Consider the following 576,716-nt stretch of genomic DNA (forward strand, 5'->3'; position numbering starts at 1 on the left):
CCTATCAGTATGACATAATTTCACATATGACAATAATGAGCATCCCGCCAACATGGCATCAAAGGGATATCAATTTAGACATACATGACTACAACATAAGTATCCCGTCAACGTGACGACAAAGGGATCTCAATAACAACATGACAAAAGGTACATCCCACAGATGATTCTGCATCACATCACGCAGGAATCATGAAACAAGTAAGAAAACAAGATCCCACATCAAACAACAAACAGGGATCTATGCAACACACTGCATATACCTCACATCTTGGGGCTAGCTAAAGAAAAGAATGTCAAACTACTGAAACTAGCCGTACCATCAATCTCGCGGTGTCGAATCTCATGGAAATGGCTGCTCACACATGAATGCTGACACTTGCACTCCACTTTGAAAAGCGGCCAAAAAATGAAATGGTCAAATGGAAAATCTGATTGCACCATCAGATTCGTGGCGCCAAATAGTGTAAAATCGACTATCAAATTTTTGAATTCCGAGAAAGTGGAAATCTGGGGCTTAAGGAATCTTTTAGATTCCCCCTAGATTCCTCAAAGATTCCATCCTCTGGGACATCTGGAGATTTGCTGCTCAGATCAAAATTCTGACTGCGCCATCAGGTTCGTGTCGCTGAGAGGTGTAAGATCAACATAAAAAAATTTCAATTCGGAGACTAGCAAAACTTCGCCCTCCTGAGAATTTGGCTCAATCATGGTTTCTCCTGTGTTTTTCCCAGGTTCATGGTTCCACCTGCAAAAATTAATTAAAAATTCATGCCTCGATTTTCGTGCCACATCCTTGGCCTCCGTGCACTGAAGAAAATGAGGGTTTATATGAATGAACGGGCGTATTTTCCAAAGAAGTTGGTTGGTGCGCTAGCTAAGATAGGCAATTTGTTAATGTGGTTTTGGGTTCGAATCCCTGCGGAACCTACCATTATTTTTTTGTATTAAAATGGCGCAGATACCCGTAAACGTGGCATTTTATGGTTTGGTGTGACCATCGTATTAATGGTGTGCGGTTAATGTTGTTTGGTTGTATTATGGGGCTGCCCGGTGGGGGCCGGCCCACGTGGGCCGGGCGGGTTCAATCCTTGCCGACCTCACATTTGATTAATGTCACACATAGAAATGGTTGTTGGGGTGTGGGCTAGGTCCACGGGAGGTGGCCCGCCCACCTCCATACATTAACGTTAATGTTGGAGGGTCCGGGAATCCCCGCGGAACCTACCACTGTTTTGTTGTATTAAAATGGCGCAGATACCCGTAACCGTGGCATTTTACGGTTTGGTGTGACCATCGTATTAATGGTGTGTGGTTAATGTTGTTTTGTTGTATTATGGGGCCACCCGGTGGGGGCCAGCCCACGTGGGTTGGGCGAGTTCAATCCCTGTCGGCCTCACATTTGATTAATGTCACACATAGAAATGGTTGTTGGGGTGTGGGCCAGGTCCACCGGAGGTGGCTCGCCCACCTCCATACATTAACGTTGATGTTGGAGGGTCCGGTTGGAATGTCGGGGGTCATGGCCCGTCAGTTCCTTTTTATAATTAATTTTTTATGTGGTTGGATGGGGGGGCCGGCGGGGGTCATGGCCCGTCAACCACATTTAATTAACTTTTTGATATTTAGTGTTGGGTCGTTGGGGGCGTGGTGGGGTTGGTGGCCCGCCACCCCATCATATATATATATATATATATATATATATATATATATATATATATATATAATCAAGCACATTTTTTTGAATTTGTCTAATATAGGGGATATTAGACAAATTAACTATCCAACAAATTCGCTGGCTTTTGGGATCTAGGTTTCATGCCCCGGGGTCGGTCAGATTGTAGGACACTTAAACTTGGCCCACAGTCCAACTTTGACCAAAACTTTGACTAGCTCGTTCTCCCTCATACAAGCTGGATTTACGAACCGTTCGCACTGCTGCCATCAGGAAGATAAGATCTACGCTCTGGTCCTAGTTTGAAAGAATTCTGATCACTTTGATTTTTGAGCTTCCATAAGCCCTATTTGTTCTGTGTGTGTCCCTAGAGCCACCTGGATCATGTACATAGCATCATCCGTACAAAACACTGCATATCCAACATGCAAAGAGCATCATATGCACACACACCGCATATACATCATGAAGATAGTACAATATGTATACAACACCCCATATGCAATATTCGCACAACCCTATTTGTACAATCTTGTACATAACATTACATAAATAACATGTACACATGCTATGTATACAAAACACCACAAGTGCACACATCATAGATGCAACATGTACAACATATACAACATATGCTCAACAATAATACCACACATCCAAAACCACACTTTCCTTACCAAGAAACCTTGCTTCCGATATCTCATCCATGCTTATCCTAGTATGCCGTAGACCACACTGCTTTCACTCTGTTGATGTATCCTTCAACATTGTTGTTTATAACATAGACATAGACATAATACAAGTATACAATATCAAATCATATCCACATGATACTAACCTCGTATATTTTTTGTGACTATTCTTCCCAATTGATTCCTCGTAAGACCATGAACCTCTTCATGTTGCTCTCCTGCATAAGAAATCATTCCTCCACAAGAATGATCCTTGACAACCTTGTTAGATAGTAACATAGATACATGGATACATACATACATATATAAACGTTAGCATAAAACAATCATGATCTTGTAAGACAACGACATACATACATACATGTATATATATATATATAAACTTCAACATAATCATGATCATAAAATAATTACCAAATAACATAAGGTCTAGGTTAAGAGAACTTCCTTATTTATGCACAAGCATTGAGAGCAATAGTTCCCAACATATCCAAAGCATATGACACCTCTGATCCATTTACTTTACCTTTTCTAGTTACATTTCTTGTGTTTGCGCTGCTACTGTCCATTTAGCACAATGGACCCAACCAATCCAACCAATTTTCATAGTCTTACCTTCTGTTGCGCTTACTCATGCATAGAGCTTCATCTGGGTCTTATATCATCGGTTGGGTACCACAAATCTCTCCTGATTTCCATCAACTTTCCTCTTTCCCAACCAATTCCCAAGACTCAAAACATAAAAGGCAAGACAAGAAAAAACAAGAAGAAGACCATAAAAACCAAGTAACATGACTCCGCAAACAAAGTGGTATGGCCATACATTAGACATAAAAAAGTCACAAATCAAGCTCAACAATTCATAAAAGACCAAAAGCACAAGACTAACAACAAACACCATGACTCAATCCCCATGGTTCCCAGGGAAAGCTCATCTAGAGCCTTCTTCAATATTTCATGGCAACCTCTCTTGCCATGCAACTCCCTGCATCATGCTCACCCATGTCAACCACATGTTCCAAATATCAAGACAATCATATTTATTAATTTGAAATCAATCGTTACCAAGACTAACAATCATGTCATAATCCATAGTCAACTCATAGTCATTAGTCATAATACTACAACTATCACCTGCTATACTCAAGTACATATCAACTGTCTCAACACATATATTTTAATACAGTCATCTTAAAACAAAATCATTTGAATACATACTCATATTAAGCAATTCATCAATCATTCAACCACTTGCAAACATACCATGTTAAATAAATCAACCAGATGACATAATCAATAGTCAAGCACCAATATATATGACATAAGCTACTGATACCTTAATGTATCTCAGGGGAGGTGATCTTGTCTGCATAATCAATCTAGCTAGTGAGATATAACTTTACAACATGTCAACATAAATCATGATATCCATAATAGTAACTAACTAACCTGTTCATATTACAAGATCATAAGCATCTGTCATTCATGCATAATAATAACATATGTATGATCAGTCTAAATTAGTACGACACCACGTCACAAATATGTCACCTCATACCTGAGTATCGCAACCATAACCATCTGCATAGGTCAAACCATGTTAACACAATACATATAACATCAAGATCTTCAATGCAATGAACATAACCATCACATAGATGACCAATCCAAATTATGGAATCAAGATCTCAATGAAATAACTCTAATCATAAAGTTAATAGCATATAACAACAATAAGCCATATATCATACTCATCAACAAGATACAACATAATCATCATGTTATCTAATATAAAACAAGAATAGCAATGCATACAACTACAGGTTACTATCTAACACATGTGCATATAACCACACTAATCTTCTAACATCTATCATGAATGTAACCATAACATCAAATACATGTTCATAAACCTAATGTATATAACCATAATGCATAAAATAATCCTAAACTACATACCTGCATGCCAAACATACAATACCTGTATGACAATCTGTACTTATCCCAAATTTCAATGCCGCAACCTCATTATAATGATCTGCATCTCATGCTCTATCTCAACCAACATATTAGCATCATAACATCCAATAGCACTATGATGACCTAAATTGCATACAATGACTTCACAAGGCATGTTTGACCTACTATACATGCATAATCATAGCCATGACCATACATGCATAACAACAACCATTACTCCATTGTACACATTGCCACATGCAACCAACAGTTTGCATAAGGAATGCCAAATCAACTACACCTAAGCATAAATGCATGTAGTCGAACATAAGCAACCAATTCTTGTAATCAACCTACAAGACTGATACATGTAATCAAAATATTAAAAAATGTAACCTAACATACAAGGATGTAAGTAGGTATCATGAAATCAACATGTAAGCGACATATAATCCATACATAGTGAGTCACATGTTCCAAAATCAAGACATCGTGTCTATTTATTTGAAATCAGCATTCACCAATAATAAAATCCTATAAGCATACCCCCTTACTATCCATGGTCCACACTAAGGTAGAAGGAGGGAGCTACTATAAAAAGAAATTTATTTTTATTTCTCATACATTTTGTATGATATTAAGTCAAAACATTGCACTTACTCCATTTGTAACTTAATAACTAAAAACATGTCACCCTTCCATTTCCTTACATGCAACTTTTCAAATTCCTTGCATGCAACCTTTCAAATTCCTTACATGCAATTCTTCAGATTATTTGCATGAAAATAGGCATAGATCAGCTACATCCATATTATCATACTAAAATACTATCCCATCCAAGAAAAATAACATTTTCTTCAAACAATTACCATACTTTTACATTTTTCTTCAAACTACTATATTATTACATTTGCATGTAAGAATTTCTTCAGACACTTTACATGCAACCTAATATAGAAAACTATTTGCATACAAGTAAGCATATATCAACAACAAAAATACTATTACACATAAATACTATCCCAACCACAAACAACATACTCATTGGGGCATTTTATCAAACAGTTTGTGTTGAAAATAGCAACAAGAAATGCTAAAAATAGCACTGCTATAAATAGCAGTTTCATCCAGTGTTTAACTTAGCTACAATGGATGAAAAGTGAAAGTGATAAAAATAGCTTTTCTAAAAATAGCATTTCGGGATACCTTCCTATTTTAGTCAATCCCTAAACTATAATAGGAAGTAAAATTCGAATTTGATATTAACAGCAGTTTGAAAATTAATTAATTAATTCATCTTGAGTTAATTAGTTAAGGAAAATCAAACTTGAAGTCTATGTGGGGACATGCAACAGTTTCTCCATTAATTGAGGAATTTATCCATCAGTTAAAGAGATAAGGATGAGTTCTAATTTGAGATGTAATTAGTTGGCTCAGTTAACTGAGTCAAGTCCAGTTAGATTGATTTAAACAATTTGTTTAAATTAAGTAAGTTCAGTTAGTTAATGCATGCTTGCATATAATTGTTGCTCTTCAGTTAACTGAATATTCTCTCATACATAACTCATGCATGTCAGTTCAGATAGAGACCCAGTTGAGATCAGATGGAGGGATAGTGTACTGTCAGTTCCTAGGATATTCCTTGGTGAATATTCCTTGCATGCAGAAGGATTTCTATCCAAGAGAATTGCGTTGTTACTTCTTCTAGTTCAGTGAGTGTGATGGGGCCCATTCACACATGTGGCTTCACTGGACCCCAAGAAAATTTGTGCAAAGAAATAGGGGCTTGGAGGACTTGATGAGGATATATACTTGTTTATTGAGTCTATGAGCTTCATTGTTTGATTACAGAGAGAGCAGGAAAGCTTTTGAGCTAATTCTTTTTGTAAGTTGGACAAGATTTCCACTTGTATAATAATATAGAGTTGGGGTTTTAGGTTGGTGCTTTCCCTTGGTTATATCTTCTGTGTTATGTGTGATTTATTCTTCTTATCAATTATATGTGTTCTTATTGATGTTGCTCAATTCGATTAAGCTTCCGCATAATTGTTTGTAGAAGTAGATCAAGTATTTTGCTTTAGTATATTGCATTATCAGGTGATCTACAGGTAGGAATTTCTACAGTTTGTATGCAATTAATCATTGAACCATATAAGCATTTCATCAAACACTTTGCATGCAAACTAATATAGTGAATGATTCAATGCATATATCCTAAAATGTAGTAGTACAAGTTATGGAAACTGAACCATATGGTCAGTGGTATTATCCCTCACTATGGTTCAAGTTTCAGCTTCGGATATTTCATAGATGAAAAGATATAACAAAATACCAACACAATCCTATTTGGTGCACAATTCTAGGAGTATCTAGAAAACTCGATTTACACTGGTCATATCTCCTAAAATATAGTGAATAAACATCTGAAATTTTTATCACAATATAAGTGGGATTTCCTCTCATTGTGGAAAAAATTTTAGCTCCTGAGAGTGCCCAGAATAAAAGTTATAACAAAAATGTCAGCGTGACATGTTTGAGACCTGATTTTAGGAGCATTTAGAAGGCTTGACTCCCTCTACTCATATCTCCTAAAATATTGCAACCCAATATCCGAAATTTCTACCACATAATAATTGGTATTTCCCCTCAGTTTGGATGCTTTTTCAGCTTCTCGAAGCCTACAAAAGAAAAATTATTGCATAAATTCCAACGTGACCTGTTTAAAGGTGCATTCAAGAAGGTCATCTTCCTTAGATAATAATTCCTAAAGTATTGTGAACCAATGTATGAAATTTTTACCACATTATCAATGGTATTTACCTTCAGTATGGATAAATTTTTGACTTCTAATACTCCACAGAAGAAAATTTATAACGGATATGACAAAAAGGTCTAAAATTTAACTTGTGTTCTTCATTTTACCTATGATAGAGCCCATCCACTCCAAGTGTTTGAACTTGGCTTTGATACCACTCTATAACAACCTCCATGGTAAATGTGCATATAAACAACATAATAGGAACAGAAATACAATAAACATATCAGCCATCAAAATCCATAAATACATCAGTGCATTTGCTCATGAAAATCAAGGGAATGATTTTTTTTTTCATTAATAAATGCAATGAACCAACCAGAGATGGGACTACCACGTTCCACCTGACCATAGATTGGCTGAGCCAAGTCTCTCTTCAGCCAATACCCCCATGCCATATTCCAAGAATGAATGTGGGATCTCATAGAACACATCAATCAAAACTCATCTAGGGCTTCCAGAGGCCACCCACCTCAACCCATCAAACAGTGATTCCACCTCACGGTCGGACATCACCAAAAACCATCATCAGATTGGTCTCCATCCAAGCCTTCCAGGGCTTCCAAAGTGTTTGTCCAACCAAGTCTTCCATAACTAGTAACTCAACCCACAAATTATACAGGGCTTCTAGAGCATTTGTCCAACCAAGGCTTCCAGAACTAGTAACTCAACCCCCCAAGGGCTTCCAGAGCGTTTGTCCAACCAGGGCTTCTAGGATTAGTAACTCAACCCAAGCTGTTACAGGGCTTCCAGGACTAATAACTCAACCCAAGCTAAGGAAACATGAGAACCAACAAAAACAAAGCAATGAAAGTAAACCCACAATCACCATGGCTATCCAGGAAATGGCAAGGCTAGGCAATCCATTGTCGATCCAAGCAATCCTCCATGCCAATGATAGATCACACCCAAGAAACCACATGCATGTGCCATGCATGTCAAAACTAGTGAATAAATCTTACATGCAACTCGATACCTGCAAGAAATCTGATATAGTTGTTGATGTTGATGCCTTCTTGTGCTTTCATGTTCTTCCTTTGCCTTCTTTCTCCAAGAATCCAAGTATGCCACACCCTCCAAGAGTGCTCCAAGAAAAATCTAAGTATCCAAGAGTATGAGAGAGAGAGAGAATAATGAGAGAGCTCCAAAGCTAAACTGACCAAGTCTTGCCCATTGATCCTTAGAAGCATTTTTATTACTGAGGCCTCTATTTTCTTCATTTTCCATTATTTTCCTTCAATTTCCTCCTCATATGCAACCTGTGACCTTTCGCCTTCCTTTTCTCCTAATTCCCATTATTTTCATAAATAAATGTGCAAAAATACCTTTTGCCTCTTTAATGCCTTAGCCATTGCCTTTGCCAATTTCCTTAGCCATAAACAACCAAATGAACACCCATTGGGATTTCCTACCCACCATTCAGCTTGGAATACGTGTCCCATTATCCATGGTATTTATATATTTTTACATGGAATTTTCACTAGGGCTGTTACAGAATCACTAGTATTATAGGGACCTAACATGCCCCTCTCCTTCCGAAAAGCGTTGTCCTCAACGCTTGAGTAGTTCTGGATGCTTCTGTATAAAATTCTCATCCTCCCATGTGGAATCTTCAGTGGATAAGTTCTTCCACTTGATGAAATACCCCGAAATTGATTGATTTCGTAGTTGTCGAGCTCTTGTTTCTATGACTGCTTTCGATTCCAATATGATTTTTCCTTCCTCGTCAAGTTCTGGCAATATTGTTTGAACTGGGAGCTTGTCACCTATAACCTTCTTTAAACATGAAGCATGAAAAATTGGGTGCACTCGGGAAGCTGCAGGAAGCTCCAATTTGTATGCCATAGTACCAATCTTTTGCAACACCTTGTACGAACCATAATACTTTGGTGATAATTTATTATCCTTCTTAGCTTGCTTGAGGGACATTTGTTTATATGGTTGTAGCCGTAGGAATACCTAGTCACCTACATCAAAACTTCTTTCGTTGTAATGTTGATCTGCCTGTTGTTTCATTCTATTCTGCGCCGACATGAGGTTATCCTTTAAGAGTTGGAGAAATTGTTGTTGATGCTCGATGTGATGTTCCACTGCTTGAACCTTATAATTTTCTCTTAAATATGATGTGATGGATGGTGGATGATATCCATAAAGTGCCATGAATGGGGTCATTTTTGCTGCAGTATGGAAGGAAGTGTTATAACACCATTCAGCCACAGGCAACGATTTGACCCATTGTGTCTGTTTATCATATACAAAGCAACGAAGATATCCTTCCAAACATTTGTTTACTATCTCAGTTTTCCCATCAGATTAAGGATGATAAGATGAGCTATGAGCTAACTGAGTACCGAGACAAGAAAATAATTTTGTCCAAAAATTTCCAGTGAAAATGGGATCTTTGTCGCTTACAATAATCTTTGGGTTTCCATGTAACTTTTTAATTGTTTCCATAAATGCAGTAGAAACTGTACCAGCTTTAAATGGATGCGATAATGCACAAAAGTGTGCATACTTGGTAAGTTTGTCAACTACCACCATGATGACACTCTTTCCTTCGGACTTGGGTAAACCTGTGATAAAATCCATTGAAACCTCCTCCCAACATTGGCTTGGAATGGATAAAGGTTGTAATAGACCTAGGGTCTTAATTGTTTCAACTTTATTTTGTTGGAAAACCAAACATTCTACCACAAACTTTTGAATATCCAATTTAAGGCCATCCCAAAAAATGTTCTTCTTAACCCTGTGGTAAGTTTTTAAAAATCCTGAGTGCCCTCCTAAGGGAGAAGTGTGCAATTCCATAAGAATCTTTTGTTTGAGTTGGGAATTCTTACATAGGTATAAGCGATCTTTGTACCATAACGAATCATTTTTCCAGCTAAATGTATCAGATGTACTCAGATCTTGTTGTAACTTTTGAATGAGTGCCCACACTTTGATTACCAAAAATTCATAATGACCCTCATGAGTTTTAAATGTTTTTTTCGGAATGTCTTCAGTCTTCATTTTGATTTGATGATATCCTGAATGAAGATTCAACTTGGTGAAGTAAATTGATCCATGCAATTGATTCAATAATTCATCAATGACAGGAATGGAAAATTTATCTTTAATAGTGAGCTTGTTGAGCTCCCTATAATCTAGACACATGTGCCATGATCCATTCTTATTGTGCACCAATACTACTGGAGCATAGAAAGGAATTTGACGAGGTTGAATTATACCAGCCTCTAGCATTTCTACAACCATACGTTCAATTTCACTCTTTTGGGCATAGGGATATCTGTACGGCCTGACGTTTGGAGGAACACTTCCTGGAATCAAATGAATAGCGTGATCACGATCACGAATAGGTGGGAGGCCTCTGGGAGTCTCAAATACCTTAGAATGATTGTCCGAGACTTTTTGGAGATCTTGAGAAATAGACGATTTCGATGTGGGAACCTCTAGCGAAAATAATTGTGAAATTACACCTCGTTGTTCCTTCTTTAGAAGCTTTGTCCTACTGTTAGAGCTGATTATCTTTCCCGATTTCCCTGCAATACCCCTTAATTCCACTTGCTTTCCTTCCACACAAAATTTCATGAAAAGTTCTTAAAAATTAAAAGCTATTGTATTCAAGGATTGTAGCCATTGGACTCCTAGTACAACATCAGCACCACCCATTGGAATGGAAAGCATTGGGCTATTCAATACATATTCTCCCATGGATAGCTTGATATTATGGCACTTTCCAGAGCAATTTATGGTTCCTTCACTTGCAACCATCACTTGACACTCTGGTGCTGGATATAGGAACCAATTCAATTCCTTGGCTATCTTACAATGAATAAAATTATGGGTACTTCTTGAATCAATCAACACTATTACCTTTTTCTTCTTGATATGTCCTTGTACCTTGATAGTTTGAGGAGTGGTAATTCCAGCCAATGCATTACAAGATATGGTCGGATTCATTTCTTCATTATCTAAGGTTTGTTCCTGGAGTATATCCTCTTCTTTTGTATCCTTTTGTAAAAAATGCCCAAGTGACAATTTGTTTACGATAGCAAAGCCATTGATACCATACAAACTGATTTGGTTCCAAATATAAAGTTGCAATACGTACCTTTTGTGTGTTTTGCATATTATGGAGATCGAAAAATTGCTCTATCTGTATTATCCATGTTTTGGGATCCTTGCCATCAAACTTCCTCATATCGATTTTTGGAACATGGTGAGTATTCAATCCAACATTAGAGTCTATGAAATCATGATTAACATTTCTTTTGTTCTCATCATGAGTTTCCTTAACTACCCTTTCACCATTAGTAACCATTTTTGTAGCAACTTATTCAAATTTATCTTTAATTCTCCCATATTAGCGTCCATGCCATTCATCTTAGCGTCGATGTCATTCATCTTAGCTTCTATGCCATCCATCTTAGCTTCCACGCCATCCATCTTAACTTGCACGCCATTCATATTAGCTTCCACACCATTGATCTTGGCTTCAGTTACCTTTTGTGAGAGTGAAATTTGTTGTACTTGGTCTTGTAATTTTGATATATCATGTTGCATTTTTTCCTCTTCTTCATGAGTCATGCTAGAGCTTTCATGTTGCTTACTAGGTGTTTCCATTTTCTTTCTTCGGGGCATCAATTAATGCTAATAATTCTTCACTATTCCCTTTGAATTCCTTCAAACTATTTTTTCAAACCAATCTTATTCAAAATTAAAAAAAAACTGCACACATTTGTTTCACTTTGTAAGAGCTCGATATTGAATATGTTGTATCTCTGTAACTGCGGATCTCGAATATCTGAAATCATGTTCTACGGTAGCCCTTTGAGTCCTCTTTCTAAGCCCGCAAGTCTGATCAAGATTGGATTCTCCAAGGAAGAGTTATGCCAAATCTCCCACGGTGACCTAATTATAGACAAGTTCAGTAGAGCGAAGTTGTATGAAGTTCCACGTGTCATTGTTTCGACCTTAATACCTGAAACTGATATACAGAAAGCTACAGGCCATCCTCTTTTTGAAACTTTTTACGAAATTTCATTCTGATGCTCAGAACAAAAGTTATGACGATTTTCCCCAGGTCACCCGTTTGGAATGTAATTCGGGAGTCTGCAAAAACCCTAACTTCCTCAGATCATATCTCCAAAAATATAGCAATACAAGATTTGAAATTTGGACCCGAAGTTTAGAACGATTTTTGCTCAAATGGTTTTTTTTAGCTTCTGAAACGTCACAGAAAAAAGTTATAGCGAAAATGCCACGATGACCTATTTGGAGCAGCAAAACCCTAGAATCCAAAGCTCTGATACCAAATGTTATGAAACCAGCCCACAAAAAGATAGAAAAGATAGATCAACGCCTTAGAATTCAGCCTCTTCGAGGGGGAAACCTCATTTACATTACACAAATGAACAATTCTTGGATGATACAAATGACTAAACCTCCCTTCTATATATAGGAGTCTAAGGGGTCACAGTATAATCAAGCTGACATAACAGTAATAACATAAGGGCGCAATAATAACAATAGTGGGTTTCTATGGGGCACACTAATAAGAATATGGGGACAATAGGGGCACAATAATAACAATAAGGGCTACAATGACAATAGTAATGGGGGAATCACTAGTATTATAGGGACCTAACACTCAATGTAGAGAGAAATAGTGCCTTGTTTTCAAAGACTGGAGTGTCTTGCTTTCAAAAATCAATGCTTTGTTTTTAAATGGAAGGCGCTTAGTTTTCAATAGAAATAGTGCCATGTGTTTAAAGAGGGAAATGTCTTGTTTTCATGAAGAATAGTGCTCTCTGTTTTGAAGAGGAAAATGTATTGTTTTCAAAAGCAATGATGCCCTATGTATTGAGGTGGAAAATGTCTTGTATTCAAAAGAATTAGTGTTTTGTTTTTGAGAAGGAAAACTCTTGCTTTCAAGAAAGATAAATGCTCTGATTTCAAGAAGGACAATGCCTTGTTTTCAAAATGAGTGATAGTCTATAGGATATTAAGGGAAAGATTCTATTTTGAAATAGTAATATTTCAGAAAAATGTTCATGAACATGATGCAAGATGCTATTCTATTTGCAATGAGATATCACCTACAAGACTACTATGTTTGCTATGAAAATTAGTCACCTATAGGAGTTTATAAGCACTAAAAAATTAAAATATCACCTATAGAAATGAATATTTTCAAAAGATATGTCACCTACAAGACTATTTTATTTCCAAAGAGAATGTCATCTACAGGAATGCATAAGCGGTGAAAAGGTTCTCATTTTACAACATTTTTTAATTATAGTCGACATTATTTTTCTATTTAGAACATACTTTTTAATTTTATTTTAAAGGAGCACCGAAGGATGGACAAACTTACACATCCCCAAATACTGGGCTGAAGAATGAGCTTCTAGACTCAACTAGTTAAGAGGAAATTGTGAATTTGTTTTGAAAATAATGTTTATTCGTTTTTAATAAATTTATTTTAGAAATAATTTTTATTGGCTATTAAAGATATTTCTAATTCATATTGAAAAAGAATGTAAAGATACTTGGTATAATTTTAAAATTAGGGATTCAATAGCTCTCAATCTTTGATTAAGAGGTTGGTGAGGAGGAAAGTTTTCCCAAAAACTCCAGTTTCCATTTGTATACTCCTCTAAGTTGAGTTCCAGTAAGTTTTGTTTTCATTTAGTTACTTAAAGTCGCATGTAAATTTATAAATGGGATGATGTTTATTACATTACGTATAAACATCACGTTACAGTGATTGAGTGATCATGAATAACTTAGCGAGTTACTTTAGCATTTGTGTTGTTTCATTCCAAATTCTTACTAGAACTAGAATAATAACTGGTAATCCACCTCCAAGTTACAATTTGTTTAGTAATCCATGCAGCATTGGAAGTGTGAAATGCGGTGTAATATTTTCCTTAGAAGGGAGTATCCGGGTCAAAGTTGCATTACACGCAAGAAAGTAATGTGAAAGTTCATTCTTGAAATAAACAAGAAAGTAAATTATTGTGGACCCCACAAGCTAATTCTCGGGGAAAAATTGGAAGTTAAACCATTGTGGAGTCCACGCTAGTGGAATTTCTTGGGAAAAAGCATGAAATTTAAACCCTACGCAACGATAATATATTTTATTTGGTTTTATAGTTTTTAATTTTTTTTTGGTTTTATAGACTATATTTAATCTTGTAAACATTAAAATTTCATTTTATTTTACAGTGAAATTTTTTTAGCCAAAAACATGAAACTTAAACCCCGATCCAATGAGAGAATAGTGAAATGATTGAAATGAAATCGTTTTGATGACATTTACTTAAACCCCGATCCAATGAGAGAATAGTGAAATGATTGAAATGAAATCGTTTTGATGACATTTAGGGTCTCTTGATTTGAGGGATCACTTATTATGGCTTAATTTATATTTAAATTTTTTTCCATGTTGATTTTGCTTTTATGAATCTCGATTTTGCTGTTATGAATTTTGAGTAAGAAATTTGTTGTTTTGTGAAAATTAATTTTCTTTGAAAAAACATGAAAGTTAAATCTATTGTGAACCCCAAATGCAAAAAGATATTTTCTCAAGAAACTGAGTGTAATAACACTTCAAATTTGTGTTTAGAAAATAATCAAAATTCTCGTAATTAGAAAACTCAGACAGTTTTGGTAATTTTTAATGGTGTTAATACATTTCCACCGTAAAAACAGTGTCGAAGCCCTCGTATCAATTTTTTGGAAAAATAAAAACCAGATTCCAACGAATTTTGGCCATTTGGCGCTAGATAAACAACCCTTTGCTGAGACCATGAACCGTGTGGACCTCACACGCAAAGAGAGAGATTCGCTGTAGACAATTAACCGTGTGGACCCCAACCAGAAGACACGAAATTCCAGGAACTTCATCTGCACCTGCTACTGTTGTGTTTTCTTCCTCCTGAATGCGGTGGTGGTGCAAGCATCTAGCAGAAGGACGATCTATTTTTCGCGGCACTCCCGAGTTTTCTCCCATTACGATCCTCTCCACATTTTCTGGTAGGCTCCTAAATCCATCTCCACCCTCGCATTTCGAGTCTCAAGTTGCTTCGGCCATTCAGAGTTGACCAGTTTCTATTTCTATTTCTGTAACATTTGGCTTTCCATACCCAACGCCTCCATCCTGGATTCCCAAAACCCACTCTGGAATTGAAATTGAAGATCAGCGTTATTCTCCTGCAACTACGATGGACGCTTCTTGCGCCTCCTACAACTACGGTGTGTTTATTAACCACCGTGGTCCGGACACCAAGAAGACCTTCGCTAGTTATCTCTACCGTCGTCTTCTTGTTCATGGATTCAGACCCTTTTTAGACCATGAGGAATTGAAAGAGGGCCTCAATTTTCCTTCCCAAATAGTGGGCGCTATTCGAAGTGCCTCGATCCACGTGGCCATCTTTTCTCCTACTTATGCGTATTCCCAATGGTGTCTGCATGAACTCGTCCTCATGCTGGAAACGGGGGCTCCTATTATTCCTATATTTTACCATGTTGAGCCTGCTGAGCTTAGGTGGACCGATCAGAACAAAAAAGGAGTTTATGCTGAGGCCCTGGACAAACTCCAAAAGAAAAAAACTGTCGACTCACAAACGCATGAAGAGAAGTCACGATATGACTCTGCCACTCTTCAAAAATGGAGAAATGCTCTTTCTACTGTCGCAAACATAAGTGGGTTTGATTTGAAGGGCAAGTTTAACGGGTAAGACCCTCAATTCTTTCTCTGTGTCTACAATATATAACATGTATATGTATTATGATGATTTGCCCTATGGTTTCAATTATTTATTTATATATTTTGGTGTTTTTTTCTTGCGATGAGGGAATTTGCCCTATGGTTTCAATTATTTATTTATTTTGTTTTTTGGGTGAATATGCAGTGATGAGGGGCATATGTTAGAGAAGATAGTTGAACAGGTGGTGTTTTTGAGTAAAAAGCCAGGGTTGTATGTAGCCAAATATCCCACTGGCTTAAATGACAAAGTCACAGATTTTGAAACTACAATTTTAAAGCAGCAGCAGCACACTGGAGAAGTCCAAGTGGCGGGCATAGTAGGCCTGGGTGGAATGGGGAAGACAACGTTGGCTTTAGAACTCTTCAATAGAAAGAGTTCGAAGTACAATAAATTTTATTTTTTAGCAGATGTTAGAGAAAAGGCTAATAAAAGCTCATTACATTCCGTGCAAAGGGAACTTGTGAGGGGCCTGACTCAAAAAGATCTGGATATAAATAACATTTATGAAGGCAAAAGTATGATTGAAAATTATCTCAAATCTTTTCATGTGTTTTTAATTTTAGATGACATAGATCATGAGGATCAGCTAGAGGCCCTTTTACCAGTTAAAGATGTTTTAAGATCCGATAGCTTTATTTTGATTACATCTCGGTATAAGGATGTCCTCGAAAGGTCAGGAGTGGAACAGTCATGCATTTACAAGTTAACAGGCCTTCCTAGACAACATTCCCAAGAGCTCTTTTGCTCGTATGCCTTCAGTCAAACCCATCCACTGCACGGATTTGAAGATCTTCTAGATCGGTTTCTTGAGGTATGCGATGGACTGCCTCTAGCTTTAAAAGTGCTTGGGGCACTTCTCTTTGGAAAACCTGAACCTTATTGGGAGGCTAAACTTTATGAATTAAGGGTTCAAATAAAAGTTTCACCTGATATAAAGAGCAGGTTAAAAATTAGTTACGATGCACTCAGCGAAGTGGAGCGGAAGATCTTTTTAGATATCGCCTTTTTTTTCATAGGGGAAAACAAAGCGAGTGCCATAGCAGTTTGGAACGAATCAGGCTGGAACGGATTGCTGGGGCTTACAAATTTAGAGGGCAAATGTCTGGTTGAAGTCGATGATAAAAATGTTATACATATGCACGATCAACTCCGAGACTTGGGAAGAGACATTGCAGAGGAAGAATCGCCGCGCCGTCTTTGGCGTCCCACCGGGAACATTCATGATTGGTTGCACAAGCAATCATATGTAAGTCCCTAATCATTCAAACTTTTTAAATAGTTCACCTTTCTTCTGTAGAAATCTGTATACAGTTTTCCATTTATCCATTGTTTTTCACCTTCAAAATATTTAAATTTAAACATAGGAAGCTGTGTATAGTTTATTAATTCTGCAACCCAATGAACAGGTTTTAACCGAAGCACGCGGAATTGGGCTGCTCCCTGAAGGGCATAGCACGAGCTCACAAAAGTTGTCATGGTACCAAAGGAATTATCAGACGTTGGGAAACCGAGCGATGCAGTTTTGCAACAGACTGTACGATAAACTTGATTGTTTTCTTGGTATTGGTGTCATTAATTTGCAACTAGTTGAGGCTAAAGGGCACCTGTTGGATCGTATTTTGCGGGTGCGCTCTCCAAATCTCATATGGCTTTCCTGGCGTGATTGCCCCTACACTTGCATACCGTCCTGGATTACAATTAAGAACTTGAGGGTTTTGAAAGTGGAGGGGAGAGTATTGGAAACATTGTGGCGAGGCAAATCGCAGGTAACTCTAAACTTTTTGAGTTGATTTGTGTGGTCATTACCTATTGATATTGCATAATAGCCCCGGTCTCCAATGATGTCGGACGGTTTTTCTAATGATAATCATATTTGTCATTGTTACAGTGTATATATCTTTTTCTTATACTAGAAATACTTGCTTGATCTTCCAGGCACCTTTACAGTTGCAGGAATTAGAGATTATTGATGCGAACAGGCTGTCCAGCATTCCGAAGTCCATAGGGCAGCTGAAGCACCTGGAAAGGATCGTTATTGATTCTTCCTTTCTTGCTACATTGCCAAAAGAATTCGGTCATCTGAATTCGTTGAGGGCCTTGGTGTTACATGCGGGTCCATTGAAGTCATTACCAAATTCTCTTGGTAAATTGACGAATCTCCACCATATGGACCTCTCTGGGTGCGAGAAATTGGTGAGGCTGCCAGATACCTTCAGTGGCTTTACGAACCTCCACCACATAGAACTGCGTGGGTGCAAGAAATTGAAGAGGCTGGAGGATTCCTTCTGTAGCTGGACGAACCTCTACCACATGGACCTACATAGGTGTAGGAAATTGGAGAAGCTGCCAGATTCTTTTGGTAGCTTGACGAATCTCCACCACATGGACCTGTCTAGGTGCGAAAAATTGGAGAGGCTGCCAGACTCCTTTGGTAGCTTGACGAATCTCCACTCCATGAACCTTTATCGGTGCAAGGAATTGGTGAGGCTGCCAGATTCCTTCGGAAGCTTGGTGAACCTCCGCCGCATGGACCTGAGTTATTGCAAGAAATTGGAGAGGCTGCCAGATACCTTCCGTAGCTTAACTAACCTCTGCCGCATGGACCTGGAGTGGTGCGAGAAATTGGAAAGGCTGCCAGAGTCCTTCGGTAGCTTGACGAACCTCCGGCGCATGGATCTGAGTGGGTGCGAGAAATTGGAGAGTCTGCCAGATTCCTTCGGCGGCTTGAATAACCTCCACAGCATGGTCCTGTCTAAGTGCATGAAATTGGAGAGGCTTCCAGATTCCTTAGGTAACTTGACGAACCTTCGCCGCATGGACCTGAGTTGTTGCAAGAAATTGGAGAGGCTGCCAGATTCCTTCGGCAGCTTGATTAACCTCCACAGCATGGTCCTGTCTAAGTGCTTGAAATTGGAAAGGCTGCCAGATTCCTTAGGCAGCCTGACTAACCTCCGCCGCATGGACCTGAGGTGGTGCGAGAAATTGCAGAGGCTCCCGGATTCTTTCGGGAGTTTAACCAGCCTTAAATATTTTAGTGCTTCCTTTTGTTCTAATTTAACAATCAGTAGTGAAACATTTGGAAATATAAGAACGCTCGAGCATGTAGATCTTACCCGCTGTAAAAAAGTTGAAGTATGGCCCTCGCAACTGACACATCAAAGGTCCCTGAAAACATTGAAATTGATGGGCACAAATTTCAAAGAATTGCCAAATGTAATTGAGCTCCCCAGTCGTTTAGAAATTCTGTGGGTAGGAAACCCTGTGCTGGACATGGTGATGCCTTCGCTGGGTGACCTACGGAACCTGAAGGAATGGGGTCTCGACTCTCGAGAATTGCCAAGAATTTAAGTGTTTGTCGGCTTCCCTTCAACGGCCCAGTCACTTGACTTGGTTGAAGGTGGCTGGTTGTCCAATAATCCAAACCTCAGAGGTATTATTATAGCTGACTTTGAATTAATTTAGTTCAAATAATTTTCAATTTACGACACGGTAACTTTAACATTTTACTTTTCTATTTTTTCTGTGGAATTTTTAGTCATGTTTATCTCTCATGTTGCAGATGTTATTGGGCACATCGTCTATGAGGCACATCGTCTATGAGGCACCCTGTACGAGGGTCCAGCAGGAAGACGTCTATTCATTTATTGGCAAAGAGGAAAAAACAACAGCAGTCTCACACACAGGCTCAACTTAACATGATCACATTGCCTTCACATTCAATGGTGGAGATCGTTCCATTGCATCCGAGTTCCTTGTGACTTTTTCCACCGACACCATGGTTTCACTCCAAAGAAGAACAGAGGAGGTTTCCAATCCTCTCCCCTTTCCTCTGCACAGATGTTCATTCCTGCTCTGAAACATATGTAGCTTTCTGGTGCGCTCGTCTGTTCTGAGAGTGTTTCTTCCACCCTGAGGATTTCTTGTGAAGTCCATTTATCATTTCACTCATGCTGAGTCGCTGACCACATGAATATCAATGCAGGATACCTCAAAAAATATGATTTGTGTGCAACATAGGGGAAAACAATGTAAGTGTAACAATAACTGATCCATACAGCATAGAATACAGTGATCCAGGCATCAAAAGCAGCCAAAAATGGTCAGTATTGTCAAGTTTCCAGTGAAGTTTTTTCAATTTCAATTTGTTTTTTTTTTGGTTTAAAAGGACGGGTGCTGGTAGGAAGCAAGGGGATCAGGACGAGGTTGGTCACCTTATGGTTCTTCCCATCTGGTTGTGGCTTCTGCAGGGCACCTTCTCAAAGGTTTCTTCATAATTGCAGGTGTGAATCCCTGCACAAAAGGTGGAGATAATTTTCAGAAAGCAAATGCTAAATATATGCACAGTGGAGTTGCAGCAGGTCAGTGTTTAGTTTGTAGGAATTGGGATGCTTGTTGAGACTGGAGTTCACTCAATTTCCTTGATTAGTACATGGATAATGAATGCTGCCTACCCGGTATTCTATGGTAGCATTAGCTAAACCAGAGTATGGTGTGTATCAAATGTTTGCTTTTAATATTTTAAAAATGAGTTTGCAATATACCTCGAGCAAGTTCTAGAAGAACTGGGTTTTAGACTGAAGTGGCTTTCAAAGGAAATGCGCTGGTAAGATGAATCCCTTGAGATTATTTGGTCACTGAGATAAACAGAGTATATAATGCAATCTCCATTTGAGATTTATCAAAACTTTTTTTTATTAGCCATCGATTGTTGTAGATCACCCTTCTAAGCAGCCTATAATAATAATACCAGGAAAAAAAACCTACTGCAGTGGGCTAATCGTTAACTGACTCGCCCCTTTCCCCTAATACCAGGAAAAAAAACCTACTGCAGTGGGCTAATCGTTAACTGACTCGCCCCTTTCCCCTTAAACCCGTCGGCTAATCATAAACTAAATCGCTTCTTTCCGGTCGTCTTTTCAGGTATGATTTTTGACCAAATCTGGCGTTCTAAAGGGTAATAATTACAACTTTCTTAGAAAAACAATTGCGATTTAAACTCCTTTTTTCGGAGTTTTCGAATCGATTCAAATTGTAGTTTGCATGACTCATGAAATTCAAAGATTTACTGTTCGCTAAATTCTGATTCCCTTTTTATCTTTTCGCTTCCAAAGCAGGAGCCAGTTAAAAGATTTAAAGATGAGTTCTCTCCTCCCCTCTTGCTGCTTGATACATTTCTTTTTATTTATAGAGTTATTTTTAAGTAAATCTGGGCCATTATATTCAATCAGAGTTATAAATTTTGATGAGAAGCAGATAATCATTGTTAGGTTGGGCACTTTCTTTCTGAGTTTAATGTTTAGTAGATAATATTAACCATGTCAGCCCTGGAAAATGTCCTCTCTGCACCTAGCATATTTGGAATGTGAGATATAGAAATTAAAGTGGTAACATATAATATCTTATAATATTTCTCTACTTAAAAAGTACTCTCTATATAAAATAGCTCATAATAAGAAAATTCGATTGTTGAATTGAGGTTTCTGTGATCCATAATAATTATAACAAGAATTTCGGCGTAAATCACATACCAACCAGTGTGGTAAATCACATACCAACCAGTGTGGTTCATCGTCAGGACAAGATTTACCAACCAGTGTGGTTCATCGTCAAGACAAGTTGAATGAACACATCTCGCTTTGCATATTAAATAGATAGGGCAGAGCATTCTAGACCAGGGAACGGCTATAATGACAACGACTAGATTTGACCGGGAAACAACAAGTTGACTTAGATAAGGGTTAAAAACTTTATGAAATAAGTTAATATTCTTATTAAAATAAATGGATCATTTTATAATTATAAATATATATTAGAATAAGTAAATTTGAATAAGTAAATCATAAAATAAATTAATCTAAAATTGTTAGTTATCAAAGTTATTATAAATATTAGTTAGTTGATGATCATGATGATGATGGTGGTTAACGTCCCCTGAGACCAAACATTGGTTTATCGGACCTAAAAACAAATTATTTAATTTGATTTAAGATTTTATTCCTATGCTCAAAAAGCTTGGAGAGAAGCCTTCCGATCTCACTATAATTTTGACATTGTAAAAGGCTAGGAAGGTTAGTATTGTAACAAAGATTGTGAAACCGAGATCTAATGTGGTTGTACGTGGGGCACTCTAAGAGAAAGTGGTTTTTATCCTCGATGTTCCTATTCTCACAAATATGGCAGATCCTTTCCATCCATGGTGTTTTAGGAACTACCCAATGACCTGTTTCACTTTGGAGCTCATGAGAATTCGTTCTAATCTTTGCTATATTAATTTTCTTCTTTGAGCTAGTTAAAATAGAGAGATACTTTTGATCTTCTAGGGTGGGGTTGATGACCTTCTTATAATAACTTAATTTTCTTTTAGCCGCTAAATCTTTCTCACACCACATTTTTTCTTTGAACTTAGAAATAACAATATCTTTACTGTTATTTATGTCTTGCAATGCATTATTCTCGTTGGTGTTTTAGGAACTACCCAATGACCTGTTTCACTTTGGAGCTCATGAGAATTCGTTCTAATCTTTGCTATATTAATTTTCTTCTTTGAGCTAGTTAAAATAGAGAGATACTTTTGATCTTCTAGGGTGGGGTTGATGACCTTCTTATAATAACTTAATTTTTTTTTAGCCGCTAAATCTTTCTCACACCACATTTTTTCTTTGAACTTAGAAATAACAATATCTTTACTGTTATTTATGTCTTGCAATGCATTATTCTCGTTGATCTCCCAATAGTTTAACCAGGCCCTTGTGTCTTTATGCCACTAGGATTGAGCCTTAGGTGGTTTTGGCTGGAATTTAAAGCTAGCTTAGGAAGTCTATGATCGTCTATGTTATTGAGTTTGTGCTTGTATAGCAGAAACCTAATCATTGCTAGGCTCTCAATAGGGGAAAGACCTGCTTCTATAAGGAGAATAGGATAGGGTGTATTACTTTTAATTTTCAGGTTATAAGTTATAAAACGCTTCTGGATTTGCTCAATCTTTCTCCATGATTCTCTGGAGAAGCTGCAACCCCAAACCTCACAGCCATATAAGATAACATGAGTGATTAAAGTTTCAAAGAGGAACTTCTTTTTATCCCACATTACAAGGTTTGCTGTTTTACAATTATTTTCAAGACCAAAATAAGCTTTCCACCTCCCATTAATCCTTTTCTCAATGCTATGGTTCCAGTTGAGCTTGTGATGAATATCAATTCCTAGGTACTTGTAAGAATACACTTCCTCCAAGTTATTATTGTCATACATAAAATTAGTGTAAGTGTCTTTCTTGGATCTGATAATCATAACTTTTGTTTTGTCAGTGTTAACCGTCATACCCATGGTAGAGCAAAAATCTTTAAGAAGCCTGAGTTGCTTATCAAGATCAAATGGGAACCTTGCTAAAAGAACAATATTGTCAGCATAGAGAAGAAGGATGACGACTATCCCAGCTAAGATCGTGCCATCACATCCTGCTTCCTCTAAGTAGCCTTCAAGCTTATCGATGTAAATGCCAAATAGGGTAGGGGAGAGGGGGCAACCTTGTTTAACTCCGATGTTACATTTAACATCTTTCGACCACCCCTCATTGCTCTTTAGTTTGGCGATTACATTCTCATATAACCTTATAGCGGTAGCTCTTAACTCGAGAGGAACCTTTAGCTCTTCTAATTTATTCCAAAGGTTGTATCTAGGAACCGTATTGAAAGCCTTTCTAAAGTCCACAAAGCAACAAAATAAATTGGATTTATCATTACGAAATTCCTCCGCAATGATCCTAAGCGTAACGAGGTGGTCTCTTGTTGAGTGATGCCTTCTGAAACCTGCTTGGCCTTTAGCCCGCTTACCTTCACTTTCAAGCCATATGCTTAACTTCTTTTCCAAAATACTACCATATAACTTGGCTAAGAGAGGGCTGATCATAATTGTCTGATAATTAGAGGGGTTATTTGCATCCCCACTTTTAAAAATAGGGATAATGAGGCTCTCAGTCCAAAGTTTAGGGAACCCTTGCTTGACTGCTTGATTGAAAAGCTTGTGAATGTGGGAGATGAGGACAGGACCTCCAATTTTTAAGATTTCCGCCTGGTAACCTTCAATGTCTTTAGCTTTCCCATTAGCGAGGCGATTAACCCCAAACTTAATGTTTTCTAAAGAGAAAACTTATTTCGTTGTAAGCAGGGTTTCCAAATTATCCATGACATTTGGAGATTCATAAAGCTTTTTAAGATAGGAATTCCAATCGTGAAGAGCACTTTTATTATTATCTTTAGTCTTCCTAGTCAGAATCTGCCTCCAAAATTTCTTAGGAGCTACCTTAGAGAGATGTAAGAGATTCTCTTGTCTTTGACAAATGTACTGCCTCTTTTTCCTTTTAGTTAGGACTTTGTATATTTTTATCTTGTCCATTTTAAGAGATTCATTAACAGCTTCCTTAATTGCTCTCCTCGCACTTTTACAATTTTTGTCATACCATGGATTGGTTTTGCTATTTCTTTTATTATTTGAAACTTCAAATGAGAACTTATTAATAGAATATGAGAGGGTTGTAGTAAAATTATGATAGAGGTCTTCTATGTTGTTTATACTAGATAAAGGAAGCAAATTAGTTTTAAATTCATTTAGAAAGAGATCATTTTTATTTTTATCAAATATTAAGTTCTTTTGGCTGTAAGTATTATTTTCTGTGGGAACTCTATCCATGACAAAATTGAGAGTTATAAGTAAAGCCCTATGATCAGAGTCAGGTTCGTGGTCATTTAAGATGTCAAAATTTATTATTTCGTTGTATAATGGGAGATTGGAAATAACGTAGTCTACCACGTTGCTACAAAGTCCATGGATGCAGGTCATCTTGCTGGAATTGGGCCACTTCTTTAGACCGTTGCAAATTATGAGATCCTGAGCACTACAAAGCTTGACTAGCTCCAACCCAAACAAATTTTCCCTGAGGTCTTCAGAGCTCCTTTTGTACCTACTAGCCAAAGTAGGGTTTTCGTCTAACCAAAGAGGATTAGGGTTGGAATGATTGCTTAGAATAATAGCTTGGTTGTTTGAAGTTCGAGCATTAAAGTCACCTATTAAAAGGATATTACCATCATTCCTTAAGCTAGAAATATCAATATCTAAACCATTGTAAGGGTTAGTTTTGTCTAGATTCTTCTTCTTATAGAAGTTAGAATTGATGGGGGGAAAATAACATATTTCTATGTAGGACTTTTTATTATTAAATTTTTTGATCTCTATCCAACTATATTGGTTGTGAGGGTCGTTTTTATAAATCCTAGCATGGGGGGAGATGTTCTTCTTAATGTAACAAGCTATTCCCCCAATGCCTCTACAGGAGGATCGCTTGTTCCAGGTAGACCATAGCATAAAGCCATCTATGTTAGGGACCTTAGATTCTTTGTGCTCCCAAGTTTCAACAAGCAAAATAATATCAACATCATTTGAAATCCAACTTAGCTTGGGGCCTTTGTTCCATGGGAAGCCCCGACAGTTCCAACAAAGGATCCGGAGCATGTTTAATTGCTATTGATTACTATCTTTTTGGTTTCTATCTCGAATAAAGGCTTTTCTATTTCTGATTATTGCCCATTTTCCTTCCTTTCTAGCTTCTTTTACCTTTTGAACCTCCTTTCTTAATTCTGCTTGATCTTTTGGAATGAGATCTTCATTTATGAATATTCCCGTTCCTTTTAGACTTGAGGTTTTACTAAGTATGTCGTACTTATGATCAGTGGAGCTCACCTTTATGCGGATTAGTCTTCCTTTATTCTCGGTTAATTTCCCCAACCTTGTTGCTTCTGTGAGACACACTGTTTCAATTTGTAATCTATTATGTAATTCTGTCTGGGCTAAGGCTAAAGTATCCTCATCTACTTCCTCTTTTAAACCAAAGATTATAAGGTTCAAGGCCCTTTTGTTACGTTCGTGGTCTAATTCTATTAATTTTTTCATTTCATCTTTAATTGGTTTGGTATCTAACTTATCTACCACATTATCTAGGGTGAGGCGGCTATTAAATTTTTCTTCTAGTTCTTTAATTATGTCTTTCATTTTAAGATTCTCTAAAGTTTTAGCATCTCCTTGCTGGGATGGTTGGTTAGTATCTTGGTTTTGTTTTTCTATAACCCGCAATCTAGTCTCCATTGCCTCCATTTTATTCTCCAGTAGTTCTATTTTATTTTCTATTTGTTTTTGGATCGTGTCTTCAAGAGATGCAAATTTATTTTCCAGCATGGCTTCTAATTCTTTTTGTAGCTTGGCTTCTCTTTCTTCTCTACGTTTCTCTAAAGACTCTATATACTCATAAAGGTCTTGTAGAGTAACTGTGCTAGGTCTGCCCTTGGTAATCTTTGGTAACTGTGGTGAAATATTCATACTTGAAATTATATGAGCAAATATGTATTAGAAAAAGAAAAAGATAAGGAATGTGTGCACCTGATATCAACAAACCTGACTGTAGATCGCCCGTGCCCACCGCAGCCCACAGACCGAAGAATATATGCGAAGAATATATAGAGGACGTTTTTAACTCTTTCACAGAAGAATATATGTGAAGAATATATAAAGTACGTGTTTAACTCTTTCACCGAGCCTTAGAACTCTTTCACCGAAGTATATATAGAGTACGTGTTTAACTCTTTCACCAAGCCTCATAACTCTTTCACCGAAGAAAATATGCGAAAAATATATAGAGTATGTTTTTAACTCTTTCACTGAGCCTCAAAACTCTTTCCCCGAAGAATATATAGAGTACGTGTTTAACTCTTTCACTTAGATGTTCTTCTTAATGTAACAAGCTATTCCCCCAATGCCTCTACGGGAGGATCGCTTGTTCCAAGTAGACCATAGCGTAAAGCCATCTATGTTAGGGACCTTAGGTTCTTCGTATTCCCAAGTTTCAACAAGCAAAATAATATCAACATCATTTGAAATCCTACTTAGCTTGGGGCTTTTGTTCCATGGGAAGCCCCGACAGTTCCAACAAAGGATCCGGAGCATGTTTAATTGCTATTGATTACTATCTTTCTGGTTTCTATCTCGAATAAAGGCTTTTCTATTTCTGATTATTGTCCATTTATAATTAATTAGTTATAGAGTACTCTATAAATAGTTAATTATATTTTAATCAAAATATAAGTTAAAGAGACATATATTTATAAATATATATTGAAATAAATTAATTTAAATTAATTTTAAATTAATATATATTAAAATAAATTAATTAAAAATAAATTAATCTAAAATTGTTAGTTATAAAACTATTATATATAAATATTAATTAGTTATAAAAGTAAAAATAGAGTAATCTATAAATAGTTAAATATATTTTGATCAAATTATAAGTTAAAGGGACATATATTTATAAATATATGTTAAAATAAATAAATTATAAAATAAATAAATTTTAAATTAATGGTTAAAAAGTTTTTAAATGTTCGAGAATTCAAAGGTTAAAAAAATTATTCTAATTATAAAGGGACACATAATTATAATAAATAGTTAATAATATTATAATTATAGTAATTAAATTTTCTTCTTAATAAATAATTAAAGATATTATAATATATTATAAATTTGAATATAATTCCATTTTATTTTATTCATTTATTATTCTTTCGTTATTAATATATTTAATTCCTTTTTAATTTATTCAATTTAAATCACCAGGGATAAGTAAAGGGCGGTTTTAGAAAGATTTTCTTGGGTTATTAAATTAATTTATTTAATTCCATAAGGACAAGAATGCTATTCTATTTTATTTTTATTATATATTATTCTATGGTTGTTAAATTTGCTTATTTAATTATTTAAATCACTAGGGATAGGTAAAAGGGGTTTTTTATAAGATTGATTTAGTGGAAACTATTAATGAATAATGGTTGAATTTTTATTTATTTATTTATAAATAAAAATATTTTTATTTTTATTTGTTTATTTATTTTTATTCTAGGGTTGTTAAATTAACTTATTTAATTAATTATTTAAATCACTGGGGATAAGTAAAGGTGGGGTTTTTGATAATATTGATTTAATGGAAATAATAAACTATTAAGGAATATTGGTTAAATTTTTATTTATTTATATCTTCCAGGAAAAAATAAATAGAATGAGCGACACATTTTAAAAAACAAGAAGGTCAAGAACAGGACCATTAGTAAAACATTGAGTCAAAGGAGAACCCTAGGAGGAATGAAAAGATAAGGCTCAAACGAGAAGGGTTCGGGAAATTTAGGGGAAACCTCGAAAGCTTGAAAAGGTTAAAAAAGGGGGGAGCGAAAAGGAAAGCAAGACTAAGAAGAAAGAAGGGCAGGGATCCAGCGGCTACCAATCTTCAAGCTTCAGTTTAAGATTGTACCGAATTCCTTGTAATCATATTATAGCAAGTGTCTTTATCTCTCATTTGTAATCTAATTGAAATTGATATTTATGAAGTGTTTCATAATTGGTTTGTGTGGGTTTAGTTTTTATTCAAGTTATTTAACATGAATAGATTATTTGTCTCTTTTTAAAGAGATTTCAAGAAAATGATTTTCAAACAAAAATTCGCAGAAACAAATTTTTTTTAACTTACTTCCAAAACACCAAATGGTCTTCCTCCATGCTCCTACAAGCCATTTATGAGATAGAAACGCTCCATATGAATCAAATACAAAAATCACAGGTCTACTAAACCGAAACATTAACCAAATGAGTATGTCTATTTCTATGGTATCTAACAGCAGCTTCACATTCTATGTATATGCATATGAACAAACAAAACAAAAAACTAAAACAAACCTGCTGGCAATCTCATAGATATCCAGGATGATGGGTTTCATCTTTATCCATATATCTTTTTCCTTGCATCCAGCAACCAAATATAATCCTGGGCAAACAATGCAAACACAAACGGATAAAATGTGAAGGAAAAGAAAAATCACAAAGAGCACCAATTACCATCCAAAGAAATGGACAAAGAAATAGAGAAAATGCACTGTAACAAACCCCAAGCAATGAAATAACCGATTTGGACTAGAAAGTAACCAAACGAATGCAATTCATAGAAAAAGAAGAAAATGAGAAGAGCAAGTTGGCTGTGAAAAAATGTCTATGCAATTCATAGTGTAAGGAAAAAGATGAGAGCAGATTGCCTGCGCAAAAATGTCTCTGCCATTAGGAGTAACGAAAAGATAAAAGCCTCTCAAAACGAATGGCTACGCAAAAATGTCGGCACAAAGTTTTAACCGATACTTATCTGATAACTTCCACAGAATTTTGAATTTGCAAACGTGACAGGTAAGCTGCTGGTATTTTAAATTTTAAATAAAAATATTTAGATTTTTTAAAATAAATTCTGAAATTAGATCATTTCAAATCCTCAAATGAAAATTAATATAGTTTTATCGATACCCGCTTATCACATCTCGAGGAGGATGCCTTCACGTCGGAAGCTTTTTTCATATTTTTGCTTTTTGATTTTCGATTTTCAAGTTATTCTAATTTTTATAAGTTCGTATTTTTAAAATTGAACTATTACAGTGTTAAAATTTCATATGTATTTTTTATTATTATTATGCTGGATCTAGGTAACATGTGGTTTTAAATTCAAATACAAAGGTATTAAAATTTCATAGAAGAAGAAGAAATTATTTTAACGTTCACTAGACTAAAGATAGCTTATGGGACAGATTGCTTTTTTCTTTGCTTATGTATTCAACACTTTTATGTGAAGCTTCAAAATAAATGCTCCCAGCTTCTCGACAAACCCTTTGCTAAATAGATTATCCCAAGAGCTAGCTGCCAGCATATCTGCATAACTTTCTCTGTTGTCTTTGAAGGCCTTACATTCTAAAATGAAATGTTTTTCTGTTTCCACTTTTCCGGAAGAACAAAAAATGCATACCCTTTTCTCCCACACTTCCTTTGGCCTTTTCCAGCGCCCTCTTTCACAATGAGTTGATGAGAATTAGTCTTTCACTGAGCAACAAGAATTTTGGCTCTCCAAGAGATATTGGCCTCTATGTATGCTTTTGGTTGATGATTATGAGTGGGATTAAACACTTCAATATAATAATTTTTCTTTCTTCCTAGCTCCTTATCCCAAGTATGCGTGTGGAACTTTTCCATAACAAAAGCTTTTATCTCTTTGCTGTTTATGGGACACGAATTCAAGCAAATACCCCATTTACTAAACCATTTGTTATTTTTCCGCATCCAATTTTTTTCGCTCTTGCACAATCTATCATTAAAGACACCTAAGGGCATTTACCCTCTTCCATTTGCTCAATTTCTTTTAAATACCTTATGACTCGCACCATAGAAATTGATTCAATAGGAGCAGTCTCTGTTTCACTTAACAAGATCTCATAAGGAACTGCACTTTTAATCTTAAATTTGTTTGTAATCAAACGCTTCTGAATTTTCTCAGTTTGTCTCCATTGCATGTCAGAGGCATTGTTAGCCCACAGTTCACAACCATAGAAAATCACCAGAATCACTAGAAGCCTAAAAAGAGTTTGAGTGGTTTTCCAGTCCCATAACCCTGCCTCTCTACCCCTATTTTGAAAAGCATAATATGCTTTCCAACCCCCCAAAGTTCTTTTCTTTCTACAACCATTCCAGCTTAGATTTTTGTTGAAGTCAATTCCGAGGTATTTGTAATCCGCAACTTCTTCCAAAATGTTGTCTTCAAAGTAGAACTTATGCTGGTTATGATTTCTTTTATTAAAAAAGACCACGACTTTCGGTTTGCTGATATTGACTTGCATCCCCACACTTCTACAAAAATGCTCAAGGGATAGTAAGTGCTCTTGCAAACCAAGAGTCGATTTAGCAATCAAAATAAGGTCATCTGCATACAAAAGAAGCCTTATAACAAACTTGCACAACTAGATACTATCACCACCTTGCGAATTTAACCACTCCTGAAGCTTGTCAATATATAAACCAAAAAGGGTAGGAGACAGTGGGCAACCTTGCTTGACCCCGATATCGCTTCTAAAACTTTCATAAATTCTTGCTGAAGTTCTAATTTTGACTTTCACCTCTTCATACAGCCTATGCACAGTTGCTCTCAAATGTTTAAGAACTCCAAGTTCCTCCATTTTGTGCCAAAGTTTATCCCTAGGAACTGAGTCAAACACTTTTCTGAAATCAACAAAGCAACAAAAGACTTCTTCCTTTTTCTCCCAAACTTTTTCAATGATGTGCCTTAAAGTTATGCAATGATCAACTATGGAATGTTTAGGTCTAAAACCTGTTTGCCCTTTAGCACGCTTATCTCTTTCTTCTGCCCACTTGCTAATTTTGTTTTCTAGCATGCTTCCAAAAAGCTTTGCAAACAAAGAGTTTATCATGATGGTCCTATAATTGGAGAGATTATTGATGTCACTGCTCTTGAAAAGAGGTATTGCTAGACTAGTTTTCCAATCTGTGGGGAGCCCTTGTTGTATGATGTTGTTGAAGATTTTTGTAATGTGGGGTGCAAGAATCTTTGAGCCCCACTTTAGATATTCTGCTTGAAGTTCAACTAAGTCTTTTGCTTTTCCAACACCCAACTTCTTGATACCCCTCTCTACCTCTTGTACCATGAAGAATTCAGTATTAGTGTTGACCAAGGGGGGAGGGTCAACCTTGGGAATCTGCTCATAGAGTTGTTTTGCATAGTCAAACCATTTAGAAGCTGTAATATTATTTTCAATTTTTATCTTTTTCGGTTGGAGCTCCTTCCAAAATAGTTTGGGATTATTTTTCCCATGGAAGATTAGTTCTTCCCTCCTTGAAACCATGAAATCGGCATTTTTCTTGCTTAATCACTGCTTGTAAGATTTGAGCTTTTTGTTATCCTTGTTTGACTCTTTCTACATTCTCCTTGCCTTTTTGCATTCCTCGTCAAACCAAGCATTAACCAGAAAACAATTTGTTTCAGACTTTTTAATTTTTGTTCTTTTGCACTTTGCAAGTGCGCATTGAATTAAATGTGTGAATTCATGACTATGAAGATTGTCAATTGTAATTTTCTCCTTCTTGAAGAGCCTCTCTAGTGTCATTTTAAAGGTATTACAATTTTCTGGAGTCAAAAGAATTTTGCTCTGTGGGAGATTTTGTTGGACATACTGAATTTTTGACTTTAATTGTTTCTTTCCAATCTAAGAGAAACATAAATAAATTGGTCTGTGATCTGATTTAAAATCCCACAGTCGATCTCCAACCAAAACTTCTCCCATTTTCTTACACAAACCATGCGAGAAAATTTCATAATCTACCACACTTGCTCCATTGTAAGTATTGCAAGTGAAATTACCGGACTTTGCCCATTTAGTCAAGCCATTACAAATGACTAAATCAAAAGCCCCACATAGAGTAAGCAATTGTTCACCAAAGAAATTGCAGCCCTTGTTCTCTAAAATTCTTTCCCATTGATGATTAATTTATTTTGTAAGCCAAATAGGGTCACACTCATCTTTACAACAAATAATGCTAGCTTGCTCACTTGCAGTCCTAGCATTGAAATCACCCACTATAAGGACGTCACCTAGCTACGAATATGTTGCAATATCCACTTTTAAATCTGCAAATAGATCTTTGTGGTCAAGCCTTCTACCTTTGTGGATTTTTGAAACCTGTGGCGCAAAATAGCACATTGCAATTCTGATGTTGTTTTCATTTTCTGATATTTTAAACCAAAGAAATTGCTTATTTGAGTCTTCTTTTTCTAACTGAATGAGATGATCTTCTTTCTCCCTTACTAAAACCATGATACCCGCGTGCCCTTTTCCATTCCCTGTTGCCTTGTTCCACACTGCCATCTTCCAGTGTCCTTCAAACAAAGGTGTCTTGCACCCTCATGCTCATGTGTTTCTATGAGGCAAATTATGTCTCTATTTTCCGCAATAGGCCCTAACTCGGGTCCTTGTCTCCATGGGTGAACTCTGCAGTTCCAATAAACTAATCTTAAGGAAATCTGGGTATGACTTGATTGCTATTTATTTTGACATGCAAGACTCACATTTGAGTCTTTGTCCCTGTTTTCCCGTACCAACCTTGCTTTTTGATTTCCTGTTGAAGAGTTTGTTGCCTCTTCTTTTTTACTATTTTGCTGCTTTGTTCTGGAAGGAGGTCCAAATCGTGCTATCACAACGTTGCCTTTATAAATCCATGCTCTCTTTCCTTCATCTCTTGCTGCCCTAACCTTTAAAATTTCCTCCCTTCTTTTCTCATGTTGTTTTACAGTTAAATCTTCTTTTAAGAAAAAAACGAGAACCCCTCAAGAGATGTTTCTTGCTTAGAATGATATATTTATCACGCAAGCTAGGCATAATGACTTTTATGGCCCTGGCTCTTTCCCCGTTAAACTGACCCACCCTCCATGCTTGGCATATTTGTCCTTGCCATAGCAATTTGTCTTTCAAGAAGTCTCTTGCAAGGTCAAAAGTACATTCATTTTTCCCATAGTCTTTCACCCCTTTAATAATTATGTTTGCTGCCCTATTTTGTCTTTCCTTGCCTTCACTATCTTGCATGTTGTCAACCTGAATATTTGTTTCTCCTTATTTGTTTTTTCTCTTGCATTATCTTCATAGTTGTTTATTTGAGCAATCATTTTCCCTTTATCCTGGGATGATTTCACATTCACCACCTCTGTTTTTTTTTTTTTTTTCACTTCTGGTTCACGGATACCATGGTCAGTGGTCCGCTACGTCCAGGATCGGAAGTCTCTAGGGTGGACCCCACCCGAAGGGGGTCACACCCCTCGGCCATCACAGACCTAACCCCAAGAGCTTTCGGGTTTCGACCCTGTGACCTTCCATTGGCGAGGCCCCGGCTTGACCGATTGAGCTAACCCTTGGGGCTTCCACCTCTGTGTTTTATCTAGCTAAACAAGCATCTTAGTTGACATGTGGTTTTAAATTCAAACACATCATAGAAGAAAATGTTAATATATAAATTTGAAGTTGGGTTTTACTTTTTGCTTCTATTTTGAGAAAAAGTATTATTTTTAGAAGTTTTTCATGTTTTATGATTTATTTTTTGGTTTTTTTTAATTCACATTTGATATGTCAACTTAGCGATTGTTTCACTGTGTGTTCTTTAAAAATTAAGAGATTCATAAAAAATCATGTTTTTCGGCATTAGTGTATTCTTTGTTAGCTTGGTTTTGAAAAAAAAAAGAAAAGTTTTTGGCAGTAGTGTATTCTGTGTTAACTTGGCGTTTAAAAAAAATAAAAAAATTGACAGTGGTGTATTCTTTGTTAATTTGGAGTTTTTGAAAAAAAAATGTTTCAACACTCTAGATATACTCTACTTCTATATCGTTATATTTAATGAACCATAAATTTTTAATATTTTTTTATAGTGTTTTGATTTAACTGAATCATAATGACCTTCAAAAAAAATTTGCACACATTTTATTAGAAAATTAATTAAAAATAACAAATATATATATATGAAATTTCATAAAATTTATATCTACTCAAAATAGATTCAATTTTGCTAGTACTAGTTTCGAAATGAAATTTATTGGCATTGGTTTCGAAAGTAAATTCATCCATTTTGATGGAGTTTAATTATTCTGAAGTTGGAAAGATGCGACCAGAGTCTAGCTATTGCAGAGTTGCAAGGTAAAGTAGTTCAACCAAATTAATTTAAAAGATATGTCAATATTTTCGGTGGATTGCAAAAATGAAATGATACAACACCCCGAAAAACGTTTCGACATTAAATAAATAAAATTATTTGTTAATAAAAATCGCAAGCAAAAGGTTGATAAAGCTTTTACATATTTAAAGGTAAATGTGAAAGTTGTACACGAGTCTTCAAAAGCTAATTGCAATTACTATAAAATTTGTATAAATATAAAAAATGAAATGCATTTAAAAATAATAATAATATTATAAATTTTATTTGAAATTCTGTATAATATTTATATATATATAAAATAAAAAAACTAAAATAATATTCTAATAAATATTATAATTATATATAATATTTTATTTTTATTTAAGAGGTAAGTACGCATGGTTATATTTCATAGTTATTAGTACAATTACATTACAAAATATTGTTAACCATATTAATAATTATTAAGGGTATGGTATGAATTTAACTTTAAAGCTACTTTTCTTGCTAAATTCAACTTTTGTTTTTGCAAATTATTATTGACTTATGTTTTATCAAATATAACCTTAGTTGTGAAATTCACTATATTTATTTTTGAAAAGCACAAAAAACATGACTAAATTATTCACACATAATAGTATTGATTCTCAATTAAAAATCTAAATTGATGTCTAGTTCAAGTGTTTTATTATTTTACTTTCATGAAATTTATAATATACCCACTTTAACTAAATAATAAAATATTTATTGGCAAAATGTATATATCTTTAAAAATTGTGCAATCAATATTATAATATCATTCATAAATTTATGTTAATATAAAGTGAAAAAAAAATTCAATAAAAAAATAAATTTTACAACTACAATTACCAATCATAGTTATTATTATTTTTAATATATAACAATAGAATGTTTGTGGTGTTGCAATGCGAGCCGCACATTCAAAAGTGTAATTCATAGAGGTCAATATCTCTTGGAGAGCCAAAATTCTTATTGCTCAGTTAAGGACTAATTCTCATCAACAGGGCCTGGAAAAGGCCAAAAGAAGTGTGGGAGAAAAGAGTATGCATTTTTTTATTCTTCCTGAAAAGTGGAAACAAAAAAACATTTCATTTTCGAATGTGAGGCCCTCTTGGGATAATCTATTTAATTAGGGGTATAGTGTTTTGTCGAAGGTCAGAGAAATTATTTTGAAGTTTCATAGAAAAAGGGTCGGACACATCAAGCAGATGAAGAAGCAATCCGTCCCATAAACTATTTTTAGCCTCATGGACGTTAAAATAATTTCCTTCCTTCCTTCCTTCAATGTGTAACGAACTTTACGAGCTACCGAATATTAAGATAATGATGCTCTTGGTGAGTTATCTGCAATTGAGTGTGTGAAATTGAAGTTGTACATTTTTGACCTCAAGAAACCAGCTTGAAGTCAAAATTAAAGTTCTCAATTAGCAATTTAAAACGAGACTAAAATATAAACATGCGTGGTTGTAATATAAATGATCTTTCAAGTTGGAAAATGGAGCCCATTTTACTATAAGTATTTTACCAGTTAAGATGTTTATATATATATATATTATTAAATTTATATTTAAAAAATATAATTATATATTTTTATAATTATATTTATATTAAAAATAGTTATATGTTTTCTATTTCATATTATAATGTTAAGGCAGAGTATTCCACCCATTTACCATCATCCAAAGAATTCACTGTTTCCTTTCGCCTTATTACCTTTCCTTTCTCGGCAAAGCGTCAATAAACCAATCGGTTCGTTGTCATCTTTTCTTCACGGATGAGTGGAGATTTAAAGTTCGAGTCCTTGGCAACTAAATAAATTTCCATGGTTTCTTTGGTTAGGCGTTGTTTAATTAGGCAATAATTTTGTTTGGATGGTTAAATTTTTGTTGGTGAGAATTTTTTTAATAAATTTAATTTTGAGAATGTTTGAATTTTTATTTTTATTTTATTTTATTTATTTATTTTATTTATTTATGGTGGAAATAGATTTAGCACTATAAAAAATTTAGGGCATTCAAAATTTTGAAGTTTTACACAAAATTGTGGCCTTATTAGCTAGCTACATTCATTTGATGGAAACGAAGATGAGAAAAAACATAATTCACACGCAAGAACCCTTATATTCATTAGTCTCTCACAGACATAATTACAGAAGTCAACAATGACCCAACCACACTATATAAAGCTCAAACTTAATAAATATGAAATGATTTTATTTCTGATTTGACTTAAACTTAATAAATATGGAATGATGTTATTTCTAATTTGACTTAACTCTAGTTAATTGCTTCATGCAAACTCACTCTAAATTAAACTTGAACTTCCCCTGATGGGGGTGCGAGCTGTCAGAGGGATCCATTAAGACCGTCTTAATAATGAGTACACAGAGGAATGATGCCACCACCCTCCACACACTCAAGCCAATGGGTGCGGTGGCCTTTGGCGTGTTTAAGAAAACCGTAATGAAGAAAGGTCGCATAAACAATTTGGTAAGTTTCCAGATTGTTGTGAAGGATAGTACTAAGGTGAGAGAAGATGTAGAGGTCTCGGAGGCGAGAGTGGAACAGTAGCTTTGGAAGAGGCGAAGGTTCCATCGGCCCCAAACGCCGGCTACCGAGTATGTAAATTGGTTCTTCGTTCACTCCATCATGTTTCTCTCTATCTGGTTTGTTAATTAGGATATGCATGGGAGAAATTGGATGGTGGACGGTAGTAAATTGGGTTGGGAGAAGTGCACCACATCAGGTGTCTGGTGGAAGAACCCCAGCCACACTAGAACCTCCCTAGTATCAATCCGCTATGGGATTTTCCTCTCCCGCATGGGCCTTATCTAGCTTGAGAGAAACGGTGTCAACACGGGGGTATGCTTCTGTCTAGGCAGTCTTGTAAACCAGGGGGTCGGGAGCTAAGATGTTGTCAATGTCTGTGATACTGTCATCCTCTGTCATTCTGTCTTCACTGAGGTTGCTGTAGAGGTTTCGGCGAGTTGGCTCTTGAAGGTAGGCACCCAACACCTGAGTTGTAAAAGTTGTGGGGATGTTGTTGAGGGGCAGGGTCATCTGGGGTTTGGCATTGGGAATGAATTAGGCACTGGACACGCCAGCTTCGGATGGTTGAATGGAATGGACAACTCCTTTTTGTATCACTAAACATTGGCTCACTGATATTCCCACTAGCAACCTTCTAGCTCCATTAAGAAGTCTGCACATAGGGTCTTATGGATCTGCCCTGAACTAGGGCTCCATAAATCTACCTCCTAACAACTCATTAGTTCTTCAATGATCATTGTGCATGAAGAATTCAAGGACTAGTTCTAATGTGTGTTGACACCTAATCCTTGTAATTGGGTAAATATATGTAAATAAATAAATGAGAAATGTGAACAGTCATCGGGAGATGAACTGAACAGTCTCTCCCTCATGTATATAACATACCTACCTGATTGAATGAATACATGAATCAGTTTTTTGCCTAATGGAGTTACTGCCTGGCCTGACATGGTATCAAAGCCAGCTCCTTTTTTAGCTTTCATGCTCCTTGTAACTCCTCTGCCTGTTTGCCATATTCTTTTTATACAGACCTGCACTTGACATTACAAACGCTCCTCTGCCTGACACTGCCAGCGCTGTCCAAGCTGTCCTGAAGCACTGTGCATTCACCTGAATGAATCGCTGCTCCAAGTTGAAACGTTCCCCTGCTTGTTCTTCGTGCGATGCTGTCTTCAGTTTGTATCTCTGAGTTTGGGTGAGGCGCTTGGTGCGGTGAGCATGGAATCCATACCACTAAACATTCAAATCCTGTCTTGTGATTGCTGGAGTATGCATTAGAAATCGTTTTGGTATCTGAACGCTGTTATACGCATATAGTTTTTTTCAATGAAAACGCATATAGATCTGTTAATACGCATGCGGAAATGGTGTAATAAATGGTGTTAACACTGCTCCGTTGATATTAAATGCTGCGCGTGAGAGATATTAACACTGCTCCATTGTTATTAAATGCTGCGCGTGAGAGATATTCACTGCGCGATGATATTAACACTGCGTGTGAATATTAACACTGCGCGTGAATATTTGAGACAGCATGATATGCGTGGACCTGATATGCGTATGCGTGGTCATGTTTTGTTAATGGATTTGCGTGGTTATAACACTTGATATGCATGGTTATTGTGGTCATAATACCTGTGATGCGTGGACACTAATATGAACCATTAAGTGTTTTATACCTTTGTAATGCTGCTGATGCGTGGACATGGAGACCGATGAGTGTTTGAAGTGGACATGGAGACCGATGCGTGGACATGGAGTTTTCCTTTTATATGTGTGTTTGCCTTTTATATGATGGACATGGCATATAATGCATTAAAATGTTATATGTAGTAAAGATTTTTAGGGCAGCGAGGTATAATGTTTGTATTATTTGATAATACATACATATGTATTATACCTTAGTGTTGTTTGGGCTACCATAGTGTTGTTTTCATAAAGCTGTTTTCAAAGTGACTAACATAGTTAACGCTACTGCGTTTGACTGTGTTTAATATATTTTTGAGGCTAGAATACATTTTGATATCAGAATCAATTTTCTTTTAGCAGCAGAAGCATTTTTTACAGCTCTTGGATTTTACAATGCATTCAATCATATCTATGGTGGGAATAGTTCTCATTGGCAAGGAGAACTATCCTGAATGGTCCTGGATGATAAAACACACCCTCATTTTCAATGAGTTGTGGAAAGGAGTGTGTGTCGGAGAAGGAGACAATGACCCAGTACAACCTACCTCAGACAAAGAACTTGTCGTTTGGGAAAACAAGAACAACAAAGCTTATGCATTAATCGCAACATCTGTAAATGAAGAGGTGAGTCGCCATATTTTGTCATATTCAACTGCCTTTGAAGCCTTACAAAAGCTGAAAGAACTCTATGACTCACATTCTGCACTTGAAATTGTTCGACTCATGATTAAACTCTTCACTCTTGAACTGCAAAATAATGATCCTCTTGCTCTTGCATCTGAAGTAAAGTCTATAATGCATGATATCAAATCTACTAAGGTTGAATTGGATATTCCTCTTATTGCTTTTCTCAAGGCACTTTATCCTACTTACTCCAATTATCTTGAGTCATTGCAAGCAAATGGAAATCTCAAAGATATAACCTTTGACTCTCTTGTGAAAAAGTTTGCTGAAAGAGAGAAAGCTTTTAGAAAGAAGACAGCCCCTAAATCTTCTGAAGAGACTGTGTGCCTTCCTCATAAAGAAAAGCATCTTGCTCAAGATTTTACAAGAGGAAGAGGTGGACGAAGAGGAAGAGGAAGATATTTCAGAGGCAAGGGGGGCAGATATTCTCAAGGAGAAAAGGTAGATTTGCACTGCATTCGCTGCAAAAGAAATGGATCACATGATGCCTCTACATGCAAGCTACCATGGGACAAAATTGAGCAGAAAAGAAACCAACAGAAAGGTAAAACTGATGATACAGACAGAGGTAAAGCACCTGAATCCGCTCACTATGTTGAGGCACAATGTAACATTGGAGTAAATGAAGATTTGTTTAATGCTTCACTTGCTTCATGGAAAAATGATTGGTTGCTTGATTCAGGAGAAACTTGCCACATGACTCATAGAAAAGTTTTTTTGAAGATTTCACTGACAATGTTGATGGAGCAGTATACTTTGCAGATCAATCAAAAATCAAGCCATCAGGGCTTGGCACAATCAGGCTTAAACTGCCTGGTCTTCCAGACTTTCTTCTAGATCATGTTCTATATCTCCCACAGCTCAAGAGAAACTTTCTGTCCTTGGTCCACATTCGCCAGCAAGGTCACTCCATTCATATGTTTGATGGCAAGCTTGAGGTAAGAAAAGCATTTGACCACTCACTTGTCATGAGGGGAATAGAAGAAGAAAGACTTTTCAAACTGCAAGGAACCTCTGCTCATGCACAACATTTTTCATACAATGCTCATCATGAAGAAGGTACACTTCCATCAAGTTTATTATGGCATGCTAGATTTGGACATTTGAACTATGACAGTCTCCGCTTGTTGAAGAAAAATGGTGTTGCTGGTTTGCCTACAATTCCTAGGAACTTAAGCAATGTGATGCTTGCATTCTAGGAAAGCATAGCAAATAGTCTTTTCATGATTCACATTCAAGAGAACATAGGAAACTTGAACTCATTCATTTAGATTTATGGGTCCAATGCCTGTTCATTCTGCAAATGGAAATAAATATATCATGACATTTATTGATGACTACACCAGAATGTGTTGGGTTTATTTATTGAAGAACAAATCTGATGCTTTTAAAACATTCAAGAATTTTCATAAATGGATTGAAAAGGATGCACAATCTCATATTGGGTCTATTCGCACTGATAATGGAAAATAATACTCATCAAATGAATTTGAAAACTATCTTCGCCAACATGGGATCAAACATCAAACAATTGTGCCTTATAATCCCCAACATAATGGTGTAGCTGAAAGAATGAATAGAACAATCTTAAATATGGTACGATCCATGCTTTTCTTCAAAAATGTAAAGATAATGTTTTGGGCTGATGCTGTTCTATGTGCTGCATATATAAAGAATAGATGTCCATCTAATGCTTTAAGAAACAAGACTCCTTGTGAAATGTGGTATGGACATGTTCCTTCGGTAAAGCATCTCAGGGTATTTGGTTCCACCTATTATGCCTTGATACCAAAGGTACATAGAAACAAACTTGGTGCTAGAAGTCGTAAGTGTATCTTCCTGGGGTACTCAAACACCTCCAAAGCATACCGCCTCTATGATGAAGTAAATAAAAAGTTTGTTGTATCTCGAGATGTAATTTTTCTTGAATCATCCAAAACTGACAATGTTGTTGAGCGGCAACTTGATCGCTTGTATAGATTCGCAAAAGCAAAATCATTTCAAGAATTTGATAATCAGATTCCACATCTTGAAGGGGGGATTCCTATACTAGATCAACATGTGGAATCTTCTTCTGAAGAGCACTCTCCCCCGCATGAAACTCCAACAACGGATGATGCTTTAAGTGATGTAATTGATAGAATTGGGAGACTCGATCTTGATTCAGTCCCAACTCAATCAACAGAGCAGCCTAGACTATCTCAGAAAGGTTCCCCAAAGTGGCTGACAAAGACACTTGAAAGTGTTCATCTTGATGAAGTTGGAAAGACAGGAACCAGAAATTCAAACCGACAAAATGGAGGTGATGTAGATGACTCTAATTCACCTATTGATATGGATGTTTCTTATGATTGTGAATTGAACTTGTCTACAGATTTTGAACCAACTTCCTTCAAAGAAGCTGCTTCTCATGATGAATGGAAAGAAGCGATGCAAAAGGAGTATGATGCCCTCATAAAGAACGACACTTGGAAGTTGGTTGATCCTCCATTAGGAACCAAACCAATTGGCTGCAAGTGGGTCTACAAGAACAAGTATAAAGCTGATGGCTCACTTGACAAGCACAAAGCTAGGCTTGTGGCAAAAGGTTTTGCACAGAAGGAAGGGGTCGATTATGATGAGACTTTTTCCCCCACAGCAAAATGGGCTACCATCCAGACACTCTTTGCACTAGCAGCTCAGAACGGTTGGAAAGTCCATCAAATGGATGTAAAAACTGCTTTCTTGAATGGAGATCTAAAAGAGAATGTTTTTATGTCCCAGCCTGAAGGATTTGCTATGAAAGGACATGAACATAAAGTATGCAAACTTGTGAAGTCCTTGTATGGCCTCAAACAAGCACCGCGAGCTTGGTATGAAAAACTAATTGAGCATCTTCTGAAACTCAATTTCAATCATTTTGATCTTGATGATGCAAATTTATTTGTCAAGAAAGTTGGCAAAACAGTTGTATATCTTGTGGTATATGTAGATTTTCTTTTAATGACAGGGAACAATGAAAGCTACATTGCATCCATAAAGAAGGATTTGGGGAAAAGTTTTGAAATGACTGATTTGGGCTATGTTCATTACTATCTTGGCATTGAAGTAACCCAACATCCAAAGTCCATATTTCTTTATCAAAAGAAATACATTGGAGATTTTTTGAACAACTTTGGCATGACAGAGTGCAATCCTCTTACTACTCCAATGGAACAAAACTTAAAGCTCACATCTATTGAAGGAAAGGAATTTGAGGATGCAACAAAGTATAGACAGCTTGTGGGAAGTCTCAGCTACCTAACTACTACCAGACCAGACATTTCATTTGCTATTGGAATCCTCCCCAGGTTTATGCAAAAGCCTTGTGAGGGACATTGGTCTGCTGCAAAAAGAGTTCTAAAGTAATTGAATGGAACTTAAGACTTTGGAATCAAGTACACACAGGTGGATGACTTCAGCTTGATCGGATACTCTGATTCAGACTTCGATGGAGACAAAGAAACTGGGGTATCTACTTCAGGATATGCTATGAGTCTTGGATCAGGAGCTGTCTCCTGGAGATCACGCAAACAATTAGTTCCAGTAGATTCCACAACAGAAGCAGAATACGTGGCAGCAGCTGAAGCAACAAAAGAAATTGTGTGGCTCAGGAAAATTCTTGAAGATTTGCAGGTAAAACAAGTACAATCAACTCCACTCATGATTGACAACACCTCTGCAATAAAGTTGGCCAAGAACCCAAAGTTCCATGATCGAACAAAGCACATCAATACTAAATATTATCTGATTCGACATCATGTTGAGGCCAAAACAATCCATCTCCGTCATTGTTCCACAAATGAGCAAATTGCAGACATCTTCACCAAAGCGCTTGGAAGAGAAAAGCTTGAACGATTCAGAATGATGCTTGGACTCACCAACATCCATTTAGATTAAGGGGGGAATGTTGACACCTAATCCTTGTGATTGGGTAAATATATGTAAATAAATAAATGAGAAATGTGAACAGTCATCGAGAGATGAACTGAACAGTCTCTCCCTCATGTATATAACAAACCTACCTAATTGAATGAATACACGAATCAGTTTTTTTCCTAATGGAGTTATTGCCTGGCCTGACAATGTGAATCCTGCTCCGATACCAAGTAGAAATTATTGTGTAAATTTGAAATTGCTGATGAGATTTACTAAATCACAAGACTTGAAGCTACTCTACTGCTTTGCGGGTATTAATTCAAAATCTAGAATAAAAACCATGGACATGCAAAAGGAAACATCACACATGCACAAAGATTTATTTAGGGGAAAGCAATTGCTTCTACATCTGCCACATATTTCGCCTTTGTTGTGGAATCTGTTGGAATTGATTATTTGTGTGGTCTCTAGAAGACAACTCCTAATCCAAGACTCATAAGATAACTTGAATTAGATACTCCATTCTTGTTATCTCCATCAAAGTATGAATCAGAGTATCCAATCAAGTTGAAGTCATCTACCTGTGTATATTTGAGTCCACAACCTTGAGTTCCTTTAAAGTACTTTAGAACTCCTTTTGTAGCAGACCAATGACCCTCACAAGGCTTTTTTATAAACCTAGAAAGGATACCAATAGTAAATGAAATGCCTGGTCTAGTAGTAGTGAGGTAGTTAAGACTTCCTATGAGTTATCCAAACTTAGTTGCATCCTCAAATTCATTTTCTTCTTTAGATGTGAGCTTTAAATTTTTTTCCATTGGAGTGGACAAAGGATTACATTTAGTCATGCCAAAAAATTTCAACAAATATCCAATGTACTTCTTTTGAGAGAGGAATATATATTTTTGATGTTGGGTTACTTCAATACCCAAATAGTAGTGAACATATCCCAAATATGTCATCTCAAATCCTTTATTCAATTATTTCTTTATGGATGCAATATAATTTTTCATTGTTCCTTGTCATAAATAGATCATCTACATACAACACAATATAGAAAATAGTTTTTCCAACTTTCTTGAAAAATAAAGTTGCATCATCAAAATCAAAGTGTTTGAAATTTAGTTTCAGAAGATGCTTACTCAAATTTTCATACCTAGCTCGTGGTGCTTGTTTGAGGCCATACAAGGATTTGATAAGTTCACATACTTTATGTCACTCTTGCCCCTTGAAAACAAAACATTTAGGTTGAGTCATAAAAGCATTTTCTTTCAGATCTCCATTCAAGAAACAATTTTTTGCATCCATTTGATGGAATTTCCATCCATTCTAAGTTGCTAAGGAAAAGAGAGTCTGGATGGTGGCCCATTTTTTGTGGGGTAAAAAGTATCCACATAATAGACCCCTTCTTTATATACAAATCCTTTTTCCATGAGCTTTGATTTGTGCTTGTCAAGTGAGCCATCTGATTTATACTTGTTCTTGAAGACCAACTTGCATCCAATTGGTTTTGTTCCAAATGGATGGTTCACCAACTTCCAAGTTCAATTCTTTATGAGAGAATCATACTCTTTATGCATTTCTTCTTTCCATTCATCATGAAAAGTATATTCTTTAAAGTAATTTGGTTCTAACTTAGTAGACAAAATTAATTCACAATAATAGGAAATATCTATATCAACAGCTGAATTTGAATCATCTACATCACCTCCATTTTTTCTAGTGGAACTTCTAGTTCCTATCTTTCCAACCTCATCAGAATGAACATTTTCAAGTGTCTTAGGGAACCATTTTGGAGGACCTTTATGAGATGTTCTAGGCTATTCGGTTGACTGAGATGGGGATGCATCAAGATTTAGCCTTCCAATCCTCTAAATCAAATCACTCAAAGTGTCTTCCTAATCTAAAGAAGTGGTTGGAACTTCATGAGGGGGAGAGAGAGCTTCAAAAGGAGATTCCAAATATTGATCTAGGATATGGATCCCCCCTTTAATATGTGGAAACTCATTATCAAATTCCTTAAAAAAATTTTCATGCATGAATCTGTCCATGTGATTAAGTTGTTGCGCAACAACATTGTTAGTCTTGGAAGATTTAAGAAAAATGACATCTTGAAATAGTATAAACTTCTTATTTACTTCATCATAGAGACAATATGATTTCGAGGTATATGAGTGCCCCAAGAAGATAACTTTTCAACTCCTTGCACCAAGTTTGTTTCTCTGTTCCTTAGGAGCCAAGGCATAGAAAGTGGAACTAAAACCCTGAGATGCCTTACCAAAGTAATGTGGCCATACCACATTTCATGAGTCTTGTTTATGAGAGCATGAGATGGACATATATTTTTAATATAAATTTCACATAGGACCATATCAACTTAATATTTTTGAAAAGCATCATTGAATGAACCATATTTGATATTGTCATGTTCATTCTTTCAGCTACACCATTATGTTGAGGATTATATGGCACAATTGTTTGATGTTGAATTCCATGTTGGTTAAGATATTCTTCAAAGTCATTTGAAGTATATTCTTTTCCATTATCAGTAAGACTAGAGCCAAGATGAGCTTCTGTTATCAACCTATTTTACCCCTTGGTCAGTGATCCCTAGCGCTGGAGTCTAATTGACATTTTTCCAGACCCATGACTCCTTTTTCTCCAGTTTGACCCCCAAATGCTAGCACAACATTCTATGGGATCATCTAGAGCTTCCTAAATGCTCTTAGGCATTCTTTGTGAGAGCGTCCAGGGACGCTTTTCCCTCTTTCAGTGCCAACATATAGGGATGACTTCTAGAGTGCATTAGTCCTTAGGAGATCAGTTCGAGTTTTCATCTATTCGAGATAGCCAGGGCTTATCAGTTAGAAGTTTCTATGACTTCTCTTTGTCCTGAGCATCCAGATACATCCTCTCGGGACCTCTCTTCTTCCTACTTATACTAGATCATTCAAGAGGGTCAACTAGTTTTGGAGAGTTAGTATTGAGAGCTTGATCATGAGCCTATGCTGCTATTTTGCTGCCAAAGTGAGCTTGTGAGGTCTTTTTCCATTGGTTTACTACTCTTCATACTCATCTCTTGGAAATAGTGGGGAAACTCTACCGGATTGTGGAGAGGAATCTTGGAGGTGAAGGTATAGCATTGTATTGATCTTTCATAATTAATGGAAACATATGTTCCCTTCCTTACATGAATTTTTGTTCAACATGTTATATGGTTGTATCTATTTATTTTGATCTAACGATCTTCTGAGGAAGATCACCTGTCATCTTTTTTTGGTTATGATTGTGTGCAGGGATAGAGATGTGGTGTAGATGTGTTGGATCACTCGAGTGGAAAGAAAGATCTTCATTGAACTCAAAACCCTTCCTTGACATGTGAGGATTCCAAGTGTGATCTCTTTTCTTTATAGCATAGATCTGACTGCTTGCTGCACGATTGAGCATTTGGGATTGGGACCGCTCTATTGTTCCATTGGTTTTGTCTTTCTCTATCTGGTGATCTGATTTGGACACAAGATCATGGAGAAACAACTCCTTGTAGATTTAGATACAATAGAAGTGGTGCTTTCAATAGAAGTGGTACTTGATTCGCTGAGTTTTTCTTGTCTTTCTAAAATTTTTGGGTTATTTTCAAGGTTATTTCCTGTGTGTTTTGCTTGCTTCTTGGCCTGAGCACAGGTTTTTAGGGAATTTTTGAGTTTTTCCCCAGACGCTCTCACAGAGAGTCATCTGAGTGTCTAGGAGTCCCTGGACGTTGTCTTGCTGATATCTTGAGAGCGTTCTTGGATGCTTTGATCTTGTTCTGTGCCAGTGTATGGGATTTTAGCCTTGGAAAAAGCCCTGATATGTTCTGAGTTTCTTCACCTCTATTCCTGCTCAGTCTTGGCCCCTTATTCATCTGCTGGGTTTCACCCAGATTTGATGTTGTTTATTAGATTCCCATAGATCAATCACTTGTCATTAAGGCAACTTTTTTGTCTCTGATTCAGCTTAGAACCTCTCATCTTTCACTGATTTGTTAGAGGTTTGTGTGATTTACGGTTTACTGTTGCTGATTAGCTATTGCATGTGTTTAGGCTGATCTTTTCTATCCAAAGTATTCCATTTCTCTTGGCCCTTTAATTTGCTTTTGAAGTTTTTGTTGGATTCTTTGGGTTGATGATCTAGATTTAAACAGGAATGCAACTTACAGAGATAACCATAAACACAGAGATGTAGCGGAAATAATACTTCATTTCATTATTGTAACACACTGAAATATGCTTACAAACATAAATGGAAATACACCAGCTAGGGATATGGTAGTTTATCTCTGAGAAGAGATGTGGTGGCTACATGCCTTTGAACTGAACTACAATGAGGCTCAAGGGCCTTTTTATTATTTAACAATAAGAGCAAACCCTAAACAACCAAAACCCTAACTCGAGGAGATGTAACACCAAGAGTTAATGGGTCCCGTTGGGGTCAATTGGACAATCAACTTCTTGGGGTTGTGACTTTGTCATATTATCTTCGTTTGACATGCATGATAGCCTGTTAGAAAGATCTCTCTGAGGACTACGACAAAAGAGACAATTTTAGTCAAAAAATCGCTGCTGATAGATTTCCAAAAAAAGTCGTTTAGGGCCTCAAAATGGCTCTGGAAGTTTAGGACCCGAAAAACTGCTAAAAATAGTAAACTGTGCTACAATTAAGGAAACTGAAAAACTGAAAGAAGCAATGGTGGGGGTCCAAGTGGAATTGGTAGGTGGCCACCAATATCCACCTGGATCATTCCTGCCCCCTTAGGAAGCAATGGTCCCCATTGCGTTGAGTTCCTCCATGAGATGAGGAAACTTCTGCTGAACTTGGTCCCTGGTGAGCCACTTGCCCTAGTGAAGGAGTTGGCCTGCTTTGACAACTCGATACAGTTGGATATTTTGCTGGCGAGTGTGCTTGATCTGTGTGTCCATGATCCGATCAATTGCAACTTGTTCCATGCAATTTGGATTTAACTCTGTGGGTGTGAGCTGTTTTGCAATGTCGGATGTGTCTACTAATGGTGTAAAGTATGGCCAAAGGTGGTCCACATTGAACACTGGGTGTAGGCCAAGGAATGGGGGAATGCTGAGCTCAAATGAATTGTCTCCCACAACCTTGGTAATGGTGTAAGGACCATATTGGAGTGGTCTGAGTTTCCGATAGGCTCCAGTAAGGCGTTCCTTTTGCAAATGCAACTATACTTTGTTGCCCACCTGAAACTTGTGTGGCACCCGATGTTGATCATGTCGCTGCTTGTACTTGGCATTTGATTTCTCCAGAATGTCATGGACCTGCTGGCGAATATGTTGGATATGCCCAATGAAGCTGTTTGCCTTATCTATTTCGAACTGGACATGAGTCGAATCTGCGTGAGTAGCTGCAAATGGCATGGCCACATTAATGGGACATAGTGACTGGAATCCCAAGCCCACCTGAAAATGGTTGTGGCCAGTCAAGATGTGGAGAGCTCGGTTGTAGTTGTGTTAAACATAGGGGAGGCTCTCATCCCATGTGCGTGGATGATTTGAGTTGTACATGCACAAAATGTGTACGATCATCCTGTTGACAACTTTTGTCTGGCCATCGGTTTGAGAATGGAACGCTGTGGACTCAGTGAGTTTGGTGTCCATCATCGACCAAAGATTGAACCAAAATGTACTGAGGAACCTGCTGTCCCGATCTGAGATGATAGACTGTGGGATCCCAAAGTGTACCCACACTTGTTCAAAGAATAGTTTAGCAGTGGCTTTGGCTATGATATTCTTCTTGCAGGCTGCCATAATGGCCATCTTCGAGAACCTATTGACAACCACAAAAACGTAGTCGTTTCCATGCTTAGTGGAAGGAAGGCCTAACATGTTATCCATGGAGATGGATTTCCAAGGTCAATTAGGGGTAGGCAGCGGGGCATAGAGGCCTTGCTTCTTGATGGTCGATTTGACAATGACACAGGCAGTGCATGATCTGATTTTACTTCCCGACATCCTGTCAAAGATTTGGCCAATAGAAATACTTCTACAGTATTGCCACCATTTTGTCGACCCCTAAATGCCCAACAGCCTGACTGTAGTGTGCTTCCCAAATCATCTTGGCACGCTCGCTTGAAAGAACACAAAGGTGACCCAGGTGGCATAACAGGGCATCCTGGAGGTGAAAATATGGAACATGCTGACCCTCCAAGAGTGTTTGGTATGTGTGGCCGAATTTTGGGTCGCTTTTGTAGAGAAGTGGCCAATCATAAGCCTCGTGCCCACAAGAGTTGAGAACGGTGGTTAACGCCATGATCGGTGGTCGACTGAGGCAATCTGCAACATTATTGGTGCTGCCCTTCTTATACTTGATATTCAAATGGAATTGTTGCAGGTATGTGGACCACTTCTGATGACGATCATTCTGCAATTTCCCATGTGTATGTATGAACTATAGGAGTCGGTGGTCTGTGTGGATGACCGTTTCCTTCCCCAAAATGTAATGCTTCCATTGTCAGCAGGCCTGCACAATGGAATACATCTCTTTGTCATAAGTGGGATACTTCCGAACTGTGTTTGAAAGTGTCTCACAGTGATATGCCACTAGATGCCTGTGTTGAGTAAGGACTGCCCCAATAGCATAGTCAGAGGCATCTATCTCTACCTCAAATGGTTGTTGCAAGTCTAGTAATGTGAGCATTGGTGCTGAGCAAAGGCGATCTTTCAACTCTGTGAATGCCTTCTGTTGAGATTCAAACCAAAAGAATTTTGATTTCACTCCTTCCTGGGTGACTTGACTCAAGGGCCAAGTGATATGAGAAAATCCCAACACGAACCTGCAATAGAATTTGGCAAGACCTAGAAAGTTGCGGAGCTCTGTCAGAGTGGTTGGAGATGGCCAATCCCGAATGACTTGGATCTTGGTTGGATCCACATGCACCCCCTGTTCATCAATAATGTGTTGGAAATAATACTGAGAGGGGGGGGTGAATCAGTATTATCTAGCAATTTAACAAATCTTCCTTATTTAATCTTTTGAATTATTCTTGCATATCAGTACCATAAAATAATGAGCATGAACAAAGAAAATAGACAGTCACACCAAAGAACACAAGATGTAAGGTGGAAACCCAATGTGGGAGAAAACCACCTGCTGCAATATGTCTCTATCTTCTTTCAATTTAGAAATTCTTTTTACAATGGTTTTGTACTGGTGCAGTCCTTTACCAGTACGCAGGCTGCAACCTGCAGAGAGCTACAACTCTCTCTCGTTTTCCAGTTTCTCCTGGAAGGGAGCTACAACCCCCTACTTCTTTTCATACAAGGATCACTTTTCATAAATCCATAAGCATCAATTGATCATCAAGTGTAAGAGTATCACCCAAACAACTGTAGTAACCAGAACAATGATAAACAAAGATTTTAAGAGAAGGAAGCACCCTGCTCAACTGCCAACCTGAGTCCGGACTCACCCTGCTCAACTGCTAGCCTGCGTCCCAGACGCACTCTGCTTAACTGCTAGCCTGCGTCCCTCGCACTGAGTCTATTGAACTGCCTGCGTCCCGGCGCACCTGAACCCTTACTGCACCTGCGTCCGACGCACCTGAAATGCTTCGCTCCTGCGTCTCGGACGCATTTGAACCCTTACTGCACCTGCATCCTTCCGGGCAAAGAGAATTTCAAGACTTTAGAAATAACCCAGACAGTCAGATCACAGATCCGAGCAAGAGTCGAAGAGATCTCGGTCCATCAGATTCGCCTTGTTTAGATCTAGACCAGATCTTACCCTCATAAGATGTTCAACAAAAAACATGCTCAATCCAAATGATCTCCTTTGCTTTATATAGGCAAGCTTCTCCTCAATTCATGGAACAATACCACGAGCCGACACCATAAAAACACAAAACCGTCGGCTAGATACCACACAAGAAACCCCCACGTGCTTTTCTCTGTCTTGAAATGTGTGCACTGGGTGGACGCACCCCCCGAACAGCTGGCCTGCGTCCCTGGACGCGGGGTCTACATGGTATACCTGCGGGGACGCACTTTCTGAACAGATTGCCTGCGTCCTTCTTAAAAATAGAGAGCTGATCATCAAGAATAGTGATCTATCACCTGAATGGGTTGCCATCAAGGACAACACCTGAATCATAATGCCAACAATCTCCCCCTTTGGACTTGATGGCAACCTCATGATCTTCAGCTTCATTCTCCCCCTTTGACATCAAGGGCAAAGGGTATGCTCCCCCTACGCTCATGCTCCCCTTATGAACCTGATCTGCAGCAACGTACCACCATGAAAGAGATAGAGACATATTGCAGCTATTTCCAAGATCTCCTTCTCCATAATGCCAACAATGCATTATGTGCTCCCCCTGAGCCTATACCACCAATAAGAAGATGTTCAACAATAAGATGATGCATCAACAACCCCCAGCTTTTGCCTGAGGTATTCAAAAGTGTCCCTGGGCAACAGTTTGGTGAAAATATCAGCAACTTGTTCCTTAGAAGGAACATACTCCAACTTGACCTTCTGTTCAAGTACTTGTTCCCGGAGAAAATGGTACTTGATTGGTATGTGCTTGGTTTTTGAATGCATAACCGGATTCTTTGAGATGTTGATTGCACTTGTGTTGTCACATAAGATAGGGATTGGAGGTGTACAAGTGATTTGATAATCCTGCAAAGTCTGCATCATCCAAAGGAGTTGGGTGCAACAAGATGCAGCAGCAACATATTCTGCTTCAGCTGTAGACAAGGCAATTGAACTCTGTTTCTTGCTGAACCAAGATACCAGTCTGGAACCCATAAATAACGCACCACCACTTGTGCTTTTCCTGTCATCCACGCTTCCGGCCCAATCTGCATCTGTATAAGCATGAAGAGTGAGATCTGTATCTCTAGGATACCATAAGCCATAATTTTGAGTCCCTTGAAGATATTTGAAAATTATCTTCACTGCCTGAAGATGAGTTTCCTTCGGATTTGCCTGAAATCTTCCAACTATTCCAACTACATGCATGATGTCCGGTCGGGTACCTGTCAAATATAGTAAACTTCCAATCATAGATCTGTAGGTTGGTTGATGTACTGCTGCAGATTCATCATTTGCACTGAGACTACATCCTGTGACCATGGGTGTACATACTGGTTTTGCATCTTCCATGCCATATTTCTTCAAAATCTGCTTGAGATACTTGGTTTGAGATAAAAGGATTCCTCCTTCCTTTTGTTGGATTTGCAAACCAAGGAAGTATGTCAGTTCTCCTAGCAAGGACATTTCAAATTCTTTCTGCATGACTGAGGCAAAGCTTTGACTCATAGCTTCTTCATTGCTGCCAAAAATAATGTCATCTACATACACAACAAGTATTAGCAATTTGTCATTTTCAACTTTTATATATAGATTGCTATCTGCTGAACCTTTTGAAAAACCTTGTTGATGAAGATATTTGTCCAACTGGTAGTACCAAGCCCTTGGGGCTTGTTTGAGACCATAGAGAGCCTTTTTCAATCGGCATACAAGATTTGGATCATTTCCAAGAATGAACCCATCTGGCTGTTCAATGTACACTTCTTCTTCCAAGTCTCCATTCAGAAAGGCTGATTTTACGTCCATTTGAAATACTTTGAAGTTCTGAAAACTTGAGAGAGCAAGGAACATTCGGATGGCCTCAAGTCTTGCAACAGGAGCAAAAGTTTCTTCAAAGTCTATTCCTTCTTGCTGTGCATACCCTTTACAAACAAGTCTGGCTTTGTTTCTAATTACTTCTCCATTTTCATTCAATTTATTTTTGAAGACCCATTTTGTTCCGATAACATTCTTATCCTTTGGTCTAGGAACCAGCTCCCAAGTGTTGTTCTTTTCGATTTGCTCAAGTTCTTCATCCATTGCTTTCACCCAACATTCATCTTTGCATGCCTCTTTCACATTTTGTGGTTCAGTAGAGGAGAGTAATGCCAAATAGCTTGAAGCTTCTGCAACTGTTCTTCTAGTTTGTATACCTGCTTCTTTCTGTCCCATGATCTGAGATTCTGGATGGTTCTTCTGAACATATCTGGATGGAGTCTTTTCTTCTATTCTTGTTCGTTCTTCTGCGTCTTCGTGAGGTTCTTTTTGAGATTCTTCTTGAGGTTCTTCTTCTTCATCATTCTGTCTTTGAGGGTAGCTTTCATCTTCTTCGATGTCTTCACGATGTATTTGCCTAGGAATGTATCCCTTCTCATCGACCACTACATCAATGCTGTCAACAATTCTGCCAAGTCTTTTATTGTAGCATTTGTATGCTTTGCTATGTGGAGAATAGCCAAGAAGAATGCCTTCATCTGCTCTAGGATCAAGTTTGCCAAGCTGCTCCTCAGTATTCTTGATATAGCATTTGCTCCCAAAGATTTTGAAGTGCTTTACCGAAGGAGTTTTACCACTCCAGAGCTCATGAGGAGTTTGAGTGCTGTTCACCCGGACATTTGTCTTGTTGAGAATAATGACCGCAGCATGTGCAGCTTCACCCCAGAAAGTTGCGGGAGTTCCTGATTCATCAAGCATAGCACGAGCCATTTGTTGGATTGTTCTGTTCATTCTTTCCACAACTCCATTTTGCTGAGGAGTTCTAGCTGTAGAGAATTCTCTCCTTATCCCATGTTCATCACAGAAATCGAAAAATTCATTTGAAGTAAATTCCCCACCTCTGTCGGATCTGAGGCACTTAATTTTGTGACCTGATTCATTTTCAACCAAGGCTTTGAAGGATTTGAATTTTTCGAATGCTTCATCTTTGTGCTTCATAAGTCCTAACCAAACAAACCTGGAGAAATCGTCAATAAATAATATCAAGTATTCCTCTCCTCTAGGTGTTCTTTTCCTGAATGGTCCACATACATCTGTATGTACTAGCTCAAGAGGCATGCTAGCTGATCCTTCTTTCTCTGGAAAGTTAGTCCTGGTTTGTTTTCCAAACTGACATGATCTGCATATGGTATTGTCAGGAATTTTGATATCTGGAAGATCGCGAACTGCCTGATATTTGCATGCTTTCCTTATTTGTGAGAAGCTTAGATGTCCCAACCTTCGATGCCATAACTAGTGCTCTTCATCCTTGCTTAGATAGCATTGTTGTTGTCCTTCTTCAAATATGTATAGGTTATTTGGAGTTCTTTTCCCTTTGAGAACTGTTTTACCTGTATCAAGATCACGAACAAGACATCCATTTGATCTGAATATAACCTCGGTTCTTTGATCACACATCTGGCTGACACTTAGTAGATTATGCTTCAATCCATCAACATACAAAACATTTCCAGCCTTAACATCTTCTTTTAAAGGAGCAATACCTTTTCCTTTTATAGTTGCAGGAGTATCATTTCCAAAAGAGACTTTCTTTCCCTTTTCTAAAATAGAATAAGACTCAAGTTTTTCTTTATCACCTGTCATATGCTTCGAACATCCACTGTCAATGTACCATAGATTTTCCTGTCCTTCTGCATAAAATGCTATCCCACATCTTTCTGTTTGAGGTTCCTTTATTCTCCATGTTTTGGTGCCTGAGGCTTGTTCCTTTTTCCGCTCTTGTTCCTTTCTTTCCTGAAACCTGCTTCTGCATTCAAAATCTTCATGACCAAAATTATTGCAAATAGAACATTCAACTTCATTTTCAAGAGCCGAAAAGTTGTTATAGGTCCCTTTTGTAATCCCTGTCATACTTCTTTGTTTTTGAGCTTCCCTAGTCATGATTGTTTTATACGCAACACATTGAGCTGCTTTGTGACCAAAGTTATGGCAAGAAAAGCATTGTCCATTGAAGAAGCTTCTGCGGTTATTGAATCTACCAGCCAACTGATTGTAATTTCTATTTTCATCTATTCTTGAACCAAACTGGGAAGATTTTACCTGTGGCTGATTGTGGCTTTTGTTCTCCCTTAAACTGGATTGCCCTTGATAGTTTCTGTTTGAAGTTTGTCCCTGTTTTACCTGATGATCTTTATTGTGCTTTTGCTCATTTCTTCTTGCTGCATCAAGATAACTTTTTGAAGTGGATGCTTGAGAAGTTTCTCCATTATAGCCCAGACCTGTCTTATTTAGTGGAGACCGCTGCACACTGATAATCTCATCCAAAGTTTCAGATCCTTTGACAAACTTGAGATTAATAGCTTTTGTTTTCTCAATTTCTTTTCTAAGACCAACAATTTCACCTTCTAATTTTTCAAGATGTTTTTCCTTTTCATCGATTTGAAATTGTAGAGTATCAATGATCATGTTCTTTTCTTCTATACATCTCTTGAGTCTAGTAATTTCATCATAAAGATTATCCACATCTACAGCATCCTCATAATCATCATCTTCAAATGCCATTAACAACCTATATTTATTACCTTGTTCATCTTCATCACTGTTTGATAAGCCATCACTATCTTCATGGGTGTAGTAGCTTTTCTTATTTGCACTTTGTTTCTTGTTCCATCTAGCTGGTTCCTTTCCTTTATCCTTATAAGGACATTTTGCAGCATAATGACCTACTCTTCCACAAGCAAAGCATTTGAAAGGTAGCTTACCTCTGAACCTTCTAGCACCCCTTTGAAGATTTCTGACAAAGTTTGATTCTTCTTCCTCTTCTTCTGGAACATGGCTTGCTTCATAGTGATCTTCTCTGCCTGATGCCTTAAAAGCAGCCTCCCTTCTGTCTGATGGACCTCCCTTTCTCATTTCATAAGCAGTTAGAATTCCATGTAGCTGAGACATAGTGAGAACACGGAGATTTTCTTTTTCTTCTATTGCAGATACTTTAGATTCAAACTTGGGGGATAATGATCTTAGAATCTTTTGAACTACTATAGACTCTTTTATTTCTTCACCCAAATTTTTCATACAATTAACAATCTCATCTACCCGAAGAAAATAATTAGCCACACTTTCATCATTATACATCTTGAGAGTCTCATATTGAATCCTGAGAGTTTGAAGTTTAGCTTGTTTTACCTGTTCATCTCCTTCATAGCTCGTGATCATTTTGTCCCATATTTCTTTTGCTGATTTGAAGTGCATTACCTTCATGAATTCTGTTTGGGATATACTTCCTAATAGAGTACTGACTGCTTTTGCATTTGTTTCATACTTATTTTTCTCAGCTGGATCTGTAGGAGTAGCTGAAGGAAAAGCATAGCCTGTTTCTACAATGTCCCAAACTTCTGTACCAAGAGATTGAAGATATGCAGTAACTCTTACCTTCCAATAATTGAAGTTTGTCCCATCAAAAACCGGTGGCCTTATTGATGCTTCTCTCTCGTAGTTGCTCATGATGAACGATCTACCTTCAAGCGATCAAGCTTTTCTGAAGGACCTGCTCTGATACCAATTGTTGGAAATAATACTGAGAGGGGGGGGTGAATCAGTATTATCTAGCAATTTAACAAATCTTCCTTATTTAATCTTTTGAATTATTCTTGCATATCAGTACCATAAAATAATGAGCATGAACAAAGAAAATAGACAGTCACACCAAAGAACACAAGATGTAAGGTGGAAACCCAATGTGGGAGAAAACCACCTGCTGCAATATGTCTCTATCTTCTTTCAATTTAGAAATTCTTTTTACAATGGTTTTGTACTGGTGCAGTCCTTTACCAGTACGCAGGCTGCAACCTGCAGAGAGCTACAACTCTCTCTCGTTTTCCAGTTTCTCCTGGAAGGGAGCTACAACCCCCTACTTCTTTTCATACAAGGATCACTTTTCATAAATCCATAAGCATCAATTGATCATCAAGTGTAAGAGTATCACCCAAACAACTGTAGTAACCAGAACAATGATAAACAAAGATTTTAAGAGAAGGAAGCACCCTGCTCAACTGCCAACCTGAGTCCGGACTCACCCTGCTCAACTGCTAGCCTGCGTCCCAGACGCACTCTGCTCAACTGCTAGCCTGCGTCCCTCGCACTGAGTCTATTGAACTGCCTGCGTCCCGGCGCACCTGAACCCTTACTGCACCTGCGTCCGACGCACCTGAAATGCTTCGCTCCTGCGTCTCGGACGCATCTGAACCCTTACTGCACCTGCGTCCTTCCGGGCAAAGAGAATTTCAAGACTTTAGAAATAACCCAGACAGTCAGATCACAGATCCGAGCAAGAGTCGAAGAGATCTCGGTCCATCAGATTCGCCTTGTTTAGATCTAGACCAGATCTTACCCTCATAAGATGTTCAACAAAAAACATGCTCAATCCAAATGATCTCCTTTGCTTTATATAGGCAAGCTTCTCCTCAATTCATGGAACAATACCACGAGCCGACACCATAAAAACACAAAACCGTCGGCTAGATACCACACAAGAAACCCCCACGTGCTTTTCTCTGTCTTGAAATGTGTGCACTGGGTGGACGCACCCCCCGAACAGCTGGCCTGCGTCCCTGGACGCGGGGTCTACATGGTATACCTGCGGGGACGCACTTTCTGAACAGATTGCCTGCGTCCTTCTTAAAAATAGAGAGCTGATCATCAAGAATAGTGATCTATCACCTGAATGGGTTGCCATCAAGGACAACACCTGAATCATAATGCCAACATAATGTATCCCAGATACTGAACCTGGGTCGTGCCAAAAGTGCATTTCTCTAAATTGGCACATAACTTGTGTTGTTGCGGTGTTTAGAGAACCTGTCGGACGTGGTGGAGGTGCTCTTCCTAACTCTGGCTGAAGATTAGGATGTCATCCAAGTATACCACTACAAATGAGTTGGTGAATGGCCACAAGATGTCATCCATTAGTCTCATGAAGGTTGTAGGAGCATTCGTCAATCCAAAAGGCATAACCAACCATTCGAAAAGGCCCTCCTTGGCTTTGAAGGCAGTCTTCCACACATCAGAGGGTTTGATTGGTACCTGGTGATATCTTGACTTCAAATCGAGCTTGCTGAAATATTTTGCCCTCTTCAGTTGGTCCAGGAGGTCATCAATCCGTGGGATTGGGTACCTATTACAGACAATGATTTTGTTCAGCGCCCCATAGTCAATACAGAGTCTCCTAGTCCCATCCTTCTTCTGTACCAACACGATCGGGCTCCCACAGAGCGATGAACTTGGACGGATGTGACCTTTCTGCTGCAGCTCTTGAATCTTCCTCTTGATTTCATCATTCTTCATAACCGAGTGTCGATAGATTGGTCCATTGGGTAGTGGTGCACCTGGGGTCAGATCGATGGAGTGCTTGACCTGACAGTGCAGAGGAACCCCTACGGGGGAGGTGAAGATGTCCTCGTACTCCTCCAGGATCTTGTCCATCTGTAGTTGTCGTGCGGAGGGGCCCTGTGTGGAGGTCGTGGCCATTGTCTTCTTCTTTCCTTGAGGGCGTAACATCAGGAAAACAAATTTCCTAGTTTTGTAAATGAGTGTACTGCATTGTTTTGCAGTAACCAAAGAGATGGTGGTAGGCGGTGCTACCTCCGGTATCATGTACAACTTATTTCCCAAAGTAACAATAACAACATAGGGCCTTGATTCATACACAACATGTCGCTTCCACAAGTATGGTTGTCCTAATAATACATCACAAACTTCAAGGGGAGTAATGTCACACAATACCTCATCCGTGAAGGGCTTGATGTTGTATGGAAGACGACACTTCTAGCTCATGCGAAGATCCCATCCTTGGTGAAGCAACCCGATGGTGTACGGTTATGGATGTGTTGTGGTTGTTAAGCCCAACTGCTTCACGACCTCTGCTGAAATGAGGTTCTTTTGGCTCTCACTGTCGAAAATGAACTATAGCGGGGAGCCCTTTACCCACATCTAGGAGTGGAAGAGATGCTCCTCCTCCTCTAGATCTTCGTGTTCCTCCTTCTTGATCTTCATGGTGGCAATGTTGGCGTTGGGCTCCGCATCGATAATCTGCTTCCCTTTGTCATTCCCCTTGTTGGGTTCTGACTCAAAGTCGGAACCTGCATCTGATTCTGAAACCTTTAGCTCGGCCACTAGTCACTGCTTGGTCCTTAACTCACTTGTATTGTGAGTGGAGCTCTTATGGAACTCACACCACTTTACCATGTCCTTTTTTGGCTTCATGGCGCTGTTCTTTACTTGCAACTTTGGCAGGTTGTCTTGGGTCACCCCGCCTTGGCTTTGTCCTTTGTTCTACGGTTTGGGGGAACCTTTCCCTTGCTTCGAATTCGCAGATCCAAAGTCTTGCTTCTTTTGTTTAAACTTTTGCGTGACCTTGATGGCATATCGATATGCTGTGGCGAGTGAGGAAATGTTCAGGAATTCTATTGCTTCCTGGAAGTACTTGTGCAGGCAGCTGCGGTATTTGAGTACCAAATACTGCTCCGAATCCTTAATATCCAACCTTGTGTGAAGGGTATGGAAAATATTGGTAAACTCCGACACGTCTTGGTCCCTTCCCTGCCACAGCGTGGTCCACTTTATGTATTGATCCTCATAGCTTCCGATAGGGTAGTACTGCTCCTTGATGGCATCCCAGAATGAATTCCAAGTGGGTGCGGCTGAAAATAGTGAGCCTGTACTTTCATCCTTCTGCTCATAGTAGGTTTCTCACCAGTCCTTGACATGGGGGGCTGCTTTGAGAAGAGCAAAAGTAATATTTTCCCGACTGGAAAAATCATGAAAAGAAAAATAACTCTCTAGAAGATTTAACCATTTATTGATGGCATCTGCATATATCTGACCCTCGAATATGGGGATTTCAAAATTAACTTGTACCTTAAACGGTGTGGCGTTTCCAGAGTAGCTGTTGGAAGTCGATGCGTCGTCCCTGGGTAGCCGTTGAAGGATCTGGGCAAAGCTGTCCATCATCGAGTTCCTTTGTTTCTCGAGGGCTTCTTCGAGCAAGAATTTGATAGGATCTCCTGCCCCCTCATCTTTCTTTTTGTTCGCCATGGGAGGCCGTCGGGATTTGCGAGGCTGGTCTTGCAAAGGTTCGACCAGTTCAAGCCCTAACTCCTTATATCCCGACCTCGTTGGGGATATGAAAAGAAAAATAGACTGCTCTGATACCACTGATCCGAATTTAAATAGGAACACAACAAATTATAGAGATAACCAAAAGCACAGAGATGCAGTGGAAATAATACTTCATTTCATTAATGTAACATACTGAAATATGCTTACACACAGAAATGGAAATACACCAACTAGGGCTATGGTAGCTTATCTCTAAGAAGAGATGCGGCAACTATATGCCTCTGAACTGAACTACAATGAGGCTCAAGGGCCTTTTTATTATTGAACAATAAGAGAAAACCCTAAACAACTAAAACCCTAACCCGAGGAGATGTAACACCAACTTCCCGGGGTCGTGACTTGGTCATATTATCTCCGTTTGACGCGCATGATAGCCCATTGGAAATATATCTCTGAGGAATATGACAAAAAAGACAATTTTAGACAACGAAATCGCTCATGATAGATTTCCAAAAAAATGTCGTTTAGGGCCTCAAAATAGCTCCGGAAGTTTAGGACCCGAAAAACTGCTAAAAATAGTAAATTGTGCTACAATTAAGGAAATTGAAAAATTGAAAGAAGCAATGGTGGGGGTCCAAGTGGAATTGGTGGGTGGACACCAATATCCACTTGGATCAGTTGAGGCTCGATTTTTGCTTCTAGATCGCACTTCCAAATCTGATTGACTATTGTGAGTGACTATTTAGGCCTAATCCATGCCCTATTGTCAGAATTTCGTCACTTTCACTCATTATTGCTGTCTCTTGTTGAGCGATTTTTCTCCTCTTTGGGTCATTTCGTCACAATTGGTGGTGTTGTGTTTGATTATGCAATTGTCATCTAGAAAATTTCTTTTGAGTGTGTTTTAATTGCTTTGTATCACCCTCATTTGATATTCTTTAGGCCTTTCTGCCTCTAGGTTTGGGTTGTGACCTTTGTAGAACATTGGCCTTGCTTGATCCATTGTGCTATAGCCCTAGCTTGATGACATTGTCCTCCCTTTTTCACTTTTGGCTTTCGATTTGATCGCTTTGAGTGTGTTTCTTTGATTGGGCTTTGTTTTCCTAGTTGTGATGCTTTTGGAGTGCTTTGCATTCTTTCTTGGGAATTTTTGCTTTGGCTTATTTTCGGTTGCTTTGGTTTGCCTTCTTGGTTTGTTTTGGGTCATTAATTCACAACATATTGGGATAATTTGCATCCAAAACAATTTAGTGAAGAGGTGCATTAAAATAGTTATTGGTGTGTTAGAAGGCTCTTACACTCCTGTATTTAGCATTCATCGAAGTGAAAATCGAAAATTGCATATAACTGCATTAGGGTGACTAACTAAGAGTCATTCACACCATCTCAGTTTCATGCTGCATCTTGCTTGTGTAAACAACAACCACTAAAATCAACGCGATAATAAAATTAACTAGATTCATCTTTTATTTTCATTGGTAGTACACCAACACTAGCTTAGGCTAGAGTCTTGGAGATAGGAGTGTGAGTTAACTGCTCCAAGACTGCAAAATCAACTTAATAGCTTGTAGTAGGGAGTTAAATCCATTTGCAGTAGTTGGGAAGCCCTTCTCATCAAGATGGTTAAGCATGAGGTCACACTTGGGCTAGGTGGGATGACATGACCCATTTCACTTAGTTTTGGGTGACACGATATTGCAGAATCTCCATGCATTAAAACAATGTCATTATCACTTGGGGACCACTTGGGAGGCAACTTTCAAGGGGGTTTTAGTCTTAGATCCTTTTTTGGGTTAAGTGTCCTACGCTTGCGTGTGGATTTGTCCTGTGACTATCCCCCTAGGTCGTGTTATTATAGCTGGTGACCATAGTGGCCTATCTTCTTAGGGTTCATACCCAGATGCAGGGCCAGGATCATCTTCTCTGTACTTGGATATTAGTCATAGTCTCTCAGTCCTCTCGAGGGGTGTTCCGCATCTTGTGAGGGCACTTGGTCTGAGTTTGCAGCTAAAAGGGCTAGGAAGTAGGTCACTAGTATAACTATTCCATCGCTAGCCTCTTTGTGTTTTGGTTTATGTTGGTTTGAGGGAGCTTGGACCCAAGTTCAGAGTTAGTTGCACTAACCAACAAAACCCTACACTACTGACCCCTTTGGAAGCAACTCACGTAGTGGAGGCTGCAGTCTCACTCAAGGCAGTATTGGGCGATTATAGAACCGGGTTTCTACATCCAAAGGACTATGTGATGTGTTTCTGTTACTCTTAGGGTTTTATCTCGACCTTCGTGAACCCTAGCCCTTAAAACCCATAAACTACAACAACTAATAGTTAGAAGATTTAAAACCTTCATCGATTGCGCTAAACATTCATAACACCATGTAAATAAACAAATCTACTTCTTTCACGCATCTATTAAGTACTTTTCATGATTAATTGAATTCAATAGATCAAAATATACAGTAAATTCAAAGATAAGCAATGATACACAGATACACATATAATTCTTTAGAACAACCTTTATTATGCTTAGATCTTCAATTACAGACTCTTCCAACCCTACACACACATCTACAAGGGCCCGTGCACTCAACTGCGGACTTACCAAGGTCTTCATGCACAAAGTTGCAGGAGCCTTCCCCTTCACCCAAGTACATAATAGACAAGATAGACCCAAAACTTGCTTATCTATGCATGCTCTTCGCTCTCTTCCTATGGCCCTTCTATGACTCCCTTTTATATGATACTTCATTACATGGTCTGCGAACCATGGGCAGGTCACAAAATAACTTGACTCTTAACAAGCTAAGGGGCTTTGATCTTCCTCAAGCCCCTTTAACTCCTATCAACCTGCGCGCTTCGCTCCTCAAAATGTCAAGACTTTACAATATTAACAAAAAATTTACAAAATTTAACCCCAGGGGACCCTGTCCTAATAGGCCCCTAACACAAAGTCGTGACTCATCCCGAGTCACTCTGCTGGTGTTGTCTCGACCTTTTCTTGCAGACCGCTAAACTATGTCTTCAATGCTTAAAGATATGTCATTCCCTATGTAATAGCATGGTGAACTTCTTCAACTAGTTTCTCTGTGGTTAGATGTTCAACTGCAAGGCCCATGGTCCTCTATGTCTATTGTATAGCCTTCAACTTGGTCTAAACTTTCTGTGAGAGCTGGCTTGCCTCATCGGTTGAGGGCTGCGTCCTAGAGAATATGATGGATGCCTTCTGATGCAGCTCATCAATCTAGGTCTAGATGAACTTTCCCTCCTGCAGTCCAGTGAACCCTTGCACTGGTGCTAAGTTCCACATTGTTGCCCTGATCTTTTCAAACTGCAACTATTTTTCTCGAATGTCTTCTTCAATTTTCTATAAGTGTGGATCCTCTTACAGCGAGGTCCACATCTCCATCATTTGCTCAAACAATTGGCTGAAATCCTTGACTGTAGCTTCCAAAGTATTCATTTCCTCTTTAATAGCAGCCTCACACTACTCTCTGACTTCTGGAGGAGTGGTTGGCTGCAACCTAAGTTAAAGATTGGATATCTGCAGCTATAGCTCAAAGTAGACCTTGCCAATTTCCTCCTTTGACTCCTTCAATGCAGCAACTAACTTCTTGATTTTCTCAGCGGAGGTCGCTTCTGCTGAAATTTGGAGCTTGGGAAGCTCACTGTAGACTTGTGTTATCATTTCTTCCAGTTGCTGACTACGCGCAACGACCTCTTCTCATTCTTTGAGCGATTGTGCCTTTTTATCGAACATTTGCTGGTTGTTGGTCTTGACTTCACTGATAACCAGTAATTCCCATTGTTCTTGAAGCCTGAGCTCATATGATACTCCTTGATGCAGCTCATGCAACGACTAAATCGGAAGTGCCGTAAGGTTAAGGCTCAAATTCTTCAAATGCAGTAGGTGTGCCCTGTCCTCTAAAGTCTCAACGTGAAATGATCCCTCTAGTAAATGTACTGCGTGAATGTCTGTGGTGATCTAAGTTGTTGAGGTTGTCATGCTCGCTTGCTTCAGGCTCACTTGTCCTACGCTCGCTTGAATCACCCCTGTCTGGACCTGCAATTCCCTTAGGCCCTGCTGTACCTTGTCCAATGCTTGATGGTACTGGTTCTCGACGTGTCCCTAAATAGTTTCTGTGGCATTGCGGACCATATCCTTGATCTCATCGAAGTCCCCCTCCGTGAGGACCATTGGTATCTCACTCGCAGACTTTTCAGACTTATGCTTCTTGTGAGGTCCCGTGGAACTTTGCTTCTACCTCTTCCTGACAATGAAGGGGGACTCCAAGTCTGAGCCCTCTTATTCTTCACCTTTAGTCTCTCCATTCTAAGCAACGTCGGGTAGGGATTACTATCATCCACTATTTCGATTACTAAAATCAGCGATAGCGTGCACTCCTTCAATATCCATAGTTACTCCATGTAGGTGCCCCATAGGAATAATCCCAATGACTATGTGATGTGTTTATGTTACTCTTAGGGCTTTATCCCGACCTTCGCAAACCCTAACCCTTAAAACTAATAAATTACAAAAGGAAATAATTGGTAGATATAAACCCTTCGCCGATTGCACTAAACATTCATAACATCATGTAAATAAATAGATCTACTTCTTTCACGCATCTATTAAGTACTTTTCATTATTAGTTGCATTCAATAGATCAAAACATACAGTGAATTCAGAGATAAGCAATGATACACGGATACACAGATAAATCTTCAGAATTCAGAGATAAGCAATGATACACAGATACACACATAATTCTTCAGAATTCAGAGATAAACAATGATACACAGATACACAAATAATTATAAGTTATCACCTTGACTGAATTTGTTCATCAGTGATCTTATCATCTTCACGGTTTACATCGTAAATAAGGTGGACTTGTTACTCCTGCACAAAGAGTGCCTGTCGGTGCTCAAGACTTATACCAACACATAGTCATGGACTCTATACCTGGTCCTTCTGGTACTGATCTAGTTTCTTTTGAGACTTTGGCAGACGATTCTATGGCTCATGCCAACCCACCTTTGACTATTCCATTGGGACCTGAGTTATTGTGGCTAAAACTTGACGGTTCCACACCAGCCTATAATTACATTCCTTTGTCTGTAATTTACCCTATGGCGGAGTCTAAGACTTCCTTACCTTCTGCATCGACAGTATCAGCTGCCATGACATCATTGCCACCTCTTAGCATGGCTATACCCACTCCTTCGTCCACACCTCTCACTTCTTCTTGGGGCATTTCACCAGTTTCTTGTATGACTCCTGCAAATTTTTTGAATGTTTCCATGCCCACACCATCTCTTATACTAACCATGGTGCCTCAACCTAGTCATCCAATAGGTTCAAGAATATTTGCACCGCATTTTTCCCAACCAACTATTCTTATCCCTTAGTTAGGCATGATTACTTCTAGTAATATGTGGGGGTGATCACCAGTTGTTCCTAGTCAGCCTAGGGGCAAGACCGTTTCTAGTATGTCACAAGCCTAGTACAGTTCACTGTTTGGAGGGGCACCACCTACCAGTACTTTTACTGGAGGGGCTAGTTTATCCGGGGGCAACCCCATTGCCACTACCGTTTCTCACATGGGTTATCCCCCTTATCTTATTCATACTGCACAAGGTGGTCCTTCTTCTATCCCTAGGTACAACCCCATCAACATCCATGATTTCAGGGTTCCTTTGGTCTCTTGCGGTACTTACCCTAGGGGAAAACATCCATTTACCAGTCATGTTGTCCTGCAGAAGTCCTACGCTGGGGCGAACCTTTTTCTTCACCAGCAGGTGCATCATTCCAATCCTTATATGGGGGGACCACATATTTGGTTAGGGGCTTCTCCTGCCTATGACCCATTTAGTCAACTTAAAAATCTATTTTTATCTTCTCTCGATTTATTAGATTTGGCGAAATTGACTAATGACCCCATCCGTCATTATCCCCGGTGTCCACCCATTCCCACCAAATTACCATATGATATTTCCAAGTTTGAAGGAAATCCTGGGGAGAATCCATCCACGCATATTAACACTTATCATTTCTGGTGCTCAGTCCAATTCTTTGATGGATGATTTTGTTAAACTTCTCTTATTCCAACGTACATTGACTGAGGACACTGCAAAGTGGTACATCGAGTTAGATATCACATCCTACGGTGACTTTTCCTCCCTAGATCAAACATATTTAACACACTTTCAATTACCCACTTGGTATGACATCGATTCTGACCTCTTGTATAATTTTAAACAAGATGATGTCATGTTAATCTTTGATCATATTCACGAGTGGTGTTGCCGCAAGAGGTTGGTGAGAACCAATTTACCTGATGAGATATTACGTAATTGGTTCATCCAATCTCTCCGACCTCAGATTGCCAAGGATGTGTCAATGTTTCGAGTTGTTACTGGGGAACAAGCCATTCTAGCTGCCCAATAGTTAGATATTATCTATTCACAATTGGGTACGCTCTATGAAGCATTTCCTAAGGCCCCAAGGCGTTCTGTAGACCCTCCCAAACCTGTTCCTGGCCCACATGTCGATGGCGTGATCGGTTCTGTTTCCAATTCCATGAGCCAACTTACTACCCAAATTGGGAAATTGATTATTACATCTCAAGCCCCAACAAGTGCATCTGGATCTGTTAAATCACCCCATTTTGAGAAGTCCACTGCTATTCTCGTAGTGGAGTCCAATCAACCGAAGAACAACCAACAATCAGATGGTAAAAAGAGTCATAAGAGTAATAAACAAAAGAATCAAAATCCTCAAGAGTCCCAACCCAACTCTCAAAGTGAGGGAGGGGGCACTAGGGAACGTCATTGTAAAGTCAAGTTCCCCTATAAAATTTGTCAAGGTGACCACCTTACTCATGAATGCCCTCGAATGGATAAGGTCCATAGGATTATTTCACCACCGTCTACTCAACAACCTGCCATTTTGACTCATCAGTTCCCAGCACAACCCCAATAAGAGATGGTTTCTCAACCTCCTCAACCTTCACAAGGGGGCAATGAGGGGTCATCTTCCCATCCTTCTCATAGTTCATTCGTCTTCATGTGTAAGGAATATATCAATGTGACTACGTGAGCCAAATATTATGATGTTCCCGAGTCGAGTTCTCCCTCTAAGGACTCATCAGCTTCACTACCTTCCACTAGACGTCTCACTTTGGATAAGCCTATGGAACTTGTTTATCACCCTCCCAAGAGTGTTCTTTAGAAGAAGACACACAATCCTTCTTCCAGGGCTGCTAAGAACTAAATTGATGTTGAATATCTCGCTCGAGCTCCTTGTGCCATGTCTGACTCTAATATCATCGCTTTTAACACTAATAAAGATGGTCCTCACCTTTACCATAAGATTTCTTTCCATATCATTATGTGTATTTTCCATCAGAATATTCATTGCACTTTGGTGGATGAGGGATCTTCCACATGTTACGTGTGTATCTTACTGGAAGGATCTTGGCTCTCCGGCGCTCGCCACATCCAAGATGACTCTCCAAGATTTTCATAGACACAACTTTGTACCCAAGGGGGTTCTTCCAAGTTTTTCCATCGAGTTAGGAGGGAAAACTGTCCATGTTGATGTCGAAGTTGCGACGCCACGTTAGATTACAACCTACTCCTTGGTCATAGCTAGTTTTATGCAATGACCATATTCATCTCGTCTGTTTTCTGTCTACTTTTATTTCCTCATGAAGGCAAGATTTTCACTATCGATCAACTTGACTTCTGCATCCCATCTGCTCAGATTTCCACTACCGTGAATTCTATACCACTCGTAGGAAATCACCTCGATAAATTTCATAGTGTTGGGGCTAGGCTCTTTAATAGTTCCACTCTTATGGCCGGGGTTTTTCCTCAACTCATTGATGAGCCCCATAAATGGGTAATTATATGGGATCATTTTACCTCCTAGCATAGTCAAATCAACCATTCTCTTAGCTTATTGTATGTTTTTTTATTATATTTATGCTTATGGAGTGAGTTGAGTGAGTTATGATGCCATGTGGTCTAATATGTGTTTAATGCAACTTATTGTTGAATTTTGAAGACAGTCAAAGATTCAGTAGACAAGTGGCAGCAATAAATTGAAGTGGACAAAGGAGAGGACTTATAGGAGGGAATCCCCCTCATTTATTACTCCCCACTTCGTATTCCCCTTCATTCAGCTCGGAGCACAAACAACCAAATCAATGCACTAGGAGGTAGCCGAACAAGTGGAGGATAACTGATGATTATCTTGAGTTTTGGGAGCCAAGCCTCCCTGATTTTAAGGAAGCTGTTGGTAGCTTTAGTTGTATAAGTAGAGAGGCTTAGGGCCTCACTAGGGTCGAATTTTTGTTGAATTTTTGCTACAGTATTGCTTATGTAACTTTGCTCAACTTCGAGCTTACCTTTGTGGACAGTTTCATGTAATCCTATTACTATTTTGATAATAAAGATGAGATTCCTTTTGAGCTAGCACTGAGTTACCTCAGAGGGCTGAAGCTCTTGGTTTAGGGCCCAATCCAAGCAGCCAAGCTCCTCTTGTTTGTATTTATATGCTTTGTTTCAGTTTATGGATTAGTTGCTGTTAGATGAATTTCTTTCTTGGTTAAGAATAGGTTGCTTTTCGTGATTTAGAAGGTTGTTCCCATTTGTGTTTCCCATGGCAGGTTAAGCAGTGATAGAAAGAAGATTCAAAAGGCTAACAACAGTGCCTTGGCCAGAGACTGTCACATGGAATGAGTCGATCTTGCGAACAAGATAGACCTTCCTAGAATCTAAAGAAGACCTAACGACAAGCAAACCAATTACACACTATCTTTCTCTAAATATGCTTTTATAAACAAAGGCAAACAAGTGTTTTAGGGCCTACCTTAGGTCCAACGCAAGTTTGTGGAAGCCTTCGCTCCTTCGATCCAAATGAGCTCCCTTGTTGGGAATCTACAAACACAAACAAGCAAACAAATTAAATAGCACCTGAAAAGCCAATATCATAAAACATATTTAACATGAAAGTCAAGGAATTCATGAAACAAATAACATGAGACAATTTGTTGAGAAAAATGAGTTTGATTGTATTAATTCAAAAGAAGAAGAACTTTACAACCTGTGCTATTTTCCTCCCTTTGGGACTATGAATTGAGGCAAATACCCTCTTGCTGCCCCAAAAACACATATTTTTCTTCTCCATAGGATTTCTAGTGTTTGCAGTTTGTTAGAATGTTAATGCTTTGATTTAGATCTCTTCCACCATGCTCATTTATGTATTTGCAATAAGTCTTCTTCCATGCTTTCTTTTCTTATAACATTGCTTAGCATTCACTTCTATAGATCATAATTTAGACTAGCTTGAAGCAAAATTCTATTTTTTAAGATGTGTTCACTTCCTTGCTTGTTTAATCTTATTGGTTGACTGTCAGTTCTTTTGCATCAGATCTCTCCGCACAGCAGGTCAGCCTTCAGTCATCACATTCTCTCTTTGATCCATGCCCTACAGGTCGCCCCAAAGTTCACCTCAACTATACCTTAGTTTTCTGCATTTTTCATAGGACTTCTTCCTCTCTCCCGGTCATCTTTCCCTCTCCTAGTGATCCTTGGTAGACCCTAGGCACCCTAACACATCACCCCAACCTTCACCTACCATTTCCACCCACTCTCACACCTTAAAAACCTTCAAAACTGCTGTCGACATCCTCCTGTAGACCTCCTATAGATCCCTTGTGTCCTCCTGTAGATTTTCCTGTAGGCTTTCTTTTGAAGACCGAGTGTGGGAAAAGCTTCCAGAAGGCCACTCGAGACCTCCTAGGACCTATCCACACCATCCTACATCTCCTCAAACCCCAAAATTTCCCTTCAACACCACCTATTCGCTTCCACCTTCACACACAATAAAATACATGCATATCAATTTCACATAAAAATACATAAAAATCCAAAAAGATGTTTTTTGCTCATTTACTTCTAGAAATAGCTTAAGTAGATGTTTACTTCCTTGAGTAGGTAATGGCATTTATTTCATGGTTTTCATAGTTCTTTCTGCAAAAGTAGGATTAGTTAGTTAAGTAGGGTTTGCTAGGTTTATTTTACATTTCAGTGTTTTTCCGTTCTACAATTAGAGTAGCTGTTACGCAGTAATTTGTCACTGTCTCTCTGTCAGTCTCTCTACTGTGTCTGGGTTTCCAAATAATCAAGCCCATGCTCTTTGAATTGGCCAAATAACCCACTTTGCCAAAGTTTTTGCTATCAGCGCGACTTTTGTCCAAATAACCGCGCTGATGGGCGCTCCATAACAGACCAAATGCACTGCCAGCGCGGAAGTACACCTGTTTTCCGCGCTGATCGAATTTCATGAGCCAGCACATCTATTATTCATATCTGATCGCGCTGACATGACCTTCCTTGTTGTTCAGCTACGATGTCGGCGCTCCAGTCCGGTTATGCACCCGCGCTGATCCTGTTTGGGCGAGTTTGTTCTAACAGCCAACCTTCCAGATGACTCCAGACCTGGTTGTTGGCCTTGTGAGTATCGCCCTCCCTTCTATGGCATGTCTGTTCGTCATTTGAGCCACCTTTCTTGGAGATAAGCTTATCCTCCCACCATTTGTGGAGACTCCTCCTATTTATACCTCTACCATTGCCTTGAGCAGCTAGTTTTGGTAGTTGGATATAGTTTGGAATAGCTTGGGTTGTGTGGAGCTTATAGTGCTTTGATTGCTGCTACTATAGGTAGTTGGTGTGATAAGTGTGGAAGTGCTTGATAGCTTAGGGAAGGTTGTGTTTTGTTGCTTGTGTGAGAGAGAGAGTTTCTTGTCTTGGGAGAATCATTTCCAAAGGTGAATGCTTAAGAGACTTGCTGACTAGCCCCTCCTGAGAAGGATATTGACGTCAGAACACTTGGTTGTAATCTTCTCTGTTATTGATTTTAATAATAGATGACTACTATTATGGTTCCATTCTCATTTGTCTCTGCAATGGTTAATGTGAATTACATCCTTTCTGACTGATGTATAGTTGCTTTTATTAGATTTCACTCTTGTGTTTGTCTTCTCTTCGTGTGAGCAGGTATTTATTCGTGGAGATCGCGGAGGATCGTGACCAGCCAGAGCGAAGGAGCGAAGGTGGCATCTCTTCATCAAACAACAACGCTGGAATCCAAGTAGGTGTCCTTTGCCTACCTTTTTAATTGCAATTAGGAACTTGCACAGTAGCATTGACTGATTGTTGCTAGACCCATTCTGGGCTAGTAGGGATCGCCTCTATCCGTAGAGGGGATTTACCTCTCCAACAATTTGGCGACTCTGCTGGGGATTCGAATCTTTTGTCTCTTGTATCCATTTTTGTGTTTGAATTTGGTTGTTCTCTCTTTTCGAGATTGGGGTTTGGTTCTCTGCTTTTTAGACTTCCTGGTTCAGTCTGGGAGGTGTATGAATTGTTTAAAGAGTTCTGGCCTTGGTTTGGGAGTCTTTGGCTTGTTTTTGCCTCTTTTTTACCCTCAGCGCGGTTTATATCAAAACAGTTGCACTGACAACGCATACTTGTTTCTTTACACCTGTTGTCATCGCGCTTGTATGTATAACAGTCGCGACGGTTCTGAAATCGAACCAGCGCGCTTTATCCATGTCCTTCCGCGCTGACAGCGCCAAGTTGCTACGCGTGACCTAGTTTCAGCGCACAGTTGCTGAACGCTACCCGCGCTGATCCTGTAAAATTGAAATTGTCTCAGTTTTACCTCCTGAGCCTGTGGGTTTGACTTTCTCCAGCTCTTTCTACTTGGTTTGTGGCTTGATATTCATTGTTTGAACTGTTGCACACTTGCTTGCGAAGCCTTGTCGAACGGATTTCATTTTTGTGACTCGTGACCTAGTGCCATCGCCTAGTTTCCACTGGACCGACCTTGTCTTGTTCACTTGTCCGCAAAAGTTCGTTGCTGCTTGCCTTTGCTACGACGCGAAACCTTCCTTTTTGCTTTCTTTGCTCGGTTGTTTAGGTGGTTGTCCTCGAACCAGTCCTTCGGTTGTTTCGGTCACTCCTCGCCACCCAGACATAGATCACAATTGCTTGGGTTCAACCAGCTCTTTTCACGCTTGTTTTGTGTTCCATTGAGTGATTTTTTGTGTTCTTTACTCGGTGTTATTGTCTCTCAAAATTCATTGCAAGTGCATTATGTCATTGAAAAGAAAATCGAACTAAAATCTTTTGCATTCGATAGTTAATCAAAGAAAGAGCATTTTGTTGATTTGCATTCTCAAAAGAAAAGCCTCATTTCTTTGTCATTAGCTGCACTAGGTTGTTTGATTGTTTGATTTCGTTTTGTTTGATTGAAAGCTCTTAACCCTCTCATAGTTAGAATTCATCGAACAAAATGGTGTTCTTTGGCATATAGCTTGCATCTAGGTAATTGTGAGAGATCACACGATAGGGCCTGAAATCGAAACTTAAATCCAAGATCAACCATAAAATGAACTGAATTAACCTAAAAACGCATTGGAACATAACGCAAACATCTAGAGGTCTAGGCTAGAGACGTGTTCCGGCGTCTTTAAACATAGTCACTATTGTTTCACATTACGGTTGGGTGAATCCTCCTTCTGTGACTCGATAGTGGTCTAACACGGACTGTGCTCCCACGTACCGTCGCGTATATAGGGAGACCCCACTAGGCTTTTATCCTTGATCCATAGGAAGCCGAGTCTACCGCCTTGTGAACCGTAACGCACCAAACACAGCATTCGGGAAGATTGATTGCAGTACGTAAAGTCCTTGGTTCTCATATGATTGCCGAGGTGTATAAGCGGTTTTACGGATTGCCTGGTAAACCTTTTGCCTAGAAGTCTCCAGAGTAGTCACTTTTGATCCTTTTCGGACTCCCTAAATGAAAAGGTGCCAGTGAGCGTCTTGTCACTTCGTGCTCATTAAATATTCAAAGGAGACTAGAGTCATCTTTTGTCCTTTTCTTGACTCTTAAAACATGAAAAGGTCAAGTTGTGTCTGTGCGTCTTAAAAATTTATTCGGCCACGTTACATTTACCTGGTTAGATTTTGTGTGCGATAGCTTGAGTAGGTTTCTTTCCGTTTGCAATGGCAACCTTCCCGGGGTTCACTCACCAAAGTTCCCCTCTTGATGGGAATCCAGGTCACTTCCCTCCTCTTGGGAATGTTGGTGCTCCGTATATGGCAACGTTGTCCCTACCAGGGTTAACTGTTGGGTTGTTTGTTTGGTTGTTTTCAACCTCTTTGGTCCCTACCGTATCGGCTGTTAGTCCATCAGTCCCTCCACCTGAACAACGTCATGTTGATCCTAAGGTGGATCTCTCCCCTTCGACGCCTACTTCTACGTCTTCCTCTTGTTCTTCGCCTGGTGAAACTCTCGATGCGGGTAACCAGGTGGCTAAGAAGAAGAAGAAGAAGACCAAGAGGAAGAAGTCCCCTAAGGGAGAGCTTACACGTGCCGTCCCCTCCTCAAATCCAGCTACCCCCTCCACTACATCCGAGATAGGGCCACCTTCCACTCCTCCACGGAAGGTTAAGTTTCCTTGTCGATTATGCAAGGAAGACCATCTTCTTCGTGATTGTCCTGGCATTCCCAGGGTACTAGAAGTATGGTCTCGCGATCCGGCCTGCCCCTCATCGTCCACTGAACCTCACGGCGATGCTACCTCATCAGTTGGGAATGGCAAGGGAAAAGGGAAGATTCGAATCCCCTGCAGAATTTGTGAAGGCAATCATCCCCTTCACCTTTGTCCACTCATGGATAAAGCCTCCATTGTCTTGGAAAGTCTTACAGCTCCTTCAAACCAATTTCCCATTGGTTATCAGCGTCTTTCTACAGCTGTAGATCGCGCCCCTGCTGACAAAGAGATTGGTTTAGATTCCTCTCTTGTCCAGGCCCCTCTTCCCGAACCTGGTTGTCCCCAGCCTATTCCAGACCCGCCGTTGGTCTGAAAGGGTGTTGATTCGAGTTCACCTCCTCTCGAGCACTCTGTTTCGGAAGAGCAAAATTCCCATGTTCTTCTCGTCTCATCAAATTCTCCGGAACGTGATGATGGTTTTCCCATCCCCACCTCTCCAGAGAATTCAGAGTCGGTTCTTTCCGAGCAGGGGGGCAACCATATGGTGCCCCCACCAAGTAGTTCGGTCATTTCCTTCGATTGGAGTCATTTGACTACCCCTCCCCTTCCATCCCATGTGCCTTTTTGGGTCACCACCTATGCCTGCAATAAGGCGCTGCCTGGCACTGTGTTAGATGAAGGAGCATCGGTTAGTCTTATGCCCGTTACTACTTGGCGAGCTTTGGGTTCCCCATCGCTTGTACCTGTCGCACCGCATCTCACTGCGTTTGACGGAGGAACGAGTCAGCCATTAGGGATCCTTCCAAAGTTTCCTATTACTTTGGGGGGCAAGACTGTCTATATAGACGTCTCAGTTACCCAAGGTTCTTTAGACTTCAGTCTTCTCCTTGGTCGTGATTATGTGTATGCCATGGGAGCCCTTGTTTCTTCACTTTTCCGTGTGGTTTGTTTTCCACACGATGGAAGAATCGTGACGTTTGATCAATTATCGTTCGTTCGTCCACAAGCCCCTCCGGCGCACTCATCCTTCCCTCCTGGCTTTCATCCACAAGTTGCATCTGCCTCACCGCAAATCAACTACGTGGCCACCTACCCCGTGCCCGTACCCAGTGATGACACCATTGTGCATAGCGTCTTGGGGGCATTAGGTCCTGATTTCCAAGATGTCGGCCTTTCCTCCGGAACCACTTTCTTGGGGGCCTCCACTTCCCATTCATTATGATGAAGTTCGGTCGGAGCATAGTTCCTTTCCGGTGTCAAGCTCCTTAAAAAATGAAACTAGGCTTAGTCCGAGGATAGTTTTGATCTTATGGCGACCTCGTTAAAAAACGAAACAAGGTGGTCGAGCATAGTTCCTGATCTTGTGTCAAGCTCGTTAAAATCATGAAACAAGGGTTATGAGGATAGTTCTTTTACTGTGTCAACCTCATTAAAAAATGAAACAACCCCCTTTCCAAATCGAGTCTTTTGATTACGATCTCGTCAAATACAAGTCGAGTCTTTCCTAGATCTCGAGAGTGAACCTTCTTCCATCCACTTTGTTGAATGCAATGAAGCTTGGGGGGCATGTACCTCATTTTGCGTCATTATGTTGGGGGCATGCGACCTCATAAGAAGCATAGTTTTTTCGTTTCAAGCTTGTGTAAACATGAAACCGAATCCAAACAAAGTTCTCCATGGTTCAAGCTTGTGTAAAAATGAACCCATACCCGATTTACATCTCGTGATTGCCATTTTTATCCGCTGAATTCTGCTAGATGAGCCTTGGTTGTTTCATTCCATTGCTACCATCTCTTTGGCCGATCATATGCTCTCACTTGGTTGTTTATCCTTTCCTGGGGAACTGCAGCGGTGAGTGGTTTTGTTAGCCAGCCTCTTGACCATTACATGTTTTGAGCAGTTCCACCATTGCCGGAACTAGTTGCTACCCTTTATACCACTCGTTCCTCTAGGACGAGTCTCCTTTAAGCTCTTTTTTGACTCGTAAAAGATGAAAAGATTGCCGAGTATTTTTTCCCTTTTTGACTCGTTAAAGAGAATAAAAATGGAGGTCTGCTTTCAGCTCTTTTCTGACCGTTTAAAGATGAAAAGATAGCCGAGCTTCCTTCCAGCTCGTTAAAAGGAACGAGAGGCGGTCACTTTTAAAGCTCTTTTTTCGACCGTTTAACTTAAAAAGATTGCCGAGTGTTTGTCGTTTCGCACTCGTTATTGGCTCCAAAACGACGTACTTCCGACCGCTTTTTTACTTTTTCGGGTCGAAGTTACTATTTACGAAAAGTACTCCTCGATCGTAATGGTCGGGCGGTTCTTTCGAGTATTGTTTTATACTTTTTCGGGCTCGAGAGACACAACTCTACGAAAAAGGACCCCCCCTGGAGTTTTCTTTTCCGCTGTCTTTTCAAACTCTCTAAACATGAAAAGACGCCGAGTTCTTCCTTTGTCAGGCTCGTTAAAACTTAATGACATCGGACATTGTCGAAATGACGCTCTACAAGCATATGCTATCCCCGTCAAGCTTGTCATCCAAAAATAATCGGGGTACCTGCCAGAAATGGTGGGGAAAATGGGACTGTAATATTTGTCGTGTCGGCAGTATGTCACTCTTGAACATGGCACTCGTCTGCATTCGTGTCTGGGTGGGGACATCTCATCTCATTTCACATTAGCCTCCGTGGGTTTGGGTTACCCTGTTTTTGACCTCTCATCTGCTCATTGCCTTGTCACCATGACCTTTGCCCATTTGATGTCAAATACTGCCAAATCCACTGTCGTGCCGCCGATATGTTCTAGAGAAGTTGACCTCTGCACTTGTACAACCGTCGCTTATATCTCCCACAAATTATTTTACCTCTGTTTCGTGTCGATGATGTGGGAAACATTATGGCCCACCTTCGATCAAGGTCACTTCCCGTCGACTTCAGCTCATTATCCGGGAAGGCGACTTAGAGACTCCCTTCAGGTGCCTTGGAGCCTGCATGCCTCAATGGCAGGTTCTTCGTGTTCAACGTGAGGTTTACATCACTGGCCTCTGATCGAATGATTCCGTGGGTGTTCGACACCAGCTCATTGATTCACACGGCGCGGATTGTACCTATAGTACCTTGAGGACCATTGTCATTATTGGTGGTACCTCTCGCGTCTGTTAACAATTTTCATCATTGATTGGTAATCAGACGATGTTCATGCATGTTCGACTTCAACTCATGTATTCACATGCTTGGACTTGTACTTTGTTCGGGTCGAGATGGAGCGCAAGACCCTGGATCCCTGTCTGTTATGATCCAGGTTGCGATTTTGTGGATGATCATTACATGACTCATTGATGGATGGTTGCACCCATACCTGAGTCTTCATGGATGGCTGCGACCATACCTTATTATCATCACGGTCTTCTTAGCTGGGTGGCTGCGTCCATACCACAGACCTTCTTTGCATGTCTTTTGGATGGCTGCGCCCATGCCTAGACTGCATGTACTTGATTATCAGAGACATTTCGGTCCTTCCTGGTGGTGTTCCAGTTCAACGAGTTTTGTAAAGCATTTCACCCCTCTCACTCTCTCGGGTCTCACGCTTTAGGGGGCAATCTGTTACGCAGTAATTTGTCACTGTCTCTCTGTCAGTCTCTCTATTGTGTCTGGGTTTCCAAATAATCAAGCCCATGCTCTCTGAATTGGCCAAATAACCCACTTTGCCAAAGTTTTTGCTATCAGCGCGACTTTTGTCCAAATAACTGCGCTGATGGGCGCTCCATAACAGACCAAATGCGCTGCCAGCGCGGAAGTACACCTGTTTTCCGCGCTGATCGAATTTCATGAGCCAGCGCATCTGTTATTCATATCTGATCGCGCTGACATGACCTTCCTTGTTGTTCAGCTGCGATGTCAGCGCTCCAGTCCGGTTATGCACCCGCGCTGATCCTGTTTGGGTGAGTTTGTTCTAACAGCCAACCTTCCAGATGACTCCAGACCTGGTTGTTGGCCTTGTGAGTATCGCCCTCCCTTCTATGGCATGTCTATTCGTCATTTGAGCCACCTTTCTTGGAGATAAGCTTATCCTCCCACCATTTGTGGAGACTCCTTCTCCTATTTATACCTCTACCATTGCCTTGAGCAGCTAGTTTTGGTAGTTGGATATAGTTTGGAATAGCTTGGGTTGTGTGGAGCTTATAGTGCTCTGATTGCTGCTACTATAGGTAGTTGGTGTGATAAGTGTGGAAGTGCTTGATAGCTTAGGGAAGGTTGTGTTTTGTTGCTTGTGTGAGAGAGAGAGTTTCTTGTCTTGGGAGAATCATTTCCAAAGGTGAATGCTAAAGAGACTTGCTGACTAGCCCCTCCTGAGAAGGATATTGATGTCAGAACACTTGGTTGTAATCTTCTCTGTTATTGATTTAATAATAGATGACTACTATTATGGTTCCATTCTCATTTGTCTCTGCAATGGTTAATGTGAATTACATCCTTTCTGACTGATGTATAGTTTCTTTTATTAGATTTCACGCTTGTGTTTGTCTTCTCTTCGTGTGAGCAGGTATCTATTCGCGGAGATCGTGGAGGATCGTGACCAGCCAGAGCGAAGGAGCGAAGGTGGCATCTCTTCATCAAACAACAACGCTGGAATCCAAGTAGGTGTCCTTTGCCTACCTTTTTAATTGCAATTAGGAACTTGCATAGTAGCATTGACTGATTGTTGCTAGACCCATTCTGGGCTAGTAGGGATCGCCTCTATCCGTAGAGGGGATTTACCTCTCCAACAGTAGCCTCTATAGAGTAAGCTTTCTTTTCTTTCATCACATATAAATCTTCTTATGGAATCCATAGAAGTTGGTTTGAGCTCCTAGTGATCTTGCGCCAGCTGACCAAGTGACAACATGCAGTAAGAACTAGTACTTGTGCATACAACACCGTCGCTTCCAAGTTTGTTACGAACTACCGGGTTGATAAGAGTAACGTAGGCAGCCCAGGAGTTGCAACATTATTGCTGCAATACTGGTGCTCACCATATTTTTGGAGTCGTTCTCGGGGAAGCGTAAGAGTATTTTGTGATTACTGCTTTCTTCTATTTCCTATCGCAACATTCTACTAAGTAGTTTATTTCAACAAAAGTAGAATAGTTGTTTCTTTCAGCTTCTGCATTTCCTTGCTTTCCTTTCCAATTCTGCAAATTTCATTTCAGCAAAAATAGAACAGTTGTTTCTTTCATTTTCTGCATTTCCTTGCTTTCCTTTTCAATTCTGCAAATTTCATTTCAGTAAAGTTCATTTCAGTTAGTTGAAATTTGTGTTATTCAACCCATTTCAGTTTTGCAGGTACAATCAGTGAAAAAAACAAAAACCAACCAAAAGATTTCCTTTCATGCCTCGTAGGAATAGAGATAATTTAGGAAAATTCTTGCCCAACACCCCCACTACCTCACATAACCAACCTTCTCTATTCTTCGGTGGTAGTGATCAAGAAGAACATTTAGGTGAACAACTAGAGATATTTGAAGAACCTATAGGGGAGGAAGAAGAAGAAAACATCCCTCCTAAGCCAATGGCCGAAAACAGAAATGCTAAGGAGAATGGAGAGAGAATAGAGGGTACCTTTCCCATTAGAGAGACCAATGAGGACACCAAAATGAAGAATATAAGCCCTTCGGCCCTACCTCACTTCCATGGTTTGAATACAGAAGATCCTGACACCTTGTTTGAGTTTGCTGTCATCTGTCGAACCTATGACTATGGAGAAGATGAACAAAAGTTGAAACTATTCCCTTCTATTCTCAAGGATGCAACATTGCGCTGGTTCATGGGGTTATCTGGCAATAGCATCACAACTTGGGCTCAAATGCAGCACGCTTTTAATGAAAAATATCGAGACTATTGTAGCTCAAAAGATACCAAAGAAGAAATCTTCCGAATGACTAGGGGAAGTGATGAATCCTTGGAAGATTATGAAGAGAGGTTCTAGTTCAGCTACAAAAGGGCTAGGTGTACACTTGACCCTGAATCTCTGAAGTTGGTTCTGCTTAGGGGAATTCCGGAAGACCTTCTAGATACCCTCCATCTGCTGGCTGGGGAGACATCTACCAACTATCTTATGAAGACATCAAGACTGTTTTTAGAAACCATTCTAGAGCAGCCAGGAAGAAAGGTAGGGGAAGTCAACCCATAGCGAGTACCTCCTCTTCCAATTCATCCATTAAAGGTGAAATTGGAAGCATGCTGGAAGAATTCAAAAGTGAGATGCTGAAAACTATTGCCATGCAAATTGATACCTTGCATATCAAAAGGAAACAAGAGGAAGAAGAGAGGGCTTTGGCCATATTTTTTCCTAGATGCACCAGGAGGCATCCTAGGAATGAATGTCCATTGAACTCTATAGAGGTTTGTTCAGTCTGTGAAGAAGATTATTCTACAGATAAGTGCCCTTCCTTGCCCGGACTTAAAGCTGTATACCAAGTGGCCGAAGGAGCCACTGAGCCACTCTATTTCATGAACCAAAGGAGACAGCATGGACCCAGAACATACCAGCAGGGGATGCAAGGGACATCCCAGGCATACTACAACCCCAACCAAGTCACTTCCATACCTTCTTGGGGCCCTCTTGCTCATCCTTCCTGGTCCATGCCTCCTCCTTGGTCCTTTCCATCTCAATATCATGCCCAACCAACCACTCATTCATTTCAATCCTATGCTCAGCTGCAACCTCAGTGGAATGCATCTCATCGGGGTGGAGGCCCCAGTACAACTCTCCTCCCACTCTTTTTCCTCCACCACCTGCTCAACCACAACCATTGCCTCCTGCTCCACCAAGGCAACCCCAAATGCCTGCCCAGCCGAACCCGAACCCGAACAATAGACAGGCTCAACAAGTATACAATGGGGAATCATCATGCCCAACTTATGCTGTGGAGATTTAGGAGATTAACATGTTGTTATAGCTCCAAATCTCACTCTTATGGTTTGTGATGCTGCACTCATGGCCTAGGGAAACCCCTCCTTCCAGACCTGGTCCTAAAATTTAAAAAACAGTGTTTTATCCCTTATACGCGACATTACCCTGAGTTAAACGCGTGTATACACGGGTCTGTGTATACCCAACCTGCGTATATGTATTAAAACACTTGAAAAAATATAAAACTCCTTATTTTCAGGTGGAGATCGCAGGTTTTACCTACTTATCACCTGTTAGTGCCCGTGGCCCAACTGTTCCCAACCAACTCCCAACTAAAAAACTATTTTGGGAGAGGTATAAAAAGACCTCAAAGGGAAGGCCTAAGGGAGGAGAGAAGAGAGAGAAAGGTTATTATGCTGAGATTTTTCCCCTGACCAAGTCTGAAGTCCCTTGTGCCTTCTGCACTTCCCCCATTTGTACAGGAAACCCTTGTTTCCTTGTGTGTTGATGTTCATCCACCATTTATGACATCATGGAGTGAGTCATGGAAGGAGTTTGTTAAAGGCTTGAGGCTGGAATGGATCCGGAAGGAAGCTTTGCTTGGAGCCTGCTGAAGGTGACTCAGGTGAAATTATTCCTTTTTATGTACTTTATTTGTCTATAATAAAAGAAACACATGTCTTGGTTCCTGATATAAATCTTCTTTATGTTTATGATATTCATGTTTAGAATTCATATATAAATGGTTGTTTGGATTTCATAACTAACTACCTTTATTTATAACATGAAGATGGTTTCTTTATAAGGTTTTGTCCATATACTGCTGTGTTCTTTGGAATTGGTTGTTTTGCAGGACAAAAAAGAAGAAGGGAACTCCAAGAAGGGTTTGGACCCTAAGGGCCTTCTCAAACGTAGGACCTAAGGTACGTCCCCTTTATAATAGAATTTGCTTATAATAGCATAATGGCTGTGTGAATGTGTGTTTCTTTGAATAGATAACTTTCAGTCTGCTAGGGTTTCAACCCAAAAAGCCCTAGGGGAACATTTCCCTCCAATAGAATTGGCGACTCCGCTGGGGACAACACTCTTGTTGTTCCTAGTTTGGGTGTTTTCAAGCCAATCAGGGCTCAACTGCCTTTTCTGCTTGCTATTACTGTCTGGTCTGTTCTTGAATTTGAAGTTTTACCAGTTTCTTCAGTTTGTTTTTTATTTTTCTTGAAACCTTTTATATACGCTGTTTTTCTTAGTTACAGAGGCGGATGTACGCATGTTTCTTTAAGTTAACCCGCGTATACACATGTTTCCTTAGTTACAGTAGCATATACACTCAATATGTACATAAGTACAGTCACGTATATCTTGCAATTTTCAAGATTGGTAAATCTTTTTGTCTCTAAAGGTTTGTTTGGTAGTTTGAGTCAGTCTGAAATAGTCACTTTCCAGTATCAGTTGTTCTTTTTACAGCGAGCATCTTGTTCCAAATTCTCTCTGATTATAAGGAGTATTGGTCTTGTTTTTTTTGTTATTGCAAGCGTCATCTTTTCTTGTTCAAGAACGCAAGATTTCTTGTTTGGAATCTTGGCTGCTCTGATTCATCAGGGTAGGGAGATTGATCTCAATATTCGTGTCAAATCTTGCTTTTGGTGACTTTTTGTTTGTTTGACAAAACCGCTTTTGTGACCATTCGCTTCTTTGTTTCATGAAAGTTGTTGATTGACACTTTCTTGAAATTTGTCTTTTTGATCTTTTTGGTTATTGTTGCCAAAGCTTTCATTGCTGCTTTTGATTGTTAAGAGCATCCTTAAACACATCTCTTTTTGTTGAGTTTTCATCCATTGTGTGGTGTCAATTTGCAAAAGTGTTTGTTGCCTATTCTTCAATCACAAGTTTCAGTGTTGTTGAGAGCATTTTTGAAAAGACTTTTTTGTTGTTGCGTTTGAAGAAAATCTTTTTGAAAAACTTAGTTTTGCTTTCTTGAACTTGGTTTTCATTTGGTTTCCTTTTAGTGAATGAAAGTGCTTTATGTTTGTCTTAGAACTTGTTTTTAGTGTTTAGACGAAATGAATGGTAGCATCTCATATTCCATCTAGACATTTTAAGTGGCAAGATAAAGATTGACAAGCAAGCAACTTTCATTTTTTGTTTTAGAGTAGTTTTGAATCTTGCATCGGCATATATTTGTTGCATTAGGATAGATTTGCATACCCTTTTAGGCATACATAGCTTTGTTAGCTTTTGTGAGTGTGAAGCATGAATTAACGAAAAGAAAAGAAAAATTTGTTTTATTAGAAGTTCCTCTGAACCCTATAGAAATTGCTCTTCATTGAAAAACGAAAAAAGTGCATGTGCATGTAGTTAAGTTTTTTTTAATTTCTTTTGCGTCAAAAAACACCACTAGTTTCACTTCCATTATCCCGTGACTTAAAGAATAGCCTATTTTAAAATCAAGCGCTAACGAAAATTCACTAAATTTTTTTGTTTAAGTCAGTTACACCAACAAGTTTAGGATTTTAGGGCCTTGGATTAGGCGAGTGGAGAGTTAACTCTCCAAGGCCATTTAAACGTCAAACGTAGGAGTCTGAATAGCGAGTGAAAATCCAATAGCGTTAGGAAGACCAGGAAAGCTCCGGATCTGGGAGTTAAGCACGAGGGTCTATGAAGACAGGGAAGAGAGATACCCCCTCTCCTACTTGTCTGAACTTACCTCACGACTGTTCCGCCTGGCTTCTGCGACGAGTTGGTATCCATAGTTGCTACTCCTAGGGATCTACACAGGTGGCTGCGGAGGGGAATCCCGTGGCACCTGAGGTCGACGTTGCATCACTCTCGACAGTACTACTGGAGGGCACCCTTGCAAAGCTTGGGGGCTTGCACTGGCGCAGGTTGTTGTTAGGAGGTCAACGAACTTCCTCTGATACCTTCGCTGATAGGACTGGGCTCTCATCATCCCAGACTATCTTCGGAAGGCCCCTTAATTCACTTTCTTGTATTTTGGTGTCCGGTCCTAATCACCCGGAGTGGAAATACTTGGAAGTTGTTTGAATGGCTGTTATATTTAGGGACTTTATAGTGTTTGCTCTGTGCTCTTAGTTGGCCTAGCTTTCAATTTTTTTTGAGTCTTTAGTTAGATCATAACAAAAAATTCAAAGTGGCTGACCGATCTCCCAGACGGTCTCGAAGACTTCGTGGTCTTTCACCACCAAGTTTAGAGCCTTCTCCTAGAAGGCGCAGAGGTAATACTACTGGTGGGTTTCGTCCCACGGCAGTTGACGCATCGGGGATTGATCCTCCTCTCGGGGGCATTAGTGTTCAAGCAAGGCCTGGCACTTCCGAACAAGAGAGGGACACTCCAATCCTTTCTTGAGTTCTCTTTCAAGCGGAGAATAACATAGAGGTAGAAGAACTCTCAGAGTCGTTAGCGACTCTGAATTCTCCACTACCATCTAGTCATCCAGACGTATTACAATACGTTGGGACTCCAACGCATAGACCGTCAAGTCCAGGTTACGCTACGCGCTTACCATCGATGACCACTACTGGAAGCATGGCTTCTACAAGTGCTACGACTATGCAAACTCCAACATCGGTGCAAGGGGGAGGAACGATTTCCATCTCCTCTGCTTCCTTGTTTGGATCTTTTGCTAGCACATCTTTAGTTGGGTCTACCTCCATTCCGTCCACGAGTGGAAATGCCCAAACCAATGCTTTTGGTACTGGGTTCTTCCCATTTTGCACCCACTCACAGGGTATTCCATCGGTTCCGTTTAGTGCCGCTACGTCCATGATGTGCAGATCGGCTTCATTCCAGGGTTTTCCTTTCGGAAGTGGTCGTATACTACATTCCAACCCGACGATAGGATCCATGCCTTTTTCTTCTATAGGACAAAGCAGTAATCCTTTCCAAGGTTGGACTAACCCTGGGGTTAGTGGCATGGGAACTGGGAATCTGTTTATCGGCCAATAAGGGAATATGCCGTATTCCACGGTTAGTTCGTTTCAAAGTATTCCTCCCTTAGCTTCGGCTTGGAATCCGTATCAGGGGTTATCAACTCCTTATAATCCTTTAGGAGGAAACTTTGCTGGTTATGGAGGCTTTGCGGCCGGAGTTGGTCAAACTTCGAATTTTGCTGGATCACAAGGCTTGCCTTTTGGTTCAGTCGGTAAAACTGGTTACTTCGAGCAGCCTGGTGCCTTCCAAAATCCAGGCCAATCTTTTCAGAACTTTGGGAGTTCCGCCCAGTCTGGGTGGAATCCCCAAGGTCCTCCTAGGCTTCCGTTTCTGGCAACGTTGAACTTGCCAGATCTCACTAAGTTAACAAACGATCCAATCAAGTACAATCCGGCCTGGCCTCCGGTCCCAACCAAACTCCCTTTGGACATTCCAAAATTCGAAGGGAAGAGTGGTGAGGACCCAGGCGACCATGTAACCACATTCCATTTGTGGTGCTCATCTAACTCCCTTATCGATGACTTGATCAGGTTGAGACTTTTTCAACGCACCTTGACTGGTAATGTGGCCAAATGGTATATAGAGTTGCCAGGGGGCATATTTACATCTTTCGCTGACTTAGCCAATATTTTCTTAAATCATTTCTAGTTTCCTATCCGTTATGATGACGGAACTGAATTCTGGCCACTTTTTGTCAGGATAAGGCAACTCACATTTCTGACCATATTCAGGAATGGAGACGGAGAAAGAGGCTCATTAAAGCCGAAATCCCTCCGGAGTACTGTCTCGAATGGTTTTTGAAATCTTTACAACCCGATATCTCCAAGGATGTCTCCATGTCTACAGTCTATTCTGAGGAGCAAGCCATTTTAAGGGCCCAACAATTAGAACTGATCTACTCTCAGTCTGGGATCCTACAAAAATACTTGCCAGATGCTCCTGGGTCTAAGTTTGACATAGCTAAGTCGAAGCCAGGTCCCCACGTGGATGGTATCGTTGGGTCGGTAGACACAACTACCGTGAACTTGTTGAACCAATTGCAACAGTTGTCCTTACAAATTGCTTCTAACAACCAAGTCACATCGTCTAATCCCCCGGCTTCCCAAACTTCTTCAATTAATGCCGTCCAATCCGATAACCCCAAAGGAAATCAAAATTCCAATGGAAAAAAGAAAGGAGGAGGTAAGAAAAAGAACCAGGATGGGAAGCCTGATGCAAATAAATCTGGCAACAACGCTGGTGGTGGTAGAAATGAGTCTAGAAAGAAAGTCAAGTTTCCATGCAAGTTGTGCAGTGGAGACCATTTAACTCATCTCTGCCCTAAGATTGAAGATGCTCAGCGCTTGTTAGGACAGCAAGGGACTTCTAGTTCTCAGGCTGTGTTAACAAACCCTTTTCCCCAAGGGCAACAACTTCTTGCTGGCGCGAGTTCAAATCCTGGTACCTCCGCAGGGGGCAACCAGGAAGGGGAAAATCATCGAATGTTTTCATGATGGGTTCTAACGTCCATGTGACTACTCGGTCACGTGATTATGGTGAAGGTGAAACTTCCAAGGGTAAATTAGTTCCCGAAACTAACAACCCACTTCATATTGAGCGACCTTCTGTTGAGACTATACCTCGGGTACCGAAAGGTTCCGCTAAACGCGCGACTATCAACCCTAATATTAGGGCAGCCCAGAATTACTCCATTGTTGAGGATCTGGCTCAGAGTCCATGTGCTATGTCCGCTTTAGAGGTTTTTCAGTCATGTCCTGCTCAAAGAAGTGCCTTGCTATCGGCAATGGGGGCAGTGGATCCAAGTAATTCTTTAGCTCTCACTTTTGATATGAATAATGTCAAAAAGAGACTTCCTCATCACATGGCTTTCTAGATAAAGTCTACCTACCAGAAAACGAATATTTTTCGGACGGTTATAGATGAGGGAGCTTCCATGTGTGTCATGTCTATGTCATGCTGGAAGGCCATTGGATCACCGTCGGTTGTTCCTTCACCTACCCTCTTGACAGCGTTTGATGGTCATTCTCATAGGCCATACGGGATTATCCCGACCTTTCCTATATGTGTTGGAGGAAAGGTCGTTAATATCGAAGTAGAGGTCATAGATGCTAACCTAGACTACAATCTCCTCTTAGGAAGGAACTAGGTATACGAAATGGATGCCATTTTTTCGACTCTATTTCGTGTCGTTTGCTTTCCTCATGAAGGGAAAATCGTTAAGGTTGATCAATTGGATTATTGTCCAGTCGATCCTCAAGCAAGCTCTGACTCTACTGTTCCTTTAGTGGGTAACCCCCGTCCACCTATTGAGAATCTAGGAGTCGGGATGTACTCTTCATTGATGGGTACGTTTAATATTCCCCCTCCTACAGCTGGAATAGATACAATTTCATCCTCCAGGGACCCTTTACGGAGAGAGTTTGTTCAAACTCCTTATTTTTTGGATCCTGGAACCTTAGCTTCATCTGTGACCACACCAGATGACGACAAGGCGGGTGGAATAGAATCTCTTATGTCTGCAGTAGAGCTTAGATGTGAATCTATCGATAACTCTGCAGATAACCATTCTACTACTTCCTCTAGGAAAGAGATAGATGGTGATGTGGCTCATTTTCGGACCCTTGATTCCACCTCTGCATCGGATTGCTCGGATATTGTTTTTCCATCGGACGAAGCAATATTCGAAGCAATGACGGCTGTAGATCAACCTTTGGACGATCTACATCGTCGGTCATGTTTTCATTCCCCTGTGCATGAAGTCGAATCTCGGTCCTCCAGTTCAACTAGCGATGTTTGTACGGTCCCTTTGGCTCCAACATAGTTATTTGCCAAAGGAAGTATATTGATTGGTTCGATAATTGTACCTATAAACATCCCTAGGAGTAAGGTGGCGGAGCCCCCTGACGGGCTCTACCTCAGGAAGTGCTTTGCTTAGCTTTGGCCAAGCAATGGCTTCTTTGTACTTTATGTATATTTGTACATATATCATCGAGAGTTTTTGATATCAACACTTTTTGGTCTGCTGTGGTAGGTGTTGATGGATGACTTGGTCTATTTTGGGTTCGCCGATGGTGCTAGTCGGCACACTCGGAATCTCGCTTCCGCAGCTTGGGTACTCTATTATCCAACTGGTCAATTGATGGTATCAAGAGGCATATGCATCGGTCCTGCTTCAAACAATATGGCTGAGTATACTGCCGTTATTAATTTATTATCCGAGGCAATCTCTCATGGGATCGACTCGTTGGTAGTGTATCTTGATTCTCAATTGATAGTGTCTCAATTAAATAACATTTATCGGGTAAGGGATCCATGTTTATATCGCCAGTATTTAAGGGCACATTCCAATTGCAAAGATCATTTACTTACATTAATTATTTTCACATTCCAAGATCTCATAATTGGTTAGCTGATTCTATCGCTAATCAGGCATTATACTGGCACATCAATCATTCATTACATTAAAATCAAGCATCAAAAAGTAAAATTGTATGTATATATATATATATATATATATATATATATATATATATATATATATATATATATATATATCATAAAGCGTCTCATGTGTACATATGTGTGTCCAAAAATATACAAAATTGTGACTCAAATGCCCATAATCATGTCCGGCATATCTAATGCCCCAACTCAGGATGAGTGGCTAAGTATGTAACTATCGCATTGGCCACACGCCGAAAAGTGCGAACCCAGTCACATGGCATGCCAACCACATGACGCTGCATATCCTCAGGAAGGTCCTCTATGGCAGCCATCGGTACTCGGTAGCTCAGTCTCGCCAAGTGTCGCTGGACGTTGTTTAGAGTCCGTTCTGTATCAGCAGCCGCCTCTTCGGCTCCTCGGCCGTGCCGTCCATGCCGCGGGAACCCATCTAGTCGTACCGACCCAATGTTTGGAACATGATCATCATATCAGTCATTTGAATCTCATCAAAAATATTTTTCAAAATTCATCATTATATTTGAAAAATCCAAAAAAATCATAAAATTAAAAAATTCTTACCAATCTCGCCCCATGCTGCGTTCGGTGGTAACGCTAGATCAGGATCTCCTCGGAAATCCAGCCCAGCATAGGGGTAGTCATCCACGGCGATGATCTGCTGATCCCACCAGGTGAAGAAGTCATCGTCGAAGGCAGTCCTTGGGACCTCCCCACCCCCCATATGTTTCATCAGATCAGCCCACCGGCCCATGCGTGGATCATGTGGGGTGCTGATGGAAACTGCTACCCTGGGGCGGAGTGCAGGAACCTTCTCGAAAAAGAAAGTGCACAGGATAGTCCCATATCCAAAGTTTTTGGTCTGTCCCCTCCTGATAGAAGTGAGTTGGCTCTTCATGTTGGCCAGAAGAGGAGTACACCAGTCGAACACAGTAGTGAGACAGTCAACTGCCACGCTCATGGTCAGCCGTGATGCCTGATGCAGAGAGGACGATCCATTCACTTGAGCTATGGTGAACAGGATTATCCTCAGCGATAAACTCGCCACATGTGTGATGGAAATCTGGCTCCCAATCTTCTTGGGATGTCCCGGGCAATATATCTGTACATAGTCCTCTATCGTGAGACTACTCCGTGTCCTGCCCCGGGAATGTACTACCTCTCCCCTTCGGGAAAGGCCCGTGATGAAATAGATATCCTCCACTTCTACCCTGAGTGGCATCTGATCAATCATAAAGGCTTCCTCCTCGACGTCCCAATAATCAATGAGCATCTCAAGCAGACGTGTGTTTGCTTTCATATTCGACAATTTGAAGAATTTAAGCAAACCGCATCCCCGTAGGGCATCTAAAGCTTTTGGACTATTCATAACTTCATTATCCACCACTGTGTGCTCTCTTTCACGCCACGTGACAGGCATTCCGAGAGAAAAATGATTTGTAACCGTTAGTTTTTGTTTAAGAATTGTTCACGGCGTATACACGGGTCCCTGTGCACATAGTTGCGTATAGGGCCCACGTGTACGCGGGTTTCATATTACTAACCCGCGTATACGCCGCAGAGAAATTTTGGGCAAAAAATTCAATAGTGAAACATTAATAAAAAATCTTAAAACCAATCACAATCAATTGCAAGCTAAGTATAAGAGTTACCTGGAGGTTTTTGACGAATTTGAACGGTTGAATCTGGCTATGGGAAGTTTTCTCCTTTTGCTCCAAATCCTTTGCTCTCAAACTCAAATGGTAAAAATGGTGAGTCCAAAATCTCTTTTATAAGTTTTGAAAATGCAAAATTTTTTCAAAATTTTATTTTGTTTGGCCTCATGTGACTTTTAACTTGGGAGCTTGGAATGTCGAGATTGGTTTGTTTTTCAGGACATTTTGGACGTTTTTTCAGTTTCGAGACGGTTCCATGACTGCTGACCCGTCATGGCAGGTATCGTTTTCTCACTGGCATATAGGTTAGGGACACCATTTTTCCGTTGCATTATGCATACTAGCCTCCATTTGCTGATACATTTGCCATAGGGTCGACCCCATCGTGTTATGGTTCGTAAGCCATCTTCACTCGCCGATTCTTTAAATCATGACACGATGGTAGAGCCATCCTTTACATGGGCATCGTAGTTAGCACCTCACTGACATTTGTTACCCATGCTGCTCTGATTTGAGTAGGCTCGAGAGTCCTCTGTAGTCCCGCCATGACTTATGCGTTGAAGACTCATTCCTCTTTGCTTCTTCGCTTCGTTCTGGCCTTATACCGTAGAGGCTCCTTTGTGTTGAGCTGTACTACTGCATTGCATGTTGACCACTTGCACCTTTTCGCCTAGAGCCGGCTTCACTTGGACTCGTGTTTAAGCCAAATTTTGACCATGAAGACTGCAAAATCAACCTTGCATACCTTTGACTTCTACAACTTGACACACCTTGACCCGTAGAAGGAACACACCTTTGAGTGTCACTGACCAGTTTTCACCTCCCTGCATTGAGCATAGGAACGTTCCATTCCCAGGAACCAGATCATCTGTTCCACCGACACTCGTTCTTTCCACTATACCATAGCATTATTTTATTCTTTTTCAAGCTTAACAGAAAAAGACAAAAAAATTAAATATTCCAAAAAAGAGTGGGAATGGGACATTATTTCCATTTATTGTTGGCAGCTAGAGTCAGTCGTGTCGCCCTTGAACAAAGCACTCAAAACAAAGTCTCCTCCGTTTGGGCAGGATTTAGTTTGACTTAGGTACGCCTTAACCTTGTTATTGAGTCAGTTCTCCCCCGATTGGTTATCTCTTCCAATCTTATGGAGGGTTCGTTCGTGCCTCCTGCATGACAAACTTATACAGAGTCATCATATGCTACCACATAGTCACATTGAGTCGTGCTTTTGTTCAAGGGAAGTTAGCCTGAGTCGGCCTTTCTGCGATGTCTCTTGACTCATTTTTCAGTCGACCATCCCTGGTTGTCAGTATCATGTCTATCATCACATCAGCTATATTGGTCCTTTACTCGTGCCGGTTTGAGAAGGTCCCCATTGACTTCTTGCCGGCGGGTCTTGTCCTTATCGACAACGATACCTTGCTCTGAGGATAGGCCTAGAGCTGCACCCTGGCCCTATTTTCATTATTGATAGGTCACCTTGTGCTCAGCATCGATTAGTATCATGGGTCTTTGACTGAGTGGTTTCCCTTGTGTTCGACATCAGCTTACATTATCACACATTGGGATTTGTGCAGTACCTTGGTTTCCATTTGACCCTATTGGTGAATACCTCGCCTCTGTGTCAACTTTCATTATTGGTTGGTTTAGAGGGTTTCTGTCGTGCGCTAGCCACATCTTGTGTACGCCGGAAACGTACTTCGGTTCGGTTACTACATCTCTTTCGTTCGATTCCTTCCACATTATTGGCCTACGGGTTACACTCGCGCTAGATTGATGAAAGATGCCTTAATGCCTTCCTTCTAGCAGATCTTTCCCTATCGACTCCGACTCATTGCTCTGGGGCAAAGATCTAGAGTCCATTTGGCAGTACCTTGGGGTTTGCAGTCATTAGTGGCAGATCCTTCGCTATCGACAGTGGGAAACCATCATTGTCTCCTGATCGATAGATTCTTACAGGTGTTCGACTCCAGCGCATCTATTCACACTTGTTAGATTGTACTGGGTACCTTGACGCTCATTATCATTATCAGTGAGTAGTCTCGTGTTTGTTAACGGTATACATCAATGATCGGTAATCAAACGATTTCTCACATGGTCGACTTCAGATCATTTATTCCCATGGTGTAGACATGTACCACGGTGGTCGGTGAAGACCTCAGGTTGTATCAGCATTCATTTATTCACTTGACAGTTGCTTCTGTTGCTGCTAGTTGATACCACTCCACCTTATATGTTGCAGTCAGTCATGGCGACATTCTATATGCTGGCACCTGAGTTTACAGTGTAGTACCATCCTATTCCATCATGTTCAGTTGGTAGCTTTTGGGATCAGTCTTTGATATCAGTGATCTGTTGCATCTTTCAACATCATTGACAGTCTTATATGTGATATTTAGACATGTACTTGTTCATCACGATCAGATGATCCATTATGTATTTTCCAGTCATTTATACTTGTATACTTAGTGGATCCGCTTGTACTTGATATGCAGACATGCTTTACTTTTTCTAAGCTTGGGTATGCCCGCCTCAGACAGTGTTTCTTTCTGATCTCCTTTGGTGGCTTGGCAGGCTGAATTCTAGTGAAGTCCTCCTCGGTTTTTGACAGATTTCCTTTCCATGTACTTGCATAATACATTTCGGCCATCATGTACCCCTTCTGACCTCATATATTAGGGGGCATCTATTATAGCCCAAAATCTCACTCTTATGGTTTGTGATGCTACACTCATGGCCTAGGGCAACCCCTCCTTCCAGACCTGGTCCTAAAATTTAAAAAACAGTGTTTTATCCCTTATACGCGACATTGCCCTGAGTTAAACACGTGTATACGTGGGTCTGTGTATACCCAACCCGCGTATATGTATTAAAACACTTAAAAAAATATAAAACTCCTTATTTTCGGGTGGAGATCGCGGGTTTTACCTGCTGATCACCTGTTAGTGCCCGTGGCCCAACTGTTCCCAACCAACTCCCAACTAAAAAACTACTTTGGGAGAGGTATAAAAAGACCTCAAAGGGAAGGCCTAAGGGAGGAGAGAAGAGAGAGAAAGGTTATTATGCTGAGATTTTTCCCCTGACCAGGTCTGAAGTCCCTTGTGCCTTCTGCACTTCCCCCATTTGTACAGGAAACCCTTGTTTCCTTGTGTGTTGATGTTCATCCACCATTTATGACATCATGGAGTGAGTCATGGAAGGAGTTTGTTAAAGGCTTGAGGCTGGAACGGATCCAGAAGGAAGCTTTGCTTGGAGCCTGCTGAAGGTGACTCAGGTGAAATTATTCCTTTTTATGTACTTTATTTGTCTATAATAAAAGAAACACATGTCTTGGTTCCCGATATAAATATTCTTTATGTTTATGATATTCATGTTTAGAATTCATATGTAAATGGTTGTTTGGATTTCATAACTAACTACCTTTATTTATAACATGAAGATGGTTTCTTTATAAGGTTTTGTCCATATACTGCTGTGTTCTTTGGAATTGGTTGTTTTGCAGGACAAAAGAGAAGAAGGGAACTCCAAGAAGGGTTTGGACCCTAAGGGCCTTCTCAAACGTAGGACCTAAGGTACGTCCCCTTTATAATAGAATTTGCTTATAATAGCATAATGGCTGTGTGAATGTGTGTTTCTTTGAATAGATAACTTTCAGTCTGCTAGGGTTTCAACCCAAAAAGCCCTAGGGGAACATTTCCCTCCAACACATGTGATCTGGGAAGGTTCTCCCAGATAGCCAGCCTCCACCTAGGGAGGTTGAGGAAGATAGAGAGGAAAGTGAACCTAAAGCAATTCCACCCTTTCCTGAGAGACTATCCGGGAAAACACAACCCACTCCAGAAGAAACTGATCTTCTGGGAGATTTGAAATAGTTATGTGTGAAGATACCACTTCTCCAAGACATAAAAAATGTGCCTATCTACAGTAGGTTGATCAAAGATGAGTGCTTTAGGCATCCAGGAAGGCGCAAGAGAGATGCCCCAACCATCAATGTCATAGGACAACTGCTCGACCTGATGTTGGGGCAGGTAATCTGTCCGAAATATCTGGACCGTGGAAGCCCAGTAGTGGATGTCCACATTAATCGCACCATGATCCCGCATACGTTGATTGATTTGGGAGCTACCATTAATGTGATGACAAAGGACACAATGCTCAAGCTTAACCTCCAGGTCTCCTTGAGGAAGACCACGACAGTACTGCAGCTAGCAGACCGCTCCACCATGACCCTTGAAGGGATTGTGGAAGATGTGATGTTTTCCATTGATTTTTGGGAGTACTCTACTGATTTCTTTGTTCTCCAGCCGATGACAAAGCTCATTGGGTATCCTCTCATCCTGGGAAGACCCTGGTTGGCTATTGCTGATGCCTACATCAGCTGTCGAGCTGGGAACATGACCATCAAGAACATGCATATGTCCAAGCAGTTAATCCTATACCCTCCTGCCAAACCCTTGCTAGAACATGATCTACCTCTCTGGTTGGAGGAGGAGGATGAGGATGAAGTCTTTTCTGCATCACTTTGTGCATTAGAAACCGCCATGGGGGGGAAAATGCAAGATGAGGATGATATGATTGAGAATTTGATTCAGAATCCACCCCCCAATATCTTACCATTAGAAGACATAGTGAGATAAACCCAAAAGAACCCCTTAAATGATCTCTGTCTGGCCGACCCGACCTCTCTCCGTGTTAAGAATATAGAGTTCGGCCCAGAAAGAACCTTGAAAATCAATCCATCCCTATCCACTTCCTAGGAGAAGGAGCTGTGTAGCTTATTGAGAAAACATTTAGATGCCTTCACCTGGAGTTATAAGGAGATGAAGGAAGTGCACCCTTTAGTATGTACTCATCATTTATACATTAAGGAAGATTGAAAACCAGTCAGGCAGCCTCAAAGGAGGATGAATCCAACACTTAAAGACATTGTTAAGGAAGAATTACAAAAATTACTGGATTCAAGATTCATCTACCCCATCTCTGATAGTGAATGGGTCTCTCCTTTGGTGCTAGTGCCAAAGAAAAATGGTAAGTGGAGAATCTATGTCGACTATCAGGAATTGAACAAAGCCACTAAAAAGGACAATTTTCCTTTTCCGTTCATAGATCAAGTGTTAGATGGTTTGGCGGGGAAAAAGTTTTTCTCCTTCCTAGGTGGGTTCAGCGGGTACAATCAGATTCAAATCAGCTCGGAAGACCAAGATAAGACCACTTTCACTTGTCCTTAGGGTACCTTTACATACCGGGTCCTTCCTTTTGGTTTGTGTAATGCTCCAACCACTTTTCAGAGAGCGGTATTAAGTATATTTTCTGAACTGGTTCATGATGCAATGGAAATATATATGGATGATTTTACTCCTTATGGTTCTGACTTTCAGGAAGCTTTATCTAACCTAGGAAAAGTTGTGGACAAGTGTATTGAAATGAACCTGTCCCTCAGTTTGGAAAAGTGTGAATTTTTGATGACTGAGGGGACTGTGCTAGGTCATACAATATCTCAACAAGGATTGCAGGTGGACCCCAACAAAATTGCCATCATCCAAAGGGTCCCACCTCCTCAAAAGGTGAGAGATGTCAGAAGTTTCCTAGGCTTAGCTGGGTATTACCAAAGATTCATTAAATATTTCAGCAAGCTAGCCTCTCCGTTGTTTGGTCTTTTAGGTAAAGATGTCGAATTTATTTGGTCAGAAAACTGTCAAGAAGCCTTAGATACCTTGAAGAGTAAACTTGTGACTGCCCCAATTTTGAGAGGCCCAAACTGGGCCCTACCTTTCCACATTCACACAGATGCCTTGAAAAAAGAATTAGGAGGAGCCTTAGGACAAATTGATGAAAATTTACCTTATGCCATATACTTTATAAGTGAAAACTTGTCAAAGGCGGAGTTGAACTATACGGTAACTGAGAAGGAACTCCTAGTTGTAGTGCATTACTTAAACAAATTCAAACATTATATCACAAACTATCAAACCTTTGTTCACACTGATCATGCTACAATTAGATATTTAATGAACAAACCAAATGTAAATGCTCGCATTATTAGATGGTTTCTTTTACTGCAACAGTTTGATTTGACCATTGTTGATAAGCTGGTAAAGAAAATGTTGTTGCTGACTTTTTGTCTAGAGTAAATTTGCCTGCAGGTGAAGAAGGAATGGTGGATGACTAAATGCCAGATGAACATCTGTTTTCTATTTCAGTACTCTCTCCATGGTTTGTTGATATAGCAAACTACTTGGTTTCAGCACAGTTTCCACCACACCTGTCCTCAAAGGAGAAGAGAAAGATAGTGAGGAAAAGTGCCCCTTTCACCTGGATTGGGGGTAATCTCTTCAAACTTGGCCCAGATCAGATCTTGAGAAGATGTGTCAGGGAGGAGGAAGTTTTTGACATCCTCCTGACCTGTCATGACGGGCCTTGTGGAGGTCATTTTGCAGCAAAGAGAATTTCCTTCAAAATCTTGCAAGTAGGTTACTATTGGCCCACTCTTCATCAAGATGTGAGGAGATACACCAACCAATGTGATCGGTGTCAAAGGATGGGGAAACCTACTCCAAAGGATGAGATGCCCATGCAACCTCAAGTGACCTTTGAGCCATTTGAGAAGTGGGGCATGGACTTTGTGGGTCCTATCAACCCTCCTTCAAAACAGAAGCAATACATCATTGTGTGCATCGATTACCTAAAAAAGTGGGCAGAAACAAAAGCAATCAAAGCAGCAACAGAGGAAAAAGTAGCTGAATTTTTGAGGGAGAACATATTCTACAAGTTCGGGTATCCAAGAGAATTGGTCACAGATCAAGGTAGTCAGTTCACTTCCAATTTGGTTGAACACCTGTTCACACATCATAAAATTAAGCACATGAATTCCACCCCTTACCATCCACAAGCCAATGGGCAGGTGGAAGTCACTAACAGAGCTTTGGAAGGAATTCTTGCCAAGGTAGTGAGCAGCAGCAGAAAATATTGGGCGGATAGATTAGTTGAGGCCACTTGGGCCTACAACACAACATGGAAGACCACCACAGGGTTCACACCCTATGAACTGGTCTATGGGAAGAAGGCTTTGCTGTCAATAAAATTTGAATTCAATACACTAAGGATGGCAACTCAGCGAGACCTAGACCTCAACCATGCACAGAAGGAAAGATTAGTCCAGCTCAATGGATAGGATGAATAAATATTGCAGGGCTTTCTCCACACATAGGTAGTTCAGTTTCAGAGGAAAATATGGCATGACAAAAATATCAAGGAGAAACAATTCCAAGAGGGAGATTGGGCACTGCTCTATGATTCAAGGTATAAAGACTTCAAAGGCAAGCTGAGGACAAGATGGCTGGGACCCTACACTGTGGAAAAATGCAATGACAATGGTTCAGTTCTGATCAGAACCATTGATGAGGAAGCCATCCCCATGCTTGTCAATAGACATAGGTTGAAAATTTACAAGAAGCCCCTCTCCAAGTGAGAGTTCATTGAAAATCTGAATAAGACAGTGATGGTAGTGGAGCATGTCTTAGCCTCCACTTCACCCACTCACTGAAGAAACAGAAAAGAGAAATAAAAAATAAGGACTCAATTGAAAACCTCCATGAGGCGCTTGAGTCCCACCATTGGGTTGAAAACCTCTTCTGAGGTGGCCCAATGATGCAAAAAAAAAAAAGAGAAAAAAAAAAGAATAAGATCCCTGGGTGAAAACCTCCCTTGGAGGCGCCCTAGTTGTTTTCAAAAAAAAAAAAAGAAGAAAAAAAGAAGAAAAGGAAAATTGAATTTTAATGTGCATTGCAGGTTTGTAGGAGGACCACAAGGAGCAAGAGAAGATGCCATAGAGCCCTGATACTCACACCAACACCTGTTTCATCTCCTCCACACTCTTCTCCCTCATTTCTGACCTTTCTTCCACCTAATTGTGCTATTTTTTCAGAAACTGTGTGTTCTACAACAAGCCCTATGTTTTCTACATGAGGCTCCTATAGGAATTACAGAGAGCTCGAAATGGTTCCAAATAGCAGTTTGAGGGGCTGGGAAGCTTTATGAAGAACATGTAAACCCTCCTATAGATGTCAACCCTCCTTTCCATCCATTCCACACCTACATCACATCATCATCATCATTTTTTTCCCCTTCCTATCACAAAAAAACACAGAAAACTAGTTTTTAGTAAAAAGAAAAAAACAAAAATAATAGAGGAAGCAGCACCTCAAATGTCACCTGCAGCTTACCTAGTACCTCTCCATCTCCATTAGCATCTTTGGCATCATCTTCACAGCTCCCAACATAGAAATAAGCTGGAATTTCAAAGGGAGGAGTAGCTACAGGAGCTCCTGTAGGAATTCCTGTAATAGCTAATCCCATTAAAATCAAGCCATAGCAGCATAAGAAGTGCAACCATAAGGATTGAAGGAGACATCTAAAGCTTAGATCCAGCCAGAGGATACCTGCACAAGACAAACAACCACACATCAGGAAGCAGAGAGCATGCAGCAAGGGAATACAAGCATGCAACAGTAAAAGGAGCCAAAATACCTCACAACACATACATTCGACTCACAGGTAAGTGACTAACCTGCTCCTCTGTTTGCATTTGTGTAATTGAAAGATATGCATGAGAAAATGAGATGGTTGAGGTTGAATGAGAAAAGGTGGCTAGTTAACTTGGCCACCTTCATCTAGTTGACTGCACTCATCTGAAGATGTCACCCACACGTGCGCATAGTCAACTCAGAGAAGGATACCAAGGACAGGTAGTGGAGGGTATGCAAACTCCGATGCAATGATGAGAGGTGATTGCGGGAAGAAACCATGATGACAAGGTAGGTGGGGACCAATGGTCCAAATATGGCCAACGTACATTTCTGCCAGCTCACCCCCATCACCGGAAATATCTAAAAGAAGTAATAAGTACTCTCCTCGAAGCACTCTCACCACCTTTTCTTTCATTCTATCCTCGTCCACTTAGTTACAGCAAGTTTCTTGTGACCCCACAGCCTCGACACCATCGTTCTCCATCGCTCTCATCCATCCTCCTGCTATCGGCGTTTTACAGGAGCACTTACAGGTTCTACAAGAGCACCTACAGGCAGTTCTACAGGAGGGGCAGTGAGCTATTTTTAAGGAGAAAACACGGTTCTTTTGCTCGATTTCTAGCTTGACGAGGTAGGTTCCATGCATACCCACCTTGGTTATCAATATGTGCAAGGAATGATATCATTTTAAAGAGGAATTGATTCCATCGAAGAAGAGGAATTACATAAAAATATTCTGCCTATTTAAAAAAAAAAAAACATAGTTTTCCTGTTTTCTTCAAAATTCTTGTCTCCATCTCTACATTGGGTGTTGAAAATGGGTATAAGCACAATGACAGGAGGATTCATGAGGAAGGAGCCCACTAATTCAACCAGGCTCCATGAACATCCCCAAGTAGTAGCCATATTCACCAGGGAAAATTGGATGACATTTTTTGAGAAATTCCGAGGGTTTGATGAGGAAGTTGCTCAGGAATTTGCCCTTTCTTTAGTCCCTCACTCAAGAACCCATGCCACTATCAATTTTAGAGGTCTTTCCATGGAAATCACCCCATAATTTATCAGTAGGATCACTATTTTTCCTCTTGGATTACCTTGGAGCAAAGATGAAAAGCCAATTGGACAAGCTACCAAGAAAAACTTCTTCCAAAACAATGAACATCCTTTAGAAGACAAAAATAGCATTAGAAGGACAAGCATACCCTACCCTTGGGATGAGGTTAGTTACCAAATCATCAAATATGTTTCCTATGAAGGGAGGTATAGCATAGTCTATGAATACCATTTTAGAATCCTCCATGAGCTGAGATATGGCATGGACACTCCAACACCCCAGAAACTTAGCATCCGCTATTTCCTCCTGCAGTCCCTCATAGACTCCAACATTAAATTTAAGGCAGGGAGTCCAGTTCCGCTGGCCCACGATGGGTTAATCAAAATTTTGGTGGAAGAAGCCCTCCATACATTCACAATCCCCATAGCATGGGAAATTTTCTGAAACATGATAGTAGAAGATGACATAAAGGCCCTCACCTATGATATTAGTCCTTCTGATAGTGAGGAGGAAAAGCAGCAAGGGGGAGAAGGAGAAGAAACTGAGGAACAAGAAGGGGAGAAGAAAGAAACCAAAATAGAGCAAGGAGAAACAAAACAAATAGAGACAGAGGAAAAGACAGAAGGAGGAGAGAAATGGGCAGAAAAGACAGAAGTGTCTCCTGAGACCCTAGAAAGAGAGGCATCAACTGCTCTCACTGCCCTCAGCACCCCAATTAAAACAAAACAAAAGAGGAAGAGGCAGACCTAATTGTATTTCAGGGCTAGGAAGAGCACAAGGATCAAAACAGGAAAACCCCAGCCATCTTCAACAGTGCCCATTACAATTGAAGATTCACCCATTGTCAAAGGGGAAGAATCTCCCTCTAAAACCCCTATCACATATGAAAGAGGGACTCCTAGATCTTCCACCTAGAAGGAAAAAGTGCAACTACAGGACCCAAAAACAGTCTTACAGGAGGCACATATAGTTCTATAGGAGACATTGTCAAGGCTACAGGAGACCCAACAACGTGAGAAAACAATGGAAGAGCAGCCAAAGGGGAAGGAGAAAGCTATAGAGCCACAAGAACCTGATCCCCAACCCAACCTTGCATCCTATTACCATCTTCTTGAAGGAGGAAGGATAATTCCACACACATTTTCAATTACACTATTCTTTGAATTAGAGAAGGAAATAATAAGAACACAAAGGTGGATGGAAATAGCCAAATCCAATGGAGTTGACGATGTTGGCCATATGGAGAACAAACTTAGAGAAATGGGCAGAGAGTTAAGTGCTTTCAGACATAGAGAAGCAAATGCAAGAGAACAACTTCAAACTGAAAATGAATTGCTAAGGAGGCAGCTAAAGGAGAAAGAGACCCAGCTGGCATGCATGGTTAGCTTATCCATGGAGGCACTGCAATGTAGAACACCAGAAAAATCCTATGGATTATACCTCAAGGACCAATGGCTACAATTTTAGATTAAGACTTTGGCACAAAGAGGCACAATGCCTTTTCAAGATTACAGACAATTTATGGACTTGTGTGACCAAAACACAGCAGAAGATAAGGAAAAAATGGCAAAATTTTACCTGCATAATATGGCCCTCATAGACATGAATGTGTGGGACCCCAATGCTAGGCTATGGGATCTACAACTAATGGCCATGGCTTCCTGGATGAACCATGAAGAGTTAAGGGCAACTAAAGTAAAAAGATTGATGATCAGAGAGCAGAATGAGCCACTAATGATAAGAACTGAGCCATCAGATCCCATGGCTCTCATCAGCACACACCAGCTGCTCGCAAATAATCCTCAAATTTCCCCTAGGTATATAAGTGATCAAGGACACACCATTGCACATTTTGAGGACATGGAAAGGTTTCTTGGGGATGACTGTGTGCATGCATGTATGAGGAGATGGAACACCTTACCACACAGTCTGAAGATTAGGGAATATCATTCCCCCATGAGGATGAAGGAGGCACTAAGGAGAGTGCCAATGTACAAGCACTCCATGCAGAGGCTGCAGGTCAACTGGATTGGCCTCAAACTGAGTCCCCCACTGCTGTTAGGCATGCTAGAAGGAAGAACAGAAGAAGAAGAGCAGAAGCAGTGGGAAGAGATAGACAGAAAGGCAGGCTTCTATGACAAGGAAGAGGAAACAACATCAGAAGCTTGGGATGCTAGAGAGGCCACTAGGGCCATAAAAGATGAGGAGATGGACTAAGTTGCTCAGAGGATGAGCAACACCTTCAGTAGGGGGTGATGATGAGCCCCATAAATGGGTAATTATATGGGCTCATTTTACCTCCTAACATAGTCAAATCAACCATTCTCTTAGCTTATTGTATGTTTTTTGATTATATTTATGCTTATGGAGTGAGTTGAGTTAGTTATGATGCCATGTGGTCTAATATGTGTTTAATGCAGCTTATTGTTGAATTTTGAAGACAAAGTCAAAGATTCAGTGGACAAATGGCAGCAATAACTCGAAGTGGACAAAGGAGAGGACTTATAGGAGGGAATCCCCCTCATTTATTACTCCCCACTTCGAATTCCCCTTCATTCAGCTCGGAGTACAAACAACCAAATCAATGCACTAGGAGGCAGCCGAGCAAGTGGAGGATAACTGATGATTATCTCGAGTTTTGGGAGCCAAGCCTCCCTGATTTTAAGGAAGTTGTTGGTAGCTTTAGTTGTATAAGTAGAGAGGCTTAGGGCCTCACTAGGGTCAAATTTTTGTTGAAATTTTGCTGCAATATTGCTTATGTAACTCTGCTCAACTTCGAGCTTACTTTTATGGACAGTTTCATGTAATCTTATTACTATTTTGATAATAAAGATGAGATTCTTTTTGAGCTAGCACTGAGTTACCTTAGAGGGCTGAAGCTCTTGGGTTAGGGCCCAATCCAAGCAGCGAAGCTCCTCTTGTTTGTATTTATATGCTTTGTTTCAGTTTATGGATTTGTTAGAGTTGGTCTTGAGCCCTCCATCAGTGATCAAAGCTCTTTGCATTTGCATAGGTAGGTGTCTCATCAGTGTCATGTTTTGCATTCCATTAGGCATGCCATAACCCTGATGGAGGAGCTGGTGTCTTTGTACCCCTCTTGGCATTGCTGGATCAGGTCATATCAGTCATTAAGCTCTTTCAAGCTTGTCTTGTTTTGTCTTGAGGTCAAATTCCTAGGTCTAGGGTTTTGGTCATTTATCTCTGCAAGGTCATGTCTCTGAAAGTCCATAAGTGCTCAGCAAGCCAGAGGGAGGATTGTAAAGATGTTTCTTCGATATTTTTATCTTGTACAGTTCATTTTCACCTTGGATTTAAAAACTCTGTTTTTAAAGCCAAGGTCATTTTAAATTTTTGTAAAAAGTGATGAAATTTCAAAAAGACTTCAAAAGGGCAGCAGTAACCCTGGTCCCCTTGCCAAGATCCCTCAGATGATCTCCCTGCAAAAAGAATCAAGTCAAAGCACTAAAAGAGTCAATTTCAGGACAAAGGAAGCCAAAAAGTCAGTTTTAAAAAGTGTTAAAGAGAAACTTTAGAAAGTGGGTTTGAGCATGAAATTTTTTTAAATGGAGTTTATAAACACTCAATCTCCCTCCTTTTACTCTCATTGTGCATCCAAGGCATTGAGGAGTGAGAGTGAGCAAGCATCCAAGAGTTTTGGGCAAAGTCTGGTCGAATTCAGGCTCAAGACAGGCGCGCGACCCGTCAGGCCAAGCGCACGACCCGTCAGCGCCATTTCAGCAGTGTATTTTGTAACGGGCGCGACCCGTCAAGCGCGCGCGACCCGTTGGGCGTGGCGCGCGACCCGTCAAGGTTTCCCCTGCAAACTCGAACTAAAATCGCTCAAACTCCCTCCAAATCTTCAAGATTGTTTGAGGTAGGCCCTCTACACTTCAGTTTGGTTGTTGGTTATGATTGAAGGCCCTCATGCTTGTGTTTAAAAGTTAAATTGTGCAAGTGGAAGAAGCTTCATATGACTGCAATATTAATGGTTTAAATGTGCTAGGGTTTGTGTTGTTTCAAGGTTTTTTCCCTTTGTAATTGTTACCCTCCTTCCCCTTTCCACTCACATGTGTATTCATATCTATTTTCCCATACTATTTCATAAATAAAATGCAAACCCTCCCCTCTCCCTAATCACTAAAAATACAAACCCTACCCCTCTCCCAAAGCATCAAAAAACACTCAAACCCTAATCTTGCTGCACCATATGCATGAGTAAACACAGCAATTTGTTGGTGAATATGTAAAGAGTTCTGTAAATATATTTCCCTATCTTCCCCTGTTAATGCATGTATTCATATTCCCATATGTTCCCTTTCTATACATGTATTCCCATATGCAGTGATTTTTGCAAATGATTTCCCAATATTCCTGATTATAAAAATGTATTCCTATATGCAATAATTGTTTGGCATGTTTTCCTTAAATTCCCTGTTATATTCATATATTCCCAATTCCTTGTAAAAAGGTCCCTCCCCTAACATTTCCCTCATGTCCTTGTCCCCTTGAAACAGCATAGAATTCAGCACTTTTAAAGGCAGAAACAGCAGTACATTTTGTCCACTCTGCTCCTCAAACATGTCAGAAACTGAAACATATGAGCAGAGTGATGACCATTCATCATCTCCAGAGATTGAGGTACAGAGGAGGCCACATAAGGGTGGAAAGGGTGGACATCACAGGCGAGAGGAGCCCACATCTTTAGCAGAATTACAGGCCTGTCCTATGGCAGTCTCTTGCTTTCAGTATATGTCATGTTATGAGTTTTGTGAGAGGATCTCTCGTATTCAGCACCACAGAGAGTTGGCTCGCCTGTTTGTTTTACACTTGCATGATAGACATGTCAACCTTGCCGGGGTAGATTTCACATTGACACCTGAGGTGATTGCACAGGCCACAGGGATACCTAATGTTGGAGAGGTATGGAATAAACGCAAGGTGCTGGACAGTGTTCATTTTGAGCCTTTTGTCAGACCAGCACTCATGAGACACTTGACAGGAGTGTTTCCTTTCAGATTTCTCAGGAGTGAGTATGCTTCCATCATGAGGCTCATCATGCATTATTTTACTTGTGAGGGCAGATTTTCACAAGTATATTCATACCATATTCGCCTCTTGATGCACTTCACCCGAGTGAGGATGATGAACATCCCTGTTTTCTTCTACCAGAACATTGAGAAGATGGTGTCCATGATGCAGAGGAAGAGCCCGACACAGCAGTACAGGAGCCTTTATCATTATGGTTTGATTCAGCTAGTGGTATTGCATCAGTTGGCTCAGCAGGGCATCTCTTGGGAGGAGTTCATCTCTCGAGAGTTTTTCACAGCACCACCTTCACCACATCATGGGGTTGTTCACGAGGAGGGAGGACCATCACAGCAGCATGACATCCCTGCCACTAGACATGTCAGCTCCTCACCTCTGGTTACTTATCAGAAAGGCCCGAGGGCCTTGTTTGCAGCAGCTAGGCGAGTACTATCTCCACAGCAGGTGGAAGGGGTCTCGCATTCATCATCGGCTCAGCGAGTGCTATCTCCACATCAGGTGGAAGGGGCCTCGCTTTCTTCACCAGCACAGGTACCAGGGAGGGGCAAACAGCCCATGACAGATGAGGGTCCATCAGGAGTTCCCGATATTGAGTTTGTTGATCTTGAGGCCAGTTCTCCTAGCCAAGAGGCAAAGGAGATCATTCAGCATCTCAGAGCTGAGAATGATGCCTTGCAGAGGAGATTAGAGGGGGTACAATGGACCATCACGTACCTTGAGCAGCGCAATAAACAGTTGGAAGATGAGCAGGCACTTGATGAGTTGTGGAGGATTCGTAGTGACCAAGTCTTGAACCGAAGAAGACCCGGTGATCCTTTGCCCGCTGACCGAGAGTCCATACTCATCCAGGAGAATGCACACATAGAGAGGCTGTTGGCTAAGGCCAACCAAGAGAAGAAATTGCTGAGGAACATGAAGAACCATTACTGGGCAAGAATGCATGTGTGCAAGGCAAAAATGAAAATGTTTCAAAGGCGGTTGTTCGAGGCCCTAAAACGGAAAAAGAAGACCAATCCACTCCGTATCTTGGCTGAGGGTTCCCTCAAAAATCAAGGCACTAATTAGCTCAGCCACAGCACAAATCCCAAAATTTTTTGAGAATTTTGGGTGAATTTTGGCATTTTTTGGCAATTTGCAGGTTTTTCCCATTAACGGGTCTCACCCCCCGCGCGACCCTTCATCATGGCAACTCAGTTTGGCAAAAACTCAGCATTTCTAGATTTTTCATGCAAAGTTACACATGCCTATGAATGGACTTGAGTTTTTATGAAGTTTTGGGCCTCCAAAAGGTCAAAAAACTAGCAAAAAATGACTTTCTGCCCCTTTTTTGAGTTGCAGAAAGCAGTCTTGGGAGAATTGATTTTTGACTGGGCAAATGAACTCCAAATTCAGAAATTCCAGTTGAGTTTGAAAGTAGACTCACAGACCTTTCCAACAAGCCCACTTTTGCTCAATTTGGACACCTGTAAGTGCCTCAAACAGGGCTCCAAAGGCGCGCCACCCGTCAGGCAGGGGCGCGCGACCTGTCAGGCAGATTTTGCCAGATTGCACTGTACAGCCCAGAAAACGCAGATTTGACTCAGTTAGACTTTTTGGGGTGAAATTTGATTCTCTTTGATGTAATTATTGTACTTGTAAGGCACTTTTACTCTTATGTATTACTTCTAGAAGATTCATTCATGTAAAGGGTAAATATTAAATGAATGAATTGGTTTCCTAGCTTATAGAGGCAAGTTGTTTTGACTGCCTAGTTTGTAGTGCTTAGTTTAGAGGTGGTTGAAACAGCTCCTAGGATAGTGAGCTCGACCCATGGAGGCAGGGAAAAAGGTTAGATCATCTATATTATGTACTTTCTTGTTCATTTTCATGGTTGGACTCTTGAGGGAGAAGCTATCATTGTATTATTCACTGTATCTCTGCAATTTTTGGCTAAGGAAGACCAGGGTTTTGCAGTCCTCTTTGGGATTCTTGTGGACTCATGTGTTGATGGTGTGTTTCTTAATGTACTTGTAAGTGTGTTATGTGACTCATTTCCTCTCTTTTACTTCTGCATATTAAACAAATGAAGTGTTAAAGTATGAATTCATGCCTGCCATGCTCTGCTTTTAAGTTTGTTTAATTTCTATGTTTTCTACTGTCTAAAGAGAATTCAAAGTCATTGTTTGCTCTCTTTAGCTCCTCATCTTTCATTCCTGATCATCCATCTCAACTAAAGGCATCAATACTGTCTCCTACCTCGCCCCAAGGAACCCCCTGCAGAAATTGTGTCCAATCCCCGCACCCAAAATTGCCCTCTCCTCAATTTGCCACCAAAAACCCAAAAAAATCCCAAATCAATCCTTTTGATCAGTTTACTAGCCTAATATCAGTGTTACCTTATTGGTCATCTCATCCATTGAAGATCTACCGAGATTGACCGGAGAGAGCCTTCTCCTGCCCCGTAGGGCTAGCTACGAGGCTAAATGGTTTGATGTTGCCTTGAGGTTTGCCTTTTTCAGCCTGAGGTGAAATTTCAAGCGCTAACAGGATTAATTGCTCTTAAATGAATTTCTTTCTTGGTTAAGAATAGGTTGCTTTTGGTGATTTAGAAGGTTGTTTCCATTTGTGTTTCCCATAGTAGGTTAAGTAGTGATAGAAAGGAGATTCAAAAGGCTAGAAACAATGCCTTGGCCTCTTTTCCTCCCTTTGGGGCTATGAATTGAGGCAAAGACCCTCTTGCTGCCCCAAAAACACAGATTTTCCTTCTCCATAGGATTTCTAGTGTTTGCAATTTGTCAGAAGGTTAATGCTTTGCTTTAGATCTCTTCCACCATGCTCATTTATGTATTTGTAATAAGTCTTCTTCCATGCTTTATTTTCTTATAGCATTGCTCAGCATTCACTTCTATAGATCATAGTTTAGACTAGTTTGATGCAAAATTTTGTTTTTTTAGATGTGTTCACTTCCTTGCTTGCTTAATCTTATTAGTTGACTGTCAATTCTTTTACAGCAGATCTCTCCTCACAGTAGGTCAGCCTTCAGTCATCACATTCTCTCTTTGATCCATGCCCTACAGGTTACCCCAAAGTTCACCTCAAATTTGCCTTAGTTTTCTACATTTTTCCATAGGAATTCTTCCTTTCTCACGATCATCTTTCCCTCTCCTAGTGATCCTTGGTGGACCCTAGGCACCCTAACACATCACCCCAACCTTCATCTACCCTTTCCACCCACTCTCACACCTTCAAAACCTTCAAAACTTCTCTCGGCATGCTCTTGTAGACCTCCTGTAGATCCCCTGTGTCCTCCTATAGATTTTCCTGTAGGCTTTCTTTTGAAGGTCGAGTGTAGGAAAAGCCTCCAGAAGGCCACCCGAGACCTCATAGGACCTATCCACACCATCCTACATCTCCTCAAACCCCAAAATTTCCCTTCAACACCACCTATTCTCTTCCACCTTCACACACAATAAAATACATGCATATCAATTTCACATAAAAATACATAAAAATCCAAAAAGATGTTTTTTGTTCATTTACTTCTAGAAATAGCTTGAGTAGATGTTGTTTACTTCTTTGAGTAGGTAATTTCATTCATTTCATGGTTTTCATAGTGCTTTATGCAAAAACAGGATTAGTTTGTTAAGTAGGGTTTTCTAGGTTTACTTTACATTTCAGTCTTTTTCCTTTCTGCAATTAGAGTAGCCTCTGTAGAGTAAGATTTCCTTTCTTTCATCACATAGAAAGCTTCTTCTGGAATCCATAGAAGTTGACTTGAGCTCCTAGTGATCTTGTGCCATCTGACCAAGTGACAACATGCAGTAAGAACTAGTACTTGTGCACACAACACCGTCGCTTCCACGTTTTTTACGAACTACCTGGTTGATAAGAGTAAAGTAGGAAACCCAGGAGTTGCAACATTATTGCTACAATACTGGTGCTCACCACTCGCTCCACCCAACTCTCCTTCCACTCCTACCACTGCCCGTTTCCATATGATCTCTTCGCGCACTAGTGGGCCCCAGCTTCTTGATGATCCTTGGGTGGTGCCTGCTGAATATGAGCTTAATCAATATGGCGCGTCTATGCCATTGAGTCCAGCAAAGATGGATTATCAGGCCATCTAGCTAGCTTCTTCATTCAGTGAGTCTCGTGATGCCACCTCAATACCACTTGACGATCTCTTTTTACCTTCTTGGGCTATTAACCGTCTTGCCTCTTGTGACTTTCTCGATTTTCTGTTACTATCCGATGAAGCTATTAAAGAAGTCATGTCCATTGACAACTGTCCTTGGGGTTCTCTCCATCATCATTCTTCTTTTCTCCCCCATGTAGAGGATTTGGACGGATCCCATCAAATCCTAGTTACCACTAGTAATGCCAATATTTCCCCAAATTTTGAGTGGATTTTTACTATTCCTTCTGAAGGGAATTTGGCCAATATTTCTGCTACTATTCCTATTAATATTTTCACAAAGGTGTGGTGGAAAATATATTTATTGGAGCCGAATGTACTACTTTTGAGATTGATACTTACACCACCCTTTTCAAATAATTCTACGATGTTTTCACATGGTCTTACGATGAAATGCCTGGCATTGATCCACAAATTGTCCAACATGAAATTAAGACTTATCCTGGAGCTAAACCTATTTGGAAAAAGCTCTAGCCAGTTAACCTACGTAAAGTAGCATCTATCAAAGCTGAAGTTCAAAAAATCATTGATGTTGGTTTTATTTATCCTGTACCTTTAACAGAATGGGTCTTGAATCCTATTCCTATCGATAAAAAACAAGGAACTATTCGCGTCTGCATTGATTACTGTGACCTGAACCTAGCCTGCCCTAAGGATAATTATCCTACCCCCTTTATTGACCAGATTCTCGATGTGTGTGCCAGTAATACTATATTTTCCTTTATGGATGCCTTCTCCAGATATAAACAAATCGAAATTAAACTTGAAGACCAGCACAAGACAACTTTTATTTGTCCTTGGGGTACATTTGGCTATCATAAACTACCTTTTGGTCTTAAAGTTGATGGTGCTACTCTCTAGCGGGCCATGTCCTATGCATTTAATGATATAAAACACATCGTTAAAGTGTATCTCAATGATCTTACAACTCGTTCTTTGTTTCATGAGGACCATCCTTCCCACCTTCGAGTAGTATTTCTCCGATGTCGTTTTTACAAAATCTAGCTCAATCCACACAAATATGTTATTTTTTGTATGATATGGATGATTTTTAGTTTTCATAATTTCACAAGACGGGATCTGTGTCGATCCCTAAAAGGCTGAGGCAATCCTTACTCTGTCTCCTCCTTGTACTGTTTTCCAACTTCAAAAAATTCTGGGAAAAGCAGATTCTTTATGACTTTTCATTGCCAATTATGCTCTCATTACCCAAGGATTTATGTGCTTGTTGAATATAAGAGTTCCTTTTAACTGGGATGACCAAGCCCAACATTCATTTGATGGTCTTAAATAGGATTTGTTGTCCACACCTTTACTAAACCTCCTAATTTCAACCGTGATTTTTTTTTATATCTTTTCGCATCAGAGTCTTCTTTAGGAATGGTCCCCATCCAAGAGGATGGTATACACAATGAACATCTTATTTATTACCCAAGAAAAGGCCTAATTGGTCGTTAACTTCTTTATTCCCATGTTGAGAAGTTGGCTCTTACAACTGTTATTGTTGTGCAACGCTTGAGGCATTAAATTTTACTGTGAAAGGCTACGGTCATTTTTGACCCCAACCCCATGACACATATCCTTAGCCATCAAATTATAGGGGGAAAGTACTCCAAATGGATTGTTATCCTTCAAGGGTTTGATTGGAGTTTGTTATTTCCAAATATAAAAAATACCTAACTTTCGCCGATGAATCCCACTAATGAGGAAACCATGGCCATGGATCCTTTGCCTGATGAATCCTCTTTCCTCATTAGTACTTTTGAGCCTTGGTACGACGACAATTTTTTCCATCTCCAAACACAACTATTTCGGCATGAACTGTCTCGTGATGTCCGACGACGTATACACCATCAGTATCGACACTATCTCATTATCGATGATACTCTTTATTGTTAGGGTGTTGACAATGTTTTACATCGATGTCTTACTCATAATGAAGTCGAACACATCTTGAATGTTTGCCACATAGGGAATGTGGTGGTCATTTATCTGGGCTTGCCATTGCTCAGAAAATATTGCGCGCCAACTACTTTTGGCCTACACTTTTTAAAGATTGTATTACGATAGTCCAAAAATTCCATCCATGTATCTTTTAATATGCATGCTCACCCTGCCTTGTTACATCCAATCATTGTCGTTGGACCCTTTTCCCAGTGGGGAATTGACTTTATGTAATGTAACCCACCCTTTGCCCATGGTCATCGCTATATCATTGTCGTCGTTGACTATTTCACCAAATGGGCTAAGGCTATGCCTACACGTCTCAACGATGGTGATATTGTTGCCTTATTCTTCTTCAACCATGTCATTGCCAGGTTTGGTGTACCCAAACACATCGTGACCGATCATGGCAAAAAAATTCAAAATCATATGATGCAAGAATTAGCTTCCAAGTTGGGTTTTCACCGTGAACATTCCTCACCTTATTATCCTCAAGTCAATGGTCATGTAGAAGTTGTTAATTGAACTTTGAAAGCAATGTTACAACGGATAGTAGGAAAACATAAATCCAATTGACACATTATGTTATTCCATTCTTTATGGGCATATCAAACCTTAGTGAAATCTGCCGCCGACTTTACTCCATTCCAATTGGTGTATGGGGTTGAGTTAGTTCTTCCTATCGAGTGCAAAATATCTTCTCTTGAACTAGCTGTCGAGTTACTCCCTGACACATCAACCAAGGAAGCATGCTTGTACAACTCAACCAACTTGATGAACAACGCCTTCTCTCCTTGGTTAATAATGAAATTCATAAGAAGAGAGTGAAAGCCCAATACGGTAAATCTGTCCGACCTTGCGTCTTTTATGAGGGAGATCTTGTTTTGGTTTATGACCAAGACCATGATAAGTTAGGTGCTGGTAAACTAAAATTGTTGTGGCATGGTCCCTATATTGTTAAACATTTTCTTAAGAAAGGGGCCTACGAGTTAGTTGATTATGAAGGGAATCCACTATCGGAGCCATGTAATGGACTCTATCTGAAATGATACTATGCTTAGTCTATCTGCATGGTCATTTGTACATAGTGTGTATAGGTGTAAGTGTGATAGATTTTCTTTTACTTAGTTTTTCCAGGTTCTGTGTGTAATTCGTGTGTCTAGTCTTTGGTGCACAAATGTCAAAACCCTAACTACCTTATAGAAGCTTTGCAGATGGTGCAAGCTGTTACACTCAGAATGTCGCTTTCATCGCTTGGGTCTTCCTTTCACCTACTGATAAACTTGTGAGTTTTGGGGGTATTTGTCTTCACCCTATCACAAACAACGTGGCTAAGTATAGCATTGTCATTGAGCTCTTAATCAAGGCTAGTCATCTTGGCATACACCACCTAATTGTTCAACTTGACTCTCATCTCATAGTGTCTCAGCTCAACTATTTCTATTCTATAAGGAATTTGATTCTTCTTCATTAATTTTTGAGGGTACGCCTCTTGGGACGTTAACTTTATTATATTTATTACGTGCATATACCTCAGGGCCAAAACCAATTGGCCGATTCCTTGGATAATTATGTGTTAGATTTGCATTTGTCACATTCATAAATTTTAAACCATTCACATGAAAAATTACACATATATTGTACATATATAGTAGAAAAACACATAGAAGCCATTATTTTATTATATAAAAAGTTTGGGTACATAGTTCAAAAACTGGGCAACTGAGGCCTTGACTGTCATACATATGAAAAAATATAAAAATTTCACAACCCTGTGCTATCGCCCCCACCCAGTGGTGCTCTTGATAACATATCATCGCATTCAAAATGCGGCGGAGAAGGCCTTGACGACGGGATGAAGTGACCCCTACGATGTGCCTCAGTATGTGTCAGGGAGTATCAACCATGCTCCTAAGAGGAACTCCTAGTATCAAACCCTCTACATTACGCGTGAACTCCCATAGCTCCTCGTCCTCCTCTTCCACCTCCGCTAGTACTGTTAGGCCTGGTGTAGGTGGTACATGTCTTCTCAACGGAGAATATCCTATAAGGTATATGTGTGCCACATTTGCATAACACATCATTACTTAGTAACTATGTATCCATTCCCAAAAACAAAAATAAAAAATTAAATATTCCAAAAATCCAAAAAAATTACAAAACATGAAAATTCAAAATATTTTTACCTCTTTCGTTAAAATCTTTGCCAGGGGAAACACTATGTCTGGGTCTCCCTCGAAGTCCACCCCATCATATGGATAGTCATCCACCAGAAAGTTTATTTCTCTCAACCATTTCTAGTAGGTTTTAGGGAACCAGTTGCTCGTATGAACACCCTCATCTCGTGGCAAGATCGAACACCATCTCGTCATGCAGGGTTCTCTAGGCAGTGGATAGACCACATAGTCCAATGTCATGGGTCTCATTATTGAAATATTATCAAAGAAAAAACTCACTAGTAGACTCCCATAGTGATCCAGGTGGATATTGGTGGCCACCTGCCAAGTCCACCTGGACCCCCACCATTGTTCCTCTCAACATTTTCAGTTTCCTTAATTATAGCGCAATTTACTATTTTTAGCAGTTTTTCGGGTCCTAAACTTCCGGAGCCGTTTTGAGGCGCCGTTTTGAGGCCCTAAACGACGTTTTTTGGGAAATCTTGCTCCACGATTTTTTAGATAAAAAATCATCTTTTTCGTTGTAGTCCTCATAGAGATCTTTCCAACGGGCTATCATGCACGTAAAATGGAGATCGTATGCCAAAGTTACGACCCCGGGAAGTTGATGTACCAACTTACCCAAAAACGGGGCCCACAATTTGGCGTTTCATCTTCTAGGGTTAGGTTTTGGAATGTGAAGGGTTTTCCATTGTTTCTCAACAATAAATAGGCCCTCGAGCCTCATTGTAATACAGTTCGAAATAGTTCAGAGGCATGTAGCCGACACATCTCTTCTCAGAGATAAGCTACCATCGCCCTAGCTGGGTTATTTCTATTTGTAAGCATATTTCAGTATTCTCCATTAATGAAATGAAGTATTATTTCCGCTGCATCTCTGTTTTTATGGTTATCGCATCTCTGTATTTATGGTTATCTCTGTAATCTATTGCGTTCCTGCTTAAATCCGGATTTAAGCAGGAACGCAATAGATTACAAAGATAACCATAAATACAGAGATGCGATAACCATAAAAACAGAGATGCAGCGGAAATAATACTTCATTTCATTAATGGAGAATACTGAAATATGCTTACAAATAGAAATAACCCAGCTAGGGCGATGGTAGCTTATCTCTGAGAAGAGATGTGTCGGCTACATGCCTCTGAACTATTTCGAACTGTATTACAATGAGGCTCGAGGGCCTATTTATTGTTGAGAAACAATGGAAAACCCTTCACATTCCAAAACCTAACCCTAGAAGATGAAACGCCAAATTGTGGGCCCCGTTTTTGGGTAAGTTGGTACATCAACTTCCCGGGGTTGTAACTTTGGCATACGATCTCCGTTTTACGGGCATGATAGCCCGTTGGAAAGATCTCTATGAGGACTACAACGGAAAAGACGAAGCAAGATTTCCCAAAAAACGTCGTTTAGGGCCTCAAAACGGCTCCGGAAGTTTAGGACCCGAAAAACTGTTAAAAATAGTAAACTGCGCTATAATTAAGGAAACTGAAAATGTTGAGAGGAACAATGGTGGGGGTCCAGGTGGACTTGGTAGGTGGCCACCAATATCCACCTGGATCACATAGCTACATATTTGGGTTTTCCCCCTCTTTAATTTTGTGAGTTGAGCCTTGACATTAGCCAACATCCCTTCACACCAGTTAAACAACGTAGGTTCTAGGCATTTGATACATATCTCTAAATGTGGTATTGTCACTATGTGAAGTGCTTGGGTCCTGTTGAAGCCTCGAAAATTGCTACAACAACATGGGGGAAACCACCCAGTCGGGGACTTGAATATTGTCCCTTATCTGTTTGGAATAATGGCTCCGACTGGATATAATGGGTCTAGTTTCCCAATAAAAATGTGATAGGATGGATAAAGTGTTGATGACCAAAAAACTAAGTGATAGATGGGGTGGTTTTCAACTAGAATACATGTATATTTAATCTATCTATTACCTGGGGTTTCGTTATATTTATGCGATCTAGAATAATGATCCTTAGTGTATGATATTGAAGATTGATCAAACACTTACATAAATGATTTTTTTTAATTAATTATTTTGATTAAATAGTTAATCAAAATAATTGACGAAACACATATCGTATCAAATAACGTTCAAACATTGCTCATATATGTATTAAGGATGACAATTCTAGCATGTTCAAAAGTGAATTAATACATAAATGCATTAAAAGAGATACATATAACAAACAATACAAATAGAAATGACTATTAATTCATAAACAAAATAAATATACAATGATAAAAGTACCCGATGTATATGACTCTGCTCATGAAATAAATAGCTCCAGTCTAGTCTTTTTCATTAAGATGGTTTCAAAAGTACAAAAGTGCAAGCTTCCAAATCCTTCTTCACAAAACTTCAGGACTCTAATCCGGTCGTTCTACTAAGACAAACTTTAAAAGTACAGTAGTGAAATATTCCAAAGTTTTTCTTTATAAAATTTGGGGACCTTTTATTTGTAAACATGAAAGGGTTTATATAATAAAAATAAAGTATAAAAATAGACATTACATGAAAGTTCTGAGGAGGTTAAAACAACTCTCCTTAAAATAAGTGACAAAAATACAGAAATAGAAATTGTTGAAATGACGAGCTCAAGAATGCAATTGTGTCTATTATTTCATTCGTTGTCTAAGCTCGTAAATATCCATCATTGGCTTAACTTCAGGAGGCTGACCTGTCCTCATGCGTAGCTATCCTGTATACAATGCATCTGAAAGAATAGGAAGCATATGGGTGGATGAGTCAGCAAGGCAATGTAGCATTAGCCACTGACTGTGTGGCTTCACCAGATATTTCCAATACACTTCCCAGTCGAGTTTGGTCAACTGTTTAATTGCCTCTTCCCTTGCTTTTGAAGTTTCTTTCCATTGCCTTTCCAGGACTTTGATATCGGGAAGACTGTCAGGTGGGCATTCTTGAATCAAGTTAGCATTGTGCAAATTATCATTGATAGTTTCAATGATATTATTTGCAGCATTGGTTTCTCTAGAAACTTCTCTTTTTTCCTACTTTAATTGAATGTCCCAATTAGTAAAGAGGATTTCCTTGTGTGATTCCTCTATTATGGGAAGATCTACTGCTCTTCCCTCTGGAGTATCCTGCCATGTTATGTATCTCGAGATTTTATCATCAATATCATTGAAATTCACCCTCAGATCGGATGATTGATTCATCAGTGAATCACTTGTAATACACATTGGATTGATGATAGACAACTTTTGACAAAACGTTTCTTGTTGCCTTGATAACAAAGTGTTGAGCTCTAATTCTTCTTTTATAAAATCCTCCACTTTAGGATTATCCTTCAACTGATCAAGTGAAAACTGTAGTTGTTGTATTTGGATATCCTTAGTACTTGTCTTTGCCTGATACTGGAGCTTTAATTGATCAAAGCTCTGTTGTAATTGGGACATTTTTGTTTTCATTTGATGGTTATGTTGATGCCTCGAAAATCGCTGCAACAACATTGGGGATAACCACCCGGTCCGGACCTTAGTACAGCTCCTTTTCCGTTTGGAATAGTGGCTCCGACTGGGGATAATGGGACCAGTTTCCCAGAAATAGATAAACGGGATGGATGGATGATTTATAAACTACGCTAGCGATGAGCGAATAACTAAAACTATTGACAAGAATATAATAACTATGATCTATCCCGGGGACTTATTGAGCTTTTAAAGTGCAGCGCTTGATGATCCGTGTCTATAAACGGGCATATAGATGACTCCATTTGACAGACATGGACGTTATTCTATTCATGATTGCTATGCTTAAATAGTTAAGCAAAGCGATTAAGGCGATATTACCACACTTTATCATTTATATCATTGACATATACATGATTTAAAGAAAAGGCACATCATAAAACATCCAATAGTGGAATGAATAAAGATCTGCTGTTACAGCGCATGCATATAATCAACAATAGCAAGAATAATCACATAACAATTCATATGAAAGGAATGAATTCAGACATAGATAGAAATACCATATGAGCTGCTTGACACTCCCAATATCAATCGCTATTTGTAGTTCTTCCTTCAACGCAAAAACATTCTCAACAAAGACAATAGTGCACAATTGCATAAAGAAGCTTCCTTGTCAAATTAAGAACAACTGGTCCAGTTTCATAAAAGAATATTGACTGAAGCACAATAGTGCAAACTTCAGTCTTTTAAGTCTGTTACAAAACTTTACGACCCTTTCCAAAACAATGAAAGGGTCTATAAATACTAAACTAATTTAAATATCTAATAAACAGAAATCATACTTAATTGGTATCAATAACTTTTGATTCTATTTTTGCCAGCGATCTGGCAGGCGGGAGCATGATTCATCAAGTTGGATGCTTGCCTTTAAATCTGAGCTGACTTATCGCAAGCATTGGCTCTACTTCAGGAGGTTTGTTGAGGCGCGAACTGAGCTGGGCGGCATAGGTGGCATCCTGAATATCGGGAATTATATACCCGATTGCATCTGTTAGGCACTTAAGGGCGGCTCTCTATGTATGCGGCTTAATCAGAAAGAGCCAATATGCTTCCAAGATTAAACTATTAATCCCAGCGATTAATCTCCCCTTTTCCTCTAAATCAGGATAACATGATTGCTCCAATGTGTTTGTTGTTGTCATCTTTCCTGGTGTGCATTGGGAAATCATATTTGATAAGTAGAGAGTGTTGTTAACTAGTTCCACTAGATTGCTGGAAGTTGCTTTACATCTTGAAGCTGCCCTCTCTGCTTTCATCATCTGAGAATGCCATTCGGTGAAGAGTATGTCTTTATGTGTTTCCGAGATCCTGGGCAAATTTGCTTCTCTCCCTTGCTCAGAATCTCGCCAGTCGAGAAATGCAGTTATGATCTCTTCGGCTTGATCCAATTCATTCCTGGCCTTCTCTACCTGCTGATTTATGGAGGTCGTTAATTCACACAGTGGCTCTGCTTGAGCGATTTGTTGACACAAGAGCTTAACTTGGGATATTAATGCACTGTTTATAAGTGATGCTTCCGCTCTGAATTCTGCCACTTGTGAAGTGCCCTTTACTTTTTCGAGCTGCGATGACAATTGAGCGATTTGCTCATCCTTTGTTTTCATCATTTGCTCGTTCGCTGCCCTTAATTGTGCCAATGCCTCTGATAATTCCTTCTGTTTTTGGATCGCGCTTTGGTCGATCCTTTGCTTTTCTGCCTGCAATTGCTGAGTTAGTTGACTGTTCATTTGCTGTTGTGCCAATAATTGCTCCTCTGTTTGCTCTGCCTTCTGCTTTGTCTCAGCCAGTTCTGCCTGTAATGCGAAAATTTCTTGGTCCTTGGTTTTCAGTAGAAGACTTACCTCCGATGCCTTATCGATTGTCGCTGCCGAATAGGCTCCCGCATACTGTGACAATTTTGTCAGGTCATCAGAGGGGTCCAATTCCTCCTTCCAAACTACATTACCTGTGACTGTCTGCTCTGGAAAGATGGAAGGTTGATCAGTCCTTCATCTTTTCCTTTGTCGCTTTACAACTGCTCTATGCCTCGGGCTGTAGAAAACATCCAGGGGAGGAATATCTTCTACCTGGAGAATGATTTGGTCGGAGGGGTCCTTTGGTATTATCTCAACATCCTTAGAAATGGGTGGGCCGCTGGTTCCACTTAGAACCTGAGGTGAAGTGATGTCCTGTGTGTCGTTTGTCTTGGAAGTGTCTGTATCCTTCGAACATTCCAAGCCACTGATGATGGAATGAAATTGCTGCCATTCCTGGAGCAATTTGGGGTCTATATTAGTATCCACATTGACATCAGTGGTGGTCTGTTTCTCCTTTTCGGCTTGGGACTCCTTCTGCTCTTTTTCCTGCTCTTTCTTCTGTTGCTCCTCTTGTTCCCTCTTTTGCCTTTCCTCATGTTCTTTCTTTTGCTGTTCCTCTTTCTCTTTCCTCTGTCTTTCCTCATTTTCCTTTCTCTGCCGTTCTTCTTGTTCTCTCCTCTGCTTTTCCTCCTGTTCCTTCTTATGATCCTTTGTTATAACAGGAGGTTCCTTTGACTGTTGCCGACCAGACTCGCTTGATGATGTCGCTGGGGTCGTTGCTAGTAAATCTAGAGGCAGAGTTTGCAACCTCTGTTCTCTAAGTTTATTAAACTCAGTTAACCCTTCATCATTACATTTTATTCTAGCGAGTTCTCTAGCCTGACCTATTGATTCAGTTGAAACGAACAGGTCGTCAAACGTATCTTCTTTATGCTCAAATTTTGTCAATTTGGCCTGTTCTAGTGCAGTATAGACAACTTTCTTTGGATCAAACGGCCTATTTGGGATAGTTGCCAGAGTTAAGGATTGAATCTTTGTGGCTTCCTTTTCTGCATGTTTGAGATCATGCAGAGTATAGAAACCACACCTCAAGGGAAAAGAGGGCCAGCCCCTCTTCTTTTCTTTCTTGAGAGTCTGTGTAGTACTCTCAGCCGTAATCTGATAAGCGATTTCTCTTGCTAGCAGTTTATCTGGTATATACAAAGGGAGAACATGTGGGTTGGCTTGGCTGCCGAACACTCTTATGTAGGTGAATCTCTCTTCTCCGAACCAACTCCCTACCGCTGTTAAATCAAACGAAGCTTGATAGGAAATCTTGGGAATGGGTTTATCAAAAATAGAATAATAAATAGGCACCATAAAGCCATTGCAGATTTGATACAGATGGTGCTTGTAAGAGGTCTTCCATAATTTCTGATGGTAAATGTGGATAGCCGTAGGATCTTGTGGCGTCCACCTCCAGCCGAGGACGGGAAATTCAGAATTGAAACATAATGTATCTAAAATATATGCACTGTAATAGAATGGGGGAATTTTCCTTTCAGAGACGACAGTCTTATTTCTAAACTCAAGCACAGCTGTTGCTAATTTGTCAGAGAGGATAGTGGCCCAATCCATAATTATACTGTTCACTGCTGCTTCCATTAGAGGAACCATTTCTATGGTGAAATTAGAAGAGTCATGCAATCCCCATAGTCTACACATCATTATTCCGGCATAGCAATAAGGAGAAGCCAGAGAGTCAACCGAGTACTTACCGGAAGATTCGTGTTTATGCTTGGCCGGATTTTGTCTCCAATCCCGGATGGGCTCGGATTCAACTTCATTCTCACTTGCGAATTTCTCCAGGAATGCCTTATTGTATATCTTCTCTGGTTCGGGCAAATGATACATCTGCCTCAAGTTTTCAGCTTTGAACGACCCGAAAATTCTCCCATCCCTGGTGCTGAAGGTTCTGTCCATGATTGGGATTTCTTCAATTGCCCAACGTACTACATCTGTGTATGGGAGAATTTGCTCCCTCGCTGCTATCCTGTGAAGGAAGGAATCAGCCAAATCCTTGAGAGTGGACTCAGATTTACGAGTGGAATCAGCAGTGGCTTCTACAATTGTCATCGCAGGTTCTTCAATTTCGATTAAGTTGTAGGTACCCTGCCAAGTAGTTTTGCCGAGACCTGAACATGTTGTATCCGAAATTAATCCTTTCTTCTGGCTAGTGAGAACCTGTCCTGCAGCTGGCGTAGTGAAAGCGCCTGTGGCCTTCTTGGATTCCTTCCCCATTTTGTTTGAGCTTTCTCATTCGGATGAATTCTGCACAGAGGCGCAAATGTGCGTAATACAGAGAAATAGCAATGAAAACTTGCAAGTGATGAGAACTATTGACAGATGCGTAATAAGGGATTGGCTTTTAAAATGGGCGCAGACACAATCCATGGGAGGATTTTAGGACTTATGATCACATTAAATGGCCGTTTAAAACCTGCCAATCTTAAATGCCCATTATATCGTTAATCGACCGAATAATTCATTTTAAGCGTGCTGTGGGCATTTTGGCGGTTGTGTGCAGGCGAATCATGGTTGGACGGATCAAACCTTTAATATGAAACAATCATGATATCCTTTCCTTTAACGACTTTTTCGAAAACTGTGCTTTATCGTTATCGGTCATCGGGGCAACCTTAAACCTTTTGTATTGACACTATTCACAACCTCCGATCGCCGATAGCGATATCGCGTCGCGTCGGGAGAATGAGGATTATAATGTGCATAAATAGTGTATCGCCGATTGCCGATAGCGATATCGCATCGCATCGGGGGTATGACCTGGGCGCCTTATTATTGTGCATTGGATATTGCCGATTACCGATTGCCGATTGCGATATCGCATCGCATCGAGGCAAAAAGCTTTGGGCGCGTTAAGACTGCTTATAGAATATCGTCGGTCGCTGATCGCCGATTGCATATCGCATCGGGGCTAATGGCATGTGGGTGTTTTAAAATCTGCATAAAGTATTGCCGATTGCCGATTGCGATATCGCATCGGCGGAGATCAATGTGCCACTTATTTATATACCTTATGTCATTGCGATATGCGATCTTGCGATCGCTTTATCGCAATGACAAAGATTTGTTTTATTTCATCAAATGGGTTTTTCAAAAGGGTTTTATATAATGATTTCATTTGATTATCGGACCTTTTTGAACAATAAAATATTGATACCAATTAAACTCTAAAGGGACCCATTTCATATGATAATTTTTATAAATAAAAATGATATGAAATGGGGGGTTGTTGTAGAGCACAACAATTGGCGATTCGTTGGAAGAACCAGTTATCTCTGGAAATCATAGAAATACTTAAGCTTTTTCAAAATAGAGTTTCAATCAAAGGGGAAAATTCTAATATAACTAGATATATATGCATTCCGAGTAAAATGAAACTATTTTGTTAACTTCCTCCCTTTTTTAAGAAAATAAATACATTCTAAGTTTTAAATAGGCCTTTATTGGTTTATAATGATAAAATAGAAAACCTTTCCAAATCAGCTTTTATAGTAAACTCATCTGTCATAGGTAGAGCCTCTGCTGCCAGCAAACGTTTATAGTTTCGACAGGGATACCTTTTAACCATGTGATTGTCCATTGTCCCATCCAATTAAGAGTGTGATTAACAGAATGAATTCAAAATATGTTTTCATATTTTGTTCTTCTTCTTTTTTCTGCCATTGACAGGATAAAAAGCCATTGTCCTGGTTTGGTGGCCAGCTGTTGACAACGCCATTCACTGGTAGTAATCTAACTGAACAAGCTGGCTCGTGATGAGACCCCTTGTCTTGTAATTTCAAGCCATTACCCTGTTTTGGTATGCAGTATTGGTAATGTCAGTTAAATTATTTCCCTATGAACATGGTAAGTAGGCTTGTAATAAGACCTCTTATCTTTAATATCTTATATTTTAGAATTACACTCTGAATAATCATAATCTTTAGTGAATGGGATGAACAATCTTCTCCTTAAGAGTAAATGGATGACAGGGTAAGAGTTGAAGATGCTGAAATTGGATTGGCTTCTATCTTGATATTGATAACCTTTTGAGACCAATTTGAAAACAGAAAATGATTTACAATACTTCTATGCTTTGAGAGGAGTTCACAAAACTTGAACTGTGGTTTCAGAATACAATGATACCTAATTTCCTAGAAATTATCCCTTTTGGTTAAGAGTTCTATTATTTAAAAGCAAATATTCATACTACTTCTGTGGGACAACTTTTCAAACACAGCAAAAGGTCAATGGAAGATACCTCACAACCTTATTTCCTAAAAATCCTACAAATTATAAAATCCTACCAAAATGAAAGGAGAAGGGGTTACCTTCTCAATTGAAGAATTTTTTCAAGATAAGGCCATTAACAGGGAGAGAATCTCTCAAACCTGATAAATCTTGCAATATAAAGGTTGAATGGCCTATCTTCTCACAGATCTGAAATGGTCCAAGCCACAACTTCTGGAACTTGGTGTGTTTGCTCTTGTCCTCATGGGCTTTGTCCCATTTCAGAACTAAATCACCGACTTGGAATTGTTTTGAACCGGATGAGACTGAATCAAAAGCTGCGTTGATGATTTGCTGATGTTTGGCATGGATAACCTTGGCTTTTTCTCTTTCCTCTTCTAATCTTAGAATTTGGTCATGTCTAAACTGAATAGAAGAGGAAGGACTTTCCTCAATAAACTGTACTAGGGCTAAAGAAGGAAGAACAAGATTTGTGGGTAGTATTGCTTCTTTTCCATACACAAGATTAAATGGAGAAGTTCCTATAGAAGCTTTCTGTGTTATCCTATCAGCCCATAATGCAAACACTAAGGATTTGTGCCAGTTTCTATGATTCTGTTCGATAGTTCGTTTAATAATTTTGATCAGATTCTTATTAGTAGATTCTGCTAAACCATTACCCTGGGGATAGTAATTAGCAGAATATTTTAATTTAAATCCTCTTTTAATAGCGAAATCAAACATAGCATTGCCTGAGAAATAAGAAGCGTCATAAAAAACAAGAGCATTTGGGACACCAAACCTGGTAATGGTGAATTGATCTATGAATTCAATGATTGCTTTGGAATTTGCTGTCTTCAAAGGGATTGCCTCAACCCATTTAGTAAAATAATCGGTAGCAGTAAGGATATACTTATGCTGTTTGGAAGAAGGTGGATTAATTTCCCCAATGATATCCAATCCCCATTGCTCAAATGGTTGTTCAATGTTGACTGGTTGCAAAGGGAAAGCCGGTTTTCGTTGTCTTCCATTAGAAGTTTGGAAATTGAGGCATTTCCTTACATACTCGTGGGCATCTTTAAACAGAGTGGGCCAATAATATCCAGCATGAATAATCTTGTGAGCTGTTGTGTCAGCTCCAAAATGTCCTCCTGCTGGTCCATCATGTAACTCCTGCAAAACCTTTTGGGCTTCAGGTTACTCAAGGCATCTTAATAAAACAGAATCATAATTCTTCTTAAAAAGCACATCATCAATAATTGTAAAATTCTTCGCTTTTAACCTAATGGCCCTTTTGTTTTTGTAAGACAGATTTGGAAGTGCATAACCATTCTTTAAATAAAAGATTAAATCTGCATATTGAGATTCAGAATCAGTAACACTTATCTAATTGATTTCTTCAGCTTGATCTGTATTGCTTGATTCAAGAATGTTGGATGCTCCTGCTAATATCCTGCAAAAACCTTGGCCCCTAACAATCTTTGCTGGCCTAATTTCTAAGTCATACTCTTGAAGCGCTGTGACCCAATTTGCCCTTTTTTCACCCAGTTCTTTTTGGATTAATAGTTGCCTTACCGCTGGGAAAGGAACTATAACTTTTGTGTGAGTTTTCAAAAGGAAGGGTCTATAATGCTTGACTGCTTTAAATACAGCAAAGGCTTGTTTTTCTACATCGGAGTAATTCAATTCAGCACCCTGAAGATTTGAGCTAAAAAATGAAATGGGTGCTTCCAAATTGTGATCATTTAGTTGCGTGAGTACTGCAGCATACGATGAGTTGGATACGATGGTATACAATGTAAAATGATTGGAAAAATTTGGAGTATTTAAGGATGGGGCATTGATTATTGATTGCTTGATTAGATCAAAAGCTTCTTTCTCTACTGATCCCCACTTAAAGACTGAATTTTTCTTAATCATTGTTTGAAGTGGCAAAATAATTTGAGAAAAATCTGGAACAAATCTTTTAACAAAATTGATCTGGCATAAAAATGACTGCATTGATTTTTTATTGTGTGGGAAAGGGATTTCAGAGATTTCTTTGATCCGATCAGGATCAATATAAATGCCATCTTTGGACACAATAAAACCCAAGAGTTTCCCTTGATCAAGAGCAAAGAACGACTTTTTAGGGTTAAGAGAAATACCATATCTTTTGCAGCGTTGAAAGATTTGACTCAAGTCATGCAAATGATTAGACCTCTCTTTAGAGAATACAGTTATATCGTCTAGATAGACGACTACTGTTCTATTAATCAACCCTCTAAAAGCTGTATCCATAGCCCTTTGGAATGTCGCTCCTGCATTAATAAGTCCAAAAGGCATTTTCTGATATGCATATGTTCCCCATTTTGCTCTAAATGTAGTTTTAAGCTGGTCATCAGGATGAACCAGGACTTGGTTGTATCCTGAGAAACCATCTAGAAAGGACATCAATTCAGAGCCTGCTACTAATTGAAGTATTTGCTCCATAGTAGGCAATGAGAAATTTTCTTTCAAGCTTGCTTTGTTCAGGTTTCTGAAATCAATACAAATTCGAATATCGCCATTTTTCTTTCTTACTGGCACCATATTAGAGACCCAGTTTGAGTGTCGGACCGGAAAAATAATCTTGGCTTTCAGGAGTTTGTTAAGTTCCGACTTTATCTGGCTCTCTAAGTTTGGATGTATTTTTCTTAACTTCTGTTGAATCAGTTTCTAATCGGGAAGCATTGGAATGGTATGTTGGATAATAGATGTATCATAAGTCTTCAAATCATCGTATTTCCAAGCGAAAAACTGTTTATTTTTCCTTAACAGTTTAATGAATTCCTCTTTCTCTTCCAAGGAAAGTCCTAATCCTAAATTAACATTTTGAGGAGCTTGCTCAGTACCTAAATTTATCAATTCAAACCTTAGGGTAGAGCTTTGGAGCTTTGCATTAGTTACAGGTTTAAACCTGTCTTTAATATCTTAAAGATCTTCTAGCTTTACCACAGGCTTAGGAATTGCATTTTCCTGAGGTGTTTCTTTTATTTGGGAGTCATGCTCATCTTCTTCAATGATTTGATTATCATAAGACTTTTCAGAAGTTAAGAATTGTAAAATATCGTCATCACGGTTGAATACTCTCCAATTAGTGACATTATCGGGAATTGAAGGCCTAAAAATCAATTCTACGGAAAATCTATCAGGGCTATAGTCTTCAGAAGGTAGAAGCTTGGAAGCTACATTGGCTAGTAGGTCGGCTGCCAAATTTTGCGACCTAGGAATGGAGGAGATGTTGAATGCAGAAAAGTGTGAGGTAAGATCTTGCACTAGCGATTGATAATGCTTGAGGTGATTTGAAAGACAATGAATTGCATTCCTCACCTGTTTAATGATAATTTCAGAATCCCCGAATACTTTTAGATATTGCACTTTAAGGCCGATTGCTTTATATAATCCCTGGACTAAAGCTTCATATTCGGCTGTGTTGTTAGTGCATTCAAATTCTAACCTACAAGACAGCATTGTTTTTTCCCCATGTGGACTAACCAAAACACATCCCGCTCCCGAGCCTTCGCTAGACTTGGAGCCATCAAAATATAAAGACCAAAATAAAGGAGTATTAACAAACATATTTACAGTTTTCTCATCATCATTGAAACATCTAGACTTATCTGTTTGTGAAAAATTCTCAATCTGAGATGAAAAATGATTAACCGAGAAAGGGGAGGGTTGGGCAACAAAGTTGCCAAAGAATGACTCTGATGAATAATTTCCCAAAATGTTGTTGTTGAACGCTACGGGTTGGTTTTCTTTTTCAAATTCAGTAACTGTGTGGGTCATATGTTTTTCTCGATCGATCCTTATTTGATTTGGCTTACCCTTATAGGGAAGCCACATTTGTGACCAATCAGTGGAAATGTACCCATGCAATTTTTCAGACCAATCCCTACTCAAAATTAAACCGTAAAATTCAGGTATGTCGGCTATTAGGATGTCAATCCTTTGTACTACTCTGGGATCAGCAGACAACCTGATAGTTACGGAATTAATTTCTCCCACAACCTGTACTTTGGTCCTGTCCAACTGTACAATATGGATAGCAGACTTCTGGGGTTCAATGTTCAGTTTAGAACAAACTGAAGCTGGCATTATGTTAGATGATGCCCCTGAGTCAATTAAACAGTTGTGCAGGTTTCTGTTATAGATCTCATAGGTTAGAAGGAAAGGTGGAGTATGAGAATTTGATCTATCCCCATTCAGAACTGAATTGGTAGCTTCAACCATACCTGGAGGAGGTTGGCCTGAATCATTAGCAGCTTTTGCACTGGGAAGTGGTGTAGAGGGAACATCATTCAATTCTTTAAGAAGTAATTTTTGCTAATGCTTTAATTTACTAAGTTAAAACATGGTTATGTTTGCTTTAGTTTTCTTCATGTCATCAACAATGTTGTATTCCATTGAATCGGATACCACTAATGTTTTAGATGTTGAAGGAGAATTAGAAGTTGAAGGCTGGTTTTGGGGAACTACTACAGGTGATTTCTTTGGAGGCACTTTTTCCTTTGTTGTGGTAGCACCTGCACTCCTTTTCTTTGAAGTTGCCTGGGCAGGTTCAGAAGTACTTTTACTTCTAGTAGTGACCGGGAAGGCTTCTTCTTCATTATCGGTATCAGAGTTGGGGAGTATAAAATCCCACATTCCGTGGCATTCAGCTACTTCTTCTTCATCATCAGTTTGTGAGGTTGTTTCCTCTTCCTCTTCTTCTTGCTCTGAATCTGCGTTAGATATGACATTCGGTGGCTTTGGTTCAGTTTTCTTATAAGCCCTAAATGGTCTTTTGTTGGAGGTTTCGGCCACCTGTTTCTTTATTTCAACCATTTCGTTAGACAAAGTTTTCAGGACCTTTTGCAAACCCTCCATGTCATATGGGTCTTTTGGGGTTTTCTTCTTGGAATCCTCTTTGAAAGAGACTTTTTTGGCTTTTCTGTCTTCCAAAGCAGCTTTCTTCTCTAGAGCATTGATGCGCTTTTCCACAACAAGTGCTTCTCTCATGTTTTCAGCTAAGGTAGGTTTCCCAGCCCTGTCTACAAAAATGGCTATATTGGCAGGTAGGGCGGTGATATACCATTCGCTTCGAATTTGTTCACTTGGTTTGGAAGCTGTAGGGATTTTGTTCAGGAGTTTATTGAATCTAGCATTAAATTCCTTTATTGGTTCCCTATGCTCTATTCTCAGATTGGAGAGGTCGTTTATTAAAGTAGCCAAAGACCTATCATCTCCATATTTGGTAAGAAACTGCTCTTGGCAAGTGTTCCAACTGGTAATGGAACCAGAGGGTAAAGAGAAATACCAGGATCCTGCTGATCCTTGCAATGTGTAAGGGAAGAGTCTCACAACAACATCTTGTTCTGTTACTCCTTTCAAGTTGACTGCTAACATAAAATTATTAATGTGTTCCTCAGCCTGGGTTCCGTCATCTGGGTTAAACTTGGGTAGCCATTTTTCAGGAGCATCTGGTAAAGGATGCAATGGTGCAGGCATGTTGACTGCACCTGGCCTGGTCCATGGGTCTGCCATTATAATAGCAACAGTGGTTGATACTACTGTTGGAATTCCAGATGTATGGGAAGGAAATAATGCTGAGGAGTGAGCAGGTTGGGATGTTGAGGCTTCTAATCCCTGGTGAACAACAATATGTAATGGGGGAGTGGATGGTTGACTTTGCAGATGGGAAGATGAAATGGAGGATGTGGATGAAAGTTCTCCACTATCAGATCCTTCAGTATATTTCTTCGCCTTTTTCCTTTTGGGTAAAGGGAACTCAGTGGGTTCAATACCGAGCTTTTCGCTTTGAAGTCTGGTGAGAGGATGAGATAAATTGAACTGCGAAGTCGCACTGCTTTGTGATACCTCAGATTTCTGTGGCGAAATCGAGAAGCTCTGAAGTTTGTGGATAAGAGACTGGACTTCAGGGGATTCAAGACTTAATTGTTCTCGAGTATGATGGGTTTGAGCAGTGGTAGTTGATTCCGCTCCTTCTTGATTGTATACTGGAGAACCAGCATGCAATTGGGAAGTACGAGGAGATTTGGAGAGAGAATTACTCTTAGAATGGCTTGCAGATTTGGGTTTGCTTGCCATTCACAGTTAGGCCCTCCTTCTAGCGCCAAAAATGTTGATGCCTCGAAAATCGCTGCAACAACATTGGGGATAACCACCCGGTCCGGACCTTAGTACAGCTCCTTTTCCGTTTGGAATAGTGGCTCCGACTAGGGATAATGGGACCAGTTTCCCAGAAATAGATAAACGGGATGGATGGATGATTTATAAACTACGCTAGCGATGAGCGAATAACTAAAACTATTGACAAGAATATAATAACTATGATCTATCCCGGGGACTTATTGAGCTTTTAAAGTGCAGCGCTTGATGATCCGTGTCTATAAACGGGCATATAGATGACTCCATTTGACAGACATGGACGATATTCTATTCATGATTGCTATGCTTAAATAATTAAGCAAAGCGATTAAGGCGATAGTACCACACTTTATCATTTATATCATTGACATATACATGATTTAAAGAAAAGGCACATCATAAAACATCCAATAGTGGAATGAATAAACATCTGCTGTTACAGCGCATGCATATAATCAACAATAGCAAGAATAATCACATAACAATTCATATGAAAGGAATGAATTCAGACATAGATAGAAATACCATATGAGCTGCTTGACACTCCCAATATCAATCGCTATTTGTAGTTCTTCCTTCAACGCAAAAACATTCTCAACAAAGACAATAGTGCACAATTGCATAAAGAAGCTTCCTTGTCAAATTAAGAACAATTGGTCCAGTTTCATAAAAGAATATTGACTGAAGCACAATAGTGCAAACTTCAGCCTTTTAAGTCTGTTACAAAACTTTACGACCCTTTCCAAAACAATGAAAGGGTCTATAAATACTAAACTAATTTAAATATCTAATAAACAGAAATCCTACTTAATTGGTATCAATAACTTTTGATTCTATTTTTGCCAGTGATCTGGCAGGCGGGAGCATGATTCATCAAGTCGGCTGCTTGCCTTTAAATCTGAGCTGACTTATTGCAAGCATTGGCTCTACTTCAGGAGGTTTGTTGAGGTGCGAACTGAGCTGGGCGGCATAGGTGGCATCCTGAATATCGGGAATTATATACCCGATTGCATCTGTTAGGCACTTAAGGGTGGCTCTCTGTGTATGCGGCTTAATCAGAAAGAGCCAATATGCTTCCAAGCTTAAACTATTAATCCCAGCGATTAATCTCCCCTTTTCCTCTAAATCAGGATAACATGATTGCTCCAATGTGTTTGTTGTTGTCATCTTTCCTGGTGTGCATTGGGAAATCATATTTGATAAGTAGAGAGTGTTGTTAACTAGTTCCACTAGATTGCTGGAAGTTGCTTTACATCTTGAAGCTGCCCTCTCTGCTTTCATCATCTGAGAATGCCATTCGGTGAAGAGTATGTCTTTATGTGTTTCCGAGATCCTGGGCAAATTTGCTTCTCTCCCTTGCTCAGAATCTCGCCAGTCGAAAAATGCAGTTATGATCTCTTCGTCCTGATCCAATTCATTCCTGGCCTTCTCTACCTGCTGATTTATGGAGGTCGTTAATTCACACAGTGGCTCTGCTTGAGCGATTTGTTGACACAAGAGCTTAACTTGGGATATTAATGCACTGTTTATAAGTGATGCTTCCGCTCTGAATTCTGCCACTTGTGAAGTGCCCTTTACTTTTTCGAGCTGCGATGAAAATTGAGTGATTTGCTCATCCTTTGTTTTCATCATTTGCTCGTTCACTGCCCTTAATTGTGCCAATGCCTCTGATAATTCCTTCTGTTTCTGGATCGCGATTTGGTCGATCCTTTGCTTTTCTGCCTGCAATTGCTGAGTTAGTTGACTGTTCATTTGCTGTTGTGCCAACAATTGCTCCTCTGTTTGCTCTGCCTTCTGCTTTGTCTCAGCCAGTTCTGCCTGTAATGCGAAAATTTCTTGGTCCTTGGTTTTCAGTAGAATACTTACCTCCGATGCCTTATCGATTGTCGCTGCCGAATAGGCTCCCGCATACTGTGACAATTTTGTCAGGTCATCAGAGGGGTCCAATTCCTCCTTCCAAACTACATTACCTGTGACTGTCTGCTCTGGAAAGATGGAAGGTTGATCAATCCTTCGTCTTTTCCTTTGTCGCTTTACAACTGCTCTATGCCTCGGGCTGTAGAAACATCCAGGGGAGGAATATCTTCTACCTGGAGAATGATTTGGTCGGAGGGGTCCTTTGGTATTATCTCAACATCCTTAGAAATGGGTGGGCCACTGGTTCCACTTAGACCCTGAGGTGAAGTGATGTCCTGTGTGTCGTTTGTCTTGGAAGTGTCTGTATCCTTCGAACATTCCAAGCCATTGATGATGGAATGAAATTGCTGCCATTCCTGGAGCAATTTGGGGTCTATATTAGTATCCACATTGACATCAGTGGTGGTCTGTTTCTCCTTTTCGGCTTGGGACTCCTTCCGCTCTTTTTCTTGCTCTTTCTTCTGTTGCTCCTCTTGTTCCCTCTTTTACCTTTCCTCATGTTCTTTCTTTTGCTGTTCCTCTTTCTCTTTCCTCTGTCTTTCCTCATTTTCCTTTCTTTGCCGTTCTTCTTGTTCTCTCCTCTGCTTTTCCTCCTGTTCCTTCTTATGATCCTTTGTTATAACAGGAGGTTCCTTTGACTGTTGCCGACCAGACTCGCTTGATGATGTCGCTGGGGTCGTTGCTAGTAAATCTAGAGGCAGAGTTTGCAACCTCTGTTCTCTAAGTTTATTAAACTCAGTTAACCCTTCATCATTATATTTTATTCTAGCGAGTTCTCTAGCCTGACCTATTGATTCGGTCGAAATGAACAGGTCGTCAAACGTATCTTCTTTATGCTCAAATTTTGTCAATTTGGCCTGTTCTAGTGCAGTATAGGCATCTTTCTTTGGATCAAACGGCCTATTTGGGATAGTTGCCAGAGTTAAGGATTGAATCTTTGTGGCTTCCTTTTCTGCATGTTTGAGATCATGCAAAGTATAGACACCACACCTCAAGGGAAAAGAGGGCCAGCCCCTCTTCTTTTCTTTCTTGAGAGTCTGTGTAGTACTCTCAACCGTAATCTGATAAGCGATTTCTCTTGCTAGCAGTTTATCTTGTATATACAAAGGGAGAACATGTGGGTTGGCTTGGCTGCCGAACACTCTTATGTAGGTGAATCTCTCTTCTCCGAACCAACTCCCTATCGATGTTAAATCAAACGAAGCTTGATAGGAAATCTTGGGAATGGGTTTATAAAAAATAGAATAATGAATAGACACCATAAAGCCATTGCAGATTTGATACAGATGGTGCTTGTAAGAGGTCTTCCATAATTTCTGATGGTAAATGTGGATAGCCGTAGGATCTTGTGGCGTCCACCTCCAGCCGAGGACGGGAAATTCAGAATTGAAACATAATGTATCTAAAATATATGCACTGTAATAGAATGGGGGAATTTTCCTTTCAGAGACGACAGTGTTATTTCTAAACTCAAGCACAGCTGTTGCTAATTTGTCAGAGAGGATAGTGGCCCAATCCATAATTATACTGTTCACTGCTACTTCCATTAGAGGAACCATTTCTATGGTGAAATTAGAAGAGTCATGCAATCCCCATAGTCTACACATCATTATTCCGGCATAGCAATAAGGAGAAGCCAGAGAGTCAACCGAGTACTTACCGGAAGATTCATGTTTATGCTTGGCCGGATTTTGTCTCCAATCCCGGAGGGCTCGGATTCAACTTCATTCTCACTTGCGATTTTCTCTAGGAATGCCTTATTGTATATCTTCTCTGGTTCGGGAAAATGATACATCTGCCTCAAGTTCTCAGCTTTGAACTACCCGAAAATTCTCCCATCCCTGGTGCTGAAGGTTCTGTCCATGATTGGGATTTCTTCAATTGCCCAATGTACTACATCTGTGTATGGGGGAATTTGCTCCCTGGCTGCTATCCTGTGAAGGAAGGAATCAGCCAAATCCTTGAGAGTGGACTCAGATTTACGAGTGGAATCAACAGTGGCTTCTACAATTGTCACCGCAGGTTCTTCAATTTCGATTAAGTTGTAGGTACCCTGCCAAGTAGTTTTGCCGAGACCTGAACATGTTGTATCCGAAATTAATCCTTTCTTCTGGCTAGTGAGAACCTGTCCTGCAGCTGGCGTAGTGAAAGCGCCTGTGGCCTTCTTGGATTTCTTCCCCATTTTGTTTGAGCTTTCTCCTTCGGATGAATTCTGCACAGAGGCGCAAATGTGCGTAATACAGAGAAATAGTAATGAAAACTTGCAAGTGATGAGAACTATTGACAGATGCGTAATAAGGGATTGGCTTTTAAAATGGGCGCAGACACAATCCATGGGAGGATTTTAGGACTTATGATCACATTAAATGGCCGTTTAAAACCTGCCAATCTTAAATGCCCATTATATCGTTAATCGGCCGAATAATTCATTTTAAGCATGTTGTGGGCATTTTGGCGGTTGTGTGCAGGCGAATCATGGTTGGACGGATCAAACCTTTAATATGAAACAATCATGATATCCTTTCCTTTAACGGCTTTTTCGAAAACTGTGCTTTATCGTTATCGGTCATCGGGGCAACCTTAAACCTTTTGTATTGACACTATTCACAAACTCCGATCGCCGATAGCGATATCGCGTTGCGTTGGGAGAATGAGGATTGTAATGATCATAAATAGTGTATCGCCGATTGCCGATAGCGATATCGCATCGCAGCGGGGGTATGACCTGGGCGCCTTATTATTGTGCATTGGATATTGCCGATTGCCGATTGCCGATTGCGATATCGCATCGCATCGGGGCGAAAAGCTTTGGGCGCGTTAAGACTGCTTATAGAGTATCGCCGATCGCTGATTGCCGATTGCATATCGCATCGGGGCTAATGGCATGTGGGTGTTTTAAAATCTGCATAAAGTATTGCCGATTACCGATTGCGATATCGCATCGGCGGAGATCAATGTGCCACTTATTTATATAACTTATGTCATTGCGATATGCGATCTTGCGATCGCTTTATCGCAATGACAAAGATTTGTTTTATTTGATCAAATGGGTTTTTCAAAAGGGTTTTATATAATGATTTCATTTGATTATCGGACCTTTTTGAACAATAAAATATTGATACCAATTAAACTCTAAAGGGACCCATTTCATATGATCATTTTTATAAATAAAAATGATATGAAATGGGGGGTTGTTGTAGAGCACAACAGGGTAATACTTTGTCTCTCTTCTACCAACTGCTATTCTAACTGCTGAATTCTTTCTTGTTTTTCTCTAACTAGTTGTCTAACCTCGACTGCCTAGTCAATTATAGCAGATGCATAAGCACCTACAAATTGTGATAATTTTGTCAAATTCTCTGAAGGATAAATGAGAGTATCCTTCCATACTATATCCATAATTTCATCACTAGGAATGACTGTTGATGATGGTTCTTTTCTTCTCCTTTTCCTCTGTCTTTTTACCACAACCTGATGTTTGGGACTATAAAAGAAATCAAGAGGAGGAATTTCTGCCACTTTGAGGATGATTTCAAATAAAGGCAAGGTCAGCATGATCTCAATTTCTTCTGTAGTGACATATTTATCAATAGCCCTATCAGTGAATGAGCTCTTTCAAGTGTTCTGGGGTGTGTTGAATGCTTTCTCCATTTCAATATCTTCTGCCCCTTGCTGTCCTCTAAGTTGTTGATCAAATTGTTTCCATGCTTCATCCCACTGATTCATGAAAGGAGATTCATAAGTATGTACTTTTGTGGATATATCTTCCACTTCAATCTCCTTGGAGACTTTTTCTGATTTTTGTTCAGAATATTTTTCTGAACTCTTCTCTAAGTTCTTCTCTGAGTTGTGTTATGAATTATACTTTGAACCTTGTTCGAAAGCCTATTCTAATTTTTTGCGCTAAATTTTGTTCTGAAGCCTGTTCCGAGATCTTTTCTAAGTCTTTCTCTGAATTTTGTTCTGAATCTTGCTCCTCTTGGATAATCGGTTGAGGAATCCTCAACAGATCTAAAGGGAAATTTTGTAGTCTTCTTTCTCTGTATTGTCGGAATTGGGATATCATTTCTGGATCTAGTTTTAATGTGGACAAATCCCATACTTGTGAAAATAGTTTAGCATACTCGAATAGGTCATCATAATTGTTATCTTCATGACCGAACTGTCTAATTTTCACTTGGGCAGTGAAATTCTATGCAACTTTTCTAGGGTCAAACTCTCTGCCAGGAATGGTGGCAAGTTTCAAGCATGTAATATGATCGATTTCAAGCGCAACATGCTTGAAATCATGTAGTGCATAAACACCACATTGGATGGGGAATGAAGGCCAAAGAGACTTCTTGGATTCCTTTAGGGTCTTGGTTAGCCCATCCCCTACAGTTTGATAGGCAATTTTCCTAGCAAGTAGTTTATCCGGGACATACAATGGGAGGACATGGGGAGGTGCTAGGCTTCCATAGAATCAGAAATACGTAAAAATATGTTCTCCAAACCACCTGCCTATTGGTATGAAATCAATTTTGGCCTCATCAGATAATCTTGGGGCTGTTTTGTCAAAAATGTCTTGGTGGATGGGTAGCATAACTACTTGGAAAATTTTATAAAAATGGGTGTGGAAATTAGATTCCCACGGGATTTTATGGTATATATGGATGGGAGTGGGATCTTGAATGGTCCATTTCCACCCCATGGTTGGGAAACTAGTAGTGAAACAAACCGCATCCATAATATATGCACTCATGAAAAATGGTGGAACTACTCTGGTAGAGACATACCAGTGTTGTCTAAACTCTCGGATTTGGAAGGCAATATTATTAGAAAGGATAGTGCCCCAATCCATTATAAAAGAATTAACTGTTGCATCAATTAGAGGAACCCATTCAACTGAGAACTTAGCTGTATTGGCGTGCCCAAATAACCTACACATCATAGCTGTGATATAAGAATAGGGAGCAACGAGAGAAGATATAGAATACATACCTGATTTCTCATGCTTGTGTTTGTTCAGGTAGGATCTCCATTGTTTGATTAGGTCTGATGCCACATCATTTTCACTTGAAAATTTATTGAGGATGTTTTTGTGATACACCTTATGTGGGTCAGGTATATGATACATTTTCTTCAAGTCTTCAACTGTAAAGGATCCGATAACTATTTTCCTTGAAGTCTAGAATGTCTGATTGACAATGTTAATATTCTCAATTATCCATTTTACCATATCAGTATAAGGCAGAATCTTGGGTCTAACATAAAATCTATGAATAAAAGAGCTTTCAGCTTCATAGTGGGAGGCTTCAGAAAATGAAGTAGCGTCTGCTGTTGCCACTCTTTGAATTATCTTAGGACCTTCACTTTCTAGCAATTGGTACATGGATTCCCATGAGGAGGTTCTGCTGTTAATTATACATGTAGTATCTGAGAAAAGTGGGGGTATTTCTGTTACATCAAGGGGAGAAGATTGTGAGGTCTCCATGGTTTTCTTTCCTCTCTTCGACTTAGTGATCCTATTACATAGCTCTTTCTCAGTCTAAACCTGCAAATTGGAAAGACAAAGGAATGTAGAGTAATAGGTGTTAAATGCAGAATCGTTTGAACATACAAGGCTTGAAATAATCTTAAGCATAATTTAAATGTGAATCAATCTATACAGGCCATCAAATCACCTTGGGCTTTTAAATCATAAACACTGTTAGAATACTTTAATAACTAAAGTCATGGTTTCGCATGGTTATTTATTATCCCATTAATATATCGCATCGCAAAAACCTTTAAAATGATATATAAAACCTATTTACATGTGCTTTGTCGATATGCGATGGCGATATAGATATATCGGTTCATTAGGTATGGGAGATGCACAATGCAATGATCTCAATATCGCAATCAGAGGTTCTGGGAGTAGAGGAGAATGGATATGGCCAAAGGCTTTGTACGATTGCGAAATTGTGAGAAATGATGTTGGATGATAGCGGGCCCGATTGATTATTAACAAGCACGACTTTTCCTTTTAGTTACTGAGTCTTATGATTTTATTAAAGCACTCCTTTTAAGAAATAACTTTATCGCAATCAGAGGATTGAGGATGAATGGAGCAGCAAGTTTTTTTCCTAGTTTGTGATCTAACTGGACACGAGATGTTTATAGACTGCGTTCATTGTTTTATCGAGTCTACTTAGTTTATCGCATTTCACAATCAGAATGGTCCTCAGGCTTTTTCATATATTGTTTTCATTATAAAATTGCGATGCGAACAAGTTCCAAATTAAAGTAGTTTATTGAAAATACTTAAGCCTTTTGAGATTTAGACATGTTTGGTTCTTGGGGTCTATAATATGTCGCATCGCAAGTTTCGAAAGGATAAAAACAAGGCATTGGTCATTGAGACTTTGTAAAATGTGATATGTTGGGATTTTCTTTAAGGTAGGCTTATTCAAGTTGTTTGGGCCTAATGAATTTGGATTTTTTTATTCAAAAATTCAAATTTGTCCTTTTAAAACTCTAAACTATTCTATTTTCCTATGCTTTTTAAATTTTAAATGGTCCCTATTTATTTATATAATAATTTTCTAAGATATTTATATATAAATAGATGGGGGGTTATTGCACAACACAACAATTGGCGATTCACTAGAAGAATCAATTATCTCTAATTTAAAATAATGAAATTTCTAAAACTTTCCTAAGTAAAAATAATTCAGGAAAGGAAGAGTATTTTCGAAATATTTAGATAAGTAACATTACTTTGAATATAAAAAAATCACTTAATCATAATTCCTTTTATACCCTCTTATAGATGAAAATACTTTTTGTCTATATCAGTCTTTAATTGGTTGTAAAGATAAAGTAGGGGGCTTTTTACAACTTAGCATTTTAATATACTCATTTGTCATAGGTAGAGACACTGCTACAAGCAAGCATTCATAGCCTCGACATGGTTACCTTTTAACAATCAATGATTCAGAATCACATCCATTTAAGAGTGCAGTCTTTAAAGATAATTTCAAAAGTATACGTATATTCATTTTTTTCATTTTTATTTATTTACTTTTCTTTTAACAACTTTTTCATTACCTAAAAGACATTGTCCTGGTTTGGTGACCATAAAGTGACAATGCCATTCACTGGCTGTAATTGAACTTGACAAGATGGCTCGTGATGAGACCCCTTAGTCTTAAGATTAAAATAATCATAAACCATTACCCTAGTTTGGTATTCTGTGTTGGTAATGTCAGTGTATTATTTCCCTATGAACATGGTAAAAAGACTCATGATGAGACCTCTTATCTTTTAAGGTTAATATATTTTTGAATTACACTCTAAAAAAGTAAAGTTAATGGATGGGGAGAATCATTTACTCAAGAGTTTTGGATGAAAATTTTAGAGTTGGAGATGCTTAGTTGCAAATAGTCTTTACTTTGTTAAAGATAACTTTTCTTCACTGATAATAGAATAAAAGGATTTTATAAAGTTGAAGGCTTTTCAAATAATTTACAATTTCGATGGAAAAGGGAAATTTCAGATTTTTATGATACTTAGCTAATTTTCAATGTTGTGATAATTTCCTTAAGAATTCCTACTTTCAAAGCAAAAGATCTAAAATGTTACAAGATATTTTATTATAAAGCCAAAAGTAATGCTATTTAACATTATTTTTTAACAAAACTAAAAAAAATGCAATAATGTTAGACTAGAAGATATTATCTTCTAAGAAAAGTTTTTTTTTGTTTTTTTTGTTTTTTTGTTTTTTTTGTTTTTAAATAAGCCCATTGATAGGAAGAGAATCTCTCTTTCTTGACAAATCTTGCAATATGAATGTTGATGTGCCTATTTGTTCAATAATTTAAAATGGTCCAAGCCACATTTTCTGGAATTTAATATGCTTTCCTTTTTCCTCATGTGCCTTGTCCCATGTAAGGACGAGATCTCCAATTTGAAAATATTTTGTGGAAACAGAACTTGCATCAAAAGAAGATTTGACTCGCTGTTGATGGCAAGCATGTGTAAGCTTGGTTTTCTCCCTTTCTTCATCTAGTTTAAGAATTTGAGACTGTCTTAGCTATAAAGAACATAAAGGTGTATCTTGAATAAATTGGACTAGTGCTAATGAGGGAAGAGCTAGATTTGAAGGAATGATAGCCTCTTTCCCATATACTAGATTGAAAGGAGAAGTGCCTATTGAGGCTTTTTGAGTTATTCGATCTGCCCAAAGAGAAAATGTCAAAGGTTTGTGGCAATTCTTTTGGCTCTGATGAACAGTTCCTTTAGTAATTCTTATGAGGTTCTTATTGGTTGATTCTGCTAAACCATTTCCTTGGGTGTAGTAGTTAGTAGAGTACTTAAGCTTAAAACCCATCTTAAGATCAAATTCAGTCATATTATTTCCTTAAAAGTAAGATGCATTATCAAACATAAGTGCAGTTGGTAAGTCAAATCTAGTAATAATGAATTGGTCAATGAATTCAATGATAACATTAGAATTGGCTATCTTTAGTGGAATTTCTTCCACCCACTTAGTAAAATAGTCTGTCGCTGTAAGGATATACTTATGGTGCTTTGAGGAACGAGGAACAATCTCACCTATGATATCCAAACCCCATTGTTCAAAAGGTTGTTCAATCTTGACTGGTTGCAGAGGTAAGGCTGGTTTCCATTGTCTTCCAGTAGAAGTCTAGCATATTTTGCATTTCCTCACGTATCCTTGAACAAAGTTGGCCAATAGTACCCAACATGCAGGATCTTATGTGCAGTAGTATCTCCTCCAAAATGTCTACCAATTGGTCAATTGTGGAGTTCCTGCAAAACCTTATTTGCTTCCGACTTTTCAAGGAATCTTAATAATACAGAATCATAATTTCTCCTGAATAACACATCATCAATGATTTCATATTGATTTGCTTTTAATCTTAAATTCCTTTTTCTTTTGTGATTGAGTTTAGGAGGAGCATCTCCATCTTTTAAATAAAAAATGAGATCAATATATTGGGACTCCAAATCATTTAAGCTTACCTCAGATATGTATGCAGTACTACTTGAGTCCTCATCTACTGGTAGGTTGGAAGCTCATGTAAGCAACCTACAAAATCCCTTTCCTTTGACAATTTTGGTTGGTTTAATGTCAATATCATATTCTTGCAGGGTTGTTACCCAATTTTCCCTTTTTTCCCCTACTTCCCTTTGCATAAGCAATTGTCTCACTACTGAGAATGAGACTATTATTTTAGTGTGGATTTTTAGGAGAAAAGGCTTGAAGTGATTTATAGATTTGAAAACAACAAAATCTTGCTTCTCCACCTCTGAATAATTTAGTTCAGCACCTTGAAAATTAGAACTAAAGAAAGAGATGGGTGCTTCAATTTGTTGATCATTAAGTTGTGTTAGAACAACAACATAAGATGTTTGAGAAGTGAATGTATACAAGATGAAATGATTAGAAAAAAATGGAGTTGTTAAAGAGGGAGCATTCATAATGGCTTGTTTGATTAAATCAAAAGCTTCCCTTTTGTTATGTCCCCACTTAAAGATTTAATTTTTCTTAATCATGGTTTGTAATGGTAAAACAATTTGGGAAAAGTCAGGGACAAATCTCTTAACAAAATTTATCTGACCTAGAAAGGACTGCATAGATTTTTTATTGTGGGTAAAGAAATTTTAGAAATTTCTTTTATTCTATCTAGATCGATACATATGCCCTTTTTGGATACAATAAACCCTAAAATCTTACCTTCATCTAGAGCAAAATAAGATTTCTTTGGATTTAATGAAATTCCATACTTTTTGCAACATTCAAAGATCTGCTTCAAGTCATGTAAATGGTTGTTTCTCTTTTTGGAATAAACAATTATGTCATCCAAGTAAATGACAACAGTTTTGTTTATCAGACCCTTGAAAGCTATATCCATATCTCTTTGGAAGGTTGCCCCTACGTTTATTAAACCAAAAGGAATTTTTTGTAGGCATAGGTCCCTCATTTAGTTTTGAACTTAGTCTTCAATCTATCATCTGGATGGACCAGGATTTGGGTATATCCTAAAAATCCATTAAGAAAAGACATTAGTCCTAAACCAACTACTGATTGTAGTATTTGCTCCATAGTCGGTAATGGAAAATCGTCCTTCTGACAAGATTATTGATATTTCTAAAATCAATACAGATGCGAATGTCACCATTCTTCTTCCTGACATGTACTAAGTTTGAAACCCATTTTGAATGCCTAACAAGAAAGATAATCTTGGCTTTAAGGAGTTTATTCAACTCATACTTGATTTGACTTTCTAGATTGGGGTGAAGTTGATTTAATTTATGTTGTACTAGTTTGTCATTGGATATCATGGGAATAGTGTGTTGTATGATGGAGGTATCATATGTTTTAAGATTGTCATATCTCCAAGCAAAGATACCTTTATACTTTTTTAATAAATGAATAAAGGTTGATCTCTCATTAGGTGAGAGACCAAGTCCTAGATTGATGTTTTTTGGTTTGATATCAGTTCCAAGGTTTACTAGTTCAAACCTTAAGGTTGAACTTTGGAGTTTAGAATTAGTAACCTTCTTAAATTTGTCTTTTAGATCATAAAGATCTTCAAGTTTTACCACAGATTTAGGTATGGGATTCTCATTGGACTTCTGTTTCAACTGATTATCATGTTCACTTTCATCAATTATTTGATCATCATATGATCCTTCAGATGTTAAAAAGCTTAGGATATCTTCGTCGTCATTAAACACTCGCCAATTGGTAACATTATCGGGAATGGATGGTCGAAAAATTAATTCTATGGAAAACCTATCTGGACTGTAATCCTTTGATGGTATAAGTTTGGATGCTATGTTAGCCAGAAGGTTAGCACTTGCATTTTGAATTCTAGGGATAGGAGAGATGTTGAATGCTAAAAAATGTGAAGTAAGATCTTAGACTAATGATTGGTAATGTTTTAAATGTCCAAAGAGACAATGAATGATGTTTCTTACTTGTTTGATAATAATTTCACAATCTCCAAAAATTTGAAGGTATTTGATATCAAGGACTATTGCTTTATACAAACCTTGGATTAGTTCCTCCTATTCAACAATATTTTTTGTGCATTCAAATTCCAACCTACATGTTAGCATTGTTTTTTCACCTTTTGGACGAATTAATATACAACCAGCTCCTGCACCAGCATTGGGTTTAGATCCATCAAAATATAATGTCCAAAAAAAAAGTTTAACTAATGGTTTATCTACAAGATTTATACATCTGGAAGAATCTATTTGAGAAAAGTTCTCAATCTGGGAAGTAACAAAGTTATCCAAAAAATGTGACTTCTGTGCATTGAAATTTCCTAAAAATGACTCAGCAGAGTAGTTTCCAATGATATTATTGTTAAAAGCTACTGGTTCATTTTCATCTTCAAAATCAGTCGTTGTATGCTTCAAATGTTTTTCTCGGTCAATTCTGATTTGATTTGGCTTTCCGTTGTAAGGGAGCCACATGTGAGACCAATCTGTTGCAAAATAGCCATGAAGTTTCTCAGACCAGTCTCTACTAAGAATTAAACCATAAAATTCGGGAATATCAGCAACTAGTATGTCAATTACTTGAAACTTTTGGATTAGAAAAAATTCTAATGATGACTAAGTTCATTTCCCCTAAGACTTCAACTTTTGTTCTATCAAGTTGGAAAATGTGGACTGCAGACTTTTGGGGTGAAAAATTTAATTTCATGTAGACTGATCTTGGCATTATGTTTGAAGGGGCCCCTGAGTCTATTAAGCAACTGTGAATATTTTTATTGAATATTTCATAAGTTAAGAGGAAAGGGGGAGTATGTGAGTTAGATCTATCACCAATTAAGATAACATCGGTAGGATCAACCTTATTTGATGAATCATTGGGAGGCTTACCCATTCCTCTAGAAGCTTTGGATAACACAACAGTAGGAAGAGGAGAAGCATGAACTACATTCAATTCTTTTAGTAATAGCTTCTACTGATGTTTAAGCTTACTGAGCTCATGAAGAGAGATATTTTCTTTGGCTTTCTTCATGTCCTCCACTATGTTATATTCCATGGTATCAACAACTACCAAGGTTTTGGATGAAGATGGAGGATTAGATGAGGATGGGGTTGGTTGAGGAGATGTAGGAGAAGACTTTTTATTGACCACTTTATCCTTGGTAGCAGAGGTTGAGGGATTTTTATTTTGGGTTGATTGTGTTGAATCAACAGAGCCTTTGCTCCTAGTGCTAATAGGTAAAGCTTCTTTCTCATCTTCATTGTCGGAAGTAGGTAGGATAAAATCCCACATCCCATGTACTTCAACCAATTCTTCATCTTCAGTCTCATCATCAGACAATGTAGTTTCTTCATCATCTTCATCTAAATCAAACTCAACATTGGATATTGTATTTGGAGGTTGAGGATTAGATGTTTGATTCCTCTTGAAGGATCTAAAAGGTTTCTTAGAAGAGGATTCAACTACCTATTTCTTAATTTCTACCATTTCATTTGACATGGTTTTAAGGAATTTTTGCAAGCCTTCCAGATCAAAAGGATCCTTAGGGGCTTTCTTCTTTGATTCATCCTTAAATGTGACCTTTTTCATCTTTCTTTCTTCCTGGGCAGTCTTATTTCCAATGCAACTCTTCTCTTTTCTACAGACATAGATTCTTTCATGTTTTCTACTAAATTAACCTTATTGGCTCTATCTACAAGAATCACTATATTGGAAGGAAGAGAAGAAATAAATCACTCAATATGGACATCAACACAAGAGCTTGATGTGACTAGGATTTTGTTTAGCAATTTATTGAATCTAGGATTGAAATATTTGATATTTTCACTTGGCTTATCTTTTAAATTAGAAAGATCATTAATAAGGGATGAAATTGTGCAGTCATCAACAAATTTAGCTAAGAATTGTTCTTAAAACATGTCCCAATTAGTAATAGACCCTGGTGGTAATGAGAAATACCATGAACCCATTGATCCTTGGAGGGTGTCGGGAAATAATATTACTACACAGTCTTCTTTAACTACTCCATTAAGATTAATGGCCAACATAAAATTATGGAGATGCTCTTCAACAGGTAATCTGTCATCAGGATTAAATTTTGGTAGCCATATTTCAAGATGCTTATGTAGATCATGGAGAGGTGATTCCATTTGCACAACTCCACGATTGGCCCATGGTATGACTGGTGATGGTATTTGTTGATGTTGTTGTTGTTGTCTTCCTGTCATTATTGAGGGTGATTGTGTGGAAGAAGAGGCAGGTTGTGTATTAGTGATGGATGAACTAGCACTAATACCTTGAGAAGAAGGAGTATTAACAGGAATGAATGGAGGGAATGAAGGTGTTTGTGGAGGGGAATTTGACAAAACCTCACTAGTTGATGTATGTGACTTGGATTTCTAAGTATTCTTTCAGAAAGAAGGAAGAGGAAACTAAAATGGAGGAACCCCAAGCTTCTCGCTTTGAGAATGAGTTAGAATCCGAGTAGGTTACAAAATAAAAGTAATACTTCCTTTAGAAGCTTCAGATCACACATGATTTTCTACTGAAAGAGAGATTTATCCTATTTTATTTATTAAAGTCTAGACCTTAGGTGATTCAGGATTATAATCTGAAGAAGGTGCTTCAGGAAATGTACTAGGATATTTCGGAGGTGATTGCTCAACTTCTGATCTAGAAATAGGAGTTTTCGATGAAGATCTAGAAGTTGGAGGTTATCTTTAGGGGGAGAGACTCTTGGAATGGATTATTAATTTAGATTGAGTTCTCTTTTACATTCATATTCTGGGCCCTCCTTCTAGCGCCAAAATGTTGAAGCCTCGAAAATATATACAACAACATGGGGGAAAACCACCCAGTCAGGGAGTTGAATACCGTCCCTTATCCATCTGGAATAGTGGCTCCGACTCGATATGATGGGACAAGTTTCCTAATAAAAATGTGATAGGATGGATAAAGTGTTGATGACCAGAAAACTAAGTGATAGATGGGGTGGTTTTCATATAGAATACATGTATATTTCATCTATCTATTACCCAAGGTTTACTTATATATATGTGATCTAGAATAATGATCCTTAGTGTATGATAATGAAGATTGATCAAACACTTACATAAATGAAAAGTTTTTTAAAATAATTATTTTGATTAAATAGTTAATCAAAATAATTGATGAAACACATATCGTATCAAATAATGTTCAAACATTTCTCATATATGTATTAAGGAGGAAAATTCTAGCATATTCAGAAGTGAGTTAAAACATAACTGCATTAAAAGAGATACACATAACAAACAATACAAATGAAATGACTATCAATTCATAAACAAAATAAATATGCAATGATAAAAGTACCCGATGTATATGACTCTGCTCATGAAATAAATAGCTCCAGTCCAGTATTTTTCATTAAGATGGTTTCCAAAGTACAAAAGTGCAAGCTTCCAAAGTTTTTCTTTATAAAATTTGGGGATGTTTTCTTTGTAGACATGAAAGGGTTTATATAACAAAAATAAAGTATAAAATTAGACATTACATGAAAGTTCTGAGGATTTTAAAACAACAATCCTTAAAATAAGTGAAAGAAAGACAAAAATAGAAATTGTTGAAATGACGAGCTCAAGAACGAAATTGTGTCTATTCTATCATTCGATGTCTGAGCTCGTAAATATCCATCATTGGCTTAGCTTTATGAGGTTTATCTGTCCTCATGTGTAGCTATCTTGTGTAAAATGTATCTGAAAGAGTAGGAAGCATATGGGTGGATGAGTCAGCAAGACAACATAGCATTAGCCATTGACTATGTGGCTTCACCAGATATTTCCAATATACTTCCTAGTCGAGTTTGGTCAGCTGTTTAATTGCCTCTTCCCTTGCTTTTGAAGTTTTTTCCATTTCCTTTCCAAGACTTTGATATCAGGAAGACTACCAGGTGGGCATTCTTGAATCAAGTTAGCATTGTGCAGATTATCATTGATAGTTTCAATGATATTATTTGCAACATCGGTTGCTCTGGAAACTTCTCTTTCTGCCTGCTTCAATTGAATGTCCCAATCAGTAAAGAGGATTTCCTTGTGTGATTCCTCTATTCTGGGAAGATCTGCTGCTCTTCCCTCTGGAGTATCCTACCATGTTATGTATCCCAAGATTTTATCATCAATATCATTGAAAGTCACCCTCAGATTGGATGATTGATTCATCAGTGAATCACTTGTAATACACATTGGATTGATGATAGAAAACTTTTGACAGAATGTTGCTTGTTGCCTTGATAAAAAAGTGTTGATCTCTAATGCTTCTTTTATAAAATCCTCCACTTTAGGATTATCCTTCAACCAATCAAGTAAAAATTTTAGTTGTTGTATTTGGATATCCTTAGTACTTGTCTCTGCCTACTACTATTGATCAAATATCTATTTTAATTGGGACATTTCTATTTTCATTTGATTGTCAATACTTTGTCTCTCTTCTGCCAAGTGTTGTTCTAACTGCTGAATTATTTCTTCTTTTTCCTGACCAGTTGTCTAACTTTGGTTGCCTTGTCAATTGTAGCAGATGCATAAGCACCTGCAAACTGTGATAATTTTGTCAAATTCTCTGAAGGATCAATGGGAGTATCCTTCCATACTATATCCATAGGTTCATCACCAGGAATGAATGCTAATGATGGTTTTGTTCTTCTCCTTTTCCTTTGTATTTTTACCATGTCCCGATGTTTGGGACTATAAAAGACATCACTTTGAGAAATTTCTTCCACTTTGAGGATGATTTTAGATGAAGGGAAGGCCGAGACGATCTCAATTTATTTTGTAGTGAAAGCTTTATTAGTAGCCCTATCAGTGAACGAGCTTTGTCCAATGTTTTGGGGTGTGTTGAATGTTTTCTCCATTTCAATATCTTATGCCCCTTGTTTTCCTCTAAGTTGTTGATCAAATTGTTTCCATGATTCATCCAACTGATTCTTGAAGGGAGATTCATCAGTGTGTACTTTTGTGGATATATATTCCAATTCAATCTCCTTGGAGACTTTTTTTGATTTTTGTTCAGAATATTTTTTTGAACTCTTCTCTAAGTTCTACTTTGTGTTCTTCTTTAAGCCCTGTTCTGAATTATGCTCTGAACCTTGTTCGGAAGCCTGTTTTGATTTGTGCCCTGAATTCTATTCTGAAGCCTATTTTTAGACTTTTTCTAAGTCTTACTCTGAATTCTGTTCCGAATCCTGCTCCACTTGGATAATCAGTTGAGGAATCCTTAACAGATCCAAAGGGACCTTTTGCAGTCTTCTTTCTCTGTATTGTCGGAATTGGGCTAACCTTTGTGGATCTAGTTTTAACGTGGCCAAATGTTGTACTTGTGAAAATGGTTCAGAAGACTCAAATAGGTCATCATAATCATCATCTTCATGACTGAACTGACTAATTTTAACTTGGGCAGTGAAATTGTGTGTAACTTTGTTAGGGTCGAACTGTCTGCTAGGAATGGTGGAAAGTTTCAAGCATGTAATATGATTGATTTCAAACGCAACATGCTTGAAAACATGTAGTTCATAAACACCCCATTAGAGGGGGAACGAAGGCCAAAGAGACTTCTTGGATTCCTTTAGGGTCTTGGTTAGCCCATCCCCTACAGTTTGATAGGCAATCTCCCTAGAAAGTAGTTTATCTGGGACATACAATGGGAGGACATGGGGAGGTGCTAGGCTTCCATAGACTTAGACATAGGTAAAAATATCTTCTCCAAACCACCTTTCTATTGGTATGAAATCAATTTTGGCCTCATTAGACAATCTTGGGGCCCTTTTGTCAAAAACGGCTTGGTGGATGGGTAGCATAACTCCTTGACAAATTTTATAGAAATGGGTGTGGAAATTAGATTCCCACAAGATTTTATGGTATATATGGATGGGAGTGGGATCTTGAATGGTCCATTTCCACCCCATGGATAGGAAACTAGTAGTGCAGTAGACCGCGTCCATAATATATGTACTCATGAAAAAGGGTGGAACTAGTTTGGTAGAGACATATCGATGTTGTCTAAACTCTCGGATTTGGAAGACAATATTATTAGAAAGGATAGCGACCCAATCCATTATAAAAGAATTAAGTACTGCATGAATTAGAGGAACCCATTTAACTAAGAAATTAGCTGTATTGGCATGCCCAAACAACCTACACATCATAGCTACAATATAAGAATAGGGAGCGACGAGAGAAGATATAGAATACATACCCGATTTCTCATGCTTGTGTTTGTTCGGGTAGGATCTCCATTGTTTGATTGGGTCTGATGCCACATCATTCTCGCTTGAAAATTTCTTGAGGAAGGATTTTTCATACACCTTTTGTGGGTCAGGTATATGATACATTTTCTTCAAGTCTTTAGCTGTAAAGGATTCGATAACTATTTTTGTTGAAGTCTGGAATGTCCGATCGACCATGTTAATATTCTCAATTATCCATTTTACCATATCGGTATAAGGCATAATATTGGGTCTAGCAATAATTCTATGAAGAAAAGTGCTTGTAACTTCGTAGTGGGAGGCTTCAGAAGAGGAAGTAGCGTCTATTGTTTCCACTCTTTGAATTATCTTACGACCTTCGATTTCTTGCAATTGGTACATGGATTGCCATGAGGAGGTTCTGCCGTCGATTATGCATGTGGTATCTGAGAAAAGGGGGGGAACTTCGGTTACATTAGGAGCAGAAGATTGTGAGGTCTCCATGGTTTTCTTTGCTTTATTCGACTTAGTCATCCTGTTACACAACTCTTTCTCGGGCTAAACCTACGAATTGAAAACAGAGAGGAATGAAGAGAAATAGGCATGAAATGTAGAATCGTTTGAACATACATGGCTTGAAATGATGGGAAACATATTTTAAATGCAAAGCAATCTATACAGTACATTAAATCACCTTGGGCTTTTAAATCATAAATACCATTAGAATCCTTTAATAACTGAAATCATGGCTTCACGTGGTTATCTATTATCCCATTAATATATCGCATCACAGAAAAATTTCAAATGGTATATAAACCTCTTTACATGTGCTTTGCCGATATGCGATATCGATAACGATATATCTGTTCATTGGGTATGGGGGATGTACAATACGATGATCACAATATTGCAATCAGAGGTTTTGGGAGTAGAGGAGAATGGATATGGCCAAAGGCTTAGTGTGATTGTGAAATCGTGAGAAATGACGTGGCATTATAGCGAGCCTAACTAATTATTAACAAGCGCGACTTTTTCTTTTAGTTAGACAGACTTATGATTTTATTAAAGCGCGCCTTTAAGAAATAGCTTTATCACAATCGGAGGATCGGGGATGAAAGGAGCAGCGAGCCTTTTTGCTAGTTTGTGATTTAACCAGACGCAAGATTTTTATAGACTACGTTCATTGTTTTATCGGTTCCGGTTAGTTTATCGCATTTCACAATCAGAATGGTCCTCAGGATTTTTCATATATTGTTTTCGTTATAAAATTGTGATGCGGGAAAGTTCCAACGTAAAGTAGTTTGTTTATAATACTTAAGCCTTTTGAGATTTAGACATGTTTGGTTCTCAGGGGCTATAGTATATTGCATTGCAAGTTTTGAAAGGATAAAAAAGAGGCATTGTTCATTGAGACTTTGTGAAATGAGATATGCCAAGATTTTCTTTTAGGTAGGCTTCTTCAAGGTGTTTGGGCCTAATGAATTTGGATTTGTTTATTCGAAAATTTAAATTTGTCATTTTAAAACCCTAAACTATGTTATTTTCCTATGTTTTTTAAATTGTAAAGGGTCCCTATTTATTTATATAATAATTTCCTAAGAGATTTATATATAAATAAATGGGGGGTTGTTGCACAACACAAAAATTGGCGATTCACTGGAAGAACCAGTTATCTCTGATTTAAAATAATGAAATTTCTAAAACTTTCCTAAGTAAAAATAATTCCCCTTACATGCCTTTGTCTAGGGGATTTTCCCCAATAAAACTCAATTCCAACAAAAAATTCAACCATGGCTGCATAAACCAGTGTGTAGTGAATAAAGAATGGGACAAATTTCACTTGCTTGAAGATAGCTCCTCTTGCTCCTCCTTGCCCTTGCCTTCAACCCTTGGAAGCTCTCTCCTTTCTTCTCAAAGTTCACAATGATCCATTATGGAGGTATGAGTTTCTTTTATAAATTCTTTTGGAATCTTTTGGCATATTCCTTTTTTAATTTTTGGGACTTGGAGGGTTTTTAGACTTTATAATGCTTTTTCCTAGTGTATTTTTTCGGAGGTCTGGGAGTCAACTTTTGAGTATATTTTTGGAAATTCCCACTTATAATCATGGCCCTGAGGTATGATTTATTTTACTGGCATATAGGGGTAGGTCATTTTCGCCGACATCACATTTTGACCATCAGCACCATTTTTATGCCTTAGGGTCGACCCTGTCAAGTTGTGACTTTAGCCACTTTCCTTTATGCATGTCGTCACTTGGTGGTAGATCTTACCTGATCATGGATAGCTTAGCTAGCACCTCTTTGTTATTGGGAAAACTAGTGTCTATGCAGAGCTGCTTGTCCCACTAACGCTGGTAGCTACCTTAGAAACAAACAAACTAAAAACTACTTTCGTTTTCCTTTATGAGAAATAGATAAGAGAAGAATAAGGAGACCAACCTCTATCTTGTGCTTGGTTCCTTGCTCGATTCCTCTCTCTTCTGATAGGTCTTTGCCACTCGCTTCCTTGTCTACCCAGCTTCAAAGAGTACCTGTAGAATCAAAGCAGCGTAACACTATCCAAGAACATAGATCTATTATCATAAACAATATAGGACCAGATGTATATTGACCACACAAATGCATAAATCATCAATCATACACGAATGTAGAGGAAAACTTGAATAGCTTTATTGATAATCAAGAAAGAGCAAAGAGGATTAAAACCAATTGTTCTGACCCAGCATCATCCTCTCAGCAAGAAAGCCCTTCTTCACCTCATGAAAAGCTTAGATCACCCAACACTATGATATTGCACTAAGAAACCAACAACACTTCCTTACAAGATACAAAATTCCAACCCCTGGATCTCTGGGATGAGGGATCCATATATAGATGTTTGCAAGGGGAATGAGTCAGCTTTTGAGATTTGATTAGTGTCCTCTCTTTGATAGTTCTTGATTCCACTTGGAGATTGATGATCTCTTACTCATCCCTGGTCGAATGTAGAGAGGAAAGTGTCACAAGAGAAGTTTCTGGAAGATTCCATGCTTCTCCACCTTGCGGATTGACCCTACCATTTGTCCACTCTCGCCCATCGCACCCCATAGAAGGGTTTTACAACATGCATCGCACCTAATGTGTGTATTCAGGTGGGATGCAACGCACTTTGACCATGGGGCAGGTGAAATGGTCCAGTTTTGACCAGTTCTGAGTAGTTTTTCATGGAGAACTTCTGGGAGATGCTGTAATCAGTTGACCTTGTTCTTTTAGGGGTTGGAACAATACCTTTAGGGAATTAGGAGCCTTTAGTTTATGGACATTTATGATTGGGGTTGCAGTGCCCAAAAATGTCTATAACAGTTTCCCCCTAAAGCATGAGGTCGTTAATATTTTGATGTCGGGTGAAATGCTTTATCATGAGGATCCGAAGTTTTTTCAAGCTGGAAGGCGACCTATAATAAGATACAATACAATACATTATCTTCATAATATTTTCATGATCTAGCTGAGGTGGGCATTCCCATGCTCAACTTTATAAATTCATTTTCATGTACATAGGACAGACAATCGTCTGAGTGTAGACTGATGATTCTAGTAGAACCATCATCCCTTAGATTGGATGATTATCTGTGCAGCAATGATGTACATTTGATGTCTTTATTTTCTTGAATATATATCGCAGCCTGGATGGATGAAACTAGATCCAGGGTCTTCAATCTCGTTCGATCTTCACTCAAAGTACAAGTCGATCCATGTGAGAGATGTTCTGGAGTTGAACATGGAAAGACATCGTCTGATTACCAGCCAATGATGTAAGTCGTTAACAGGCGCGAGAGGAATCACCGATAATGATGATGACCCTCAAGGTACTACAGTACAATTCATGTGGTGTAAATAAAGGACTTGGCGTCGAACACCACGCAAAATCTTTCGGTCGAAGGTCATTGATGTAAACCTGTCGCCGGAAGTGAGAAACTTGCCATTGAGGCATGCAAGCTTCAAAGTACTGAACGGGTTGTTCCTAGACCAACTTCTTGGATAATGAGCTGACGTCGACAAGAAGCGATCCGTCATAGGAGGGCCTTAGTGAATCCCACATCAATGACACGGAACGGAGCAAATGATTTTAATGGAGGTGAAAACGATCCGGTGATATAAGGTTCAGGGTGGCGGTCATGAAAGAATGGAGTGTAAATGTATTGCAGTGGGTGAGACACGGGTGAATTCTCGGAGCGACTTCTCTTGAACATATCGGCGACACTTACATGATGGATTGGTAGCATTAACCCCAAACGTGGATGGTGTGATGAAACCATGGTGATGTGACCAGTGAATGGAACAACCCAACCCGACTCGGATGCGGAGTGAAAGTGTCATGTTCAAGAGCGACTCGCTACCAGCAAAGTTTCTTCAAGTTTTCTTCCCAATTTTTCCCCAGTCATTGCTGACCAGTACCTCTTTATTTTTGTCAAGCTTGAGTAGGATAACATATTCTTGTTCTATAATTTTCCCTTCGAGAAAACCCATCGCTATGTTTTAACGATCCTAGCGATAGTGAAACTCGTTCTTGTCTGTTATGGACAAGTTTGTCGCTATTCGGTTTTAGCGAGTTTAACGACAAAGATAACTTGGTCCTTTTCAATTTTAGAGAGTCTGAAAAGGGACGTAAAGGAAACTCCAAAAATCCTTTTTCGTCATCTAATCCCTTAAGTCTGAAAATGTATAAAAGAATACAAAAGGGATGAATTTTCGGTAATTTTAACGAGCCGAACAAAACAAGCGCTCGATCTTTTTGTGTAATAATCCCTCAGGTCCAAAAAGATTAAAATATAAAGGAGGGATAGCACTTCCGGTCCCTTTAACGAGCTGGAGAGGCCAATGGCTCGGCAATCTTTTCATATTTTACGAGTCAGTTGAAAAGAGCTTAAAGGAGACTCGTCTTTGAGGAACAAGCGATAGATTCGGGTAGCAGCTGATTCCAGGTAAGGGTTGGAATATTCCAATCACGACAGTGTCACAAGGATGGCTATCAGGATCACTCTTTGCAGCTGTTCCTCAAAAGGGTAAACAATCAAGTGGAGGTGAATGATCAGCCAATACAGAGTGGAGGTGATGATGAGAACACAACCAAGGCTTCAAAGGCTGAAGTAATACATTCACGATGGTTATTTACTGGAAATTGGTTCATTTTTTAATGAGCTTAAACGATGGGGGAAACACTTGCTCATTGCTTATGTTTATTTTTTAACAAGCTTGAATTCCGTGTTAAAACTGCTCGATATAATGGTCATTGATTTTCTTGATTTTACCATGTTCTTTCAAAGATTGTACTGCCTGCTCAATTGCTTCATCAAACTAGTTAGAAATGAATTTTTGAAAAATGAGTTAAGACACTAATATTTTACTCGAATTACGTAAAAAGTAATTTAAAAGTGCTTTTACCCCTCATTTTACCATTTCATTTGAACTTTGGTTTGTTGGAGCTTTGGAGGTGCTTTCCCCCTTGATTTTCACCAGCTGATTCTGGGAGATTCTGTGGACGATTTTCGGTGCCGTCTGGACCAGGTAGGAGCTAAACCTGAGCTCTTTCATTTCATCCTTTCCATTTTGCATTCTGAGCATGTTTTCTGGTTTTTCTGAGCCTCTGGGGTTTGAAAAACTCGCCCTGGCTCCATCGCACCCTTTCTATATCGAAAGGTGCATTGCATGTTGGCCTACCCACTGGACAGTTAGCATGCAACGCACCTAGAACACTGCTGGGGGTGCGATGGGCGCAAGGAGGGAAATTTGTGCACAGTTTTCAATGGAAAATTTTGCCTGTTTTTCACCAAATCAGGATCTAACTCTTCTCATGTTTGTTTTCAGAGATTCATTGGAGCAAAATGCCTGTTACATGGCGAGAACGTGAGCACGAAGAAGAGGACATGCTTGCTTTACATGATCCGGTTATAGTAAATGCACTGCGGAACTGTGGCCTGTTCAAGTTTTTCCGCATCTCTAGCATGAGGCAACAAATCAACTTGTTGCAGTATTTTCTCGATGCCTGGGATCCTACCAGCCAGGTGTTCCAGATTAGGGGCAAATCCATCCCCTTGACTGTTGTGGACATCTATTTTTTGATCAGCTTATCGAGGCGGGGTGCCCCTATCTCATTATCAGGTTCGGCCCATGGGGGTGAATCTGTGAGAGATTACATTCGCAAGTATTGCAGAGAGGGATCTCAGCCGAGTAAAGATGGCAAGATCAACATCTCAGATGTCACTGACAGGTCCCTGAGGACCATTCTGTTCACTTTTGCTAGGATGGCTAGTAGTGCAGCTCTTCATGTGGTCAACCGGTCTTATATGCAGTATGCCTTAGAATGCCTTGAACCGAAGGTGTTCAACTGGTGTGATGCAGTACTCTTTGTGATGAAAGAACAATTGACCAAGGTGAAAAATGGAACATTGAAGAACTTTGGATATGGTTCTATTTTGACCGCCTTTGCCTTGGAAAAGATCCCGCTGATGCAGCCGCAGTATATTTCACTTGGTTTACCTCCACCGATTGAGCCACGGATATAGAGATGGGTCGACCATATGTCCAGACAAGCTGGTCAATCTCAGGTTTCCTTTTCTGATACCTTCTTTGGGTGGTTCGATCGTCAGGAGATGGTTTTTTCCGAGTATCCATATGCTGGTATGGATTTCCGAGGTGACCCGGATTTGGTACTGCCGGCTGGCGAGCAGTGGGGTGCCATTGGTAAATTATTTGACCATATTTCTATTTATCGTTTCTCTTTATAATGTCCTTGTGCTTTATTCTGTCAAGACTAATCGGAACTCATGTGCTCATGCAGATGTTGGACCCGTTCGGCCAATAGTACGCTTGAGAGTGCTAGGTGCCGCTCCAGCAGGAGAGGCTGTGGGAAGGGCTATCCTTTGCGACCTCGATGTGGCCGAGACTCTTTCAACATTACAGGATCAGGTCGAGGGCCTCACTCTCGGTATTCCAGATGTGAGGACTGACGATCTGCCTCTGAGGTTGCAGTGACATACTACTGGCGTGCCAAGTCGATGGACTAGGCTTTTACGCATGATTGCACAGGCGGTGACTTGTTATCACCAGCATCATTAGACTAGGGTGCCCCCTAGCGTTTTGAGTTTTGGGTCATTTGACCAATTTTGTCTTGGTTACAGAACATTATGTGTAAACCATAAACAATCATATATATATTTTTGATTTTCGGAGTTTTATTTTGGTTAAGTTACATGATCCTGATGCAAATATTGATGAAATGCTTCTTTTCATAAATGTTGCAAATGTTTATCTAACACATAATTTGCTAATGAGTCTGGTAATGTGTTTAAGTTTCTGGAAATATGCTGATATTGAATAAAATAAAATTTCCTTTCCAAAATCTTGACCCTTAGGAACATGCGGTAGATAGATGGATTTCGGACGGAGTAGATACCAGTGAGTTGTAGTATGACGAGCTGTGAGTCTAGCCTAACGACAAGTCGGTGTATGCCATGTGTGATGGCATCAAAGATAAGTTCTATCAACGCGCTATATTCAGCGACGTTATTTGTTGATCGACCAATACATACCCCTCTGAAACTTACTAACTCGCTGCTTGGATCAAAAATTGCCCAGGCCGCAGAAGATAGGTTCCGCGAACTACGACTCGCTCTGTCGGCATATCCAACAAATGATTCCAATAGGTTCGACATCTGCAACAAATGTAAAAAGTGGATTACTTGACAAAAATGATTACCCTTAGCGAAAACAAAAATGTAACAAAAGCATATGGGTTACTACACTGCATCATGCGTAGTAATGCTTAATGTACAACCCGTTACGGGGTTGCGCCAGTGGAATTCCGTCGTAATCCATTAACTCGTAGGCTCCTTTTGCTAATACATGTTTAACAATATAGGGGCCCATCCATAAAGAGTTGAATTTACCTGCTCCCAATTTATCGGATTCTTGGTCGTAAAGTAAGACCAAGTCACCTTCTGAGAAGACACGGGGTTTGACATTCTTGTTGAGCTGCGCCTTGACTCGTTTCTTATGGGCTTCGTTAGCCAAAGCGGAATCACAACGGGTTTCATCCAATTGGATTAGTTCCAAGAAACGAGCCTCCTCTTCTGAAGTTCTGGGGAGAAGGTCGATTGCGAGTTTGAGGGACAAGATTTCACACTGAACTGGTAAGATTGCTTCTAGGCCATACACTAGTTAGAAGGGTGTAAACCCGGTTGCATTCCTTACCAATGTTCGGTATGCCCACAAGGCCAAGTACAGGATCAAGTGCAAACTCCTTTTGTGGATTCCAATCATCCTTTGCAGCATGCGCTTTAGGACTTTGTTGATTGCTTCGACTTATCTGTTAGCTTGTGGGTAATATGGAGTAGAGCTGTCGTGAGACAACCCTAATTTGGCAGCTAATTCGGCCATCATGTGATTCTGAAAATGCGATCCATGATCTGTGACTATAGCTTGTGGAACACTGAATCTGGCGACTACATGATTGAAAAAGGAAAGGGTAGCTGTTTCACCAGTGTTATCTAATGTAGGCATTGCCTCGGCCCATTTTGTAAAATAGTCCACTGCGACTATGATATACCCATGCACCCCGGTCGAGGTGGGGTTACATGTCATGAAATCAATGCCCCATTTGGCGAATGACCCAACAGCAACTATTGGCTGCAGAGGTGCGGGTGGTCTTCTGATTTTGCTATCGAAAATTTGACAGGCATGGCAACTTCTGACTGCGGTTATGCAATCTTTGAAGATTGTTGGCCAGAAGTATCCTACTCATAAAATTTTTTGCGCCGTAGCGTAACCAGATTGATGCCCCCCACACGCGCTTGAATGGCAATCATTCAGGACTTTTTCGGCTTCCTCATGGGTGAGGCACCTCCTCAGAACTGTATCAACACCACGACGGTAAAGCGTATCACCGACGATCATGTAGTCTTTTGATTGGTATCGAATACGTTTTTGTTTGGAGCAGGAGGTATTAGGCCTATATTTTTGGGTTTGGAGATAGATGATTATATCTCCATACCACAGATTGCTTGAAGATATTAGAAACAAAGATTCATCTACGATTGTTTCATCTGATGTTTCATCGTTGGACGACGATGGGAGATCGCATAGTAATTCCGCGAAAACCAGGGCTTTCTTTGAATTGGATTTTACAAATTCCAGATCAAACTCTTGTAGAATTGCTATCCATTTTGAATATTTGCCCCCCAGCAACTTTCGCAACAATATATAAGTCATGGGGTTGCAATCTGACAGAATGGTAGTTTTTCGAAAGAGGACATAGCGTCGAAATCTCTGTATCTCTTGAACAGCTGCGAGCGCCAGCTTTTCAACATAGGAATATTTGCTTTTTGTATCATTTAAGTTCCTACTTAAATAATATATAGGATGTTCAATTCCGTTGTCTTCTTGAACTAAAACCATTGCGATGGTTGTATCCGCTGCAGCCAGATATAGGTTAAAGTCTTTTTGATTATCAGGAGCGTACATTAATGATGCTTTCATTAGGGATTCTTTTAAAGCATCAAAGGAAGCTTGTGAGACCTGATCCCAGACGAAGGGCACTTCCTTTTTCAATAGACGTGTATAAACTTTAGCAAGTTTGGCGTAATTTGGAATAAACCTCCTCAGAAAGTTTGCTTTCCCTTGGAGTTTCTGAATTTGAAGCAAATTTGAAGGTGGAGGCAAATTTATGATTGCCTGAACCTTACATGGGTCGAGACGAATCCCGTCCTTTGAGACTACAAAGCCAAGTAAACGACTAGAACTGACACAGAACACACATTTGTGTGGATTGAGTCGTATCTTGTAGTGTCGGCAACGTAGAAATATCGCTCTCAAATGCTGCGGATGATCGGTCCGCTTTCGCGAATGAGCCGGAAGGTCGTCGAGATATGGTTGAATGATGTTTTTGATGTCATGGAAGGAATAATTCATTTCTCTTTGAAACATTGCCCCTGCGTTCTTTAAACCAAAGGGTAACTTGCGATATGCGAATGTGCCCCACAGACAAATAAATGCAGTCTTTGACTGGTCTTGTGGGCGTATATTTATTTGATTATACCCAGAGAATCCATCCATGAATGAAAAGATTTTGCATCAGGCGCATTCATCAATTATCTAGTCAATAAAGGGTGTAGTGTAGTTGTCTTTTGGACAAGCTTGATTTACATCCCTATAATCGACGCACACTCTAATCGTTCCTTGTTTTTTCATCACAGGAACAATGTTCGATACCCAATCGGTTAGAGGAACCGGGTAAATGAAACCAGCATGGAGAAGATTTTCAACTTCTGCCTTGATGGCAGCAGCTTTCTTGGGGTGCACCTACCGTAGCCGTTGTTGTATTGGTTCGACATCTGGATACATCTTGATTTCGTATTCCACTATACTCGAGTCAATGCCTGGCATTTCATCATATGACCAAGCAAAGACATCTCTGAATTCGCAAAAAAGAGCGTTATATATTTCCAATTCTGAAGGAGAACAACATTTTCCATCATAAATATTCTCTACAACATCTGTTTTGGTCAAGATATTTATGGCGATAGTCTCTTCAATATTAGACAAGTTTCGCTCGGAATCCACCGTGTTTACAGTATTTGATAGGAAATCAAAAACTGAAGGATGATGAAGGTCATCGGGAGTATCTTCTTTAAAATCCGGAAGATGGGAACGATGGTGGTAATCTTCCCATGGCGCCCCTTCAATTACCATTGATTGAACAATTCCTTCGTCAGTGTAATGCACTTGCGACCAAGGATCTGAAGGGGTACCATGTTCCTTAGACCTATCTATCCAAACGCTTAATGAGCGTTGATTCGGGTCTACCTCCCATGCCGAAAACATTGATTGCTACAATATTTCTATTGGGCTTGGAGGCAATACCTGCGGATGATCCATGTTTATATCGTTTTCTGAGATATTTTGAATCGAAGATATCATATTGCAGGTTCCTACCATCGCCACTTCCGCTAGATTGATTGGAGGCGGAAGGGCAAAAGTCCCCATTAATATAGGGTCTTTTAGTAGGCCTACTCCGATATTTTGAAGCATATGGGGGCTTCCATGGATCATCGAAATGCTTCCCGTAGCTTGGGAACTATTGGGGAGAAATGTTTGTTGGTCGACGATTGTAATTCCTCCTTGAAAAGGAAATGCAATCTTCCTAAAGTAGGTCGACACAACCGCGGCCATAACATATATCCATGGTCTTCCCAGTAGGATGTTGTAATCGAGGTTTCCGTCGATTACTTCGACATCTATTTCTACTGTTTTCCCCCCTAGTTCAACTTGCAAGTTACTTAGAATACCATATGGGGTATAAGTTCGTCCGTCAAATGCTTTTAATGTTGTCGAAGATCACGACAAGGTTGGCGATCCTAAAGTTTTCCAGCAACTCATCGATATAATACATGTAGATGCCCCCTTATCAATAATTGTTCGATGAACAGTTTTGTTGAGGGCTTTCACTTGAATGAGGAAAGCTAGTTGAGCTGGTAACTGAGGATCGTATCCTTTATGATTAAAGGATACAAGATTAGCATTCTTTGGGTCTATCCCACCTATAGCTGATAATAACGCCTGCTTTTTGGATGGACAATTTTGCAGTACCTCAAGTGTCGACATAGCGGATGGTGATTGGGCCAAATCTTCCACTATATTATAATGCTGTGCTACTCTGGCACGAGGATTAAATGTCGACTTGTGTACTACTCCCTTTGGCGGTTTTATTGTTAGCTCTGGAATGATGGGCGGCGCAACTTCTGTTGAAGTTGTTGTCGAACTACTAGGTTGATCTTTATCCTTGTTGTTCGACAGCTGTGGATTCCCGTAATCTTTGTTCCTTGTCGATATCAAAGCATCATTTTGCTGTTTCAAAACTGACAACATCAGTACTTGGGATGGGGAAGCATTTTCACTAGCAACTAGATTTGTTCCTGGATTTGGAAACGGATCAGTCAATACTGCTGAGGTTTTTGAATTCCTGAAGAATCTTTTAAGCTTAGCCTTATGTGGACTATTTTTTGTCCAATGATCCTCATCACATATTAAGCATGGATTTTTTGGTTTCCTATCTTCAGGATGGTTTGCAGAAGAATTTTCAGGTGATGATTCTTCCTGTTTTTTCTTCTTCCCTTTGTTTTTCTTCTTGCCTCCTGGTTGCTTGGTTTCTTTGCCTTTATTAGTCGAGACGACATTTACTTCCGAGGCAAGAAGTTCTTCTTTTGCATTTTGATTGGAAATCTTACGGGCCTTTTTAGATGTAGCCTTTTTCGATTTCGTGTCTGTCGTACCAATCACGCCATTGTCGGCATGAGAGTCATTGTTCGATTTAGGAGGAGGAGGGACAGAAAATTCCGGTCTGGGAGTGTCAGGGATTTTATGGTAGAGCATGCTAGACTAAGTATAAATCAAGTCTAAATATTGTGCACGAGAAATAACTTGCTCTTCAGTGACGACCCCTCCTTTTGCCACATCTTCTGTAATGGAAGGTAATAATGACTTAATAAACCATTCAGCTAAAAGCTGATCAGGAACATACGTTTTTACCATTCTACGATGACGTCGCCACTCATGAATATGATCGGATATGTGAGTGGCCGTTGTTTGCTTGAAATTGGTAAGAAGTTCTGTTCCCGTTTCGTACCTTATCGGTAACTGAAAATGGGTTAAAAAGGTTGTGGCTAGGGTACTGAAGTTGTCAAATGAAGCTCTGGGTAACTCGATATACCATTTTGCTGTCGGACCAGTTAACGTCCTCTGGAAAAGGCGAAGCCTAATTGAATCATCGTTTAAGGTGTTTGATGAACACCACAGATGAAAAGTCATCACATGATTCGATGGGTCTTCACCTGGATTTCCATTAAATTTAGGAATATCTGACGGAAGTTTATGCGGAATCGCTGGCCACCAAGGGGCGTAAGCAATTGGATCGTTTGTTAACCTATTTAGATCTGGTAACTCCAAAGTTGCCACGAAGGGTAACTGTTGATTCAGGTTTGGCGAAGCATACCCAGGATAAGATGGGATTGCCTGAGCAGTTGGTCTCTACATACCAGCATAATGCATTTGATGCTGGTAACTTTGGTAAGGTTGATGGGCATAACCATTGTAGAATGGTTGATTTTGACCGTTTTGAATATACAGCTGCCCACTATTTGCAAAGATTTGTTGCTCAGATCCTTGGTATACTTGTTGGAATTGCGGTTGTTGGTATTGCACCAGCCATGGTTGCGAAGCCATGTGCTGTTGTCCAATACTGACCGTTTGACCAAGATGAGGGGTAATTGTACCCGTTTGGGCCTGTGTCATTCCACTAGTTGGCGATTGTGGTTGAGTCGCAGGGACAAGAGGCTGTTGCATTACAACCTGAAAAACCTGATGTTGGCATACAACATGCAGCGCTTGTACTTGTGACACCGTCACAATAGCTGGCGTAGTTGGTATATTTGACATAGGTAAGCATTGTTGCATCGAATATACAACTCTTGTTTGTTGAGGCAGTATCGACACCCAACCGCTAGATGTAATTCCAGCATAACATGAATTTTGTTGTGAACTCCCATATGGTTGTCCTCCGAGACAATGAAAGGGTATACTGCCCCCCATATGGCGGTAATCCGGTACTTAAAGGAATTGTTTGCCCTTGAGGACTGGACTGCCCAAATTGACACCCTAAAGGATCAATTTGCTGAGACTCAACATAAGAGTTCATGAATACTATTCCAGATGAACAAACAGGAACGAACCATACTGTCGAAATAGCCCCTGAGTGGGCCCCGTCTAGCGATTGAGAGCTAGTTGGGCCAGATGGTATGCTGACGAACATTGTTGGAGTGACAGCAGGGAGTTCTACCGTCGCTGTGTCGGATGACACAGTCCTAGATGTCGACGGTTGTTCAGACATTTCTAGTCTATCTGAACGATTGCCTAGCAATTCTACAGGAGCTTCCGATGGCGGTAGATTAATTTCTGACGAAGAAGGGTATACAGTGATCCCGACTCCAAATTGCGATGGAGTACTAGATGGACGATCCTCCACAATCTCTTTTATAGCAATCAGACCAGGTGGAAGAGGTAAACCGTCAGGTCCATAAAATATTTCTGGTGCCGAAGAAGGTATAGAACCTGCAGCGACAGATGTTTGGGGAATAACACCTTCCAAATTAGCTGTAGATGGAGTTGGCTTAGTAACACAAGTGTTTACCTTCACACTAGGATCAGTTCTACTGTCCTTTGGTGGCTGTTGAACTTCTTCTGTAAAGGCAGGGATACCAGAAATGTTTGGAGTAACCGGAGTCTCCGATGGTGTTGGAACACTTGTTCTAACTTTACCAAGGGATTTGGAACCGGTTAAACGAGTTCGCTATGTCCGTAACAGTTTCGACTCTGGAGACAAAGACGGTTGACTTGTAAGCCTCCGCGAACAACGGGGTTTCAATTGATATTCTTCCACGATTGTGGATTACTCGATCAACTAAAAATCAAGGGGAAGTATGTTTCCGAATTAGATGAATTTTAGATGCTTTGACACAACTTGTTTTTTCAATTTTTAAGAGTCGAGAAAAAACAAAAGATGACTCTAGTCGCCTTCGATTTTTAATGAGTCTGAAGTGACAAGTGCTCAGATGGACTTTTTCTGTTAAGGAGTCTGAAAAGGAACGAAAGGGACTGCTCTAGAAATCTAGACAGAGGGATTACCAAACCAATCGCAGAACTGCAGAATACTTTTTATGGTACGGCAGTGAATCTTCCCGAATGCTGTGTTCAGTGCATTGCGATCGATAGGGTGGCAGACACAGCTTCCTATAATTAAAGGATAAAGCCTATTGTGGTCTCTCAAAATATACTCGACGGTATGTGGGAGCACAAGTCCGTACTGGCACTTATCGTCTCAAAGTGGAGGAATCACCCAACCAACAGTGAAAACAACAGTTACCAGGCTTTACGACGCCGGAATACGTCTCTAGCCTAGACTTCTAAATGTTGTGCGTTAGGTTCCAAAGCGTTTTTAGATTCATTAAATTTATTTTATAGTTGATCTTGCTTAAGAAATTTTCCTTTCAGGTTCACCGTGTGATGTAGATGTACAATTCCTAAAATGAAATATAAGATGATAAACAATCGTTTAATCTTCTTTTTGCAATGAAAATCCTAGCTACTAAGGAAAGAGAGATGATTTTCTTTCAACAAAGAGAAAATAGCACACACTATATGCATTGTCCTAAATCAAACCAACAAACAGTCTAAATGCAAATGCACATGCATGTATTTGTTTTCAGCCTTCTTAATGTATGAATGATAAAAAGAAAGCTAAGCGCAAATCTGAATTATTTTTCAAAGCGACAATTACTAACAAGTTTCTTTTCAAAACAAAATGAGGACAATGATGACACTTTGTTATTTGGAATTGAGAACTTGCTTTCGACACTTGAAAAACTACCAATTGAAATCAAATACAAGAGTAACAGTGTAATCGACTATCAAGAACAATCAGATTCTCTTCTATGACTGAAAATGACACTTGCGACACTTTCAAATCAAGAAACGACAGTGCAATTACGCTACTTCTTTGTAAAGGAGAACTGAAAATGACTCAAAAATACATAAAAACATTCACATTTCTTTGCACAATGGAGGCGGGATAACGACAAGGAAGGGGGTTTCAACAGAGGTGTACTGACTATAGGCAGCAAAACTCCTGAATAGAGCTGAAAAGTATGAACACAGAAACCAAAAATCTAAGAGCAGAAGTGGTCTGATCAGCGCACCTGTAGCACAGGGAAACTAAAATGAAACGCACCTACTACACTCGGGAAGTGTGATGCATTCAGGTTTCAGAGAAGACAGAGTGTGATGGACCAGGGATGAGACTTTAGCTGGGTTCCGGGTCACAATTTGTAGCTCAGTTCAGGGATTTAGGCCGAGCAAGTGGTAATCAGTAAATCAATCACAGGGGTAGATCTGTTATATACCTAGGGGGGATAATATGGGGTACCAAGGGAGGTACCCAAGGTAATAATGTAATAATGGGATGTGCCATAGTAATAAATAAGGTGGTTAACCCATATCATGTAAGGGACCACAAGTAGTTAGTAATAATGTAATGGGCCCATGGTATTAGTTTGATGGTATGAGGGAACCATGGTAATGACCCATGGTATTGTATGTATGAGGCCTATATAGAGGCTAGAGACTCCACATGGAGAGATAGTGAAGGATTATTGTATGAACAGGCATATGGCTTGTGGAGTGTTCTCCTTCCTTAAGGAGTGAATGTATGGTGTTGCCCTACCTTAAGGGTTTGATCAATAAAGTGAATCATTTCTATCTATGTCTATCTTATTGTTTCTGGGTATATTTGCATTGTCTCATATTTTTGGATCAGATTTATAACAAGTGGTATCAGAGCACTTTCTTGGACACAAAAGTGGAGAATTTTTTTTTAATTTTTTGCAGGATTTTGGGGGCGACGAGTTTGCAGATCATATCTGTATGTTTTGGTAAAAAATCTGCAAAATCTAATTGCAGATCTGTATTCTTTGTGAAAAAATAGCCTATTTCAAAAAAACAATCGGTTGAATCGGAGTCCGGATGAAGGAGATATCGCTGATCTAAAAATCAGTGGGGTTGCAGACAATTTTTCAGGGCAGCGAGTTTGCGACGCAGATCTGGACGTCCTGGTGCAATATCTGCAAAATATAATTGTAGATTTGGATTCTTTGTGAAAAAATACCCAAATTCAAAAAAAAAAATCAGTCGAATCCAAGTCCGGATGGGGGAGATATCGCTGATTTAAAATCAGCTCTTTTTTGCAGAAATTTTGGTGACAGTGGGAGAGTTGCAGCACAGATCTGAAATTCTAGTGTCTGGATCAAGATTTCTATCACATGGGAAGATGTAGAATGATTGTTCCATTTCTGGAAACAGGTTATAATAGGGATTCTGAGCAATATTGACGGAATTGTGACCATTTCAAATTTTCGCCAATTTTTTGTGATGGTGTGCCTAGATTTGAATTTGAGGGACTTGTATCCATTTGATGGCTCTCATCCAGCCAAATGGATAGCACAAATGGAGAAATGTTTTAGATTGAATTACATCATGGATGATGAGACTCAACTGAGTGTGAGAACAATGTACTTGGACATTGAAAGATTGCAATGTTGGCAAGGGCATCAACGTTGCTGTCGAAGGCCCTTGACTTGGGACAAATTCACAAATGCTCTTATGGACCACTTTGATCGTAAAGCTAATCTTGTGGATAAGCTCACACAGACAGACACACAACCTAGCAAAGATTTTATTTTTACAGGAAAGAAGGAAACCAAGGAACCTAAAGGGTTATTTCCTACTGGTATATCCTTATTGCAGGTTCATGGATTCATTCAAAAGGAGAAGATCGTTGTGTCTGTAAATCCTAGTTGTAAGCATAATTTTATCAATGTTAATTTGGCAAAAAAATTGCAAGTCCCAACAAAACACATTGAAAACATACAGGTTGATAATGAGGATGTTCAAGTTTATAAAGATTTGAAGCTTTCTATGGATAAGTATGTGTTGCATTGTGACTTTTATACTTCAGATATGGATAACATGGATGTTGTTTTGGGATATCCTTGGATGGAATCTGTGGGTACGGTCAATATTAATGTGCAAAAGAAATTCCTGAAGCTCTGGTATAAAAAGAAGAAAATTACATTACAGGATATTTCCATCAATAAACAGGTAGAGTCCACGGAGGTTGACGCAGAAGATGTTCCAGGGACTGACATATCAGATGATGAGCATATGATGGTTGACAATCAAACACAAACAGAGGCTGAAGCTGAAAAGGTAACAGGTGCTGACACATCTGATGAGGATTCAGTGGTTGAAGTCATATTGGAAACGAAGACACCACAACAGGCACCACAGCAGGGTGAATTAAAGAAAAAGGCACCGTGGGTTAAAACTTCAACATATCATCACCCACATCACCCCGCAAGAAAACAACCAACAAGATGGCAACCAATTAGTCATAAGGACAACAACCCCCGTATGACGGATAGCGAGGAGCGACGATCCACCTACTACACATCAACACAGGAGAGCTGCCACGGTCAACTTCCATCTCAAGCGAGCGAGACACCAGTGAGATCGAAGGTTCACCTTTCTCTTGGATGGCTAGATGCACGTTCATGGTACCAGTGGACTACTCTTTTGAGTAGATCTTATTATTTGTGTTCTTCCCATGTTTCGGGGACGAAACATGCTAAGGGGGGTGGAATGTTATATACCTAGGGGGGATAATATGGGGTACCAAGGGAGGTACCCAAGGTAATAATGTAATAATGGGATGGGCCATAGTAATAAATAAGGTGGTTAACCCATATCATGTAAGGGACCACAAGTAAATAATAATGTAATGGGCCCATGGTATTAGTTGATGGTATGAGGGAACCATGGTATTGTATGTATGAAGCCTATATAGAGGCTAGAGACTCCATGTCGAGGATAGTGAAGGATTATTGTATGAACAGGCATATGGCTTGTGGAGTGTTCTCCTTCCTTAAGGAGTGAATGTATGGTGTTGCCCTACTTTAAGGGTTTTGATCAATAAAGAAGCATTTCTATCTATTTTTATCTTGTTATTCTTGGGTTATTTTCTATTCTCATATATCTTTTGGATCAAAGCTACAACAAGTGGTATCAGAGCTATAACAAGATCTAAGGAGGTTACTAGAGCCACCACAAGGGCAATTAGAGAGCTTGTAAATCAATTGTTTAATTCATAAACAAAACCCGGAGATAGACTGAAGCAGCAATGATCTACTTTGCACTTTCATAGCAAATGCAGTTCGAAGGCTAGCTGGCTTGACTTCAGGCTCCGTCTGTAAGTTTATAAAGTAAACAAATGTTGATAAACAATCAATCTATTCGTTCCCTAGTGGAGTCGCCATTTTGTTATCGGGAAAACTAGTGTCTATGCAGAGCTGCTAGTCCCACTAAGGCTGGTAGCTACCTTAGAAACAAACAAACTAAAAACTACTTTCGTTTTCCTTAATGAGAAATTGATAAGAGAAGAATAAGGAGACCAACCTCTGTCTTGCGCTTGGTTCCTTGCTCGATTCCTCTATCTTCTGATAGGTCTTTGCCACTTGCTTCCTTGTCTACCCAGCTTCAAAGAGTACTTGTAGAATCAAAGCAGCATAACACTATCCAAGAACATAGATCTATTATCATAAACAATATAGGACCAGATGTATATTGACCACACAAATGCATAAATCATCAATCATACACGAATGTAGAGGAAAACTTGAATAGCTTTATTGATAATCAAGAAATAGCAAAGAGGATTAAAACCAATTGTTCTGACCCAGCATCATCCTCTCAGCAAGAAAGCCCTTTTTCACCTCATGAAAAGCTTAGATCACCCAACACTATGACATTGCACTAAGAAACCAACAACACTTCCTTACAAGATACAAAATTCCAGCCCCTGGATCTCTGGGATGAGGGATCCATATATAGATGTTTGCAAGGGGAATGAGTCAGCTTTTGAGATTTGATTAGTGTCCTCTCTCTGATAATTCTTGATTCCACTTGGAGATTGATGATCTTTTACTCATCCCTGGTCGAATGCAGAGAGGCAAGTGTCATAGGAGAAGTTTCTGGAAGATTCCATGCTTCTCCACCTTGCGAATTGACCCTGCCATTTGTCCACTCTTGCCCATCGCACCCCATAGAAGGGTTTTTCAACATGCATCGCACCTACTGTGTGTATTCAGGTGGGATGCAACACACTTTGACCATGGGGCAGGTGAAATGGTCCAGTTTTGACCAGTTCTGAGTAGTTTTTCATGGAGAACTTCTAGGAGATGCTGTAATCAGTTGACCTTGTTCTTTTAGGGGTTGGAACAACACCTTTAGGGACTTAGGAGCCTTTAGTTTATGGACATTTATGATTGGGGTTGCAGTGCCCAAAAATGTCTATAACACTCTTTACCGTCTTGATTTCCATGCAATCATTTTTATTCTCTTCTTGGAATTCCTCCTTCTGACCCACCATGACCTAGAATTTGAGCCTCATGTCCTCTTCTTCATCTCATTTCTGGATTTACCCTAGGAGGATTCCACCATATTTATCCCTTGTGATTTCCACTCTTTTATCAACCTATTTTTGTAGTTTGAGCCTTGGGTTCTCTTTTCCATCATCATCATCTGCTTGGCCTACCATTCACTTTCACTTGGTGTTTTACCCTTTCTTGGAGGAACCACTGCGATGAGTGGTCCTATTAGCCAACCTCTTGTCCTCCTTATGTCATGAGTAGTTACAACATTACTAGAACTAGTTGCTACCCTATATACCATTCGTTCCTCCAAGAGGAGTTTTCTTTAAGCTCTTTTCATACTTCTTAATTTAGAAAATATTGACGAGAGAACTTGTTTACTTCACACTCATTAAAGTGCTTGAAGTGTCATCTACCATGTATAATTTTAACCCTTTTCTGGATTGGGATAGACTAGTTACAAAAAATCAATGCCCTAGTCTACTTTGGCTAGGAGGTTCTCCCTTGTACAGTTTTATCTCTTTTTTGGGCTTTCAGGACAACTTTATGAAAAAGGAACTTATAAAAATAGAAGGGAGGGAGCATATTTTTCCATTAGTCATTGAAATGGAAGCATCAGTTGTTGCCCTTGAACATGGAACCTATATGTTCCATTATCTCATAGTTGGGTTTTAGATTTCCTAGGAGCCATACCATCCATATTAGTCTCTTAACCCCTCTGGCTGGTTACTCTTCCAGTCATATGGAACATGCTTTGATGCCTCTTGCATCATTGAATTATATCACATGGTGCTTATTAGTCATGCTGCCAAGTCACTCTTGTGTCGTTCCTCTGTGTGTTCAATGGAAGTCTCTGCGAGTGTCATCCATTTGTAGTAGCTTGTTGACCCTTTTGAGTCGGCCATACCTGTGTCAATTGTACTTCATCGCTTCATGATTTCATCCATTCATCACATCATCTTGGTTTATTTCATGTCGATTGATGGGGGATACAGCAAGGCCCTCCTTCGACGGATCTTCTCTTGTTGACTTTAGCTCATTCTTGAGGAGCTTGATCTAGGAAGTGGAAATACCTTGGAACTTGCAGACCTCAGTAGCAGGCTTCCTCACGATTAACATTGGGTTTACATCATTAGCTCCTGATTGGTCGAGTTCACTAGTGTTCGACATCAACTCATCTATTCACACTTAGTGGAATGTACTAAGTACCTTGGGGTCCATTTTACTCATTGGTGGATTCCCTCATGTTTGTTACTGGTTTACCTCATTGGCTAGTAATCAAGTGGTTTCTACCATGCTTGACATCATCTCATCTATTTGCATGGTGTATATTCATACCATTGGGGTTATGTCGAAGACCCTAGGTTAGGGACATCTCACTCTTATATTTCATTCTTCCCAAGTTGCATTAGAGTTATGTATCATTCATTTACTTTGAGAACTATCTTGAGACACTTATCTTTCTGTCGTGTGTCCATATTCCTACTGATATATACTGTGACATAGATCCACGATTGTATTTTTTAGTGGCTATGCTCTATTTGTTGAGTCACATGGATCCACTATGTATGTCTTTGTGGCCATGTTCTAGCATTTCATGTCATGGATCCACAGTGTATTTTATGGCGGCCATGTTCAATATCTTCTTATGACCGAGCATGGGTATGCCCACCTCGGGGATGTTATCAACACAGATGAGACTTCAGCTCCAAAGTTTTCTAATCTGCATCCCTGGCTTTGTTTCCTCACTCCCATTTTGACCTCTGAGTTTTATCATAATGTATTTCGACCATCAGCTTCTCTTATGACCTCATACATTAGGGGGCATCTGTTATCAACCTATTTTACCCCTCTAGGTCAGTGACCCTTAGTACTTGAGTCTGATTGAATTTTTTCTAGACCCAGGACTCCTTTTTCTCCAGTTTTACCCCCAGACACTAGCACAACAGCCTATGGGAGTGTCCAGAGCCTCCCAGACACTCTCAGGCCTTCTTTGTGAGAGTATCTAGGGATTGTTTTCCCTCTTTTAGTGCCAACGTTTAGGGATGACTTCTAGAGTGCCTTAGTCCCTAGGAGATCAGTTCGAGTTATCATCTATTTGAGCTGGCTAGGGATTATCAGTTAGAAGTTTCTATGACTTCTCTTTGTCTCGAGCATCCAGATGCAACCTCCCAATACCTATCTTTTTCCTACTTATACTATATCATTCGATAGGGTCAGCTACTAAGTTTTTGGGAGTTAGTATTGAGAGCTTGATTGTGAGCCTATGCTGCTAAAGTGAGATTGTGAGGTCTTTTGCCATTGGTTTACTACTCTTCATACTCATCTCTTGGACATAGTGGGGAAAATTTGCGGATTATGGAGAGGAAGCTTAGAGGTGAAAGTATAAAATTGTATTGATATTTCATAATTAATGGAAACATATGTTCCCTTCCTTACATGAATTTGTGTTCAACATGTATATGGTTGTATCTATTTCTTTTGATATAACAATTTTCTGAGGAAGATCGCCTGTCATCTTTGTTTGGTTATGATTGTGTGCAGGGATAGAGATTTGGTGCAAATGTGTTGGATCGCTCGAGTGGAGTGTAAGATCTGCATCGAACTAAAACCCTTCCTTGACATGCGAGGGTTCCAAGTGTGATCTATTTTATTTATATTATAGATATGAATTCTTGTTGCACGATTGAGCATTTTATATTGGGACTGATCTATTGTTCCATTAGTTTTTTCTTTCTCTGTCTGGTGATCTAATTTGGACACAAGATCACGGAGCGACAACTCCTTTCAGATTTAGCTACAATAGGAACCAAGGCATAGAAAGTGGAACTAAAAAACCTGATATGCCTTACCAAAGGAATGTGTCCATACCACATTTCATGAGGCTTGTTTATGAGAGAATGAGATGGACATATGTTTTTAGTATACACTACACATATGACTACGTCAACCCAAAGCATCAGCTTAATATTTTTTTTAAACATCATTGAACGAACCATATTTGATATTGTCATGCTCATTCTTTTAGCTACACCATTATGTTGAGGATTATATGGCACAATTGTTTGATGTTGAATCCCATGTTGGTTAAGATAGTTTTCAAAGTCATTTGAAGTATATTATTTTCCATTATCATTATGAATAGATCCAAGATGAGATTGTGGATCATTTTCAATCCATGCATGAAAGTTTTTGAAAGTTTCAAAAGCTTCATATTTATTCTTCAACAAATCTACCCAAAACGTTATGGTGTAGTCATTAATAAAATTCATCATGTATTTATTTCCATTTGCAGAGGGAACAAGCAAAGGGCCACACAAATAAGAATTAATTAGTTCAATCTTTCTACATGCTCTAGAAACATAATCATGAAATAGTCGTTTGTTATTTTTTCCTAAGATACAATCATCACATTGCTTCAGTTTCCTAGGAATGGTTGAAAAATTAGTAACACCATTTCTCTTCAATAAATGAAGATTGTCATAATTTAGATTTCCAAATTTTGCGTGCCATAAGAGACTAGATGGAAACATACCTGCATTATACTGAGAAATGTATGCATAGTTCTATGCATGAGCAGAAGTTCCTTGCATCTTCAAGTGTCTTTCTTATTCTATTCCTATCATGACAAGTGTGTTTTCAAACCTTTTATCACCTCAACTTTTCCATTAAACATATTAATGGAGTGTCCTTGATGGAAAATGTGAACCAATGACAACAATTTTGTTTGTAGCTTTGGTAAGTAGAGAACATCATGCAAAATAAAGTCAAGGAGTCCAAGTATTTTGAGCTTGATGGATGGATTTAGTATTGACTTGTCTACAAAGTAGATTTCTCCATCTACATCGTCACTGAAATCTTTAAAAAGTATTTCTAGAAGGCCATGTGGCAGGTTGCACTTATATCAAACAACTATGCATCTTTCCACAAAGAAAGTTAAGTATGAAACAAATCTTTAGTTACTCCAATATTGTAATGTGCCACAATATAATGAGTAGATTCAAGTGATTTACCTTTCCCTCGACCCGGTGTTTTACCTTTCTATTCATTTATTTGTTGTTGCATTCTATCCCAAAAGAGTTTTCATGTGGATGCAACATGTCCATTATTGTTGCAACAAATAAAATGGATATTAGGTCTTCCTCCTTCATAACACTTACCCCCCCTCCTATGTTATTCTTCTTTCCATGTCATTTTCTTCCACCTCTTCATCTACAATAATCTTGTGTCTAATTCTTATCTCTTTATGCAAGGCACACAACTTCTTCAAAAGACTGAGTAGTTGTCTTCCTCTCCCAAAATATTTCTCTCTTTCTGCAAACTTCTCCACAAGAGTGTCAAAAGTAATATCCTTAAGTTGTGAACTAGCTTGTAATGATTCAAGATAGTGATAATATTTGGGATATAGTGGCTTAACGAACATTGTGAGAGGAATGTCCATTTTAACTCTAGTGGCTTATACATCATGCATAATGGCTCTAATTTCAGAGGTTGAGCAAGGGGATCATCTTCTTTCAACTCTAGATTGAAGAGTTTAATCATTAACTGGACTAGTTCAAGCTCTGAGTGTGAGTCATATAAATATTTCAACTTCTTTAAAGCATTAAAAGAATTTGTAATTGGTGCAATGTGATGACTCACCTCTTCCTTTAATGATGCAACAATCAAGGCATAGTCCTTGCTATTATTTTTCTCCCAAATGGAAAGAATTTTTCTATTGTGGGCTTTGTGGGCGGACTGTCATATTCTCCTTCATAAACACCTTTAACTAGGTCATTAAAGAGAAGTGCGTTCTTGGTGTTAGGAAACCAGCTCAAAAAAATATAGAAAATATAGATCAACGCCTTAGAATTCAGCCTCTTCGAGGGGGAAACCTCCTTTACATTACACAAATGAACACTTGGATGATACAAATCACTAAACCTCCCTTCTATATATAGGAGTCTAAGGGGTCACAATATAATCAAGCCGACATAATAGTAATAACATAAGGGCACAAAAATAACAATAGTGGGTTTCTATGGGGCATACTAATAACAATATGGGGACAATAGGGCCACAATAATAAAAATAAGGGATACAATGATAATAGTAATGGGGGAGTCACTAGTATTATAGGGGCCTAACATGCCACTCTCCTTTTGAAAAGCGTTGAATTCAATGCTTGAGTAGTTTTGGATGCTTTTGTATAAAATTCTCATCCTCCCATGTGAAATCTTCAGCAGATAAGTTCTTCCACTTGATGAGATAGTCCAAAATTGATCAATTTCGTAGCTGTCGAGTTCTTGTTTCTGTGACTGCTTCCGGTTCCAATATGATTTTTCCTTCCTCGTCAAGTTCTGCCAATATTATTTGAACCGGGAGCTTGTCACCTATAACCTTCTTTAGATATGAAACATGGAAGACTGGGTGCACTCGGGAAGCTGCAAGAAGCTCCAATTTGTATGCCATAGTACCAATCTTTTGCAACACCTTATATGGACCATAATACTTTGGTGATAATTTATTATCCTTCTTAGCTTTCTTGAGGGACATTTGTTTATATGGTTGTAGCTGTAGGAATACCCAGTGACCTACATCAAAACTTCTTTCACTACGATGTTGATTTGCCTATTGTTTCATTCTATTCTGTGCCAACGTGAGGTTATCCTTTAAGAGTTGGAGAACTTGTTGTTGATGCTCGATGTGATGTTCCACTGCTTGAACCTTAGAATTTTCTCTTAAATTTGATGTGATGGATGGTGGATGATATCCATAAAGTGCCATAAATGGGGTAATTTTTGCTGCAGTATGGAATTAAGTGTTATACCACCATTCATCCAGAGGCAACCCTCTAACCAATTGTGTCTATTTATCAGATACAAAGCCACGAAGATATCCTTCAAAACATTTGTTTACTATCTCAGTTTGCCCATCAGATTGAGGATGATAAGATGAGCTATAAGCTAACTGAGTACCGAGACAAGAAAATAATTTTGTCTAAAAATTTCCAGTGAAAATGGGATCTCTGTCGCTTATAATAATCTTTTGTTTTCCATGTAGCTTTTGAATTGTTTCCATAAATGCATTAGAAACTGTATTGGCTTTAAATGGACCTGATAATGCACAAAAGTGTGCATACTTGGTAAGTATGTCAACTACCACTATGATGAGACTCTTTCCCTTGGACTTGGGTAAACTTGTGATAAAATCCATTGAAACCTCCTCCCAACGTATGTTGGCTTGGAATGGATAAAGGTTGTAATATACATGGGGTCTTAATTGTTTCAACTTTATTTTGTTGGAAAACCAAACATTCCACCACAAACTTTTGAATATCCGATTTAAGGCCAGCCCAAAAAAATTCCTTCTTAACCCTGTGGTAAGCTTTTAAAAATCCCGAGTTCCCTCCTAAGAGAGAAGTGTGAAATTTCATAAGAATCTTTTGTTTGAGTTGGGAATTCTTACATAGGTATAAGTGATCTTTGTACGATAATGAATCATTTTTCCAGCTAAATTTATTAGATGTACTGGGATCTTGTTGTAACTTTCGAATAAGTGCTCACACTTCTTCGTCATTCTTCCATTCCTCCCTTGCTTCATTTATCCAATTTGGTTGGATAATAGAAATGGCGCACAACAATGCTTCCACATCCTCATCCTTTCTTGAGAGTGCATTTGCCACAACATTTTTCTTCCCTTTTTTGTAAATGATTTTAAAGTCATAACCCAACATCTCTGTGATCCATTTTTGTTTCTCTTCAGAGGATAATCTTTTTTCTAAAAATTATTTAAGACTATCATGATCCATTTTTGCCTTGTAGTGTCTTCCCATTAGGTAGGGTCACCATTTCTTAAGTGCATGTAGTATTGCCAACATTTCCTTCTCATAAATAGCTTTGTGTAAATACTTTCCCTTGATTGGACGTCTTTTGAAAGCAATGGGACTTTCTTCTTGCATTAAACTAGCACCAATTTGATTTCCTGAAGCATCACATTCCACAATAAAGGTTTTTGTGAAGTTCGGCGTAGCTAAGACCGGTGCTTGGCACATTTCCTCTTTAAGATGTTCGAAGGCCTTTGTTGCTTCTGGAGTCCATGAAAATGCATCTTTCTCCAATAATGTTGTTAGAGGTGATGCTATTCTCCCATAATTCTTAACAAACTTGCGATAATACCCTGTCAACGCGAAAAATCCTTGCAGATGCTTTATGGATGTGAGGATTTTCCATTCCTTAATGGTTTTAATTTTGCTAGGGTCTACCTTAACACCTTCATGAGATACAATATGACCTAGATATTCCACCTCTTGTACGCCAAAGAAACATTTGGAGCTTTTTGCATATAATTGTTTCTCCTCGAATACTTTGAGCACCCTGTCAACATGTTCAACATGATCTTTCCAAGACTTGTTGTAGATTAGTACATCATCAAAAAAATACTAACACAAATTTTCTAAGGAAGGGTTTGAAAATGGAATTCATCAAACTTTGAAATGTAGAAGGTGCATTGGTAAGGCGAAAAGGCATGACCAAAAATTCATAATGACCCTCATGAGTTCTAAATGCTATTTTCGGAATGTGTTTAGTCTTCATTCCGATTTAATGATATTCTGAACGAAGATCCAACTTGGTGAAGTAAATTGATCCATGCAATTCATCCAATAATTCATCAATGATAGGAATGGGAAATTTATCTTTAATACTGAGCTTGTTGAGATCCCTATAATCCGGACACATGCACCATGATCCATCCTTCTTGTGCACCAATACTACTAGAGAAGAGAAAGAACTTTGACTAGGTTGAATTATACCAGCCTCTAACATTTCTACAACCATACATTCAATTTCACTCTTTTGGGCATAGGGATATCTGTACAGCCTGATGTTTGGAGAAACACTTCCTGGAATCAAATGAATAACATGATCATGATCATGAATAGGTGGGAGACCTTTGGGAGTCTCAAATACCTTGGAATGATTGTCCACGACCTTTTGGAGATATGGAGAAATAGATGCTTTCGATGTGGGAACCTTTAGTGAACATAATTGTGTAATTACACCTCATTGTTCCTTCTTTATAAGCTTTGTCATACCGTTAGAGCTGATTATCTTTTCTGGTTTCCCTGCAATACCCCTTAATTCAACTTTCTTTCCTTCCACACAAAATTTCATGAAAAGTTCTTGAAAATTAAAAGCTATTGTAACCAAAGATTGTAGCCATTGGACTCCTAGTACAACATCAACACCACCCATTGGAATGGAAAGCATTGGGCTATTTAATACATATTATCCCATGGATAGCTTGATATTACGGCACTTTCTAGAGCAATTTATGGTTCCTCCTCTTGCAACCATCACTTGACACTTTGGTGCTAGATATAGGAAGCAATTCAATTCCTTTGCTATTTTACAATGAATAAAATTATGGGTACTTCCTAAATCAATCAACACTATTACCTTTTTTTCCTTGATATGTCCTTCTATCTTGATACTTTGAGGAGTGGTAATTCCAGCCAATCCATTACAAGATATGGTCGGATTCATTTCTTCTTTATTTAGAGTTTGTTCCTGGAGTATATCCTCTTCTTTTGACATTTCTTGTTTCTTTTCTTCCTCCTCTTCACAATCTATGTAGAATAATTTCTTCTCAGCACACTTATGACATTTAGTGTATTTGCTATCGCAACTGTACCAGAGTCCTTTTTCTTTTTTTTCTTCCAATTGTTGTGGTGTCAACCTTGTAGGTTGTGGAAGGCTAGGGGAAGTAACACTTTCATATTTATAGTTGTGAGTGGTAGGCTTCTTGGTTTCCATAATTTTGATTTTTATTTTTCTTGCTAACTTGAATGCCTTCTCCAATGAATCAGGTTTCCAAAGGAGAACCTCATGTTGGATATTATCCTTTAAAGTCCCTATGAACACATCAATTCTATGCTCCTCTAGAATATCTTTTACGCTTATGTTCAATTTTTGGAAGTCCTCAATGTGCTCCATCATTGAACCCCTTTGTTTGAGATTTACCAATTGGCTAAAAAAGGTGTTGCTTTTTGTATCCTCATAATGTGCTATCATTTTTTCCGTAAAAATTGCCCAAGTGACAATATTTTTACGAGAGAAAAGCCATCAATAGCGTACAAACTGATTTGGTTCCAAATATAAAGTTGCAATACGTACCTTTTGTATTTTTTCACATTATGGGGATCAAAAAATTGCTCCATCTGTAGTATCCATGTCCGGGATCCTTGCCATCAAACTTCCTCATATCGATTTTTGGAACATGGTGGGTCTTCAATCTAACACTAGAGTCTATGAAATCAAGATTAACATTTCTTTTGTTCTCATCATGAGTTTCATTTACTACCTTTCAGCATTAGTGACCATTTCTTGTAGCAACTTATTCAAATTTATCTTCAATTCTTCCATCTTATCGTCCATGCCATTCATCTTAGCGTCCATGCCATTCATCTTAGCTTCCTTCTTAACTTGCATGCCATTCATATTAGCTTCCACGCCATTCACCTTGGCTTCATTTACCTTTAGTGAGAGTGAAATTTGTTGTACTTGGTCTTGCAATTTTGATATATCATGTTGCATTTCTTCCTCTTCTCCACGAGTCATGCTAGAGATTTCAGGTTTCTTACTAGGTGTTTTCATTTTCTTTCTTCAGGGCATTAATTAATGCTAATAATTATTCACTATTTCCTTTGAATTCCTTCAAACTAATTTTTCAAACCAATCTTATGCAAAATTAAAAAAAAAATTACACACCTTTTTTTTTTTACTTTGTAAGAGCTCGATATTGAATCTGTTGCATCTCTATAAATGCGGATCTTGAATACCTGAAATCTTTTCTTGTGGTAGCCCTTTGAGCCCTCTTTCTAACCCCGCAAGTCTGATCAATATTGGAGTCTCTAAGGAAGAGTGATGCCAAATCTCCCACGGTGACCGGATTATAAACTATTTCAGTAGAGCGAACTTGTACGATGTGCCATGTGTCATTGTTTCGATCTTAGTACCTAAAATGGATACAAAAAAAACTACAGGCTGTCTTTTTCTGAAACTTCTGATGAAATTTCAATTTGATGCTCAAAACAAAAGTTATGATGATTTTCCTTAGGTCACCTGTTTGGAATGTAATTCAGTAGTCTGCAAAAATCCTAACTTCCTCAGATCATATCTCCACAAATATAGAGAGACAAACTCTGACATTCGGACGCGAAGTTGAAAATGATTTTGAATCAAATGGGTTTTTTTTTAGCTTCTGAAACGTCACAGAAAAAAGTTATAGCGGAAATTCTACAATGATCTGTTTGGAGCAGCGAAATCCTAGAATCTAAAGCTCTGATACCAAATGTTAGGAAACCAGCTCACAAAAAGATAGAAAAGATAGATCATCGCCTTAGAATTCAGCCTCTTCGAGGGGGAAACCTCCTTTACATTACACAAATGAACAATTCTTGGATGATACAAATGACTAAACCTCTCTTGTATATATAGGAGTCTAAGGGGTCACAATATAATCAAGCCCACATAACAGTAATAACATAAGGACACAAAAATAACAATAGTTGGTTTCTATGGGGCATACTAATAACAATATGGGGACAATAGGGGCACAATAATAACAATAAGTGATACAATGGCAATAGTAATGGGGGAATCACTAGTATTATCGAGGCTTGACACTTGGCCTTTCTGGACCATTCATGGTAGTTCACTTTTTTAGTGAGAAATATTCTAATGATGGAGATTAGGGAATGCATCTTACCATATTTTGAGTTAAGCCCTCAATAGTCAAAATAATTTTCGCAATAATATCTGATATTTTTTTTGTATATCTCTACAAACAATAGAGACCCATCATACAACTTTGTCTCCAATTTTCATTAAAAAATTAATCAAAATAACTCAAAATCAATGTTGGAGTTGATAGATTATATTTGGCTTCCAATAGAGAGAAACTGCTATTGTTACCGAAATATGAAGAAGCTTCACAGACTATCTGTGTCATAGTGGCTTGTTTCCCCAGACTATCGATCTCAAACAATAGCTCTGTTATAAAACTGTTAGGGTCCTATAATAATAGGATTCATATTTTTAAATTGGTTATGGTTAGTCTTGTAATATTGTACATATTTTTGCTTTCTACAAAATGTTTTCCCATATTAAAATTAAAAAATGTAAAGAGTGTATGTCTTAAAAGAATAATTAGATGACTAAAATAAAGAAAAAGATAAAAAAATTAAAAAATATGAACCCCACAAAAAGAGATAAAAATAGATCATGAAAGTGTGCAAATTCAAATTCCACTTCTTTTACTTTACTTTGCAAAATAAGATTGTGTGCATCTTGTAAAAAAATGCCACAATCCATGAAGGTCAAAAAGTTTAAATTTGATTCATTCATGCTTTAAATTTCATGTAAAAATGTAAACTTTGAAATGAGAATTGATACTGTTACGTGTTTCATAGAGATAACAAAAGAGTGACCCGATTTTGAAAAGGGGTGATGCAGAACACACATGTTTTTTTTAGAGTATAGTTTTTGGCACTTTAAATTTTTTTTATGTACATTACGTTTTAGAATGATAGTGATTTTCATGCTGATTTAAAAAAGTGGTAATTATGCATCAGGCCCTTTTTTTAAAAGACCTATTTTTTGACTTTAAATTTTCTATTGTATGAAATGTAAATAATTATTTTCTAAATTTAATAATTTTTGAAGTGGTCTTCTTTTTCATATTTTCTTGTTTTTACTTTTTTTTTTTTTAGTAGTGAGGTTTTTATTGTTTTGCATATTTAAAGAAGAAGGTCGATATTTTGAATTTTCGATATTCTATATATTTATACATCATTAATTAATATTTCAATCCACATGAAATAATTGTCTCTAATTTTTTTTTTTTAACAATTGACCAAAAAATAACCATTTTTAACATAAATATAACTAAAAAACTACACGTTTTGATATTTTTTTGTAATTTTCCCTTAGAGATGACATGTCAAATTCACAATTTTTATAGGAAAATTTTAACTAAAAATGGTTAAATAATAGTTTATTTATTTATTTTTATTTTTTATGAATTTCATGTCAAAAAATAATAATAATCATTGTTTTTTTTCAAAAAATAATGATTAACATAAAAATGAATGTGAAAATTACATAATTCAAATATTGAATGTATAAAAACTTTAATTGAGTGCTTATTCTTCTCATAAAATGTCAAAGTCAAAACATTACATGTATAACTAATTAATAGTTACAAAAAATGAGTTTGATTCCTAAGCATAACTTAAATTTAATCAACAATGTCATGTAATCCAAACTCTTCGTCCTTTGGAGTTTCATTATTGTCTTCTTCCACAATATTTTCTGCTTCGTTTTACTCATTTTCCTCCTTTAATGAATCTTTGATGTCTGCGAATCTTCCAATGTATGCCCTTCCAATCATTCTGTGTAATGGTGGTTGGGGTTCCTTTGCCTTTTTTGCCACACGTGATTAACTAAAGTCCCCTTTCTTCAATCCAATTTCTTGCATTGCATCTGGAAGAAATTAAAGAGCATTAATTCTTTGCTGAATAAAATTGCACTGTATTGGATCTTTTTCAATGTCAATGCGATTTTTTCCTTTTTCAAGGCAACACGCTAGTGTTGTACCTAATTATCAAGCACAAAAGAGATAATGAAGTAAATTAGTACAATGACATATAAATTAATAAATAACATATTGAAATTCAATTCCATATAATAAAACTTACCAGATCCAGAAAATAAATCCAAAACCCAATTTCCTTCATTTGAACATATGTCTATAATATAGTTAATCAATAACTGTGGTTTTTGATAAATGTTAACTATATCTCATTTTGCTTCTTTGTCTTCATATGTTAGTTTTCTCACAACATCATCATAAGCCAGTATTTGGCTATGACTCTTTCCATCTACCCGATTAAAAATCATATACATATAGCTATCATTTTTTTCCCAACTATCAATATGGATGAACTCGCAATCATTTATAAATGTTTGATCTTTACGATTAAGAATATTTGACTTTTGCCTGTAACATGAAATAATAAAAGTTCAATTAACTTGTATATAAATTAATTTTTTAACATTAATCAAATATACATTTTAAATGTCTTACCATGTAAGCTGCATCATTGAATTTGTTTTCCCCTTGAAGCTTGACAATAACATTGCCAACTGTGTGTCTGAATGAAATGTCACAAATCTCCATAATGGTGATGACGTGACTTCTAGAAATCCCGCAACCACTTTACTGAGAGCTTGATAAGTATAAGGGTCACTATCATAGTCAATGTTTGGAATATTGAAACCATAGGGAATATCTGCAATAACTAGGGCATAATCCCTTTTAGGTATGAGTTTAGCAATGTCTTCACAGTCGCCTTGTATTACTTGATATTGAATAGTGTCTATCCCATTCCAAATGAAATGAGTAAGAGTTGGATCAAGTTCAACATGCTTTAGATGTTGCTTCCTCAGTCTTTCAATCTTTATTTTTTCAATAAAGGTTCTGAAACTATATGGTGCTCCATTTTCATCATTCTTCATCTTTTATAAAATAAACAAATATATGTGTAAGTTATAAATTAAAAATAGTATACACATGAATAAAAATGAATGTATAAATCAACATACCTTTTTCAATGCAAGATATATTTTTTTTAATGTTGATGTAGAACTTGAATTTGGATAGTTGCGTACAACATCATCCCAACTATCTTTATTCAACAATTTAACTATTTGTTCTTGAATTTTCATGTAAACTTTGTGACTGCATAGATAAAGTAAAAAAAAAGTTGATATAATGATATGTATAACAAATACTACCAAAAACAATATGTTATATTTAAAAGAAAATTATAATCTAGAAATAAATAAAAATAATTCAACAAACTTATTTTTGAAATTCCTCAAACATTTCCTCCAATGATAATTCCCCTGAACTCACACGAGATAATATTGCTTTGACAAGTTTTTCATCCTTCACTACTTGCAATGCTCTCCAAGGTGTGATAGTCATATTTTCTGGAAGCTGCTTTATTTCAGGACTTGATTTACTGTTGCTACATATCAAAAACTTAGACTTTTTGACCTTCTGGTTTTAATGCCAATGTTCTCCCACATGCTAAAAATCTCATTAATCAACTCCCATATCTCTCTAGTTCTAAATGCCAACTGGAAAATGTTATCAACACCTATGAATAAATCACTAAATTTTCAGCCTTTGCCACCTTTTGAATTAATTTTCTCTTCAATTTGATAGCCTATTTCCATACAACATTCCTTTCGGAAATCTACAGTAACATTTATCCTATCCCCACCACATTTTTCTTCAAATTCAGTATGAATAAATCTAACCCTTTGGATGAAATTCATAGACATCATAAATTCATTATCTGAATTATGATCTCATGCCACTAAATTTGCTTCTGTATCTAATAAACCAGCATAAATGATATATTTCATTGTTTCAAAACGTGGGTTATTGGGATATTCCTCCATCAATTGTCTTTGAGCTTTTATAGAATGGGTCCCCCCAAGCACATAATAATTGTATTCAAAACATTTTGACTTATTAAATGCTTCTTTGTTGGGAACATGAATTAGATCAATAAGAAGCACATAATTAACCACATGAACATATGGATTGTACCTCGTCAATGTCTTCAAGTTGTGAACATGCAGATGGTGTGGCTTTCTGATTTGATATTGACATTGTCCTTCAATTGCCTTGTAGATTTGCCTGACATCAAGCTGAAATGTACGACCACCCTCAATTAAGTTTCTCTTTGTCAAGTTCTATCAAATGGCATTTTGTTTTGTTTTGATAATGCCATTCTCTAAATCAGCTCCTGGTGTAATAAGTTCTATGCTTTCTTTTGTAGTTTCACTAGGTTCTTGACTGTTGGTAATGATTACTTCAAAATGTTCAACTTTATTTTTCTTCTTCATAACATTCTCATTATTAATTGTAATAGATTTATTCTTGGGCATTGTTACTTTTGGTCATTTATGGCTCTTCTCAGTTCCAATGTCATCCTCAGTAACGAAAACATATTCTTCACTGCCAGTTTTAACTTCCTCGTCTTCAAAATTAACTTGTCTACCATTGCTAGATTTATCCACTAGAGGATTTTTTTAATTTTTTTTCTCTAATCCCTTGGATGTAGTTTTGTAGTATTATGAATTACTACATTTTTCTTGTTTGCCATATCTTCTTCTGACACTAGGTAGAATCTGTTGACAACTTTCATAATATCATGTTCTATGAAATGAATGCCTCCCAACCTAATTGAACAACTTTCAACAAAATTCTGCCAAACAAAATATCATATGTCAATAAAAACAAAGTTAAAAAAATATAGTGAGACAGTTACAAGAATGCAAAACACAAATATAAATAACAATACTTATGATATTTTGTTTTATCTCATTTACAATTTGTTTACACAACTTTGTAGATACCTCTATCGTGTCATACAATGAATATGATCATTGGTTTTTAATCATTTCATGTGACTTGGGTGGTTTTGTAAGTATGTAAACAACTTCATTGTCCGGTACCTAACACATGTCTATGACTCTTCCATCACGTCATAAATTCCATTATCATTAGGTGTATCAACATATAGATATATCTGTACATTTTGGCTTTCTCTTTCTTTCACATACCAGACTTTTGATGGAAGTTTCACTTTTTTTAATTTCTTTCAGTATGAAATCATCTGCTTATCATTTGAGGCACTTGAAAGATTTATAGCCATCAGCTCAGGTGGGGTTCTTTCATCAATGTTTTTTGAAGATCCACCTTTAAGAGTCTTTGGTCCAAAAAGATTTACATAAATCTTTTTTGACACCATTTTCCTAAAAAAAAGACACATATAAATCAATGAATGACAAAAACATAGTAACTTAAATTAATAACGAAAATGATAAATGATAATTAATTTTATAAATCACAACAATTTTGAAAAAAATAAAATAAAAAATACATCGCCCTATCGTCGCATCCTGAAAATCGGTCGGCCAACCGAGCCGGCCATTTGGTCCGGCCCCCTAGGCCACCATGGCGGTCCAACCACTGCCCCCCACCCAACCTCGGCAGCCTCGCCACCCCGCAGACCGTCGTGGTTGGGCGGAGGGGCTGCCCGTGGGCTGTCGGGATGGCCAGCTCCCTCGCGCCACCCTGGTGGCCCGCACGCCTAATGGGTGGCGGGTGATTGTCGCAGCTCCCCCCCCCCTACCCCACGCCACCCCAGTGGCCACCTCGCGGGTGGGCGGACTGCTAGGGTGGCACGAGGGGAGCTGCTTGGAATCGCCCGCCACCCCGCGGGTGGGTGGGCCGCCGGGGGAAGTTGCGGCAGCTCCTCTCGTGCCACTCCAGCGGCACGCCCACTTGTGGGGTGGCGCGGGGGTGAGCTGCGTGTAGGTTTTAACTCCGTATAGAAATTACTTACATAGGAATTATAAAACACATAAAATAAACAATGCGAGAGCATAACACATAAAACACATATACACAGAGATTTTCCCCTGGATCCCAAAATCGGGACTACCAGCTTGATTTTTTATTATGTTCTTTTCAATGTTATAATACATATTTGTACATGCTGAAGCATCTAATACCATGGATCGAAAACCATCGTGTCTAAAACCATGGACCAAAAACCATCGCGTTCAAAAACATGTGCAAAAATCATGCACAAAACCATAGGTGGGTCCGCCCAACCTAACATAGATACCAAAACCAAAATTTTCCGGGGTGCTGTCCCGGACTCCATAGAGTGGGGTTACCTGCACCCCTCAAACCCCCTGTGACCCCCCTGCTATGTAATCAGCGCAACAAACGGGGGGCTCTATCCCCTCTCTAACCCCTTAGTTAACTATGTGGGATAGTCATGTAAAGAATATAACACAACCCAACATTCTCCCACTTGTTGTTTTATTTCCATAGGGGGCCACAAGAGAGCTTAGTCATTTATCCAGCATTGCAATGCCCATTGTTTCTCTACACCAAGAAAACTTCTCAGAGCTCATAGATTTTGTCAATGCATCTGCAGTACTCTTCAAAGTGTCCACCTTTATCAGCAACACCTTTTTGTCTTCTATCATATCCCTCACAAAGTGATACTGAACATCAATGTGCTTTGTTTTTGAATGATATGCACGGTTCTTTGCGAAGAAAATTGCACTTTGGCTGTCACAGTCTATCTTTATAGCTCCTTGTACTAACCCCATACTTGAACACAATCTCTGTAACCAAATTGCTTCCTTGCTTGCATGAGTGACGACCATGTATTCTACCTCTGTAGTTGATAGTGACACTACAGATTGTTTCTTACTCATTCAACTGACTGCACCTCCAAATAGGTTAAACACATACCCACTTGTAGATCTTCTCTGATCTAGATCTCTGGCCCAATTTGCATCAACAAAGCCGCAAATATCCAACACTCTGTCCAATCGTGGTCTTCCTTGGTAGCACAAACTTTAATCACTAATGCCACACAAATACCTAAAAACCCGCTTCACTGTTATCCAATGCTCCTTTCCTGGTTTTGACATAAACCTGCTCAATACTCCTACTGCATGTGTAATGTCTGGTCTAGTATAGTCCATTGCATACATTAGGATACCAACTACACTTGCATATGGAACAAGAGACATGTCCTCTTCCTCTTCTTATGTCTTGGGACACTGTTCAACAGATAACTTTACACCTACAGGAATATGAACCTTCATCAGTTTACTATCCTGCATATTAAATCTCTGCAATATTGTTTTGACATACTTCCTCTGGTTTAACCAGAGCTTCCTCTTTGCCCGATCTCTTTTAATTTCCATGCCCAAAATATAGTTTGCAGCACCAAGATCTTTCCAGTTGAATTTGGAGGACAATTGGGTCTTCAAATCCTGGATAATTTCTTTGTCATTTTCAACCAACAACATATCATCCACATATAAGACCAAATAAATAACACAGTCACCAATTAATTTAAAATACACACAATGATCTGCTTTGCTTCTGGTGAAGCCAAGTCCCCGTATAAATGTATCAAATTTCTGATACCACATCCTTGGTGACTATTTTAACCCATACAAAGACTTATTTAACTTGCATACTAGTTCTTTCTTACCCTTCACCACAAAGCTTTCAGGTTGCTTCATGTAGATTTCCTCTTTCAGATCCCTGTGAAGAAATGTTGTCTTCACATACATCTATTCTACCTCAAAATCAAAAGAAACAACAACAGATAAAAGTAATCTAATAGAAGTTACCTTAGCAACAGGAGAAAAAATATCACCAAAATCAATTCCCGACACCTGGGAATAACCTTTTTCTACCAACCGAGCTTTGTATTTCTCCACCTTTCTTTCTGCATTTGTCTTCTTCTTGAACACCCATTTGCTGCCAATGGGTTTCCTTCCAGCCGACAACTCCACTAGATCCCAAGCCTCATTTTTGTGCAAAGATTCCATTTCAACAACCATGGCCTCTTTCCAGAGTTTTCCATCCCCTAAATCTACTGCTTTCTTCACAGTTATGGGATCATCATCAGTAATAGATAAAGCAAAAATTGAATAGAAAGAAGATGGACTATACCTTTATGGCTGCCTTCTATCTCGAACTGATCTTCTCACACCTGGAGTTTGTGGTTCTTCATCTTCTGATTCCTCCTCTGCTGTAGAGTCTGATTCTTCCTCCTTTAGCTCAAACTCTATCTTCTCAAGTTCCTTTGGTTGGACTTCATGTTTAATAACATCTTTCACCTTTTTAAATGCCACATCTTGGATGTACACAACCTTCCTTGTTATTGGGTTCCAAAGCTTATAACCCTTTAAACCATCCTTATACCCAATAAAGATGCACTTTTCAGATTTACTATCCAACTTGGTTCATTTCTCCTTTGGAACATGTACATATGCATCACATCCAAATACCCTCAGATGTGAAAGAGAAGGTTTCTTACCAGTCCATACCTCTTGTGGATTTTTATCTTCCAACGCTGATGAAGGTGATCTGTTGACCAGGTAACATGTTGTCTCCACCGCCTCTACCCAGAATTCTTGTTCTAACCTGGCACTACTGAGCATGCTTCTTGCCCTTTCTATTAATGTCTTGTTCATTCTTTCTGCAACTCCATTTTACTGAGGTGTATATGGAGTAGTCTTCTGCCATGCTATACCACACTTCTTACAGAATTCTTCAAATTCTTTACTGCAAAACTCTCCACCGTTATCTGTCCTCAACACCTTTATCTTCCTCTCTATCTAGTTTTCCACCAGAGCCTTGAATTCTTTAAACCTGTCAAAGACTTCAGATTTCTTCTTAAGGAAATATATCCATGTATTCCTTGAGAAGTCATCTATAAATTATACATAGTATACAAATTTACTCAGTGATGGAACCTTCACAGGTCCAAACACGTCACTATGTACAAGCTCTAATATATGTTTCGCCCTCTTACCACCAGAGGGGAAACTCACTTGATTCTACTTCCCATATACACAATTTTCATAGAAATCAAAATCCAAAGAGCTATTACTCATACCTTCTACCATACCTTTACCATGAAGTATTCAAAGGCCCTTCTCTCCAATATGTCCAAGCCTTTGATGCCACAGCATGGTCTTCTCTCCAGAGACCACTAGATTTTCTACTCCACTTTCAAGAACCACAAAACTGTTGTACCCATCAACGACCATGCTACCTTGCAGCTTGGTCAAAGTTCTAATCCAAACTCCCCGCATCAATACTAGTGCTCTCCAAACCATCTTGCAGGTATCCTTATCGAACATTGTTTTTACACCTGCATCATCCAACTTGTTTATAGAAATCAGATTTCTGGCCAATGCAGGAATATGCAAAACATCTGAAAGTGTTCTAAACCTTCCACTTTGCAACTTCAACTTTACTTTTTCATGACCAATGATTCTAGCCTTCCTATCATCCCTTAAGAAGACATCGCCACCATCGTATTTCTCATACTCACAGAACCACTCTCTATGGGGAGTGAAGTGAAAGGATGCACCTGAGTCAATCAACCATGCCTCATGATCTACATGTGTACTTGAAGAAGCCAAGTACACATCACCATCTTCATCTAAGGTGGTTTTTGCCTCTGTAGAAGGAGCATCATCAGATCCCTTTCCTTTATCAAGAGCCTTAGATTTATAGTCCCCTTTGTAGTGCCCTTCCTTTCTGCATTTCCAACACACCACCTTTATAGGTTTTCCTGGAGATTTAGATCTCCCACTCGATGACTTATTTTTGTTTCTGTTCTGGGAACGTCCTCATATAAACAAGGCATCACCATTCTGGCTCTCCATATGTTTCCGTCTCATCTCCTCCGTCAGCAAGGATGAGACTATTTCATCAAACTGCAAGGCAGTTGCATTTGCTACCTATTGCAATAACCAGACTATCCCACGAATTTGATAGAGAATACAACAAACTGATGCACTTATTCTCATCTGAAATTTTAATATCAACAGATGCTAACTGACTTACCACAATATTAAATGCGTTCAGATGCTCTATCACCGAGTCTCCATCTTTCATCCTCAGGTTATACATCTTTTTCCGTAGGAACAGTTTATTCACTAGAGACTTAGATTGGTACAAAGTCCCTAACTTGTCCCAAAAAGCCTTCGTCGTAGCTTCCCTTGATACATTCAGCAATATTGAATCTGAGACACACAATCATATTGTGCTCTTTGCCTTCCGATTCAACTTCTTCCATTCTTCATCGGACACTCCCGTTGGTTTAGTACTCGGATCTACCATGATCCACTGATATTTATCCACCAACAGATCTTCCATCTTGAGTTTCCGCAACTCAAAACTTTGACCATTAAATTTCTTTATCTCTATCTTTCCACTGCTCGCCATTTTCTTTTACCACCAGAATCGATCTCGCAAATCTCCCACTGAACAGGGTCTACCATAGGCCCGAGCGAAACCCCTCAGCAACAAAGGCGTCCCCTTGAAGCCAAAACAAATCTGATACCAAATGTAGGTTTTAACCCTGTACAGAAATTACCTGCATATGAATTTTAAAACACATAAAATAAACAATGCAAGAGCATAACACATAAAACACATATACACAGAGATTTTCCCTTGGATCCCAACATCGGGACTACCAACTTGATTTTTCATTATGTTCCTTTCAATGTTATAATACATATTTATACATGCCGAAGCATCTAATACCATGGACCGAAAACCATCGCATCCAAAACCGTGGACCGAAAACCATCGCGTCCAAAAACATGTGCGAAAATCATGCACAAAACCATAGGTGGGTCCATCCAACCTATTGTGGCCACCAACAACCCCCCTACTTCTTTTCAGTATTAGCAATAACGCTAAAGAAGTGGGGACCCTTAGTAATAAAAAATCCAAAAAAGATTTTATAATTTTTTTTTTTTGTATTATACTCCTCAAAGATACATCGCACGGAGAAGAGTCAAGCATTCCTTGATGAGAACATTAAAACAACTGCGAAGAAGCGGCGCGAAATTCATCACATCGCATACATTGAGAAGCGCCCATAAATGACTAGTCTTAAGAAAATCTCCGATGACCGATATGCGATATTGCATATCGCAGCGTCGCATAAGCAGCACACGAATAACTTGACAAATTGCAACAATCTGCGATCTGCGATGCCGCGACACTGCGATAACTGCGATCTGCGATCAATGCGATCAATGCGATCTGCGATCTGCGAGTTGCAAAAATCACCCATCGCAAATTTCCTCGGCTCAGCACCCAAGAAAAGCTGTACCTAAACCAAAAATTGAGCGCACGGCTTAAAGAAAATTAATGAATGTACGCCAAGGTATTCATGGAGGACAATTTTGTGTTTTTCAAAGAGTCAGTTCACTGTGGGTGTCATGATTTTACACATTCGTAGAACTTGAAGCTTTCATGTCAAAATTTATTATCATTACTTTTTCCTTTGCGTGAACTACAGGAAACATCTAAGGAAAAAGGGGAAAGCGCCAATGCTCGGAGAACAGAGAAGAGATGCTCTCATACACGGATGCCGCATACAACAGAAACACAGATTTCAGAGTGTTACTGAACAGATACTGATATCAATAGGCGATTCGACACTCAAGGTCAAGAAACTCACAAAAGCAGCATGTTTACAAAATTCTGAAGCTCATGCCCGGTAAAGGAAAAAGCGCTAAAGACGGAAAACGCACCAGAAAGGCCCGGATCAAAGAACGGAGGCAGTTTTTGATGCGCGATTAGCGCCTAGCTCTAATCGCGCATCGCTAAGAAAATTTTTCAGAAAGCAAAGTCCCTAACTTGCTTAGTCATCCACGAGTCCGGAAAGCCTAAATAGCAAAAGCAGAGGCAGCTAAGAGGAATCTGGGTTGTTACCAAGCATACACGCAGTAAATTCGCTCAACCAGGAGATAATTCTCAAAAATATCTTCCAGTTTACTAAAAAGAGGTGCCAACGCTTGTCATTTCTATTTTCGTAGCTCAAACAAAAGCAGAAGACGACCAGCCGACTCTTCCCAGGCAAATGTTGCATACTCACAGCATTAAGGAGCAAATGCAGAAATAGTTAGAAATTAGATTCAATTTTTAGAAATAAGTTTACTTAGATAAAGAGCGGTCATTTTGAACCGTATCCGAAATTTATGTAATTAAGTTATTTAGTTAGCAATATTTAAACCCTTCTCATGCATTTGGAGAAGGGTTCGGAAATTTGTCAAAAACTTGTCCTTAGAACATGCACTTCTGCACCCTCAGAGGAGGTTTTGATGAATGAATGGATCAAGGTTTATTAATTTTTGCATTTGATGTCTGCTACTGATGTTGCACTTCTGTACTCGTAGTAGATATCAGAACAAGGAGAGATAAATCATTATTACTTGAAGCTTATGAGTAGGACTAGTCATAAATGGTACTTTTATCTCTTGACCATTTCTGCTTATATTCTTAAAGTGATATACAGTTTTTAGTTGTTTATATGTTATTGCATGAATGTGTGAGTTACCATTTGGCACTTTTGTACGGTGGAGTCATTTATTTATGTTTAATATATGAATAACTTATTATGCGATATGCTGCTCACAACTGTTTTGCCTAACTTTTTATGCAAAGTGGTTCATCTTAATTGATTTCCATTCTTATGATAGCTGAATGATCTTTATTACTAGTTATTGTTTGAAATATCTTTAGATCGCATAATAGAAGAAATACACCCCAGGTTAGCATAGATTAGATGTGTTGTTTTCATTAGATTACAATAGCATAGAATTAGATTAAAGTAGCTTAGATCAGAACTCTTAGATCAGCGTAATCCAACACTGCACACACACACCCTTAGATTGGGAAACTGGTCCCATTATCCCCAGTCAGACCCACTATACCAAACGGATAAGGAGCTGCCAACCAAGGTCCGGACCGGGTGGGTATCCCCCTTGTTGTCGACCCAATTTTCGGGGCCTCAACATATTTGGCGCTAGAAGGAGGGCCCGAACTATGAATGGAACTTAAATCAAAATCTAAATACCATTCTGAGAGTAAATCCCCCTTATCATCTCCCCCGACTTCTCCAGTATATTTAAATCCAGAGTCGGAAGTCGCTCGAGCATCAATCGCTACTGCACACCTTGATATTTCAGACCAATTTACCATTAAACCTCCCGAAGTCGAATCTCTGATTCACAAACTTCAGGGATTTTCCATTTCTCCTCAGAGGTTTGATAAATCTCAAAGCAGTGTGACTTCGCAGTACAATCCTGATCATCCCCTAACCAGATTGAAAAGCGAAAAATTTGGCATCCAGCCAACTGAGTTGCCTCTTCCCACCAAGAAAAGAGCGGGGAAATCTCCACAAGAGTCTGACAGTGAGACTCTTTCGTCTACATCACCCATTTCAACTACTCCACTGCGAAGTCAACCACCCACACCTCCATTCCCAACCATCATTCATCCGTCTACCACAATCCCTCTTCAATCGTCCACGATGATAGTATCCTCATCTTCCCAATCACAGAGATCATCTTCTGCACTTTTCTCTACTAGCAGCTCAATGATGGCCCAATCTCCATGGAACAACCCTGGGGCAGTCTTGATGCCTGCACCCTTGAGCCCAATACCGACCCATCCTGAGAAATGGCTGCCTAAATTCAATCCAGAAGCAGGCATGCTAGCAGAAGAACACATAAACAATTTCATGCTTTCTATCAATCTCAACGGAGTTACTAATGAAGATGCTATTGTTCGGCTTTTCCCCTACACACTGCAAGGAACAGCCGGGTCATGGTATTTTTCATTACCTTCCGGGTCTATCACAAGTTGGGATATCTTCCACAATCAATTCCTTATCAAGTTTGGTGATGACAGATCAACAGCAACATTAATCAATGACCTATCCAATCTCAAGGCCCAAGCTAAAGAACCTATCAAAGATTTCGATTTACAGTTCAATAAAATTCTCAACAAAATTCCTGCTGCTTCCCAACCCAGCGAAGAAGTACGATGTGAATGGTATATTATTGCTTTACCATCAAACATAGCAATCTTCGTGGATAGAGCAAATAAAACAACCTTAGTTGAAAACATGACAGAGGCGATAGCATTAGAGAAATGCGTAATAGCCCTGGAAAAGAGATCCGCGATAGAGGAACTAAACTCTAAAAGGGTCACCATCAAGGAAGATCCCAAGAAGAAATAAACAAAAGACCCTTTCGATTTGGAAGGATTGCAGAAAGTATTAAAGACCATGTCTAATGAGATGATTGACATAAAAAAACAAGTAGCAGAAACTTCTTTAAAAAAGCCCTACAGAAATTTTAAAAGAGGTCCTTCAACGGATACAAAACCATCCAATGCCATCTCCAATGCTGAAACTGAGAAAGAGGAAGAAGAAGAAAGTGCCACTGAAGGGCAAACCGATGATGAAGAAATTGTGGAATTACAAGGAATGTGGGATTTCATCCTCCCACAAGAAGAGGATCAAGAAATATTTCCGGTTAGCACACGAAGCAAAAATCAGCTTGATCCTCCCCAAACTACCCCTAAGCAGAAGGGCGCAAGCCCTACAACAAAAGATAAAGTCGCAACAAAGAAAGAAACAACTAAAGCGACTCAGCCTAGCCCAGTCCGAGCAGATCAAACAACTCCATCAAAAACACTGATAGTGTCGAATGAAATGGAGTACAATATTGTTGATGACATGAAAAAGACTAGGGCTAATATTACCATTTATGAATTGAGCAAAATGAAGCATCAACAGAAGATAATGATGAAAGAATTACATGTTGTGCCTATTGTACCTTTGCCTGCCGCTGTACTCTCTCAAGCTTCCCATAACATGGGAAGACCTCCAACTAATGCGATCAATAAGATTGATCCAAATGATATCGCCTTAATTGGAGGAAGATCAAGATCTCACACTCCCCCGTTTCTTCTCACTTACGAGATTTTCAACAAAAATGTGCACAATTGTTTGGTAGATTCCGGTGCTTCTTCAAATATTTTACCCAGATCAATATGTGCTAAGCTAAATGTTCAACCACAAAAATCCGCAGTGCATATAGTTCAGCTTGATCAATCTCAAGTCGAAGTGATTGGTGAAATTAATCAAGTAACCATAAGATTGTCATCTAACCCGAAGGTATGTCAGTTTATTGACATTCTAGTGACCGATATCCCAGAATTCTATGGATTAATTCTTAGCAGGGATTGGTCCGAGAAACTCCATGGATACTTTGCAACCGAATGGTCGCACATGTGGTTACCCTATAACGGTAAACCGAATCAGATAAAGGTTGAACGAGAATTACACCAGAAGTACATAGTAACGGAATTAGAGGGAGAAAATGAAGCAGTATCATATAACAGCAGTATCATAGGCAATTACTCGGTAGATTCTTTTCTCGATAATTTCAATGCTCACCCATCACCTTACTTAGAAAATTCAGTTTTGTCCCAAGTCGAAATTTTTTCCCAAACTGATAGTTCAAAGTGTGTTAATTTTGTAGATGAACCTGTAAATACATCTTTGTTTTGGAAATTATATTTCGATGGCTCTAAATCTAACGAAGGAGCAGGAGCACGATGCGTTCTAATTAGTCTAGAAGGAAACAAGACCATGCTTACATGCAGGATTGAATTCAATTGCACAAACAACACAACAGAATATGAGGCCTTGGTGCAAGGCCTATACAAAGCAATTGGGTTAAACGTCAAGTATATTCAGGTCTTTGGGGACTCTGAGATTATCGTCAAACAGGTACGTAACACTATACATTGCCTATCAGGTCATTTAAAACACTATCAATCTTTAGTACAAGATCTGACTGAGCATTTCATAGCATTTAATATCTCTTCAATCCCGAGACTCCAAAACGCTAGTGCAAACCTTTTGGCTAACGTAGCCTCTAGGCTTATTCCCTCCGAAGATTTTAGTCCAGATAGATTCTCAATAGAATTAATCTTTAGACCATCCATCCCTGACAACATTACAAATTGGAGAGTATTCAATGATGATCCTGATATTGTAAATTTCCTCACTTCTGAAGGATCCTAGTCCAATCAGATAATTGACGAAGACCATCACGATCGACAAACACAACAAAATAGCACTGATAATGCTATACCTAAATCGGTGGTTAAGTTAGAAGACTTGTACGATTTGAAAAATCGGTTTAAAAGGTCTACCAATTCAAAGATCTACAGTTCAACTCTAAACTACGAACTAGTAAACCTAGGAACCAATGATAAACCACAAAACATTAATCTAGGCATAGGCCTGGCCCCTGAAGAAAAACTAGCGTATATTCGTCTTTTGAGACAATATAAAAATGTTTTTGCCTGGAATTATGATGAGCTGAAGACATACGACACTTCTATCATTCAACACACTATTCCTATGATTGACAATGAAAAACCTGTCCAACAGAAACTGAGAAAGATCCACCCCAATTTAGAAAATCAGATAAAGACTGAGCTAAATAAGTTATTAAAAGCCAGAATAATTTTCCCCGTCAGACATTCCAAATGGGTCTCCAATATGGTACCCGTTAGAAAGAAAAACGGAGATATCAGAATCTGTATCGATTTTCGGAATCTTAACAAAGCCTGTCAATTCCTCTTCCACCTATGGAACAGATATTACAGGCGGTAGCAGGCTCAGAACTAATGTCTTTCTTGGACGGATTTTCAGGATATAATCAAGTGCTGGTGCATCCCAATGATCAGTTGAAAACCACATTCAGAACTAAATGGGGCACATACGCATATCGGAAGATGCCATTTGGTTTGATTAATGCCGGCGCTACATTTCAAAGAGCCATGGACATCACATTTAAGGGTTTAGTCAACAAATCTGTAGTGATTTATTTGGATGATATAATAGTGTATTCCAAGAAGCGAAGTGACCATCTCAAAGATTTAAAGCAAATTTTTCAACGATGTTTAAGGTATGGGATTTCACTTAACCTGAAGAAATCTTTTTTCGCATTAAGTGAAGGAAAACTTCTAGGATTCATAGTGTCAAAGTCTGGTATTCACATTGATCTGGACAGAATCAAAGAAATCTCAGAAATATCCCTACCTCATAATAAAAAAGCCATTCAATCTTTCCTTCGTCAAATTAATTTTGTAAAAATATTTGTCCCAGATTTTTCACGAATTGTGTCTCATTTGCAAACCATGATTAAAAATAATTCAACTTTCAAATGGAGTCAAGATGAACATGAAGCATTCAACCTAATCAAACAAGCTATTATTAATGCTCCATCTTTAGTAACCCCGAATTTTTCAGAATCTTTTGTTTTATACACATTTGCCTCAGAAAAATCATATGCTGCGATTCTAACCCAAGCCAATCAAGAAAAAATGGAAGCTCCAATTGCGTTTTTTAGCTCGAATCTACAAGGTGCTGAACTCAATTATTCAGACGTAGAGAAACAGGCCTATGCTGTTTTCAAAGCGGTTAAATATTTCAGACCTTTCTTACTCAAAACCCATATTAAGATCATAGTACCGTTTCCAGCGGTAAGAAATCTTCTAGTACAGAAGGATATGGGCGAGAAAAGAGCGAATTGGATCGTTTCTTTACAGGAATATGATCTTGAGATCAAACCAGCAAACATTGTAAGAGGTCAAGGCTTCTGCAAGATGTTAGCTGGAGCATCGCAAATCCCTGAAATGCCATCCGAAGAGGTACAAATGTATGAGGTAAGCCTGAACGATGCAGAATCATTGTATGCTGATATCATTTATTATTTTAAGAACGGGTATGCTCCATCACACCTGGATCACACTAAGAAAAGAGCTCTGAGATTGAAAGCTAAACAATATCAGCTCATAAATGATATTCTCTTTAGAAAGAATTATGATTTTGTTCTTCTTAGATGTCTTGAAAAAACTGAAGCCGAAAAAGTTTTGCAAGAACTCCACGATGGACCAGCAGGCGGACACTATGCTAGAGATGCTACTGCACATAAAATTTTACGTGCAGGATATTACTGGCCTACGCTGTTCAAAGATTCACACAGTTACGTGAGGAAATGTCAAGTCTGCCAAACTATTGTTGGAAAACAAAAGAAGACGTCCCTGCCACTACAATCGGTAAACATCGAGCAACCATTCAGCCAGTGGGGCTTGGACATAATAGGTGAGATCGTTCCTCACTCTTCTAAGAAGCATAGGTACATCCTCACGACAACAGATTATTTTACTAAATGGGTAGAGGCAGTTCCTCTCAAGACAACTAATTCTGAAAATATTATCGAATTCATAGATCAATTTATAATCACTAGGTTTGTATTGCCAACGACTTTAATATTTGATAATGCATCATACTTTTATGGAAATGCAATGACTGAGTTCGCACTTAAAGGAGATTCAAACTAAAATATTTGGCCAATTAATATCCGCAAGGTAATGGGTTAGCTGATTCAACAAATAAAAACCTAATCAGGATTATTAAAAGAACAGTTGACCAGAACCAAAAGAATTGGCATAAAGCTTTGATAAACGCTTTATGGGCAGATAGAATAACAAAAAAAGCTTCGATCCGCACTTCCCCCTTTAATTTAGTTTATGGGAAAGAAGCGATTCTTCCAACTCACTTAGTCATTCCCTCTTTGTCTTTAATACAGTACATTGATGAAGTACCTACTTCCTCCATACAGCTAAGACAAATGGAAATAATCAAATTAGAAGAATGGCGAGAACAAGCTAAAAGAACCCATGCTCATCATCAAGCGCTAATAAAATCCTCTTTTGATTCAAACAAAATGACCAGAAATTTTTTTCAGATGGGAGATTTAGTTTTAAAATGGGATAAAGCTCATGAAGAAAAGGGCAAACATACAAAATTTCAAAAGATGTGGCTTGGTCCTTTTCAGATTGTTGAAGTCATAGGTCCATCAACGTTTGTCTTATAGGATCTAGCAGGTAGAAGGGATTCTTTGCCTGTGAATGGTCAAATCCTTAAATTATATTTTCAATAGAAGATTATTCTTCTATTTTGTAGAATAGTTTCGTTTTTTTTTTTTTTTTTTCATAATAAAACCGGCTATTAATGGTTACTATCGGTATTCGCGAAAAAAGGCACCAATTCTCTTTCAGATTTTGAGCTTTTCGCTTGTATAAACAGAATTTTTTTTTTTGTTTTGAAAATCTGATCTTTATTATTGACAGACACAGTTAAAAAACTTTAGCCTAGATATGATATTAGTTTCAACTTCAAAAAATTTGATGAAAGCAACCTTTAGCGAAGGAATTGTTTTATATCAGTACAATGAAAGGTATCAATAACAAAATAAAGATTCTCTGTAAAACTGCTATTTGCAAACTCTATTGTTGTCGTCCGGAGCTTTCTTAAGGAAAACAATGATATCCTTCCTGTTAAATAAAATCGCAGCATTCAGAGGGACAATCCAAGAAACACTATATCTCAAAGAATAAGAGGTCTCATCACGAGCCGGCTTATCATGATCACAGATATTATAACTTTGCTGACTTTGCCAAACACTGTCCATCAAAACAGGGCAATGACTCAAGATTATTGAAAATCAAAAGACAAGGGGTCTCATCACGAGCCAGCTTGTTCAGCAAAAGTGTAAATCAAGTGAATGACTGTGTCATAATTTGGCTACCAAACCAAGACATTGTTCTTTAAGAATAAAAAAGGAAAAAGTGTCAAAATGGATTTTTCTTTGAGGGTTGTAGGTAACCTTAAACAGGATAAAGGATCATTGCTGGGTAACAGGTAACCCTGTCGAGGCTATGGACGCCTGCTGGCAGCAGAGGCTCTACCTACGGCAAACGAGCATATTTTAAGGCTAGCACACAGAGAAAACTTTATTTTTTTCTTTACATGACCAAGTAATGGCTGATGTAGATACAAGGACAAGACTGAGGAAGCAAACAATTAGAAAAGAAAGAAGTTGAAACAAAATATCATTGATAGAATAAGGCATAATGTACTCTGTTTGTCCATAACAAAGTTTAGGTTTATGAAATTTTTTCTGTTTTGGAAGTTTAAAGAATTCAATAGAAAAGCAGAGATAACTGGTTCTTCCAAGTGAATCGCCATTGTTGTGGCCACCAACAACCCCCCTACTTCTTTTCAGTATTAGCAATAACGCTAAAGAAGTGGGGACCCTTAGTAATAAAAAATCCAAAAAAGATTTTATAATTTTTTTTTTGTATTATACTCCTCAAAGATACATCGCACGGAGAAGAGTCAAGCATTCCTTGATGAGCACATTAAAACAACTGCGAAGAAGCGGCGCGAAATTCATCACATCGCATACATTGAGAAGCGCCCATAAATGACTAGTCTTAAGAAAATCTCCGATGACCGATATGCGATATCGCATATCGCAGCGTCGCATAAGCAGCACACGAATAACTTGACAAATTGCAACAATCTGCGATCTGCGATGCCGCGACACTGTGATAACTGCGATCTGCGAGTCGCAGAAATCACCCATCGCAAATTTCCTCGGCTCAGCACCCAAGAAAAGCTGTCCCTAAACCAAAATTTGATCGCACGGCTTAAAGAAAATTAATGAATGTATGCCAAGGTATTCATGGAGGACAGTTTTGTGTTTTTCAAAGAGTCAGTTCACTGTGGGTGTCATGATTTTACACATTCGTAGAACTTGAAGCTTTCATGCCAAAATTTATTATCATTACTTTTTCCTTTGCGTGAATTATAGGAAACATCTAAGGAAAAAGGGGAAAGCGCCAATGCTCGGAGAACAGAGAAGAGATGCTCTCATACACAGACGCCGCATACAACAGAAACGCAGATTTCAGAGTGTTACTGAACAAATATTGATATCAATAGGCGATTCGACACTCAAGGGCAAGAAACTCACAAAAGCAACATGTTTATAAAATTCTGAAGCTCATGCCCGGTAAAGGAAAAAGCGCTAAAGACGGAAAACGCACCAGAAAGGCCCAGATCAAAGAACGGAGGTAGTTTTTGATGCGCGATTAGCGCCTAGCTCTAATCGCGCATCGCTAAGAAATTTTTTCAAAAAGCAAAGTCCCTAACTTGCTTAGTCATCCATGAGTCCGGAAAGCCTAAATAGCAAAAGCAGAGGTAGCTAAGAGGAATCTGGGTTGTTACCAAGCATACACGCAGTAAATTCGCTCAACCAGGAGATAATTCTAAAAAATATCTTCCATTTTACTAAAAAGAGGTGCCAGCGCTTGTCATTTCTATTTTCGTAGCTCAAACAAAAGCAGAAGACGACCAGCCGACTCTTCCCAGGCAAATGTTGCATACTCACAGCACTAAGGAGCAAATGCAGAAATAGTTAGAAATTAGATTCAATTTTTAGAAATAAGTTTACTTAGATAAAGGGCGGTCATTTTGAACCGTATCCGAAATTTATGTAATTAAGTTATTTAGTTAGCAGTATTTAAACCCTTCTCATGCATTTGGAGAAGGGTCCGGAAATTTGTCAAAAACTTGTCCTTAGAACATGCACTTCTGCACCCTCAGAGGAGGTTTTGATGAATGAATGGATCAAGGTTTATTAATTTTTGCATTTGATGTCTGCTACTAATGTTGCACTTCTGTACTCTTAGTAGATATCAGAACAAGGAGAGATAAATCATTATTACTTGAAGCTTATGAGTAGGACTAGTCATAAATGGTATTTTTATCTCTTGACCATTTCTGCTTATATTCTTAAAGTGATATACAGTTTTTAGTTGTTTATATGTTATTGCATGAATGTGTGAGTTACCATTTGGCACTTCTGTACGGTGGAGTCATTTATTTATGTTTGATATATGAATAACTTATTATGCAATATGCTGCTCACAACTGTTTTGCACAACTTTTTATGCAAAGTGGTTCATCTTAATTGATTTCCATTCTTATGATAGCTGAATGATCTTTATTACCAGTTATTGTTTGAAATATCTTTAGATCGCATAATAGAAGAAATACACCCCGGGTTAGCATAGATTAGATGTGCTGTTTTCATTAGATTACAATAGCATAGAATTAGATTAAAGTAGCTTAGATCAGAACTCTTAGATCAGCATAATCCAACTCTGCACACACACACCCTTAGATTGGGAAACTGGTCCCATTATCCCCAGTCGGACCCACTATACCAAACGGATAAGGAGCTACTAACCAAGGTCTAGACTGGGTGGGTATCCCCCTTGTTGTCGACCCGATTTTTGGGGCCTCAACACAACCTAACATAGGTTCCAAAACCAAAATTTTTGGTGCGCTACTTCGAACCCCATAGAGTGGGGTTACCCGCACCCGTCAAACCCTCTGTGACCCCCCTGCCACGCAATCGGCACAATGAACGTGGGGCTCTGCGCCACCTCTAACCCCTTGGTTAACTACGTGGGCTAGTCGTGGAAAGAATATAACACAACCCAACACTGCGGCAGCTCCCCCCGCGCCACCCTGGCGGCCCGCTAGCCTGTGGGCCAGCAGGGTGGGGAGGAGAGTCGGGTAGCCATCCCCACCTCCCCTAACCTACGGGCCCATTTGGCCGCCATGAGCATTACCGAGCCCACCATGCCTACTGCGGAGGTAGTGGATAAATTTGGTCCACAAAAAGTTTTAATTTAAAAAAAAAATGAAACTTCATTAAATTTATTTAATTTTAAAATTTGTAAAGAAAAAAATTAACTAACCTTTCAAATGTGATAATCCTCCATTGAATATGTTGTTGATAGCAATATAGCTGCTCCACAAATTCGCTCCTAGTCTTTGTTGGCATTATGGCATTATGGACATGTGTTGAACTTGCTGGCAACCCTCTCACAGATGGACATCTCTCTTATATACATCTTGATGGGGACAAGAAGAGCCAAGAGGAGCTAAGAGGAGAGAAGAGGGGCCATTTACATATGTTTATATCACAAAGAAGCAGTTATCAGAACCATTGAGCCATTGGGAGCTTATCGGAGCAATAGAGGCTCATTATCATATATATGCTTATCGGGAGGTATCGGGCTTATTAAAACCCATATATGCATGCATTAATATTATCGGGAGTGGTTTGGGTGCGTAAAACCCATATACATATGCTTTATTCAATAAGCAATAGGATGTATGCATTTTCCCCTTTCGGCGGATATATCCTAGATACATGAGTATTAATATATGTGTTTCGGCATATCGACATCGAGGTTTCGGCTAAGTAACCCGATGGCTTATCGACCCGATTGCAATGGACCCGATGGCGGAGTTAAAACTGGTTTATAACAATATCACATCCACAGTATGTCGCAATATATATAGGGCCGTCCACCCTAATCCTCCGATTACGATAAGAAGTGGTGGACCCGATGGGAACTTTAAAGGGACTTTATAATATATCGCATCCATCGCACAGTTTATAAAAGCCTCCCTCTTCAAATCTCCGATAGTAATGAAAAGAGCGGACCCGATATATATATATATAGGCTGGTTAATGGGGCATGTCGCATCCGATCTGACGGATCGACCATCGGCAAATAGACAATGTTATACAGCGATAAGGAGGCGACCCGATATATTTATAAAGCATGGTTAATGGCCATATCGCATCCGATCTATCGGATCAGCCATCGGCAAATAGACAATGTTAGACAGCGATAAGGAGCGGACCCAATATATTTATAAAGCATGGTTAATGGCCATATCGCATCCGATCCATCAGATCGGCCATCGGCAAATAGACGATGTTATACAGCGATAAGGAGCGGACCCGATATATTATTGTTATGGGTGCATAATGTTTAAAGTCCGCCTTTTGTTGTTTGGACTTGTTTTTTCGTTTTCCCGCTATCATCGGTCAAAGCAAGCGAGCCTCAAGATTTCGGATCCTCTGGTTTCGACTCATGGTTTTATCAAAAGCATGAATATATAAGAAGAAAAGAGATCCTTTGGCAATGCATCGATTATGAATTGAAGATCTTAAGGGAGAATTGATTGGCATTCTTGTGATCGGTTAAGGAGCAATTACTGAACCTAAATCAAGGAGAATGCACGTAGAACAGAGCAAAGGATCGCAGGCTTGAAGTTCAGGCATTTCTTCGAGAGAAATCGCATTGCTTCGGGTGTATTGCAGTTCAGTAAGTAGCATAAGAGCAGCCAACTGCAGGGTTTCTTTTAAGCAGTAGTCATTCTTTAACTCTGATATAGCCTCCTCTGCTGTTCGCTAAAGGATTTTGGGTGCGCATATTGGGTTTGTCTTGTGTCTAGCCTCCGGGTGCACTTTTATATGTATATCCTCTGCATTGTGTTCTGATTTCAGCATAAACAACCTCTGTTTTTAATGGGTGACCAGATCGAGTATTTATTTATATTTTGATCTAGTGCTTGGGTTGGCGCTTGGGTGATTTTGAAATATCTGTTGTATAAAGAAAATATATATTGATCTGATGCTTTGGTAATTCTGAAGATTTGTTTATACTTGATGACCATTTGATCTTCTTGGATCCAGTCTGAAAATTAATGAAACGTGGTCCTTGAACGAAGTAGGGGGTTGTAGCTCCCTTCCAGGAGAGACTGGAAAACGAGAGAGGGTTGTAGCTCTTTGTAGGTTGCAGCCTGCGTACTGGTAAAGGACTGCACCAGTACAAATTCATTGTAAAATAAATTCTATTTGAAAGAAGATAGAGACATATTGCAGAAGGTCGTTTACACCCACATTGGGTTTCCACCTTATATCTGGTGTTCCATTGTGTGACAATCTATTTTTAACTGTTCTTATTCATCATTATATGGTACTGACATACAAGTTAATTATCAATTTCGGAAGAAGAATTTAAAGCATAAATCTAGATGGTTTATTGAAAAGAAATTAATAATACTGATTCACCCCCCCTCTTAGTATTATTTCCAACAATTGGTATTAGAGTAGGTCCTTCTGAAGAAGCTTGATCGCTTGAAGGAGATCGTTCATCATGAGAAACTACGAGAGGGAAGCATCAATCAGGCCACCAATTTTTGATGGGACAAACTTCGTATATTGGAAGGTAAGATTTAATGCTTATCTTCAATCTCTGGGTACAGAAGTCTGGGACATCATAGAAACAGCGTATACTTTTCCATCAGCTACTCCTATAGATCCAGCTGAGAATAAGAAATATGAAACAAATGCAAAGGCAGTCAATACTCTTCTAGGATGTCTATCTCAATCAGAATTCGTGAAAGTTATGCAGTATAAATCAGCAAAAGAAATATGGGACAAGATTGTCCTAAGCTATGAAGGAGATGATCAGGTAAAACGAGCAAAACTTCAAACCCTCAGGATTCAGTATGAAAATCTCAAGATGTATAATGATGAAAGTGTGGCTAACTATTTTCTTCGTGTAGATGAGATTGTTAATTGTATGAAAAAATTGGGTGAAGAAATAAAAGAGGTTGTTGTGGTTGAAAAAGTTCTAAGATCTTTGTCACCTAGGTTTGAATCTAAAGTTTCTGCAATTGAAGAAAAGGAGAATCTTCAAAGTCTTAAAATGTCACAGCTGCACAGAATTCTTACTGCTTATGAAATGAGGAAAGGAGGTCCATCAGACAGGAGAGAAGCTGCCTTCAAGGCTTTAGGCAAAGGAGAATACTATGAATTAGGACACGTGTCAGAAGAAGAAGAATCAAATTTTGTCAAAAATCTCCAACGGGGTGCTGGACGATTCCGAGGTAAGTTACCTTTCAAATGCTTTGCATGTGGAAGAGTGGGTCACTATGCTGCCAAATGTCCTCATAAAGAAAAGAATGACAAGGGAAAGGAACTTGTTAGATGGAACAAGAAACAGAATGCTAACAGGAAAAGCTATTACACTCATGAAGATAGTGATGGACTCCCAAATAGTGACGAAGATGAACGAGGTAATGACTATAAACTCTTAATGACTTTTGAGGATGATGACTACATGGATGCTATAGATGAAGAAGGTTTTTATGAAGAAATGTCTAATCTCAAAATTTGCTTAGAAGAGAAAAATGTGATTATTGAATCTCTGCAATGTTAACTAGCTGAAAGAGAAAAACATCTTGAAAAATTGGAATGTGAAATTGTTGGTCTTAGAAAAGAGATTGAGAAGACAAAATCTCTTAATCTTAAATTTGTTAAAGGATCTGAAACTCTGGATGAGATCATCAATGTGCAGCGTTCTCCATTAATCAAGACAGGTCTGGGATATACTAGAGAAGCATCTCAAGCATCCACCTCCAAAAGTTATCTTGATGCAGCAAGAAGGAGCGAGCAAAGGCCTAACAAAAATCATCAAGTAAATCAGGGACAGTTCATCTCAAGAACGAACAAAAACTATCAAGAAAATTGGAGGCAAGCTACAAACAGAAGCTACAACCAGCCACAAGAAAAATCTTCCCAATTTGCCTCAAGAATGGATGTTGGTAGAAACTACAATCGGTTGGATGACAGATTTGATAATCGCAAAAGTTTCTTCAATGGGCAATGTTTCTCTTGCCATAACTTTGGTCACAAAGCAGCTCAATGTGTTGCCTATAAGACAATCATGACTAGAGAAGCTCAAAAACAAAGAAGTATGTCTGGAATCAAGAAAAGAACCTATAACAATTTTTCCACCCTTGAAAGTGAAATTGAATGTTCTATTTGTAATAACTGCAGTCATGAAGAATCTGAATGTAGGAGCAGGTTTCGGAAGACAACTCAGAAGGAACAAAGCCCGAATGCCAGAACATGGAGAATGAAGGAACCACAACCAGAAAGATGTGGAATAACTTTTTATGCAAAAGGACAGGAAAATTTATGGTTTATCAACAGCGGATGTTCGAAGCATATGACAGGTGATAAAGAAAAACTTGAATCATATACTACTCTAGAAAAGGGAAAGAAGGTTTCTTTTGGAAATGATACTCCTGCGGCCATAAAAGGAAAAGGCACTGCTCAGTTGAAAGAAAAGGTCAAGGCTGGAAATGTTTTGTATGTTGATGGCTTGAAGAATAATCTACTGAGTGTCAGTCAGATGTGCGATCAAGGAATAGAGGTAATATTTCGATCAAATGGATGTAGTGTTCGTGATCTCGATACAGGAAAAACAGTGATGAAAGGCAGAAGAACTCCAAATAATTTATACATATTTGAAGAAGAACAACAACAATGCTATTTGAGCAAGGACGATGAACATTGGTTATGGAACTGGAGGTTGGGGCACCTAAGATTTTCACAAATAAGGAAAGCATGCAAATACCAGGCAGTCCGTGGTCTTCCAGACATCAAAATTCCAGACACCACAATATGCAAATCATGTCAGTTTGGTAAGCAAACTAGAACTAACTTTCCTGAAAAGGAAGGATCAGCTAGTAGGCCTCTTGAGTTGGTACATACAGATGTATGTGGTCCATTTAGGAAAAGGTCACCTCGAGGAGAAGAATATTTTATAATATTCATTGATGACTTCTCTAAGATGGTTTGTTTAGGACTTATGAAGCACAAAGACGAAGCATTCGAAAAGTTCAAGTCTTTCAAAGCCTTGGTTGAAAATGAATCAGATTACAAAATTAAGTGCCTTAGGTTTGACAGAGGTGGGGAATTTATCTCAAATGAATTTTTCGATTTCTGTGAAGAACATGGAATAAGAAGGGAATTCTCTATAGCTAGGACTCCTCAGAAGAATGGAGTTGTGGAAAGGATGAACAGAACAATCCAACAAATGGCTCGTGCTATGCTTGATGAGTTTGGAACTCCCACAACCTTCTGGAGTGAAGCTGCATTTGCTGCGGTTGTTATTCTCAACAAAACAAATGTCCGAGTGAACAGCACTCAAATTCCGCATGAGCTCTGGTATGGTGAGACTCCTTCGGTAAAGCACTTCAAATTTTTTGGGAGAAAATGCTATATTAAGAATACTGATGAACAGCTTGGCAAACTTGAGCCTAGAGCAAATGAAGGCATTCTCCTTGGTTATTCTCCTCACAGCAAAGCATATAAGTGTTACAATAAAAGACTTGGAAGAATTGTTGACAACATTGATGTAGTGGTTGATGAAAAGGGATACATTCCTAGGCAAGTAAGGTATGAAAATATCGAAGAAGATGAAGACTACCCTCCAAATCAGACCAATGATGAAGAAAAAGAACCTCAAGAGGCACCCGAAGAATAGATAATGATAGAAGAGAAGACTCCATCCAGGTATGTACAGAAGAATCATCCAGAATCTCAAATTTTGGGACAAAAAGAGGCAGGCGTACAAACAAGAAGATCAACTGCAGAAGCTTCAAGCTATTTGGCATTACTCTCCTCCACTGAACCACAAAATGTAAGAGAGGCATGCAAGGATGAATGTTGGGTCAAGGCAATGGATGAAGAACTTGAACAGATCGAAAAGAACAACACTTGGGAGTTGGTTCCTAGACCAAAGGATAAGAATGTCATAGGAACAAAATGGATTTTCAAAAATAAGTTGAATGAAAATGGGGAGGTAATTAGAAACAAAGCAAGACTGGTGTGTAAAGGGTATGCCCAACAAGAAGGAATAGATTTTGAAGAAACTTTTTCTCCTGTTGCAAGACTTGAGGCCATCCGAATGTTCCTTGCTCTCTCAAGCTTTCAAAAGTTCAAAGTATTTCAAATGGATGTGAAATCAGCTTTTCTAAATGGAGACTTAGAAGAATAAGTATACATTGAGCAGCCAGATGGTTTCATTCTTGGGAATGATCCAAATCTTGTATGCAGATTGAAAAAGGCTCTATATGGTCTTAAACAGGCTCCAAGGGCTTCATTTGGACAAATATCTTCATCAACAAAGTTTTTCAAAAGGATCAGCAGATATCAATCTTTATATAAAAATTGAAAATGACAAGTTTCTAATACTTGTTGTGTATGTAGATGATATTATCTTTGGCAGCAATGAAGAAGCTATGAGTCAAAGCTTTGCCTTGGTAATGCAGAAAGAATTCGAAATGTCCCTGCTAGGAGAACTGACATACTTTCTTGGATTGCAAATCCAACAAAATGAAGACGGTATCTTCTTGTCTCAAACCAAGTACCTCAAGCAGATTTTGAAGAAGTATGGCATGGAAGATTCAAAACCAGTATGTACCCCCATGGTTACAGGATGCAGTCTTAGTGCGAATGATGAATCAGCGACAATTCATCAACCAACCTACAGATCTATGACTGGAAGTCTACTTTATTTGACAGGTACCCGACCAGACATCATGCATGCAGTGGGAATAGTTGGAAGATTTCAGGCCAATCGTAAGGAAACTCATCTTCAGGCAGTTAAGAGAATCTTCAAATATCTTCAAGGTACTCAAAACTATGGCTTATGGTATCCTAGAAACACAGATCTCACACTCCATGCTTACACAGATGCAGATTGGGCCGGAAGTGTGGATGACAAGAAAAGCAAAAGTGGTGGTGCTTTCTTTATGGGTTCTAGATTAGTATCATGGTTTAGCAAGAAACACAGTTCAATTCCCTTATCTACAGCTGAAGCAGAATATGTGGCTGCTGCATCTTGTTGCACTCAACTTCTTTGGATGAGGCAGACCTTGCAAGATTTTCAAATCACTTGTACTCCACCTATCTCCATATTATGTGATAATACAAGTGCAATCAACATTTCAAAGAACCCAGTCATGCATTCAAAAACCAAGCACATACCAATTAAGTATCATTTTCTCAGGGAACAAGTGCTTGAACAAAAGGTCAAGTTGGAATATGTTTCTTCTAAGGAACAAGTGGTTGATATATTTACCAAACCATTGCCCAGGGAGACTTTTGAATACCTCAGGCAAAAGCTGGGGGTTGTCGACGCATCATCCTGTTGTTAATTCTCAGATTGGTGCTTGTACGCGAGGTTCTTATGGGGTATACGCGTACAAGGTTCAGGGGGAGCATAATTCATTGTTGGCATTATAGTATTATAAAAGGAGTAATATGTTGGTAAATGAACTATAAATAAGGCGTGCACCATATTTGATTTCAGGAGGAGCGAACAGGGCGGCCGGCGGGCCTCAGTAAGTTCTTGGTTGTCTCAATATCCATGGAAATAAAGGTGCCAAGTTCAATTAACGGCACCAGCTGAAGGGAAAAACAGGGCGGTCTCTGTATTATATGTAGCCAGAATAGCTCGACTTTCTGTCATAAAGAACATGGTGTCACCAACTGCTGTGGAATGAAATGGTTGCCAGAAAACTCTGAAGTTGATGTCACTTTCAGAATCCGGTTCATAATCAGGCGAAACAGGTTCTCAAGGGGAGAAATCAAGAGGAACAAGCTCTCAGGGGGGGAAATAGTCAGGAGAAGCAGATATCCACCCTTTGCCCTTGATGTCAAAGGGGGAGAGTGCTTTGGTCGGTGTTGTTGCCATCAAGTCCAAAGGGGGAGATTGTTGGCATTATGGCATTATGGACATGTGTTGAACTTGATGGCAACCCTCTCACAGACGGACATCTCTCTTATATACATCTTGATGGGGACAAGAAGAGCCAAGAGGAGCTAAGAGGAGAGAAGAGGGACCATTTACATATGTTTATATCACAAAGAAGCAGTTATCGGAACCATTGAGGCATTGGGAGCTTATCGGAGCAATAGAGGCTTATTATCATATATATGCTTATCAGGAGGTATCGGGCTTATTAAAACCCATATATGCATGCATTAATATTATCGGGAGTGGTTTGGGTGCGTAAAACCCATATACATATGCTTTATTCAATAAGCAATAGGATGTATGCATTTTCCCCTTTCGGCGGATATATCCCAGATACATGAGTATTAATGTATGTGTTTCGGCATATCGGCACCGGGGTTTCGGCTAAGTAACCCGATGGCTTATCGACCTGATTGCAATGGACCCGATGGCGGAGTTAAAACTGGTTTATAATGATATCGCATCCACAGTATGTCGCAATATATATAGGGCCGTCCACCCCAATCCTCTGATTGCGATAAGAAGTGGCGGACCCAATGGGAACTTTAAAGGGACTTTATAATATATCGCATCCATCGCACAGTTTATAAAAGTCTCCCTCTTCAAATCGCCGATAGCAATGAAAAGAGCAGACCCGATATATATATATATATATATATATATATATATATATATATATATATATAGGCTGGTTAATGGGGCATGTCGCATCCGATCTATCGGATCAGCCATCGGCAAATAGACAATGTTATACAACGATAAGGAGCGGACCCGATATATTTATAAAGCATGGTTAATGGCCATATCGCATCCGATCTATCGGATCGGCCATCGGCAAATAGACAATGTTATATAGCGATAAGGAGCGGACCCGATATATTTATAAGCATGGTTAATGGCCATATCACATCTGATCCATCAGATCGGCCATCGGCAAATAGACGATGTTATATAGTGATAAGGAGCGGACCCAATATATTATTGTTATGGGTGCATAATGTTTAAAGTCCCCTTTTGTTGTTTGGACTTGTTTTTTCGTTTTCCCGCTATCATCGGTCAAAGCAAGTGAGCCTCAGGATTTCGAAACCTTTGGTTTCGACTCATGGTTTATCAAAAGCATGACTATATAAGAAGAAAAGAGATCCTTTGGCAATGCATCAATTATGAATTGAAGATCTTAAGGGGGAATTGATTGGCATTCTTGTGATCGGTTAAGGAGCAATTACTGAACCTAAATCAAGGAGAATGCACGCAGAACAGAGCAAAGGATCGCAGGCTTGAAGTTCAGACATTTCTTCGAGAGAAATCGCATTGCTTCGGGTGTATTGCAGTTCAGTAAGTAGCATAAGAGCAACCAACCGCAGGGTTTCTTTTAAGCAGCAATCATTCTTTAACTCTGATATAGCCTCCTCTGCTGTTCGCTAAAGGGTTCTGGGTGCGCATATTTGGTTTGTCTTGTGTCTAGCCTCCGGGTGCACTGTTATATGTATATCCTCTGCATTGTGTTCTGATTTCGGCATAAACAACCTCTGTTTTTAATGGGTGACCAGATCGAGTATTTATTTATATTTTGATCTAGTGCTTGGGTTGGCGCTTGGGTGATTTTGAAAGATCTGCTGTATAAAGAAAATATATATTGATCTGATGCTTGGGTAATTCTGAAGATTTGTTTATACTTGATGACCATTTGATCTTCTTGGATCCAGTCTGAAAATTAATGAAACATGGTCCTTGAACGAAGTAGGGGGTTGTAGCTCCCTTCTAGGAGAGACTGGAAAACGAGAGAGGGTTGTAGCTCTCTGCAGGTTGCAGCCTGCGTACTGGTAAAGGACTGCACTAGTACAAATTCATTGTAAAAGAAATTCTATTTGAAAGAAGATAGAGACATATTGCAGCAGGTGGTTTTCACCCACATTGGGTTTCCACCTTATATCTGGTGTTCCATTGTGTGACAATCTGTTTTTAACTATTCTTGTTCATCATTATATGGTACTGACATACAAGTTAATTATCAATTTCGCAAGAAGAATTTAAAACATAAATCTGGATGGTTTATTGAAAAGAAATTAATAATACTGATTCACCCCCCCTCTCAGTATTATTTCCAACAGTCTTTTAACGAACCTCGGAAAACCTTGATGTGATGTGAGTAATAGTGATAATGAAATTTATTCTATAGGTGAAATTACGGAGATGTTTTATCGTACAATTAATGTGGGATTAATTTGTTTTAAAAAAAAAATTAACATGTTAAATTTTGTAGAGTTGAGGCTTCTGTGATCCATAACAAGTTAATGATAGATTCTTTGGCGAAAATCACATGAGAAACCATTTGTCGACGCGTTTCGAACCAACCAGTGTGGTTCATCGTCAGGACAAGTTGAAAAACAGATCCAGCGTTGCCTGTTTAAATAGCTAGAGCAGAGACACCAACGGTTACCTGGGCAAAAAGTTGACTTAACTCCTTAAGTCAACTTTTTGCCCAGGTAACCGTTGGTGTCTCTGCTCTAGCTATTTAAACAGGCAACGCTGGATCTGTTTTTCAACTTGTCCTGACGATGAACCACACTGGTTGGTTCGAAACGCGTCGACAAATGGTTTCTCATGTGATTTTCGCCGAAGAATCTATCATTAACTTGTTAATTTTTTTTATAGCAATATAGGAAATGATGATAAAGCAAATATTATGGAATTGTTTTACAGTGCGGTGAATGTGGGATTAATTTGTTTTAGAAGGTATTATAAAAATTGAAAAAAAACATTCAATTGTTTAGTAAATATTATATAGTTTAACTATTAAAATAATTTAGGTAAATGTTTTAGTTTACAATTTTAAATTTAAAGATTTATTTGATAAAAAAATTTAGTTAAAAATTTTCAATAAATTGTAGAATAAAATAATGAATGGAAATACATGAAACAAAATTTTTGGAGGGAATTTTTCATTCTCTAAGCTATATAATATCTTTAGGAGAGTCTGCATTTGTATCATTCAACCTCTTCTATTTGAAAGGGATGGATTCTCCTGATAGTGAAGTTTTGTTTTGTAAAGCATCAACATCTTCATCATGTAACAAATCTAATCATATTGATGAATATAATGGAAATTCTTCCACTATGAATAGAAAGTCAATTCTTCCACTTAGTCCTAATCCTAAGGACTATGAAAGCAACATTGATGAAAGAGGGGATGAAGAATTTCAAATAAATAAAGAGTCATGGATTCCACTTAGTCCTAATCCTAAGGATTATGAGAGCAACAGTGATGAGGAGCATGATGAAGAATTTCAAAAGAATGGAGTGTCACGATGTCCAATTAGTCCTAATCCTATGGACTATGAGAGTAGTAGTGATGAAGAGCATGATGACGAATTTCAACAGAATGTAGTGTCACGATGTCCACTTAGTCCTAATCCTATGGACTATGAGAGCAGCAGTGATGAAGAGCATGATGAAGAATTTCAAATGAATGGAGTGTCACAGTGTCCACTTAGTCCTAATCCTAAAGACTATGAGAGCAACAATGATGAAGAGCATGATGATGAATTTCAAAAGAATGGAGTGTCACAGTGTCCTCTTAGTCCTAATCCTATGGAATATGAGTGCAACAGTGATGAAGAGCATGATGAGTAATTTCAAAAGAATGGAGCATCACGGTGTCCACTTAGTCCTAATCCTAAGGACTATGAAAGCAACAATGATGAAGAGCATGATGATGAATTTCAAAAGAATGGAGTGTCATAGTGTCCTCTTAGTCCTAATCCTATGGACTATGAGCGCAACAGTGATGAAGAGCATGATGACGAATTTCAAAAGAATGGAGCATCACGGTGTCCACTTAGTCCTAATCCTAAGGACTATGAGAGCAATAATGATGAAGAGCATGATGAAAAATTTCAAAAGAACGGAGTGTCACAGTGTCCTCTTAGTCCTAATCCTATGGACTATGAGAGTAGCAGTGATGAAGAGCATGATGACGAATTTAAAAAGAATGGAGTGTCACGGTGTCCACTTAGTCCTAATCCTATGGACTATGAGAGCAGTAGTGATGAAGAGCATGATGAAGAATTTCAAAAGAATGGAGTGTCATGGTGTCCTCTTAGTTATAATCCTATGGACTATGAGAGCAATAGTGATGAAGAGCATGATGATGAATTTCAAAAGAATGGAGTGTCACAGTGTCCTCTTAGTCCTAATCCTATGGACTATGAGAGCAGCAGTGATGAAGAATTTCAACTGAATAGAGTGTCACAATGTCCACTTAGTTCTAATCCTATGGACTATGAAAGTAGCAGTTATGTTAGAGAATGAAGTGTCATAGTGTCCACTTAGTCCTAATCCTATGAACTATGAGAGCAGCAGTGATGAAGAGCTTGATGAAAAATTTCAAAAGAATGGAGTGTCGAGGTGTCCTCTTAGTCCTAATCCAATGGACTATGAGATCAGTAGTGATGAAGAACACGATGACAAATTTCAAAAGAATGGAGTGTCACGGTGTCCACTTAGTCCTAATCCTATGGACTATGAGAGCAGTAGTGATGAAGAGCATGATGAGAAATTTCAAAAGAATGGAGTGTCACAGTGTCCTCTTAGTCCTAATCCTATTGACTATGAGAGCAGTAGTGATGAAGGACAAGATGAAGCACGTAGTCCTAATCCTAATGACTATAAAGGTAGCAGTGACAAAGGAAAGAATGTAGCATTTTCAGTAAGTAAACAGTCACATTTTCGATGTAGTCCTAATTCTATGGACTATGAGAGCAACACTAACAATGCACATGAGGAAGAATATCCAATAAACATTGAGTCAAATTTTCCATTTAGTCCCAATTCTAAGGACTATGAAAGTAGCACTAAAGAAGGGGAAGATGAAGAATATCCTCCAAGTTAGTATTTGAAAAGCACAACTGATCATAGTGTGGATAACATTCTTCTTAATGATGATGAAAATGCTTATACAAATGATGATCCAATGATGGAGATGTTGCCAATAAATATTGTATCGAGGAGTAAGAGCAGACCTTTTCATATCAATGCAAGATGTTCTAATTATACAAGGGGTAGATCAGAATATCTGACGAGAAGAATTTCTATCAATGCTCTCATTTCAAGTGAATGTTGTCAAAAAGATTGCTTGAAACATATGGATTTCAAATTTTCATTAGAGAAAAGGAAGAGATATTTGTCAATGAATAAAAGCATGCAAAATTCATATTTAGTTGGGTGCATGCAATCTACATTGTTAGGTTATGATTATCATATTTGGTCTTTATTTATTTGTAGAAAGGCTTTCAAAATGTTTCATTCGATGGGAAATTTTCATCTCTCAAGAATTCAAGAAAATTTGGAAAAGGATCCCACATTTTATTCAGAAGTACATCATAAACGACAGTTTGGGCCATTATCAAATACTGCAATGTCATGGATGAAAGATTTCTTTTCAAAGCATGGAGAGTGTATGCCAAATAGAGAGACAATACATATTCCAAATAAATTTTCAAGACGAGAAATCTACAACTTATACAAAGAATATGCAGAAGGTGTTCAGGGACATGGTCGATTTATTACATATCAATATTTTGTGAAGGTATGGAAGAAAGAATTCAACAATGTCCGTATTACTAAGAAGATAAGGATGGGGATTTGCAGTACATGTCCTTCTCTTAAATAAAAAAGGGACAAATGTGAAGGGTTAAAAAGAGGTAAGCATTCATAACTTTAACTTTTAAAATTGTATAGTCATCAACTATGAAAACGTATTTCTTAATGGCTTTCTTTTATGTTGTGTAGATTCAATTGTCAAAGAACTTCAAGAGCATCGCGAACAATAAATAAGTGAAAGGAAAAAGTTGTACAAGCATCGAAAGAAGTGTTATGATGATCCGAATAAATATTTGGGTTTGATAATTGATGGTATGGACCAAAAGAAAACACTTTTACCACATTTTGTTCGCACACCCAAAAATTTACAGGAGGAAAATTTTGTTTAGTATCACTTGGTCGGTTGTATGGTCTTCAATGGGAAAATGTTGCCAAGGGTGTACTTCACAGCTCCAAATACTCATAATGATGCAAATCTGAGAATAACTATAATTCATGATGTGCTTTCTCATTGGTCTGGTAATCTTCCTGAAGTTTTGTATCTACAATTGGACAACACTTGCCGTGAAAACAAAAATCAGGTTTTTTTTGGATATCTAAACATGCTTGTTGAATTGAGAATTTTTCAGAAGGTAAAGTTTGCTTTCCTTCTTGTTGGGCACACTCATGACCATATTGATCAGATGTTCAGTCGTTTTTCAATCACATTGAGAAGGAAGGAAGTTGGGAGCTTACCATCATTAATTGAATGTATTAAGAAATTATACATGCCAGAGCCTACTTTTGACGTGTTGGAAGAAATTGTTGACATGCAGAGGTTTATTCTAGGATCGCTTGGTGAGGAGAAATGCATTGAACGACTTAATGACATTAGCTTCCAACATCAATTTCGTATCAAAAAAATTGATGGGAAAACACTGATATGGGGCAAGAAGTATTCAACTACTTCAGAATGGGCACCATCATCAGGTTTGGAATTTTTGAAGTTCATTCCAGATCATCCAATATTTGCATCAAAAATATTGTTATTACAATCAGTTGGTAAAATTCATAATGCACACAGACAGAATAGAGATATAAATGATTCTGATTGCCTAGAAGAAATTAAAAAATGTATTAGATATACATGAGTACTTTGACATTGCTGATTCAAATTGGTGGGAGTCATTTTTCAATAATCAAATTGATATCATTTCAACAACAACAAATGAAGATATACCTTTGAAAAATCCATTTATTTGGCCACAAAATGTGTCAAATGAACATGAAGAAATAAACATTGTTGAACAACAACAATCTCAAGGTATTATTAATTCTTCACAGGTAGAGGAAAGAGAGATGTATATTGGTTCCAGAAGATCTCGTGCACAATGTGAAGCCATGGAAGACCTTTATAGGGGTTTAGTACAAGACATTAAGAAGGGTTGCATGATCGCAGTGCTAGCAGATGGAGATCCCAATGGCTATCCATTATAGGTTGCTAAGGTTATGAAGGTATTTACATAAAATGAGGATGTTATAGGTGTTGAAGTAAATTGGTATGCCACAAATACACACCCATTCAATGGTGTGTATAAGCCAGAGATGGTAGTTGACAAAAAATGGCAGAAAGAGAAAACGAAAGGGTACAAATATAAATCACCGCTGCATAGACATCTTAATATTGGAGGATGTTGACATACTTGTTTATGACTTCAATTTAACAAAGAGAGGAACTCTTCGCTTCAAGACAATAGAGATTCTGAAAAGGTTCTTACCAGAAAGAACAATGTTGAGATGGGAGTCTGCTGAAACCAGTCGTAGATCTAGAAGAATTTTGAAACCTGAAATGGTGGGCATGCATGTGGACTCAGATGGGGCACTAGTTGATGAAAGAGAAGAATATGGAACATCTTCATCAGCATCCATTCATTCATCTGAAGATGTGAATTCTGATGGTGTGCAAGAAAATATGAGTGATTTTGAATAATTGTTTAAGACAGTTTATATAACTGATGTTTGCATCATATCTTGAAATAAAAATTTTGATTTCCATATGGTGTTAAATCATAGGTTATGAGTCATTTTTATGTTGTTGGATTATATGTCTTAATTATGATAATTTTTATTGTTTAGAATATCTACAATACAACATTAAATTAGAGATATAATGTATGTTTCATTCAATATACAAATAATGACATTTTGATTAATTTAGTCATGTAATTTGTTCATAATGTCATGGTTTTTTAATTTTATGGTTGAAAAAATTCCAATTTATTTTGTATCTAACATGTTATGGTTGAAAACATGTTGAATTTATACTTAGGAAAGAAAAATGTTATTCTACCAAAAATATTAGTGTGTTTTTTTCCTCATAAACAATTGTTTTTTTGCACATAAAAATTCGTTTTTACTAGCATTTTTTTAAAATGTTGAAAATTGATCATAATAAAAAAAATCATCGTTCCAGTATCAACACTTTTTCGTTTTCAAGGTGTTTTTTTCACAAAAATTTGTTTTCACTGCCATTTTTAAAACATGTTCAAAATTGACCCTAAAAAAAACCATCATTTCAGTATACACACTTTTCGTTTTTAGCACTGTTTTTGATGTTTTTTTGGGGTTTTTGGCGAGAGTTCCCATTTTGAGTTTATGGTTCATGTTTCAAAGTTTACATTGTTATGTTGATAGATAGAGAATAAAGATCTAGCCAAACTGTTTAATCTTGGCAGATCAGTAGTAAAGTAGAGAATAATAATGAGCTCATCAGTTTAATTTGAGCCATTAGAAGTTATAAGGTTAGAATTAGATAGTTTTCTTATCAAAAGAAAAAGAAATGAAGGGTTAGCAAGCTCAAATGCACCTAATGAATGAAGAGAAAACAATAGGGTAAATACAGGGTAGATAGAAGAAGTTTTGCAAGTGCATAAGGTTGCTAAGTCAAAAAGCACATTTATCATGCTTAATCCTATGTTTCATGTGTAGGAGGAATTGTGAAAGAGAAAGGATATTCACTAAAGTTTATTTACTAATTTCCCCTCATTTCACTAGACCCCCACATACTTAGTTTATTAATTTCCCCTCATTATCCCTTCATTACTTGTAAAAACCCTTTCCCCTCATTTTGACCTTATATCCCTTTGTTTCACACATTTCCCTATACATTACCCTTCAAAAATCATCCCCCCTTCCCAAAACCTCTTTCCCTAGTGTGAAATACATTCCCATGACAAATACTACATTCCCCCTTTATTAAATTCCCCCTTTCCCCTTAAAAACCCACTAAACCCCTTTATCCTACGTTATTTCCTAAAGTCCTGCTTTTAACTCACCAAACCTTGGTGTATAGTTAAAACCCTTTTCCATATAAACCCATGGTCCCCACTTTTATTAACCCATTGCTTATATTAAAAATCACATCATTACCTTTTAATTAATTACAATTCATTGTAATTAAACCCCGGGCCCTGCCAACGACATCCTGACTCCGTTAATGAAAATTCACTGCGTGATACCCTCTGATCTCCCAATTAATGGTCCAAGAGAATGTGAGATTCGTGTTTTGGCCGGGCACTGTTTTGCTACGTGGCGGCACAAGGTTATATTGCATGCTCATGAAAAATACCGCTCCCCACCCAAAAGTAGTGCGATATGGCCTAAAACCACTTCTCTGCGTAAAGCAAAACTACCCACTCTTCATTGGCCGATTCTCACACCAAAATCTAACCGTTATTGGTTAAAAGGTCGAAAAAGCCCCATTTTTCTCTTTTTGCTCATTTTTGTTGCAAACCTTTGTTAACCAATTCTGACACCCTGAACCTATGTGAAACCAATTTAGCCACCTTTTGCAACAGAAGATGCTGCAGACACCAAGTTGAAGCAAAAAATTGACAGCTGAAGCCTCAGAAACCTCTGTTGCTACCACAGAACCCTATCTGCGCACTAAAAACTGTCAATTTCTAGGTATTCTTGAAAGAGCCAGAACGATCCTGCAATTTAATCTATGCATAGTAATATTCAAAAAGGTTAATTAATTAAATTAATTAAAAAACCTTGCTAGACTGAATAAAAACTTACTGTGCATCTAAATCCCTTTTCTACAGATTGTAATTACCCTCCCCACTGTTCCAGAGCTTCTGACCTTACTCCTAAAGCCATAGAAAAAGTAATTCCATTGAATAAACCAAAATATGGCTTCCCAAACCTCTCTGGATGTAAGACATCTGCAAATCCCTCACCTGGATATTGACCTCCTTCCATTATCCGACAGAGAATTTGAAATCAAGGACACTGCTTCCCCTAGCCACCTAATGAAACTCCACCACTGGAGTAAAGACAAGTTTTTGAACCAGAATGATGACATTCACCTATGGGAATCAAATTTTCCCAAGTACTTGTTCCCATAGGTACGCTTATTCCCAGAAATCATCCACTTCTTCCAAGCTTTTCATATGTTTCCAACCAAAGAGCCATAGTCTCCCCTGACCAACAGGTTTTATTCACTATTATTGTAGAGTCAATAAATCAAATGCTGCAGATCTAGCTAGGCCCAAATGAGACCCCACTTTCCATTGAAGGCTTACTTGAACTCTACACCAAGCTAGACCTTCCCAAGAAAGCTCAGATCTTTCAGACTTTCATCATTGAAGAGTCTCATACTCCAACAGATAGTCCTCCATATGCTGCCACCATTTTCTCTGAGAGAGGCAAACAAATTATAACCATGCTCTCTTGCATTCTAGGGTACACCACTGATGAACATGTGGATGAGGTTGTTCTTTCTTTCCTTTCTATCTTTTGCCCAGGCAAGCCTCCTGCTACAGTTTACAACTTTTCTCAGTTCATAGCAAATAGAATCCATGAACAGTTTATCAGATTACCAAATGAGAGAGTGTTCAAATATTCATCAGTATTGTTTCACATGTTCTTATACTTTATTCAGACAAGTTTCCAGCCAACATCCAAAAGTTAGACACCAAGGGCAATCTAAGATCTGTCATCTTTTGGACACCATTGGTCCAAATATATTCCACTGTTTTTTCTTATAAAGAGTTCATTGGTTCATTTGTTCATCCAGTTGTAAACATGCTAACCAATAGATATCAACCTAGGATCAATGAGATTAAGAGAGTTTAACAGTTGGCTAGAGTGGGAGACTGGTATCTATACCAGGACCACACAGAAATTAGGATATATGGTTGCCAACTCACTCCCTACAAGATGCCCATGAGGATATTTGCATTAGAGTATTTTAGGCAAATCATAAACTCTGATGAAGTTAATTTCCTGTTAGCTAGGAAGAATAGTTTAAAGTGAAAAACCAATTGAGCCCTTTTATTTGTAATAATAGGGAAGCTGGACAAGAGGCAAACAAAATATTACAACATATGAACTTCAAAAGCAGTTTCACATGGCAGTTTGACCCTAATGGAGTCATAAACAAACTAAGGCTCAAATTCAAATTGAGTCCTTTCATACATGAGCCCGGGCCAGATATTGAAAGATATGCCAACCAGTCAGAATGGTTGGAGAATGCTTTAATAGATGTGGAGAATACTTTAATAGATGTGGAAAATCATATTGATACTAGTCCCTTTCTGCAGGTTCCAGCCCTACAGGAATAGATGAATATTACTCCCATCCTATAGACTCCAGCCAATGAGGACAGAAATGTAAAAAGAACCATGGAAGAAGGTTCTAGCTCTAGGATGGACACTACAACTGACAGGTTTGAGATCCGTTACAGGAAGAGGCCCAAGCTTAATCCTATAACTAAGCATGAAGACACCATTAAGATAATTGAAATCACTGATACTGACACAATGGTGGGAAGCAGTAAAGGTCCAACAGTTTCAGAGGAAACTCATCAGCCCTCCACCTTAAACACTCAAATCAATGAAAAAAAACTTAACATTCAAGTCTCTTCATCCAGAAAGCCAGTGGATAAGGAGAAATATATAAAAGAGAAGTAAAAGGAAATTAAGTTAAGTAATGAGGCATTAAAGGCTGAAACATATTCCCAGTACTTCAAGCAAAGACCTACAAATCAGAATAGATGAATGTTAGCCTTTGACATTAAGACTGGTAAGATGCAAATGACCTTTATGCAACCTATAGTCCAGCAACCCAGATCATCAACAGACTACAGGAATATTGAATTTGAAGTTTTGGCTAGGGATGTTCACCCTATTTCCCAAATTGAATTCCACAAACAGGCCGATGAAATGATTTATTCCACCATGACCAATAAAGCAATGACTGTGCACAAACTTCAAAGATCACTGGATAACATCACAACATAGTATAAGTTAGAGAAGGCATCCTCACAGCCGAAGGATAATAGAATCAAGTCACTGGAAGACTTGGTGATTGAGCATGGATATAATCTCAATGATGTCAAAGCTGCAAAAAATTGATAAAAAGGAAAAAAGAGGATATTGCTGCTTTATGAAGCAATTGAAGCTGCCTTATTCAGAACATCCATAGACCAAGGAGGTCCTAGAGAGCCAAAACTAGCAAGAGGAGATGATGGATCTCATTCTCCAATTAAATGCTCAAATGAAAGAAATGGAGAATGAATTGGGCAGTTCAATACAGTTGAAACAAGCCAGCCTTGAGACATCCACTGCCACTACTATTGCTACAGTCACTAAAACAGTTCCATCAACTTTGACAGCTTCATTGGCCCCCACAGCTCCACTAGCTACAACACTTCCAGCTACAAAACATCTACATCAGTAACATGTTCAACAATAGTAGCAGCTTAGCCAAGTGATGAGGCAAGTAAACTGGTCAAATCCATGGAAGACATGTCCATTCAGACCACATCAATAAATAGACTCAAAGAACAGATAAGAAGTCTGGAGTATGAGAAGAAACTTGCCCAAATTATGCACAAAAATGAAGTACATAAGTCAAACAGGTTGACTAAGAGGATGAAGAACTTAGAAAAAGAATTAACATTGAAGGAGTCACTTGCCCAAGATAAAGAATAGCTATGGGCCAATATCATTGACTTTGTCAATGATATTTGGCCATGTATACAAGTCATCTTTGAACAAAATGATTTAGTCAAAGAGGCTATTGAAGCAATCCAAAGAGTTAAGGCTGCAATTGGAGACAGGCTAGAAGAAGCCACCAGAATAATCCAATTCCTCAACTCTAAAAATAAATATGAATTGCAGGAGCTGGTCATAGCTAACAGGACTAGCACCATACTAGAGGTGAAGAAAGTGCTCACTAAGAAGAACTTAATGATGAACCTTGAGGACAAATGCCTAACCATGGAGCTAGCTATAGGCAGGTTCATGGTTAAGTTTAATGCTTTAAGGCAGAAAGGTTTGCCAAATCCCTTGGTAATAAATGACAGATTAATGCCACATGAAGACTATAATAGGAAAATCAGAGAAGTGGCAAGAGATCAAGCCAATAATTCTTCTATGAAGGGGATGCCTACAGGAAAGGTTTTTTACCATACTTTTGAGAACCCATTTTACCTCCAGCATGAGGTATAACACCTTTTTGTGAACAAGCCCACCTTTGAAAAATACACAGAAGTAGATGAAGTCTATAGAATAATGGTAAATATTAAATTATCAGACTCAGAGACTTGGGAAAAGTTAAATGACTTACTATGAAATTGCCAGGTAAATAGTAGATACAGAACAATGAAAGAAAAGCAACAAGTCAGCCTAGTCAAAGAGTATGAGATGAAAGAGTATCAGTTAAAAGGAAAAATAAAAAGAACAGTCAGCGTGGAAGACCAAAAAAAAAGGAGAAAAAACAACAAAAGATCAAAACATAAGACAACACAACCAAATAAATAGGGACAACTTACATCAGTTGAATATTTGTCTCTATCTTCTTGCATGAAGATAATTTTTTTTCGCAGATTAATTCCCAAAATAGTTTGGGATATTTTGTAATAAGTTTTTGTATAAATACTTTATAATTTGAAGTATAGAGTGTGGATTGCTTGACATTTCTATAGTTGTATTGATCTATAACCTTAGAGTTCATTGTACCAATTTTTCAAGTCAGCAGATTGGATTGAGTAATAAAGAAATTGCATTACAGGATTCATGTGTTGGGCCACTTCAGTGAAATATTTTCTTTTTGTCAAATTTTTATTTTCGTAAGTGTTTCAAAAACTTGCATGTTATCTAAATTGAATGAAATAACTGGAATTTTATTATAGAATTTGTTTAAGTACACTCTGTCTTGAACAGTTAATCATTTTAATGTTTTCTTCTGATATCTAGAGTAGGGAATCCTTCATTTCTCCCTAGTTTCGATTTACCCCTACCATTTCCCTCATTATCCGGTTTGAGGAACCCTTAATTTCTCCTTGACCCCGATGGAAAACCACTTCACTATCCATCCTAAAAGATTTGAATTTACTCAACTACCTTGCCCTGTAAACACTAACTTTAGAACTTGATCCAGTCCTATTTTCTTGACAGTTGACCCCATAGCCCAATGGTCAAAGACATCCCTCTACCCATCTAATTCAGTGATTCCACCACCAAACCAAAATCAAAACCCAATCAAAGCTTAAATAACTAGCCTAAAATCAATTAACTAAACAAAGTTAAATCATAAAGAGAGAACCCTCTCTGAGCATTAGGAAGGCTATCGTGATCTCAAAAGTAGGTTTGTGGTTACCTCTAATATTTCTTAAACACAACATAACAACTCTAGGGAAATTTTGGAGTGATAACATATTGGCGACCATACTGGGGACTAGTCCTTAGTTTAATAAAACTTTAAGGAAATCTTAAATCTCATCTTTTGCACCTTAAGGTCATTTTAGAGTTGTTAAAAAATTTCATAAAACAATTAAAAAATTAAAATTCTGGCTCCCAAAAGAACACACTATAATAGGGCAAATCCAGATCCAAACCCTGCTACAATAGTTGATGATCCTGACATAATTTTAAGAAAACCAAAAAAGGTAGAAACTCAAGGAAGTAGTAGTCAATTAATTAAAGCAAATTCACTCCCTAAGGAGTTATCAAGTTTAGAGGATATTCAGTTTGATTGATCATTGGAGCTTTCTTTGTTTATAACCAAATAAGAAAATTCAATTCATGATACTGTAATAGACCCTAATTTTATTCAATTTATTGAATAAAAAAAGGTTCCTATACATTGAGATTTAGATCAACATGTTTTAGATACTTTTGATAAACTAGAAGCTCTAACCTCTACTTTGATAAGGCATATAGACGAGGCCTATCTTCAACAATTAGTTGAATTAGCTGCCCTCACTGCTGCTACCCCTGAAATTTCTACAGAGTCTTCAAAAAATCTAAATACAACTCCATTTACTACCACCTCACCTATAATATCCACCATAGTTCATTCCCCTAAACCAATTATTCCTCAACTTCCTCTTCAACCGATCATCTCAAGTTCATCTAGTTCATCTACAACCATCTCAAGTTCTTTTTCAAGCACCACTACTTTCCCCCCAAATCAAACCAAAATCTTAGCCATGGTAGACAGATATGCACCTTTGGTCTTACTAGCTCAACTACATGCCATGCCCCAAGATTACCAAAGTAAAATCTTTCTGTTTGATGCTACTGGTCAGTATACCGCCCAACAACATGTGAATAAAATGACTGATTACTTTGAGTTACATGAGATTGATGAGTCTGATGTGCAAATGAAGTTATTTTCCCAAACATTGGCAGGTGATGTAAAACAATGGTTTAAAGGTTTACCTGCTAATCATATTGCTGATTTAGCTTCTTTCCATAGATTATTTGTTGATAGATGGGAAAGAAAGAAAAACCCTTTACAATATTATCTTAATATGAAAACATTAGAAGAGATCCTAATGAATCAGTTCAGGTTTATTGTACTAGGTTCAATAGTATCTACAATGCAATCCCTGCAAATATTAAACCTCCACCAGACATAGCACTAATCAAGTCTCCTGATGGTTTTGACATTGATATGTCATACCAATTAAGGGAAAGAACCCTGAAAGATTGGAACAGATGCAAAGTAATGCTATTAGTGTAGAAGCCAATTTATTAGCTAAAAATGCTAGGATGAGAAATGACGAAATAGTTTCCATTAAAGAGGAACCATCCACTTCAGATGGTAAAATAGATAGTTTAGCTAAAAGTGTAGAAAGGATAATGGATAGATTAGAAAATATGGAAAGAGAAACTTAGTGGGAAAATCAACAAGCACCCCCAATTAGAAACCCCAACTTTAGGAAAAATCCTAGTACTGGGAAAAAAGAGATGCTATACCTGATCAATAGATTAGACCTCCTTTCCAGGAAAATTATGCTGAGGGTTCACAAAACCATGAAGAAGAGGAGGACACCCAGATAAACCTATTAGGGATTAAAAACGAAGATATTGTTTTTCTTACTCAGGATGAACAAGAATTATACAAGTTAAAACAATTGAAATTAGAATCTGGGGAGTCCTTTGACTACAAACAAGGCTATGAATCTGCTATCTATGAAGTTCACAAGCAGTATAGCCTTAGAAGCAAAACGAATACTGAAATTTCCACTAAGAAATCAGTCCAAACACAAACTAAAAAAATAACAGAAGCTCCTGTGACCAAAGTCCTACAAATTCTCCCTAGAGGAACTCAGGAGACTTCTACCCCAAAAATTGTAGATATAACTTCAGCTGAAACTCAAACTTCAACTGTCACTCAAACTTCAACTGTCACTCAAACTATTCCAAATAAGAAAATTCAAAACAAAACTGTTGGTACTCAAACTAAATTACCAAGTGTTAATAAATAAGATAAAAGTACACAGACCATAACTGCTAAGGAATATCTCATACAGTCAGGAAAAACTCAATTTCCATTCAACATTAAGACTGAGATAGACAAATTTAAAATATCAGTTCCTTTGACAGAGCTAGTGAAAAATGAATCATACAAAGCACAAATCACTGAAACACTTAACATAGGTGAAGGAGAAGATGCTGTAAACCTTAATGATGATCAACCTGAGTTATTGTTTGGTCCAGAAGTAAATGGCAAACATAAACAAGGGGGTATCCCTCCATTCTACATTAGCTTAAATGTTCATGATAAAATATTACATAATGCTATGCTAGATTCAGGGGCATCCCATAACTTAATGCCTAAAGCAGTCATGGAAAGATTGAATTTAGATATCACCAGACCCTACAACTACCTCTTTTCCTTTGATTCTATCCAAGTCAAATGCCTTGGCCTAATTAAATATTTGTGTGTGACTCTAGCCCAGTGCCCAACAAAGAGTATTGTTATGGACATAGCAGTTTCTGATATCCCACCCAAGTATGGAATGTTATTATATCGCTCATGGAGAGCAAAATTACAGGGATCTCTACAGTTAGACATGTCATATGCTACCATCTCTGTTTTTGGTCAGCAAAGAAAACTTTACAGAGAAACATTGATGAAGTACATGGTAAGTAGTTCAAAAAAGCCACAGATTTTCCCTATATACTCAATGCATTCTGATATGGACTCATTTATATTGTATAATTCAGACAATGGTGAAAATGAAATCATAGTTGTGGAAGAAAAATACATAGCATTTGATAGTGAAAACATATTTCATGAGTCTCTATGGCATTTAGATTTTGATGGCTCTGTAAATAGATTAGGAGCAGGTGCAGGAGTTTGGATTCATAACATGGAAAATAATCATTTTGAAGGTCATGCCTTTAGATTAAAATTTAAATGCACAAACAACATGGCAGAATATGAAGCCTTAATCTTAGGACTGCAAATTGTAAGAAAACTTGGAGCCAAGAGTGTTTCTATCATGGGAGACTCAAAATTGATTATAAAACAAATTAAAGGAGAATATTCTGTGAATAATCCTAGACTTGGCCAATACAAAGAAACTATTCTAGATCTGATTAAGGAACTTCTTGAAACTGATTTTGCTGCTATTCCTAAGAAACAAAAACATGCAAGCTCATAGTTTGGCTACTTTTTTTAGCACTTGCAAATTACGTTTTTAGCTCAACCACCAATACACATCAGAAGTAAGACACGGACCTGTTATACCTGACAATTTGAAATATTGACAGATTTTTTCACAAGATTCTCAAATCTATGATTTCATGAATGCTGAAGGAGAGTTTCAAAACTGTAACATATATACTGATTGTACAGTAGATAATATCATAGATAGTGAGATAGATATAAATTCTTTAGATGTAGATAAACCAATTAAATTCACTAAAGTAGAAATAGATAACTTAGAAAAGTAAAAATAGAAGAATAATCAATGATGATTTTGGGATTTTAAACCTTAAAAATAATTTTTTACCTAAGGGATTAGTCCCATTAGAAGATTTGTTTGATTCAAATGATGTAGCTAGAAAGCCAAAAATGGAGCCTTTAAGAGAAGACATAGAAGAATGTAACATAGGAACAGAAGAAAAACCCAAGTCTATCAAAATAGCCAAAGCATTACCTCGAGATGATAAGATGAAATACATAAATCTATTCAAAGAGTTTCAAGATGTCTTTGCGTGGAGTTATGAAGACCTTAAGTCTTATGATACCAGCATTATTCAACATAAGATACCCATCAAAGAAGATCAGAAACCATTTAATTTTTTTTTTGAGGATAATTAATCCATTTCTTATGCCATTATTTGAAAAAGAAGTGAAAAGGATGTATGCTACACAAATCATAGCACCAATTAGATATTCAGATAGGGTCTCTAATTTGGTCACTACTAGAAAGAAAACAGGAGAAATCAGACTCTGTGTTGATTTCAGAAACTTGAACAAAGTATCACTAAAAGACAACTATCCTCTCCCAAAAATGGACCACATTTTCCAGAGGGTAGTAAAGTCATCCATAATTTCATTGCTTGATGGATTCTCTGGATACAACCAAATCTTAGTTCAACCAGAGGATCAAGCAAAGACTGCATTTACCACTCTTTGGGGTACTTTCATGTATTTAAAGATGCCTTTTGGATTGATGAATGCTGGAGTGACATTCCAAAAAGCAATTGACATAGATTTTGCAAAATAAATCCATGACTTTCTAGTTGTTTACCAAGATGATATCACAATATTTTCCAAATCAGATAATGAACATCTAGATCACCTAAGAAGAATTTTTATTAAATTTAGAAAATTTAGTACTTCCTTGAATCCCCCAAAAAAAGTCTTTGGCCTAGAAGAAGGTAAACTATTGGGACACATACCATCAAAATATAGAATTAGAATAGATCCAGCTAGAATAGAGGCAATCCTAAACATCACTCATTCCAGAAACATCAAGGAATTACAATCATTCTTAGGCAAAATAAATTTTCTTAGGAGATTCATTTCTAACTTAGTAGAATTAATCAGAGAATTAAATAACATGTGAAAGAAAGATTCAGCACTTAAGTGGATAGTAGAGGCTACACAGTCTTTTGAGGCAATCAAAGAAGCCCTTACTAAAACACCAGTCCTCATAAGTCTTGATTTCAAAAAATATTTATAATTTTTTCTTTTGCTTCAGAACATATTATTGCAACAGTCTTGTTGCAAAATAATGATCAAGGTTATGAGTAGCCTATTGCATTTTTCAGCGAATCTTTGAGAGATGCTACACTAAAGTACAACATAATGGAAAAACAAGCACTTGCTTTAGTGAAAGCTATTAAAGGTTTCAAAGTATACATCTTTTACTCACACATCATTGCATATGTTCCAAATTTAGTAGTAAAGGACATTTTAACATAGAATGGGCCTGAAGGAAAGAGAGGCAAATGGATGATCAGGAAGAGATGGCGACTCCATAGATCAGTGAAGCTTTCATAGATTCACCTTGGTATGTAGATATCATATTTGTTTTACTAAACCTACAAGCTCCTCCTGGTTTATCTAGAACTAAAGGTATATTTTTGAAAATGAAATTAATGAAATATTGTATCATAGACAATGCTTTATTTTGGAAAGATAATGGTGGTATTTTATTGAATTGTTTATTAAAAGATGAAGCTGACAAACTTATGCAAGAATTTCATGCAGGAGATTGTGGAGGACACCTATACTGGAAAACAATTGCTGATAAGATTTTGAGGGCAGGTTTTAACTGGCCCACCCTCTTTTCAGATGTCAAGAAATATGTGACCTCTTGTCACAAGTGCCAAATATTTGAAGGAAAAAAGAAACTCTTACCATTACCTCTTAAACCCATCTCTACAGACATGCCTTTTCAACAATGGGTTTTGGACTTCATTGGGGAAATTCACCCATCCTTCTCAGCCCACCATAAATGGATTTCGACAGCCACTGATTACTTTACTAAATGGATAGAAGCCATCCCTTCTAGATCAGAAAAAGACTATGTCATCATTTCATTCCTTGAGAACAACATCCTTTCTAGATTTGGATGCCCCGAAAAGCTCATTACTGATAATGCAACTGCTTTCAAATCCAAGAAAATGGTAGACTTTTGTAACAGATATCACATTACCCTTGGTCATTCCACTACCTATTACCCTCAAGGAATGTATTTGCATAATCATAAGAAAAAGCCCTGTTAATATCATCAAGAAACTGCTAGAAGAAAATAAGAAGACCTGGAACAAAAAGTTGGTTAATGCCTTATGGGCATACATAGTAACTACCAAAAATTATATTGGTACATTCCTTACTAGCTAGTATATGGAATGGATGTTGTTTTTCCATCCTCTTTAGGAGTACCAGTGATGAAAATGATTCAAGAGTTGCAAGTAGAACCAAATGATATCCAAAGGAGGATAAATCAAACAATACACTTGCAACAAACCATGGAAGAAGTCTATGTCAAATCACAAGTGATCCAGGATAAAATCAAAAAGATTTTTGACAAGAAAACCAAAGTTGATGTTTTTTACATAGGTGATAAAGTACTCAAATGGGATTCTATAAGAGAAGAAAAGGGAAAACATGGTAAATTTGATTTCCTATGGCAAGGCCCTTATATCATTTATGGTTACAAAGGTAACAATGCATTTTTCTTAAGACAGCTAGATGGAACAAATCTACCAGGAGGACTAGTCAATGGTAGAATGTTGAAGCATTACTTATCCACAGATTAACATTAGTTCATTTGTTTACTTTTCTCATTGTATATAACATTGCAAAGTTTAGATTGGATTGGATGATAATATTTTGACGTTGAAGTCCGAAGAGAATGCCCTAAGCTTTGAAAGGTGTACCATCATATGTATGAATAAAGTAGATCATAGAGGAGCAGTTACAAGGCAACTACAATCAAAGTTTCAAAGGCTACTGATCTTAAAGTTCTTGACATTTCACTAGGGAATGCTTCCCCCATGTGAAGCCACTGTTAGGGTCCTATAATAATAGGATTCATAATTTTGAATTGGCTATGGTTAGTCTTGTAATATTCTACATACTTTTTCTTACTGCAAAATGTTTACCCATATTAAAATTAAAAAATTGGGAGGGTATGTACTAAAAGAATAATCAAAGGACTAAAAGAAAGGAAAAGATCAAAAAAGTAAAAAATATGAACCCCACAAAAAGAGATAAAAATAGATCTTTTTTTGTGTAAATCAACAGAAGTATATTATATCACAAAGTTACATAAGATACAAAAGTCTATATGAACAAACATAGAAAGCACTTCCAGCATGTTCGACCAAAATGACTAGCAGAACCTGATCTTGCAACTTCAGAAACGAGGCTAACCATGCAAGGCTGCCTAACATAGGACACAAAATGAGAGAGGGTTTGGAGGACCTCATAACCAAGACAGACAGAGACATAAGAGAAAAACAAAGAGCCTTGAAGCCATTACAGCTCCAATTCCACATAATCCTTGTTGGTGTTACTTGGGCCGGCCGTTGCAGTGACTATATCTGGCTTCGAAATTCTTTGAGGAATGGGGTGCTTCACCGTGCTGGTGTCGGTTTCCTCCGCCGAGATGCCAACTGCAATATTCGTCTCCTATTGGATGGAGAGCTTGAAGAGTCTGGTGAAGGCTCCCAGATTATGTGACAACATTTTGAGTTCCTGAGTCAAAGCACTAATGCTGAACTCCATGGTGTCTAACCTTGCTGAGTTTCCAGCTGAAACGAGAAAAGTGGCCTGGTGTGCATCCTTTATTGCTTCTGCTTGCATGCTGAGCACTTTGGCCAGCATGCTTTTCATGCGCCACATTTCGCTTTGAGTTCTTAAAAATTGCATTGCTCTGGTGGTTGTGGTGCCTGGGTCCATGATCCAGTCTATTTCCTTCTCCATTGCTTGTATATCCAGCTTTTCTTCTTCCTCGTTGACCGCAGCTTCAAGCTCTGCAATTTTCCATTTCTCTTTCCTTGAGACCGAGGTCTCATAAGCCCCTCGGGCTTTTTCTAGGTCCCGGTTAGCAGACTTATTGCGACTGCCCTCCTTTTCCATTGTGTTGTTGCAGGTGTTGGCGTGCGAGGAGACTGCGGGCTTCCTGACAGAGTTAAGATTGCCAAGAATCGAGCGATGAGAATGCGATGTCTTGGTATCCTGGTGGATTGCCTTAGTTATAGCTGGAGGTCGAAAGTTCTGGATTGATATCTCCCGCTTCGCCTTCTGAGACCCGCTGTTCTTGTCATAATAAATCTTGTTTGGATTTCCTAGCGCCTTCTCATGATTTCGGTCCAAAGCCATTACTCTACCACGCTTGTGGTTGCTGGTAGAATGCCATGTGTCCTCATCTACTTCTTGCTGACTGTGCCGATCATTCCTTTTGTAAATTGTACTCCTCGTCTGATATCCTTCGTCCTTTTGGGTGATCTTCCACCCTGCCCCAGGTACCCCATTGGACTATCGCCATTGGTACCTTCGATTGGCATTAAGTGTATGGTTAGTCCGCATAAGTTACTGATGAGCCGTATCCTGCAGCCCGTCCTCCACTCTCGATCCTCCTGTAATGTCTTGCCTCGAGATGAGAGAGCACTGATTCCTAAGATCGTCTCCTGTGACGTCTTGCCAACAAGTGTCAATGGTCTCCATCGGATGATCGACTGTGTGGTTGGCAAGGCTGTCCGCTAAGACATTTTCCTTTCGCCTAACTGCTTGTAGAACTATGTTGCTAAGAGAGGAGAGATGTTTCGCAATGAGCACTATGACCATGGTTAATCTCCAGTGCTTTGTGACTTTATCCGGCCATGTGCCATTTTGCATTCTTCTTATCGTAGTGATGGCCAAGAGGGAATCTCCTTCCACTATTGCAGAGCCTTTATCCAGACAAATGAGGATGCGCAACCCCTGTTCCAGAGCTGCGAATTCTGCCTCATTGTTGGTGGCCTCCCCAAGTGCTCTACAGAAAATGTGAAGGATTTCTCCTTTGTCATTACAGATGATGCCTCCAAGCCCTGCAGGACCAGGGTTACCCCTGGAGGCTCTGTCAAAATTCAATTTGCAGAACCCCGGGATGGGGGGCAGCCAGGTTGACGGAGAGGGAGCTGGCTGAGGGTGGTTTTCTTGAGCCCAGTGACCCGACAGACCTTGCATGCCAAACAACAGCAAGATGCGTGAATCATTAGGGGTGAGAAAATTGGCCTGCCCAGCTTTGCAGTTGGTAAGGGCAGTCTCTTTTAAACTTTGCATTATTAATGTTTTGATGGATTCAAGCTGCTTGGATTCTTTTTCAAAAATTCGTCTATTCTTGTTTTTCCAAGTGGTCGAAACTATAAAATCGGGGCAGAGCCTCCAAATGGTGTTAACCGTATTACAACTAGAATACTTGGTGCACCAATTTGCAATGGAGTTTTGAATAGAATCCATGTGTCTGTCTGTTTGTTTGAATATTTCCTTCATCCATTACCAAAGATTATTAGTCCAGTCACATTCGTTAAGGAGATGGTTCATTGTTTCCTCGTCCTTTTCACAGAGGGGGAATCCAGAAGGCCCAATAAAACCACTTTTCACTAAATTTTCCCAGGTGAGGATTTTGCGATGCATGAGAAGCCATAGAAAAGAATTTATTTTTGGACAGAGTGTGTTTCCCCAGACATTAGCATACCAAGCTACTTTGTCTTCGAGGTCCCTGTGCTTGAGATACATTCTGGCCTCCTTGAGGTTGAAGGTTCCCCCATCAATTTTACCCCACCTGAGTGGACCAGATCATTCTCTTACTCAAAGTGGAGATTAGGTTGCTGAGGAGGTTTATCATGTCATCCTCCGGGGGGGGGGGGAGGCTCTAAGCTCCAATTCCTCTAGTGCTGGTTCGCGTTATCGCCAAACCAATGCTAATGGACTTTTATCTTTCCTGTTTCTTGAAACCATCTCTGTAGCGTGAGATAATTGGGGTTTTCTAGTTTAGGTAGCTATTACCATGCATCCTCCCAGAATAAAGCGTTGTTGCTATTGCAAATTTCCCAAAAGCAGTGATCCTGAATGAGGTTTTTGTTAGCTCTAACCAAATTCCAAATAGGGGAACCTTCAGCAGCATCTGTCATTCTGATCAAATCCTCAGTTCTCCAATTCTTGGCATATTTGGCCTTCCACAATTTTGCCCAAGGTGTATGGGGTTTCTTGATCCAGTGCCACCAAAGCTTGGCTCCACAAGCTTTGTTAACAGTGTCCAGGTCTTGCAGCCCTAAACCCCCAAGGTTTTTGGGTTTGCATATCTTAGCCCAGGCTATAAGAGCCCATTTGTGTTTATCCGCTTTGCCCGACCAAAGGAAGGCCCTTTGAATATTCCTGATTTTCTGGAGCACCATTTTTGGAGCTGGGAGAATAGAAAGCATATAGTGAGGAATGGCTTGAAGAACCGCCTTAGTCATTACAAGTCTTCCTGCAAGATTCAAGACTCTGTTGGTCCAATAATTTCCCCTGTCCTCTAGCTTGGAGAGCAAATGCTCCTAGTGGAGTTTCTTCCAAGGCTTGCCAGTGAGAGGAATGCCAAGATATTTAGATGGAAGGCTGCGTCTTTTGAACCCTAGGATATTAGTGAGGTGCCTCTAGACCGCCAAGTGCGTATGGAAGAAAAAAATAGAGGATTTATCTAGGTTAATATCCATACCAGATGCTTGGCTGAACAGGTTCAAAATGGCTTTGAAACCTTGGGCTTCCTTGACTGTAGGGGTACCATGTAGCATGGTGTCATCCATGAATTGTTGATGAGTGGTTGCAGGATTATGACTCAGGGGTTGGAGACCTTTGATGACTTTCCTATGCTTATCCATTTTAATGATGTGACCTAGGCCTTCCATTAAGATAACAAAAAGGAAAGGGGAGATAGGATCACCCTGACGAATGCCTCTGGATGGGAAGAAAGGGTCCGAAGGGGCACCATTGACCAAGATAGAGAAGCTGGGAGATTTGACCATGGCCAAAATCCATCTGATCCAACGCTGTGCAAAACCAAAAGATTTCAAAACAGCTTCAAGATAATTCCAATTGACCTTATCATAAGCTTTTGAGAGGTCCAGTTGAAGGATTATTCTAGCATTTTTCTAAGATTGAAAGGTGTGGATCATTTCTTGTGCTAATAAGACATTTTCCATGATTTGTCGGCCTTCCACATAACCTGGCTGCTCTTCTTAGATGATCAAGGGGAGAATAGGTTTTAACCTATTGGCCATGACCTTGGAGATGATCTTGTACAACACATTGTAGAGAGCTATTGGTCAAAATTTAGATGGCGTGCAAGCAGCCTCTTCCTTGGGGATGAGGGCAATAAAAGTGGAGTTTATGGATTTGAGTATGGAGAAGGATCTTCTAAAGTCCTCGACCACTGCCCATATGTCCTGCCTCACAATGTACCAACACGCTTTGAAGAAGTCAATGGTGAAACCATCTAGTCCCAAAGCCTTGCCATTGGCCATGTCTTTGACTGCCTCTTCTACCTCCAGAAGGGTAACCAAGCGGTCTAAGGATCTGTCTTCTCCTCTATGATCAGCTGGGGAATAGAGGTTATGACTGCATTGATGGCCTCTTGTCTGTTGATGTCTGGTTCTATGGCAATAAGAGTGAAGTGGTTCCTGAGGATGGAGGCAATCTCTTGATGAGACTGAAAGGAGGTCCCCTGTTCATCCTTAAGCTTGGTTATCTTATTAGTGCATCTATAATCCATGGCTGATTGATGGAAAAAATTTGTGTTTTTCTCCCCTTCTTTCAGCGATTGTATGCGGGATTTTTGTCTCCATAATATCTCTTCCCGGTGACATCTCTCATTCCACTTTTGCAGTAGGTCACACTCTGTGTTCATGGAGTTCTGGAAGATGTCCCCCTTGATCCAATTATTGTGTATTAGATCCATTTGATCTGCTAGGGCTTGTTTTTCCTAAAAAATGTTGCCAAAAAACTCTTGGTTCCATGTTTGTGGCTTTGCCTTTAGGTGCTTCAATCTAGCTTGGAGCCTAAACATTTTGGTGCCTTTAACATCTAAGTGCTCGTTCCACCATAGTTGGATGTTTGTGGTGAAAGCCGGATGACTGAGCCAGAATTTTTCAAAGTGAAAAGGTCTGTTTCTAGGAGTGCCAAAGATAGTTGCATTCAAAGAGATGGGCAAGTGATCCGATCCTCCAGATTGAATAATATCAGATTCCACTGTGACTTCCTCAAGAAGAATGGTATCCAAGATCAGAAACCGATCAAGCCTAGATGCGATAAGCCTGTCCCCTCCTATCTTATTATTCCAAGTGAAAATTCCATTTTTGGGTTGGATGTCCACCATGTTAGTTGTTTTGATGAAAGAAATGAAGGCTTCAGCATCTCTGTTTAGGGTACGAATCCCTCCCTTCTTTTCCTCTAGAGAGGTAATCATGTTGAAATCACCGCCATAAATGGCCTTAGCATTAGAGTGTCTTTGATACAGCTTGGATAGTTTGTCCAGCAGATGTAGCTTATCCTCCAGCCTTTGGGGGTTGTAAACATTTGTGAATAAGTATGTGCCAGCTTCTCCCAGGATCTGCATTTCTAGGGAAATGAAAGATCTAGAGGCCTCGGCGTTTAGGAGGAGTAGGGAGTGGGGGTTCCAGAAGATGGCTAAGCCCCCTTCCAGACCATTACCTTCTACCTCCGTGTGCTCCATTCTCTTTCCCAGGCTCCTGCCTATCCCTTCCAGCTTTAGCTTGGAGCATTTGGTTTCCTGCAGGAAAACAATATCCGGATTTTCCTTTGTGACTTTCTTTTTCAATAATCTTTGTTTGGTTTGGCTGTTTAGCCCTCTTGCATTCCATGAGAGTATCTTCATATTTAAATAGGTATTATGAGGAGAATGGGAAAGCCTCAAGGGCTTTCATCTTGCCCAAGTTGATGAGCATTTGGCTGAGCTCATGGAGTGCTTCATTGTTTGTTCTTCTACACCATTTCTTTTTGTGTTTTGTAGTAGAATGTGTTTGGTGTAGCTTTTGTGCCTTGATGCCCAGTCCATTTCTCGTGCCCAGAACCCTTTTCTGCCCTCTCAGTGCTGCGTCTTGCCTTGATAGGAAGAGGAAGTTGACTTTGTCAATATCTTCCTCTGGAATGTGATCCACTCCTTTTTGTCTCCATTGCTCAACTATGGTGTTAAGGTCCATTCCTTCTTTTTCTAGAGTGTCATTTAGGTCCTGATCCTTTGTGGCGACTTCACTTAATGTCATTTCCTCATCCCCTTCTACGTCTTTCCTCAATCCTGGATCTAGGAGAAAGTCATCAGTTGAGATTGGAGTTGGAATCTGGGCATTTTGATTGGTTGTTTCTGGGTCATTTTGCTTTGATGCTGGTGTTTGGGTATCCTCATCTACATCATTTTCCTCTCCAAGAACCTCCAATGAGTTCATGGAACCTTTTTTGGTGTTTCTTGTCTTCGGTTGGTTCCTTTTGTTGGTTCGGTGTCTACCCATGGGTCAGACGAAAACACCCTGATTCTTGCTCGGGAGATCCTTAGCCTTCTCTATGAGTCTGTGCAGGGGACATTCCCGGATCAGATGGTCATGTTCATGGCATTTTCTGCATCTGAAGGGTATTTGTTCATAGTCTATGGCTTGGAAGAAGACTTCATCTCTATATTCCAACCATAGACCTTCATGAAGAGCACCTGAAACATCCATTTCAACACAGATTCTAGCGCAAGAGGTGTACCTTTTTTGGAGGGTAGCTTCGGAAGCTTGGATGAAGGTGCCCAGCTTGTTGTCAATTTGTTCCAATGCTGCCAGTCTCCAGTAGTCGATGGGGAGGGAAAATAGTCGAATCCAAATAAGAACATGCTTGAATGTTTCCTATTCTGGTGCAAAATTTGGTTTCTAGGCTCTCATGTAGAGACCTGCAGAGGAATAGAAATAAGGGCCTCCATCAAAGATGTGGTCTCTGTCTTCGAGGTTTGCAAAGACAATCGTGAAAAAACCTTTGGCCCCCAGGTGGAGTTTCACATCTCGTTTTGGCTTCCAAGTTAGCTTGGTCCATTGACATAAGGCTTTTTTTGTGGTCCAAAAGCCCATAAAATTGCAGATCACTGCATGAATAGCCATATGATCCCTATAGGCTTGCAGTTCCGGGTCGGTAATGATAACCCTTAGGATTTTTGTGGTTTTTGGCTTGCAACGCCCTTGGTCTCTATGTTGTTTGTCTTTAGTGGCCAGTCCTTCTGGATCAGAGCTATTCAGGGGGAAGGTTTCAGCTGCCTTCACTTCTTTATTTTTCTTTCTTGCTCCTTGAGGTACCTGCTCTCGAGTGGGATCTGGTTTGTCTTTTGTATTTCCATCCATCTTTGTCTTTTTGCTGAGCTCAATTTTCCCTGTAGTGTATGAACCCATGATCTGCACTCCTTCCAATGGGATTTTACCTTTGTCCATCATTATCTGTTTGTAGGAAGGGGCCCCATTGGCCCCCGCTTGCTTCATCCGTTGGGCCAGGGCATGCCCCCGTTGCCTTAGATCAGTGAAAAGGGCACTGCCCCCTGCTAGAGTGGGTAACAGTGCACAAACTGCGATCCAAAACCCTAGGTTAGAGAGTTGCAGAGCCAAAAAAGAAGCATGAACCTATTATTGAGCTTGAAGTGCTAAGTCTGTTTCTAAACCAAGAGATAAAAATAGATCATGAAAGTGTGAAAATTCAAATTCCACTCTTTTACTTTACTTTGCAAAATAAGATTGTGTGCAACTTGTCAAAAATGCCACAATCCATGATGGTCAAAAAGTTTAAGCTTGATTCATTCATGCTTTAAATTTCATGTTGATAGATAGAGAATAAAGATCTAGCCAAACTGTTTAATCTTGGGAGATCAGTAGATAAGTAGAGAATAATAATGAGCTCACCAGTTCAATCTGAGCCATTGGAAGTTGTAAGGTTATAATTAGATAGTTTGCTTATCAAAAGAAAAATAAATGAAGGGTCAACAACCTCAAATTCACCCAATGAATGAAGAAAAAATACTAGGGTAAATAAAGGGTAGGTAGAAGAAGTTTTGCAAGTGCGCAAGGTTGCTAAGTCAAAAAGCACATTCATCATGCTTAATCCTATGTTTCATATGCAGTAGGAATTGTGAAAGAGAAAGGATATTCACTAAAGCTTATTTACTAATTTCCCCTCACTTCACTAGACCCCCACATACTTTGTTTATTAATTTCCCCTCATCATCCCTTCATTACTTGTAAAAACTCTTTCCCCTCATTTCGACCTTATATCCCTTTGTTTCACACATTTCCCTACACATTACCCTTCAAAAATCATCACCCCTTCCCAAAACCCCTTTCCCTAGTGTGAAACACATTCCCATCACAAATAATACATTCCCCCCTATTAAATTCCACCTTTCCACTTAAAAACCCACTAAACCCCTTTATCCTAAGTTATTTCCTAAAGTCTCACTTTATAATTCCCCACGTTATAATTCTCGACACCCTTTTAACTCACCAAACCTTGGTGTATATTTAAAACCCTCCACCATATAAACCCATGGTCCCCACTTTTATTAACCCATTGCTTATATTAAAAATGTTGTCATTACCTTTTAATTAATTACAATTCATTGTAATTAAACCCCGAGCCCCACCAACCACATCCCAACTCTGTCCGTGCAACTTCACCATGCGATATCCCTCTGATCTCCCACCCCTAGATCCAACAATGCATATCAATATCGCGCAGATTCACAATCCGACAGTTAACAGTCCAAGAGCACACAAAATTTGTGGTTTTTGCCGGACACTATTTTGCTACATGGTGGCACCAGGTTATATTGCGTGCTCATGAAAAATACCACCTCCACCCAAAAGCGGTGCGATATGGCCTAAAACCACCTCCCCGCATAAACCAAAACTACCCATCGTTCATTGGCTGATTCTCGCGCCAAAATGTAGCCATTATTGGTTAAAAGGCTGAAAGCCCCATTTTTCTCTTTTCGCTCATTTTCGCTGCAAACCTCTGTTAACGAATTCTGACACCCTAAACCTCTATGTAACTAATTTAGCCACCTTTTGCAACCAAAAGATGTTGTAGACACCAAGTTGAAGCAAAAAATTGACAACTGAAGCCTCAGAAACCTCTACTGCTACCACAAAACCCCGTCTGCGCACCAAAAACCATCAATTTCCAGGTATTCTTGAAAGAACCAGAACGGCCCTGCAATTTAATCTATGCATAGTAATATTCAAAAGGTTAATTAATTAAATTAATTAAAAAGCCTTGCTAGAATAAAGAAAAACTTATTGTGCATCTAAACCCCTTTTCTACAGATTGTAATTACCCTCCCAACTGTTCTAGAGCTTCTGACCTTACTCCTAAAGCCACATAAAAAGTAATTCCATTGAAAAAACCAAATTATGGCTTCCCAAACCTCTCTAGATGTAAGACCTTTGCAAAACCCTCACCTGGGTATTGACCACCTTCCCATAGCCAAAAGAGAATTTCAAATCGAGGACACTGCTTCCCATAACCACCTACTGAAACTCCACTGCTGGAGTAAAGACATGTTTTTGAACCAGAATGATGACATTCACCTATGGCAATCAAATTTGCCAAAATAATTGTTCCCACAAGTACACCTATTCCCATAAATCATCCACTTCTGCCAAGCTTGCTATGTTCCCAGCCAAACAGTCAATAAATCAAATGCTGCAGATCCAGCCAGGCCCAAATGAGACCCCACTTTCCATTGAAGGCTTACTTGAACTCCACACCAAGCTAGACCTTCCCAAGAAAGCTCAGATCTTTCAGACTTTCATCATTGAAGAGTCTCATACTCCAATAGATAGTACTCCATATGCTACCACCATTTTCTCTGAGAGAGGCAGACAAATTATAACCACGCTCTCTTTCATTCTAGGGTACACCACTGATGAACATGTGGATGAGGTTGTTTTTGCTTTCCTTTCTATCTTTTGCCCAGGCAAGCCTCCTGCTATAGTTTACAACTTTTCTCAGTTCATAGCATACAGAATCCATCAACAGTTTATCAGATTACCAAATGAGAGAGTGTTCAAATATTCATCAGTATTGTTTCACGTGTTCTTATACTGTCAGCCAGACAAGTTTCCAGTCAACATCCAAAAGTTCGACACCAAGGGCAATCCAAGATATGTCATCTTTTGGATATCATTTATCCAAATATATTCCACTGTTTTTTCTTAGAAAGAGTTCATTGATTCATTTGTTCATCCAGTTATAAACATGTGCACCAATAGCTATCATCCTAGGATCAACAATGAGATTAAGAGAGTTTTACAGTTGGCGAAGAACAGTAGAGTGGGAGACTGGTATCTATACCAGGACCACACATAAATCAGGATATATGGATGCCAACTCACTCCCTACAAGTTGCCCAAATACCTCCCCATGAGGATATTTGCATTAGAGTATTTGAGGAAAATCATCAACTCTGATGAAGTTAATTTCCTGTTAGCTAGGAAGAAGACTCAGTTTAAAGTGAAAAACCAATTGGGCCCTTTTATTTGTAATAATAGGGAATCTGGACAAGAGGTAGACGAAATATTACAGTAGATGAACTTCAAACGTAGTTTCATGTGGCAGTATGACCCTAATGGAGTTGTTAGTGCCTAGATTTACCTCAGGTTGAAAAGGTAGGATCCAGGGCCAACATCAAACCACGCTCAGCCTGGTAGCTAGCCCTACTAGGTCAGGAGAGGGCTCTCTCCGGGTAAATCTTAGAAAATTATGATCAATGCGGGCTTGAGATGACTGAAATATCTACTGATATTAGGCTAGGTATATGTGCAAGAGAGTTTGATTGAATAAAATAATGCTTTGTTGGCTCAGATGGAAAGATAGATTTTGGGTGCGGGGATTGAGGCTCAGTCCTGCAGAGATCTCAATGGGGCAAGGTAGGCAATTGTTTTTGGCACTTAAAATTAAATGAGATGGAAGGAATAGATAGGTGAGGTGTTGAAGAGGGCAAGAGAAATCATGGATCCTCCCCAAACAGCTGAAAACATCAAGAAACTAAAGCAAACCTCAAGTAGAGCACTGCAATTTCAATGGATTCTACTTACACTCTTGTTTGTTTAGTTCAGAAGAAACAAGATAGAGAATGGCATACATGACATATAAGCAAATTCACAATTACAAAGAAAAGCACTATACCAAGACAAATTGCCACATGGATCCCAAAGAGTGCTGCAAATCCTGGTCTCAATTCCTTAGCCAAAATGCTGATATGAATGTACAATGAAGCTCTTTGCTTTCTCAAAAGTCCAACCATGCTAATGACTGAAAAACAACATAATATAGACAAACATAGCTCATCCTTGCCTCTAGGGGTCGAGCACACATGTTTAGGAGCTGTTTCAACTAATTCTAAACTGAGAACTAGAAATTAGGCAACAGAACAGCATGCCTCTAGAAATAAGGGAACTGATTCATTCAGTTTCAAACAACCTTTAAACTGATGAATCTACCTCTACAAGTGAAAATTTAACATATTTACATCATGATCCATCAATGTAAATCAAATTACATCACAAATTTTCCATTAGGAAAGTGAAAAAGTCAAACTAGCCAAAGCTGGGCGAAAAACAAAGCAAAACTTGGTCAAACTGGCAATTTTTCCTCTATGCACCGCGCCTGATTCTCTATGCATAGCACCTGTTTGGACCTACTTTTGGAGGCCTTCCCGGTGTCCAAATGAGCTCCAAGTATTCTTTTTGGAAGGGTCTGCTTGTCTACTTTCCAACCCAAGTGGAATTTTTTAATTTGGCCTCAATTTTCCCCTCCAAAAGTCAGTTCTCCCAACACTACTTCCTGTGTGTCAAAATAGGGGCAGTGAGGTCATTTTTTAAGTGTTTTTGACCTTTTTGAGGGCTCAAAACCTGTCCAAATTTCTTGGCCATTGGTAGGAAAACATATTTTTTCATGCCAAATTAAAAAATGCTAAGCTTTTGTGCATTGGAGGCTCCTAGCAAAAGCGAGAGCCACGTGGAGCGGCGTATAGGGCAGAAAATCCTGTTTTTTGTGCCAAAAATTTCAAAAATGCAAAAAGTGCTCCAATTTTTTTGAAATTTGGGCTAAGTATCCTCCATCAAACATGGTGTTGGGCCAAGGAAGCCTCAGCCAATATCTGAAGTCCTTCATGCTCCTTTCGCCTCTTTGGTGCCTTCTTCAATTTTGCCTTTAAGCTCCTGATTCTCGCCTTGCAAACCTTGTTCCTCGCCATATAATGATATGCCATATGTCTCAGCAATGCCTTCTCCTTGTCGGCCTTTTCCAACAACCTCTCTAAGTGGATATTGGCTCTTTCAAGCCATGACTCCCGATCGGCATTGATCTCTTGCTCAAGTGAAGTGAGCTCCACCTTCCTCCTTTGGGCAGCTTGGCGGTTTTTCTTTATGTTTTTGAACTCCATGAGGTCTCCTGGGTGCATGTACCTCTGTAGGTGAATCACTGTGTGTCTCCTCTTCATAATCATATGAGGGATCAGATGCCATGTCTGCTAGTGGATGGACTGTTTTGGAGCTGTCTTGATGAGAAATAGGTGAGCTGTGATGTGTTTTGACTTTTGCCACCAAGGGAAATAGTGATATGAGGGACTGTGGAGGGAGAAAATAGTGAGGGATTTAGGGACTGTTGGGGTAGGGTTTAATTAGGGAAATAGGGAATTAGGGAATGATTTAGGAGTTTTTGATATAGGACTAGGGTTTGGGAATTTGTGTTTGAGATTTTGGGAAATGGGAATTGGGGTATGGGATTAGTGAATTTAGGGGTATGTGAATGTAGGGAATAGGAAAATCAAGGGAAAAATGGAGTAAGGGAGTGATTGAGGAATAGAAGGATGGAATTGGTAGCAAAACAGTCAATACCAACCCTAGGCAGCAATTTACTTTAAGAAATTTCAAGAAATAGGGTTTGGTTTCTTTTAAACACTCACCATACAACCACCATACATTGCACAAAAAATTGATTCACTAGCAGTGATAAAGGCTCAACCTACTTGTACAAGTGAAGATCCAAGCATGTTGGAAATTTGGAGTGAGCTGTGGAAGATTTCGGGCTTGCTGGCTGTATGCGCCGCACATCAAACCCAACGCGCCGTGCCAGTTATGTGCGTTGCGCCAGTGTAAATTTGCACTGGAAATCGCAGCCCAATGCACCACGCCAATTATGTGCACCGCGCCAGTTGCCCAATGCGTCGTGATTTTTGCAGGAGACTTTTGGAGGCCTTCCCTACATTCAAATTAGGCACGGGATAGCTCGTTGGAAATTTTATTGAGTCTACTTTCCAACCCAACAAGAATTTTTCAATTTGGAGTTCATTTGCCCTGTCAAAAATCAAATCTCCCAAGACTGGTCAAAATGTGCCAAATGAGGCTGCCTCAAGGCAGAGTGCTGTTGCAGTCAAATTTTGAAGGTCTTATTCAACTCCAAATTGAGCTCATGATAGCTCATTGGAGAGATCTTTGTGTCTAGTTATCATTTGACTCATCAAGAAAGTCATTTGGCCAACCAAGCTAGGAGAAAACTTGATTTTCCCAAGGTCACTTCAGAGGTGCATCAATTCTCCCGAGGCAACTGTAGTTTTGACATTTCTCTAGAAACAAGACACATGTGTAAAAAGTGAAGGAAATTTTTCTTCCTTGGCCTATTTTGGACAAAAACCTCTCTCAGTTTTCCTAAATTCATCTTTTCTTGCTCAGAAACATCATTGGAGTAAAACCTATCCCGATGTGTGGAATAGGGGATTTGTCGAAATGAAGTGAAATGAAGGAGATAAGGGGCTTCTAAATTTTTGAGAAAATTTTGGGAAGTAGGGAGGGATATTAGGAAGTAGGGGAAAGTCGAATTTCAAAGATTGAGTGAGGGGAAGGGTTCCAAAAGGGAAAAACACAAGTTTAGCCTAGAAAATTGTCAAGTTGTAGCAAGAAACTAGGGTTTGTGGAAAAATGAGGAATTTGGGGGATCTCAGTGATGGGAAGTGTTTAATAAGGTACATTAAGGATAGAAGAAGGTGTATGAACATCAGGATATAAGTTTTGCTGATGATTTGACCATCCAAGAGAAATTACCTTCAAAACCTTAGGAGAGGGAAATGAACCTTGCCTAGGCACAACTGAAGCATGAACAAGGTGTAAAATGACCCAGTGGAACCTGACATGATCATGACAACCCTCTGAATGATGGTAGACTCAACTATTGGTGACATGGACTGACATTTGGACAACTTTGAAAGGAGTGAAAACAAACCCTAGACTTAATACCTAGTGACCAAATTTTGCTTGAAGACTCACTGAAATGACAAAATTTGACCTTGACACCATAAAATCACTTTGTAAGAGCATGTTTGATAACTGGAGGAAGGCTGCAAAGGCTGACATTAACAGGAGTCATAAACAAACTAAGGCTCAAATTCAAATTGAGTCCTTCCATACATGAGCCCAGACCAGATATTGAAAGATATGCCAACTAGTCAGGATGGTTGGAGAATACTTTAATAGATGTGGAGAGTACTTTAATAGATGTGGAAAAGAAGATTGATATTGGTTCCTTTCTGCAGGTTGCAACCCTACAAGAACAAATGACTATTACTCTCATCCAACAGACTCTAGCCAATGAGGATATAAATGTAAAAAGAACTAGGATAGAAGGTTCTAGCTATGGGATGGACACTACAAATGACATGTTTGAGATCAATTATAGGAAGAGGTCCAAGCTTAATCCAATAACTGAGCATGAAGACACCATTGAGACAGTTGAAATCATTGATACTGACACAATGGTGGGAAAGAGTAAAGGTCCAACAGTTTCAGAGGAAACTCATTAGCCCTCCACCTCAAACACTCAAATCATTTAAAAACAACTTATCATTGAAGTCTCTTCATCCAACAAGCCAGTGGATAAGGAGAAAGATATAAAAGAGAAGTACAAGGAAATTAAGTTAAGGAATGAGGCATTAAAGGCTGAAACATATGCCCAGTACTTCAAGCAAACACCTGCAAATCAGAATAGATTAATGTCCGCCTTTGACATTAAGATTGGTAAGATGCAAATGACCTTTATGCAACTTACAGTCCAATAGCCTAGATCATCAGCAGACTACAAGAAAAATGAATTGAAAGTTTTGGCTAGGGATATTCACCCTATTGACCAAAGTGAATTCCACAAACAGGTCGATGAAATGATTTATTCCACCATGGCTAATAAAGCAATAAATGTGCACAAACTTCAAAGTTCACTGGATAACATCACAACACAATATAAGTTAGAGAAGGCATCCTCATATGCGAAGGATAACATAATCAAGTCACTAGAAGACTTGGTGATTGAGCTTGGATATAATCCCAATGATGTCAAAGCTGCAGAAAAACTGATAAGAAAGAAAAATGAGGATATTGATGCTTTGAAGAAGCAACTGAAGCTGTCTCATTCAGAACATCCACAGACCAAGGATGTCCTAGAGAGCCAAACCCAACAGGAGGAGATGATGGATCTTATTCTCCAATTAAATGCTCAAATGAAAGAAATGGAGAATGAATTGGACAGTTTAATACAGTTGAAACAAGCCAACCTTGAGATAGCCACTGCCATTGCTATTCCTACAGTCACTACAACAGTTCCATCAACTTTGGTAGCTTCATTGGCCCCCATAGCTCCACTAGCTAGAACACTTCCAACTGCAACAACATCTACATCAGGAATAGGTTCAACAACAACAACAACTCAGCCAAGTGATGAGGCAAGTAAATTGGTAAAAGCCATGGAAGACATGTCCATTCAGACCACTGAAAGAAATAAACTCAAAGAACAGATAAGAAGTCTAGAGGATGAGAAGAAACTTGCCCAAATTATGCACAAAAATGAAGTACAAAAGTCAAACAGGTTGACTAAGAGGATGAAGAACTTAGAAAAATAGTTAACATTGAAGGAGTCACTTTCCCAAGCTAAAGAAGAGATATGGGCCAATATCATTGACTTTGTTAATGATATTTGGCCATCTATACAAGTCATCTTTTAACAAAATGATTTAGTCAAAGAGGCTACTGAAGCAATTCAAAGAGTTAAGGCCGAACTTGGAGACATGCAAGAAGAAGCCACTAGAATAATCCCATTCCTTAACTCTAAAAATAAATGTGAATTGCAAGAGCTGGGCATAGCTGAAAAGACTAGCACCATACTAGAGGTGAAGAAAGTGCTCACTAAGAGGAACTTAATGATGAACCTTGAGGAAAAATGCCAAACCATGGAGCTGGCTATAGGCAGGTTCATGGTTAAGTTTGATGCTTTAAGTCAGAAAGGTCTGCCAAATCCCTTGGTAATAAATGACAGATTAATGCCACATGAAGACTATAATAGGAAAATTAGAGAAGTGGCAAGAGATCAAGCCAATAATTCTTCTATGAAGGGGATACCTACAGGGAAGGTTCTATACCAAACTTTTGAGAACCTATTTTACCTCCAGCATGAGGTAAAACACCTTTTTGTGAACAAGCCCACCTTTGAAAAATACTCAGAAGCAGATGAAGTCTACAAAAGAATGGTAAATATTAAATTACCAAATTCATAGACTTGGGAAAAGTTAAATGACTTACTGTGAAATTGCAAGGTAAATAGTAGATACAGAACAGTGAAAGAAAAGGAATAGGTCAACCTAGTCAAAGAGTATCAGATGAAAGAGTATTAGTTAAAAGTAAAAGTAAAAAGAACAGTCAGCGTGGAAGACCGACAACAAAGGAGAAAAACAACAAAAGATCAAAATATAAGACAACACAACCAAATAAACAGGGACAGCTTATAGTAGTTGAATATCTATCTCTATCTTCTTGCATGAAGATATTTCTTTTTCCTAGAATAATACCCAAAATAGTTTGGGATATTTTGTAATAAGTTTTTGTATAAATACTTCATAATTCGAAGTATAGAGTGTGGATTGCTTGACATTTCTATGGTTGTATTGATCTATAACCTGAGGGTTCATTGTACAAATTTTTCAAGTCACCAAACTGGACTGAGTAATAAAGAAATTGCATTATAGGATTCATGTGTTGGTCCACTTCAGTGAAGTATTTTTGTTTTGTCAAATTGTTATTTTCTTAATTGTTTCACAAACTTGCATGTTATCTAAATTGAATGAAATAACTGGAATTTTATTACAATTTTTTTTCAAGTACACTCTGTGTTGAACAGTTAATCATTTTAATGTTTTCTTCTGATATCTAGATTAGGGAATCCTTCATTTCTCCTAGTTTTGATTGACCCCTACCATTTCCCTCATTATCCGGTTTGAGGAACCCTTAATTTCTCCTTGACCCCAATTGAAAACCACTTCACCATCCAGCCTAAAAGATTTGAATTTACTCAGCTACCTTTCCCTATAAACACTATCTTTAAAACTTGATCCAGTCCTATTTTCTTGACACTTGACCCCATAGCCCAATGGTAAAAGACATCCCTCTATCCATCTAAGTCAATGATTCCACCACCAAACCAAATCAAAGCTTAATCAACTAGCCTAAAATCAATTAACTAAAAAAAGTTAAATCATAAAGAGAGAGCCCTCTCTAAGCATTAGGAAATCTAGATCTTGAGGTTTGTGGTTACCTCTAATATTTCTTAAACACAACATAACAACTCTAGGGAAATTTTGGAGTGATAACAAAACCAATTCCCATATATAAACGATGTTGGATCAAATTCTATATATAAACCAATATCTATATCTATATCTATATATATATATATATATATATATATATATATATATATATATATATATATATATATATACAAGTTTCTCCAACGTCATTTATATATGCAAATTGGTTTATATATGATTTGCCTCAACATTATTACATATCACGCCAAAGCAACTCATATAAATCACTTGTATATAGACCAACTCATTGGATCACTTGTATGTAGTTGATAGCAATGCTAATATCTTGCTAATAGAGTTAACGATGGAAAAATGTTGTGTCACATGGAGTCGAATAGTGAAGTTACCTTTGAGGTAGGGGATTTCCCTGGATTTTTCTTCAGTGCACTTTTAAGGCTGATTTTCCTAACCCAATCCAGATCCATAACATGTTCATTATATAAACTAGAAGGCATCACATGTTACAACATAAACTCATCCACAAGGCTCCCCTTGCTCTCCCCTCGAGGCTAATAACACTCGTAATGTATTACAATACGGGAAATGTGATAACATCAAGCAGTACAAGTCACAAATGACACCATTGTATGTTATAGGTGTTGGAGGACATCATTTATGTGTTACTCTACGTTATAGGTCATGGATGTATATATATATATATATCATGCTGAAGAAAATTGTATATAGACCAACTCACTGGAGCACTCATATGCAGTTGATATAAATGTTAATAGCTTGCTAATAGAGTTAACAATTTACAACTTTTGTGTCACATGGATTTGGCTAGTGAAGGTACCTTTGAGCAGGGGATTTGCCTGGAATTTTCTTCTGTGAACTTTTAAGGGTGATTTTCATAACCCAATCAAGAACCAGAACATGTTCATTATATAAACTAGAAGGCATCACATGTTGCAACATTAACTCATACACAAGGATCCCCTTACTCTCCCCTCAAGGTTGATAGCACTCGTAATGGATTACAGTGGGGAAAATGTGATAGCATTGCGTAGTACAAGTCACAAATGACACCATTGTGTGTTATAGGTGATGGAGGACATCATTTATGTGTTACTATATGTTACAAGTCATGGACATATGCATTAATGGTTAGAGGTAATAACAAAGCAGAAGGTCAATCCAATCACACAAACTATGATACAATGATGATAAACATTACAATGGATACAATAATGCATCAGATGAGTGTGCAACAATAAAAGGGATAGAATGCAGAAGAATTATAAAGGGAAAATGTATAGAAGATGTTAGAGGGATAATATTTATACACACATAGGAGTTACAAGGGTAGAGGAATGCCAAATTGAGACCTATGCTCTCATACCATTTCAAGCCAGGAAGATAACTCCTCAAAATTGATTTATCCATTAAGATAATTTCCAATATAGACACATAGAATGGTAACCCTTGGGATTCATATTCTAGGGTCATTTCACTAATTGTGACAACAAAGAAAGACATGAATAGTCTAAGAAATAAGCATGAAAATGAGGTACAAAAAAGTAAAATACGATATCCAGAGGAACTTACAAAAAACAACACTAGTTGTTCGAAAAGGGAAATTGTTTCTTCATTAATTCAAATAGGTAATACATAAACTCAAAATAAACGAGTTCTAAAGCTGTAATATCAAAATATTTTCATTTTTCCTCTCAAAAGTTGTCTTTCAACTAGCCTCATTTTTTCCTTTTATAAAAAGTGTTGAGGGAGTAGTATCCTCAATAGGAGGGTTTCTTTCCCTCCAAAAATCCCTAAAATTATGTTAGTAAGGAAAGACATTCCATCTGCTTTGGCATGCTTTATCACCTCATCACCTAAAAATCTGAAATATCCTCAAAGTGGAGGATATTCTCTTCATGTCTTTGCTTCCAAATATGTGTTACATGTTGGTATTCCATGAGGATGTTAAGGGTTGTATGATGGTTTGAGGGTTAGGGTCCTCTTCCCTTATCCATAATGGGGCATTCATTTCTTTCTCCAATGTTATTTTTACCTTCTTGGCCTTCATATTTTTGGGTACCAAGATGGTGAGTCAAGTAATATTAGATTGTGTAAATAGAACTTACACAAATTTTCATTCTCTTCTATATTGTAGTTTTGGCATAGTCTGATGAAATCCTTGGGAGCTTTAATGTAGAGATCCCCTTGTGCCGAACATGTTATATAGAATACAAACCATTGTTCTTTCATAAATAGGTTATAGGTCCTTGTTGGCTACCTATAGCTAGGCATATCCAAGCATAGGTGGGCCATGACTCATAAGTTGATCTCTATCCTTGTGAGTTGATCCCTAATAATTGTTCTCATTGAATCAACCTAATTTAACTATTGTTTGAGTTTCTTGTTTTTTTCTCTAGATATTCTCTTCTGTTAGCCTCTTGGAGTCTTAATATCATCAACTTCTCTCTAATTTTATCGGCTTCAACTTCTAACTTAGCTACATCTCCAACTCCTATCTCAACTATGATCATTTTCTGCTGATACGATTAAATTTTGGCTTTCTCTATCTCCAACATTAATACATGAGGCATGATATGAGTAGGTAGTAACCATCTTGTAGTATGGAGCCCAATAGGTATTATAGATTATGGTTGCAGTCATCTTCCTATGGAAGGTCCAACTATCCCTACATATTCAGGTTGTGTAGCTTGCTTATTAGTGGGAGATGTTGTTTCTTTATCATGCTTAGGATATATATGAAAAGTTTCTTTTTTTTCTTTCTCATTCTATGTATGAGGTTCCTTTCTCTCTTCCTGTAGTTCTAATTTTGGTGTTTCTTCCTATAATTTTTCCTATGGTGTCTCTTCTTATGGTTCTTTCTATGGTGTTTCTTCCTATAACTTTGCTTGTGGTGTTTATTCTTATAGTCTTACCTAAGTGTCCCTTCCTCTTATTTAGAGGTATATTATTATCATTATAGCTATCCCTGAGATGTTTCCTCCTGTTCTTATAGCTCTGCATGCTTTACAGGAGATTTTCCATGCTACTCTTCATAGCTAGGTTTTTCTTCTATTTGGATCACTATCTAAGAGACTTATTTCTAGTTTGTGGGTATCTTCGTCCTTGGTTTGTGCCTCCTAAAGGTATAAAGTTCCCATGTGATTACTAATTTATTTCGCTTAGGTAATGTATTTAGTTTAGGATGCCCTCCCCATTTTCACCAAGTTAGCTACAATCTCTTTCTTAGTAATTTTATGTTTGGGCTTCTTCTTAGAAGGCCTAGGGCTAGTAGTAGCATTTATTTTCATTTATCCGCTATGGCATATATTTGATGTTTCAACATCCATTGGGTTTCTAATAAGGATTATTTATTTGTATCTATGAAATATTCCCATAGGACAAGGTGCTTTTTCTAGTGCATCGAATACTATTAACTTGATCAACCCATGGTGGGAGAAAGTTTCTTGTTTCCTTGGTTTCACCTTACCACTTATCTCATTCAACAATTGTAATAGAAATAAAGGGTGATAAGTCTTTGAGATGGTAGTAGATGTGCTTTATGTATGAGCTAGTAAATTTGCTTGAACTGATAAGCATATACTACATTGAGCCTCCCATCAAATGAAATATAATTCAATATTTGGTATGCAACTTCATTCCAAGAAGGTGGTAGGATTTCTCTTTTAATTTCATTTTTATCCTCCACAAAATATGCATTTCACAGAAAGGAGAAAGGAGTTTTTTGTAGAAAGGGTTGGTTCCTCCCACTCTTATTTCTCCTAGGGTAAGCCTATAGGTATGTTAGTGACTCTACTAATCATCCCCTCATTAATGTGGATTTCCAATTCTCTCACTATTGTAATATACTCTATTTCTTTGTATCTTTGGAAGTTTAAGGAAAATTCTAAGGTTTCGAAATCATCATATCCTCTTAATATCTCAAATAAATCCCACCACTAACTTCTCTAGAATATATTCACTACCCCAAGGTTCCAATGTAGCTTGGTGGTGTCAATGGGTTATCTTTTATTAAAACCATCTCCAATTGTGGAAATTTATAAGAGCTTTATAGAATCTTGAAGGAAAATTATGTCTCATGAACATACACCAGGAAGAGTTGTTGTTAACATAGTGGAGTTTGACTATTTTAGTGAGAAAGCCTATGTTTCTAAGTAGGCATGTAGTGTCTCTATTGTAGTGATTGGAATTGTTTCTTGTGATTGAAATGTAGAAATGTGCAACACAATTAAAGAAAATGAGATAGTAATTGAAACGAGCAACCTTCACACTATAGACAATGACATTAAGACCGTTTGCATGCTCTTATAGTGTGTTTGTCTAAAAAATTTATGTACTATCTCTCATGTGGAACTCAGATACTTAGCTCCTATATAACTCATAGATCCTATAGAAAAATCTATAGTGTGAAAACTCTATAGTTGAAACCCTATAGTGCACAGACCATGTAGCAAAGAGAAGTTTGATGCATTGGAGTACCTTTTGTTTGCATGAAAATGGTGTGTTGAATTTCAACCTTTCTAGGTTGTTAAGTGGTGGCATTTTGGGTTTCCCCAATGCAAGTAATGATTATAATGTTAGGCAAGTAACAATCCATTAATCATTGGACATGACCACCAAATTTCCTGATTTCAGCCTGTGGTCATTCATGCACATGGAGGATTTTCTAAAATCCATGGGTTATGGTATTGTTACTCTTTAACACATTATTTGTTTTGGAATTATCTCATCGTTACCACCTTGTATAAACATTTTGATGTTCTAATCTTGCATTATACATTAACTTAAGTATTTCATAGCTACATATAGGGTAACATTACTAGATTAGATGAAGGTGTTGTGGAGAATGAACAACTGTAATGATGAAGGTTTCTACAATGTATCATTGATTGCAGAGGATCTTGTAGGAGAATAGGGAATCCTATAAAAAATGTGTTTTATGATTCTTTCTCTTTAATGGGTGTGGTAAGTACTTTGATAAGTATATCTTTGAAATTTCAGAGCTATATCATAAAAATTCAATTCAACTATATATTTTTATGATTTTTTTCCTTCATGTATAATTACAAGGATGTTTGTACCTCTCCTATAGAATTACATGATTGGATGTAGCTTTCATGTAAAAGCTCATATGGTGGGAAAAAGAGTTTGCAAATGGGATTGGAATAATTGAAAGTGATTAAATATGGATGAACATGAACTGTGTAGGGAGAATGATGGTTGATAAGGAAGTAAAAAGGGTCACTATTAGACAGAGATTGTAAATAGGTAAGACATATTTTACTTGTTGTAAAGTGTGACAGATAAGTCCAGGTTTGTTTTTTATCTATTATATCTTTTTGATTTTACTCCTTAAGCTTTTTGTTTCTCATTCTAATGTATTTTATGTTGTAGGTAGGCCCTTTTTATCTACACCTCATAATATAAAAGTAAAATATAAAAGAATATGCTTTTTATTTTTTTCTTCTTCTTCTTCCTTCCTTTTCTTCCTTTTTTTTTTTTCTACAAGCTAATGGTTCCATTTATAGTTTTTACGATTACCGTACCCTACTTGACATGTAAGGGTTTTCATAGAAAAGAGACCTTTATTTTGAAAACTCAAAACCACCTTAGAGAGGTTTTCAATCTGGAAGCTTATCTCAGGTGCCTCAAAGGAGGTTTTCACCTAAGAATTTTATATTTTCTTCCTTTTTCACCTATTTTTCATTTCTCCTAGGGACTGGATGGATTAGAAGCATTCTTAATCTCAATCACATCTAGGTCCTCTATTTTGACTATATTTACGAATTCATGTTTTGATAGAGGTCCCTTGTAGACATGGAGTCTAAAACCATTCACTAGGAGGGGGATATATTCTTCATCAATAGTAATAACTTTTGTAGAGCCATTATCATAGCACATTTATGCCACATATGGCCCTATTAATGGTGCTAGACCTGCCAACATGTCAGGGGATCTCCCCGGTAAGAAGCCCCAATTAGACCTCAGACTGTTTGGTGTAGGATTACCAGCAGTGGGTCATACGGTAATGCCTTGACCGCGATTTCACACAGAGGCACGTAAGATGTCTCTATTGGTAGGAAGGGTGTGACATATGCAGCAAGCCAAGGAAGGTGCATAAGAGGTTCTAACACATGGGAGTTGAGATGAGTGCGACCCTTGGAAACCTCTGATAGCATGAAGTTAAGAATGGAACACATGAGAAAAGATGCATCACAACATGGAAGGAAATTTAGCTAGCAATCCAAAGTGATGGTTAAACCAACAACACATTTCAAAAAGATTCATTAATACATACACAAAAATAGCTATACATGCATGCGTAGGAAAATAGATACATGTATCATTTAGAGTAAACAGATAGTTGAAATACAATACAACATATGCATGAAACGTGTTGGCTCTTGTTATATTAAGAAGTGTAAGTTCCAGTCATACAATAGATCCATGTCCAACCACTAGTTCCGATAGCGGAACGTTACAGCCACAAACGCCTGCTCCTCCAAAGAGATGTACTAGCTCTATGTAGTGGAGAAGCCAAGGCTCATTAAAATATTGTCCGAGCTCTCTCTAAGATAGTCCTATTGGAAGCTTGGCTGACTAAAAGCCTTTACAACGAGTTATGAGCTTCTATTTATAACAATGGGTGGGGTGACCCTTGACATTCCCTTTTATGATAGTTTATCTACCCTCATGATTCTTCATCTACTCTATGACTGTTACATCCAACCATTGACACTTGAACTTCCACTTGACAAGATGTTACATTACAATGCACATGTGCCCATGTGAAAAAAAATGGCTTGATAAAGCCATGTAAGAAATCACTGACACTCGGTCCATTGTGGTGAGACCAACTCTTTGACATGCTTCTGATGATGAAGGTGGTGAGCTGATGCCAAGCTTGGTCATCTGTGATGGTATGCATGTGCTCCATGGTGACATCTTTCTGAAGTGAACTCTTGCCTCCGTTGCATCCGGGTGCATTGGTATGGCTTCTTCATCGAACTCGTCTGCTATCATGCGCATGGTTTTCTTGGGTGTGGCTGAACTGTAAACACACTGATGCATAGTGTTTGTGTTGATCTTCCAGTGTGTGCTGGTGGTCATGCGCAATAACTGTCAACTGCATGTTTAGCTCCAATTGAACTATTCTTCTTGTCTTTGCCTAAGTGAGTGTGCCAAATGGGTTAGATTACATGCGTGCACACAATGACATGTATGCTGATGCATTCCCTTGCATGTGATCAACAACATTTCTCACCTTGTCTGCTCTGTGTGAGCTGATGGGATGGATCTATAACTTGTATGGGCACAGTTTCAGCCGTGAGTTCATGTTGCGCCCCCTGCTGTACCTATTCCTGCTTCAACTCATTCTCTTGTCTATGCAGCTCCTGTTATTCCTTGAGTTGCTGCCTCAGCACATGAAACTCCTTCTCTATCCCATTCTCTACCTTCGCGCGATCTTCATGTCATGCCGTCACCTCATAGCATGAATCTCAACAGTTGCTTTCATCACAAGTGGATCTGCTTGGGCTTGCAACTTTGTTCCGCCTCCATGTTGTCAACAACCTTCCTCTTGCATTCGTTGCATCTAGTATGCTTCCTTCAGCTGTTGTTGATGGTGCTACTTGCTGTGATGCAGTTTATTTCATATCTTGATGTCCTTGTCTACAAAAAACTTGGTGTCTTCATGGGTAGGTAAGTTCATAGACACTTGTTCGAATGCATCCCCAAGTGTGCTATGAATGGTGTCTTCTATTCTTCCCTCTTGGAAATCATTGTACCTATGCTGTTGAGAGGCAGATGAACACCTATGATACCTAGAGACATGGCAACACTCATGGCAAGAAATCTATCAGTCAAAAACCAGAAAAAAACTTGAGAACTGACTTGCAACATACCTGTGTGACTGATCATAAAGGTTGCACAATTTCTGCTGGGAGGTCGGGAGACTGACTGCCAAAACTGCGCAAGGCGGAGTCTAGGTTGTTGGGAGGCTGACTGAATGCTGGAACTATGTAATGCACAGTCCAGCCTGACCTGCTAAGGACTGGAACTATGCAATGCGTAATTTCAGTCAGCAGTGACATGAAACCAACAAACTGCATTGCGCAATTTCTGGGGCCAACATGACACTTCCTCCAAGAATTGTGCAATGCAAGCCTGGAGGTCAATGCTTGGCTAGACTTGTGCAATTTCTGGAGGGAAGGAAGAACCTTCGCTTCCGAAAATGTGCAGTGCTAGTCGGGCAAGGCACGGCTCGAGCCTAGGCAGCCCAGTCTGGCCAATGAGCGACTGAAAACATGAGAAGTGTGAATGCATGGTGAGATGAGTGCAAAAAATAGTGTATGATCATTCATGTAAACAACAAGTGCAGTATTTAGAATAAGGGAAAGCATGCATGTGTGTGAAGTGAGTCGCTGCAATGATGATTGTCCATGCAAAAACAATGTCATGCATGCTACAACAGTGAGATGTGAACAAAAACTGAAATGATGCTTCTAAAAGCTAACATATATAAAAATGACAACAACCGCTCACTGAAATCAAGCAGACAAAACTCATATGAAGCGAAACATAAAAAGCGACAGAAACACAACGCTAGACATGAAAAGCAGGCTTACCCCAAAACAACTGAGCAATGTGGGATGTAAGAGCTGCAAGGTCGATGTCCAGTTGATGAGTTTTGATAAAATTGAGGTTGCGACGCTAATGCCACAAATCTAGGAAAAGCGACACTTGGTGGGAGGTTTCTAAAATGATCCTTGCATGTAACCTGCAGCTGCTAAAATTAGATCCCTGAAAAAAGGGATGCCTTTGCATGCTACCTTAGGAGAAGCAGTCCATGCATGAAAATCAGTTTTGCTTGGTCCTGGAGGGAATTGGTCAACCTAAACGCACATGCATTAGTTTTCTTAGCTGAGGGGAAAAAATGCACATTCCTGGGAGGGAGCTGGGTTGGATTCCCAGAGGGATTGCACAATTCCTAGGCAGAGCAGCTGATTGCTACCCAGAATTGTGCAATTTTTGGGCTGAGCAGTCCTGTTGGGAGGAATTGTGCAATTTTTCCAGTGAACAGTGACAGGCAGATTTGCGCAATTCTGGAGCCCAATAGGCTACCAAACAAAATTGCGCAATTTCTGGAGGGAAGGCTAGTTTCCCTCCATAATTGCGCAATTTCTTGAGCGAGCTGCTAAGCTTGTAGCTGGACTAAGTCTGATGAAACAACATGTGAGGGGGATGCAACAAGCTTTGATGGACAGGCTTTCATTCTGCAAGAAAATCACTGAAGCTTGTGTACTTGACAAGACAAGACATGTTGCTGTGAAATATTGGTAGGGAGGCTCCAAAACGAAGCTAAGGAAAATTTTTGGAGCGTGGTTGTAGCCGCTACAACACTTGGTGACACACTGGTAGAACTCCAGTTCTCTGATTGGACCTTGTTTGTTAAAAGCAAGTCTAACACCTCTGGAAGTATTTTTCAGTTCTCAGTTCGTCTTGGTTTCCACACTTGCTTGATTGTAAGATGTAGCATCTGCCAAGCTCTTGGTCGGTTGACACACATTCCAAGCCAAGTAAACACAATTGTTTTGATTGGGGTTGAGGGGTATATTGATGCATAAGAAGTGTAGTCGTCAGAGTCTTAGTTTCATCTCTAGTGTTACTACACTACCAGCAGACCTGGACAGTACCCTGGCAGAGTCACAAAGGAACACAAGTATCGCTCCACTGCCATTGAGCTTGGTTAGTACCCCGGTGGAGTTACTTGCATCACCTCTCTGTGTAGGAAGCCTTTCTCTTCTTTCACCTTATTCATTTTCCATTTTTTAATTTTTCACTTTTCATTTTTTATAACTGTGCATAACACTTATTCATTTCAGAGGGGGAAGAGCGATCTCGACTTATTGAGAGAAGAAGAGGTTGTTCCTTTAGAGAAGTATTTTATTATATACATCTGACGTGCCTATTAAATTTTTCCTCCTCACCTTACTCTACTTGACTCGGATGACAAGGGCTAACCCAAAAATAACCAACTAGAGTAGGTTACACTAGTTAGCATGCAAGCGATGTGTTTTCACCAAGATTTAGTTTGAACAGTATGTATTTTCCATCGACATATCATGGACTGAAATTAACAAGTTCTTCATACAGAGGTAGGATGATAGATAACCAAGTAGTGATAGCTTCACAAGGCCTCTTCTACTTTACCCAGCTTGTTTCAATAGTCATGCATGGTTTCATGCGAAACTAACCTATGAAAAAAACAAGAAAACAATCAAAGAAAAGCAGAAATAGAAATGAATGTGAAAGCAAAGTGATTAAGCAAACAAGCAAGCAAGCAAACAAACATGTAAAGCAATAAAGAAAACCAGGATTCAAGCAAGCAAACCGAAAGCAAGCACTACTCCTACTCCTAAGCTAATGATGCATGGGCCTGATCAAGTGAAGTGATATTTCCAATGCACCCACGGACGCATTGGTTGAGCCATGTTGGTTAAGGCTTGGTCCATGAGCAACCTAGTTGTGCGAACCAACAAATGTGAAAGATACAACAATGAAACAGACACACTCTGAGCTTACAAATGTCCACAAAACAAAAATGAGTGAAAGCGCATGACATGCACTCTGTGGACTTGCCATGGTGCTGTGCTACACTACATGCAAATGTTGAGTGTATGCATTCCCTTGACCGTGACATGCAAGAAAACGTGAGAAAAGTAGGCCACTTACGTTGCACAAGTGTGCTTGCTATGTAAGATTCATCCAATGCATGAGTGATGGGATTGTGTAGTTCAAGAGGAGGAAGTAAAATATGAGTGTTAGATTGATCTTGAGTGCATACAGATGAGTGATGAAGAGCCTTGAGTGTTTGAACAATTTCTTGATTAGAAGTGAAACCAACCTCAGGACAGCAAGGGCCTGACATAACCATAAGCTTAGGGTGAAGTGCCTCGACAGTCTGTGGGTTTTTGACTTTGTTGACAGATGGATTTTCATAGGCTAGTGGCTTAGATGGATTAACAACAAGTGAATCAACATCGTGATCGGATGATGAGGTAAAGAGATCATGACAACCAAGATCAGAAAATTCAGGATGTTGGTCGGCATCCTCATGATTTGATGAATCACACAGAGGTGTAGATGAGAAGACAGGATGTTCACCCTCTATGTTTCTGGAAAAAGCAGATGAAATATCAAGTGGGTTTTCAATGGATGATTTTTCCTCTCCGTTGTTGGATGGTGGTCTAACATCCAATGTGTCCTGCGAATGATCAACAATGGGTACATCCGTGGATTGAGATACACTTGAAAAATCGGGGATGGCAGGATCATCAAGGATGTCAGGAATAAACAGAGGAGGTATGGATAGACAAGGATGGTTCCCTACTGTTGGTGGATGTTCAATATCTCCATCATGCTCTTCATGAATGCCAGCACATGTTGGTTGTGCAACACCAACTTCGTCGATAAATCGATCCTCGTTCAAAACAAGTGTAGAGTCCGGAATGGAAGAACACAAGATAGTGTCATCCGGAGGATGATAAGAATATGAAGATGGAGGTTGAGGTACTAAATACATGTGACGAGGTATGGGACTTGTTGTCCCTTAAGAAACCAATTTCTTGGCTTTATAGAAATTGTGCTTAAGGCATTAATATTTATTAGTCTTGTCACTTATTTGTATGATATATCCTCAAATGAAGGGCCTAAAAGACCTGGTTCTTAACCCTTAACACTTAGGTGATATGAAAGTCTCAGAATTCCATATGATGTTAGATATAAATGCTGAATAAAGAATGCTTTGAATGGTTAAATACAATATGTTTTTCTTCACAGAAACTATTATGTGTAACACTTTGAGAAGTTAGATACGATATGTTGTTTTTCACAGAAACTATTATCTGTAACTTAGAAGAAATGTAGAAGTAGGGGTTTTAAGTATAGGAGTGCTCTTTTAAGGAATTTTAACTTCATTCACATAAGTAAACAAAGACCTGCAGCTTCATTACTATACTTAAAGAAAAGAAGACATATGATGACACATAACAGAGAAGTTACAAAATCATACCCAACAATGTGTGGAAAACTTCTGATTCTTTCATTAATCAACAATTTATCAAAAATACAGTAGCCTAGTCTCCAGGTTCTTCAAAATTCGAACCCTTTTTCTATAATTTTTCCTTTTTTTATACATCATGTGATAGTTGATAATTACCAAAACCGCTAAACTTCTTAACTATCTCCTAACTATCTAAAGTAAAAGTCATTACAGAAAATTACATTGCGGTGTAAAAGACACCTCATTCTCAAGAAAACAAAATAACAAGAAGCAATAGAAATTAGAATATAACTGATGATGGTTGCTCGCTGTTCAGATTTGTGGCTTGACTGTTGATGAAGCTTCTCTGTAAATGTTCTAATAATAACTAGATTGTTTTAACATAGCGAAACTACATCTTTATAAGATTTCGTGCGTGGCTGTGGGTTATGAGCCCACTTATGTATCGGAAATGCTCTAGTTGGCGGAAACAAAAAGAAACCCTTATGGCCCACATATATATTGAAAGTGCTCTGATTGGCATAAACACAAAGAAACCCAACCAATCACCGTTCCTTTGGAGTTTTGGTCATCTGCCTCTAATTCTAGTTATTCTGCTAAAACAACGGAATTGGTTGATTTACGTGGAATATGGCTTACACGGAATTGAAAAGGATTTATACTCCGATTCATAATCTTATCACATCTGCCTTTTCCACGGACCTTTTCCTTCCCCATGGACCCAATAGGAAACAAAATTGCAGTTAAAAGACTTCTCGGGTCCAAAATTTATAATAAAACCCGAGCACTTTTCAACGCGATATCCATCGGATCTCATCCCTTCTTGATGAGCGGCTATGATTGATCCAGACTTCAATAGATTAAACCACCTTTTATAAACCATCACGTTCGTTTTCCTAATTAAACATCATCCTTGTTAACCATGCGATTACCGTCATATTTGCATTCTTCAAGCAGACGACCCTGATCCACTAAGGTTTTAACTCGATTCTATAACTTCTCACGTCCGATTTTGGACTAAGCCTCACCCTTGTTAACTGCGCAATTACCGTCAGGTCTGTTGCCTTCCAAGAATATGGCTCAGATCTTCTCGTGGGTTTCTCACGTTCAAAATCCATTAATAATATAAAATAAGTCATTTCTTTCAAATTTCCGCATTTCCTTTTATTTCCGTTATAACATAATATTTGATTTTTTTTACATTTTTGTGATAAAACTGAAAATAAAATTAAAATGACAATGGATGCTACAACATCTGGCTCCACCTGGGGATAGTGCTTTTTCCACAGAAGCACTAAGAACCACAGATCAGTGCCTTCACCTCGGGCATGGAGTCACATATTGCTTAGCCAATTTAAATTCTATGGAATTTGTACAATGAATTCACTCCGATATCTACAATGACAGGATGCTTGTGCTTCAGAACTGGAAGTAATGTTTGAGGTACTGCCCATTGACAGGCAGTTGTAAAGATTCACCATCAAGATTCTCCAGGAAGAATGTATTATTTTCCCTTGCTTCTATAATTCTAAATGGGCCATACCAGAGAGGATCAAACTTCCCATGTTTTCCCTTATCTTCTCTTCTAGTATCCCACCTTAATACCAGGTCTCCAACTTTAAAATCAATTTCTTTGGCATTTTTGTCAAAAATACCCTTCATCTTTGATTGATACATAATCAAATTATCTCTTACCTTATCCCTTCTTTCACTCAACTCCACTACCTTATGCATTCTTCTTATCAGAGCATTGGGCTCTTCTTTTTCCTCCTGAATCATTGCAATTACAGGCTTCACAAGCTAACTTGGGAATAGAGCTTGAGTTCCATACACTAACTCAAAAGGTGATTTTCCTGTAGACCTTCTTGTAATCACTCGAACAGCCCATAGAGAAAACTTTAACTTTGAATCCTAGTCTTTCTAATTCTCTACAATAATTTTCTTAAGGATCTTCATCAATGTTTTGTTAGTGGATTCAGCCAATCCATTTCCCTGTGGATGATAAGCTGTTGAATGAGATAAAATAACATTATACTTCTGACAAAAAGCAACAAACTTAGTTGAACTGAACACTTGAGCATTGTCTGTTATGATTTTGACAGGGCATCCACATCCGGTGAAAATATTTTCCTCTAAGAACTTCATCACCACCTGGTCATTTTCCCTTTTAGTAGGTATAGCTTCTACCCACTTGGTGAAATAATCAGTAGTTGTGAGAACCCACTTGTGCTGTTCACTTGAAGGTGGGTTAATTTCTCAAACAAAATCTAGTCCCCATTGTCTGAATTGTTCTTCTATGAAGACTGGGATCAAAGGCAAGGGAGTTAACATCTTCTTCTTAGCAAAAAGCTCACAGTTCTGACAGATTTTGACAAACTTATATGTATCACCAAATAGGGTGGGCCAATAAATCCCTGCCTGGAGGATTTCATGTGCAGCAGCATTCCAACTATAATGTCCACCACATAACTTATCATGATAATCTTTAATGGTTTCTGTAAATTCATCTGCTGTTAAACATAACAATAAAATTCCCACAGGATCCTTCCAATGCAATCTACCCTTAACAATCACATATGGATGTGCTTTTATCTTTAATGCTCTATATTTTATTCTATCCAAAGATTGAGAACAAGAGAGAAAACATAAATAATGGACTATGTGCTTGTACCATTCTGAACATAAAAACTTATATCTAATCTTCATACCTGGATTTGATTTTTCTTCACCATCTTCAATTATTTCCTCATTTGCAGGTGTTAGCAAGTTGATTCCCAATGCCTGAAAATTTGACTCTGTCAGCATCTTTGCTAATCCCTACCCTTTCACCAGCTTTGTGGGCTTTATGTCCAGGTCATACTCTTGAATCTTGGCTATCCATTTCCCTCTTTTTCCTTCCACATCACTTTGGACTAAGACATCCTTTACTACATCATTTGGAACATAAGCAATGATTTGTGACTGTAACACATAAGTCTTGAAGGCCTATAGGGATTTTACTAGAGCATATACCTGTTTTTCAAGAATATTGTACTTTAGTTCAACATCTCTGAGAATCTTGCTAAAGAAACCAACTGGCTGCTCCTTTACTTCATCATTTTTCTGTAACAAAACAACAACTATTGAATTAGGTGATGAAAATGAAAAAAATTGAAAAGGATTTTGAAAACCAGAGCTAATTAAAATTGGAGTTGCTTGTAATGCTTCTTTAATCCCGGAGAATGACTCTCTCGCTTCCTTGGTCCAATGCACTTCATTTTCCTTCTTCAACATATTAGTAATTTCTTTTACAATTTCAGCATGATTGGACACAAATCTCCTTAACAAGTTTATTTTTCCTAGAATTTTTTTAATGTCTTTCTTACTCCTGGGCAGGGGTATTTTTTGCACATCTTGCACCCTTGCTGGATCTATATTCACTCCATCTCTAGAAACAATGTGCCCCAGCAGTTTGCCCTCTTCTAGAGAAAAAATAGACTTCTTAGGATTCAAGGAAAACCCAAATTTTCTACATTTCTCAAAAGTCTTTTTAAGATGGTCCAGATGCTCCTCATCAGAATTAGAGAAAACAGTGATGTCATCCAAGTATATCACTACAAACTTATCTCCCACAAATGCAATTTCCATTGCTCTCTAAAATGTTGCACCTGCATTCATCAACCCAAAAGGCATTCGAGCATACATAAAGGTGCCCCAAGGAGTTGTGAATGTAGTTTTTTTCTGATATTCTTTATCAATAGCCACCTGGTTATACCCAAAGAACCCATCCAAAATTGACATTCTGAATGATCATGTTACCTTCTACAACACATGATCCATTTTAGGTAACGGATAGTTATCTTTTAAGGAAGCTCTATTGAGATATCTAAAGTCCACACATAGCCTTATTTCTCAATTTTTATTCCTCATGGGCACTAAATTGGCCACCCAGTCAAAGTACCTGAGTGGAACTATTATCTTGGCATCAAGCATATTTTTGACTTCTTTCTCAATCAATGGTAAAAGTAGAGGGCTTATCTGCATGAGTTTCTTCTTAAATGGTTTAATCCCCTCTTTCAAGGGAATTTTGTGCTAAATAATACTTACATCATATGTTTTGAGATCCCCATAGGACCAAGAAAAAACATCAATATAGTCCTTGAAAAGCTTAATATATATCTCCTTATAATTAAGTGGAACTCCATTAAATAATTTGACTAACCTGGACTCTTCCTGGGTTCCAATATTGTGATCTTGAATCTGCTCATCCTGTGGAATTTTCTCTGAACTAACAGCTACAACATTAGAGTTAAAAAGTATTTTAAGGGGAACAAGCCCCCTTGGTAGAATATTATCTTTCAATTGAATAAATTTTTGATTAACTATAGAATTTTTCAAATCACTTACTTCTGCACCTTCTATTGTTTCATCTTCACCCTGATCAATCTTTGTGCCCTGAAAATATTCAATCGTAGTCAAGAATTTCTTAATCTGCTAATCATCCTAAAAAATTGGCCAATGTTTTATATTATCCGGAATAGAAGGCTTGTGGCTCATTTCAACCTCATATCTTAGCTTTGGATTTATGGGAGGCCTAAAAGTACTGGCATCCACAGCCAAGGATTCTGCCAATCTGTTTCCATCTCTTGGAATGAACTATATGTTGAAAGCCTCAAAGAAGCTCTCAACCAAATCCCACACTTCATTTTTGTATGCCCTAAGCCTAGGGTGTTTTGTTTGAAAATGGTTCTTTATTTTCTTTATAATCATCTTTGAATCTCCAAAAAAAGAAATTGACTGGACTCCCATTTGTTTTGCTATTTGTAGAGCAATTATCAAGGATTCATTTTTTGCCACATTATTTGTTTCCTCGAACTCCAATTTAAAAGAAAAAGGGATCATATTACCTCCGGGTGTAATTAAAAGGAAACCAACACCTGTTCCTTCTTTAGAATAGGCTCCATCAAAGAAGCACTTCCACACCCCTTCTATTTGCAGCTCTGTATTTACACTGGCTGAAGTAAGCTGCCTCTGGTTATCTTCAGCCAACTCTACATTGTCATGCAGAATGAAGCAAGAAAAGTCATCTTTTTCTTGGCTATATAAAAGTGAATTATTTGCTCCATTTTTTGTGATTGTTTTTAAAAATATTATTTCTCTATACAAACTCCTTTCTTCTCCACCAAAAATTGGTATGATAGCATAAGTAAAATCTAGTTTCAAAACACCACCCAATTTAGCCCCCCATGACCTAGATAGCAACATTCCAAACCTAGCAGGGATATATGCTACCACTACATCCATTGCCAAGCTTCTAGCTGGGATCTGGGCTACTGACACCACCATATCTTTAATGACCCCCAGGCACTTAACTTTATTTGAATCAAAAGAATACAGGTCTTTGTAAGGTTTAGCAACTTGTGGGTTTAGTTGTTTCATCACTGATAGTGGCATAAGGTTATGTGAAGCTCCTGAATCAAACATACAATTATGCAAGAGGAAATCATGAATCAATAAAGAAATGTAGAAAAGAGGTGTTGAAGAATCTAACTGCTCCACATGTGGACCAAAAACCACTACTAGTTTATCTTCTTGTAGATTCACAGTGTCATTTATATTTACATTCTCTTTTAGATTGATAAACTTAGCAATCTCTCTTTGATAAACTGGTGTTTTGACCAACTCTGTGAGGGGCACCTGAATTCTGATTTTTTCTAATTCTTTAGTAAGACTAAACACATGAACCTGTTTAGTATTCCTTTCATTCTCATCTTCACTTCTCTTCATCACTGAAACCTCTTGTGGAATGGAAACAAGTTTTTCTAAAGGAATTTTTTCACTTCTATCTTGAGAAGACTCACCTTGAAGTATTTGAGTCTTGCTATTTGTATTCTGCTATTGCTTTCCTTTATTCAATTGTTTTCTAAGATGTGGTTCTTATGGAGTTGCCTTTTGTAGGGGAGCTGGAACTTGCTGCTCACCTTCATTTTCTTGAACTCTAGATCTTTTCCTTGATCTCAAGTCATATTTCTTATGTAATTATGCTTGCATAAAATCAGAAAACTGCTTCCAATATTCATCAATTTCATTCTCATCATAAATGGCATCTGTTTCAATATATTCATATTCTTCTCCCTCAACACCTAGTTCATCTTCATCTACTGCATATAGTGTGGAAATATGATCATCATGGTCCCTGGAATGCTCTGGTACTTCATCAGGATCTGCCTCTAAGTAAAGTGGTGCTTGAACCTGATCTTGGTCTTTTCTCTCCTTCTGCAAAATTTGCAGAGGTTGTCTTCTATATTGAGGACTAAAGTTTCTGTTCTATTGTGCTTTCCTCTGAGAATTCTTACTCTCCAATTCTAATTTAATCAATTTATTTGACAAATTTTTAATTACATTATTCATATCCTCTAATGTTTGACTTTGAGAGGATTCCACTTTAGCCTTTCCCTTATCTTGGATAGGCTATGTCTTTGGTGTTTTACCTACAGCCACCAGATTTGCTTCTATTTCTAAGGCATCAGTTTGGATCTGATCAAGGGCTGTGGATATTCTCTCCCTCAATGTGAATCCAAAATATGATTCAAAAGCCCCTGCAAAAGTTATTTTTTCACCAACAGGAGGGGGCTTAATCTCCACTGGAAGACTATTGTACAGTTTATTAAACCTTCTGATGAGCTTAGCAACACTTTCATCAGATTTCTTCTTAATAGAATTAAATTCTATGAGTGAATACCCATGGTCTATTTTCTTTCCCCATCTATGGGTGAACAAGCGCTCCATCTCCTCCCATGTAGGAATAGATTTATTAGGAAGCCCTTTAAACCACTTTCTTGCTTCTCCATCCAAGGATTTCACAAAAAGTCTTAAAACAACATCCAAGTGTTCAACATTTAGATTTTCTGCAAAATTACAGAACACTTCTATATGCTTCTCAGCTGTTTGTTCATCCTCCCCTGAGAAACAAGGAAGAATCTTCTAGTCTTGAGGCATTTGATTCAACTGTTGTGGCAACTGAATAGGTGCATACCTATTCAACAAGAATGCAGGTGCTGCCATGTTTGCTCCTGAACTTACTAAACCTTGATTACTAGCAGATGTAGAACCTGACTGAGGAGTAAATGGAGTATGAAAAGGTGGCAAGGTAGTTATAGGTTCAGGTTGAATAACTATAGCAGATACTAAGAAAGAAACAAACTCTAAAGACTGTTCTTGACAGTTGGGTTCTTGAAATGAAGTAGATGTAAAAGGTGACTCTTGGTCAATAAAAGGTGAATTTTTGGATGAAAGATGTGTTGAACTGCTGCCAGGTGCAGACAGTGTAGGACTTGGTGTAAATGGAGTTTTTGGCCTTCCAACCCTCTTGGAAACTAGCCTCTCAGGGTCTGAAAGGGCTTGAAATTTTTGCTGTGAGGTATCTGACCTCGTATGAGGCCTCTTTGAAGCCAAAGTTATTGATTTATATTCAATAAAGCCAAATATTTCCTCCTCACTGAAAAACCAGAGGAAAATATTAAAAACCCAGGGAAAAGTGTTATTGACTTCTCTCCCCAGCAATGACACCAATTAATCTTGTCCCTTAAGAAACCATTTTCTTGGATGTGTAGAAATTGTGCTTAAGACATTAATGCTTATTATTCTTGTCACTTATTTGTATGATATATCCTCAAATGAAGGTTCTTAACCCTTAATACTTAGGTGATATGAAAGTCTTAGAATGCCATATGATGTTGGATATAAATGCTGAATGAACAATGCTTTGAAGAGTTAGAGACAATATGTTGTTTTTCACAGAAACTATTATCTATAACATTGTGAGAAGTTAGAGACAATCTTCTATTTTTCACAGAAACTATTATATGGAACTTAGAAGAAATGTAGAAGTAGGGGTTTTAAGTATATGAGCGCTCTTTTAAGGAATTTTAACTTCATTCACATAAGTAAACAAAGACTTGCAACTTCATTACTATACTTAAAGAAAAGAAGACATATGATGGCACATAATAGAGAAGTTACAAAATCATACCGAATAATGTGTAAAACTTCTGATTCTTTCATTAATCAACAATTTGTCAAAAATATAGTAGCCTAGTCTCCAGGTTCTTCAAAATTCGAACCCTTTTTCTATAATTTTTCCTCTTTTTATACATCATGTGACAGTTGATAATCACCAAAACTGTTAAACTTCTTAACTATCTCCTAACTGTCTAAAGTAAAAGTCATTACAGAAAATTACATTGGGGGGTAAAAGACACCTCATTCTCAAGAAAACAAAATAACAGGAAGTAATAGAAATTAGAATATAACTGATGATGGTTGCTCGCTGTTCAGATCTGTGGCTTGACTGCTGATGAAGTTTCTCTGTAAATGTTCTGATAATAGCTAGATTGTTTTAACACAACGAAACTGCATCTTTACAAGATTTCATGCGTGGCTGTGGGTTATGGGCCCATGTATGTATCAGAAATGTTATGATTGGTAGAAACGCAAAGAAACCCTTATGGCCCACATATATGAAGTGATCTGATTAGTGGAAACACAAAGAAACCCGACCAATCACCTTTCCTTTGTAGTTTCGGTCATCTACCTCTAATTCTAGTTATTGTGCTAAAACAATGGAATTGCTTGATTTATGCGGAATATGGCTTACCATGGAACTGAAAATAATTTAGACTCTAGTTCATAATATTATCGCGTATGCCTTTTCCACAGACCTTTTCCTTCCCCACGGACCCAATAGGAAACAAAACTGCAATTAAAATACTTCTCGGGTCTGAAATTTATAATAAAACTCGAGCACATTTCGACATGATATCCGTCAATTCTCGTCCCTTCTTGATGAGGGGCTGTGATTGATCTGGACTTCAACAGATTAAACCACATTCTATAAACCATCGCGCCTATTTTCCGAATTAAACATCATCCTTATTAACCATGTGATTACCGTCAGATTTGCATTCTTCAAGAAGACGACCCTCATCAACTAAGGTTTTAACTCAATTTTATAACTTCTCGCATCTGATTTTGGAGTAAACCTTGCCCTTGTTAACCATGCGCTTACCATTGGATCTATTGCCTTCCAGGTGGATGGCTTAGATCTTCTCGCGGGTTTCTCACGTTCGAAAGCCATTAATAATATAAAATAAGTCATTTCTTTCAAATTTCCAAATTTCCTTTTATTTCCCTTATAACATAATATTTGATTTTTTTTCATTTTGGCGAAAAACTTGAAAATAAAATTAAAATGACAATGGATGCTACAACAGGACTCACAACCAAGTTTGTGCAAAAATCAAAAGGAGCGATGTCGGGAGGAAGTGATGGTTCAACAAATGTGTGTTCATGCCATCCCACATCATTCTGCGATGGTGGAGTTGTTTGACAAGAGGATGACGGACAGTCACTTGTGACAGTGATCGTGTCCATCTGTGATTGTGCATCTCCATCACCGAAGTATGTTGAGTGGGGCGTGAGCTTGAACTTCTTCTTGGGATGTGAAGATTCCTTAAGATAGTACTTGAATCTATCCCAAAGATATGGAAATTTCATCTGGGTTTTTGAAGCTTGAAATTGAAAATCACGGAAGCGCTGCCAAAAATCCATAGGTGATTCATGCAGAGCCTTCCGTTGTTGTAACAAGTTTTGGTCAAGATTTTTTGGATCAAAATGATAGAAATTATCTTCAATGAGATCACAAAATTTCTCAAGTGAGTGCATTCTAATAGCCATTAGTATGCATAGCCACTGATGTGGAGATTCGTGAAGTGTGTATTCAAACAGCAGGCTAGCCTGTTCATCAAAACATTCTTCGTCCTCGTGAAGCAAGGCAAGGGAGTCATGTGAGAACTTAGGCTAGGCCACTTCATCTTCACCATCATACATGTATGTAGACAAGATATCAAAAAACTCCCTCGTGATGGTAACAAATTCGGCATGTGAAAAACATCTTGGAGGGAGGAGAGTGCAAGACTCCATGATAGATATGCAAAGGTTCAAAACAGGTGATGAGGGCTCATCTTGTCATCTGGCCCTCCTTCTAGCGCCAGAAATGTTGATGGTGCTGGACCCGCCAACATGTCAGGGGATCTCCCTGGTAAGAAGTCCCAATTAGACCTCAGATCGTTTGGTGTAGGAGTCCCAACAATGGGTCGTACGATAATGCCTTGACCGTGATTTCACATAGCGGCAAGTAAGATGTCTCTTTTGGTAGAAAAGGTGTGACATATGCAACAAGCCAAGGAAGGTGCATGAGAGGTTCTAACACACAGAGGTTGAGAGGAGTGCGCCCCTTGGAAACTTGTGATAGCAGAGAGTTAAGAAGGAACACATAAGCAAAGATGCATCAAAACATGGAAGGCAAGTTAACTAGCAATCCAAAGTGACGGTTAAACCAACAACACATGTCAGAAAGATTCATTAATACATACACAAAAATAGCTATACATGCATGCATAGGAAAACATATACATATATCATATAGAGTAAATAGATAGCTAAAATAAATACAACATATGCATGAAACGTGTTGTCTCTTGTTATATTAAGAAGTGTAAGTTCAATTCAGACAATACGTCCATGTCCAACCACTAGTTCCAATAGCGGAACATTACAGCTACAACCGCCTGCTCCTCTAAAGAGATGTACTAGCTCTGCGTAGTGGAGAAGCCAAGGCTCATTACGATACTATCCAAGCTCTCTCTAAGATAGTCCTATCGAAATCTTGGCTAACCAAAAGTCTTTACAATGAGTTATGAGGTTCTATTTATAGAAAAGGGTGGGGTGACCCTTAACATTCCCCTTTGTGATAGTTCATCTACCCTCATGACTCTTTATCTTAACTATGACTGTTACATCCAACTATCGACACTTGAACTTCCACTTGACAAGACGTTACATTACAATGCACATGTGCCCATGTGAGTAAAATGGCTTGAGCAAGCCATGTGTTATCACTCAGAATTTTCCTTAAAAGTTACCAGAAGAAGGATGAAACTGAGGTAGCCACAAACCAATCTTTTAAGTATAGGTTCTAGCCAACCTATGACTCAGAGAGGGCTCTCTCTATATAATTTAGCTATGTTTCTTATGGGATTTTAGGCTAGTTCTTTGTGTTCTTTGGGTTTTTGGTTTTGATTTGAAGGTTGGGTGGTGGAATTCTTAGAGCAGATGGATAGAGCTAGGTCTTCAAGCCATTGGACTATGGATTCAACAAATGGATAGCAGGACTGGACCAAATCATTAGAGGGAATGTTCATAGGGCAGGTTAGTAGAGCAAAATGCAAATCTTTAGGCATAATGGGGGAAGTAACTCCAACCAGGGTGAAAGGGCACTCAAGAATGCTTAGACCAGGATCAGAATGGAGAATAGAGGATAATCATGAACAAAGGGCAACTAAGAATCCTTTGCTACAGATCACAAGATGTCACCTAAACTAAGGGGCAACCAAGAATTCCTTAACTTAGATTTGTGAAGAAAACATATAATAATGCATAACGGTCAAGTCAGAGTACATTTAAGCAATTTCTAAAATATCATTCCAAGTTATAACATTTAGATTTTAGACATACATAAAGATTATGAAAAAAATGAAGGAAAACAACATTCAACATGAGAGAATACTTATTTGTATTTCGCTTTACACGAGAATCCTGTAAGATATCCGATCTTTATTACTTGCTTCGGTAAGCCAATCTAGTCATTGATACAATAGAATTTCTTATTCGAGAGAAAAAGTCTATAGAAATGTTTTGGAATCCACACTACATACTTCGAATTGTAAAGTATTTATACAAAAAACTTATTACAAAATATCTCAAAACGACTTGAGATTTATTCTACGAAATACAAATATCTTCTAGCAAGAAGATAGAGACAGCTAATGAATTGTTTCTTGTTGTCCCTTTAATTATGGTTGTGCTGGCCTTTATGGTTGAGGTGTAGCCCTTTATGCTGGCTGATAGTTGTGGCATTTTTACGCTGGAGTCTTCTTTACTTTGATATTTCATCTGATACTCTTTGACCCTGTTGTGCTGTTTTTACTTATTTTAATCTGCTGCCTTCATTTTTATTGCACAGTAACTTTCAGCTGTTTATTTCTCATTGTAAACCTGTCATTGTGTCCCACCAATCTACACTTGCTAATTTCACATTTACCATTCTCCTGTAAATCTCATCAGCCTCGGTATATTTAGCAAAATTTGGCTTGGTGAGGAACAAATGTTTTACCTCATGCTCAAGGAAAAACAAGTTCTCAAATGTGTCATATAATACTTTGCCCGTTGACAAGGCTTTAATGGATGAAGAGCTGGCTTGTTCCTTAGCCAACTGTTTGAGTCTATTGCCATAGTCCAATTGTGTCATGAGTTTATCATTGATGACCATAGGACTGGGCAAACCCTTTTCCCTCAAAATCTGAAATTTAGCCATGAACCTATCAATGGCTACCTACATATTGTGGCACTTTTCTTCCAAATTAAGCATAAGGTTCCTTTTAGAAAGGACCTTCCTTATTTCTAGAATGGTGGCAATTCTGTCTCCAATGTTCAGCTCATGTAGCTCATATCTATTTTTGATATTAAGGAAATGGATGTGTCTATTTGCATCCTCAGGCTTATTTCCCAATTCCTCCTTCACTTTCTGGATAGCTTCAGTAGCTATCTTTACTAGCTCTGTTTGCTAAAAAATAACTTGGATTGATGGCCAAATATCATTAACAGAGTCAATGATATTGGCCCACAACATTTCCTTGGTTTGTCCAAGTGGATTCTCAAGTGTCAAATCCTTTTCCAGGATTTTGATCCTCTCACCCATTCTCTGGGCCCTTTGTGTTTCCTCTTTCTGCTTGAGTTGGGAAAGTTTGCAGTCAGTTTCCAAACTTGCCACCTTTTCCTTCAATCTTTTCATCTTTGTAGCCTGGATAGACATATCTTCCATGGCTTTCACAAGTTCTGCTACTTTCTTCCCTAGTGCTCCTGCTGCTATAGTAGATTCTGCTGTTACTGGCAATGCTGTTGTAGGTGGAGCTGTGGGTGCTAGTGATGCTGCCAATGTAGAAGAAACTGTTGTGGATACCATGGGGATAACAGTTCTGGAAGTTGTGGCCAAGTCACTTTGCTTCGATTGAATTAAAGTGTAAAACTCCTTTTCTGTCTCTTTGAGTTGATCATTCAGCTTCAGGACCAAGTCCATGAGCTCTTCATGTCCTTGCTGGACTTCCAGGACCTCTAATGTTTGTGGATGATGCAGCTGGGGTATCTTTAGTTGCTTCTTGAGTGCAGAAATATTATTGTTTTTCTTCTTAATTAGCTGCTTTGTGGCTTTTAAATCCTTGGGATCGCGTCCCAATTCAATTATAAGTCCTCTAAAGACTTGATTCTTGTGTCCTTGGCCTGTGGGGAGGCCTTTTCCAACTAGAATTGTGCAGATATGTTGTTTAGGGAATTCTATAGTTGGTGGAAAACTATGGCCTTTCCAGTCAAAGTGAAGTATATCATCTCCCTTGTTTTCTTGTGTAGCTCAATCTGGTCTATGGGATGGATATCCCTAGCCAACACTTCAAACTCTACTTTCTTAAAATCTAAGGCTATTTTTGGCTGTTGAATTGTAGGCTTGATAAAAGTCATCTGCATTTTCCCCTCTTTGATATCAAAGGCTGACATTAGCCTTGTTTGATTGGTAGGGGTCATCTTCATTTACTGGGCATAAGTTTGGACCTTAAGCTTCTCATTCCTTCCTTTTATTTCCCTGTATCTTTCCTTGATGTCTTGGTCTTTGCCAGCAGGCATTCTGAAGGAAGATACCTCAAGGATGAGCTACCTTTCCAACCCTTGAGTTTGTGATGTGGAAGTTGTGCTTTCCAATGGGGTGATGGGCCTATTCCTGTTTCCTTCTATGCTGGTGACTTTTGTTGTCTCCTCTATGTATTCCTCTTCAGAGATAGGATTCACTCTTTGTCTTTTTGCTTGGCTTGTCTCTGCATAAGTCTGTGAAGTGGCCCTTGCTGATGTCGTGGCCTATTCCCTACTTCTTTTTAGGCTCTTCTCCTCATTTAGAGGAGTCTGCACAACTAAGGGGGTACTCATGGCTCTCTCTGGTTTGCTTAATTTCTCTGGTCTGTCTGACTGTTCTGGCCTATCTGACTGCTTTGGCACCTGCAAGAAAGAACCCTCGTCAAGTTGTTTTTCAAGATCGATTAGAGTGTTCTCTATGTCTATTCTGGGGTTGTCTTGATCAACTAGGGTTCCTTCCATCCATTTTGATTTGTTAGCATAGGCTTCAATCTCAGGTATGGGATGGTAAATAAAAGGTCCCTTCTTGACCTTTTGCCTCTTCTTAGTGATGAATTCCAAAGGGTCATATCTCCAAACAAAACTTCTCTGGAACTTCATCTTCTGTAGTATCAACTCTGCCTCTGTCCCAGCCTCCCTAGAGTTACATATGAAGGGGCCTAGTTGGTCTTTTATTTTGAAATTAGCCTTCTTCTTGGCATTTACAAAGTTTATCTCATCTGCATCAATAATTTGTCTGTATTATTCTAATGCAAACAATCTCATAGGAGGTATCTTGGAAATTTGTATGGTGCAAGCATGAAACCATATATCCTGATCTTCGTGTGGTTCTAGTAAAGGTACCAGTCACCCACTTTGGTTTGCTTTGATAGTTGAAGGACTCTCTTTATTTCTAGACTGACTCTTGGAGGAGGGTTTCCAGTCAACATTGTCATAACTAGATGTACAAATAATTCAATAAATTCTGAATAAGAGTATGGAGACTGGTACTCATGGATTAATGGGGTCCAAAAAATGACTGACCTTGGTTGACCCTTGGTGTCCAATTTTTTTGGAGGGTGAATGGGAACTTATCAGACTGATAATATAGGAACATATGGTATAACAATGAAGAGTATTTGAAGACCCTTTCATTTCCCATTCTTGTGAACTTCTCATGCATATTGTTAGCTATGAATGTGGCAAAGTCATAAATGGTTGCAGGAGGCTCTCCTGGGGTATAGATGGACATGAAAGCCAGGATAATTTCATCAATATACTCACTTTTGGAGTAACCCAAAACACAAGATATCATGGCTACAATATTTCAGCCCCAAGGGTAAAAAATAGTTCCTACATATGGAGGGGGGTTGTTAGGGATGTGCTTTTCTTCTACGATGAAGGTTTGGAGCAGTTGGGCCAATTTGGCAGAGCTGAGCTTGGGGTATAAGTCCAATAGGTCTCCAATTGGCAGAGGAGTTAGGTTTTGTCCTGGTTGGAGCTGCAACATTTCATTGATGGATTTGGCAGTAATGGTAAAAATGACCTTCTGGTCATGAGACATGATGGTTCTGTGACTGGGGATGTAGCAAGAATAGCACATATGCACAATTTCAGTAAAAAAGTGGACTTGGGGGAACTGGTAGTTGGGAAAATTTGATTCCCAAAGGCCAATTTCATCAGCATGGTTCAGGAACATGTCCCTACTTTTGCAATGAATTTTGAGCAGGAGCTCTATGACAGTGGTATCTTTTATCTGGAACTATCAGCTAGGGGAAGGTGGTCTAGGTCTAAATGAGGTGTCATGATGGGCCTCACATCCATTGAAATTGGGGAAACCATACTCAATTCTTGTGGATTTGAGTGTGGGGAGATACATAGAGTTTTTAGGGCAACGGTGTTCCGTAGTGGTTTATGGTTCAAGCTCTTGAGTATTTTTAATTAATTTTTAACTTAACTAAAAATAGTCAGCAACTGGTTACTTTGAAATTGACAGGGTATTTGGTGAATTCTAGTTTAAATACCTGGAACTGGGGTGAATTGGTTATGAGCAGGGTGGCTGGTGAGTACAAGTGGTTGAATGGGTTTCGTATAGGCTGCAAGGCCGACTGGGTTGTTTGCGGCGTCTTTGGAGTGAAATTGTACGTGGATTAATGACTTCGACATTTGCAGGTGTTGTGCATGCATATAGAGGCTTGTAGATGAAATTTCAACACGAAAAAATAATTTTGGGGCTTTTGGCTTTTATATGCAAAAAGCTATTTTTTGGCGGGTACGGGGTGAATAGTGGTTAATTTGTCGCATAGCGGGAGGGCGGTAAGCAGTTTATTTTGCACTGCTTTTGGGTGCTTGGTGGTATTTGGGAGGGGCCGCCTGATTCCACTCATCAGATGACATGTAGCATTGGGGGCCAGGGGGAAACCACTTTATCGGGTGGGTAAAGGACAGACATCAGGTTGGCCCGATATGGATAAGGGTCGTCAGATGAGGAGGGGGGATGATCGCACGCTGATCAGGTGGAGAAGCTGTGTGGAGGCTAGTGGGGGGCCTGGCGGGCACTTAATTATGGCGGTATCAGGGTTAATAATGGCTTAAAGTGAGATTAGGCCATCGGGGTAATTAACGGAGGATTAAAAGGGGGCTTAATTAACTTGATCGCAGATCAACCAGTTAAAGGTTTTGGTCGGGTTTTAGATGAAAATATTAGTTTATAATTAAACTAGGGTGGAGGGTTAATTAATACATAGGAGTAAAATATATATAGGAAATTGGGGTTTTATCGGGATTTACTACGATAAAGTTAGTCATTAATATGAAAAATGGGCGGAAAACGGAAAAACACTAAGCAAAATGACTGTTCGTGAATTACATGTTTTATATGGGCGGAGAATTTCTTTTTCCTAGGCGAAAAGTGTTTTAACCTTAGGAAAAGGAGTATTATTAGGAAAATGAATGAACTAAAGGGGGGGGGGGTGAACTTTTATGAGGGGAGTCTAGTATTTGATATCCATAAGTCTTTGAGCCGAGGGTCCGGTCCCTCCAAAAGTTAGAGAAATGCTCTGAGCCTCTTTGACTTTAAGGTTTTAAGTACTTTGAACTTTATTATGGGAGGTTAGTTAAGTAAAGAGGTGAAATGAATGGGGGAGGTTAATTAATTGACTTTGAAATCCATTTGCATGCTTGATTTTCCATTCATATTTGGAACATATGACGAAAAATGATAAATATGCTTTTTCTCTGATTAATCACCATACTTCTGCAACCTTTCTTCTACTTACCCATCTACTCATTCTACCATTTTTTCTTCACTTTATTAGGGTGTATTTAAGCTAGCAAACCCTTATCAATATTTTCTTTTCTTTAAATAGAAAACTATCTAAATCAAACCTTATTTCATCCATGGGCTCAGTTTAAACAATTGAGCTCCTTTATTTACTCTACCTATCTAATTATCTGCCAAAATTACACTGTTTGGTTAGATTTTATTCTCTATCTATAGACATGAAACTGAAAACATGAAATAGCCAAGTTTAAACATTTTGATTATTCATGGATTGTAGTGACAAGCTGCACACAATCATTCATTAAACTTAAAAAAGTAAATAGTAGTGGCATTTTTACTTGCACACTTTCATGGTCTTTTTGTTTTCTTGGGGTTCATATTTTTCATTATTTGTGACCTATTTTCATTCTTTTTGTCCTTTGATTATTCTTTTAAGACATACCCTCTTTACATTTTTTAATTTTTAATATGGAAAACATTTGCAGAAAGTAGAGGTATGTACAATATTACAAGGCTTAACCTTAGTCAATCAAAATTATGACTCCTATTGGTATAGGAACCTAACAGTGGCTCCACTTGGGGATGGCATTTCCTGGTGAAATGTCAAGAACTTTGTAAATCAGTAGCCTTTGAATTGTTGTTGATGTTACCTTGCAAAATTATCCTTTATGCCTCTGCATTATTGATAGTTATGATATTGAATCCTTCGAAGCTTAGGGTCTTCTCTCCGGGCTTCAACTTCAGTGACCACCATCCAATCCAAACTAAATGTTTTGAAAAATTTAAAAAAAGTACAATGGAAAGTAAAAATTAGTAGTTAGTTTCATAATAGTGTTTGAGCATTCGACCATTCACTGGTCCATCTTCTGCTTCTGTACAATCCATTTCTCTGAGGAAGAAAGCATTATTACCTCTGAAAGCATAAATGACATATGGGCCTTTCCATAGGAAATCAAGTTTCCCATGTTTACCTTTATCTTCCCTCCTTGAATCCCATCTTAGGAATTTGTCACCAAGGTAGAAATCCTCAGCCTTGATCCTTTTATCAAAAATCTTCTTGATCCTTTCCTGCACAACTTGAGATTTGATGTACACTTCATCCCTAGTTTTCTGTAAATGAATTGTTTGGTTGATTCTTCTTTGGATGTTATTTGGTTCAACCTGCAATTCTTGGAGCAGCTTCATCACTGGTGTTCCCAAGGAAGATGGAAAAACAACTTCCATCCCATAAACTAGTTGGTAGGGATAGGTACCAATTGATTTATTTGTGGTTAGTCTATCTACTCATAGGGCATTGACTAGCTTTTTATTCCATGTTTTCTTATTTTCCTCCAACAACTTTTTTATGATGTTCACCAGGCTCTTGTTTGAGGATTATGCCAGTCCATTTCCTTGAGGATAATAGGCGGTGGAATGGCCTAGGGTTATATGATACTTGTTGCAGAAATCTATCATCTTTTTGGATTTAAAGGCTGTTGCATTATCAGTAATGAGCTTAGTTGTACATCCAAAGCTTGATATAATGTTGGTTTCAAGGAAGGTTATGATAACAGTGTTAGTAGCTTGCCTTGAAGGTATGGCCTCTATCCATTTGGTGAAATAGCCTGTGGCAGTGAGGATCTATTTGTGTTGGGCAGAAGAAGGTGGGTGAATCTCACCAACGAAGTCTAACCCCCATTGTTGAAAAGGTGTTTCAGCAGAGATTGGTTTTAGGGGTAAAGGTAGACGCTTTTTCTTTCCCTCAAAAATTTTGACATTTGTGACAGGAGGTCACATATTTCTTTACATCGGAAAACAAAGTTGGCCAGTAGAAACTAGCTCTAAGAATTTTATCTATAGTGGTTTTTCAGTAAAGGTGTCATCCACAGTCACCTGCATGAAACTCTTGTAATACTTTGTCAGACTCATCTTTTAATAAACAGTTGAGAAGAATACCTTCATGATTCCTCCAAAACAAAGCATTGTCTAATATGCAAAATTTTAAGGACTTCATCTTCAAAAATCTACTTTTGGTCTTAGATAATCTAGGAGGAGCTTGTAAATTTTGTAAAACATAAATGATATCAGCATAACATGGTGATTCAATAAAGGCCTGGATGATTAGTGGAGTCACCATCTCCTCTTCATTATCTATTTGTGCAGGGCCTGACAGTTTGACTCAGCCATAAGCTTGGCTAAACCTTGGCCCTTGATTAACTTAGTTGGTATGATTTCTATATCATATTCTAAAATAGTAGCAATCCATTTTCCCCTCTTTCCATCTGGACCACCCTGAGTTAGGATGTCTTTGACAACTGAATTGGGAACATAGGCTACTATATGAGAATATAAAATATATACTCTAAAGTCCTTGATAACTTTGACCAAAGAAAAAGCTTGCTTTTCCATTATGTTATATTTTAGGGGGGCATCTCTAAGGGCCTTGCTAAATAAAGCAATAGTTTGTTCATAGCCCTAGTCATTTTTCTGCAGTAAAACTGCAGCAATTGTGTGCTCAGAAGCAAAGGAAAATAAGATGAAATCCCTGTGAAATTTTGGACTGATCAAAACTGGTGTTCTTGTTAAGGCCAGTTTAATGTCTTCAAAGGATTTCTTAGCCTCAACAGTTCATTTTATGGTCGAATCGTTTTTCAACATATTGTTCAGTGATCTCATTAATTTTGCTAGATTAGAAATAAATTTCCTAAGAAAGTTAATTTTCCCTAAGAAATCTTGTAATTATTTGATGTTCCTTGGATGTTGTATCTGTAAAATGGCTTCTATTCTTGTAGGGTCTATTCAGATACCATCTTTTGAAATTATATGACCTAGTAACTTTCCTTCTTCTAATCCAAACAATGACTTCTTAAGGTTCAAATAAATTCCATATTTCCTATGTTTAACAAAAACCTTCCTTAGATGATCCAAATGCTGGTTGTCAGATTTTGAAAATACAGTAATGTCATCTAGGTATATCACTAGGAAATCATGAATTTATTTGGCAAAGGATATGTCCATAGCCCTTTCAAAAGTGGCTCCTGCATTCATTAGTCCAAAAGGCATTTTCACATATATGAATGTACCCCAAGGAATAGTGAAGGCAGTCTTGGCTTGGTCATCAGGATGAACTAAAATTTGATTGTAACCAGAAAACCCATCCAATAATGAGATCCTGGTTGATCCAACTACCCTTTACAAAATATGGTCCATTTTGGGGAGGGGATAATTGTCTTTAAGGGATAATTTGTTGAGGTTTCTAAGGTCTACACAGAGTCTAATCTCACTAGTTTTATTACTAGTTGGCACCAGGTTTGAAACCCAATTAGAAAATCTGATTGGTGCAATTATCTTAGCATCATACATTCTCTGGATTTCCCTTTCAATTGAAGGTAATAGGACAGGATTTATCCTTCTAAGTTTTAGTTTGAAATGTTTTTTATTTTCTTTTATAGGGATTATGTGTTGTATGATGCTGGTGTCATAGGATTTGAGGTCCTCATCACCTCTGCATAAGGAGCATCATCAAATCCCTTTGCTTTATCAAGAGCTTTAGATTTACAGTCCTTTTTGTAATGCCCTTCCTTTCCACATTTCCAGCACACCACCTTTACAGGTTTTCCTAGAGATTTAGATCTCCCTCTAGATTTAGACCTCCCACTTGATGACTTATTTTTGTTTATGTTCTGGGACTGTCCTCGTATAGACAAGGCATCACCATCCTGGCTCTCCATATTTTTCCATCTCATCTCCTCCATCAACAAGGATGAGACTATTTCATCAAATTGCAAGGCAGTTGTATTGCTACCTATTGCAATAACTAGACTATCCCACGAATCTGGTAGAGAACACAACAAACTGATGCACTTATCTTCATCTGAATTTTTAATATCAACAGATAATAACTGACTTACCACAGTATTAAATGCGTTCAGATGATTTGTCACTGAGTCTCCATCTTTCATCCTTAGGTTATACAACTTTTTCCATAGGAATAGTTTATTCACTAGAGACTTAGATTGGTACAAAGTCCCTAACTTGTCCCACAAATCCTTCATCGTAGCTTCCCCTGATACATTCAACAATACTAAATGTAAGACACATAATCGTATTGTGCTCTTTGCCTTCCAATCCAACTTCTTCCATTCTTCATAAGACACTCCCATTGGTTTAGTACCCGGATCTACCGCGATCCACTGATCTTTATCCACACACATATCCTCCATCTTGAGTTTCCACAACTCAAAACTCTGACCATTAAATTTCTCGATCTCTAGCTTTCCACTGCTCGCCATCTTCTTTCACCACTAGAATCGATCTCGTAGATCTCCCTCTAAACAGGGTCTACCACAGGCCCAAGAGAAACCCTTCAGCAACAAAGGCGTCCCCTTGAAGCCAAAAATAGCTCTGATACCAAATGTAGGTTTTAACCCCATATAGAAATTACCTGCATACGAATTTTGAAACACAGAAAATAAACAATGCAAGAGAATAACACATAAAACACATATATAGAGAGATTTTCCCCTGGATTCCAAAAATTGGGACTACCAACTTGATTTTTGATTATGTTACTTTCAATGTTAAAATACATATTTATACAAGCCAAAGCATCCAATACCATGGACCGAAAACCATCACGTCCAAAATGATGGACCGAAAACCATCGTGTCCAAAACCATGTGCGAAAATCATGCACAAAACCATAGGTAGGTCTACCCAACCTAATATAGGGTCCAAAAAAAATAAAAATCTGAGGCACTGCCCCAGACCCCATAGAGGGGTGTTACCTGCACCCCTCAAACCCCTGTGACCCCCCCACTACACAATCAGCGCAACAAAGGGGGGGCTTCACCCCCACTCCAACCCCCTGGTTAACTACGTGGGCTAGTCTTGGAAAGAATATAACACAACCCAACAAAATTACATACTCTAAATTTAATCTTGAACAAAAAACATAGTATAACTTGTGCTTACGAGTCTTGGTTGACAATTAAATACTAGGATATTTAATCACTAATTAAAACTCTTAACATCTCCATCGCAAAATGATTTTGGATGGCTATATGTAAGGGGGTCCTATGTGGGGAAGTGTTAAGAGAACTACCTTGATGAGTGTCTCATGGACTTTCTGGAGGAGAGTTATGCGGGATCCCCAAAGGGGTAGCATGTGGGGACCCTTGTTGGGTTGTAAAAGGTGTGCATTTATGAGAAGGTGTCCCGAGAAAAGTTGCACTGATAAAGGAAGATCCTATAAGAGTGCTTGTGTGACATCCTCTATGCTTAAATGGCGGGAGGTCTAGCACACCTCTCGGTAATGGGGGGAGGTTTAAGAAACATCTAGATCGATGGGGAGTCATGGGGTCCCCTATGGTGTCAATTAGAGTGTGTGCTACTTTGTGTATTGTGAGGGAAGGATATGATTATTAAAGAAAATAAATCACATACATAAAATAAAGCGAAAATAAAAAGATTACTTTCCCTTTAACTTTATCCTATGTGATCAATCAAAGAAAAAATGTTTTAATTTTCTTTTGTGTATGAAAACATATCATAAGAAGACCTAATCATCCTTACCACTCTCAAAGTAACTAGGTCTTGCGGAGATGTCTTCTAATGGGCATTGGGGAAACATCCTGAAATCACTGGTGATGTCTTCCAGTAGCCAAAGAATCAACCAAGGTAATTAAATGAGGCTCAAGTGTTGCTTGCATCATCACCTATAGGGAAAGGATGCCCTATATTTTGGCCACTAAAGTACCTTCGTCCCACATGAGCATTCGAGTCTTTAGCTTCTTGGTAGTCAGTTACTAGTACCAAACACTAGATGGGTTAGATAGCCCTAAATAATATCGTACGCACTAGACCTAAGTTGAACCCCCTCTGAATTGGGTCTCTACCATGCTCGGGTATTATTTTCTGTGGGATGATTGAAGGATTTTAAGCTCCCTAAAAATTCAACTGATATGTCTCAAAGATGTAACATGACCATGGTGTCTTATGGGATGCCTACTGCCAATGGTCCTAACCTGAACTATAAATTATTTGGTGGCCCTTATGGGGAATTTAGTTGGTTCAAGTTATGGTTTCTTTTAAGGGTCTTACTTTTCTTTAGGGTGTGATATGTAAGATAAAATAAACTAAGTATCAAAATCTCTGGAAACTGGATGCCTTCTAATACGAATTTTATAGAAGCTTAGTGTGTGATGTGTAATTGTGTGCAAGTGATCAAGTGAGCATGTAAAGTGTGAGAAGATGTGGATATTCGGTGATCCGTTCCAATATCCTCCTAATTACACTAGATTTCAATTGTTCCTTGCATGAAAAATAAATGATATGTGGATAATGGGTCGCTTACTCTTTTTCCTATTACACTATGTAAATTTCAAAATAGGGAGATGGAAATTCAAGTGCTTTAAGAAATTTTTCATATGCAAACCCAGGTTCGTCTAAGATACGTAAGGAAAGCATGGATTACTTACTTTATATAATAACAATTGCTCCTAGTCCCACAAAAATGAATTCTTTGGTTAGTAACAAGATATATGGATGATGGGGCACTTACACCTTTACTAATTAAGCTATGTGAAAAACTAGAAAAATAGATTGAAAAATATGTGTGTAATTTGGCCGCTTACTTTTCCCTCTAATTAAGCTATATGGGAATTGAATATTAAATATAATTTAATTACCCATCTAATAATGATTAGTAGAGAAATTAAGTAATCTTAACTAACTGGAAAAAAAATTACAGAGGTGAAGGCAATTCACTAAAGGCTTCCAATCACCTAAAAAATCAGAAATTATAAGATATTTTTCTCTTTCTGGAAATCGCGTGGGTTTCACTATGCACAGATGTGGTGGTGCGTCTGTGAAAGGAAAAGCCACGAAATGTGCTTCTGTCTGATAAGAAGTTGCGCAGTCAACAAGAAACTATACATTAGCAAGCTTCTTGGCCAATAATAGGTCCACATGATCCTGCAAAAATTCCATAGAGGTATTGAATGCCTTCTAAGTCAATTATGCATAGAGAGGGTCCTACAAACACAACCTTTAGATTAAAGAAAAGACAACAATATGTTTTCCATTTCTGTAGTAATGTTTTTGTAGCAATGGTGTACCAAAAGGCACCTCCTTAACAGTTAGTTGTTCCCTACAAAGGAATACAGACAAAGTTGGTGTTGTTAGTGAACAGACTGAGATAAACAAATAATTTCAAATAGTGAAAATAATGCATATACAAAATAAAATAAAACAAAGATATAAATACAGAAATAATTCTTAATGAAGCAAACAAGTCAACAAAATAATGGGAAAAAACTCCTTTTATTGACTGCTGGTGGTAGAGTATGAATACAATAGATGAGTATTAAACACTTAAAGAGAATTCTTTGAGCTATGGTGCTCAAAAATCAGTAGCAAGGAGTTTCCTTTCCTCAATCTCTTTCTAAGCTTCTCCTCTCTCTCAAAGAAGTATGAAACTCTCTCAATTGTGGACTCTTCTCCTCTCATTAAGATGATGGATTTCTTAAAACCAATATGGCCAACATGTTAGTGCTCTTACTTTCTTTGCTTCAACAATGAAATGTTGGGTTACTCTAATAGCAATTTGGCTTGCATAACATTGTTACATGTTTTGGTTCTCCCATGGCCTGTTTATATAGAATTTTTGAATCCATCTCCCCTCTATTGGTTCATGAATGATACTGACTTATGAGTAGGAAAATATGATTCCATTGAGGGTTTTATATCTTTAGGTTGACTCGAGTTTGATTTTCCTTGACTGAGATCCTATCAGGGAATCGTCTCCAAGTGTGGGAAGTGGTCTTGAATTTGTTGAGTTGGTCATTTTCTCAATCACATGCTGCGTGGCTATCAAAGAAATAGTCATACAAACTTCAATTTGTTAACTCCATATACTTTGGACCTTAGGAGAAATTAATTTTTTTGAACTCTATAATGTCTTTAGCTCGAAAATAATCACTTGTGCATTCTGTTGGATGATTTTAAGCATCTTCTGGATTGTACAAACATGTGTATGATTTTTTGGTGTTAACAATTAGTATGATTAAATCACTCAAGTATTCACTCAAAATAGGGAATAACATATAAATTATAAAAATGCATAGTGAAAAAGTTCAATAATGCATGTTTATCAAGGTGGTAGAGGTTTTTGATGGGCATTTAAGCATACAATTCAACGAACCATCAACTAGTTTATTACCATAGCTACATGTAATGTCATATAAGTTTTGTTTCAAAGTAAGTTTGATTAAATTTTGTCTTGAAGTATTTAATATTTTATGTTGAAAGTAATAATATTTTGGATGAGAGAAATGTCTTCTAATATCTTCATACATTGCAAGATGCCATTTTAGTAGTAGTTGTTGGAGGTGAGAATAGGTCAGGTTGAATATTATAAAATATAAATTGTACTAACATTTCCTTGCACTTTTCTATAGGTTTCTATTGATGGTGTTGGACCCACCAACATTCAAGGGGATCGCTATGGTAAGAAGTCCAAACTAGGCTCAGACCGTTTGGAGTAGGAGTCCCAGTAGTGGTTGGTAATGTAGTGCCTTAACCATGGTAGTGTGTAGAGGTAAGTATGATGAATTTGGTCGGAAGCAAGTGTGTGACCTTGCAGCAAGTCAAGTGAGATGCATGGGGGTTCTAACACTTGAAGGGGAAAACTAATTGTGTCCCTTAGAATCATGTAATAGTATGCAGCCTGAAAGGAACACACAAGTAGAATGACATCACAAGATGGAAGTGAAATAGTCCACAAACCAAAGTGACAGGTTAATCCAACAACATGTCTTCAACAAGATTCATACAATTGCAAACAAAATAGTTCATAATAAAATGCGTAAGTTAAACAACATACATTGCTAAAGTAACTAGAATAGTTGAACTACAATAACAACATATGCATGAAAACATGTTGGCTCAGTTATATTATTATTAAGTGAAAGTTCCATCCATACATACACCATTGACAACCACTAGCCCCAATAGTGGAACATTACAGTCAACACTGCCTGCTCCTCCAAAGAAGTGTACTTGCTCTACGTTGTGGAGAAGCCAAGGCTTGTCACAATACTCCCAAGCCTTCTCTAAGCCTAAGCCTAGCCAAAAGCTTGGCTCCCAAAAGCATGTTCTATGAGTTATGAGGTTCTATTTATAACAAAGGGTGGGGTGACCCTTGACATTCCCCTTTGTGACTCTTTGACTACCCTCATGACTTTTCAACTTCTTTACAAATATTCATTACATTAAATAGTGATTGTTCACATTCCAATTGTGACACTTGGAATTTCACTTACAACATTTTTACAAATAATATACATTTTCCACATGTAACCATGTGAGACAAAATAGGTTGGACAGCCTAACAAGAAAAAACATTGTGACTCTAAATTTTGGGGGAGGACCAACTCGACAGCCTCCACTTGATGCTCCTTTGTCACGTACTGATTCCAAACTTGGTATTGCATGATGATGTCCCCAAACTACTTAATGGTGTCTTTCTGATAGAAGACTCTTGCCTCCATAGCCTCCGGGTACATGGTCTTGCAACCTATGTCCAACTCATCCTGAAGCATATGTAGCATGTTGTTGACCATGACTGGACGACCAATGTACTTATCCATGTTATGTGTGCTAAGCTCTAAGTCGTCCCTAGTGGTCTCTTACCTTAGCTACTCCATGTACTCATCAATATCTAGTCGGACCTGGTTCTGGTGTTTAGCTTTGCTATGGGAACCGATTGATGGGATCATGTGCGTTCTCACCATGACATCCAAGCACTTGTACAACTATGCATATGAAGCATGTATGTTGTTGATAAACTGGGCGAGCTAGTCATAGTTTTGTATCAACATCTAAACATTTTCTTTCTCTAGCTTTTCTCATGGCTTCATCATCTTTGGCAATTGAAGTGAGGCTCCTTTGAACCGCATTGTCCACTCTTACACATGGGTGATGGTAGCATGTATGTCCCTAAGAGTTTGGAAAAACTACTTGTTTCATTGTTTCAAGCCAGGCGCATGGACAACCGCTTTGTGCACGGTGACAAATTCATCATAGAGTTTTCGCTTGGTGGTCTCAAGTGTTGATACTACAACGAGTAACACTTTCCTCATCTCTACCATTACGGAAACTGCACTCTGCTCTCGAGATTTTTCTGCCTCTTGTTTGGCTGCCTATAAGTTCTTTATCAATCTTTTACTCTAGGCCAACAATTATGTGACATTGGACCTTGTTGCTCTGGCATAGGCCAAGGTGGCTTTGGCAAGGGCGGTTGGATGCTTCTTGGTGTCCGGCACTATCACCCTTTCCTTCATAAATGTAGGTGATGTGTGATCATCTAGAAAGTGCTTCCTTCACACCTATACAATCTTCTTCTACAACTCATCGAATGATAGATTGTACACATCCATCACCAGATCATCATCAAGGAGTGCAGCCTTTCCTTGCTCGCTCAGGACTGGTTCTAACGCTCGAGGTGGTGGAGACGGAGAGGTGGCCTCAGGTGCTCTCGACATGAGGTCAGTGTCTTCATTTCTTGGCTCTTTCTTGAACTGCATGTTCATCTACTATATCAACTGCTCAATTAGCTGAGCCATTTCCTGATCCTACATATTTTCATTGTCTACCTCAGCTACTAGTTGTTCTGACTCCTCAACCTATATGGGCGTTGTTTTCTCTGTCATTGCACCTTGCCTTTCTTCTTACTCTTGTTTCTTCTTTTCTTCTCTTTCTCTTCTTCTCAGCTCTTTTTCCTCCTTCAACTTCTTCTCCATATCTTGCAACTTTAGTTATGCTATCTGCAAGCTCTGCTTTTCCTCTTCCTCCACTCTGTTGTTGGTGTCCTCTGCTTCCTTTTTCTCCTGTTGCCAAAGTTAACTGCATGAAAATTGAATGCAACTTTACTTTGTATCTTTTTTCTCCATGTATTCTTTCAATAAATTCCTCTTTCCATGATCTCGTACTAGATTGTTGCCTTTCATTACTATTGTTTTACTTGCTTCCATGTTAGTGTCAACTCATTTTTTATGGACAATTGAGTGTCTGCATATATTTGCAAGTTAACTAGCACTTTCTCAACTGCTTCCCCAGTACCGCTTATAGTGGTATCTCTTGAAGCAAACCTCTTTGGTGACATGGTACAATGACTGCTATAGAGAAGTGTTGACAAATGTGGTACCTGTGCAACAAAAAGAACACTCATGGCAAGCAAACATTAGCTCTTACAAATATAACTTCACACCATGTTCAAGCAGCAATTAGAGCATCTAATAAGGGTGATTACACAATTTTGATTGATAGGGGTGACTGACTGACTGTGGGAATTGAAAACTGTGCAGTCCCAGCAGTCAGTGTGGAATCTTGATAATGGAACTACGCAATGCATAGTTTAGTCTGGGATAGTGCCTGGGAGATATTGCGCATTGTGCAGTCTCCGTGACCAAGTTGGGAGACTGGATCCTAGAACTGCGTAGTGCATAGTTGGAGCGAGGCCAGGACAACCTCCGTGAAATTCTAGAAGCCAAGGCAAAGGCCTTGAGCTACCAAATTGTGCAGTGCATGCAAGTGAATGTGAGATCTAGGCAAGGAGAGCCTAGATCTACCTAAGGGGAGTGCGCAATAAAGAAGATATGAAGAATGGTGTGATGATAAGTGAAAATCTTATTGATTGACGATGCATGCAAGTAAAAAAAAGTGTAGGGATCAATCAAACAAAAGGAGAATGAAGCATGTGGAGAGAGTCTCTGCAACAACAACCATTAGTGCAAAAACAAGGTAATGCATGTGACACTCGGGAAAGGCAATGAAAAAATGAAACAACACTTCAACAAGATAAAACATGTTAAAACACCAGCACTCGCTCAACAAAAGAAGTGAAACAACACTCACACAAGCTAAACAAGCAAAAAGTGATAGAAAAGGTGACAAAAGACGATAAAAGCAAAATACACCTGGAAAAGTGACAACGATGCTCCGAAGGTTCCTTGTTCTTCTCAGGCATGCTAGAGCTTAATGATCAAGTATACAAATGATCTCTAGAGGCATCTATTACATTGAATGGAGAACAATTGGAATTCATGACGTGCATGCCTGAGATCAAGGACAAAAGCGACACTTGGTGGAAAATTATAAAGATAGCATTGTTCCACCTTTGGAAAACTAATAATAGATCCCTACTTCTAGGGATGTTTTTTTCTTTTCTGGGAAAAGTTTCCATGCATTCCCTAAAGAGATTGCACAGTTTTTGGAAGGATTGTGAAATCCTCTAGCTTATGCACTGAGTAACTTCTGAGTATAAACACTTATGCACAATTTTTGGGTTTAGTGACTATGGGATGCCTCTCATGCTTTGATCAATTTCCCAGCTGAAGGTTGGCTTTCAACTGGCTCTGTGCAATTATGGAGCTAAAATCTCACTGCTAGTTTAGACTGCATAATTCTCGAGAGCAAGGTTTGTTGCCCTCAAGGATTGTGCAGTTCACTAAGGCAAGCCTGGAACCAGGTTGAAACCAAGTCAAGAGATCAACTTGTGGTTAGACAACAAAGCAAGTACCTAGGTCAGTGTGAGATAAGTTGCTAGGATTTTAGTAGGGAGGCTCCAAAACGAAGGGTATGCAAAATTTTGGAGGGTGGTTGTAGATGCTACAATAGGTTCACATGGTGACTTGAAACTACAGGAATGCCAAATTTCAGAAACACGGTTCTACCTAGATCACAAGAATAATGTGTTAAGTTATGGTATGTTCTATGCTTATAGCAGTTTACTTCTTTTTCTTATGATATTCCACAGATTAGCAATCACATGTACATAAAGTAAAGTGTAGATAGAACATTAAACGATCAACAGAAAACAAGCCAAGATAAGAGACACAAGATGTGGCGACTAGCCAGGGACAAACTCCACAATGTGTGGGGAAACCCTTTGATCAAATCTTCTTTTATCTTCAACAATTCAGCAGAGAGAAACAGTACAATAAATCTGATTTATATCAGTAGTAGCAAACCCTAGATCTGCAGCATCAACATTAGCGGCTTCATCATCAAACTAGGGCAGACAATATCTCACAAACCGATCGTCGGATCGGCTTGATTCCACCACCAAAAGTTATGGCTTCCAGAGGAGGTTCAAATGAACCTATAGCACAGTTCAGATGAGGAGATATTCTAGTCCATGCAGGTCAAACTTTACTTCTACAATTGTAGCTTTAGTTTCAGTAGCTTCCTTCAAACTAGGGCAGTCGATATCTTGCAAACCATTCGTCGGATTGACTTGATTCCACCACCAAAAGTTGTGGTTTTCAGAGGAGGTTCAGATGAACCTATAGCACAGTTCATATGAGGAGATCTTCTAGTCCATGCAAGTCAAAATTTACTTCTGCAGTTGCAACTTCAGTTTCAGCAGCTTCTGACTTCAGATGTGTGAGGGAGAGACCCTTTTCTGCGCAATAGAGAAGAGGCTCTTTTCTACGCAGTAGAGAGAGAGAGAGAGATGTGATGAGTTGAGTGAGTCCAAATGAGGAAAAGTCATCCTATATTTATACACAATGTTGGTGTTTGAATAGATGTGACTATTGGGATTCTAAGCCTACATGAGTTGTAGGTCGGCTTGATAATAATTCCATAATCAAAATAAATTCATATCTCCATGAATACTTATCAGAATTGGATGATCATTATATCAATCCTACACCTCTCGATGAGAGGAATCTAATAAAAATATTATCAGCCATGAATAAGATGACCCACATGAAGTTTTGCCTTAGTTACAAATTTTAACATAATGTGATTAGCATCATGGATCATACTTAATTGATAATGGAAGTATTATATATATATATGTCTTTAAATTAGATATGGAAATAGAGCTACTTGAAATATAATTTATAAAATTATTTTCCAAGAGCACAATTAGTTTTTTATTTGGTCCTCAATATATTGGTTTGTTGAAAATGATTTATATTGCATGACTTATTGTTATAGCATCCTTTGTAGAATATACTATAGGGTCATATTTCATATTGAACATGTAGTACTTGAACTAAACATTGTGTTAATATTGTAGCCCTTTTTTCTATGTGCTCACATGATAACCTCTTATGGGACCTTGCAATAAAAATTGTTATAATTATATTTTTAACCCTGTACAAATAATTGTTGCAAATAGATTCTTAATTGAAAATAGAAAATATGAAATTGCATACACATACACATTAACACAAATATTTTACCCTGCAAACCCAAACTAGGAAAACCATAATATATAGCCCCAATACTTAGATCAAGTGATCTAGAACCGGATCTAAAGTTCTTCGATATTGTTGCTAGTTTTTGTTGATCATGGGTTGGACTCTCTTTGATTCCCTAAAGGCGAGGTGGCCCAATGGTTTACCCAGTTTACCATCCACAAAATGTGTTGAAGTACGTAGGGGTTTCTCATGCTTTCATTAGAAGTGTATGTGTGTGTGTGTCACGACATCCCTAAATCATCAATCCATTTACTATGGATACTTACATATTGGGACATGGATTCAAAAGGAGAAAAATGGATCATTTTGTGTATTTCAAAGTAGCTGGTGATCATCTTATTTATTTGGTCTTGTGTGTGGATGATATGTTGTTTATTGGAAATGACACGGAAATCATCCAAGAAGTGAAAACTCAATTCTCATCTAAATTTGAAATGAAGGATCTTAGTGTTAAAAATTTTATTTTGGGCATGGAAATTAAAATAGATTGGGCTAATCTGAAACTTTACTTAAATTATCCTTGACGTTTAGCTCAATTTTTTGAGTCCCCGTCATTAAATCACCTTTGTTATTGAGAGGTCATAAGATCAATTCTCTCAACACCCTTGGGGTCGCGATTCGTAGTTTAGCTGATAGAAAGTGATCCCGTAGAGTGTATATGCATGGTAAAAATGTTCCATGGATGTAGCAGTCACCAATCCCTGGGGTATGTAAACCACATACAAAAAAATGAAACTTTGGTTAAATCAGCGAAGTATGTTGAGACATTATTGTATGAGTTTAATATGTAGCAATGTAAATCAATAAAGGTCCCTATTCATGTAGGTGTAAAGTTATAAACAAATTAGTATCCCAAAAAATAAAAAGAGGAAAAGGACATGCTCCATGTTCCATATTCCAACATAGTTGGAAGTTTGACATATGCAATGGTTTGTAGTAGACCAAACATTGCACATGTAGTTGGAGTATTGAACATGTATATGTTAAAACCAGGGAAGGAGAATTAGACAACAGTAAAGATGGTTTTCCCTTATTTTTGTGGCACTATTGGTTATATATTCATAACTAGTATTGTGATATCCAATATGTCACAATCCATAAATAGTATCGTGATATATATAGCACAAACCATAACCATTAGTGCCACACAAATACTTGAAAACTTTATTCATGTTCAATACTACCACTACATGTGCAACGTTTGGTCTAGTACATCCCATTTCATACATCAAACTTCCAATTGCTCTAGCATATGGAACACACAACATGTCCTCTTCCTCTTCCTGTATCTTGGGACACTAATCTGTAGATAACTTTACACCTACAGGAATTGGGACCTATACTGATTTAAATTCCTACATATTAAACCTCTATAATATTATCTCAACATACTTCCTTCGTTTGACAAAAGTTTCATAGTATTCAGATATTTTTTAATTTCCATGCCAAAAATGAAATTTGCGACACCAATATCCTTCATTTGACATTTAGAGGAAAACTAAGTTTTGACTTCCTGGATGATTTCCATGTCATTTCCAATAAACAACATATCATCCACATATAGGACCAAATAAATAAGATGATCAAAAACTACCTTTAAATACTCACAGTGATCCACTTTTCTCATTGTGAAGCCAAGTTCTTGTTACAATTCATTTGTCACTTCCGCTCAAAAGGAATAAAAACCAGATTAATCAACATCCTTGAACACTTTATCATTATCCCTTTGCAAAGCCCTAAGCATCACATCTCCAAAAAGTCTAAGTTTCTAGGTCAATCAGCTCAAAAACCATGTTTTTATCCCCAATGAACCCTTCATGTTTCTCCACCTACAATGATGTCAAGTTGCATAACTGAGCACCTGCACTAACAAGTGCACGTTGCTCTACTTTGCAGGTGCGATGGTTCTAGAATTTTGGGAACATTAAAAAGTATTTTAAAAAATTCTCCTTCCAGAAGATTGTAAGGTGGTTTTAACCATTTACCATGGATAGATATCTCAAATTTCTACTCTATAGGTCTTATCTCTTATCCTTAGAGATTATTCTCCTTCATATGTGGATCTCAAGCCTAGGTTGGTAAAACCTAAGCTACCACTTTTACCCTATAAATCTACTACCTCCCATAGAGTCTGGGTTGAATTTTAGAGATTACTAGTGCACTCATGTTGCTACTTTGAGCTTAAGGAATTATCATCCATTTATGCATTAGTGTTGATTTTTAATGTTTTCTTTGTGGCAAGGAAGGACAAGACAATTGGGTAGACATCTACAAAGTCATCTTCTCTAAATGGTTGTAACTCTCTCCATTTTTTAATATAGAAAGGACTATGTTTTCCTATACTTGTGTTATGTTCATGCTTATGTATTTCAATGCCATTTGACTCATTGATTAGAGACATTAGTTTATTCTATGTGGATATTGTAGTTCTCTTTCTTGTTTTAGTCATTGTTGCAGGTTTCATTTATAGTGCGTGGAGCTAGAGTTGAAGCTTACAAGAAAGGATAAAAGGAGGACTTACTACGAATTCTGAGTAGGTCTCTTTTCCTTATTCTAATCTCTCTAAGGAAAACATGGATATTTTTTCCCTCTGTTGTTTCTAGATCAAACCACTAGAATATATAGGGAGTTCATTTTTGCCCGCAGAAGTGAATTTTCCATATAATGACTTGGTGCACTGGGGATTGAGATTTCCCATAGAAGTTCCCTTGGCCTAGACATTTTTAGCCTTTTTAAGTGACCTTAGTTCACTTATTTAGAAATTAATTGACCTTAAGAAAACACAATTACGAGCTTTCGAGGGTTTTTTCTATCATGTTTTGAGAAAATTAGCCCTAGTGCACTCTTTGTTTTGAGACTGAATGACCCAGAGAAATCTCTCTTCTATGAAAGTGTGATGGTTCACACTAGTGCCAAATCTTCACATTTTATGGTCTTGTAGAATGCAAAAAATGCATTTCTTTACCTTTCTCTCTGTTATCACCAAAAAATGGTCATCTAACCATATCTAACTAGATGGATCGAAATACACCATGTAAGACCAATTATACCATAGTAAAATTGCTTTCACCGTAAGAAATTACTTGATAAACCACGTTTATTAAGTTTTTTCTGGTTAAACCCATGAGGAATAATTAAATAAATCATTATTTATTTAATTTTCCTCTAGGAATAATTAATTAAACCATTGTTTCACTAATACTCCTTGTCATATTTGACCTAATCACGAGAAATATTTAGATAAATCATTATTTTTCTTATTTTTCTTATTTTTCTCTAGGAATAATTAATCATTATTTAGTTATTATTCCATATTAAATTTGACTAAATCACCCAAGAAAAATTAAACGACCCATTGTTTTTTATTATTCTTTAACTACATTTTCGAAATAATAAATAAATCGTTTATTTATTTATTATTTCTAAATAAAAGTATTTGACCAAATTGAGTGATAGAGTGAAAGGAGCGAAGACTGGAGCGATGGTGCCCCCCCGCAGTTGGAAACCCTGATCCTCTGACTGCGCTTGGCAGGCCCTGCCGGGCCGCAGCCTCTGCTGCGTGCCTTCCCCTCCGCTGTTCGCACCCCCTACAACCTGGGCCTCTTGCCCTGCCTCTCTCAGCTCGCGCTGCCCCCGCGGGCAGCTTTCGACCGCTCCCTCTCAGCTGGGCCTCCCGCCCTTTCATCCTTCTTTCCGTCTTCTGAGGAGCTCCACAGGCGCGATGGGCTCTCTAGATCCGGGACAGGCCGACATGGAGAAGGCTTTTGCATCACTAATCCCAGAGAACATTACGGAACGAATCCGACCTTCCGCCTCAAAATTCATCAAGAAGCTCGATGAAATCCCGGAAATCCCTCTCCCCCCATCTCTCCCAAGGAGATCCGCTGTAGCCTTGGCAGAAAGGGGTCTGGTTGGTCAGTTCACGGGACTATGGCCCTCCCCCAGAACGGTCCAGCGCTGGGTGGAAAGAAACTGGAACGCTATGGTCCAGGGGAAAATAGCGATAAGGTTTTGTGGAAGAGGCTTCTTCACATTCCTCTTCGAATCAGTGGAGGACCGAAACTTAATCTTCAGGAATGGTCCATATTTCATGGACACTAGAGGTCTGTACCTCAATCGCTGGACCCCGGACTTCGACCCAGAAATGGATGTCCCCAACGCAGTCCCGGTTTGGGTTCGTCTTCCACACCTGCCGCTCCACTGCTGGGCAGACGAATCAGTCAGAGCCATTGGTAACGCAATAGGAAAATACGTGGATAGATCGGAGCCAAAAGAAAACATGCATGCATGTGCGAGGATCTGTGTAGAAGTGGACTTGGGCAAAGGGCTACCAGAGGCAGTCAAGCTCAGAGTGGATCAGTGGACGCATATCCAGCAGGTGGACTACGAGCAACTTCCCTTCAAATGTAAGGTATGTCATGAATATGGTCATTTTGCAAATAGGTGCTCTAAAGCCAGATCAGAAAATAATACCAACCCTGAATCCCCAGAGGAAGCATGGGAAGTCGTCAGGAAGAAAAAGAAATCAAACCCTCCCCCCGAACCAGAGGCTCCTCTTTCCGAAACCCCTCTCCCCTCCTCTGTCCCTGCAAGCTTAGACCATTCCATCCCCTCATCCTCCAATCCCTTCGAAACCCTAGCCTCAGAGGAACCCTCATCTCCCCCTCCATCCCCCAAGGGCAAAAGAACCCCCCCTTCCTCCCCCACTCAGGCTTCCCCTCCTCAGACAGTGGAAAGAATCTTGACAAGAAACAAGACAAAGGAAAACATCGCAGCCACGGATCCCCCAAGGAAAGTAGGAAGAAAATCGAACAAGGAAATAAGAGACGAGAATGCAGCAAGAGAGATGACCACCGGAACTCAACAACCAATAGATACATATCTGGACAAGAACAAGGGAAGTGGCGAGAAGCTGAAGGAGAAAAGTGGGACTCACAACAAATCAGGTAAATGATGATTTTGGTCTCCTGGAACTGTAGGGGGATGGGCTCCTCCCTTAAGGCAAACGCAGTCCGAGATCTAATCAAATCAGAACAACCAGACTTCCTCCTACTCCAGGAGACCAAAATCAGCGACCAAGAATATCAACAAAGCATATCAAAGAACAGAAGGTATGAAGGAATAGCCACGAGCGCCTCAGGAGCATCAGGAGGCATAGGAATATTATGGAAAAAAAGCAATTGGACCCTTATAAGAAACAACCAAAACAGGTGGTGGATCAGAATTGACATGCAAAGTTCAGATCAGAAGGAGGAATTCACAATTTACAATGTATACGCACCTCCCCACTTCAGAGACAAAGCCACATGTTGGGACTCTCTGAAAATGGACATTGAGGCCTCTCAAGGGAAGAAGATCTTCCTTGGAGGAGACTTGAACCTAATCAGGAACGCAGAGGAAAAATTAGGAGGGAAATACTTCACAGATCCATTCAGAGATAAACTAGAGGAAATCATCCAAGCTCATAAATTCATAGATATCCCTCCACAAAATGGACGCTACACGTGGTCAAACAAGAGGACAGGAAGGAATAATATCAAGGAGAGACTTGATAGAATTCTTGTTCAGGAGAGTGCAGCAGTAAACTTCCAAAGGATCCACAGTACAATCATTCAGGGATACACTTCGGATCACAAGCCCGTGGCATTGCATCTAGAGAAAGAAGAGGACCTGGGCCCGTTACCATTCAAATACAGCAAGGATTGGGACAACAACGAGGATTTCAAAGCCCTGGTGAAAGAAACATGGAGGACAGAGATAATAGGATCTCCTCATTTTGTCTGGGAATCAAAGATCAAACACTTAAGAATTGCCATAAAAAACTGGGTTAGAAACCACGCAAATGAGGATAGGAAGGCAAAGCTCGAGCTGCAAAGAGCCTTGGAGAAATGGAACCAGGACAAGGAGTCAGTTCAAGAAACAGAGGAAGATCAAAAGATAGAAGCTGAGCTGCACAAAGCAATGTACAACCAGCACCGGAAAGAAGAGGAGGAGTTAAGGCAAAAGTCCAGATGCCTCTGGCTCAACTCGGGGGACAAAAACACTTCGTTTTTTCACAACTGTCTCAAGGTACGCAGAGCTGGAAATAATATAGACAAGATAACCTTCAATGAGAAAGAGATAACAGACAGAGAGGAAATTAAGGAGGCTGCCACAAATCATTTCCACTCGCTGCTCTCAGCTGACCCGCAGTATGAAGACAACTCAAACTTCATCAACATCATCGAAAAGAAGGTTACAGAAGCTCAAAACAGCGATTTGGACAAAGAAATATCCATTGAAGAGGTGGAATGGTCCATTAACAGTATGCCCCTTGACAAAGCCCCAGGGCCAGACGGTTTCACGGTAAGTTTCTACAAAACTCATTGGGAAACCATTAAAAAAGATTTTCTCAGAATGGTGAGAAACTTCCACCTAAAGAACAAATTGGGCAGCAGTGTTAAATCCTCATTTCTCGCTCTCATCCCAAAAGAGCCAAGCCCCCAATCCTTTGATAGGTTCAGACCTATCTCTTTATGCAATGTCTCTTACAAAATTATTTCAAAGATCCTGGCAAATAGGCTGAAACAAATTCTACCCTCAATTATCTCGGACAACCAAGGAGGGTTCCTCCCCAAGAGACACATTACTGATAATGTAATTTTGATACAAGAGGCAATACACAGCAGCATAGCTAGAAAGGAGAAAGGCATGATAATAAAGCTGGACATGGCCAGCGCTTTTGACAGGGTAAATCACTCCTTTTTGGAGAAAGTGCTGGCAAAATTTGGGGTCTCAAGGCTCTTCATCGAAAGGGTCATGGAATGTGTTTCTCAGAATTGGACAGCTCCACTAATCAATGGGAGGCCGTGCAGAGCTTTCAAAAGCTCTAGAGGATTGAGGCAAGGCTGCCCTCTGTCCCCCTTCCTCTATATTATCATGGCGGAAACTCTAAGTCTGCATTTGGAAAACAAGAGAAGGGCGAAGGAAATAACTGGAGTGGAAATAATAAGAGGAGCTAAAGGGATCAATCATTCCCTATTTGCAGACGACACACTGCTAATAGGTGGAGCCTCAAGCCTTATGGCAAGAAGATTCAAGGCCATCCTGGACCTATTCCTACAAGCCTCGGGGGGCAAATTAAACAACAACAAATGCAAGATATATACATGGAACGTTCCAAGATATATAACTCAAAGGATCTCTTTGATTTTGGAAATCCCAGCCCAATCAAGTTGGTCACACTTTATGTATTTAGGACTCCCGCTTGCGAGAGAGTCAATCAAAAGTGAAGTATGGGTCAAACTAGTAGAGAAGATGAGAGGGAAACTTCAAGGTTGGGGGATGCAATGGCTCAATCTAGCTGGCAGAACTACCCTTATCAAATCCATCCTTTCAGCCCTCCCTATCTATCAATTCGCCATAACGCTTGCCCCCTCAAGCATCCACAAACATATGGAGCTGATCCTCAGAAGCTTCCTTTGGAAGGGCGGAAAGCAAGAATCAAAAAAGTTCAGCCTTGTTAAGTGGGAAAAGGTCATCCTTCCCATTGAAAAAGGAGGCCTGGGAATTAGAGTCCCTAGACTTGCAAACTTGGCAATGGGATTCAAGTTAATATGGAGAATTTTAACCGAGAAGGGCTTATGGTGGACGGAGGTTCTCAAAAAGAAGTACTTGAGCGGGAGCAACAGCAACATACTCTCAGACACAATCATAGAAAGGCAGTGCACTCCGGTCTGGAAGCTGATCAAGAAGACTTTGCCTCTCCTCAAGTCTCACATCTCTAAAGCCCCTGGCAACGGGAAACAAACCAGCATATGGGGGGACAGAATTATGGGCCAGGAAGCCAAGGAAAAACTCCCCCATCTGAGACCGCTGCATCAGTGGATGTTAGCCACAAATCTCACTACTCTCTTTGACATCTCTAAGTGGGATCAAGGCAGATGGAAAGGATGGCAATTAAGGCACCTCCCGGATGGACTAAAGGATCTTTGGAACAACCTCAAACTCTCATTGGCAGGAGCAGCTCCCTCAAGCATAGGAAAAGATGACAGCTACATATGGGACCCTAATGGAGGCAATTATTCGGTCAAGGAAGGGTATAAAGCGCTCCAAAACCAAGCAGGGATAAACAACTGGCAATATCACAAGAATGCCTGGAAAGTTGAGAGCCTTCCGAAGATTAAATTCTTCAATTGGACCTTGCTCCATGGCAAGCTCCTTACAGCAGAAAACCTTAGAAAAAAGGGGATCCAGGGGCCCTCCATTTGCTTCATGTGCAAGAAAGAGGAAGAAAATCTCAACCATTTATTCATAGAATGCCCAATTGCTTCGTCCTGCTGGAAACTCATAACCCATCCTCTTGAGATCGGGGATCTCCCCAACCAGGTCACTCTCCTTCAGAAAGGATGGGGAAGGCTCTTCCCTTCCGCAAACAAAAACATGACCCTCGCAAAGAGAATCTGGTCCAGCATTCCTTCCAACCTATGCTGGCAGTTATGGCTTGCCAGAAACGCAAGCATTTTTAAAGATAAAAAACCTAGTGTTCCAAGTATCCTGGCTAAAGCTACTGCGCTCATAACGGAAACCATTGAAGCAAATGGGATCCACCATGCTGATCAGGACTACACAGACAAGCAGGTGAAAGAATGGATACAAAGATTCAACTACAGGATAATACCAAAATGCACCCCAATCAAAGGCTATGGACAGAAGGACTGGAAGATCAGGGGGTCAAAAGAGGAAGTAAACAAATGGATACAAAGGCAAAAGAAGCACACGCTTCACTTCGATGGGGCCTCTAAAAACAATCCAGGCATAGCTGGAGCAGGGGGAGTAATAAGGGACCCCCAAGGTAGAACGATGGCCACTTATGAATGGAGCTTGGGGAATTTGTCAAACAATAAAGCTGAGGCCTATAGTCTCCTGCTGGGGGTCTCCATAGCATGGAAAATGGGCATCCAAAACCTCCTTGTGTTGGGGGACTCAGCTATCCTTATTGCTGCAATGAACACAGGGAACAACTTCAAACAATGTGCTCTGAATAGAATAAAAGACAGAATTTCGGAACAAGCCAGGGGTATGGGCAATGTAACCTACAAACACATCCTCAGATTACACAACACGACCGCTGATGAGTTGGCCAACAAGGCCATAAGAAGACCCACGGGACAGGTGAGGGAGAATGAGGAAATCTATGAACAAGACATCCCTTAGTCAACTCGTGATCTCCATGTATCTGACGAGTGGTCACCTCAGGCATCCAACTCGAGATAATAATGCAGAGCATCAACGATCCTCTGCTCTCCAAATCCCTCTCGACTGCCAAAACGGGGCAAACAGGACGGTAAATCGACTCCAGGATCCGAGCAATGAAGCTTTCATCAGGGGTCCTCTTCGACACACTTCAGGAAGTGATAGAAGGCGTGACAGCGCCCATACCTGCTTCAGACTTCAAGGACAGCGACACATCATCTCAAATCCTTCTTTGACAGATAAGATCAGATCCTCCACTCCCAAGCACGAGTGGGAGAATGCCTGCCTCAGCCTTTTAAATCTCAGTAAGCCTACCACGGTTCCCTCAATCCATCCCAGAGAGAATCGGATAGCTCCTTCGTATCAGAGGAAAGGCTTAGGCGGTCTCCTTCATAGCAGCAAGGCCTGCACTGAGGCCCAAAGAAGCATTGAGACCCTCTCAGCTCATAGCAACCGTCGACATCCCTCCGCTCACTGTGACAGCCGGCATTGTTTTTGGCACTGCTTGTCGAGGGGAGACTCAACTGGTTCCTCTTTGCGCAGGGTAAACAATCTTTTCCCCATCTGTGGTTATTGTAAGACTAACCTTTGGGCTTTTGTTTCAAGCAGCGTGCGCGGTCAGCAACAGGGCTCCTACCTCCACTGTGCTCTAGACAAGCAGATCAACCTTAACATTGGCAAGCCTCCCACTTTCCTCGCCCTCGACAAAGGAAACAGTACTCCCAGCAAGATGGCGGATCAGCGTAACCAGCAAGCAAATCCGCAGCAACCAAGGAACCCAATGGACAACATCTTCAATAACAGAGACTGTCATATGTGTAAGGCTCATGTTGTTATGATTAACGCCCTGAAGAAACAGGTGGATGAACTAACGGAGGATTATCATGCGGACAGAAACTCCAAACGTAAGAAGTTGGAGAAGAGGAAAAAAGACATTGAAGACCTCAAAGATCGCTGCATACACATGGAAGCAGTAATAGATCATCTCCGCACCTTAACAGAAAGCCAGCAAGGAGAAGCTTCAACTCGAGCGAGCCGTAGGGGACCTCTCCCCGAGGACTCGGTCACCCAACATTCCCCTTAGCCCTCATGCACTGCAAATACAGTTGGATAGGAGGATCCTATGTAAGGCAATATAGCCGTTTATGTTCAGCTTTAAATATAGATAAGAGGAGCCAAGAGAACTACGGGTCTGCGTACCCAATTTTGAATAGCATCTCTCGGAACTCCCCTCTTATTGTAATAGAAATTTGAATCACAAGTTTTATAATAGACAAGTAGACGATATTGTTAAAAAAAAAAAAAAAAAAAAGTATTTGACCAAATTAAATACTTTTTCCCTCCAACAAAATATAATAAAATATTCCAAGTGGTGATCTGAAAATCACTTGTGAGTGATCTCAGTTAATTAATTTAATGAAGGTAGGTATTACAAACTCATGTGCTAGTGTGCCTATGTTATTTCATGTAACGGATTGATAAGATTGTGAAATACACAGGCAATGGAAAACAGTAAGAGAAACACAGCAAGAAAAGACCAAACACAACAAATTAATAAGGAGTTCACCCAATCCTCCTAGGCTACGTCTCTGGTCTAGCTTTCAATGGTGGCCTTCTTTATTATGTCTTTAAGTAGAGTTTTTATAATGAGGATCTCAATTTGAGTCTCCTAAAACAGATGATGCTTAGTAGGGTGGTTCTTGGATTCCCCAAGCCACTAGAGCGCACAGACTTCCCCCTTACCAAGTCTCGACCTCAATTGGTCTGAATGGGATGAGTCTAATTTGGTACTCAGTTCCCGACAAATATCCTCACAGGGATTGCTTGAACCTCTCAAGCCTTCTGTCTGCTCGATGTTGCCTTAGCTCTACAGATCAGCTCGGCTCTCTGCGTCTGCTTCACTTTCTATTCTGTATCTTTGTCTCACTGTCTCCTTCTTCCTTTCTCACTCGTCTTCTATCTTTGTCTGTTCGTGGCTTAAAGCCAATTCATCTCATGATTGTTCACTTCCTCTTCCGCCTCTTTAGATCACCTGCTACTGTTCGCTTGGAATTCCCTACCTCTGCATCATCGCCACTGTGTAACGTCTCACAGGGAGGTGGCCACTTGTCCCTTCACAAACTGTGCTAGCTCTTACTCAAATAGTTCGTTACTTTGGTTACTCTGTGTAATGATTCATCTGCCATCTCAGTAGTCAAATCGAACTTCAACCTTTATGTGCCGAAGCTTATTTTCTCTGTCAAATCTGGTCTCCCATCGGGTGCAATCTCCGCTGTTAGATCTGGAGCCCCCAGATCCTACGGTGTTCACTCTTATTGTGCGGTTGACTTGCTTGAACGTTAGCCCGTGATGAGAGGAAGTTTTCTCTCTCATCCGCCGGACACGCGTCATTCACTGTATGGCATCGCTGGGTATCCTAACAATTCTGCTTACCACCCAAAACGCCTTCGATATTCCATCGATTTTGGAGTGCGGGACCCGCCTATCACTTCAGCGCTTTTCCCATGGTTTTCAACTTCCCTTGTGATCGAGCACTCGGGGCTATTCCTTCTCGAGGGGTTTTGCCTACTAACACGCGATTAGCGCAAAGTGCTAATCGCGCATTAGAAACGGCCTCCATTTTCTGATCTGGATCTCCCAATTGCTAGTTTGTGTCCTGCACGGTCTCCATGGGCCTCGTTCAGCGCACTTTGACTGAGGTCCTCGTCGTTCCTTGCTGGCTACAAACTACCACTGTTGAGAGGTCTTCCTGATAGCTCATTGTTCACAAGTTTTTGAAGTCTGTCATGATTTGATACAGTCATAGAACTCTGATAATTTTCATGGATCTAATTCAGATCATGGCCTTCCCACTGAAAAAGATTTTGGACAAAAAAAAATTAGTTTTCAAGCATCAACTAAGTGAGGATACAACTGTCTCACTTGTCCAATCTCTATCCATTTTGCACTGCTCGGCTTTGAACCCTTGAGCCCAACTCTGAGGTACTCAACATCTCCCCTACACGTCGTTCTCACCTTCTTGTCCAGAACTGTCTTCCTGCAATTCATTAAGATATTCAGGTAACAGGTCATCAATAGAAGGTAATTGACTCTGCTCTTCGGGATCCTCAATTAGCGAAGGTTCAAATAATCTCAAGCAATCTGCATTCACGACTAAGTAGATGTGCATGTAAGCTAGTAGATCAAGGCAAAAAGAATTCTCACCAATTTTCTCAAGTATCTTGAAGGGTCCATACCTGATAGGCTTTAGCTTTTTACCTTCACCTTGCATCATGTCCTTGCTTATATATAGCCAGACTTGGTCACCAACTTGGAAACTATGCTCCATCCGATGCTTGTCATGCCTTGCCTTGTATTTGGCTTGGCTCTTTTCTAGCTGATCCTATACTGCCTGGTGGATCTCTTGGATTTTTTCAATGAACCTAGTTGCCCTGTCCACATCACTGTGTCCATCAACTGTGGTATCTTTACCAAAGACAAAATCCAATGGAGACCTTGGTGTGAAACCAAAACAGGTCTCAAAAGGAGATCTCTATGTAGAAGTATGTTTTGCTCGGTTGTAAGCATGCTGCACATAATACAAATGTTCATCCCAAAGTTTAGGATGCTTATTGCAATATCTTCTGAGCAACTAGATCACTGTCCTATTGACTACTTTTGTCTGGCCATTAGTTTGTGGATGAAAAGATGTGCTTTTCTTCAGTTTGGTGTCCATCAATTCCCACAGACTCGACCAAAACTTTCCCACAAATCGGGTGTCTCGATCAGATACAATGGAAGTGGGTAGTCCAAAATGAACTCATACATGTTGAAAGAACAGTTTTGCAGTTTGTTCAATTGTAATTTGCTTATTACAAGGTATTAAAATACACATTTTGCTAAACCTATCCATAACAACATACAGATAATCATGACCTTTCCTAGATTTAGGTAGTCCTCCAACAAAATCCATGGAAACACTTTCCCAAGGGTGAGAAGGAATTGGTAATGGAGTGTACAAGCCTAGTTTTCTATTGCTGGGCTTGCTTTTAGCACACAGTGTACACCCTCTTACATATCTAGAAACTGTCTCATTCATTTTTTTGCCAATAGCAAAATCTTTGCAGCTTTGCAACTGTTTTACTTACCCCAAAGTGACCTGATATCAGAGAAGTGTGTGCTTCTCGAATTATCTTTACTCTTTCAGTTTGTGGAATGCATAGCTTCCCAAAATGATATAGGAGTCGGTCCTTTACATGATAATCCAATTCTTCTACTCATTTGCCTTGACTTAAAGTTGCATATACATCTTTGAAATCTATATCTCGAGCATACTATTCAATGTGGCTCTCATGTAACACAGAATTATGCTTAAGTATAGTAGATGCATTTATAATGGGTCTAGATAACATATCTGCAACTTTATTGTGTATGCCCTTTTTATATATGATGACTAAATGAAATTGTTGTAGAAAACCCATCCATCTATAGTGTCTTGATTGCTGCAACTTAGTTTGGGAGTGTAGATATTGAAGTGGTTGATGATCAGTATGTATTACTGTCTCTTTGCCCATTAAGTAATGTTTCCACTTTTTCACACTCTGTACTAATGCATACAATTCTTTATCATATGTAGGATAGTTAACTACTGCAGAATTAAATGTCTCAGAATGATAACATATGGGTTTACCGTACTGTGTCGACACTACTCCCATGGCATAGTCACTAGCATCCATTTGGATATCAAATGGTCTTTGAAGATCAGGCAATGCTAGTACAGGTGTTGTACTAATATTTTCTTTCAAGGTGTCAAAGGCTTTCTGCTGTTTGCCTCCCCACTGAAACACCTTGTTCAATCCTGTTAAAGCATGTAAGGGAGTTGCAATTAAGGAAAAGTTAGAAATGAACTTTCTCCAATATTGTGCTGCTCCTAAGAAGCTCCTAACTTCTGTAGCAGATTTGGGTTTAGGCTAGTTTACAATGATTGCCACTTTAGAGGGATCTATCTTCAATTCACCACCCCCTACTATATGTCCCAAATAATTCAAATATGTATTGCCAAATTCACATTTTGAGAGTTTAACATAAAGTTTTTCTCTTTTCAAAACATCTAGTGTCTACTTAACATGCTTTAAATGTTCTTCCCATGTTTTGCTAAATATCAGAATGTCATCCAAATACACAATAACAAAATCATCAAGAAAAGGTCTTAGTACATCATTCATTAATCTCATGAAAGTAGCGGGAGCATTAGTTAAGCCAAAAGGCATAACCAGCCACTCATACAATCCCTGCTTTGTTTTGAAAGTAGTCTTCCATGCATCTTGTTCTGCAACTCTAACCTGGTGATATCCACTATGCAAGTCTAACTTGGAAAAATAAACAGCTTCTTTCAATTTCTCTAACAGATCATCTATGCGAGGAAGAAGCTAACAATTTTTTATTGTTATCTTATTCAGTGCTCGGTAATAAATACACATTCTCCACAAGCTATCTTTCTTTCTCACCGAAACAATTGGTGACCCACATGGTGATGTGCTAGGTCTGATGAACCCCTTCTCAAGCAACTCTTGCACGTGCTTCTTGATTTCTATGTTCTCTAAAGTGGACAACTTGTACATTCCAATGTTAGGCAATGGAGCATCTTGCTGCAAAATAATATCATGCACTATTTCCTTTTTGGGTGGCAGACCTTTAGGTTCTTGAAACAAAATATCATACTCTGAAACAACTTTTTTTAAATCAGCTTGTTGTTTAGCATCACAACCCTCAAATACATTGGTTTTATTAGGTTTCTTTTCCTTTACAACCATCAGTAAGAATTGTTTACATGAATTTATCATTCTTTTCATGTATCCTAAGTTTATGAGAGTATAATTATTCTTGAGCTTATGAGCTCTTACAAAGTATTTGATTCCATCTTTAACAAGTAGATACTTGTTCTCAGCTCTATAGAAAATAGATTTTCGGTCATACAAGTAAGGACTTCCTAAAACAATTCCACATATATCCAAAGGAATTATGTCTAACTCAACCTCATCTACAAATACTGACCCAAAAGAAAACTTGAGTTTGCATTTTCTAGTCACTTGTGGTTGTGCTTTATCATTTAACCATCCTAATGGGTATGGTTTCTTGTGAGGTGTAGTCACTAATCCCAACTTCTTTACAATTGCTTCAAAAATTAAATTTACTTGTGAGCCACTATCAAACAAAGTATCAATCTTTTGATGTTTGGAAACAACTTGAATATGGAAAAGCTCGTGGCTTTTTCTCTCATTTTCTTCATTAATAGTAGATTGTGTAGAATTACTAGTAGATGATTTAGAATTCTTACCTTTTATACCTGTGGATGCAATGGTTGTTTCATCTCCTAAGTCTGACCCCAAATCTTTCTGAATAGCTGTAGTATTTTTCTTCTTCTTGCCCCTGAACTTCTTAGGTCTCAGCTCCGGATGCAGAATCCAACAATGCTCATCATCATGCCCATCCTTCTTATAGTGAGTGCATGAAGCCTTGCTTTTTTTTGCAGTGTTAGCCTTCCTTGCTTTCCATTTTTGTTTTCTTTTCTCCTTATTCTTGCTTGAAGTGGGTTGGGATGATCCCCCAACTTCTGGATTTCCATTCTTTCCTCTACCTTCTAGATGAGTAGCTTGTACAGATACCTCATCTATACTAGTGGGATTAAACATGAGGATAGTGTGCCTCATGTAGCTGTGTAGACCACCGATGTACTTCAACAAAGTCCGAGGTGAGTCTAATGAGATTCCTAGAATCAAAGCTCTCTTCCTAAATTCTTGGGTGTAACCTTGTACACTTTGCCCTTTCAACTATCGAAGAGTTTGCCAGCTCATCATGGCTTGCTGCATGTAGGCCAATGGATAGAACTACTTTTTGATTGCAGAAACAAATTCACTCCAGACAGAAATAGTCTTACCGTGTCTCTTCTTGTCAATTTGGGTCCTGCCTTCCCACCAAACTAAGGCAATGCCTCCAAGGCGTAGGCTCGCCAGGTGAATCTTGCTCTTGTCTGAATCAATACTCTGCAGTCTGCAATAAACATCAATTTGTCTAATCCAATTGTCCAGCTTTTCTACATTCAACTCTCGTCATATATAGGTAAAACAAATTTAACATCTAGTTTAACCAAAGATGCCTTCTTTTTATGTTCAGGGCTATTAGGAGGTGTGAGAAAGCCTTATTCTTTCCCTTTGCCTTTTGAGTGGTCATGATGGAGAGATTCATCTTCTCCTTTGTCTTGTTTGGAACCTGATGAATCTTCATCCTTGTGTTTTCTAAAGTCCTTATACATTTCCTCTACCATGGACCTTATGGCTAGGAAACTATCTATGAATTGAGGGTTTGGCCCCATAGAATCTTCCTCTGACATTGTCTTCCGAGGATAGACTCTCCCAATTTTAGGATTAGCTTTGACCAACTCTCTATCTCCTAATTTGAGCTTTGATCTAGTTAGCATTCAACAACTAAATCCAACACAAGCTTGTCTAACCTTAACAACCTAAACCTCTGATACCACTTGATCTGAAAATCACTTGTGAGTGATCTCAGTTAATTAATTTAATGAAGGTAGGTATTACAGACTCATGTGCTAGTGTGCCTATGTTATTTTATGCAACGAATCGATAAGATTGCGAAATACACAGGCAATGGAAAACAGTAAGAGAAACACAACAAGCAAAGACCAAACACAACAAATTAATAAGGAGTTCACCCAATCCTCGTGGGCTACGTCTCCGGTCCAGCTTTTAGTGGTGGCCTTTTTTATTGTGTCTTTAGGTAGAGTTTTTACAATGAGGAGCTCAATTTGAGTCTCCTGAAATAGATGATGCTTAGTATGGTGGTTCTTGGATTCCCCAAGCCACTAGAGTGCACAGACTCCCCCCTTACCAAGTCTTGACCTCCACTGGTCTGAATGGGATGAGTCCAATTTGGTACTCAGTTCCCGACAAATATCCTCATAGGGATTACTTGAACCTCTCAATCCTTATATCTGCTCGATGCTACCTTAGCTCTGCAGGTCAGCTCAGCTCTCTGCGTCTACTTCACTTTCTGTTATGTCTCACTGTCTCCTTCTTCCTTTCTCACTCGTCTTTTGTCTTTATCAGTTCGTGGCTTAAAGCCAATTCGTCTCATGACTATTCGCTTCCTCTTCTGCCTCTTTGGATCGCCTATTGTTGTTCGCTTAGAATTCCCTGCCTCTGTGTCATCGCCACTGTGTAACGTCTCACAGGGAGGTGGCCACTTGTCCCTTCATGAACTGCACCATCTCTTCCTCAAACGGTTCATTACTTCGGTTACTCGGTGTAATGATTCATCCACCAGCTTAGTGGTCAAATCGGACTTCAACCTTTATGTGCCGAAGCTTATTTTCTCCGTCAAATCCGATCTCCCATTGGGTGCAATCTCCGCCATTAGATCTGGAGCCCCTAGATCCTACGGTGTTCGCTCTTATCGCGCATAAAAAATGGCCTTTGTTTTCTGATCTGGATCTCCCAATTGCTAGTTTGCGTCCTGCGCAATCTCCATGGGCCTCAGTTAGCGTGCTTTGGCTGAGGTTCTCATCGTTCCTTGCTAGCTACAAACTGCCACTGTCCAGAGGTCTTCCTGATAGCTCATTTTTCACAAGTGTTTGAAGTCTGTCATGATTTGATACAATCATAGAACTCTGATAATTTTCATGGATCCAATTCGGATCAAGTGGTTAGTTCTAGAATTTGGTTAATAATATTTTATTATTTTCCATTATTTGAGAATAACCTAATATTTTGTTATAAAATCAAGGGTTTTACATTCATTCTTCACTTTCGCTTATTTTCATTTTTACACTCATTGTTAGAGCTCTGATTATTATCACTATCGATTTCCATTTCTTTTTATCCTTGAGTTCCCATTTGAGCTCTACGCACACATTTTGTTGGGTTTATGCATTGTAGGGAGGAGAGACTCTACCAGGTTGAAGCGTTGAGGAGAGCCAAGAACCCATCCCATTTGAGGGGGACTGATGACATTTCACCTATTCCTTTCACCAAGTGTTACATAATAAAATTACAATTTCATATTTCTTGTCTTGTCCATTGGTCATTTTGGAGTTGTGATTCTCTATAGTTCTTATTTATTTCTACTATATAATCGCTTTTTCTGCATAGATCTGGAATTTTTCAGGTTTTATTTCTTATATATGTTGCAGATCTAAATGGTTCTATAATCATTTCTGTTGTTAGGGTTGTTTATCATCCATAGATTAACGTGTTCTCTTTTCATACACTCTCGATAAGAATATACTATAACATTCTCCATTCTTCTTTGATTTAGAAGTTTTTCTTGAGTCTCTGAATTTTTTTATGTCTCTATAAAGCCATCATTGTGTTTACATTTGATTTTGTTAGCCTTTGATGAGAGTTTCTTTGATTTTTTCTTTCTTCTTATCAATTAGGTTTTTGTAAACATTTGGCTTGATTTTTTATTAGCTAAAGAAATTTTTATATTACAGTCTCATTCTGTGTGATTTCTTTCATCAATGATCTAGTTGCATTTTTTTCATCACATTTGAAAATTAAAAGGGAAAAGAAAATTTTTAATTATTTGCATTACATATAGGGTTTTGAATTTGAATTGGAATAGTTGCATTGAAATATTTGTTTAGGAAGTTTGGTTGTTTCATCATTGATTGTTGCATTACTCTTTGTATTTTCCCTCTCATGGATAGATCTTCATCGAAAAGTAAAAGAATTATTGTTATCATACTAGTTACATCATAGGGAATTCAGGTGAACACGTATCATGAGCCTTGAAACTGAAAGATAATTTAAGATCAACTTCTAAAATTTACTCAATTAATCTAAGGAGAATTTGGAACATTAATGACACACATAGAGATCTAGGATAGATACGTGTTATGGTGTCTTTAAATGTAAGAAATGCCATTACTTGTTTGCATTACATTATGGGGGTAGTCAGTATTCCACATACGTAAGTATATCAGATCGTTCTCCACGTAACCTTGGGTGTATCAAATGGTGCACCATGTATGAAAAGTATATCGAAATACTTCTTTTCGTACAGGATGCATTAAAAAACATTGGCATGGACTGTGCTTCCACATACCATTAGGTATATTTTGGAAGTCCTCTATAAGTTTCCATCCTTCCATAGGCAACTCAGTCGACCACCCTATCCACTGTGATACACCAAACACAACATTTGGGGATATTTCCTACACGTACTAGAAACAATATTATGCAGTTCATAGTGACTTGGTTATCCTTATCTGCCTAGTTACCCTTTTGTTATATTTTGTCTTTAATTTCTAAAAATTGATTAATCCATCATGGAAGAACACCCTCAACAACCCTGTTGTTCACATAGAATGCAAATATTTCCTCCTTTACCTCCAAAGAAAACACTTGGTCGTCGTAAGAATAAAAATACATAAATGAATGAAACTAGTACTTTAGAATCTTTTCCTTCTAGAACTACATCTGAAATCAATCAACCAGAATCATCACTTCCCATAAGTACTAAACCTGAAATTACATATTTTCCAGTTGGTGAGTCTAACGCAGTTGAAACTAAAGCCCTTGAAACTTCACAACCTAAGGTCATTGAACCTGAATTCTAGATTCAAATACATTATAACTTGAGGAACCTTATTTAACCAAATCCATTACTTCAAGGCCTTCTTCCTCTCTTCCTTTGTCTTTGTCTCAACCACAACCTGTATATTTTGGTTCTCACGGAGACCAACTCCAACCTGATATTTTTATTATTGAGGAAATTATTGAAGGAGAGTCTCGAAATTCATCTCTTGTCCATTTAAGAGGGACTCCTATTTATCAATCTCATCATTTTCTTACTCCTGATGTTAGGGTCCTATAATTTATAGGATCAAATGATGATTGAATGATTTCTTTCATTATTTCAGTTTTTAGATAATATTGCATACTGCAAATTATTTCCAAAAAGATAGGAAAATGAAAAGAGGGTATAAATAGAAAAAATAGAAAAAGAAAAGAAATGATAAAAGAACCCCACAAAAAAAGAATAAATGTGAAAGTGATGCTAGTTGAAGTGCCACTAATTGTCCAATACTTTTATAGTGAATAAATTCATGAAATTGTGTGCAGCTTGTTTAAAATGCCACAATACTTCTATTGTTTGAAACATGTTGTTTAATAATGTTCAAGCAAAATTTCACTGAGATTAGATAGGTAGAATAGGTGAGTAAATTAATCCAACAACTTAATCTAGATTAATGTAGTTGGTAGATTAGTTTAGTGATTTGAATGGATACTCTTAGTCCTTTAAAAATGGAAAAATAAATAGGGTTTTCACTCTCAAATGCACCCTAATTGGTTAAGTTAGACTAGTTTAGGAAAAATCAAACTCTTGTTATAAAAAGCTATTTGTAAATATTGTGACTTGTCCAAAGTCTGACCTTATTGTAAAAAGATATGTGCACATCAAATGTTGTGGGACCACCGGCATTAAACTCCGCTCACCTTACCTCCCCCACCCCATCGCAATTGATTTCACATCTAATGAGCCTTTAGCCTTTTTAGACCCCCCCGTTGTGATTCTCTTTAAGGGCGAGGGGGGGGGGGGGGGGGGGCGAAAAGCAGTTTCCCCGTAGCTAATTGTCCAATTGTCTTCCCCTTGTGATTTCGGAACCCCCCCCCCCCCCCATCAAATACCACAACAACTATCCCCTCCTCCGAAAGTGGTTTCCTCTATTTAATTGTTTCTTGCATTTTTGCCAACGTTCATCTGCCACTACCTTGCTCAACTGCCATGTATTCCCTCCTCCTATCACTTCCCACCAACGAACCCATTCCTCCGTCCGATTATCCTAAGTCGCCACGTCGACGACCATTACGCCACTTCCATTGCAACTCCCGACAGTCGTTTATCCAACGGTCCTGCTTCAGTTAAGAGTATATAAAGCCCCATTCCTTTCTCATTTTCCTACTATTACATTTCTCCTTCCCTCTACATTCTCACCTATAGACAACTGTTTACATAGATATTCCCTCCAAGTTTTTCCCTCAAAATTTATTGCGGCCATCTGCAAATTCTCTCTGCCAATTTCTCTCACTTTCATTTTGTTACCACTATGGCCCCCATAACTACCACTGTGATGAATCCTATTCTTACCCCTTCTGTGGATTTAAACCACATCCCCCTTGCTGATCGAGATTATAAGATTGCTGAGACGGAGTGTGAATTCGATTTGTTCGAATTACGTTGTTGGTTTTGTGACAATTACCTTCATCAGTCTCATGAAATCAGCCTTTGGCAATCTAGACTCCCCTTGTTCATTTCCCATAGTCTTACTATTTCCCCAAATTCTTCCTCGTGTCATACCTCTTACCTTTCAAGTAAGAGGGCTATGATCTCTCCTAATAGTGAAATCATTTTCACCATCACCTCTGAAAGTATAAACCAAATGTTGTAGGTACCCTACAATGATTCCCTCACTCCCTTTTCCCTTGAAGCTCTCAAAGAAATATTTCATAAACCTTCATTTCCCCAGAGAGCTAAAATCTTTGAGGTCTTCATACCAGAAGATTCTCAACTCCCCAAGAAGAATCCCCCTTATCCCTCTTCTATTTTCCCTCAACAAACTAGAAAGATTATTTCTGTCTTGTCCTACCTACTTGGTTACTATTGAAATGAATGGGTAGATGAGCCTATTTTAGGCTTTCTATCCACTCTTTCTACAAAGGAAGGGCTATCAGTTACCTTTGAATATGGTGACTTCCTTGCTAATGTAATTCATGAACAATTCCTTCAGTTTTTAACTGAAGGAATGTTCAGATATTCTTTAATTATCATGTATATGTTCATTTTCTTCCAGACAGATAGGTTTCCCTTTTTAGTACAGACGATCGATCAATAAGGAGAGCCTTAGTCTGTTATTTTATGGACCTCCATGATTAGAAACAAATCACAGGAATTCAGATTTACATGTTTTATTGATCAGTTTGTGTATCTAGTAACTTGTTTGTTGAGTGGCTAGTAGGTTCCAAGAATCAGTGAAGATATTTAGAAAGTGTTACAGCTCAGTTAACAAGGTGAAGACAGGTGATTGGTACCTATACCAGTCATTTACAGAGATTAGAGTTTATGGCTCAGAGTTGCCACCATATAAGATGACCAAGTACCTTCCAATGAGAATATTTTCCCTGGAGTACATCAGGCAAATAATCCACTCAGACAATATCCATTTTGTGTCAGCCAAAAAAAGTCTCAATTGAGAATCAACACACAGATAGGACCTTTTATTTGTAACAGTAGAGCAATAGGAGAGGAAGCAGACCTCCTGCTAAAAAAAATGCATTTCTATATTAGCTTTACATGGTCTTATGACCCCGTTGGGGTAATCTTGTTGGTTTGTGTTATATTCTTTCTAGGACTAGCCCACATAGTTAATCAGGGGGTTAGAGAGGGGCCGGAGCCCCCCCTTCGTTGTGCCGATTATGTAGCGGGGGGGGTCACAGAGGGTTTGAGGTGTACCCATAACCCCACTTTATGGGGTTCAGGGCAGCACCCCGGAAAATTTTGGTTTTGGAACCTATGTTAGGTTGGGCGGACCCACCTATGGTTTTGTGCACGATTTTCGCACATGTTTTTTGGACACAATGGTTTTAGGTCCATGGTTTTGGACGTGATGGTTTTTCGGTCCATGGTATTGGATGCTTCGGCATGTATAAATATGTATTGTAACATTGAAAGGAACATAATGAAAAAATCAAGTTGGGAGTCCCAGTTTTGGGATCCAGGGGAAAATCTTTGTGTATATGTGTTTTATGTGTTATGCTCTCGCATTGTTTATTTTATGTGTTTTAGAATTCGTATGCAGGTAATCTTTGTACGGGGTTAAAACCTACAAATCTCTAATCTAAGAGTGGAACAGAAGGAAACTCTTTATGTGCATACCCAAAGACTAGAAATAGATAAGTACATGAATTAGCAAAATTGGGTAGAGAAGACATTGCAGGAGGCTGAAGAGCAAGTGCTTTCCAGGACTTCCTCAGACAATCCTATACCCAGATAAAAGACCGAGAGAGGAGGACTCCCCTTCAGTTACAGAAGTCTCAGCAAAAGAATTTAAGATATATACAAAGAAGGTTAAGACAGGCTCTAAGATAAACTTCCCACCATTGGAGAAAACACAGGGTACCATTGTGCTCTCTGGCCTTCAAACTTTTAATTTTGATAGCAGTAACACCGATTCTCCATCATCCTCGACTACTAAAGAGATTCCAACTACAATACCTCACACACCAGAGTCATCCACAGAACAAAGGCAATTGGATATTTTCCAGAGATACAAAGAGATTAAACAGAGGAATGAAGCCATTCATGACAACATCTCTGTTCAATTCAAGAAGCAGCCTTCCTCAACCCAACACAAGCTCGTCTTAGCCTACGACACAAAGAAGGGAAGAATGCACATGGCATTCTTACAGGCCCAGGTTCCACAACCAAAATCAACAGCTGACTTCAAGTAGACTACCTTTGAGTTTTAGGCAAAGGATGTTCATCCTTTGGATCAAATGGACATGCACAGGTAAACAGGATAAATGGTCTACTTAACCTTCACACAGACTTCCCTCACTGCTTCCAAATTACAGATTTCTTTAAATAATTTTCAATCTCAACTTAAACTGGAGAAAGTTTCCTCTCTTGCTAAAGATAACAAAATTAAATATTTGGAGGAAATGGTGATTAACGCAGGTTTTGATCCTAGTAATTCAAAGTCCATGGAATAAATTATAAAGAAGAATAATTCTAGCATAGTAGCCCTGAAGAAGCAATTCAAGTTGTCTACGACTGAAGATCCCCAAGAAAAGGAGTTAGGAGAGATAGAATTACAGAAAGAAGAAATTCTAAAGCTACTGGTGGAGCAAACCACACAAATCAAGGAGATGGAAGCAGAGATGGATAAAATAATCAAATAGAACAAGCAAAACTCTCAACTTTCAGTCATTCCTCTTGATGCAGTACCAATTTCATCCCTACTTCAAACAGGTACTCCTGCAGCAGCTACAAAAGTAGGAGAATTGTCTTCTATAGTACCTCCTTCTTCAACTATAGATGATCCAATTAAATTGGCCCAATCCTTATAAAAAATTTCTATACATGGAGAAGAAATAAAGAAACTAAGAAAGGAAGTGAAGACCTTACTGGAGCAGAAAGCAAGATTTGAGAACTCTCTCCTAACAGAAGTACACAAATCCCAGACACTGTCCCAGAGATTGCAGCGGATGGCCTAGTTCAAAGAAAATATTTGGAAACAGATCAATGAAGATATGATAGACATATGGCCTTTAGTACAAATCATATTTGAGCAACTGGAACTGATCAAAAGGTCTAATGAAGCCATTGAACAAGTCAGAAAATAGTTGGGTGACAAACCCAGTGAAGCTACTAAGCTCATCAAGTTCCTAAACTCTAAAAAAAATAGGAATTAGAAGAGCTGGAGACTGAAGATAGAACAGAAAAAATAGTGGAAGTTAAGAAGGTGTTGACTAAGAGAAATTTGGTGAGGAAGCTTGAAGAAAAATGTCAGATTATGGACACTGGTGTACATAGATTCTTTAAAAAGATGGAGCCTCTCTACAAAAAGGGACTTCCTAATTTATTGATAATAAATGATAAGCTCAGCACATGGTTTGATGACAATGAGAAACTAATGACCAAGGCCAAATACAGTTCAAAGGTTACAGGTGGAAGAATCAACATGATAGGAAAAGTGTGCTTCGAAGCATTATCATATGACCTGGACATTCAGTATGAAATGAAACACATATTAATTTCCAAACTGACATTTGCTAAATACAGTGAGGTTGAAATTTTTTATCGAAAGTTACTGAATACGACTATCCCAAGTGAGTAGCGTTGAGATAAACTATGTGAATTACTAGAGTAAGCAGCAGATTCGATCGTGCAGCTTAGCGTCAACATCATAGCAGAATTCAAAGGGCCAGACAAACATCGGTTCCACGAATTTAGTGCCAGCACTACAGACATATCGAATTTTCCTAAATATTGGTAATAAATTAGATAGATTCAGTTTAGGAATTCCTGAATACATCCTAGTCAATTTTGACAGGATATTTTGTAAATACTTTATAAATATTTCTCTTTTATAAGTATCAAGGGTTGATTACTGTGTGGATTTTTTCATTCCAGAATGCTATTGTACTATTGTTTATTTGATGGGCTTATCAGTAATAAAGAGGACAATCTTCACAAGATTCATGTGTTAGATTATCTGGTGATGTGCTTCTTACACTATTAATGTTTTACTACTTTGTTTCCATAGTTGTGTTTTTTGAATCTGAATTATTTTATAGAAAATTGATGAACATAATTTGTTGAAAAATACACTCTACTTCTGGCTGAAAATAATTTCTATGTTTTCTTCTAATATCATGTTAAGGAATTATTAATTGCTCTTTAACTTCTATTAAACTTATATATTTTCTTCCATTCCATTTCACTTAAATATAAAGGATCGAATTAGCTTAGCTACCTTGCCCTGTGAAACTCCTTTCTAAAAGCTGAAACAAACCCCCTTTAAACTATAGAGTCCATATCCCAATGGAAGGTTCAGGCACTTAATCAAACAATCAATTTAAAACCAAACTTTGAACAATCATAACTAGCCTAATTTTTAATGCAACAAAGTTAAATCTTGCAAAGAGAACCCTCTCTGAAGCTGGCAGGGCTAGATCCCAGCTTCCAAAGTAGGTTTTTGGTTACCTTTGTGATTTTCTTCTACAGCCTCGGAAAATTACAGAGTGCTAAAATTCTAGCGACCATACTGGGGACTTAAAACAATCTTTCATTTCATTTTCATAAGGTTAATTTCCCTAGTTCCTAAAAATTTATTTCAAGAAGAACAATTATTCAAATTTAAGAAATAAAGGATTAGAGGTTGTTCCTCACTTTTAAGATATGGCTCCGAAAAGAATTTATACCAGATCTAATCCTGATCCAGAACCACCTGAAATTTTAGATGATCCTGAAAAAATTCTAAGAAAAAGAAGTTTAGCTGAAAGCCAAGGAAGCAATAGCCCCCTTTCTAGGGAAAATTCCCTTCCTGAAAACCTCGATACCATACAAGATATTCAGTTTGACTTACCTTTTGAACACAATCTATTCAGGACCAAGTCTAAAAGTTTTTTTGATCAGATAGTGATTGATGAATCTATTCGTCAACCTTATAAGCCATAGAACCATTTGTTGAACTTGATTTGGGCCAGCAAGCCCTGCAAGACTTTGACGAATTGCAAAAGCTTGTGTCGTCACTTGATCAAGTTGTGCACCAAGCATATATTCAGAAATTTATTGAACTTTCTTCTCTTATTATTGCAACATCATCTTACTCTTCCCAATCAGTTCATCCAACATCAGTTGGCCCTACCTCTTCTATAATTTCTACTACTCACCAGTAGTAACACTAATAGTCACCCAACCTATTCCCACAAATCCTATATCTACACTTCCATTAAGATCACACATTGTTACACCCATCATGGATGCTCGTTATGCCCCCTGGTTTTTCCTACCTAGTTGCATGATATGCCCCAAGACTATCAAACTAGGATTCCCCAATTCAATAGCACCGGTGCTATCAATTCACAACAGCATATAGATAAAATGAATGAATTCTTTGATCTTCATGAAGTATATGATAATGATGTGAAACTAAGACTTTTTTCCCAGAGCTTAGGTGGAGAGGTAAGAAAATGGTTCAAAAACTTAGCAGCATGAAGTATAGCTGACCTTGCTATTTTCACCAATATTTCCTAAATATGTGGGAAACTAAAAAGATCCCTCTACAAATCCTTAATGAATACAAGAACCTTAAGAGAGGACCAAATGAAAATGTAGAGGAATATTGTGATAGATTTAATAAGGTTTACAATGCAATTTTGGGGCGCTCAAAGTTGAGGCTAATTTATTAGCCAAAAAAGCTAAATTGAACGCTGACAAAAGGGTGACTATCAAAGAGGAGCCTTCATATTCTTCTACCACTGATTATAAAATAGAAATTCTACTAGGAACTGTGGAGAAAATGATGAATAGAATAAGCATATCTGATAGGACTCCTTCTAGAGAAAACCAAACTTGTCAAATCAGAAATCCAAACTTTAGGAGAAACCGACCCCAGATCAAACAAAGAGACCTAAAAGCAGGCAATACCTCCTTTCCAAGAAAAATATACATATGAGGAGGCAGAGATAGCTGATGACATAGATGATACTCAAATAAATTTAATGGGAGTTAATGATAATGATTCAACTTTTCTTACTCAAGAAGAACAAGACCTTTTTCTACTATCCCAAGATGAAATGGAGCCTGAAGAATCAGAAGATTATAAAAATGGTTTTGAAAATTCCATTATGGAAGTCCATAAACAATACAATCTGAGGAGTAGGAAACCACTTAATCCTCCAACTAAAAATTCAGCTGATACACCTACTAAGAATAACATTGAGCTTCTTGCTAGAAAGAATATTAATGTTCCAATCTAGAAAAGACCTAATATTGCATCCAAATCAATTCAAATAAATGATCCCTCCACTAGCCAACCAAGAGACATATCCCAAAAGGATTTGGCTAATAAAAAAGATGCTGCCAATTTAAACAAAACTCAGACATCATTTAATATAGAACATGAATTGGAAAAGCTCAAAATACCCATTCCCCTAATAGAATTGATGAAAAAAACGACATACAGATCCCAGGTAATGAAAGCTTTAAGCATAGGAGAAAATATTGATATAGTTAATATATCAGATGATCAACCTGAAATATTGTTTGGCCCGGAAGTCAAGGGTAAACTTCAATATTGAGATGTTCCTCCATTTTATGTTAGCTTAACCATTCATGATAAAATCTTACACAATGTTATGCTTGACTTAGGGGCCTCTCATAATCTCATGCCTAAGGTAATCATGGAAAAATTGGGATTAGATAATACAAGAAGATACAAATACCTGTATTCATTTGATTCCAGTCAAGTAAAGTGCCTTGGACTTATTAAGGATTTATGTGTCAACTTAGTCCAAATACCATCCAAAAGTGTGGTAATGGATATAGTTGTTTCTGACATACCTCCTAAATATGGCATGTTTCTTTCTCATTCATGGGGAGCTAAACTACATGGAACCCTTCATATGGATATAACCTACACTAGAATTCCAATATTTGGCCAGAATAGGAGACTTTATAGGGAAAAACTCATGAAATTCATGGTCACAACTCAAGAGAGACCTAATAATTATCCCTCATATTCTGTTCATTCTGCTCTTGACACATTTATTATGTATAATGATGGAAATGCACAGGAGCAAGTTCCCGATCAAAACAATACAGTATGTCACACTAAGGAATGCCAAACATTAGTCAGTGAATAGGATAACTTGGATGAAACTTTATGGAATTTGAGTTTTGATGGATATGTTAGCAAAGAAGGGGCCAGAGCTGGCATATGGGTTTGCAATTCAAGAACTCATTACTCAAAGGGTCATTTCTATAAATTGAATTTCCAGTGTTCTAATAATGTAGCAGAGTACGAAGCCTTAATATTAGGGTTACATCTTTTAAAAAAGTTGGGTGCTAAACGAATTTCCATTCATGGAGATTCTGAATTGGTAATTAAACAAATCAAAGGAGAATATTCTGCAAAACATCCTAGGATGAGAGCTTATAGAAATGTTGTGTTGGATTTTCTGGATTCTTTTATTGAATATAGTTTGTTTGTGGTTTCAAGAGATCAAAACATTCTGCCTGATGGTCTTGCTACTTCGGCAAGTACTTGTAAATTACCATTTTGTCCTACTCGCCAATATACGTCGAAGTGAAAAATAGACCTATTGTACCTAATAACATTAGATACTGGCAGGTTTTTGGAAATGATGCCCAGATTGAGAATTTTTTGCAGTCTAAGGATGAATTTGAAGATGCTTATATAGATTCTGAAATTGATTTTGAAGATATTGTACATAATAGTGTGAATAAATTATAATTGAATGAAATAGATGAAGAGAAACAAGAAACATAAATTTTACAGCTGAAAGACAATATCTTGCCTAGAGGACTAGTTCCATTAGAAGACTTGTTTGACTTTAATGATGTAGCTAAGAAACCCAAAATTGAACCCACTGGAGCTGGAGTTGAGGAACATAATATTGGAACTCAACAAGAACCTAAGATAATCAAACTGTCCAAATCCTTACCCCCAGTAGAAAAGTTGAAGTACATTAAATTGTTCAAAGAATTCATTGATGTCTTCGTCTGGAGTTATGAGGATCTAAAGTCCTATGACACCAGCATTATACAACATAAAATTCCCTTAAAATAAGATCATAGACCTTTTAAACAAAAATTAAGGAGAATCAACCCAATGCTTATGTCTCTTATTTAAAAGAGGTTAAAAGAATGTATGATGCAAAGATCATAGTACCCTTAAGATATTTCAAGTCGATGTTTAATTTAGTTCCGATTAGAAAAAAGACTGGGGAAATCAAACTCTGTATTGATTTCTGGAATCTGAAAAAATCCTCTTTGAAAGACAATTACCCTCTGCCCAAGATGGACCACATTCTACATAAGGTGGTTGGATCTAGCAGAATTTCCCTGTTAGATGGATTTTCGGGCTATAACTAAGTCTTAGTACACCCAGACGACCAAGAAGATACATCATTTACTACACCATGGGGCACTTTCATGTATGTGAAAATGCCTTTTGGTCTAATGAATGCTAGTGCAACTTTCCAGAGAGCAATGGATTTCACCTTTGCCGATGAAATGGGTTATTTTATAGTCATATAACTTGATGACGTCACTATTTTTTCGAAAACAGATGAGGAACACTTAAATCACCTAAGAAGATTTTTTGAAAAATGTAGGAGATTTGGTATCTTCCTCAACCCGAAGAAAACACTATTTGGTTTACAAGAAGGAAAAATGTTGGGACATATAAATTCAAAGGAAGGAATCAAAATAGATCCCAGCAGAATCGAGGCTATATTAAAAGTAAATCCTCCTAGAAATGTATAGGAAGTTCAATCTTTCATTGGATAGATAAATTTTATGAGGAGATTCATTCCTAATCTAGAAGAACTTTTAAAGAATATAACCAACATGTTGAGGAAAGACACTGAGGTGAAATGGAACATTGAAGCTAAGCAGTCATTTGACAAGGTAAAATAGGCTTTAACTCAGGCTCCTATATTAATTAGTCCAGATTTTACAAAAGACTCTGATTTTCTCATTTGCTTCTGAGCACACGATTGTTGCAGTTCTCTTGCAGAAAAATAATGAAGGCCATGAACAACCTATTTCTTTCTTTAGCAAAGCTTTGAGAGATGCAACATTAAAATATGAAATCATGGAAAAACAATATTTTTCCCTGGTAAAAGCAATAAAAGACTTTAGAGTGTATATTCTCCATTCACATATAATTTCCTTTGTCCCAAATGTAGTAGTAAAAGATATACTGACCCAAAATGATCCTGATGGGAAAAGGGGTAAGTGGATTGTTGTTATATTAGAATATGATATTGAAATCCGACCCACCAAACTCATTAAGGGTCAGGGGTTATAAAAATTAATGGTTGAATCAAATTTAAATGCTTTGGATATAAATTTTCTAGCAATATTCAATGAACTAGATGAGCTGGCGACTCCACATGTATCAGAAGCTTTTTCTACCTCTCCCTGGTATGCAGACATTATTTATGTTCTACATAATTTACAAGCTTCTCCTAGTTTGATTAAAATGAAAGCTAGATTTATTAAACTCAAAGCTGTCAAATTTTGTATTCTACCTAAAAATATGTATTGGAAAGATGTTGGTGGTGTTTTACTTAATTCTTTGTTGAAATATGAAGCAGATAAAATGATGTAGGAATTTCATGAAGGAGACAGTGGTGGACTCCTGTATTGGAAGACTATTGCCAACTAAATCTTGAGAGTAGGTCATTATTGGCCCACTTTATTTTCTGATGTCCAAAAAAGAGTCACCTCTTGCCACAATGACAAATATTCAAAGGGAAAAGGAAATTATTGCCTTCACCCTTAAAGCCCATATCTACTAAAACTCCTTTCCAACAATGGGGCCTTGACTTTGTAGGATAAATTCACCCATCCTCTTTTGCGTGGATTCTTGCAGCCATTGATTACTTTACAAAACGGATAGAAGCCATACCCACTAGACAAGCCTCTGATGTAGTCATCATTAAATTCCTAGAAAACAATATCCTTTCAAGGTTTGGATGCCCTAGGAAAATTATCTCAGATAATGTTGTAGCATTCAAGTCAAAGAGGATGGTATATTTTTGCAACCAATATTAGATAACTTTGGGACATTCTACAACCTATTACCCTCAAGGAAATGGACTGGAAGAATCTTCCAATAAAAGCTTGGTTAATATTATTAAAAAGTTGTTGCATGAGAACAAAAAATCACGGCACAATAAACTTGTGAATGCATTATGGGAAGACAAGCTTACTACCAAGAAGTCAATAGGAATGTCTCCATACCAGCTAGTTTATGGAATAGATGTTGTCTTTCCAACCTCATTGGGAATTCCTGTTTTGAAAATGCTTCAAGAATTGGAGGTTGAACCAAATGATTTACAGAGGATAATAAGCCAAACTATTCACTTGTAGTAGTTAAGAGAGGGAGTCCACAAAAGAAATCAATTGATCTAGGAAAGCATCAAGAAGATATTTGACAGAAGAACTAAGGCTAACAATTTTCAGATCGGCAATCATGTTCTATACTGGGATTCCAGAAGAGAAGAGAAAGGCAAGCATGGTAAGTTTGCAAATCTATGGATGGGACCGTACATTATTCATGCTTACATAAATAATATTGCATTTTTTCTAAAATACATGGATGGAACATAGCTACCTAGAGGACCTGTCAATGACAGGATGCTAAAGCATTATGTGTTTCAAGACTAAAAACATTTTTTACCACTCCCATTATAAATACAATTTACTTTGTACTATCATGATTGGGTAGCTTATGTCTGAAATTTGAAGCCTGTGGAGAAGGCCCTAAGATTTTAGTCATTTTTCCACCATAACTACAACAAACACAAAAATATCATATGCAGTTATTATTTTCCACAGTGTTCATGACTAAAAAACATGAACACTGTGGAAAATCCGAACTCCATTCAAAAATCACACCACAGTAATCTGCAAACGAAAATATCATATGCAGTCAAACACTGAAGATAAGGATTCAATGCTACTAGTTTATTGTTCTTGACACCTCACAAGGAGAGTGTCATCACCAACTGGAGCCATTGTTAGGGTCTTATAATTTATAGGATCAAATGATGGTATTGGGGGGCGAACAGTGGTTTCCTCACTGCTACATGTCTTCCCCTTGTGATATCGGACCCCTCCCCCCTTCCAATACCACAAACAACTATCCCCCCCCTCCAAAAGAGGTTTCCTCTATCCAATTGTTTCTTTCATTCCTGCCAATGTTCATTTGCCACGAACCTACTCAACTGCCACTCCACTATTGCCATGTATTCCTTCTTCATGTCACTTCCCGCCAATGGCCTCACACCTCTGTTCGCATATCCTAAGCCGCCACATCGACGATCGTTACGCCACTTCTGTTGCAACTCCCTCCCATTGCATCCTTCCCGTTTCCTGAGTAAATGCAGCTCCCAACAGCCATTTATCCAATGGTCCCACTCCAGTTATGAGTCTATAAAGCTCCATTCCTCCCGTGCCTCACATCCCTTTCTCATTTTCCTACTATTACATTGCTCCTGCCCTCTGCGTTCTCGCCTATCGACAATTGTTTACATAGATATTCCCTCCAAATTTTTCCCGCGAAATTTATTGTGACCATCTGCAAATTCCCTCTATCACTTTCTCTCACTTTCATTTTGTTACCACTATGGCCCCCAAAACTTCCACTGTGGTGAATCCTATGCTCACCCCCTCTGTGGATTTAGACCACATCCCCCTTGCTGACCGAGATTACAAGATTTCTGAGACACAGTGTGAATTTGATCTGTTCGAATTACATTGTTGGTTCCATGACAATTACCTTGACCAGTTTGACGAAATCATCCTTTGGCAGTCTAGACTCCCCCTATTCATTTTCCCCCAGTCTTACTATTTCCCTGAATTCTTCCTCAAGTGTCATGCCTCTTACCTTTCAAGTAAGAGGGATATCATCTCCCCCAATGGTGAAATCCTTTTCACCATCACCTCTGAAAGTATAAACCAAATGTTGCAGGTCCCCTATAGTGATTCCCTCACTCCCTTTTCCCTTGAAGCTCTCAAATAAATCTATCAGAAACTTACCTTTCCCCAGAGAGCTAAAATCTTTGAGGTCTTCCTACCAGAATATTCTCAACTCCCCAAGAAGAATCCCCCTTATCCCTCTTCTATTTTCCCTCAAAGAACTAGACAGATTATCTTTGTCTTGTCCTACCTACTTGGTTACTATTCAGATGAATGGGTAGATGAGCCTATTTTAGGCTTTCTATCCACTCTTTCTACAAAGGAAGGGTTATCAGTCACCTTTGACTATGGTCACTTCCTTGCTAATGTAATTCATGAACAATTCCTTCAGTTTTTAACTGAAGGAATGTTCATATATTCTTCAATTATTATGTATATGTTCATTTTATTCTAGACATATAGGTTTCCCTTTGTAGTATAGAAGCTCGATCAATAAGGAGAGCCTCAGTCCGTTATTTTCTAGACCTCCATGATTAAAAAACAATCACAGGAATTCAACTTTAAAGATTTTATTGATCAGTTTGTGTATCCAGCAACTTGTTTGTTGAGTGGCCAACAGGTTCCAAGAATTAATGAAGATATTCAAAAAGTGTTACAGCTCAGTGAACAGGTGAAGACAGGCAATTGGTACCTATACCAGTCATTTACAGAGATCAGAGTTTATGGCTTAGAGCTGCCACCATATAAGCTGCCCAAGTACCTTCCAATGAGGATATTTTCCTTGGAGTACATCAGGAAAATAATCCACTCAGACAATATCCATTTTGTGGCAGCCAAAAAGAAGTCTCAATTCAAAATCAAGACATAGATATGACCTTTTATTTGTAACAGCAGAGCAACAGGAGAGGAAGCAAACCTCCTGCTGAAACAAATGCATTTCCCCCTTAGCTTTACATGGTCTTATGACCCCTTTGGGGTAATCTCTAATCTAAGAGTGGAACATATGGAAACTCCCTATGTGTATACCCAAAGACCATAAATAGAGAAGTACATGAATTAGAAAAATTAGGTAGAGAACACATTGCAAGAGGTTGAAGAGCAGGTGCTTTCCAAGACTACCTCAGAGACTCCTATACCCAGAGAAAAGACCAAAAAGAGACTGAGAGAGGAGGACTCCTCTTCAGTTATAGAAGTCTTAGCCAAATAATTTAAGATATATACAAAGAAGGTTAAGACAGGCCCTAAGATAGACTTTCCAGCACTGGAGGAAACACGGGGTACCATTGTATTCTATGGCCTTCAAACTTTTAAGTTTGATAGTACCACTGATTCTCCATCATCCTCAAATACTAAAGAGATTTCACCTAAAATACCTCACACACCAGATTCATCCACAGAACAAAGGCAGTTGGATATTTTCTAGACATACAAAGAGATTAAATCGAGGAATGAAGTCATTCCTAACAACATCTCTGCTAAATTCAGGAAGCAGTCTTCCTCAATCCAACACATGCTCATCTCAGTCTACGACATAGAGAAGGGAAGAATGCACATGGAATTCTTACACGCCCAGGTTCCCCAACCAAAATCAACAGCTGACTTCAAGCAAACTACCTTCAAGTTTGAGGCAAAGTATGTTCATCCTTTGGATCAAATGGACATGCACAGGCAAATAGGAGAAATGGTCTAGTCAACCTTCACATAGAATGCCCTCACTGCTTCCAATTTACAGCTTTCTGTAAATAATGTTCAATCTCAACTTAAACTAGATAAAGTTTCCTCTCTTTCTAAAGACAATAGAATTAAATATTTGGAGGAAATGGTGATTAAAGCAAGTTTTGAAGCTACCTACGACTAAAGATCCCCAAGCAAAGGAGCTAGGAGAGACAAAGTTACATAAAGAAGAAATGCTTAAGCTACTGGTGGAGCAGAGCGCACAAATCAAGGAGATGGAAGAAGATATGGATAAGATAGTCAAAGAGAAGGAGAAGGCTCTCAACTTGCAGTGGTTCCTCTTGGTGCAGTGCCAATTGCATCCCTACTTCAAATAGGTATTCCTACAACAACTACAGTAGTAGGAGCATCCTCTTCTGCAGTACCTCCTTCTTCAACTGCAGATGATCCAATTAAATTGGCCCAATCCCTGGAGAACATGTCTATACAGGGAGAAGAAATAAAGAAACTAAGATAGGAGGTGAAGACCTTATAGGAGCAGAAAACAAGATTTGAGAATTCTCTCCTAACAGAAGTACACAAATCCTAGACATTGTCCCAAAGATTGCAGCAGATGGAAAAAGATACTGCCATGGGTAATACCTTGGCCCAGGTCAAAGAAAATATTTGGAAACAGATCAATGAAGATATGATAGACATCTGGCCTTCAATACAAATCATATTTGAGCAACAGGAACTGATCGAAAGGTCTAATGAAGCCATTGAACAAGTCATAAAACAATTGGGTGACAAACCCAATGAAGCTACTCAGCTCATCAAGTTCGTCAACTATAAAAGGAAAAAGGAATTAGAAGAGCTAGAGATTGAAGATATAACGGAAAAAATACTAGAATTCAAGAAGATGTTGACTAAGAGAAATTTGGTGAGGTGGCTTGAAGAAAAATGTCAGATCTGGACACTAGTGTACAAATATTCTTTAAAAAGCTAGAGCCTCTCTACAAAAAGGGACTTCCTAATTTATTGGTAATAAATGATAAGCTCAGCACATGGTCTGATTACAATGAGAAACTAATGACCAAGGCCAAAGATAGTTCGAAGGTTATAGGTGGAAGAATCAGCATGACAGGAAAAGCGTTCTTGGAAGCGTTATCATATGACCTGGACATTCAGTATGAAATGAAACACATATTCATTTCCAAACCGACATTTGCTAAATATAGTGAGGTCGACGAAGCTTCCAGAAATTTGTTGAAGACAACTATCCCAAGTGAGAAGCATCGGAATAAATTATGTGAATTACTGGAGTAAGCAGCAAATTCGATCATGCAACTCAGCGTCAACAGCATAGAAGAATTCAAAGGGCCAGACAGACAATAGTTCCACGAATTTAGTGCCAGCACTATAGACAATTCGAATTTTCCTAAATATTTGTAATAAATTAGATAGATTCAGTTTAGGAATTCCTAAATACATCCTAGTCGGTTTTGATAGGATATTTTGTAAATATCTTATAAATACTTCTCTTTTAGAAGTATCAAGGGTTGATTACTGTGTGGATTTTTGCATTCCAGAATGCTATTGTACTATTTTCTATTTGATGGGATGATCAGTAATAAAGAGGACATTCTTCATAGGATTCATGTGTTAGATTATCTGGTGATGTGCTTCTTACACTGTTAATGTTTTACTACTTTGTTTCCATACTTGTGTTTTCTGAATCTAAATTATTTTACAGAAAATTGACGAACATAATTTGTTGAAAAATACACTCTGCTTTTGGCTGAAAATAATTTCTATGTTTTCTTCTGATATCATGTTAAGGAATTCTTAATTTCTCTTTAACTTCTATTGAACTTATATCTTTTCTTCCATTCCATTTCACTTAAATATAAAGGATCCGATTAGCTTAACTACCTTGCGATGTGAAACTCATTTCTAAAAGTTGACACAGACCCCCTTTAAACAATAGAATCCATATCCCAATGGAAGGTTCAGGCACTTAATCAACCAATGAATTTAAAAAAAAACTTTGAAAAATCATAACTAGCCTAATATTTAATACAACAAAGTTAAATCTTACAGAGAGAGCCCTCTCTGAAGCTGGTATGGCTAGATCCCAACTTCCAAAGTAGGTTTGGGGTTACCTTTGTGATTTTCTTCTGCAACCTCAGAAAATTATAGAGTGCTAACTCTTCATACTCCAGTACAAGCTCCTTCTCCTAGAACCCCTCATTTCAACTCACCTTTGAGATTCCCTCAAAAAACTCCTTTGGGAAGTTTAACCAAGACTAAGTCAATGACAGTTTCTCAACCTATATCTGTTATCATGAGTGGGTCAACCAAAGTTGTATCTACGTCTATGTTTTTTATTTCACTAGAAACCCATTTCTATGGTAGTTCGTTGGTTCCACCTGGCTACCAGTCACTATCTGGAACCTTTTATGGTGCGTTGACTAGTCCATGGACTTCTCCCTTGTCATCTTCATCTGGAATGTTATCTAATACCTCTTTGATGAGTACCTCACAACCTATCCCACCTATTGTGCCCCAACCTTCTTTGAATCAGTAGTATGGCTCATTTGTTAGTGGATTGGGACATCTACAACAACCTACTCCATCCTATACTGGGTACTCTCCTCCTCGGGGGTAGTTACCTCCATATTTTCCTTATCCCCCAATATGGGGGAAACTCATCGTTGAACTTTTTCCATGTGATAAAAAAATTCCACAAGTTTGTGCTCCATTCTATTCGAGTCCTCTTCCTATGATTCCTCCATTTCTAAGGATGGCTTCTAATCCTTGGCATCCCACATTTCCTGTTCAACCTGGTTTTATTTTGAATCACCTCTCAACTTATCAACCTACCTCGGGAACACCCTAGATTCCTACTTACGAACCTATTCAATCTATACCTCAATTTTCCCAAGTTTTCCCTCAAGTAAGTCAACCTGTCTAGGTTTTATGAACACAACCTATTCCACCGGTATCTGGAATCTATCAAATATCATCTACCCAGCCTCTTCAGATTTTGTTACAAACTTCACCACTTGGTAAATCTATACCTTGGATGCAAGTAAATCAACCTGTGCATGGTATAACACAGGTACCATCCAATCAACCTAATGTAGGGATGACGCAAAATCCCTCTTGGAAATAGTTCCAAGGTATCCCAAAAATACCTCTTGATCAAACTACTATTCTAAAATTGCCTTATCAAGGCCAACATATACAAACAAAACCATTTCAGCCTTTTCAAGGTTCAATGGAATGAGACAACGTGGCTAAATTTATCCTGGTTATCAAAATCCTCCTTATCCTAAAATGCAAATATTGGTTGCTCAACCCATTTCGTCATACCCAGGATATCCTGCATTGGAATTTAATAGACAGTTTCCATTTTTTGTGACCCTTGAGTTACCATATTTAACCCATCTAACGAATGATCTTATATGTCATTCTCCTTAGTGTTCGGCCATTCCTACAAAATTTCCTAGCAACATTCCAAATTCCAACGAAAATCTTGGAGAAGACCCATCCACTCATGCTATGACCTATCATTTATGGTGTTCATCCAACTCCTTAAATGATGATTCAATTCGTTGACAATTTTTCTAGAAAACTCTTACTGGTACGATAGCTAAGTGGTATGTTGAATTTCCACGAGCTTCATTTAACAACTTCAATGCCTTAGCAACTACATTTTTGACCCATTTTCAATTACCTATTTGATATGAAACAGTAACCAATCTTTTTACCTCTTTGAAATAGTCAGATTCCACTCATATCTCTAATCATATTCATGAATGGATGTGTCAACATTGATTGGTCAAAAATTTCATTCTCGATTAGTTATTAGTAGAATGGTTTATTAAATCTTTGTTACCATCCATAATTGAATATGTTTCTAAAGGTAGTGTTGTCACTAAAAATAAAGTAATTGACTATGCCCAATGCCTTGATTTGATTTATATTCAATATAACATGCTCCATTACAATATACCCAATCCTTTGTGACCTTAACATATTTTTCCACCACCTCGCACTAAAGAATCATGTGTCATTGATGGTGTGATTGGTTCTGCTAGTCAACAGACAGTGAGTAAACTATGGTTCACCTCCTATTGTGACTACTCAAAACCCATCCTCTACTACTCCTGTGACTACTTCTTACATTAATTTCATTCAATCTACGAAATGCAAATCTCAGTAACCTTGAAGTAAGAAGAAAGATAAAGGTAAGAAGAAGAAATAAAATTCATCGCAAGAAAAGAAAAATCAATCCCCTGATGACAAACGAAATCCTCGTTATCCATGCCTTTTTTGTAATGAGGAAAAATTTACTAGGAACTATTTGTATTGGGAAGAAGTTAATCAATTCCTAAAGTCATCATCTAGCGCACCGGTTGTATTAACAAATCCCTTTCCCAACTAGGAGACGAAAAAGGTTTCACAAGATCAAGCTTCCCCTTCCGAGTTAATGATGTTATCTTCCACCAAACATAAATATGATGTCATCATGGCTACCAGGAATAAAGAATATGGTAACTTGAATCCTTTGAATCATAAGATTAATGATTAACCTAGCTCCACTCAATCTACCTCAGATCCTTCTCCAAATGTAACACTGGCTTTATTAATCATTAAACCTCCTAAATTCGTTATTCACTAGTCATCATTCAATCCTCATGTGAGAGTTGCACAAAATTACAATATAATTGAGGACTTAGCCCAAGCTCCTTCTGCTATGTTAAGTCTCAAGGTCTTGTATAATTTTCCTAACCAAAATAAGTCCTTACTCGCAGCAATTGGAGGGATAGATCCTTCATATTCAAATATTGTCATTTTTAATCACGAGAACCATACTCCTAAACTTCTGCCCCAACTAGCATTCATGATCCAAGTTGTTATTAGAAATAAAATATCCATCGAACAATTATGGACAAAGGTGCTTCAAATTATATCATGTCACTTTGATTTTGGAAACATATTGGTTATCCACAACATAATAAGTCACCCACCACTTTACAAGATTTCGAATTCATTGCACGTAGAATTAGCTGGAAAAACGGTCTCAGTAGAAGTTGAAGTCACATATGGACCTTTGGATTATAACCTATTACTAGGTTGAACATGGATTTATGCCATGGTAGTTGTGGTCTTGACCTATTTTAGGATGATTTATTTCCCTCACCAAGGGGGCATCATGGCCATCAACCAAGTTACCCTTTTTGCTAGTAATTCTCAAACTGTTTGAAGCATTCCACTTGTGGGTGAATCACCATAGCCTTATAAACATGTCAAAGTAGGATTGCTTAAAGATTCCTCTTTAATGGGAAAATTTCCACTCCCTCCTCCTTTGTTGAAAATGCAACAAGAAAATCTAGTTTTAACTAGATTAAAATTCGAATTTCTATTTCAGTTGAATACTTTGAGGTAGTTAACTGAGTTGACATGGCCCTTGTCACTCAGTTAACTTATTAAATTCGGGTTGGAGAAGCTTGAGTTTATTTCTACATGATTTATTGATAATTTGTAGCAATCTATTTTAGTTTATTTGAGTTACTATCAGTTTAACTATCTCTCACTATCAGAAGAACTAGTGGAGGTCAAGTTGTGGAAATGGAACTTAAACCACACTCAGTGATCAACCAGTTAACTGATCAATCAACCCAAAATCATTGTTGCATGCAGAGAATTTGAGTTACCCAGTTAAGATGGAGATTCCAAGGTAGAGTACTATTAGTTGTTAGTTGTAGCATATTCCCATGTGTACAGGTGGTGCATGCAGTCAAAGATTGACCTAAGGCTATTATGAAATTCCTTGGTGTGAAATTTCTAAAAAATAGGGGCAATTTTTGAAGGGAACGGTGCAAGGAAATAGAAGCTTGGGAAGGCTTGAAATTGGCTAAGTGTTGGGCCTAGTTTAGTCAGTTAGGCAGACGGATAGACTATAAACTTGCAGGGTGTGCTTAGGCTTGAGCAAGCATTATTTTTCTTCTCTATTATTTGATTAATACAATATAGATACTAAGGGGTTTTGAGCAGTTTCTTTCCCCTAGATAAATATGTGTGCATGTGTGATGTTTCCTTTTGCATGTCTTTGATTTTTTTTTTAGATGGTGAATTAACTTCCGCGGATCAGTAGAGTAGCTTCAAGTCTTGTGATTTAGAAAATTTCATGAGTAGTATTGAATATACACATTAATTTCTACATGGTATCAAAACTAGAATCACTATAGATCAAAGATTTCAAAGTTGTCATTATAGGAGGTTCGAGGTTGCAGATTAGGTTGCAGGTTTTCTTCAGGACTGAGAAGATGGACTTCAATGGACTAAAGCTTGAGCATGCCCTTGAGGGAAGCTTGAATTATGTTGAAGGGAAGGACTGCATGGAGACAATACTGCAAGATAATGGGTTAAAGTAGTTCATTGATAATGATATTCTGAAACCAACAACAGTTGATGCTCAGAATCTAGCAGAATGGAAGAAGTGTATTTCTAAGGTGAGGAGGGTCATATTGGAGGGAACGAGCCCATATTGTCTCCAATATCCACATGGAAGAGAATTTGTATACAATGTGGCAAACACTTAGAGATTTGTTCCGGAATACTAGTGACCATGGGAAATTGGCACTCAAGGACAAGTTTCGAAATATCAAGATGCAGAGGAACGAGACCATTCCACAATACCTAAGCAGGTTCACACAGTTCATGATGAACTCAGTCAAGTTGGTGTTATTTTATCAAAGGATGTTTAGTGAGCCTAGCCCTTCTAGGCCTTCCCTAGAGCTGGTACAACTACCAAGATTCGATGAACGAGAGGGAGAAGCTACCAAATTGGGAACGCTTGTGGTCCAATTTGATACAAGAGGAGATAAGGAAGAACACTAGAGATGGGACCTCATCCAAGGGTGAGGATGAGGAGAATTGGGCCTTGGATTAAAAGAAAAATGAAGGGAAAGGGAATAAATCCCAATCCAAAGTAGATTTGAGTGAAGGGGAAAAGAAGAAATACTTGTCTAGAATCAAGTTCTTTCACTGTAATGAATTTGGGCACTATGAAACGAAGTGTCCACACAAGAAGGAAAGAAAGAAGATGGTAGGAGGAGCATTGGGTGAAGTCTTGGATTCACAGTTTGAACTTAATTTTACCCTCATTGCATGCATGGAAATAATAGTGATGGGTAGTGTGTGGTATCCTGACAACGGTACCTCATTCCACATGATAGGGAACAAGGAATTTTTCAGTGACTTGGATGAGAACAATCTCTAGATGCACATTGAGATTGAATATGATGGAAGTTATAGAATGACCAGTATTATTATAGTTACTTTTAAGATGGATTCTAGCTCCCCTATTAGGCTCAAGGATGTGATGTTTGTACCGGGTTTGAAGAAGAATCTAGTTTCCATTGTTGTGTTGGAAGATTGTGGCTATGTTGTGATATTTAGCAATGGGAATGATTTCCTGAGACACATCACCATGGTACAAGTGAAGCATATATGGGTTCGAGTGAATAACCTCTACAAATTAGATGTGGAAGATTGTGCAACATTGAGCTTAAAAGAAGAGAAGGTGTAGAGCTGAGATGTCGGAGAATTATGGCATAGAATACTTGGCTATTTGCATCATGGCTCTTTGAAGATCATGCAGCATATTTCTACAGGCCTACCAAAAGGATCACTAGAGCAGTGAGATACATGTAAAGGGTGTATGCTGGGAAAGTACACAAAATCCACCTTCAATGATCTTGACAGAAAGGCGCATGCAATCCTTGAAAGGATCCATTTTGATGTCTGTGGACATTTCTCGACAGCCTCCACTGCCAAGCATAGGTATTATGTTATATTTGTAGGTGATTTCTCATGGAAGTGTTGGATCGACTTCATGCAGAAGAAAGACCAAATATTCTCCAAATTTGTTGAATTTAAAGCACTTGTTGAGAAAGAAACTTGCAAGAAACTAAAGGCTCTAAGGAGCAATAACGGAGGCCAGTACCTATCAAATGAGTTTAAAAATTTATGTGCAAAGGAAGGCATTTGATAGGAATTGACAACAACCCATAACCCAAAATAGAATGGGGTGGCTCATAGGAAGAATAGAAGTATTTTAGGAGTAACATGGGTGATGTTGCATGACCAAAGCCTGCCTCTACACTTGTGGGCTAAAGCATGCAACACAATGGTCTATTTGCAGAAGAGGAACCTCACAAGGAAAAAGTGAGAGCTGACAAAAAAGTTGGGCATATTTGTGGGGTACACAAAAACACCTCACAACTATTGTGTGTACTTTCCATCCCTCAGTGTGACAGTGGTTATAAGGGATGTGAAATTGGATTAGGAGAAGGCAATGAGGTGTTCTCTTGAGAGGGAGCTGCAGTTTCAGCCTAATCAGGAGCTTTTCGCTCCAAAGGAAGAACCCGAGGAAGTTGTGGATCCACCACAAGTAGACAAGAAGAGAGAGGAGACATCCACTCAAGTAGAGATATCCAGAGAAGGAAGGAAGCAAACTAGGGAAGCTAAAATACTATTGTTGGATGCTAGAGAGAATGTGGGAGTACCCACATCACAACACAAGTAGAGGAGGTCATCAGATCAGTACACTTGCTACATGGATCAGATGAGTGAGCTAGTAGAGAATGAGTCATCCTCATTCGAGGAAGTTGTAGAGAAACCAATATGGGTTGATGCTATGGTAGAGGAGTATTATTCCATTGTCAAAAACAGTGTTTGGGAATTGGTCCCAGGACCAACAAAAAAATCAATGGATGGTTTGATATGGATTTACAAGGTAAATCATGTAGCATATGGAATCATAGAGAATCACAAGGCGAGATTTATGGCTAAGGGGTTCTTTCAGGTTGAGGAAATTGACTATGAGGACACCTTTGCTCCAGTAGCAAGGTACTCATCCATAAGTTCAATTCTAGCACTGTCATCGCAGATGGGGTGGAAGACCCACCAGATGGATGTGAAGACAGAATTCATCAATGGGTTTATTGAGGAGGAGGTGTATATTAAGTAGCCATAGGGGATTGATACCTTTGAATGAGAGTCACATGTGTGCAGACTCAAGCGATCATTGTATGGACTCAAGTAAGCACCTCGTGCTTGGTACACTGAGATCGATAGTTATCTCACTGGTTTGGGCTTCACCAAAAGTGAAGAATATGAAAACATCTATCATATTTTAGTAGAAGGTAAATTATTGCTTATTATGTTATATGTTGATGACTTGATCCTTACTGGTGATGAGATATTGATCAAATCTTGCAAGGAGGACCTTGCAAGAGAATTTCAGATGAAGGAAACGGGCCTAATGCACTACTTCCTTGGTTTGGAAGTATGGAAAGGTGAATGGGAATTTTTTGTCTCTTAGGGCAAGTATGCCAATGAGATAATTTAGAGGTTCCACCTGGACAGGTGCAAACCCATGGAGACTCCTCTAGTAGGAAACTAGAGGAAAGAGGATGTTACTTCAAGAGAAGTAGTGGACGCTACCATTTATAGGAAGTGTGGGTTCACTCATGTATTTGGTGAAAACATGAATAGACATGTGTTATGCATTTAACTAGCTTATTCAAGAAATTGTTAAGCCAAACAAATTGTATTGGAAGGAATCAAATCATGTGTTGGGATACCTAATAGGTACTACACATTTTGGACTTTGGAATAGATGGATAGAAGTCCATCAAACTGGAAGAGTACATCATGTAGAATTTTTAGTGTTGGGTCAGCAGCAGTGTCTTGGTACAAGAGGAATCAGAGATCTTTGGCACTCAGCTCAACAAAAGAAGAGTACATGGCTACAGGCAAGCATCATGTGAGGCTATCTAGATGAGAAATATTCGTGTTGGGTTATTTGGTCAGATGATGGATCCTACTGTGATTTACTGTGATAATCAGAGTTGTATCAAACTCTCTGAGAATCTTGTATTTCATGATTGATCCAAACATATTTATATCCGGTATCACAATCTATGAGATTGTGTGCAAAGGAGGATTATGTTGTTACAATACATTCCGACAGAGATACAAGATGCAAATATGTTGACAAATGCTTTGTCAAGAGGAAATTTCTAGTTCCATAGGTGCAAGATAGGGGTGGTTGATAATCCTTTCTTGCTGAGAGGGAGTGTTGAAAATTCAGCAAGAAAATCCATTTTTGACTTTGCCTTGGTAAAGCTAGAATAAAATTCGAATTTCTATTTTAGCGGAATACTTGGAGGTAGTTAACTGAGACGACATGGCTCTTGTCACTCAGTTAACTTTGTAAATTCAATTGGGATAAGCTTTATTTTAGTTATACATGATTTATTTCTAATTTGTAGCAATCTATTTCAATTAACTTGAGTTATTGTCAGTTTAACCAGTTCTAACTATCAGAAGAATAGTGGAGGTCAAGTTGTGGAAGTGGAACTTCAACCACACTAAGTGATCAACCAGTTAACTAATCAATCATCCAAAAATAATTGTTGCATGCAGAGAATTCGAGTTACCCAATTAAGATGGAGATTCCAAGGAAGTGTACTATTGGTTGTAGCATATTCCCATGTGTACATGTGGTGCGTGCAGTCAGAGATTGACCTAAGGTTGTTGCATAATTCCTTGGTGTGAAATACCTAAATAATAGGGGAAATTTCCCAAGGGAACAACACAAGGAAATAGGATCCTGTGAAGGCTTGAAATTGTCTAAGTGTTGGGCCAGGTTCAGTCATTTGGGTAGAGGGATAGACTATACATTTGTAGGGTGTGCTCAGGCTTGAGCAAGCATTGCATTTCTTCTCTATGCTTTGATTAACATAATATAGATAGTAAGAGGTTTTGAGAAGTTTCTTTCCCAGAGATAAATAGTTGTGCATGTGTGATGTTTCCTTTTTCATGTATATGGTTCTTTTTTTAGATGGTGAATTAACTTCTGCAAATCAGTAGAGTAGCATCAAATCTTGTGATTTCAAAAATTTCATTAGCAGTATTGAATCTAAAAATTAATTTCTACATCTTGACATTCTCAATCCATTTAAGTTTGTTAATATGATTTCCTCTTGTAATATTCCATATGATCCCTCATTAGTATAATAAATTTATAATGTTGATACGTTTGGTGACTGTATGCCACTCAGTCCCTTTGAGCTTGAACATAAAGCAATTTATTTAGCATGTTCAGCGAATTCGGATTTTAATTCCTCAATAAAATTGGTCGATCATTCCCAATATTTTGGTTCATCTTCTAATCCTTTCACTGGTACACTCTCTACTGACAAAAGCATCACAAAAATCATGATGTTAGATGAAGCACCATGGGACGATAATCATCATTGTTCCTCATTACTTGAAGCCCTTGAGAATAATCTTGGAGATGTTTACTCACCTAATATTACCAATACGTTTAGGGATTTTGTATTCATTCATGACATCGTTTTCGAGAAATTTTTTATCAAATCTTGAAAAGTCCATTCCTCTCGATATTTCAATTAAACTCAGAGTTATAAAAAATGTCCATATTGGTTCATCTTGTTCTCCTAATGAGGTCAAGATTTATAAAGCCCATTTTAAATAATTTTGTGAAGTTTTCACTTGGACATACGAAGAGATGCTAGGTTTGATCTGAATATCATGGCACATGAGATTAAAACTTATCTAGATGTTAAGCCAATTCAACAATGCCTATGTTCATTCCACCAGAATAAAGTTGTTGCGATCAAGGTAGAAGTCGAAAAACTTTTGTGTGTTGGTTTTGTTTACCTAGTTCCTATCACTGTTTAGTTCTCAAACATATTCCCTATGATGAAAAAACCAAGAACGATTCGAGTATGCATCGATTATTGGGATATTAATTGTGCTTTTCCCAAAGACAACTACCCAACCTTGTTCATCGAACAAATTTTTTATGACTATGTTGGAAGCAAAAAAAAGCCTTTATGGATGGCTTTTTTGGTTACAATCAAACCAACATACTCCCATCAGACCAACATAAGACTACATTTATTTGTCCATGGGGCACGTTTTCCTATTGTTAACTCCCCTTCAATTTGAAGAATTCTAGTGCAACTTTCCATAGGGCCATGAATTATTCCTTCCATGGTATCAAGCACATTGTATAACCTTATTTGGATTATTTACTTTCCCACACCAAATGTCGTGAGGATCACCCGATGCATCTTAGGGAAATTTTCCTATGTTTTTGGCATGCAATGTCAGATTAAATATGCAAAAGTGTGTGTCTTGTGTCCAATATGGTAGAGTTCTCAGATCCATTGTGTCAAAGCAAGGAATCCACATCGATCCACTCAAAGTACAAACAATTCTTGATGTATCTACACCTTCCTCACCAGTTCAGTTACAACACCTCTAAGGAAATGCTAAATTTCTACAAATATTTGTCCTAAACTATGCAGAACTTACGAAGGGATTTACTTGCCTAATAAAAAAATGGATTCCCTTCCATTGGGATGATGCAACCCATAAGGCTTTTGATGCTTTGAAATATTTCCTAGTTCAAGCATCATTATTGTATCCCCATGTCTATCAACAAGACTATTTTATGTATCTTGATGTAGTTGTTACCACCATTGCGATGGTATTGGTCCAAGAAGATGATACGGGGGACGAATTATTTGACTCAAAATTTAAAAGACATTGAAATCAAATATACTCATGTCGAAAAGTTAACTTTCGTAGCTATGCAATTTGTCCAGAGATTTCACAACTATACACTGCTTCGGAAAACTATGGTAGTTTATGATGAAAATTTGATGACATACATTTTGTCACGTCAATTGTTGGGAGGAATACTCTAAATGGATTATTATTCTCCACGCGTTTGATTTGGAATTCATCAAATCCAAATCTAAGAAGTCCTTAGTCTTCGTTGAACTGATATGTGACCTTCCCTCTCCTGAAACTGTGTCCACATCTGATGACTCTATTCTCGATGAGTCTTTGTTTCTGATTGATTCATCTAATCCTTGGTACAGATATGTCATTATATATCTCCAAACCTATACTTTCTGGCCCAACACCTCTCATTCCACAGCGACGCATTCAATACCAAGCTCGAAATTACATTATACTTGGTGACACTCTCTATCACCGTGGTGTTGATATGATATTTAGATGATGCCTCACTCATGAGGAGGTTGAGAAAGATTTGAATGAATATCACATTGGAGCATGTGGTGGACATATGTCTAGTTATGCCACAACCCAAAAGATTTTGCAATTTGGTTACTTTTGGCCCATCATGTTTCAAAATTGCATCCTTGTAGTCCAAAAGTGTCACGATTGCTAGATTTATAATCGTAAAGCTCATGCTCCACCTACTCCTATACATCATGTTATCATTGTTGGACCCTTTACAAAATGGAGCATTGACTTCATGACCTGTAACCCTCATTCGGCCGGGGGGGCATGGCAACATTATTTTGGTTGTAGATTATTTTACCAAATGGACCGAAGCGATGCCTACATACAACAAAAACGGTGAAACAACTACATTGTTGGGATGGGATCCCTGGGGTTCAATTTTGTATTTCCTTTGTGTAAAAATGTAAATTCTTCATGATTTGTGGAAGTAGGGCCCGAAGATAGTAAGAATCAAAGGGGTTCTATTCCCTTATGTTGTTAGGAGTTAAGAAGGTTTTGAGACTCGCCCATGGTTCGTGGACCATGGTATTTTAAAAGGAAAAGGCTATAAATAGAAGAGCCATAGCGAGTCTAAGAGGATTTTATAAGATAGAAAATCATTATTTGGGAAAATAAGCTAAGGCATGAAAGTATGTTTCCTGTACTTAGGCGAAGGGGAAGGCTCCTGCAGCTGAGTGCTCAAGGAAGAAGAGTTTGTATTTTGAAAATCACATCTAATAAAAGACAGTTTAATCCATACATTGTGTATCCACTTATGTGTATTTATTTCTGCAATTTATTTGTCTTTGCTTTGTATTGGAAAGTAAGTGAATAATGTTTCTCTAATGTGTGAAAGTGGTAGATCAATATAAATTATGCATGTTATGACTAGCTAATGACCTTCGTGAAGATATAATCGTTGTATACAAGATTTAATGTTATCAGCTGTTCCAGAAGGGTTAGGGTTTATGAAGACAAAACTAAGCCCTAGAAGCCACAAGAACCCATCACACAGGCCTCTGGATACAGAAACCTGGTTTTCTCATCCCCTAATACCGCTTCGGATGAGACTGCAGCCTATGCTACGCGGGTTGTTACCGAAAGGGCCAGCAGTTTAGGGTTTTCTTGGTTAGCGCAACTAATGTTGAACCTGGGTCAAGCCCCATCAAGCCAACAAATGGTTCCTTTTTTCGGACCAGAATCCCACTGAGGAATGTGTGGTAAGTGGTTCCTCACTAAGAAAGATATTGAAAAGTGGATCGATTGAAAGTTACACGTGTTTGCAGCCCAAGAGAATAGAAATCTGCGATTGTCTAAGGAAGAGTGGCTGAATAGATACCTATTTACAAATGAACTCAAAATATTCTTCTTCTCTTTCCCTTGTGAATTGCATGAGCAGCTATCCAAATTAGCAGATAGTCAGGGTAGGTGGAGACTTGACGGACCTATTGTGTGGACCCCCAAATTGGTGAAGCTCTTTGAGGCTTCAGAAAATAACATTGTGCGGGTCGTCGACCACTAGGTTGATCGTATTATGGGAGGATTCATCACTGAGTTCGTGATTCATACGTCCTCTAGCTATAGTGAAGCAGAGTGTAGGTTCTTCAAGGGACCAAGAGGTAAGTACCTGAAATCTCTGAAGACCTGGATTAAGATGTTATTGTGTGAAAAGAAGGTTATGCCTTTAAATTGATGTTTGGGACTACGCGAAGTGGGAGAGAATTCAGAAGGAACGAAGAATCAGGGTCTGAATACAGTCCGTTGTTAGGATCATCTGATAGTGATGACGAAGGTAATATTCTGAGAACACCGTGAAGCACGCTACAAATAGTAAGTCAAGGTATCGCAAGAATACCTCATCCATCCACTCCACCTCCACCTCCACCTTTGCCTCACACACCTACACCTCCACCTCCACCTCCATCAGTTAACATGGTGAATACAATGAAGATTCTTGTGTTTAAGGGTGTGGGAACTGAAGACCCCGAACAATTTTGGTTCATCGCAGATGTTGTATGGAAGGAACAACAGATCATTGATGATAATATGAAGAAAGCACAGCTAGTCACAGCGCTACAGGATAGAGCACTGAGTTGGTACATCAAGTTCTGCACAGATAAACCCAACATGGCTATGCTAGAAAACCAGTAAGCACTGAACAGTGAGTTTAAGAAGCCCAAGTCTCAAGCCTAGTCTATGATAGAGCTTAAGGAGATTTAGAAAATGGCAAACAAATTTGCGTGGGGCTTTGATCAAAGACTAAAATGTCTGATTCAGCAGGCTAACATGAACATTACAGATACTCAACATAGGGACTGGTACATTACTTCCCTCCTACCTCGCTTCAAATTACCATTTTCACAGTATAAAATAGGGACGCAAGCAGAAGCAGTGGAGATTTCCATGAGATTAGAAGCTTCACTAGTGCAAGACACGAATGTAGGGGTACAAAAGATTTAGTCGCAGCTGGTGAGTTTTCACATGGAGTTGCAAAGCCTTAAGAAGGGAAAGGAAGTCTAGCCCGAGGTGCGCACAGAGGTTTGGTGCCTGAAGTGTAAAGGCCATGGTCATGATAAGGACCATTGTCCAGTCTATCAAAACTACCTCATTGGGGGAGGTCATGTTCCGCTAAAGCTAGAAAATATCATTGGACCAAGCGCAGGGGTAGCCTTATGGTGCACTATCTGTCAAGTAGCTGGGAAGCACATGACTAACAATTGTCATCTCCTACAAAAGTTTGTGAAAACTCCACAACAATTATTTTGTATTTTTTGTAAATCGGTTGGGCATGATAAGCACAATTTCCAGAGCTACGAACTGATGATGGAGCAAACCCATACTTATCAAATGCAGGTGGAAAATCGGCCTTAGGATCAGGGCGTGGGTGCAGTGTGTGGAGGATTCTAGGGCCAGGGAAGAGGATGAGGGGGAGGGGTTGGAAGGTGTCACGAGCAAGTCATTTGTTACAATTGTGGTGAAGTGTGTCATTTTGCGCCAAACTATCAAAACCCAACACATCCCTCCTGTCAGTATTGTCAACAATTTGATCATGTTATAAAATATTGTCCGGTACTCATAACCAATATGCAAGAGAAAAAGTCTCAAACACCTATGCAAAATATTCCGATGATGAGGGTGGAGCCTCGCAAAGAATATCCTAGTGTTAAGATGGTGACACGAAGTGGTATTGCCATTCGAGAAGATAAAGGAAAGAAGCCATAGATTGAAGGATGGGTATGCAAGGCTGTTGAGAAGGAAGTAGGTTTTAACCTAAGGTGGGCTAAGGAAACCTTTATGGAAGTCAAAAAGAGCTTCATTGAAGCCTCTACCTCAGGAAGTCAAGAGAAGTATGGTGGAAACAACAAAGCATGTGACATAGATCCTTCGCTATTAGCTACCTTTTTGAAGACTTGTATGAATATATTGTGGGATAAAAAGGAGGTAGAATGGCTCCAAGATATGATTAATAATTGTACAGGTAAGGTTAAGATGCCTCTAGAACAGCGCGTTGTATGGAAAGTGGGCAAAAGAAAGAAACAAACAGGTTGCAAAACGAGGCTAATTGCGTAGATCAGAGAATACGAAATGGATCAGGTAATTCTCGATCTAGGATCTGATGTGAATGTGCTACCAAAACAGACTTGGGAAAGAATGGGAAGACCTACACTGCAATGGTCTCCTATCCAGCTACGCATGGAAAATCAAAAAAAGATCATTCCTATGGGGCGCCTGTATAGGGTCATGGAGGATAGTGATCGAGATAGTGGATGATAGTAATCCTTGCCCTACACTATTAGGCATTGATTAGGCCTTCAATATGGATATGGTCATTAATCTTAAGAAATGTAGAATGGAATTTGAAAGGAAGGCGCTCTGAGTAATTGTTCCATTAGATCCAACTAAAGGTGCACGATACATGGAACTAGTCTACAATTACGAAGAAGAGGATGATCTGGATCAAATATATAAGATCACTACACATGATGAGGACTGGATCAATCCTATGGCAGATGGATGAATTACCTGGGATAGAGATAGCTCATGCACCTCAAATTCTGATGAAGAACTTGAGCATTGGCATAACAGATTACATGAAGTCTCCTCGCTGCGCTGCAACATGTTGAAAAATCGCTTCGCTGCATATCCACGGAGGTACGAAATCTACCTCATTATGATGGTTTAGATGATGTTAACTTGTTTTTGGATAAGTTTGAAAGGGAGGTGCCAGAAGAGCATCGGTTCTAGGCACTAGATCTGGCGCTACGTGCTACACCTACCCATTGGTGGGGTACACATAAGGACAACTTTGTTGATTGGAAAGAATACAGGCGAATGATGAAGCTGAGGTTCGGGTACGCCAATACCCGTATGACAGAGAAATACACAGGAAAAGATGATCTGCGTGAGCATTTGGCATGGTGGACTAAATCTTGGGGAGAGGAACCTCAACCTGAATGGGTGCACATATTTTGTCATACTTTGGATACCATTCTGATGAACTCGTACCTGGAAACTGAATTTCCTATTGACCTTTCACTTTGAGGATGGATTTGAATGTATTGATGAGGCGCTCCAAGAAATCAAGGTTGCAATCTTTTGAATTCCTAAGGAACCAGTAGAATGGGTTCAACCAAAATTGAATACGCAGTTGTGCCATACACTTGAATGCTATAACGTGACCACAGAAGAAGAAGAAGATTACCTTAGAAATATCAACATTCTAGAGTCTAACGGACAAAGCGAAGTTGAAGGACCCAAAGCAGCAATCCCTGACATAGAAGAGCCTTTGAAGACTAGATAGGTAAACATTGGATCGAACTTATAGCTGAAGTTTACGAAAATAGGTGACTATTGGGATGAGGATACAGTTGATAAGGTCACATAACTGTTGTGCGAATACCATGACTTGTTTCCCACTAGTTTATTAGATCTGAATGGCGTAGTAGGCGAACTAGGAATGATGAATATTACTTTGAAGCTAGATGCGACGCCTGTAAAACAACGACCCTACTGTTTGAATGCAAAATACAAGGAAATGGTGCACAAAGAGTTGGAAAAAATGATAAAATTTTGGATCATTGAGCCTATGGAGGAACTAGACTCTGTAAGTCCTATGGTAGTCCAGGAAAAGAAGCAAGAGGATGTAATCCGGATATGCGTAGATCTGAGGAAGCTCAATGACGCATGCGTCCACGACCTGTTTCCAACATCATTTACAGATGAAGTCCTGGAGAATGTTGGAGGGCAGGAAGCCTACTCATTCATTGTTGGGTTCTCGGGGTACCATCAGATCAAGATCGCGTCGAAGGATCACAACAAGGCCACCTTCGCGATGGAATGAGGGTGTTTTCAGTACACAATAATGCCATTTGGATTGAAGAATGCACCTGCAATCTTCTCAAGAGTAGTAATTGTAGATTTTAAGGAATTTATCCATAAGTTCTTAGAAGTCTACTTTGATTATTGGATTGTATTTGGGTTGGTAAAGCACCATGCTGCAAGTCTGCGCCTTATGTTGGATACCTGTCGCAGACATCAAATCATCCTGAATCTAAAAAAATGCATCTTCTGTATTCCTTATGGAATATTTTTGGGTCATGTGGTTTGCAAGTAGGGATTGATGATAGAAATTGCAAATATCATTGTTATTATCAATTTGGAGGCCCCAAAGAATGTAAAACAGATGCGCGTGGCACTGGGCCATACGGGGTATTATAGAAATTTTATCAAGGGATATGCGTAAATCACCGTGCCAATGGAGAAATTGTTGAAGAAGGATGCGACATTCTACTGTGATGAAGAATGTCAAAACAGTTTAGACATTTTAAAGGAGAAAATGATCACTATGCCCATTCTGATGTTCCCGAATTGGAAAAAGGAGTTTCACGTTCATGTGTACACTTCTTGTATTGCGCTAGGTATGGTGCTGACCCAACCAAGTGAAGGCGATATTGATCATCCTATAGCATTTGCAAGTCACAAATTATCAAAGGTGGAGAAGAACTACTCAACTACAAAATGAGAAGGACTGGAAATGGTGTACGTGCTACAAAAATTCTTGCACTATCTATTCAGTGTGCACTTCAAGATGTATACAGACCATTCTTCTCTAAAATACCTAGTCAATAAGCCTATGTTGGGGGGAATATTTGTAGATGGTTGTTGCTCTTTGAGGAGTACAATTTTTAGGTGATTATGAAGCCTAGATGATTGAATGTTGGTCCTGATCATCTATCCTAGATTGAGACTCATGATGAGCCTACTAGTTTGGAAGAAGGGTTTCCTGATGCACAACTCTTTGCGGTTCGTGTTGCAGATGATCACTTTGCAGACATAATCCAGTTTTTGACAATTGGTACAGCCCCAGAAGGATATTCTACACAGCAGAAGAAGGAATTGGTGATTCGCGCGGCTGATTTTTCTGTGATCACTAGACACTTATATAAAATGGGCTCTGATGAAATATTGTGCCGATATGTTTCATATTTTGAATGACCAAGCATCCTCGTAGAATCACATGGAGGAGTGGCGAGAGGACACTACGCGGGTAGAGAGCCCATGCATAAGATCCCACGTGCATGAATTTGGTGGCCAATGGTGCATATGGATTCTAAATCATATTGTAGGGCATGTGATGCTTGCCAAAGGATGGGAAGACCATCACGAAGGGATTAATTTCCCTTAACTCCATAGATAACTTTGCAGGTATTCGATAAATGGGCGATTTATTTTGTGGGACTGATCCAGCCACCAGGGAAAAAGACAGAAGCGCGATATATTATTACAGCAACTGAATACTTGATGCGATGGGCAGAAGTGCAACTAGTAAAGGACTGTAGCACAACTACCACTGCGAAGTTTATTTTTGAGTTTATCTTGTCTTGATTTGGCTACCCTAAGATATTAATGAGTGATAGGGGCACGCACTTCTTAAACGAGACAATTGTCGCGATGCTTGAAGAATTCCAGGTTTATCATTAGAAAAGTATGCCCTACCACCCTCAAGCTAATGGTACAGTAGAAGCTTTCAATAAAATCCTGGAAAATGCTTTAACGAAGGTTTGCAACACAAAGCAGAATGACTGGGATGTGCGCATACCAATAGTCTTGTGGGCGTATAGAACCACTTGTAAAAAGTTGACAGGCCAAACCCCTTTCAGGTTGGTCTATGGGCAGGAGGCTATGATGCCCATGGAATATATTGTGTCAAGTCTATGGATTGAAAAACTAACTGATATGGTTGATCGTGATACTATGGAGGAACGTCTCGTGCAACTGACGGAATTGGAGGAGGATCAATTCTTAGCAGGATTCCACCAATGGTACGAAAAGAGCACGAAAAGGTATGGCACGATCGACATATAAAGTAGCACACCTTCCAGGCTAATGATTTGGTATTACTATATGACAGAAAATTTACGAAATTTCTTGGAAAGTTTCAAATGCATTGGCTTGGACCCTATGTGGTAAAATAAATTACACATGGTGGCGTAGTTTGGCTCACAAGGCTGAATGGAGAATATTTTCTAGGCAGAGTCAATGGAAATCGATTGAAGTTATACAAGGGTGATCATGCCCCTGCATAATGACTATATGATGGCGGGATAGTCTTAGTACTCTAGACAACTACAAGGAAGTGTTACGCCCCTTGTTACACTAAAATTTGTCACCATGACTATTTGCAGTCAGTATGGCTCCATCAATAACCATACTGTCCTCCTTGGCAAGTCTTATACCTCTGCTCCTCATGTCAAACTCCAAAAAAGAGAGAAAGCCTTTAAAAGTCAATATAACTCTGGTTACGCAGTTTCTCTTACTTTTACTTGCGTGTGTGCACCTCAAGTACATAATACCTGCGTACTTGTACGCTCTATCTGTAAACGGGTGGGTGCGTACTCCTGTAAAGGTCAAAAGGTGCAAGTTTTACTTCAAAAAACTTACTTGCGGTCGATTCTAGAGCATTCTAGAAGATGGTTTGACGTGGATTGAGCGCCTCCAGATGGTTCATGCATCCCAATGAAAGAGGAACTTATCCCATGAAGAGGGGAACTATCCCTTTGAAAGAGGGGCTTATCCCATTGATGGTGGACCTGTTTAACTTCCTCCAAAGCATTATAAATACAGGCATTGGGCCAGAGGCAAAGGAGGTTGAAAGCTGAACATTCCTAAGGGTAGATGCTGCTGAAATTAGGACTCCCTTATAGAGCTTGAGAGGAGAGATTCCAATCCTTTCTTAGCTTCATTTGGAAGTGGGTGAGCTGATCAAAGTAGAGGAGAACTCTTGCTGGACCCTGGGAGGGACCTGCACAACACCAAGGCACTGGTTGTAAGGTTTCTTTTGTTTCCAATTAATACAATTAAGTTCATTTTTCTCAACAAGTTGTTATATATAATTTGTTTCATAAACTCCTTGGTCTTTATGATGAATATGTTTTATTATATGAGTTATTCAGGTGCTATGTAATCGTTTGCTTGTTAGTGAATGCAGGCTTCAAGGAGAAGGAGCTCATCTGGATCGAAGAGGCTTGGCTGCTACAAACAGCATTGGACTAAAGGTATGCCTTAAACACCTGGTTGATTTTATTTTAAATGCATATTTAGGGAAAGATAGTGCTTGATTGTTTTGTTTGTCACTAGAAAGCCTTAGCTTCTAGGGAGGTCGGTATTTTCCGCATGACAAAATGGCGACTCCGCTGGGGAATCCATGGATTTGATTGATTTCTCTTTTGATTGATACTTTGATTTGAGAAACCTTGATTTCTTTCTAGTTTTTGACTAATTGACTGTGAATTTGGGTGGAATAGCTTAGGATTGAGCTAGTTTTTTATTTTTCTTGTTTTTGAGAGTAGTACGCACCCTCTGCGTTAAGCACAGTGCGTACCTGTACGCACTTCTGCTTTGTACACAGAGCGTGGCCGCACCTGTGCAAACAGGTTGCCTGCGTACCCTGTCAAAAGTTTAGAAAATTTCCATTTTTTCCTTTTTACCTATTAGATTTTGTTTATAGTTTGTTTATTGCTGCCCAGATCCACTGGATACCTGTCCGAAGTTTTCATCTAAGCTTGTTTCAATAGCATCAAGGGTTTTAGTGAAGTTCATAGAAATTCTAGCCCTAGGTTTGATTTTTGTATTGGTCTTGTAGTGACTCTGGATTTAGAAGTTGTAGAAACCTTGGATATCCCTGGTCTTTTCAGTCTTCTTAGGAGTCAGACCATTCGTAAAATCCACCTTTGTGAGAAACCTACCTTTGTGTTGTCTCTTTGCGGAATTTCGAGAAGGCTTGTTTGTTAAGCTGTGAATTTCATTCTTAAGAAAAAGAACAAAAGCTTTTTGTTTTTGTTTTTGACTGATTTATGATTTTGCATGAATTAGTCCTTGGTTGAATTGTAACCGAGTAAAACAACCTGGAATTATATTTTGTAGGCTTTTACCTCATTAGATTTGCTTTTAGGTAAATTTCTCTTAGATTTGCTTTTAGGTAAATTTCTCTTAGATTTTCATAGATCTTAAAATTGATTTTTGTTAAGTAAGTTTTACATGCTTTGTTAAAATAGAAAAAAAAAAAAAAACAAAATCTCTTTTGGAGAAAGTTTGTTTAGTAGCGTTTGAAGTCTTTGAAAAGAGAAAGGAAGTTTTCATGAAATAATTAGTGGTCTTGTGTTCTGTGCTTTGGAAAAGATAAAGAGAGTTTTTCTTTGATTTTCATTGTTAAATAAGTTGTCTTTATAAATTTTGCATTCTCCAACTCTCTTAGCTAGGGAATTCATTGAAAAGGAAAGATTGTTTTTTCATCCTAGGTGCATCTTTTAGTGGATTTGAGTCGAGTCTACACATCATCAGTTTCATCTCTGCTACCTATTGTCCTAAAGAAAAGCCATAAAAATTAACGCTTAAAGTAAAATTAACTTAGTAACTTTTTATTTACTAGGGCTCTGATACACCAACATAGATCAGACTAGTGTCTTGGAGTAGGAGAGTAATTAACTCTCCAAGACAGTAAAAACAAACAAGTAGCTTATCTTGCGGTAGGATAAATCCAATTGTTACATTTATGCTCTGGGAAAGCTCCTCTTAAAGGAGAAGCACGAGATCGTGTCCGAACCAGTGAGGGGATCAATCCTACTTCATTGGGAACGACACCAGATATGCACGTACTACAAACAGTAAACCTCGGATTAACCATTGTCGAGGAGCCTGGGGTCACTTGTCGGTAAACCTTGGATTATTGTCAAGGAGCCGGTAAGGGGATTGAGCTTGTTACTCTTCCCTTGCGTGAGTATCGGATCGTAGACTGTTCCCCCAGGTATATTTTTTGTTGTTGGTAACCTTAGTGGCTATTATCTTTAGGATTCTTCCTAAGGTGACGGTGGAGGGAAGATCCCACTGTACCTGGTGTTAGTGTCGGTCTTGAGCCCTCCATCAGTGATCAATAGCTCTTTGCATATGCATAGGTAGGTGTCTCATTAGTGTCAGTTTTGCATCCCGCTAGGCATGCCATAAAACTGAATGGAGGGCTGGTCTTTGTTCCCTTCTTGGCTTTGCTGGATCAGATCATACCACAATGAAATTGAGTCATGTTTGTTTTTATTTTTGTCTTGAGGTCCCAGGTCTTAGGTCTAGGGTTTTGAGTCAAAATCACTGCAAGGTCATGAGTTCAAGTTCAGTGAGTGCCCAGCAAGCCAGAAGGAGGTATGTACATATGTTTCATTGTTATTTTCATTAGCTACAGGTCATTTAATGCCTTGGATTTAAAAACCCTGTTTTTAAGTCCAAGGTCATGAGAAATTTGTAAAAATAAAGAAATTTTCAAAAGTTTTCAAAAGTGCCGGCAACAACCCTGGTTCATTCGCCACAGTCCATCAGATGGTCAACCTGCAAAAAGAACGGAGTCAAACGCCTCAAAAAGCTAATTTCAGGACAAAATCAACTCAAAAACAGTGTTAAAGAGAATGCAAAAGTGAAAACATTATAAAGTGGGTTTTTCAAGTTAATTTTTTCAAATGTGAGCATATAAAGGCCAATTCCCTCTCAAAAGAGACTCATTGTGCATTTGAAGGCAAGAAAACGCAAGAGAGAGAGGTGAGAAGGCAAATTGGCAATTTGCAGCAAATTCTGGGCTTTCTGAGGGTGCGCGACCACTCCACCAGGGTGCGCGACCACCTGGGAGGGGCGCGACCACTCCAGCGCAAAATTCCTTTGTTATTTTGGTCGCGCGCGACCACTCGAGGGGGGCGCGACCACTCGAGGCTGGTGCGCGACCACTCGTCCAGCAAGCCCAGAAACTCATCAAAACTTCAAATTTCTTCCAAATTGCTTGTGGTTTCTCCAAGGTAGGCCTCCCAAACAACTTTTATGATGGTGCCATGGATTCAATGATTGGTTTGTGCTCATTTTATCATGCAAAAATTATCAAAAGATAGGTTAAGTGACTTGTTGTTTTGCAAGCTTATGTTAGAGTATTGTTTGCTTTTCAAGGTTAATTATTCCTTTGTTTCCCTCCATTTTTTTTTCCCATTATAAATTCACAAATGTTAGAATGTTGTTTTTATCAATCTCATTTGCAAAATTAATGCTAAAACCCCAGCCCAATTCCATGAAACCCTAAAACCCTATACAAACCCTAAATTCTACCATGTGTCCTACCCAAACCCTACACTATTACACACAGCAAAATATATGTAAAAAACACAGCAAAATGAAAAGAAACATTGTGAAAAGAAGAAAGAAAAATGATAGCAAAGGCATGCACATGAATACCATAAAAAACAGAGTAATGTAATTATGCATAGCCTAGTAAAAGACATGAGCAAAAAAGACATGTTGCTGTATAAAAATCAGAGGTTAGATAGCTGTGAGAAGTGTCCATGACAAAGTTTATCAATGTACTAGTGGTCAAAATGAACAGTTTGCTGTGCTAGGGTTTGCACAAGGGCATGATACATCTCCCTATTCCCCTATGCTCATGCCCTCATTCTCTCCATGATGAAAATTTATATTGTCCTTTCCCTTGGTGATCATAACACCTATTTTCCCTAATAAAGTATTTATTTGCAAATGATGAGAGATGGAATGACATATTTGACATTATGTGATTATTTCCTTCAAAATTCCCTATTGTTTATATATATTTTCCCTTTCCTTATGTAAATTCCCTCCCCTAACATTTCCCTCATGATTTTTCCCCTTGAAAACAGCATACTTCTCAGCATTTTTGCAGGCAGGGCAGCAGTCATCTTGGCTTATTTGTTCCACCTTGCTCAATAACACCATGTCAACCACTGAGACTAATGAGCAAGGTGATGACCGATCTTCATCCACTGAGATTGAGACACAGCAGAGGCCTCGTAAGGGTGGCAAAGGTGGTCATCATAGAGGTTACATGTTTGCAAGGCAAAAATGAAAATTCTCCAAAGGAAGCTGTCAGAGGCCCAGAAGAAGAAGAAAAGGACAAACCCACTCCGTATCTTGGCTGAGGCATCCCTCACTCACCATGGTACTCATTAGCCTTCATTCAGCAGCAAAATCAAAAAAATTTGAGAGTTTTGGAGCATTTTGGAAATTTTTTGGAAATTTACAGGTTTTTGCTTGTGGAGTGGTCTCACCCCCCGCGCGACCACTCGTGAGGATTGCTCGGAATTGCAAAAAGTTGACATTCTTGGAAAGGGCATGCAAAGACTAAAATTACCTATACTTGGGAGAAGCCTGATTTTGAGATTTGAGCCTCCAAAAGCTCAAAATACATCAAAATGTTGACTTTCTGCCCACTTTTTGAGTTGCAGAAAGTGACCTTGGGAGAATTGACTTTTGAGGGGTCAAATCAACTCCAAATCCAGAAATTCCACTTGGGATGGAAAGTAGACACACAGAGCTTTCCAATGAGCCATCTTGCACTTGATTTGGACAACTGGAACCCACTCAAAAGTTGCTGCAAAGGGGCGCGACCACTCGAGCAGGGGACGCGACCACTCGAGATGAATTTGGCAGTTTTGACTTTTCAGGCCAGAAAACACTATTTTCACCTTGGTTGATGATTTTTACTTGTAGATGATGGATGAATGTATAATTTTCATGGCACATTGATAGATTTTATCTCTCTTTACCCTTCTAGAAGCTTCCTTGATGTAAAAAGTGAATAATTAATGCATGGATGAGTTAGCTAAGTAATAGAGGCAAGTTGTTGGACTGCCTATTATCTAGTGCTTACTTTAGAATTAGTTCAAACTGCTCCTAGGAAGCTGAGCTCGACCCCTAGAGGTGGGGAAAGGAGTTAGATGGTCTATATTATGCTCTCTCTTTCTCATTTTCATGGTTGGACTCTTGTGGGAGATGCATTATTGTATATTGTACATCTATTACTGCAATTTAAGGAAAAGGAAGGCCAGGGTTTTGCAGACATCATTGTGGATTCTTGTGGATTGTTGTGTTGATGGCGTGTTCTCTACATGTTATTGTAAGTGTGTTTATGTGTTCCATCTCTTTCTTTGCTGCTAATTGAACAGATGAAGTGATAAAGTTTGAATTCATGCATGCCATGCTCAGCTTTTAATTTTGTTCAATATCTATGTTTTCCACTGTCTAAAGAGGATTCAAAGTTGTTTTTTGCCCTCTTTAGATCCTCCTCTATCATTCCTGATCATCCATCTCAGATTAAGGCATCAGCACTCACTCCTACCTTGCCCCAAAGATCCCCCTGCAAAAACTGAGCCCAAATCCCCGCACCCTGAATTGCACTCCCTCCAATTGCCACCAAAAACCCCAAAAATCTTTAAATCAACCCCCCTTATCAATTTACTAGCCTAAAATATTTTTTCCTAATTGGTCAGCTTATCATATTGAAAGATCTACCGAATCTGACCCGAGAGAGCCTTCTCATACCTCGTAGGGCTAGCTACGAGGTGAAATGGTTTGATGTAGCCTTGAGAGTTTGTCTATCTCAGCCTAGGTGAATTCCAAGCGCTAACACCTGGAGCAGACGTTGGCTAGACTCACTTGGATTTTTTGGGGGGTCCACTTCACTCGAGACAGTTAAAGTGGAGGAACTTGTGCCAGTCTATTCATTAAGCAGGTTGCCGGGGTAACTGTTCCACCCGCCACTTCTGTACTGAATTCTGCGATGTTGGATTTCATCACCAACTAGTGTTTTCGGTCCGGAAGGTTACTGTTTGTGTGTGGTTTGACGCCCTAGATTCTTTAGGCGTTTGATTCGAATTTGTTTGGTTCTTTAGAGACTTTAGGCGGTTTACTTTGAGATTTTACTTTGTTTGTGTGTGCAGTAGTTAAAAGTTTTAACTGTGGCTGAATTACCGAGACAGTCCCATAGACTTCGGGGCCAGTCTCCTGAGGTTGTAACCGTGGCCGATTTGTTGAGGAAGTCCCGTAGACTTTGGGGCCAACCTCTTGAAGACGTCCTGGGTCATTACGAAGGTTTGAAAGTCCTCGTAACTCCTAGTGGCAGTAAAGTAGGGTCACCTGAAGAAGGAGAGTCTTCGTTGGTTGTTCATCCTGATTACCAAACTCTAGAAACAGGTTATAATCCTGAAGCTATTTCGGTTTCCGAACTTGCTGGTAGTTTTTCATCTACTAGTGATATAGGCGAAGAACCTGAGATATCTGAACCTGTTACTCCAACATCGGGGTTAGTCTCTCCAACTTCTAGTGCTCCTAATTCACCTAGGGTAGAAAGAGTCATCACCGAAAATCTTCCTTCTGGTTTGATAGCTATTGAAGAACTTGCTCCAAAAGAAGAAATAGGCATCCCTATCCCTGAAAATCAACCTGTTATTGATCTAAGGGAGCGTGAATCCATTTTTTACATTCCACCTAGAAGTACTACTTGGTATCTTTCTTTAACTAATTATTTGGACAACTTAGGGTTAAGTTTTTCACCACCTTGTGCTCCTTATCCATCTAGAGGTCTTTATACTCCTGTAAATATGTCTGGTCAGTCGTCCATGTTTACTCAATCGCCTGAATCCTTTTTGTACGGCGGTCCTTCTGTTCCCTCTGGGTATCAGTCACTTTCTGGTACTTTTGCGGGAGCATCTCCTCAACCCATTGAACATGGGTTATTAACTGGAAACAATGGTAATAAACCGTTGAGCGTAGAAAACATTCTTATGATGTCAGGTTCTATTCCCAATTCTCAACCTCAAGGTGGCCAGTTACTGCCTAGGGGGCAGCCTCAATTAACGCCTGGGGGGCAACCTCAAGGTACACAAATTGTGTTTGGGGGGCAACCTCAAGGACAGTATGTACCCATGGTGCAGTACATCCCTCAAGGTCAACCCCAGCCTCAATATGTACCCCAAGGTCAACCTCAGTATCAATTTATACCTCAAGGTCAACCCCAGTATCAGTACATGCCTCAAGGGTATCTACCCCAAGGTCAGTACTCGAACCAAGGTTTCCAACCACCCCAAGGTCAATCTTATGTTCAAGGAATGGGAAATGTACCTTTCAATTATCAATCCTACCCTCAACTCGGTTACGGATCTCAATATCCTCAACCTGTTATGGGTCAGTACCCCGGAATGAACATAGTGTGGGATCCATCGTAAGCTCAACAGGTGTTGCAGCCAAGTTTACAGTTGTCATCTCAAAATGGAAAACCCTTAGTTTCTGGTTCACCCCAGCAACCAGTCCAGTCTAATATTCAAACTTCTGTACCTTCGGTAGTTTCTCAGTCTGGGCCTGTTTCGCCTCGTACTCCATCTCAAACGACTGCTGCAACTGCCGCAACATCTGTTCAATCTACCCCACCTACTTCTGGAGTATCGAAAACTCCAGTTTCTACTGTCTCTGTATCTACTCCTCAAACATCTTTACCATCATCTGGATCCACGATTCAAACTACGGTTCAGATGCCTGTAGGAAAACCTGGTTTAAGTACGGTTGTCACAAGTCAACCACAATTCACTTATCAACCGTACCAGGGACAGTACCAATTCGGTCCTGCTGTCCAACAGCCAGTTTACCAGTATCAACTATATCCTAGGTACACTTATCAACAACCACAGCAACCCCAGTACGGTCCGATTAATCCTGGTTTTCCGGGAGGATACAATATCCCGAATGCGATTCCTATTCCAAGTTATCCCGGATATCCTCCTCCTGGGGCTGGTCTCGTGACCCAGAGTTTTAGGGATCCTAATCGGCAGTTACCGTTTATCGCAACTTTAGACTTGCCTGATTTGTTGCACCTAACGAACGATCCAATTAATTATCTTCTGTTTTGGCCACCCATGCCGAATAAGTTGCCCAGTGACATTCCCAAGTTCGAAGGTAAATTTGGAGAGGACCCGTCGAATCATGTGATGACTTACCACCTCTGGTGTGCCTCTAATTCCATCTCGGATGATTCAATCCGCTTACGTCTTTTCTAGCGCACTCCCATTGGTCTTGCGGCCAAGTGGTACATTGAGTTACCACGGGCCTCTTTTTATAATTTTAGCCAGTTAGCTACCTCGTTTTTAACTCATTTTCAGTTGCCGGTCAGATATGATAATGGCACGGAGTTACTAACTTCATTAAAGCAATCGACGTCCACTTATATTTCCGATCATATTCATGAATGGAGACGTCGAAGGCGGTTAGTGAAAGTTTTTATCCCGGACCAGATCTTAGCTGAATGGTTTGTTAAATCATTGTTACCGAAGATTACTGAAGACGTAGCTAAGGCCGGAGTAGTTACTGAGGAGCAAGTGATTGCTCAAGCACAGTACCTTGACTTAGTTTATACTCAGTCAGGTACGTTACACGAAAAGATCCCTGATCTTCCCAAGTCAAATCAAATAGCTGCTGCTCCGTCAGGGTCTCATGCTGCTGATGGCATGATTGGTACGGTGAACACTAAAAGCAAGAAGAAATCCTCCAAGAATTCTTCTCCTATCATAACCTTGCCTGATTCCCCGATAGGATATTCTTCTGCAGAGGTTTCCGCCGATGTTCACGTTGTAGAATCATCTACAGCTAAATCAAAATCCGGTGGAAAGAAGAAAGGAAAGAAGAAGAATAAAGCAGATAAAACTCCAAAGGAGAAAACTGAAAAATTGGAAACCAATGACGAAAAACGCAAACCTCGATATCCTTGTCTTATTTGTGAAGAGGAACACTTTACAAGAGACTGCCCTCATCGAGCAGAGGTTGCAAAGATTGTCAAAGGTTCCCAAACTCCTGCTGTTTTGAAAGATCCATTTCCAAAGCAGGATAGTAAGATGATAGGTTCTTCCTCGAGTGCCAGTGAAGAACCCATATTGATGATGTCCCATGTAAGGATTGCGACTCGATTGCAAGATTATGGTAGTAAAAGTCCTGTTGATGGCAAAGAAGTAGAATCTTCTCATTCTAATCCATCAACCTCAGCTCCCGGTTCCGATCCGCTACAGATCGAGAAACCTAATCCAGACTTAGTAATCAAACCGCCCGCCAAGGGTATACTTCAAAAGTCTGCTTTCAATCCACATGCAAGAGTGGCCCAGAATTATAACATTGTTGAGGACTTAGTTGTTTCACCCTCAGCAATGTCGGCTTTGGAAGTGCTGCAATCATGCCCAGCACAACATAAATTACTTTTGTCGGCTATAGGATCTGTTGATGTTCAGGACCCGAACCTAATAATCTTTGATCTAGAAAATAGTACACTGCGTTTGCCTCATCAAATGGCTTTCCAGATCCCAGTGATAGTAAAAAACAGGCCTATTCATCGAACTGTAATTGATGAGGGAGCTTCCACGTGTATTATGTCGATATAGTGTTGGAGATCGCTTGGTTCTCCTTCACTAAATCAATCCCAGACAATTCTTAAGGCCTTTGATGGCCGTGGGTTTCATCCTTTTGGCATTCTACAGTATTTGCCTATAGGGGTTGAAGGAAAAACCGTTAGTCTAGATGTGGAAGTGGTTAATGCCCCTCTAGACTACAACCTTCTCTTGGGTCGAAGTTGGTCTTACGCTATGACAGCGGTCGTTTCATCGGTCTTCCAAGTAATAAAGTTTCCACATAATGGCAAGATCGTAACAATAGACCAGCTGGCTTACTTTTCATCCGACCCAGCCTCTTCAGAGAGTATTCAGCATGTCGGTAAAACAACTATCCCATATAAGGATGTTGGAGTAGGATTAGTTAAAGATGTCGGTTTACTGGGAACTTTTCCTTTTCCTCCAATCAACGCATTGTCTTCATTTGCATCCATTCATATGATTACATCAGACACCATTGTTTATGATGATCCTTGGATCGTTCCTTCTGAATCTGAGATAGACTCATTTGGTGATGCTATGCCTTTGAGTCCATATGAAATTTCCTATGAAGCCGTGCAGTCTTTTACCGACCCGCGTTCAACCAAAAAAGACTTAATGAATGTGGTCTGTGAGGAATCACTTTTCACATCAACCTCGGAGTTAATAGCGTTTCCCGAAGTTGTTTCATCTGACGAGCAACTTCGTGAAATCCTATGTGTAGATGATTTACCATGGGAAGATCTTCGTTTTTACCTGAGGATGATCGTTTTGAAAATGATTTCTCATCAATCTTTACAGCTGAATATGTCAAGGAAGCTCAGAATCCAATGAAACATCCTGATTCAAAGTTGAATTTGGGAAATATCTCTCGAACTATTCCCATTGACATTTTGGTTAAGCCTGGAATTGTTGAGAACATTCATATAGGTGCCTCGTGTACAGATGACGAAATTCAGACATACAAGGCCCTATTTCAAGAATTCCACGACGTGTTTGCCTGGTCCTATGAGGAAATGCCAGGAATTGATCCCGCGATTGTTGTTCATGAGATCAAGACTTACCCGGATGCTAAACCCGTCCGGCAACGTTTGCATCAGATTCACCCACGAAAAGCGGCTGCAATTAAAGCAGAAGTTGAAAAATTGTTGAAAGCAGGTTTCATTTATTCGATCCCGTTAACGGATTGGGTATCGAATATTGTTCCGGTTAACAAAAAACATGGAACAATAAGAATATGCATCGATTATAGGGACATTAATCGAGCTTGTCCAAAGGGAAACTACCCAACACCCTATATCGATCAAATAATTGATGATTGTGCCGACAGTGAAATATTTTCCTTTATGGACGGTTTTTCCGGTTACAATCAAATCAATATTCTACCTGCCGATCAACCGAAATCGGCTTTCATTTGTCCATGGGGGACATTTGCTTATTGCAAATTACCTTTTGGGCTTAAGAATGCCGGAGCAACTTTTCAAAGGGCGATGTCTTATGCGTTTCATGACATCAAGCACATTGTGCAACCGTATCTCGATGATTTACCTGCTCATTCATTACATCGAGCTGATCACCTCGTCCATTTACGAGCAATATTTATGAGGTGTAGGCATTATCGAATTCGGTTGAACCCACACAAATGTGTCTTCTGTATAGAAACAGGTCGATTGCTGGGGTTTGTAGTTTCAAAAGCTGGCATTCGCGTTGATCCCTCGAAGGTCGAAGCTATCATCAAACTGCCTGCTCCTTCGAGTCTTCGCCAACTCCAAAGTTTGCAGGGGAAAGCAAACTTTTTACGATGATTCATTCCTAACTATGCCGAGGTTACAAAAGGTTTTACACGGTTGTTAAGACAAAATACTCAATTTTCTTGGGATGAGATAGCTCAGAAATCTTTTGATGCACTCAAGCACGCGTTGACCCATGCACCGTTGCTGCATCCTCCCAACTACAACCAGGATTAATTTTTGTATCTCGCCGCCTCCCATTCCACCATTGGAATGGTCTTAGTTCAGGAAGATGAATTTGGAATGGAACATGTGATATATTACCTTAGTCGGACGTTAAATCCGACTGAGCTCAAATATTCACATGTGGAGAAATTGGCATTGGCAGCCGTTCAAGCTGTCCAACGTTTTCGTCACTACATTTTACTCCGTAAAACTACAGTCATTTCGGATTGCAACCCTATGATCTACATTTTGACTAAACAATTGCTAGGGGGAAAGTACTCTAAATGGATTGTTATCCTGCAGGAGTTCGACTTGGAGTTTGAAAAATCTAAGTCTAAGAAATCTTTAGTTTTTGCAGAGTTAATGTGTGACTTCCCGCGTGCTAACACGGAAACTGTGGCAGAGGAGCCCATTGCAAACGAATCTTTGTTTCTAATCAGCACTTTAGATCCGTGGTATGGGGATATCATTGTCTATCTCCAGACCCAATCCTTTCGGCTCGAAGTTTCAAAGTCGGAACGTCGGAAAATTCGATTCCAGTCCCAACAATACAAAATTATCGGAGATACTCTTTATCGTCGTGGGGCGGACTCTATTTTTCGACGTTGCTTAACTCTTGCAGAGGCTGAAAGGGTTTTAAATGACTGCCACTCTGGAGCGTGTGGCAGTCATATGTCTGGGTATGCCACAGCCCAAAAGATATTGCATGCTGGCTACTTTTGGCCGTCCTTGTTTAAAGATTGTATTACTGCGGTCCGAAAATGCCACAAATGTCAAGTGTTTGATTGAAAGATGTGCGCTCCACCTGCTCCTCTCCACCCTATAATTTCCGTTGGTCCTTTTGCCAAATGGGGTATCGATTTTATTACATGTAACCCTCACTCGGTCGGGGGGCATGCGTATATCATACTTGCGGTAGATTATTTTACTAAGTGGGCCGAGGCGATGCCTACTTTTGAGGCAGATGGCAAGACAGCTGCAATTTTCGTGTTCAATCATATAATTGCTAGGTTTGGTGTCCCACAAGCGATAATCACTGACCATGGGCGCCATTTTCGAAACATTATGATGACATAACTTACAGACCAGCTTGGTTTGCGTCACGATAGTTCAACTCCTTATTATCCACAAGCGAATGGTCTGGTTGAGTCCATCAACAAAGTTTTAGTTATCATGATCCGACGAATAATTGGTATTCATCGGTCGAATTGGCACAACATGTTACTTTCAGTGCTTTGGGCATACCGAACCTCAGTGAAAACATCAACAGGGTTCACTCCTTTCCAACTAGTTTATGGTTTGGAAGCTGTGCTACCCATTGAATGCGAAATCCTGTCACTGCAAATGGCCATCGAGTTACTTCCAGCTACTTCCGAAGAGGAAAAGCGTTTATTATACTTAGCTCAATTATATGAGAATCGACGTGATGCTGCATTGGCGATCGAGACTCACGCAAAACGTATGAAAGCTCAGTATGATTGAAATGTGACCCCCCGAAATTTTTCGGAAGGAGACCTAGTGTTATTATATGATCAAGCTAATGATAAATTAGGTGCTGGAAAATTCGTTCCTATGTGGCATGGGCCCTATATTGTCAAGCGAAAGCTAGCAAAAGGGGCCTATGAGTTGGTAGACTTTGACGGGGACTCTTTGGGTAAACCCAGAAATGGACTTTACCTAAAGAGGTATTATGCTTAAAAGATGGGTATGGAGATTTTTAGTTAGGTTAGTTTTTCTTTCTATCTGGTGTGTTTGTTAGTTTAGACAGTGTGCTTAGCTTAGAGAGTGTGTTTTTCGTCGTTATTCTGGCTTATCTTGGTTTTACTCTTGATATTGCAGATGTTGATGCCTCTCCAAACATACATTGGTTTCACTGATGGTGCTTGTCGTAGTACACGGAATATCACTTCCGCAGCTTGGGTTATCTATTCGCCCTCTGACGAGTTAGTTTCTATGCATGGGGTAAGCCTCGGTCAAACAACGAACAACATTGCCGAATACAGTGCAGTGATTGAGTTATTGCCTGAATCTATTTCATTTGGGATTCGGAGTTTGATAGTAAGGTTAGATTCTGAACTCGTTGTATTACAGCTTAATAGAGTGTATGCCATTAGAAATCCAGTGTTATTAAGGTTATTTTTGAGAGTGCGTCTCTTGGAACGTGAATTTGATTACATTGAATATCAGCATATTCCAAGGTCTTTAAATACATTAGCAGATGCAATTGCTTCTCGAATGTTAAATAGACATTTGCAATAATCATACATGTAAATTTAAAAACATTTCATCACACATGTTTAACAAGATAAGCCGGTAATAATGATATATATATATAGGAGTGTGTCAAAAAATACATCGTCTTCGATCATAGGTTGAAAAACACCTTATGATCGGCAAAAATGATAAGTACAAAAAACCAAAATGTCACATGTGTCTACAAAACAACCATCCAATCACTGGTGATGATCTCTATATGACACCATTGCACGGGCCACCCTACACAAGAACCTTCTAAAAGGTCCTGGGACCCCGACTACATAGCGCTGAAGCCTGATAGGAATGTCATCTATGGTAGTCTCTGGTATATCTGCTGTAAGACGCTCCAGGTCACTTTCCAACTCGGCCAAAGTCTCTGTGGCCTCGTCCTGTGGGGCCGGTGCCACTGCAACTGGTAGTCTCCTCTCGTAAGGCCGGAGATTGGCTGGACGTCGTGGGCCTACATCTGCATTTTGAAAATTATTACTATCAGTTTTGAGACGATATAAAACAAACAAAAATAATAGATAGTTTAAAAAACTTGTGAAAAATGAAGTTACCTGTATCATCCCATTGTCCTCCCGGTGGAAGAACCATGTCCGGATCTCCACGAAAATCAACTCCGGCATAAGGAAAATCCTGTAAAGCAAAGACCTGGTCCTCTAACTAGTGAAAGTACTCCGGAGTAAATCAGACAACCTCCGTCCCCTCATCAGGATGACGGGCCATAACCGCAACCCATCGCATCAATTTGGGCTCTCGGGGAAGCCCAGGCTCAACAGTGAGCTGCTGTGGGATCAGCATTGGAACCCTCTCTAAGCCAAAACTCACAACTAAAGCCCCATAACCAAAGGTCTTTATCTGTTTGTTTTTGGCTCTAGTCAGTTGGCCTTTTACATTGGCCAACACAGCATCACACCAGTTGAAAATGGTACCTCGATAGCAATCAATCGCCATCCGCATCTGGGATCCAGTGGCAATGTGTAAAGCGGCAACCTCGCAAAGTCTAGTAACTGTAAAGGAAATCACCATAAGTTCAGGAAGGGATATAGTTTTGATCTCTATCCCTTTCTCCTGAGACTGAGTGTTACACCACTCTTGTCGGAGACTAGCGATGGACTGGCCACCCGGCCTAGTCCCGAAAAGAGTCAAGTGTTCGCTTCTCTTGGGCAAACCAGTGAGAAAGTAGATATCTGCGGGCTCCATCTTGAGCTGGTGCCCTCCAATATAAAAACACTGGTCCTGAACGTTCCATCTTTCTACCAGCCACTCTAGAAAGCTCACTTTGGCCCTCATGCCAGGTATGGCCCAGTATTTATAAAGGCTGCATGCCTTCAAAGCATCAATTGACGGTTGATGATTAATGGCAGCCAGATCAACATCTTCGTGCTCTCTCTCGCGCCAATCAAGCATGGTGAACAATCTACATGCCAAAAACCATCCATTAGATTCCATGAAATCAAAAAAAATTGGTCCATTTTGGAGAATTTAGGGTTTAAAAACTTGTTGCGCGGAGTACGCACCCCCGCCTTTAGGAACAGAGCGTGGGTATGCAGGGTCCCTGAGAAAATGTCGGGGTACGCGGGTCCCTAGTGTGGTGCCTGCATACGCCGAGAGGCGGTATTTGAAACCCCAAAACCTCCCAAAAATGAAATCTGGGGCCTTAAAAAGAATTCTAAACGGATGAAATTGAAGAGGAGGGTGTTGAAAATGACCTGGAAGAGACGGCGTTCAGTTTCGACGGTCGGATTCTCCGCAGTGTCCACGGGAAGTTTCTTGCCAAAAGCCCTTTTTTCTCTCCTCAACAGTAAAATGGTAAAAATGAATTGGTAAAAGCCCTTTTTATAGGTTTTTTGGGTAAATAAATGGTAAATTTGTTTATTTTTCACCATGAAAAGGTATTTTTCAAAGTATTTTTATCTATCTTCAACAGGTATGAGTAATGTGTTTGTTTTTGTGCAGGATAAAGGATTTTTAGGGAAAATTGTCATTTTTTACAAACAAAAACATCAGAGTCATCTTTAAGCCCTTTTCTGACTCCTAAAACATGAAAAGATTGCCGAGCGTTTCTTTTACACTCGTTAAAACGGAATTAAAAGACGGTCCTCTTACAGCCCTTTTCTGACCGTAAAAACATGAAAATATTGCCGGATTTTTGTCGTTTCAAATTCGATATTGGAAATAAAACGACGTGTCCTTGATCACTTTTTACTTTTCAGGTCAGAGACACTAATCATGAATTTACTCCTTGGTCGTAAAGATCAAGCGGTTCTCTCAAGTATTATTTTATACCTTTTCCGGCTTGGGAGACACAAATTTACGAAAAAGATCAACCTTGGAGTCTTCTTAAGTTTTTCAGACTCTCTAAAATTGAAAAACGCCGAGTTTCTCCTATACTGGACTCGTTAAAATTTCACAGTAAAGGACCTGTTCAATTACAAACAGGAAGTTGAAGAAATGTAGCTGTAAGGACTGACTCAGGGATGGTCAAGATGGATGACAGATATTTTGCAGATGAATATTTGCAGGTTCCGACTGGGCTCTCCACAAGATAATCCTCGAAATGATAAAGTGCTTCACCCTTCCTAGATGATATAAAACCCTAATCTACTACAGACCTCGCAGTTTAGGGGGCAATCTGTTACACTAAAATTTGTCACCATGACTATTTGCAGTCAGTATGGCTCCATCAATAACCATATTGTCCTCCTTGGCAAGTCTTATACCTCTGCTCCTCATGTCAAACTCCAAAAAAGAGATAAAGCCTTTAAAAGTCAATATAACTCTGGTTACGCAGTTTCTCTTACTCTTACTTGCGTGTGCGCACCTCAAGTACATAATACCTGCGTACTTGTACGCTCTGTCTGTAAAGGGGTGGGTGCGTACTCCTGTAAAGGTCAAAAGGCGCAAGTTTTACTTCAAAAAACTTACTTGCGGTCGATTCTAGAGCATTCTAGAAGATGGTTTGACGTGGATTGAGCGCCTCCAAATGGTTCATGCATCCCAATGAAAGAGGAACTTATCCCATGAAGAGGGGAACTATCCCTTTGAAAGAGGGGCTTATCCCATTGATGGTGGACCTGTTTAACTTCCTCCAAAGCATTATAAATACAGGCATTGAGCCAGAGGCAAAGGAGGTTAAAAGCTGAACATTCCTAAGGGTAGATGCTGCTGAAATTAGGACTCCCTTATAGAGCTTGAGAGGAGAGATTCCAATCCTTTCTTAGCTTCATTTGGAAGTGGGTGAGCTGATCAAAGTAGAGGATAACTCTTGCTGGACCCTGGGAGGGACCTGCACAACACCAAGGCACTGGTTGTAAGGTTTCTTTTGTTTCCAATTAATACAATTAAGTTCATTTTTCTCAACAAGTTGTTATATATAATTTGTTTCATAAACTCCTTGGTCTTTATGATGAATATGTTTTATTATATGAGTTATTCAGGTGCTATGTAATCATTTGCTTGTTAGTGAATGCAGGCTTCAAGGAGAAGGAGCTCATCTGGATCGAAGAGGCTTGGCTGCTACAAACAGCGTTGGACTAAAGGTATGCCTTAAACACCTGGTTGCTTTTATTTTAAATGCATATTTAGGGAAAGATAGTGCTTGATTGTTTTGTTTGTCACTAGAAAGCCTTAGCTTCTAGGGAGGTCGGTTTTGTCCGCAAATTTGACTCTTTCTGCATGACACCCCTATACCAATAGGTGTCATATGTCATGATTGACTTGATGAGCTATGTAATATGTTCCTACCTTTTCTTGTTGCAAAGGTTTTCCATATTTTCAAAAAAAAAAAAAAAAAAAATTAAAAACGTAAAGAGGGTATACCCTAAAAGAAAAATCAAAGGGTAAAAAGAATAAAAGATGGTCAAAAAATGAGAGAAAATGAACCCCAACAAAAAAGAAAGACCAGGAAAGTGTGCAAGTCTAAATGCCACTACTTTTTATTTTATATAATAAACAATTGTGTGTAGTTTGTCACCTTTGCCACAATTCATGAATAGTCAAACAGTTTAAACTTGGCTAATTCATTTTTCAATTTCATGCTATAGAGATAGAGAATAAAATCTGACCAAAATGTTTAATCTTGATAGATAAGTAGATAGGTAGAGTGAATAAGAGCTCAACATTTTAATCTGAGCCCTTGGATGTAATAAGTGTAGATTTAGATAGATACCATTATGTAAAATAAAAAGTGTGAAAAGGGTTTTCCAGTCTAAGTGCACCCTAATAAAGAAGTGAAAATGCTAGGATAAAGTAGGTAGGGTACATAGATGATGGATGCAAAATAAATGTGTGGTGAATGTTAAGTTTAATGCTTAAATCTTTTGTTTTCATCACTTGGACAAAAGCACAACTTACATTGGATATAACACATCAAGGAAACAAAGTCAAAATAATTAATTTCCTTATCCATTTTCCGTTAAGTTTCACTAACTTCCCCTAAGTACTAAAGGCATTTACAAAGTTAAAGGGGCTCAGAGCATTCCTCTGACTTCTGGAGGGACCGGGCCCTCGGCCCAATAATTTATAAAGCCTAAGTACTTAAACCATTCATAAAAATCATTCATTCACTTTCATAAGCTTTTCCTAAGTAAAATCTTGTTTTACTTAAGAAAATTACAAACTTTTCTTTAAAAACCCTTGTTTTCACTTTAGCCTAAGTTTAAAGTACACACTTTAAACATTTTTAGACTTAGCGCTTTTTCATTATGTCATATTAACTACTAACTTATATTATATAAATCCCTTGTAAAAGTTACCCTCTCCCGTATTACTTTAATTATGTAAATAATCCTGAAATTCTTAGATATCCCGCCCCTGGTTAATTATAACCGTAATACATTTTAAAACAGGATTAATTAGTTAATTAGTAACTAATTAACAGCCCCTACCCTCCGCTACATTAAACGGGATTAATTAACCCTAATGGTTAATTAATAACCTCACTAGCCAATCCCGCTGCTCCCAATGTGATTAAATAATACTTAAATACATCAGGCCCGCCTTTGTTAACCCCCCGTCATCTCATATCTCCCGTCAATTGTCCGATCAGGCTCCCAACATCCAACGGCCACAATGCATATCACAGGACCCTTTGTGACCACATGTTAGCATGCAATCACAAAGCGATTTTCTATACAGTGCCTTTGCCACGCGTCCGCTGCTCTATGGAATTGCTGGCCCAAGGCTAAATACCACCTTCCCCCAATGAGCGGTGTGATAGAAACCACTTACCGCTCCCCTCGCAAAATGACAAAACATCATGTCATTTTCCCGCTGATGCCACCCGTCCGAAATCCTAAATCCCGCCAACTCTGACTTTGTAAATAAAACAAACAAGTCATTTTTGTTGTATTATTCTGAAAACCTGTATGCCCATGCAAGAACGTCGAGGTCAACCAGTTTGAGCTTCCATCCGCCAACCTGCTCCAAATTTCACAGCCGATGCAGCCCAGAGCTCCCAGCAATACCCAGTACCTGCATTTCGTCATCAGCCCCCCAAAGACAGGTATTTATCCAATTCCCCAAGAAAAACATTGCAAATACTTGTTTTCCACTGTAAATTGATGAAAAATAGCCCAAATTCATTATAATTCAATTCTTATTTTCATCATTTAAGTCCCCCATAGCCTCTGTGCTGCCCATCTTACAAAGAAAACCTAGGTTCCTTTTCTGAATCCACAAGAACCAAAAATGGAAACCCCGGTAGCTTTGAATGTTGCACCCATTAATGCTCCTCATCGAGATTTAGACTATCTGCCTCTCGCAGATAAGGACTTTCAGATAAAATACTTAACCACTGATAAAAATCACCTCAAAGTCTTTTGCCAATGTAGGGATAACTACTTGAATGGTCGTGATATCTTAGGACTGTGGGAATCCAATCTTCCCATATACTTTCTTCCCTCTGTCCATGTTTTCTCTGAACTAATCCATCATTGCCATGCCAATTATGACCCTAACCGCAGAGCAGTTATGTCTCCCAGCCAAACAGTCCTCTTCCCAATAACTACTGAATCAATCAATGAGATGTTGCAATTTCACCCCAGTCAAGCTCTCACTCCCATTTCCATTAGAAATTTACTTGAGAAATCAACTAAATTATCCCAATCCGAACTTAATCACCTCTATGAGACCTTCATAGAACAAATATATCAAACTAAAGATCCACCTCCCTATATGTCAGTTTTCTTCACAGATATGGGAAAAATCATTGTTGATATGATATCTATAGTTATGAGATTCAACACTAGTGAGTATGTAGATGAACTGACCCTAGTGTTGATGTCCATCTTCACTCCTGGACAGCCCCCTGCTATCAAATATGATTATGCCTCCTTTATTGCTGATAAAATTCATGACTATTTCATGAGACTGGAAAATGAAAGGGTTTTCAAGTATACCACCTTCATATATCACCTCATGCTATATTATCAATCAAATAATTTCCCATTCCCTATCATGAAACTTGATACCAAGGGTAATCCAAGGTCTGTTATCTTTTGGACTTCCATTTTCCATGCATCCTTTGATTCCCCTTACTCATATAATGAGTTCATTGATCAATTTGTTCATCCAGCAACTACCTTATTGACAGGGGTTTCCCCTCCCAGGATCAGTGGTGACATTAAGAAGATCCTCCAGCTTTCTAAACAATACAGATTGGGTGACTGGTATCTATACCAGAACCATACAGAAATCAGAGTATATGGATGTGAGCTTTCCCCATTCAAGCTGCCCAAATATGTTCCAATGAGACTGCTTGCATTGGAATATTACAGACAAATGATTAATTCAGACTTGATTCATTTTTATAAAGCCAAAAAGAAAGCACAACTCAGAATCAAGAGTCAGTTAGGCCCTTTTGTCTGCAACACTAGGGAAGCATGGAAAGAAGCAGATATAATTCTAGAAGATCATCTTAAATTACACAAAAGTTTTGGTTGGATTCCATATGACCCTCATAGCTTCATATGTGATAGAAGGATGAAAAACAGACTATCACCTTACATACATCACAGAATTCTAGAGATTGAACAATTTGCCAATATGGATGAATGGAGGGAGGGGACCTTAGTAGAAACTGATAGTGAGCAAGTCCACATAGAAAATGTAATGAGGGATATTGAAAAAACACTTGACCTGGATTCTTTTGGGCAGGTACAGTTTAAAATTTTTCAAAGATCAGCATCAGGGATCAGTGCCTCTACAGCTGAAAGCTCTCAGCAGCACTTGCAAGATACCAGCACACCACTTACAGGGATATCCAAGGGAAAGGGACCAGAGACTAGCACTCAAGCCACAGAACAATCCACCATGTCAAAGCAGCCTAAAACTTCTCAGGAGCAGATTCAGACACAAGCTCACCAAACTCAGGTTAATGTAGAAGAGCCCCCAATTTTGCAGACTCCTCTGAATGAGGAAAATAACAAAAAGAGAGGTAGGGAAGTAGCTACCCCTGCCACTAGCTTATCAGACCAACCTGGTTCTAAAAGGCACAGACTAAATCCTCATTCAGAAGAGGAAATTTTTTAGGAAACTACAGAGAGCCAAAGAAAAGAAGGTGCAGACAGTCACCAAACTTTCCCGGCAGTTGGGACACCTTCTAGCTCATAGAGACAGGAGCTAGAAAGACAACAGAGCATTGAAGTATCATCCTTTAAGCCTCCAGGAAGTGAGAACCTGGATTTTAAAAAGAAATTCAAGGAAATAAAAGCCAGGAATGAGCCATTAAGAATTCAGGTTTACAATCAATATTTAAAAATGGCTCCCACCAATAAAAATAGGTTGATGTCAACCTATGACATCAAGGAGGGCAAAATGGAAATGAGCCTATTCAAGCCTAAAGTGCAAAAACCTCAAACAGCTGCAGATTACCTTCAAACAAATTTTGAGGTTATGGCAAAAGATATTCATCCCTTGGATCAAATTGAGCTACACAGGCAAATAGGAGAAATGATATATTCTACTTTGACTGGTAAGGCCATGATGGCCCAAAGCTTAGAAAATTCTTTAAGTAATACCACTGCCCAATTACAACTGGAGAGAGCCTCCTCACAGGCTAAAGATAACAAAATTAAATCTTTGGAAGAATTAGTGATTGGATTGGGACATAATCCAAAGGATGTGAATGCTGTAGAAGCCTTAATAAGGAAAAAGATGAAGATATAGTTGCCCTAAGAAAACAGCTAAAATTGCCCCCATCCAGACATCCACAAACCGCAGAAATTATTAAGAAGAAATATGAAGAGGAGCCTATGGACTTGCTCCTACAACTTAATGAACAACTGAAGGAGACCAAGCAAGAATTAGAAAGGTCACTCAAAAGCAAGCAGGAAGAGTCGACCTCCCAGCCACCAAATGTGATACCACTAGTCTCCACTGCAATGCCTTCAACACTGGCTACAGCCCTGGCACCCAATATTCCTTTGGCCACAGCTGAAGCAGTCACAGGTACAGGAACAACACCAGCAGGAACTTCAAGCCTAAGTATAGAAGAATTGATAAAATCAATGGAGGAGATGAAGCTCCAAGTTTCAGAGTTGCAAAAGGTCAAAGAATAATATGGTACCTTAGAACATAAATATGACCTTTCAAAGATAAATTTTGCAGAAAAGGTGAGGGAGAATAAAGGGTTAGAACAAAAGGTGAAATCATTAGAAAAAGACCTTACATTTGACAAGCCCTTAGTAGACATCAAGAAGATTCTTTGGACCAACATCACTCAGTCAATAAATGATGTTTGGCCATCAATACAAATAATATTTGAACAGGTTGATTTAGTGAAGGTAGCCCTGGAAGAAATTCAGAGGACAAAGCAAGAATTAGGAAAGATGCCTGAGGAAGCCCTCAGGCTTATAAATTTTTTGAATAGCAAGAATAAGCATCAGCTGGAAGAAATTGGCATTGAAGACAGAACAGGGACTATTCTGAAAGTCAAGAAGGTATTAACTAAAACGTCTCTTATGCAAAACTTGGAAAGAAGATGCCAAAACATGCAGGAGGAAATTAATGCCTTTATGGAGAAATTTAATATTTTACAGAACAAAGGGCTACCCAGTCCTTTAGTTATCAATGATAAATTAACGAAGCATATAGATTATGTGGACAAATTGGGTCAATATGCAGATAACCAGACAAGTTCATCAACCAGCACATCAGTACCAAAGGCACTACCCACAGGCCGAGTTATCTATGAGAGTCTAGAGAGCCTATTCTATGTTGAGCACGAGTTAAATCATTTGTTTCCAGTTCAGCCTAATTTTTTCAAGTACACCGAGACTGATGAAATCCTTAGAAAACTTCAAAGGACCAGGATACCATAAGAAAAATGGTGGGAAGAGATGCTAGACATTTTGTAATTTATCCTTGGTAAAAAGTAAATTTTGATTATTTACTACAATCAAAGATGGTAAATGAGGATGAACAATGGTCAAACAGGTAAAGAGAATCAAAACAGGTCAAAGTGTATCACTGAGAAAGTGAAAAGCAGAACAGCCAGCACAAATTTACAAAGAAGACAGCAAGATGCCTCATCTTAGGGCCTGCCTCCAGCTCAGTCACAAAAATAAGGACAACAAGCCATCAGTTTTCTTTACCTTCTATCTATGAGACCATCTGTCTCTATTTTCATGTAACTTATAGTTAGTCACCCTAGAATATATCTCTCTTTGTTAAGAGATATTTTGTTGTAAAACTTTTTGTATAAATACTCCCTCATTCAGAGTATTGAGGGTGGATTCTTAGACATTGCTGTAAAACTGATTACTTTGGAATAAAGTATTGTTGGACCAAATATTGCATGGCTGGTTGGACGTGGAATTGATACAAAGGATTTTTCACAGGATTCAAGTGCAATACATAGAACAAATAAGTATTTTATAACTCATGTGTTATTGTTTTCTTGTTTAAATATCTCAATTATGTTCCATATCTGAATATTAAAATGAAAAAGCATAATTCAGAAAGTTCTTAAGTGCAATCTGTTTTCAATCGTTTTTATTCTTAATGTTTTCCTCTAAACTATGATAGGCAAGAAATTCTTAATTGCTTTTGCCTCTTAGTTTATCATTTAAATCATTTAGTAAAAAATCCTTAATTTCTTTTTACTGATGATCATCTAAATTCCCTCCTCTCAAGATATGTGGAAGGATCCTTAATTGCCCTTCTTCCCTTTTGAGTCCATTCCATCCTTTCAAGTTGTCATTTGCTCCCTATTTAGCTATTTTGCCCGGTGAAGCCATTCCTTGCTGATAAACCAAATCCAGTTTAGCCATCTTCTTTGACTCCATTAGCTCAATGGCCTAAAATATTCAGTTCTACCCCTCTTCTATTGAATTTCACCACCAAACCCAATCAAAATCCCAAAGCTTTCATAACTAGCCTCAAACCTTATAAAACAAAGCTAAAACTTAAAGACAGAGCCCTCTCTGAGTATAGATTGGCTAGATTCTGTACTTAAAACTTGGTTTGTGGTTACCTCAGACCCCTTTCCTCTTCTTACAACTTCTAGGAAAATATGAGTGATAACATAGTGGCGACTCCACTGGGGAAGAAAAATTTGTTGTTATTTCCGTTTACTTTATAAACTACAGACGGAGCCTGAAGTTAGCCAGGTCGCCTTCAAACTTCTCTTGCTTTGCAAGTGCATAAGTAGATGAATGTTGCTTCACTCTATCTCTGGTTTAGTTTATGAATTGAACATGAACCAGTTCCTTAGTCAAATAAATCTTTAGGAATGTTTAAATTCAAATCTAAAGCATCTTAAAGAAATCACAGAAGTTGTTGTTGATATTAATTCAGAAAATCAAAATGAAGAAATCTGGCTTCAGAAAGGACTCGTTACACTAGATCAAATCCCGATCCAAATCCACCACCTATGTTTGAGAACCCCAATCTGATCCCCAGAATTCTTAGGAGACAGGAAAGTCAAGAAAGTACTGCTAGTTCTCGGCCCATCTACAGATCAAGATCCTACCCTATTAGGTGGATTTATCTTGAGGACGAACCCTTTGATGAGCAATTTGAGACCTCTTTATTTAGAACATCTTCTGACTCTGAATTGATTGACTTGGTCCCAGACCTAGTGTTTATTGAAGAGTTACAGTTTGAAGCTATCAGTTCCTCAATTGACAGACATTTGCAGAATTCAATACAATCTGAGCTTACCTCTGAAGGAACACCTAATCCCTCTACAATACAGCTACCTTTACAAGTTCCTCACCATTACCTCATACATCTCAACCCCAAATCACCCCACCACAGACCCCTCCTTCTACCCCTCCATCAACAACTCAAATTCCCATTGTTACCCCTACCCCAGTTGTTGTTCCATCATTACCTACAGCCATGGCAAACAGGTATACCCCTCTGGTTTTACCAGCCAATTTAGGTGCCATGCCTCAAGACTACCAAAGTAAAATCACTCCATTCAATGGTACTGGTACCTGCACAGCTCAGCGACATACCAAAAAAATAACTGACTACTTTGAAATATATGAGATAGATGTTGATGATGTAAGAATGAGGATATTTGTTCAGAGTCTAACTGGGGAGGTTAGAACCTAGTTTAGGGATCTAAGAGAAAATAGCATAGATAGCCTAGAAACCCTTTATACAAAATTCTTGAATTGTTGGGAGAAAAATAAAGATCCTCTGCAGATCCTATTCGAGTATGAAAACCTCAAGAGAGGAACGCAAGAAACTATGTAGGATTACTGCACTAGGTTCAACACTGTTTACAATGCCATTCCTCAAAACCTCAAACCCCCACCTGATTTGGCCCTAATCAAATTCCTAGATGGATTTGATTCGGATATGGCTTTTCAGTTAAGGGAACATGCCCCTAGAACTTTGGAAGAGATGCAAAGTATAGCTGTCAGTGTTGAAGCCAAACTGATGTCTAAATGAGCCAAGGTTAGGAGTGAAAGAAGGATACTAGTGAAAGAAGAAGCTTCACCTATTGAACAAAAACTGGATGCTATAATTAAAGGGATGGAAAGACTAGGAGATAGAGTGGAAACAATAGAAAGAAAATCCTGTTGGGATGGTCAGCCAACCAACACAAGAATGAATCCTAATTTCCGAAAAAACCAAAACCAGAACCCTGGAAAGACTGGCCCAGATCAAAACATTAGACCTCCTTTTCAGGAAAATTATGTAGAAGCTTCCAGCTCTGAAGGTCCCCAAGAAGATACTCAGATAAATCTGATGGGACTTAACAATGAAGGAGAAGTTTTCCTAACTCAAGATGATCAAGAGGCTCACATTCTCAAACAATTTCAAACTCAGTCAGGAGAATCATTTGACTTTAGGGAGGGATATGACACAACTATCTACGAAGTGCACAAGCAGTATAACTTAAGGAGTAGAAGAATTGATGTTCCTGAAGCCAATAAACAGAAAGCTCCAAAACAGCCTATCAAAGGTAAAGTAGCTACTACCCTTGTACAAATTTTGTCTAGATCAAACAATAACCCCCCTAATCCAATAATAGTAGATGTTTTTGATAATCAACCAACTAATAGAGACTCTTCCACTCCCCTTCATTCCAAGGAAATGTGGAAGAACCTCCAAAAGTTGATGTAGGAGAAACTGTAAATCTTAACCCTACTCCTGAAAAGGAGAAAAATACAGAAAACACAGAAAATAGAGAGAATCCCACTGTTCGAAACATAAAAGCCCAAATAGAAAAACCTTTCAATCTGGAAACTGAAGTAGGCAAATTAAAGATTGTTGTTCCATTGTCTGAACTAGCCAAACATGATGCCTACCGAAGTCAAATCAACAGATCACTTAAAATCACTAGAAATGAAGACTCTGTGAATGTTTTTGATGACCAACCAGAATTAATCTTTGGCCCTGAAGTGAATGGGAAACATTTAGAAGGAAGTGTTCCTCCCTTCTATGTGAGCCTGAATATACATGATAAAATCCTTCACAATGCCATGTTTGACTCTGGGGCATCTCATAACCTAATGCCCAAGTCTGTTATGGAGAAATTAGACCTAGACATCACTCAACCATACAAAGACCTTTTTTCTTTTGATTCTAGTTAGGTGAGATGTTTAGGGCTAATAAAAGATGTGTGTGTTTCTTTAGTTCAATACCCTACAAAAACAATCCTAATGGATATAGTAGTAGCAGATATTCCACTGAAATATGGAATGTTATTATCCAGGTCCTAGGGTGCTAAGCTTTAGGGATCGCTTCAATTGGACATGTCTTATGCTACTATCTCTATTTTTGGCCAACCCAAGAAGTTATATATAGAAACATCAATGAAATATGTAGTAAGTAGTTAGGAAAAACCACAAAATTTCCTTATCTACTCAGTACACTCTAATATGGATTCATTCATTCTTTACAATGCGAAAACCAATCCCACCAACATTGAACAAGTTTTAGCAGAAGAACCAAAAGAAATTAAAAAATGAAAAACAAATGTTCAGATTCAGGAAATCTCAGATACCAATGATGATTCTGACAGCAAAGGAAAATCAGATGAGAACAAAAAACAAAATCCCCTTGTTAAAAAAATTCCCACCACCCTTGACACTGATTATGTGCATGAAGTTCTTTGGCACTTAGAATTTGATGGTTCAGTCAATAAATTAGGGGCAGGGGTAGGAGTTTGGGTGCACAACTTACAAAATGATCATGCTAAAGGCCATGCCTACAAGTTAAATTTTAAGTGCACTAATAATATGGCAGAGTATGAAGCTCTCTTGCTAGGACAAAAACTTGTCAAAAGATTAGGAGTAATTAGGGTTTCTATCATATGTGATTTAGAACTAATCATTAAACAGATCAAAGGGAAGTATATGACTAGGGCTCCTAGATTAGGATACTATAGAGGAACAGTGATAGAGATTCTTAATACTTTTCTGGAAACTAAGCTTGTTGTAGTGCCTAGGAAACACAACTTACATGCTCACAGTCTGGCCATGTTTGCCAGCACCTGTAAATTACCTTTCGAACCTAATCATCAGTTTATAGCTGAAATTAGGCACAGACCAGCTATCCATGAAAATCTAAAGAACAGAAAAGTTAAAGAAAGTGATGAACAAATTAATAACTTTTTAACTTTAGACAAAGAATTTTCTCATAGTTACATAGATCTTGATACAGACAGTAACTCTAAACAATTAGATGAGGTTGATACCAATATTTTGGAAGAAAGTTCAATTCAAATGCTTCATCCCACGAAATTCACTAGAAAAGAAGTTCAAGATTTAAAACTAATCGACCATGATGAGATAATTGAAGAAGAATCAGAGGTCATACATCTAAAAGACAATCATCTTCCTAAAGGATTAACTCCGCTAGAAGACCTCTTCGATTCTAATGACATTCCTAAGAAACCAAAGATGGAACCATTGAAGGCAGACATTGAAGAATATAATTTAGGAACAGAAGACAATCAAAAGATGATAAAACTATCAAAGTCTTTACCACATGATCAGAAGATAAAATATGTTAAACGTATGAGAGAATTCCAGGATGTTTTTGCCTGGATTTATGAGGATTTGAAATCTTATGACACCTCAATAAAACAACATATTATACCTCTGAAATAAAACCAGAAGCCCTTCAAACAAAAACTCCAGAGAATCAACCCTATATTACTACCACTGATTGAAAAAGAAATTAAACGTATGTATGATGCAGGGATTATCGCACCCATAAGATTTTCAGAGTGGGTATCTAACTTAGTACCTACTAGGAAGAAAACTGGGGAAATAATATTATGTGTAGATCTGAGAAATGTGAATAAGGTTTCTCTCAAGGATAATTACCCTTTACCCAAGATGGACCATATTTTGCAAAGGGTAGTAGGTTCTTCTAGAATTTCTTTGTTAGATGGATTTTCAGGGTATAACCAGATTCTGGTTCATCCTGATGACCAAGAAAAAACTTCCTTCACAACACCATGGGGCACATTTATGTATATCAAAATGCCATTTGGACTTAAAAACACAGGAGCTACTTTCCAAAGAGCAATGGATATTGCATTTTCTAAATAGATTCATGATTTTCTTGTTATATATCTGGATGACGTAATTGTTTTTTCTAAATCAGATCAGCAACATTTGGACCATCTCAGACAAGTATTCTTAAAATGCAGAAAATATGGTATTTCTTTAAATCCAAAGAAATCCTTGTTTGGCCTAGAAGAAGGTAAACTCTTAGGTCATATCATTTCAAAGGATGGCATTCGAATTGACCCTGCCAAAATAGAAGCAATTTTGTAGATTCCTCATCCGAGAAATGTCAAAGAACTTCAAGCTTTCTTAGGGAAGATAAACTTTTTGAGAAGATTCATATCTAACTTAGTAGAACTAATTAGGTTACTTAATAATATGTTAAAAAATAATTCAATTATAAAATGGACAGTAGAAGCCAAACAAGCATTTGAAGAAATCAAAATGGCTTTAACTAGAACACCAGTCCTTACAAGTCCCCAATTTGATAGAGACTTCATAATTTTTTCTTTTGCCTCAGAGCACACTATAGCAGTTGTTTTATTACAAAAGGATGACCAAGGATGTGAAAAACCTATAGCCTTTTTTAGTAAAGCACTCAGAGATGCATCACTGAAATACAAGATCATGGAAAAACAAGCTTTTGCACTTGTTAAAGCCATTAAAGACTTCAGAGTTTACATATTATACTCTCATGTGATAGCCTATGTACCAAATGCTATTGTCAAGGACATCCTGACTCAAGATGGAATTGAGGGAAAAAGGGGCAAATGGATTGCTACCATCTTAGAGTATGATATTGAAATAAAACCTACAAAATTGATAAAAGGACAAGGGTTGGCTAAACTCATGGTAGAAACAAATTATCAAGTCCTGGACGTAAATGAACTGGATGTCGAACAGGAGATGGCGACTCCACAAATCAGCCAGGCCTTTTCAAACTCACCTTGGTATGCTGATATAATTTATGTGTTACAAAACCTGCAGGCTCCTCCAGGGTTATCTAGAACAAAAAGTAGGTTTTTAAAGATGAAAGTTTCAAAGTTTTGTATTTTAGATAATGCTCTTTTTTGGAAAAATCATGAAGGAATTTTATTAAATTGTTTGTTAAAAAATGAAGCTGACAAGGCTCTCCAAGAATTTCATGCAGGAGACTGTGGTGGACACCTCTACTGGAAATCAACTGCAGATAAAATCTTAAGGGCTGGTTTCTATTGGCCAACCTTGTTTGTTGATGTGAAGAAATTTGTCACTTCTTGCCATAAATGCGAAATTTTTTAGGGCAAGAGAAAACTATTACCTTTACCCCTGAAACCCACTTCTACTTAAAAGCCTTTCCAACAATGAGGCCTTGACTTCATTAGAGAAATCCATCCTCCCTCCTCTGGCCAGCATAAATGGATTCTCACTGCCACTGACTATTTTACCAAATTGATAGAAGCTATCCCCTTCAGACCGGCCAATGACACAGTGATCATAGGTTTCCTAGAAACCAATATATTGTCCAGATTTGGTTGCCCTACTAAAATCATAACTGATAATGCTGCAGCTTTCAAATCAAGGAAGATGATCAGTTTTTGCAATAAGTACCACATTACCTTAGGCCATTCCACAGCCTATTATCCACAAGGAAATGGACTAGCTAAATCTTCCAACAAGAGCCTCATCAATATTATTAAAAAACTGTTGGAAGAAAATAAAAAGACTTGGCATAAGAAACTGATAAATGCACTATGGGCAGACAGGCTTACAACCAAAAATTCAATTGGCACCAATCCCTATGAATTAGTATACGGTATGGAGGTTGTATTTCCTTCATCATTAGGAGTTCCTGTTATGAAACTACTCCAAGAAGCTCAAGTGGAACCAAATGATATTCAAAGAAGTATAAACCAGACCATCAATTTACAGTAGACTAGAGAGGAGGTATACCAAAGATCCCAAATATGGCGGGAAAAGCTCAAAAAGATATTTGACAGAACAACCAAGGCAAAAGATTTCCACCTTGGAGATAAAGTGCTAAGATGGGATTCCAGAAAAGAAGATAAGGGGAAACATGGGACGTTTGACTTCCTATGGAAAGGACCATACATTATCCATGCCCTACAAGGAAACAATACATATTTTCTCAAAAACTTGGATGGTACAGAAGCAGAAGAAGGACTAGTCAATGGTCGAAAGTTAAAACATTACTTTGATCCTACTTATTAAGATGTATCATGATGATTAACATATACATACTATATCCTTCGACCTGGTTCATTGAAGGAATTTGCATTCTTTTGACTCTAACGGAAACACTGTAATCAGCATAAAACCAAGGGGTTAATGTCAAAGTTTTGATTGGACAATAACTTTTGGAGTTGAAGCTCGAAGAGAAGGCCCTAAGCTTCAAAAGTATCATTGTCATACATACAATAAAGTAGCAAGCAGAAGAAAATTGCAGAGCACAGTCAAAATCATTCAAAGGCCATCTGATCTACTGTTCTTGACTTTCCACCAGGGAAATCCATCCCCAAGTGGAGCCAAGTTAGGCCCCTATACCAATAGGTGTCATATGTCATGATTGACTTGATGAGCTATTTAATATGTTCCTACCTTTTCTTGTTGCAAAGCTTTTCCATATTTTCAAAAAAACCAAAAAAATGTAAAAAATGTAAAGAGGGTATACCCTAAAAGAAAAATCAAAGGGTACAAAGAATAAAAGATGGTCAAAAAATGAGAGAAAATGAACCCCAACAAAAAAGAAAGACCAGGAAAGTGTGCAAGTCTAAATGCCACTACTTTTTATTTTTGTATAATAAACAATTGTGTGCAGTTTGTCACCTTTGCCACAATTCATGAATAGTCAAACAGTTTAAACTTGGCTAATTCATTTTTCAATTTCATGCTATAGAGATAGATAATAAAATCTGACCAAACTATTTAATCTTGGCAGATAAGTAGATAGGTAGAGTGAATAAAAGGAGCTCAACAGTTTAATTTGAGCCCTTGGATGTAATAAGTGTAGATTTAGATAGATACCATTATGTAAAAGAAAAAGTGTGAAAAGGGTTTGCCAGTCTAAGTGCACCCTAATAAAGAAGTGAAAATGTTAGGAAAAAGTAGGTAGGGTAAGTAGATGATGGATGAAGAATAAATGTGTGGTGAATGTTAAGTTTAATGCTTAAATATTTTGCTTTCATCACTTGGACAAAAGCACAACTTACATTGGATACAGCACATCAAAGAAACAAAGTCAAAATAATTAATTTCCTTATCCATTTTCCCCTTAAGTTTCACTAACTTCCCCTAAGTACTAAAGGCATTTACAAAGTTAAAGGGGCTCAGAGCATTTCTCTGACTTCTGGAGGGGTCGGACCCTCGGCCCAATAATTTATAAAGCCTAAGTACTTAAACCATTCATAAAAATCATTCATTCACTTTCATAAGCTTTTCCTAAGTAAAATCCTGTTTTACTTAGGAAAATTACAAAATTTTCTTTAAAAACCCTTGTTTTAACTTTAGCCTAAGTTTAAAGTACACACTTTAAATGTTTTTAGACTTAGCAGTTTTTCATTATGTCATATTAACTACTAACTAATATTATATAAATCCCTTGTAAAAGTTACCCTCTCCCGTATTACTTTAATTATGTAAATAATCCCGAAATTCTTAGATATCCCGCCCCTAGTTAATTATAACCGTAATACATTTTAAAACGGAATTAATTAGCTAATTAGTAACTAATTAACAGCCCCTACCCTCCGCTACATTAAACGAGCTTAATTAACCCTCATGGTTAAATAATAATCTCACCAGCCAATCTCGCCGCTCCCGATGTGATTAAATAATACTTAAATACATCAGGCCCGCCTTTGTTAACCCCCCGCCATCTCATATCTCCTGTCAATCATGCGATCTGGCTCCCGACATCCAACGGCCACAATGCATATCACACGACCCTTTGTGACCACATGTTAGCGTGCGATCACAAAGCGGTTTTCTGTACAGTGCCTCTGCCACGCGTCCACCACTCTATGGAATCACTGGCCCAAGGCTAAATACCACTTTCCCCCAATGAGCAATGCGATAGAAACCACTTACCGCTCTCCTCACAAAATGAAAAAAAACATCATGTCGTTTTCCCAGTGACGCCACCCATCCGAAATCCTAAATCCCGCCAACTCTGACTTTGTAAATAAAACAAACAAGTCATTTTTGTTGTATTATTCTGAAAACCTGTACAACCATGCAAGAACGTTGAGGTCAACTAGTTTGAGCTTCCATCCGCCAACCTACTCCAAATTTCACAGCCGACACAGCCCAGAGCTCCCAGCAATACCCAGTACCTGCATTTCGTCACCAGCCCCCCAAAGATAGGTATTTATCCAATTCCCTGAGAAAAACCCTGCAAATACTTTTTTTCCACTGTAAATTGACGAAAAATAGCCCAAATTCATTATAATTCAATTCTCATTTTTTTCATTTAAGTCCCCCATAGCCTCTGTGTTGCCCATCTTACAAAGAAAATATAGATTCCTTTTCTGAATCCACAAGAACCAGCAATGAAAACCCCGGTAGATCTGAATGTTGCACCCATTAATGCTCCTCATCGAGATTTAGACTATCTACCTCTCGTAGGTAAAGACTTTTAGATAACAGACTTAACCACTGATAAAAATCACCTCAAAGTCTTTTGCCAATGTAGGGATAACTACTTCAATGGTTGTGATATCTTAGGACTGTGGGAATCCAATATTCCCATATACTTTCTTCCCTCTGTCCATGTTTTCTCTGAACTAATCCATCATTGCCATGCCAATGATGACCCTAACCGTAGAGCAGTTATGTCTCCCAACCAAACAGTCCTCTTCCCAATAACTACTGAATCAATCAATGAGATGGTGCAATTTCACCCCATTCAAGCTCTCACTCCCATTTCCATTGGAAATTTACTTGAGAAATCAACTAAATTATCCCAATCCAAACTTAATCACCTCTATCAAACCTTCATAGAACAAAGATATCAAACTAAAGATCCACCTCCCTATATGTCAGTTTTCTTCACAGATATGGGAAGAATCATAGTTGATATGATATCTACAGTTATGGGATTCAACACTAGTGAGTATGTAGATGAACTAACCCTAGTGTTGATGTCCATCTTCACTCCTAGACAGCCCCCTGCTATCAAATATGATTATGCCTCCGTTATTGCTGATAAAATTCATGACCAGTTCATGAGACTGGAAAATGAAATGGTTTCCAAGTATACCACTTTCATATATCACCTCATGTTGTATTATCAATCAGATAATTTCCCATTCCCTGTCATGAAACTTGATACCAAGGGTAATCCAAGGTCTGTTATCTTTTGGAATTCCATTTTCCATGCGTCCTTTGATTCCCCTTACGCATATAATGAGTTCATTGATCAGTTTGTTCATCCAGCAACTACCTTATTGATAGGGGTTTCCCCTCCCAGGATCAGTGGTGACATTAAGAAGATCCTCCAGCTTTATAAACAATACAGATTGGGTGACCGGTATCTATACCAGAACCATACAGGAATCAGATTATATGGATGTGATCTTTCCCCATTCAAGCTACCCAAATATGTTCCAATGAGACTATTTGCATTGGAATATTACAGACAAATGATTAATTCAGACTTAATTCATTTTTATAAAGCTAAAAAGAAAGCACAAATCAGAATCAAGAGTCAGTTAGGCCCGTTCGTCTACAACACTAAGGAAGCATGGAAAGAAGCAGAGATAATTCTAGAAGATCATCTTAAATTGCACAAAATTTTTGGTTGGATTCTATATGACCCTTATAGCTTCATATGTGATAGAAGGATGAAAAACAAACTATCACCTTACATACATCACACAATTCCAGAGATTGAATAATTTGCCAATATGGATGAATGGAGGGAGGGGACCTTAGTAGAAACTAATAGTGAGCAAGTCAACATAGAAAATGTAATGAGGAATATTGAAAAAACACTTGACTTGGATTCTTTTGGGCAGGTACAGTTTAAAACTTCTCAAAGATCAGCATCAGGGATCAGTGCCTCTACAGTTGAAACCTCTCAGCAGCACTCGCAGGATACCAGCACACCACTTACAGGGATATCCAAGGGAAAGGGACCAGAGACTAGCACTCAAGCCACAAAACAATCCACCATGTCAAAGCAACCTGAAACTTCTCAGGAGCATATTCAGACACAAGCTCACCAAATTCAGGTTGATGTAGAAGAGCCCCCAATTTCGTAGACTCCTTTGAATGAGGAAAAGAACAAAAAGAGAGATAGGTAAGTAGCTACCCCTGCCACTGGCTTATCAGACCAGCCTGGTGCTAAAAGGAACAGACGAAATTCTCATTCAGAAGAGGAAATTTTTGAGGAAACTACAGAGAGCCAAAGAAAATAAGGTGCAGACAGTCACAAGACTTTCCCGGTAGTTGGCACACCTTCTAGCTCATAGAGACAGGAGCTAGAAAGACAATAGAGCACTGAAGTATCATCCTTTAAGCCTCCAGGAGGTGAGAACCTCAATTTTAAAAAGAAATTCAAGGAAATAAAATCCAGGAATGAGCCATTAAGAATTCAAGTTTACAATTAATATTTGAAAATGGCTCCCACCAATCAGAATAGGTTGATATTAGCCTATGACATCAATGAGAGCAAAATGGAAATGAGCCTATTCAAGCCTAAAGTGCAGAAACCTAAAATAGCTGCAGATTACCTTCAAACAAATTTTGAGGTTATGGCAAAATATATTCATCCCTTGGATCAAATTGAACTACACAGGCAAACAGGAGAAATGATATATTCTACTTTGACTGGTAAGGCCATGATGGCCCAAAGATTAGAAAATTCTTTAAGTAATACCACTGCCCAATTACAACTGGAGAGAGCCTCCTCATAGGCTAAAGATAATAGAATTAAATCTTTGGAAGAATTAGTGATTAGATTGGGACATAATCCAAAGGATGTGAAGGCTGCAGAAGCATTAATAAGGAAAAAAGATGAAGATATAGCTGCCCTAAGAAAACAGCTAAATTTCTCCCATCCAGACATCCACAAACCGCAGAAATTATTAAGAACAAATCTAAAGAGGAGCTTATGGACTTGCTCCTATAGCTTAATGAACAACTGAAGGAGACCGGGCAAGAATTAGAAAGGTCACTCAAAAGCAAGCAAGGAGAGTCGACCTCCCAGCCACCAAATGTGATACCACTAGTCTCCACTACAGTCCCTTCAACACTGGCAACAACCCTAGCACCCAATATTACTTTGGCCATAGTTGAAGCAGTCACAGGTATAGGAACAACACCAGCAAGAACTTCAAGCATAAGTACAGAAGAATTGATAAAATCAATAGAGGAGATGAAGCTCCAAGTTTCAGAGTTGCAAAAGGTTAAAGAACCATATGGTACCTTAGAACAGAAATATGACCTTTCAAAGATAAATTTTGCAGAAAAGGTGAGGGAGAATAAAGGGTTAGAACAAAAGGTGAAATCATTAGAAAAAGACCTTACATTTGACAAGCCCTTGGCAGACATCAAGAAGATTATTTGGACCAACATCACTCAGTCAATAAATGATGTTTGGCCATCAATACAAATAATAGCTGAATAGGTTGATTTAGCGAGGGTAGCCCTGGAAGAAATTCAGAGGACAAAGCAAGAATTAGGAAGGATGCCTGAGGAAGCCCTCAAGCTTATAAATTTTTTGAATAGCAAGAACAAGCATTAGCTGGAAGAAATTGGCATTGAAAACAAAATAGGAACTATTATGGAAGTCAAGAAGGTATTAACTAAAAGGTCTCTCATGCAAAACTTGGAAAGAAGATGCCAAAACATGCAGGAGGAAATTAATGCTTTTATGGAGAAATTTAATATTTTGCATAACAAAGGGCTCCCCAGTCCTTTAGTTATCAATGATAAATTAATGAGGAATATAGATTATGTGGACAAATTGGGTCAATATGCAGTTAACCAGGCAAGTTCATCAACCAACACATCAGTACCAAAGGCACTGCCCACAAGCTGAGTTGTCTATGACAGTCTAGAGAACCTATTCTATGTTGAGCACGAGTTAAAGCATTTGTTTCGAGTTCAACCTACTTTTTTCAAGTACATCGAGACTGATGAAATCCTCAGAAAACTTCAAAGGACCGGGATACCACAAGAAAAATGGTGGGAAGAGATGCTAAACATTTTGTAATTTATCCTTGGCAAAAAGAAAATTTTGATTATTTACTACAGTCAAAGATGGTAAATGAGGATGAACAAGGGTCAAACAGGTAAAGAGTATTGGAACAGGTCAAAGTGTATCGGTGAGAAAGTGAAAAGAAGAATAGCCAGCACAATTTACAAAGAAGACAGCAAGATGCGTCATCTTAGGGCCTGCCTCCAGCTCATTCACAAAAACAGGGACAACAAGCCATCGGTTTTTTTTACCTTCTATCTATGAGACGATCTGTCTCTATTTTCATGTAACTTATAGTTAGTCACCCTAGAATATATCTCTCTTTGTTATGAGATATTTTGTTGTAAAACTTTTTGTATAAATACTCCCTCATTCAGAGTATTGAGGGTGGATTCTTAGACATTGCTGTAAAACTGATTACTTTGGAATAAAGTGTTGTTGGACCAAATCTTGCATGGATGGCTGGACATGGAATTGATACAAAGGATTTTTCACAAAATTCAAGTGCAATACATCGGACAAATAAGTATTTTATAACTCATGTGTTATTGTTTTCTTGTTTAAATATCTCAATTATGTTCCATATCTGAATATTAAAATGAAAAAGCATAATTCAAAAAGTTCTTAAGTGCAAACTATTTTCAATCGTTTTTATTCTTAATGTTTTCCTCTAAACTATGATAGGCAAGAAATTCTTAATTGCTTCTGCCTCAAGTAGTTTATCATTTAAATAATTTAGTAAAAAATCCTTAATCGCTTTTTACTGATGATCATCTAAATTCCCTCATCTCAAGATATGTGGAAGGATCCTTAATTTCCCTTCTTCCCTTTTGAGTCCATTCCATCCTTTCAAGTTGTCATTTGCTCCCTGTTTAGCTATCTTGCCCATTGAAGCAATTCCTTGCTGAGAAACCAAATCCAGTTTAGCCATCTTCTTTGACTCCATTAGCCCAATGGCCTGAAATATTCAGTTCTACCCCTCTTCTATTGAATTTCACCACCAAACCCAATAAAAATCCCAAAGCTTTCATAACTAGCCTAAAACCTTATAAAACAAAGCTAAAACTTAAAGAGATAGCCCTCTCTGAGTACATATTGGCTAGATTCTGTACTTAAAAGTTGGTTTGTGGTTACCTCGGACCCCTTTCCTCTTCTTACAACTTCTAGGAAAATCTGAGCGATACAAGGAAGTACGGGACTATAAACTACACTACCCAAAAATGGGAACGACGAAGTAAGAGGGCTGCACGATGGAAGAAAGTAGGGTGCCGAGGGGAGATACGACACAAAGGTTGGTGCCACACAGCCTGGTCAAAAAGTAGCCATTGGAAGCACTGTAGATGATTGGATGGAAAAATTTCTATTAAGAGGAGCGGGGAAGGTGCATTTATGGGGAAAATCTTTTCAAATATATCACCAAAGATGCATTAATGATAGAAATTTGGAGGGAACGGTTGGATCCAAATTCGAATTCACTTATAAATCTAGCATGCGCCCCACATTCGAACACTTTGCTTCCAACAAGTTTTCCTTCAAATTTTCTTCCGGGATGATTGTAGTATGTCTGTAAAGGTTTGGGAGGACATTCTAGCATAGCCTAAGTTCACCAATCTTCCTAATCTGCACCATGAGATCATCTTTGAGAGAATGACTACCACTCCCCCTACAATAGAATTAGCCTCCTCTAAAGCCGCACCCTTAGATGAAGCATCACCCTCTGTTCCTATGGGAATTTTGACTACGGTGCCAAGATCTCCTTGGCCTAATCCATCTGCAACTAAAAAGAAATAGAAGAAACCAAAATAGGTTCCGATGAGGCAGTCACCACAGAAAAATCCCACAGAGGTCTGCTAGAAAGGGAAGATGGATCAATCACAACAATTGACTGAACCAAGGGATTTAAGTGAAGAAGAGTTGTGTGAAGTCATCAAGGAGATTGATTCTGATGAGGATGAGCCTATGAATCGGCTCCCAAAGTATATCATACCATGCAAGGGCACAACTAAGGTGCATAAGGACCTGTACAGTGACAAATTTATGGTCTCGACACCACTGCTTCTGGAGAAGATGGTGTTTGAGGGTGTGCTATTGGGCCGCATTCCGACACTCAAGCTGGAGGATTGGGATTTAGGAGATCATGAGAAATTCCCTCAACTTGCACTAGCCAAATACCTATCAAAAATATATTATGAGGAAACCGGGGTTACGCGATTGGAACCTATGAAGTGGGTTGCGGGTGTTGAGAAAGTGGGCCTCCTGAACATGCTATGGGTGTCGCACTTTAGTCGCACCATCATTAACATTGTATGTTTCTAGTAGTTACTCACTTTGGTGCATGATGGGTGTCTCCGGCTGGGAGAACTCATTCCAATTATAGATATGTTCATCTACGAATCACCTTTCTACCCTATCGAGGTGTGGATCCAATAGAAGCATTTGGAGGGAAAACGAAGGAGAAGCAACTCACAAATCAGATGAAGAGTGAGTTTGGATTAATTAAAAAGTCACGTGGATATTCCATCTACTCCATTACAGACCTTGTGGTGTAGTACGTCATGCAAATATTGGCATGCAAGATCATGTGGAAGTGTCATGCAGACGAGGTTCTAGTGCCTGTGATCTCTTTGGTTGCATAGTGCACCAAAGGAGTCCAGTACAATTGGGCTTAGTACCTTTGCAAAGAGTTATTGGAGAGATTTTGGGAGGCTCAAGATGAGGGAAAGGCATTTCATTATGCATGGCTACTACTTTTTATTGCATTAGTCGCATGGAGGACGTCGAAGGACATCCAGTTTTCCCCCAAGAACCTAGCCTCCCTAAAGCAGCGAAGTTTGCTTCACTCTGGGCAACGAAGGACCCTACATGGGTCACAGAGACCAAGATGTTTTGGGTGCTGGTGGAGATGGATCTGCGCACGATGATCAACCAAAGGCCGAGGTTGTCACCTACCTTATATGAGTAGTATGAGCCTTATGTTTACTTCAAGGCTGAATTTCATAATGTATCTATTCACACTAGAAGGGATCTAAAGAAGATATGGCACAAGTTGCCTTATCTGGTTGGCAAAGCGAATCTCGCAAGGGTTGTAGGTAAATGGCTAGGTGAGTGGCTTTACCCATTTGATCCAGGCATAGGAATGAGTAAGGTAGAAGAAGGTGCCACCGCGTAGACATTAGCAGCAGAGACACAAAAGGAAGCCTAGAAGGTTGCAACACGGGAGAAAGTTGCACAATAGAAAGAGGCTGCAACTAAGGAAGTTGATGTTAAGGAAGCTTCTGCTAAGGAAGATGTTTCCAAGGCAGTTGCTGACAAAGATCGAGCGGCATAGAATACCACAATTGAGGTCGAGGAATCTGACTCTGAGCACACATAGGACCAAGAAGGATCCAAGGAAGAAGGGGCAGGGGCACAGTGCAGGGAATCCCCTTTGTGGTCATAAAAAGAACAAAGCAAACAACCACGGGGCCACAGAAGAAGCATAAGTCGACTAGATTCTCCTAGTGGATCCGTTAGTTCTCACTGAAGGGGACTTAGAAAAATTGGCGAAAAGTTCTAGGACACTACAACAAAACTGTGGACCCAGTTTGAGAAGTAGTACTGATGGCGCTGGGAAATGTAGAGAAGGATCTGCGCAATTTGTAAATCCAGACAAATCAACTATAAGCGAGCGTAGGTCAAGCAAGAAGGATTCAGGCGAGCCTGCATCAAGCGAGCATGACAGTATTGGACATGGATCAGACTTTGGATCTCTGTGTGATTCATTTTTCGAATGGGACCCTGCGCGTCGATTCAGAAGAGACCAACACCCAACTTTCACAAATCAAGAGTCTGGGCATCAACCTCGCAGCACTCCCTATCCAAACCCTGCATGAGCTATAGCAAGGAGTATCGGATGAGCTGATGGCTAGGGAGCAGCGCACACTATTGTTGATTACTGAAGTCAAAACAAACAATGCATATATCTTTGAAGAAAAGGCACAGGCCTTAAAGGAAAAGGAAGAGATTTCTACAGACAGCCAGCACTTAGAAGCAGTGATTACACTGGCTTGTAATGAGATCCCTAATTTTAACATTGCAGTTGATGAAACAACAACAGAGAAGATCCAAAATTTGGCCGCAGTGGTCAAAGAGTCCAAAGATGAAATCGATCGAGTCCTCTTTGAATTGCTGCTGCAGATATCACAGTTGCAATTGAAGTTGCAGCTGACATCTCCACTAGAGGTTTGAGAGAAGCGCAAAGCTACTATAAAGGATGGAAAGGCCACACTAGATGCAGTAACCAAGGACTACACAGAGTTGTTCAATCAACCTATGGATCTATGGAAATCTGTACAGGAGGACCCCACTCTGTAGAAGATTGGCGCAGACCTTAGAGAAAAACAACGGTATTTAGATGAGATTAGATCGACTACGTGCACTTCGGTGCCAGTTCAGTGGTTTGCAAAATTACAGGAAGGGAGCAGCTTCAGAATGGCATTGACGAGATGCACCAGAAAGAGGCCATTCTTATGGCAAGAACACAACCTTGGACAAAGGAGGCTAGCTAGCTAACTCTGTCGGTGTAGAGCGAGCTTAAGGCCATGTAGCAAACTCAAAGTACCATGGGCCTCGCCGTGGAAGGCCCCACTATAGAAAACTTGGTCGTGGAGGTATAGTAGGAAGCTACGCAGGGCACAACTGATCTACATGTTTTGAAGTTGGAGTTCCATGAAATCCAAGTGAAGATTGAAGCGCCTGCTGTGTGACTCTTGGACAAGTAACCAAATTGTGTTAGGGGCTTGTTGGGATGGGGTCCCTGGGGTTCAATTGTGTATTTCCTTTGTGTAAAAATGTAAAGTCTCCATGATTTGTGAAAGCGGAGTGTGAAGATAGTAAGAGTCAAAGGTGCTTTAGTCCCTTAGGTTGTTAGGAGTTAATAAGGTTTTGAGACCCGCCCATGGTCCACGGACCATGGTATTGTAAAAGGAAAGGCTATAAATAGAAGAGTCATAGCGAGTCTAAGAGGATATCATAAGATAGAATATCATTGTTTGGGAAAGTAAGCTAAGGCAGGAAAGTCTGTTTCCTATACTTAGGCGAAGGGGAAGGCTCATGTAGCTGAGTGCAAGGGCCCCTACAACTGAGTGCATAGGGAAAAAGAGTTTGTATTTTGATGATCACATCTAATAAAAGATAGTTTGATCCATACTTTGTGTATCTACTTATCTGTATTTATTTCTGCAATTTATGTGTCTTTGCTCTGTATCTGAAAGTAAATGAATAATGTTTCTCTAATGAGCAAAAGTGGTAGATCATTATAAATAATGCATGTTATGACTAGTTAATGACCTTTGCAAAGTTATAATTATTGTATATAATATTTGTTGTTATTAACTGTTCCAGAAGGGTTAGGATTTGTGAAGACAAAACTAAGCCCTAGAAGACAAAAGAACCCATCACACAAGCCTCTGGATATAGAAACCTGGTTCTGTCATCCCCAAATACTGCTTTCGGTGAGACTACAGCCTGCACTACGTGGGTTGTTGCTGAAAGGGTCAGTATTTTAGAGTTTTGTTGGTTGGTGCAGCTAACGCTGAACTTGGGTCATGCCCCATCAAGTCAACATACATTATTTCTTTTCAACCATGTCATTGTTATATTTTGTGTGTCATAAGCTATCGTTACAGACCATAGTAAACATTTTAGAAATTGCATGATGTTTGAGCTTACCACCAAATTGAGCCTTCATCATGATAGCTTGACTCTATATTACCCATAATCCAATGGGCAAGTGGAATCCATTAACAAGTTTTTGAAAACAATGTTGCAACGCATGATAGGGATTCATAATATGAATTGGCACCTCTTTCTTTTTCTACTTTGTGGGCATACATTTGTCCAAACTATGACTGGATTTACATACTTTTAGTTGGTGTATGTTCTTAAAGCACTCCTTCCCATTGAATGTGAGATTCAATCTTTAAAGCTTGCCATAGAGCTTCTTCATGTAACTTTTGCAAAATAAGAGCATCTTTTATATTTACCCTGCTTAGATGAGACCTGACGCGATGCAGCAATGCCCAATGAGGCCCACAAAAAATGCATCAAAGCATAGTATGAAAAAAATGATAAACCTTGTTCCTTCTTAGAAGGTGATCTGGTCCTTTTATATGATCAGGAAGCCATTAAATTAGAGGCTAGGAAGCTCAAACCGATGTGGCTAGGCCCATATATAGTCAAATGTGTACTTGCGAAAGGGGATTATGAGCTCATTGATTTTAATGGAATATCTTTGACATAACCTAGAAATGGGTTGTACTTGAAAAATACTATGCCTAGATTACCTTTTCATAGTTTTTGTGTACATACTGTATAGGTGTGATAGTTTGTTTGCAGTGTTTTTCCTTTGGAGTTTCCTACTGTCTCTGTTAATCTTGAGTTAGATTGGAATTTCATATGTTGTTATTCCTTCAGCCATATGTTGGTTATGTTGATGGTTCTAGTCGTAGTACTCAGAGCCTTTCCTCCGCAGTCTGGACTATTTATGCTCCAAAAGGTGAGTTAGTGAGTCTACAAGGGATTTGTATCAGTCACTTAACTAATAATATCAATGACTATAGTGTTATAAAATTATATATTACAGAGCAATGGAACACATAAAATATATTGCAGAAATATAAACATAGAAAATGCATAAAACAAGAGAGACACAGATATACGTGGTTCACCCAATTTGGGCTACATCCACGGAGAAACAGCCGGTCCTTCCTTTTATATATTCCAACAAACTAAAGATATACAACTTACAGCATATCCATTGTAATTCCCTCTTCTTTCTCACACAATCTCCTCTCTGTTTCTCGCTTAGAGTATAGATCTACTTAGCTACAATACAATTCCCTCATATATAGAGAGGGGTTTCCTTCTAGGGCAAAAAACCATAAATTAAACATAGCTTCTACTGTCAAATTTCTACCTAATGAATGGCCCAGATTGACTACAAAATTACAACATTTTACAAGGAATTTTACAGCTATTTTTTAGCTTCGGGGGCACTTCCCCCGATCCCTCGCCCCGGGGGGGGCCTCCAAATAAGTGTTGTCACCACATTACAAACTAGGGTCCAATGCGGTGATACCTCAGTATAAAGAAGATAATCAGGCTCCACACCCAACATATAGCGCAGTGATAGAATTGTTATCTTACTTTAATTCACATGGTATTTTCCATTTGATGGTCAGGACTAATTCACAACTCATAGTACTACATTTGAACAACATTTATTCAGTACGAAGTCCAACTATGCTACGCATGTTTTTAAGGGATCGCCTTGTAGGATGACATTTTGACTACATTCAATATCAACATATTCCTAGAATTCAAGATACATTAATTGATGCATTAGCCAATTATGTTTTAGACAGACATTTTCAACACATGTAAATATTTCAATCAACATCACACATTTAACAAGAAAATAGAGAAAATAGGAAACATCAATAGATAACTGTATATAGAGTTTGGTTTCACTAAAAACTATGTTCGAGACACATATGGCCACATGGCTTGTAATCTCAAAATACATGTAGACAAAATATGGATCAAAGGCCTCCTAATCAACTAGTCCTGATGATGATTGCGATAACACACAATCACATGGGAAACTTTACACAACAATCGACTGATCAGTCAAACCACATAGGGGTCTCATTGACCCTATTCTATGGAACATTATGGGTCAAACAATCAACATGGCGCTCAAAATTAGCGAGAGTATCAACTATGTTTAGATCCTACATGCCCATCGTTTCCCCTTCAGAAACTCCAATAAGTGCAAGTTGTGGTTGTCCCTATTGCTGAAGATACGACGAGCCTACAAGTCATATAGGTGCAATATCTACATGTGAAACCAATAATTAGTCTATGATACATTAAAAACATTAGAAAAAAAATTGTAAAATCCAAAAATAAAAAAACATTCAAAATGACATTGTTTTACCTATATCACTTCAAGTAAAATGAGCTTTGTGTCTCCTCGGAAATTAACTCTAGCATATGGATAGTCCTTGATCATTATAAGTTGTACCCACATCCATCAAACTACGGTAGGAGTAAATCTCATCGCAGGTCAACACCCATGACGAGACATGAGATCTACCCATTACCTCATCTGTGGAACCCTAGCTCCTGAAAGGTCGCAAGAAATCCATTGAGGATGAAGTAATGGTATCCTATCGAGAGAAAAAAATATTAGAATAGAACCATATTCAAAGTTACTCAATTTCCCATCCTTCTATGTTGAGCTAATCCTTCAAATTTTCTAATACCCTTTACTCCAGTTGAAGACGATAGGTTTTATGCATTCCAATTCATATTACATTTGAGACTTGGTAGCCAAATGCAAAGCGGCACTACCAGCCAATCAAGTGATGGTGAAGAGGATTGTCCTAAGAGGCAGTTGAATCACATCCTCGAGATCTATCTTTCCATCCTTGTTTCTTGAGAATGGGGCCTACAATTCACAATTATGTAGTCCTTAGTAGTTTCACTGCCTCTTATCATGCTAGATAGTAAGATAGAATCTCCTCTCCAAGATAACCTTGTTAGAAAATAAATATCCACTACCTCTATTGAGATAGTATGTGCTCCAATACTAAAGAACTATCCTTGAATATCCCATGCCCTAACCAAATATTCTAGTAAATCAAGCTAAGCTCTCATGCTTGGAATCCACAAAAACTAAAGGAGTCCACAATTTTGTAACGCTCGTATTATTTCCGGGTCATTTGGAGCATCCAAATATTGAGATTAATGTTCTATTTCTCTCCATATTAAAACCATTTTTCTCTCGTGAATAGCTACCAAAACACGAGAAAAACATTTAGAATCAACCTTATGCAAAACTTTGAGAGAAATCTAACTCAAAAATAAAAAATAAAAAATAAAAAATAAAAAATCTCCAATTGTGCCCATCACACCTACTTTCAAAGGACATAGGGACCAAACGCACTTTACCTTCTTGGAAACTGTGTTGGTCTGCTCTTCAATTTTTTGGGCTTTGTAAACTTATGAAAAAGGAACCCCCCAGAGTCCTCTTTTAGCTCTTTTCAAACTCCCAAAACATGAAAATATTGTCGAGCACTTGTCTTTTCAAACTTGTTAAAGTAAATGAAAATATGTCTTCACAGTAGAAGTTCAACCCTTTTCTGGACTTGGATAGATTATTTATGAAAAAGGAATACTTTAGCCAAACATGACTAAAAAGTTCTCCTGAGTATTTTTTTCTGCCTTTCGGACTCAAGAAAATAAATTTACAAAAAGGAACCTTTGGATTTTCCTTTTTCGCCTCTTTTTCAAACTCTCTAAACATGAAAAAGAAGTCAACTTACACCTCCACTAGACTCGTAAAATCATCAAACAGCGTTGGACTCGTCGAATATGACAAGAACGAACTAGTCCTTCTCAAGGTTCATTAAAAATACTTACAAGGATTAATCTGAAGGATGAAATTATAGATCAAGCATATGTTATCCTCCTCAAGCTTGTCAAAAATAAGGAGGTACTGACCAAACATGGTTGTGGATATTAGGAAAAAGGGTACTTAACTTAGTCACTCTTGAACATGACATTATTTCACTTCATCTCCATGACCATTGGGCTGGGAAATCTACTTTCCTCTTTGGTTAATCACACCATATCAAAATCCTTCATAATCAGTTTTGAGTCAACGCTGCCAACTCCATAAAGTGTTGTTGATATGTTCAAGAGAATTCCTTCAATTGACATTCGCTACAACACTTTTAAGCCCTCATTCATGTATGTCACCCCTAAACCAACTCTACAATAGCATCCTTTTGTCCCAAATCTTGATACTCATTTCATTTCATTGATGGGGAATACATCAAGGCCCTCCTGCAACGGGTTGCTTCCTATCGACATCCGCTCATTAGCTAGGAAGTTGACTTAGAAACTCCCTTTAGTACCTTGGAGCTTGCATACCTCAACAGAAAGTTTCCTCATTCTTGACAATAGGTCCTCGTCATCAGCCATCAACCAGAATATTATATGTGGTGTTCGACTTCAGCTCATTCATTCATACCAAAAAGATTGTACTATATTGCCTTGAGAGCCATTATCATTATCGGTGATTTTTCTTGCATCTGTTAACAGATTACATCATATTAGAGGAAATTTTAGTTTAAAAGTACCCTTGAAATTTTCACGCCAAATTGATGTCATAATATGTAAATCAACCAAAAACCTTTAAATTTAAAAAGAGGTACCTGTAAATATTTTGGAGGGAAAAGAAGAAAAACTACTTCTTTTAATTGTATTTTTGGCTTATCTCCTTATAGGTTTACTCAAATTTCAAGTGTAGATACTCGTTGGATGAATAATTAAATTCCCTATCCAACAATTACTCATTATGCATACTTTTGAGAAGATTCACATTCATAAAAAATGAAGATACATTAAAAAAGCATGTTGAACATGTTTTTTTAATGTATCTTCAATTTTTATCAAAGTGTGTCTTCTCAAAAGCGTGCATAATGGGTACTTGTTGGATATGGAATTTAATTCTACATCCAATGAATGTCTACACTTGAAATTTGAGTAAACCTATAAGGTGATAAGCGAAAAATTCATAGCTCTTACTTTATTATTTTAACCATTATTTTATTATTTTTCCTTAGGAGATCACTTTTAGAAATTTCCTCTAATGTTGGCTAGTAATGAAATGGTGTCTACCATGTTTGACTCTAGTGCATTTATTCACATGGATAGACTTGTACTATTGAGTGATGAGGTAGAAGACCCCACATCTAGTTCCATCCATATGGGGTGTGATTTCAGGATTCATACAACATTTCAAAGTATGATGGCTATGATCATTCTGACAATCATCCAAGTGTGGGTCCACTCTTTATCATCAGTGGATGATACTTCTTGATAATTGTACATGTAATATTGGCTTATATGTTGAGAATGGGTATGCCTCCCTCAGCAATGATATCATGATGATATTATGCATTGTAACAGATGATTATATCAACCAATTTTTTCTTGATCTGGACTTGTCTCAAGGTAAATCACTTCAGTCCTCAGCCACTGCTTCTTACTTCGTACTTTAGGGGGGAATCTATGACATACCATTTTGTCACATCCACTCAAAATGGTTGAAAACCGTATCAATAAACATCCTTGAACACTTTTTCATTATCCCTTTGCAAAGACCTAAGCATCACCTCTCCAAAAATTATGGGTTTCTTGGTCAATCAACAACTCAAAAACCATGTTTTTAGCCCTAGTGCACCCTGCATGTTTGTCCACCTGCAAGGGTTGTAAGTTTCATAATTGAGCACCTGCACTGACCAGCACACGTTTCTCTACCTTGCAAGTGTGATGGTTCTATAATTTCTAGAAAATTAAAAAATATTTTCAAATATTCTCCTTCCATAAGCTTCTAAGGTGGTTTTATCCATTTACCATGGATAGATATCTCAAATTCCTACTCTAGAGGTATTATCTCTTGTCCTTAGAACTTATCCTCCTTCATATGTGGATCTCAAGCCTAGATTGCTAAATATGAAACTACCACTTTTACCCTATAAATCTACTACCTCTCATGAAGTTTGAGTTGGCTTTTGGAGATTACTAGTGACCTCATGTTGCTACTTTGAGCTTAAGGAATTATCATCCATTTATGCATTAGGGTTGAGTTTGAAGTTTTTCTAAGTGGCAAGGAAGGAAAATACAATCAGGGAGACATCTAGAAGTCAGCATCTATAAATGATTGTAACTCTTTCCATTTATTAATAAAAAAATCACTTTGTTTTCCTATACTTTTGTCATGTTGATGCTTATGTATTTCAATTCCAATTGACTCATTGATTAGAGACATTATTTTATGCTATGTGGATATTGTAGTTATCTTGCTTGTTTTAGTCATTGTTGCAGGTTCCATTTATAGCATGTGGAGCTAGAGTTGGAGCTTACAAGCAAGGAGAAGAGGAGGACATTCTATAGATTCCAAGTAGGTCTCTTTTTTGTATCCTAATCTCTCTAAAGAAAACATATTTCTTTTTTCCCTTTGTTGTTTCTAGATCAGACCAATAGATCTAGGGAGTCCATTTTTGTCCGCAAAAGTGAATTGTTGTCCACATAAGTGAATTTAGAGGAAAATTTAGTTTTGACTTCCTAGATGATTTCCATGTCATTTCCAATCAACAACATATCATCCACATGTAGGACGAAATAATTGAGGTGATCAAAAACTAATTTGAAATACTCATAGTGATCCACTCTTTTCCTTGTGAAGCCAAGTCCCAACATATAAGTATCAAATATTCTTTATCACATAGTTAGTAATTGTTTTAACCCATGTGAGGACTTTTTCAACTTGCATACTAGCTCTTTATGTCCCTTCACTGCAAATCCTTTTGGCATCTCCATGCATATTTCTTCTTCAAGATCCTCATGTAGGAATGTTATCTTCACATCCATCCTTTTCATTTCAAATTAAGTAGAAACAACAACATTTAACAGAAATATGATATAAGTTAACTTGGAAATAGGACAAAAAAAATCTCACCAAATTCGATTCCCTCAACTTCTAATTGAGCTTTGTATTTCTTATTTTTTCCTTATGCATTAAAATTCTTCAAAAACATCCAGTTGTTACCAATGGTATTCCTTCTAGCCGTAAACTCCACTAAATCCCAAGCCTTATTTTTGTCATAGGCTACAATGTCTTCAACTATGACTTTTTCTAAAGCTTTCCATTCTCTAAATCCACTGCCTCCCTAACAATTCTAGGATCATCATTAGTAATAAACAAAGAAAATTTTAAATGGAAATTTGGTTTCCTTGTTTTTCTAACTGATCTCTTCAATACTAGAGTATTTGGTTCTTCTTATTTTAATTCATGTTCTTTTGTAGAGTCTAATTCATTATTCTTCAATTCAAACTCTACCTTCTATGGTTGTTTCACCCTTGGTAACAGTTCTTGTTTGACAACATCTCTGATTTCTCTAAATGCCACATCTTCACTATACATGACTTCTTATTTTTTCTTTTCCAAATCTTATAACCTTTTACGCCATCTATACATCCAATATATATACACTTTTCAACTTTATCTAGCATGATATTATTCTCCTTTGGAACATGTACATAAGAATCACAACAAAATAGCCTAAGATGTGTAAGAGAGGGTTTCTTACCAATCCATAACTCATGTTGAGTCTTGTCACCCAATGTTGATGAGAGTGATATATTTGCTAGGTAATAGGTATTATCCACTTCCTCTAAAGAGCATGCTCCTTTATTTCCACAACAACATCTTGTTCATCCTTTCTACAACTCCATTTTGTTGAGGTGTGTATGTAGTAGTCTTTTGCCTTACTATATTGCACTTCTTATAGAATTGTTTGAATTCATCCCATAGAATTCTCCACCATTATTTTTCCGCGACACCTTAATTTTATTTTTAGTATGATTTTCCACAAGATCCTTAAACTCTTTAAATTTTCAAAGAATTCATATTTCTTATGAAGGAAATAAATCCATGTATTCCTTGAGAAGTCATTTATAAGTGTGACATGGTATAGATATTTACCTATAAATGGAATTGACACAGGTCCAAACACGTCATTATGCACCAATTGTAATATTTCCTCTCACCTCATATCACTATAGGAGAATCTCCCTTGATTCTACTTCCCACACAAACAGTGCTCACAAAAATCAAAATCCAAACAAAAATTAGACGTACTTTATACCATACCATCACCATGTAGTACTTGAAGACACTTCTCTAGTATGTCCCAATATTTTATGCCACAACATAGTATTTTCTCCAAATAATATAGGTTTTTTTCCTTCTTGTGCTCCACACTCAAGGAAATTGGAACTATTGCACCCACCACTAATAGTGCTTCCTAGCAACTTATATAGAGTTCCAATCTAAACTCCCATTAGTAATACCATTTCTCCTTGAACCATCCTACTATAGAATTTTCTTGTAGATTCAAACTGCAAATTGTAATATGCTAAAACAATTGACTTGAATCTACTCTACTCAATAGCGGAAATAATAATTGATCGATGAAATAAAGAAGCATAAAAAAAGGAATAATTTTAATCACACATAACACAATAATTTTATGGGGAAATCCACTGCTAAAAACCCTTCTATCTTTATATTGCATTAATGAGAATATTTGAGAAGAAAATACAATGTGTGTTGAATCCAAACAATCTTTGCACAAGTACAATCTATCTCACTGCTACACAAACCATCTCAAGCCAATACTAAGCCAAATTTGTTGTCTGCCAAGATCCTATTTCCTTACGTAGTTGCCTAGGGAATTAGCCCATATTTAATAGGGAAATTCCACATCCATAACTGTGTAATCCATCATAGGCCTTCATCTAATTGCATGCAATATATGTACAATTCGGATGATTATACAACTGATAGAAAACTATCCCTAAACTCCAATAGCAACTGGGTATTTCTCTGATCTAACATGCATGAGTCAATTATGAGTGAATATTCAGTTTATTGGTTGAGTAGTGTTGGTTACACCCCACTACTGGATCTCCCACTAATTCCTCCATCAGAACTAGTTTAATTGAATTTAACTCAATTATATTGAATTAAATAATTACAACTCAAAAGAACTCAACCTGGGACCCTAAAATTTAGGAACCACTCTACATGACTCTAGATAGACTCCCAACTCAAATTAACTAAGCCAACAAAGAAAAATTAATGTAGTTAGCTATTACAAGTTGCTATGAGAATTAGAATTACAATTTAATTCCTAATTTAATTCAAGGACAAAATTAAATTAGAATTTTTCTTGATGCTATTTTTAACATTTCTTGTTGCTATATTCAACAACTACAAGCAACCTTTTCAAAAAAAAAAAAAAAATTACACCTGCATCACTCATTTTGGTCACATAAATCAAATTTTTATCCAATCCATGGAGTTTTCTAATCCTTCCATCCATGAGATTAAACTTGAATTTTCCTCTTGAATTTTCCTTGTCCTATGATTTTGGTTGTCGATTCATCTCCTAGGAATACATCATTTCCATCATATATTTCAGACTTGCAACACCACTCATTGTGAGGAGTCATATGAAAGGATACACAAGAGTTGCCCAACCATGCCTCATAATCTACATGTGTACTTGAAGAAACCAAGTACACATACCCTCCTTCATCTGAGGAGGTTATTTCTTTTATAGAAGGAGAATCATCAAACCCCTCCTCTTTCTCGGAAATTTTGGATCTATAATATTTGTTGTGATTTCTTTACTAGTTTCCACATCTCCAACACACCTTTATGAATTCCTCGAAGATTTAGCTCTTCCTCTAGATTTAGATCTCCCACTTGAGGACTTATTTATATTTAAATTTTTAGAGTGTATTCTCACAATCAAGGAAGTTATTCCCTAAATTTCCATATTTTTATGTTTCATCTCTTCTAATAACAAGAATGAGACTATTTCATTGCAACTTAAAGCAGTTGCATTACTACTTGTGGAAACAACTAAACTATCCCATAAGTCAAATAAACAAACAACAAATTGATTCAATTATGCTCATTTGAAATGTTGATACCAATAGATAATATTTGACTTACCATAGTATTGAATGTGTTCTAATGTTCTAATACCAAATCTCCATCCTTAATCCTTAGGTTATACAACTTTTTCTGCAAGAACAATTTGTTCACCAGGGACTTAGATTGATATAAATCCACTACCTCATTCCACAATGGCTTTATTGTAACTTCTCCTAAAAAAATTAGTATTTTTTAATATGAGAGACACAAATGCATTGTGTTATTATTCTTTTTATCTCACTTGATCCAGTATTTTGTCATATCTTCCATTTTGAGGTTCCATCGCTCAACACTATACCCATTTAATTTCTATATCTTTGTATTTGGATTACTCATCATTTTATTTTGTCATAATAATTGATTTACCCTAGATTAGAATACAATTTTAGTTCCTTAATTGGAATTACAAAACCATGGTTTAAACCATCATGTGTTGCAAAGCCACTAAAGCATAAATCATCTATTGAAAATTGCCAAAAAATGGGTGTAAAAACCACCCTAAAAACAATTCCAGAGGCTTTGTGCCCAGTTCAAACTACAAAATGTGGGAGTAGTCATGCAAAGATTATAATACATACCCAACAATAATCTCACACTATTTTTTCAAAAAAAGAGAATTTTTCTTTAATAGTAATGTTTCAAGTTGGAAGCTGAGAAATGGACTCTGCAACCACGCTATAGAGGTTGGCATGGTTCCGCAGTATGCCAAGGGAGAGTCCCTGCCCATGGGAGAAATCTGGGAGATCGCCAATGAACATTATCCAGGGTCAGAGGCAGAAACGGTGGGCAAAGTCGACACGTGCAGGGGATGCCCTAACCAGTAAATATGTGCCACTGCTCCCAAAGGGTTTGATCTGGCCGACAAGCTCCTCTGTGAGACAATGGATGCCGAGGGTCTCTGGATATTCATTGTGGAAAGCAAAAAAGTCACTTCAGCTCTCAAGATCAAGCTACCATCAGTGCAGGAGAGTACCATTGATCCCACGCGGCTAGTTTCACAAGATCTCGAGGGTTTGTATGACAAGGGTATCGGGGAAATGGAGAAGAGGGACTCGGGTCTCGGGCACCAAAGACGAGCCTGTTCTTTGTCGCTAAAATTGATTCTCCCCTCCCTGTCAGACTCTACAAGGGGATTCAAGTGCTCATGGGCCTACAAAGAAAATGCTAGATCGAGCCTTAGATCGAGCCCTACCTCAGGCAGATCCAGTCAATCCTGACCTAGATCTGATCCAAATCTTCATAAAATCGCCAAAAGGAAAGAGTATCTACAAGAAAATCACCAAAGAGAGATGGATCCAAGATTCAAGACGTGAAATCCAGACACATTTAGGCATACCAGTAAGCATGCAAAACCTGATTTACTCGAGAGACAGCCTACAAGATAACCACGCACTACAGGATTATGGTATTGACATACACTTGAATATCATAGTCAATCTGTGGCTGCGAGGAGGATTCTTTGGCACCAGTTCAAAGGGCACAAGCATGTTTAAAGATGCAGTCAAAGGAAAGGAAAAATCCCAAACCAATCTAGCATTATCCCCGAATCTACCAGGGCCCTACATAGTGGAGCAAAAATCTCAAAATCCCGCCTACACAGTTGCAATACCTGAGGTAAATGAATTGTACTTTGATTTTCTTACCAAAGCAGTCATATGCAGATTTAATGGGTTCTGGCCCAAATCTGATCTTTTAAACCAATGGATTTTTTCTGCCTGCTCACCAACCTGTGAAATCCTTTTATGTTCCAAAGGGTTTTTTCTTGTCAGATTCACCATAGTTCAAGAAAAGGAAGATATAATTAATAAAGGACCATGGTTTTGGGGCAACGCAGGGCTCTTCATGACCCCTTGGTTCCCAGAATTTGACACCAACACAATGGTGGTATCAAAAATGCCAGTTTGGGTCAGATTACACAACCTCCCATTACATTTCTGGCATCATCAAGTGCTAGAAGGTATCGGGAACTCCCTGGGGAAGTTCCTAAAGATTGATCAGGACATATTCGCAAGGGGCATATTCACTTTTTCCAGGATATGTGTCGAAGTAAACCTCAGTCAAGGACTACCTGATAGCGTTACATTGATCTTCAATGACACGCACTGGATACAACCTCTGGATTACAAAAATGCAGCTTTTCGGTGCCGTGGATGTTTGCAGATAGGACACCTTCACAATGCATGCCCACAAGATAAAAAAGATCCCAAAAGGAACAAAAAGAAACCCAAAAAACCAAAGGGCTGGCAGTTCACAGACATTTTGGAAGATGAAGTAGGATAAGCAGAAGCAAGAGAAAATAATGCAGAAAAGAATATACAAAAGGACCAGAACATCACACAAAAGGAGGAGACAGACAACACCACTACTTGTATCTTGAGGCCCAACAACCCCTTGTCGCAACAGGAGCCCCAGACAACAGGAAATGAAGTACACAGCAGCAAACGAACTCATGGATCTGAGGGCTCTGATTCTAACAAAGAATATTAAATACACACGGATGAAAATCAAATTTCCATTGTAACATCCACTCCCAACACTGGAGGCTGGAGAAAAGTGGAAAGGAATAAAGGTAGAAAAGAATAGGTTGCTGTAATTTCTAGTTATTTTTATGCATTATGTGTTAACAGAATCAGCTCATTTTTCATATGCTATATTAGCATCTACAACATGTAATTTTGTCTTATGAATAAAATTACAATTTTTTCCAAGGTGAAAAAAATGTAATGTTTCAAGTTGTTCGTGAGGGTTATTTCTCACTAGTAATTTTCCTCATAAGAATGATACATAGAAAATGGATCTGGTTCGGTGCAAGGAGGATAAATACCCCTTCAACCCTTAAATATAAGACATGTGAATTAAATTCTTTGTGGTTCACAATAAGAATAAGATTTTTGGGAAACTTTATGTCGAGGTTTTATATTCTTTGCAATGAAAAGCTAGTTGACTAAGTTCAATTGATCAATTAGCTAGTCGAGTGGATTGATTAGGAATGACCCTTAATAGTGTAGTTAGGGAAATATGAGTAGGTAAAGAATCAACTCAATAGTCATATAAAATAAAGAAAAAATTGATGGTTGATTCGAGGACTATTATTCTTGTCAAATTAAATTTGAAATCAATCAATTGATGGAAGTTTATAGTCTACTAGAGCAATTGAGAGAAATCATAGTTAAGTGTGAGCTTAGTTGAATGAGATCAATGGTCAAATAAAAATCAAATACAGTTGAACATTGTTAGAAATGGCTAGGAATCCTAAGATTCTTGAGATCTTGTCCAATAGGATTCAACTACCTATAGCTAATTTGGGACTACAAAATAGCGTATTTTGTGCTTATAAATAAAGCATGATGTAATATTGATGAATAACAATGATAAATTCATAATTGATAAAGATTGGGTGATTTTTGAGTGCACTGGTCTTAGGTGTGGACCAGGGTTGATGTTCATTGTAATATGGGTAATATTTGCTTGAGAATATATAAATGGTAAAACTCAAAACTTTGTTTGTTTTCTTGGTTAATGATGTATAGGGTAATATCTTTGTGTATGGTGCGAAGCTTTATGGTGTGCCAATGTTTATTTTCTATAGTTTATTCTTTCTTGAATGGTTTATGTTTGAGTTTATATATAGGTTTACATGTCCATTTGAGTCACTATGCAATTGGGATTAGAATGTTAAATAGTTTAAAGTTCACTTGGTATTCCCAATATCTAGTATCAAAGAATAGTTTTGCTATAAGGGCAAACCTTTTACATCAAGGGTTGCATGATCTTGGACTTGGATATGATTTCTTGGCTATATATGGAATAATATTATTCAATTGGGAGCTTTAAGATAAAATTAAATTAAAAAAGGACGGCTAGTAATATAGGAATTAGATTAAGGAGTTTAATAGCAAGAATTTTGAGCTCTAAAATCTTAAAATGGAAGATCTCCTCATGGATTAAGAGTAGTGAATCATTATGAAAATCGTAACACCTTCGACTAGCATATTGATAGAATATTAGGGGGGAATTGAAATAAAAGCAAGAAGCATGATAACCCTTTGTCTTGCAGATTTGTTGCTATTGAATGTATCTCAGGAAGTCATTTTCAAGAAATTAAATTTTTGGGGAACTTGTACTAGTCAAAAACCCTAGTTAATAGGTTGTTTCTTTCATGAATAATATTTATCTTCTAAGGATGAGAGAGGTTGATTTCTTCATAAAACACACTTGTAGTGCATTCAATACTGTGATCAACCAATTATTGAGTGTGGTTATCTTTGCAATAGAGGAGGAGAAATGTACTAGTTTATTAGGTTCTTTGCCAAACTCATAGGATAGTCTAGTTGTGGCTATTTGGAGTAATTTGACCATAGTGATGGTTGATGCTGTGTTAAAAAATATATTGTGAGGGGATATGAGTAGAAGGAAATGATGAAAGGATCAACCAAGAATACATTATCAATGAGAGGTAAACTAGTTGATAGAGGTAAAGGTAAATTCTCTTAAGGAAGATCTAGGCTGAAAAGAATATCTAATTCTCTTGGTCAATCAATGAGAAGATGATAGAAATGTGGTAAATCATGGCATCAAAAAAGAGATTACAAGTCAAAGGTTAATGATTAGAGCAAGGGATTCGACGAGCGGCCAACTAAAGGAAGTATTCTTCTAATGAAAGAGATGATGTTTACTTAGCTTTAATGACTACATAGTTATATAAAAAATCATGCTTAATTGACTTAAAAGGATCGTATCATGTGGCACCCCATAAGGAGTGGTTCCATGAGTATGAAGAATATAATGGAGGATATTTTTATCTAATGTATGACTTAGAAACCAAGATAATCAGTTGAGGTAGAGTTTTATTGATGCTCAAGGACGATCAAAGGAGAACATTACTGATTGTGCTACATATTCCATGCTTTTCCAATAACTTGATATCTATCAATAAAATGGGTCATGCAGGTTGTGCATACCATATTTGAGGAGGATGAATGTAAGATGGTTCATGTTGTGATGTATTTGATGGGATTGGGACATTCTATAATCATTTGGGACATGTCGCCCTAGGTGGATGTAGTGATTAGGGAGATTTTAAGGTAGAAAATGGGCATCAAAACAAAAAATATACTAAGAAAATTGACTTTAAAATAACCAATAGGAGTAAATTTGATGATGTCATCTCCAGGGGTAAATATTTTTGGAGGAAATTTTATTTTCATCTTATTACTCAACCAGGTATAGGCACCCATTGGATACAAAATTTACTTCTTCATACAACAAGTGCCCACTCTGTGTATCGTTGAGTAGATCCACACTAGAAAAAGTTGAAAATACATGAAAGTGTTTTTTCATGTATTTTCATCTTTTCCAATATGGGTCTACTCAAAAATATGTGAAGTGGGTATGCGTTGGATGTGAAAGTAACTTTGGCATCCAACGGGTTCCTACACTTGACATTTGAGTTGACCTATAAGGAGATAAGATGAAAATGAAAGAAAAAAATAGTTTTCTTTCTTTTCCTTAAATTCATAGCTATTATTTTATTATTTTAACTATTATATTTTTATTTTCCTCAAAAGGCCCATTTTACACCTCAAAATTCCCATAATGAATACATTTTTTCCTAAAACAACAAATTCGCCTCGTGTCTAGTCGATAAGACTGTGTTGTGGCATCAAAGGACCATATTAGGGAGAAATGACATGAAACCATGTAAATATATCATCAAATATTTTCATGGTAACTCTGTGGAAGTTTATTTCTGTGAACATTGTATCTATGGGAAGAAAAACTACGGTAGATTCCCATTTCATTCTACGATGGCAAACGTGATCCTAGAGATAGTTCGTAGTAATATATTTGGGCCAGTATTGGTATAGTCATTAGGTGGATCTTTGTATTATGTTTCCTTCTTTCATGATTTTTTTAGATGACATGGTTGTATTTCCTGAGGAAGAAGGGTAAGTTTTTTTGGAAAATTTTAAGAGTTTAAATCTCTTATGGAAAACCAAAAGAATAAGAAGATAAATGTATTGAGCATTGACAACAAAGGTGAATTCTATCATAAAGAGTTAAGAAATTCTGCAAAAACCATGGGATAGTATGCAAAACAAATACCACATATACCCCTTCATAGAATTGAGCCACTAAGAGAATGAATAGGATGTTGCTATACAAGGCAACTAGCATGCTCAATTGTGTAGGATTGGCACAAGAATTCTGGGTGGAGGTAGTCCATGTTGTGAGTTACCCGACAAATACATCTCCTTCATTAGCACTAGTCAACGAGAATCTACATGAAGTATGGTTTGGTAAAAGTACATCACTCACACATCTTAGGATATTCTTTTGTGACACTTTTGTCCATGTTCCAAAATAGAAGAGCACAAATATGGGTAACAAGATAGTCAAGTTTATCTTCATTGGTTACAATGATGGCATGAAAGGATATAATTTGTGGGATTTGGTGACAAGGAATTTAGTTTATAGTTAAGATGTGATCGTTGGGAAATTTAGTGTACTTCCAGAACTAAAGGGGCTTTGAAGGAGAAGGAACAAAAAATGTTGGTGTTTAACTTAAAAAATGAGTAAAATGAATCAGATGAGTCGACTGAATCATAATAAAGAGGTGGAATTATGGGCTCCAACATTGAGGAGGTTTGGTCAACTAAGGAAATCACCTTATAGGTATACTCCACCAAATTTATAGTCTACTTTTGTGTTATCTCCTAGTGATGATGAATTCAGGTTAATCAAGGATGAAGCCAACTCAATAGAGGGTAAACATTGGGTGAAATCCATCATTAAAGAAATGGAATATTTGCACAATAATGAGAAATGGGACTTGGTTCAATCACTTTATGGTAGGAAGCTCATTAGTTACAAGTGGGTGTTCGAGATGAAACTAAATTTAACAAGTCAAATTGAGAAGTATAAGGCTTGACTAGTGGTGAAATCCATTCCCAAGTTAAGGGATTTGACTACAATGAGATATTTTCCCTTGGTAAAAAATCAACTTCCATTGGACTACTAATATCTCTAATTGCAACATTCGATTTGGAAATAGAGAAAATATTATATGAAGAAAACATTTATGCATGGTGACTTGGAAGAAGAAATATACATGAAACAACCTAAAATATTTGTAGTAAAGGTAAAGGATAGGCTAGTATGAAAACCAAGGAAATATTTATATGGTCTTGAAGAATCACTAAGGATGTTGTACTAGAATTCCAACGTGTACATACAGGGATTGGGATTTGTGAGAATCTGATCTTATCACTATGTATATCTCAAGTCAAAAGGTAGATGTTTCATATATGTAGTTTTAACAGTATGTCAATGACATGTTGTTGGTTGGAAATGACATGGCCATAATCAAGAACACGAAGATGCAATTGTCCTCAAAATTCAACATGAAATATCTCAGTGCTACACATTTCATTATTTGAGTGGATATCAAGAGAGTCCGAACAATTAAGAAACTTATGTGAATTAGAGGAATAATTACATTGTGATAATTCAAAATAATTTCAACATGTATGACTGCAAGCCACTAAGGGTAACAATTCTTCTTGGAGTAAGGATAATTGTCAATTAGTTTCCAAAGACATAGCAGGATAAAAATGACATGGCCTATGTTCCATATGCAAGTGATATATATATATATATATATATATATATATATATATATATATATATATATATATATATATATATATATATAGTCTGATGTATGCTATGGTTGGGTGCAAAGAGTATAAATACCCCTTCAACCCTTGAATATAAGACATGTGAATTCCATGCTATGTGGTTCACAATAATAAAAATCTTTGTGAGAAACTTTATATCGAGGATTTATACTCTTTGCAATGACAACTTAGTTAACTAAGTCCATTTGATCAATTAGCTTGTTAGGTGGATTGATTAGGAATGAGCCTCAATAGTGTAGCTACGGAAAACTAAGTAGGTAAATAATTGACTCAATAGTCATATCAAATAAAGAAAAAGTTGATGGTTGATTCGAGGACTATTATTCTCATCAAAGTCAATTCGAAATCAATCATTCAATGGAAGTCAATAGTCTATGGGAGCATTTGAGAGAAATCACAATTATGTGTGAGCTTAGTCGACTGAGATCGATGGTCTTAGCAAAATCAAATACAGTCGAAATTTGTCAGAAATGGCTAGGAATCCTAAGATTCTTGAGATCTTGGCCAATAGGACTGAACCACCTATAGCTAATTTGGGAGCTACAAATTAGGGTATTTTGTGCCTATAAATAAATCATGATGTAATATTGATCAATAAAAAAGATAAATTCATAATTGATAAAGATAGGGTGATTTTTGGGTGCATTGGTCTTAGGTGTGGACCAAGATTGATGCTCATTAAAATATGGGTAATATTTGGTTGAGAATGTATGAATGGTAAAACTTAAAAGTTGGTTGGTTTTCTTGGTTAGTGGTGTATAGGGTAATATCTTTGTGTATGGTGAATCTTTATGGTATGTTAATGTTTATTTTCTATTGTTTATTCTTTCTTGAATGGTTTTTTTTTTAAGTGTATATAATGGTTTGCATGTATATTTGAGTCACTATGCAATTGGGATTAGAATGTTAAATAGTTTGAAGTTCACTTGGTATTCCCAATATATAGTTTGAAAGAATAGTTTCTCTATAAGGTCACACCTTTTACATCATGGGTTGCATGATCTTGGACTTGGACATGATTTCTTGGTAAGATCTGGAATAATCTTGTTCAAGTGAGAGCTTTAAGATAAAAATTAAATAAATAAGGATGGCTAGTAATATAGGAATTGAGATTAAGGAGTTTAATAGCAAGAATTTTGTTCTCTAAAGCTTCAAATGGAAGATTTCCTCGTGGATTAAGAGTAGTGAATCACTATGAAACCCAAAACACCTTCAACTAGCATATTTATAGAGGATTGCGACAAACTTGAAATAAAAGCAAGAAGAATGATAAGCCTTCATCTTGCAGATTTGGTGTTGTTGAATCTCTCTAGGGAAGTCATTTTCAAGAAATTATGGGAATTGTTGGGGAACTTGTACCAGTGAAAAACCATAGTTAATAGGTTGCTTCTTTCAGGAAGAGGTTTATCTTCTAAGGGTGTGAGAGGTTGATTTCTTCATAGAACACACAAGTGCATTCAATATTGTGATCACCCAATTATTAAGTGTGGTTATGTTTGCAACAGAGGAGGAGAAATGTATTAGTCTATTATGTTCTTTTCCAAACTCATAGGATGGTCTAGTTGTGGCTATTTGGATGAATTTGAACATAGCGATGGTTGATGTTGTGTTAAAAAATACATTGTGAGGGGATATGAGTAGAATGAAATGATGAAAGGATCAACCAAGAATACATTGTCAATGGGAGGTCGACTAGTTGATAAAGGTCAAGGTAAATTCTCTTAAGGAAGAGTTAGGTTGAAAGTAATATCTAATTCTTTGTGTCAATCAATGAGAAGATGCTAGAAATGTGGTAAAGCATGGCATCACAAAAGAGATTACAAGTCAAAGTTTAATGAGTAGAGTGAGGGATTCGATGAGAGACCAACTAAATGAAGTCTTCTTCTAATTAAGCAGAGGATGTTTACTTAGCTTTGATGAGTACATACTCAAATCACAAATCATGCATGATTAACTTGGAAGGATCATACCATGTGACACCCCATAAGGAGTGGTTCCATGGATATGAAGAATATGATGGAGGAGATGTTTATCTAGGGTACGACTTAGAAACCAAGATAATCATCCAAGGTAGACTTTTATTGATGCTCAAGGAAGGTTGAAGGAGAAAATTACTGAGTGTGCTACATATTCCATGATTTTCCAATAACTTGATATATATCAATAAAATGGGTCATGTAGGGTGTACATACCATATTTGAGGAGGATTCATGTAAGATGATTCATGTTTTGATGGATTTGATGAGAGGAGTTGGGATTGGGACATTTTATAAGAATTTGGGACATGTCGGCCCAGGTGGATGTTGTGATTAGGGGGATTTTGAGGTAGAAAATGGACATCAAAACAAAAAAAGTACTAACAAAATTGATTTTAAAATAACCAGTAGGAGTCAAGTTGATGATGTCATCACCAAGGGTAAATATTTATGGAGGAAATTGTATTTCATTTTATTACTCAACTAGGTATAGGCACCTGTTGGATACAAAATTTATTTCTTCATACAACAAGTTCCCACTATGTGTATCCTTGAGTAGATCCACACAAGACAATTTAGAAAATACATGAAAGTGTTTTTTCATGTCTTTTCAATTTTTTCAGTGTGGATCTGCTCAAAAATATGCAAAGTGTGTATGCGTTGGATATGAAATTAACTTTGGTATCCAATAGGTTCCTACACTTGACATTTGAGTTGACCTATGAGGTGATAAGCTGAAAATGCAATAAAAAGTAGTTTTCTTTCTTTTCCTTTAAAAATTCATAGCTCTTATTTTATTATTTTAACTTTATTTTATTATTTTCCTAAGAAGGCTCATTTTACACCTCAAAATTCCCGTAATGAGTGCATTCTTTCCTAAAACTAACAAATTAGCCTCTTGTCTAGTTGACAAGACCATGATGTGGCATCAAAGGATGGGATATATTGGGGAGAAAGGACATGAAACTATGTAAATATATGGTCAAATATTTTCCTGGTAACTCTTTGGAAGTTGATTTCTATGAACATTGTATCTATGGGTAGCAAAATTATGTTAGGTTCCCATTTGGTTCTATGAGGGTTAAGGTGATCCTAGAGACAGTTCATAGTACTATATTTCGGCTAGTATTGGTATAGGCATTAGGTGGATCTTTGTATTATGTTTCCTTATTTGATTATTTTTCTAGATTATATGGTTGTATTTCCTGAGGAAGAAGGGTAAGAGTTTTTGGAAAATTTTAAGAGTTTAAATCTCTTATGGAAAACTAGACAAATAAGAAGATAAAGGTATTGAGAATTGACAAGAAAGGTGAATTCTATCATAAATATTTAAGAAATTATGCGAACAACATGGGATAGTATGCCAAACAAATACCACGTAGACCCCTTCGTAGAATTGAGCCAATGAGAGAATGTATAGGATGTTGATGTACTAGGAAACTAGCATGCTCAATGGTGTAAGTAGTCCATGGTGTGTGTTACCTAGAAAATACATTTCCTTCATTAGCACTAGTCAACAGGAATCCACATGAAGTATGGTTTGGTAAAAGGAAATCACTCACACATCTTAGGATCTTCTTTTGTGAAACTTTTGTCCATGTTCCAAAATAGAAGAGAAAAAAATATGGCTAGAAAGATAGTCAAGTTATTATCATTGGTTACAATTATGGAATGAAAGGATATAAGTTGTGGGATTTGGTTACAAGGAAAATATTTTGTAGTTCATATGTGATCTTTGGGGAAGCTAGGTGTACTTCCAAGACTAAAGTGGCTTTGAAGGAGAAGGAACAACAAATGTTGATGTTCAACTTAAAAAATGAGGAAAATGAATCATATCAGTTGATTGAATCATAATAAAGAGGGGGAACAGTGGGCTCCAACATTGAGTAGGTATGGTCAAGTAAGGTAAGAACCTAATAGGTATACTCAACCAAATTTCTAGTCTACTTTTGTGTTATCTCCCAGTGATGATGAAATCAGGTTAATCAAGGAGGAAGTTAACTCAATAGAGGGTAAACTTGGGTTGAAATCCATCATTAAAGAAATGGAATATTTGCGCAATAATGAGACATGGTACTTGGTTCAGTTACCTTATGGGAGGAAGCTCATTATTTGCAAATGGGTATTCAATATGGAACTAAATTTAACAAGTCAATTTGAGAAGTACAAGGCTTTATTAATGGTGAAAAGTCATTCCCAAGTCAAGGGAGTTGACTTCAATGAGATATCTTCACCTGTTCCAAATTTACCTTCTATTGGATTACTAATGTCTCTGACTACAACATTTGTTTTGGAAATAGAGAAAAATTTATGTGAAGAAAATGTTTATGCATGGTCACTTGGAAGAAGAAATATACATGAAACAACCTAAAATATTCGTAGTAAAGGTAAAGTAGAGGCTAGTCCACAAGCCAAGGAAATATTTGTATGGTCTGAAGCAACCACCAAGGATGTTGTACTAGAATTCCAACATGTACATATAGGGATTGGGATTTGTGAGAATCTAAGCTTATCACTATGTATATCTCAAGTCGAAAGGTAGATGTTTCATATATGTAGTGTTGTGTGTCAATGACATGTTGTCGGTTAGAAATGACATGGGCATAATCAAGAACATGAAGATGCAATTTTCCTCAAAATTCAACATGAAATCTCTCAATGCTACACATTTCATTATTGGAGTGGACATAAAGAGGGTCTAAACAATTAGGAAACTTTTGGTGAATTAGAGGAATAATTACATTGTGATAATTCTAAATAATTTCAACATGTATGATTGTAGGCCACTAAAGGTAACAATTCCTCTTCGAGTAAGGATAATTGTCAATTAGTGCCCAAAGATATAGGAGGATATAGAGGATATGGCCTGTGTTCCATTTGAAAGTGATATACATATAGTTTGATGTAAGCTATGGTTGGGTGCAAGGGGAATAAATACCCCTTCAACCCTTGAATATAAGACATGTGAATTCCATGCTATGTAGTTCACAATAATCATAAGCTTTGTGGGAATATTTATCTCGAAGTTTTATATTATTTGTAGTGAAAACTTAGTTGACTAATTTCAATTGATTAATAAGCTAGTTAGGTGGCTTGATTAGGAATGAGCCTTAATAGTGTAGTTACGAAAAATTATGTAGGTAAAGAATCGACTCAATATTCATAGCAAATAAATAAATAATTAATGGTTGATTCGAGGACTATTATTCTCGTCAAAGTCCATTTGAAATCAATCAGTGGATGGAAATTGATAGTCTACTAGAGATTTTGAGAGAAATCTTAAGTTAGGTGTGAGCTTAGTCTACTGAGACCAATGGTCAAAGCAAAATCAAATACAATCTAACTTTGTCAGAAATGGCTAGGAACCCTAAGATTCTTAAGATCTTTGCCAATAGGACTGAACCACCTATAGCTAATTTCGGAGCTACAAATTAGGGTATTTTGTACCTATAAATAAATCATGATGTAATATTGATGAATAACAATGAGAAATTCATAATTGATAAATATTGGGTGATTTTTGAGCACATTGTTCTTAGGTGTGGACCAAGGTCGATGTTCACTGTAATATGGGTAATATTTGGGTGAGAATATATGAATGATAAAACTTAAAAGTTGGTTGATTTTCTTGGTTAATGGGGTATAGGGTAATATATTTGTGTATGGTGTGAATATTTGGTGTGTGCCAATTTTTGTTTTCTATTGTTTATTTTTTCTTGAATGGTTTGTATTTGAGTTTATATAATGGTTTACATGTCTATTTGAGTCATTATGAAATTGGCATTAGAATGTTAAATAGTTTGAAATTCACTTGGTATTCCAAATATCTAGTATCAAAGAATAGTTTCACTATATGGGCAAACCTTTTACATCAAGGGTTGCATGATCTTGCACTTGGACATGATTTCTTGGTTAGATCTGCAATGCGCTTGTTCAAGTAGGAACTTTAAGATAAAAATTCAATTCAAAAAGGATGGATAGTAATATAGGAATTGAGATTAAGGATTTTAATAGCAAGAATTTTGAGCTCTAAAAGCTTAAAATGGAAGATCTCCCGATTGATTAAGAGTAGTGAATCACTATGTAACTAGGAACAACTTTGACTAGAATATTGATAGAGGATTAGGGGAAATTTGAAATAAAAGAAAGAAGCATGATAAGCATTTGTCTTGCAAATTTGGTGTTGTTGAATGTCTCTGGGGAAGACATTTTCAAGAAATTATGGGAATTGTTGGGGAACTTGTACTAGTCAAAAACCCTAGTTAATAGGTTGTTTCTTTCAGGAAGAATTTTATCTTCTAAGGGTTAGAGAGGGAGATTTCTTCATAGAACACAAAAGTGCATTCAATACTATGATCAACCAATTATCGAGTGTGGTTATATTTACAACAAAGGAGGAGAAATGTATCAGTCTATTATGTTCTTTGCCAAACTCATACAATAGTCTAGTTGTGGTTGTTTCTAGTAATTTTACAATGGTGATGGTTGATGTTGTGTTAAAAAATCTATTGTGAGGGGAGATGAGTAGAAAGAAATGATAAAAGGATGAACCAAGAATGCATTGTCAATGAGTGGTCGACTAGTTGATAGATGTCAAGGTAAATTATGTTAAGGAAGATCTAGGTCGAAAGGAATATCTAATTCTCTTGGTCAATCAATGCAAAGATGCTAGAAATGTGGTAAATCATGGCATCAAAAAATATATTACAAGTCAAAGGTTAATGAGTATAGCAAGGGATTCGATGAGCAGCCAACTAAAGGAAGTCTTATTCATAAAGGAGAGGATTTTTACCTAGATTTGTTGAGTACATAGTCAGATCACAAATCATGCTTGATTGAGTTGGAAGGATCATGTCATGTGACACTCCATAAGGAGTGGTTCCATGAGTATGAAAAATATGATGTAGGAGATGTTTATCTAGGGTACAACTTATAAACCAAGATAATCTGTTGATTTATAGCTTTATTGATGCTCAAGGACGTTCGAGGGAGAGTATTACTGAGTGTGCTACATATTCCATGATTTTCCAATAACTTGATATATATCAATAAAATGGGTCATGGTGAGTGTGCATACCATATTTGAGGAGGATTCATGTAATATGGTTCATGTTGTGATGGATTTGATGACAGGATTTGGGATTGGGACATTGTACAAGAATTTGGGACATGTCGGCCTAGGTGGATGTAGTGATTAGGGGGATTTTGAGGTATAAAATGGGCATCAAAACAAAAAATGTACTAAGAAAATTGACTTTAAAAGAACCAATAGGAGTCAAGTTGATGATGTAATTGCTTGGGATAAATATTTTTTGAAGAAAATGTATTTTCATCTTATTACTCAACCAGGTATAGGCACTCGTTGGATGTAAAATTTACTTATGCGTACAACAAGTTCCCACTTTTGTATCCTTGAGTAGATCCACACTAGAAGATTTTGAAAATACATGATAGTGTTTTTTAATGTATTTTCAATTATTTCAATGTGGGTCTGCTCAAAAATATACAAAGTGGGTATGTGTTAGATTTGAATTAACTTTGGCATCCAACGGGTTCCTACACTTGACATTTGAGTTAACCTATAAGGAGATAAGTTGAAAATGAGATTAAAAAGTAGTTTTCTTTCTTTTCCTTTAAAAATTCATAGCTCTTATTTTATTATTTTAACTATTATATTAGTATTTTCCTTAGAAAGCCCGTTTTACACCTCAAAATTCCCATAATGAGTGCATTTGTTCCTAAAACTAAAAAATTAGCATCTTGTCTACTCGACAAGACCATGATGTGGCATCAAAGGATGGGTCATATTGGGGAGAAAGGACATGAAACTATGTAAATATATGGTCAAATATTTTCCTGGTAATTCTATGGAAGTTGATTTCTATGAACATTGTACCTGTGGGAAGCAAAATTATGCATGATTCCCATTTGGTTCTATGAGGGCAAAGGTGTTCCTAGAGATAGTTCATAGTAATATATTTGGAACAGTATTGGTACAACCATTAGGTGGATCTTTGTATTTTGTTTCCTTCTTTGATGATTTTTCTAGATGACATGGTTGTATTTCCCCAGGAAGAAGGGTAATATTTTTCGGAGAATTTTAAGAGTCTAAATCTCTTATGGAAAACCAGACAAATAAGAAGATAAAGGTATTTAGCATTAACAACAAAGGTGAATTATATGATAAAGAGTCAAGCAATTCTGCAAACAACATGGGATAGTTTGAAAAACATACCACATACACCCCTTCATATAATTGACCCACTGAGAGAATGAATAGCATGTTGATGTATAAGGAAACTAACATGCTCAATGGTCTAGGACTGGAAGAAAAATTTTGGGTGGAGGCAGTCCATGTTGTATATTACATGGAAAATGCATCTCCTTCATTAGCACTAGTCAACAGGATTCCACATGAAGTATGGTTTGGTAAAAGGACATCACTCATCCATCTTAGGATCTTATTTTGTGGCGTTTTTGTCCATGTTACAAAATAGAAGACCAAAAATATATATAACAACATAGTCAAGTGTATTTTCATTGGTTACAATGATGGCATGAAAGGATATAAGTTGTGGGATTTGGTGACAAGGAAAATAGTTTATAGTTAAGATGTGATATTTGGGGAAGTTATGTGTACTTCCAGGACTAAAGAAGCTTTGAAGGAGAAGGAACAACAAATGTTGGTGTCCAACTTAAAAATTTAGGAAAATGAATTAGATGATTCAACTGAATCGTAATAAAGAGGTGGAATGCTGGGCTCCAACATTGTGGAGGTATTGTCAAGTAAGGAAAGAACTTAACAGGTATACTCAACCAAATTTCTAGTCTAATTTTTTGTTATCTCCCAGTCATGATGAAGTTGGGTTAATCAAGGAGGAAGTCAACTCAATAGAGGGTAAAATTTCGTTGAAATCCATCATTAAAGAAATGGAATATTTTCACAATGATGAGACATGGGACTTGGTACAACTACCTTATGGGAGGAAGCTCATTAGTTTCAGGTGGGTATTCAAGATGAAACTAAATGTAACAATTCAAGTTGAGAAGTACAAAGCTTTACTAGTGGTGAAAGTTCATTCCCAAGTCGAGGGAGTTGACTACAATGAGATATTTTCCCTTGTTGAAAAATTAACTTCCATTGGATTACTAATGTCTTTAATTGCAACATTTCATTTGGAAATATAGAAAAAATTATGTGAAGAAAACATTTATGGATGGTGACCTCAAAGAAGAAATATACGTGAAAGAACCATAAATATTTGTAGTAAAGGTAAAGGAGATGCTAGTCTGCAAGCCAAGGAAATATTTGTATGGTCTGAAGCAATCACTGATGATGTTGTACTAGAATTCCAATGTGTAGTGAGAATTTGAGCTTATCACTATGTATATCTCAAGTCAAAAGGTAGATGTTTCATATACGTAGTGTTGTATGTCAATGACATGTTGTTGGTTAGAAATGACATGGGAATAATCAAGAACATGAAGATGCAGTTGTCCTCAAAATTCAACATGAAATATCTCAATGCTACACATTTCATTATTGGAGTGGAAATCAAGAGAGTCTGGGAAATTAGGAAACTTTAGGTGAATTAGATGAATAATTACATTGTGATAATTCTAAATAATTTCAACATGTATGACAACAAGCCAATAAAGGTAACAATTCTTCTTGGAGTAAGGATAATTGTAAATTAGTGTCCAAAGACATAGGAGGATATAGAGGAAATGGCATGTATTCCATATGCAAGTGATATATATATATATATATATATATATATATATATATATAGTCTAGTGTATGTTATGGTCTACACGTGTCTACACTTGACTAGACATTTCTCATGCAGTGGGACTTTTTAGCAAGTACATGACAACACCCGATAAAGGGGATTGGATCAATATCAAAAAGAGTATTTAGAATTTTTCATGGCATGGTGATCATATGATCTACTTAATATGGAAGGCCTAACAATGACAATGAAGCAATTTATACATGGACTTCTCAATGCTAACTAGGATGGTGATCTTGATAGAAGTACATCAACTAGTGAATATGTATTCAAGTTGTTAGCAGAGCTATTAACTAGATGAGTGAGAAGAAGTTGGTCAAGGAACTATTGACATTGGAAGCTAAATACATGGTAGAAAATCATGCAAGCAAGAAAACAATTTGGTTATGGAAATTATGTTCATAGATCAAGTCTGCTCAAGCAGTAGCAAGGATAGGTTGTTATAGCTAGAGTGCAATCTTCCTAGCAAAGAATATTGCTTACCATTCAAGAAAAAAATGCATTTATGTATAATTCCACTTCACTAGAGATATGGTGGAAAAAAATAGGGGGTTCTTTGTTAAAATAGACACAACGAAGAATGTCATATAATTTATAACAAAGTCTAAGACATTTGTGAAGTTCTCTTGGTGCAGAGTGGTGGTGGTCATTGGTGCACTGGTTCACTAAAGCACGATATTGTCTAAACCTACAAAGAATATAACAATTGGTAAAAGGTTGAGGTGTTATATTCTTTGTTGGAAATAATACTGAGAGGGGGGGTGAATCAGTATTATCTAGCAATTTAACAAATCTTCCTTATTTGATCTTTTGAATTATTCTTGCATATCAGTACCATAAAATAATGAGCATGAACAAAGAAAATAGACAGTCACACCAAAGAACACAAGATGTAAGGTGGAAACCCAATGCGGGAGAAAACCACTTGCTGCAATATGTCTCTATCTTCTTTCAATTTAGAAATTCTTTTACAATGATTTTGTACTGGTGCAGTCCTTTACCAGTACGCAGGCTGCAACCTGCAGAGAGCTACAACTCTCTCTCGTTTTCCAGTCTCTCCTGGAAGGGAGCTACAACCCCCTACTTCTTTTCATACAAGGACCACTTTTCATAAATTTTCAAACTGGATCCATAAGCATTAATTGATCATCAAGTGTAAGAGAATCACCCAATCAACTGTAGTAACCAGATCAACAATAATAGGACCAAAACCCAGAACACAACAATGAGAAACAAGGATTTTAAGAGAAGGAAGCACCCTGCTCAACTGCCAGCCTGAGTCTCGGGACTCACCCTGCTCAACTGCTAGCCTGCGTCCCGGACGCACCTTGCTCAACTGCTAGCCTGCGTCCCTCGCACTGAGTCTATTGAACTGCCTGCGTCCCGGCACACCAGAACCCTTCCTGCACCTGCGTCCGGCGCTCCTGAAACGCTTCGCTCCTGCGTCCCGGACGCACCTGAACCCTTACTGCACCTGCGTCCCTCTGGGCAAAGATGATTTCAAGACTTTAGAAGTAACCCAGACAATCAGATCTACAGATCCGAGCAAGAGCCGAAGAGATCTCGGTCCATCAGATTCGCCTTGTTTAGATCTAGACCAGATCTTATCCTCATAAGATGTTCAACCAAAAACATGATTAATCCAAATGAACTCCTTTGCTTTATATAGGCAAGCTCCTCCCCAAAACATGGAACAATACCACGAGCCGACACCATAGAAACACAAAACCGTCGGCTAGAAACCACACAAGAAACCCCTACGTGCTTTTCTCTGTCTTGAAATGTGTGCACTGGGTGGACGCACCCCCTGAACGGCTGGACTGCGTCCCTGGACGCGGGTTCTGCATGGTATACCTGCGGGGACACACTTTCTGAACAGATTGCCTGCGTCCTTCTTAAAAATAGAGAGTTGATCATCAAGAATAGTGATCTATCACCTGAATGGATTGCCATCAAGGACAACACCTGAATCATAATGCCAACAATCTCCCCCTTTGGACTTGATGGCAACCTCATGATCTTCAGCTTCATTCTCCCCCTTTGACATCAAGGGCAAAGGGTATGCTCCCCCTATGCTCATGCTCCCCCTATGAACCTGATCTGCAGCAACGTACCACCATGAAAGAGATAGAGACATATTGCAGCTATTTCCAAGATCTCCTTCTCCATAATGCCAACAATGCATTATGTGCTCCCCCTGAGCCTATACCACCAATAAGAAGATGTTCAACAATAAGATGATGCATCAACAACCCCCAGCTTTTGCCTGAGGTATTCAAAAGTGTCCCTGGGCAACGGTTTGGTGAAAATATCAGCAACTTGTTCCTTAGAAGGAACATACTCCAACTTGACCTTCTGTTCAAGTACTTGTTCCCGGAGAAAATGGTACTTGATTGGTATGTGCTTGGTTTTTGAATGCATAACCGGATTCTTTGAGATGCTGATTGCACTTGTGTTGTCACATAAGATAGGGATTGGAGGTGTACAAGTGATTTGATAATCCTGCAAAGTCTGCATCATCCAAAGGAGTTGGGTGCAACAAGATGCAGCAGCAACATATTCTGCTTCAGCTGTAGACAAGGCAATTGAACTCTGTTTCTTGCTGAACCAAGATACCAGTCTGGAACCCATAAAGAACGCACCACCACTTGTGCTTTTCCTGTCATCCACGCTTCCGGCCCAATCTGCATCTGTATAAGCATGAAGAGTGAGATCTGTATCTCTAGGATACCATAAGCCATAATTTTGAGTCCCTTGAAGATATTTGAAAATTCTCTTCACTGCCTGAAGATGAGTTTCCTTCGGATTTGCCTGAAATCTTCCAACTATTCCAACTGCATGCATGATGTCCGGTCGGGTACCTGTCAAATATAGTAAACTTCCAATCATAGATCTGTAGGTTGGTTGATGTACTGCTGCAGATTCATCATTTGCACTGAGACTACATCCTATGACCATGGGTGTACATACTGGTTTTGCATCTTCCATGCCATATTTCTTCAAAATCTGCTTGAGATACTTTAGATTCAAACTTGGGGGATAATGATCTTAGAATCTTTTGAACTACTATAGACTCTTTTATTTCTTCACCCAAATTTTTCATACAATTAACAATCTCATCTACCCGAAGAAAATAATTAGCCACACTTTCATCATTATACATCTTGAGAGTCTCATATTGAATCCTGAGAGTTTGAAGTTTAGCTTGTTTTACCTGTTCATCTCCTTCATAGCTCGTGATCATTTTGTCCCATATTTCTTTTGCTGATTTGAAGTGCATTACCTTCATGAATTCTGTTTGGGATATACTTCCTAATAGAGTACTGACTGCTTTTGCATTTGTTTCATACTTCTTTTTCTCAGCTGGATCTGTAGGAGTAGCTGAAGGAAAAGCATAGCCTGTTTCTACAATGTCCCAAACTTCTGTACCAAGAGATTGAAGATATGCAGTAACTCTTACCTTCCAATAATTGAAGTTTGTCCCATCAAAAACCGGTGGCCTGATTGATGCTTCTTTCTCGTAGTTGCTCATGATGAACGATCTACCTTCAAGCGATCAAGCTTTTCTGAAGGACCTGCTCTGATACCAAGTCTTCATGACCAAAATTATTGCAAATAGAACATTCAACTTCATTTTCAAGAGCCGAAAAGCTGTTATAGGTCCTTTTTGTAATCCCTGTCATACTTCTTTGTTTTTGAGCTTCCCTAGTCATGATTGTTTTATACGCAACACATTGAGCTGCTTTGTGACCAAAGTTATGACAAGAAAAGCATTGTCCATTGAAGAAGCTTCTGCGGTTATTGAATCTACCGGCCAACTGATTGTAATTTCTATTTTCATCTATTTTTGAACCAAACTGGGAAGATTTTACCTGTGGTTGGTTGTGGCTTTTGTTCACCCTTAAGCTGGATTGCCCCTGATAGTTTCTGTTTGAAGTTTGTCCCTGCTTTACCTGATGATCTTCATTGTGCTTTTGCTCATTTCTTCTTGCTGCATCAAGATAACTTTTTGAAGTGGATGCTTGAGAAGTTTCTCCATTATAGCCCAGACCTGTCTTATTTAGTGGAGACCGCTGCACACTGATAATCTCATCCAAAGTTTCAGATCCTTTGACAAACTTGAGATTAATAGCTTTTGTTTTCTCAAATTCTTTTCTAAGACCAACAATTTCACCTTCTAATTTTTCAAGATGTTTTTCCTTTTCATCAATTTGAAATTGTAGAGTATCAATGATCATGTTCTTTTCTTCTATACATCTCTTGAGTCTAGTAATTTCATCATAAAGGTTATCCACATCTACAGCATCCTCATAATCATCATCTTCAAATGCCATTAACAACCTATATTTATTACCTTGTTCATCTTCATCACTGTTTGATAAGCCATCACTATCTTCATGGGTGTAGTAGCTTTTCTTATTTGCACTTTGTTTCTTGTTCCATCTAGCTGGTTCCTTTCCTTTATCCTTATAAGGACATTTTGCAGCATAATGACCTACTCTTCCACAAGCAAAGCATTTGAAAGGTAGCTTACCTCTGAACCTTCCAGAACCCCTTTGAAGATTTCTGACAAAATTTGATTCTTCTTCCTCTTCTTCTGGAACATGGCTTGCTTCATAGTGATCTTCTTTGCCTGATGCCTTAAAAGCAGCCTCCCTTCTGTCTGATGGACCTCCCTTTCTCATTTCATAAGCAGTTAGAATTCCATGTAGCTGAGACATAGTGAGAACACGGAGATTTTCTTTTTCTTCTATTGCAGATACTTTGAAGTTCTGAAAACTTGAGAGAGCAAGGAACATTCGGATGGCCTCAAGTCTTGCAACAGGAGCAAAAGTTTCTTCAAAGTCTATTCCTTCTTGCTGTGCATACCCTTTACAAACAAGTCTGGCTTTGTTTCTAATTACTTCTCCATTTTCATTCAATTTATTTTTGAAGACCCATTTTGTTCCGATAACATTCTTATCCTTTGGTCTAGGAACCAGTTCCCAAGTGTTTTTCTTTTCGATTTGCTCAAGTTCTTCATCCATTGCTTTCACCCAACATTCAGCTAGCATGCCTCTTGAGCTAGTACATACAGATGTATGTGGACCATTCAGGAAAAGAACACCTAGAGGAGAGGAATACTTGATATTATTTATTGACGATTTCTCCAGGTTTGTTTGGTTAGGACTTATGAAGCACAAAGATGAAGCATTCGAAAAATTCAAATCCTTCAAAGCCTTGGTTGAAAATGAATCAGGTCACAAAATTAAGTGCCTTAGATCCGACAAAGGTGGGGAACAAAACCGTCGGCTAGAAACCACACAAGAAACCCCTACGTGCTTTTCTCTGTCTTGAAATGTGTGCACTGGGTGGACGCACCCCCTGAACGGCTGGACTGCGTCCCTGGACGCGGGTTCTGCATGGTATACCTGCGGGGACGCACTTTCTGAACAGATTGCCTGCGTCCTTCTTAAAAATAGAGAGCTGATCATCAAGAATAGTGATCTATCACCTGAATGGGTTGCCATCAAGGACAACACCTGAATCATAATGCCAACATTCTTTATATTGAAAACTCATTCGACTAGAGTTTAGTTGATCAACTAGCTAGTAGGGTGGATCAATTAGGGATGAGCCTCAACAATCTAGTCAAGGAAAAATCAACTAGGTGAAGAATCAACTTAATTGTTTAGTGAAGTTGATAATAAATAAATGGTCAAATCAAGGATATGAATTGTAATTGAAATGGATATGTAGTCAAGCATCAAATGGAACCTAATAATTTACTAGAGCATTCAAGAGTAATCACAATTGGGTGTGAGCTTAATTAACCAAGACTAATGGTAAAAGGTAAATTAGCTACAATCAATTTGTGTTAGAAATGGTAAAGAATCTAAACATTCTCAAGATGTTGACCAATATGATTCAACCATATGTATCTAATTCAGAAGCTATGAATTGCAATTTTTTGTTCCTATAAATAGATCAATATGTAAGGTTAATGAATAATAATAATACATTCACAATCAATAAATATTGGGTGATATGTGAGTGCATTAGTCTTAAGTTTGCATGAAGGTCAATGTTCATTATAATATGGCTAACTATTTATTCAATAATATAATAGTGGTGAGGCTCAAATGTTAGTTGGTTTGCTTGATTAAGTGTTTCCAAGGTAAAATTTCAATGTATATGTGAACTTTTAAATTGTGTCATTATTTATATTATGTTCTATAATATTTATTGAATGGTTTATGTTTAAGCTTCTATATTGGTTTACATGTAGAGTTAACTCTGCAATTATGTTTAGAGTGTTAAATATTATAAATTTCACTCGGTATTCCAAACACTTTATTCACCTATTATATTGACAAAATATTAAGAATTCTACATGGTTCCATTCTTCTTCTTGTTAAATTATTGCTTGGAATAACATAAACATTAAAATTAACCTTAGAATGAATTTGAGAAATAAATACTGAACTTATCCTTTTTAATAAACAAAAGTGACAATGATCATTTGATTCAATTACGATAAATTCTAGTAGATTTGTGATTCATTCATTGAAGAATTGCATGTGCATATCATTGTTTTTGGGCTAGTTTCCCTTCCAATATGATGCAACCCTAAGGCTGCCACAACTAAAATACCTTATCGGGACTTAATTTCCCCTTAATAGCCCCTTAAAGCTTCATGCCCACATTTATATATATATCGGAAGCGTTGATATGCATTCAGCCTTAAAACCTCAAATGGATCGAAAATGACCCAATAATCACCCCGCCGAACACCCCTTTTCCTTTATAAACTAAGCCTTGACCTATCGGAAGTGAAAAGCCTTTTAAAAAGCTTAAAAACTGTGTTTTTCCCTTTCAGGACCACATACCCTTTAAAATTCTGAAACAAAGCTTTTCCGCCCCTTTTACACAGTTATATGTGTTAACGCCGCAGATCTAGATCTGGCCAATCGGACGGCTCAGATTAGATCACAATATCGGTGATCGCAGTCTCAATGGTCCCATATATCGGCGCTTCCCTTATCGGAGGTCCGATGCGATATCGTAATCACTATCGGCAATAGCAATGGCGCTTAACACTTCATACTCCCGCTCCGAAATGCCAATGCGACATATGTGCCAGACCCGATAAGTCCCAAAGCTCCCCTGCATAAATTTTCACGTCTGCTGTATGGTTATGCTAAGTGTTTTAGCGTGGGTTTTCTGTGTAAATGGCATTCGGCGATGCGATAAGGAAATACATAGGATTGAAGCGATTTGGGGTTCTATGGACCCAATAACAATAAAACTCCTACATATGAATTTTTAAGTCCGGATTCTTTGTTAAACATAGGTTGAGCCCAATACTTAGTGTATTTGGGTTTTTACGCCTGCAAAACCAGAACGATGGATTTCGCTCACCAAATGCTCCTTTAACACCAGATATCCATTAAAACATATGAAAAACGCAGGCCAACACCAAATTCATCGGAATACAGGAAAAAAACAAACATTCAAGGCCTCCACAGGCCGGTTATATAACTATGCATGCAACACTGGTTTTTCCACAATAAACGATAACAGAGGTTTCGGCCTTAGGCCTGATCACATAGAAAAAACCCTTTGTCTCAAAGGAATGCATCAATTACACAGTTCCACACTCAAATCAATTCTCTGTACAAACATAATTACAAAAATAAATTTGGGGTTCTCTCCCTCCTCTAGCCTGATTAATCTAATTAATGGCCTCTTCCTTCTACACAGCCCGTAGGCTTACAAATGCCTCAATTCCACTCTCTGTCTCTCCTCTCGCATCCCTTTTCAGAAAGCAAAGGAAACCCATATATATGCTAAGCTAACCATCTCCTCCACAATTGGAGGAATAAATTATACATTTAAAATTTAAATCCTATCCTAATCTAAACAAACTAGACTACTTGGCTTAATCTCCATGCAGGGAGGATCATTTTCCATTTTATTCCCAGTTCTGTTTAGGATTAGGCCACCCTTAACTACTTACATTTATTTGAAATTAATACAAATTTAACAACCAAGTCTTCCTCCAAACTTGTATTAGCCACAACATGTGACCACTCCATCACATTGCTGGCTAGGTCTAGATGCTCCTACATCACAATATAAGCATAATTCAATTTTTCTTAGCAGGTTATGTTAGGTTACCAATTTGACATTCTTTTCACCATCAAAGTCATTGTTTTGTGATCATCCTTTCAATTATTCATGGTCATTTTCACCATAATCATTCATAATAAGCCTCGTTAAGTTGATAAACATAAAGTAGTAAATGGGCATACATTTTCTTTGATTTTAATGAATTAATTAGCATTTTTCTAGGTTTTACTAATGACAATTTGATAGTTCAAGTTTTAGCAACTCAATTTATGTTTCAGTAGCCATCTTCGTGATCCTTGTAGTAGCATCCTTCTAGAAAGAAACCAGGCACATGGATTTTTTTTATAAAACCCACAATATGGGTTTGTGTTTTTCAAAGCTCACATAGCTCACACACGTGAACCTCCAACATTTGATCAATCTTAATAAGTAGCCATTTTGACCAGTTAACTTCGGATGTGTTTTCTGAGCAAATGAAAATGGATATCAGAAAGCGAAAAACATGACTTTTTTTTGCTGAATGAGCCCATTTAGGTGACTCGGGAGCATATTATAACGTTTTGGGAGAAAATGTCATTTTTCTAGAGACGACTTTTGCATATTACATGGACAAACAGTTTGATCATTCAATGCCCAGTCAACAAAGGATATGGTCAAAGATTGTGTATCAAGGAAATCAGAGGAGTTAGAAATCAAGTTGTAAATGGACATTTAATTATCATTTGTACTCTTTGATTTTTAGCAACATTAATTTGAATTTGTTATTTTTGAAATCCATTATAAATTGACTCACAAATCAAGCGAGAGATATAGACAATATTTGGATAATTCTAATTTGGTTATACATTTCCATTTTAATATTAACCTCGCTTTATACTATCTGAGATCTAAATGAGAAGACTGCATTCATTAAGGTAGAAGTCCTTTGTGTTTTCTTGATCTTGTGGTCAGTTGGAGGGCTCACTTGTGCCATACGAGATTGTAGTGCAATTTTTCTATCCTCTGTTTTTATACTCTGCTTTTCATAAGGATAGTCACTCATTGCCTTCTCATAGTCAAGCACTTAGAAAAAATAAATAAAAATACAAGAAGAATTTTTTTTTGTTTGGTGCATTTACATGTTTTGATAGCTCACATTTAGCGCAATTCATTTAATTCATCATCACTCATAATATACATAAACAGTTTCATGTATCGGTCATCACAAAATAAATTCATTTCCTTATCAGTATAATAGATTAAGTTTACTTGAAATTGTAATGGGGTTCTATAGAATAAATTGTAATTTCAATTGAACTTCACAAAATAGTTTAAGAATTGTTTGTTTTCATAGATTAAAAGAGTTAATTTCTTACATATTTGTTTTCCTATACTATATTTATATTTCCTTTCTTTTTTAGAATTGATTTTGATAGATATCGATTTCTTTCGTAGATTAAAAATACTTCTTTTCTTTTTTTGAATATATTTCAATTGCTTTTATAGAATACATCTTAATTTTTTTCATAGATTAATAATTTTCATGCTTTTTCATATAATAAGTTTATATGCTTTTTAGAAATAAGAGTTTCATGCTTTGTTAGTTTAGTTTCAAATTATTTCTTTAGAAATATGTTATTTCGTTCTCATAGATTCCCATGCTTTCATTTCTTAAATTACTTCTCTAAAATAGATCACATTATTCCTACTTAGAATAAAAACTCTGGTGTTCTCATAAGAGTAGGTTTTTATACCAAGTTTGAAGGTTGAATTCTTGGCAGATATAATGTAGTGTACTTCACAAGTGTATGAATCTGTATTGACATTTTAATGTTAATTAATTTAACATTCAATTAAATTACCTATAAAAAAATTCGTCGTTTTTTGGGACATATGCATAGGAATTAGCTTTCAATTTAGAATATTTTTTTTATTTACACAAATTTGGATAGGAGGAATGGTAAGATGAGCACTATGAATCTGTGCATCATGATCATGAGGATCTTCCTAACTAAATCTGTTGAATTTCATCTCACTATTAGTTGCATTCAGTTTAGTTGCATAAGTTTAATTTCATTCATTTTAGAGTGCATTCCAGAGGTAGATTCATTATAGGACAAACTTCAATAATTTCAATTCCACAATCACCTACCACACTCACTAAATCATGTAGTGTAGTGACAACTGCATCACCATCCATGTCATGAATTCCTACTTTTGCAGGTAGAAGAAGACCGCCTCCTAGAGGTGGAAGAGGAGGTAGAAGAAATGGGTGGAAATGATGACAATTGTAGGAGATCCTTTTCAATTTCCCATTCAAAATATTGATATAAATGTTAATATGAAGAACATATTTCCATTTTTATTTCTCGGCTTCTATGGTATGAGATCAAAAAACTGGAAAGGCTTTCTTCTTGAATTTTAAATACTTTGTAGATCTTATAATTATTGATGCTCAAAAATTGAAATTTTTTCCAAAAACATTGAAGGATAGATATCTTATATGGTTCATGAGTTTAGGGACTAATTCAATAAGATCATGGGATGATATGAAATGGATGTTACTAGAAAAATATAAAAAACTATTGTATACATCATGATCTTAAAGTTAAAATCTTTAAAATGACTCAAAAAGAAGATGATATCCTTGACGATCTATTAGAAAAAATTTAAGAGGGGAAAATTGCATAATTTAGTATTTGATACATTAAAAACCCTCTTGCTTAGAGATATTAGATACAAGTTGATTGATCCCCTTAATCTCATGGGTCAAGAAGACATTTATCAATTATCAATTAAATATATTTGCAAATTATGTAAGCACATATCAAGAGGAAAAAAAAGGTATGGCATATCCCCTCGAGATCCAATTATGCAAAGAGTAAGTAAGTCAACATCAGGGTTTGTAAGTCTAGCTAAACTTGAAATTTTCTTGATAATTTTAAAACGGATATTCTTGGTAATTTAAATGAATGGATTGATATGCTAAGAATACAAAACAAGTAAAAAGATCATAATGTTTATTTTTCTACATTTTCCCTAAATGTAGAAAGAAATATGCTTTGTGTGAATCTCCACTTGATAACATTCAAATGTGTGTTATCAATGTCTAATCACATGCTACTAAATAATTCCCATCATTAGCAGCATTGAAGTAGTTTACTACGAGGATAGTGGAGCAAATAAAACACTGGAACAACTATGTTATGAAACTCCAAGAAGAACTTGGCAACTTTGTTAACCCGGTATGATGAAAGATCCTAATTCACAATTTCAAGGTTATGCACAACAATCTCAAATTAATTGGAACACACCCTTTCCTTGGTAAACTTGGACATCTTAACCCCAAAACAAATCTTGGAAACAAGGTTGGAAAGGACCTTATCGAATAAATCCACAATATCCTCAATATCCTCAATATCCTCCATACCAAACTCAATGTTATCCATACCATCCACCTCCACCACAACCTTAATTACACCCCCAGATGAATTCTAGTCAATCTATCCCATTACGACCTACTCAACCACTCCAAATACCCATTCCCACTCCACTACCCGCACAACCATTTTCAAACCCCAACAATAAAATACCTTAGCCCACTTACAATGTTGAGGTATAAAATTTCCAAACAACTCTTCTTGATCTAAATTGTATTCATCTTATATCGGAAAGAGTATTGCAAAAAAAATATTATCCTATTATCATTAAAGAACAACGTCCATAAGAAGAGTTCTAGCGAAGAATAAAGAATCATGGACCACATCTGATGGGGAGTATCCGTTGGAACCTGAGATCGAGGAATTTCTATTATACATATCATTATATCCTTTATGTGTTCAAGAGACTAATCAAAAAATAGTAGAAGATTTGAATGGAATGATAGAAGAAGATATACAAAACAATTCAAATGAGCAAGTGAACCAAGGGCATCATAGTTATATTTAACTTTGGTTCCATACAATCATTAATTTGAAGCACCACTCTCTTCTTCAATGGTTCTTGACATCATCTCAATCAAAGTAGTTGGTGTCTCATATTCCGATATATATCAAAGCATATCTTTCAAAGATCCATGTGATTTTATTTTTCATCCTGTTATGTACATGGATCCATTGGAAGTATTCATATACTTAAAAGAGATTTTATTTTTCAAGTAGAGTAGGATAAATAAAAAGTATATTGAAAAAAAGTAAAGAGAAAAAATAGGTCCTATTGTGAAAACCAATTTACTGGCACAATTAGACACAAACTTCTGGAAAGCACGATTTACAATAAGTCCTATAACTTCATGTTGTTTCCAATATTGCACTATGGTTCTTCAAATCAATTTTTTTTTTTATGCTTGATTTGGTTAAAGTGGGATTCCTCAAGGCCTACCTTCCAATATATCTTCTCCTATCGATTAAACACCTTATCTGGGACCAAGATCAAAGACTTTTTTGAATGCCTTGGAGCTTGCATACATCAATGGCAAGGCTCCTCGTTTACAACAATTGGAATACAACAATTTATCTTGATTGTTAGATCTTATAGGTGACTCGACTTCAACGCATTCATTCATACATGTCAAGATTCACTCAAGTAGCTTCGCACTCATTTACATTATTGGTGAGTTGTCTCACGTTGGTTAATGATTATCATTAGTGATTGATAATGTAATCATTTCTTTCCATGCTCGACTTTGTCACATTCATTCGCATGGTAAGAATTGTACCATGGAATTTTTTTTATGAAGACTATATGGTTTAATGGAATTAACAACATTTTGCAGCAATTCATTTTCTTGTTCTAACAGTTTCTTGTAGCGACATGTTTGTTTTTTGTTCCAATAAAGGTTGTCATTCAAATAAAATTAGATCAATCTTCATTTTTCATGGTTTCTACTTCAACACACAGTCCAAATCATGATATCAAACTAAGAGAAGACAAATTTCAAAATAAAAACACAAACGACTACGGAAATTGAGAGTTTCTATAGCAACAAAAAGTTTTCAGTAGCTACAGAAAGTTGTTGTAGTAGCCTATTTATGGTTGTAATAGCTTGTTTCAAGGAAGTTTTTATATTGATATTGTGAGCAGATGAAGCTAAAATAAAAATTATGAGACATGGGTTTTTTTTTAGTAAATTGAGTATGGAGCAAGTAGAATTCTGGAAAAAAAAATGAAATCTTAAAGGATATTTGGGTAGGTTTTTAAGGCCAACTTTCACTTTTTATCAGTGAGCACAAATCAAGAAAGAATTCGATACTTTTTTCACAGTAGCCTCTTTTCTTCATATAGAATGGGATTTTGAAGACTTGTTATGGTAAAAGAGTTGTCAGCCATTCAAATATCAAAAGATTCCTACAACCCTGCTTTAGAAAAATACCATTCCAATCATTTTCAAAAGTAAACTTGAGGTAAAATCATCTATAAAAAAAATTAAGTTGTTAAAAGTTTAGAGAAGTGTGACAAATGATTACTCAAGCATATTATTCACTCATATTTTCTTTCACTCTATTAGCTTTTCCGATTTCCATGCCTTTTGCGTCATACTTTCTACATTTTTATTCATCTTTTGTTTTTGGTACTTCTTTTTCCCCGAGGTGTTGAGTTTCCACCTAAAAGTGCAAAATTATTCAAGCATGATAAATGTGTTTCACTAAAATTTGAGAAATTTATAGTTTATTGTTGGGAAAGACATCTTTTTGAAATTGGTTTGGAAGTCGTTTTAATTGATCTTATGGTGAGAATTTCTATAAGAAAAAAATTGCAACTTTGAAGGCTTTCACAATGTTGAGGCTTTAGAAATCTGAAGTAATTTCAATCATAATAATAAGGATAATCCTGATACAAGATTAAGTAATGTTGTCGCATTTATTCCCATGGCTGCCATAATTTTTTGCCAATGAAAATTGTTGTTGATATTCCACATTTTGTTGGTATGATTCTCCAATAAATGTCTTCAAACTATAGTTCCAACTGATGGGTATGTTGCTGGTTTGAATTTGTTTCGGAATTTCACCTTTAGGAAGGCCTTAATAAACCCTAAAATTCACTTTATCCATCTAAGTTTTAATGTCTTAGATATTTAAAAAAACATGGTATAATGTCATGTTATAGGATTTCCATATTTGCTACTAAAATTATGCCTCGTACTAGAACCAAATTATTTTTCCACCCCAAAATATTACCCAAGAGTTCGGTTATAAGGTTTCCATCATATGTTAAAACCTACTTAAGGGAAAGGAGTATTTTACACTCTTTTCCTTTGTTTCCTAAATTGTTGGGAAAAACCCTTGTAATATGACAAATAAATGTTGCTTAAGTTTGTTGCAGGACATCCTTCCTTAATCACCATTAATACAAGGATGGTTCAAATATTGGTTTTATTAGTCAGAGTGTCGATTTTATTTCTTGGAGTTTTTATACTACTTTTATGACACACTATAATGCTATTATTTGCACTCAAAGTCCACACCAAAACGTTGTCAAAGGATTATTGTTGTATGGTCTTACTTCATGCTCAAAAACTACTAGGAAAAGGAAGGTTTTATTATTATAGAACACCATTACACTTGTTAAATTATATACCTTATGGAGGCAAGGTTTAGAAAAATTAAGTGATACTACCATCTAACATATAACCTTCATAATTATTACCTACAAATTTGCGGGTGTGAGACTTTCTCATTGTTATTCAAAGTTTGTGCTTAGGCTACTCCTAGTTTAGAATATTTTAGAATAGCCTCTTCTAATTTTTGCTATGAAATATACTTCAACAATGGTATATGATGGTAGAGATGTTACTTCCACTCAAATGTCCTCTAAATGCCATCAAAACCTACTAAATGTTGAAAAAAGTACTTCACAAATTGTGAAATGGACTGCAGAAAAACTACCTAGTTCTCATGGATGCAAAACTAATTGACCAAACAGATCAAAGCAGGTTATTTAGCAGTTGAATAGTCCCCTATTTTACACAAGTGAGGCAAAGTTATAAATTTGAAGACTAAAATGCCAACATCAAGATACTCTTTGAAACAGTTCAAGGCTTAAAATTTCGTTATTGCTTCATATTCCTACTTTGTTTGCAAGTAGACATGAAAATATCTCAATGCGGGGGAGATGTTGGGTTGCCAATTTGACATTCTTTTCACTATTAAAGTCATTCTTTTGTGATCATCATTTCAGTTATTCATTGTCATTTTCACCATAATCCTTCGTAATAAGCCTTGATAAGTTCATAAGCATCAAGTAGTTAATTTCCATACATTTTCTTTACTTTTAATAAATTAATTAGGATTTTGCTTGATTTTACTAATGATAGTTTAACAGTTCAAGTTTCAGCAACTCAGTTTAAGTTTCAATAACCATGTCTGTGATCAAAGTAGTAGCACTGTTCTAGAAGGAAATCGGGCAAATGGGTTTTGTTTCTAAATCCCTCAATATAGATTTGTGTTGTTCAAACAAAGCTCACCCATCTTTTGGTCAAAGCCCAACAAGTAGTAATTTTGACCAGTCAACTTTGGATACACTTCCTGAGCATTGAAAACAGATCTTGTAAAATGTAAACATCGTTTTTTTGCATAATGAGCCCATTTAGGTGGTACATAAGTATATTTTCTGAATTCATCATGAATTGGAAGAAAATATTTTTTTCTAGAGATGACTTTTACAGATTGTCTGGACAAACAGATTAATCGTTCAACACCCATTCAACAAATGATATGGTCAAAAATTGTAGTGGATGCAGTGTATCAAGGAAATCAAAAGAGTCAAAATTCAATTTGTAAATGGATATTTAATAATCATCCACGCTCTCTGATTTTTAGCAACATTACTTTGATTTTTTTATTTTTTAAATCCATTATAAATTGACTCACTCATCAAGCGAGAGATATAGACAATTTGTGGAGAATTCTAAGTTGATGTATACACTTCCCTTTTAATATTAATCACACTTTCTACTATCTAAGTTCTAAATGAGAAGACTGCATTTGTTGAAGTATAAGTCCTTTGTGTTTCTTGATCTCATGCTCACAGGGAGGGCCCCCATGTGGTGTACGAGATTGTAGAATAATTTCTTTATATCCCACTATTTTTACTCTATTTTTACACTCTACTTTCATTATATTAATTTCTCATAGCCTTCTCATAGTCAAGCACTTGAAAACGTAAATAAAATTAGAAGAAGATTTGTTTCATTTCGTGCATTTTCATGTTTTCATGCTCACATTCAGCATAATTCATTTCATTCATTGTCACTCATAATTTACATACATAGTTTCATGTATCAGTCATCTCAAAATAAAGTCATTCATTTCTCAATCTGATATATATATTTTTTTCTTGTTAAAACTATTCTATTATTTACATTATCAGAGAACAATTACATCATTACATGACAAGAAGAACCAGTTGTCTGGAGGTGGTGGCAGCTTGGAACAGCAGAGTCCACAGTCTCAGAGGACGAACCAGACCAAAAAGCAATCCCACGCAGGGGCGCCAGTGGAACAGCAAACTAATCCCGCGCAGGGGAGCCAAAAACTTTCCCAACCACAGAGAAAAAAAGTCCCAGAACCTAAACACAAACAATTTCTCAACAGCATTGACACAGACAGTAACACCACAGCTTTGACACAAGAGCATATCCAAAAACAACAAGAGTTACCAAATGCCCTCACTATTGGGCCGCAGAGACCTGATAAGAAGTCGCAGCTAGTCTTCCAGATCCTCCTCCACTACCCTGCACCACCCGAATTCCGCCATGTCCTGAGCCTCCTCCGTAGCTGTCGGAACGGGCTCCATCTTGACATCCTCGTTTTGGCTGATCATCGTCTCCCTAGCGCTCGTGGGACCAACAAATGGCCTATCCGAAACATTCACAGGATCTGCAGGGGGTGTCTCCATGGCTCTTGCGGAGCCATCGGTTGGCATCATCCCCCGATGGGCTCTGGAATCTCCCTCATCTTGGGTTTCCTCAATGAAAAGCACCGAAACATGGGCGTTGATCCGGGGACGGTTCAAAGAACTGTTGAAATTGAAGATTGTTGAGCCAAAGGAGGGCGAGGAAGAGGACCCAGGAGCGTTGGCATCCAAAAATTGGCTAGACCAAAGGAGGCTTGCTCCTTGAGTGTGAGGGCAATGGAAATGGCAGTGATGGAAAGAGTCTTCGTCGACTAGAGGGCGCGAGGACCCACCTCGCGAGGTGCCTCGACCGCTGAGCATTCTCTGTCAAGGCTGAACCATGATTGCAGGGCCCAACAGAGTCTCTATGCCTGAGGCCTAGATAGAGCTCACAGCAGAATTGAATCCCAGAACAGCCAAGGAAAGACCATATGCAAGCGGGGGAGTGGCCTAAACAGAAAGACAAAATCTTGGAGCGACTAGCAGCACCAGAGGCTGCAGAAACAAATGGAACGGACCCTGAATTTGCATTGTGAGTCCCATACCGCAGCCATATATAACACATCTGCCTTTGCCTCGAGGCTCTCCCGCCATTACTATGGCATTCATGGGAGCCGAGGAGCCTGACCCTGCTTCGTGTGCGGAGGTGAACGGAGCATTTATGCTCCTCTGCTGTATGCCTTTAATTCTGATCCCGTGCAGCTGAGAGTGTCCCTTCTCCCATGTGTAAACAGCTCCTCTGCGCATGGCGGGCAGGTGGCCGCGGGTGATCGCCCGTCCCATCTCCTCAAGCACCCGCATCCGGGGGGCAGCATCGTTTTGAACCAGACGAGTGCATTCCTGTGCCTGATCATGATTCGATATAATGTCTAGAGTCCCTGTGAGTAGAGTATTCTCATTTTCCACTCCTAAATTGGCCATAAGGTCTGCGACCTTGTTGCCTTCCCTCTTTATGTGATTGAAGGTGATGGCCCTGTTTCTGTGAAGCGCTTGTTCGATGGCTTCCAGTCTTGCTTCGAGCCTCCAACTGGTGGCTATTTTCCTTGCATGAGATCCATTTAGGAGTTGCTTGGCCATATTAATTAGGATTTGGGAATCTCCTTCCACCTCTAGGGGGTGGAAGTTGTGTTTCCATGAAAGAAGGAGACCTTGCCATAGACCCTCTAACTCAGCCGAGTTATTGGTGTCCCACCCAATGTTTCCATAGTAGATCAGAAGGGGCGTGCCTTCATGATTTCTAAAAATTCCGCCAAAGCCTGCATTTCCAGGATTGCCCTTTGAGGCTCCATCAAAGTTAAGCTTGAAGGTATGCTTTGGAGGGGCAGTCCAGGAGACCTTTTTTATGTTGTTGCTTTTAGGAGGGACTTTGTTGTGAGATTCCTGAGGGAGTTGCATGTGCCAGTTCTCCCAAATGGCTTTCTCATTGTCTAGAGTCGGAAGGTCCTCCTTTGTCCATGAGTGGAGCATCAACATCTCTTTGAGATTCACACAGAGCGTGCTCCAGATACTTTCTAGCAGGGAGCATTGATCTTTGAATATGCGTTTGTTCCTTTCTTTCCATACGCTCCATAAGAGGAGCCCGGGGATTATTTTCCATAAATGGTTGAGAATTTCACTTTTATATGGATTCTGTTGCCAATGACGCAATGAGTTGGTGATGTCGTCCGCAAGTCTGCATCTTCTTTGACATCTGAAGCTTGCCTTCTCCCACAACTGATTGGCTAAGGGGCAAGAGTCCAAGAGGTGTTGAAGTGTTTCCTCTTGGGATTTACAATTAACACAGATAGAGGGGCCATGATAGTTTCTTCATCTAAGTTTATCCCAGGTGAGGATTTTCTGATGTCCGACCAGCCAAAGGAAGAAGGAGACTTTAGGCCAAGAACCTAACCCCCAGATTTTGCTCCAAATTGGGTCAGGGGGCGTAAGGTCAGTGCCCATAATTTTGTAAGCCTCAGAAGTAGTAAAAGCGCCTTTAGGCTGGTATCCCCATCGTAGAATGTCTCTGCCTTCGGCATATCTAATGCTCCTTTTGCGTAGCTCCCTTTCCAGATCCTCTATGAATAGGTGTTCCTCATTTCTGATGAGCTGGTCACCTTGTTTCCATTTCCTGAAGCCTTGCTCTGTCTCCTGAGTCCAATACTGCCAAATATTTTCTTGTTGCTGTTCCTCTCCTATGTAGTTTGGAAGCGGATTTAGAATGCGGCTAAGCTGTGGCATTTGGTTCCAGGCATCCGTCCAGAATCGTGTTGTTCTTCCATTTCTTACTTCCCAAAAACTGTGCTGCTGTATCAACTGGAAGTGTTGTTTGGCCGCATTCCATATTAGCGAACCTTTGACATTGGGTGTGAACCTGATGAGCTCCTCCTGAGGTCTGTGATTAGCGTATTTGGCAGTCCAAATGGCTGCCCAAGGTTTTTCTGGTGTAGAGAGCCATTGCCACCAAATTTTTGCGCTCATGATAGCATTACTGTGAGTGGGATCCCTCAGGCCAATGCCCCCTTTTTCCTTGGGCGTGCAGACAGTGGTCCATTTTACCAGGGCCCATTTGCGGTTTGTAGCTGAATTTCCCCAGAGGAAGCCTCGCTGTAGATCCCGAATTCTTTTTAGAACCCATTTAGGCGCCGCTAGGATTGAGAATAAGTAGAGTGGCATTGCCTGTAGAACTGATTTTATGAGCACTACACGACTGGCCATGTTCAGTGTTCTGTGCGTCCAAAGGTTGAGGCGGGATTCGAGCTTCTCAATGAGAATGCGCCAGGAGGAGTGCTTGATGGCTGAAGCAATAAGGGGGGCTCCAAGGTATTTGGAAGGGAGAGTGGCAATGGGGAATCCCAATATTCGGGCTACAACATTCTTAACAACAGGTGGGGTGTGAAAGAAAAAGATCTGCGACTTGGTATTATTGATGCTGGTTCCTGAGGCCTCAGAGAAGTCATTGAGCAGGGCTTTGAAGTGGGAGGCTTCCTAGATAGATGGGTAGCCAAAGAGCATGTTGTCATCAACAAACTGTTGATGAGTTATAGCTGGGGAGTGGTGAATGGAGAGACCTTTAAGCTGTTGGGAGAGGAGGGCTTGTTTGATGTGACGACCCAGGCCTTCAGCCATTAAAACAAAGAGGAAGGGGGAAAGAGGGTCACCCTGCCTAATTCCTCGAGAGGGGCTGAAGGGTCGAGATGGGATCCCGTTCACAAGAATGGAAAAGAAGGATGAGGAGATAAGACTCATGATCCAATGAATCCACATGGGAGAGAATCCAAAGGCAATTAACATTTTCTGAATGTAAGTCCAACTGAGCTTATCAAAGGCCTTAGAAAGATCAAGCTTTAGAATCATACCTGCCTGATTGGAATGTTTGAGGGAGTGTATAATCTCATGCGAGAGGATAATGCCGTCCATGATCTGTCTCCCTTCCACATAACCAGATTGTTCCAGAGAGATGAGCAATGGCAAGAGGGGCTTTAACCTGTTGGCGATAACTTTAGAGATCACTTTGTATATGACGTTGCAGAGAGCAATCGGACGGAATTTGTCCGGGGTGATGGATTCCTCCTCTTTTGGTATTAGTGCAATGAAATTTGAGTTGAGAGAAGGTAGCAGCCAATGAAGAGCTCTCGATTCCTCCACCACTTGCCAGACCTCAGTTTTTATCAGCTCCCAGAAGGTGTGAAAGAAAGTTGTGGTGAAGCCATCCAGGCCAGGGGCTTTGCCCTCCTTGAGTTGGGACATGGTTGTATCCACCTCCTGAGTCAGTATAGGACGAAGGAGAAGTTCGTTGTGTTCCTCAGTGATAAGTTTTGGCACATTTTGGGTTATTCTTTCTATTGCAGGTCGCCTGTCTGCATTGGGCTCTTGATGAACTTGCTTGAAGTGATTTAGGAATTCCTCCTCGATTTCTTCATGCTGTTCTACCCTTGCCCCACCTTGCTTCTGAATGAAGGGGATATTGTTGTGCATTCTTCGTTGAACAGTGGTTCGGTGAAAGAATTTAGTGTTCCATTCGCCCTCTTTCAGCCATCTGATCCTGGACTTCTGCTTCCATAAAATCTCCTCCTGCTTTCTCCTCTCCTCCAGCTGATTGTGGATACGTTGCTCCTACTCCAGGGTCCCCTCCGTGTGACCCCCTGTGATTACTTGTTGCTGGAGATCTGCCATTTTCTTGTTTAAGTCTTGTTGCGCCTTAAAGATGTTTCCAAAGGTCTCATTGTTCCAGTGCTTTAAATGGGATTTTAAATCTTTAAGTTTCTGTTGGAACTGAAACATTTTGGAGCCTTCTGGCAGAATGAAGGTTTTCCAAGTGGTTCTGACGAAGTCTTTGAATGCAGGGTGGGTGAGCCAGAACTCTTCGAAGTGGAAGGGCCTCCTGGTGGTGTTGCCCAGTCTTTGCCACTGGAGGGAGATTGGCCAATGATCAGAGCCTGAGTGGGGGAGAATTGCAGCAGTTATGTCTCCTCCTAAGTGAACCGAGTTATCTGATATGAGAAATCTGTCCAGTTTAGAAGCGATTTGGTGCTTCCCTGCTCTTCGATTACTCCATGTGTACGTGCCATTACAATATTGCAGGTCAATTAGAGAAGTATTTTGGATGAAGTCTTTAAAGTGGGTATTTTCCTGTTCCAACCTGTTTCTTCCCCCAAGCTTTTCCTCCAACTTGGTGATCATGTTAAAATCCCCTCCAATGATCCAAAGAGGATGCAATCTGTTGTTATTCAGAGCTTCTATAGTATTGAGAAGAGCTATTTTGTTTCCTGCTTCCTGCGGGAAATAAACATTGGAGAGGTTTCCATGTATATTGGTGCCTAAAATGTGGAAGGTGGCCTGAATGAGGTGGTGAGAAGCATGGAAGTCAGAGAGGGTTAGCGCTTGGGTGTTCCATGCAATGGCAAGCCCACCTGATGCTCCTGAGGCATCCACTGCCACCGATTGGCAAATGGGCCATGCTTCAGAAAGGATGCTTCCTAGTGTAGTGTTGTTACACTTGGTTTCCTGAAGAAAGCATAGTTGCGCTTTTCCATCTTTATCATATTTTTTAACATTCTAAGTTTCCCTGGGCTATTGAGCCCCCTTAAGTTCCATGAAATGAGCTTCATGATTCACTATTGATAGAGGGTTTGTAGTACTTTGTCAATTTTGCATACCTGCCTGAGTCCACCAGGATTTTCCCTACTGCTATTGTTCGCTGGAGATCCATTCTTCTGCCCCTCTTTTTGGAGTCTTTTGGGGGGAGGCCGCCATCCCAATGGCTTCCCGGCTGGATGCCTAGCTGTTTCTGCTGATAAGCCCTTGAGATGACCACTTCCAGTTTGTTGAGTTGAAGCTCTGGGATATTGTCGTAATCCTTCTTTTTGCATGCTAGCTCTAGCTCTAAAATGTCTAGTCCTTCCAGATCTATACTTTCTGGTTCTTCATCCATCTGTTGCACCTGACTTTTTCCTTCTGTGGATATATCTAAGCTTTGGGGGGGATCAGGAGTTCCATCTACTTCCATATCATTTGCTTTCTCAGCAGGCTCCTTTTGTCTATCCTTGGGGTTAGCCTTAACACCTTTGGGGGTTTGTGAATCAGGAGGGGAGCCCGAAGGAGGAGGCTGGGATGAGGAGGAGGTGGGCGCGGAGCTGGGCTTGGAGAACAGGATTTGCTCGTCGGAGGTTTGGGCTAGAATTTCAAAGCTGTTATTTGTAGCAGGGCCAGAGGCGTTATCTTGCTGGGGCTTTTTTCCGGTAGAAGGCTTTTTGTGCGCTCGTTTGCGGCTGGGTGCTTTGGTAAAGCCATCATGGGTCAAAGAGTCGGAGGGGTCAGGAGCATTGGCCTTGGCATTTAGCGGACAATCCCTAAATAAATGCCCGTGAGCATGACATTTTCGGCAGCGAAAAGGAACATGTTCGTAATCCAAGGGTTGGATCCATTCATTATCTCGATGAGAAAGACTTACCGAGTCTGGCAGGGCTTTGTCCAGGTGCATGAAAACGCAGATGCGGGCATAGGATGTGTATCTGCGCAGCTTCGTTTCTTCCGCCGCTTTAATGTATTCCCCTAATCCATTGCCTATGTCTTTGAGTATGCCTTCATCCCAATATTCATCTGGAAGTGAATACATTCTGATCCAAACTGGAGCCCAGGTGAGGTCTTCCTTGTCCGGGTTAAATCTTGCTACCCACTCCCTTAGATACAGTCCAGCTGAGTTGAAAAAATATGGCCCTTCGTCCAGGATTCTGTACTTATCTTCTAGGCAAAAGAAAATCGCAGTAAAGAACCCTTTCGGTCCTAGCTGCAGTGTCACGTGGCCTTTGGGTTTCCATTTAGCTGTGATCCATCCATATAGGGCTTTTTCTGTCGGCCAGAACCCTATAAATTTCCCAATGAGGGCATGATCCCTCATGTATTGGATTCGCTCATCAATCTTCTGGCCGGGCAGCTCTATTCTGGGCCGTTCGGCTGCTATTGGTTTGCAGGTTTTCGAAGTGATCTTAGGTCCTTCCTCTGGCTTGTCCTTTCTTCCTGGAGTATCGCCTGTCTTGTCTGCCTGATTGCTTGTCGTATTATGCTTGCTGTGCTGCGGGATCTCCTTGTTGATCGCCTCCTCATCAACAGATCCGAACACGATAGTCCCCTCAAGCCCTGGCGGCATAGTATTTGCTTTGGGGGAGGGCATTGATGCCCCCCCGGGGAGAGTCCATGTGCCCTTCGATTAAACCTCGTACTGCTCTGTCGAAAGAAAGCTGGAGGTCAGGCCCTTGATGGTTGCCTCGTCTGAACAGTCTGCGCCGTCTCAGAGTATGGTCAGAACCCTAGCTGCAGAGCTCTCATCCTCTCTGTTTAGAATATTCTCAATCTGATATATTAAGTCTACTTGCAATTTTAATTAGTTTCCATAGAATAGATTATAATTTCTATTAGACTTTAGAGATTAGTTTACATTTCAATCATATATTAAGAATTATTTGTTTTCATATATTAAAATAGTTACTTGCTTACATCTCTATTTTCCTATAATATATTTAGATTGCCTTGCTTTCCTAGAATAGATTTCGATATATCTCAATTGCCTTCATAGATCAAAAATATTTTCTTGTCTTAATTAGAATACATTTCAATTGTCTCCCAATCGGGATGTGTAATGAGTTAAGTGAGGGTGGCAAGGGTAGTTATGATTACAGAAGGATAGCCGGTCATAACCACGGGGCTGAAGCCGCCCTTCCAACCAAGATAATGAGTAGTAGGTCAGTGCAGGGCCCAAGAAATCGGAGTGGGGGAGGTGGACTACAGGTGATTAGAAGAAGTAGCGACAGTAATGGAAGAGGGAGAATTTTGGTGAGGAGATATTATATGAAGGTGGCAGAGGGGATCGGAAAGGGTATTCCTAGCGAGACGAAGGCGGAGCAAAGCGCAGCGCAGCCAGCAGGAGCCTTCAGGGAGGATTGCGATCACGAGTATGTGAAACCTAAGACCCCTGTACCCCTTTACTCCGTTACAGTAGGTTGTATGGATAAGTTAAATTCAGGTGAAGTCCCTGTAGAAGGAAAGGGCTGGAGTGAGGTCGCCCTCCCCTCAGCACTGCATTATGAGGGACAATTGAGTCAGAATTGGAGGAGGATCTGTGGCGAATGGGGAAACTGTAGCCGGGAGCATAGCCTGGGAAGAAATTCAGGAAACGAGGGCAAGAAATACACCACAATAGCATAGGGGAAGCTGGAGAAAGTGGATTCGAAAGTTATTTCCTTAGCCTACCAAGTGATATGCCTGACAGAGGGTCTTATACATCTCCTGTATACTGATAATGGTGAACAATGTCAAACCCAAAAACAGGGTGGTGACTGCAACAGAAAGAGAGGAATACCTGAAAGGAAAATGGTAGTGGGAGAGGATGATAGGAAACTTGAAAATCTGATTCCGGTGATTGATAATTGTCAACAGGTAAGGAAAGAAACCAGGATGGTGCGTTCGGGTCGCGGCAGAGGACGCGGAGGCAGAGGACGACCAAGGCGTGAGAACCAGGAAAGTCGGCCAACAGAACCCCCAAGCAACCCGAGCAGAGGAAGACGGTCCACACTGACTGCAGTTCAGGAAGCGGCAAGAGCATACCGGGAAGGTACGAGTGAGGACATCCGCCGAATCATCCAAGACATGGAGACCAGTGTGTTGGAGGAGCAGTCGGAATCTGAGATGGAAGAATGGGCGGAAGTGATTCGAGACCCAGGGAACACGCGGGGTAGACTGACTCTGTATAGACAGTCTCTTCATATCTACTGGGTTCTCAAACGCCTCCTGGCAAAAGCACTGGAACAGGTAGCAAAAGAAATGGCGGAAATCGCAAATGGTATGTTGAATCTGCAGAAGGAAATGAAAAACTTCCAGGTAATAATGATTAGACAGAACAACAAACTGGAAGAGATGTCGCAGCTGCTGTCCAAGATGGTTAGCATCAACCCAAGTCAGGAGGAACAAAGGGACACTCCCATGGAAATGGACCAGAATGCAGGCACCAGAGAGGAATGATCCTCTTGAGCATTTTTTGTGGTTTCTGATCTTTTATTTTCATAGCCTTATGCATGTTAGCTGCTTAATAGGTAGTTTCAGGTGTATAGTGCATATAGCTAGTATGGAAAGACTCATGAAATTTTGCTTTTGGAATGCTTATAACAAACTGAGGTGGCCAACAGACCTGGTTTCCCTTCGGGGTAGGTTGAGGCCACCAAAACGATGTATCTGGTTTTGTTTATCATAAATAGAAAAGAAAGGCACTGCCTACACTTACAAAAAAAAAAAAAATACATTTCAATTGTTTTTATAGAATACATCTTAATTGTTTTTAAAAATTAATATATTCATGATTTTTCATAGAATGAGTTTATATGATTTCTAGGAACAATATTTTCCTCCTTAGTTAGATTGGTTTCAATTTACTTCTTTAGAAATAGACTATTTCATTCTCATAGATTTGCATGCTTTCATAGCTTAAATTATTTCTCTAAAATATATCATTTTGTTTCTTCTTAGAATAACAACTCTCATTGTTCTCATAAGAGTAAGTTTTGATACTATGTTTGAAGGTTGAATTCCTAGCACATATAGTGTAGTGTACTCCACAAGTGTATGAACCTGGATTGACATTTCAAAGTTAAGTACTTTAACATTCAATTACATTACCCAACAGGTTAGTTCATATCAATAAGAGAAAGGCCACATGTTAGTCTCCCATTTTACTTATATTTAATAGTTTGTAAAAAAACAAATGAAATAAAACCTTGTAAAACATCCTTTAATATAAGAAAATATATCTTTGTCCTTCAAAAATTGGCATATAATTTTCATATTAGGAAAAAGGTGAATATATCACATTATTCCTTTGATTCCTTTCAAACATAACTTTACCAATATATTAATAACCTAAAAAGGTAAGATTATACTTCAATCTACTATTGAAAATATAAATCATCATCATGTACACTAAAAGAAAGATGACCTGGATGATAATTTAATCAAATACAATCAATTCAGGGATATATATTTCAAGCTCCAAAATATACTAAAATCTAACTTAAATATAACCCATTGTTATAAAATACATTATATATTCAACAATTCTAGATGTTATAACCCTAATAAAAAATTATCGTTAAGTAATGTTTTCCATTTACATGAAATGTGTTAGTGGCACATTTTCAAGAATACACACACACATGATGGGAAATATTCCTAAAGAACATAATCAAGAAAAGGGACTAAGAGGAATATACATGTTTTCATCCTAGAGCGGCTATTAATTTTCAACAACAAGACTTGAATCCTTTACATCAAAGTTCATCATGTTACTTGTGGGAATTGAATCTAGGTGTGGAGGATCCTAATCATTCCTCCCAACCACCCAAGGTAAATCTAATTGACAATCTTAAAACTATATATATAATGTGGAAATCTCACTCATGGATAGAGTTCTTTTCATTGAGAAACCCTAAGCTTAAATAAATGTACATCAGAAAACGACCTCAATGAATTACAAGATAAATGTTCAACAAGATCCTAAGAAATAGTATTTAATTACAATAATAGATATAGCTGAGATAAGATCTCAACTACTCCACAATAATAGAAACTAACAAGACTTCATCACAAATAACAATCTCATATATGAAAACAAAACAATATTGTAAAGAAACCATGAACTAAGAAATTATTATATGCTAAGTACTAATAATCCTTATATTTCCTCCCTACCACAAATGCATTGGCCTCTGATGCTTTTAGGTGAGAGACAGAGAAAAATTTAATGCATCTAACATTGATGAATCCTACAAAGTTGATGCAAAAGCTAACCTTGATTAGCAACAAGATACAAAGTAGTGGATCCCTAACAAGTATGACAAGTCTTCTTTTAAAAACTTTAAATAAAATATATAGGATGACTAGTTAGGATCTTTGTATCTAATGTTAAGTCATGATATTTGTTGACAATGTTATGGATTCTCAATTGATTCATAAGATCATGATGGAAGACATTTGAACCTGTAGGGAAGCTTCAGGTGATGAACAATGTCGAACCAATGAAAAGAGACTACCAAATCTAATCTTCCAAGTAAGGTGAGAACTTTGTATCAACTGAGGTACTCGAAAGTTTGTAAATTATCCTCCTATGGTGATGTCTCAAGGTAATCGAGGTTGATGTGAAAGAAAAGAAAGTTTATGAATAAAATACTTGATGTTATATTTATGCAGTATGCAAGTGTTGATTAATGCATCATTTTGGTCCATTTGATGATACTGATAAATTATTCAAGCAACAAACCACAACAATCAATATTGGTCATATCAGAAGTGAATTTATCCACAATTTAGGACCACAATAAAATGTGATAGTGCATGTGTATGTGATTCAAGAAAAGAAGCCATGATCCTTCCATACAAGTGCATAGGGATGAGAATTAGGGCCCACTAGAAAGTGTAGTTCATTAGTGATGAATTTAGCAATCAAATTCTCTTGTGGGCCATTGTTGAGGTTACAAGTAGTGTATAAATCATGGGAGAGATGTTCATGTTTTATGAATGGATTATTTTAGGATTTTGGGGGTAGTGAAGTGTTGAAATAAGGTGACTTTATTAAGTCTCATTAACACTTCATAATCCATGTATTCACTAGAGACCACAACAGGAGCATCTTTCTTTCCGATGGATATATTGTACAATCTAAGTTTTATTCTTAACATTGAAACATTCATACTACAACATCCTTGTTTTTTTACAATATTGACAATAGTTAACATATGGAGTAGAATAATATTGTGAAAAAGATTATGAACATGTATTAGCAATAGGTGTAGGATTTGAAGGTGTTGATCTAAAAACACTACAGGAGGGTAAAGGTTGTTGAATTTTGAACCAATATAAAACTTCTTTTCAACCAACTATATTTTCTTATATGTGGCATCAATGGTGGTTATTTCCACATACTTCATCTCACCATACAGATGTTCTTGCAATCCACTTTTAAATTTGAGGACAAGATTTTCAACTAGATCAATAATGTTGAGAAGAATTTGACATAAATTGATTTAATGGATGTACTCTTGCAAAGGAATGTTGAAACCTTGTTGTGGGTGAAGCTACTTTATGTTCATATCATGTTTATAACTATAAGAATAAAAGGTGACAATGAGAACTTCCATATGTCTATTCCAAGTGGTGATCGGGTTTTAATCCATTGCACATTATGTAACCTAAATCTTGGCAACCCTTATGAGCTTCAACTTGGTGAATGGAGCCTTCTCACTTTCAAGCAACAAAGTGTATTCAACCCACATTTCCAGATCAATTATCCAACAATTGAGCACTTTTAGATTAGGAGATCCATCATAAATGGGTGCCTCACATTTTTTGCGTTAAGGAGGGAGTTTTCTTACATAAATTCAAATTCATAAATTCGTAAATCAAGTTAGACCCTCAACTTGATTTAACTGAACCAACTAATTCAAATTAACTTTTAACTCGTACAAGTTTTATTGTGATGTGCAGTTACAATTTTTCTCCTAATTTAATTCAAGTGAAAATTAAATCATGATTTTTCTTGTTGCATTTTCAACACTCCCTCTCAACAAGAAATGGATTCACATCTATCCCAACCTAGCACCTTTGGAATGTACTGCATGAAACACCTCTTTTTATTGTTGCTGCTACTACAACATATGCGAGTGAGAATAAAGAAATAAATAAAAATAACCACTGAATCAATCTGCAACTGTCTACTGGGAAAATTGTGTTATTTTTTATTCTACTACTGAGCCTCTTGCTCCATTGTCAACTCTGCTCTGCACTCCTCAATATCTGACTGAAATTGATCCTCCTGCTACTGAATATTGTGGGCCCCCGTAGTAAGGTAATTATCCATGAGACAAAAACACCTTAATGGACCCTACCCAAATTTCTGCAACTCTTAGGACTATTGCTTCAGTTTGCCCCATCACACACCAGGAGGTATAACTTCCTGCAAAGAGAACTCTGATCTACTCATATTGTCGTTGCTACTACTTTTTTGCTGCTTCTGCACTGTGTTGTGCTATTCAACAACCCCCATTTTTCTATTTTATAAATTTCCTACAAAATTTATTTTATTAAAATGGGGACCCTTGATAAATTTTAAAACATAAAAATTATTAATAAAATCTTATAATCAAAGTTTAATAATTAGGATTCTTAATTAAAACCAAAGTATTAAACCTTAATTACTCCAAAAACTAAATTAAATAGCCCCTGGAACCCAAACTATACTTAAGTTTGAGTATTGAACATTATGGGTTATTTGATTGAAAAACAAAATAAAACCCTACATCGCAAGTTTCTTAAGGCTCAAGACCACTCTGCCAACTCCATTGTGATTGTGATATAACCCGGACCCACGGGGATTATCCAATACAAACCATAAAATCTTGCATCTGTAACTGTCGCAAGATCCTAAGGCTTAAGGCAAAAACCCGCTACACACTGTCGATTGTGATTGCGATATAGGCCCTAGACCCGATGGGAAAATCCATTACAATTCATAAAACCCTGCATTCGTGACTACCGCAAGTTATAAAAAATCTTAAGTCCATACCCCACCACCGATTGCGATATGCAATTAAACCCGGACTTGCGGGGATTATCAACTCCACTTCATTAAAATCTTGTGTTCGTGCAATCGCAAGAACCATTGTCTTATGCTGATTGCGATATGTGATATAAGACGAACCCGATAGAATTATACATTCTAGTTCATAAATCTCCCACGTTTGCACAATCACAAGTTCCAAGGGTCATGCCTCCTACCTTGTACCGATTGCGATTGTGATTTACGATGTAATCCAAACCCAACGGGATTATTAACTCCATTACATAATATGTCCCACAACCATCGCATTGCAAGTTCCATAACATCTATCATACCATTGTTACAGGGAAAAGTGTCTATGCAGAACTGCTAATCCCACTAAGGTGTGGTAGCTACCTTAGAAACAAACAAAGTAAAACTACTTTCGTTTTCCTTTATGAAATATAGATGAGAGAATAATAAAGGAGACCAACCTGTGTCTTGCGCTTGGTTCCTAGTTCGGTTCCTCTCTCTTTTGATAGTCCTTTGCTACTTGCTTCCTTGTACACCCAGCTTCACAGAGTACCTGTAGAATCAAAGTAGCATAACACTATACAAGAACATGGATCTATTATCATAAACAATCTAGGATCAGATGTAAATTGACCATACAAATACATGAAACATAAATAACACAAGAGTATGGAGGAAAACTTAAATAGTTTTATTAATAATCAAGAAAAAGCCAAGAGAGTTACAACCAGTTTTTCTGACCCAACATCATCCTCTCAGCAAGTAAGCCCTTCTTCACCTCATGCAAAGCTTAGATCACCCAACACTATGATGTTGCCTCAAGAAACCAACATCAATTCCTTACAAGATGCAAAATTCTAGCCCCTGGATCTCTAGGATGACGGATCCATATATAGATATCTGTAAGGGAGATGAGTCAGCTTGTGATTTGATTAGTGTCTTCCCTCTGATAGTTCTTTCTTCCACTTGGAGATTGATGATCTCTTACTCATCATTGGTCGAATTCAGGATGGCAAGTGTCACAGGAGAAGTTTCTGGAAGATTCCATGCTTTTCCACCTCGCGGATTGACATGCCATTTGTCTCTTCTCGCCCATCACACCCCATAGAAGGGCTTTTTGAAATGCAACGCACCCACTGAGTGTACTTAGGTGAGATGCAATGCACTTTGCCTATGGAGCAGGTGAAATGATCTTGTTTTGACCAGTTCTGAGTAGTTTTTCATGGAGAACTTCTGGGAGAAGCTGTAATCAGTTGACCTTGTTCCTTTAGCGGTTGGAACAACACTTTTAGGGACTTAGGAGCCCTTGGTTTATGGACATTTTATGCTTGGGGTTGCAGTGCCCAAAAATGTCTATAACAGTTGCCCCCTAAAGCATGAGGTCGTTAATCTTTTTTGATGTCGGGTGAAATGCTTTATCATGAGGGTCCGAAGTTCTTTCAAGCTGGGAGGAGACCTGTAATAAGATACAATACAATACATTATCTTCATAATATTTTCATGATCTAGCTGAGGTGGGCATTCCCATGCTCAGCTTTATAAATTCATTTTCATGTACATAGGACAGACAATCGTCTAAGTGTAGACTGATGATTCTGGTAGAGCCATCATCCCTTTGATTGGATGATTATTTGTGTAGCAATGATGTACATTTGATGTCTTTATTTCCCTAAATATATATCGCAGCCTGGATGGATGAAACTAGATCCGGGGTCTTCAATCTCGTTCGATCCTCACTCAAAGTACAAGTCGATCCATGTGAGAGATGTTCTGGAGTCGAACATGGAAAGACATCGCCTAATTACTAGCCAATGATGTAAGTTGTTAACAGGCGCGAGAGGAATCACCGATAATGATAATGACCCTCAAGGTAATGCAGTACAATTCACGTGGTGTGAATAAAGGACTTGGCGTCGAACACCACTCAAAATCTTTTGGTCGAAGGCCATTGATGTAAACCTGTCTCTGGAAGTGAGAAACTTGCCATTGAAGCATGCAAGCTTCAAAGTACTGAAAGGGGTGTCCCTAGATCGACTTCTTGGATAATGAGCTGATGTCGACAAGAAGTGATCCGTCATAGGAGGGCCTTAATGAATCCCACATCAATGACACGGAACGGAGCAAATGATTTTAATGGAGGTGAAAACGATCTGGTGATATAAGGTTCAGGGTGGCGGTCATGAAAGAATGGAGCGTAAATGTATTGCAGTGGGTGAGACACAGGTGAATTCTTTGAGTGACTTCTCTTGAACATATCGGCGACACTGACGTGATGGATTGGTAGCATTAACCCCAAACATGGATGGTGTGATGGGACCATGGTGATGTGACCAATGAATGAAACAACCCAAACCGACTTGGATGCGGAGTGAAAGTGTCATGTTCAAGAGCGACTTGCTACCAACAAAGTTTCTTCAAGTTTTCTTCCCAATTTTTCCCCAGTCATTGCTGACCAGTACCTCTTTATTTTTTTCAAGCTTGAGGAGGATAACATATGCTTGTTCTATAATTTGCCCTTCGGGCAAACCCATCGCTATGTTTTAACGAGCCTAGCGATAGTGAAACTTGTTCTTGTCTGCTATGGACAAGTTTGTCGCTATTAGGTTTTAATGAGTTTAACGACAAAGACAACTCGGTCCTTTTCAATTTTAGAGAGTCTGAAAAGGGACGTAAAGGAAACTCCAAAAATCCTTTTTCGTCATCTAATCCCTTAAGTCCGAAAAATTATAAAACAATACAGAAGAGATGAATTTTCGATACTTTTTAACGAGCCGAACAAAACAAGCGCTCGATCTTTTTGTGTAATAATCCCTCAGTTCCAAAAAGATTAAAATCTAAATGAGGGATAACACTTCCGGTCCTTTAACGAGCTGGAGAGGCCAATGGCTCAGCAATCTTTTCATATTTTACGAGTCAGTTGAAAAGAGCTTAAAGGAGACTCCTCTTTGAGGAACGAGTGACAAAAGTGGGTAGCGGCTGATTCCAGGTAAGGTTTGGAATTTTCCAATCACGACAGTGTTACAAGGATGGCTAGCGGGATCACTCTTCGCAGCTATTCCTCAAAAGGGGTAAACAATCAAATGGAGGTGAATGATCGGCCAATACAGAGTGGAGGTGATGATGGGAACATGACCAAGGCTTTAAAGGCTGAAGTACTACATTCACAATGATTATTTACCGGGAATTGGTTCATTTTTTATTGAGCTTAAACGCTGGGGGAAACATTTTCTCATTGCTTATGTTTATTTTTTAACGAGCATGAAGTCCACGTTAAAACTGCTCGATTAATCCAGTCGTATAATAAAAATGTCTCATATATGAAAACAACAATTTTTAGAGTTTTGCCCCACATCCTTTCTTTATGCAAGTTATGAAATGACCAATCCTACGAGTTTAAAGGGTTAGAGGACCTACGAATTTAAAAAATAAATGGTCGCTCGTCGCTTGCACGCCAAAAGGTTTGCATGCCCCCAGGTATAAAATAAAGCTTCAAGGTCACCTTTTATTCTACCGACAAAAACATTCGTTTTATCGGAAAAGGCCTACCTCTTTCAGGTTACCAAAGATTGTTTTATCTGGACTACAAACAAAACACTTCTTCGGCAATGCCTACCGAAATAGAAAAAGGCGAGTGGCGCAGATGCCTCCACTCACATAACTTTGACGAGGGAATCTTATTCCATTCTAACCCCCTTTTCCAATCACAGACGGGAGTACAGACTAGTCATATATCTCTTGCGGAAACCTACCCTATACCCGAAGTTTTCCTGCCGAAGCAGACCAGGGTGCATGCCCCCTGGGTTTCAGTCATGTCCCCCAAATCACTCGCGCTCATCAAGTGGATGAACTGGGGATTGATGAGACATTCCTTGTGTGAAAAGACCATTCAGGGTTGGTATATGACTATTTGCTATGTGTGATCCGGGAAATGAAAGCTGGTCTACGAGCTTGACCACTCTTCCTTCGTGCGGAAAACACATTACTCTAAAGAGTGAGGAGACAATTTCTCCCATGCAATAAATATAGTCTCGTCCAAAGAGTAGATTATAATCCAGGGATCCTTGGACTACCATCACATTCATTTGAACGGTTTTCCCTCTCAATGTTATGGGCACATTGGGAAGGATCTCTAACGGTCGACTAGTTCCTTTGTCAAAGCCTGTTAGATTTCTCATCTTAGGCAAAAGCAATGGCGAACCAAGCGCTTTCCAAGCAGTTGAGGAAAGGATACTCACAGAAGCCCCTTCATCTATGATGGTACCGGCCATAACCATTCTATATATTTGAGCAATGATTCAGAATGGTACACTAGCTGGTAAACGGGGTCTGCCTAGTTGATTCCAGTCAAAGGAAACAACTAGGTTGCTTGGAGGTGGGACCGAATAGACGGTCGGGTACGACTCTGACGAACTTCCTTCCTGCGGTAAAGGAATGGGTAAATTTCCCCCATGATCATCGGAGTCTGTGCTTATGAAAAGAATTTGGATGGTGTCATCCTTGTTCTCTTCAGTGATTGTATCATCTGCAGATGGAACCTCTGAAGGCAAGACCGGGTCAACTGCCGCCTCAACCTTTTGACTTTCGTCTGGTATGGGTTCAGATGGTTTGTCTTCAATGATAGATGCTTCGGCCGACCACCTGGGCGGGTCAGCCGGATTTTCAACTAGTGACGGACTCGATAAGAGTTTTTTATATCCAGGAGGAAGTCGTAACAGTGAAACCGGACGATCGTCCAAAACTCTTTTAGCCTCGTCTAAGAAGGGACAACGGTGGACGGCATGATCGCCTTCGCACAGTTTATAAGGAAATCTATATTTTCCTCTTTTTCCTGGGGCTTCACTTTCACTAGTCGACGATGTGTTTTCAACATGATCATCAGAGGTTGACGACACCAGGTTGTGCAAACGAGGAGACCAGTCCCTTAAAATCCGAGGGGTGCAAGGACAATCTCTATGATAGTTGTCTCCTTTGCAAATGACACATGGCGATTTAGGCCTGGTCGTTGCAGTGTGTGGATTTTCGCTAGACGACGCTTGGTTGCCCCTTTTCGCCTTTGGCTCCTTCTTCTTTTCCTTCTTCTTCTCTGGTACTTGATTTTTGGCTTTACCAGCCTCATCAAGCGAAGAGGAAGGAGGAGAGGAAGAATTGGAGGAAGTAGAGGGTTGGGGGGTAACTCTGGAATCGTCTAGTTGCTAACTCGATTGTTCAGGAATTGCGGTGTTCTGAACGACAGAGATTGAGAAGAGCCATACGGGCAAGCCGATTGTCAATCCTGGAAGCGACAATGTGGCCATATGGGGTGCACCAACATCTCCCCAAGAGGAGAAGGGACTAGGATTTCCTCCAAGGGGAATTCCTTGGTTGGTGGACTCCATTCTCTCAACCTAAGACCAACGTAGGAAAGGTGATGATTATTCTATTTAAAATAAATTTTAGACGCTTTGACACAACTTTTTTTTTCAATTTTAAAGAGTCGAGAAAAAACAAAAGATGACTCTAGTCGCCTTCGATTTTTAATGAGCCTGAAGTGACAAGTGCTCAGATGGACCTTTTCTGTTAAGGAGTCTGAAAAGGAATGAAAGGGACTGCTCTGGAAATCTAGGCAGAGGGATTACCAAACCAATCGCAAAATTGCAGAATACTTTTTACGGTACGGCAGTCAATCTTCCCGAATGTTGTGTTCAATGCATTGTGATCGATAGGGCGGCAGACACGGCTTCCTATGGATAAAGGATTAAGCCTATTGTGGTCTCCCAAAATATACTCGACGGTACATGGGAGCACAAGTCCGTACTGGCACTTATCATCTCAAAGTGGAGGAATCACCCAACCAACAGTGAGAACAACAGTTACCAGGCTTTACGACGCCAGAATACATCTCTAGCCTAGACTTCTAGATGTTGTGCGTTAGGTTCCAAAGCATTGTTAGATTCATTAAATTTATTTTATAATTGATCTTGCTTAAGAAATTTGCCTTTCAGGTTCACCGCGTGATGTAGATGTACAATTCCTAAAATTCAATCTAAGATGATAAACAGTCTTTTATCTTCTTTGTGCAATGAAAATCCTAGCTACTAAGGAAAGAAAGACAGAATTCTTTCAACAAAGAGAAAAGAGCACACACTATATGCACTGTCCTAAATCAAACCAATCAAACAGTCTAAATGCAAATGCACATGCATGTATTTGTTTTCAGCCTTCTTAATATGTGAATGATAAAAAGAAAGCTAATGCGCAAATCTGAATTACTTTTCAAGCGACAATTACTAACAAGTTTCTTTTCAAAATTAAAAATGAAGACAATGACAACACTTTGCGATTTGGAAATGAAGGCTGGCTTTCGACACTAGAAAAACCCACAAATTCAGATCAAATACAATAGTAACAGGGTAATCGACTATCAAGAGCAATCAGACTCTCTTCTATGACTGAAAACGACACTTGCGACACTTTCAAATCAAGAAACGACAGTACAATTACGTTACTTTTTTGCAAAGGAGAACTGAAAATGACTCAGCAAATACACAAAAACATTTACAGTTCTTTGCATAATGGAGGCATAATATCAGCAAGGAAAGGGGTTTCAAACAGAGGTGTACTCACCATAGGCAGCAAAACTCATGAATAGAACTGAAAAGAATGAACACAGAAACCAAAATTCAGGAACAATGCCTAGTCTGATCAGCGCACCTGTAACATAGTGAACTTGAAATGCAGCGCACCTACTACACTTAGGAAGTGCGCTGAATTTCAGATTCACAAAATAGAGAGTGCGCTGGGCCAGGGACGAGACTTTGCTTGGGTTCCGGGTCACAGTTTGCAGTTCAGTTTAGGGATTTTGGCCGAGCAAGTGGTAATCAGTAAATCAACAACAGGGGTAGATCTAAGGAGGTTACTAGAGCCACCACAAGGGAAATTAAAGAGTTTGTAAATCAGTTGTTTAATTTATAAACAAAACCTGGAGATTGACTGAAGTGGCATTTATCTACTTTGCATTTGCATAGCAAATGCAGTTCGAAAGCTACCTGGCTCAACTTCAGGCTCCATCTGTAAGTTTATAAAATAAACAAATGTAGATTAACAAACAACCTAGTCGCTCCCCAGCGAAGTCGCCATTTTGTTACAGGGAAAAGTGTCTATGCAGAACTGCTAATCCCACTAAGGTGTGGTAGCTACCTTAGAAACAAACAAAGTAAAACTACTTTCGTTTTCCTTTATGAAATATAGATGAGAGAAGAATAAAGGAGACCAACCTCTGTCTTGCGCTTGGTTCCTAGTTCGGTTCCTCTCTCTTCTGATAGTCCTTTGCTACTTACTTCCTTGTACACCCAGCTTCACAGAGTACTTGTAGAATCAAAGTAGCATAACACTATACAAGAACATGGATCTATTATCATAAACAATCTAGGATCAGATGTAAATTGACCATACAAATACATGAAACATAAATGACACAAGAGTATGGAGGAAAACTTGAATAGTTTTATTGATAATCAAGAAAGAGATAAGAGAGTTACAACCAGTTGTTCTGACCCAGCATCATCCTCTCAGCAAGTAAGCCCTTCTTCACCTCATGCAAAGCTTAGATCACCCAACACTATGATGTTGCCTCAAGAAACCAACAGCAATTCCTTACAAGATGCAAAATTCCAGCCCCTGGATCTCTGGGATGAGGGATCCATATATAGATATCTGTAAGGGAGATGAGTCAGCTTGTGATTTGATTAGTGTCTTCCCTCTGATAGTTCTTGCTTCCACTTGGAGATTGATGATCTCTTACTCATCCTTGGTCGAATTCAGGATGGCAAGTGTCACAGGAGAAGTTTATGGAAGATTCCATGCTTTTCCACCTCGCGGATTGACACTGCCATTTGTCTCTTCTCGCCCATCGCACCCCATAGAAGGGATTTTTGAAATGAAACACACCCACTGAGTGTACTTAGGTGAGATGCAACACAATTTGCCTATGGAGCAGGTGAAATGATCTTGTTTTGACCAGTTCTGAGTAGTTTTTCATGGAGAACTTCTGGGAGAAGCTATAATCAGTTGACCTTGTTCCTTTAGCGGTTGGAACAACACTTTTATGGACTTATGAGCCCTTGGTTTATGGACATTTTATGCTTGGGGTTGCAGTGCCCAAAAATGTCTATAACAACCATAACCCTTTTCTAAAAGCGATTTGTGATTTGCGATAAAAGCCACCTCTGCCACTTCATCCATGACATCATAATCCATGTCATCTGCCACATAATCGCCACTTCATCTGCAATGTCACATTATGACATCATCATGATGTCATTAATGACATCACCCTGCATATCACAATCGCAAAAAATCAAAAGGCTCATTTCATAGCGCTACATAGAAAATTTTGATTTAATTGCAATTGTGATTATTATGCTTCTATATATTGATGTGATTGTGATTTAATTAAAACAGCCACAAGCCTTACGTTGCTTTCCACTTCATGCCCATTCCTTTGTCTCCACTCCGATAGCCGATTGCGATATAACTCCACCATATCCCTCTTCCATATGCTCTACCACAATTATGATATTTCAAATAAAATTGAAGGCCTACTCATGTTTCTCATCCTTGGTATTTATGATTGTGATTGTTATGCTCCAAGTTTTAAGCCCGATTTTCTGCAAATGTCATTTGTTTCAAATGAAACTCGCTATGATCCTCATTTATTTTTAGCTTATCAATTTTTGTTTTCCATGTTCAGATTCATGACATGAGAGGATAGCTATGTTGATAAGTGGCATTTCAGTTTAGATAAACCGACAAACACCCAGAGAATCCGATCAAGCAATAAGGCTGATTTGACAAAACAACAAGATCAAGAGATTATGATGAAATTTTTTTTTTCAGAGACGTGATTAAAAGAAATTATTCAACTCCCTTAGCGTAGGAAGCAAAAGAAGTTATTTATAGTAGCGTCTATTTAAACAGGTTGTTGGCATTGAACAAAGGGTCCAAAATTCGAAAGGAAAGCTTTGGAGGCTTGCACTATTGTACCTATAAGTCTTTTTAATAGAATGATAGGTCCCGAATCAAGGGAGAGAAGCTTTTAATATTGTAATTTTGGACTATATATGTCGGTGAAGAAGCTCTTTTTTATCATGCACTACTGCTGAAAGGAGGAGACATTTTCTGCAAACAGAGATCGATTACAGACTCCAAAGGATTGTGCACTATTGTCGTTCTGTGAGAATTTGTAATTTGATTTCATTTATTAATAAAGGATCATTTCAGTTAATGATGTTTAACACTATTGTTTACAAGATTTAACTAAAATAAATTCTTAGTTCAAACTTTCAATTTATATTTTGAATGTATGAGTTAATAATTGGATTCATGCACTATTGTTGAATCTTGAGTGTTAATTCATTTAAAAGTCTACTCAGACTATTCTACAGGCTTAATTTTAGATATAATATGAGAGCTTAAATTTTCATAGGAATAGATAGGTATAATATTAGATCAGCAAGCTATCTTCTGATTTAGGATAATAATTGTTTTCTTGTGAACATGATGTCTTATTTGAACTAATTCAGTAATTCATCATGAACCTTTGTAGTTCTTATGCATATGATAAGTAAGTAATCAGATATATTTTCAATAGGCACTTATGTAACTATTTACTAAGTGTTTAGTTGTTAGTATTTATTCTAATGAGGAACCATATCTTGTCATCTATCTCCTCGATCTAATTCATCCATCTTAATTCTAATTCTTTAAAGCTTCTTTTCCCATTAAGTTAAGTTGGCTCTCAATTGAGAGAAGGGTAACCCTTTCCTTCAATCGGGATAGGTTATTTTAATTGCATTGTAGACTTAGTCTTACATATGTTATCATATATTTTACATTTTAGAATAAGTTTGCATTTAGATTAATTCTACATTCCTAGAAGTCCTCTTTTGAGGCAAAACTTTAGATTGGCTTGGTTGTTCCACAAAAACAACTTAAGGATCATTCTTCTTGCCTAATCAACTCGAAGAATTGATTTGATGGCCCTAGCTATTAGCAATAAAATACATATTTAAAGCTAATAGCAGTTGGGAGAAGGTAATTGGCCCTAATTGAACCGGTTGGAGCCACTATCCCAAATGGAAAAGAAACTTCTTTATAGTCTGGACCGGGTGGTTTTCTTCAATGTTGTTGTAGCGATTTTCGAGGCCTCGACACACTTTTGTTGCAATAATGAGTCTAATCTCCCCATATCTTGAAGTAATATCTTCCATGGGGATGCTCCCTCTGAGTCTCGATCTCCCTGTGGGAAATATCTCTACTCCTCAATCTACCAATGTTAATGATCACAACTCCTTTTTGTGTTACTGAACATTGGCTCACTGATCTACACACTAGCTTCCTTATAGCTCCATTAAGAATTTTTCACATGGGGTCTTCTCGATCTACTTGAACTAGAGCTCCATTAATCTGCAATTTGAAATTCCTGATCTAATTTAAATCCTTCTCCGATACCATGTAGAAATTACGTATAGATTCAAACTTATAATTGTAATTTTCTAAAACAAAATACTTGAATCTACTCTACTCATCAATGGAAACAATTAATTGATCGATAAATCATGAAGCATACAAGAGAAAGACTTCAATCAACACATTACACAATTATTTCTTGGGGAAAGCCACAACTAAAAACCCTTGTTATCTCATATTGCATTAGTAGGAAAATATGAGAAGATTACAATGCTTTTCTCAAACCTGAGCAACCTCTGCACTATCTCTATCTATCCCACAACTTCCTAGAAAACCCTTGGCCAATACTTAGCTAATTTCCTAACCTTCCAGGCTCCTACTTCCTTGCGATGTTCAATGAGGAATTAGGCCCCTATTTAATAGGAATTTTCCTCCATTGGATTGTGCAATTCCTTTAGGATCTTCCTATGACTACATGCACCATCTATACAATTAGTATATTTAACCCTAGTTAGACTCTTAATTCGAATTAACTAGAACAACTAAGTCAAATTAACTTAGTTAACTCATACAGTTTGTCTTGTGATATGGAATTATAATTTTTCTCCTAATTTAGTTCAAGGGAAAATTAAATCATGATTTTCCTTATTGCATTTTCACGAAAAGGAAGCTCACTTGTTTGAAAATCCATGAAAATCTCTTGGAAATTTTTGTTGGATTTGGTTTTGACCCAATCGGGATACCACCACCTAATAGTAGTTATGATATTGGACAAGAGTGGTGAGGGGCACAAGGAGGTTCCCATCTCCCCTCTAAAATTGAGGAACGACTGGGCAAAGGATGACTCTTGAAAAAGAAAAGAAACATTGAAGATAGTGGAAGGAACATAGTCGAAATTAGACTGAGAAGCCAAGAGAGATTGCACCTTCTCTAAAAATGAAATTACATACAGGAAAGTATAATTATGCACAATAGAGAAGTGTGTGAAATTCTTCCTCTTCTTATTGATCTAATTTCCCATTTAGCTCTTCTTATTGGGTTGGTTTTTGTTATTTGCAGCATCTAAGACTGGTGTGAATGGCGTGGAGCTATGGGGTACAATGTTGGGTGGATCAATTTCCCTTTTAATTCAAAACAACCAATCCAACTCACACATAAATTGTCAATCCGAGTAGGATTTTTTTTTCAAGGCTATCATGCAAAGTATATGCAAGAACAAATGGAAACTAGAACTAATGAAATCTCAAAACCAATTATTGTAATATCACTCTCAGCACTCAAAACACACTTCTTCTCACACTCCAAACCTTGCTCACATTTTCAAAAAGAAAAGACACACGTTGCAGAATAAATCACAGTCTACCACATGATCACTCTTTAGCACCCCTGGAAACCACTCAACATTTAAAAAATTGTTGAATCACCCATTCAATGAAATAAACAAACCAAATAACTGTAACAGTAATCAAATAACTATCGCTCTAATGAAGGTACTAGTCTAGGACCTATGTTGTTACACAATGATAGAGGTTATAATTCTACAACTACTCAATGCATGAACAAGATCTATAGCAGTAATAGTAAATCATACGTGAATCTCCACTAAGAGAAAATAAATACATTTCTACAATACCTTTCTAACCGGTGATCCCTACTAAGAAGGAGTGCCATCCTCCTTAGCAGGGCTAGTGAATTACACAACACGCAAGCTAATCAGGAGAAATATATGGAGCCATGAATGGTAGATATTTTCATTAATGAAAAGTTGCAGTACAGGATTACAATGTTGGTACTCCCTCCTATGATCTCTATATATGCATGCCTCGCGAGTAGAGAGTACATTCTTTTATAATTTCATAATACATTCCTATTTTTAAAAAGTAGGATCATCATGAGAATCTCTCGATTCTCATATGATCTAAATTGAGAGTATACAATAACTGCCTTATAAAAAATTATCCAAGTTAGAAAAGAGTTGTAACAACTTTTCTAAATTTCAATAATTATCAATCGGGAATCCTAAAAATTTCAAATGAGTTAGATGTGATGTCCATGAATGTCTTCTTTCAAAAGTCGAGCTATCTCTAGCCGAGTGTTTGTCCAAATCAATCTTCATTACTAAGCATAAGATAACATAGTATCCAAAATAAGCTCAGTGTGTATCAATAATGTCAGAAAATTATTTGTTCCATCCTTGGTGAGACAAAATCACGGAGATATTGTCCTGTAAGAAAATCTTAACAATCCACACAACTCGAAACGACCCTTCGTTAATTCATTAATAAAATATCCTAAAGCAATTAGATAGTACGTCAAATTACAAGAAAAACTAGATAATAAATATGACATACAAAAAGGAAACATAATTTATTCAATGATGGTTGTCAGAGTGACAAGGCATGGCTTTGAGAGTCAAAATGGTAATAAAATATAGGGAAAATAGGTGCAAAAAGATGTCAATTCTGCGTCCCAACACACGATAGAAGGAAGCCAAGGTAAGAATAGAGCTAATTATTTTGGGATTTAATCCATGTATTTTGTGTTTAAGGCCACTATAATGTGTGTCTATGCTTGTGAGGTTGGCGGGAGGCTTGGTGGATGACTGAATCATTTTGGTGCTTTTTATATAGTTGATAAACCATTTGGATAGGGAAATATGATTCATTTTGATGCTTGATATAGAATTATCAACCACCTGGACAACGAATTGTAGATATCTATGGTGTTTTCCATGAAAACATAGTTGATAAACCACCTGGATAATGGATTCAATCTCTTGGACTAAGTAATACCCCATCTAGACCCTGGGTGAAGCCTTATGAATGGACTCAGAAGAGTAAGTGAGTTATTGTGGTGCTTACTATTAGAGGATAGTTGATAAATCACTAGGATAGTGAACTCCATCTCTAAGTGCTTATAAAATCCAATGGTATGAAATCCCTTGAGCAATATTTCCCTCATATTGTGTGTTGGTTGATAAAAGGTGTCTTTAAAAACTCCTAATTACCCCACATTAATCATCAACCCGGGCAAGTCCTTTTATTCCAAGAGTGTACACAATATGTGCATGCTATGAATACAAAGAGTAATGTTTCTTAGAATTAAGTATAAACCTTTGATACAAGAGTAAATGGATGCATTTATAAAACTCAAATTGCAACTTTTAAAGGAAATAATACATCTAAGCATCAAGACTTAATCCTATGTTGAAATCGTAATCAAATCTCACCCAAGCAATTCAATTGCCAATAGCATCAACCGAGAGCATAGTAGCAATAACCAATCTCTTCTTAACTAATTCAATCTAAATCACACTCAATCTCAACTAAGCAATCCAAATGGAAATGATGTCAACCGAGAGTTCAATAGCGATAATCAAACTCTTTTAGTTGATTAAATCAATAATATTCTTTGTCTTAACGGCTAAATAATTTAATCTACCATAAGCATAAATAGAATCAAATAACAGTGCTGTAAAACATGTAAATAAAATGTACTAATTTCAATATAGGAAAGCGGTAAATAGCAAATAAGACAAACTCACAGAAAATGGGAAAATTATCAAACCAATCAAACTTGTGAGAATCAGAAATATATAACACAAGGGATAGCAGCTTAATCCACCATAGGTCGGGCCCTTAGCCACCAGCTAATACTGTTGAGCTACTTCAGAGAATGTGAATGAACAGCAACGTCAATTATATATTAATCATTGAACTTAAGTTTCATTACAATACGGTCATGTTCTCTAACAGAACGAGTCTGTAAATTAAAATTACAATTTGAAATAATAGAGATCTATCCCCTTTCCTCCTACAATATTTTTCTTTTATAGTCGGAAAGAGGTAAAAGATAAATGTGATCCCTCAGGATCTTCCGATCCTGAGGGATTCGCAACTAAATGCTATCTTCTGACACCTTCATATTTGGCGTTGATCCTCCTGATTCGTCCTCCGATTTGACCGCAACTGACGCACCCCATTCTTCCTTTATTGGTTTATGTTGTTCCATCACTAGGGAACAACAACTTTTCTTTTCATCGTTTCTCTACATAAAAAGGATTAAAAGTTAGTTATGGTGGCTAAATCTTAATCGAGAGTAGTTCATCTATTTCTTATCATAATCCATCAATATGTTAGCATATCAAGATATGAAAGAGATAAGAAAAAAGGAAAAAGGTGATGGAATTAAGAGTAAATACATACCCATTTCATAACTCAACATACTCCCCTGCTTACCCTGTTTCATGTCCTCATGAAAAGTAAGTAGTTCTTATGCAGTGCAGTTAAAGAGTAGGTTGGAGAGAAAGCATCAAAATTTGGTCCAAAACCATGATGTTGAGCCAGGAGCGCAAAGGCGGGCCCTTCCGTTCCTTTAGGCAATTCGTAGTTAGCCCCATAACCTTCAGGCGGATACCAAATAATGGGGCTCCGAAACCGGCATCCTAACCAATAAGGTCCTTCTCTCAAAATCAGATTGCTATAGGTGACCAAACAGGCCGCAGCTGCTTTAAAGTTTATGTAATTAAATGGTTCCCTATCTTTCAAACTATTAGTGGAGATCGTCCATCTGAGCTTAGATGCAGTCAGAGATCTTTCTTGAATGGAGAGGAAATATGATACTCCTTTCTGCACAATCTCCTTATGTATGGACCCTAAAGTTTTAATCACCTCTTCTCGTGTCATCAAACTTTTATGGTTGGCAAACATTTGTAAGGGATGCTTAGGTTCACTTCTCACCCAAAGATCCAATCCATGTTCCTGTCTTTGAAATGCATTATAAGCTTCAAACCATTTGAGTTGGTTAACTTCAAATGAAATAAAAGCCTGGAATTGAACATCTCCTATAAAAGGGTTAGGGTTCTTTTTCACCTCGTTCTCTAATATAAAATTGTGCAGATAAATCTCACAAAAAAGCCTTTGGACCTTTACACCATGTTGCTTGCAGCAATTTATAAAATCTTCAATTGTTATTAATTCAATTGGTTTACCAGCTCTTACAGCTTTAATTTTCAATAACAGGTATCGTTCTAACAAAAACAAGGCATAATTGGTGGCGGGAGACCTGCATGCCAGGACATCTGAATACAATGAGCAGATGGTGTTTGTCTGACTTATGACTTTGTCTAGCTTGAGCTTGATCTTCTCCATTTTTTCTTTCGCCTTTCTGCATCTGTCAAAAGTCTCGCTCTCTGTTGTATTCATTTCCCGAAGCTGTTTTTGCAGCTCTTGATATTTCTGCCGGGAAATGGTTTCTTGTTCAAGTCGTTCTAATGCGAGCCGAGCTTGTGCCAATTCTTCCTGAAGATTCAATAGAATGAGGTCATGGTGTGTCATGATTTCTTTGGCTTGTATGAGTGCTTATGCTATAAGAAGGGATATCTTATGTCTGTATTTCTTTATTGTGGGAGGTCCAAACCTCCGTCTGAGTGCCCTTGCTATAAGACGGTATATCTTTTGCATGTACTTCTTTGTTGTGGGAGGTCCAAACCTCCGTCTGAGTAGCTACGTCTACTAAATCTTCATGCGATTCCTCTTGAGTGATGATTGTTTGAGTAGGTATGGGCTCAGTTTGAGTTCCTGTAGCCCTATATTCATATAATTATGTTTGCATGGCCACATTTACTACCTCAGGGGTATTGTTTGGAACCTTTCCCATTGTGATTTCTTTTATTTTTCTTCGGAGCCTCTTGACCATCTTGTGAAGCTTCTGGTCTTCTTTTCTTAGCTTCTTCAATTTTGTTTTGGTTCTATACCTTTTCAAAGGAGTAACTGGTCTGTTGATAGTCTCGTTCATAGCTTCTGTCTCTAAAGAGCCTGGTTGTTCACATTGTCTTTGTTCCAATAAGACCGTGTCTCCAGATTGATTATAAAATTCCCAAATAATCTCTGTATCTGCTTCCTCTACTTAGCCTATGTTTTTTGTGTCTAGACCTTCATGACTGTTTTCCACTGGGAGCGTGTCACCAGATTGGTTCTCTAATTCCTGAATAGCCTTTGTATCTATTTCCACTTCGCAGTTTGTATCTTTTGAGGGAGACAGAATTCTGGTATAGCTAGAATTCTCGGGAGATTGGGTTTCTCCTAAGTTAAGATTAAGCGGCCCTTCAGGCTGCATGTAGACATTCATGTTGTCTAGGACCTTAACCATCCCTATCTCGAAATCGTGCAACAGATCATCTTGAGAACTCATATTTAGTGTTGGAGGAGGTCCCACTTCGTTTCTTTGTTCATCGTCAAAATGCCCTGCTCCTTCCTCAGGTTCTGGTTCAGGGTTATCTTGTCCTTCTGACTCTAGTTGCAAGTCTTGTTCATTTATTGGGCTGGATAATTCTATGGGTTGACTAGCGCTGCCTTGAGGATTTTCAGACACTCCCTGTTTTGACTTCAACCTTGTAGATCATCTGCGTTTGTGAGGTATGCTTCCTGAAAGGGCAGTCCTCTTTCTTTTTGGAACAGGGTTAGGTGCTGGCAAGTCTTCACCTCTTTCAAGGGCCAATATTAGATCATCCCAGGTTGATTGTTGTTGGGCAAGGTTATGACTAACTATTAACCTGATCAGACAATGGTGGCTAACTACTATTTCTGTGTGTTGAGACTGTCTCAGCCTCTTGGCAGTGTCATGCAATAATGAATTCAACAGTGCAGGCAAATTAACAGAGCATTTTTGTTTTAAAACTGCTAAAAGTTTGAGTTGTCACGGCCTTACCACGTCTTTACGCCCATTGCAGGTAATATAGTTCTGGAAAATTCATGCCAATTCTCCCCATGGCTCTCTAATAAAAGATGGTTGAATGCTTTTACCCTTCTTGATTAGCTCCTGTCCTTCGTCCCTAAAAACCTCCATAGCGTCATGCATCTTTAGTCACTTTCCAGTCCATATTGGTCCTTTTGCTGGCAACCCAGACACTTCTGCTATCACAGCATCTATTACAGTGATTTGTTTGGCTCTTACCAAGGATTCTCCATTCAGTAGATGCTGTAAAAATTCGATGGCGATTTCCTCATTGGGGGTTAAAATCTTGTAAAATATGTTGTCCATCCTACACGATCTAGAATTTCCCTGGCTTTATCAAAGATAGCCAATGCTAAAGGTTCTCGGCACATTGTTCTTCCTCCCATGATGCTTGACTTCCACAAATGATTAGTGCAGTGGAGAAAGCACAGCAACAAGCAAGGCCGAGAGATGGGACAACAGATGGTTGTAATGGCTCTATCAAGTGATGCTTTATAAATATAAATACCGTTATCGAGGATTGTTATAATGCCACACGCTCTGTGATTATGGGATGTCATATTATTCTCCAAAATCAAATGAAAAGATGACAGCGCATGCATGAGTATACTAAAGGTCCTCGTCCCCTCTCAAAATGATAGGTCGCCTATGACCGAATGAATGAAAGGATGATGTGTTGACGGCAAAGTACAGGGGTGATGGATTGGGTAATGAAAGTGGCAAGGTACATATATTAATGAAAGGATCATAAAGGATATTGGGGTAATGAAAATAAGGCATGTAACGAGAATTATTAATAAGTGATAAGATGTCGTGAGGTGATGCGGTAAAGAAAAAGGATAGCATACGCAAGAAATAATTCTTTACCACCGTTATTCCACTTAAAACTATTGTGATTGATTTTAAAAGATTAACTCATGCATAAAGGTTCAAGGTAAGTTAGGGACATAATCTCTCCGTAGAAAAGATAGAAACATAAGAAGAGGGCATTATAATAATTATTGATGTAGAAAATAAAACTTCAATACCATAAGCAGAGCTTTTGTTGCCTGCAGGCATCCATAGCCTCAACAGAGTTGCTTTCTAACCCCTGGGAACCATGGTCCTCTATGTATAATTTGGGAAGTGCATTTTGATGTCCATAGTAGAGACCAATGTGCTGGCATGGTAACCAGATGAACACATTGCTATTCACTAGGAAGTAGCGAAAGTGGTCAGGTCGGCTCGTGATGAGACCTCCTATTCCAAGGACTTTGTTTCTTGATGTATCCATTAGATCATATCCCTGGTGTGGTGGCCATAGTGGGAATTCCACTTCGCTCCTTCCTTATGATCATGGTAGGCCGGCTCGTGATGAGACCCCCTATCCTCCATTTGTGCAAAAGTATCATAAAATTGTTAGTGAATATATCTATATATATATATATATATATATATATATATATATATATATATATATATATATATATATATATATATATATATATATATATATATATATATTATACACTCCCCATGTTATATATAGAGGGTGGCTTAGTACTCCTTAAGATTAGGGATGGCAGAAGAAGTTTGAACATATCAATAGAAAAAAATACACCCATAATCTGATTGATGATAAACAGAGAGAGTTATACGGGACAGGGGAGAACCAGCATGGTACAGATAATCAATCAGTTTGATTTATAGTGGAAATGAGGGTAGTGAAGTGATATAGATAATTGTGTCCTTTATTTTTCGATCACCACAAAGCAATCTTGTTAAAGATGATAATATTCAAGATATTTTCCTATTTTAGTAGACTCCATACTTGTTGTCCTTAAATATGTATTGTACTTTTATGCCATAAAGAGGATCATAAAGAGTGAACTGGGATGGCCTAGGAATGATCATGCAACGGGGAGAAAGGGTGTTCTCAAAAATACTCAGAAGGTGTTGTTCCCTGAGGGGAAAACCGAAAGAAAACACACACAAAAAGTGATGTTCCCTATAAGGAACAGCAGTTGTTCCCTGTAGGGAACAACAAAGAAAAACACACCTGAAAAGTGTTGTTCCTATAGGGAACAACAAGAAAAACATGCAATAAGTGTTGTTCCCTATAGGGAACAGTAGCCGTTCCCTGTAGGGAACAGCAAGGGAAAAAAAAATACATGCAAAAGTGTTGTTCCCTATAGGGAACAATAGTTGTTCCTTGTAGGGAACAACAAAGAAAATACACACGAAAATTGTTGTTCCCTATAGGGAACAGCAGCTGTTCCCTGTAGGGAACATAAAAGAAAAATGTACACGAAAAGTGTTGTTCCCTATAGGGTACAGAATTTGTTCCCTATAGGGAACAGCAAAGAAAAATGCACACAAAAAGTGTTGTTCCCCGTAGGGAACAACAGTTGTTCCCTGTAGGGAACAGCAAAGGAAAACAGGAAAAAAACTAACAAACAATCATCTCTACTGTTCTAAGAAAATACAATCAAATAGAAAGAAAATAGAAAACAATTATATGTACAGGTTTCAAAAATGAATTCTTTACTATACTGGTGTTGTCGAAGAGTTGCCTTCTTCAGCGAGAACTTGTGTCATAGAGTCTTCGCGTATCTGCTGGCAAAAGGATTCCCTTGTAGGCGGTTTGTGGTAGAGGCGTACTCGATGCCTATTTGCTTTAAAAGAGTAGCCAGACCCATCAATGGTGGCTAATGTAAGGGTGCCATTATCATGCACCTCTTGTATCTCGTAGCGACCTAACCATCTAGTCTAGAGTTTTCCCAGGAAATCCTGGAATCTAGAATCGTACAAAAGTTCCCAGTCACCTTCATCGAATATCTTTTTCTTGATGAGGGCATCATGCCATTTTTCTCTTTGTTGTTGAATCAGTGCAGTATGTTGAAGAGCTGATAGCCGGATTTCATCCAATTCATTGATTTGATGTAGTATGTTAACCTGTGCTTCATTCAAATCCAGCCCTACTTCTTCGGCGATCCTCAATGTCTGAATTTCAAATTCTATGGGGAAGATAGGTTCCTTGTCAAACACTAGCTGATATGGGGAGTATCCTGTGGTATTCCTCCAAGTCGTGCGATATGCCCATAGGGCTTCTGTCAATCGGGTAGCCCAGTTGCATCTATGTGAGGCAACTGTCTTTGTTAGAATGGCCTTGATTACTTTGTTGGTACTTTCTACCTGGCCATTTGCCTGCAGGTGGTATGGAGATTTGATTTTGTGCAAAATGTGATGATTTTTTAGTGTAGCAGCAATCTTATGGCCTACAAATTGTGGCCCTCCATCCGTAATTATTTCTCTGGGCAAGCCATACCGCACAAAAATTTGGAAATGGAAGTGGATTACTGTATTCTTTTTTGCCCTTGTTAATGCTTCTACCTCCACCCATTTAGTCACATATTCCGTTGCAACCAGTATGTATGACTTTTGATTAGATGATGGATTTATTCAGCCATTGAAATCTAACACCCAGCATTCAAAAGGTTTGATAACTAGCTGTGGATGTAGGGGCATCTCATCAGACTGGCCAAGACAGCCCATTCTTTGGCAGCTATCACATGCCTAGACAAATTTCTTGGCGTCCTTAAAAATGGTGGGCCAATAATAGCCCATCTATAAGACTTTATGTCCAGTCCCGCGGTCTACAAAGTGTCCACCGCAAGGTCCATCGTGGTAGGCTTTTAGGATATCGTAGATTTCATCTTCCTTGACACACCTGCGGATATGCATATCGACTCCTGTGTGAAAGAGGTATCCTCTGATCCAGGAGAACCGAGTGTTGCGTTGCACTATTAATTTTCTTTCTCTGGGCGTCAGGTGTTTGGGTAGTTTTCCCACTGCTAGGTAATTCGCGAGATCTGCGTACCACGGTGTTTTCACGGTCACAGCAAATAGGTGCTCATCGGGGAACTAGTCTTCTATCGCTACTGCATCGTCTATTCTTGGCACATGTGAGAGTAAGTCTGCCACCAGATTTTCCTTTCCTGGTTGATCCTTGATCGTTATGTCAAATTCCTGCAAAAGGATTAACCATCATGACACTCTTCCATTCATAATAGGTTTATTAGCTAAATATTTGATAGCAGAGTGATCAGTATACAAAAACACAGGGTATCCTGTTATATAGTTCCTGAATTTGTTAATAGCATAAATTACAGCTAGAAACTCTTTCTCAGTCACTTTGTGATTCAAATCAACAGGAGTTAAATTTTTGCTGATGTAGTATATCGCATAGGGTTTCTTGTCTTCCTCTTGGCTGAGAACTGCTCCAATGGTCATATCTGATGCATCGGATGAAATCTGGAATGGTAAATCCCAGTTCAGGCCCCGTAGTACTGGGGCTGTTGATACTAGCCATTTTAATTCTACAAAGGCAATGTCACATTTGTCAGTCCATATAAAATCGATATTTCCTGTCAAAGCATATAATGGTGCAAAAATTTGGGAGAATTTTTTTATAAATCTTCGATAATATCCAGAAAATCCCAAAAAACTACGTACCTCAGTTTGAGTGCAAGGGGTAGGTAGTAAGAGGATTACCTAAATTTTTGTTGGATCTACCTAAATTCCAGCTGTTGAGATGTAATGACCCAAGATCAGGCCTTCGGTCATCATCATGTGCCATTTCTCGTGGCTTCAACAGAGCCTAGTAGAAATGCATCTTTCTAGGAATTTCTCCAGTGTCTGTAATGCCTGCTCGAAGTCATCTCCATAGGGTGTAAAATCGTCCATGTACACCTCTAATCCCTCGTTTATCAAGTCTGCAAAAATACTGAGTATGGCTCTTTGGAATGTAGCAGGTGCATTGCACAATGTGAAAGGTAACACCCAGTAAGCAAATGTCTCCTAGGGGCAGGTGAAGGTAGTCTTATCTTGGTCTTTAGGGGCAGTTTGGATTTGGTTGTAGCCATTGAAGCTGTCTAGGAAAGAGAAGAATTTTTTACCTTCCAATGTGTCTAAAACCTGGTTGATAAACGGAAGGGGAAAATGGTCTTCTTGCATCGCTTTATTAAGCTCTCTGTAATTGACACATATACGCCATTCCCCATTCTTTTTAGGAACCACAACTAATGGAGAAACCCATTTACTATCAGATATAGGATAGATGAAATTTACATCTAACAATTTCTGTAGTTCGTATTTAACAACATCCTTTAGGTGAGGGTTTAATCTTCGTTGAGGTTGTCGAATGGGTCTCACATCTTTTTCAATGTAGATGTGGTGCATACATAATTGGGGGTCAATCCCTTTCATATCTGGGTAATCCCAAGCAAAAGCCCCTTTATATTTCCTAAGGAGTTGGATAAGCCTCTGCTGCTGGTCATCAGTCAGGTTTTTGTTAATGTTTAGGACTTTCCCTGGCTCAATTTCAATGGGTTTGCTATTATAAATAGTTGTTGTTGGTATTGTTTGGTCATTGATATCTTTTAAAGGATCTTCTTCAATTTCGTTATCCAGGGTTGCTTCAATCATGTGACATTTTAGATTAGATATAGCAGTTGGGTGGTTAATGTAAGTGTTAATAATGTCATCTTTTGTTTGATTCTTAAATTCAAGAGCATCTGTTACAGTTAGTGGTGATCGAATATTTTCGGTTAAATATGTTACAGGTTGCTTCCTAGTTTTTATTATAGTTAGGCTTGGCTGAGTTGGAGGATATAAATCTAGGTTCTTCACATTATTTCCTCTAGCTATAGTCATAGTCATACTACCTGTCCAACAGCTTATATAAGAATCTGCGGTTGCTAGCCAAGGTCTTCCTAATATTAGAGGATGTCCATCTAGCTGGTTTCTAGGATTAATAATCAAGAAATCTGTTGGGTACTCCCAAGAATCTATAAACACCATTACATCCTGTAATGTCCCTTCTGGTTTAATAATTGATCGATCATCAAGTTCCAGCAAGGTCATAGTTAGATCTAAGGCTGTGATGCCAAGTCTCTGACAGGTTGTTGTTTTGAGAATATTAATGGTTGCCCCTAGATCGACTAACACATTGGGAAAGGAACACCCATTTATTTGTACTGTGACAATAGGGTTTCTTGGGTCCTCATATTTCACCAGTATCTATCTACCTAATAATAAATCAGACAATGTTCTGACTACGTGGACAGTTGGCGTTACTTTTATTTTCCTCGTAGACTTTTTCGTACACCTTAATGGTTTTTGCATAAATTGGAATGTCCTAAATAGCCAGGAGGAGGGGTATTTTTACACAAAGATTTTTTAATTCTCCCAGGAGATCGAAATCGGGATGTTTGATTGGGCGAGGTATAATCAATCTTTCTGGGAATGGTGGAGAAGAGGTAATAGTTTGTTCGTGGCTTTTCTGTTTGACTGTATTCTCCCTTTGAGGTGTTTTTTCTACAGGTAGTGGTTCTTCCAATTGTATATTTTTATCATCCTCTGACTCGATTATTCATCCAAACCTCAATTTGAGTTCATTACACTCTCTCAACTCAGTTTCCGGATCCAGACCTTCTATAATTTGTACCGATTGGACTAGTTTATTGTTAGGATTTGGGTTGGGCTGGGCTGGGAGTTGTGGTCATAGATTGGGTTGAGGATTCTGCTGCAACGTGTAAGGTGTTGGTAGCGTAGGTTGAGGCAGGGGGATTGTCCCTACTGGTTGGTTTGTAGGTCTTTGCCAACTTGATTGCCAGTTTTGGTTTTGTGAAGTGGAGGGGGACCATTGAGATGGATATGGATTGTTCTGCCAGAATGGTGGAAAGTAAGAGGAATTTGGCCAACTATTGTTTGGATTTGACTGACTAGACTAAGGTGGCATAGAAAATGCTTCTGGTGCCCAATTAGGAAAAGGTTGTTGGTTTTGCCATGTAGTTCCTGTGTATTGCTGAGAATTATATTGTGAAGGCTGAAAAAATGAAGATGGGTTGGTAGGCATACTTGTTTGTCGTGCTTGCCATTGGCAACACTGATTTAACAGGTAAACGGGTTCCACTTCTTCCTCTGCCTCTTTGAAGACCGCTTTTAATCCTGGGAGCGATGGGCAATTTTCTGGGGCATGTTCTTTAGTGCATATGGCACAGGTCTACACCATATCTAGTGGTCATTCTTTATGACTATGTTTCTTCCTGAATCGAGGGCAAAAAATAACCGAGTTCTGTTCTGCTTCGACCTACTTCTGCTTGGCTTACATGATGTCTAATTGTGTTTTCAAGGTTCCCAGGATACCCGTTTTGAAATCTTCTAGCAGGTTGCCGATTTCAATATGAGTAATGCTCTTGCTAGAGATTTTGTTGTCCCTAGTGATCATATCACGTTCAGCAGGTTTCAGTCTTGTACTGCCCCTCGAGCACCTGATACACAAATTAATAATGTCAGCATAGTCTTCTTGATAGATATCACCTTTACCCATAATATTTAATGTCTCTATCCACTGGTCTTTCATCCCCTTAATAATCATGGTTTTTAGCACATTATCAGGCAGATTTGCATAGGGAGACCTTTGGAGGTTATATTGGAAATGCTCTACATACTCTTCCAGAGTTTTACTAGGACTTGCTACAATTTGGAATACTCGTCTTTTAGTTCTCTAGATCTGCAATAATCTTGATATTTTTTAAGGAAGGCAGTTTTCATTTGGTCCTAATCATTTATTTTCCCCCACCCAGTCCCATAAACCATCTTAGGGCTACCCCCTTTAAAGTGGAGGGAAACAACTTCAGTTTCTAGGGGTCGGTGGTGTAATCATAACCCCGACATAGGGCATCGAATTCAAAGAAGAACGCATCTAGATCTTCTGAAGTGAGTCCATGGAAGGTGGGAATATTTTGTAGAGGGATAGCTTTCATGGGGATGTTGACAGCTGTGTCAACAATAGGACACTGTAATGTAGAGGTCTGGGGTGTTTGTGGATTATTGGCCATTTGATCAAAGATATGCCAGTACCCTTCTGGGATCTTTGGAGCTAGAGAGTTATCCCTAGGATGTCTAGAGGAGATGGGAATGATACTAACATCACTTCCTTGATCTGGGACACTAAGTGTCCTCTTCTCAATTACTACCTGAGGGGATCTTGCTTCCTCAGATTCCCCTGTTTCTCCTTCTCCTTCACAGATGTTGCAAGAATTCCCTTCTTGTGAGGGAACTAGTCGCGAATTTTCAATATCTTGAAAACTCTGCTCAGTCCCTTCAATTTTACTATGGACCTCAGTGTAGGCTATAGATGGTGAGCCTGTGGCCCAAAGGGAGACAGTAGGTTTTCTAGAAGAAACGGTTCGGGGACCTACTGATGGCTGAGATTCAACTTTTCTTAAGATGTCGTCGATAAAGTTGATCATCCAAGGGTCACCAGTCCCTTAGATTTTTCAGGTTTGGGGTGTGGGATTGTGTTTTTTTCTGGTCTTTTCTTCTTAGTCTTTCATGCAAAAATTCAAATGTTTATTTCTACCTTAAATTCCTAGCAATTCTACTGGAAAGCAGGCAGGGGAGCAGGCATTTTACTTGCTCCGTACGTAATTTCTTACCTTCTGTTTTTAATACCCAGTTCTCTCTCAGCAGAAAAACATCAAATATACATCACTCTTTGTAAAATGACGACACTCTCCCTAGCAACGGTGCCAAAATGTTGGTTGATAAAAGGTGTCTTTAAAAACTCCTAATTACCCCACATTAATCATCAACTCGAGCAAGTCCTTTTATTCCAAGAGTGTACACAATAAGTGCATGCTATGAACCCAAAGAGTAATGTTTCTTAGAATGAAGTATAAACCTTGGATACAAGAGTAAATGGATGCAATTATAAAACTCAAATTGCAAATGTTAAAGGAAATATTACATCTAAGCATCAGGACTTAATCCTCTGCTGAAATCGTAATCAAATCTCACCCAAGCAATTCAAATGCCAATAGCATCAACCGAGAGCATAGTACCAATAACCAATCTCTTCTTAGCTAATTCAATCTAAATCACACTCAATCTCAACTAAGCAATCCAAATGGAAATGATGTCAACTGAGAGTTCAATAGCGATAACCAAACTCTTTCAGTTGATTAAATCAATAAGATTCTCTGTCTTAACGGCTAAATAATTTAATCTACTATAAGCATAAATATAATCAAATGATAGTGTTTTAAAACATGTAAAAAAAATGTACTAATTTCAATATAGGAAAGAGGTAAATAGCAAATAAGACAAACTCACAGAAAATGGGAAAATTATCAAACCAATCAAACTTGCGAGAATTGGAAATATATAACACAAGGGATAGCAGTTTAATCCACCAGAGGTCGGTCCCTTAGCCACCAGCGAATACTGCTGAGCTACTTCAGAGAATGCGAATGAACAGTAACGTCAATTATATATTAATAATTGAACTCAAGTTTCATTACAATATGGTCGTGTTCTCTAACAGCACGAGTCTGTAAATTAAAATTACAATTTGAAATAACAGAGATCGATCCCCTTTCCTCCTACAATCTTTTTCTTTTATAATCAGAAAGAGGTAAAAGATAAATGCGATCCCTCAGGATCTCCCGATCCTGAGGTATTCGCAATTAAATGCTATCTTCTGACACCCTCCATATTTGGCATTGATCCTCATGATTCATCCTCCGGTCTAACCACAACCGACGTGCCCCATTCTTCCTTTGTTGGTTTATGTTGTTCTGTCTCTAGGGAACAACAACTGTTCCTTTCATCATTTCTCTGCATAAAAAGGAGTAAAAGTTAGTTATGGTGGCTAAATCTTAATCGAGAGTAGTTCATCTATTTCTTATCATAATCCATCAATATGTTAGCGTATCAAGATATGAAAGAGATAAGAAAAGAGGAAAAAGGTGATGGAATTAAGAGTAAATACATACCCATTTCGTAACTCAACACTATGGATCTAGCTCGTAGGTGGTTAGCTGCAAGAAAGGTCATCGTGTACCTAACCTGTTATTGGGCGGAGAGTATAATTCCTCCATTTAGTTGTTATCTATCTTTAAACACATAGATAAGTGTAAATTAATCATGCATATTGACTTATGAACTGTAATGTTCCTTATTATGTTACGACTACTTCAACAACTTGTGTTTTGATGAATGTAAATGAATGCATGAGTTGATAAGTTCATTGTTGTACTCATGATAGAATGATATCTTGTATGTCCATGCATTCTAATGCTTGCGAGGACTATGTTTTCCGTTGTTATGTTAATAATGGATATGATAAATTGTGTTGTTATGCTCATCCAATTGATTGCTAAGGCCTATGAATAAATATATAGCGCAACATATTCCCTATACTGGTTATTGTGCTAAAAATGAGGGATTCAGGGATTCAAGCCCTTGGGATATAATGCTCAAAATTTTGCTGGTTTGTCCTAACTCGTTTTGTTATACAAGATCACAAAATTTGAGGTTCAAGCCATCCCTTGAACCATAACTTCAGGTAATCGATGTCGGGAAATAACCCTTCCCATTTCATAAACTTGTCTATTTGATTATTTTGTATATATATGTATATGTCATCGAGATTTGTAGGCAACATAACTGAAAACTCATATGTGTGTATGAGGGGGCCTACACCGAAGGACTAAGGGTGGAACATCTCATCCTTGGAACTATGACACATGATCAATTGGGGCTTGTTGTCGCTGTGACAAACAAGCCTCCAAAATTTTGCTTTTACTTTAATTTTCGAGCCTACTTTGGATCTTATGATCGGTCGTTCTGTAGTCACTTCTTGATCGGTTAATTCTCTATTAAGTCTTTGAGCTCCTTTCTTAGATTGTAAGTGTCGAAGTCACATGTTCACACATGCTCAATTCATAATGAATTCATGAGCGCGCTTTTTATCGCAATCTTGAACAAAACTAGCATAGTCCATCAAGATAGTGCCTTTGCAATTTTCAATTCATGACAGTAGTCAGTGTGCATTGTCATTGATAGTTTCTCACTTCTGGATGCGATTGTATTTCCATTTCAACAAGTTTTTCAAACTATCGCTTTCGCTCACCTCTTCTTTCACGAGTGTTATTTTCATGTTTCTAACCGTCTCTTTTTTTTTCCTTCACTTTAATTAGTGTCGTTTTCATGTTATCTTCACTCTGGCATCTGTTTCTTACATCGTTGTTCAAAATTCTCTTTTCATATAGAAAATGTCGTTTTTGGCATGGGAATTTGCTGCGTATCATGTAAAGTGGAGTTTTGGTTTGTTTAAGGGGGTAATATTTGCATTAATGAGTTTTTTTATCATGTAAACGTGCTTCGCACTCATTTCCAAAGTTTTGAGCAATGTCACACAAGTGTCGTCACCATCATTGCAAAGTGTATCTTTAGTGTCGCAGTTAGAGTGAGTTCTCGCATTGAGGAAAATATTTTGTTCATGTGTTATAAGTGTTCCATATTGTGTCTTCATGTGAACTAAGTGTGTGATCATGTTCAAGTCTTGATTTTGTTCAACTTCATCTCACTGATCCAACACTTAGTCAAAACTGGGAAAACTCCCCGACTGGGCCACTCAGCTTCATTTAGCCCTCCTAGATTGTGCATTGTGCAGTCTCAGTCCTCAAGTGGCAAACTTGTCTCTTGGCACTGCATAATGCGAAGACTCTGCCTCCCATAACTACACACTACGCAGTGACAATTCTGAAGCCCAGCACCTTAGCTCTAGAACTGCGCAGTTTTCCTCTCCAGCAAGTCCTTCACTATGCATTGCGAAGTCTCAATCCTCAAGCCTCAGCCTTGAGTTCCTGTATTTTGAAACTACACAGTCACTTGGCCTCCTCTCCTTCTAGAACTATGCAGTGGAAAACTCAATGTTCAAGCCCTCAGTCTGCCTCCTTGAGCCCCTTAACTATGTAATTGACATGCCCAACCCAACTTGAACTGTGCATTATGAAGTCTCAAGGCTTAGTCTTGAACCTTAACTACATGATTTGTGCAACTGCACAATCCTAGAGCCTCTCTCTCAATGTCTCACCCAATTCTAGCTCATTCAAAGGATCATAATGAAGCATCTTAGTCTAGGGGTTATCGGAATGATGTCATATTGTCATGAGTGGATTGCAGTCAGAGGTACTCTATCATCTTATGATAGGATGGTGATGAATGAGATCGAGAAGGAGACCATGCTAGAAGACATCATTGTAGTTGCAAATCCAAGTTGATCAATCAATATAATACAAAGGAACATCAGTTTGCAACATCATCTGAAGACCAAGATCACATTGAAGACTCCTTACCTTTAATTCATGAGGAGGAGGAAGAAGAATAACATGTTCCATCTCTCAAGAAGACAGAAAGAAAGTAGCAGCAAAGAGTGGCTTGACATGGCCATGTCATCTTGAAGTACATGTCAGAAGTTTCATGTCACGAGACATCATTTTCCATATCATTTTGTGGAATATGTAAATTTATATTAGGAAATGTAATGTGAAAAGTCATTTAGGAAGTTGAAAAGTCATTGAGAACCAAACAAGCATGAGGGTAGTCCAAGATCCATAAGGGAGGTGAAGGATTACCCCATTCGTTATATATACACCCTCATTACTCATATAAAAAACTTTTCACCTTAGTTCCTCCTACTAGGAACTAGAGAGGAAGATATTTATTTTGGAGGAGTAAGTGACTGCTCTAATGCTCCACTGTTGATGCTAGTGGTGTTCATTGTCTTTATGTATCTTGGAAATTTTACTTAATTCAAAAGCTCATTGATCCAGCACACTTTCATGCATATGTCGTGAATATTGTTAGACTATTCTTTGAATGTTTTCTATGTATGTTTTTTTATCCGTATTAAGGAAAATGAACTATTTTGGTGGCTTTGGTACTTATCTTATTAAAGGTGTGTTGTATTTTCTTTAACAACCATTGCCTCCTTATGAACTGTTTTAGTGTTTGATAAACGATTCATTCTTATGTATATACTTATGTGCCTTTTCTAGATTAATATTATTACTTGTCTTTAAAGGGCCCACTTTTCTCTTCCCTTTTGGTAGAAGGACCTTGATACTTTCCGCAGTAGAAAATTTCACAAGGCATACTCACTTGTTGATCCAAAAACACATGTGTATTACTATCTTGTGCTAAACTTTGTAGTCAAGGAAAATCTACAAGGATACATGGCAGTTGGGCTCAAGATACATGTGTATTGTTCTCTTGTGCTAAACTTTGTAGTGAAGGAAAATCTACAAGGATACATGGAAGTTGGGCTAATATTCGAATGGGACTCATACTCCAAATAGTGTGAGGTCTAATTTGGAATTCACATCGAGGAGAACCCCTTGGTTTATGGATTTCCAGCACCGTCAACAAATGGCGCTAGAAGGAAGGCCAAATGACAAGGTGTGCATGTTGATTCTATTTCGAACCTCTTATCTAAAATGGCTCATCCTCAAATCATACTCTCAGGGTGTTTTTCTAACCTATCCCCTGGTAAACTTTCAAACCCTGATGAGCCTCTTCATGACTTGTCTCAATTCAAGTTTGATGGTGAGTTTGATACATCCATTGTCGAGCATGCATATCATTTCCTTAAGTTCTATAAATACTATGAAACTAATTTTGAAGATGTTGCATGTATTCTCTTCTACCTCACCCTTGAAGGTCAAGTTAGACGATGGTGTCACACTCTACCACCTGCTTCCATTCATTCTCTTGAACACCTCATCAAGGAGCTTCATTTATCATTTGATAGGTATGATTACCAAGACATTTATAAAATGATTAATCAACTAATAATGAAGCCTAATCAATCAATTGAGGATTTCTCTTATCGATTCCTTCACCTTTGTTATGAGTTTCCTAAAGAAGACACAGATTGGGATTTCTTTAAAAAAAGGTGTCTGGTACATATCTCTTTGCATGGTGAATCTAAAACTCGTGATGTTTCTACTTCCCAAACTCTTCTAAATCGTGAGACACCCTTAATTTTAGAGGAGGAATCCACCATCCCTTTTGTCCCTTGTCCTCCTCCTTTTTTAGTCTCGATGTAGGTTCCTCCTTGTGAGGATGTCGATGTTGGGAAATATGCAAATCAAATTCCTAATCCATATTCTCATTCTGCTTCTGATTTTCGTGATTCAAATCCCATGGAGGAAATCCCAGAATGGCTCATGAAGCCTCCAGTGAAGGCTAATCCTTTCATTCCTCAAGATGACATTAGCACTATTAACCTCAATCCTGAAACTTATTCCACTCAAAGTATTACTTCCGTAAGGGACATCTGCCATCATACATCATCTAAATTCCATGACTCTTTGTACCATGATCCACTTGATCAATCCTCTCCACCAATTAGCTCTTCACACTCTTTTGACTTGCAAGTTTTTGGCTCAAATTGTGATAAGGTACAAGGTAGTCACATTTCACAGGTATAGGAGCAATAAAGTGGGGATAATTTTGACCTATTTCCCCTCTTTCAAAGTCCTCCACGTCAATATGATGCTCTTCCATTCTTGGATGATGTTCAATTTGTTGATCCTAGTGGTGAATCAAATGAAACCAATTTTTTTAGATCCATAGTCTTGGGAAACAACCATTATGATGTTGATGAATCTGTTTTTGTATGCGATGATGAATGCCCAAGTGCAACACCTAATGTTTTGATTCCTCCAGAAAAATTTGATTTGAAATATTTAGATCTAGAATCTAATTCGGTCGAAGAATATGCTCTTATGGAAACTTCCTCTTCATCTCACTATCCCTTGTGTTCTACCATTTGTGATGCATCAACTTGCAATGAGGATACTCCTTGATCTTCAAGTTATTCACCTGATGATTTAACTTCTCAATTGACACAAGGTAGTGAAGTTATCCATGATGAAAAAGAAAACAATCAAATCATTGAGTATTCTTTCCATCCCTCATCATCTCTTGTTTTGCATCAAGACATATCTTCGAATCAACTTGCTCATGAAATTTCCCCGACTCATACAACTTCGGATTTGCGATCAGAAGAATCTTTCTGCTTGAGTAATTTGGTTGTTGAAGTTGTAAAATCTAATCAAATCAGTGACAGAGATGGTTGTCATCCAGTTAGTAGTGGTCTTATTGAAGTCAGTGGTAGTAGTTATCCTTACGCCATGCATGATCTGGTTCAATATTCAAAATGTGATTTTACAATCCTTGAGAGTTCTGGGACTTGTCAGGAAGTTGAGGCACTTCAACTTCTATTGTTGATTATGTTAGGTTCTCGTGACTATGGTGAGGTCCCCGAATTGAACCAGATTTGGATTTCTAGCAAAATTCTTTCCTTTACATGGTTTCACTGGATGTAAATTCCTTCTTCAAAGATGTTTTTTTTTATTTTGGGTATAACTCTTGCAACTTTCAATATTTGATGTTTAATCAATTTAAGGATTCTATTTCAAATAATTCATCTTCATGTAAATCTATTGTACCAAACTTCAACTTGGAATGTGTATCTCTCATAGAATCATGGAACTATGAAGTTGATCATTTCAAATATCATCTTTGGTTGAAGGAATCATGTCTAGCAAATTCATTTCACAATAGTCAGATCCTAGTTTTTCTTATGAATGTTATATCGTGAATCTTACTCTACATCGCACTTAAAATCCTATTGAGTGCTAATGAATGCATGATTTATTCTGCGAATCAAATTCTTCCTTGTTCATTGTATCCTGATTGGTCTCATGTGTTTGTTGTACTAGCATTCCTTTTCACTTATTTTTATGATTACGATGATTATATAGTTTTTCACCATTTACGGAAAGTTGATTTGTCACATTCGATATGCGAGGAAGTTGGTTCTATTGCTCAAAGAATTCGCAGAACTATTCAAATTGATTTATTCTTGTTAATTAAAATTTGGGAATCTAGTGCTTTAATCAATCCATCTAATCATCATTTCGTCTCTAATGACTATGATTTAACTTATCGGTTTCCCGTCAGCACATCCAATGACAGTTGTTTTACATCCTTTAATCTTTACGGTTTATCATCTCAATATCTAGATACTAGCCAAGCAGTTGACGCACTTCAGCCTTCGCTTATGGTTATGTTAGGTCCTCACTATCTTGATGTGTCAACTGATATGATCAGATCCATTTTCCTTCATAAGATTCTAATCTTGACTCTACGCTTTTATATGAAAATTCATCTTTTCAAGGATTTTGGGGTTTTCAAGAGGATTGCTTCAAGTTTCACGACCCAATCTACGATTGCCAAGAAAAATCTTACTTAGCAAGCCCTTTTTCTAATAACAAGTTTCAGTATTTTCTCATGCTTGCTAAGAAAGATGGCACAGATGAAGAATGCATTCACAAGAAGCTTTCTAGGTTTGTATGTTTGTAATTTTCATCGAAAAGGTAAGATCGCAAGTTGGGTAAAAGTAGTGACTGTGACACATATTTCTTTTGACATAAAAGACCTTCTATTCATTGTGCAAATTATTCAAGCTCTTATCTTTTCTGTTGCACGTTGTTTTATATTAGTTTTCGTATCTTTGTGATATCAGTTTGAGAACAGCTATGATGGATTCACTGGAAGTTTTATTACACTTGACCCTGACCTTCTAGTTAGTTAGTTTAGGAGTAGGTCTAGTTTCTTATTGGTATCCCTTGCACATGCATCTTGCACTCGCTTTCGTAGTCTTTCGTTTGTTTTCTATCTTTTTTCTTGCATTTTATTTTCGGTTTAGCCTCCATTTTTTTTGTCCTTTTGATTTTGGTTTTCTTGTTATGTCTTGTCTCTTCTTTCATGTTTTGTTTAATAAGATTTCGCATGAAGGATGTTCCCTTTGGCTCGAAGACAATGTGGAAAAATAGAAGATGGCTTTGTGACACTGCAACATTTGGCTAACCATCAATTCTTCTTCCTCATCTTGGTTATCCTTTGGTCGATGATGTTCTGACAGAAAATACGATTCTTGTGTGAGGAAATATCTATGTTGAACCATGATATCTGTGTCTATTCTAGAAACCTCATGCCTACGATCAGTTCTTTATGTTTCTTTGTTTTCCACGCTGATCCAATTAAGTAGAGAAGGACAAGGGGGAAATCTAAATAAGCAAACCAATATCAGAGTTTTTATATATGCTTCTGTAAAGGAACAACCTCTTCTACTCTCAATAATTTGGGATCCTCTTTTACCCCATGAAATGAATAAGTTTCTATGCACAAATAAATAAATAAATAAAGGGTGAAAGAAGAGAAACGATTCCTACATAGGGAGGTGAAGAAAGAAACTCCATCGGGGTACTGTCTAGGCTAGCTGGTTTTTTAGCAATGCTTGTGCTCCTTAAAGTGGCTGACATGAGTGGCTACCATGTATTCTGCCTCTATAGTTGAAAGTGCCACTACAGACTGTCTCTTACTCTTCCAAATGACTGCACCTCCAAATAGGTTAAACACATACCCACTTGTAGATCTTCTTTGATCTAAATCTCCAGCCCAGTCTGCATCAACAAATCCATTGATCTCCAGAACTCTGTCCAATCCTGGTCTTCCTTGGTAGCACAAACCATAATCACTAGTGCCACGCAAATACCTGAAGACCCACTTCACCATTGTCCAATGCTCCTTCCCTGGTTTTGACATAAACCTACTAAATACTCCCACTGCATGTGCAATGTCTGGTCTAGTATAGACCATGTCATACATCAAGCTACCGAATGCACTTGCATATGGAACACGGGATATGTCCTCTTCCTCTTCTTTTGCCTTAGGACACTGTTTAGCGGATAACTTTACACCTATAGGAATAGGAACCTTCACCAGTTTACTATCCTTCATATTAAACCTCTATAATATTGTCTTGATATACTTCCTCTGGTTTAACCAGAGCTTTCTCTTTTCCTGATCTCACCGAGATCTTTCATGTCGAATTTGGAGGACAATTGGGTCTTCACATATTGGATAATTTCGTTGTCATTTCCAACCAGCAACATATCATCCACACACAAGACCAGATAAATAACACAGTCACCAATTAATTTAAAATACACACAGTGATCTGCTTTACTTCTGGTGAAGCCAAGTCCCTGTATAAATGTATCAAATTTCTGATACCACATCCTTGGTGACTATTTTAACCCATACAGAGTTTTTTTTAACTTGCATAGTAGTTCTTTCCTACCCTTCACCACAAAGCCTTCAAGTTGCTTCATGTAGATCTCTTCTTCCAGATCCCCGTGAAGAAATGTTGTCTTCACATCCATCTAATATACCTCAAAATCAAAAGCAGCAGCAACAGATAAAATTAATCTAATAGAAGCTACCTTGGCAACATGAGAAAAAATATCACCAAAATCAATTCCTGGCACTCGGGAATAACCTTTTCCTACCAACTGAGATTTGTATTTCTCCACTTTGCCTTTTGCATTCATCTTCTTCTTAAACACCCATTTGCTGCCAATGGGTTTCCTTCTAGCTGGAAACTCCACAAAATCCCAAGCCTCATTTTTTTGCAAAGATGTTATTTTATCAACCATGGCCTCTTTCCTGAGTTTTCCATCCGCTGAATCTACTTCTTTTGTTGACATCTAATAATAGGGATTGGGTGAACAACTGTAATTAGTGTAAATAAATAATAGAGGAAATGGAGAGTCATCGGGAGATGAACTGAACAGTCTCTCCCTCTTGTATATAATAATGAACAACCTGAATGAATAATGCAATTACATTTGGGGAGTTAGCTCCTGGCCTAACATGGTATCAGAGGCAGCTCTATTTTTAGTATTCCTGCCCTTGTTACTCCTTTTTTGCCTATATTCTGCCTATTTTGCAGAACTAACACATCTGCTCCTCCTCTTGAGGCCTGACACTGTCTCTGCATTTTTTTTCTAAACGCTGCATAAATTTTACTCCATACACAGTCTTCCATACACAGCATTGCTCCTCAAAGCGTTGCTCTGCATATAACTCCTTTTTCTTGTCGCTTTGTTTTTTGGCCTGGCATATACCATACACAGCATTGCTCCTCAAAGCGCTACTCGGCATATAACTCCTATTTTTTGAACACCTTGAATCAAGTGTTGAGTCCTATATGCATTGAGAATGAATGTTGCTCACCTAGGTTTAATATGTTGATCTTTGATACCCACGGTGCTGGTGAAAACTGAGTTTCATTGTCGACTATGTATCCATTCTTTGCGCTAGTCCATTGAAGCTTCCATTGTACGCTAGTTGGGGAACTCGACTTGGCTACTTAGTGTGGTGGTGTTGCACCAATAGTGTCATTGTGGAAGTGTGGGATGGAATATAAGCCCAAGCGATGAATGATTGTTTGTTGTTTTTTGCTAGAAGCCCTGACGTGGCTTGTTTGTTGACTGATGGTTGTTTCATTCCAATGTTTTCCTAGATTGTTTGTACAGTTCTACGTTGAATGATCATTCTGGATTCATAACCTCTATGAGCTGTTTTCATATATATAAGTGTTGTTTTGGTATATATAAGCATTGTTTTAAGTGTTGTTTTGGTATATATAAGTGTTGTCTCCCAACATATATATATACGTTGTTCCATATATGAAATACGTTGAGCTGACAGCGTTTAGGAACCAGCGTTTACATACATGAGGGAGCAGTGGCTTCCACGCTGTCCATCTCCCCAAAATAATATCTCTATTTTTTAATATATAAAGTGCAATTTTTAACCACCAAAAGTGCATTTTTTATATATTGGCAGCAGGGTACATTTAAAAAAAATTGCATTCATTGATATCTACTGTGGAAGTGGTTCTCACCGAGAAGGAGAACTATCCAGAATGGTCGTGGAAAATCAAACACACTCTCGTTTTTAATGAGCTGTGGAAAGGAGTGTGTGTTGGAAACGGAGACGAAGAGCTAGAACAGCCTACCTCAGACAAGGAATTCGCCATTTGGGAAAAGAAGAACAGAAAGGCTTATATATTGATTGTAGCATCAACAAATGAAGAGGTGAGTCACCATATTTCACCATTTTCAAATGCTTTCGAAGCCTTACAAAAATTGAAGGAACTCTATGACTCACACTCTGCACTTGAAGTTGTTCAACTCATGATTAAATTTTTCACCCTTGAATTACAAAATGATGATCCTCTTGCTCTTGCATCAGAAGTAAAATCTATTATGCATGATATCAAATTCACTAATGTTGAACTGGACATTCCTCTCATATCTTTTCTCAAGGCACTTTGTCCCACTTACTCAAATTATATTGAGTCATTGCAAGCAAATGGAAACCTCAAAGATATTACCTTTGACTCCCTTGTGAAAAAAATTGTTGAAAGAGATAAAGATTTTGGGAAGAAGACAACTCCTTAGTCTTCTAAAGAGACTGTGTGCCTTGCACATAGAGAGAAGAATCTTGCGTAGGATTCTTCCAGAGGAAGAGGTGGTCGAAGAGGAATAGAAAGAAATTTCAAAGGCAAGGGGGGCAAACACTCTCAAGGAGAAAAGTTAGATTTGCACTGCATAGGCTGCAAAAGAGATGGATCACATGATGGATCCACATGCAAGTTGCCTTGGGACATAATTGAGCATGAAAGAAATCAACCGAAAGGTAAAACTAATGACAAAAAGAAAGGTAAAGCACTTGAATCCGCTCACTATGTTGTGGCACACTATAATATTGGAGTAAATGAAGACTTATTTAATGCTTCGCTTGCTTCTTGGAAAAATGATTGGTTGATTGATTCAGGAGCAACTTTCCACATGAATTTTAGAAGAGATTTTTTTGAAGAATTTACTGATAATGGTGATGGAGCAGTATACTTTGCAGACAAATCAAAACTCAAGCCATCAAGGCATGGTACAATCAGGCTTAAATTGCCTGGTCTTCCATACTTTCTTTTGCATCATGTTTTATATCTCCCATAACTGAGGAGAAACTTGTTTTCCTTGGTCCACATCGCCAGCAAGGACACTCCATTCATATGTTTGATGGCAAGCTTGAGGTGACAAAGGCATCAGACCACTCACTTGTCATGATGGGGATAGAAGAAGAAAGGCTTCTCAAGCTGTAGGGTACCTCTGCTCGTGCACAAAATTTCTCATACAGTTCTCATTATGAAGAAGGTACATTTTCATCAAGTTTATTATGGCATGATAGATTTGGACACTTAAACTATGACAGCCTCTGGTTGTTGAAGAAAAATGGTGTTACTAGTTTGCCTACAATTACTAGGAAACTTAAGTAATGTGATGCTTGCATTCTAGGAAAGCATAGCAAACATACTTTTCATGATTCACATTCCAAAGCACATAGAAAACTTGAACTCATTCATTCAGATTTATGTGGTCCAACGCCTATTCCTTCTGCAAATGGAAATAAATATATGATGACATTTATTGATGACTACACCAGAATGCACTGGGTTTATTTATTAAAGAACAAATTTGATGCTTTTCAAACATTCAAGAACTTTCATACATGGATTGAAAATGATGCACAATCTCATATTGGCTCTATTCGCACTGATAATGGAAAAGGATACACTTCAAATGAATTTGAAAACTATCTTCGCCAACATGGGATCAAACATCAAACAAATGTGCCTTATAATCCCCAACAGAATGGAGTAGCTAAAATAATGAATAGGACAATCTTAAATATGGTGTGCTCCATGATGTTTTTCAAAAATGTAAAATTGATGTTTTGGGTTGATGCAGTTCTATGTGTTGTATATGTAAAGAATAGATGTCCATCTAATGATATTAGAAACAAGACTCTTTATGAAAAGTGGTATGGGAACATTCCTTCGGCAAAGCATCTTAGGGTCTTTGGTTCCACCTGCTATGCCTTGATACTAAAGATACATAGAAACAAACTTGGTGCAAGAAGTCATAAGTGTATCTTCCTAGGGTATTCAAACACCTCCAAAGCATATCGTCTCTATGATGAAGTCAATAAAAAGTTTGTTGTATCTAGAGATGTAATCTTTCTTGAATCATCCAAAATTGACAATATTGTTGAGTGGAAACTTGATCGCTTGGATAGATTCGCAAATGCAAAATAATTTCAAGAATTTGATCATCAGATTCCACATCTTGAAGGGGAGATTCCTATCCTAGATCAACATGTGGAATCTTCTTCTGAAGCACTCTCTCCCCCGCATGAAACTCCAACAATGGATGACACTTTGAGTGATGTGATTAATAGAATTGGGAGACTTAATATTGATTCAGTCCCAACTCAATCAACAAAGTAGCTTGGACCATCTTAGAAAGGTCCCCCAAAGTGGCTGACAAAGACACTTGAAAGTGTTCATACTGATGAGGTTGGAAAGACAGGAACTAGAAATTCAACCTGGAAAAGTGGAGGTGATGTAGATGACTTTGATTCACCTGTTGATATGGATGTTTCTTATGATTGTGAATTGAATTTGTCTACAGATTTTGAACCCACTTCCTTCAAATAAGTTGCTTCCCATGATGAATGGAAAGAATCAATGCAAAAGGAGTATGATGCCTTGATAAAGAATGGCACTTGGAAGCTGGTTGATCCTCCATTGGGAACCAAACCAATTGGCTACAAGTGGGTCTACAAGAACAAGTTTAAAGTTGATGGCTCACTTGACAAACACAAAGCCAGGCTTGTGGAAAAAGGTTTTGCACAGAAGGAAGGGGTATATTATGAGGAGACTTTTCCCCCACAGCAAAATGGGCTACCATTCGGACACTCTTTGCCCTAGCAGATCAGAACGGTTGGAAATTCCATCAAATGGATGTAAAAATTTCTTTCTTGAATGGAGATCTAAAAGAGAATGTTTTTATGTCCCAGCCTGTAGGATTTGTTGTAAAAGGACATGAACATAAAGTCTGAAAACTTGTGAAATCCTTTTATGGCCTCAAATAAGCACCGCGAGCCTGCCATGAAAAACTAACTAAGTATCTTCTAAAACTCAATTTCAAACATTATGATCTCGATGATGCAACTTTGTTTGTCAAGAAGGTTGGAAAAATAGTTCTATAGCTTGTGGTATATGTAGATGATATTTTTATGACAGGGAACAATGAGAGCTACATTGCATCCATAAAGAAGGAATTGAGGAAAGGTTTTGAAATGGCTGATTTGGGCTATGTTCATTACTATCTTGGTATTGAAGTAACTCAACATCCGAAGTCCATATTCCTTTCTCAAAAGAAGTACACTAGAGATCTGTTGAACAGGTTTGGCATGACTGAATGAAATCCTATGACTACTCCAATGGAACAAAAATTAAAGCTCACATCCATTGAAGGAAAAGAATTTGAGGATGCAACAAAGTATAGACAGCTTGTAGGAAGTCTCAACTACCTAACTACTACCAGACTAGACATTTCGTTCGTTGTTGGAATCATCTATAGGTTTATGAAAAATCCTTGTGAGGGACATTGGTCTGCTGCAAAAAGAGTTCTAAAGTACTTGAAGGGAACTCGAGACTTTGGAATCAAGTATACACAGGTGGGCGACTTCAGCTTGATTGGATACTCTAATTTAGACTTCAATGGAGAAAGAAACTGGGGTATCTACTTCGAGTTATGCTATGAGTCTTGGATCAGGAGCTATCTCCTCAAGATCACGCAAACAATCAATTCCAGAAGATTCCACAACAGAGGCAGAATATGTGGCAACAGCTGAGGCAACAAAAGAAATTGTGTTGCCCAGGAAAATTCTAGAAGATTTGCAGGTAAAACAAGTACAATTGACTCCACTCATGATTGAAAATACCTCGGGAATAAGGTTGGCCAAGAACCCAAAGTTCCATGATCTAATGAAGCACATCAATACAAAATATCATCTTATTTGACATCATGTTGAGGCCAAAACAATCCATCTTCGTCGTTGTTCCACTAATGACCAAATTACAGACATCTTCACCAAAGGGCTTGGAAGAGAAAATCTTGAAAGATTCAGAATGATGCTTGGACTCATCAACATCCCTTCAGATTAAGGGGGGGAATGTTGATGCCTAATCACAGGGATTGGGTGAACAACTGCAATTAGTGTAAATAAATAGTAGAGGAAATGGTGAGTCATCGAGAGATGAGCTAAACAGTCTCTCCCTCTTGTATATAATAGTGAACAACCTGAATGAATAATGCAATTACATTTGAGGAGTTACCTTCTGGCCTAACATCTTCCCTCACAGTCTTGGGATCATCATCAGTAATAGATAAAGCAAAATTTCAATAGAAAGTAGATGGACTATACTTTTCTGGTTGTCTTCTTTCTTGAAATGATCTTCTCACAGTTGAAGTTTGTGGTTCTTCATATTTTGAATCCTCTTCTATTATAGAGTCGAATTCTTCCTCATTTAGCTCAAACTCTATCTTATCGGGTTCCTTTGGTAGCATTTCATGTTTAATAAAATATTTCACCTCTCTAAAGACCACATCTTGGTTGTACAAAACCTTCCTTGTTTCTAGGTTCCAAATTTTATAACCTTTTAAACCATCCTTATACCCAATAAAGATGCACTTTTCAGATTTACTATCTTTGTTCTCTTCTCCTTTGGAACATGTACATATGAATCACATCCAAATACCCTCATATGTGAAAGAGAAGGTTTCCTACCAATCCATACCTCTTGTGGAGTCTTATCCTCCAATGCTGATGAAGGTGATTTGTTGACCAGGTAACATGCGGTCTCCACCACCTCTGCCCATAATTCTTTTCCTAACTCGGCACCACTAAGCATGCTTCTTGCCCTTACCATCAACATCTTGTTCATTATTTTTGCAACTCCATTTTTCTTAGTTGTATATGGAGTAGTATTCTGTCATGCTATACCACACTTCTTACAAAACTCTTCAAATTCCTTCTTGCAAAAATCTCCACCGTTATCTTTCCTCGACACCTTTATCTTCTTCCCTATATGGTTTTCCACCAGAGCCTTAAATTCTTTAAACCAGTCAAAGACTTTAGATTTCATTCTGACGAAATATATCCATGTATTCCTTGAGAATTCATCTATAAATGATACATAGTACGCAGACTTACCCAGTGATGGAACCGACATAGGTCCAAACACATCATTGTGCACAAGCTCTAATATTCGTTTTGCCCTCTTACAACCAAAGGGAAAACTCACTCAATTTTTCTTCCCATATACACAATTTTCACATAAATCAAAATCTAGAGAGAAATTAGACATACCTTCTACCATACCATTATGATGAAGTATTTGAAGGCCCTTCTCTGCAATATGCCCAAGCCTTTGATGCCATAGTATGGTATTTTCTCTGGAGACCACTAGATTTTCTGCTCCACTTTCTGGAACAACAAAACTATTGCACCCATCAATAACAGTGCTAACTTGAAGCTTGTACAAAGTTCCAATCCGAACTCCCCGCATCAATATCAGTGCTCCCCGAACCATCTTGTAGGTATCTTTCTCGAACACTGTTTTTACACCTACATCATCTAGCTTGTTTACTAAAATCATATTTCTGGCCAATGCTGGAATATACAGAACATCTCGAAGTGTTTTAATCCTTCCACCTTGCAAGTTCAACTTGATTTTTTCACAACCAACGATTCTATTCCTCCATTCATCCCCTAAGAAGAAATCACCACCATCATATTTCTCATACTCACAGAACCAATCTCGAGATTCTATGGGGGTGAAGTGAAAGGATGCACCTGAGTCAATCAACCATGCCTTGTGATCTACATGTGTACTTGAGGTAGTTTTCGCCTCTCCATAAGGAGTATCATCAGATCCCTTTCCTTTCTCAGGAGGTTTATATTTGCATTCCCTTTTGTAGTTCCCTTCCTTTCCGCATTTCCAGCACACCTTTATAGGTTTTCCTAGAGATTTAGATCTCCCTCTAGATTTAGATCTCCCACTCGAGGACTTATTTTTGTTTCTGTTCTGGGACCGTCTTCATACAGACAAGGCATCATCATTCGTGCCCTCCATATTTTTCCGTCTCAGCTCCTCTGATAGCAAGGATGAGACTATTTCATCAAACTACAAGGCATTTGCATTGCTACCTATTGCAACAACCAGATTATCCCACAAATCTGGTAGAGAACAAAACAAACTAGTGCACTTATCTTCATCTGAAATTTTATTATCAATAAATAATAACTACCTTACCACATTATTAAATCTGTTCAGATTCTCTGTCATCGAATCTGCATCTTTCATCCTCAAGTTATACAGTTTTTTCCGTAGGAATATTTTATTCACCAGAGACTTAGATTGGTACAAAGTCCCTAACTTGTCCCACAAATTCTTCATCAAAGCTTCACTTGATACATTCAGAAATATTGAATCTAAGACACATAATCGTATTTTTCTCTTTGGATTTTGATCCAACTTCGCCCAGTCTTCAGCTGACATTGTTGTTGCTGTAGTACCTAGATCTACCACGATCCACTAATCTTTATCCACCAACAAACCTCCATTTTGAGTTTCCACAACTCAAAACTCTGACCATTAAATTTCTCAATCTCTATCTTTCCACTGCTCACCATCTTCTTTCACCACAAGAATCGATCCCATAGATCTCCCACTAAATAGGGTCTACCACGGGCCCGAGCAAAACCCCTCGGCAGCAAAGGTGCTCCTTGAATCCAAAACAACTCTGATACCAAATGCAGGTTTTAACCCCGTACAAAAATTACCTACATGCGAATTCTAAAAATAGAAAATAAACAATAGCGAGATCATAAAACATAAAACAAATATACACAGATATTTTCCCCTAGATCCCAAAACCGAGACTACCATATTGAATTTTCATTATATCCCTTTCAATGTTACAATACATGCATACATATATACATATATATATATATATATATATATATATATATATATATATATATATATATATATGTATGTATGTATGTATGTATGTATGTATGTATGTATGTATATATATATATATATATATATATATATATATATATATATATATATATATATATAGATATAGATATAGATATAAACCCCAATCCATTAACCCTAGATTAGAAAATAATTGTAGTTTCCTTGACCAGATCTACAAAATACCATGGATAGTAAACTATCATGCCCAAAACCATGTGCGAAATCCATGCACAATACCATAGATAGGTTTTCCCACCTTATTATAGGGTCCAAAAATAAATTTCCCGGGGCGCTGCCTCGGACCCCGTGCAAAGGCGATACTACCCCCGGGCGCAACATACACGGGGGGATGCCACCCCCCCCATGGGTGGAAATAATATAAAACAACCCAAAATTAGATGCAAAATTTAATTCCTCATCCAAGGAATATCTATGTTGCATACTTTCGATGGATCCTGCTACACGAAAAATGACAAATACATGAAAAAACATGATTACAATCACGTTTTTCATGTATTTATCATTTTTCATGTAGCAAGTTCCATCTAAAGTATGTAACATCGGTACTCCTTGGATCAAGGATTAAATTATACATCCAACGAGTCTTTCCACTCGTAATTTGAGTAAACCCAAAGGGAGATAAGTTGAAAAAATAGTTTTTTCTTTTTTCCCTCTAAAATTTGGTGATGTAATCTAATCTTATTTTATTATTTCCACTATTATTTTATAATTTCCTTAGGAAGCCCATTTTAGACCTCAAAAATACCCTAATGGTCATTAACAATTTCTCACTTCTGGCTATGTTTGTACTTCCATTTTGGTAATTTTTTCAAAATGTTGCTTTCGTACACCTCTGATTTTACAAGTGTCATTTTCATGTTTTTGACGGCCTATTTTTCTTGATTTCACTTTAATTAGTGTTTTTTTCATGTTATCTTCACTCTGGCATGTGTCACTTTCATTGTTGTTCGTACTTCTCTTTTCATATAGCAAATGTCGTCATTTGGCATGGGAAGTTGTGGCTGAGTTGTGTAAAGTGGAGTTTTGGTTTGTTTCAAGGGTTAATATTTTCATTCATGAGTTTTTGTATTCATGTAAACATTATTTGCACTCATTTCAAAAATTTTGAGCATTGTCACACAAGTGTCGTCACTATCATTGCAAAGTGTATCTTTAGTGTCGCACTTGGAGTGATTTGTCGCAATGTTTGCACATTGATGAAAGTATGTTATTCATGTGTTCTAAGTGTTCGATGTTGTGTCATCAAGTGAAGTAAGTGTGTGATCATGTTCAAGTATTTATTTTATTCAACTTGATCTCATTGATCCAACACTTAGTAAAAACTGGGAAAACTCCCTGACCATGCCACTCAGCTTCATTCAGCCCTCCTAGAGTGTGCATTGCGTAGTATGAGTCCTCAAGAAGTAACCTCGTCTCTTGGCACTATGCAATGCACAATCTTTGCCTCCCAAAACTACACATTGCGCAGTCACAATGCTTAATCATAACCCCTGAGCTCCAGAACTACGTAGATTTCCTCTCCAACCAGTCCTTCACTGTGCCTTAGCCTTGAGCTCCTAAACTACGTGACTGTGCATTCACTTGGCCTCCTCTTCTTCTAGAACTGCATAGTGCTAAAACTTAGTTCTCAATCCCTAAACTTTCCTCCTTGAGTCCCTAAAATACGCAGTTGACATTCCCAACCCAGCCTGAACTTCTCATTGTGTAGTCTCAAGGCTGAATCTTGACCCTTGACTACTTAAGATGTGAAACTGAGCAATCCTAGAGCCTCTCACTCAGTGTGTCACCCAGTTCCAGCTCAATCAATGGATCATCATGAAGCATCTTAGACTAGGAGTTATAGGAATGATGTCGTCTTGTCATGAGTGGATTGCAGTCATAGTTACTCTATCATGTTATGACAAAATGGTGATGAAAGAGATCGAGAAGGAGACCATGCTATATGACATTGTTTTAGCTGCAAAGACAAGTTTCTCAATCAAGAGAAGACAAAGGGACATCAATTTGAAATAGCAGTTGAAGACCAAGATCACATTGAAGACTCCTTATCTTCAAGCCATGAGGTGGAGGAAGAAGAAGAGCATGTTCCATCTCTCAAGAAGACATAAAGAAAGCAACAACAAAGAGCGTCTTGACATGGCCATGTCATCATGTCATGTCATGTCATTATTCATCATTTGCCATATCATTTTGTGGAATATGTAAATTCTATATTTGGAAATGTAATATAAAATGGAATTCCATGAGTCATCCATGTAATGTGAAAAGTCATGTAGGAAGTTGAAAGGTCATTGAGAAGTCAAACAGTCCTGAGGGTATTCCAACAGTCGTAAGGGAGGTGAAGGATCACCCCATTTTTTATATATACACCCTTATTTCTCATATAAAGTAATTTTCACCTTGGCTCCTCCTACTAAGAACTGGAGAGCAAGATAGTTGTTTTGGAGGAGCAAATGACTGCTCTAATGCTCCACTATTGGGGCTAGCAGTGTTCATTGTCTTGATGTTTCTTGGAAATTTTACTTAATTTACAATCTCATTAAGCCAACTTGCTTTCATGCATATGTCGTGAATATTGTAATACTATGCTTTGAATGTTTGCAATGTATGTTGTTTTATTTGTACTAAGGAAATTGAACTATTTCAGTGGCTTTGGTAGTTAACTTGTTGAAGGTGTGTTGTATTTGCTTTAAAAATTGTTGCCTCCTTGTGAACTATTTCTCTAGTTGATCAACTATTCATTCTTATGTATATGCTCATGTGCATTTTCTAGATTAGTATTATTACTTGTCTTTAAAAGGCCCACTTTTATCTTCCCTTTTGGTAGAATGACCTTGATACTTTCAACAATTGAACATTTCACAAGGCATATTCACTTGTTGATCCGAAAATACCTATGTATTGCTCTCTTTTGTTGAACTTTGTAGCCAAGGACAATCTACAAAGATACATGGAAGCAGGGTCGATATTCGGATGGTGCTCCTACTCCAAATAGTGTGAGGTATAATTGGGAATTCACATCGAGGATACCCCCTTGGTTGACGAATTTCCAGCCCCATCAACAAGGTCATCGACAATCATTCATAAACATGTTTACATAAGGAGATAATAGAGTCGATATAAATGGATCGATGACCAAATGAGAAAAATGGATGAAAGTGGGACCAGGGTGGAACCAAGAGTATCGAAACTCTAGCCACTAGCCTACCACCCATGGCCCACTGCATACGATGAGTGCACTCGAGGAATTGGGTGATCCAACCATGGTCCCCTCTGCATAAGCCTATCATCACCCATTGATCATCATTATAAGTTGTTTCTTGGGCATGCCAACAAGGGTTAGCTTGATCCAATCGTGGTTCTAAAACAAAACTTTGTTGTCACCCACTACTCAATCCTGGTTAAATTTTTAAATGCCATGGGAATTTATATGAATGAGTGATTAAATCAGCTTGCCATGGACTTGGCACACTGGGAACCACTGTGATGACCTATCAAGATCACTAAAATCAAGTGGATAACACATGGGCACCACGTGGCCAATGTGATGAAATGGCCTCTTTTAATAGGTTGATGTCTAATCGAGCATAAATTTTATTCCGATACTCACATTGGGATGAATTTTGTATCATTAGGAAGATCTTGATGAGTTGAGTGTGACAATGATGTTAGAATATACTTCCGAAAACTTGAGAGAAGAGGCATTTTATAACCCCGTATTTATAACAGGCCTTGAGGGTTAGGTTAAATCAAGAAGGTAACACCTTCCACTACCTAAGGTAAGATCAAGGGGTTGGAGTGTGTTACAAAGTGGTATCAGAGCCCAGGTTCAACACTCATATTGGATGGGCCTTAAAAGAGAATGTTATAAGATCTGATATAGAGTGGTATCAAAGAAAATGTTCATTACTATACCTTTAGGATTAAAGTTTAGAACTCTATTATAGAGTGATATTAAAATAGAGGTTCAATATTGGACCTTTAGGAACGAAACTTATTAGAGAGGTAGAAACAATTTATACTATTATTCTAATTTCTAGACATGTTTTTATTTTAGACTTACAAGTTATATGAATACTAATCTTAATAGAATGTTATATTGTTATATTGTTTTCTAGCCTACATATTGACATGGGATTTTATTTTGCAACCAACTTCAGAGTAGCATGCTTAAGTTTAGATATGCCAAGATAATGAGCGAATATATTTATTTATGCTTCACTTAGATAAAAATTGTGTGTGACAAAAAAGAGATAAGAAGACATAAATTTACAACAATGAACTAAAGGAAGGAGTATCAGAATGGTAGAGTACAACATGCCTAGATTCTATCATTATCAAGAAGAGGACTCAGTGGGAAAAATGCTAGAGAAAAATTCCCCTTAGTGGATAGAGACCATTAGGAGTTTGAAATCGGAAATGAGAAGTTGCAAGTCAAATAATGAAAATATTGCCAGAGCTTAAGAAAGGAAAGTAGAAGTAAATGCAGTAATTTTGCGGATCTTCTAACAATGTATTTGTATGTTCATTATTTTAACATAGGTTTAGACTGCACAATTCATCTTAATTGTGAGACTAGGGTTAGTATACTTGTGAGTATATTTGTGCAATATACATAAGAGACAGGTCCCTCATGCTATTTGGATTACCTAAGCAAGGAAATTCATGGTAAATTGTGATTGAATGGGAGGATCTACTTAAGGACATTTCACTACTTGGTTATGTGGCACCTCAAGCACCCAATTTTTCTCTAGGGGTGACTATCTCAATGTCATTAGGTTGATTTTGTACTTAAGGAATTTTGTGGCATTGAATTTTGAAGCATCTACTCATAAGGCATGCTAACTAATTCCCCAAACCACTAATTCTATGAAATCATAAATAACACCATCACACTTGCTTGCAACTAGAAATAAATCAACTTAACATGAAATTCATTTAAAATACTTAGAAACAATATAATTATCTAAATCAACTTACAAAATAAACAAGAAAAGAGATTGACATATAACCGTAGCTTAAGTGGGCCCTTGCTCAAGATTGGAATGTGCCTCAATGCTTCTAAAAAATCAGGACAATGTTGACGGTGCTGGATCTGCCAACATTCAGGGGATCACCCCAGTATGAAGTCCCAACTAGACCTCACACCATTTGGTGTGGGAGTCCCATCCGGTATGATGGCCTGGTTTCCATTATCTTAAGGATTTTCCTCAATTCTTGCTTGTTAGCACAGGAGAGTGGTCTGCTTTGTCTTTGAGAAGTGAGGTTTGCGTGACTAGTGAGTGTAAGTGTAACTTGTGTCAAAGGTTCTTTCACCATAGAGGGAGAGGGTGGGAGTGAGTCCTAAGTCGGTTGGGAGAAGTCCCAACTCTGCTAGGAACACATAACACAATGGGACATGTGTAGCTTTTGGCGGAACAGTCCACATGGATGCGCAGTCACAACACACAAGGGAAGATAACACGTATAACACTCAATGGATTAGACCGCGTGAGTACAATGGTTGTTATAGCAAGTTCTATGTGAAAGGTTTGTCTGGTGTCCAGGAGAGTAGTCTGCACGGGCGAGACAGCATTAACAACATATACAACACATTTCCATTAATAGATTATGTATTACAAGTGAAATAGTTCAAATGCAGAACACAGGTTAAAGCAACATGCATCACAAGTGTTATATATTAGTCTTACAACAGTTACAATACATGTGTGAAAACGTGTTGGCCTATTATCAGGCTTCTGAATTAAGCAAAATTTCCAAGACACAGCGTTACACCATACATCACTAACCCCGTGTGAGTGGTGTTGGAGCCACTACTTACTCCTCAAAGGAAATATTATAGACTCTCTTGGCTATGTGGGAGGAGCTGAGGTGAAAAGTCCTTTGCATGTACAAATGAAGGGGTATGTATAGCGAAGGATGAAACTGACCCTTGTGGACGTTCGACTACCCTCATGTTTGTTTGACTTCCATGACTTTTCGACTTTACATGACTCTTTATACAACAAGTGGGTCTCTTGGACTTCCACGTTACATTCCATTGATTGACAACATGGCCCAAAGTAGAGATGTGGATGACATGACTCATGACACGACTCGACATGACAATGTTGGTACATTCGTGTTGCTGCTAGAGTGCATGTCAAGCTGCAGTGTTGCTGGGTGATGGATGTCTTCATGGTGTGTCACAACTTCAAGGTGCATGAAGTCTTTGATGGTCGTTGGTTCACTTGATGTTGCTTTGGCACGTTGCTCCTTGCTTGTATGTTGGAAGGCTTGACAGGATCATCTATTCGCGAAAGGTGAATGTTTGTTCATCTGTGAGCACATCTTGCATAATTTCTCATCCGTCTGTCTGCAAACACATTTTTGCATGATCATCTGTTCACGAGCACATCTCTTCATATGCATCATTCGTTCGTTCGTTCATGAACCTATCCTTCTACATGTGCTCCCTTCATTCGTCCCATTCTCTGTCATGCCATGTTTGTTAGTGTACCTGTACCTGCATTCACTCATGACAAGACAACATCAAATCCAAAAACCTCATATTCTACCATGACACATGATCATTTCGGATGTAGGTGACCAGGAGAGGCAACAAGGTTGCGAGGTAGGATGATGGCTCTGGGCACTACTGATGAAATTACACAATAGACATTGGGTGATGGAGATGGGCAATTCGAGTCGACAATGACTGTCCACGAGGTCTAACTCGCCTGGAAGGAAAAACTATGCAAATTTTGGAAGGGATGGTTTGGACTGCAAGAAGGAAGGGCAGACAGAATCTGCGCATTTTCTAGAATGAGCGGGAAACAAGGGCTTGACAGCAAAATTTGCGCAATTTTATGGAGGAGCAAGTCGGGCTGCATGAAGGATCATCATGTAGAAATTGCTCAGCTTTTTGGGGGAACTGGCTGGGATCATGGCAGCCAAAACTACACAATTCCTGGAGGGAACTAGCAGCTGACTATTGGGTCATTGGCAGTAGAAACTGTGCAATTTCCCAGGGGAACTGACAGTCAGCTGTCGGGAGCTTGGCAGCAGAAACTACGCAATTCCTGGAGGGAACTGTCAGTCTTATGTTGGGAGATGCTGGCGAGAGAAATTGCACTGAGGCTGGGAGGCCGGCATGTTGATCATCTCTGCAAAATTTCTGAGCTGAGCGGACTACTAGGTAGCAGAAGGCCTACTCATGAAAACTGCGCAATTTTTTGTATGAGCAGTCGGGAGGACTAAGTGGGAAAACTACCCAGTTTTCTGAGGGAGACAGGGACATGCACTAGGTGTCTGTCCAGCATATCTGCATAATTTCCTCAGTCAGCAGAGCAGGAAAGGTCAGCAGCCTCTTCACAATTTTGGGGAGTCAGTCCCCAGGTGGATGTCGAGCACAACTCTCCAGGTGGCCAGCATGAAGGTTGATTGAATTTCTTGCAGGAACTGCATCTTGAAAAGACTTGCTTGATGCTTCTGCATTGTTTTGGGTGATAGTAAATCGAGTCGATGGTGGGGTGATGGTCCGGCTGTCAGAGGGAAGTCTGGTCATCAGAAGTTCAGCAAAATGACTAAGGGTGTGAATGAGTGAAAGATGAAAATGTGGTCTTCCAAACACACACCAACATGACTTGATGAAGAGACGACTCAAACCAACCCAACACATGTTCAACATGACTGACCAACGGTGAAAGCAACAAGTGCGACACTCGTGATTGATCGTTGATCAACCATGACGACGCTTGTGCAACAGTGGATGTGACTCTGTGTGTGAGTGCGACATATGATTTCATAGCGAACACAACAAGTACATACAAAGTGAGGAATTTGGGCATAACCAGAACATGGTCGCAAGCATGACTTTGACATCAACATGCAAGACTTGGTGAAATGAACAAGAAAGGCGAATGCTAAGACTCACACGAGTTCATGGAGTGAACCCGAGTGTGTGCAATCATCAAGTGAAACTCTTGAGGGAGGCTCCGAAATTGGGTGCAGGCCACAATTTTGGAGGGTGGTTGTAGCCACTACAACACACAGGAATAGAATCAAATCTCCAAATTCATTCATGACAACACAACATAATATAATTGCATAGGCTAATATGAAGAATAGTATATACTTATTTAATGAAAATAGAGAAACATACATAGTTCATATGACAGTCCTTATGTGTTATAGGGCATTGGTATATATATGAAATCCAACAATATTAACTTAGAACTGACAATAACGGAGATACATTTGGTGATCTAAACAAAGACAGGAATAGAATTATGCTAACAGTCGGTCAATATATTTCAGTAGCGTGATGATCATGATTTCTATCCATGGCTTCCAGCACCTATGTGCTTAGCCCACACATTGGTGCAATTATGGACATTGATGAAAATGTAGGCACAACTAATCCCGATATGCCAACACTCATTTGGAGCTAAAAAGAAACCACATGCGTTAAGAGGTAATTTCCCAACAATTTCATAAGATTCTTCATAACTAGAAATTTCATGTGTTTATGTAGTTCATCTAACAAGCCCACGATACATGGTGTTGGTGCACATCCCTATCCTATCAACCTATCGCCATGGCAACGATCCTCTTGGTTGCAAAATAGGTAAGGCCCATTTTTATATCCACTTGCAAAAAGGTCTTTGGACTTTACAAAAAAATCTTCATATTGATTAAGATAGTGAACCCCTTGAATTTTTTTGGTTTCCATTAGATAGCCTCGATCTTTGAGTAAAATAAAAGAATCTTCAATCTGATGATCAGGGCTTCTTCCTTGATACTTTACCAACATGAATACAGTTACTGAAAACAAACATGTAATCACATAAGCAGTGGAATATATATAATGATCAAAGATTGAAAAATGAGGGATAATCAGGAAAGAAAGGTGTTTTGGTGAACAAAAAGGATTCCAGATAAGCGAATCATTAGCTTATTAAATATACAAAAGAAAAATCAACATAAGCTTAGTGCCAATTATCTACGCAGGCACAAATCCAAGAAAAATCCAGCTAAAATACAGAAACACAAATTGGAGATCAATAGTGTTGTTAGAGCCTAGATTTGTCTCAGGCTGAAAAGGCAAGGTTTTAGGTCCACATCAAACCACGCTCAGTCTCGTAGCTAGCCCTACGAGGACAGGAGAGGGCTCTCTCCGGGTCAATCTCCGCAAAAGATAATCGGATGGGGCTTGAGATGACTGATTTAACAACTAATCTTGGGCTAGGTATGAAGTGCAAGGATTTGATTTGATTGTTTTGGGGGTTTTTTGTTGGAAAAATGGAAAGGCAAATTTGGGTCGGGGATGAGGCCAAATTTTTGCAGAGTTCCAGTTGGGGCAAGGTAGGCAGTAGTTTTGATGCTTTAGATGAAATGAATGGATGGATCAGACCGATGAGGGGCTAAGGAGGGAAAGAATGTCTCAAGAGTCCTCCTCAAATAGATGAAAACATGTAAAATTAAACAAAATTTCAAGGCAGAGCACAGCAGTCCAATGAATTCTACCTCAATCACTCATTTGTTTAATTTCAGAAGAAAAGAGAAGGGAAAATGATACACATAAACATCAGTGAACTTACAATTACTTAGAGAAACACACCATCAAAACACATAGCCACATGGATCCCAACAAGTGCTGCAAAACTCTGGTCTTTCCTTTGCCAAAATTGCAGAAATGAAATATACACTAGAGTGCCAAGCAATCCCAAGTATCCAACCATGAAAATGACTGAGAAATTACATGATATAGACAAGCCTAACTCTTTCCCATGCCTCTAGGGGTCGAGCTCATCATTCTAGGAGATGTTTCAACCATATATAAACAAGGAACTGAGAAATAGGCAATGAAACAACTTGCCCCTATATGAAAGGGAACTGATTCATTAAGTTCTTTTTCACTTTTTAGTGAATGAATCTACCAAAACAAGTAAAAATGTGCCCAAAATTACATCATGTTCATCAAATTACATCATGGTAGATCAATAGTTACATCAAAAAGTAAAACTAGTCAAAACTGGGCGAACTTCTAAGCTGAAGAGTGAAAATGAGGCCAAATTTCTCTATGCGTCGCGCCTAAATTCTCTATGCATCGCGCCAATTTGGAGCTGATTTTGAGGCACTTCCCAAAGTCCAAATTGAGCCCAAGATAGCTCGTTGGGAATCCCTAGCAGTCTACTTTCCAAACCAAGTTGAATTTCTGAATTTGGTGTCCATTTGCCCCTCAAAATATCCAATCTCCCAAGACTGCTTCCTGTGTGTCAAAATAGGGGCAGTGAGGTCATTTTTGAGTGTTTTTTGACCTTTTGAGGGCTCATAACCTCCTAAAATTTCTTGGCCATAGATAGGCAAGCATAAATTCTCATGAAAAATCCATAAAGACAAAGTTTTTTGGATTTGGAGCCCTCTAAGGAAAACCTTGTGTTAAAACTTTCTGTGCGTAGCGCCTTTTTGCAGGAGACTTTTGAAGGCCTTCCCGGTGTCCAAATTGGGCGCGGGATAGCTATTTGGAAATTTATTTGAGCATAATTTCCAAAAAAACTTGAATTTTTCAATTTGGAGTTCATTTTCCTTGTCAAAAGTCAAATATTCCAAGACTGGTCAAAATGTGCCAAATGAGGCTGCCTCAAGGCAGAGTGCTGTTGCAGTCAACTTTTTAAGATCTTCGTCAACTCCAAATTGAGCTCATGATAGTTAATTGGAAATATCTTTGTGTCTAGTTATCATTTGACTCTACATGCAATTCATTTGGCCAACCATGCTAGGAGAAAACTTGATTTTCCCAAGGTCACGTCAGAGGTGCATCAATTCTCCCGAGGCAACTGTATTTTTTACTTTTCTCTAAAACCATGACGCCTGTGTAAAAATTGAAGGAGGTTTTTCTTTCTTGGCTTATTTTTGACAAAAACCTCTCTCATTTTTCCCAAATTCATCTTTTATTTCTTAGAAACATCATTTTAGTAAAACTTACCCCGATGTGTGGAAAAGGGGATTTGTCGAAATGAAGGGAAATGAAGGGGATAAGGGGCTTCTAAATTCTTGAGAAAATTTTGAGAAGTAGGGAGGGATGTTAGGAAGTATGGGAAAGTGGAATTTCAAATATTTAGTGAGGGGAAGGGGTCCAAAAGGGCAAAACACAAACCTAGTCTAGAAAATTGTCAAGTTGTAGCAAGAAACTAGGGTTAGTGCAAAAATGAGGAATTTGGGGGATCTCAGTAATGGGAAGTATTTAATAAAGTACATTAAGGATAGGGGAAGGTGTATGAACATCAGGATACAAGTTTTGCTCATGATTTGACCATCCAAGAGAAATTGCCTTAGAACTTTACCTAAGCACAACTGAAGCATGAACAAGGCATAAAATGACCCAGTGAAACTTGGCATGGTGATGACAACCCTCTGAATGATGGTACATTCTGCCTAATGGTGACATGAAGCTCTTGGGACAGCCATTAGGGTTTGGGAATTTTAAGTATGAGACTAGGGTTTGGTGCATTTGGGATTTTGAGAAAGGGAACTTAGGATAAGGGATTAGTGATTTAAGGGGGTAGTGGAACTTAAGGAATAAGGGAATCAATGAAAAAGGGATAAGGGAGTAAACTTGGTGGCAAAATAGTCATCAAAACCCTAGGCAACAATTTTTGTTGGAGGAACTTAAAATGATAGGGTTCAACTTCTTTAAGCAATCACCATGAAACAAGCATCATGAAGTAGGCACCCAACTTGGATAGAAAATAATAATGGAGGCTCTACCTGACAAATCCGTGCATTTTTGGGCGATTTGAGCGATTTGGGCAAGTTCTAGAAATTTTTGAACCCTTTGTCTGTATGCGTCGTCCCTTCCCAGTGCGTCGCGCCCATGTTATTTTGCACTGGGTTCTAAGGCCCAATGTGTTGCGCCTCACCAGTGCACCACGCCTTCTGCCCAGTGCGTCGCGCCGGCCAATTTTCTTCCAATTTCACCCAATTTCTCACTTGTTCACAAAAATTGCTTTGAGTTGCATCCTCTTTGTTCTTGGCATGCAAATGAATTTTCAAAACTTGGAGACATGTTTTATACATTGGCTTTTCAAATTAATTTTGCCCAAAACCCATTTTCATAATGTTTTGCAAATAACTTTTATTTCAACCTCTGTTTTGGACCTTTTCACTGCTTTTTCACTTTGTAATGAGCGAAATGACCTGAGCTTGGCTTGTCTTTGCAGGTGTCAGAGCTTCTTAGGCTAAGGAAAGAAACCAAGGTGCAGATGAAAGAATTTGCAATGAGGAAAACAAAAACTTTGATGATTTTGTACAATAAATGCTAAATACTTTGTTTTTTCCTCAAAACAGAGTTTTGAGGAAAAACACATCTTCGAACACTTGTCAATGAAATTTATTGATGATAAAACATCCTCATGGCCTGTTGGTAATTATTGGACACTTTGAATCATTTATTGACAAAACCCTAATGAAACCCTAGACCCACTTGACACTGAAACCCTAAAGACAACTTTTGCAATTTTCAAAATAAAAAGACTGTATATGTTTTTTTTATGAACAGATATCAACCAGCAGGTGAATGACATGAGTGAAGTATGGGGACAAGACCCTTCCGTCAGAAGATCGATGCTCCTAAATGGAATGCAGGTGATCGAACAGAATGGGACACCTAAAATGAAATGCAACAAAAGAGGTTTTGATCTCTAACGGAGGGCTGAACAGACCGACTCTAACAAGTGTATAAGGTGGCAAGCCAAGAAAATGACATACGAAAGCAAGTGAAGATAGTGAGGGGAGAAACCACACTCAGCAATCCAAAAAGGGAGTGAAGTATTCATGACTATTTGTCTAATGCTACAACCAAGAGACACCATCAACAAAGGAGGAGTGAGAAAATCTCAATATAAAAAGAGTTCAAGAAAGAAATATCTCTTACCTTTGATGGAGGAATTAAGAAGGTTGAAGAGGCAAAAGCCTAGTAGTTGGGAATGAATAAATACTTCAAAGTCCATGACTACTTTGAAAGCACAAAGGATATAGTAGTCATTTTTAGTCGAAAGGGAAAATCAGACATATGGTAGGAATACTTGAGAAATTTCAAGGCATTCGAGAAAAAGAATTATCATGAAGGAAATTCAAGAAATATTTTTATGAGAAGTACCTTTCTGAGAGATACCATGATAAAAAAATTAAGGAGTTCCATCAACATAATCTAGGGAAACTCACTTGGGATGCTTATACTAACTTATTTTTGGAGTTGTTGAGATATGTGTTGTATATCAAGGATGATAAGGTGAAGATCCATAGGTACCTCGGTGGCTTGCCACAGTCCTACCAAAATAGGATTGAGTTTGATGAGCCAAGAAGTTTGGAGGCTGTCATCTAAAAGGCCAAGTATTTTTATGATCAATCTAAGTATAATGTTGAATTTTGATCAGACTAGAGAAAGAAATAAAAAATTGTTTTCAAAAGGAAGGGAAAAAGTCTTCAGGATGCAAGCAAATGGGGAAGGATGTCAGGATCACCACCCCTGCCAAAGGTGAATTCCAGTGAACATTCCCTACTAACAATAGGTATCAACCCATTATATCAATAAGGTAAGAGGCAAAGGATCACAAGAGAAATCCATTGCAATATCGAGGATGTGGAGGGAACCACATGTTGAAGGATTTCCCCCACCAACAAAAAAATAGTAATATAATGTACAATGTTCAAGAGGAAGAAACAATGAATGATGTGGCTTAGGTTGTGCCTCGAATTTATGTTGCATTAGACAAAAATCAAGTAGATCATTAAGCTTCAATGATCTGAATGGAAGGTATGTTCATTAACCAACTCATTTCAATTCTAATAGATCCAAGTTCTAATTTCAGTTATATTGACCCAGAGATTGTAGAGAAATTTTCTTTCCAAAGGAAGAAAAATGCAGAGTTGTGGCTAGTACATCTAGCCACAGGAGTCAAAAAGTGAGTAATGGAATTAGTGTAATCTTGCCCCTTGGAGCTAGGTGGCATGTCCATTATGATCACCCTTAAACTATTTCCATTGGGTTCATATGATTTTTTAATCAGTATGGACTAGATAACAACCCACAAAACTAAAGTGGATTGTTATAATAATTCCTTGGAGTGCCTTAGCGATGAAGGTGAGAAAAGAACACCACAAATACTAAGGAATCTTGTCTCCATTAGGCAAGTCTCAGCGATACAGTTGAAGAGATGTAGAAGAAATGGGTGTGTTCTATTTATGGTCCAAGTGACCAAGGTTCAAGAGTTAAACAATTCTAGAAAAGAAGACCACCCTATCTTAAAGAAATTTTGTGATGTGTTTCCAAAAGAGGTTCCAAGATTGCCACCCAAGAGAGAAATTGACTTCTCCATTGAGTTGATTTATCGAGTAGTGCTAGTCTCGAAAGCTCGATGTTGCATGAGCATACTAGAGATGGTAGAGTTAAAGATATAGTTGAAGTAAATGATGGATAAGGGTTATATTATACCTAGAATATCACCATGGGGAGATCCAATGTTTTTGTGCATTGACTATTAGCAACTAAATAAAGATACAGTGAATGAAAAGTACTTGTTGCCCAGAATTAATGACCTATTCAGTTAACTAAGAGGGGTAGTGGTGTTATATAAAATAGACATGAGATATGGTTATCATCAAGTTTGAATTAAGGTTGAAGACATACACAAGACAACATTTAGGACAAGATATGGACACTACAATTTTTTGGTGGTGCCATTTGGGCTCACAAATTCCCTAGCCACATTTATGTGCTTGATGAACAACATCCTTAACCCATATTTGGATAAGTTTGAAGACATCATGGTTTATTTGAAAACTAGGGAAGAACATGAAGAGCATTTGAAGGTAGTTTTGTAGTTGTTGAGAAAGAACAAGTTTCATGTCAAGCTCAAAAAATGTGATTTATTTTAATTAAAATTTCAATACTTGGGGCATGCCATCTCAAAGGAAGGTGTAGTTGTGGACCCTAAAAAGGTTAAGGCCATAATGGATTAGCCCACTCGACGAAATGTCATGGAGGTTAAATTTTTCATGTGTTGGGTTATGTTATATTCTTTCCATGACTAGCCCACGTAGTTAACTAGGGGTTAGAGGGGGGCAGGTCACAGGGGGTTTGAGGGGCACTTGTAACCCCACTTTATTGGGTCCGAGGCAGCGCCCCAAAAAATTTTGGTTTTGGACCCTATGTTAGGTTGGGCAGACCCACCTATGGTTTTGTGCATGATTTTCGCACATGTTTTTGGACGCCATGGTTTTCGGTCCATGGTTTTGGACGCGATGGTTTTTTAGTCCATTGTATTGGATGCTTCGGCATGTATAAATATGTATTGTAACATTGAAAGGAACATAGTGAAAAATCAAGCTGGTAGTCTCGGTTTTGGGATCCAGGGAAAATATCTGTGTATATGTGTTTTAAGTGTTATGCTCTCGCATTGTTTATTTTCTGTGTTTTAGAATTCGTATGCAGGTAATTACTGTACGGGGTTAAAACTTACATTTGGTATCGGAGCTATTTTGGCTTCAAGGGGACGCCTTTGTTTCTGAGGGGTTTCGCTCGGCCCTGTGGTAGACCCTGTTCAGTGGGAGATTTGTGAGATCGATTCTGGTGGTGAAAGAAGATGGCGAGCAGTGGAAAGATAGAGATCGAGAAATTTAATGGTCAAAGTTTTGAGTTGTGGAAACTCAAGATGGAGGATCTGTTGGTGGATAAAGATCAGTGGATCGCGGTAGATCCAGGTACTAAACCACCGGGAGTGTCCGATGAAGACTGGAAGAAGTTGGATCAGAAGGCAAAGAGCATAATACGATTGTGTGTCTCAGATTCAACATTGCTTAATGTATCAAGGGAAGCTACAGCGAAGGCTTTGTGGGACAAGTTAGGGACTTTGTACCAATATAAGTCTCTAGTGAATAAACTGTTCCTGTGGAAAAAGCTGTATAACCTGATGATGAAAGATGGAGACTCGGTGACAGAGCATCTGAATGCATTTAATACTGTGGTAAGTCAGTTAGCATCTGTTGATATTAAAATTTCAGATGAAGATAAGTGCATCAGTTTGTTGTGTTCTCTACCAGATTTGTGGGATAATCTGTTTATTGCAATAGGTAGCAATGCAACTACCTTGCAGTTTGATGAAATAGTCTCAGCCTTGCTGACGGAGGAGATGAGACGGAAAAATATGGAGAGCTAGAATGGTGATGCCTTGTCTGTATGAGGACGGTCCAAGAATAGAAACAAAAATAAGTCATCGAGTGGGAGATCTAAATATAGTGGGAGATCTAAATCTCCAGGAAAACTTGTAAAGGTGGTGTGCTAGAAATGTGGAAAGGAAGGCCACTTTAAAAGGGACTGTAAATCTAAAGCTCTTGACAAAGGAAAGGGATCTGATGAGGCTCCTTCTGCAGAGGCGAAAACCACCTCAGATGAAGGTGGGGATGTGTACTTGGCTTCTTCAAGTACACATGTAGATCATGAGGCATGGTTGATTAACTCAGGTGCATCCTTTCACTTCACTCCCCATAGAGAGTGGTTCTATGAGTATGAGAAATATGATGGTGGTGATGTCTTCTTGGGGGATGACAGGAAGGCTAGAATCATTGGTCGTGGAAAAGTAAAGTTGAAGTTGCAAGGTGGAAGGGTTAGAACGCTTCCAGGTGTTCTACATATTCCTGCATTAGCCAGAAATTTGATTTTTGTAAGCAAGCTAGATGATGCAGGTGTAAAAACAGTGTTCGAGAAGGATACCTGCAAAATGGTTCGGGGAGCACTGGTATTGATGCGAGGAGTTCGGATTGGAACTCTGTACAAGCTGCAAGGTAGCATTGTTATTGATGGGTGCAACGGTTCTATGGTTCCTGAAAGTGGAGCAGAAAATCTAGTGGTCTCTGGAGAAAAGACCATTTTGTGGCATCAAAGGCTTGGACATATTGGAGAGAAGGGCCTTTAAATACTTCATGGTAAAGGTATGATAGAAGGTATGAGTAATAAATCTCTGGATTTTGATTTCTGTGAAAATTGTCTATATGGGAAGCGGAATCGGGTGAGTTTCCCCTATGGTAGTAAGAGGGCAAAATAGATATTAGAGCTTGTGCATAGTGATGTGTTTGGACCTGTGAAGGTTCCATCACTGGGTAAGTCTGTGTACTATGTATCATTTATAGATGACTTCTCAAGGAATAAATGGATATATTTCCTTAAGAAGAAATCTGAAGTCTTTGACAGGTTTAAAGAATTTAAGGCTCTTGTGGAAAAACAGACAGAGAAGAAGATAAAGGTGCTGAGGACAGATAATGGTGGAGAGTTTTGCAGCAAGGAATTTGAAGAATTCCATTAGAAGTGTGGTATAGCATGACAGAAGACTACTCCATATAAACCTCGGCAAAATGGAGTTACAGAAAGAATGAAAAAGACGTTGATGGAAAGGGCAAGAAGCATGCTCAGTGGTTCCAGGTTAGGACAGGAATTTTGGGCAGAGTCAGTGGATACTGCATGTTACCTGGTCAACGGGTCACCTTCATCAGCGTTGGAGGATAAGACTCCACAAGATGTATGTACTAAGAAACCCTCTCTTTCATATCTAAGGGTATTTGGATGTCATGCATATGTACATGTTCTAAAGGAGAAACAAACCAAGTTGGATAGTAAATCTGAAAAGTGCATCTTTATTGGGTATAAGGATGGTTTAAATGGTTATAAGCTTTGGAACCCAGTAACAAGGAAGGTTGTGTACAACCGAGATGTGGTGTTCAGAGAGGTGAAAGATGTTATTAAACATGAAGTCCAACCAAAGGAACCTAAGAAGATAGAGTTTGAGTTAAAGGAGGAAGAATCAGACTCTACAGTAGAGGAGGAATCAAAAGATGAAGAGCCACAGACTCTGACTGTGAGAAGATCAATTCGAGAAAGCAGGCAACCAGAAAGGTATAGTCCATCTGCTTTATTTTCAAATTTTTCTTTGTCTGTTACTGATGATGATCCCAGAACTGTGAAGGAATCAATGGATTCAAAGGATGGAAAACTCTGGAAAGGGGCCATGGTTGATGAAATGGCATCTTTGCACAAAAATGAGGCTTGGGATTTGGTGGAGTTGCCAGCTGGAAGGAAACCCATTGGCAACAAATGGGTGTTCAAAAAGAATACAAATGCAGAAGGAAAAGTGGAGAAATACAAAGCTCGGTTGGTAGCAAAAGGTTATTCCCAGGTGCCGGGAATTGATTTTGGTGATATTTTTTCTCCTATTGCCAAGGTAACTTCTACTAGATTGCTTTTATTTGTTGCTGCTGCTTTTGATTTTGAGGTAGAGCAGATGGATGTGAAGATAGCATTTCTTCACGGGGATCTGGAAGAGGAAATCTACATGAAGCAACCTGAAGGCTTTGTGGTGAAGGGTAAGAAATAATTGGTATGAAAGTTAAAGAAGTCTATGTATGGGTTAAAACAGTCACCAAGGATGTGGTATCAGAAATTTGATACATTTATACGGGGACTTGGCTTCACTAGAAGTAAAGAAAATCATTGTGTGTATTTTAAATTAATTGGTGACCGTGTTATTTATCTGGTCTTGTATGTGGATGATATGTTTCTGGTTGGAAATGACAAAGAAGTTATCCAGGATTTGAAGACCCAATTGTCCTCCAAATTCGACATGAAAGATCTTGGTGCTGCAAACTATATTTTGGGCATGGAAATTATAATAGATCGGGCAAAGAGGAAGCTCTGGTTAAACCAGAGGAAGTATGTCAAGACAATATTGCTGAGGTTTAATATGCAGGATATTAAACTGGTGAAGGTTCCTATTCCTGTAGGTGTGAGGTTATCTGTTGAACAGTGTCCCAAGACACAAGAAGAGGAAGAGGACATGTCCCGTGTTCCATATGCAAGTGTAGTCGGTAGCCTGATGTATGCAATGGTCTGTATTAGACTAGACATTGCACATGCAGTGGGAGTATTGAGAAGGTTTATGTCAAAACCAGAAAAGGAGCATTGGACAGCAGTGAAGCGGGTTTTCAAGTATTTGCGTGGCACTAGCGATTATGGTTTTTGCTACCAAGGAAGACCAAGATTGGACCGAGTGTTGGATATTCGTGGCTTTGTTGATGTAGACTGGGCTGGAGATTTGGATCAGAGAAGATCTACAAGTGGGTATGTGTTTAACCTATTTGGAGGTGCAGTCAGTTGGATGAGTAAGAAACAATCTGTAGTGGCACTATCAACTACAGAGGCAGAATACATGGCAGCCACTCATGCAAGCAAGGAAGAAGTTTGGTTGCAGAGATTGTGTTCAAGTATGGGGTTAGTACAAGAAGCTATAAGGATAGACTGTGACAGCCAAAGTGCAATTTTCTTGGCAAAGAACCCTACATATCATTCAAAGACAAAGCACATTGATGTTCAGTATCACTTTGTGAGGGATATGATAGAAGAAAAAAAGGTGTTGCTGGTAAGGTGGACACTTTGAAGAATACTGCAGATGCATTGACAAAATCTGTGAGCTCTTAGAAGTTCTCTTGGTGTAGAGAAACAATGGGCATTACAGGGCTAGATAAATGACTAAGCTCTCTTATGCCCCCCTGTGGAAAGAAAACAAGTGGGAGAATGTTGGGCTGTGTTATATTCTTTCCACCACTAGCCCACATAGTTAACCAGGGGTTAAAGGGGGGGAGGTCACAGGGGGTTTGAGGGGCACCCGTAACCCCACTTTATGGGGTCCAGGGCAGAGCCCCGGAAAATTTTGGTTTTGGACCCTATGTTAGGTTGGGCGGACCCACCTATGGTTTTGTGCATGATTTTCGCACATGTTTTTGGACGTGATGGTTTTCGGTCCATGGTTTTGGATGCGATGGTTTTTCGATCCATGGTATTGGATGCTTCGGCATGTATAAATATGTATTATGACATTGAAAGGAACATAATGAAAAATCAAGCTGGTAGTCCTAGTTTTGGGATCCGGGGGAAAATCTCTGTGTATATGTGTTTTAAGTGTTATGCTCTTGCATTGTTTATTTTCTGTGTTTTAGAATTCATATGTAGGTAATTACTATACGGGGTTATAACCTACATCATGGATTGGTCAGATATTATCAGCAGTTCATTTTATATTTTTCAAATATTAGGAATCCAATCACAACCTTGCAAAAGAAAGGAATCAAATTCCAATGGATATCAGAGTGTGCAGGTTGTTTTTAGCATCTCAAGGGATTTCTCTCACATGCACCTATTTTGAGGATAGAAAATCCAAAGAAGGATTTTATGGTTTGCACGGATGCTTTTAAGGAAGGAATAAGTGGAGTATTGATGTAATAAGGACATGTCATTTATCACATGTAAAGGAAACTTAATGAACATGAGAAGAACTATGTCAGTCATGACTTAGATTTTGCAGTAATAGTGCATGCAATAAAAATGTGGAGACACTACTTGCTTGGAATAATATTTTTGTTGATGTAAATATCATGGATGGTTGATACATTTGTTTGACTAGTCTAAATTAAATCAAAAGACAATTCAAGTGGTTGGATTTGATAAATGAGTTTGATTTTGAGATCAAACATATTAAGGGTAAAGAGAACAGAGTGACAGATACACTTATCTCACTTGGCAGCCATGAGCACTTGTGAAATTGACACCAAAGATAGGATCAAATAATAATTATAACATGATGGGAGCTTCCAACATGTGAAGGAATGCCTATAGCAGGATCCAAAGGGATTATTGAGCAATAATTAAAAGCTGATTGATAATGGTATGTTGTTGTTAAAGGATAGGCATGTGCCTTGTCTGGACGACTTAAATAAGCTCATAATGGCTGAGTATCATAGAAGTCTTTATTCAGGTCATCTTGGATATCAATGATAACAATTATAAAGAAGATGCATGATTGGCCAAGAAAGAAGAAAGAAATTTCGGAATAGATTACTAGGTGCTTGGAATATGCAAACCTAGCAAGATTGCTACAACCAATTCCAATCCCTGAGTGGAAGTGGGAAGTCATATCTATTTACTTCATGACATGATTTCCAAGGATATCCAAGTAGCATGATGTCATTACAGTGGTAGTGGAAAAGTTGAGTAAGGGAGCTCACTTTATAGTTGTCAATTCCACCCACAAATCCATTGACATAGCTTCGAGTTTTACGAAATAAATATTTAGATTACATCACATACCTAAGAATATCATTTCAAATCAGGATGCCAAGTTCTCATCAATTTTTTGGAAGGAATTGTATGCTAGCTTTGAAGCCCAACAAACTTTTAGTACCACATATCATTCTTAGAAAGATGGCCAAAATAAGAGAGTGAACAAAATTTTAGAGGACATGTTGAGGATTTATGTAATATGTCAACCAAAGAGGTAGAAATATTATTTTTCATTATTTGAATTTGCATACAACAATGGGTACCAAGAATCACTGAAAATGATCCCATTTAAGGCATTTTATGGCAAAAAATGCAACACCCCCTTTAGTTGGGATGATCCAGTGAACAAAGTAGTTATTAGACTAGACATGCTAACATCAATGTAAAAAGAAGTGTGCAATATCAAGAAAACATTGAAGGTAGCCTAGGGTACAAAAGAGCTATGCATATAAGAAAATAATGCACAAAAAATTCCAAGTAGGAGATCTCGTATGTATTTGCATAAAACCAAGGAAGAGTTCACTGAAAGTGGGGTATTGTGCTAAGTTGGCACCAAATGTTATGAGCCATTTCATATTTTTGAAAGACTAGGACCAGTGGCTTACAGATTGGCCTTACTGCCACCTTACTACCCATAATGAAAGCACATGATGTATTTCACTTTTCTTTGCTTAAGAAGTATATATGTGAAACTAATAATTTCATTGATTAGTCTATGATACGGGTGGAATCCAAGGGAGAATTCCAACCAGAACCACTGTGCATCCTAGATCAAAGATAGATTGTGCTCCAAAATTGAGTAATAAAGCAAATCAAGGTGCAATGGAAGCACTTTGGATGAGATGAAGCAACTTGGGAGATTGCAGATCAAATGAGGGTACTCTACCCATTTTTTTTAATGTATAGATGAATGTAAGAGTTGTAAATATAAATCTCAATTTTTGTGTTTTGGTGTCTGTTAATAGAGCACCAAGGATGGTATTCCCTTAAGGGGGCGGGGTATGTAACAACCCTTTTTCCTTACCCCTATATTTTGAAAGCACAACTATGTATTACCAGCATAAGAGTCACAACTGACTAAAGCAATTGGACTGTAAACTCAAGAATTAAATGTAAACTTAAATGACACTACTGGAAAGAGGATGGCATGAATCCATAGTTCTAAGGGAAGAGGGAGCTCGATTTAAGTTCCCATCTCCCTTGATGATTTGAGGAATAGATGGGTAGAGGGTGAATCTTTAGAAATACAAGAATCATTGAAGATGGTGGAGGGAACATATTCAACTTCAGACTGAGAAATCAAGAGAGATTGCACCTTTTCTGAAAATGAAGGGACATAGAGGAAAGTATAATTATGCATAGCATAGAAGTGCATAAGATTTTTCTTCTTATTGATTTGATTCTCCTTCAACTTCTTGTTGGTTTGGCTGTTTATTTTTGGAGCATCTAAAACTGGTGAAAATAGCATGGAGCTATGGAGCATGGTAGAAGGAAGCCAAGGCAATCGTGGAGCTAATTATTTTGGGACTTAATCCATGTGTTTTATGTTTGAGGCCACTAGACTATGTTTATATATGCATGTGAGGTCGGTGGGAAGCTTAGTGGATGTGGTTATTGTTTTATAGCTGATAAACCACCTAGAAATGGAAATTTGAGTCACTTCAGTGCTTTCTAGAGAGTTGTTAATCACCTAGATAGTGCACTGCAAACTTATTGAATGAAGGTATTACAGACTCATGTGTTGGTGTGTGTCTATGTTATTTTAGGCAACGGATCGATCAAATTGCAAAATACAAAAACACTGGAAAATGGAAAACAACAAGAGAAACACAGTAAGCAAATACAAGAACACAACAATTAATAAGGAGTTCACCCCATCCTCCAGGGCTACATCTCTGGTCTAGCTCTCAGTGGTGGCCTTCTTTTATTATGTCTTTAAAACAGAGAATTACAGTGGGGAACTCAATTTGAGTCTCTTGAAACAGAATTGCTTGGCAAGGTGGTCCTTGGATTCCCCAAGCCACTAGAGTGCACAGACTCTTTTCCTTACCAGCTCTTGACCTTTCTGGTCTTTAAGGGGAGGAGCCCAATATGGTGCTCGATTCCCAACAAATCCTCTCAGGGATGGCTTGAACCTCTCAAGCTCTCTGTTGCTCGACGCTGCCTTTGGTCAGCTCAACCCTCAGTCTTTCTGTTTTTTGCTTCACTGTCTTTCCTTTTCTCTGTCTTTGTCTTCGTCTCTCTGGTTCTTCCTCTCGGTGTCTTTTTTTCTCTGTTCTTTGTTCATGGCTTTAAAGCCAATCGATCTCATGACTGTTCGCTTCCTCTTCTTCCTCCGTCGGATCACCTGCTGCTGCTCGCTTGGAGTTCCCTGTCTTGGCATCATCATCAACAGCTCACAAGGAGTGGCCACTTGTCCTCTTGCGAACTGTGCCAGCTTTTCCTTGTCAGTTCATTTTTCCTGTTACACTGTGGAATGAGTCATCTGCCAACTCGGCGGTTAAATCGGACGTCAAAACTCTTTCTGCCGCAGCTAAATCCACTGTTAAATCTGGTTTCTCCATCGGGCATGATCTCCACCGTTAGATCTGGAGCCCCCAGATCTGACGACATTCGCTCATTTCATGCGGTTGACTTGCTTGACCGTTAGCGTGCGATGAGCAGTGGTTTTCTCTCTCCTCTGCCTGCCACGTGTTGGGCTCTCAATGGAATCGCTCATTTTTCTCCAAATCCACTTACCACCCAAGGGTGCCCCCGATATACCACCGGTTTTGGAGCGTGGGTCCCACCTTTAGCCTTTAGTGCTTTCCCCATGGTTTTCTCGGCTTCCATGCGACCGAGCGCTTTGGGGCCTTTCCTTTTTGAGGGGTTTTGCCCAGCGATGCACTAATCGTGCATCAAAAACAGCCTCCTTTTCTCGATCTAGGCTTCCAATGTGCTATTTTCGCCTCCTGCGCAGTCTCCATGGACCTTGATCAACGCGCTTTGACTGAGGTCCTCGTCGTTCCTCGCTGGTTGCCAATTGCCACTATTCAAAGGTCTTGCTTATCACTCTATGCTCTTGAATTCAAAGTTTTGTCCTAATTTGATACAGTCATGGTGCTATGATAATTTTCATGGATCCAATTCGAATCACGGCCTTCCCATTGAAAAAGCTTTTGGACCACCAAAAGTTGGTTTTCAAGCATCGACTAAGTGAGGGTACTGTTGTCTCACTTGTCCAATCTCAATCCACTTTGCACTGCTCGGCTTTGAACCCTTGAGTCCTACTCTGAGGTACTCAACATCTCCTCTGCATGTCGTCCTCACCTTCCTATCCAGAACTGTGTCTTCCTGCAATTCATTAAGATATTCAGGTAGTAGGTCATCAATAGAAGGCAATTGACTCTGCTCTTCGGGATCCTCAATTAGAGAGGGTTCAAACAATCTCAAGCAATCTGCATTTACGACTGAGTAGATGTGCATGTAAGCTGGTAGATCAAGGCGAAAAGCATTCTCACCAATCTTCTCAAGTATTTTGAAAGGTCCATACCTGATAGGATTTAGCTTTTTACCTTCACCTTGCATCTTGTCCTTGCTGATATATAGCCAGACTTGGTCACCAACTTGGAAACTATGCTCCATCCGATGCTTGTCATGCCTAGCCTTGTATTTGGATTGGCTCTTTTTCAGTTGTTCCTATACTGCCTGGTGGATCTCTTGGATTTGTTCAATGAACCAAGTTGCCCTGTTCACATCACTGTGTCCATCAACTGTGGTATCTTTACCAAAGACAAAATCCAAAGGAGACCTTGGTGTGAAACCAAAATAGGTCTCAAAAGGAGATCTCTGTGTAGAAGAATGTTTTGCTCTGTTCATGCTGCACATAACACAAATTTTCATCCCAAAGCTTAAGATGTTTGCTACAATATCCTCTGAGTAACTGGATCACTGTCATGTTAACTACTTCTGTCTGGCCATCAGTTTGTGGATGAAAATTTGTGCTTTTATTTACTTTGGTGTCCATCAATTCCCACAGACTTGACCAAAACTTCCCCACAAATCAGGTGTCTCGATCAGATACAATGGAAGTGGGTAATACAAAATGAACCCATACATGTTCAAAGAATAGTTTTGCAGTTTGTTCAGCTATAATCTGTTTATTACAAGGTATTAAAATACACATTTTGCTTAATGTATCCACAACAACATATAGATAATCATAACCTTTCCTAGATTTAGGCAGTCCTCCAACAAAATCCATGGAAACACTTTCCCAAGGGTGAGAAGGTACTGGTAATGTAGTGTACAAGCCTAGTTTTATGTTGTTGGGCTTGCTTTTAGCACACATAGTACACCCTCTTACATATCTAGAAACTGTCTCATTCATTTTTGGCCAATAACAAAATCTTTGCAGCTGTGCAACTGTTTTACTTACCCCAAAGTGACTTGATATCAGAGAAGTGTGTGCTTCTCTAATTATCTTTAATCTCTCAGTTTGTGGAATGCAGAGTTTCCCACAATGGTATAAGATTCGGTCCTTTACATGATAATCCAATTCTTCTACTCATTTGCCTTGACTCAAAGTTTCATATACATCTTTAAAGTCTACATCTTGAGCATATTGTTCAATGTAGCTTTCATGTAGCACAGAATTATGCTTAAGTATAGTAGATGCATTTATAATGGGTCTAGATAACATGTCTGCAACTTTATTGTGTATGCCCTTTTTATATCTGATGACTAAATGAAACTGTTGTAGAAAACCCATCCATCTATAGTGTCTTGATTGCTGAAACTTAGTTTGGGAGTGTAGATTTTGAAGTGGTTGATGATCAGTATGTATTACTATCTCTCTGCCCATTAAGTAATGTTTCCACTTTTTCACACTCTGAACTAATGCATACAATTCTTTATCATATGTAGGATAGTTAACTACTGCAAGATTAAAATTCTCAGAATGATAACATATGAGTTTACCGTGATGTGTCAACACTGCTCCCATGGCATAGTCACTGGCATCTGTTTGGATCTCAAATGGTCTTTGCAGATCAGGCAGTGCTAGTACATGTGCTATACTAATCCTTTCTTTCAAGGTGATGAAGGCTTTCTGATGTTTGCATCCCCACTGAAACACCTTGTTCAATCCTGTTAAAGCATGTAAGGGAGCTGCAATTTAGGAAAAGTTAGAAATGAACTTCCTCCAATATTGTGCTGCCCCTAAGAAGCTTCTCACTTTTGTAGCAGACTTGGGTTTAGGCTAGTTTACAATGACTGCCACCTTAGAGGGATCTATTTTCAATTCACCACTCCCTACTATATGACCCAAATAATTTAGAGATGTTTTTTCAAATTCACATTTTGAGAGTTTAACATGAAGTTTTTCTCTTTTCAAAACATCTAGTGTTTGCTTAACATGCTTTAAGTGTTCTTCCCACGTTTTACTAAAAATTAGAATATCATCCAGATACACAATAACAAAATCATTAAGAAAAGGTTTGAGTACATCATTCATTAATCTCATGAAAGTAGCAGGAGCTTTAGTTAAGCTAAAAGGCATAACCAACCACTCATACAATCCCTGCTTTGTTTTGAAAGCAGTCTTCCATGCATATTTTTCTGCAACTCTAACCTGATGGTATCCACTATCCAAGTCTAGCTTGGTGAAATAAACAGCTTCTTTCAATTGACCTAAAAGATCATCTATGCGAGGAAGGGGATAACGATTGTTTATTGTTATCTTATTGAGTACTCAGTAATCAATGCACATTCTCCACGAGCCATCCTTCTTTCTCACCAAAACGATTGGTGACCCACATGGTGATGTGCTAGGCCTGATGAACCCCTTCTCGAGCAACTCATGCACCTGCTTCTTGATTTCAGCATTCTCTAAAGCAAACAACCTGTACATTCCAATGTTAGGCAATGGAGCATCTTGCTGCAAAATAATATCATGTACTATTTCCTTTTTTGTTGGCAGACCTTTAGGTTCTTGAAACAATATATCATACTCTGAAACAACCTTTTCTAAATCGGCTTGTTGTCTAACATTACAGCCCTCATATACATTGGTTTTATCAGGTTTCTTTTCCTTTACAACCATCAGTAAGATTTTTTTGCATGAATTTATCATTCTTTTCATCTGCCCTGAGTTTATGAGAGTATAATTATTCTTGAACTTATGAGCTATTACAAAGTATTTGATTCCATATTTGACAAGTAGATACTTGTTCTCAGCTCTATAGAAAATATCTTTTCTATCATACAAGTAAGGACTTCCTAAAACAATTCCACATATATCCAAAGGAATTATGTCTAACTCAACCTCATCTACAAATACTAACCCAAAAGAAAACTTGAGTTTGCACTGTCTAGTCACTTGTAGTTTTGCTTTATCATTCAACCATCCTAACGGGTATGGTTTCCTGTGAGGTGTAGTTGCTAATCCCAATTTCTTTACTATTGCTTCAGAAATTAAATTTACTTGTGAGCCAATATCAAACAAAGTATCAATCTTTTGATGTTTGGAAATAACTCGAATATGGAAAAGCTCATGTCTTTTTCTCTCATTTTCTTCATCAATGGTAGATTGTGCAGAATTACTAGTAGATGCTTCAGAATTCTTACCTTTTATACCTGTGGCTGCAATGGTAGTTTCATCTCCTGAGTCTGACCCCAAATCTTTCTAAATAGTTGCAACATTCTTCTTCTTCTTGCCCTTGAACTTCTTAGGTTTCAGCTCTGGATGTAGAATCCAACAATGCTCATCATCATGCCCATCCTTTTTATAGTGAGTGCATGAAGCTTTGCTTTTCTGTGCAGTGTTAGCCTTCCTTGCTTTCCACTTCTGCTTTCTTTTCTCCTTGTTCTTGCTTGCAGTGGGTTGGGATGGTCCCCCAACTTCTGTATTTCCATTCTTTCCTCTAGCTTCTAAATGAGTGGCTTGTACAGATACCTCATCTATACTAGTGGGATTAAACATGAGGATGGTATGCCTCATGTAGCTGTGTAGACCACCAATGTACTTCAACAGAGTCTCTGGTGAGTCTAATGAGATGCCTAGAATCAATGCTCTCTTTCTAAATTCCTGAGTGTACCCTTGCACACTTTGCCCTTTCAACTGTCGAAGAGTTTGCCAACTCATCATGGCTTGTTGCATGTAGGCCAATGGATAGAACTGTTTTTTCATTGCAGACACAAATTCACTCCAAATAGAGATAGTCTTACCATGTCTTTTCATGTTAGCTTGGGTTCTGCCTTCCCACCAAACCAAGGCAGTGCCTCCAAGGCGTAGGCTTACCAGCTGAATCTTGCTCTTGTTTGAGTCGATGTTCTGCACTCTGCAATACACATCAATTTGTCTAATCCAATTGTCCAACTTTTCTGCATTTAACTCTCCATCATATATAGGAAAATCAAATTTAACATCTAGCTTGATCAAAGATGCTTTCTTTTTAGGGCTATCAGGAGGTGTGAGAAAGCTTTCCTCTTTCCCTTTTCCTTTTGAGTGGTCATGGGAATGTGATTCATCTTCTCCTTTGTCTTGTTTAGAGCCTAATGAATCTTCATCCTTATGTTTTCTAAAGTCCCTATACATTTCTTCTACCATGGACTTTATGGCTAGGAAACTTTCTATGAATTGAGGGTCTGGACCCATAGGACCTTCCTCTGACATTGTCTTCCGAGGATAGACTCTCCCAATTTCAGGATTAGTTTCAACCAACTCTCCTTCTCCTAATTTGAGCTTTGATCTAGTGAGCATTCAACAGCTAAACCAACACAAGCTTGTCTAACCTTACAACTTGCTCTGATACCACTTGATCTGAAAATCACCCTTGAGTGATCTCAGTTAAAGAATTATTGAATGAAGGTATTACAAACTCATGTGCTGGTGTGTGTCTATGTTATTTTAGGCAACGGATCGATCAGATTGCAAAATACACGAACACTGGAAAATGGAAAACAACAAGAGAAACACAGTAAGCAAATACAAGAACACAACAATTAATAAGGAGTTCACCCCATCCTCCAGGGCTACATCTGCGGTCCAACTCTCAGTGGTGGCCTTCTTTTATTGTGTCTTTAAAGTAGAGAATTACAGTGACGAGCTCAATTTGAGTCTCCTGAAACAGAATTGCTTAGCAAGGTGGTCCTTGGATTCCCCAAGCCACTAGAGTGCACAGACTCTTTCCCGTACCAGCGCTTGACCTTTCTGGTCTTTAAGGGTAGGAGCCCAATATGGTGCTCGATTCCCAACAGATCCTCTCAGGGATAGCTTGAACCTCTCAAGCTCTTTGTTGCTTGACGCTGCCTTTGGTCAGCTCGGCCCTCTGTCTTTTTGCTTTTTGCTTCACTGTCTTTCCTTTTCTCTCTCTTTGTCTTCTTCTCTCTGGTTCTTCCTCTCGGTGTCTTTTTTTCTCTATTCTCTATTCATGGATTTAAAGCCAATCAATCTCATGACTGTTTGCTTCCTCTCCTTCCTTCGTCGGATTGCCTGCAGCTGCCCGCTTAGAGTTCCCTGTCTTGGCGTCATCATCAACGACTCACAAGGAGTGGCCACCTGTCCTCTTGCGAATTGCGCCATCTTTTCCTCGTCAGTTCGGTTTTCCCGATACGCTGTGGAATGAGTCATCCGCCAACTCGGCGGTCAAATCGGACGTCAAAATTATTTCTGTCGTGGCTAAATCCCCTGTTAAATCTGATTTCAGAGCCCCCGGATCCGACGACATTCGCTCATTTCGCGCAGTTGACTTGCTCGACCATTAGTGTGCGATGAGCAGCGGTCTTCTCTCTCTTCCGCCTGCCATGCATCGGGCGCTGAATGGAATCACTCGTTTTTTCTCCAAATCCGCTTACTGCCCAAGGGTGCCCCCGATATACCGCTAGTTTTGGAGTGCGGATCCTAGCTTTAGCCTTTAGTGCTTTCCCAACGGTTTTCCCAGCTTCCATGCGATCGAGCACTTCGGGTCCTTTCCTTTTCGAGGGGTTTTTCCCAGTGATGCGCTAACCGCGCATCAGAAACAGCCTCCTTTTCTCAATCCAGGCTTCCCAGGTGCTAGTTTCGCCTCCTGCGCAGTCTCCATGGGCCTCGGTCAGCGCGCTTTGACCGAGGTCCTCATCGTTCCTCGCTGGTTGCCAACTGCGACTGTTCAGAGGTCTTTCTGATCGCTCTGTGCTCTTGAATTCGAAGTTTTGTCCTGATTTGATACAGTCATGATGCTATGATAATTTTCATGGATCCAATTCAAATCAAACCCCTATGGTGCTTGCTATGAAAACACGTCTGATAAACCACCTAGACAATGGATTCAATCTCTTGGAATGATCAATACTCCATCTGGACCCTGGTGAAGCCCTATCAACAGAATTAGGAGAGTAAGTGAGTTAATATGGTGCTTACTATTAAAATATAGTTGATAAACCACATGGACAATGAACTCCATCTCTAGGTGCTTATTTAAACCATTGGTGTGAATTCCCTTGAGCAAACATTTCCTCGAACCATGGATCCAACTCAAGGTTGGTCAACTGCAAGAAAGGTTACAATGTAGCTAACCTATGAATGGGTGGAGAGTTCAAGTCCCTCCTATAGTTTACATCCACCTTTAAACACATAGATAAGTGTAAATGACTCATGCATATTGACTTATGACCTATAGTGTTCCTTGTTATGTTATGACTAATGTAAGAACTTGCATGTTGATGAATGTAAATGAATGTCTAAGTCGCAAAGTTCACTATTGTACTCATGACTATAATGATATCTTGTATGCCCATGAATTCTAATGCATCCTAGGACCATGTTTTCCACTATTATGTTCATGATTGATGTGACAAATTGTGTGGTTATTTTCATCCATTTGACTACTATGGCTTGTGAATAAATGTACAACTCAACATGTTCTTTGTATGGGTTATCATGCTAAAATTGAGGGATTCGGGGCTTCAGGCCCTTCGGCCATAACAATCAGAAATTTGGTGGTTTGGATCAACCCCTTTGGTTATACATGATCATAAAATTTGAGGTTCAAGACTTGGGCCTTTGAACCATAAACTTCAAGTAATTGGTGCAGAGTGATCACCCTTCTAGTTTCATAAACCCAACTATTTGTTTACTTTTGTTATATATGGATATGTCATTAAGATTGGCATGTAGTAGAACTTAAAAATCATGTGTGTGTGACTAGTACCAACACCTCAGGACTGAGAGTGGAACCTCACCTCCTCAAAACTATGACACGTGAGCCATCAAGGCCATCATCCATCAGTCGTAAACCTATGTGCACAATCAGTTAAGGGAGTCGATACAATTGGGCCAAAAACCAAATGAAGAAAAGGGATGAGAGTGGGACTAGGGTGGAACCAAGAGTACCATAAATATACCTGCCAATCTTCACCCACTCCTCATCGCTTGTGTGTGGGTTATCGCGCTGTAAGCATAAGATGAGTGCATTGACAGAATTGGTTGATCCAACCATGGTTCCCACCGCGGAACCCTGTCACCACCCATCACTCATCATTCAAAGTTATTACTCGTTGTAATATGAAAACAGGTGTGCCAACAAGGGTTAGGTTGATCTAGTTGTGGTTTCGAAACATAACCCTATCGCCCCACACCACCCACCATCCAGTCTTGGGTCAATTGTTAAATGTTGCAAGCGATAATATGAATGAGCGGCTGAATTGGCTTGGTATGGACCTAGCACGGCGGGCCCCACTGTGATGACCTTTTAGAATCACTAAATTATGGTGGATGTGACATGGGTGCTACGTGGCTAGTGTGATGACATGGCCTCTTTTAATAGGTTGATATTTGATTGAGCATAATTTTTTATCCGAGACTCAGATTGGGATGATTTTATATTGTTGGAAAGCTCTCAATGAGTCGATTATGATGGTGATGTCAAAATCTAATTTCGTAAACTTGAGAGAAGAGGCATTTAATAACCCCATCTTCATAACAGACCTTGGGGGTCAAGTTAAAGCAACTAGGTAACACCTTTCACTACTCAAGGTAAGATTAGGGGGTGGGAGTGTGGTTCAAAAGGTTTGATTTTTTTAATTTCCAAGGAGATAGACCATTAATGACTACTTCATAGTTGATAAATGTTTCCAAAGCTAGAGTCACCACTTCAAATCAATTTAAAAGAGAGGATTAATAGCATGTGTAAAGAAGAAATCCATCACGTCTAGATATGGTACCACTATTAAATTTGAGTATAGATATGAAGGGTATATCTACTGGCTCAAAGGCTACATGACCTCCCATGTGAAAGTTGGAATGTTAATGGCATGCACTGGCAAGAGCTAAGATAACCTAAGAGTCACAAATGAGTATTGTGGCATATCTCCCCTTAGGCTATGAGAGCACAAACATATTCAACTACAAATCATTAGTGTGTCCATGGAAGTGTACAAGGATTTGTTCTAAAAAAAGCACACAAATCCAAAAATTTGACAAAAACAAAGGCCTCAATCCAACGAATAGTGGGGTAATGGCAAGCCACAATTGTAAGGGAGAACGGCTCAATCTCCACACATGTAAAGGAAAAAATCAATATCCCACAACCATAGATAGTGTAGGTCATGTTAACGCTTGAAATTTCACCTCGGGCTGAGAAAGGTAAACCTCAAGGCAACATCAAACCATTTAGCCTCGTAGCTAGCCCTACGGGGCAGGAGAAGGCTCTCTCCGGTCAATCTCGGTAGATCTTCAATGGATGAGATGACCAACAAGGTAACACTGATATTAGGCTAGTAAACTGATTTGAAAGGTTGATTTGGAATTTTTTAGGGTTTTTGGTGGCAAATTGAGGAGAGGGCAATTTTGGGTGCGGGGATTGGACACAGTTTCTGCAGGGGGTTCCTTGGGGCGAGGTAGGAGACAGTATTGATGCCTTTAGTTGAGATGGATGATCAGGAATGAAAGATGAGGAGCTAAAGAGAGCAAACAATGACTTTGAATTCTCTTTAGACAGTAGAAAACATAGAAATTAAACAAACTTAAAAGCAGAGCATGGCAGGCATGAATTCTTACTTTAACACTTCATTTGTTTAATATGAAGAAGTAAAAGAAAGGAGATGAGTCACATAAACACACTTACAAGTACATTGAGAAACACACCATCAACACATGAGTCCACAAGAATCCCAAAGAGGACTGCAAAACCCTGGTCTTCCTTAGCCAAAAATTGCAGAGATACAAGTGAAAAATACAATGATAGCTTCTCCCTCAAGAGTCCAACCATGAAAATGAACAAGAAAGTACATAATATAGATGATCTAACCTCTTTCCCTGCCTCCATGGGTCGAGCTCACTGTCCTAGGAGCTGTTTCAACCACTTCTAAACTAAGCACTACAAACTAGGCAGTCAAAACAACTTGCCTCTATAAGCTAGGAAACCAATTCATTCATTTAATATTTACCCTTTACATGAATGAATCTTCTAGAAGTGATACATAAGAGTAAAAGTGCCTTAAAAGTACAATAATTACATCAAAGAGAATCAAAATTCACCCCAAAAAGTCAAACTGAGTCAAATCTGCGTTTTCTGGGCTGTACAGTGCAATCTGGCAAAATCTGCCTGACAGGTCGCGCGCCCCTGCTTGACGGGTCGCGCGCCTTTGGAGCTGTTTTTGGGGCACTTTCGGGTGTCCAAATTGAGCAAAAGTGGGCTTGTTGGAAAGGTCTGTGAGTCTACTTTCCAACCCAACTGGAATTTTTGAATTTGGAGTTCATTTGCCCAGTCAAAAATCAATTCTCCCAAGACTGCTTTTTGCAACTCAAAAAAGGGGCAGAAAGTCATTTTTTGCTAGTTTTTTGACCTTTTGGAGGCCCAAAACTTCATAAAAACTCAAGTCCATTCATAGGCATGTGTAACTTTGCATGACAAATCTGGAAATGCTGAGTTTTTTCCAAACTGAGTTGCCATGATGAAGGGTCGCGCAGGGGGTGAGACCCGTTAATGGGAAAAACCTGCAAATTGCCTAAAAATGCCAAAATTCACCCAAAATTCTCAAAATTTCTTGGGATTTGTGCTGTGGCTGAGCTAATTAGTGCCTTGATCTTTGAGAGAAGCCTCAGCCAAGATACGGAGTGGATTGGTCTTCTTTTTCCGTTTTAGGGCCTCGGACAACCGCCTTTGAAACATTTTCATCTTTGCCTTGCACACATGCATTCTTGCCCAGTAATGGTTTTTCATGTTCCTCAGCAATTTCTTCTCTTGGTTGGCCTTAGCCAACAGCCTCTCTAAGTGTGCATTCTCCTGGATGAGCATGGACTCTCGGTCAGCGGGCAATGGATCACCGGGTCTTCTTCGGTTCAAGACTCGGTCACTACGAATCCTCCACAACTCATCAAGTGCCTGCTCATCTTCCAACTGTTTATTGCGCTGCTCAAGGTATGTGATGGTCCATTGTGCCCCCTCTAATCTCCTCTGCAAGGCATCATTCTCAGCTCTGAGATGCTGGATGATCTCCTTTGCCTCTTGGCTAGGAGAACTGGCCTCAAGATCAACAAACTCAATATCGGGAACTCCTGATGGACCCTCATCAATCATGGGCTGTTTGCCCCTCTCTGGTACCTGTGCTGGTGAAGAAAGCGAGGCCCCTTCCACCTGATGTGGAGATAACACTCGCTGAGCCGATGATGAAGGCGAGACCCCTTCCACCTGCTGTGGAGATAGTACTCGCCTAGCTGCTGCAAATAAGGCCCTCGGGCCTTTCTGATAAGTAACCAGAGGTGAGGAGCTGACATGTCTAGTGGCAGGGATGTCATGCTGCTGTGATGGTCCTCCCTCCTCGTGAACAACCCCATGATGTGGTGAAGGTGGTGCTGTGAAAAACTCTCGAGAGATGAACTCCTCCCAAGAGATGCCCTGCTGAGCCAACTGATGCAATACCACTAGCTGAATCAAACCATAATGATAAAGGCTCCTGTACTGCTGTGCCGGGCTCTTCCTCTGCATCATGGACACCATCTTCTCAATGTTCTGGTAGAAGAAAATAGGGATGTTCATCATCCTCACTCGAGTGAAGTGCATCAAGAGGCGAATGTGGTATGAATATACTTGTGAAAATCTGCCCTCACAAGTAAAATAATGCATAATGAGCCTCATGATGGGAGCATACTCACTCCTGAGAAATCTAAAAGGAAACACTCATGTCAAGTGTCTCATGAGTGCTGGTCTGACAAAGGGCTCAAAATGAACACTGTCCAGCACCTTGCGTTTGTTCCATACCTCTCCAACATTAGGTATCCCTGTGGCCTGTGCAATCACCTCAGGTGTCAAAGTGAAATCTACCCCGACAAGGTTGACATGTCTATCATGCAAGTGTAAAACAAACAGGCGAGCCAACTCTCTGTGGTGCTGAATACGAGAGATCCTCTCACAAAACTCATAACATGACATATACTGAAAGCAAGAGACTGCCATAGGACAGGCCTGTATTTCTGCTAAAGATGTGGGCTCCTCTCGCCTGTGATGTCCACCTTTTCCACCCTTATGTGGCCTCCTCTGTACCTCAATCTCTGGAGATGATGAATGGTCATCACTCTGCTCATATGTTTCAGTTTCTGACATGTTTGAGGAGCAGAATGGACAAAATGTACTGTTGTTTCTGCCTTTAAAAGTGTTGAATTCTATGCTGTTTCAAGGGGACAAGGACATGAGGGAAATGTTAGGGGACGGACCTTTTTACAAGGAATTGGGAATATATGAATATAACAGGGAATTTAAGGAAAACAATGCAAACAATTATTGCATATAGGAACACATTTTTATAATCAGGAATATTGGGAAATCATTTGCAAAAATCACTGCATATGGGAATACATGTATAGAAAGGGAAAATATGGGAATATGAATACATGTATTAACAGGGGAAGATAGGGAAACATGTTTACAAAACTCTTTATATATTCAGCAACAAATTCTGTGTTTACAAATACATATGGTGCAGCAAGATTAGGGTTTGAATTTTTGATGCTTTGGGAGAGGGGTAGGGTTTGCATTTTTAGTGATTAGGGAGAGGGGAGGGTTTGCATTTTATTTATGAAATAGTATGGGAAAATAGATATGAATACACATGTGAGTGGAAAGGGGAAGGAGGGTAATAATTACAAAGGGAAAGAAACCTTGAAACAACACAAACCCTAGCACATTTAACCATTAATATTGCAGTCATATGAAGCTTCTTTCACTTGCACAATTTAACTTTTAAACACAAGCATGAGGGCCTTCAATCATAACCAACAACCAAACTAAAGTGTAGAGGGCCTACCTCAAACAATATTGAAGATTTGGAGGGAGTTTGAGCGATTTTAGTTCGAGTTTGCAGGGGAAACCTTGACGGGTCGCACGCCACGCCCAACGGGTCGCGCGCGCTTGACGGGTCGCACCCGTTACAAAATACACTGCTGGAATGGCGCTGACGGGTCGCACGCCTGGCCTGACGGGTCGCGCGCCTGTCTTGAGCCCGAATTCGACCAGACTTTGCCCAAAGCTCTTGGATGCTTGCTCACTCTCACTCCTCAATGCCTTGGATGCACAATGAGAGTAAAAGGAGGGAGATTGAGTGTTTATAAACTCCATTTGAAAAAATTTCATGCTCAAACCCACTTTCTAAAGTTTTCTCATTGACACTTTTTTTAAAACCGACTTTTTGGCTTCCTTTGTCCTGAAATTGATTCTTTTAGTGTTTTGACTTGATTCTTTTTGCAGGGAGATCATCTGAGGGATCTTGGCAAGGGGACCAGGGTTACTGCTGCCCTTTTGAAGTCTTTTTGGAATTTCATCACTTTTACAAAAATTTAAAATGACCTTGGCTTTAAAAACAGAGTTTTTAAATCCAAGGTGAAAATGAACTGTACAAGATAAAAATATCGAAGAAACATCTTTACAATCCTTCCTTTGGCTTGCTGAGCACTTATGGACTTTCAGAGACATGACCTTGCAGAGATAAATGACCAAAACCCTAGACCTAGGAATTTGACTTCAAGACAAAACAAGACAAGCTTGAAAGAACTTAATGACTGAAATGACCTGATCCAGCAATGCCAAGAGGGGTACAAAGACACCAGCTCCTCCATCAGGGTTATGGCATGCCTAATGGAATGCAAAACATGACACTGATGAGACACCTACCTATGCAAATGCAAAGAGTTTTGATCACTGATGGAGGGCTTCAAGACCGACTCTAACAGGTCATATCTCCTTTATTCGTTCTTTATTAAATTTCCCACAAAATTGTGGTATATAATGAAAATATTGGGTGAACAAGATTCTAAGTAATATCACCTAACTACAAAATAAATATAGTTGAGTTAAGATCTCAACTATTTTGTAAGAATATGAAACTAAGCATGCTTCTCACTCCACACAAAGTATCAACTCAACAACATCAACATGCCACTTGGACCTTGCTACATTAGCTCTTATGCCATGCATACCTTCATTGTCTAACAAATAATATTGAGTTTATATATGGAATTTTTAATATGTGCTTTGGTATAACTTTAAATAATTACGGCAAGGGAATTTAATTGTATTTGGTTCACAATTTTTAAATAGTTGATAAAATTTCCAAAGAGAACTAAATTGTTATAAATTGAATTACCACCAAGGGATTAAATAATGATATTATGAAGTCTAAATTGAATTACCACCAAGGGACTAAATAATGATATTGTGAAGTCTAAAAAAGAATAATTTTGATAAGCCTATGAATGCACATGTTTTGAACATTATTTTACTAAGTGTTGTCACACTAGTGAAGAATCAATTTACCATGTTAGTATTTCCTCCCTGATATGTTGCATCATCCTTCCTAGTGAATATGTCATCTTAATAATTTGAATAGTTAGAACACTTTTGGTTAGATTTTGAATTTTGGAAAATGATTTTCAAATAGTAATTGTGCCAAAAGGCAAAATCTATATAGAATAATGTGTAAATTTGTCAATGTGTCTTATTTTTTATTTTAAAATAATAATAATAATAAATTAACCAAACAAATAATAAATATATAAATATATATAATAAATTTTCAACCACCCCACAATTATAAATTTAAAACAATTTCTTTCTTCCATTGCACAAAGATATTTATGATATTTATGGAAATACTGCATTCATTTTAAATATTTTAAAATTTGGAACCACCTACTATGATGAAATAGAGAAAGAGTTAACTCTGGTCAATTTAGTGGGTTTCTCCATTCCTGCTAAAATTCCCGGGCGCCACAAGAAAGTGGAATTCATATAATGGAATTTTTGCACCAGCAAAACGATAACCAAATGATTTTTTGAACGTGTGTGGAATATCACTACACTTTCACTGACGAAAACGGACATCCTGTTTTACATTAATTTAGCTCATTATTATTTACATTGTTTTGTATTAATTTTTAAGTTTGTTTCCTGCTTGAAGTGGGATACGCGCTCCATTAAATAACTCTGATTTTTATTTATAGATTGTTATGAGTCACAAGCTAAGATCATCATACCATAAAATGCGTATGATTCGATTTGTTTCTAAGCTAGAATATCTAATGTTATTTTTTATTATTTTGGTAAGGTTGTGATGCTTTGTATTCGATTGGAAAAGACATTTCTACTTAATATTTGAGTTGTTTTTTTACCCAGATTTTTACAATTTTTATTAAATAATTCTATGCTTGTGATTAGTGTTTTTAATCATTATTATTTTATTAAGCTGATAATTTGAAGTATTTAGAGACAATATCTATTAAATTAATAAATTCTTTTTGAAGGATGTTTTGTGTGTAAATTTCATTAATAATATGTCTTTTTGGTGGCAGATGAATAAGTCTAGCACCAGCAGTGCAGAAATGCTTCTTAAAATGCATTTGAGTACGGAATGAGATTATTATAGGTGAAAATATGAATTTTGTGATCAAATGGTGAAGCATCTTGAAATTCTGACACGCAGGTTTTGTTCAGAGCACCCTCATTCAGATAACCCAGAAATAGTTTGGCAAAATTCGACATTACGAGGAAGCTATAGTTGTGGGAATATTACAACACAAGTAAAGTACAGAATTCAGGCATTTCGCTGTGCATTGAATGTTTCGGTGTTCATTTTTTTCAGAAAAAAAAAAAAAAAAAAAAAGCGTAATATATTCATATAAGAAGATTACATAGAGCAAATGCAAGAAGCATATGCAGTCATATAAGAAGATTACATAGAGCAAATGCATAAAGCAAATGCAGAAACGTGGACCGAGCCACTTGCAAATCTGCACAAATCTGTTAAAACAGATCCCAAATAAAGCCCCGAAGGGCTAATATTGCCCCCCAGACAAGGCAACCCATCTATAAGGTGCAGAAGAGGCACAAGAAAACCAAGCAGACAAGCATCTGAAGAAAGAGCAACAAGATCTGTCCGCCCAATATGGAAGGAGAGGCACGAAATGAGGAAGAGAGCAGCAAGAGAAACCACTCCTTCCCCACCCCCTCAAACTCTCCACCCGAATCGGACGAGAAACAGAGGAAGAACGTTGCCACAAACATCTGCATCTACTTGCAGAAAAGACCAACGGAGACCTCCATAGAAGCGGCACGAAACATGGCAGAAGCACCGCTGTTCCCTCAATGCTCCAAAGGATATGTCGTGGCCAGAAAAAACCTAACTGCCGCCGAGAAGGAGAAGACCCACCGGAGCAGAGGCGTCACCGGGGGCAGAGGCGGCAAGGGGAGCCACCTCGCCCCCGCTAAGAGAAAACTAAAAGACCAGAAGATGAAGCCAGAACAAAACTAACTACGCTCCTCCCCTGCTCGCCGCTCCTGCTCTCGCTCCTCCCCTGCTCGCCGCTGTTGTTCGCCCTCCTGCACTCAAAACCCTGCTCGCCCTCCTGCTCGTGCTCCTGCTCTGCCCCTTCCGCTTCTACACTCCTCCCCTGTTAGCTGCTGCTCGCCGCTCCTCCCCTACTCGCCGCTGCTTGCCGCGAGGGTTCTCTCCACGCTGCTCGCCGCTCCTCCCCTGCTCGCCGCTGCTTGCCGCGAGGGTTCACTCCACGCTGCTCGCCGCTACTACCCTGCTCGCCGCTGCTTGCCGTGCATCAATCACCCATCTCCCCTGCTTGCCGCTGCTCGCCGTTCCCTTCCCGGGTCTCAAATGCTATGGGCCGCTGCTAATAAGATTCACCAGCCCCGCACGGCAGTAGAACTTTGCTCAAATGATGGTGGCGCTCGCCTGCGACTCTGTCGTGCTTATCCACTGGAGGCAGGGCCTGAGAACGCGGTATACGCTACAGCCCTTTCGCAGGAACTCCAAATCACTCAGAGCCCACCCCGTTTCCTCGCACCTGACTATTCTTAGACCGTTTTCTCTGTCGTTACCTGCTCGCCACTGCTTGCCGCTGCTCGCTGCTCGACCGCTCCCGTTCACTCTGTTAGACTCCGTCTCATGTCAGAGATTGATTCTTCTTCAAAACCCTGTTTTGAAGAAGAAATCATTTAATGTGTTGTTTTAGATTATGTAATTTATTCTCCAGCTCTTCAAAAGGCAGCAGCGACTTCAAGCTCCTATCCCTGCACAAGCACAATTCAAAACATCATCAGCAATCAGAGGCAAAAAGCTATTTGGAGAAGTCTCACTGGAGATCCCGAACACCTGTTTTGGAAATTGTCATAATTGGCCCATTTGAGCAGTATTGACAGGCATATATGGAAATAAAATGTATTGATGGTGGAAATGGAGGGAGAAGGAAATCTGTTGTTCCTGCAACCCACGAAGAAATACATCCGACTGCAATACTAAGTGTTGTTGCTGGTCTAACCCCTTGGTCTGACCACAATCAAAGTCCACGTAACATGTATCAATGCCAGATGGCAAAACAAACTATGGGTTTCGCTTCTCAATCTGTACAATACCGCAGTGACAACAAGCTCTATCGTTTGCAAACACCTCAGTCTCCGATTGCACGTACAATTGGATATGAGAAGTATATGATTGATGAATTCCCTACAGGGGCAAATGCAATTGTTGCAGTGCTTGCTTATACAGGCTATGATATGGAAGATGCCTCGGAAAATCAAGCATCGCGATTATGAGGACGTGTATGATGATTCTTATGATTATGATGAGGACTATGCCTATGATTATGATGACAATGAAGAATCAGCTGAATGCCATGATGTGTCACAAGTAGAGAATCTCAATAGACAAGCTGATGTTTGGCATTGCTCAATTTGCACTTACGAGAATCCAGAGAATCGTTCTGCATGTGATATGTGTGGAGTGATTAGAAATGCTTCTCTGAAAGGTTGTCAGATGGCAGCTGCAACGATTAAAGATATGCCTAAGTCAGACCTGTCAGAGGGGTGGCGTTGTCTGTGTTGCACCTATGACAATCCAGAGCATATTTCTGTGTGTGGAATTTGTGGAACAGCAAGAAAAGCTTCTTTTGAAGAGTCCCAGGAAACTGCTCCAGAAACCAGAGACATGCCTAAAGCAGACCGATCAGATGGAAAAACCAAGATTTGGCGTTGTCTGAGTTGCACGTATGATAATCCAGAGCATGTTTCTACATGTGGCATGTGCAGAACAATTAGAAGTGCTTCCTTTGAAGAGTCCCAGGCATCTGCTTCAGGAACTGCAGATTTTAGAATATGAAATTCTCAGCTGTAGACACGCTATGCAACATAGTTCTGGGGATATAGTTAGTTGTGGATAAAGCTTTCCAAACCGTAAACTGGAGTCGTGGTGTTGTATGCAGCATTTAAAATGTGCAATTAGTATCAGCGCTATGTCAAATCCAGCATCTACTACAACAAAAGCTTCTTTGGATATTACCGCTAAAGTGGAGGCAGAAATAGTAGAAGATAATGCAAAAAGTTCAAAAGAACCTGCTCCTTCATCACTCATTAAAGCTGATAAACACGAGAAGAGAGAAAATGGAGTCCTTTGGGAAGATAAATCTTCTTCAAATGGACTAGTATCAGAGGAGTTGCAAAAGCAGAGCTTCAGTACGGGTTACAATTTTCATAATAGTAACAAAGTCCTGAAGAATGCTGTTGCTCTGGAGGAGTACAAGGCTGAACCTTGGATGCTTCATGAACAGAGTGAAGAGGGCAAAAACTTGCTACATCTTGCAATTGTTGGCCATGTTGATGCAGGCAAGTCAACTTTAACAGGAAGACTTCTCCATCTCATGGGTCGGGTTTCGCAGAAGGAAATGCACAAATACCAAAGAGAGGCTAAGCAGAAAGGGAAGGAATCCTTTGCATATGCATGGGTTCTAGATGAAAGTCCAGAAGAAAGGGAGAGAGGTGTAACTATGACAGTTGCTGTAGCACATTTTGACACCGTCAAATTTCATGTAGTACTTTTAGATTCTCCCGGGCACAAGGATTTTGTTCCAAACTTGATTGTTGGTGCGTCTCAAGCAGATGCCGCAGTCTTAGTTGTGGATGCTTCTACAGGTGCATTTGAGGCAGGGATGGATGGGCAAGGAACAGATGGACAGGCAATTGCGCATGCAGTGCTAGAACATCTTGCCCATGAAACTGGATGTCGTGGCTTGTTTTCTCCTCACTATCACCACCGCCACTTTCACGAATGATGCGGGCGCCCCAATAACAGATATTTACAATAAAAAAGGTTTTCTCTTTAGATATGGAATCGGGTGATGTCAACCCCGCCAGGGCACTAAATCCGGTCCTCATTCACGCCACAAAGACATCAACCGCAACAGAAAAATAGGAACCAATTTCCTATTTCAAGACCTCAGAAATCAAAAAGATCTGCGCTCCATGTTTATTAGTCATCAGAGGATTTTTAGAGGGACATTGTATTATTTTAGAATAGAAGGTTGTTCTCTTTTCTAATTTTTTGTAATTTCAGTTCAAACAACGCCCTTATTGTTGGGTCGCTCTGTTGTTTTTTTTTTTTTAGAATAGTTTATTTAATGTATAAAAATAATGATTTGAGGGGAGAGTTAGAAGAAAATTCTGAGTGCTAGAGGAGAAATGAGCTCCATTGTACAGTCTTTGACAGAGGGATTTTTAATGAAATTTCACAGCTCTGACTTCTGAGATTCCTGTGGTATGATAATCTAGCATATGTTTTTCTCTTGTTTCATATATAATCTGTTATGTTTCATTTCACTACATGATCATTTCTAACTGAACAAATGAAGTGTTTAGGTAAGAATTCATGCCTGCCATGCTCTGCCTATAAGTTTGTTCATGTTTAATGTTTTCCTCTGTTTGACAAGGATTCATCTCCTATGCCCTTGTCAGCTCCTCACCAGTCTTGCCATCCCATTTAAATGTAGATTTGGTGTTAAATTTCTTGCCTACCTTGCCTCAGTCGATAATCTGTGTTGTTCATTATATTTCTCTGTTCAAGCTGTGATTTTTCCCATGCAGCCCAGAAAAACCCCGTCATTTAATTAAAAACCCCAAATCAACCTTTCTAATCAGTTTACTAGCCTAATATCAGTGTCACCGTATTGGTCATCTCATCTATTGAAGATTTTACCGAGATAGACCGGAGAGAGCCTTCTCCTGCCCCGTAGGGCTAGCTACGGGGCTAAATGGTTTGATGTTGCCTTGAGGTTTACCTTTCTCAGCCTGAGGTGAAATTTCAAGTGCTAACACACTCCACACTGCTCGCCGCTCCTCCCCTACTACAGCCCATTCGCAGGCCGCCGCTCGCCGCTCCTCCCCTGCTACAGCCCTTTCGCAGGTCGCTGCTCGACCGCTCCTCCCCTGCTACAGCCCTTTCGCAGGCTGCTGCTCGACCGCTCCTCCCCTAACCCCCAACTTTGGCAGGCCGCTGCTCGACTGCTCGACCGCTCCCGTTCACTCCACGCTCAAATATTGGCGTTCATATTTCAAAGGTTAGATCTCTAATGCTGGATGTAAAGGTTTCAGAGACTTCGATTATTAATTTGTTCCAATCCCTTGGTAGTATGTATGCAAATTCAATATGGAGGAGCTTTTATAAATTGGGCAGGATAACGTTGATTGCAATAGCAGATCAAATTGCCATGAACGTAATGCATATTGGATATCCATCAACAAACCAAGTGCGAGGGATGCTCTTTCAACTAAGGTGAAGTTTATCCACTTAAAGTATGTTGAAAAGCGGTTAATATTAGAGGAAAAATTCCGTACGAGGGTAACATATTCCCAGATGATCTCGTTAAAAATAAATGTCTTCAGAAACATATTATTACTCCAACAACATTGGCAATCGATTTGCGATTTGGTCATGGTTTCGCTGGGAGAGTTGCAACAAGTATATGGGTCCCAACTATGTGTCAGGCCAGAAGAACGATTTTTCAAAGAGTTGTGATAAGGATGATGGCGGACTCGAAGCTCGCCAGTCGTCCGTTGCCTCTGCTAGCAATTCGATGGGGTCAAATTACTTCCAGAAGCCAGATTTGCACCAATTCAAACCCAATTTGAAATCAATATTCTCAATGTAATCTTAACCAATTTGTATTAATTCTAAATTTATACACCATGTAACAATCAATCCGGTTAATTAGGGGCAACACTACTACTATATAATAGAGATTGTTGTTCACGCATAGAGGTAGACAGAGGACGGGATCGCACAGGAAATCAAACTTGTACATTGTATTATTTGCAGAGTCTGGATTTTAATTGCGCCATGTGAGGAATCTGAGTCAAGTGGAATGATCCCTGGAGGAGACCACTGGAGCCCAACATTTAATTATTTAGCATTCATGTAATTTGGTTTCAGTAGCAATATGATTTTGCAATTAATTTATATTTTCCAAGCTAATTCGAATTTCTGAGATGGGTTGTTGATTTGATTTTTACAGTGAGATCGAGCTAGTTGTTCGGGCCCATCAGCCTGTTTGTTAGCTAAATTACTTAGGATTTATTCATTTCACTGCATTTTATTTCTTGTTAGTGTGATTTATTTTACTGCATTTGATTTCATGCGTGAGTGATTTAAATTCTGATTCCACAATTTCGTTTTTTTAGATCTCCTTTATGTTTTGATATTTAATTATGCAGGTTTGATTCATGAATTCAGTGATATCATTATTCTAGAATTTATTTCTAAGTATATTTAGCTAGCAAACATTTCTTTTATTTGTGTTCCTCATTTTCACTATTTGCTAGGTTCAATTAGTTAGCTAACGAAATAGATTTTCAATTGCAAGGATTTATAATGGAGATAATAATTATGATATGATAGTTGGAAACTCTAATTTAATTAATTAATATTATTTGGGCATTCATAAACATTTTTCATCCTAGGATTTTAAATATTCATCATTATAATTTAATGCCAGAATTAACATGAAGAGACTTTCAGTTCAAGTTCCTGAATTGTCTAGCAAAACTTTTTGAAGATATCTCTGATCAACAAACTTAAATTTCTTAAATTTAACACTGCAATTCCTTTCGAGTAGCAAGAAGCATTTAATGATTTTTCTTAAGTACAGATTTTAAAATAGTTCAAATTGAATTTGTTTCATGCTTTCATATTTGCAGCGTAGCTGTAGTCTTTTAATAAGCTTTGCATTCTTTATTTACTGTAGTGTGTTTACTTTGAAATGGTTTTTTCTTAAATGATTTCCTTTTCGAATTATTTTGAGTGTCTTTTATTTTAAAAATCCCTGAGGTTATATTCTTGCATATATTGTGATACGTCTCTAAGTCTTACGAGCCGGGATTGACAATTTATTTAATTTTTTTTGCTAAAGCAAGAGTCGGACCTTCTATTAACTTGTGTCTAAAAATATGTTACAAAAGTTACAACCGGCGTAAAGAGGAAGCAATTCCTCCAGCAAAGGGAAGATTTTTAGCAGCACTTAGTACCCGTACTAAAAAGGAAGCCCTGACAAAACATTTGGCGAACATAAAAATGGGAATAGAGAATGCAACCAAGAGATTTTGGGTCCGCTGCCTTTCTCCCGGACCCACCAACCTGCTCGACAGCCAATAGTCGTCGATCTGCTCCCTCAAGATCTAATGGTCAATGGCCATATCGCGCGGAACATAAGCCCGAGGAATACCCGCCCGATGAGGGCGGTATTCACTCACCTCCCCAAGCCACGTGTAGACTGTTGAGTGGCATCGCATGCAATTCATAGAAACCACTTTTGGTTTTGAGGGCGCCCGATATGGGTGGTAAACCAGAAGCTGTTTTGACTCCCTCTGACTTTCTCCTGGACCCACTAACCTGCTCGATAGCCGATAGCCGTCGATTTTCTCCCCCATGATCAAATGGCCAATGGCCATATCGCGCGGAATATAAGCCCAAGGAATACCCGCCCGATGAGGGCGGTATTCACTCACCTCCCCAATTCACGTGTAGACTGTTGAGTGGCATCGCATACAATTCATAGAAACCACTTTTGGTTTCAAGGGCGCCCGATATGGGTGGTACACCAGAAGCTGTTTTGACTCCCTCTGACTTTCTCCCGGACCCACTAACCTGCTCGATAGCCGATAGCCGTCGATCTACTCCCCCATGATCAAACGACCAATGGCCATATCGGGCAGAGCAAAAGCTCGAGGAATACCTGCCCGATGAGGGCAGTATTCACTCTCCTCCCAAAGCCACGTGTTGACAATTGAGTGGCATCGCATGCGATTCGTAGAAACCACTTTTGGTTTTGAGGGCGCCTAGATAAGGGTGGTAAACCAGAAACTGTTTTGACTCCCACTGACTAACTCCCGAACCCACCAACCTGCTCGTTGGCCTGTAGCCTTTGCTCTGCCGCTGCCTGTTTTCCTTCGAGACCCACAAGTTCCCAAACTCTGTGTATCTTCCTGATATACCCCTATCCTTCATTGACGAGAGGAGACAGTCAGTTGCCCTGTCTGTTCTAGTACTGCTCCATGTCTGTGAGGGCCCTAAATGAATAGCCTTCACGCAATTGGCTGTCTGGTACCTCCTCCCACCTGCAGCACCTATTGTCTCGTGTGCATCTTACCCCTTCATTGGCTAGCCAGTCTGCTACACTGTTGGCTTCTCTTCTTACATGAACGAAACTTAGAGTTCTTAGAATTCTGAGGTGAGCTTGTATTCTGTGATAGACTTGTAGAAGTCTCCAGTGGCTCGAGACTTTATCTGGTGAAGTGCCTGAGCCTAGCCGTTTGACCGAATTGATGATTAATTCAGAGTCAGCCTCGATGATGGCGTTGTGAATGTTGTACTCTATTAGAATCTCCAAGCATAGCTCCATAGCCATGAGTTCCGCCATATTATTGGTGGCCCTTCCCAGGTGGCTGTGGAAGATGACTTTTAAGTTGCCCTCCTCATCTCTTATAACTCCACCATAACCAGCGTCCCCAGGGTTACCTTTTGAGGCTCCATCTATGTTGAATTTTAAAAAACCATGTGGAGGAGGTTGCTAGAAAGCTTTTCCTTTTGAGGTATGCTTCACAGTTCCATTAGGACTCTGAGGGTTATGTGACTGGAGTCCCAACAGTTTCAGAATGCGGGCTTCTCTGTTGCCCGGGGGCTTTTCTGGAGAATGCCCCCCTAGGCCATTGATCGTTTCCTTAAGCTGCTTTAGGATTACTGTTATGATATTTTGAGTTAGGCCAGTCTTATCTTTAAAGATTCTGTTGTTGCATTCTTTCCTGACATTCCAAACCAAGAAACCTGGAATTAGGGCCCAGGCAGTATTTACTGTCTCATTGTCTGAGAAGTCTCTTCTCCATTTTTTCAACATAACAATAATGTCATTTTTGTTCTTGTCTGTCTGCCTGAAGACATCGGCTACCCAATTCCATAAGGTTGAGGTGTATGAGCAGAGATTGAGAAGATGATTCATGGTTTCTTCATGTTGACCACATAAATGGCATCTTGAAGGTCCAGCAAACCCTCTCTTTCTGAGATTCTCCCAAGTTAGAATCCTTCCATGTTGGACCAACCACCTGAACAGTTTGATCTTCTTCTAGTGTGGGTTGTTCCATATATCTTTCCATGTCTTGTCAGTGCTTGGTAAGTTAAGTCCCATAGCTATTATTTTGGCTTCCTTGAGGTTGAAGACACCCTCATTATTTCTACCCCATCTTAGTAGGTCATCAGAAGTTGAGGTCAAAAGTTGTCTCTTTTCCAGGAGGATCTCTAGAGCTTTAGCTTGAGTTTTCAGCGGGGTCGCCTCATTGTATTCTGGTAGCTTCCAATTCTCCATTTACAATTCTCCCTTGACTATTCCCAATAGTCACTCACTTTTTTCAGTCCTTTATTTTTTGTGTCAGACTGAATACTATCTAGTTCCTCTCTGCTAAGGTTACCTTCCTGCTGCCAGTTGTCCTCCCAAAACCAGGCAAGGTTTCCATTTCTGATCTCCCAGAAACTGTGTTTTTGTACTAAAGCTCTATTCTCCTAGGCCTTGTTCCAAATATGGGAACCTTTTATGTTTCTTGACATTCTTATGTGGTCCTTTTCTTTCCAATCCATTGCATATTTTTGTTTCCAGAGTTTTGCCCAAGGGTTTTGTATTTCCTTTAGCCATCTCCACCATAGTTTTGCTCCCAAGACTCTGTTTAGAATCATTGGGTCATGTAGACCTAAACCACCATGGGATTTGGGTTTGCAAATCTTGTCCCAAGCTACCAGAGCCCATTTCTTTTTCTCTTCTCCTTTTCCCCAAAGAAAGTCTCTTTGGATATTTCTGATTTGCTGAAGGATACCTGATGGTGTCGGAAGGGCTGAAAACATGAAGATTGGGATGGTTTGTAGTACCGCCTTGGTGAGGACTAACCTTCCCGCTAAATTCAAGGATCTGCTAGTCCACTTGTTGACCTTGTCCTTTAGTTTATTTGTTATAGCCTCCCAGATGTCCTTTCTCAGCGGTTTGTCTGTGAGGGGTACTCCCAGATATTTGGAGGGCAGTGAATCTCTTTGAAAGCCTAGAATTCTAGAGAGATTCCTTTGAATAGAGATATCAATGTTGAAAAAGAAGATCTTAGATTTTGCAAGGCTTACTTCAGTACCAGCAGCCAAAGCAAACTCATATAGAATTTGTTTGAATGCTTTGGCTTCCTTGACTGTGGGTATGCCTTGCAGCATAGTGTCGTCCACAAATTGTTGATGGGTCAAAGTGTCTCCATTCTGAGTAAGTCTCAGTCCTTGTATTCTTCCTTCCTCCCTGGCAGCAGTGATCGCTCTGCCCAATCCTTCCATCATGAGAATGAAGAGGAATGGTGAAAGAGGATCACCTTGTCTGAGGCCTCTTGAAGGCTTGAAAGTTCTGGATGGAGAGCCATTAAGGAGAATTGAGCAACTGACAGTAGTGACAAGAGCCATGACCCACCTTATCCAATTGTGGTCAAAGCCATATGCTTTGAGAACATCCCTGATATAAGACCAACTTAGTTTATCATAAGCTTTCGCTATATCCAGCTGTATAATCATGCCTGCTTGCTTATTGGTTTTGAGGGAGTGCACCACTTCATGAGCTTGAATGATATTATTGAGAATTTGCCTCCCTTCCACATATCCAGTCTGCTCTTCTGACACAAGTGTTGGTAGAAGAGGTTTGAGTCTATTGGCAATGACTTTGGAAATGATTTTGTACACCACATTGCATAAAGCTATGGGTCAGAATCTGTCAGGAGTGGTGGCTTTTTCTTGTTTGGGGATTAAGGCAATGAAGGATTCATTAATCGCTCTCAAACCTGATTTAGAGTTTCTCGATTCCTCCACTACTTCCAGAATGTCATGTTTGACTATCTTCCAACAAGATTTGAAGAAGTCTACATTGAAACCGTCTGGTCCTGGAGCTTTCCCATTATGCATTTCTTTGATGACCTCATTGACCTCCTCCTCTGACACTGGCCTGTTGAGATTATGATTGTCTTCCCTGGTTACCAGCTTTGGAATGTGCTGGGTAAATCTTTTAGTGAATTGGGATCTGTCTGCCATATTCTCCTCGGCAATACTTTGAAAGTGTTGGACCAGAACATCTTCCATTTTTTCATGAGTATTTTGCTATGTTCCTTGGGGATCTGTAAGTTTCGTTATCCTATTGTTAGCCCTGTGTGCAATGGTAGACTTGTGAAAGAACTTAGTGTTCCTCTCCCCTTCCTTAATCCATTGCACTCTGGATTTTTGTCTCCAGAAGATTTCCTCCTGATAACATCTTTTATCCCATTCTTGTTGAAGTGAGTCCGCTAGCTCTTTTCTTTCCTCTGTGAATCCTTCTGAGATGAGAATTTGATTAATCTCCTGTAATTTCTTTTCCACTTCTTCTTTAGCTTTGAAGATGTTTCCAAACTCGTTTTTGTTCCATTCTTTGAGCTTTCTCTTGATGTGTTTGAGTCTAAGATGAAGGATGAACATTTTCGTTCCTTGGGTGTGTAACTCTTCAGCCCACCACTTCTCAATGTTTGTGATGAAATCAGAGTGTGTGAGCCAGACATTCTCAAACCGGAAGGGCTTGTTTCTCGCAGTTCCTATCATGGAAGCTTCCAGTTGTATGGGCCAGTGGTCTGATCCCCCAAAAGGGAGGATGCAAGTTGTCAAGTTGTTCCCTGTGAGCAATAATTCCTCTGAGACTATGAATCTGTCAAGTCTTGAGGCTACTTGAGCTATACCCCCTCTCTTGTTATTCCACGTGAACGTGCCATTTCTAGTATCCATGTCTACCAGTCTCATGTTAGTGAGGAAGTTCTTGAATGCTATTGAGTCTCTACCCAGTATTCTGGTTCCCCCTTTTTTTCCCGTGAGAGATTTAATCATATTAAAATCTCCTCCCAGGATCCAGGGTAATTCTAGGTGCCTTTCTTTCATTTCCTCCAGAGAGGTGAGGAGCCTGAGTTTTTCTTCCAAAATTTGAGGACCATAGACATTGGTAATCATGTAGCACTCCTTGTCCCCCACAGGTTGAATAATCAAAGAGAGGTGGTGCCTGGATGCCTCCGCATCAAGAATACCAAATTTTTGTGGATTCCATAGAGTGAGAATTCCCCCTATTGCATTAGTTGCTTTGACTTCGAGATACTCATACTTAACCATTTGTTATGATTTTCTCTAATTTTCTCTACTGAGCATTTTGTTTCCTGTATGAACACCATATCAGGTTTTTCTTCCTTGATTCTGTTACTTAAATTTCTCTGTTTTCTTTTGCTCCCCAGTCCTCTAATGTTCCATGTTGTGAGTTTCATAATGTGGGGTTTTTAAAGGAGTAACTGGAGAGATCTTTCATCTTGCCTGAGTTAATCATGAGTTTTCCACATTCTAACAACAGTTCTTTTTGTCTCTTCCTTCCTCTTTTTTTTCCTGGGTTTTTGGTAGATTTTCCTGATACTAATCCCATTGATTTAACTCCTTTGTTCTCCTGGTTGTCATGGCCTCTTTTTACTCCTATAGCCTTTTGATTAGACCTGTTTAGGAATAACTGTTGTACTCTATCAAGTTCCTCCTGTGGTAGAGAGTTGATTCCTTTGTTGCTTCCTTGCTCTAGAAACTTTTCTAGTTCAAGGTTCTCCCACTCAAGGATCTCCTATAGATCTTGGTCCTCCGTGCCGCTTTCACTTGGGGTCATCTCATGGTCCCTGTCTAATTCCATGGATTTTTGAGGATCCATTCTGTGTTCATCTTGTTCCTGTATGATTTCCATGTTAGCCTCTTTTCCTTTCTCTCTTTGGTGGTTTTCTGGTATTCTTTGTGTTCCTTCTTCTTCCTCTTCTTCCTCTTCTAAAATTTCAAAACCATTATGACTCGGTAATTTGCTTTCACTGGGTTTCTTTTGGGTCCTCTTTCCTCCTCCTTTCCCCCTTCCTCCCACTTTGGTAAAACCTTCAGGGTCTTTTCCTTTGTTGGTTTTCTGGTTTTCCTCCCTTTTATTAAGTGGGCAGTCCCTGAAGAGGTGTCCATGTTCATGACACTTGCGGCATCTAAATGGTATGTGTTCATAGTCAACTATCTGAACCCATTCCTCATCATAAACTTCTAGGATGACCTCATCCGGAAGTGCTCCTGATAAGTCCATCTCTACACATATGCGAGCAAAGGAGGTGTATTTTCCTCGCAGAGTTGCCTCTGATATCTTTATGAAATGCCCTAATTTATTGCCTATAGCTTTTAAAGATTCTGGCATCCAATAATCTAAAGGTAAAGAGTATAGTCTTATCCATACCGGGACCGATGTGAATGTCTCGCGCTCCGGAACAAAGTTCATCGTCCAAGGTCGCATGTAGAGACCAGCAACCGCAAAGAAGTATGGTCCTCCTTCAAAAATTTTGTCCTTATCCTCCAGGTTCGTGAATACCACAGTAAAAAAACCCTTAGATCCAAGATGGATATTTAGTTCTCCTTTTGGTTTCCAGGTGTTTTTTATCCAAGTGTATAGTGCCTTCTCCGTGGGCCAGATACCCATAAACTTGCATATGATCGCATAGGTTGTCATGTGATCCCTGTGCTCCTGCAGAGCTGGATTGTTTAGGACTACCCGAGGTTTAATGTTAGACTTGGGTTTGCAGGGCCCCATTTTTTTACTGTTCACAGTTCTCTGACCACTGTTTTCAGCTTTCTCCTCCTGTTGAACCTCCTCGTGGGTCCCTTCCTTTTCATGGGGTTTGCTGCCTTCCGCCTTTTGGGTGTCAGTAATTTTTGTCTCATTCTCCGAAGAATTTTGAGGTTTGTTTCGATTCGCTCCTCTGCTTCTGTTCGAAACCACGTTACTGTAGGAGGGAGTGGAGCTCCCTCCTCCTTGCCCCTCCATGGTTACCAGCTTGTTCCTGAGTCTTCTATATCAAACCCTAGTTCTCTCCGCTCATTCCATTGCTCATATTTCTTACCCCCCCTTTGATTAGTTTTCATCATGGCCCCCGGATTGACAATTTAATTGTGGGTGTAAATCTAACATTTATACCTCCCAACATTTTGGCACCATTGCCAGAGAGTTGTTGTAGGATAAGGCCTCATGATTTGCTATGCTTTCTTTTGGTAATTGAATTTTTAGATTAATGAGATTCCCCCTGCTTGTTGAAGCATACTGGACGGTATTGCCGAAAAGCTTGCAAGCGAGGTTTTATTTACCGCAAATGAGTGATTTTCTTTACTGCAAGTGTGGTTGTTTTCTTTACTACAATTGAGATTTGTTGATTTATTGTTTTCTTTTACCATCGCAGGGCAACTAAAGGGTGGAGATGATGGTAAGATGTGAGTGAAGAGCCACGCATCCGCTTTTGTTTGGGTCACTCCAAAGTTTGGTTGCCCGAATAAACAAAGATTTCAAGTTTGGTGCTAACAAGATTTTCCAACTAGCAAGAAATGTCAGGAAGTGTGATGCTATTCCAAGAATTATCTCAAATTCTAGCAGAAGCTGGGGTCTCTGCTTCACAGAAAGATCACATTTTGGCATCAATCAGAGAAAGGTCTATTCCTCTAGAAGAGAAGATTCATGAATATCTAGAAGATCTTCCTAAGGAGACCGAGAAGTTGTGGATCATGCATGATGAGGAGAAGCCATTAGAAGTAGAACATATATCTGATCCAGCCTGCACTTTAGAGGATAGACAAGGAAATGTGGAGGATTTGCACGATGCGCTGGATGTTGCCCATGAATCAAGTAACCAAGAGTATATGGATCCCATAGAATCCTGGTTCCAAATGACTGTCAGTATCCACTCCTCCTTTATCATTCAACAATTTGTAGCATCACATCAGTTAGTGCAACTAGTACCTCATGTTCTAGTATTTTCTCGTATATACTTTTCAAATTTGAACATGAGTATAATTGTCCTTCTGTTGCACACGTGGATGCATTGGAAGTACTCCTATACTTAAAAAGGAGTCTTCTAGTTTTTAGGGTAGAGTAGGGTAGGATAATAAATTAATGCCATGAATAAAAGATGTTACAATAATACTATTAGGGTTTTTTATTTTCAAAGTATTGCCATTGAAACTACTTTTGATCCACATTAGTTGTTGACACACATCTGTGACAAATCTTGTTAAGTACAATTCACTCTAATACCTCATGATTAATCACTCTAATGAGTTGCCATCTGAGATATATACTTTCAGTTTCCCTTAGAAGGTACTGTTAGAGAGCCCCTTGTGGTGGACCACTCTTGTAAAAGATCATAATAAGTTGTTCATGAGAACACTAGCATTATTAACTCAAAGAATCTTTCAGTCATTATCTGGGATATTTTTAATAAGTCTTTAGGGAATAGAAACTAGCCAGTAATGATTAGTCATTAAAAACTTTTCACGCCATCCTATAATCTTAAGGAGTAGATCTGTCTCCCGACTTATTTAGTAACCTTTAAATTTTAATCATAATCAGAGTTTATAAATGATTTAAGGAAGGATAGGAGGTCTTGTGATGAGTCGACCTACCACGATCATAAGACCTAACATGCATGACATTACTGCTACTTGTCACCAAGCCATATTAATGGCTTTCAGCTGAAATGCTAGAAGACAGGAGGTATCATCACGAGCCAACCTGTTCATCCATGTTACTTTTTGTGAGTGGCACTGCCATCAGCTGGTTACCAAGCCAGGACAGTGGCCTTCATCTAAAATTCAAATAATCTAACTCTGAATCTATATCTAGTAAGTGGGACACAGACATTTCACTAGGTTAAAAGACATCCCAATCAAGGTTATGGACACCTGCAGGCAGCAAGGCCATGTATGTGGTATTAAAGTTGATCATATACTATGATTTGCTTGGTTATCCTTCTCTTTCCTTGAAACTCATCATTTTAATTCTTGGATAATGGTTTTAAGATGATTTGGATATGATGCTTTGAGTTCTATTTTTCAAAAATCAGGAATCTTTAATGATGTGGTACCCTTAGTGAAGGTAACTCTTTGTGCTGGTTAAGGAGAAATTCAGTTTTGCATCTAGATGACAACGAAATTTAGAATGTTCAATAAAGAGGTTATTGATTGGTCCAGGAAAGTGTCATAATGCTCAATTTTTATTTCCCTTTTTTTGGTATCATAACTCACTTTAATTTTCATGGTAATTAGAGTGATGAATTACTCAGTGATGACTACTCACAAGGTGTTGATTGACAACCATGTGTATTCATTGTGGTTGCCTCTAAATACATGCTACATAGTCTAAGGTACAAGATTGCCATAGTAGGTGCGGAATCTTGTGGTAGTCTTCTTGAAATTGCACCTTTTTAGCAAAAACTTGATTTTTATCATAAGACTCTGGGTAGAAACAAAACTAGGAGTTCATTTGGGACAAGATAACATGTATGTGCAATACTTTTTCTCCATAATGTCTACTTTTTGTACCTGATCTTGTTACATTACTACAATCGATACTTTAATTAGAACTGTAACATGGTTTCGGCTGGTATTGTAATAGTTATGTTGCAAGCTAATGAATGCTTTAAAATACCAAGCATCTTCATCCTTGCTGAAATTTTTGCTGACATTTATTGGAAGCATAGTTTGATCTTCAAACATTTTCCCTACATTCTTTCATAGTTTTATAGTCTAAAGGTTTGGCTTGCACAAGGACGTGCAAGAAGATCAGCGTGGGGGGATGTTGAGCTGCCTTTTTGCCCAGATTTTTACAATTTTTATCAAATAATTCTATGCTTGTGACTAGTGTTTTTAATCATTATTATCTTATTAAGCTGATAGTTAGAGGCATTTAGAGACAATATCTATTAAATTAATAATTTCTTCTTGAAGGATGTTTTGTGCATAAATTTCATTAATAATATGTCTTCTTGGTGGCAGATGAATAAGTCTAGCACCAGCAGTGTAGAAATGCTTCTTAAAATGCATTTGAGTACGGAATGAGATTACTGTAGGTTAAAATATGAATTTTGTGATCAAACGGTGAAGCATCTTGAAATTCTGACACACGGGTTTTGTTTAGAGCAACTGTTGTTGGGAAAAGTATCCAATACGGAATGACCCTATCCCACTTTAAGGAGTGATAGTACCTCAGCAACAAACAAGACAAAACTATCTAAGTGTTCTTCTTTATGAAATGTAAAGAGAGGAGAAGGAGATTAACTAACCGATGTCTTCCGCTAGTTTGTTGATCCTATCTCACTCTTTGCTGCTTGCTCCCAGCTCCTTGCTCTTTCACTGGCCCAGCTACACCAAGTTCCTGTAAAATGGCAAGAAAGGGAAACTACAAGAAGCATACATTCATAACTATTTTAAGGATTAGAATAAACTAAATATGCAAATACAACAAAACATCATTGAGATACATGCATATAGAAGAAACTCAAATGGCTTTATTGATGGAAGAAGTAAAGTTCAGGAAGTGATACAACCATAAGAGGCCCAATCCAGCATCACCTTCCCAGCAGAAAAGAATCTCCTCTTCACCTCCTTCAAAGCAAATCACCCAATAGCTCTAAACTCAAACCAACATCAATTCTTTGCATTCACAAAATTCCAGCCTCCAGATCTCATGGGAGAGAGATCCATATATAGATGTTTGGAGAGAGGATGAGTCAGCCTGAGATGTGACTAGTGTCCTCTCCCTCTTTCAGTTCTTGATTCCACTTGGAGGTTCTTGCTTCCACTTGGAGATTTGGAACCTCTTACTCATCACCAGTCGAATTCCCTGAGGCAAGTGTCATTTTGGAAGCTTCCTGGACTCTGACACCTTGAGAAATGAGCTTGCCACTTGTCCCTTCTCGCTCAGCGCAGGTAGCCAGTGTTGCAGTTGACATTCAGCGCAGGTATCCAGTGTTGGCTTTGACATTCAGCGCAGACAGCTAGTGTAGCCACTGAAATGATCCTGAATTGACTTGGTTTTGATCAGTTTTTGGTGGAGAACTTCTCTGAATTGCTGTGGTTTATTGGCCTTGTTCCTCTAGGGGTAGGAACAACATGTTTAGGGACTTTGGATCCCTTAGATTATGGACATTTCATGCTCAATGCTGTAAGGCACAAAAATGTCTATAACAGTTGCCCCCTAAAGTATGAGGCCGTTTATCGGGTGAAATGCTTTATCAGGAGGATCCGAAGTTCATCCAATGCTAGGAGGTGACCTGTAATAAGATACAATACAATACATTATTTTTCATACTGCTTTCATGATCTAGCTGAGGTGGGCATTCCCATGCTCAGCTTTATAAATTCATTTTTCTGTACATAGAACAGACAATCGTCTGATGGTAGACTGATAATTTTGATGAAATTATCATCCTTTGAGTAGGATGATCATCTGTTGCACGTGTCAATGTCTTTATTTCCTGAATATATTTCGCAGCCCGGATGGATGAAACTAGATCCGAGGTCTTCAATCTCGTCCGATCTTCACTCTAAGTACAAGTCGATCCATGTGAGAATTTTTTGGAGTCGAACATGGAAAGACATCGCTTGATTACCAATCAATGATGTAAATTGTTAACAAGCGCGAGAGGAATCACCGATAAGGATGATGACCCTCAAGGTACTGCAGTACAATTCACGTGGTGTGAATAAAGGACTTGGCGTCGAACACCACGCAAAATCTTTCGGTCGAAGGTCATTGATGTATACCTGTCGCCGGAAGTGAGAAACTTGCCATTGTGGCATGCAAGCTTCAAAGTACTGAGGGGGGTGTTCCTAGATCAACTTCTTGGATAATGAGCTGATGTCGACAAGAAGCGATCCGTCAAAGGAGGGCCTTAATGAATCCCACATCAGTGACACGGAACGGAGCTAATGATTGTGATGGAGGTGAAAACGATCTGTGACATATGATTCAGGGTGGCGGTCATGAAAGGATGAAGGATAATGTATGGCAGTGGATGGGACACGGTTGACTCTTTCTGAACGACATCTCTTGAACATATGGCGACACTGATGCGATGGATCGGTAGCATTACCCCAAATATGTATGGTATGGCGAGACAATGGTGATGTGACCGGTGAATGAAACAACCCAACCCGATTGTGGTACGGAAGAAAAGTGTCATGTTCAAGAGCGACTTGCTACCATCAAAGCTTTGAGTTTCTCCCAATTTTTCCCCAGTCATTGCTGACCAGTACCTCTTTATTTTTGTCAAGCTTGAGGAGGATAACATATGCTTGTTCTATAACCTGCCCTTCGGGCAAGCCCATCGCTATGTTTTAACGAGCCTAGCGATAGGGAAACTCGTTCTCGTCTAAAGACAAGTTTGTCGCTATTTAATGTATTTAACGAGTCTAGCGACAAAGACAACTCGGTCCTTTTCATTTTTAGAGAGACTGAAAAGGTACGTAAAGTTAACTCCAAAGGTCCTTTTTCGTCATCTAATCCCTTAAGTCTGAAAAAGTATAAAACAATACAGAAGGGATGAATGTTCAATAGTTTTAACGAGCCGAACTAAACAAGAGCTCGATCTTTTTGTGCAATAATCCCTTAGGTCCAAAAAGATTAAAATCTAGAGGAGGGATAGCTCTTCCGGTCGCTTTAACGAGCTGGAAGGCCAAAACTCGGCAAACTTTTCATATTTTACGAGTCAGATGAAAAGAGCTCAAAGAAGACTCGTATTTTGAGGAACGAGTGATAAACAAGGATAGCAACAGATTCCAGGTACAGGTTGGAATTTTCCAATCACGGCAGTGTCACAAGGATGGCTAGGTGAAATCACTCTTCGCAGCTATTCCTCAAAATAGGTAAACAATCAAATGGAGGTGAACGATCGGCCAAATGAAAAGTGGAGGTGACGGTGCAAACACGACCAAGGCTTTTATGGCTGATGAATTTACGATCACAATGGTTATTTACCGGTTCATTTTTTCTGGATGAGCTTGAACTCTAGGGGGAAGCTTGCTCACAGTTGCGTTTATTTTTTAATGAGCATGAACTTGTGCTAAAACTGCTCGATTCTTGCGTTTATTTTTTAACGAGCATGAACTTTTGCTAAAACTGCTCGATTCTACCAGTCATAAGATAAGAATGTCTCCTATAAAAACGGCAACTTTTAGATTTTTTCCCCACATCCTTTCTTTATGCAAGTTCGGAAACGGCTAATCCAAAAAACAGATAAATAATCGCTCTTTGCTTGCACTCCAAATGGTTTGCATGCCCCCAGGTATAAAATACAATTTCAAGGTTATCTCTCAATTTGCAAGTAAAACATTTGTTCTACCAGGAAAGGCTTACCTCTTTCAGGTTATACAAAGATTGTTCCATTAGCAGATTAAACAGAACATTCCTTGGCGATGTCTACCGAAATAGACAAAGGTGAATGACCATTATTTCATCAAACACATAACTTTGACAAAAGAATCTTGTTCTAGAACAACCCCTCTTCCTAGACGGACGGGGTACGGACTAGTCATATTCTCCCGCGGAAACCTACCTTATACCCAAGGTTTTTTCTGCCCGAAGCAGGCCAGGATGCATGCCCCCTGGGTTCCAGTCCTATTTTTCCGAATCACTCGCACTCATCGGGAAGAAGGACTGGGGGTGGAGACATTTCTTGATTGAATAGACCATTCAGGGTTGGTATGTGACTATTTGCGATGCGTGATCCCGGAAATGAAAGTTGGTCTACAAGCTTGACCATTCTTCCTTCGTGTGGAAAACACATTACTCTAAAGAGTGAGGAGACTATTGCTCCCATGCAATATATATAGTCTCGTCCAAGGAGTAGGTTATAATCCAAGGGTCCTTGAACGACCATCACGTTCATTTGAACGGCCTTCCCTTTCAATGTAATGGGCACATTGGGGAGGATCCCTAATGGTCGACTGGTTCCTTTATCAAAGCCCGAGAGATTTCTTATCTCAGCCAAAAGCGCTGGGGAACCCAGTGCTTTCCAAGCAATAGAGGAAAGGATACTCACAGATGCCCCTTCATCAATGATAGTGCCAGCCATTACCATCCTATATATTTGGACGATAATTCTGAATGGTATACTGGCTGGCAACCGGGGTCTGCCTAGTTGGTTCCAGTCAAAGGACACAACCAGGTTGCTTGGTGGTGGGACCGAATATACGGCCGGATATGACCCTGACGAAGTTCCTTCCTGCGATAAAGGAATGGGCGCATTGCCCTGATGCTCGTCAGAGTCTGTGTTGATGAAAAGAATCTGGATGGTGTCATCCTTATTCTCTTCAGTGACGGTGTCATTTGAAGATGAATCCTCAGTGACAGTGTCATTTGAAGATGAAACCTCTGAAGGCAGAACCGGGTCAACTGCCATTTCGACCTTTGGACTTTCGTCCGGTCTGGATTCAGTAGGTTCATTTTCAATGATTGACGCTTCAGCTGACCACTTGAGTGGGCCAGCTGTATTCTCAACTAACGAAGGACTTGGCACGAGTTTATTATATCCAGGAGGAAGTCGTAACAGTGAAACCGGACGATCTTCCAAAACTCTCTTCGCCTCGTCTAAGAAGGGACAACGGTGGATGGCGTGATCGCCTTCACACAGTCTGCAGGGGGATCTTGCTCCCCCTCTTTGTCTTGAACCTTCACTTTCGCTAGTTGACGGTAAGCATTCAACATGGCTATCAGAGGTTGATGCTCCTGAATTGTGCAAACGAGGAGACCAGTCCCTTAGTATCCGGGGAATACAGGGACAATCTCTATGGAAGTGGTCTTCTCTACATATGACACATGGCAATTTAGGCCCGGTCAGTGCTGTGTGTGGATTTTTGTTAGATGCCTTTTGCTTGCCCCCAGTCGCCTTTGGCTCCTTCTTCTTATTCTCTCTCTTCTTCTTCTCCTTCTTCTCTTTGGGAGCTTGGCTTTTGCCGGCTCTACCTTGCGAGGAGGAAGGAAGGGAGGAAGAGTTATAGGAAGTAGAAGGCTGGTGGGCAGCTCTAGACTGATCTAACTGTTGACTCGACTGTTCAGGAACCGTGGTGTTCTGAACTACATTGTTTGAGAAAATCCAGATTGGCAGGCCAATTGTCAGTCCTGGAAGCGACAATGTGGCCATGTGGGGCACACCAACATCTCCCCAAGGGGAGAAAGGACTAGGATTTCCATCATGGGGAATTCCTTGGTTGGTGTGTTCCATTTCCTCAACCTAAAGATCAACGTAGGAATAGGAGGTGATTATGTTCCGTTTAAAATAAATTTTTAACGACGCTTTAGACACAACTTGCTTTTTCACTTTTAAAGAGTCGAGAAAAAGCTAAAGATGACTCTAGTCTCCTTCGATGTTTTAACGAGCCCGAAGTGACAAATGCTCGGATGGACTTTTTCTGTTATAGAGTCTGAAAAAGGCCAAAAGGAACTGCTCTGGAGTTCTAGGTAGAGGGTGTGCCAAACTTTTCGCAAAGCCGCAGAATACGTTTTAAGGTACGGGCGGTCGATCTTCGTGAATGCTGTGTTCACTGCATTGCGATCAGTAGGGCGGCCGACACGGCTTCCTATGGATAAAGGCTTTATTCCTATAGGGGTCTCCCAATATATACGCGACGGTACGTGGGAGCACAAGTCCGTACTGATACTTATCGCTTCACCGTGGAGGAATCACCCAACCACTCAACGGTAAGATATCAGGTTTAACGATGCCGGAACACGTCTCTAGCCTGGACCTCTATGTGTGCGTTATGTTTCAAAGCGTTGTTATGTTCATTCAATTTATTTTAGGTTGATCTTGTTTAGAAGTTTGCCTTTATGGATCACCACGAGATGTATGGTACAACTCCTAAATGCAGTCTAAAGATGATAAGCAAGCTTTTTCTATCTTTTCAACATATGAAAATCCTAACTACTGAGGGAAAAGAAAGACATCATCTTTTCACACAGAGCATAGAACACACAATAATGCACTTTTTCCTAAATCAACATGCAAGCTGTCAAAATGCAAATGCACAATGCAGTTATTTCTTTTCTCTTTCTTAATATTGATGTTTTATATAAAGAAAGTTGTTGTATAACTTTGAATTCGATTTCAAGTGAACACACAAACAAGCTTTTTGTCCAAAATCAAAAGACACCTTATGATTTACTTGTTTCGACACTAGAAATGCATAAATTCAAACCATATGACGAAAGTAAAAGCTCAATCAACTGTGAACAGCAAACAATCTTACTCCTAAGATCAGAACGACACTTATGACAGGTCTAGATCTAAGAGGCCACAGTAAGACTAGTTCAATTTCGTAATGGGAAACTGCAAATGATGTAAGAAATACACAAAGAACAAATACAGTTTCTTTACACAACCGAGGCGGAATAGAGGCAAAGAAAGGTGGTTTCAGATAGGTACATTGACTGATAACAGGCTGCAAAAACAGGGATGAAAACTGAGCAAAAGACACAGGGAACCACAGCTGCACAAGGCAAGGACTGTTTCAGCGCAGGTCTAACACAGAGGTTTTGACATTCAGTGCAGGTAGCCTTCACGGGACCTGCGTTGAAATGCAGAACCTCTTCACTGGGTCTGCGCTGATACCAGAACGAGAATTGTTCCGGGGTTTTGAGCTACGGTTTGCAGTTAAAATCACAGTTTTTGGCCAAATCAAAGCTAGCAATCAAGTACAAACTAAGGGATGATTCAAAGGAGGATGAAGATCTATCACTAAGAGCTGTTAGAGCACTTGTGGATCAGCTCTTCAGATCATAAACAGGCCTAGTGACTGGACTAGAGTAGCTGCCCTCTACTTTGCATTTGAAAAATCCAAATGCAGTTCGATTCGGTACTCCCTGAGTTTATGAAATGAATAGCAAAAACACAAACAAACCAACAAGATACGGTCCCCAGCGGAGTCGCCAATTTGTTGTTGGGAAAAGTATCCAATACGGAATGACCCTATCCCACTCTAAGGAGTGATAGTACCTCAGCAACAAACAAGACAAAACTATCTAAGTGTTCTTCTTTATGAAATGTAAAGAGAGGAGAAGGAGATTAACTAACCGATGTCTTCCGCTAGTTTGTTGATCCTATCTCACTCTTTGCTGCTTGCTCCCAGCTCCTTGCTCTTTCACTGGCCCAGCTACACCAAGTTCCTGTAAAATGGCAAGAAAGGGAAACTACAAGAAGCATACATTCATAACTAGTTTAAGGATTAGAATAAACTAAATATGCAAATACAACAAAACATCATTGAGATACATGCATATAGAAGAAACTGAAATGGCTTTATTGATGGAAGAAGTAAAGTTCAGGAAGTGATACAACCATAAGAGGCCCAATCCAGCATCACCTTCCCAGCAGAAAAGAATCTCCTCTTCACCTCCTTCAAAGCAAATCACCTAATAGCTCTAAACTCAAACCAACAGCAATTCTTTGCATTCACAAAATTCCAGCCTCCAGATCTCATGGGAGAGAGATCCATATATAGATGTTTGGAGAGAGGATGAGTCAGCCTGAGATGTGACTAGTGTCCTCTCCCTCTTTCAGTTCTTGATTCCACTTGGAGGTTCTTGCTTCCACTTGGAGATTTGGAACCTCTTACTCATCACCAGTCGAATTCCCTTAGGCAAGTGTCATTTTGGAAGCTTCCTGGACTCTGACACCTTGAGAAATGAGCTTGCCACTTGTCCCTTCTCGCTCAGCGCAGGTAGCCAATGTTGGCTTTGACATTCAGCGCAGACAGCTAGTGTAGCCACTGAAATGATCCTGAATTGACTTGGTTTTGATCAGTTTTTGGTGGAGAACTTCTCTGAATTGCTGTGGTTTATTGGCCTTGTTCCTCTAGGGGTAGGAACAACATGTTTAGGGACTTTGGATCCCTTAGATTATGTAAATTTCATGCTCAATGTTGTAAGGCACAAAAATGTCTATAACAGCAACCTCATTCAGATAACCCAGAAACGGTTTGGAAAAATTTGACATTATGTGGAAGCTATGGTCATGGGAATATTACAACACAAGTTAAGTACATAATCTGGGTATTTTGTTGTGCATTGAATGTTTCGGTGTTCATATTTCAAAGGTTAGATCTCTAATGCTGGATGTAAAGGTTTGGGAGCCTTCGGTTATTAATTTGTTCCTAGTCTCTTGGTAATATGTATGCAAATTCAATATGGGAGGAGCTTTTATAAATTGGGCAGGATAACGTTGATTGCAATAGAAGATCAGATTGCCATGAACGTAAGGCATATTGCATATCCATCAACAAACCAAGTGCGAGGGATGCTCTTTCAACTAAGGTGAAGTTTATCCACTTAAAGTATGTTGAAAAGTGGTTAATATCAGAGGAAAAATTTGATGTGGAGTTACCACCGTTGGAATATCGTATGAGGGCAACATATTCCCAGATGGTCTGGTTAAAAATCAATGTCTTCAGAAAAATATTATTACTCCAACAACATTGGCAATCAATTTGCGGTTTGGTCGTGTTTTTGCTAGGAGAGTTGCAACAGGTATATGGGTCCCAACTATGTGCCAGGCTAGAAGAACGATTTTTCAAAGGACTGTGATAAGGATGATGGCAGACTCGAAGCTCGCCAGCTATGTGTTGCCTCTGCTAGCAATTCGATGGGGTCAAATTACTTCCAGAAGCCAGATTTGCACCAATTCAAACCCAATCTAAAATAAATATTCTCAATGTAATATTAACCAATTTGTATTAATTCTAAATTTATACACCATGTAACACTCAATTCAGTTAATTAGGGGCAGCACTTGTGCTATATAATAGAGATTGTTGTTCATGCATAGAGGTAGGCGGAGTATGGGATGGCACATGAAATCAAACCTATACATTGTATTAATTGCAGAGTCTAGATTTCAATTGTGCCATGTGAGGAATCTGAACCCAGTGGAATGATCCTTGGAGCAGACCACTGGAGCCCAGCGTATAATTATTTAGCATTCATGTAATTTGGTTTCAGTAACAATATGATTTTGCAATTAATTTATATTTTCCAGGCTAATTCGAATTTCTGAGATGGGTTGTTGATTTGATTTTTACAGTGAGATCGAGTTGGTTGTTCAGGCCCATCAGCCAGTTTGTTAGCTAAATTACTTAGGATTTATTCATTTCACTGCATTTTATTTCCTATTGGTGTGATTTATTTTACTGCATTTGATTTCATGCATGAGTGATTTAAATTCTGATTCCACAATTTTGTTTTTTAGATCTCCTTTATGTTTTGATATTTAATTATGCAGGTTTGATTCATGAATTCGGTGATGTCGTTATTCTAGAATTTATTTCTGAGTATATTTAGTTAGCAAACATTTATTTTATTTGTGTTCCTCATTTCCACTATTTGTTGTGTTCAATTCATTATCTAACGAAATAGATTTTCAATTGCAAGGATTTATAATGGAGATAATAATTATGATATGATCGTTGGAAACTCTGATTTAATTAATTAATATTATTTGGGCATTCATAAGAATTTTTAATCCTAGGATTTTAAATATTCATCATTATAATTTAATGCCATAATTAACATGAGGAGACTTTCAGTTCAAGTTCCTAAATTTTCTAGCAAAACTTTTTGAAGATATCTTCAATCAACAAACTTAAATTTCTTAAATTGAACACTGCAATTCCTTTCTAATAACAAGAAGAATTTAATGATCTTTCATAAGTACATATTTTAAAATAGTTGAAATTGAATTTGTTTCATGCTTTCATATTTGCAGCGTAGCTGTAGTCTTTTAATAAGCTTTGCATTCTTTATTTACTGCAATGTGTTTACTTTGAAATGTTTTTTTTCTTGAATTATTTCCTTTTCGAATTATTTTGAGGGTTTTTTATTTTACAAATCCGTGAGGTCATATTCTGGCAAATATTGTGCTAAGTCTCTAAGTCTTACGACCCCAGATTCACAATTTAAATGTGGGTGTAAATCTAGCATTTATACCTCCCAACAATTATTATTATTATTAAATACAATATTAATATTAATATACGATAATATTAATATTATTAGATTTAACCCCAGATGCGGGTGATTAAGATGAATTTAATAAGGATTAGACAGGGGGACGGCAGGCGGCTAAGCCACATGGCCACCCGCATTCCCATCCAAGGTAATTTATGGTGAACCACCGTCAACCTGCAGGCACCATTACTCTAGTGCACAGGTCAAGACATTCTCTGCAAGCTTAAGGCCATGGCTTCTACAAGCCTGCATACTTTCACCCCTTCCCCACTGAATTGCTCCTGCCCCCCTGATGTTGCAGAGTCGAGCTCTCGCACGACAACAGGGAGGCACTACTGGCTCCTCAGTTGTATTGATCTAGGGGATGGTTTCCATTTCTTAGAATGCCACTATTTCTCACCTGAATAGCTCTATTAACTCCCGTGTAGACTCTACCTCACCCTCAACACTCACTGCTAATACTCTTGTCATCTCAGCCCACACCAATCAGCTCCATCCTACCCGCAGAACCATGCCGTGTCTTCGACACCAGATGCGTAGCAGGCGAGGTAGCAGTCGAGGTAGAAATATCCGCCCTCCCTCGCCGCCACCTCCTGAGCCGACGACCCCGTCGTCCTCCCCTTCCTCAGCTTCATCCAGAGGCCAATTCTCTAGTAGATATCATGCCACCTGCAGCAGAAGAAGTCGGGCCCAAGCCTTTGGTGCTCGAAGAGTTAATGATGCATCTCAGATGACCAATCCCCCTGCGCCCCCTCAACAGTCGCACCACTTGACCCAATTCCACTTTCACAACACCATGAACCGCCCTGATATCATTGCCACTATCACAGTGGCATTCAGTGAAGAAATCTGCCCGCAGGATGAGCAAGATGTACAGACTCACGACACAGTTCAGAAGAAGGAGGATATCAGCAAGTAGAAGACGGCACAGGAGAAGTGAGTCATTAGCAGACAGAAGCACTCAGACAACAGCTCTGGTTTGCCTAGACACAAAGATGGCCATGACAGCGCTCAGCATGGTAAGGACATCCCTGGAGGCAGGCATGCAGTCGAGGGCAGTTCGGGTGGCACGCAAGCAGTCGGGGGCATCCCTGGTGGCACGCAAGCAGCTGTGGAAGATTGGGATGAGTACAGATGTTTCATTGTGGAAGAGCCTCCACCAAACGACACCTAGTGGGTCCTTGCAGCCAGATTTCCATGACGTCAGGTTTCGAATCCCCGCTCCTACTCCTAGGGGCTTTTTTATGTTTTGTCAAAATATGTTTTCAATTTTGGTAAAACTCCACAAACGTCTTTGTTGGTTTTTGAGTTGGGACCCCTATGTGGGCAACACTTTTTTATTGGTTTACTCGGACTGGTTTCCCCTAGGTGGGCAGTCCTGTTTCAGTTCTAAATGTCTAAACATGATATAACTCTATTTCAGCACCGCAGAGGCCGAAGCCTCACTATATTTTACTGTTTTTATTAATAGAATTAGTATTACTTAGAAAAAAATTTATTATTAGATTTAACAACTTTAGATTAATACAATATTAAATTTGATATATTTTAATATATATTATATATGGAGGGAAGAATAAAGACATAGAGTGATAGAGGTGTAGAGATAAAGGGAGTGACAAGGGAGAGGAGGAATGAAGAGAGAGGAGAGGAGTGAGAGAGGGAGAGAAGGGTAAGAGAGAGGGAGACACAAAGATGGGGGTAGAGAGGGGTTGGGGAACAGAGGGAGGACAGAGAGAAAGGGAGAGAGAGAAAGGGAGTGACAAGGGAGAGACAGAGAGAGAGTGTGTATGTTTGGGAGTGAGATAGAGAGACAAAGAAGGAGAGATGGAGAAAAGGGAGGAGAGAAGGAAAGAAAAGGAGAGGGTGAGGGAGATAGTGACAGAGAAAAAGAGAGAGAAAGATGATGGGAAGGAAGAGAGAGAGGATATGAGAGAGAGAAGGAGAGAGGGAGAGAAAGAAATATGGAGTTGGAGGGGGAGAGACAGGGAGGTAAGAAGAAAGACAAAGAGAAAGAAAGGTGGAGAGACAGGGAAGGAGTGATAAGGGAGAGGGAGATGGTGATTCCTAATCCTATTTGGTTTCTCTCCTACCTTCCTCTCTCTCCCCCCATCACTTTCTCTCTCTGCCCTCCAACCCTGTCACTATCTCCCTCCATCTCTCCCCCTCCATATTTGTGTAGATGGAAGGTGAAGAGAGGGAAGAAGAGAGAGATAGAGGGAGGGAGGTAGGGATAGATAGATATGGAGAAAGAGAGTGTGTGTGTTTGGGTGAGGGGGTGATATAGAGAGACAAAGAAAGAGAGATATAGATATAGATGGAGGGGGGAGAGAGGGAAGAATATTTCTTGCACTAGATGCATTGATTTCAATGTAGATGGTGATTTCTAATCCTATTTGATTGCTTGCACTAGATGCATTGATTTCAGTGTAGATGTTGATTTATAATTATATTTGATTGGACACACTAAATGCATTAATTTCAATATAGATGGTGATTTCTAATCCTATTGGATTGCTTGCACTAGATGCATTGATTTCAGTGTAGATGGTGATTTCTATTCCTATTGGATTTCTTGCACTAGATACATTGATTTCTAATCTTATTTTATTTCTTGCACTAGATGCATTGATTTCAGTATAGACGACGATTTCTAATCCTATTTGATTGCTTGCACTAGATTCATTGATTTTAGTGTAGATGGTGATTTATAATCCTATTTGATTGCTTGCACTAGATGCATTGATTTCAGTGTAGATGTTGATTTCTAATCCTATTTGATTGCTTGCATTAGATGCATTGATTTCAGTGTAAATGTTTTGATTGTTTGCATTGGATGCATTGATTTCAATGTAGATGTTGATTTCTAATTTGATGTGGTTGGACATATGATGGTACATTAATTTTAAAGTGAATGCATTGATTTCAATGTAGATTTTGATTTCTAATTTGATGTCGTTGGACATATGATGGTACATTGATTTTAAAGTGACTAGATTAATAGTATGCATTGATTTCAATGTAAGCACAAAAAAAATATTGGCAATGTGCATTGATTTTTGTGTTATAGTAATTCAACCTATTAATATTGGATAGAAAGAGACATAATGTATGATCTTTTTTTTTGCTTGCAGAGGAATCGGCAACTGGAGCAGCCTCGCAACTCGCGTTACATGGGGTCGATTCTGACCACTACCACTATAACCCCTAGGAAACTGCGCCCGTCCCTCTCCACATCTTCGGGTTAGTCCAGGGGAATTGAAATCGTGACCTTCAGTACGGAGCCCACCTTTCTAACAAACTTCACTGCATTGTGATTACCAACTCGCCTACCCCCGTGGGGCTCACAATGTATGATCTTTACTACAATAGCTAGAGTTAAATATTTGAATAGTTTATGATTTCAACTACCCTTATCATATAATGGACATGAAAATATGGCAAAACTAATAGGGGTGACAATAATAATAGTAGAAGAAAATAGTTTAAGATTGACCAGATTATCTCCCTTCTTCATCACCAACTAATTGGTAATAGACAATTTCATACACATAGAAATCTAACACAACAATTGAAACATTCACAAACATTATCATCCAAATCCAAACACAAACCACTCAAAGCATCCAAACACAGACCTTTAAACCATTCAAGGAAAACAACACAAACTAAATTAAAGAAGAGAATTATATGGTCATGTAAAAAAAAACACAATTTAAATTTCAAAGTATGAAGTCTATCTCAAACATATACATAATAATGATCATATAAAAATGTGACATTGTTTCCCTCAACTAGAACTAGCCTAGATCCATCTAACTCCAAATCTATCATGTGCCGAGAGTGATCAAATCCCTTGAGGTGCAAACCTTCTTTCTATTGAGGTGCAAACCTTTCCTCAAATTCTACACTCCAGAAAGAAGGTTTGCACCTCAAGGGATTTGATCCCTCTCAACGCATGATAGATCTGGAGTTGGATGGATCTAGGCTGGTAGTTATCTTCAAAGTGTGTTCTTTTGTTCTCTATGCATTGGAATGATTAGTTTCTAGAATTTTAGTATTTTCTCAAACATCTTTGTTTAATCTTCGTAGTTATAACTTTTAAAGGGTAAACCTTGTTGATGTTGGCATCTTGCAAAGTGCCCTTTTTTTTTTTTCAAAATGCATAATTTTTTAGTGTTTTGCAACAGTGTAGTTAGTTTTCAATAATCATTTCATTTTATTCATTATTCACTACTTTTAATGAAATTTTGCTTAATCCTTACATAGTAGTACTTAGAGAAACCAACATTAAATACTTCTTAAGAAGGGAGGGACTATACAAGATCATCATGAAACCTTCTTGATACCTTGAAGAAGATTAAGCAGATTAACCATATTACAAATTTTGTAGACTCGTTAACATGTCCAGTTTTGACAATATCAATTTTGGAATTTCCTATGCTTTTGAGGGTATATTTTTTGGGTGGCTTTCACCAATTCCATTTGGATTCTTGATCCGTTTGACACAAGGGGAACTTTCATTATTACATTCATTTTAATTATCAATAATTATTATGTGTTTATTTTGGAATGGCTTTATAGAATTTAATTTAATTACCAATAATTATTAGGTCGATAGTAGGGATTTAACTTCCATGAAATATTCTAAAATATTTTTAATAGTAGTTACAAATCAAAGGTTGATATTTATCTAAAAAATAGTTATGTCTTTTCAATTAAATTGATTAATTAAAAAAAAATGTCATATGAACATGAGATGTGGTTTTTTGGGCGCGTATCAATAACTCGGGGTATTGAAACAAACCTTACAAATTAAGAATCTCCATGGTAAAATTAAGGTCAATCTCCATGGTTAAAAATATTGTTACATGTTTTTTTAAATGCATATATGTTTAAATCATATACTAATTCTTTGTATAATTAATAATAATAATAATTTAAAATAAATTTATAATTTAGTTAATTAAGTGAATAGGCTCGTCTATTTTGGAATAAGATCTCCATAATTTTAATTTAATTAAAAATAATATTCTAGAATATTCTTAAACAAAAGGTTGAGATTCATCTTCAAAGTATTTATACCATTTTTCCCTTTTAATTAAATTGATTAATTAAAAAATAAAAATAAAATAAAAGCATCTGAACAAGTGTCATATAAAATGAGTTATGGTTTTTGGGCATGTGGTATTCATAACCCATGGTATTGTAACAAACCTATTTACAAATAAAAAATCTTCATGTTAAAGTCAGAGTGGATCTCCATATTTAAAAATCTTTTTTTTTCAATATATATATATATATATAGATATAACAATAATGGTAATACTTTAAAATAAAGTTATAATGTGTCATAAAATAAGTGTTATAATGTTTATTATGGATTGATGTTTATTGGTATTTACCAGTTATTTAATTTATATGGATGGGCTAGTTTTATGATCTTTTTAATCTTGGAAATGTGATCTATTATGAGGTAAGTATTTTAATTCCAGTGTTTCTATTTTGGAATAGGACATTCAACTGAGGGTGAATCTCCATGGCTAAAAATCTTGTTTTTTTAAATGTATATTGGTTTAACTTATATATTAATTCTTTTTATCATCAATAATAATAATAATAAAGTGAGAATATATTATCAAATAAGTCTTTTATATCTATTATGGATTAATGTCTATCTGCATTTACCAATCATTTAAATTATATGGTTGTCCTAGTTTTTATGAATTTTTAAATCTTGATAATGTAAAATGTGTCATTTTAATTCCTATCAACATTTACCATCCATTTAATTTGTATAGATACCTTAGTTTATTGATTAATCATACTAATAATATTTATGGGACACTTTTTGTAATCATTTTTAATAATTCTCCCAAATGAAATATCTTGGCTAACCATTTATGTATGCATCATTTTTTTGCTTTGAACATATATGTTAGTCATTGAAATATTTTGGTTTTTTTTACATATACATCACATATTTTTTTTGTCACATATCTTCATTACATTCCACACCTTAAAAAAATTACATTTCCTTCCATTTTTTTTTATGTTGGCACCACACTCTCCATTAAAACACTTAATTAATCAACCATGTTTTTCCTTTTTCTAAATATATGTTTTTGTTCTTTTCACCATCAATCCTCTAAATGTTCTTTTAAGTTATGATGACATCATATTTTGTTTCCTTTGTACTTCATCATTTTATCATGGGCCAATAACTTGGCATGCATTGTTTGGAGCACATGTTTTTGGTTTGCATGAAAGCATTTTTTTTATCTTTTACATTTGTTCTTGGTTTGCATGATATCATTTTTATTGATCTTTTATATTTTTTCTTGGTTTGCATGAAAGCATTTTTTTTAATCTTTTAGACTGGTTCATAATTTTATCATATTACTCTTGATGTCAACATCACCATCATCTATCACATTGCAATGTTTCACAACTGTATGGGAAATCAATATCTATTCTTAAATCCTTTTCCACCTACACAAAAGTTGGAAACCTATGTCACTTTCATCAATTTGTACAAAGCATTTTTTCTTCCTTGGAGGTTTCAATTTTGTCAGAACGACTCCAACATGATTAAGATATTAAGTTGCACATTTATTTCACTAATATACTTGGCTCCAACATGGTTAAGATATTAAATTGCACATTTATTGGATTTATTTACTCATCCAAACACAGAAGAATTCAACATCTCCACATATTTAGAAGAAAATCATAATCTTTCATTATCCTAGAAAGATTATATGGATCAACACAACATATGGAATTTCTTCTATGAGTGGAAGAGAACAAAGGATAACATGGATGTGCAAGCAGGATCCTCATCTCCCTCTTCCAAACACCATTGGACATCCATAGATGGCACAAAAATTCAATCTCCCACTATATTTCCTCCATACAAAGGAATCACTCTTAAAGAGACAGGAAAAGTTGCCAAAGCAGTACCTCTAGTTCTGAAAGATGATTCTCCCATAGGGACTGAGGCCAGAATATATAAGGCCAATGAACAAATAAACTGGACCAATATTGCTTTAAACGGTCTAGCAATGCATTCATCTACAACCAATGCACAAAAATATCAAGTAGACACTCTTCAAGTTTCTGTAAACAGTCTAAATAAAAGTTTGAATGAATTTCAATTTTCCATCTCTAATCTATAAGGCACATTTGCATGTATTAGTTTCCCGCTCATCGGACTTTCAGAGGTTTGGGATTTTTCGTAGATTTAGGTATTACTTAGGCCGAGGAAGAATCATATAGAAGGATTTGTCAAAGAAGGATATAATGAAGCAAATACATTATCTGCAAAGATGGAAAACTATTTTGAAGAAATTGGAAATGAAGTACATAGAGGATTTGTCTCAACCCATGAAAATATTGTTGACCTTTCTTCTCAATTTGCAAAAATGTCTTTGATAAACAAAGACAAAGAAATCCCTTCTTCATTACTTTTCAGCCATCATGTACAAATACAATCTGTTCATAAATTTGTAGATAAATTTCCCAACTTGTTTCCAAAAGAAAAAGAAGAAAAACAAAAGCCTTCATTTGATTCCCATCTCCAACCAGTTTTTGAACCACTTCCCAGCCAATACTCTCGATACCCTGCACCTGATCTATGTGGTAAGGGAAAGTTGCTTAAGACACAAACATTTTTTACTAATGCTCATAAGGAATGGAATATTGATAACTTGAGTTTAGGACAAATAAGAAAATTGATAGATCATATGTTTACTGAGTATAAGCTAATCCGCATGAGAGGAAAAAGTGAAGTGGAAGCATGTAAGACATTAATTCAATGTTAGTACCCTTCAAAGATGGTGGGAAGTAGATAATTCACTGACACTTGTAGATAAAATGGCAGAAAAAACAATGAAAGATGAAGCTGGTGATACTATACATAATGCAGATGGAAGTCCACAAAGAAACACGATCAAAGCACTAACATATTTTATCCTTAAACACTAGCGATCAGGAGCTCAAAATTTGCCAAAAAATAGTAGTCTCATAATCTTGGTAATATTAGCTTCAAATCGAAGAGCTCGTCATTCTGAGTCCAACAGTGCAAACGACACTCAAATCTGAGCTCGCATGCAGAAGTTAGAGCAAGTCAAAGTTCAAGTTTGACTTGGACAAGTGGCAGGATTGGATGACATGGCAAAGGTCCCAGCAAATGGGGAAACGCCAAGTGGAAGGTTGCCATTAGGTCTCACATATCGCATATCGGAGGAGTTAAGGTAATCGTCCCCTGGAGCAGTCAGAGTTTCGATGTGATATATCACAATCGCAGATCGACGAAGGGTCAGCATTACAAAATTAGAACCAGCGCAGAGAAGTTGCGATGCATTCGCAATTGCATATTACAAGTGGATAAGAATAGGCCCTGGAAAAAGCATGGTTGTGACGCGATTTATCACATATAATAATCGCAGAAAAGTCCCACAATATATTACCGTTGATGCGAAATGCGATAGGATATCCTGAATGCGATGCCACTATAGGTTGTGATTTAATATCTTGTCGGGTCAGCGATATCACAATCGCACAACTCATCCTTTCTTCAAGGACCTTAAGACCACAAGTTTTTCTGCTGATTGCGAGTTGCGACTGAGTTGCGGAACCGTCGCCTTTTCCGCCAAACTGCCCACTTTGTATGTGACCACTCAGCCTTAACCGCAAGATAGGCGGGGAAGTTGGCAGGACTGCCAATTTCGGCGGAACGGCCAGATTTAACTCCAGATAATTAATTTAACTAGAAGTAAGCCATATTTGGAGGAGAAAAATGTGGAAAAACTGTTAGAAGTCATAACTAAGGCAATTTTCGACCAAATGGGATGCAAAAAGAGGCTAGATAACCATTTTTGGATATTTTGAACTCATTGGAATAGGTTTTAGGATCAAAGGAGCACTTCTAGATAGGATTTTTGCAAAGAGAAGCCTATGGGTGCCATGGTCAACTAGAGTGTTGATTCATTTTATGGAGGAGTATGAAGATGGAAATGATCTTGCAGGGGTCTTCCAGCCTCCACTTTCTTTCTGCAGTAGCCATTACAACAGTGTTGTAGCTTTATTTCTTCTTTTCTCTATAGGTGTTTGGATAAAGAGACTTGTTTAAGTACTTCAAGTGGATTGTAGTATTGTTTATGCTCTTGGAAGTTGGAGTATGGGGTCTTGGTGTAAGATGCCTGTGTTTGCTAAAGGTTTACATGTTTGACTGTAGGTTAACATGTGTATGGAGTGAGAACTTTTGCAGAAGTTGTTTCTTTGAAGGAGAAACTAGCCATTCCATTTCAACAGTTTATGTACTCTTCTTTTCTAGATATCGAGCATAATGAGAAGGGGTCATGCCTTTAGAGATAATCCAAGGAGATGTAACCCAGGAGGGGTGAACTCCTTTAAAAATGGTTGGTGTATTATTGTTTGATGCATGCTTCCATTCAGTATTTTAGTTTCATGTTTTAAGTTTTCTTCATGAAACTAACTTAAGTAAATACACATAAAATTCATGTTTTTGCTTGCCATTTTGGAGTAAAAACCTCAAATACGTTTTTATATTTTTAATGGGGAATTAACACAACATTACTAATCTGCTCCATTTCAGATCAGGTTGGTATCAGAGCTTAGGTTTTCTTTGTGCAAGGAGGAATTGACTATTGTTTGCAAGTGAATGTGTTTTGAAGCTCATTGAGGAGAAGGTTTTGGAAAGGAGAGCAATATTGTTACAATCTCTACCACCAAGTTCTACCTCAAATTGCAGTAGAATCTTCAAGCAAAGCATGTCCCAAGGAGGAGAGCCTGCAAGAATGTTAGAGGATGTGAAGGATTTTAGAAAGGCTTTCTTAGACATGGAAGAAATGGTGAAAGTCCTCTATGAAGAGAGGAATACCAAATTGCAAGGTGAAAGCTCTAGACCTCCAAGAGGAGAATATTCTCCAAGGGAAGAAGGTAACAAGAATGGTGATAAACCACCATCTTCTCCACAATCTTCCTGTTTTTCTACAACTCTTATGCAAGATTCTAGTGTAGAAAGTCCTTCAGAGAAGGTAGATGGACAAGTTTGTAACTTTTTTCCACATGATGTGGAAGATGAGGTTCTATCAGCACCTAAATTCGAGGAGCTGAAAGAAGAGAGCCAAAGAGTCCAAGAGGACACATCAAGAATCAAAAGGGAGTTCAAAAACATCTTCGTATGTCAATCAAAAGATGCGGAAAATGGTAAGAATTTACATGCTTATTCCTTATGTGAAAGTGTTGACGTAAATTCATTTGTGGCTTTTGAAAAACATAGTAAAGGCATTGGATCCAATATCTTGACCAAGATGGGTTACAAGGGAGGAGGCCTTGGAGTAAAATAGCAAGGCATTAAAAATCCAATTCAGGCCACGGAGAGGCCTAAATACGAAGGCTTAGGCTATGTAGAAAAATAAGAATGGTCTTCTAGCGACAAATCATGGGTATCGTGTTCCTTTTTCCATAAGAGAAGACACAAGGAGGCAAGATGTTGGGAGTTTCATCCAGAATTGGTTCCTGCTCAGTTCCTGATGCGTAAGAAGGACTTGAAGTGCAAAGCGTCTCCAAACAGAGATGAAAACGTTGAAGAAAAAGGGAAGCTAAGTTCTTCTTGTCATGCAAGTTCCTCACACAAGAAGTGTAAGCCAAAGGAAAACAAAGCGAGGTATAATCGTTCTGTTAATTCGAATGTTGTTCATAATGGAAAACAACATGCAGATTTGAATAACATGTTGAGGAATATGTTTCCATGCACCTTTTTCCTTTCATCTAACCATTGTGTAGATAAGTGTGATAAAAGGAAAGAAATCATCAAGAAGATGTTTATGTCTAATGGAATTGAGACCGAAAAAAGAAAATCTCATCCAAGGTTAAAGGCAAGTGAGCCGAGAGGAGCTCAAAAGAACTTTTGTACTCACTGCAATATCAGTGGGCATTGGGTCGAGAAGTGTTGGAAATTGTTTCCACAACTTCATCTTGGTAAGGGCAAGCAAATCATGCAAGCACCAGAAGAGGAAGTGACAAAAGAAAAAGTGGCACAAGATGCGACCATCCCTGAAGCAGCTTTAGAAGAAGAGAAAGTTCAAATAGAGGGTTCATTTACCTGGTTGGGTAAGAAATGGGTGGACTATTTGTCCAGCTGAAGTTTGTAAATTTTTGTTTTGCACTAGTTGCATATCCCCATAGTTGGGTAACTTGTAAAAGCGATGTTCATAAATAAATCACTTATATGCAACAGTGTTTTCTTTAAGTATTACAATGCTACTTTGGATTGTTGATAGTCAATTTGAATGGAAAATTTGGGTATCAAGTTTATTCCATTTTGTAAAACACATTTCTATTTGTAGTTTGAGAAAGAATTTTAAAATTGTTGTATGAGTAGTTAAAGCACATTTAGTATGTTCCAAATGTGTTTAGCACTCAAGTTATACAAGTATTCACTATGTGAGGCTTGTTTTGGTTCATTTGGAAAAAAAATTAGGATCTTATCCACGATAAGGATTTTATAGATGAGCACCTTGGAATTCTTCTTGGGAAGGATGTTGCTTTAGATGGCCATAGTGACATGGACAAGTCGAGAAGAACATCGAAACTGAATTCTTTGGTCAAGTTATATTTTAAGTTCATCTTGAGAAAAAGCTAAAACAAGTACATGTCAGGGCACTTCAAACATCGATTGGATCTAGTTTGAAAAAATGAAGGAACTGTACCTTCAAATGCTGAACAATTGAAAGTAAACTTTTGGAGACCAAAATTTTTTCAATGGGGAAGAGTGATCAAGAGCTCAAAATTTTCCAAAAAATCAAAGTGTCAAAATATTGATAAGATTAGCTTCAAATCGAAGAGCTCGTCATTCTGAATCCAAGGTGCGAACGACACTCAAATCCAAGCTCGCATGCAGAAGTTAGAGCAAGTCAAAGTTCAAGTTTGACTTGGACACGTGGCAGGATTGGATGACATGGAAAAGGTCCCAACAAATGGGGAAGTGCCAAGTGGCAGGTTTTCATTAGGTCCCGCATATCGCATATCAGAGGAGTTAAGGTAATCGGCCCCCGGAGCAGTCAGAGTTGCGATGCGATATATCGCAATCGCAGATCAATGAAGGGTCAGCGTTACAGAATCGGCCCCAATGCAGAGAGGTTGTGATGCGATCGCAATCACATATTACAAGTGGATAAGAATCAGCCCCGACAAAAGCACGGTTGTGATGTGATTTATCGCATATCACAATCGCATAAAAGTCCCTCATTATATTATCATCAATTCTCTACCGATGCGAAATGCGATAGGATATCCTGGATGTGATGCCACTATAGGTTGTGATTTAATATCCCATTGGGTCCGTGATATCACAATCGCACAAATCACCCGTTTTGTTCACAGACCTTAAGACCACGGGTTTTTCTATCGATTGCAAGTTGCAATAGAGCTATGGAACTGTCGCCTTTTCTGCCGGACTGACCACTTTGTATGTGACCACTTGGCCTTAATTGCGAGATAGGCATGGAAGTTGGCGGGACCACCGATTTCGGTGGAACTGCCAGATTTAACTCCAGATAATGAATTTAACTAGCAGTAAGCCAGATTTGGAGGAGAAAATTATGGAAAAACTGACAGAAGTCATAACTAAGGCAATTTTCGACCAAATGGGATGCAAAAATAGGCTAGATAGCCATTTTTTGGATATTCTAAACTCATTGGAACAAGTTTCAGGATCAAAGGAGCACTTCTGGATAGGATTTTTGCAAAGTGAAGCCTATGGGTGCCCTAATCAACCAGAGTGTTGATTCAGTTTATGGAGGAGTATGAAGATGGAGATGATCTTGTAGGGGTCTTATAGCCTCCAAGTTCTTTCTACAGCAGCCATTACAGCAGTGTTGTAGCTTTATTTCTTCTTTTCTCTATAGGTGTTTGGAGAAAGAGACTTGTTTAAGTACTTCAAGTGGACTGTAGTATTGTTTATGCTCTTGGAAGTTGGAGTATGGGGTCTTCGTGTAAGATGCATGTGTTTGCTAGAGGTTTACATGTTTCACTCTAGGTTAACATGTGTTTGGAGTGAGAAATTTTGAAAAAGTTGTTTCTTTGAAGGAGAAACTAGTCATTCCATTTCAGCAGTTTATGTACTCTTCTTTTCTAGATATTGAGAATAATGAGAAGGGGTCATGACTTTAGAGCTGATCCAAGGAGATGTAGCCCAGGAGGGGTGAAATCCTTTAACAATGGCTAGTGTCTTACTGCCTGATGCATGCTTCCGTTCAGTGTTTTGGTTTCATGTTTTAAGTTTTCTTCATGAAACTAAATTAAGTAAACACACATAAAATTCATGTTTTTACTTGCTATTTTGGAGTACAAACCTCAAGTACATTTTTATATTCTGAATGGAGAATTATAACAACTGTCAGGCCAGGAGTAACTCTAGTTTGGCAGAAAACTGATACGATTTATTTCATTAGGTAGCTATTGTTATATACAAAGAATGTGACTGCTCAGTTCATCTTCTGATGACTGTTCACATTCCAAATTCACTCAATCGCAGAGGATTAGGTGTCAACATTCCCCCCTTAATCTAAAGGGATGTTGGTGAGTCCAAGCATCGTTCTGAATCTTTCAAGCTTTTCTCTTCCAAGCGCTTTGGTGAAGATCTCTACAATTTGCTCATTTGTGGAACAATGACGGAGATGGATTGTTTTGGCCTCAACATGATGTCTGATCAGATGATATTTAGTATTGATGTGCTTTGTACGATCATGGAACTTTGGGTCCTTGGCCAACTTTATTGCAGAGGTGTTGTCAATCATGAGTGGAGTCGATTGTACTTGTTTTACCTGCAAATCTTCAAGAATTTTCCTGAGCCACAAAATTTCTTTCATTGCTTCAGCTGCTGCCACGTATTCTGCTTCTGTTGTGGAATCTGCTGGAACTGATTGTTTTCGTGATCTCCAAGGGACAGATCCTGATCCAAGACTCATAGCATATCCTGAAGTAGATACCCCAGTTTCTTTGTCTCCATCGAAGTCTGAATCAGAGTATCCAATCAAGCTGAAGTCGTCCACCTGTGTATACTTGATTCCAAGGTCTTGAGTTCCCTTCAAGTACCTTAGAACTCTTTTTGCAGCAGACCAATGTCCCTCACAAGGCTTTTGCATAAACCTGGAGAGGATTCCAACAGCAAATGAAATGTCTGGTCTGGTAGTAGTGAGGTAGATGAGACTTCCTACAAGTTGTCTATACTTTTTTGCATCCTCAAATTCCTTTCCTTCAATAGATGTGAGCTTTAAGTTTTGTTCCATTGGAGTAGAAAGAGGATTGCACTCTTTCATGCCAAATCTGTTTAACAAATCTCCAATGTATTTCTTTTGAGAAAGAAATATGGATTTTGGATGTTGGGTTACTTCAATGCCAAGATAGTAATGAACATAGCCCAAATCAGTCATTTCAAAAAATTTCCCCAATTCCTTCTTTATGGATGCAATGTAGCTTTCATTGTTCCCTGTCATTAAAAGATCATCTACATATACCACAAGATATACAACTGTTTTGCCAACTTTCTTGACAAATAAAGTTGCATCATCAAGATCAAAATGATTGAAGTTGAGTTTCAGAAGATGCTTAGTTAGTTTTTCATACCAGGCTCGCGGTGCTTGTTTGAGGCCATACAAGGACTTCACAATTTTGCATACTTTATGTTCATGTCCTTTCACAGCAAATCCTTCAGGCTGGGACATAAAAACATTCTCTTTTAGATCTCCATTCAAGAAGGCAGTTTTTACATCCATTTGATGGACTTTCCAACCGTTCTGAGCTGCTAGTGCAAAGACTGTCTGGATGGTGGCCCATTTTGCTGTGGGGGCAAAAGTTTCCTCATAATCGACCCCTTCCTTCTGTGCAAAACCTTTTGCCACAAGCCTAGCTTTGTGATTGTCAAGTGAGCCATCAGCTTTGTACTTGTTCTTGTAGACCACTTGCAGCCAATTGGTTTGGTTCCAAATGGAGGATCAACCAGCTTCCAAGTGCCGTTCTTTATGAGCGCATCATACTCCTTTTGCATTGCTTCTTTCCATTCATCATGAGAAGCAGCTTCTTTGAAGGAAGTTGGTTCAAAAACTGTAGACAAGTTCAATTCACAATCATAAGAAACATCCATATCAACAGGTGAATTAGAGTCATCTACATCACCTCCATTTTGTCGGTTTGAATTTCTAGTTCCTGTTTTTCCAATTTCATCAGGATGAACACTTTCAAGTGTCTTTGCCAGCCACTTTGGGGGACCTTTCTGAGATGGTCCAGGCTGCTCTGTTGATTGAGTTGGGACTGAATCAAGATTGAGTCTCCCAATTCTATCAATTACATCACTTAAAGCATCATCCGTTGTTGGAGTTTTATTCAGGGGAGATTGTTCTTCAGAAGAAGATTCCACATGTTGATCTAGTATAGGAATCCCCCCTTCAAGATGTGGAATCTGATTATCAAATTCTTGAAATGATTTCGTTTTTGTGAATCTATCCAAGCAATCAAGTTGCCGCTCAACAACATTGTCAGATTTGGATGATTCAAGAAAAATGACATCTCTAGATACAACAAATTTTTTATTTGCTTCATCATAGAGGCGGTATGCTTTGGAGGTGTTTGAATACCCCATGAAGATACACTTACGACTTCTAGCACCAAGTTTGTTTCTATGTACCTTTGGTATCAAAGCATAACAGGTGGAACCAAATATCCTGAGATGTTTTACCGAAGGAACATGTCCATACCACAATTCATAAGGAGTCTTGTTTCTTATAGCATTAGATGGACATCTATTCTTTATATATGCAGCACATAGAATAGCATCAGCCCAAAACATTATCTTTACATTTTTTAAGAAAAGCATGGATCGTACCATATTCAAGATTGTTCTATTCATTCTTTCAGCTACACCATTCTGTTGGGGATTATAAGGCACAGTTGTTTGATGTTTGATCCCATGTTGGCGAAGATAGTTTTCAAATTCATTTGATGTATATTCTTTTCCATTATCAGTGCGAATAGACCCAATATGAGATTGTGCATCATTTTCAATCCATTTATGAAAATTCTTGAATGTTTGAAAAGCATCAGATTTGTTCTTCAATAAATAAACCCAACACATTCTGGTGTAATCATCAATAAATGTCATGATATATTTATTTCCATTTGCAGAAGGAACAAGCATTGGACCACATAAATCTGAATGAATGAGTTCAAGCTTCGTATGTGCTCTTGAATGTGAATCATGAAAAGACTGTTCGCTATGCTTTCCTAGAATGCAAGCATCACATTGCTTATGTTTCCTAGGAATTGTAGGCAAACCAGCAACACCATTTTTCTTCAATAAGCGGAGACTGTCATAGTTTAAATGTCCAAATCTAGCATGCCATAATAAACTTGATGGAAGTGTACCTTCTTCATGATGAGAAATATATGAGAAATGTTGTGCATGAGCAGAGGTTCCTTGCAATTTGAGAAGCCTTTCTTCTTATATTCCCCTCATGACAAGTGAGTGGTCAGATGCTTTTCTTACCTCAAGCTTGCCATCAAACATATGAATGGAGTGACCTTGCTGGCGGATGTGAACCAAGGACCGCAAGTTTCTCTTGAGCTGTGGGAGATATAGAACATGATCCAGAAGCAAGTCTGGAAGACCAGGCAGTTTAAGCCTGATTGTGCCAAGCCCTGATGGCTTGATTTTTGACTGATCTGCAAAGTATACTGCTCCATCAACATTATCAGTGAAATCTTCAAAAAAAACTTTTCTATGAGTCATATGACAGGTTGCTCCTGAATCAAGCAACCAATCATTTTTCGAAGAAGAAAGTGAAGCATTAAACAAATCTTCATTTACTCCAATGTTACATTGTGCCTCAATATAGTGAGTGGATTCAGGTGCTTTACCTTTGTCTGTATCATCAGTTTTACCTTTCTGTTGGTTTCTTTTCTGCTCAATTTTGTCCCATGGTAGCTTGCATGTAGAGGCATCATGTGATCCATTTCTTTTGCAGCGAATGCAATGTAAGTCTGCCTTTTGTCCTTGAGAATGTCTGCCCCCCTACCTCTGAAATATCTTCCTCTTTCTCTTGAATGCATACTGTAACAAAAAATTATTTCTGCTGATAGAAAAATATTTCTGCTGATATACAGTGAAATTGTACTCAAAAAATTTTGTGGGAAACGATTTTGGTTGTTTAATTCATATCACAGTCAATAATCAATCTAGCACCGCGAGCTCTACAAAGTTGGAGCAGCAACGGTATCAACCGCGAGCTCTACAAAGTTGGAGCAGCAACGGTATCAACCGCGAGCTCTACAAAGTTGGAGCAGCAACGGCATCACAATTTCAAGCTCTGATGGCAGACATCTCATGTAATCTGAGAATATTTTAAACAAAACATTAAACATCTATATTCTAAAGCTCACTGAAAAGACTTAAAAATTCACCATAAATCCCTTTGATTTTCTAAATCTTGAAGCACCACAGTAACGTTTATTGCTTTTACACGCATTAATTCTGATGGCAGGCCTGCTACCAATACCTAGTCACTGTTTACCACGAGCCATTTCAATAAAAAGAGCACCGCACCACTACGAGCCATCTCAAAAAAGAGCACCGCACCACCATCTCAAATTTCCTGGGGCCGAGGCATTGTTTCACATCGCCCGGAGGTCATATTTGGTAACTTCTCTATGCGGGTCCCCGGGATTCGATCCTGAGACACCCACTACACCAAAACCCACAGGTTAAGGACGCCTATTTCATGGTTAATGGACTGTGCGTTGGTTCCACATGGTTAATGGACTGTGCGTTAAGGCGTTGGTTCGAATCGCAGACTCGGTAGATTGGATTTCAAAAGAAAATGAGCTTCAGAATTACAAGCGCAGTGTTAAACATATATCGACAGGTGAATTAGAGTGTTAAAGATATGGAGACCGAAAGAAGGCGAGGGGATAGACTACCAGCAACAGCGTATTTCGGACACGGCTTCTGGAACTTCCGTAGAAATCGACCGAGCGGCGCCACCACTTAGAATGAGGTCTCGGTTCTGTGTGTGACCATAGTAGTCATCGTGCCATTAAGGGTTGTTACCAAATTCACCATTAATCTCTGCGCTATGATAGTCCTGAGCCTCGAAACCGCTCAACAGAGAATCAGCCAATGTTATGCGAAAGTGTTAATGCAAACGTTCAAAGGTGGCCTATACTAATGGACAGAAGGGTATAATGAAAAGAGCAGCGTTCAATAGTGATGCTACTGATGGACAGGCGGGGGCAGCGCGTTATGGACAGAAACGTTTATGCACAGTTTCTGAGATTCTGCGCCCTCTTCAGTTGAATACGCTCAGAGTCCATAGATAGAATATGTCAGGGCAGCGCAGGTGTGGCAGACACGCAGGTATGGAGTTACAAAGACATAAAGACTAAACAGGGAGCTGGCTCTGATACCATGTCAGGCCAGGAGTAACTCCAGTTTGGCAGAAAACTGATACGATTTATTTCATTAGGTAGCTATTGTTATATACAAAGAATGTGACTGCTCAGTTCATCTTCTGATGGCTGTTCACATTCCAAATTCACTCAATCGCAGAGGATTAGGTGTCAACAACAACATTACTAATCAACTGGTGCGGTGCAAAAACAAAGATTTCTTAAAAACATTCTCTAGTGTTAATGAACCTTAAATGTAAAAGAATGTCACAATATGAAGAATTCCATAGAGATTAGATCCAAAGGATATATGAAGTAAAATATAGTAAAAATATTTTATGGAAATAGGTTTATCTTGCATCCCTTCCTTCAAATTTTGTAGATTATTTGAAAATACATAATGTTTTCCAAAACCCATATGAGTCCTATACTTCAGGGGAGATATACAGAATTATAACTAAAGCCCTCATATGCCTATGTACAAATATGAAAGTAAACAATTCCATACAAAAATTGTCAAGGCTCCCTAATACAAAATCTATATGCAATAAATATGGCTTGTCTTTAGATGACCTAGTTGTACAAAGGAAGAGAGTGAAAAAGGCCATGAAAAAAGTTTCAAAAAGGAAATATTTCTCTGCAAAACCTCAAAAATAAAAAAGAAAAAAGGGATATTACAAAAGAATCCCTAGATCCATTACTATGGTCCACAAGACATCCATTTGGGAACAAGCAATAATACTGGAACAAACTTACTTGTTAGTTATGTGGGAAACAGGACCATACCTGAAATAAATGTCCACAAGGGGAAGAATCTAAGCTACACAGAGGGAAAAGGTCACAATAATTTGCTAAGAAATATCAGCAAGACAGACAAAGGAGAGAAGAAGGAAAATCATTAACCTTAGTTCAGTGTTATAAATGTGGGTCCAAATTCCACAAAACAGAAAATTGTCCTAGCATTCATATTAAAGAAGAAATACATGTTATACGACAAAATTGTCGTAATTCTACTGAGACTTCAAGTTTCAGTATTTTTGACTCAGAATTTTCAGAAGATCATGATGCAGTATTTGTTGCTGACCATTATAAATGTATAGATTCATAAAATTTCCATTGCGGTAGTTTCATGTCAGATTCTGAATATATCTCCGAGGAGGAGCCTGAACTACAACATAAATTAAAAATCTTCATGGCTCACATTTTTTGATGATGAAGAAGCAAAATCTTTAGCTAGAATAAAAATTCTTCCTGAAGGCGAAATGAAGGAGAAACTGATGGAAACATTTTTACAGACCATGCTCAAGAACCTAGGTTCTACATCAGTAAATTCAGGAAAAGGTATTGCATCAAAATCCCTTTTTGTTGATCCATCTTATGAGAAAAATATGAAATCATTTCAAAGGATACACTGGCAAGACAAGAAAATAATTATTACTATAAATGAAGTTAGTCAAGAGATAAGAAGTCCAAAAAAAGAAATCGGTGAAATCGAAGCTCAGGTATCTAGCCTAGAAAAAGGTAA

General features: G+C 38.6%; 2 protein-coding genes across 5 annotated transcripts; both read left to right on the plus strand.

Moving 5' to 3' along the window:
• The first annotated feature begins 15,051 nt into the window (after positions 1-15,051).
• LOC149258961 (disease resistance protein Roq1-like) lies at positions 15,052-20,584 on the plus strand. Of its 4 annotated transcripts, none has more exons than XM_089416964.1 (7): positions 15,052-15,881; positions 16,060-17,161; positions 17,322-17,681; positions 17,851-19,345; positions 19,475-19,789; positions 19,898-20,014; positions 20,163-20,584. In XM_089416964.1, exons 1-4 carry the CDS (start codon positions 15,370-15,372, stop codon positions 19,261-19,263), a joined length of 3,387 nt encoding a protein of 1,128 aa, XP_089273090.1. In that variant the 5' UTR covers positions 15,052-15,369; the 3' UTR covers positions 19,264-19,345; positions 19,475-19,789; positions 19,898-20,014; positions 20,163-20,584. The 4 variants fall into 4 exon arrangements, with proteins under 4 accessions (XP_089273090.1, XP_089273099.1, XP_089273083.1 ...); XM_089416973.1 differs by having other exon boundaries at positions 19,475-19,720; positions 20,163-20,583; XM_089416957.1 differs by having other exon boundaries at positions 19,475-20,014; positions 20,196-20,584.
• Positions 20,585-531,713: 511,129 nt separating this feature from the next.
• LOC149258962 (uncharacterized) lies at positions 531,714-533,614 on the plus strand. Its single transcript, XM_089443604.1, has 2 exons — positions 531,714-532,629; positions 532,769-533,614. The coding sequence occupies exons 1-2, from the start codon at positions 532,006-532,008 to the stop codon at positions 533,612-533,614; spliced, it is 1,470 nt and encodes a 489-aa protein (XP_089299730.1). The 5' UTR covers positions 531,714-532,005.
• The last annotated feature ends 43,102 nt before the right edge of the window (positions 533,615-576,716 follow it).

The sequence above is a fragment of the Pinus tabuliformis genome, chromosome 6 (genome assembly GCF_031772625.1).
Source record: "Pinus tabuliformis cultivar Carrire ecotype Pingquan chromosome 6, CPIR1, whole genome shotgun sequence".
Taxonomy (NCBI): Eukaryota; Viridiplantae; Streptophyta; class Pinopsida; order Pinales; family Pinaceae; genus Pinus; species Pinus tabuliformis.

Coding starts and splice junctions, on each gene's coding strand:
- LOC149258962 (XM_089443604.1), top strand. CDS start 532,006: ATGAATTCCCTACAGGGGCAAATGCAATTGTTGCAGTGCTTGCTTATA. Junction 532,630..532,768: donor CTTCCTTTGAAGAGTCCCAG/GCATCTGCTTCA, acceptor TGTTGTATGCAG/CATTTAAAATGTGCAATTAG.
- LOC149258961 (XM_089416957.1), top strand. CDS start 15,370: ATGGACGCTTCTTGCGCCTCCTACAACTACGGTGTGTTTATTAACCAC. Junction 17,162..17,321: donor GGTTGCACAAGCAATCATAT/GTAAGTCCCTAA, acceptor CCCAATGAACAG/GTTTTAACCGAAGCACGCGG. Junction 17,682..17,850: donor TGTGGCGAGGCAAATCGCAG/GTAACTCTAAAC, acceptor TTGATCTTCCAG/GCACCTTTACAGTTGCAGGA.